Source organism: Balaenoptera borealis, assembly GCF_965194805.1.
Source record: "Balaenoptera borealis genome assembly, chromosome: 8".
Classification (NCBI taxonomy): Eukaryota; Metazoa; Chordata; class Mammalia; order Artiodactyla; family Balaenopteridae; genus Balaenoptera; species Balaenoptera borealis.
The window spans coordinates 120,102,510-120,603,121 of NC_138865.1; the positions used below are offsets into that span (position 1 = coordinate 120,102,510).

At 58.3% G+C, this 500,612-nt stretch overlaps 9 protein-coding genes and 3 long non-coding RNA genes across 33 annotated transcripts; 6 read left to right on the forward strand and 6 right to left on the reverse strand.

Moving 5' to 3' along the window:
* Window positions 1-17,030: 17,030 nt before the first annotated feature.
* On the reverse strand, window positions 17,031-35,617 carry WDR5 (WD repeat domain 5). 4 transcript variants are annotated; one of them, XM_082404490.1, is made up of 16 exons: window positions 35,493-35,617; window positions 34,751-34,804; window positions 34,001-34,133; window positions 32,063-32,238; window positions 31,256-31,364; window positions 30,975-31,048; window positions 30,214-30,303; window positions 29,920-30,009; window positions 29,704-29,787; window positions 26,021-26,076; window positions 22,182-22,228; window positions 19,974-20,049; window positions 19,342-19,375; window positions 19,009-19,083; window positions 18,399-18,486; window positions 17,031-17,422 (listed from the first exon to the last, which is right to left on the reverse strand). In XM_082404490.1, exons 4-16 carry the CDS (start codon window positions 32,141-32,143, stop codon window positions 17,322-17,324), a joined length of 1,005 nt encoding a protein of 334 aa, XP_082260616.1. In that variant the 5' UTR covers window positions 32,144-32,238; window positions 34,001-34,133; window positions 34,751-34,804; window positions 35,493-35,617; the 3' UTR covers window positions 17,031-17,321. The 4 variants fall into 4 exon arrangements, with proteins under 4 accessions (XP_082260616.1, XP_082260615.1, XP_082260618.1 ...); XM_082404489.1 differs by lacking the exon at window positions 34,001-34,133; XM_082404492.1 differs by lacking the exons at window positions 34,001-34,133; window positions 35,493-35,617 and adding an exon at window positions 35,178-35,198.
* A 32,415-nt stretch (window positions 35,618-68,032) lies between these two features.
* Window positions 68,033-101,681, forward strand: BRD3 (bromodomain containing 3). Of its 2 annotated transcripts, none has more exons than XM_082402383.1 (12): window positions 68,033-68,190; window positions 82,637-82,965; window positions 83,809-83,946; window positions 84,531-84,678; window positions 85,441-85,655; window positions 87,462-87,833; window positions 90,164-90,292; window positions 92,409-92,600; window positions 93,845-94,068; window positions 97,325-97,617; window positions 98,694-98,822; window positions 100,571-101,681. In XM_082402383.1, exons 2-12 carry the CDS (start codon window positions 82,753-82,755, stop codon window positions 100,684-100,686), a joined length of 2,169 nt encoding a protein of 722 aa, XP_082258509.1. In that variant the 5' UTR covers window positions 68,033-68,190; window positions 82,637-82,752; the 3' UTR covers window positions 100,687-101,681. The 2 variants fall into 2 exon arrangements, with proteins under 2 accessions (XP_082258509.1, XP_082258510.1); XM_082402384.1 differs by lacking the exon at window positions 68,033-68,190 and adding an exon at window positions 70,499-71,206.
* A 3,902-nt stretch (window positions 101,682-105,583) lies between these two features.
* On the reverse strand, window positions 105,584-109,428 carry BRD3OS (BRD3 opposite strand). 2 transcript variants are annotated; one of them, XM_082402387.1, is made up of 3 exons: window positions 107,896-107,955; window positions 107,653-107,697; window positions 105,584-107,317 (listed from the first exon to the last, which is right to left on the reverse strand). In XM_082402387.1, the coding sequence occupies exon 3, from the start codon at window positions 106,708-106,710 to the stop codon at window positions 106,456-106,458; it is 255 nt and encodes an 84-aa protein (XP_082258513.1). In that variant the 5' UTR covers window positions 106,711-107,317; window positions 107,653-107,697; window positions 107,896-107,955; the 3' UTR covers window positions 105,584-106,455. The 2 variants fall into 2 exon arrangements, with proteins under 2 accessions (XP_082258513.1, XP_082258512.1); XM_082402386.1 differs by lacking the exon at window positions 107,896-107,955 and adding an exon at window positions 108,003-109,428 and having other exon boundaries at window positions 106,707-107,317.
* Window positions 109,429-119,435: 10,007 nt separating this feature from the next.
* On the reverse strand, window positions 119,436-127,343 carry LOC309633503. 6 transcript variants are annotated; one of them, XR_014247574.1, is made up of 3 exons: window positions 127,214-127,343; window positions 126,527-126,622; window positions 119,436-124,844 (listed from the first exon to the last, which is right to left on the reverse strand). It is a non-coding gene; the product is annotated as an uncharacterized lncRNA (long non-coding RNA). The 6 variants fall into 6 exon arrangements; XR_014247575.1 differs by having other exon boundaries at window positions 126,527-126,644; window positions 127,214-127,290; XR_014247576.1 differs by lacking the exon at window positions 127,214-127,343 and adding an exon at window positions 126,790-127,187.
* VAV2 (vav guanine nucleotide exchange factor 2) lies at window positions 124,868-308,425 on the forward strand. Of its 9 annotated transcripts, none has more exons than XM_082402376.1 (28): window positions 124,869-125,881; window positions 167,195-167,311; window positions 226,184-226,242; window positions 247,143-247,211; window positions 264,902-265,004; window positions 267,835-267,933; window positions 270,046-270,114; window positions 271,120-271,220; window positions 277,064-277,163; window positions 278,022-278,117; window positions 278,799-278,867; window positions 280,393-280,479; window positions 282,781-282,866; window positions 283,579-283,711; window positions 285,822-285,931; window positions 287,042-287,143; window positions 287,531-287,619; window positions 289,961-289,977; window positions 290,847-290,868; window positions 291,867-291,994; window positions 293,328-293,402; window positions 294,697-294,749; window positions 296,047-296,163; window positions 298,766-298,853; window positions 299,937-300,060; window positions 300,851-300,916; window positions 301,937-302,094; window positions 306,199-306,445. In XM_082402376.1, the coding sequence occupies exons 1-28, from the start codon at window positions 125,678-125,680 to the stop codon at window positions 306,244-306,246; spliced, it is 2,589 nt and encodes an 862-aa protein (XP_082258502.1). In that variant the 5' UTR covers window positions 124,869-125,677; the 3' UTR covers window positions 306,247-306,445. The 9 variants fall into 9 exon arrangements, with proteins under 9 accessions (XP_082258504.1, XP_082258505.1, XP_082258508.1 ...); XM_082402377.1 differs by having other exon boundaries at window positions 301,940-302,094; XM_082402381.1 differs by lacking the exon at window positions 300,851-300,916 and having other exon boundaries at window positions 124,870-125,881; window positions 301,940-302,094.
* LOC309633504 lies at window positions 128,637-131,389 on the forward strand. Its single transcript, XR_014247580.1, has 3 exons — window positions 128,637-128,651; window positions 129,442-129,667; window positions 131,081-131,389. It is a non-coding gene; the product is annotated as an uncharacterized lncRNA (long non-coding RNA).
* LOC309633505 lies at window positions 307,906-316,181 on the reverse strand. The gene is made up of 2 exons (XR_014247581.1): window positions 314,622-316,181; window positions 307,906-314,213 (listed from the first exon to the last, which is right to left on the reverse strand). It is a non-coding gene; the product is annotated as an uncharacterized lncRNA (long non-coding RNA).
* Window positions 316,182-317,694: 1,513 nt separating this feature from the next.
* SARDH (sarcosine dehydrogenase) lies at window positions 317,695-381,748 on the forward strand. 2 transcript variants are annotated; one of them, XM_082402372.1, is made up of 22 exons: window positions 318,161-318,286; window positions 318,875-319,032; window positions 319,626-319,984; window positions 321,091-321,269; window positions 322,729-322,908; window positions 323,639-323,762; window positions 323,952-324,052; window positions 331,448-331,552; window positions 332,731-332,860; window positions 336,642-336,728; window positions 337,044-337,134; window positions 341,275-341,416; window positions 344,010-344,093; window positions 346,116-346,229; window positions 351,709-351,847; window positions 353,392-353,505; window positions 357,946-358,093; window positions 362,179-362,272; window positions 374,645-374,807; window positions 375,371-375,539; window positions 377,740-377,875; window positions 380,328-381,748. In XM_082402372.1, exons 3-22 carry the CDS (start codon window positions 319,654-319,656, stop codon window positions 380,451-380,453), a joined length of 2,757 nt encoding a protein of 918 aa, XP_082258498.1. In that variant the 5' UTR covers window positions 318,161-318,286; window positions 318,875-319,032; window positions 319,626-319,653; the 3' UTR covers window positions 380,454-381,748. The 2 variants fall into 2 exon arrangements, with proteins under 2 accessions (XP_082258499.1, XP_082258498.1); XM_082402373.1 differs by lacking the exons at window positions 374,645-374,807; window positions 375,371-375,539; window positions 377,740-377,875; window positions 380,328-381,748 and adding an exon at window positions 372,887-374,427 and having other exon boundaries at window positions 317,695-318,286.
* Window positions 381,749-384,169: 2,421 nt separating this feature from the next.
* DBH (dopamine beta-hydroxylase) lies at window positions 384,170-407,853 on the reverse strand (the record flags this gene model as incomplete). The annotated part of the gene is made up of 12 exons (XM_082402388.1): window positions 384,170-387,586; window positions 388,569-388,728; window positions 389,199-389,326; window positions 393,034-393,093; window positions 393,598-393,636; window positions 394,104-394,247; window positions 397,447-397,613; window positions 401,699-401,801; window positions 402,419-402,595; window positions 403,568-403,825; window positions 405,099-405,245; window positions 407,503-407,853. 12 exons carry the CDS (start codon window positions 407,851-407,853, stop codon window positions 387,455-387,457), a joined length of 1,866 nt encoding a protein of 621 aa, XP_082258514.1. The 3' UTR covers window positions 384,170-387,454.
* On the forward strand, window positions 405,343-418,948 carry LOC309633500 (uncharacterized protein). The gene is made up of 4 exons (XM_082402385.1): window positions 405,343-406,666; window positions 412,518-412,628; window positions 413,570-413,735; window positions 417,392-418,948. The coding sequence occupies exons 1-4, from the start codon at window positions 406,662-406,664 to the stop codon at window positions 417,500-417,502; spliced, it is 393 nt and encodes a 130-aa protein (XP_082258511.1). The 5' UTR covers window positions 405,343-406,661; the 3' UTR covers window positions 417,503-418,948.
* Window positions 418,949-427,440: 8,492 nt separating this feature from the next.
* FAM163B (family with sequence similarity 163 member B) lies at window positions 427,441-458,478 on the forward strand. The gene is made up of 3 exons (XM_082402509.1): window positions 427,441-427,739; window positions 455,714-455,829; window positions 456,547-458,478. The coding sequence occupies exons 2-3, from the start codon at window positions 455,737-455,739 to the stop codon at window positions 456,940-456,942; spliced, it is 489 nt and encodes a 162-aa protein (XP_082258635.1). The 5' UTR covers window positions 427,441-427,739; window positions 455,714-455,736; the 3' UTR covers window positions 456,943-458,478.
* A 2,075-nt stretch (window positions 458,479-460,553) lies between these two features.
* ADAMTSL2 (ADAMTS like 2) lies at window positions 460,554-495,611 on the reverse strand. 3 transcript variants are annotated; one of them, XM_082402504.1, is made up of 19 exons: window positions 494,422-495,611; window positions 492,623-492,713; window positions 491,925-492,067; window positions 491,011-491,086; window positions 489,773-489,875; window positions 489,121-489,266; window positions 488,864-488,987; window positions 485,963-486,043; window positions 483,447-483,622; window positions 478,352-478,700; window positions 476,555-476,927; window positions 471,572-471,669; window positions 467,396-467,522; window positions 465,813-466,026; window positions 465,432-465,587; window positions 464,840-465,010; window positions 463,958-464,134; window positions 461,550-461,694; window positions 460,554-460,801 (listed from the first exon to the last, which is right to left on the reverse strand). In XM_082402504.1, the coding sequence occupies exons 2-19, from the start codon at window positions 492,710-492,712 to the stop codon at window positions 460,683-460,685; spliced, it is 2,868 nt and encodes a 955-aa protein (XP_082258630.1). In that variant the 5' UTR covers window position 492,713; window positions 494,422-495,611; the 3' UTR covers window positions 460,554-460,682. The 3 variants fall into 3 exon arrangements, with proteins under 3 accessions (XP_082258630.1, XP_082258629.1, XP_082258628.1); XM_082402503.1 differs by lacking the exons at window positions 492,623-492,713; window positions 494,422-495,611 and having other exon boundaries at window positions 476,555-476,853; window positions 478,413-478,700; window positions 491,925-492,615; XM_082402502.1 differs by lacking the exons at window positions 492,623-492,713; window positions 494,422-495,611 and having other exon boundaries at window positions 465,813-465,924; window positions 491,925-492,615.
* Between the last annotated feature and the right edge of the window lie 5,001 nt (window positions 495,612-500,612).

A 500,612-nucleotide genomic window follows, 5' to 3' on the forward strand; every position in this document is an offset into this window, starting at 1 on the left:
CCCACCCCTCCAGCGGCATCCCCACCGGCCCCCCACGCCGCCCGGGCTGGTCATGAGACTCCTGTGACCCCCGGGCAGCATGCGTCCTGGAGAGACACCTCGGCGGACAGGTGCTTCTGAGGTCAAAGCCAAGTCCCCCTGCCTGCCGGGGGCCTGCCCTTCACTTGCTCAGTCCAGAGCCAGCGTGGAGACCAGCTTTCTCCCTCCTCCGTTTTCTCCCGTCAGTGAACGAGGGGCCGCCGTCCGAGACAGGACGGTGCGGGAACTGGTCTGGGGGCGGCAGGCAACAGGGTGGCCAGGACTCCTGGTTGGACGTGTCGCGGACACCCCGGTGCAGGAGCTGAAGGGAGAGGGATGTGGGGTCGTCGGCCCATGGAAAGGGCTAGAAGCCGTGGCCTGGACGACGCCTCTAAGGAGTGCAGACAGCCGAGGGGGGCGACTGGGACCCACCAGCCCCTGAGGCCAAGCACGCGGGCGGCCCGCAGGTCCCGGCAGGGAGGGCTCCGCAGCCACGTGGAAGAAGGAAGGGTAAAGACGCTCCAATTAGAGAGGATGGGGGTCTGCACAGGTGACCCTTGGAGGAAGGGAAGCCACGCTCAGGGGGGAGGCTTTCCTGGGCAAAAGGAGGCGGGGCTGCAAGGGGAACACGCCTCTTAAGGGGCCTCTGGGTAAGGGGAGCGGAGGCATGGGGTGACAACAAGGGGGGCGTGGGGACGGGGCTCTGGGTGTGACGGCAGCCGCGGCGGCAGAAGGACGGCCTGGGAGGGAGGCGGCATGACGGGGGCGGCAATCAAAGAGGGGATGCCACAGGAGTGACCAGGACAGAGCCCAGGGGAGGGTGGCGGTGTGGCAGCAGGGAAGGCAGGCACGTGGGTGGGTCTAAGCTTCACCCTTAGACGTTGAAGCTGAGCCGGGGGACGTGCGGTGAGGTGTAAGGAATGATGAGCGCCCAGGGGTTGACGGAATCAGGGCCACACGGCAGACTTCAGGAGCCCAGTGTGGGGGCCAGGACGTTCAGAGCTTGGGGTCAGGAGCAGAGGGGGCTGAGCCCAAAGACGGCAGCAAAGGAGGCCCTGAGGCCCTCCCGAGAGCCACCCCTGCAGCCTCATCTGTTTTCATCCACCGAGCTCATCCCCCTCAGGGCCTTTGCACGTGCCAGCCCAGGGTTCCCTTTCTCCAGATCACCATGGAGCTAGATCCGTCCTCGCCTTCCCGTGGAAGCTGGGTCGGGAGAAGCCTTCCTTGACCTCCCAGCCGAATTCAGCCCCCTCCACCTCCTGTCCTGTGCACCTTCCTCATTTTCCCTGTGTTTGGATCAGTCTCCTCCTTCTGGAAGGTGACGCCCACCAGAGCCAGACGTCCACTCACCTCTCCTTCTGTGAGACCTTCCCGAGAGCCCCCAGCTGAGGGCTTGCTCACGTCCCCGAGCCCCGAGATGTGCCCTCACTCCCACAGAAATGCCTGCCACACTCAGGGTCACACCTACTGTGCGCCCTTCGGGGCCCCTGGCGGCAGGCGGGGTCACCCCCTTTTCCAGAGGAGGAGACGCGGGGGAGGAGGCCCCGGCCACGCTCAGTCCACACTTTGCTGCCTGATGTGGTCAGCACAGGGCCGCGTGTTCTGGTCCCCCAGGCCCACCCTGGACACAGGCCCGGAAGGGAAGAGGAGCCCTGGGCCCAGAATCCCAAGGTCACGGGCCAAGTGTGGAGGCTGCTGGCTCCCAGCTGAGCAGAGGCAACGCAGGGGTTACTCCAGGCTAAATAAACAAGAGAATCGGGCAGGAAGGGATGAGTGGACCCGGCACGTCAGCTAACCAGCCAGCCGGCCCGTGAGCCAGGGCTGTGGGGAGCCTGGGGCAGCACCGTGGGGCTCACTGCTGGCCAAGGGGGCTGCGGGCTGGGGCAGCTGCCAGCCTGTTTGGTGAGGAAAAGGCCCACGGCCACACCTTCAGGGCCGAGGGGCCCTGGGCAGAGCTGCAGCCTGGCCCCAGCCCTCCTTTCCTGCCCTCAGGCCTGAAGGTGGAAACCCAGCCTCAGCTAGGCCCAGTGCACCGTTCTGCCCCCCAGCTGCCTACACAGCTTCGCCAGCCTCCGTGTTTCATTCTGGGCCGAATGGATAGCACGCAATGAACCCAGGTTCTGGGGGGCTTTGAGCCCCTGGAATCGTGAACATAGCAGCATTTTTATGGAGTGGGAAGAGGCTTCTCTCAGAGTCTAAAAGGCCTATGACTCCATCCCCCTACCCCCAGCAGGAATCTTCCCATTTCAAAGATGCAGGAGCAACTTCCCCAAGGTCTCGAAGGGCCTGGTGACAGAGCAGGGCCAAAGCCCAGGTCCTGCTCCCCGAGGAGGGGCTGCTTCACTGGAGGGGACTGAGCCCTCTGCGGGTAAAGGGGGAGGTCCAGGCTGGGCACAGAAACAGCAGCAGCTAGCTCTGCTCAGTCCCATCTGGTCTTCACGATGGGCCCATTTCCAGACGTGGAGACTGAGGCTTGGAGAGTATAGTGGGGTGAATGCCGGCCCCACAGAGATATGTCCCCTGGAACCCGTGAATGTGAGCCAAGGACGCCTGGGCCCCCAGCAGCTGGAAGACGCAGGAAGGACCCTCCCCTGGAGCCTCTGGAGGGAGTGCGGCCCTGCCACACCTGGATTTCAGACTTCAGGCCTCCAGCACTGGGAGAGCATGTGTTTCTGTGGTTTTCATCGCCCCAGTCTGTGGTGCTTTGTTACAGCACCTGCAGGAGCCTCAGGCAGACAGCTTCATTTGCCCCTCCCCACCTCACCGAGGACACAGCGGGGATGCAGCCCAGTGGGTGGGACACTGGAGTCCGAGCCAAAGGCGACCCTGCTCCATCCTCGCAGAGAGCCCCAGAGAGCAGAACCGGGCCTTCCTGCCTTTACTTTAGGCTCTGGCCACACCCTGACATTTGGTCTGGTTAGTCGGAGGTACACAATAACCACCTCCCTGCCTTTGCGGCGAGCTCAGGGGTCCAATGTGGCTCTTGTCCCCTCTGTGGGCAGCGGGCCGAGTGTGGAGTCTGCAGGGAGCTGGGGACGTGATCGGGCCAAGGCTCAGAGGGGCCAGAAATAGCAGAGGCTGCCGGGGCAACAGCAGGGTCATCAGGTCAGGGCAGGATGCTTCAGTGAGCTGGGCCGGGCCAGCAGCGTCCAGGCCTCCCCCCGACCTCAACCCCTCCGGCCCCGCCCTCTGTGGGACCTTCTCAGTCACGCCTGCCTCTGGGGCTGAGCCCTCGCTGTCCACAGAAAGTCCAGGTTAGGGCACGTGACCCCAAAGATGACACCCACCCCCACTCTGCCGTGATCCCACCCTGTGCTTGCTTCCTTCATCCGTAAATGGGAGACCACGCCCTACCTCGTGGCTCTGGGCAGGCCCAGGCTGGCACGGAGCCGGCCCTGGGCGTGGACACTGCTGTCGCCACCACCATCCCGGTACAGGGAGGCGCCGGAAGTAGGGCAGAGGCTGCAGCAGTGACCCCCCACCTCCCTGACCCAGGGCAGCCCCGGGGAGATGCCTTATGCTCAGTCACCCCCAGGGCACCCCCTCCAAGCCCGGCACGGTGATGGTCCAGGCCTGGGCCCCCGCCATCCAGAGTGCGTATCCAGAACCGCATCCCAAAATTTCCGACATACGCTTCTCAGCCCTCTCCAGAGCAGCATGTCCTGCATCTGGGGCCCGTGGGGTTGGCCGGGAGGGGCAGGCTGCTGGGAGAGGGCCCTGGGCTGACCATCTCCCCGAGGGGACACATGGGCAGAGCCCCCGCCAGCCTCCCTGAGTGCAGCACCCTGGGGCCCTGGGCAAGATGGAGGGCAGGGCAGGGGCTGTCCGACGCTGGGAGGAGCATTGAGGCAGAGCCCACCGCTCCCAGGGCAGACCAGCCGCACGTCCCACCGGACGACCGCAGTGACTCACTGGGCCACCTCCTCCGTGCTGCCCGCTTCCGCCCTGGGGAATCCGATCCTGTTGCCTGGCCCCTCCCCTGTTGCCTCTGTGGCCTCCCAGACTCCTCCGCGGGCGTTCCTGTGCGTCTCTCCTTCCTTTCGGTCCTGGAGGGCGCTGCTCCTTCCTGCCCCAGGGCCTTTTCACTGGCGGTGTCTTCACCCCAAAGCTCTCTCTCTCCTTCTTTCCTGGGCAAACCCTGACTCTGACTCCAGGTCTTGTCCTTCCCTGCCCACCCCCCAGACTAGTTCCCTCAGCCCCTGGAACCCTCACGAACCTAATCCCGGAGTCATTTGTTCACTGCCGGCTCCCCGCCAGGCCTGAAGCTCCAAGAAGGTAGGGTCGTGTGCCTCTGCGGGATGTCTTCTTGCCGGGGCTGATCTTCCACAAGCCCTGGTCCCCTGAATGAAGAGCGTCTACAACCACTGCTGGGCGAGGTCTTCCCCTGTGTCTCCCCTGAAAGGTGGGCACCGTTTCCATCTCCATTCACCGTTGAGAAGAGGGGTGCAGAGAGGGGAAGGTCTTGCCCCAGAGCCCTGAGGCTCCTACAGAGGGGCGTCGGGCATTCCAGGGGCGACCGGTTGGGTGGTCCCATCCTCACCGGCCTGCCCCCGCCCCGCCCGGGGAAGGACCATGCAGGCAGGAGAGACCATCCACCCCCACGCTTCCCGGAGCTCACAGCCTTCGTCCTCCTCCTTCCCTACAGGGCAGCACTCTTCCCAATGCGCATCTGTGGAGCCCTAGATCCACGACAACGGAGGACGGGGTGCTATTGGCGCTGCTCCATGGGGACGGGGCTTTGGGAAGTGCTGGGTGGGCAACGGGGAGCAGATTTCTTTCCCACAGGACTTCTCGGAGCCTTTAGGCGCTGTGCACACCGGCCCTGGGGAAGAACTCTAAGCAGACATCCCACAGTATTTGGCCCGGGGTGGGACCAGACCCCCGAGTGGGGCTGGGGGCTTGGCTCTTGGCAGAAGTCTCGGTCCCCTGGTAGAGAGCAGCGGCTGGCCCGGGCTTTGCAGTTACCCGAAGCTGCCTTCACATCCCTCTCTGTTCTCTTCTGGCTGGGGGTCCTCTCTGAACTGCAGCTTTCTCCTCTGTCACCTGGAGAAAGCAATGCCCAGGTCCCAGGGGTGGAAGTCCTCCGCGCAGCACCTGGTTGCAGCCTGCACTCAGAGGGTGGGGCGGCTTTGATCGGCCTGAAGGAGAGAGGGGCAGGGAGCCGGTGCCCGCCACTTCCTCCTGGGTCAGCCGTGCTCTGTCTGGCAGCCTTTTTTAAGCTAAATTCTTTCCAGTCTCACTCTTAAGGGTGAGTTTTGGTGCCCCAAGCGAAGGGCGTGTAAATGTTTCATCATTTTGAGTCCTCCAGCACCCCTGCCAAACTTGACCCACCAGGGCCAAGAACCAAGAGGGCTGTGCTCCGTCCCAGGCCTCCGGGGCTCCGTGACCCCAACACGCTGTCCAGGGGGCAGAACGGGGCCTGCTGGGGGGCAGGGCGATGAGAATCACTGCTGATTATCCACACCAGGCTATCTGGGTCCTTTTAACAGTGCTGGGAGCGCTTGCTTCTCCCTCCAGCAAGAGTTTTTCCAGATTCCTACCGGAGGGACCAGAACCCAGGCCCCAGGGGCTACATCCCTGCAGCCTTTTGGGAAGAGCCCAGATGCCCAGCCAGGGGCCGCAGTGGGATGGCTGCCAGCGCCACTCTTCCCAGCTGCGGGGCCCGGAGTGGGCATCTCACCCGCGGGGCGGGGGCAGCAGAGCTGTGCGTGGACCAGTGAGGAAACCGAGACAGAGCACCGGCGCAGCCGGGCCCAGACGAGGTGCAGGACGTGTGCCCGCACAGCCTCCTGTCGGCCAAGTTGTTCCGGCAATGGCTCGTTTAAACGTTTGTCTCCGCTTCCTGAAACCCGAGGGCCCGGGCCCAGGCCCAGGAGGACAGCACACGGAGGCAGAGGACACGAGACACACAAACACCATTTACTGCCCCCACCACGTCTTCCCTGTCTTCCCAGCGAGAGGCAGGACTCCTGGCACGTGGACACAGTCCCCTCTTCTGTCCCACACATGACCGAATGAGAAGAGAAATAAACCAGGACCCTCTGCCAGGCTGCCTCTGGGGCCTGTAAGTGGAGCCGGGCAGCGGGGCAGCCTGAGAAAGTTCTGGAGCAGCTGTGAGCCAGCTCCTGGAGGGCGGGTGACCTGTGTCTGGGTCCTGCCTGGCCCCCCAGGCCTGAGGCTCCCTCCCTCGGGGCCTCAGGACGCTTGCAGGGAGCTGGTCCTGGGACATGTATATCCTGGAGGAAGGGCAGTCCCCGTGCTTGGTCCCCGAGGAGCTTCCTGTTCATCGGGGCCCTGGGGGCCAGGGCAGAACCGGAGCGCCCGGGAGGCCGGCCGGTCACGCAAGAAAGGCCTCCGGCCGAACGCCAGCCTTGGGAACGCTCAGTCCCCTCCTCCTTCCACACATCCGGGGGTCAGCGGTCACTTTATTAATAGCAGCCCCCGAGGAGAGGCCTCACCCCCTGGATCGTCATCACCCTCCCTGTGGACTTGGCCGAGCGACCTTGGGGCATCCCTCGGAGGGACGGTTGGGGGACATCGCCACCCTGCCTGCCCGGAGCCTCCAGACACTGCAGAGGGAAAAAGCAGGTTTCAAAGATCACATTTTCTCCCTCCCGCCATCAACTGCAAGACACAGCATCAATTTCATAACAGCTCTTGGGAACAGAAAGAAACAGAACTAACTTTGTACTGTGGCACAGCAATACACCTCACCCTCAGAAACACTAGGACGAGAGGGGCAGGGTCTCAGCGCTGCAAAGAATATCCTGTCTTAAACCATCTGGGCCCATTAACACACAGAGAAAAATCTGGAAAGTTAGTCCCCTTATCTGGACCTTCCCTCCCTCCTCTGCACAGCAGACCTCTAGATGAGTCCTCTACCACCGGGAAAAATTGTGAGGCTTTGAAATTGGCAAAAAAAAAAAAAAAAGATTACTGCTGGTCCTGCCTAGGGTACCCCTCAAGTCATTGCAAACCTATTTTACAACACAGTAATTTATAGGAAACAGGAAACCAATAAAAATGCAGAAAGTGTGCCGATCGAAATGGTTGGTTGGTAAGATGTAGGGTTATTTTGCTCCTGTGTGGTTTTAAATGCACGTGCAATGAGTAGGTGTACCATGTATAATGAGAAAAAAAATGGACTTTTGAAAGAATTAACTCCAGGAAAAGCGTCCAGGCTACACATGGATAGAGATTTTGTGTGTCGGGCGCATGTCAGGAACCGCACAAATCTGACGTTTCCGCACACGGCCACCAGCCCGCAGCACCTCCTGGTACCTCTGGTGCCTCTGGGGGCCCAAGAGCCTGGGCTCCAGACCCCACTGCCTGCCGTACCTGGGGGTACCAGGCATCCTGGAAACGCCCTGAGCCTCAGTTTCTCTACCTGGAAAATGGGACAGTAACAGCCACCCTCTACTGAACCCTCCCTGTGAGCCAGGCCCTGAGCTCCAGTCCCGTAGGGGAGGAAACTGAGGCTCGGCCGTGAGGTGACCTGCCCAGGGCCACAGAGAGCCAGACTCTGAACAAGGAAGTAGGCTCTGCTCCAGGGGCTGAGCTGAGGTTTAGCGAAGGTGAGATGTAGGCCCTTCCCCCAGGGCCTGGTGCTCCAGCTCCATCACGGCGGCATAGACCCTGAGAGGTGCAACCCCGCCCCCTGGTGGAGGAGAAAGCCCGCGCTCCCCACCCACCCAGCGCTGCTCCCACAGGAGGGACCTCCTGGGGTGGATACCCAGCCTTGGGGTGTCCCTTCCTACAGAGAGCAAAGAACAGGCAAGGGGCAGAAACCCACCACCCAGGGGGCAACCCACCGGCCACTCCAAGGCCAGCAAGACAGGAGCCAGTGGACAGGGGCACCCCCAGGCTGGGGCCTCCCCGATTCCAAAGGCCCCAAGTCTAGGTGGTGGCCGCTAGCAATGGCCTTGAAGCTGATGCTCTGAGCCCCAGCAGTCACTCCGAAAGGCTCGTGACGGCCCCAGAAGGTTCCTGGGTCACCAAGGTCTCCCGTTCCAAAAGGCGACGAGTCCTCAGGGCCTGTCACCGTTCCTGGGAATGTCACTGCTCTCCCCCGCCCAGCCGAGGACCTCCCAGGAAGCTGGAAAGGGCTTGGGGGCCGCCTGGTCAGCAGGCAGAGGTCTGTGAGCTGGAGGCGAGCGGGGCAGGGGCCAGGCTCCCCCATAGCCGCCCACCCTCACCCCACGCAGCCCACGGATGCGGACGGTAAGATGTGTCAAGACAAATCCCTGAATCAAGAGCTAGCTCTCGTCCCACCAAATCCCTAGTTCTACAGGACGGTGCTGGGGGTGGGAAGAGCGTTTCCATCTATGGCTCTGCCCTTCCCTGCAGGTGCCAAGAAGCCCGAGTTGTGAAAGCCGGCAGAGCTGGGCCGGCCCACAGATGGGTTTCTGGGAAAGGGAACTGGCCACATTTGGGCGCCCAAACTGGCCTCAGACTTCCTCCAGCTGCCTGACTCCTGACCCTGACATTTCTCCAGATCAGGTGCGGACTTCACCAGAGAGCTGGAAAACTCAAGCTCTCCAAAGTCACCTGTACCTGGAAATAAGAGTATTATAATCGGAGCAGAAGCAGGATTATTTGGCTCTGAATAACCCGGATCACTGCCTGAAGTCGTCGACTCAGTGCCCACTGTGGAGTGCTTCCCCAGGGCTAGAGGTGGACTGAGGGACTGGAATGGGGCTGGATTTGCAGAGCCAACCATCCAAGCTCTGTGCTGGCAAATCCGGTGGCCGCCACCAGGGGGTGCCCTGGCGTGGACCCTGGCCAGTCTGGATGGACCGAAGAACCGCTGAGGCCCTTCAGCCTCCTCCCCTCTGCCTTTGGCCTTCCTCCTCCCCCTCCTCCTCTGCTTTCTTCCCTCCCCTGGGCCCTCTCTTCTCCCTCCTGCACAGACCTGCCTGCCACCAGCCCATGAGCCAAGATGGATGACTAAATGACCACCCCCCTCCAGCCCTCATTTTCACAAGCTCCATGGCCCCCCAGCAGGCTTTCCTTTAAAAACGGGGTGGGGGAGGCTTCCCTGGTGGTGCAGTGGTTGGGAATCCGCCTTCCAATGCAGGAGACTCGGGTTCGAGCCCTGGTCCGGGAAGATCCCACATGCCCCGGAGCAGCTAAGCCCGTGCGCCACAACTACTGAGCCTGTGCTCTAGAGCCCGCGAGCCACAACTACTGAGCCCACAAGCCACAACTACTGAGCCCACATGCCACAACTACTGAAGCCCATGTGCCTAGAGCCCGTGCTCTGCAACAAGAGAAGCCACCGCAATGAGAAGCCCCTGCACTGCAACGAAGAGCAGCCCCCACTCGCTGCAACTAGAGAAAGCCCGCGCACAGCAATGAAGACCCAACACAGCCAAAAATAAATAAATAAACAAAATTTTTTTTAAAAAAGGGGGGTGTGGAGAAGGACTCTGCAACTTGGTTCAACACAGAATTCCCCAAACAAGCTCCTTCCCTTTTTTCCATAGGGCACCTTCCCTTTTTTGCATAGTGGTCCCTGGAGCACACTTTGGGAGGGGCTGCTTCCCAGGCAGATGACAAGAGTGCCCCCTCCCCTGTTCCTGGGGTTGCCAAATTTAGCAAATAAAAATCCAGGACAATTTCAGAGAAGCAATGAATACGTTTTAGTATAAGCACGCCCCATAAAATATTTGAGGCATACTTACACTTTTAGTGCTGTTTACCTGAGATTCCAATCTAACCAGGCGTCGGTATTTAATCTAGCATCTCCACCAGGACACTTGCAGGGAAAAGGCTCACACAGGCCTGGGGCTTCGCCAGGTCTGGAGGGGACCCCATACTTCGACCATCTGGGTCTGGGTCCTCCCCCCAACCACCCAGGAAACAATGGGCGGGGGGGCGCTCAGCAAGCCTCTCCTCTCCCTCAGCTTCTGCAAAACAGGCAGGTCAGCTGGGTGATCTCACCTTCTCTTACTTCTGGGACTTTTCTGGGTGTAGCCCCTGATCCCACGTGGGGGCCTTTAGGAACAACCCCTGGGGATGGTCTAGTGAGTTCCGTTCCCGGTGAACTCGGGTCCGATGATGATCGGGAGTCCTGAAGGCACCTGAAGGCACCAGCAGGCGCCCGGAAAAGCAGCCTCAGTAAATGCAGCCCAGGAACCCACGTCTGCGCCAGTCCCGGGAGGGAGCTGCTCCTCCCGGGTCCTTCCCGGCTGGTCCTCTCAACACTGCGAAGACCCTCTGGCCACCTTCCCTCACATGCAGCCTCCACCTTATTCTGCAAATTCTTCCCCAGTCTGTGTCATCATCTTGAAGTCGCCTGGAAGAAGTGGAGTCACCCACTCTCCACCCAGAGCAAAGACAGGCCATCAAGAGGGGGGCGGGAAGTGGGGGCCCCTAAGGCTTCGTGAATGCAGATTCCCAGGCCCGCCCCTAGACACCCCCCCTCAGGTTCAGACTCTGCCCAGGAATCTACATTTTAACACCAGGTGGTTTGGAGTCAGCCTAAAGCTTGAGAGGCCTGGTCTGGGGTTCCTGAGGAGCCAGCTGCCCCTTTGTTCCAAGCCAATGGGGACCAGGAGCTTGCAAGGGAAGGGCAAGGCCCCATGTGGACTGTCGATGGGCAGGAGGTGACATCCTGGGGCCCCGGGCCACTTTGGATGGACCCTCCCATGTGCCCAGACCAGAGGGTCCCAGGAGGCCCAAGGCAGAGGTGCTGTGCGCAGAAGTCCCGGCCGTGGAGCAGGACAGTTTGGCACAAGGAGACTCCCGGACCCTCACCCCGCAGCCCAGCTCTAACCCCTCTGCTGCCCCACTGGAGGTGTGATGTCCACGTCACCCAACCACTCTGGCTTGTGTCCTCAGCTATCAAGTGTGGGTGTTCATGGCACCAACCTCGTGGGGGAGGGGCGTGAAACGGGACGACGTTAGCGCAGGGCCACCGGGGCCTTGGCACATAGTGCGTGCTGAGCACGGCCTGCAGCGTCTTGTCCTTAGTGAAGAGTTACAACCTCGCAGGTCTGGGACTAAGGAAGCCCGGCCGCTGGGACGGTGTGGGCAGCTGGACAGAGCAGTGACTGAGACAGGACCGATGCCCCTTGCAGCTGCCCACTGTACTGACCGGCTCCAGGGTGACACCCAGGCCCCGCGCTGCACCTGGGAGCGCCGCCACAGGGCAGGTCAGGGCCTTGCCCAGAGCACACGCACACCCACTCCCAGCAGTCCCCGGTGGCTGCCTGCCTGTCCCTTGGTCACGCCCTCGGCTCTTCTCTCCCACGATGCTCTGCAAACTGGGCAGAGCTCTCCCGTGCGCACTTGCTTAGCTCTGCACCTGTAACTAACCGGCTGATAGGAAACTTCTCAAAGGAGAACTGGATGGGGGACACTGCTAGCCTGCAGGCCGTGTCCACCCCAGCCGGCTCAGCGTCCCTTGGCTGGACCCACGGGCCACCCCTTCTGTCCACTGCCCTTCTGTGCTGTCTGTGCGCGCATACACGTTGTGGACGGGCGCGCTCGTGGACGCCTGGGCGTACACGGACACTGTGGACACGCGGGCGTGCCTGCACACATATGCACATATGCTTATGCACACATGCACACGCACACACGCCTCAGCCCGCGCGGTTCATCGGAGGGTCGCCCCCGGCCGCACGCAGCCCAGCGCACACGCGCGTCTGGCCGGGGAACCACGCGCCCGCAGCCGTGGGGAAGCGCCGCGTCACCGCCTTGGGCCGGGGCCGCATGGCCCCACCGTCTACACTGCGGGGACGGCCAGCACCCGAAGCATCGGATTTAAATCTTAAAACTAGGGAAAGGACGGACAGGAAGAGCTGAAGCCGGCTCCGCGCAGACTCCGTCCCGCCCCGGGGTTCAAACCGTCGGCTCATAGGGCGCGGAGCGGGCTATGAGCATGCGCGGAAGACGAGCGGCGTAGGCTGAGAGCATGCGCAGACCGCGCCCCGGCTCCCGCCGCACCCACAGTTCCAAGCGCAGGGCCGCGTCCGGATGTCCGTGGAGCGGCTCTTCCTTCCTCGTCCTCTGATTCGCTACCAACCACTTGCATTTCCGCAGAAAGTTCCGAGCCATTTCCGCGAGGCGTGTCGCTGTAGGAAGTGCGCACCAACCCTGTTTTGTTTCCGGGGGAATCTATTTTCCTGAGGGACGCTCGGACTTCCGGGTATTCCTCTCAGCCTATGATTGGCTGGTTTTATGAATATATTAGAACACGAGAAAGAAGTTTTTTCATCGCGCTAAAATAATATAGCGACTTAGAAAGGACTTAGTCGCGCTACCCGTTGGATGCGACCGCTTTCAGCAACGTGTCTGAAGCGCGAACCCGAAGTCGCCGTAAGCGAAAGGAGCCGCGTGCCCGGGGCGTTTAAATAGCGAGAGCGCGAAAATTGAGTCGTGTTGTATGAAAGGAGAGAAGGTTAGCACTCCCCTTGACAAGGATGGAAGAGGCCTTCGGGCCTAACAACACGCATACGGTTAAGGCATTGCCACTTACTTCGTGGCATCTAACCACTGTTTTTCCTTGTGCGGACACGAGGGCGTGTGGTGCACGGGGGTGCATCGCTACACAATGTGTGCTGCACGTGTCCACACTGACACGTGGGCGTGACGCGCGCGGGTCACAGGCGGGGGTGCGACACAGGGGTCTGTGATAACACGGCTGTGTGATACATGTGTGTGCCGCGTGGACAAACACCCATGCGACTCTACTTTCAAGGCTCTTTGAGATGCTTGGCTTTTTTTTTTTTAACATCTTTATTGGAGTAGAATTGCTTTACACTGGTGTGTTAGTTTCTGCTGTATAACAAAGTGAATCAGCTATACATATACATATATCCCCATATCTCCTCCCTCTTGCGTCTCCCTCCCACCCTCCCTATCCCACCCCTCTAGGTGGTCACAAAGCACTGAGCTGATCTCCCTGTGCTATGTGGCTGCTTCCCACTAGCTATCTATTTTACATGTGGTAGTGTATATATGTCCATGCCACTCGCTCACTTCGTCCCAGCTTACCCTTCCCCTCTCCCTGTCCTCAAGTCCATTCTCTACGTCTGCGTCTTTATTCCTGTTCTGTCCCTAGGTTCTTCAGAACCTTTTTTTTTTTTTAATTCAATATATATGTGTTAGCATATGGTATTTGTTTTTCTCTTTCTGACTTACTTCACTCTGTAGGACAGACTCTAGGTCCATCCACCTCACTACAAATAACTCAATTTCATTTCTTTTTATAGCTGAGTAATACTCCATTGTATATATGTGCCACATCTTCTTTATCCACTCATCTGTCGATGGACACTTAGGTTGCTTCCATGTCCTGGCTATTGTAAATAGAGCTGCTGTGAACATTGTGGTACATGACTCTTTTTGAATTATGGTTTTCTCAGGGTATATGCCCAGTAGTGGGATTGCTGGGTGGTAGGGTAGTTCTATTTTTAGTTTTTTTGTGTGTGTGTTTTTTTTTTAAGGAACCTCCCTACTGTTTTTAGTTTTTTAAGGAACCTCCATACTGTTCTCCATAGTGGCTGTATCAATTTACATTCCCACCAACAGTGCAAGAGGGTTCCCTTTTCCCCACACCTTCTCCAGCATTTACTGTTTGTAGATTTTTTGATGATGGCCATTCTGACCGGTGTGAGGTGATACCTCACTGTAGTTTTGATTTGCATTTCTCTAATGATTAGTGATGTTGAGCATCCTTTCATGTGTTTGTTGGCAATCTGTATATCTTCTTTGGAGAAATGTCTGTTTAGGTCTTCTGCCCATTTTTGGATTGGGTTCTTTGTTTTTTTGATATTGAGCTGCATGAGCTGCTTGTATATTTTGGAGATTAATCCTTTGTCAGTTGCTTCGTTTGCAAATGTTTTCTCCCATTCTGAGGGTTTCTTTTCATCTTGTTTATGGTTTCCTTTGCTGTGCAAAAGCTTTTAAGTTTCATTAGGTCCCATTTGTTTATTTTTGTTTTTATTTCCATTTCTCTAGGAAGTGGGTCAAAAAGCATCTTGCTGTGATTTATGTCATGGAGTGTTCTGCCTGTGTCTTCCTCTGAGAATTTTATAGTGTCTGGCCTTACATTTAGGTCTTTAATGAGATGCTTGTCATTTTTCATAATAAAAAGTGGATCACAGCTTTCTTGTATTGGCATCATTGCACCTGGGGCAGGTGTGCCTTCACCTCCTCATCCCCAGCCACAGGGTCGGGGGGCAGGGCCGGGGAGCGGACATCAGGACACCCAGGTGGCTTCCACTTCCTGTCAGTGTGTCTCAGCGTGGGAGCAGGAGCGGGGCAGGGGAGGTTAGGCTGGTGGTCAGACCAGGTCCCGCGGGTGGCTGAGATCTGAGGCCTTGGTGGCTTCAAAGTTTCCATGTGCGTCTCTTCAGCATCACAGACATTCGGGGGACAAATAGTAATTGAGCAGCCATCCTCCGTGGGACACTGATCCAGGTAGGAGAGGACCCCAGCCCCAGGAGCTCACATCCTGGACCATTCCAGAGCCTTAGCGGACAAATCCAAAGCAGACGACCTCTGTGGGGTGAGCAGAGAAGGCGGGAGTGGTCAGGGAAGGCGAGGCCAAAGATGCCCTGAACCAGGTTCCCCCTTTATGTCCAGAGCACAAACTGCTGTGAGTTTTAAATGCAGGGCTCATTTAAGGACCCAGTTAAAATGATGGTCAAATTAAATAGAAGCAACCTGACCAACGATTTAAACAGAGAGGGGTGGCGGTCGGTCCACTCTGGCTCTCAGGAAACGGGGAGACGGGAAGGTGGTCGGCAGCCCCTTGGAGGTGCAGGCAGCAAACCCGGACCTGGACACCTAGGGGACAAGTGACCCAGTCTCCACAGAGATGCCGAGGGAGAAACGGGGGAACCTGGAGGTTCAAGAAGGAAACACAGGCGGGGGCTTTGCTGGGGCCCGGTTCACACCAAGCTTGTGTACGTGTGCGCGGGTGTATACGTACGTATGTGTATGTGTACCTGTGTGTACGTACGTAGGCACATACACTTTACGGTATTAAGACGACTAGGGAAACCTGGACACTAGATATTTGATTGAAGAATTCATATTTTAGGTGTGACAACGGTACTGGGGTAATGCTTTTGGAGAATTATCTTTTAGAGATACCATGAATTCACTGCTTAAATTATAAAACATTTGGGATTTATACTAAAATAACCAGGGAGGGATGCCTGAAACAAGACGTTAAAAGTTTTTGAAATTGGATGATAGAATACAGGGATTTTCTCCACTTTTACATACGTTTGAAATGTTCTACAATAAAGTTTTTGTTTTTAATATAATAGAAGATATTCCCCAAAATGTTAGTGGTAAGAGGCATCTGGGTGATTTATTATCGTTGCCTTTTTTTTTTTTTTCCTACTGTTGATAATTAGCACAAATATATAATCGTCATAGTAAGAAAATGGCATTTTTTAAAGACCAAGAACCTTCCGCTAGCGCACGTGGCACCGCAGAGCCTGCGCAGCAAGAAGCTCCGCCTCGGGGCCCGCCTCCCGCTCCGGAAGCCGCTACACGGAAAGAAAGGTAAACAGTTCTCGCGGGGACACAGTTACAAGACAGGAAATTCTTTATTTTCAAAAAGAGAATGTATTTTTACATAAATCTACAACAGAGAATTCAAATGTAGAAAAAATAAACTATATTCAAGGACACGGAACTCTACACGCATGCCCCTCCCCCCGGGGCGAGTCCGACACCGGAACCAACAAAACCCAAAGAACCTCAAGGTCTCCGAAATCCCGAGGCCAGGCCTCTGCCACCGACGCGGGGCCTCAGCGTCCCCCGTGCGGACGCTGCAGACACGGGGGTCCTTTCACCGGAGCAACTCGCTCCTACGACAGCCGGCGTCCGCACGGCTTCTTCCCACGTCGGGGTGGGGGGAACGGCGGGAGGCTCGTTTCCAGATGCCGGTGCGACTGTCCTCTCTGGGCCACAGCGGCCGCTGGGGGGTGGGCTACCGCTCCCCCATCCGCAGGGACCCCCGGAGCCCAAGGATTGGCCCCGCCGCCCAGCACCAGGCAGGGGACGCGCCTCCCCCGCAAAGGTCTCGGGGCCGCAGGCGGGATCGGAACCCCAGGGTGGCCTGGCTGCAGGAAGGGGTCCCCGTGCGGCAGCGGCTCCGCGACAACACTGCCCTGCAGGCCGGTGCGCCCCGCACCCCACTCCCGCCGGCAGGAAGAGGCCCCCGACCCAGCGAGCAGAGCCGCTGGGTGGGCGCGGAGGGCGGATGACACCCAGCTCCCTGCGAGGGGCCGGCTCCCGAGCCCGTGGGTCCCGCGGTTGGCGGCGGGGGCGGGCACCAGCCTGTGCGCCCCAGACCCGGGCGCCCACACCCCCGCCCTCGCCAGCGTCCGCCACGGTCCACAGGACGACATCACGGGCTCCCCGGCGCCGTCCCAACTAGGGCCCCCACCTCCTTCCCGCGGCCCCACGTCGACACGCCATTAGCCTGCGGGGACGGCTGACTCGCCCTCTGCGGCCCCGGACCCCGCGTGGACGAGGAAAGAGTGGGCACATCACTCGGGGGACCTGTCTCGTGAGAAAAATCCTTTCAACCTCCTGCCAACTGTGAGGCTTTTCCTAGAAGAGCCACACGGAGGAAAGCTTTGCGTGAGAACTCGGCTGCCGCACGCGCACACGACCCTACCTTCATTACAGCCCAAGGCGCTGCCTGTCGTGTGACCACCCGTGGGACAAACGGAAGCCCTGAGTGTGGTCGCCACGCCAACAGCACGGGGCAACGACCCCAAAACACAGAAGGCTTTTACCCGGACATCAGTGCACACCGCTCTGCGCTTCCCAGAAAGACTCAGGACACGTGGCCACTGCTACAGGCAGGACGGTGTCGCCAGAGCATCTGATGAGCACGGACAGGGGCAACCCCCGAGTTCGGGCGGGCCAGGCTGGCGGCCAGAAGCCGTGGCAGCGACGGGTCACAGCGCTGGCACTGGGTAATAAAATCGCATAAACGGTACAGAACAGTTACTGGAAAAACACACAACTCGTGGTAAATTGAACTTCACCTTTTTGTAATAAAAAATTAAAAATTTCTGCTGACTCTCTTTGAACACAATACAAACTAGGAACTCTTCCCCAACGGTGAGAGAGGAATTGGCGAGAAACTTCACCAGCAACTTCTAGAACCCTCCAGTGGGAGACACGCCCCAGCCAAGTCGTCTTCGGAGGCGGCTCAGGCCCAGGCCCCTCCGGTCCCCGGGCCTGGACCACGGGAGCCCCTCCGAGAGCCGCGCTCTCGCCAGTCCGGGTGGGCTTCCCGACACTCCCTCCGCACGGCGGGCCTAGCAGTCACTCTTCCAGAGCTTGATGGTCTTGTCGTTCTCCAGGGCGGCCGAAGCGATGATGTTCTCGGTCGGGTGACAGGCCGTCGAGATGACGACATCTGGAAACGGACAGCCGACAACAGTGCCTTCCTTGGACCTGGCCCCTCCCCACAGGGCCCCGCCCGCGGTGCACTCAGCACACAGAGCCCAGGGCCCGAGCGGAAGACAGCAGGGGCACCCAGCCCAGAACCCAGCCCGGAGGCTGGGGCGCCGCATGGGCCGGGGGCACAGCTGGGGGGCCGCTGTGGGTCTCACGGTGTCAGCACTGCGCCCTCTGCACCTGGACCAGAGCCCGGGGCTGCCCCCCTGCACCAGCGCTGGGCCCCAGGGCGCCCCGAGGGGCCAACTCTGCGAGTCCACCAGGGCGGGGACGGCAGATGCCGCGAGCTGCCACTTGGGGTCGGTCCGGTTAATGCGTTTGTAGCTTTTAAATAAAATGAACCCCAGAATTTTCCCTCTGGCCTGAGTGGCTTCAAATGAGCCTCTGAGCGTCCTGCCCGCACAGCAGAGAAGCAGAAGCAACAGGCCGACGATGGAGGCCGAAGGCCGGTGCCGGCCTCCAGGGTCAGGCCCTGCTCCCGGGCGGAGCTGCCTTCTTACGGAAGAGGGCGTCACTCTGATCTGATTCTCAAAGGGCTCAACACCACTCTCCGCTGAGCACGGGGGAAGAGCAGCGGCCTGGAGGGCAGAGCCCCGGAGAGGAGCCAGAGCAGCCGGAGTGGACGGCGGGCGTCCCCGCTCCCTGCACCATCTCCACGCGGGACAGGCCACAGCGCCCGCGTGGACTTTGGGGCCGGGCAGCCCAGCCGACAGGAAGAAGAGGTTAAAGGCTGTGGCCTCGGGATGTGGCCTCAGCCTGCGGGAGCCAGGACCAGACCACCCCCCCGAAAGCAGCCCCACAGCGGGCAGCGTCCCCCAGTCACCCGCGGGCGAGGAGAGGCGGCGGAGCAGGCGGCCCAAGGTGCCCACACGCGCTGGGTCAGGTTTCCCGGGGCACCAGGCGCAGGAGGGCAGCGGCACAGACGCCGAGCTCACCTGTGTGGCCCTGAAGCTTCTGTACAATCTCCTTGGTCTGCAGGTTCCAGATGTAGACCAGGTTGTCCTCCGAGCCCGACACAATCCACTGGTCGCAGACGAGGGGGGAGAAAGCGGGCTCAGGGCGCACATGTGGACGGACAATACCCTGCACCCCACGGCACACCCGCCCCCGTGTGGGCCCTGAGCCCCTGCCCTCCTCCCGTCCAGAGGCTGATGCACGGCCCGCCACGCGCCTCGAGGCGCTCTGGGACAGAAGCTGTTTTCTCAACTCCATCGCCATGTTGGACGTTTGCCGTCAGTCGCGGCTCAGCTGCTGGTCACCATCAGCTCCTTAGTCTGAGCCTGAGGGTTGGGCGAGGGCCGCCGGCAAGGAACCAGAACCCACCGGGGACCGACTCCCAGGAGGCCTCAGCGTGACAACGGAGCCTGGGGGCCCCAAGCAGGCGGGACAGGACATCCCCAAACAATTGAGAGTCACCAGCACTTTGTGTGGCGTGACTTCATTTTGGTTAAAAAACAGGAAATTCCTATTTGTTTTGTGGCTGAGAGTACGAGGCCCGTCTCAAGAAGGGGCCGGGAGCAGCTCCTGAGCTGGGAGACGCCTTACCTTCCCTCCAGTGACGGAGAAATTAGCAAATATGCAGTACTTCTCATTCTTGTGGCCCGTGTACGTCTTCAGGCACTGAAACGGCCAGGGGACGTCTGCTCAGTCACGACCACCCTGCATCCCAGGTGACGCCCCCGTCCAGGCACCTCACAGCCGACTGGACGGCTCTGAAGAGCACCGTGACCCCCACCGCACAACCCGCCCAGGCAAGCTTTAACCCGAGTCGTCAGGCAACGTGCACCAAACCAACGCGACAGAGTCGCTTTCTGGGCCCCTCTGGCCACAGCCCAGGACCCCGCACGACCCCTCTGCGAGCCCACGCCCGCCGCTCACCTTGCCTTTGCTGTAGTCCCAGAGCTTCAGCGTGCTGCAAGGCAGAGGGGGCGGGTCAGTGCGCTCCCCCGCGGCCGCCCCACCCCCTCCGGGTGCAGGTGCCCCGCACGGCCTCCAGGGACCGTGAGGACACCCGAGCAGAGTGTGGGACCTCCAGGCATTTGTGGGTCAAGGACACTTTTCTAAAGGAAGCTACTCAGTGTCCCTAAGCCGGTAAGGGGTCCTCGCTGCTGCCAGAAAGGGACAGGAGAAGCCCCGTCCAGGGCAGTCCTTCCTCCTCCCATGGGGGCCGACCCTGCAAGCCCACCTGAGGGCAGCCCACGGTGCACAGGAGGCCGAGCGCCAGCCACCTCCCAGGAGGGCGGCCGATGGCCGGTGACATCTGCCCGGAAGCTTGTCGGGGGAGGAGCAGGGTGCCCGGGCAGAACGGGGAGCACCTCGAGGCCACCGTGCCTGCCACCACCCGACAGGACGGGCCACAGTGACCACGGAGCCAACAACCTGAGATCCAGCCCCCGCACAGACGGGCCCTCCCAGCGTGGCACCCACGTCCGGAGCCCTTTCACGCTGGGAGTCCGGCCCTGGGGGGCGACGGGCCTGGCCGCACGCCACGCGGGGATGGAAGCACTCACTTGTCCAAGGTCGCGGCCAGGATGTACTTGCCGTTCGGAGAAAACTTCACAAACGACACGGGAGGGTTGTCATCGTCTGCACGGAGCACAGAGACGGCTGCCAGCGGGGCACTGGCTCTGCCGGGAAGGGGGGCTCCCTCACCGCCACCTGCGCCGACACCGCCCCTCGCGGGCGTCCCCCAGGGCCGGCCACCTCCCTCACCCACTGCTCGTGCCAGCGTGAGAGCCGGTTCTCCCAGTGACCCCGTGACACGAGGACTTCAGGAGCGAAGGCCCTGCAGCCAGTCGGCCTCGGGATCGCCTTCCTCACGGGAGGGAGTTTGCAAACACCCAGCTAAACCGAGAAACTATCCCCCCGAGAACGCAGTGGCTCGGGTGGGCGCTCCGGTTGCGTGGTTATAGCGGAAGGCGTGTCATTTCTCCCTGGAAAGCACCCTGGCGACGTCACAGCGCGCCCTTGCTCCCGACACTCGGGGTCAGAGCGCACGCCCCGGGTGGCCCTGGGAAGGCGGGCCAGAGGCCCCGGCACCCCCTCAGCCGCTGGCACGGGAGCGCGCGCCCTGGTGGGGGCCGGCGTGGCCACGCGCCCCGAGCACCAGGCGGGGAGCGGCACGCGCATCACCACCTCGGGAGGCCCAGGCCTGCCGCCCGCGCACCGGGGGCCTCTGCTCCCTCCGACTGGTCCCAGACACTGAGAATGCCCACGAGAAGCAGGCGAGGGCCAGCCGGCCACCGGGCCACACGGAAGGCCGCCCCCCCAGCTCGGACGACGGGAGGCAGTGCCCAGAGGTCTAACCGGGCTCCGACGGCGAAGCACCGCGGGGCTGGCCCGCCAATGGCCCGAGGTTCTAACGCCCCAGACCCGAGGTTAGAAGTGGGACGGGACTCCGCTCCCCACCACCCCTCCCGTCCCGGCCCCAGACCGCTCGCTGCTGCTGGCTGTCAACCTCTCTGGCCTCGGCTTCCCGCCCAGCGGCGGGGCGGCTGCAGGGACTGCCCGCGCTCGGCCGTCTGGGCACGAGGACACTTCCCGCCGGGCGGAGGTGGCCGCCCAGGCCTCGGGGGGGGAAGACAGCGCGACAGACACGGGGTGATGCCGCGGTCGGGGGAAGGACGCGCGTCAGAAGGGTGGCCCCCCTCGCAGAGCAAGAAAACCACAGAGGCCGCTGTGTCCCTCCCCGGTTCTCCTGCTGAAGCCCTAGCGCCCACCTCGGGAGACAGCGCCCTGGAGGCGGGTTAAGTTAAAATAAGGCGGGGGGCGGGGGGGCGTCCCTGTCAGAGCAGGAGGTGGGGACAGCAGGAGCCCACGCAGCGGACGACCACGCGAGCACACGCTGAGAAGGCCAAGGAGCGGCCTCGGGAGAAGCCGGCCCGGCCCAGCCCTGACCTTGGACGTCCGGCCTCCAGGGAGTGGGGACGGGTCTCTGCTACTGAAGCCGCGCAGCCCGCGGTGTCCTGTCACGCTGGTCCCAGCGCACTCTTACAGCCACGCGTGTTCCCAGGACAGCCGGGGGCAGGAGGCTCAGGCAGGCGCCCCGCCCTGGCGGCCCTGCCTGCTCAACAGGTCTTTGCGACACTGCAAAGACCTTCCCGCGGAGTCAGTGACCCGAGCCCTCCAGGGCTCCATCCCTCCCCGTCGCCTTCCCAGGCCCGAGGCCACCCTCTGGCCACACACCCCCCACGCCCGGCAGCACCAGCGGTCGCCCGGACCACGCTGTCCTTCCACTCCGTGACGCCCTCCCCTCCTCCCCAGGGCACAGCCCAGCCCCATGTGCAGAGACCTCGGGGCCCCTTGCCCGCATCCTCCCCGCCCACCTCTGCACCCCCAGCAGACAGGGCTCACTGAGGGCAGGGGCTCGACCCCATCTGCTCAAGGAATGACCCAAGCGGAGGGTCCCCAAGGCCGGGGGGGAAGACGAGGGTCTGCAGAGTCCGAGGGTCTCGCGGGTCCTTCCGAGGACACCGCCGGGCAGCGCCCCGCAGGGCCAGAAGGCAGAGCCCGTCAGGAAGGAGCGGGTGGGAGCCGGAGCCGGAGCCGGTCAGGAGAGGAGGAGCCCTCCCAGAGGAAGCAGGTCCGGCAGGGAGAAAGGGAGGCTCCAGAGAACCACAGACGGAGGGTAGGAAGCGTGGGAGACGCTGCCACGGCCAACCCGGCAGACTGTCCCTTGGGGCACGGCCCCCCTGCAAGCAAGAGCCGGCAGTACTCACCGATCAGTGTCTTCAGGCACTGGCCCGAGGCGGTGTCCCAGATCCGGCTGCAAAGCAATGAGCACAGCAGGTGACTACAAGCGGCTTCCTACATTCCACGGCTCTCAATGCAGACGTTTCAGGACCAATCCACAGCCAGTCCTATCTCGTTTTTCCAGTCATCGTTCACAACCACTCCCTTGAGTCCTAGGGACCAGAATGGGCGCGGCACGTGCAGACTGCACGCGTGCGCTCTTGCTGCCTCCACCACAAGCAGCGTGCCCAGCGCGACAGGTGCGACAGCCCAGGAGGGAAACTGGCCCTCTCCGCACACCCACGGCCGCGAGGCCAACAGCCCGACCTGTGTCCCTGCAGGGCTCTCCACGCGAAAACACACCAAGCACACGGTCCCTGGGGCAGAGTGTTTTTTATAAAAACAGGATATCGTAGGCACTTTTCTGGACGTCCTCTAGTTCAGGAGCAAGCGAACCCACTCAAAGAGCCACTATTCCCCAACGGGACACGCCAGGTATCCCGTCACTGCAATCTCAGTGTCTCTGTGATTTCTGCCAACACGCTGTTTTGGGAACCATGGCGGTGTACTCGTGCGGACGCTTCCGGAGCACAGATGCCCAGCGATAGGGGCGGGCGTTGGGTCGAGGGCACGCGGGTTTTACAGGTAATGGGAATGCAAGGGTTATCGCCCAAGCGTTCACTCTGTCCCACCTGCAGCCCTTCTGAGCCAATCCCGCCCTGAGGGCCGCAGTAACGGTGTCTCGGGTTTTAACACCCAGAAACAGCACTCCCCACCTCCCTGTTCGTTTTCTTAATTCTACTGGCAGAGAACTCAGTTTACGCTTCTCTAAGAATTTTAAATTCATTTTATCTAGTTGGAGGGGTTCTAAATCGAACCGCTTACAGCGTATCAGCCCAGGAGACGGGCGTTCCCCACCGCCAGAATGAGGACGTGCCTGGTCCCCCGTCCCCCCCTCTTTGCTTTGCGTCCCTCTGGTTACATTTTACCATTTCCTGCACACAGGCCCTGCTCTCTTGTTAATCACATCGTAAGTGCCCCAATGCTTTTGTGACTCTTACGGGGGAACTTGTTCTCATCCACTAACTGGCAGCTCCCAGGGTAGCGAAAAACTGTCAATTTGCAGACAGTGACCTCACCAAATGCTTGTCCGTGTTTTGTAACTAGCAGGCTTGGTGGCTCAGAGCCTGGGTTCCAGAGCCCGAGGTGTGCTCCGGACCCTGGCTCTGTCGCTGACCAGCCGGGGGATGGCGGGCAGGGGCTTATCCCTGCCTCAGCTTCCCAACCGAGGATCGGGGATGGCGACCATCCAGTACCCGAGTCACAGGACGGTTACGAGGCTTAAATGAGTCCCTATTTGTAAAGTACAAATACGTGGTTTTTAAGTTTTAAAAAACATACAAATGTACCACCTACAAAGAGATAAGTCTCCATCCAGTTTTGACACAATTACTTTATCTTATCACGTTAGCTAGAAATTCCAAATAGCACCAAATGCTGAAGGAGATGGGCATGACTTTTGCCCGATTTCAGTAGAAATGGATTTAGCACGTTACCACTTACTATAAACGTGATTATTAAGTTTCTGTTAAACAGTCTGTGGTATTGGCCTATTTTGCTAGAGTTTTTATTAGGAATGGCTGCTGGATTTTATCAGGTGCCTACCTGACTTATTCCGGTCAGAAATTATATGGCTCTTTGCCTCCAATTTCTTGGTATAATTATTAGATTATCAGTTTCCTATTGGTTGGTACATTACTACAATCGTCTCATGACTCAAAAACCCACTTGGTCACGACATACTATTTTTCCACACACCGTGGACTCAGTCTGTAACATTTTCCTGGGGATTGTGACCTCAAGATTCACTAGTGAAGTGTCCTCCGTGGTTTTCTTTTTTGGACTAGCAATCACGCTAGGGGAGGTAGGTCATGCTGGACCCAGAAATGAACCAGGGGGCTCCCCATCTTGTCCTGTGGTCCAGTTCCAACAGCCTTAGAAGTTTCTGTTACTTAACTCAATTCCAGTGTGAAATCATAGGGCCCATACAGTCTTCAGACCTTTAATCACTTTTCCCAGTCTCTGCCGTGGTGACCCCCTTCCTCAATTTAGGAAGATGAATTAATCGCCGTCTCAACATCCTGCTCGGAGGTGGGCGAGGCATGCTCCTGCTCGTCCCTCATCCCCCGAAACGGCTCTTTTCCACCCCCTTTATATTTTTTATTTTTTGGCCACGCCTCGCGCCTTGGATATCAGCTTCCCAACCAGGGATTGAACCCGGGCCACGGCAGTGGGAGCGCAGAGTCCTACCCACTGGACCGCCAGGGAATCCCCATCCCCTCTCTAACTCTGTCTTGCGCTTTTTTGCTCTTTTTCCTTACTTAGGCTTATAAAGGCTAACCACTTTATTGGCCTTATTAAGAATACAGCTTATTTAAATTTTCCTGTCCTTTTCCCCTTTCTCCACCTTTTAACTTTACAACTTTCCTCTCCTCTTACTTTTTTTGGCATGCTTTTTTTTCCCCCTAATTTCTTTCGAAAGCTTTTAGAGGCAGTCCACAAGCAATTCTGAGAATGTGCCACACGCTTAAGAAAACTAGCATTTCTGTTTACAGGACACGCTTGACTCCTCACAGGTAGCAAATACACAGCCTGTGGCATCTTTCAGCCCTGCTAAGTCCCAAGCCCCCTGCTGTCAGAGTCAAAGCAGCATGTTGAGCTCACTCACAAACATTTCAGCTCCCTGCGTTTCTAGTTTCTCCAAGGCGGCTTTGGGCTGCCGTGGGGCCTGGTGCCTGAGCTTTCTCAGCCTTCCCGTCAGCTCTACCTGGTTCATTTCCGTCACCGCCTCCCTGGCTGATACTCTGTCTCTGCTTCACATCTGCCCGACCCCACTTGCCCACCCTTCTTTTCCGAGCCTTGACTCATCACTTTGTCTTAGGTGTGTTTCTTGAAAACAACAAGAGTCAGAAGGGCTTTTAACCCAAACCTGACAGCCTTTCTTGAGGGTGTTCAGCCAGCCCCGCCACGGTAGCACCCGGTAAGTACCCTGAGCTCCGTTTCTTCCATGGTATTTTTACACGTATCACTTATGTTACTCGAGTTTCTCTATTTTATTTTCGCTAAACGTAGACAAATTTCTAGCCGCACTGTCTTCCTCCCGCGTAGCTGGGAAGTCCTTCTCGGGCCATCGGTCCGGCCGGTGGCTGCTGCCGCCCCGTCCCTCCCCAGGTTCCCCTCCCCGGTAACCAGGTGAGTGGGACGCGCAGCCCTCCAAGCCCAGATACCTCCTAATGCTTTATACCCACATGTGCCGAGTTAAATTTAAAACGTTTATTTCCTCATCTTCCCTCGTGTGTCTTAAAGAATCCAGAAGGCACTTACACCATCAGCGCCAAGGCCAGGAGCGTGATCCGCTTAGACCGGATGTTCTGCAGGAGACAGTGCCCCCACCGCCCTTCCTCCTCACCCTCCGTGATGGGACCTGTTTGCATCCACCTGCTCAGGACCCTGACGGCCCCGACGGGACACTCTCGGATGTTCACGTCAGCACACCTTTCTTCCACCTCCCCACCAGCGCCACGAGCTTGGGACGCGCACCCTTCAGGGTCCACGGGGAGCCACGTCCAGGACAGCAGCGCCTCCCCACGTCTCTGGCTGGGGCCTCCTGATGACAGGAGCCCACTCTCCCGGCCACGCTCACCGCCACCCCGCCTACCCAAGCCCCTCGAGGCAGAGGCTTCCACCGGACGCCCAGAGGCACAACGGTGCAAGGGGAGGCCGTTAAACGCTTGCTGACTCAAGGAAGTAAAGCTCTTTCACTTACCAGAGACCATCGTAGCTACTTGAAACTATCAAGGATCCATCACGATTAAAATGAACCTGAGGATGAAGGAGCGGGAGGGGGGAAAAGAAACTTACTTTCAGAGCATCAACACAGACTGCACCTCACCTGGACGGCCTTCTGTTCACCGACCCGCAACAAAGGGACACATACCCTGCTGCATTCTGAGCGAGCTTTAAATTCTATTTCCCAAGGATTCTAACGTAGACCACAAGCAACGTGGATAAAACGGTCATTTTTACCTGATGGCTCAAGCAACCGTCAGTTTATTTCACGACGGAAGACTGAACCATAAAAAGAAAACCAACTCTGAAACAGGTCTTGAGTATTTAAATCACTTACTACAAGACGCACCACTGAAGAGTAACAAACTCGACCAACCCAGACCCGCTGGCTCCGTGGAGAGGCCCCGCTGCCCAGAGCGTGTCTGTGGACCCGCACGGCCGTGGGGGCAGCAGGACCAGGGCTTCCCCGACTTCCATCGAACAAGGCAGAAAAGTCAGGAGAAGGACGCCCACTTATTCAGAAACTCCGGAGCTTTCCCGCCCACGTAACCCTGCCTGCTGAGCACCCCAGAATCAGAAGACGGCCAGGCTACTGCTCCGAGGGCCCGGACACCAACCCCTGGGACACTCGAGCTTTGCAGACGGGGCAGGAACGAGATCCAGGCTGCTCCAAACTCTGTGCCTGGGAAGAGGTGCGATGTCCAGATCAGGTGCCGGGCCCAGAAGCCGACCTGCGATATTTCCACACCAGGTATTTTATCTGAATGCCTAACTCTGCCCACTACAGAGACAGGCGAGATACACCTTCTGATAAAGAAATGGCAACCTGACCAGTCCCTTCCTCATAAGTGGTCTGCCTTTGGGTTTGTCCTCTTTCTTTTGTCCAACTGAATCTCAGCGTACACAGACGGAATCGCAACGTCAGAAGTGAGAGTTCATCATAAATTCCCCTCGTTTTCATTTGAGTCCTGGGCGGGAAAAGCCTTTTTACAACACACACCCCCGCTGGAACGCCCTCTTTCCTGCTAGTGTTGTGTGATGCCTGTCCCATGGGGGGGGTCGCGCCCGGGTCAACCTCTCGGGGACGGGGCTGGGGCCGCCCGCCTGCCGCCACGGTTCAGACCAGCGTCCGGTCCTCACACCACTGACACACGGTTCACACGCTCCTCTGCTAAGGGCTGCCCCGTGCAGCAGCTCCCCGCCCTTGACTCACGAGATGCCAGCAGCATCCCCAGGGGACAAACCCACGTGCACCAGAAGCACCTGGAGGGCTTGTCAAAGGCCAGCGCTGGGCCCCGAGAATCTGCACGTCTTGCACACTCCCAGCAGAGGCTGGTCCGGGGACCACGCTTGGAGGACCACTGTCCAGACTGTCGAGGGGCCCGTGATGGAGCCACGTGTGCCATTTAAACTTCTTAGCCACTGCGGCAGGGAAGTAACAGGTGAAACAAACCTGACAGGTTTTACTTAACCCAATATACCTGAAATACTATTTCAACACGTAACCAACGCTAAAAGTTATAAACGAGACACTTTTTCTTTCCGTCGCACTGAATCTTCAGAAGCTGGAAGCCTACGTGTTGCCCCCTCCTGCATGTCTCAGCCTGCGGTGCTACCGCGTGTGGCTGGCGGCCGCCGCGTGGGTGGCGTGGCCCGGGAAGAGCCGCTGTCCCTGTCCTCGTCCTGCTCCCCCGGCGGTGCTGACGGAGCCCCCCCACCACCACTCAACCTGAGCTACGTGCTCATCAGCCTCCCAAAGCCGTGTTCTCTAAAACTCACAGCAGCGGATCTCATCACACACATCCCTGTGAACCTGCAAACCATGGTCTGATCGAAGCCCCTTCGCTGGGTGATGACGAGCTGACACGGGGCCCCAAAGCCTGCACCACCAGGGCCACGCTCCGCTCTGTTCCAGCCGCGTCCGGACAGCACCGCCAGCACACGCTGGCAGACCAGCGCGCGGGTGTGAGGGGCAAGACGGCCAGAAAGTCAGCGCTACCCAGAAGGAATGGAGGGGCGAGACAGACCCCAGTGGGGACGCCAAGTCTCGACTCAGACGGACAGCCGCTCTGAGCTCTCTGGAGGTGACACCTGCAGACGCACCGAGGAGGGAGAGAGTGGGCAAGTGAGGCAAACGCACAGGCGAGCGGCTGCGGAGAGGGGGCGGGATGGATGAAGGGGACAGCAGGGGCTTCAGGAAAGCACTGACACGGGGGAGTCCAGGCAGGCAGGGGGACAGCAGCTGGACTCAAGGGGGCAGAAGACCGCAGGAAGCCCACGCACCCCGAGGGCTCTGACCCAGGACTGGCCTCGCGAAGGCTGACCGCTCGCAGACCCGGAGCTCCCGCGACACCTGCCCGCAGATGCTGTGGCACAAGCGTGCAAGGCTGTTCAACAGACGTGCCCTGCCCTTCTCTCCATAAAGTGCACGTCACAAGCCAGCGTCCATGGGGGGACGACAGAGAGTGTCGACCACCTGCAGGCACAGAGCCAGAAGGTGCCCGAGACCTTTCCGCGGTGGGCGAGCTGGAGCGGGATGCCGCTGTCCTGTAGCACCACCGCCATCCAACAAGAGGGGGTGGGCTGGAAAACACATACTTAAAAACCCAAAACACCCAGACAGTAGCTGCCAGCTGCGCGCAGTTGCCTCTGAGGATGGGAGCTCAGGAGACTCTGATTTGCTACGCGCTACGTTGCCTTTTGCCTTTTTAAAAATAAGCACACGTTACTTTTGTAAGAAGCAAAGACTTTAAAAATCCTACCATCGTCTGCGATCAGAGCCCCACCCCTGACCACTGCAACACAGACAGAACACTTTCAACTCATGGCCCTCACTCCGACTGTTTCCTGGTTACTTCACACGTGCCCATTTGCGGCCTGTCTGGAAGCCAGCTCGGCTCAGACCGGGCCCCCAGGGCGGAGGACAGAGGGGCGACGGCACAGGCTCAGGGGGGCCCGGAGCCCAGACCGCAGGGGCGCCTGCCCCGCAGCCGCAGGCACCGGCCATGACCCAGGGCCAGCACCGCACCAGGCAGCTTCGACCCGCACACGGTACGCGTCCCACAAGGGGTCAGGGCTCTGCCCGCGGCCTCCGCTGGACAAAGGCCTTCCAAGGCTGAAGTCACTTAAAGTCACTCACCTCCACAATTCTAGAACCTGAGGACCATCTGCTCGGTAACAGCGAACAAGCTGTTTGTATGTGATCCCTTCCACTTTTCAAAATGCAAACTTGGCTAAGAAACCACTTCGGGCTCTTTGCTGACAAAGAAATACTTTGGTCGTTTGTAAATGGAGCCGTTTATGACACGCGTGTAGTTTAACCCCTGCCTGTTCATCCTGTACACTGGCGGCAGCCTCGGCCCGCGCGCGGGGCCCCACCTTCCCAGCGCCTCACCCACGGCTGGGCCGCCGGACCCCGGGGCCCTCTGCCCACCCGCCCACCCAAAGGTGGCTCCACGCAACACCCGCGCTGCCCCGCGCTCCCGCCTGTTCCGTTAGCCTCCGTGCGGGACGCCTCCCCGCCCCGCCTCCCACGGGCACGGGGCCCGGGGCCCGGAGCCCCGCCCCGCCTCCCACAGGCACGGGACCCGGAGCCCCGTCTCCGCTCGCGGCCCTGCTGTCGGGCGAGTGCCGCCCACTGGCTGGGCGGGGGGGACTCACGGCTGAGACGGGGTCCGAGTGCGCGGGCAAGGTCTTGAGGCACTTCCCCGTCTTCACGTCCCATATCCTCACGCTTTCGTCAAACTGGAGACAGAGGGGCAGGTGGCAGTGGTTCGCCAGGGGGATGGAGGGGACAGACTCCCTGGCCCCCGAGCCCCCAGAGCAGCCCAGGACAGCCCCCCGCTCACCCCCGCCCCTGGGGAGGCCCCAACTCACAGAGCCCGAGACGATGAGGTTGGACTGGGGGTTGAAGTTACAGCAAAAGACGTAATTGCTGTGTCCCTTCAGGGTTTTCAGACACTTTCCCTGAGAGGAAGTATTGTGAGACTAATTCATTCCCAGTGGTTATTTCTTCAAATATCGGCCGTCAGGCTAAACCCACCAGCACCTGACCCGCCACAGCTGTAAAGCCCCTCTGACGACAAGCACAGCTGCTCCCCAAATGCAGTCCCACCCCAAGCCCCTTCCCCAAACACACACGCTTCCCAAGGGGGGGCCCGTGCAGCTTACCGAGCTCACGTCCCATATCTTCAGGGTTTTGTCATCTGAGGCAGAAACAAGGAGGTTAGAATCTGAGGACCAGGCCACATCAGATATTCCCTGGGGGAGGAAACACACAGTCACTATCTCGGCAAAATGGGATTAGCCAGCAAAAGTCAAATCCTCAACGTCCAACTGAACATAACTAAGCAAGTCACTCCCTCTATTCGTGCTGACCATAAGGACTGAACCCGCAGTCCGGGCCCCGAAGCCTGTTCTCCGTGGCTCTGCCAGGCCTCACAGTTGGGCAGAAACTCATCTGGGGAAGTCAAAACTATTTGCTTGAAAAACAAGAGGCAGACCTCCCTGATGGTGCAGTGGTTGAGAATCCGCCTGCCAATGCAGGGGACACGGGTTCGAGCCCTGGTCCGGGAAGATCCCACGTGCCGTGGAGCAGCTGAGCCCGTGAGCCACAACTACTGAGCCCGTGTGCCACAACTACTGAAGCACGCGCGCCTAGAGCCCCTGCTCCGTAACAAGAGAAGCCACTGCAATAAGCCCGCGCACTGCAACAAAGAGTAGCCCCCGCTCGCCGCAACTAGAGAAAGCCCGCACACAGCAGTGAAAACCCAATGCAGCCAAAAATTAATTAATTAATTTTTTAAAAAACCAAGAGGCAGGTAACCACCCCAAACACTGGGGGCAGGGAGGTTCAATCTTAACCTGACACGCCTGGGAGATGGGCCCCAACCCACATCCAGCAGCAACTTCGGCCCAGGGTTGAGACCTACCAGCTTGTGACCGGAGATGGTTTTCTCAAATTTCCCATCGTATGCTCCCCAAATCTTAATGAGTTTATCTGCAGCTGAAAGAAAGGAATGAAAAGCAACCGAGCTCTCCAGTCACCCAGGGGCCAAAATCTGGGCTGCCCACAGCACAGGCCTCCCCCAGGGAGCCGCGGTCCTCGGCACCCACCCCCCGGCCGCCCCGCTGGCCCGGGCCCGTCCCTCCAGAGTCACAGCCGGCATGGGCACATCGAGGGGACACGCAGGGAGGCCCCAGGGGCACCTACACGAACTCGCCAGCCACTCCCCGTTCGGGCTGAACTTCACGGAGGACACAGCTTTCGTGTGGCCGGCCAGGGTGAACTTCAGAGCGTAGTTTGGTTTAACAGGTGTGGGCTGTTAAAGAGAGAGTACTAGTCAGCGAAAAGTAACCACCACTGTCCAAACCCACTGATGGCCAGTGTGCAGCTGGCGCCCAGGCCGAATTTCACGCTCACACCTACCCTGTGACGGCGCTTCCCAGAGCTCTCGTCCAGCGGGGTGCACCCGCCTAAACCCGGGCTCCGCGTGTCCCCTCACAAGCCCTGCCTCTCCTGAAGCCCCCGTCACCCAGGCTGCCCTCCAGGCAGTCCCCTGCCGGTGCAGCTGGAAGCCCCGGCAGCCCCAGCCCTGCTTCGGCAGCCAACCCACCCGAGGTCAGGCTCCCCGACGCACACCTGAAGGCCTGCGCCCTTGGTGAGGGGCCCGCCTGCCGCCTGCGGTCTACAGGACGGGTTTGCACACCGCCCTCCGCAGGGAACTGTGCGGCCAGGGGCGAGGTGCTGAACAAGAGGCATTTCCCGGGTCCCACACAGACTCTTACGATCAAGACCAAGGATGTGTACTGCTGGTGAAGCCCCCTCCCCAGGTGACAGGTTGGGAATCCCCGACACGGCCCACTATCAGCACTGGTTGGGAATGTGGTTTGGAGTAAAAACTGGCAATATTTAAGTGGGGGGGGCGGGGAGGGGAACAGAGTTCCGGGCTTGAAATATTTCCGAGGGTCTCCCAGCCTTCGTGCCCTGGCGGTTCCCCAGGAGCCCTCAGGGACGCGCCTTGCTCTGCGTGGCCGATGACGATGGGGTGGGCTGTGCTCGGGCGGCCTCGGCCTCGGGCTTCTTCTCCTCAGTTGCCATGGCTCTGCAGCCCACCAGGCAGGGCGACGCGGGTGGAGAGTTCACAGCTCCGACTGGAGGACGCACAGTGGCAAGGGCTGCCTGCTAATCCAAACCTACAGTGGGGGGCCGAGGACAACAGACAAGCCACACTTCAAAAATTAATTTCTAGGAAAAAGAATTTAAAAAATCTGACCACCTCACTGAGCCCTGTAGCAGGTGCCGTTCCAAACTAAGCGTCCTCTGCACGTAACTCCTCGCTAGTCCTCTGCACGTAACTCCTCGCTAGTCCTCTGCACGTAACTCCTCGCTAGTCCTTTGCACGTCACTCCTCGCTAGTCCTCTGCACGTAACTCCTCGCTAGTCCTTTGCAGGTTCTGTGCTGCTCTCGTCCCTTCTGTCATCAGATCCAAGACCCACCTTCAGGGCTGCTTCCTATTTTGTCACCCGCACATCTGAAATGCAGCACAGCCCAGGCAGACAAAACTAATTCTCTTCAAAGAGCCCCTGATGCATTTAAAAAAAAAAAACCAAATCAACCAAAGACTTCTTGTCAGGAAACAAACACGCCAAATTACAGGAGACTGAGCTACAGGGTGTAGAAGTTTGGGAACTCATCCAAATCCTTAAATGCATCCCAAGTGATGCAAAAGTGCTACCAGGGCTTCCCTGGTGGCAAAGTGGTTAAGAATCTGCCTGCCAATGCGGGGGACACAGGTTCGAGCACTGGTCCTGGTCCGGGAAGATCCCACATGCCGCGGAGCAACTAAGCTCGTGCTCCACAACTACTGAGCCTGAGCTCTAGAGCCCGCGAGCCACAACTACTGAGCCCACGTGCCACAGCTACTGAAGCCTGCACGCTTAGAGCCTGTGCTCCGCAACAAGAGAAGCCACGACAATGAGAAACCCGCGCACTGCAACGAAGAGTAGCCCCCGCTCGCCACAACTAGAGAAAGCCTATGCATAGCAACAAAGACCCAACACAGCCAAAAATAAATAAATAAATTAATTAATTAAAAAAAAAAAAAAGTGCTACCAACCACATTTGAAAACACAAGAGCAGGCCCCAGTGGTCCACACCTCCCGGGGACTCCAAGGTCACCACGTGTAGGCTGCAGACACAAGGCTGCTTCCAAAACGCTAACAGCCGAGTGGCTCTCCGTCCCTGGTGAAGCAACGACAAGACACAGCCGGAAAGCACAGACTGGAGCCAGCCCTGCCTGCTGGAGTCGCCAGCGCTAGCCTTCCTAGAAGCAACCTGAAGTACGCAAGGACACTCTGCAAGCAAACTCACTGCAGAGGAGGGAAAGAGACTGCAGCTCAATTAGGTTTCGGCATGAAAACGGGAACCCCTCAAATGCTGCATGGTAAGAAACTGGTTTCCTCTATCACAGGAATAGACTCCGTGACTTGGACACGTGGCACAGAAGCACACCAGGTGACCCTGAAACAAGGGAAGGCGCCTTTCCAGAAGAGAGCCACCAAGACATCCTGCAAGCATCACTGGCCAGCCAACTCCCGGAAGCTGGCACCACTGTTAATCCAGCGCATTCACACCTTGTTAATTCTAGCTCGGAGCTTAAAACTGGAAGCTTGCACAAGCTCCTTGTCACACCAAGGCGGAACGGAAGCCATCAAAAAGAGCACATCCCGAAGTCTTCATCCAAGAGGAGGGGAGCGAAATCACAATGCAACACAGCTGCGCAGAGCACCCGTGAGGCCACAGCCGGTCACCTGCAGCAAGGATCCCGGCCCAGGAATGGATCCGGCAGCACGCAAAGCCCAAGCAGTAGGGTGGGGGAGGGGAGGGGCAGGTCAATAAAGCTGCCGGGGGGCAAAGTGCTAGCACAAAGCTGGTGCTCAGGAAACGTTGCCTACCTGGTGATTATCTTTAGCGCAAGCAGGCCGTGCCAATTAACCCAAGTGCTGCCTTCCCCTGGGTGGGCTGGACAAGTGGGGGGAAAGGAGCCAAGGACGAGAGCTGGATGGTGTGTTTCACAGAACCTAGCATCTGAGAAAGGCAGACCACAACTAGGGCTGAGAGGAGGGAAGCCCGGGGCCCGTCCAACCTAAACACCAGTGGGAACTGAAGAGGCTCCATCTGGGGTGGAAAGGGCAGCCCAGAGGCCTGAGCAGCTCCTTCTAGAGTAAAAATCAAGACCCACCAGGAGGTGTGGTGTGACTCCCGCAAACTTGCTGCCCTCAGGTGAGGAGCAGGGGATACATACGATAGGTGGTCTTACAGAAACGGTGCCCAACCCCTCCCAGCTCAACCCCTGCCCAACACTTCGGCCAGCAAAACATTAACGCACAAAACATCAACACAAAAATTCAGCAAACTTTTAGAAATCACAACTTCTCGGCTCAAGGTTTGGAGCCGGCCTCCAGATCGCTTGCTACCTGCTCCCTCTTGGCACCTAGGGGAGCCACACCACCCAAGGCTGAGCGTCCGAACTTCTTCGGAGTGCTCTCCCGGACAGCTGGTAAAATGCAAATTACTAGACTCCACCCCAGAGACTGGGCCCCTGGATGTGGGAAGACGGGCGGTAACGAGGCCCACTGAGAACGAGGGAACCCGGCTCTCCGCACCCCACCTGGGTTCTCAGACACGCGGGCGTTCTGGCTTACCTCTCCACCTCCTACGGGGCCGAGCCAACCTCAGAGGCAGTGTCGACAGCGGACCTGGGCGGGTAGAAACGGGGTGAGAGGGCTACCAGGGAGCATCTTCCACATCCCCCAAAATGGCTCTCGCAGGCCAGACTGGAAGGGGTCTGGGACTCCACAGCAAGAGCGTGGTGGTCTCTCCCTTCATGCCGGCAGCCCCGCACCCCTGGGGCCCCGGGCTCGCGCGGGGGTAGATGGGGCCTGGCTGCCCCCGGCTGGGGGTGAGCAGCAGGTTAGGGTGAGGGCGCCTCTGCAGCAGAGAAGAGCAGACAGCGCGCCACATCCAGGCACTGGATGTCTCAGTGGCTCAGGGGTCTTTCTCTGGAGGCAAAGGGGGGACGCACGCCGGCTGCAGGAGGAAATCGCAGTCCCAGGGCCGGGGGCTTGTCACCTGACCGCTGGGAGTGGGAGAAGCCGGGGGTCCCCGGGGCTCGGCGGTCCGTGCGGGTCCGTTTGGGGCGGGTTCGGGTCAGGGGAGGGGCCGCCGGGGCCCGGGCGGTTGGCGGGGAGGAGGGGCGCAGAGCGGGCGCCCGGAGGCGAGGCGGCGGGCGCGGGGCTTCTGCGCCGGGAGGCCCGGCGGGGCTGAACCGGCGCCGGGCCGGGCCCGCCGGAACACGTGCGGCGGCGGGCGGCGCGGGGGGCGCCAGCGTCGGCCCCGGTCCCGCGCCCCCGGGGCGTGCCTACCGGCCGGGCGGTCCCCACTTACCTGCCGGGCGGCTGGGGGACGGGGGCGGGCGCTCAAGCCTTCGCGTCGGTAGCCGCCTGGGCGGGAGCCGGGCCGAGCTCAACTAGGCGGTGCGGGGAGCAACAGTGCGCATGCGCATGCGCGCGGGGCGGGGGCTGCCGGGGCGGGGCAAACGCACAAAGCCGGCCTCTCGGAGGGCAGCTACGGGGAGCGGAGAGGAGCAGAAGGCCTCGGCCTGGCTCAACGCCTTAAAGGGACAGTGTGCCGCCCGTGCCTCCTGCTTACAGGCGTTAACCCAAAAGGTGGCCGGTTCCGGCCCTTCTCCTGCACTTTCTGAAAACTGAATTAGGAAGAAGATACCTACAGGAAATGCTCATGTGCCCCTCGATTGTTCACATCCTGAGCTCGCCCTGCAGCAGCGCCCAGGGAGGAGAGAGCACCCCGCCCCCGAGATTCGCGGGGCGGAGTCGAGGCCCTAACGTTTCTCCTGGGCTGGGGCACCTGTGCGGTCGCGTCCGTCCGTCCTCGCGCCCGCTGGGGAGCGGCGGCTACCGCGTCCAGAGCGTCCGACCGGCCCCGGCGGTGTCTCTGCGTGGAGTCTCCATCAATCTCGGGACACCCCCGTACAGGGGCCCTTACCTTCCAAGTTTGAAGCGAAGAACCTGAGCTCCAGAAGGTTCAGAAGCCGGGCTCTGGGAGCTGCGTCCCCCGCACTGCGCCCACCAGCTCTCCCGGAAGGCCGGCGGCCGGGTTATCCGGGTCTTCCCGATCCCTCCGTGCAGAGAGCCCGCGGGGCGCACCTGCTCCCTCCTGAGCCCCCAGCGCGGAGATGCGAACAGTCACTGCGTGTGGGCTGCTCTGCTGTCTGCAGGGTGATGGCCCAGACAGGTATTATCACCTCCAGTTACAAGCGGGGAAGGGGAGGCCCGGAGAGGAGGGCTCAGGGGCACAAGGAGAACCCGGAGCCGGCGTTCTGGCCCCAAAGCCTGCGCATTCTCACCCCACTGCCCTACTTCTGCTACCCACATAGGTCTTAGAGTCGTGGATGTTCTCCGCAGCCCCATTCAGGCCCGTGGGTAGAATAACATGCAGTCTCTTATTTCCCAACCAAAAATGGGAACACCAAATATGACACAGGAACCCGTGCAAACAAAAGGACAGAGCATTTTAAATGGAAATGCCCAGGGAAAATGAGTTGTGTGGTTGTCATAGATACAGGAGCCACGATCGACAGGCCGGCTGGAGTGCCCCTCCCAAGAAGGAGGGAAGCAAAGTCCCAGTCTGGCCCCGCCTGGCCGGATGTAGATCTCTGTGCCCTGGAGCATGAGGCCTTGACTACCAAAGGTAACAAAATCAGTTCCGGATGAAGAAGGGCATCTGCATCCACCTGGCTGCCTTGGCCAGAAACAGAGCCCATTACGTAGACCCCTCCCTCACCTCTCAGACAGCTCTTATAGCCATCCTCTTCCCTCCCTCCATTCCTACCCCAGTCCCACCTCCCAGCTTGCCTCTTCCAAACCTCTCCAAAGCACTGTCAGAAGAACTTATAAAACCCCAGGTCTGATCTGTCACTCCCCAGTTTACGACTCAGAGCCGGCTTCCCATTGCCCTCGGGTCCAAACCCAGTCTCTGCTGGCGGGGTTTACCAGACTGGCCTCCCCCTGTAGCCTAGTGCCACCCCCAAACTGTGCACCCCAGATCCCAGCCCCAAATCGGAAGTACTTCCTGACCCTGGGACTCAACTCAAACCAGGCTCCCAGGTAAATTGGTCTTGCCTTCCTCCCCCACCCCACCCCCAGGAGATAGAGCCTTCCAGTTAAAATGAGAAAATCTTCTAAATCTGTTGAGTGTTTTTGCGGTCATAGCTAAAATTCTGCAACCAAATAACATAGCAAGTAAAGCAATTTAACAAAAGCAGGTGATTTGTTTATTGTCTTAAGTTTTAAATCCTTTTATAACCCTCCCCAAATGCGGTCAGGCTCAGAAAAATCACAAGTGGAAATGGAAGGGAGAATAAAAACTAGAGAAGGAGAAAACATTTTGGAGATTTGTTTTTTTAGAACATTTATAACTGTGCTTTGGCCAGTGGGAGCTAATTGGCAAATGAACCTGTTTCCGTGAACGATTTTTATAAATACAACATATCTCCAGGCTGTCCCATCAACCAGACAACCCGATCATGTCTGGGCACTCTCCCGACTCACCCAGCTCCCTCCACCAGGCTCTCCTGCTCCTCAGGGCACCCTTCCCACCGACAGCCAACGTCCATCTACTTGGGCTTCCTCCCCCGAGCCCCAAACCTGGTGAGTCTTCCTGGCTACATTTTCACGGCTCCCACCTCCTCCCCAGCAGAAACACTCTTCTTTCATCGTAATTCCTTGTTCAGTGTCTCCTGGCTGAGCTGCATCGGGGTCCTTATCACAGCACTCTGGGCAGGTGGCCCAGGATGAGAGGAGTAGCACCTGCGTGCTTTATTCTTTAGTAAGTTTGTTACATATGTTACCTGCCTGCACCTGCACCTGCACAGCAAGCCTGTGAAGTAAGTGCCTTTTTTCCTTTTCACAATGAGGAAACAGGTTGAGAATACGAGAGGTTGAGAAGCTTCCCAAGGACCCATAGGCAGTAGCCACAACCATGGAATTCAGGGCTGGCAAGGCAGAGGCTGCATTTGCAACCACCAGACTACACGATACACACTCAGTGGTGCTTATCGGATGGACGGGTGGATGGATGGATGGTGGGTGGATGGATACATGGACGGATGGATAGATGCCTGCATGGTGGATGGTGGGTGGGTGGATGGACGGAGGTATGAACAGCAAAGGAGCAACCTATGTCAACGGGAGCAGTCAGCAAGGGTCTATGGAAGTGGCAGAGCTGAAATGGAGAACATCACCTTCTTATAGGACTTGAAGCTTTTGAAAAACCATATTTTGTCACCTAGTGATAAATATTTCATCAGGGACAGAACTCGATCAGGGCTTGCCGGGAGGTGACAGAGGAACAGATGATGCGGCAGACGTGGCAGGAAGGCTGTGACGCTCCCCACAGCGGGCAGGACGCTGGGTGGGCAACACTGGCCCTTTAATGGCCAGGCCCAGAGCTTTGGATTCCATGGCAGTTGACGAGGGAGGGTCATGGAAGACGCCCAGGACCCAGGGCCTCCAGGCACTGCTCACCAGATTTCCTGACTGGACGGGCCACCTCTGCTGGGCCACATTTCAGGGAGCTGCTGACGCTGCCCAGAGACCCCAAGGCTCCTGCCAGCCAAGGTCAGTAGGGTTTTGTGTTAAAACTCCTTTTCCCCTGGTAACTACGCCAGGGCAGCTGGTTTGGGAGACTCTGTCCCCCTTTTCCCTCCCTGATCTCTGCTCTCCCTTTCCCCACACCTCCCCGCAGTCCATCAGGACAGGCAGTTGCCCCTCGACCCCTGGGGCCCAGCGGCCCTCAGCTCTCAACCCTGGTGCCCCGAAAGCCACTTCTAGTCCTAACTGCCACCCTCCTTCTCTTCCTCCCCTGGCCTCACTTTCCTGGGTACAGAAAGAGCAGATTAGACAGCAAGAATACCAGCTTTTGACATCGACAAGATTTCTCCTGATGTCAGCTTCCCTCCTTCCATGGCCTTTGCCCAGTGTGGCCCCCAGCCCCACGTATCCTTCCTTGTCTCCCTTCCCCCTCCCACTGGCTAGGAAGCACCCCTGCATGGCCTCCCCTCCTGGTGCCACCCTCCCTGAGGTCAGCCCTGTAGGTTGCTCTCCCCAGGGAGACTGACCATCCAGTTCGCCTGGCGCTGTCCTGTTTCAGAACTGAAAGCTCTCATCCCCGGCAGCCCCTCCGTCTCAGGGAAGCGGGGACAGTCACCTGAAGCCACCTCCACTTCCATCACTCCTGTGGGCCCATAGGAGCAGGGGTGGCCCTTCTGGGCTGAGATGCCTGCTAGGAGGGGACACAGTAGGGGATAGACCCTCCAGATGAATGGATCCTGGAATGTTCGATTTCACTTCCAGTTGGATTTAAACCTACCCTCACTTGTTGGAAAGTCCCCACCACGAAACCCCTCTGCCGCGAGCCTCCGCCTGGCTCCAGGCCCGGGTGCCTCCGGGTGGGCCCTCTCCAGGTGGAGCTGGGCGCTGCGGGCACCGGTCTGGCCCGGAGCCAGGGTGGGCGGAGCGCCCGGCAGGCATCCGCGGAACGCGGCTCCCACTTCCAAAGCCAGGCCCCGCCTGTTCCGGTCTGCAAAGGGCCTGCAAGTGCCCCTCCCCGCCTCGGCCCGGGTGAACTCCCCCTGCTTAGAGAGGGTCCCAGCAGCGAGAAAAGAAACAGCTCCTGTGACAGGCAAGATGGAAATCAGAGGCCCCAAAAGCCAGGGGATCTTTTTCAAAGGCTTTAGAGTTTTTTTCCGGTTTGGCGGGGGGAGGGGGAGGGGGAGGGGAGCCGGTGTGGACTGTGCGGCAGCGGCTTATGGGGCCCTTTTTAAGGGATGTGAATCTGGCTGCTGGTCTCCCACAGGTGTTTCCCGGTCCTGTCAAACTATTTCCATTTGTCCCTGTTATAAAACCCACTGCAGCTGCCCTTCCTGAGCCCCTAATGCGTGCCTTTCTGAGTCCTCCTGGCCTGAGGGAGGATTATAAACACGGTCTCCTTAAACCCCAGACGTGGCGGTGAGCTATTCTGAGGTTCACAGATAAGGAAAGTGGAGGCGCAGAGGGTCCCAAGGCCAGAGCGAACGGCAGAGCTGGGGCTTGACCCCGCCCTCGGCCTTGAGTCTCCCGCGCGTGCCACCAGCCGCCCGCCGTCTTCCGTGCGCAGACACGGTTTCCACGTAACTGTAATCACAGCCACCCCGCGGTCACCCTTCCTGCTCAGCGCCTGTCGCGGCCTTTCCCCACGTCGCCCCGCGCAGCGCTCTCCATCCCCTTCCCACGGCCGCGGTGAGCCCCGCGCTGCACGCTTGGGCCGTTGCCAGGGTTTCACGTCTGCGAATTGTTGCTGTGGGATAAGATCCAGGAGCCCGACTGGGTCGCAAGTTGGGAACATTCTCGACGGGACACGTAACCCAGGGAAAGGGTGACCTTCGTGTAGGCGAGCGAGCATGCCAACCCGGGTGCGCCCCTCGCCCGGGTGCTGGAGGGCACCCCAGGGCGGCGGAAGGGCGCGCGGGAGCCGCGCAGACCCAGCGCCCGCCTTTCTGGGTTTCCCACGGCTCGCTGAGAATTCCCTGACGAGGAGCAACCAGCCTAAAATAGAAAAGCTGACACAGGGGAAACGCCAGGGGCCGAAGTCTGTGCCCAGGCGCTCTGGCTGCAGCTGCCGGCACGCTCCCTCCAGCCCTGGCTCCCCCGAGGAGCCTCGGTGCCCCCTCCATCTGCGTCCCCACTTGCCTCCATCCTCGGGGCCTTTAAATCCCCCTGCCAACAGCTAAGGGCCTCGCATTTGCAGGCACCGTGGGCAAGGCTTCTCCAAGGCTGGCCAGCAGCCAGGGCTTCCTCGCAGCTGTCTTCCTGTGTGAGCCTGACCTTGGGGGATGGAACTGGCGGCAGGGAGGGCCACCCCACTCCACCCACACCCGTTGCCAGAGCTTCCAGCTCCCAGCTCCCAGCAAATGGGACAGGCGTTCCCCACTGTGGGCCCGCTTTGGGAAGTTGGAGCAAACTCGAAATTGGGGCCGACTGGCGCAGTCTGGGGCAGAGGAAGTGGGGCGTGGAAGTCCTGGCTAGTTCTAATCCCAGACATGAATTCATGTTAAAGCTGTCCGGGGACCAAAGAGGAGGGACTACAACGGTAGGAATGCCATTTAAATAATAGAGACAGTAGTCCCTAAAACCCCAATGAAAGATGGACCTCAGTGCCCTTTAGAACACACAGACCCTGCGGCGGTTCCCTTCGGGGAATCGGAAACAGCTGCAGAAGGCCGCAGGCTGCCCAAGGAAGTTCACGGCAACAATTTTTTTTTTTTTTTTTTTTTTTTTTGGGCTTGCCACAAGGCCTGCGGGATCTTAGTTCCCCGACCAGGGAGCAAACCCGGGCCCCGGCAGTGCAAGCACGGAGTCCTAACCACTGGACCACCAGGGAAGTCCCACAGCAACATTATTTATAAGGATGAAATAATCGGAGACAACGTAAATGTCCATCCCTAGGGGAAGAGGTGAATCCGTCATGGTACATTGGATACTGGAACGTTCTGCAGCCTCCAGGAGAATGAGGTAGCTGGGGGCATCGTGAGTGGAGGGACGGCCGCCATGGCACATGGAGAAAGAGAATGTGCACAGGACAATACAATTGTTGTAAAACAAAGCTGTGTGTAGGGAGAAAGTGAGAATCTGCGGGCACAGTCTCTGGAGGATTCATCCCTGTCACAGGTGCCCGGGGGAGGGGACTAGGAAGGATGGGAGGGGGCACCCTTCAGTTTTCCTTTTACACCCCCCAGAGAGTCTTCCAATCGGATGTTCTTTGTGATTAAAGGGAGTAATAATGGGTCTCCTGTTTCCTTCATTTCCACAATAGGAGAATGACATACGATTTAAGTAGGCCATTACAAACACTTCTCCCTCCATCCAGCCCATTCCCCGGCCCCCTCTCACCCACCAGCACCCCCGGGATGGGCCCACATACCCCGTGCTGCCGGGGGCCAGGGATGTGAAGCTGGCCCCGCAGGGCCGCTGCCCAGGGGAGCTCTCTGTCTAAAGGGAGCCAGACCCACAAGCCAGTGGTCCCAGAACGTGGTGCCAGGTTCTAGAATAGGCTTCTAACGGGTTGGTGGAAAGTCAAGGAGGCCTTCCCAGATGGTGTTTGACCAGAGGCACCCGAAGCGCAGGGGCTGGCCCACAATCAGGATGCAGGCCGGTGGGGGAGGGCGGTCGGGGAGGGGAGAACGGGCCACATAAACAAAGGCCAGCGGCGTGGAGGAGCGAAGGCGTGAGGCTGGAGCAGCAGGCAGGGCCCAGCCAGCAAGCTGCGGAGAGCGGGGCTTCAGGATGTAGACAGTGGGACGGGAAAAGCTCAGCTCGAGGATGGGGCCTGGCAGGGAGGCGAGCCTGCAGCTCCCCACACCCGGGGATTGCCCCAAGCTTGCAGAGGGTCCAGAAGACACAAGGATGGAAGAAACCAACCCTCCTGGGGCAGCAGTAGGAACGGGGCTGAGAGCAGGGCCCTGGGCTCAGACTGTGGCACCCAGAGACTGGCTGGGTCACCCAGAGTGGCCTGGACACTCATTCCATGGGTTCTGCTTCCTCCCCTGAAAATGAGGGTGATGTGAGGGCGGACTTGCCTTGTAGGGCTGCTGCCAGAGCAAAGCCATCGTGAGCCCGAGGCGTTCAGCCCAGCTCTCAGCTGCGCAGGAAGCCCGACCCTCGTTAGGAAATGCTGGGAGAAGGAGGTGGGCCTGGGCCTGGATGGCGCAGCCTGCAGTGAGTCCGAGGCAAGGAGACCAACGTGGCTGGGTTTCAGTCTAAGAGGGGCTAGGGTTGCTGTCTGCGGCCCCCGGGGCCCTGAATGCGGAGCCCCCCCAGTGCCCCAGGCTACCTCTGGTGGGTGCAAGGGCAGCAGGGGAAGCCCCTCTGAGAGCTGCCTGCCGCAGGTGGCAAGGCTGCTGGGGGCCTTGGCTTCTGGGTGCCTCACGGGGCGTAGAGCCTCTCAGACCTGGGGCCCCCCGTGGGCCTGGCGGGAGCCCAGGTGACTGCAGCTCCAGCGGGCCCCCTGCAGCATCCTGGCCACGCTCGGAGGAACGCTGTTCTGGGGCCAGCCCCGACGTACCCGTGCCTCGGGCGAGTCCACCCCCGCCATCTCTCCCTGTGGCTTAGACCTCGGTCAGGCCTGCCGTCCCCCCTGCTTTCCCAGCCTCTGCTCCCTCTGACGCTGCCCCACGCCCCCCCGCGGCCCTCGCCCCCAACCCCGACCCCATTCAGCCTCAGCTTGTCCTTCTAAGGGCCTCAGTCTCTCCTGATCCCGTTCCCAATGGCAAGCCTGGGGGAGGCCACTTTTGGCCAGTACCCCATCTTCAGCTACGCTCTCGGGGGTGGGGAGTGTCCTGGCCCAGGGCTGCTCCTTTGGCTGGGCCTGTGCTGGCCGACGGGAGCTTCGAAGCGGCCGTGGTGTGACCAGCTGCCTCGGCCTGCCTGGCACGGTGTCCAGACAGCTCCAGCCATCCTGCGGTGCTCGCCCAGCCAGCCGGCCCGGGTGATCCGCTTTGGCTCTCGGCCTCTGTCCCCCTCCCATTGGGTGGTCTGTCCAGTGCCAGAGTACAGGTTTATCCCCGAGGAAGCCATGGGCATCTTCTCAGTCTCCCCGAAGGCTCCGTGAAGCAGGCCTGCTGCCCTCACAGCCTGAACATGGACTTGACTTTTACAAGGCTCTCAACTGCGTAGTCGCTACCAGCATGAGTTCTGCAGTCAGACACACCCAGGCCCCTCCCTACACCTCAGTTTCCTCATCTGTAAAATGGGGATGGTGAGCCCAACCGGTGGGGTGTGTGAAAGATTCTTATGTAATAACGTGGAATGCGGTGCAGGGTCTAGAACCCAGTGAGCACTCAGAAGGTCCAGTTGTTTACAAGTCTTTTACTTCTTTTTAAATTGATATATTATAAAATTGAAATGGAAGGGGTGCTCTCCAGTTCTATGAGTTTTACACGTATGTACGTTTGTGCCACCACCACCATAATCAGGACTGTTGAATACCAAACCCTCAAATTCCTCCTGCTGCCCTTTGCAGTCAAATCCCCCCCATCCCTAACCCCTGGCCATCACAGACGTGTCCTACATCCTACAGAATGACATACAAATGGAATTAGACAGTAGGTAACCTTTGAGGCTGGCTTCTTTCACTCAGCATACTGCCTCTGAGAGTCATGCATGCTGTTGCTGTATCAAGTCTGTTCTTCTTCATTGCTGAGTAATATTCCATTGCATGGATGGACTGCTGTTTGTTGAACCATTTACTTACTGAAGGACAATTGGGTTGTTTCCAGTTTGGGGTGATCATGAATAGAGCTGCTATAAGCATTCATGGAGAGGTTTTTTGTTTTTTGTTTTATTTATTTATTTTTGGCTGCTTTGGTTCTTTGCTGCTGTGCACGGCTTTCTCTAGTTGCAGCGAGTGGGGGCTACTCTTCATTGCGGTGTGGGGGCTTCTCATTGCGGTGGCTTCTCTTGTTGCGGAGCACAGGCTCTAGGCATGTGGGCTTCAATAGTTGTGGCACACAGGCTCAGTAGTTGTGGCTCGCAGGCTCTAGAGCGCAGGCTCAGTAGTTGTGGCGCACGGGCTTAGTTGCTCTGCGGTACGTGGGATCTTCCCAGACCAGGGCTCGAACCTGGGTCCCCTGCATTGGCAGATGGATTCTTAACCACTGCACCACCAGGGAAGACCCATTCAGAGGTTTTGGCGTGAACACAAATTTTCATTTCTCTTGAGTCAATACACAGGAGTGGGATTGCTGGATCTTTTGGGGAGGTATGTGTTTAACTTAAGAAACGGCAAAGCTGTTTTCCAGAGTAACTGGACCATTTTACATTCCCACCAGCAGTGTGTAAGAGGTCTCGTTGTTCAGCGGCCTCACCAGAACTTGGAATGATCAGGTTTTTCCCCATTCTAATAGATGTGTAGTGAATTCTCACTACGGGCTTTTTGCCAACAGTTTTTTATGGCGGTAAAATACACAGAACATAAAATTTACCATTTTAACCATTTTTAAGTATACAGTTGACCCTTGAACAACTCGGGGGTTGGAGGTGCCAACCATCCACGTAGATGAAAATCCACCTGGAACTTTTAATCAGCCCTCCTTGTACATGGTTCCTCCATATACACAGTTCCTTTGTATCTGTAATTCTGCATCTGCGGATTCAGCTGACTGTGGATCCAGCAGTATTTACTGTTGAAAAAAATCCACATATAAGTGGAGCCACATGGTTCAAACCCATGTTGTTCAAGGGTCAACTGTATAGGTCAGTGGCATTAAGTACCTTCAGCACATTGTTGCAACTATCACCACTATCCATTTCCAGAACTTTCTCATCATCCTAAACATCCTCAACATAAACTCTGTACCCATTAAACATAAACATCCTATTCCCACCTCCCCCAACCCAGCCCCTGAGAATCTCTATTCTACTTTCTGTCTCTCTGAATTTGCCCATTTTATGTACTTCATACCAGTGGAATCATGAATTCTTTTTCCTTTTGAGTCTGGATTATTAGCATAATGTCTACAAGGTTCATCCATAGTAACATGTGTCAGTACTTCATTCCTTTTTATGGATGAATAAATTCCTTCATATGTCTATACCACATTTTTTTATCCATTCATCTATTGACAGACAGTTGGTTTGTTTCTATCTTTTGGCTATTGTTGTGCTTATTTTTCACCTCCATATCTTCTTTGGTGAAGTATTTAAATTATTCCGTTTAAATATTTTGCTAATTAAAAATTTTTAAAAATTTTTATTGGCCACACCATGGGCTTGTGGGATCTTAGTTCCCCAAACAGGGATCAGACCTGTGCCCCCTGCAGGGGAAGCACAGAGTCCTAACCACTGGACTGCTGAGGAATTCCCTATTTTGCTAATTTTTAAATTTGGGTTGTTTGTTTTCTTATTTTTGAGTAATGAGAGTTATTTCTATATTATAGATACATTCCTTTGCAGGATATGTAATTAACAAACATTTTTTCTCCCAGTCTGTACTTATCGTCATTCTCTTAGCAGTGTCTTTCACAAAATAAAGGGTTTTTAAAAAAATTTTGATGAAGTTCAATTTACCAATTTTTTTCTTTTATGAATTGTTTTTGTAATGTCGTATCTAACAACTCTGCCTAGTCCATGGTCTTTCTTCTAAAAGAGTTATAATTTTACATTTTACATGTAGATCTATGATCCAGATTGAGTTAAATTTTGTATTAGGTGTGAGGTATAGGTATATTTTAATGCAATAAATGTACAATTCTTCCAACACCATTTGTTGAAAAGACTATCCTATCCCTATTGAAATGTCTCTGGACTTTTGCCAAAAATCAAGCAAAGGAAATTTACTTTAGATCTAAGTACACAAATAGGTTGAAAGTGAAAGGATGGGGAATTCCCTGGTGGTCCAGTTGTTAGGACTCTGTGCTTCCATTGCAGGCGGCCTGGGTTCAATCCCTGGTTGGGGAACTAAGATCCCTCATGCCTGTGGCATGGCCAAAAAAAAAAAAAAAAAGGTGAAAGGATGGCAAAAGATAATCCATGTAAATAGCAACCAAAAGAGACCAAGGGTGGCTACACTAGTATCAGACAAAATAGACTTTAAAACCTTTTAAAAACTATTAAAAGAGACAAAGAATGACATTACACACTGATAGAAGAGTTGATTCACCAAGAAGATGTAGCAGTTATAAACGTATGTGCACCAAACATCAGTGGTCTAAAATATATAAAGCAAACTATAAACCAATTGAACCTAACAGACATATACAGAACACTCCACTCAACAACTGCAGAATACACATTTTCTCAAGTGCTTATGGAATATTCTCCAAGATAGACCATATGTAAGGCTACAAAACAAGCTTTAAAAGATTATAAAGATTGAAATATACAGTGTCTTTTCCCACCACAATGGAGTGAAACTAAAAATCAATAGCAGAAGGAAAGAAGATTTTTAAGTGTGTGGAATTAAATAACACTCTATTTAACAACCAATGGATCAAAGGAGAAATCACAAGGGAAGTTGGAATATATCTTGAGACCAATGGAAACAAAAACACAGCATGCCAGACTTAATGGGTGCAGTGAATGCAGCACTAAGAAAAAAATTTATCACCATAAAGACTTACATTTAAAAAATGAAAGACTTCAAATCAACAATCTAACTTTACACCTTAAGGAGCTAGAAAAAGAAGAACAAACTAAACCCAAGGCTAGCAGAAGAAAGAAAATAATAAAGACTAGAACAGAGATAAATAAAATAGAGAATAGAAAAAAACAATAAAGGAAATCAGTGAAATCAAAAGTTTGTTCTTTGAAAAGATGTCCCCCCCTTTTTTTGCCTTATTGCAAGAAACTTCTCAGGGCTGGAAACTGAGAGTGGACTACCTTGCCTTATTCCTCATCTTAGTGGAAAGCATCCAGTCTCTGACCATTCAGCATGAAATTGACTGTAGGTTTTTGTAGGTGCCCTTAAGGTTAAGAAAATTTCTTTCTATTCCTAGTTTTCAAGGGTTTTGTCATGGATTGATATTGAATTTGTGTCAAAAGCGTTTTCTGCATCAATTGGTATGATCATGTGATTTTTCTTCTTTAGTCTGTTAACACGCTGGATTACATTCATTGACTTTCAAATGTTAAACCAACCTTGTATTCCTAGGATAAGCCTCACTTGGTAATGAAGTGTTATTCTTTTTATTTATTGCTGGAGTTAACTTGCTAATATTATATTAGGGATTTTGCACATATGTTCATGAGGGATATATGTCTGTAGTTTTCTTTTCTTGAATTGTCTTTGTCAGGTTTTGTATCAGATTAATGCTGACCTCATAATAGGGGCTAGACTTTCCTCCTCTTCTATTTTCTGGGAGAGATTATGTAGAATTGGTGTTATTTCTTCTTTAAATTTGAGTGGAATTTCTAGTGAAACTTTCTGGGCCTAGATTATTTTCTTTTTCGTAAAATTTTAAACTGAAAATTCTATTTACTTAATAGATATGAGACCGTTCATGTTATCTATTTCTTCTTGGGTGAGTTTGGGTAAGATTGTGCTTTTCAAGGAATTCATTCATTTCGTTGAAGTTGATGACTTTATGTGCATAGTGTTGTTCGTGGTATTCTTTTATCATCCCCGTAATGTGTGTGGGGAGGTGTCTGTAATGATATCTTCTCTTTAATTCCTGAGATTGGTAAATTGTGTTTTCTCTCTTTTTTGTCAGTCTAGCTATAGTTTTACTAATTTTATTGGACTTTTCAAAGAGCCAGCTCTTAGTTTCATTGATTTTCTCTATTGCTTCTGTTTTCAATCTTATTGATTTCTGCTCTTGTTTTTATTTCCTTTCTTCTGCTTACTTTGGCTTTATCTTACTTTTCCTTTTCTAGTTTAAGGAGGGAGCTTATATTATTTATCTGAGACCATTCTTCTGTTTTAATATAAGCACTTAATGCTCTAAAGTTCCTGCCTCCAAGCTATGCTTTAGCTGCATTCCACAAATTTTGATATATTTTCATCTTCATTACATCTAAACTATGTTCTGAATTCCCTTGAGACTTCCTCTTTGACTCATGGGTTATTTAGAAGTGTGTTGTTTAATTTCCTATTTGGGGATTTTCTTATATGTGTGAGTTAGATATTTCTAATTTAATTTAGCTGTAGTCAGAGAACATACTTTGTATAATTTCAAGTTTTAAAACTGTTTCAGGGTTTGGTTTAATGACCCAGGTTATAATATATATTGAAAATGTTCAAAAGACACTTTAGAAAAATGTGCATTCAACTGTTGTTGAGTGAAATGTTCCGTAAATGCCAATTGGGTCAGGTCAATTTGAGGTATTTTTCAGTTTTTTATTTCCTTTATTTCTTGTCAATTTTTTCTATCAATTACTGAGAGAAGAATGTTGATGTCTACAACTATAATCATAGTTTTGTCCATTTTTCCTTTCAGTTTTATTATTTTTTTGCAACAAACACTTTAAAGCTTTGTTGTTAGGTGTATAGACCTTTAGGATTGTTATGTCTTCTTTGTGAATTGGCACTTAAATCATTATGTCAAGTTCCTCTTCATCCCTAGTCATTTTCATTGCTCTGAAGTCTACTTTGTCTGGTATTAATTTAGCTGCTCCAGCCTCCTTGATTAGTGTTTGCCTAGTATATACTTTTCTATCCTTTGATTCTTAACCCACCTATATCATATTTGAAGTAAGTCTCTCATAGACAGCCTATGGTTGGGTCATGGATTTTAATCCATTTTGACAATTTATCTTTTTTTTTCTTTATTTGGTGTGTTTAGGCCATTTATTTTTTTTTTTCATTTTATTGTGTAAAGACCACTTAACATGATATCTACCCTCCTAACAGATTTTTGAGTGTACAATATATTCTTGCTGACTGTAGAAAAACCATTTACATTTAATGTAATTATTGATATGTTTGGGTTTGGCTACCATTTCATTATTTATTTTCTGTTTGTCTTCTTTTTTTTCTTCCTCTGTTTTCTCTTTCCATGCTTTTTTAAAAATTATTTGAATACTTTTTAGTGTTCCGTTTTAATTATCAACTGGATTTTCTGCCTATATGTTTTGTGTGTATAGTTTTTAGTGGATTCTGTAACGGTTAAAATAAGTATGCTTCTAAGTTTATTTCACAGTCTACATCATGTTCCTACTTTACCATTTCAAGTAGAATGTGGAGACCTCACCAGCATGTTGATCCCTCTACCCACTTGCCACTGTGTTGCAGTTGCCATATGTATTAGATCTAAGTACTTGAAAAATCCCACTAGACACTGTGATGCTTTTTCCTTCAACCATCATATCTATTTCTAAAAACTAAAAGGAAGAAAAATAGTCTATTTTCCTAGATATTTACGATTCCCGTTGCTCTCTTTTCATTTTTGACATTCCAAATTTCCTTCTTGCTTCATTTCCCTCCTACCTGAGAACTTCTCTTAAAGCACATCTGCTGGCCATAAATTCTTTTAGTTATCGTTCATATGAGATATCTTTATCCTTCTCGAAGGATCTTTTTCGCTGGATTGACAGTTCTTTTCTTTCACTTTAAAAATGTTGTTCCACTCCTTTCTGACCTCCATACTTTCGAATGAGAAATCTGCTGTCATTCAATCTCCTTTCAATATTTTTTAATGAGCGTTGTCTCTTTCCTGCTGCTCTTAAGATTTTTTTCTTTGTCTTTAATATTTGGTAGTTTGACTATGATATGTCTTGGTGTGGATTTCCTTAAGTTTAATCTATTTGTGGTTCACTCAGCTTCTTGAATCTCTAGGTAGGCTTGTGTCTTTTTCCAGATTTGGGCAGTTATCAGCCATTCTTTTTCCTCTGGGTGCTTTTTTAGCTCTGCCCTCTCTCTACTTTCCCCCCAAGACTCCAGTGTCATGAATGTTAGATCTTTTGTTAGAATCTCACGGGTCCCTGAGGCTCTGTCATTTTTTTTTTCAGTCTATTTCCTCTCTGTTGTTCAGAATGGATAATTTCTATTGTTCTCTCTTCCTCTCCATTCTGATGTTGAGCCCATCGATTGAGATTTTAAATTTCAGTTATTCTATTTTTCAATTCGGAAATTCCCATTTGGTTCTTCTTTGTATATTCTCTTTCTTTACTGAGACGTTTTTGTTGTTGTTGCTTGTTTTGGGTGTGTTCACAATTGCTCAGTAAAGCCTTTTTATGTTAGCTGATTTAAAATATTTTTCAAATAATTCTAAGATCTCTGTCATTTCAATGTTGGCATCTCCTTCAGGTCCCCCCACCCCACCACGTCCCTGTGACACACCTCCATCCTTTTGTTTTCCAAGCAACTTCCAAACCTTCTGGCACTACAAGGTGCTCCAGGCTTGTACCAAAAGCTGTCACACCCACTCTCCGGCTGATTGACTAAATCTTTGGTAAGTTTATTAAGCACCTGCTGTCTACTGCTGCTGTAATGGCACCGGGAATACAGTTGGGGTTCCTAAAGTGTCTTTCCATCCTTCTGTTCAGCAAAAAGCAGCTCGTGAAGCCGCTGCTTCATCTCCAGGGTTGCACCCAGCTCGGGGAGCTCTGGAGAGTGTGATGAATGTAGCAATAACTATGTAATTAGGAGCACGATGAGGTCGAGGCAGGAGGAAGTCATGGGAAAGTCATGTGAGGGGAGGGCTTCCAGCTCTCCTGTGGGCCTCCACTGATACCTTCCCAGCTGGAAGGGGTAGGAATACCTCATTACTGCCCCCAATGTGGCCTCCAGGGACACTGTGGCAGTTGGAGAGGGGGTGTTTCCACCCAGCAGGGATGAAACTCCTAGCTTCCTAATTGTCCTCTGACCCTGCCCCAGCAGTGTAAGGGGTGGTGGGGGGGAGGGTTAAGTGCCCCAGTACAGCCTGGAGAGGGTAGAAGTCATCTCCCCACTCGGCTTTTGCTGGCCTGGGTGGGGTGGTGCCACAGTGCTTTCTGTGTTGTTGGGCTACAGAAGAGTTGTTAATATCTAAAAGTTTTCTGTCGTGCTAGGCTGCCTCTTTCGTGGTCCTTTGTCTCAGTAGAGCAGGCTTTTGTTGGGCTTTTGTGTCTGTGACCATTGTTCATTTCCAGGTTGCTGGCTTTTCAACTATAATTCAAGAGGCAAAAGGAAAACCCAAGGAACACACCACCATGGCATTCCATCTTCCCAGAAGCAGAAACCATTTAAATTTGATAAATACCAACAAGCAGCCCTCCAAAAATGCTGCTGGTTCATCTTGAACTAGGAAATAATATACCTTGAGGCTGCTTTAGAAAGATAAATGTAGAAATAGGCTTAGGACATACCAATGTCCCAACGCCTGCATGTTGTAGTCAATCAATGTTGGATGGATGGGTGAACAGAATACAGGAAAGGCCATCAGGAGGCCAGTACACAGGGCAGGTGAAACATCACAGCATCAGCTATGGTCATAACACAATAGCGCCTGAGATAGCGCCTGCCCTGCATGTGGCTCAGCTAACCAGCCCCTGCTCCCCACTCAGGTGTGGGAGACCAGAGTGCCCTCGGCTGAGGGCTGCCAGGGATGGGGGGCTGGTTGCCATGGTGATACCTGCCAGCTTTGCCATCCTGTGCCCAGGCCATTCAGACAGACCTGTGTTCAGGTTCCCTCCATCTCCGTGTCCAAGGAGACACCCGCAGAACGAGAGAGGGTTCTGGAAAGGTGCTGTGTACACTGTCATGTACCACGTGGTTGCCAAGAGGATGGAGATGGTGGCTGGCTCCAAAGAGTCAGAGAGTTACAGTCTCCATCTACTTGAGGGGCTCCAAACTTTCCCATGACTTCCTCCTGCCTCGACCTCATCGTGCTCCTAATTACATAGTTATTGCTACATTCATCACGCTCTCCAGAGCTCCCCGAGTTGGGTGCAACCCTGGAGATGAAGCAGCGGCTTCACGAGCTGCTCTTTGCTGAGCAGAAGGATGGAAGGACACTTTAGGAACCCCAACTTTATTCCCGGTGCCATTACAGCAGCATTAGACAGCAGGTGCTTAATAAACTTACCGAAGATTTAGTCAATCAGCCGGAGAGTGGGTGTGACAGCTTTTGACACAAGCCTGGAGCACCTTGTGGTGCCAGAAGGTTTGGAAGTTGCTTGGAAAACAAAAGGATGGCGGTGTGTCACAGGGACATGGTGGGGAGGGGGGACCCGAAGGAGATGCCGCAGTCCAGAGCTGGAGTGACTTGAGCAAATAAGTAAATAAATGACATAGCACTGGATTATGACCCAAAGTATAAAATAGATGTACGTGAGTCCACACTGATAAAAGGAAATGACTGAATAAATGGGGGAGGAGAGGGACTTCCCTGGTGGCGCAGTGGTTAAGAATCCGCCTGCCAACACAGGGGACACAGGTTCGAGCCCCGGTCCAGGAAGATTCCCACATGCTGCAGAGCAACTTAGCCCGTGCACCACAACTATTGAGCCTGCGCTCTAGAGCCCGCGTGCCACAACTACTGAGCCCGCCTGCCACAACTACTGAAGTCTGCGTGCCTAGAGCCCGTGCTCCACAACAAGAGAAGCCACCACAATGAGAAGCCCGTGCACCACAATGAAGAGTAGCCCCCCGCTTGCTGCAACTAGAGAAAGCCTGTGCACAGCAACGAAGACCCAATGCAGCCAAAAATAAATAAATAAATAAGTAAATTTTTTAAAAATGGGGGAGGAGGAGAGACAAAGCAGCCCAAATCGTACGTGTAGTAACTGCCCCCTCCAGGAGGGGGCGCTTAGCCCTCTGCCCAGTTGGGGTGGAAAGTGCTTGTGACTCACTTCAAAAGACACGGCCTCAGGCAGCGATGCACAGCATGGACCCCAACAGGATGGGATGGGATGAGACGGGCTCTCCACGTCTGCAGTCTCTTTCCAGAACCCATAATCCCAGACTCATCATGAGAAAACCTCAGACAACCCGAGGTTGGGGGACATTCTACGAAACACCTCACCAGTGCTTCTCCAAACAAGAAGAATCTGGGAAACTGTCACAGGGGGGAGGAGGCTGACAGCTGGGGTCCAAGCGGCATCTGGGGATTCTGAACAGAGGACGAGGCTAATGGACACACTGGCAAACCCCAGATGCAGTCTGCGCCAAAGGCGGCTTCTTAGTTGTGTCGGATGTTCTGTGCTATGTAAGGTGGGAAGGATGGGGAAACTGCAAGAAAGGTCTACGGGACTCTCTGTGCCATTTGCAACTTTTCTGTAAATCTAAAACCATTCCAAAATTAAAAGCTTATTTTTAAAGAGACTGGAGGGGCCAGGCAAGGGTCACAGGCTTGTGGGTGTGTAGGCGCCTGGGCTCACTGCAGCATAGAGGCACTGTAAACTGGAGGCAGGCGTCCATCCTTCTCCGGCTCTTACTCTGCTCCTGGTGGCGTTGCTGCCCTGGATGGCCTCGGGCGCTGGGAAGACCGGCAGGGCTGCAGCTCCCTCCGCGGTGTTGTCCCAGCCCTGCCAAGCTCTAGGGGTTACCGCGACTGTGCACCGCCCTCGCTCCCTGCTCCGCTCTACGACCCGCTTATTGACCTGGGGTCCCCGCACCCCCTTGGCCTCTGTGGACCTCCTGGTGTTGTGTGCAGAACTTTGCCAATATGGGCACAGTACATGCAGGGGGGCCCAGTGGGTGAGCCCTTTTGGGTGTTGGCCGATCCCGGCTCTGATACCTACTGACACCTACTGATGCATATGTCCCCTTAGCCTCGGTTTCTCTTCTGTGAGGTGGGTCAGTAGCAGCACCCAGTGCAGGTGCAGGCATGGAGGTTCCAGGGTCGGTGCTGGGCTGGAGCAGGGAAGTGCTGCCGTTTTGGTGGGGCGGTGTGGTCCTGCGTGGAATGTGGTTCAGAGGGAGCACCCAGGAGGAGGCACAGAGGCCCCCGGGAAGGAGAGGCAGGTGTGAGGGCCCCCCCTTCACCTTCTGCCCCCCACACTTACTTTCTACTCTGTCTGAAGGCTTTTAGGAAGATGACTCTTCCCCCTACTTACAGAAGGTCCCACTGGACATCACTCCGCCCATCCCCCCCAAATGCAGAGACATGTTGGGAGGGAGGAGGGGAGAGTGTAGACGGGCTTGAATAGCAATTCATTTTCCTACTTAAGGAAAGGCACGAGCAACTATAATTCGAAAGGATACACGCACCCCTATGTTCACAGCAGCATTATTCACAATAGCCAAGACATGGAAACAACCTAAATGTCCATCGACAGGTGAATGGATAAAGAAGATGTAGTAGGGGGTCCTCTGGTGGCCTAGTGGTTAGGATTCCAGGCTTTCACTGCCGTGGCCCGGGTTCAATCCCTGGTCAGGGAACTGAGATCCCACAAGCTATGTGGCGCAGCAAAAAAAAAAAAAAAAGATGTGGTACATATATACAATGGAATATTACTCAGCCATAAAAAAGAATGAAGTAATGCCATTTGCAGCAACATGGATGGACCCAGAGATTACCATACTAAGTGAAGTAAGTCAGAAAGGGAAAGACAAATACCATATGATATCACTTACATCTAGAATCTAAACTACGACCCAAATGAACTTGTTTACAAAACAGAGACTCACAGACCTAGAGAACAGACTCGTGGTTGACAAGGGGGAGGGGGGTGGGAAGGGACGGACTGGGAGTTTGGATTAGCAGATGCAAACTATTATATATATTCAAGAATAGATAAACAACAAGGTCCTACTGTATAGCACAGAGAACTATATTCTATATCTTGTGATAAACCATAATGGAAAAGAATATAAAAAGAATGTATACACGTAAAACTGAATCACTTTGCTGTACAGCAGAAATTAACACGACCTTGTACATCAACTATACTTCAATAAAATAAATTTTTAAAAAGAAAAGGAAAGAAACAGCATCAATTTGAAGAACTTTAAAAGTCTTTCTGGGAGTTCCCTGGTGGCGCAGTGGATAAGACTCTGCACTCCCAATGCAGGGGGCCCAGGTTTGATCCCTGATCAGGGAACTAGATCCCACATGCACGCCGCAACTAAGAGTTTGCATGCCGCAACTAAGGAGCCCGTGTGCCACAACTAAGACTAAATAAATAAATAAAAGTCTTCTTTCGCAAATGAGCAGCTATTACAATTAAAGCAGCCACACACCGAGGGCTGCCTCGGTGACTTCATTTGCTCCTGGTGTCTCCCCTTGGCTGTCCGGCAAGGGTCATGCGCCAAGCCCTGCCCAGCACTCACCCCCGAGGGCTGAGAGCTCGCCTGTGCTAAGCATCGGGGAGGTGCAGGTGGACGGAAACAGCCTCAGCACCACGGCCCTTGGGAGCAACACACGGCCCAAGGGTTGTGCCCCTCAGTGGGGACGAGTCCTGCGTTGGGTGGGTGCAGCCGTGCGTGTGAGCTACAAAGCGTGAGGCAGGGCAGGCAGGCTTCCTGAGGAGGGGGCCTCTGAGAGCCTGAAGGTCAGCAGCAGGAGCCAGGGACAGCGAGGCAGGGGACAGGAGGAGTGTTATAAGCAGAGTGAACAGCTTATGCAAAGGCCCTGTGGCAGGAAGGAGCTTGGTGAGCCCAAGGGTCTGGGAGGTGGCCAGTGTGCCCAGGACGTGGTGGGCTGGAGCGCATGGGACCTGCAGGCTGGGCTGGGGACATGGCACAGCTCTGACGAGCTGGCAGCAGCAATGAGGGTTCCTCCAGCTGTTCTGTGGAAGCCAGAGGCTGCTGCGGTTGTACAGGAAAAGAGGGACCAGACATCCTGGAGTGGTAGTTAGGAGGTACAATCCACAGGACTTGGTGGCCGACTGGATGTGGGCAGGGTGGTGGGAGTCAAGGGTGATGTCAGTTTCTATTGGGGCGTTTGGGGGACAGGGGTGTCCCACGGGTCTGCCCTTCGCCTGCCACCTCCCAGGTCTCAGCTGCCAGGCCTGACACCCACTGCTCAGTCCTAAGCTCGCCTCTCAGGGCCGTGGCCGGGGCCACTCCACCTCCACACACAGGCCCCTCTTATTATTTGTCCCCCAGAACCCCTATGATGTTGGTTCTCTTTTCATCCCTGCTTCCCATGTGAGGAAACCAAGACTCAGAGGGGTTTAGCTGCTGCAGGTCACAGGAGAGGGGGCCGTTAGGATTCAACCCAGATCTGAGAGACGCCAAAGCTCTGGGTGCCCTCCAGGGTCGCACGTGCTGCCTGTCAACAGCAGATGTCCAGGGAGCGCTGCTCTGAGCCCCCGTGACCTCCTGCCCAGGCGGTGCCGGCGATGCGCGTGCAAGCAATGGAGGATCACTTATTTTCTTGTGTCCTGTGATGGCTTGGGAGCTACCCATCCTATTGCTATTATTTTAGCAGTTACCCTTGGCATTTTAAAGACCTACTTCCTTGGAGACGAAAGTGGCTCTCAGTCATCCTCCCGAGTGTGGAGAGAACTCAGAATGCTTTGCTCTCATTCTCCCGCCGCCCCCAAATCTGTCTCGTTAGATGAGTTGGGTTAACATGAGCTTCCGGAGAGAGAAGCCCAAAGCAGCACACCTTCAACAGAACTGGGCTTTCTTTCTCTCCCGTGGAAACAGAGTCCGGGGGGAATGGCCAGGGCTGGCGGGATGGGGGACCCTACAGATGGCAGAGCAAGGGCAACGTGTGGCCCCAGGAAGGGAGAAAATGGGCACTTGAGGTCACCCCGCCATCCGCCCTACGGTCAGTCCACGCTCAGCAGCGGTTACCCACATGTTGTCGACTTCCTGGCTCACCATCCCTTGTAGCAGCCCTCGGTCCTTCTGGGTGCAATGTCCTCTCACTGGAGTATAAATTTCAGTGGTCTTCTGAGCGAGGTCAAGGTCTCTTTGTGCCCAGGGCTCTAACGTTAATCTGCACAAGCCTTTCCTTTGCCCTAGCCCATAAGCAACAGAGAACTGGGGCTGACAGCTGTGCTCTCTCCGTACGCCGCCGTTACCCAGCGTTTCCATCACCGCCGCTGGGAGCCCTGCTCTGTTCTATTGCCGCTCCTTCGTAGGTGACACGTTCCTTTCTGCTGGTTGTTTTCTCTCTTATTTAACTGCCCTCCAGCCCCATACCTTCTCCTCCTCACCAAAACCAACCTACCCAGGACCCCATGGCTTCTGAAGAGCCATGCTCCAGACCAGAGGCATTTCCCAAGGGTGGAGCCATCCCCTTCCCTTTCTGCATTCTCCCTGTCAACCAGCCATCAAAATGAGGGTCAGCAAAAAAAAAAAAAAAAAGAAAAAAAAAAAAGGGACTTCCCTGGTGGTCTGGTGGTTAAGAATCCGCCTTCCAATGCAGGGGATGCAGGTTCAATCCCTGGTTGGGGAACTAAGATTCCCACGTGCCGCGGGGCAACTAAGCCCGCCCACTCTAGAGCCCAGAAGCCACAGGTAGAGAGCCCGTGCACTGCAACTGCTGAGCCCGTGAGCTCTGGAACCAGCGCGCCACACTAGAGAGAAGCCCGCACGTCACAACGAAGATCCCACCCGCCGCAACCGAGACCCGACGCAGCCCATAAATAAATAAATAAATTTTGAAAATGAGGGTCAGCCAGTAGCTTTTAAGTATTCTTATTATTGAGGTAAAATTCACCATTTTAACCACTTTAAAGTGAATGACTTCTAGTATATTCACAATGTTGTGCGACCAGCACCACTACCTAATTCCAGCACGTGTTCGTCACCCCAAAAATCCCCTCACCCATCAAGCAGTCACACCCCATTCCCCCGACCCAGCAGCCCACAACAACCACTAATCTGCTTTCTGTCTCTATGGATTCGCCTATTATGGATATTTCATGTAAATGAAATCATACAATATGTGATGTTTTGTTTCTGGCCTCTTTCACTTAGCACAATAGCTTCAAAGTTTATCCATGTTGTAGCACGTATCAGTGCTTCATACCTTTTCATGGCTAAATAATTTTCCATTGTGTGGACATACCATGTTTCACTTATCATTCATCAGGTGATGGACATTTGGTTTGTTTTCTCTTTGGGATTATTATGAATAGTACTCCTGTAAACATTTGTGTTCAATTTTTTTGAACATCTGTTTTCAGTTCTTTGGGGTACATATCTAGGAGTAGAATTGCTAGGTCATATGGTAATGCTATGTTTAACTTCTTCAGAAACTACCAAACTGCTTTCTGAAGGGTCTGCTCCATTTTCCATTCCCGGTAGCAATGTATGAGGGTTCCAATTTTTCCACCTCCTTGCCAACACTGGTTATTTTCCTTTTATTAAAAAATTTTTTGGCCACACCACACAGCATGAGGTATCTTAGTTCCCTGACCAGGACCCTGTATTTTCTCCTAAGGTTTTTATAGTTGTATTATTTATTTATTTATTTATTTATTTGGTTGCACTGGGTCTTAGTTGTGGCAAGTGGGTTCCTTAGTTGCAGCACGTGGGCTCCTTTGTTGTGGCAGGTGGGCTCCTTAGTTGCGGTAGGCGGGCTCCTTAGTTGTGGCATGTGAACTCTTAGTTGCAGCACGCGTGTGGGATCTAGTACCCTGACCAGGGATCAAACCCGGGCCCCCTGCCTTTGGAGCACAGAGTCTTAAATACTGTGCCACCAGGGAAGTCCCGGGTTTTATAGTTTTAGCTCTTACCTTTAGGTCTTTGATCCATTTTGAGTTAATTTTTGTATATGGTGTGAGGTAGGGGTGCAATTTTATTCTTTTGTATATGGATATCTAGTTATCCCAGCACTATTTGTTGAAAAGATTATTTTTTCTATACTTGTTAGTGTCCACATTATTTATTCTTATAATGACATCTGTCATATTGGATTAGGGCATACCCTAATGACCTCATTTTAACTTAATTACCTCTTTAAAGACCCTATCTTCAAATACAGTCACATTCTGAGGTACTGGGGATTATGACTTCAATATATAAATTTTGGGGGCAGACAATTCAGCCCATAACATGATCGTGTGTGGTTTTTTCCTTTCTTTCTTTTAATATAGTGTATTACATTAGTTGCTTTTCAACTTTTTTTTTTTGGCTGTGCCGTGGCTTATGGGATCTTAGTTCCCCAACCAGGGATCACACCCATGCCCCCTGTGGTGGAAGCGCTCAGTCCTAATCACTGGACCACCAGGGAATTCCCTCTGAGTACTGCTTTTGCTGTGGTCCTTTATGGGTAAGATTTGGTATGTTTGGATTTTTTTTTTCATTTGTTTGGTATTTTCTAATTTCCCTGTGATTTCTCCTTTGACCCATTGGCTGTTTAAGATTATGTTCTCCAGTTTCCACATATCTGTGAATTTTCAAATTTTCTTTCTTTTATTGATTTCTCGCTTCATTCCACTGTGGTCAGAGGAGATACTTTGTCTGATTTTAATCTTTTAAAAGTTACCAAGACTTGTTTTGTGGCCTAACATATTGTCTACCCTGGAGAATATTCCATGTGCGCTTGAGAAGACTATGTATTCTGCTGTTGTTGGGTACAGTGATCTATAGATGTCTGTTAGGTCTAGTTGGTTTATATTGTTATTCAAGTCATCTACTGCCTTGCTGATCATCTGTCTAATTGTAACACCCATTTTGCAAGTGAAGTGTTGGAGTCGCCAATTATTATTGTTGAACTGTTATTTCTCCCTTCAATTCTGTTAGGTTTTGCTTCATATGTTTTGGGGCTCTGTTATTATGTGCATACATGTTTATTATTATATGTTCTTGATGCAATGAGCCGCCCTTATTATTAGTTCATGTGTTTCTTTGTTTCTTGTAACAATTTTTGTCTTAAAGTCTACATTGTCTGATATCAGAATAGACACTCCAGCTCTCTTTTGCTTACTGTTTAAATTAAATATCTGTTTTTATTCTTTTACTTTCAACTTACTTGTTTCTTTGGTTCTCAAGTGAGTCTCTTGTAGACAGCATATAGTTGGATTACTTTTTTTTTCTTTTATCCATTCTGTCAATCACTGCCTTTTAATTGGATAATTTAATCCACTTACATTTAATGTAATTACTTATACAGAAACACTTACTCCTGTCATTTTGCAATTTATTTTCTATATGTTACACTTTTCCTGTGCTCCAGTTCTTCCACTACTGTCTTCTTTAGTGTTAGATAGATATTTGCTACTATACCATTTTCTTCTCTTTTTTATGATATATATTTTTAGTTATTTTCTAATTGGTTGCTCTGGAGGGTACAATTACCATCTTAATTTATAATAAACTACTTCAGATTAGTTTCAATAGTATACAAAAACTTTGCTCCTATATTGGGCCATCCCTCCCTCATGTTGTTTACTGTTACAAATTACACCTTTATACGTTGTGTGTCCACTGTCATAGGTTTATAATTATTGTTTTATACAGTTGCCTTTTAGATCAGATGGAGGAAAAAGAGGTGTTGATAACCAAAATACATTAATTCTGACTTTTATATTTATCTATGTAGTTACCTTTATTGTTGTTTATTTCTTCACGTGCATTCGAGTTACTGTCTAATGTCCATCCATTTCAGCCTGAAGGACTCGACTTAGCATTTCTTAAAGGGCAGGTCTACTAGCAACAAACTCTCTCAGTTTTTGTTTGTCTGGGAATACTTTATTTCTCCTTTTTTTGTTGTTTTTTGTTTTTTGCTTTTTGGCCACAGCACGTGGCTTGCAGGATCTTAGTTCCTCAACCAGGGATTGAACCCACACGCTTAGCAGTGAAAGCACAGAGTCCTAACCACTGGATCGCGAGGGAATTCCCTTTCTCCTTCTTTTCTGAAAGATAACTTTGCCAGTTATATGATTCTCAGTTGACAGGAATTTTTTTCTTTTAGCACTTTGAATACGTCATCCTGCCACTTTCTGGCCTCCAGAGTTTCTGATGACAAATAAGCTGTTAATCTTATTGGGAAAACCCCTTGTACACAGTGAGTCACTTCTCTCTTTCTGCTTTCAGGATTTTTTCTTTGTCTTTTGAAATTTCGATTATAATGTGGAGAACTCTGAGTTTATCGCACCTTGGATCAACTTTGTGAGCTTCTAAGATATGCAGACACATGTCTTTCATCAAATTTGGGCCATTTTGGCCCATTATTTTTTAAAATATTCTTTCTTCACCATCCTCTCTCTCTTCTTCTTTTGTGACTTCCATTGCACATATATTAGTATGCTTGATAGCCTTCCACAGGTCTCTTAGGCTCTGTACATTTCTCCTCATTCTTTTTTCTTTCTGTTCCTCAGTTTGGATAATCTCAATTGACTTATCTCTGATTGCTTCTCCTGCTTGCTCAAATGTGCTATGGAACCCCTCTAGTGAATTTTAAAATTTCAGTTATTGCTCGTTTCAACTCCAGAATTTCTTTTTGGCTCCTTTTTATAATTTCTCTCTCTTTATTGCTATCCTCTACTTGGTGAGATATTGTGTTCATGGTTCCTTTAGTTCCCGTACATGGTTCACTCTAGCTCTTGAGAATATTAACTGCTTTGATATAGAGTCTTTGTCTAGTAAGTCAATGTTTGGGCTTATTTAGGGGCAGCTTCTATTCACTTTCTTTCTTTCTTTTTTATTGATGTATAATTGATTCTATTCAATTTCTTTTCCTGTGTGTGGGCCATACGTCCCTGTTTTTCTGCATGTCCACTTTTCTTGAAAACTGGACATTTTTAATATTATAATGTGGCAATTCTGGAAATCAGATTTCCTCCAGAGGTTTGTTGATGCTGCCTCTGTACATGGTTGCTGCCGTTTGTTTGGTGACTTTTCAGAACCACTATTGTAAAGCAAGGATTCTCTATTGTGTGGCCACTGCAGTGTGTTTGATTAGCTTGGTGGTCAGCTAAGGAGTCAAAAGAGATTTCTTCAATTACTGAGATGAAGCCAACCTTTTCTTGGTTGTCTTCCCAATTAGTTTCCAGAGTTCAAATAAAGTTAGTTCTGATGGGTTTTGCCAGTTTATGTGCTGTTTCTGTGGAGTCCTGGGCCCTTGGAGCTCTCTGCTCTGCCATTTTTGCTGACTTCACCTCAGCCAATTGCTTTTCAGATCTCTTTCTCTTTGATGCTTTTTCAGTTTCTCGATGATACATTCAAGTGTGGAGTCACTCGTATTCATCCTACTTGTGACCTGTGCTTCCTGAATCCAAGGATTCATTTCTTCCATCTATTCTGTTAAAGTTTCACCTCTTATCTGTTCAAATATTTCTTCATTCCCTTTTCTTAATTCTCTTTGTCTGCAGTTCCTATTGGAAGGATGGCATAGCACTTCTTCCCTCTTTCTTAACTGAATTTTCCAATTTTTACAATATTTTCTGTCTCTGTTTCTCTGAGCTTTATTCTGGTTGGTTTCCTCAGATCTACCTTTCAGGGAACTAATTCTTCCTTCAATTTTGTCTAAGCTGCTATTTACCCTTCCTCTGAGTTTCAAATTTCCGTGCAGCCTATATTTTTGATTTCTAGCAGTTCTAGGATTTATTTCCCCAAACTTCCAGATTTTTTGGTAGTCTTTTTTTAAAAATTATTTTACACCTTCAATCATTTTAAACACACTTATTTCTTAGCCTTGGGGTTCCTTCTCAGAGGCAGGGGACATAGGGAGGGGACACAGACAGGGCCATGGTGTCGCAGGACATCAGTGCAGAAAGCTTTCCTGTGGGTGCAAAGCCAAGAAGGGCTGGTTACATCATCTTTTAAGCCATCAGAGCCACAGGGATGCCAGGGGCACCTAAACTTTGAGCGAGAATTCCAGGAGACCCAGGGACTGATGCACTTGTGACATCAACCCTCTCTCCATCGTATCACAATGATCGCCTCTTCAAACAAAACTCATTTTTCATTACATAGCAATCTGTTTGCCATGGGAAAACAATGATCAAGAAGAAAAATAAACTAAAATCACCCACAATCCTAGTTCCCATATTTAGCTGCCATGAGCCAACTAGCCCAGCTCCCCAGCTCCCTTCCTGGCTTGATTTTTCTCCATAGCACTGAGCACAGTCAGGCACACTGCATATTTTACTTATTTCTGGTAGTCTGTGCATCCCCGGGAGAATGTCAGCTCTGCGGCAGCTGGCACTTTGTCTTGCTCCCTCTTGTACCTGCAGAGCTGGGAAGCGGGAGCGTGGGGCACCATTCCCTCCATCAGCACCTTTGGAGTGAACGAACAAATACACGTGCCGTCTTATGAATGAAAATGTCTACCGCATTTACCCTCACAACAATCCTACGAGGCAGGTGTTTACTATCCTATTTCACAGATGGGTAGACTGAGACCCCGGGGGCCACCATCTGTCTTCTCACCCTGCCTCCTGCTGACCGTCTTTCTGCGGCCACATTTCTGCAGCTGCAGCATAGCCCACTCTCTCTCTGTTCACCTGAGCCCCAAGTCATGTCCAAGACATTTCCACACTGTGTTTTTAAGGACTTTATTATTACTTTTGTAATAATGATCTCCCACATTGGGAGCAGGAAAAACAGGGAAGTGAGATGGCTCACTCCAAGTTCCATCCCATCCCAGGGGCTCCCCATGCTTTTACAAGAGAACCAACTAACGTACTTGGGTGTTTGTGGCCTCAAACACTCACCTCATCTCTCCCACCACAACGCAGGCTCCTGGAATGTATTTTGCAGGTGAAATGTGAACCTCACCCCCCTAGGTTCAAACCACAGCTCAGGCTAGTAATTTAACCTCACAGCGCCTCCATTCTCATCTATAAAAAGTGGGCAGAATTATTCCTGCTTCACAAAATTGGTGATTCAGGGAAATTATGTATATAAAACTCTTGACACAGTGCCTGGCTCACAGTAAATGGTCAATACGTGATTGTACCGATATAAGTAGAAACCTTTGCTCCCCATCAGCCATACTGCAGCCTTTGCTTGGTGGAGACAGAAATTCCTTTTTAGCTGTCGTGAGGGCTGATCAGCCTCTGGGGGAAGGACTCATGCGCACTAAACTTTTTTTCTTTTTTAATTATTTTATTTATTTATTATTTTTGGCTGTGTTGGGTCTTCGTTGCTGCGCGGGCTTTCTCTAGTTGTGGTGAGTGGGGGCTACTCTTCGTTGCAGTGCGCGGGCTTCTCGTTGCGGTGGCTTCTCTTGTTGCGGAGCACGGGCTCTAGGCGTGCGGGCTTCAGTAGTTGTGGCTCGCGGACTCAGTAGTTGTGGCACGCGGGCTTCTGTAGTTGTAGCGCGCAGGCTCTGGAGCGCAGGCTCGGTAGTTGTGGCGCACGGGCTTAGCTGCTCCGCGGCACGTGGGATCTTCCCGGACCAGGGCTCAAACCTGTGTCCCCTGCATTGGCAGGTGGACTCCTAACTACTGCGCCACCAGGGAAGCCCGAGAACTAAACTTTTAAGAGACTCATGTATTAACTATAAAGCAATAACATAACTTCTCTGTGCCTCCGGGGGCGTTGTGGGTGAAGACTGCATGAGGGAGGAGGGAGCCGAGGCCCGGGCCCTGGGCTGGCCTGAGCAAGGGCTAAAGGCCAACTGCAAGCTTTCAGGCCATGGCTTTAAGGTCTGCAGGGGTCCGGTGGGGGAGATCGGGGCAGCTGCCTTAGCTGGTAGGGGTCTGGCTACACTGAGTTTTGCAGATGGAGGCTGGAGAGTGGGACAGATGTGCGGAAGAGAAAATTTATTCACTCAGCAAATATTTATTGGGCACCAACGACGTGCCAGACCTATTGTAGGCCCTGGGGGTCTAGAGCCCTGCTCTCAGGGAGCTGCCACGCTGGAGGGTGGAGACAGCCAATAAACAGCCCAGTAATAAGAGACCAAGGCAGAGAGGTGAGCCACGACCAAGAGGGGCCAGAGGCCCAGCCTGCACCGTCTTTCCCCTCCCACAGCTGCAGGATGACATCCTATTTTTTTTTTTTTAAAAGCTTTGTTCTCATAGAATTTTTTTTTTAATTAATTAATTTATTTATTTTTGGCTGTGTTGGGTCTTCGTTTCTGTGTGAGGGCTTTCTCCAGTTGCGGCGAGCGGGGGCCACTCTTCATCGCGGTGCGCGGGCCTCTCACTATCGCGGCCTCTCTTGTTGCGGAGCACAGGCTCCAGACGCGCAGGCTCAGTAGTTGTGGCTCACGGGCCTAGTTGCTCCGCGGCATGTGGGATCTTCCCAGACCAGGGCTCGAACCCGTGTCCCCTGCATTAACAGGCAGATTCTCAACCACTGCGCCACCAGGGAAGCCCCCGTCCTATTTTTAATCCTCCTTTGACAGATGAGGAAACCCCGGTTGGGGAGATTAAGTGGCTGTACCCCAGGCATACAGCAGTCCACGGAGGCCCAACCTCTGGCGTTGAAGCTTCAAGAGCCTGGGAAGGGAGACGACGGTGGCTGGTGGTGGTGGGGACAGTCAGGGCCACCCAAATCCTTTCCCAAGGCAGCCTGGGGAAGCCTGGGGCTTCCCGAGAAGCCCCAGGGAGGGGCTCCTGCACTAGGCTTGAAGGGTAGTTAGCCCAGGGGCTGAGATGCTCAAATGTAAGTATCGGTCACATTTCTCCTACAGATTCTGCCTCCAGAGATTTCTCCAGCCTCAGGGAAGATCCCTCCACCGAGCTCCCTGGGCTATGGGTGAGTGGGCAAGCAGGACCAGTGGGCATGGGGACGGGAGAGGCAGGGACCTAGGTCCTTCCATCAGAGCCAGGCTCCCAGGGTGGCCCAGGGTCCTGCTCTACTCCTGGGAGGGACTCCTCAGGTCAGTGGCAGGGCAGAGGAGGCTCATCAGGGTCCTGGGCATTCGGTTGGCAGCCTTGCCAGCCTGGCTGGTTGGGGTGGCCTCTGTGTGCGCTCCATCCAAGCCCTGCAATGTAAGACCAGGTGGAGAGGCTCTCTGTTTTGGCCTCATGAGGAGAGAGGTGGGATCGTTTCTAGCAGTGAGGTGGACCATGCTGATGGCCAGAGACCCCAGAATGTTCAAGAGAATGAGACCCAGGTGGAAGGAAGGGGATGTAGCCTTGGAGGTGACTAAAACAGAAGTTTGTACACTGGAGTACCAAACTCGGGCTTCGGGAGGGATGCAATCAGGATGATGGTTCCAAAGGAGTCAACCTGCAGGTCCTCACCGTCCACGCTTCCCTCTTTCGACTTTCTCCCACTTTGTACACTAAAAAGGCAAAGGTCTTCCCCAGCCAGAGTTTGGCATCCGGTGGTGTAGGAAGTCCTGAGCTCCTAGGAAAGGGACAGTGGGGAGGGTGGGGGAAGGTTTTGGCCTCTCCTACAAGCTGTGTTTCCCAGGACCCCAGGCTTTGGCATCTCAGCTCTCTGTGACCCAGGGCCACTTCACCTCCCAGAGTTGCCTCACCTGTAAGCCGGGCACAGAAGGCCTGTCCTGGGTGGGTGTGGGGCTGCATGGGCTCAGCCGAGTCGTCATTCACTTTAATGTTATAAAGACGTGTGCGTTTGCGGTAGTAGCGCTCTTGCTCAACCTAAAATAAACCCAGTGACCCCAGAGGCTTGGGAGGGGTTCAGCCCACACGAGGAAACTCGACCTTGTAGTTGGCAGGTTCAGTGGGTACCAAGGAAAACTTGTTTTGTTTTTGACTTTTTATGGGGGTTTAATATACACAACGTGCGTCCACCTCAAGTTACAGCTGGATAAAAACTTAATGTGTACACAGGAGGAACTGCCACTGAAAATAAGATCTGAAACGTGTCCACGAGCTGAACCTTTCAAAAATACAGAAAAAGGGCCAGAGTCCCCAGTTTTTACCTTTGTGGCCCACTGCTGGAACCTCAGGCTAGGAACCTTTGATCTCATTCCTGCCCCTCACTGGGCAGATGGGAAAAGAGGCTGGGGGGCCAGGTCTCCGGGGAGAGCCGGGAACATCCCCTGCTCTTTGCCAGCTCCTGGGACTTGGCGCCCTCTCCCACGACAGCGAACTCGGGCGCCCAGGCCCTGGCCTGACGTGGGAACGGGAGGTTGGGGGTTGGGGGAGGTAGGTAGATAGGGGCGCGACCGAGCGAGACTCCTCCCCGGGCGGGGCCGCCCCTGCGCGCGCGCCGACGCCCCGCCCCGGCCCTCCTGCGCGCGCCCCCGCCAGGCTAATTAGGCACGCGGTTTGTTTACAAACATGGGCGCCCGGCAGGTACGCGCCGCCCAGACCGTGCGCGCCCGAGGTTCGAGGGCGGCCCCCCGGACTCCGGGGTCCTCCGGTGCGGGCGGCAGCGGCGGGCGAGCACTGGCCGCTCTCCCGCGTTTTGCGCGCCTCCCCGAGCACCAGGAAATACGCCCAGAGGCGCACGTCCCTTGCGCGGGAGGGCGCGCGGGAGGGCCGCGCCGGGTCCCCGAGTCGCCGCTGGCGCCGCGCCCCGCCCCCGCGCGCCCCCCGGCCCGGGCCAGCTCGCGGCCGGGTCGGCGGGGCGGGGCGGGCGGCGGGCGGCGGGCGGGGGCGCGCGGGGCGGGGCGGGGCGCGGCGCCGGCGGGGCCGGGACATGTAGTCCGCGCGCCACGGCCTCCCCTGGGCGGCCCCGGCGCGGGCCCGGCCGCGGACTACGACTCCCGCCAGGCGCCGCGGCGCAGCGCATGAGCCCTGCTCGGCTCCGGCGCGTCTATTATGCTGCCGGGGCCGGCGAGCCAAAGAGGAGCCGGCCGCGCGGGCCGGGAGGGGACGGCCGCCGGAGCCGCCGAGGCCAAGTACGCCTTTCTCTTGCTTCCTTGCGCGCGCGGGGCGGCGGGCGGCGCGGGTGGCGGCGGGCCGGGCGGGGCGGGGAGCGCGGCCCCGTACGCCCCGCGCAGGCCGCCGGCGCGTCCGGGGAGCCGGGCGCCCGGGCCGCCGTCGCCGTCTCCGCCTTTGTGCGCGGCCACGATGCAACAAAGCGCGGCGGCGGCCCGGGGTCGCGACGGCGGCGGCGGCGGTGGCGCGGGCCCCCTCCCCTCCGCCCGCGCCCTCCTGGCCGCCCGCGTCCCGGGCTCGGGGGCGTCGCCGCGGCCGGGGCGCGCAGCCCGGAGTTGGCACGGCCCGCGCGCCCCGCGCCAGCGACCTCCCGCGCGCCCTCCCTCACGGAAAGGATTTTTTTCCCCCTTTCCTCCGCCCGCCATCTTTCGAAGGGGGGGGATCGGGGTGGACGTGGAGGGAAAGGTGCGCTTCGGCGCCACTTTCCCCGCTCCCCTTTCCCCGCGCCCGTCCCGCCCGCCCTGGCTCCTGGCCGCGGGGCTCGCGCGGGGGCCGTCGCCGCGGCCGGGGCGGGGGGCGAGGCCGGGCCCGGGAGCGGGCGGCGTGGCGCGGAGGCCGCTTTCTCCAGAGTTAGGGGCCCGAGCTGACTTTGAGCCCTTTGGAGTTGCTGGGTCGTTGCAGCCCGGCCAAGAGGAGACCCAGTTCCCGTTTTGAAATCAGCCCGAAAAGCGCTTAATCCGGGCGAGGTCGAGTTGCTGGAGGAGCGGGGGTGCGTGCCCTCCTTCCCACTCAGGGTGGGCCGCGGCCTGACAGCATGGCACAAGCCCGTCGGGGAGAAATGCTCACCCCAAACCTCACACGGCCCCCCGGCCCTCGTGGGCTCCCCGTGAATAAAGCTGGGGCTCGGAGGGTTCTCTTCCTCCACCGCTTGCTCATCCGGGGGCAGGCCGGGGTGGAGGTCTTGGGCCGCCTCCTTTCCTCGGGGCTAGGGGGCAGTTTTGGAAAGATGAAAGTGGGGGCACGGAACCGGTCCGCCTGGAGACCCACGTGGGGCGGTACCGTGGTCCATCCTGAGGGTTCCCGCCATTGGGCCCAGACCCTGATCATCCTGCGATCCTTCATTTTGGCTGAAAGCTTTCTACCCAGAAGTGCATAACTGGGGCTGCCCCCGTGTGTTCCCTTGGTTGTGGCTGCAGAGTTAAGGGGGAGGTGTTATTGGGTATCAGTGGGCAAACTGGCTGGAGGGCGGAAGGCAAGCAAATGAAGGAGTCGCTCTGGCCCCTCCTCCTCGTGCCCCCCCGCGCCAAGTGAAGAAGAAGAAAGTTTTTTTTTGTTTGTTTTTCTTTTTTGATCCTGCTTTTGTAGGCTTTCTTCCTGACTCTTTCTTTAAAATGGGGGTTCTTTTCCTGGGTCCATGGAGTGGCCCTGGGGAGATCCTGAAATCTACGCAAAGTTGCCTGGGCGGCATGTTTCCTGGGGGAGTAGTTGGCTTTCAAGGGTATCAAGAAAAGGCCTGAACTCGTGCAAGGCTGAGTACTCAGGAGTTAGGGACCTCCTTCCCTCCCTCCCTCCCTCCCCGCCTCCCTCCCTCCGTCCTCTGGCAGCCCTGAGTGCGGCCTCTCATTTGCAAATAAAGCTCTGTGTTTGCCCTTTTCTGTCTTGAGGCCTTGATGTGTGCTGGTGGTTACAGATCGGGAGAGATAGGGCACACGGCATCTGGGGCGGGCGGTGTGGGCCATTTCGCTTTGACCTTTCTGGTAACCTCGGGGGCCCCAGGACTCTGGAATCCCGCCCCAAGCAGCTTCTCAGAAGCTTCGATCCAGTCCCAGCCCTGCCACGGGGACGTCCGGGGAGGAGGGACGGGCAGCACCAGGTCAATTTTTGTTTTGTTTTTAGAAAGTGGAGTAATTGCTTTCTCTCCACCACAGCCCGCGCGTGCTTGGGAAGTGAGCTCTGAATAAAGGGAGAGGATTTGTAAATATTCTGCTCCTGCCTGCCTGGCCCAGCAGAGCGGTCACGGGCAGAAAGTGAAAGTGGGGGGTGGTGGCGGAGTAAAAAGCGAACCGCCTACCGCCCGCCGCAGCCGGCGGCTCCTCCTGCGCCCTCTTCCTCCAGGCTGGCGAGTTGCCAGCTGCCCGAGCCCTGCGCCGGGCAAGCGGCGAGGTGCACGGCCATTTCCTGGTTCTCGGCGGCAGAGCTTTCCCTGGGGAGTGCTGGCCGCGGCCCCGAGTGCAGTGGTTGGTTCGGGACCAGCAGGCCACCTCCGCGGGCCGGCTCCAGCGTGTGCCTGGCTCTCCGTCCGCCGCTGGTGGGCCCTGTTCTCCTCGGGAGAGCGGCTCTCATCCAGTGGGTCCAGGGGGAGCTGGGCCGGGTCGGGAGTGGGGGGCCCGCCGCCCCCCAGCGAGCGGCTGCACCTGGCCGCTTGCTTCAAGCCTCTCTGCAGGTCGCTGGATTTTCGGGGCGGTCGTGTGGGTGGGTGAGGAGCCTGGTCCGCCTTTCCCGTCTCCCCACGTGATGGTCTAGCTGTAAAGCGACGGGACCCCCAGGCAGGGCCCACAGACCCTGCATTAGCAGGTCAGTATCTAGTCAGCATTCCTTGCTTCCGAAGGAGACTTTAGTGAATTGTGGCAGAAAGCAGCATTCTCCTTGCTGTATACCTGCCTGCTGGGAACTTGTCAGGGGAGCCCCTGCTTGGGGGCCCACCCTCCGTCCCACCCGAGGCTCTGCCCCCCGGTTTCAGCAGGTGTCAGAGCAGCGCGCAGCGGCCCGGTGTGCTTGGCTCGGGGGTGCTGGTAGGTGCCCAGGTGGTGAGTGGCTCGTTGCACCTCCTCAGCCAGCCCACCCCGCCCCCGCCCCGCACATTGTGAATCCCTTTGGCACCTGCACCCCTGCTCCGGGTGCCTGTGGTCCTGCCTCAGAGAAGCACGGGCCTCTTAAAGGCAAAGCGTCACTTTCTGGATCTGGAGCGGAGATGACGGTTACCTGTGTGGGGATGTCTGTCCAGAGGCCGGAGGCTCTGCTGTGTCGGTGCTGTGGGTGAGTGTTTATTTTTTTTGCCAGGTTTTAACTATCCCACAGGAGAATCAGTTCTCAACCTAACTCCTTTTTAGGGCCTTTATAACCTCGAGTTAGAGCCGGCAGGTGCATGTGGGGGGGAAGCCCCCCCTCCCTCACTGCTGCAGTACTGGGAGAGTTCACCAGAAGGTAATGAGGTGCCTGGGAGCGTCCTTTCGCCGCTGCTTGGGAACTGCCACTTGGGGTGCGGGGGGGGGGGGACTTCAGGTGCCCCAGTGGGGTTTTTCTGCCAGTGCTGGAAGCTGGGCTTGGTGACCCATGGGGCAGCGTTTCCACAGCGATGTTTAGGAGTGTGATCGGGAGGGCTGGGGGTACCTGTGTCACAGGTGCCAAACCGTCGTGAGGAGCTGGGGCTCCAGGGTCCCCGTCGAGGTCCTGGTACGTGGGGACGGGAATGTCCTCGCCTCCTGTGAGGCCGAATGCGTGTCGTGTGGCTGGACCCTCGTGACGCGTTATCAGGAGGAGGAAGAGCTTGGGGGCAGCCTGGCCTGACGGTGTCTCAGGGATGAAACTTGGGTGCAAAGGAAAAGGAAAGGCAGGAACGGGGCGCTGCCCAGCTCCAAGCCCGCTTGCGCCGTCGGGCAGAGCCGTGGTGGTGCCAGCCCGGTGCTGGAGGCTGCTTGTTAAGAGCTGGGGCCCTGCTGGCTGTGCACCCCAGATAGGGCACACACCCACCGTGTGCTCTGTTGTCTTAGCTGCCACCAGGCTGTCCTGGCCGGGCCGTTGTAGGTCTGGGGTGGGGAGACACCAGTGACCGTGTGACTGTCCCCTGGGATGACCGACCCCCCCCCCCCACGCCTCGCAGGCTGGGAGAGGCAGCAGGATGCACTCGGTAAGCACGCGAGCCCTTGGGCTGTGGGAAACATCCCAGCGACAGCGGGCCAGGGTGCTCGGCCCTTGGGAGCCTGAGCTAAGCCTGGTGCTAGTTGCTGGGGCAGGGCCGCCTCCCTGTGCTCGGAATGCGTGCCGGTCCCTCTCCAGGGCTTCCAGGCTCCGGACAGCCCTCCCGTGGGAGCACCGGCTGTCCTGGAAAGGCGCGGGCACCCGGGGAATGTGTTTGTGTTGGGCAGGGTGGGGGAGGTGAGAGCCGAACTCGGACCCTGGTTTACCGAGGCTGGACCATCCCGTCCTCGGCCCCGCTCTGGGCTGGCGCCGGCGGGCTACCCCTCCTGCCGCTGACCCCGAGGGGCAGCTAGGGTGAGGGGTGGGGAGGGCTGGCTGCCCCTCGACATCAGGACCCGGCAGTGGTCGGGGGCTCCCAGCCTGCTCGCCTGCCGCTGTGCCTCTGGGCTCCGTGGCCTCCCAGGCCCTCTCCGCCTCACGTCCCATTTGTTAGGCGGGGTGATGGGGTCAGAGCTTCCTTCCGAGGGCTTCTCCCTGGGGTCTCAGCTTGAGAGGGACCTGGGGGGGACAGCCATTTCCTCGGTCTGGTCTGGGATACTATGCCTGGCTCGGGGTTTTCGGGCTTGCTAATGCACAGGCGTCGGGCGTTGAATGGGGGGTGTTCTGTTGGGACGGGCACAGAACACCCCCCGTGGGTGATGACAGCACGCCGAGCCTTGGTGCTCGCAGGGCCGGGTCGCCCCGTAAGTGCATGTGACCGCCTGACCCCTAGCATCCTTTGTGGGACCGACTGACCCAGAGAGGATGGTCCCCCCTTTCCCTCTCCAAGACAAAGTGTGGCGCCGGCCACGCTGTCCTCACTCACTGTGTCCCCTGAGGACGTTCCCCTTCGAGTGGTGGGTCCCTCACCCCCTCCCAGAAGCCCCGTGGAGCTTTACATGCCCCTGCCCCACACACACACATCACACACCGCTGGTACAGCAGCTCCTTGTGGTTTTTTCAGTAGGTTTTTCTTTTGGGTAGGTTGGTTGAAAGGTGGGAGGGGACAGAGGTGAGGGGGGGTGGCTGGCCTGACCCCCGCCGTGAGCAGCGAGCCCCACTCAGCAGGGCTGGTGACGCCCACCAGAGCTGGTATCTCGGGTCCACGGTGAGGCCGACGTTCTGGCCGGAAAGGAAACCTTCAGAGGCTGGCTTCCCCGAGGGGGCTGGCGGGCTGGGGAGACACGTGGGGCGTCAGGGAAAACTGGATTGAGAAGGAGCCTTAGGTGCTTGGGTGCCGGGGGTGCAGAGCTGGGAGGACACGGTGGCATCAGGAAGGGGACCATGGCTGCTGGCCCCTCAGTGGGCCAGGCCGGGTGCCTTAGGACACCCCATAGACCTCGGGGTGCTGCAGACGTTCCGTGGGACTGATGGGGTCCCTCGCCGGTGGGGAGCAGGAGTGATCCAGACCAGCGGTGGGCTTGGGGCCCTGGTCGGGGCCAAGGCGCTCCAGGCAGAGCCCCTTCGGGGGCAGCCGTGGTGGCACTGCTCCCTGCCCGGGCGGGGGGTGGGCGGGAGGTGGTGGCCAGCAGGGCCCAGTGTGCGGAGGGCCCCCGCTCGCCCACCTAATGTCCCCTGGGGCCCCACGGGAGGAGGCAGTTGGCTCCGTCTGTCACTGAAGCCGACCCTGCCTGCGCGGATCCTGTTTCCTGAGGCCCGGCTGCCCGGAGGCGGAGGAGCTGGGGCGGCGGGCCTGGCCCCTTCCTGCAGCTCGCCGCCCGCTGTCTCTGCGGGATTGTCGCAGGAGCCCTGGGAGGCGGTGAGGGAGTCTCTTTTTTTAATAAATTTATTTGTTTTATTTATTTATTTTTGGCTGCGTTGGGTCTTCGTTGCTGCGCACGGGCTTCTCATCACGGTGGCTTCTCTTGTTGCGGAGCACGGGCTCTAGGCACGCGGGCTTCAGTAGTTGTGATTCGTGGGCTCTAGAGCGCAGGCTCAGTAGTTCTGGCACGCGGGCTCCGTAGTTGTGGCACACGGGCTCAGTAGTTGTGGCACATGGGCTCTAGAGCACAGACTCAGTAGTTCTGGCACGCGGGCTCCGTAGTTGTGGCACATGGGCTCAGTAGTTGTGCCACATGGGCTCTAGAGCACAAACTCAGTAGCTGTGGTGCACGGGCTTAGTTGCTCCACGGCATGTGGGATCTTCCCGGACCAGGGCTCGAACCCGTGTCCTCTGCATTGGCAGGCGGATTCTTAACCACCATGCCACCAGGGAGGTCAGGTGGAGGAGTCTTTGGGGTTGTGTGGACGGCCTTGCTCGCAGCCTGGCTCTGCTTCTGACTGGATGGCCTCGTGCCCCTTGACCTCTGAGCCTCCGCCCCCCCACCTGGAAAGTGGAGCCCACGTGACCCCCACTGATGCCAGGATGGGGCCCGGGGAGTCGGGGCCGTGTAGCGTGGGGCCCCCCAGGGGTACCTGCCTCACCTGACCCCTGAGTCACCCGACTCAGGAAGGCCGTTCTCGTTGCCGGCAGGGCCGGTGGGTCTGAGCAGGGCAAGAGGGAAGGCGGAGGGAGCGCAGGCCCTGCCCTTCCCCCGCCCCCCCCAGGATGGAGGAGTCTCTCCCTGGCTTTCTTCCTACCTCTGAATGTCAGCACCCCCCACAAGCCCCCCTCCTTCCTGAACGTGGCTCAGGACTTCCCCCTTCAGGCCCAACGCCCTCCGACCTAGGAGCCTCCTGAGGGCCCCCTCCGCGCGCCTCCTCCTCTGACCCCCGGCCTCATCCCCGCCCCCGTGGCTGGAGGTCCTTCCCCTGATGCTGGTGAGTGAGGCTCTTTCTGCCCTTCTGTCCGGCCCCCTCCTTCCAGCATCCCCCCGACACCCGTCGGGGTCCAGGCTGCCCAGGAGTGGCCTCCTCTGCCTGCTGTGGTCCTGCCTGTGGCGGGAGGGCCGGAGCTGCTGCTGCTGCATTTTCAGGGTGTTTCCCACAGTGGCACCTGGACAGAGGTCGCCAGCCTCTCCTTGTTTGTCCAGGACCCCAAATAGCCTTGGTGTCCAGGCTCTTCTGATGTGTCTCTCTGGGCTGAGCAAGCCTACAGGGGCTGGTTCTCTGCATTTTATTTCGGATTCCAGTTCCCCAGGGAGGAATGAGGTGGGTCCCAGAGGATGAATCCAGGGGCGGGGAGATGGCCTTGACCTCCGGGTCCGCCTGCCCCAGAGCCGGGGACACTCGGGTCCCCCTCCCCCAGTCTGCAGCCAGGTGTGTCCAGCTCAGTCCCTCATGGAGTGGCGCGTGTGTGACTCTGGAGGGTGGGGTGACCGGCCAGTGTCCCCCGCCTGCCGCTGGCCGGCCGTTTGGCTTTCTGGACGCTTCTTCAGGATCCCGCCAGAACCTCCATCTCTGGGTTTTCTCTTGCTGTTCAAGGGCTTTTGTGGTTTGTCTGAGCATTTCCTCTCTGGGCGGTTTCAAATCCTCTCGCTTCGAGGGAAGGTTGTCTTCACTCTGACCTTCGCCCTGTTTGTGGTGCCGCCTCCCGCCCCATCGGGCAGCCCCCGGAGGTGGGGGTGGAGGGGGGATTCTCCGAGCCTCGGTTTCCCCTCTGAGGAGTGGGGCCCCATCCCTGCCCTCGGCCCGGGTGTCCCCGCACGGTGCACACCGCCAGCCGGGCCAGCGGATCCTCAAGGCTCCTTTCCGAACCCCACCTCCTAGAAGGCTGGTTTCCAGCCCGGCCGGTGTGGAGCGGGCCCGGTGGGCTGTGACGCCAGTGAGGTCGGGCTGCACATCTTTGCCCCCAGGAGATGAGACACCCCCATGCTGCTGGGGGCTGGCGGGTGGTGAAGGGGAGACTTGGTAGCTTGCGGGTTTTATACATCTGGGTTTAGGGCGCTGGGCTCTGTCACCTGCACTGCCCCACCCGGTCCCGGGTTATCCTGCCTGAGTCCATCTCCCCCCATCCCCCCACCTGTAGTCCTTTTCCCTGCCAGGCGAGGGGGGCACGGGGAGCAGGGTCATGTCCCCCAAATCTCGCTGTTGCTGTGGTGGTGGGCAGCGCAGGGTCCTGAGCACGCAGACAAAGGGGGGGTCACCCTCTTCCTTGTGGTGGGGTAGGGGCTTTCCAGTGTGGCCAGTCGAGAGACAGTAGAGGCCCCCAGGGTGCTCAGCTTCTGCCATGAGCACTCGTGCTCTGTCCTGTCTCCGCCAGACCCCTGCTCATTTCAACCCCCTTCCCACCTCCCCGTTATCACGAAGGAAGCTCCAGGCGCGTTTCCTTCGTAAGGCGTTTGGTACCCACGTCTAAAAGACAAGGGCTTTTTAAGAGTTATAAAAAGCCACAGCACCACCGTCACCCCCAAAGCGTTGACGTTGGATCCCAAAGATGGTCAGGGAGACAGTGTTGAAGTAAATGCCTCTGGCCTCACCGCCTGGCAGGTGTTTCTCACAAACTGCCCAGGGCACAGGCGCTGGGGTCGGGCGCCACCACCTCGCTCGCCCTGGCCGTCCTCCCTCCGGGCCACGTGGGGGCCAGGAGGGGTCCCGGGCTGGGCGGAGAATCCGACCCCCGTGATGGGCCGCCTTCCTCCGTTCCAGCTGTGACCCCAGAACACTACTCTGGGGAGTGAGCTTTTCTCCTGATTCTTTTGCGATGAGAGCTGACCCTTGACAACTGATACAAGGCTGTCTGTGGTCCTTTTTTACTCTTAGACTGAACGTTGTTGGTATGTTTCCCTGCAGAGTGTCGTGTCTGATTTAGTATGTTATCTCAGACCCAGGGGGCTGGGGGTGTCTCTGGGAGACCCCCTCCCCCCCCCCCCCGCCCCACGGAATGGTGCACTCGCTGGGTTCTGAGACCCAAAAGGTTCACTCAGGACATGCCTGGCTTGGGGAGAGCAGCTGTCAGGCTCTGGCCTGTCCCATGAGGCCGGGTGGCGGTGTTTGCTCCCCCCATTCCCGGCGGGCGATGCCTGCTCGTGTCCTAGTGCTGGAGTGAGGGGACGTCAGGTGTCCCTGGGGCTCACGGGCTGTCCCAGGAGGGTGGGCGTCTGTGGGGGCTTTGCCTCCGCCCCCAGGGGGCAACTCGACAGTGTGGTGAGAGCCTGAGCTGGTGTGCCACCCGTGAGCTCTGGGTGCCATGGGCTGACTGGGGAACCCGGGGTGGGGTCCCAGCCGGACCTTCTGTCTGCTCCTTCTGTGGCCCCTCCCCGCCCAGCCTCAATGGCTTGGAACATGGGAACGGGCCGGACCCTTCTGGTACCCACCCCCCGCTCTGAATTTGCCTTGTTTCTCTCGATTTGGGGGCTTGTGGGCATCCCACTGGGATTCCCTCGAGGAGGAGGTCTGGAGGCCCCCATGGCAACTTTGGGTCCCCAGCTGGTGAGGCCTGGTGGGCAGGGTGACCAGGCCTCTGTCCTGGGTGGGGCCTGGCACGGCCTGTCTTCGCACATGGAGCCGAGGCCTGCTGGGCCGAGGAGACCACCCGAGGGGCCAGTGCCCGCCGGGAGGGGACAGGCCTGGGAGGAGCCGTGGGGAGGAGCAGGGCACTTCCTCGTGCTCCGTAGGACAGGCCGCCTCTGTCTGCACCTCTGTCGTCTCCTGCCCGGCTCCCCGGCTCCGGCCAGGGCGGCTCAGCTGGGTGGCCTGTGGTTCCCTGCCAGGACCACGTGGAGTCGGGAGGAGAGTGACGGCCTGCTCCTGGTCCGCTGGGACGTGGCGGCTGGGAGAAGTGGGAAGCTGCATTTATTTGTGTTTTAAACGGGTCCATCCCATTCCATAGGCTGGGTCCGTCCCAAGTGTGACTTCATTGTGTCTTCATGGCACGCAGAGGTGTGTATCCAGGGACCCTCGGGCTCTGTCCCTGTCCCTTTGCTGTGGCCCCTCCCCACGTGGCTTGGGAACCACGGGCACCTTCTTTTTTCCACCCGAGGGGCCAGTGTCACCCAGGTCTCTAACCACTGTCAGTGACGTCCCTGGCCTCCCACGTCCTCGTAGGTGGGGAGCCATGCCTCCATCCGTGGGGCTGCGTTGGGGGCACTAGACAGCTGATGGCCATGCTGCCGGGGCTCAGCCAGGAGGGGAGCTGGGATTTGAACCCCGGTGTGGCAGACCCAAGTGGGCACTCCCCGCTCCCCTTCTGCGTGGTCCTCGTGTCTGGGGCCCTCCTTGCATCTCTGGCCGGGAGTTAGGATCAGACCAGGGACTTGGAGGGGCACTGCTGGCCTGTGCCTGCCCCCAGGGCTCGCCGGGTGGCCTTGCCGTCGGTTGCAGTGGGGCCATCTGGTTCCTTAGCTGCCCGGCTCCTCCTCTCACCCCGTGTCACCCGCGTATGCCAGGAGCCAGGTCGGGGAGGCGTGGGGTCCTGGGCTTATGTCCCCAAGTCTCCATGTGGGTGGGCTCAGGAAACAGCCCCGGGGTGGAGGAGCCCCAGCTTTGTCATCTGTGCGACAGGCCTGGTCATTGACCTCAGAGGATCACGTGGCGTCTCACCCTCAGCAGAGGTTTGAAGGGCTCTTGGCCGTGGCCGACCCCCCAGTGTACTTCTTGGCGCTTCTCCAAGAAGCACGGTGAGAGTCTGTTCCTGTGCGGCCGGGGGACCCCGGGCGCGGGTAGTGGGGGACTCCCCCGCGGTCTCCCCTCCTGTCGTTTCAAACCCCACGTCCCTCCGCACCTCTTGTCCGTTACTGATGTCGGTTCGGGGCTGAGCCCTGTGAGAGGGTCAGCTGGTAGACTGTTTAAGTTCCAGCTTCTCTCTGGAAGCAGCCTGTGCCTTCCGGTCTCAGCATGTGGCGCTGACCCCCGCCCAGACCGGGAGGCTGACGGACAGCACAGCTGCTGGCGGCGGGGAGCATGGGCGGCACCCTTGGCACCCACCCTCGTCCCTCTGCTGCCCCGACAGGTGGGCGCTGGGGGGATTTCTCGGCCTTCCGGGCGACGCGGGGGTGGCCGACCGCGCCTCCCACTGGTGCCCCTGCCGAGGGCGAGCCAAGACTTCGGGGTCATTGCGGCCCCCGGATTTCCCCTGGACGGAGCACACGGGGCTGCCTGGCTGGTCCCCAGACTCCGGGGCCGTGTCCCCAGACCCCAGAGGAAGGGAAACGAGCTCTGAGATGCTTGGCCACGTTTGTGCATTTTTCCAAAAGAGAAATCCCTTTACACTTTTTTCTTTTTACAAAAGTAACACGTTCTTAAAAAGAAAAAAAAAATCCACCGGTTCAGAAACGCAAACAGAAAGGGAGAAAGCAGCCTTGGGGACCGTATGCTGTGGGTGTGAGGTCCTGAGTGCTGGGGACCTCCGTCATCTTCCTGCCCCTCGTGGGAACGTCGCGAGGCGGCGTGTGGCCTTCTGCATTCCCGTCCATGCTCAGCCGGGGTCTGGTTTCCTCGGGGTCGCTGCCGGGTCTGTGGGATTGCGGGAGAGGCAAGGCCAGGCTCTCACTGCGGCTCCGCTTGCCCCGGACATGCCGGCCCTGAGGTCTGGGCTCCGTGTGAAGGAGTGAAGGCTGTGCCCCAGCAGGGAGCTGCGTGGCCGCTTCACTCCACCTGCCACCCCAGAGGGGACAGCGCAGGGCGACCTGTGCGATTGTATGTCCCACCGGAGAGGGTCATGCCCAAGCGCCCCGGCTGTCCCTTGCCAGTCTCCTCCCCAGCCACGCAGCCCTTCCCAGGAGGTGGGTCCTGGCTCCTGGGATGGAAGGGGCTTGGGGAGGGGGGTGCCCCCCAACCTCTCACGCTCTAGCTGTCCGTCCTTCCTCCCTGTCGAGCTGGTGCCCAGGCTGCTGGGGACAGAGGACAAGCCAGGCGCCTGCCTCCACCGTGGGGGGTGCTGTGTGGCACCACCTGACGGGGGACAGCACGACCCCTGCGGTCATCCGCACGTTCCTGCAGGGTTCTGAGTGCATGGGGGGCCCCCCCGCCTCGTTCCAGTGGAGGTGCTGGGGGCAACATTCCTGTTCGCAGAGAGGGGGAGGTCCCATTGCCGCGTGCCGTCCCCCAGGCCGTGGGGCATCCAGCACCTTGTGCACGTGTCCCCTCTAGACCTCACAGACCCTGCTGGGGTCCCAAGTGTTTCCACACCTCGGGACTCCCTGTGGCCTGGGGTGAACGCTGGCATTCGGTGGGCGTGTGCCGGGCCAGGCCCTGGGCTCAGAGCTTAGCCACGTAGCCTGGGAGCCCCCGGCTCTGCCTCGCAGCCCCTGGGTGCTCACCCCACGATGGGGGTGTGTCCGGCGTTTGCCGCGGGGGCCGGCTTCCTGCTCAGCCGCGGCTGTGGGGTAGTTGGTCATCGGTCAGAAGAGGGAGGCCCGGCAGAGCCCAGGCCGAGGGTCCTGACGGCAGCCCCAGCACGTCCCTGCAGAGAGCTGTGTCCGTCTGTCCCTGTGCTCGGAGGAGGCCGGTGTGCTGTGTCCCGCCCGTTCCCTGCTCCCTGGACCATGCGGCAGCGGCGCCGGGTACTGGGCACCTGCCCACCCGCCCCATATCTGGCAGCCCGCGGTGCACCGGGCCGGCATCTAGGCCCAGGGTGGGGGGCTGGCAGGAACAGGGTGCATCCTTCCCTCACGGATCCCGGGTCCCCCCACGTAGGGAGCCGCCGCAGCCGTCACGGCAGGACCGTGCGGCGATTGGTATGCGTGCAGCACAGACCTGAGTGCTCTGTGTTGGATCCCTTTAGTCTCACAGAGCCCTGTGGGGACACAGGGGGACCAGATCCCATGGCTGGCGAAGGGCAGAGCTGGGATCGCGAACAGGAGCCTGGCCCCGGCATCTGCTCTGCACCCCTGAGCTGCCCAGGGTCCGGGAGGGTCCGGGAGGCCCTGGCAGGTGGTGGCGTTGGGGCAGAGGAGCCAGAGGAGGAGAAGGAGGGTGCGGGCCTGCGTGGCCACAGCAGCCAGGACAGGGAGACGAGTCACTGGCCAGAGCGGGACAGGAGTGCTGGTTTGGACAGGAGCCCCGTGTAGGGCACGCCATCGAGGGGCGGGCAGGCCAGTGGGAGGTTCGCAGAGTCCCCAGCAGGAGGCGGCGCTGCTGGGCCAGACGGGGTCAGACCTGCTGGGGGTGGGGCGGCGAGGTGTCAAGGGTGAGAACTTAGGCGCCTTTCCGTCTGGTGGTGCGTTGCAGCCTCAGTGCCACCAGCCCGGCAGGCACGGCCGCCCTCCCTACGGAGCTGCCCTGCGGGGCCAGGGCGCTGCCCCGGGTTGGCGAGATGGGGGTGCGTGAGAGGCGCCCGCTCGCCTGGGGAGAGCGTGGAGGAGAGGAGCTGCAGGCCCCCAGGATGGCGGGCAGGTGGGGCCCCTAGGGGTGTTCCAGAGCACTCCTCCAAGGCAGGGCGGGCGAGCGGGGCAGGTTTGCTCGGTGGGCGAGATATGCCCGACGTCCGTTTTGAGTCCTCTTCCCTCTTGGTCGGGGGGCGCTGAGGAGGCACTGGCTGGGGTTTATTTAACAAGCCGGCACGGGGGGGCCCTGGTCTGTACTTCGTGCTGATGACCGTGGTGTAAACACGCCCACGTGGCAGAGCAGGCTGCCGGCAGGACGGCTGTCAGCCAGCTCGAAAACTCTCCCAAGTTTTAACAATCTGCTTTTGCAAGTCGTAGAGGGCATGCTTCCAGCGGCCGACACGCACTGCTCTGTCCTCCCCGAAGGCTGGCCCCCGGGCGGGCCCTGCCACCCAGCCCAACCCGGCTCAATCCGTGACAGGTGCACATAAACACCTACGGGGTAGCAGCGTGCACAGATGCCGCCCGGGTCCAGATTTCGTATGCAGCCCCCAGCACGTTCTGCGTCCTCAAGTGACATTGGGGCCACCGACTTCCTCCCAAGACGTGGTGGGGTTTTGATACTGGGGGCGGCCCGTTCACCCTTTACTGCACAACATTTTTCTTGGTATAGTCGGTCTCCTGGTGACACATGTGGGGCAGCGGCGGCTGCTTCCTTCCCAGCTCCACACTCAGAGAACATTCCGAGAGTCGGGGTGTGGTCCTGCAGCCCCTCACTCGCTGAGGCTGCAGGCTCCCATCGCCTTCTCCCACCCCCCACCCCACCCCCCGATTGGCCGAGGGCCGGCCGTGTCACAGCCCAGCCACCATCACAAACCAGAGCCCGTTCTCATGGTTACATTAGAACCTCCATCGGTGGCCTCACTCAAAGGGCCCTGGCCCTGTGTGCCACGCGTGGTTCCACGCACGTTCTGCCGGCCCGGCTCGGCCATTGGGTCCACGTCGTAGCTCTCTACGTGTGGATCATTCCTTAAAAAGTTGCCACGGTCAAGAACAGTGTAGAGTCAGTCCCCCGCAGGCAGGTGGCTGGGGGGCAGCGAGCCAACAGTGGCCCCCACCTGGACGGCCGCCTCCCCGCCTACCCAGGTGGCACCTGCTGGCATTCTGTCCCGTCACCTGTGTCTCTCCCTGCCCCAGCCTGAGGGCAGCAGTGGGAGAGCGGTTCTCTGACAGGTGAGGGTTGGCCTGACCGGGGGGAGTGCACCGACGTGGCCTCACATGACCGCACGGCTGTGCTCGGGGACCCGGGCGAGGCCGCGGGGCCTGGGGTGACCGGCCATTCCCTGCCGTCCCTCCTCCCCCGCAGGTGCTGCCTGACTGGGCCCAGACATGGGATGTCGCACCTCGGCGGGGAGCACAGCGGAAGCCAGGGCCTTGCCGAGCTGCTGCTGCCGTGACAGCCAGTGAGCGAGCAGCCGGAGGATGTCCACCACGACGACGGTCACCCCCGCGGGGATCCCGGCGGTCCCGGGCCCCGTGAACCCGCCCCCGCCAGAGGTCTCCAACCCCGCCAAGCCCGGCCGCAAGACCAACCAGCTGCAGTACATGCAGAACGTGGTGGTGAAGACGCTCTGGAAACACCAGTTCGCTTGGCCCTTCTACCAGCCCGTGGACGCCATCAAGCTGAACCTGCCCGTGAGTGGCCCCCTACCCGCCGCCCCTGCCCCTCCGCGGCCCCGACTCCTGGGAGGACGGCCCCCCTGGCCTTGGCAGAGATGGTGCCTGGAGGCGGCTGGTCCTGATAAGCCAGGCACAGCTCAGGACCCACAATGACCGAGGAGCAGAGGGGATACTTAGGCGAGTGGGGGAATGGAGGGCGGCCGCCCGGGTGCAGGAAGCAGGGAGAACCCGTGGCCTGTGGGTGGATGGAGGGGGAGCCGGCGATGGGGCTAGAGGCTCACCTGTGTCTTCATCCTGTGCCCGGCACTGTCGTGCGGAATGACGCGTCCACACCTGAAACCCTGTGCTCGAGAGGGGTGCGGCCCCCTTTCCCAGGGATAGCGCCCCAGCTGCGTGCCCGGTGCTGACCTGACCATCCGACGGCTTTCTCTTTTGGACCCGAATAGAGAGCCCCTGAGTCCTGTGAGGGGAAGCCCTGGGCTAGCACTTGGCGGCCTGGGTCCTGGGCCAGCTTGGCCCCCGGGCACTGCGGGCCCCCAGGTGAAGTTTGGAATCTGGGGAGGGGGCTCAGCCCCGCCTCCGGAGCCTAGAACAGCTCTGGGCTCTGCCCCAGCCCTGCGGGTCTGTGCGCCCACACAGAACCCTGCTCAGGCCAGAGGCTTGGCAGGGATTATGCTGGCCGAGCGCTCGCCCCAGACCTCACACCCACCTGCCTTCAGGTGAACAGAAACTTGGGTCCAGCCCCAGTACCCAGCTCCCTGAGAAGACTGTCTCCTGCACGATCTCTGTGCTTGGGGATCGTGAAAGTCGTCATGAATTTGAATCCAACAGTAACACTGCTGAAAATCTCTTTCTTAGGATTATCATAAGATAATAAAAAACCCCATGGATATGGGGACTATTAAGAAGAGACTGGAGAATAATTATTATTGGAGCGCGAGTGAATGTATGCAGGACTTCAACACCATGTTTACAAATTGTTATATTTATAACAAGGTAAGAAGACGGTGTGGCGTGGGCCCTACACGCCCCTGTGAGCTGCCCCCGGCCCGGGGAGGCCTGGGGTGGAGGGCCAGCTTGGGGTTGGCCGGTGCCCGCCGGGCTGGGCGCTTTGCAGCAGCTCTCAGACAGGCCCAGGGTGCGTCCCAGCCTCGCACTCAGCCCTTGTCTGGCCGCGATCCCCTTGTGCGGGTCCCACAGGCCACGCGTTTGAGCGGTCGCCTTGTGTGTGGACCGCCCTCCCCCCCCTCCACCGCCCCGTCCCCTGCTCGAAGGAGGGAACATTAGAACAGCCTTTTCAGAGGGCGTCGATGTATACCAAACGCTTTAAAACGTCCACACGCTTGGACCTTTTTTCCTTCGTGTGCTGGGATAAAGGGTGGTTTTTATCCTTTGTGTTTTTTTAATTCTTCCAAGAGTTTCCACGTTAAAATATATTCTTTTTGCCTCCCTCCTGCCCCGCCACATCCCTTCACAGCTTTCTAAATAAATGTTTTTTCTTGAGCAACCACCATGTGTTTGTCTGCTGCAGACACACGGCTCCTTTCTAGCGGGTAACCTTGCTTCTCCTGTGTCTTCAGCCCACAGATGACATAGTGCTCATGGCCCAAGCCTTAGAGAAAATTTTTCTCCAGAAAGTGGCCCAGATGCCCCAGGAGGAAGTTGAGTTATTACCCCCTGCTCCAAAGGGCAAAGGCCGGAAACCAGCTTCTGGAACCCAGAGTGCAGGTAAAGGGGTGGATCGTGCAGTCCTTCTCTCCACCTCTGGCAGGCGGACAGGGTGCCGATGACAGCGTATCTTCTGAGGGTCCCTCTGGGCTCAGTTTTCCCATCTGCAAGTTGGGTCAGTGATGATCAGAGCTCCGGGAGCCGGGCCTCTGCTGTGTGTGCGGCCTGCAGGCCTGGTGACCGTGCTGCCGCCTGCCTTGGAGCCTTGGTCCGGGCAGGGGTCGTGCTCCTGCTGTGTCCCCGCGCTGCCCCTCTCCCACCCCGCCACCCCCCAGCTCTGAGGACACCGCTTCTGGAAGCCATACTGTCCCTTTGTCCCCTCCGAGGAATCTGCCTCTTCAGCGTGCTTTGTGTTCTCTGTGACCTGTCAGGGAGCGGTGGGGGTCAGGGTCAGCACGGGGAGCCCGGGTGTGGGTGACCTCACCTGGTCCGGGAACGTGGAACAGAGGTGGATCCCGACGGTGAGCTTCTGGGCGACCCAGCCCTCCAGAGAGGCCAGGGTGTTCCACACTTACAGACGGGGCTGAGGCTGGTTGCCTGTGGAACCCGAGTCAACCCCCTGGCTCTTCCTACCGGGCTGTGCACCTTGTCCTGGCTCACTCATTCAGACCACGGAGGCAGCCATGATGAGGGCCAGGGTCTCGGCAGGAGGGGCTCTGCTGGCACCCGGCGGGCTCTGGCTGGAGGGGATGGTCCCGGCAGCGTCCAGAAGCATCGCTGGTAGAGCCGGGTCAGTTCAGCCTCCTTTCCTTTGTCCTCAAGGTACGCAGCAAGTGGCGGCCGTGTCCTCTGTCTCCCCGGCAACCCCCTTCCAGAGTGTCCCCCCCACGGTCTCCCAGACGCCCGTCATCGCTGCCACCCCTGTGCCAACCATCACTGCAAACGTCACGTCGGCCCCTGTCCCCCCGGCTGCCGCCCCGCCCCCTCCCGCGACGCCCATCATCCCCGTGGTCCCTCCCACGCCGCCCGTTGTCAAGGTGAGCTTCCCCCGGGGCGTCCTGGACGCAGGCAGGTGTGGGGCGGGCAGGAGGGCGCTCCGCCGCTTTTCCCTGGCACCGACCGCTCGTCGGGCGTTGGGCGTATGTGACTTTGGACGGGTCCCCTCCCCCGCCACGCCCGTGAGGTGGGCCGCGGTTCCTGACACGGACAAGGAGCCCGAGGCTCGGAGCGGCAGGTCACACAGCTGGTGAGGGCGGCTGCGCTTGAACCCCAGCTTCGCCGGCCTTTGCAGTGCGTGGGCCGAGGTGGGGGGTGCAGGAAGGAGGGGGACCCCGGCCCTCCCCGCCCGCGCTTGCGCTCGGATTGCCTTGGCGTGGGGAGGGCGGTGGCGGCCTCCACCTGCTCCTCGCGCCCCCCCCCCCCCCAGTGTGAGCGCACGTCCCTCCCCCGGCTCCCTGGGGGCTTTCCTCGGCCGGGCCTGGGCTCGGAGCGGGTGCTCCCCGCGAGATCCGGGGCCAGCGAGGACGGCTGAGTCCCTGCTCTGAGCAGGCCCCCGTGCCGGCCACTGATGTGTATCGTCTTCTCCGATTTGACCCTCACAGCGAGCGACCCTCTGGGGCAGGCAGTATTTCCCCCATCTTACAGATGAGGAAGCAGGCGCTCAGAGGGGTTAAATGGCTCCCCCAAGGTAAAATGCCATCTCCGTCGCTTTCCTCTCCCCCGTGGCCTTCACTGCCTGTACTCGGGCGGCGCCTGGCCCGGCCGCCTCACTCAGCGCCCGGCTGTCTTGGAGCATGTCCCGTCTGCCACGGCCCAATGAGCCCCCGGGCCCCGTGGCACGTGCTTGGCCTCCGTGGGCGCCCGTGAAGTGTGTGTGGGTGGGTGGCTCGTGCCCGCCAGCCTGGGGGCAGCGGCTTGGCTGGGGCGGCGACTTTGGTGGCGCTCAGACAGCAGACCCCCGTGAGGCCGGCGGCCCGGGTGCACGTGACTCCCAGGGGCTGCTCCGCCCGCCCGAGCTGAGGGGAGGGGAGCCCCCTGGGCTGGCCTCGGGGTCACAGCGACCCTGGCCACCCAGGCACGAGACACGCTCTCACGCACTGGACACGCCCACCAAGTGCTCGTTGGTCATTTCAGTGTTTCCTCCCCCGGCGGGAAGTAGCTCTGTGACGTCTGCTGCCCTCAGGGTCAAGTCCATCCCTGCCCAGGCACTTACCGCCCGGAGTCCTTGGTCCCAAACCTCGTGCTGCTGCTTGTGTTTCCCGGCTGGGCCGCTGCCCCCGCCCCCCCACCCCCCGCATGCTCCTCCCGACCCCCTCGTCCTGTGGCTGCCACTGTCCTGGGAGCGCCAGCTTTGAGGCCCGCGTCTGGGACGCCCCTCTGGCCTTTGACCAGCGGGGGTCCTCTCGTCCCTGCTGTCCCCAAGCCCCAGCCCCACTTGGTGATGGTCCCAGTCACGGTGCCACCTCCGTTGTGCGAGTCCCTGAGCCGCCGCCCAACCACCGGGCGCGGGGCGGGCAGCGTGCTGCATCTCACTCGCTGGAGGTGGTGAGCAGTGAGCGCCCACCGTGACCGCGCAGGGCCTGGGGGCTTGGGCGGGGCTCAGGGACGGCCCGGGGGTAGGTTCTTAGTCCAGCCTCACCACTGCCAGCTGTGTGACCTCGGGCCGGCAACGTGGCCCCTCTGAGCCTCGGGGTCCTGCGTGGCGCGGGGCCCCGGGAGGATGGCCGCGGCCATGCATGTCTTTTGCTTCTCTCGGTGCCTGGCAGCTGGTCCGCGCTCCAGGGGCGCCACCGCAGCGGTTCTGATCCCGGATCCCGGGGCTCACTGTTGTTTTGCTGTCACAGAAGAAGGGCGTGAAGCGGAAAGCAGACACTACCACGCCCACGACGTCCGCCATCACCGCCAGCCGCAGCGAGTCGCCCCCACCGCTGTCGGACCCCAAGCAGGCCAAGGTGGTGGCACGGCGGGAGAGCGGGGGCCGCCCCATCAAGCCGCCCAAGAAGGACCTGGAGGACGGCGAGGTGCCCCAGCACGCGGGCAAGAAGGGCCGGCTCTCGGAGCACCTGCGGCACTGCGACAGCATCCTCAAGGAGATGCTGTCCAAGAAGCACGCAGCCTACGCCTGGCCCTTCTACAAGCCGGTGGACGCCGAGGCCCTGGAGCTGCACGACTACCACGACATCATCAAGCACCCGATGGACCTGAGCACCGTCAAGGTTCGTGGGTGGTGAGCCAGCCGGGCCCTCTTCCCCTGTCTGGGCGGCCCCTGGCATCTGCAGGGCGGCCTGACGTCCTGCGGGGCTGTAGTGGTGCTGATGTCTTGTGCCGGCCCGGGGGCAACTCAGCAGGCTTGGGGCATTGCCCGGCTCCCTTGGCCTGCCCTCCAGCAGCAAGCGGGGCCTCAGGGCTGGCCCGGGGCCCTGGCATGGGTCTGGCAGGGTCAGGGAGGAAGGTGTGCTCTGCCCTACGCTCACTGAACCGGCATCTTCCTCGTCATCTATTTCTCTTGAGCCGGTTTCGTCATCTCGTTCTTTTCTTCCTGGCGTGTTTGTAGGTCTTTGTAACGTTAGGCAAGGAGGCCCCTTCCCGTGGCCCAGCCCCTCCCTGGACAGAAGTGGGCGCTGGAGGGGGAGGTGATGGAGCTGAGACCAGGAGCCCTGGCCTCCCGCTTCCCGCAGCAGGGTCTTCCTGCACTGGGGGCTTCCCCCTTGGCTTTTGTGGGTTTTCCTCCGGGTCAGGTCAGTTGTGTACAAGCAGAGGAGAGCAGGTCTGGGCCAGGCAGAGATGGAAAAAATTCCCCGGCTGGCAGCGGCAGCCTCGAGGGCAGGAGACCTGGGGTCTTCCCTGAGTGCGTGCAGGAGGGGTTCCTGAGCCCCCGTCGGGCTTGGGCCCCAGCACAGCTGCCCTTCCTCGGTCTGGATCGGTCTCTGACGGTCTGAGGAACGTCCCTGGCCGTTGGACCGTTACCTGGAAAGGTAACCCCACAAAAGGGGCAGGTGGTTTCTTTGCACCGATGGGGTCTGGGCCCTGAGCCGCTGGGCTGTCATTCTGCCTCGTGTACCTGGACACTAACTCGTGTACCTGTCTGGGGCAGACTCTCCTTAATGGAAGTCTTCCTCCCCGCCAAGGGACAGGACAGACCTGGCCATCTAGGGCAGTGGTTCCCGGGGAACTGGCTGCGTCAGGCGGGCCTGGCTGGGCTGGGTGACCGAGCAGCTTCCTCACCTTCTCTGATCCTCCTCCTAACTGCGAGGGCAGGGCTCCGGCTTTCTTGGACACGCTCAGTGCTGCAGTGGCCCTGCCCCTACTGGGAGCCCAGGAGTGTCAGCTATTTTTCTTTGACTGATTTTTTCTTTTAATTTGTATGAGTAAGATATGAGCAGAGGATCGAAAATCCAAGCAAAGCAGAGGCGGGTGGAGAGAAGGCCTAACCTCTGGTGTCGTTGCCACCCTTTCCAGAGATGTTTCCAGCTAATGGTTTGGTTACATCTTTCTGGATTAGCTCCTGGCTCAGGCTGGCTCTTTCCAAGCAGGTTTTGACAGTGGGGCAGTGGTACTTGGGCTCCCAGATGCACCAGGAAAGTGGCCGGCTGTCAAATTAGGGCTGGAGTCTGAGAATCTTGCAGAAGTTGAGAGGGTCTCGGGTGCCCATTTCTCCTTCCTGGCTGAGCTACCCCATACTGCGGAGGCTGTGCAGAGGGCTGAAGCCAGGCAGCCCCAGTGCTGTTGGAAGCTCTCCGGGGGGGGGGGGGCAGAGGAGGACGGTGTGTCCTAGGCTATAGAGGCTGCAGGTCCTGGAGCCTGACCACCACCAACCCCTCCATCGAGGCCAGGACTTTGTTAGTCTAGGTGCCGGCGAGGTAGGTGGTTAGGCTCCGGCCCACAATGTCCTACTGCAGCAGAGCATGGCCCCCAGGATGAGCGGGCACCTCATACCCCCGACACGAGGTCCCTGACTGATGAGCTCTTATCTATGTGAACCCATCCAGGCATGGGGAGCTCTCTCCCTCGAGAGCCGTTGCCCCGTCTGCCCCGATCTTAGCTGCCACACTGTGGTCCCTGGCTGGCTGCACTTCTGTCCCCACCGGCAGAGCCAGTCATCCTGTGCTCCCGGCGGGGCAGTGGGACCACCTGGTGCTCTGTGAAGCAGGCTAGCTTAACAGCACCTGGATTCTCAGGGGAGAAAATTAAATGTCTCATTCTGAGAACTGAGTAGCCCCCTAAACTGGTAGAGAGCGACTTTTCGCCAGAAGTTGCTTGCTCCCCACCGGAGCTCCTGACAACAGGGATATCGGCGTGTGAAAAGTTAGCCAAAACGTAGAGCTGGGAACTTTGGTTGCGGGAGCTGGGACTTTTGGGAGCACCTTTTTCTTTCTCCCTGAGCGTCAGCCTCTCTGTGGGGTCCTGGACCCTCCCCTCCAAGCCCTCGGGGCCACCCCTCCACCTTCTCCCTGGGCTCCCAGACGAGGTCTCGGGCTGGCGGTGGACACGCGGAGGGTCCCGAGGCACAGCGGTGCCCTCACGCCCCGTGGCTTGTGTGTTACAGAAGAAGATGGACAGCCGTGAGTACCCAGACGCACAGGGCTTTGCAGCCGACATCCGGTTGATGTTCTCCAACTGTTACAAGTACAACCCCCCCGACCACGAGGTGGTGGCCATGGCCAGGAAGCTGCAGGTAACCCCAGGTGCTCTGTGTGGGGAGGGGCCCCCGGGGCACAGGTGGAATCAGCGGCTCAGGGCAGGCACCCGGGAAAGACGTGGGTGTCTGGGAGGGCACGGCTCCCAGGGGAGGTGCGGGGCTGAGGGATGGGGTGTCTGGGGACCCCATGCACGGGCACGTTCCTCCTGAGCGGCGGCCGAGTGGCGGCCAGGCCCCGAGCCTGCTCCCTAGGGACGTGGTGGCCAAGAGGCCAGTGTCTGCCTCCCGGGAGCTGCAGGCTCAGGTGGGCAGCGGCAAGCAGCTGGGGGCCAGCGGGTGCTCTAGCCAGGGCGGAGACGGGGAGAAGGCAGACGCCTGCTCCCCTGTGCTTCACCGTGAGCCGGGGGCCCTTTGTCAGGAGCCTGCCGGTGAGGCCCGTGGGTGTCGTAGCGGGAGACGGCTGTTTGTGCGGCCTGTTGCTTTCCCGACCACAAGGCAGACGGCATGTGGGAGAAACGTGGGGCCTGCAGGGAAGCGCAGTCTGGCCTTCAGTGGGGGGACTTTGCGTACATGCACACGGATCTCACATACAGGCCGCGGGCGTGCGAGCGTGCGCTAGTGTGCGCGCACCCCTGTGAGTGATTATCTGTCAGAGCCCGGGGGCTGCCGCGGGTTTCTGTACGGGCCGGTACACCGAGTCTGTTCTTAACTTCTCTGTGCCATCACGCAGCCTGTTGCTTTTGTAAAATACAGGACCCAGAATGTCGTCCTGTAAGACGTTCCCAGTCCCTTGCTCAGAACCCTTTTGAAAACCCGGTACGGTAACTCGGGAGCGTCCTTGATCGCCCAGGCCCCGGACGGGGCCACAGGAGGAGCCTCCTTCCAGGCCTCTGGGTCCTGCCGATCTTCCTTACCTTCCTCCTGCCTGTGGGCCCTGGCTGCTGCGGGCTGCCCCCTCTGTGCACTGGCTCCCACTGGGGAATGTGGTAGAGCGGTCCTGGGGGTCCCAGTACACCCAGAGGAAGCCACCAGGACCCACGGTTTCATACCAAGACCACGAAGCCGAGAGGCTTTGCGCAGCCGCGCGCTGTCGTCGCTCTGTTGATGCTCTTAAACCTTGCGAGTAGCTCCACGAGGAAGCCAGGCGGCGCTGGCACCAGACGGGCCGAGGGCAGTGGCTCTGATTCTGTTCCGGCAAAAGGTGGTCTCCGCAGTGTGGCCACAGAGGTTGGGAATCTTAATTACTGATGACTGTTCAGTAATTGGCTCTTGATTGTGTCAGGTCAAGCTGGGTGGGGTTAGAGCCTGACGCTGCAGCAGCCTGATGTAGACCCCACCCCCACCCCCGCCGGGGGGCCGTTTGCCCAGAGCAGGCCAGGTCATGGCCTTGCGTAGCAGCGTACCTCTGAGATGTCTTTACCCCAGGAGGAGATTCTGGGGGACCAGGACCCAGAGTAGGCTCTTACGGGAGCCGGACGCCTGGTCGGTGGGGCTGCGTCTTTTGCGTGTAAACCAGGTGTATGTGGCTTCAGGTGTCTGAGCTAGCAGAGAAGTCTCCCTTCGTGGCCGCTCATCCTGTCTGAAATGAACCTGGGCCACCTGGCGGGAGGGGACCTTTGTTGAGCGTGCTCCCAAGGCTGTGTGGGAGCTGGCAGTTTGGATAGGACAAGACTTTTGCCTTTTGAGCCAACTTTTGGACCCAACTCAGAACGAGATGTGATACTACAGTAACATCACAGGGGAAAGAAATGGGAAAGCGGAAACCGGCTCCCAGATCCAGTGGCTGGGGAGCCCCAGAAAAGGGTCAGAGCTCAAAGGAAGGCCCTCTCGCTGCCTGTCAGTAGGTGGCAGCCTTGGACCTGGATGCTGAAAAGACTTGCAAGCCGTCGACAGGAGGTGGGGTGTCTCATAAAGGAGCTTGTGTGCCAGCTCCTAAAAGGCTGTGTCTGTGGCCGTTGACTGCGCCCTCTGGCCCTGAACCCGCGCTCAGTGCCTGGGGAGGGAGGGAGGGGCGGAGGGAGGGACAGAGAGCAAGCCGGGGTGGGCGGAGTGGGGGCGGCCCAGCGCCCTGGGCAGGCTGGGTCCAGTCTCCCCGACTCCCCGGGGGCTGCCCACGGCGTCCAGGACCCAGGCGGCCCCTGCTGTCCCGCAGGACGTGTTTGAGATGCGGTTTGCCAAGATGCCGGACGAGCCGGTGGAGGCGCCCACGCTGCCCGTGCCCGCGGCCCCTGTGGTCAGCAAGGGCATGGAGAGCAGCCGCAGCAGCGAGGAGAGCTCCTCGGACTCAGGCAGCTCGGACTCGGAGGAGGAACGGGCCACGCGGCTGGCGGAGCTGCAGGAGCAGGTGAGCGGCCGCGGCTGCGGCCGGGCCGGGGACCACGGGGGCTCAGACGGGGCTGGGGCGGGACCAGGGCCCAGTCCCGGCCGGGCCTTGACCCGACGTTTGCCCTGGTCACCCCCCACCCCCACCCCAAGCCACAGTCGTCCTCCGCAGCGGTGTCGCTGGCAGGGCACCCGGCGAAGGTGTCGGCGCCGAGGGCCCCCTTGGCAGTGCCTGCAGGCGCGGGGCCCTGTGAGCCCGACTGGGTCGGGACGTCCCTGGAGCCCTGGAGCCTCCTTCCGCTCCAGCAGGGTCTGGGAGGCTCCTGCAGAAGCCGCAGCCCTGGGGCTCCACGAGCCTGTCTGGTTGGGGGCGGGCGCGGGCTCCGCAGCTCTGCCAGAGCGAGCTTGTCCTGCCTCGGCCTCTGACCGCCTGTGACTCGGCCCTCCCCGCCCCTTCGCGCTCCTCACATGCAAAATGGGACCAAGAGGTGCTGGATTCCTGGGGGGGCGGGGGCGGGGGTGGGGGCTTCCAGCAGGGAGGAGACAGTGGAGTAACAGTGACCCTGCCGGCACCCCGGTGGGGCTGGGCGTCTGAGCTGAGCCTTGTCAGGGATGACGGTGCAGGGAGCATGGCCCTGAGGTGTAGCTGTCGGGCCGGGGTCCCTCCCACGCCACGCGACGTGGCTGGCGTGTGCGAGCCTGGTGCCGTCCTGGCCCGTCCACCTGCTAGAGGCTGGGGGCACCGTTTCCTCGCCCGTTCGGCGCGAGACTCCCCTTGGGGGGCTGCTGAGGTGAGAAGCGTGTAGAGCACGTAGCACGCTGGCAGCCACTTGCTGGACTAGATGAGTGTCCCCTGCCGGCACTGGACCGTTTTGACCCTGCAGAACCGCCGGGTAACATCCCAGCAGCTGCCCCACGAGTGGAAAGTCTCCTCTGCGCAGGCGTTTAAACCTCTCCCTAGAGAGTCTCCCTCACCGGGAAAACAGAAACTAGCAAGAAAACCGGGAGGCACCATTTATCGAGCCCTTCGGGTGCCACCTGCCCTGCACTTGCGGTGGGGAGACCGAGGCCCAGCGGCTCGCCCGCCGTCGCAGGGGTGGGGAGGGCCAGACGGGCTCTGCCGCCTTCCGGGACGTGTGTGGCTCCCCGGCTCCCCTCCCCGCACGGTGGTGGCAGCTCCCGGGCACGGCCGCCCCCCGCCCCGCCCGCCCGCAGCCCCCTTGGGCCAGCCCCGGGGAGCCCCACTCAGCTGCCTGTCTCTTCCAGCTGAAGGCTGTGCACGAGCAGCTGGCCGCCCTGTCTCAGGCCCCAGTGAACAAGCCAAAGAGGAAGAAGGAGAAGAAGGAGAAGAAGAAGAAGGACAAGGACAAGGAGAGGCACAAGGCCAAGTCCGAGGACGAGAAGAAGGCCAGGGCGGCCCCGCCCGCCAAGCAGGCCCAGCAGAAGAAGGCGCCCGCCAAGAAGGCCAACAGCACGACCGTGGCTGGCAGGTGGGCTCCGGCGCCCTGCGTCCCGGCCACCCACGTGGCGGGAGGATGCTGGATGCGGGGCTCTGTCCCGGTGACCTGGACCCTGGGCTGTTACGGGGAGATGGGGTGGGGGGTTGCTGGCCCTCGTCTTGCCCACCTCGTGGGAAGACTGTGAGGACCAAACGAGACCTCTGCCCAGAAGGTTTGGGCTCCGGAGGGCGGCGCTCAGCTCCCCGCGGGGCCCGCCTCAGCCACAGGCATTGGAGACCTCAGCATCTAGAGGCTTCAGGGACATTTTCCTGGTCTGGGCCCGGGAGTTTGCTTCGGCGGGGGGCGGGGTGGGGTCTTGGCGCCGTGTCTTGGGCCCTTGGCACCCCATCCCCGGCTGGCCTAGTCGGCGGAGGGTTGGGGGCGGAGGTGCGCCTTGGCACAGAGCTCCCTGGTCCCCACGGCCTTCACTCAGCCCCCGCCCTGGCCACGTGCTGGCCCGAGGAACGCCTGCCGCAGACGAGCAGGGACGACATGGGGAGGTGAGGGTGGTGGGAAGGCACGCCGGGCCGGGCGCCTCTCCCGGCGGGGTGGAAGGAGGGCGTCCTGGAGGAGGGGGCGACAGCTGCACAGAGGGTCCGGATGGGGTTCCAAGAATCAGGAACAGCGGGCACAAAGCTGTAGAGGCCAGTGGAACGTGTTCCTCATGGGAATGAGGACAAGGTGGGCACTGCTGAAGAACAGAGGCCAGGTTGGCAAGAAGGGAGGGTTTAGGCTGCCGAGATTGGCCGGCTCGGTTGAGGTGTTTGCAGTTTATTCTCCAGTGAAAGTGGTCAGATCCTGGCCAGTGTGGAGGATGGATTAGTGAGAGGCAAGAATGGGAGGAAGGATGCCCTCTGGAGTTGCTGTGGTCACGCAGGCAGGAGAGGCCGGTGTGGCCATGGGGGTGGAGGTGTGTTGCTTTGAGAACTGTTTGTGAGGCAGAGTGGGCAGGCCTTGGTCCCTGGAAGTAGGAGGAGGGGCATGCAGAGCTGGGGACTTGGGCTTTGGTAGCTGGGCGGCCAGTGGCACCATCGAGAGGGGCAGTGAGAATGGTCAGGGGTTTTCTCCTCCCTCCCTCCCTTTTGCAGGGGGAGGCAGAAATCAGGTTCCCTGTTCTGTCTCTGTCTCTGGTTTTGGTGTCTGTACAATGCTGGCCTTCAAATGAGTTGGGAAGTGTTCCCTTGTCTTCTGTTTTCTGGGGTAGATTTATAGCCTTGGTATATTAATTCTTAAATGTGTGATAGAATTCACCAGTGAAACCATCTGGGCCTGGAGTTTCACTGTTGGAAGGTTGTTAACCATGAATTCAGTCCCTTTGAATGTGCCCCACAAATTTGATATATTGTGATTTCATTTAAGTTCAGAATATTTTTTAATTCCCTTCAGGCTTCCTTTTTGGCCATGGATTATTTAGAAGTCTGTTGTTTGGTTTACAGATATTTGGAGATTTTTCCAGATATTTTTCAGTTATTGATTTCTAGGGTCAGAGAACATACGTTGTATGTTTTCAACATTTTAAAATTTGTTAAGATTTTATGGCCCAGAATACGGTCTGTCTTGGTGAATGTGCCACGTATGCTTGAAAAGAACGTGTATCCTCCTGCTGTTGGGTGGAGTGTTGTATAAACGTCAGTTAGAAGATAAAAAAAAAAAAAATCTAAAAAAGAAAAAGACACAAATGAACTTATTTACAAAACAGAAACAGACTCACAGACTTAGAGAACAAAGTTATGGTTACCAAGGGGGACAGGGGTGGGGGTGGGGGTGGGGGGGGAGGGAGTTTGGGGTTGACACGGACACACTGCTATATTTAAAACAGATAACCAACAAGGACCTCCAGTAGAGCACGGGGAACTGTGCTCAATATTCTGTAATAACCTAAATAGAAAAAGAATTTGAAAAAGAACAGATACATGTATATTAAAAAAAAAAAAAACTTTAAATCCCAAACAGACAAAAACATGTCAACTAATAAGTTAATTTGGTTGATGGTGGTGTTGGGATCATCTCTGTTCTGCTGATTTGTTCTATTAATTACCAAGAGAGAATCGTTGAATTTTGCAAGTAAAGTTGCAGATTTTCCTATTTCCCTTCAGTTCCATCAGCTTTTGTTTAAATATTTTGAAGCTTGGTTTTAGATGCACACACGTGTAGGACTGTGATGGTCAGTTGACTCTTTTATCGTTATACAGTGTCTGTCTTTTTCCTGATAGCATTCCTTTTTCTGAAGTCTACTTTGTCTGAAATTGTTACAGCCATTGCGGTTTTCTTTTTTTTTTTCCAGTCTTTTTTTTAAAAATTAATTAATTAATTAATTTTTGGCTGTGTTGGGTCTTCGTTTCTGTGAGGGCTTTCTCTAGTTGCGGCAAGCGGGGGCCACTCTTCATCGCGGTGCGCGGGCCTCTCACTATCGTGGCCTCTCTTGTTGCGGAGCACAGGCTCCAGACGCGCAGGCTCAGTAGTTGTGGCTCACGGGCCCAGTTGCTCCGTGGCATGTGGGATCTTCCCAGACCAGGGCTCGAACCCGTGTCCCCTGCATTAGCAGGCAGATTCTCAACCACTGTGCCACCAGGGAAGCCCAGCGGTTTTCTTTTGATTAGTATTTACACGGAATATTTTCCCCCCATCTTTTTACTTTTAACCTACCTCTGTCGTTATATTTAAAGGGGGGGGTTGTGTAGATTAGATAGCATATAAATTGGGTCTTGGTTCTCACCCAGTCTGACCACCCCTTTCTTTTAATTGGTGTGTTTAGGCCATTTATATTTAATGTAATAGTGGATACAATTTGATTTCCACCTACCATTCCATTATTTTCTGTCTGTCCCTGCTGTTTATTCCTCTGTCCCCCTTCCTGCCTTCTTCTGGGTTATTTGAATACGGAGACGAGTTTGACCTGTCGTGCTTGAGATGCCTGTGGGGCATTGAGGGGAGCTGACCACCATGCTTGTTTCCTGGCCAAGGCCTCCCTAGGCCGGTAGCAGCCTCTGCTCTGACCTCTGGAGCAGGGTCTTCCGCGTCCCTGGAGATGTATGTGCGTCTCCAGGCAGTAGCCCGGCTTCTCTGTCTGGGGTACCACTTTGGGCTGCTCCTTGGTAAGAGAGCCTGGTCCTGCAGAGGAGGAGGGCCGGGGGGCAAGGGGTCAGGGTCTGGGGGGGGGGGCGGGGGAGGGAACTCGGGGTTGTGGGGCAGGGGCTGGGTGGGGTAGGGGGCTCCATGCCATGATGCTCCTTGCCTTCTGCCTCAGACAGCCGAAGAAGGGCGGCAAGCAGGCGTCGGCCTCCTATGACTCGGAAGAGGAGGAAGAGGGGCTGCCCATGAGCTACGATGAGAAGCGCCAGCTCAGCCTGGACATCAACCGGCTCCCGGGGGAGAAGCTGGGCCGGGTGGTGCACATCATCCAGTCGCGGGAGCCCTCGCTCAGGGACTCCAACCCCGACGAGATAGAGATTGACTTTGAGACTCTAAAACCCACCACTTTGCGGGAACTGGAGAGATACGTCAAGTCTTGTTTACAGAAAAAGCAAAGGAAGCCATTCTGTAAGTCGTCGGGACGGGGTGCGTTGCTGCCGCCCCCTCCCGTCACCCCTTCAGTCCCGGAGCAGACAGGCAGGCAGCCCCGGGCGTGGGAGTGGGAGTGGGAGTGGGTCGCACGCTGCCAGGCTCCTCGCCCCTCTTCTGCCTTGTGCCCTGAGGATGCAAGGACACAGCTTCTGTCTGCTCAGCTGGGGGCGGGGGCTTAGCTGAGACCGGCTGCGGCCCCACCCCAGCCAGAGCCCTTCTTCCCCTGCTCCCGGGCAGGTGGGCAGCACTTGTGTGCCTCATCCTTCCCCACAGCAGGCAGGCAGGACCCCTGGGTCGGTCCCCAGCCCCCTTCGTTCCAATGCTGGCCAAGGCCCTCACCACAAGCCTTCTTGAGGCTCCGTTTGGGGCCTGGGCTGCAGGCGACCTGTCGATGGTTCCCTGCCTGGGCAGACCAGTTCCCTTTGCCTGGGGTGGAGGTCCAGAGGCCTCCCAGGACGGACGATTGCGCTGGCTCAGGCTCACCCTGGAAGTCGATGACTTCACTGGACGGGAACGAGTCGCTGCCTGGGTCGGTGGGTCCCGGGGAGTGAGAGGAAGGGCAGGAGGCCCCAGGCGGCCCCACGGTGGCAGGAGAACAAGGGAGCCGCCCGGCCCTGAGGAGCAACACCCAGGGTGCACGTGATGCTGTGTGTGGCCCCCTCGGGCTGCTTGGTCCTCACTCGCTCTGAGGGGGAAGCTGCCTTCTCCTGGATGGAGCATGGCGTGACCCCCCCGCAGCCACGGCACCTTTGACCCTCGGTAAGTCGCCTGTGGACTCGGAGGGGCTGGCGCAGGCGCGCCAGGTGGCAGACTGGGCCGTGGCGAAGGGAAACCATGAGCTGGGGGGTCAGGGCCTCAAGCCGCGGCTCTGCCCTTCACCCGGGGGTGCCGCCGTCTGTGCAGCTGTCCGCAGTGGGGGTGGTCTGTCCCACCTCAGGGGTTCTGTGACAGTCGCAGAGCTTCGCGTGCGGCGGGGCCTCCGTGCGTCTGGGCCGCCCCGGGGCCGCCCGCCCTCCCCCGCCTGTGGCCTCAGCTCCCGTGCTCTTCCACAGCCACGAGCGGGAAGAAGCAGGCGGCCAAGTCGAAGGAGGAGTTGGCTCAGGAAAAGAAGAAGGAGCTCGAGAGGCGGCTGCAGGACGTCAGCGGGCAGCTGAGCAACAGCAAGAAGCCCGCCAAGAGAGGTACCCGTGGCCCTCGGGCCGCTCTGTCGGGGGGAGAGGGCGGTGGGGGGGAGCGGGCAGCTGACCTGGGCTTGTGCCCGTGGCTCCACCTCGTAACGAGCTGTGTTTCCCTCGGGGAGGCTGTTGACCCCCCGAAACCCTGATTTCCTTATCTGCACACTGGGACCAGAGCCCAGCCCCGCAGGCAGGCTGAGCAGGTGACAGGCGTGTGTGGAAGCGCCACGTGGCAGAGCTCCTGGGAGGCGGCTCTTTGGAAGGGCCCAGCTGTGGGCTTGCGGGGCTGGACCCATGACTTGGGAGGGACTGGGGTCCTACCCCACAGCTTCAGTGGGTCCTGGCCCCCAGCAGTGGGCTTTCTGGCTGCCCTCAGACAGGAACACTAGTTCCCAGCAAGTTAACCGGTATCACAGGTGGAGGGAGGGTCTGACTTCCAGCCCCAGGCCCTGTGCTCTGTGGACTCGGGGTCTTATTTTAGGTGGGCAGGTGATCTGATTCCTTGCTTCCTTTCCCCGGGGCCTGTAAGAAAAGGCAAATACCTTTTTCCTGGCCCCAGGGACAGTGGGGACCAGGTGGCGGTCAGATTCCAGGTCCAGTCTTGGTCATGCAGCGGCCAGGTGCCACAGCCTTGCCCGGCCCCGCTTGCCCAGTGCCAAGCTGGGGCTCGGAGCCCTGCCCGCTCCCGCTGATGGCTGAGGGGGCCCCCTTGCGTTAGCCCTGGGGAGGGGCACCGTTAACGCTCAGCGCGTGTGACTGTGGATTCTTCATATGGCCGGCCACGTCCCCACACGTCCCGTCAGTTTCTCGTAGTAGATTGCCTTCACTGTTTCCCAGCCTCTAAGTGTATTTAGATTTGTTGACTTCTGAGCTGTTTCTGCTCACACTTCCGACACCAAACGTGTGAGTTTTTCGCACACCAGTTCTCCAGCTCCCGCACGAGCCGGGTGTCCAGCAGTTGAGTTCCTTCTGACGCTGCCTGCTCGGTTAAGGGCTCAGCACCCCCTAAGATGCCAGGTGCACGTCCCAAGCCTCCCGTGCCTTTGACTGACGGGCTGTAAATCGGGGATTCCCACAACCCCCTCCTCAGGTTTGAAAATTGGCTAGAACGGCTCACAGAACTCAGGAATTATGAGTGAAACCCCTTGTGGTTTGTTACAAAGGACACAACTCAGGGACAGCCAGGTGGGCGAGCGGCACAGGGCAGGGTGCGGGGCGTGGACCTCCAGGCCTCTCCAGCCACCACCCTCCCAGCAGCTGGAGGCCCCCTGACCCGGTGCTTCTCTCTGGAGCACGGTCTCCAGTCCCCGCCCCTCCTTGGCCATGGGTCGGGGGGGGGGGGGGGGGGGGGGGGAGCTGAAAGTCCCTGCCCCCGGTCACATGGTCTTCCTGGTGAGCAGCCCTGGGCTGTGGCCGTGGGGGGGGGCCCCGCCCCGTAAACTCAGGTGTGAGCTAAAGGGGCTCCTTAGCAGTAAAAGACGTTCTTGCATTCTTGCCACTTGGGAGACTGCAGGGGATTTAGGAGCTCTGTGCCGGGAACAGGGTACGAGCACCAGGCACGCTTCTTACACCATCACAACCTCCTTTAACGCATTGCTGCATTTCAACAGAATCGCTTAACGTTTATCACGTGACCGGGTCGGCATCCGGGTGGGTCGGGGCATGTGACGGGGTGGGGGGGGCGGGCTCACGAGGAGGGAGGGGCGGCGGCCGGCGCGTGCGGGGCGCGCCCCTCACCCACGCGTCTCCCCCAGAGAAGTCAGGCTCGGCGCCCTCGGGAGGGCCCTCCCGGCTCAGCAGCAGCAGCTCCTCCGAGTCCGGCAGCAGCAGCTCCAGCGGGTCCAGCTCCGACAGCAGCGACTCGGAATGAACTCTGGGCTCTCGCGGGCGGAACAGAACCAGCGGACGTCGCCCACGCCGAAACTCTGCAGTGTTCCCTTCTATGGTTAATATACGATTTTCCTTCCATGGTGTGCAGGTTCTCTTCTTAATTCAGTGTTATGGTATCTTCCAGTTTTGGCTTGAATAGGTCAAAGATCTTTCCGTGTGTGTCCATTAGACTTTATGAGAAGCTGTGAATCTGCATAACGCCTTTCCTTCGTAACTGAATTCAGTCCCTTGGAGATGACAACTTCAAACGCTAACCTGATGACCGTAGAAAAACACGTAAGGTGTGATCCGAAGGTTCTTGCAAAATCCCTTTTCTTACGCCCGACCTGGTCTGTAGCTCCAGCGAGAATTTCTCCAAAGGAGATGTCTCGGAAATGGTACCATATGTGAAAGCTGTTAGCTTTGCGAACAGGCGTTTGTCTTTGTCTTTGGGGGCCTGGGCTCTGACCCTCACGTCCGAGGGGTCACCTCTTTCTGCAGGGGCTGAGGACAGCCGTGCCTGCCCCTGCCGTGAGGGCCAGGGCTGGGCCCAAGCGGGGAGGGGTCATCGTCACTGCAGCCAGAGCTCCCGCGGGTGGGGGACCGGCGAGGGTGGGCGTGGAAGGGAGCCGAGTTTTTCTGATCTCTGTGACGTCGGGAGCTCCCGGGAGGGAACACAGTGGCTGCGTGTACAACGCGCGGGTTCCCAAACACTGAAAACTTTTACCTCAACTTAAAAGAAAAAAAGAAAAAAAAAAAAAGAAGAAAAGATTAAAAAAAAAAAAAATACAGAAGGAGACTTTTTTGTAAGGTTCAGCAGTTTTCTACAAAAGGCCAGCCCCCACGTGTGTCCCCAGCCCAGCCGCTGCCACGCACTCCGGAACCATTGTCCCAGTTTCATGTATATATGAATACTTTATTTATTAAGATCATTGGTCATTTTTTTTTAAAAAAAAAAAAAAGGAAAGAAAAACAAAACTGCAAAAGAAACACATTTTTTAAAAAAAGTGGCAGAGACGCAGGCCTTTTAAATGGTTTGAAGGGGAGCCCCAGACCCTGCTGGCCGGCGGGCCTCTCACCTCCAGGTGCTACAGCCTGCTGTCGCCGTGCCGGTGCTCAATCACGTCTGTGCGCTTGCTCTCGTCTCGGGGCTGCTGGGGTTTTTCTTCTTGTTCTTTTTCGTGTGTGTATGAAATTTGGAGACTTACAGGTGTAGACGACTTCCAGCTGCAGCGTATTCTGATTTTTTATTTCGTTTGTTTAGTTCTTTTGTATTCACTTCTGGTCTCTCTTAGGACTGTTTTAAAAGACTTCAATTTAGGGAACCCCAGTTATATAATATAAACTTTGTAATCTGAGAGAAGAAAAATGTATAGTAAATCTAAGTCTTGATTTTTAACTTTCTATTGTAAAAAATAATAATAATAATATACAGAGTTTAACAGAAGGTTATGTTTTGGTTTTGTTTTCGCCAGAGGCCACCATACGGCCTTTGAGTGCAGGGACGCCCCATCCACACTGCCTGCCTACGCTCTGACCATTGTGGCTTTGGCCAGGAATGCAAGGGCCCCCGGATGGGGCACCCCTGACCCCCCACCTCCAGGAGAGGGGCGCGGCCCCCGCTGCCCCACACGGTCTTCCAGCCGCCAGCAGTGGCGGCACGGGGCTCCCTGCTCACGCAGTTTCCAGTTAGCACAGAAGTGACCGCAACAGTCTCTCCCCGTGGAGGCTTTACTGAGGGGGGTGCTGGAGGTGGAGCCGCAGGTGGCCTGGCCTCTTGTCTGGTGGCGAGTTCTTTCTGCCAGCACTTCTGGATGGATTGGCGGACTAGTTGTTGGTATCCTAACAGGCGGTAGTTTCTAAAAATCCTAAAGTCGACTTGGATTCCACCAACACTTACGGCTGGAGGATACCTCTGATGGGTGTAGAACTCGGATGAGGCGATGGATGGTGGATTACCATTTTTCTGACTGCTGGTGATTCTGACCTTTGGGTGAGTCTTGAGCCAGTCTGTTCAACTTTTTTCATTAAGTTTTGTTTGTAATAAAAATATAAATGGATTTTAGACTTGCCATTTTTTAAAGCTGCCCTGTTTTTCAAAGGTGTTTTCTAAGCAGATCTTTAATGGAGTAAATAGCCTATGACTTTAAGGAAATTCGACACGATGGAAGGTCCTGAAGCAGGATCTCATGGGCAGTATGCAGCAGGCACGCATCTGAGTAACAAACAGACCCCAGCCGGGGGGCCTGGAGGTGCTGGGGGCTCCCGTGGGGCGCCCCTCCAGCCGCGAGCGGGGAGGGTCACCTGTGCCAGCCACTCAGCGGGGGACATCGGGCCCTAGAGCTGAGCGCAGCGGGAGCGTTTCCTTACCTGCTGGTTCTGTGTTGGGAGAGATGCGGCGTCTCGGCCACCTGTGCTCCTTTCCTCTGGAAGATCTGCTGGCTTTGACGCCGCCAGAGGGCTTAGTCCGTGCTGAGCGGTTGTAGTTCATTGGTTTTTTAAGGCTTTCTGTCCAGACTTCAAAACTGATTTCAGAGTTTTGGGGGGACCTCCTCCACCCCCCCGAGGTCAGCCTGTGGGGGTGTTCGCCATTTCCATTTCTCTGCGTTGGGCAAGCGGAGTTCCAGTGCCGAGAACCGGAGGGCAGCCTGTCAAGGCTCAGGGCCTGTGTTCAGTGGGTCGGCCTCGCGCAGGGCACGGAAATGGCTTTGAAACAGTCCTCGTGATCCCTGGGGGCCGAGGGGGCGGCTTGGGCTGTTAACCGAATTCCAGAGACCCTTGCTCACTCATCTTGGCTTACAAACTGTTAAGATACGTTTTTCTTTTCTGTTTGTTTTTTGGTTTTTGTTCTTTTGCAACATTCACATCTTTTACAGTTTGGGGGGTGGGGAACGCCGCCCACGATAAAGGATTTGTTACACCTGGTGTAGCGCTGTTCCCTAATACTGGCATAACACTTCCAGGAGGTTTTTCTTTTTTATATTTAAAATGTTACTTTTCTGTATGATGTGCATGCAAGTTTACCGTAACTTTTCTTAAACTTTTTAGTGCCGTTTCTAGTATATTCCTGTAAATGTCAGTTACTGAAAATGAGTCCAATGTAAGTAGTTTTAGCTTGTTTATTGCAATGCTGGCCTCAACACAACGGAATAAAAATGGTAGAAAGTACTCTTTGATGTTTCTGGTAATCATGGACACTTCTCCTGGGGCATTTGTTTTGTTTTCATAATAAAAGAAAAAAAAAAAGAGGTGCCTTTTCCTGTGCTTTCTGGGCTCCCAGCTCTCCCCTTGCTGGCGTGTGACGAGGGGGGAGCCCCTCGTTTTGACATCCTGTAGCTCCTGGCAGGAATACCCGAAGCATCCAAGACGGTCTTAAAGAGCTCAGTGGCTCTGGTCCAAAGCCTGGGTGGGGAGGCCCCGGGATTTAGGGAGCGTCTTTGTCACCTTTTCAGGTCAGCGGCTCTGTGGATGGGCCGCCCCCCTCGCTGACCCACAGGTTCGGTCGCCTCGGTCCCCGCCCACCCAGTCATCCATCCTCTGTCCCCGCTGTGCCTTCAGTCTGCACTGAGGTGCTTTCCGGGACCAGAGGCATCAAACGCTCGTCCAGCTGGCCCAACAACGGACGTTTCCAGGAAACCACGTCGAGCCTGTGTACGCGCTGAGGTTTCGTCCACGCGGCCCAGCACCCGGCACACAGTGGAGGCGGCAGCGAGGAATGAAGGAGGTATCGAGACAAATGCCAAGTTCTGACGCCGTTTTCAAAACAGTCACAGCTGTTGGAGCCAAGCCTTGCAGTGACGTCCCGGGAGAAGGCTCTGCCCAAGTCCAGGCCCGAGGCCCCCCCTCCTCTGTATTCCCTTGCCCCCCTGTCACCCAGCCTGAGCTCCCCGAGGACGGGGGCTGGGCACGTCCACCGCGGCATCCCCAGCCCCAGCCGGGAAGGCCAGCCGCCCAGGCGTCCCCAAGGCAGACGTGGCCTCCCCGCTCGCAAAGCAGCTTAGTGCCAGCTGTGTGCGAGCGGCCCAGGGCACGTCGGTCACCCGCACACCCGACCAGTGCGGACGGCGGCCGTGGCCCGTGCTTGCTTTCCCGGCCACCGCCTCTGTGCTTGGGGCTGCGCCAACCACGGCCCGTTTCTAGGTTAGTCTGAGGGGCGGTGAGCGTGCAGCAGAGGCGTTCCAGCAAAGGCAGACGTTTGCCTTCTTCCCAAACTGAACTGAAGTCGAAGGAGCGCAGAGATGCTGACGAGGCCTGTCTACCGGGGAATTCCGGTGTCAGGGCGCCTGGACGGGCGAGCCTTTACTGCAGAGTCCTTCCTGACTGTGTCCACGAGACAGGCTTCCCTCTTCACCTCCGGGAGGCGCTTAAGGAATTGTGCCTTCCAGCCTCCCCACCTGAGGCAGTAAGCAAGCCGAGGCTCCCTGCGCAAGGACCAGGCCTCTGGCTGGACACGTGACGTTGGGGGAAAGCAGTCTGGCCCAGCAGTTCCCTTCTGGACGCTGTCTGCTAACCAGCTTGCACGCCTGCACGAGGAGCCATGCAGAAGGAAGCCCAGGACGTGCCATGCGCATGGACAGCGGGAAGGTCTCTGCCCACCTGTGGGCTCACGGGAGCGCTGCCGGCTGGCCGTTGGAAGCGTGATGTAATCGCCCCGTCTGTACAGCTGAGCAAAAAGTCGCAGAACCAGATGCTGCGTGGTGTGGGACGCCTCTGGAACCTCGGCACACACACGCGCTGAGCTGCTGACGGCCACTGCCTCTGGGGAGGGCGCTTCGTGCGTTTCTGCACTGGGGTTTTTAGCAATCGTTAGATGCTACTGTTGTAAAAAAAAAAAAAAACCTGAAAGCCAAGTTAGGATATTAGGAGCAAACAGATCAAAATAAGGAGTGAGGAAGGAAGGCGGCTCCTAAAGGAGATTTATTTAGAAAAGAAAACTTAGCTTTGACAAAAGTGTCTTTGAGAAAAGCCACTTCCACGTTTGCTTCGCCACACAGACCTTAATTACAGCAGACAGCAAATCCTTTAAAAATGACTCATAAAGCTGCCCACACAGGTGGGCCGAGGCTGAACCACTGTCGGCTGAGAACCTGCCTATTTCAGCCCTGTGATTAAATTTGAAATCACTGTTAGCAACTTTTGTGTAACGTAATAATTTGGGGGTTTCCTTAATGTTTTGGGGATGCCTTTGCCCCACAAGCCTCCAGCATCAGGAAGGTAGTGTAGGAGCCATCACAGTGCATCACATGCAGTGATCATTTTGGTTACTAGACTCAAAACTCAAGTGCCACAAAGTCCCTGCTGAAATGCTGCTGCCGATGACCATTGAGGGTGAATCCATCTTGGTCCTGCACATCTTGGTCCTGCACATGGATCTGCGACCCGACATGATGCCAATTCCTTCACCTTTTTCTAGATCTGACCCATTCTTTACCAGGCAGAAGGGAATCCTAAAGACAGCCTGTAAGAATGTGAAGAGGTGGTCTGTAACCGGGGTGTCCCTCTCGCTTGACTTATTCGGAAGCATCACCTAAACAGCATCTAGCCGGGCCCCGGACCTGGCCTGTGCCTACAGCGCCTGCAAGATCACAGTGGAGTCCAGGAGCCAAGTCCACCCATCAGCCCGACTGCGAATGGGCCGGGGCGCCAGCTCTGGGATTTTGGGGTTCTTCTACCACAGCTCAACCTTCACGTTCACTGCTCAGGATCTCCCAGTAGGGACTAGGGATTAGCAAGGCGGCTGGGTGCCTGGGCTCAGGTTTTCACACCAGAATTACATAACAGAGCAAAACTTGGATTGCCCCGTGTCCCGGGAGACGTCCAGCTTGTTTCTGTCCCGGACGAGGATGGCCTCGTTTCCATACTGTGAGTACCACATGCTTCGACTCCTGCTCAGGTACGTCCCGGGCGGCACAGATGCCAACTTCTGCTGCTGCTGTTGCCAGATGAGCAGGGAGGTGTCCCGGTACCGGAGCCGGGCGTAGCCTTCGGACAGGGCTTTCTCTGCCAGCGGGACGCGGCCGCTCATCACTGGCCGGAACCTCCCCCCTCCTGGGCTCCTGCGCAGGAGGCCTCTGAGCCCGTGCTTTGCGCTAAATGCACTAATGAACCAGTTTTTCAGCTGCTGGGTTTTGAGGATTCCTTCTTTAACCTACTGGTACAAATGAGAAATTCAGGCCATTTGCAGGCAGCACCCTTGTGAGGGTTCTTTGCAAGGAAACTTGAGAGGAGCCTCCGAGCATTCTGAAAAGACACTTAAGAACCACACGTGAGTCAGCAAGCAGGTCAGCAGTGCCCTGGCCGCAGCGTTTCCTGGTGACGGTTGTGTGCACTGCATTAGGTGTGCAGTTGACAGGGACGAGGCGCCCACCTCAGGGGGCACTTGTGTCTACAGCGATTCTGACACCACGACTTGGACCACTAAATTTGAAAAGGTATATCTGGCGTCCCGAATGAAAGGACATTGTACAACTAGACAGAAACTGACAGCAGCTCCTGTAACTGCCCGCTCCTGATCTGTGCGTGGCTCGGCTTTCAGCACAGCAGAGGCGTTCTGATCCCTGCCAGGGATTTGGAACCAGCATTTGTTCAGTGCTTTTTATCTGGCTAGTCTTCAGCTCCTCTCCAAGGTGATGCTACAAAGAAATGAACATGCTGTCAGGTGCTGGGGAGAAAAGGGCCCCAGCAGAAATGGCAGGTTTTATGGCACAGAATCCTCAACTCTTGGGATCAGAGCGTTAAACCAAGCTACCGACCGACATGTTGCAGTATTTCAGTTGCTCTCCGGTGACGCAGTGAGCCTGGGTTTAAGAGGTAGGCCTGTGCCTCATCCTCATTCTTTTATTAACTAAGGGGACGATCCTGGGGAAGCCACTTGTTGGAGCGTTAGTGTCTAGATCTGCGAAATAAGTCCTAAGAACTTGACGGGGCACAGAAGTGACCTGCCCATGCGGGGGACGCTGGTACTCACCCAGCCACCAGCACCTTCTTTCTGCTCCAAGCATCAGGGAGGCCCCTGGACCAGAAAGAAAAATGACGTCAGGTGAAAACCAAACGGGAGCATCCACAACACCCCCGCCCCACGCCGCCCCTGCCCATGCTTTCCCAGCCACGCAAGTTCACTCTTCCTTCTGTGTGGCCCGCGCCCCCATCGCCCTGCCCAGTCCTCACTGTCGGCTGCCGCTGAGCCCCCAACGCCCGGCCCGGCTCGCACCCAGGACGCCCCCAGGGCGCGTCCCCATTGCCTCCCCGGCATCCTGGGTCCCCCCCTGGCCCGGCCCGCGCCCGGCGTCCCCCCACCGCCCGCCCCCGTCATCTGACCCGCGCCCCCCGTCGTCGCCGCCCCGGCCGCCCGCGCCGTGGTGCCTCGGCGGCTCGCGGGTCGCGGGGCCGGGCGCCTCGGGCGGGGCGGCGCCAGTTGGCTGCGGGTCCGCGTCGCTATGGCAGCGCCGCAGGCATGCCGAGCCGAGCGCCGAGGCCGGCAGGCGGGCGCCACGAGCCGGAGCCATCGATGGCTCCGCGGGGCGGGGCCGGGGGCGGGGCCTCCCGCTGGGGGTGGGGCAGCTGCGGGAGCCGTGTGACCGTTATTGTAGGTCGCACCATGGTGTAGGTCGTAGCTTTGTGTTGCTGTTTGCGTCTGCGGTTGCCACTTCTGCCACTGCTGTTGCTACTGCTATTAGCATTCTTACCCCTAATAATCGATAGCGTTGTTTTTAATAATTTCATGTTGTCCCGGGCGTACGTACTCTCTCAAAACCAGGTGTCCCACTAACCCATGTCACCCAGCCGGGCCAGGTCCCCATTCTGCCAAGAAAATTAGGTCTGTTTCCTTCCGCACCCACCTCCAAATCCTTTTGCAATAATACTCTCGTTTGGTATCTGTCCCTTTCCTTACTGAACTTTCATTTTTACGGTTTCCCCTAACGCTAATTAAGGAAGTCGACTTAAGGGACATTCAAGAACACTGAACCCACCACTGTAGAATGCACATTCTTTATAAGGACACAGAACATCTCCAAAAATTGACCACATGCCAGTCCATGAATCAGTTTCGATACATTTCAAAGCACTTAAATCCTACGCGAAAAGGGTCACAGGAAACATAGTCTATAAAACAACAATAAAAAGATACTAGAAGAAAACCCCTATATTTGATTACTTTAAAATATATTCTTGAGCCCACCCAGGGATACCAAAAAAAATTTTTTTTTAAATTTCTCATGGGTCAAAGAGAAATTCACAGTACAAATTTTAAACTATTTTAATTGAATGATGATAAAAATACAATATATCAAAACTTGTGAGATGCAGTTAAAATCATGCCTGGAGGGAAGTTTATTGTCTTAAATGCATATACAAGAAAATATACACATGTATGGTGTGTTTGTGGGGTATATGGAAACTCTCAGTATTGTCTTTGCAATTTTTCTGTAAATCTAAAATTGTCCTAAATTAAAACGTAAATGCTTAGTTTTAAAATGAGTGAAAAGGAAAGTCACAGAGGTGAGAAGAAATTGGCAATATGTATAGTTGATGAGGGACTTAGTCAGGGTCCAGCTGGAAGACAGAAATCACACCAATGATTTGACCAGAGAGAGATTAATAGAAGGGATTGTTCATTAGGTACAAAGTTGTTAACTAGGTAACTTTCAGGTTAAAATAAAGATCTCTAAAGTATCTCAAAGGTGGTAACCGCAGGAAGCAAAAGGACCAAAGAGAAGAGGGTGGAATTGTGAACATTTAGAAACTCAGAGGAGGGGCACCAAAGAGCTGAAACTCAGACTTTTGAGGAGGGGGTGCTGGCGGCTGGAGCTGGTGTCTCTGCACCAAGAATAGGGCCCCAGTAGGGCAGGGACCCAGACCCCGAGGACGGGGTGCCGGCAGCTGCTGCCCCTGAGTGGCAGCAACGTGATGAAGTGGATTTTGTGCTCACTGGAGGAACTGCAGACTGGATTCAGCTGCCACTTCAGGAAAAACGTGAAGAATTGTTGCCGGGGGAGCTGCAAGCTGATGGGAGGCTGGCGGGAAGCCGAGAGGAAGGAGCAGCTTCCTTCTTTCTCCTCCAGCTTTCGGTCCACCTCCAGCACCCTCACCTGACGGAGCCCACTGGTCCCCGCATCACAAAGCAGAGGGTAGAGGACGTTTAGATCTACGGTTCATGTAAAAGGTTTACAGGCGGCAGGCAAAACTGTCCTCACTGGCATCTGTTTATTCAGCCTCCATCCATACATTTCTACACACACTTGAGCTTTCATATAACAAAAGCAAAGCAAACAAACAAAAACCCAACTCTCCATTTCTGCCTAATAAGATGCAACTATCTTTCATACAAGAGTGGAGCAGTCTCACCATTGACAGAGGAATGGATAAAGAAGATGTGGTATATATATATATATATATATATATATATATATATATATATATATACACACACACATATATATGTATGTATATATATCTCCAATGGAATATTACTCAGCCATAAAAAAGAATGAAATAATGCCATTTGCAGCAACATGGATGGACCTAGAGATGATCGTATTAAGTGAAGTAAGCCAGACAGAAAAAGACAAATAACATATGATATCACTTATGTGTGGAATCTAAAAAGTAATGCAAATTAAATTATTTACAAAACAGAAATAGGCTCACAGACATAGAAAACTAACTTATGGTTACCAAAGGGAAAAGGGCGGGGAGGGATAAATTAGGAGTTTGGGATTAACAGATACACACTACTATATATAATATTGATAAACAACAAGGACCTACTGTGTAGCACAGGGAACTATATTCAATATCTTGTAATAACCTATAATGGAAGAGAATATGAAAAAGAATATATACATACATACATATATATATATAAACACACATATATATACATAACTGAATCACATTGCTGTGCACCTGAAACATTGTAAATCAACTCTACTTCAATTAAAAACATAAGAAAAAGAAAGAGTGAGACAGTCTCACCTTCTCCCCAAATAGAGGAAATACAAAGTCCCACCAGTCGAGCGCTCCTTTTCTGGGTTAGGTTAATTACTTGTCCTATTCAGTCTCCTTCTGTCTGAATATTCTTTTACCTGAAACTAAATTGCAAAGTTAACTTCCAACAAAACTGTACTGAAAGTCGTAAGGGAAGTGAGGAAATAAAAGAAGAGCTAGGTACAAATACATACGTACTTAACAGACAGGGGGAAATATGGGGAGTTGTTACCGTCCTTATTTCTGTAACAGTCAGATGGGGTTTCCTTTGCCCTCAGCAAGATCTCAGCTGGTCGAGGTTTCTTTAGCTAGTGGGGTGACTTATACTTTCATTCCCGAAGGGCACAAACCCTCAATTATCCTATCTATCTATCTATCTAACCATATATCTATCTATCTATCCTATCCATCTATCCATCCATCCATCTAACCACCTATCTATCTATCTATCTAATCCATCTATCCATCCATTCATCTAACTATCTATCTATCTATCTATCTATCTATCTATCTATCATCTATCTATCTATCTATCTATCCATCCATCCAATCCATCTATCCATGCATCCATCCATCTATCTATCTAACCATCCATCCATCTATCTGTCTGTCTATCCATCCATCCGTCTTTGGTGGCTGCAGCTTTCCATGAACTTTGCTCTTGGTGGTAGAAATACTAGAATGTACCAGGGAGAATCCCCTAGGTTCTAAACATAATTCTTCCTGCCCTCAACCTCAAGGTGAAGCAACAACTCACGTTCTCCATCACCCCAGTTGGTAAGGTAACCCACTTCTCAGTGTTTTGATTCAGTGGTATCAGGAGCCCCTGATTTCCAAGTGGCAGTCTCATCTTCCAAATCAAAGAAGCCATTGATGTGCTCCCTGGTGAGCCCATTCCTCTCTCTAGAACCAAGCCTTCCAAGCCATCAGAAGCTAAAAGACGTGGGGCAGAATTAAAACTGATGTGAGGCATCATTGGAGGGCCTCTCCCACCTCCACCCTTTGGTTCCCGGACACCTGTGGTCTGGCTTTGGGGAAGACAGCACCGTATATTTTTCTCTGGTTCAAAGCATACACTTGACTCTGTAACTCTGTAAACCAGGCCTTCAAACATTCACGGTGAAGTTCCCAATGGGTGCTTCACCCATGTCCTCAGGAGGCCACTCTGCTCTCTGTTAGGTGGGCACTCTGGGTGAGGGGCGTATATAAAGCCAGTGGCTTCCATGAGCAAGAGCCTATTGTTTCCCTTCTTTTTCTCAGCAACGAGGTCCCTGCTCAGAATACTGCTGTGGGAATAGTGTGATGGTCAGCGAGTCCCTCCCTAAGTCCGTGGATGGGGATGCTGGCAGGAAAAGCAAGTCCAGAATCCGCATCTATTCCAGCAAGACTGTCCCCTCCATGATGGATGAGTCCATGTAATAAATGTGCCACCACTTGGCTGGCTGGATCCCCGGGTAATGATGCCATACTGGGGGCTCAGCGTTGGCTTGCAGTGGTGGTGGGCAGGGCGGCTTCGGTGGTGGCGCTTACATTGTCATCCACGTGGAGCCTCCATCCCTCCCTCCAAGATCACTTTGCACACGGGCCCATCGAATAAGCAACGCACTGGCTCGATGAAGAGGCTGAAGACCTCCACAGAATGGTCCTTGTGTCCAGCTGATACTGAGTCTCCTCTGTATTGGATGGGCCTTGGAGACGTCTGTCCACCTGGGATACAGATATTGTCACAGTCTGTGTCCTTTCTAAGAAGTCCATCCAATGCCTCTTCCCCAGAGCTCCTTGCCATCCAGCTCCCAATCCTTTTCTTTCCAAGCCCTTAACCATCCAGCCAAGCCAGTAGCAGCTGCTTGAGAATCACTGTAGATCTATGCAATGGAAGACTATTCAGTAATTTAAAAGAAAATGAAGTACTGATACATGTTTCAATATGGATGAATCTTGCAAACATTATGCAAGGTGAAAGGAGCCAGTTATCAAAGACCATTGTATGATTCCCCTGATATAAAATGTCCAGGACAGGGAAACCCGTAGAGACAGAAAGTAGATTAGTGGTTGCCTACGGCTGGGGTAGGGATTGGGAGAGAATGGAGGGTAACAGCTGGTAGATATGGGGTTGCTTATTTTTTTAATCTTTTTTTTTTTTTTCAGTTTCAATTTTTATTTTTGGCTGCGTTGGGTCTGCATTGCGGTGCGTGGGCTTCTCAATGCGGTGGCTTCTCTTGTTGCAGAGCACCGACTCTAGGCGCTCGGGCTTCAGTAATTGTGGCGCATGGGCTCTGGAGCACAGGCTCAGTAGTTGTGGCACACGGGCTTAGTTGCTCCACGGCATGTGGGATCTTCCTGGACCAGGGCTCGAACCCGTGTCCCCTGCATTGGCAGGCAGATTCTTAACCACTGAGCCACCAGGGAAGTCTCACCAAAAGGATTTTTTTAAAGTCAGGGATTTATAAAAGTGTTATCAATATGACATCGTGAATTTGAATGTATTTGATGTCTTTCAATGAATGGCCTGATTATGTGTTTGAGTCTCAGGATTTTCCATGCCTGGCCAGTAGGAAATCAAGTTGTCGCCGGACCCCTTTGGTCTAGAAGCTCTGGGGAGAGAGTGCGTCCCAGGCCTCTCTGAGGGCTTCTGGTGGCCGCCGGCATGCTGGCTTGCGTGGCTTGCGACTGCGTCCCCCCGTCTCTGCCTGGCATCTCCGCTTCTTCCTGTGTCTCTCCGCTGGGTGCCTCTAATAAGGACACTTGTCATTGGATTTAGCTAATCCGGGATGATCTCATCTCAAGATAGCTAATTACAGCTGCAAAAATCCGTTTTCCAAATAAGGTCACAATTCACAGATTTCAGGGGTTCGATGTGACAGCCCTTTCTGGGGCCCACCATTCAACCCACTACGAACCCTAACACGGAAACGGGTGCAGGGAAGATGGAGGGAATCTAGGATTGGTTATTTGGCCAGGCTGTGGCTAAAAGCGGTGAAAATACAGCTTTCTTAGGAGATGGGACAAAAGGGGCCACACGGCTGAGTAAACCGTTTCCTGTGGCACCCTGAAGTGACAGGCCCAGGGGAAGGCTCTGGAGGACCATGGAATAGTGCCCAAAAAAGAAGTGAATGGCTGTGGTGTGGGACACTTTTTAAATGGCTCATCAAAAAAGAGAATGAAAAGCTAAGATTCCTCCATTTTAGTCCCAGATATAGACTGATAGCCAAGGATGCCGTCGGCCAGAAACAGAGGTGTGATATCTCAGAAGGCAGAGGCCTCCGGGTGGTTTTCAGGCTGGGCGACGGCTAGCCTTTAAGGGGGGAATGGCCACTTCTGCTGGCCCAGAGGTTCCAGAGGGAGCATGGGTGGACGAGTTCCCAGTGAGTTGACTTAGGTGTCCCCATCCCTCCATCTCGTGGCCCTACTGCTTCTCAGTCAGGGCCCTGATCTTGACCCAGGAGACTTGCTGGCTGGAGCTTTCCCGGGAGCTTCACCGCTTTTCCTGCCTTGCAGCTCCAGGGGATGACGTCCCCTTATACCATGTCCTTTTATGTGCTGCTCCAGCTTACACGCTTTGCCTCAAGTGGGTGATTAATCACTCAGCCGTTTGCTGACTTCCTCCGATGCATTCACAGCTGCCTGTGACAGCCGATGTTTCCGTGGTTCCACTACTCACTCTCCCCTCACCATTCACACGTCTGAGATACTGCACTCCAGTACCTTCTGTTGTGTAGGCATCCCGGCCCAGTTCACCACTGAGGAAAGTTCTAACAGTCACTGCCCCGTACCAGGCACTCTCCGTACTCCGCTTTCCATTGGCAGTGGGGTTCTTGAGGCTAGCTGGCCGAGGCCAGTCAGTCCATAATAGCTGCTCGGGTCTGCTTCCTGGGACCCCTCCACACACCCAGGGTTGGGAGTGGGGATCGGGGAGCAGGAAGGATCTGGGCTTCAGGGAAACAGCAGGGTCTGTTTTGCCTGGAAGGCAAGGCAGGTGGGATGGCTAGGAAGTCATCGGGCCATTCCTGGACCCCGGCTTGGGGGTCCTTCCTGCCCCTCTCTGGCCAGGGCAGCAGGAGGAGCGGAGCACAGCCAGGCCGGGCATGGCTGGTGCTGGCATCTATTGGCAAAGACCTGTCACGCTGGCAATTGCAAAGAAAATCAAGGTGTGGCCCCTGGAAGCCGAGGTGAGCGGGGTTCATGATGTCACAGGCTGCCGAGGCAGGGTGGACCTTGAGAACTTTGACCTGCATCTGGACCCTGGAGGGATGGTGGAGAGGAGACCTAGGGCCAAAGGCAGGAGAGAAGGTGGGTGACCAATATACCATAACCAGGTGCCTGGTGAGGCTCAAGTTAAAGTGTGAGATGGCAGCGCTCTGTCCTGGTGGACGTGCCGGTACCCAGGGACAGACCCTTGTTCATGCGGCAGTGGCTGAGGGTGCGAGCAGGGCAACATCGGGGACAGCGGGGCCTGGGAGGACGAGGCCAGCTGGGCCACGCTCTGAGCCAAGGTCCAGGTGGTAGAAATGGCCTGTGGCCTGCAGGGGCTGGTACCTGGTGGGGGGGTGGGGAGGGCACCCCGTAGCACCCCACGCCCCGTGTGGCAGAGGCACTGGGATCCCCAGGTGGGCTGCGGTCTGGGCCTTGGGACAATTCAGGGAAGTGGAGGCCCGTCACTGGAGGGAAGCCCTGACTTCCTGAGTCAAAGCAAGTGAGGCATGAAGCTACGGGCTGGGAAAACACACGAGCTGGGACTGCCTTTGACCGTGAGCCGGTGGAGGGTCAGGCCTGTCCTGAGCGCTGTGTGTGCATCGATCTCATTGACTCACGCAGCGCAGACTCTGCCCTGGGTTCACCGTCGTACCCACTTCACAGATGAGGAGACTGAGTCTCAGACACATATATCGCTTGCCAAAGGGCACAGAGTGGCTGCGTGGAACTCGGGAGGGCTCACTTGTGGCCTTTCCCTCTGAGGGAGTCCCAAGCCCTCCTAGGGTCAGCTCAAGCACATGAGAAAGGCTAGAAATGTGAGATCTCGGGGTTCTCCCTAGGGGCTTCAAGTCTTAGGAGGTCCCCCTATGGCCCTCTCCCACCCCAGCTCTGCCGTGTGCCCAGGGTGGGGTCTGCGAGGGGCACCTCCTACTGAGCCTGGCCTCCTGGCTGCAGGGTTGGGCCATAATCTTCTCCCACTAGTTGGAGCCAAGAAACCTGCAAAGGCCCTCGTAGTGAAGCCCCTCTTGATCCTGCAGGTCCCCCAAGTGCTGAGCCCACTTGGGGGACCTGCAGGATGACTCAGTCACAGGGACCTCTACTGGGGTAGCGGCATCACCACATTACATCAGGATGAAGCATGGGAGTGTGTGTTGGGGGTGGATGGGGGCTCACTATGTCAGTGGGGGGACTGAGCTCTGCTCAGAAAAACAACACGTTGATCTCTGGGACCCCTGGGACATCCCTGGGAGGCAGGAGGCCTTGGTGCAGCCTCTGTAGCCCCCACCTGAGACCTCCGTCTTGACTGTGATAATCCTGGGCCAGCTTCATTTCCCCACCAAGGGGCAAACTTTGTGCAGGGTGGGTACTCAGAAGTGTTTTCTGGTTGGATGGGGGATGGATGGTTGGATGGGTAGATGGATGGGTGGATGGGTGGATGGATGGGTGGATGGATGGACGGGTTGATGCAAGGGATGGATGGGTGGATGAATGAATGGATGGATGGATGGGTGGATGGGTGGATGGGTGGGTGGATGGATGGGTGGATGGATGGGTGGATGGGTGGTTGGGTGGATGAATGGATGGATGGGTGGATGGATGGGTAGATGGATGGATGGGTGGGTGGATGGATGGGTGGGTGGATGGATGGATAGATGGATGGATGGGTGGGTGGATGGATGGATGGGTGGGTGGATGGGTGGATGGGTGATGGATGGACGGATGGGTGGATGGATGGGTAGATGGATGGATGGGTGGATGCATGGGATGTATGGGTGGATGGATGAATGGATGGATGGGTGGGTGGATGGATGGGTGGATGGATGGATGGATAGATGGATGGGTGGGTGGATGGATGGAAGGATGGGTGGATGGATGGATGGATGGGTGGATGGGTGGATGGATGGGTGGATGAATGGATGGATGGACGGATGGATGGATGGATGGATGGATGGATGGATGGGTGGGTGGATGGATGGAAGGATGGGTGGATGGGTGGATGAATGGATGGGTGGATGAAGGAATGAATTCATGCCAGACACTGTGTTGGATGCAGGCAGGACACAGGGAGGTGAGACCACAGGCTGGGCCCAGAGGAGGCCACCGTCCATCCCACTCCCAGCAGATGTCTCCAAGCAAAACACTGAGGGACACTGAGAAGGCAGGAGATGGTCCCTGAAGGAAGAGATGGCTGTGATGTGTTTCAGGAAACACACACATTTTCTGAGTGGACCAGGCTCCTGTGAGCCCACGGCTGGAGCCAGCTCTAGTTGAGGAGCAGGCAGTTCAGAATTGCAGGTACATGAAGGATGAAGATGGGGTAAGGGGTGGGGCTTAGGAAGTGGCACGGGTTAGACTGAGGGGACTGTAATGGGGTGCAGGGGACTCCAAAATCGTGCCTAGGAACCTGTGCTCAGAGGGCTGTGGGAGCCAAGGGCTTTTTTGGTTTGTTTTTTAATAAAACAGCTTTATTGAGATATAATTGTATAAAATCCACCCATTTAAAGCACACAATTTAATGGCTTTTAGTATATTCACAGTTGTGCAACCATTACCAGAGCCAGTTTGAAAACATTTTCATCTAAGGAAACCCTGTCTGGGGCTTCTCTGGCGGTCCAGTGGTTAAGACTGCACTTTCAATGCAGAGAGCGTGGGTTCGATCCCTGTTGGGGAACTAAGATCCCACATGCTGCGTGGCGCGGCCCCAAAAAATAAAAATAAAAATAAAGAAACCCTGTCTCCATCAGCAGTCACACCCCATTTGCCCACGTCCCCCCAGCCCTAGACAACCACTAATCTACTTTCAGCCTCTATATTTGCCTATTCTGGACATTTCATACAAATGGATCACATAATATATGGCTTTTTGTGTCTGGCTTCTTTCACTTAGTGTAACGTTTTCTAGCTTCGTCCGTGTAGTAGCACATTCCAGTACTTCACTCCTTTTTGTGTATGTGTGGCAAAATATACATAACATGGAATTGGTCATTTAAACCATTTTTAAGTGTACAGTTCAGGGGCATTAAGTACGTTCACATTGTAGTGCAACCATCACCACCATCCGTCTCCAGAACTTTTTCATCTCCCCAAACCGAAACTTCCCATTAGACAGTAACGCCCCATCCCCTCCCCCAGCCCCAAGTAGCTGCTATTCTGCTTTCTCTTACTACAGATTTACTGATTCTGGACATTTCATATAAATGGAGTCATGTATCTTATGTCCCTCGGTGTCTGGCCTTCACTCAGCATAAGGTTTTAGAAAGGAGTTCATCCATGCTGTAGCAGGTGTGAGAATCTCATTCCTTTTTATGGCTGAATAACGTTCCATTCTAGGGATGGACCACAGTTGGTTTCTCCATCATCCGTGGATGGACATGGGCTGTGTCCACCTTCGGCTGTCGTGAATATGTTGCTGTGTACACGGGTGTTTGAGTTTTTGTGTGGACAGTGGGTGAGCGTTGAGCAGGAGGGAGCATGACCAGCTTTGTGGGTTAGAAGGGTCGCGCCTGCAAGGGGTGGGGGGTCTGCAGGGGTCAGGCGGGGGAGAGAGACTAGAAAGGCACCTCCAAGCCTTGGGGAAGTGTGATACACAGCTGCCCTCCTCAGCTCCCAGCGTACACGCTGGAGGAACCTGCTTTTGTTACCAGTTTCCTGGAACAGGCAAAACTTGCCTGATCCTGACGTGCTGGAGGAGAAGAACCTCCATCGTAACGTCTCTGCTCTCACTGATGCAGTGAATGCCAGCCCCAGTGCTAAATCCTTTACATCCACGATCCCAGGGAATCCCCGCCGTGGGGAGGCAGGTCTCATGAATTCACAGGCGAGAAGACAGAGGACATGTGCCTTCTGCAATGTCACACCTGGGGGAGCAGGGCCAGGCTTCAGACAGACCCCACGCTGCCCAGTGTAACTGTAGCCACGAGCCACGTGTGGCTTCTGAAGTCTTGAATGCGGTTCGCCTGACAGAGGAGCCGAATTTTTAATTGCATTTAATTTTAATTAACTTAAAATTGGATACTCAATTCAGTTTTTGGCAAACTTTCAAGTGTATTTGAAACAACTTGGGTACATGAATGTATTTTTTTCAACGATACATTTTCTTAACTTTAAATACAGATCAAACATTTCTGATGACAATTTAGTGTTCCTGCTGAAATGTGCTGGGGGTGTAAAATACACACTGGATTTTGAAGACTTTAGCATGAAAAGTAAACTGCAAAATGTATCATTAATAAGTTTTCAGGTTGGTTACATGTTGAAATGATAATATTTCAGACATAGTGGATTAAAGTAAAATGAATTATTAAAATGGATTCCACCTACAAGGAGCTATCATTCAGCCATAAAAAGGAACATAGTACTTATTGATAGACACGAGTGAACCTTGGCATTATGCTGAGCGAAAGAAGGCCATGCATTACATGATTCCATTGATATATGAAATGTCCAGAACAGGCAAAGCCATGGAAACTGAAAGTAGATTAGCAGTTGCTAGGTCTGGCATGGGCAGGGTGTTGGAATGGCAGCTATGGCGCATGGGGTGTCTTTTTGGGGAGATGGGCACACTCTAGGATTCAGAGCACTCGTGCTGGGGTGCAGAAGCAGGGTCTAGCAGGCACTCCCTCGACTGTTGCCCCAGGAGGGCACCCTCCTGCCCAGGTCAAGGGCAGTATTGAACACCAGGAAGGGCAGGGGCAGACCTGCCCTGACCAGGGCTCTCCCCGGCTCTGTGTTCTGAATACCACGGTGTGCTTCCTCCTTTCAATGACAGCCCGAGCTCCTGGCAGTCAGTGTCAAGGCTGAGCCGGCCCAGGACCACGTTCAATGGCAGCGGCACCCGGGCCACCCCTCGGGTCCCGTAATACACAACCAGCCGCATGGGGCTTGGGGCTTCCCTTGGCCAGACTGGACTCCCCACTCTGTCCTTCACTGAGGTGACCTGCTGGGGTCACAGTGATGGGAAATCACTGCAGAAATCTGGGATCTGCCCCAAATACCGGCTTCTCAGCCTCACGCCTACAAATGAATTAAGTCCTGGAGACCTCCCCCTTCCTTAGAGCCTTAAGTAACCCTGCACCCTGACCTCACAGGCGCCTCTCGAAGAGACCCAAGCCCCGAACAGGGCTCCGAGGAAGCTGCTCAGAACAAAGGGTAGGAAGTGCCACCACAAGCCCCACTGGAGGTGAGATGTCAGAGGTCACAGTCAGGGGTACAATCCATGGACCACGGCATTTGACTTAATTTTGAAAGTCGAAGCACAAGCAGTGAAAAGTCTGTATTTTGCCTTTTCAAACAAAACGTAAAAAGCCCACACCCAGCAATTCAGTGGGGTGTAATCTGACTCCACGGCGGGCCAGATGGTCTTTTTCTACACCTATGGTTTCCCAGGAAATTGTGACAGCTGAATTTGCATGATGTAGCTACAAATGGAATTTGCAAAATGTGTGTGTTCATGTGGTTTGGACATGAGAATAATTCCTTCACCCGGTCATGTTGGGAAGAGTCAAAACTTTCACTTCCCCTGCCCCAAGAACAAGGCCAGTGCTTAGTAAATGCGTTCTGGGTGGAGGATGTAGGAGGGATGGGTGGGTTGGATGGGTGGAGGGATGGCGGGGTGGGTGGAAGGATAAAGGAGGGATGGATAGAGAGATGTGGGAGGGATGGGTGGACTGCAGCTTCTGGGGAGGGCCTTTGCAGGAGAAGCTCCCAGTGCATCCCTGAGACCCTGGCTATGGAATAAGGGCCCTGTTGTTAAGAAGCACTGAGACCTTGCAGCAGCCCTTGGCATTCTGGGGGAAACCTGGGCTGAGGAACCCCCTGGTTGTCAGAGGAGGCCTGTGTGGAAAGGAACGGCCTGGGATGTTTGGATGGGCAGAGAAAGCTCTCCAGCCCGTCCACTGTGGCCTGCACCACGCCCGACACAGGAAGAAGCACATGTGTTCTCGTTCAGAGCAAATTCCCAGTGTTGCCCCAGCGATGAGGACTCCTACTGATGAGGGGACCCTGAGGGAGCCCAGGAGGCCTTGTGGGGCAGCTGTGGACTCAGATTCCCCCCCACCCCCGCCCCCCGCCTCCCGCCCCCACGTGCTGCTGGCCTGGAACCACTGTACCATCAGCCGGAAGGCAGAAGCAAAGTCCCCAGCGGGAGGCATCGCAGGAGACAGACTTAGGATTCAGACCAGGGCTCCAACCCTGCCTCTGCCCAACGCCTAACCTCGGGCCGGTCCTCAAGCTCCGTGACCCGTCCCCTAACAACAGAATAACAACGCGCATGGCCTGGAGCTGGACGGTCATCCCCTGCGAGGCAGAAGTGGGGCGGCTCCTTCGGGGCCCGCCCCGGACCCTGCAGCCACCGGGCTTCCAGGAGCTCGAGGCCGGTGGCAGCACTTCCACACCCTGTCCCCCTTCAGCTCAGACGCAGGCTGTGTCCCCAGCAGCCCCTTCCCGGCCAGCTCTGCCGCTCCTGACTGTGCTTTTGCACCCATTTCTGCAGTGGGCATGCGCGTGCTGGCCTTTTAAGGCTGTTGCATTCATGATCTACGTGCTGAGTCAGGATCTCCGTGTTTTAGACAGCACAGCATTTTCCCGTCTCCTTGGTCTCATGTCCCCCCAAACCAGCGTGTCGACCGACAGCTTTCGGTTCCAGGCATGGAAACGCTTTGCAACAGCGAGATTTGGGTGCATGAGCAGCTGCCGGGGAGGCCCGGCGTTTGGACCCGGCTCCTCCGCACCTTGCTCGGTGATGCTGGGCACCTCCCGGCGTGCTCGGTTTCTGTGTTTAACCACCCAAGACAATGACTATTGCCCTCACTGTGAGGCTTAACGGAGGCCGCGTGACACATACGAAGCCCTCAGGCCAGCCACGCAGCACTCAAGAAACGGGAGTGGCTATTACAGTCATGAATACTTAGAATAATATGCTAAGTCAGTGCAAATCTCACAGGGTGTAATGTTACAGATTCACATAACAATGGTGAGATAGGCTACACATCAACAGATTACATAGCCCATTTTTTAAACCTTTGTATCAGTTTTACCCATTTCTGTGACTTCTACGAAAGAAGATACTGGATTTTAAAGTCGTAGCTGCAGTGCTTTGCTGACCTGTTGGTTTATTTATTTGGCATTTTAGTTTTTTTTTTCTTTTGGCCACGCCACGCGGCTCGCGGGATCTGAGTTCCTGGACCAGGGTTTGAACCCGTGCCCCCCACAGTGAGAGCTCGGAGTCCTAACCACTGGACTGCCAGGGAGGTCCTTATTTGGTGTTTCATTTAACAACTCTTTTTCGACTACCTACCAGGGGCTGAGCCCAGTTTGCAGTGCTGGGAGTGAACTGGGGACAGGACAGAGACGGCCCCCACTGCCACAGAGATGACAGTCTAGAGGGATGAGACGGAGCAACAGACACCGGGGCGGGAACTGCAGAGAAGAATGAGTCTCAGAGCGGGAGAGGGTCAGCAGAGGAAGTGAGGGTGTGAGCCATGTGGCCATCTGGGCAAGAATCCCAGGCAGAGGGGTGGCAGGTGCAAAGGCCCTGAGGTGGGGACATCGCTGGGCGTGGCTGGAGAGCTGTGGGAATGAGTCATCGGGGAGGGGATGTGCCACATGGGACCTGCAAGCGATGAGATTTGATTTTATCTCTGGTGAGGGGGAAGCCACGAAGGGCCCCCTGCCCCCTGGAGAGTGGCAAGGCCTCACCAAGGTTTCACTGGGTCCTTGCTGGCTGCCGAGGACAGACTGAAGGGGGGCAAGGGTGGCGCAGGGGGAGGCTGAGGGGCCCGGTAAGTGGGGGCCTGTGACCCTCCTCCCTTACTTCCTGCCCCATGGGTTTCACCTATGCCACTGAACTGGGACGCCCAGCTTCCTGCCTCTCCTGTGGACTGTCCCGGTGCTTCGTGTGGGCCTTTCTCACTAAGGAAAACTGCCATCACTCATGGTGCTAAAGGTGGGCCAAGCTGAGAGGCAACCCCCAGAGGGTACCGTTCACTTGTAGCCTGTGGGCTCCTCTCCAGGGTGCCATCTCTCTAGAATGTGATGGGAATTGCGCCCCCTGGAGGTGTGCCATGGGCGGTCCCGGCAAACAGCTCTGAGTCTGAGAAGATGTGGCCGGTGGTAGGATGTCCTGCAGCGGCGTCCCCTCTTCCTGACGTGTACTCTGAGTTGATACAGTCCACACCTGCTCATGACACCCACGCCCAGTGTTTGGAGGAGAGTTCCTATCAGGTTCCATTCGTGCAGTCATTCATTCACGCACACCCAGCCACCCAGCGGAGCCTCCCCCAAACCCTGTGAGGCGCACAGGTGGGTCAGTGTCCCCAGTAGGACACTGGGGATCAGGAAGGTGTTGTGATTGGCTAACACACAGCAGTGAGGCCTGCGTCTCCTGACTTGGCTATTCTCCAGGCCAAACCTGATCTTCCTGCCGCTGGGCAGCGAGCGTCCCGCCAAGGGGCAGCCAGGTGGCGACAGTGCCCTCCGCGCCCACCAGGGGGCAGCAGACGAACATCAGTGCTGACGGCTGGAGGGTAGCTGCCTGCATCCCAGCCCCGGCTCATCCTCTAGGTTGGTTCCCTGTCCAGGCAAGGAGGCCAAGAACAGTGAGGACACGAATAGGGGGCCCCATTCTGCCCCAAGCACTGTGCAAAGCTCCTGGATAATTACTTCTGTTCAGTCCTCACCAGCGATTCTGACGGGATGGGGCGCTCCCCATGCTACAGAGAGGGAGGGGGGTCCTGCCAGGGGAAGGTGCCTGTGCAGGCTCCGGGGGCGGGGGCGGGGGCGGCTGGAGGCGCCGGGAGTCAGGCTCTGTCCCCCGCTTTGTGATTTCTCGGGGTGATGCTAGAAGAAGCCGCCTGCTGCCGCGGGGTCATCTCTTTTTGCCTCGGGCAAGGCAGGCTCGATCTCACCCGTCTGAGGCAGGCTCCTTCCTGCCCGTGTTCACGAAGGTGCCGCACCCATTTCCTCGGAGGAAGGATGCCTGGACAGGAATTTGGAGCTCACCAGTCACTTGGCCTGATTTTACTCCTGCCAGGGTCTGGGGTGTGCCCTGGGAGCCCGGCCCCTCCTCCACTCCTCTCCATGGGCCAGAACCGGGCCTGGGTCCCCATGCTTCCTCCTCAGTTTGGGAAGAGGCCAGCCTGACTCTCTGCAGAGGCCACTGCCCAGAACAGAGGGCTCAGGGGACCCTCACTGGGCTCGCAATGAGGTGGGGTGTCACCCTGCTCTGGCTCCTGCCCCAGGAATGCCAAAGGAAGAGGGGAACTGGGCCATAGGGGCGGCTGCCGGGTGCTGCCCCAGGGTTCAGCCCAAGTGTGTGGAGATGCTCGGAGACTGGTCACCCCCAGGCTCACCCCATGACTGAGCCAGTCTCAGAGGGGGGATCAGACTTGCCCAGGTTCACCAGGCTGAGAGCCCAGGGCTCCCAACAGCTGAGCCAGGACCCACATCATTTCGTTGCCAGATGGGCTCTTTATGTTCTAGAAGCCCTCCCACCGTCACAGGAGGCCAGAGAACACTGCCCACCCCCTCCCAGAGGGCGTGGCCCAGGAAGGAGTTCAAGGCACGGTCAGCGGACCCCGCAGCCAGCATGGAGGCGGGCCGCTACCCAGGGCCGGGTCTGGCCGCATCTCTTTCCCTCTCTCCCACTTACTTATGTCACATCTTCCATCTCGGACGCCAGGATTTGCCCTCTGGGCAGCTGCGAGTGGCAGGCCTCTGGGTTTCAAAACAGGCGAATCCCGGCCTTTGTGCGAGGTCGGGGGGCTTCCTGCGGGTCCCTAGCCAGCGCACAGGATAGGAAGGGGATCTGGGCGAGTCCCCGGCCCGTGTGCCTCCCGCCTCGAGTTCTCCCGTGGGGGCCGCTTGGGGGACCGAGAGGGCGCGGGACGACTGCGCGCAGTCGGTGCCCCCTCCAGGGTCTGTCCTTCCCGAAGGACCGTGCAGAGGCCCCCAGCGCGACAGGGGCCACCTCCTGAGCTCCTCCTGAAACGCAGGAGAGACGCAGAGACAACGACCGGCCATCACTCCACAGGCGAGGTCGCGCGCCCCGGGCGCAGAGCTTCCTCAAAATCTTGGTGCCCCTCGCTGAAGTCGGCGGACCCCGGGCTCCGGCCGCGCCGCAACCCCCGCCCTCCGCAACTTTCGTGAGCGGCAGCCGGGCAGGAAGTGGGGGGGGGGGGCGGGCGGGGGAGGTGCCAGGCGAGCGCGCCGGCCCCGCCCCCACCCCGCCAGTGGCCGCGCCCCCGCGCCCCCGCGCCCCCGCGCCCCCCGCGCCCTGGAGCTGCGGAGCCGCGGAGTCGGAGCCCCGGGCGTGGAGCGCTGAGCGCGAAGGCGGGGCGAACAAAGCGGCGGCGGCGGCGGCGAGGGCGGCCCAGGCCCCGGACGCGCGGAGCAGGCGACCCGCCGGGCCTTTGTCTCGGGCGGGGCAGAAGCTTCGGCGGCCGCGGGGCTCCCCGAGCGCAGAATGCGGCGCCCGGCGGGGCGGATCGCGGGGCGCTGCGGCGGCGGGCTGCGCGGAGCCCGGCCCGGGGCCCGGGGGAACTTGTGTGTGTGAAGCGGGGTCCGGTGCGCTGCCCGGCGGCTGCCCCACGACCGCACGTGGGCGGGAGCTGCGGCCCGCTAGGAGCCGGAGGAGGAAGAGGAGGGGACGCGCGGCGGCGCAGCGGAGACCCGGGGCCGCCCGCGCGAAGCCCCGCCCCGGCCGCCGAGCCCCGCGCGGGCGGGCGGGATGCCCCGCGGCCGCTGCACTTCGGCCGGAGCGCTGCCCTGAGCCGGCCGGCCCAGCGAGCGGCGGGCGGGTGGGCGCCGCGGGCGCCATGGAGCAGTGGCGGCAATGCGGCCGCTGGCTCATCGACTGCAAGGTCCTGCCGCCCAACCACCGGGTCGTGTGGCCCTCGGCCGTGGTCTTCGACCTGGCCCAGGCGCTGCGCGACGGCGTCCTCCTGTGCCAGCTGCTGCACAACCTCTCCCCCGGCTCCATCGACCTCAAGGACGTCAACTTCCGGCCGCAGATGTCCCAGGTGAGGGTCCGGGCGCGCCGAGAGGGGCCCTGGTCCGCGGTCCCGGGACCCCGGTCGGAGCGGCGGACTCGGGGACGTCGGCAGGCGGCGGGACGGTGAGCGGAGAGGCGGCGCGCCCCGGGCCTCGGAACCGGCTCCTCCGAGGGGCGACCCCGGGAGGCACGAAGTTGGCAAAGTCCCCCAAGCCTGGGGTGCGCCTCCGCCGCCTCCGGGCACTGCCTGGGAGCACCCGCTGCTGGGCCTGCGCCTCCCGGGGTGAGGGGAACTCGAACCCCGGCGGGGCGCTCGCCACTGCCGCCCCCTCTCCCGGGCCTGGGCCCCGGGACGCAGCGAGTGCCCCCCCCCCCCCGCCCCGCCGCCGACCCCAGGATCCCAACGCGCCGGTGGCCTCGTCAGGCGTAGTGTCCCTGGCTTCGCGCCTGGTGGCTGGACGCCCTGGAAGACAGGGGCTCGGGGCGCGGCGGGAGGGGCCCGGCGGGGCGGGGAGCCGGGAGCCCTGGTCGGCAAGGGAGCGGCGGGGCTGGGGGCACCGCCCCCTCGCCGGCCTCAGCCTCCTCCGGAACCCTTTGGGGGGGGCAAGCAGCGCCAGGCCCCCAGGGTCGCGCGACTTGGTGGGAACAGGAGCCCCTCATGCTTCCCCTGTACCTTCAAGTGTGGCCTTTGTCGCGGCCGAGGCGCATGTGGCTGCCGGGCGGGCAGGAAAATGTCCGCTTGGCTGGCAGGCGCTGCCTTTCTTGGCCCCTTAGAGGGAACTTGACCGAGACTTAAGCAGAGTAGAGGCTGCTGTCCTGCCCCCCGGGTTCCGCGACCCCCACCCCAGCACCTTTGAAGGGGCCCTGGGTGCCCAGCGGGGCCAGGGGCCACCCCAGGTCTGGCCAGCACTGCCCAGGAGCAACCTTCCTGCTCACCCCACAGCCCCTTCTTCTGTGACCCTCTGGCCTTCACAAGCCAGTGTGACAGCCGAATTGGGCTGGGGGGAGGGGGGATGGAGTGAGTCACTGCTTTTCCAGGCTGGACTGCGTGGCCTCTGCCCTTTGGCTGTGACCGCATTTCCAAGGAGATGGGGGCATCCCCCCCCTTCAGGGAGGATGGGGGTGGCCGCTGACCAAGAAGAGTCTTGAGGAGACGGGGGCAGGGGGCCACCCTCCCACTCCACGGAGGCGGACGGCCCAGGGAGGGAGCCCTGGCCTGCCGTCTGGTCCCCAGGCTCCTCTGAAGCCAGAGCCGTCCTGGGCCCTCTCAGTGCTAAGCAGCCCAAGGTCCTGGGGCCGGGTGCCCTCAGATCCAGTCCTCTCCTCTGCCCTCACCCCCCGGGGGCTGGGACGCACTTACCCCATTTTACAGCTGGGGGAACTGAGGGTGGAGGAGCTGCTGAGGGCAGAGCTAGGCCTTGAGCGCGGGTGTCTGCCTTTGGCTGTGAACTGCAGGGGCTGCCCAGGCTTGCTGGCTGCTGGCTCCTGGCTGACTGGCAGAGAGGCTGGGGCCCAGGGCACGGCCGGGGCTGGCTGGGGGGGCAGGTTGGCTGGGTCCTGGAGCTGCCCCTCCCAGCTGTGTTTGGCCAGGATGGGGGAGAGGGCGCCCTGGCTGTGGTAGGTGGCCTGGCTCAGCCCCTGCGCTGGAAGCGCAGAGACTTCCTGGGGTCCCTGGCGCCATCCTTGGGCCAGCAACGCTGACAAGGCACAGTCTCCTTGAGCCCCCCTGCTCCAGCCCGGGTGAAGGGGTGTCAAGCGGGGCTGGGCGGTAGGGAGACCCTGATGGGCGAGTGTCTGTGTCTTCATGGCCATATGCTCTTATTGAAACCTGGCACTGTCACCTCCCTGTAGTGACCGCTTTGGGGGCCTCAGTTTCCCAAGCTATGTAATGAGGACAGTACTAGTGGCTGCCTGGTAGGCAGGTTGTGAGGATTTGATGAGGAAAGAGGGCAGAGAACATCCTTAGTGCCGCGCTGAATGAACCTTAGAGATCTTATCTGGGCAGGTGTGGTCCCTTGTGGCTGAGGGCTGGTCTCCCCTGCCCATCCTCTCACGGAGGGTGGGGCTGGTCACACCCATCTTTGTGTGTCTCTTGCTGGCACAGGGATGGCTGGGTTAGGCGGATGGGCCCATCTGTGTATTCACGATTAAAAAAACAATTCTCTTGAACATGTACGGCTGTGCAGGGTTTGGGAGAGGAACGTGGTGGTCTGTTTGTGCGGCTGTTCTTTGCTGTCTGGGGAACTTGCCTCCAGTGGAGGAGGGAAGACACCGTGGTCCTCTTGGCCCATGGTGGTGGCATCACAAGAAAAATCACAGCCGCCCTTTCTTACCCACCCTGCCCTGAGCTAGTCATGATCCTGGGAGGCATATGCCACCCCTGTTTCATGAATGAGACAGCTACAGCTCAGAGAGGTCAAGTGACTTACGCCACATCACACAGGTAGTAAGTGGTAAAACTAAAACCTGGACTTAGGTCTCCCTTCCGGGACTGTTCGAACAAATTCTGCTTTCAGAAGCCTTCCCTCTGCTGTCTTGCTGATTTTCTGATGGGTGCTCCTGGCCCGCTTCTCAGGTTGTTCACGGCGTGTGTCTGTTTCCGTGGGCTGGATGGGGTGGGGAGTGCGTGCCTGTTTCCCGCGGGATCTGGATACTTTGCTGGCAAGTGGGCAGGGCCCTTCCACCTTCCTGCTGTCACTGTGTGCCCGTACGTGTGCCCGTACGCGGACCCGTCCAGCTCAGAGGCCTGCCTGACGTCCCCTCGTTCCAGAATGCCGCTCTGGCTTCTCCTGTGACAGGTGACCTCCTGTTTTCCAAGTATCGCGCTTCGAGTGCCCCTCCCGTTTGCGTGGATCTCAGCTGGGTTATTGGCCCTAAAGGCGCATAATAGCCCTGTGCACTTATTGAGCATTTGCTGTGTATAGAGCCAGGTACTAGGAAGAGTTCACAGGCAGATCCAAGTTGCCCCTTGTCCTGCCCTTCTGGATCTGGTCGGGTGTGCTTTATTTTTTTTATCCAAAGTGCCTGGCAGCCACGTTGGGTTTAATTAAAGAATTAGGTATGGCCAAATCTGCTGATGCTAATGAGAGACCGCGTGTGTCTGGAACAGCTTCAGTTATGAGGTCCTGAGGTTGCTGATGCCAGCAGACGGCCCTTGCGTTTGGTCTGCAGTCTGAATCTTTAGGGCACCACCCGCCCAGCCTCTTGCCCCCCACCCCGGCAGGCCTCCTCCCCGTAGAACAAGGCTGGGAAGCAGGGACACGGCAGAGAGGGCTCCCCCATGCCCACACCTCCAGCTTCAAGTCCTTCCCGTCCCTGCCTTGTGCCAACGTTCCAGCTTGCGCCCCCCTCCCCTAAGCCTTTTCCATCAGGGTCCATCGTGTGCCGGGCCCATGCTGGAAGACTACCCCTCCTTTTGTCCTGGTTCTTCCTGTAGGAGCTAGTCTAGTGGCTGCCTCCTCTAGGAAGCCTCCTCTGATTTCACTCTTCTCCCATCCTGAAGCGTTGCGAGCCTGGCCCTTGGGCCCCCCTCCACCCCATGTACCGGGTGTGTACCTCTAACCCTGCGTTTTCCACACTTTGCTTTAGTAAACAAGCATCCCTCGGAGCCACACTCGCTGCTCACTGCCCTGAACCCAGGACAGTGAATCCCTCCCCCTCCGGACTGGTGTGAGCCCTCCCAAGGGGTCTCTGGGTCCTGCCTAGCCGGGCCCCCCTTTGCTGCTGTGTCACTCCGGTCCTTCCTTCGAGGAATAATTGCCGAGCCCCTGCGCTGCCAGGCAAGGACCCGGTCCCTGCTCCGAGATGCTTTCAGGTGAGCAGGACACACAGCAGGTTGTTGAGGTGCCTGTGGATGAGGAAGTGGCCTTTAAGTGTCCTGAGAGCTCCCAAGTGCAGGCAGGGGGACGCGGTTCCCGAGGCCAAGGGGTGTGACACCTGGGCTGCCGGGGAGCAGGGAGACGGAGGCCGATTCCAGCGGAAACTAGGACGCCTTTTCTTTTCAAGTCAGCTTTCGTTTTTTTTGTTTTTGGGTTTTTTTTTAGATTTTATTTATTTATTTATTTATTGGCTGCTTTGAGTCTTCCGTGGCTGTGCGCGGGCTTTCTCTAGTTGCCGAGGGCTGCTCATTGCGGTGGCTTCTCTTGTTGCGGAGCACAGGCTCCAGGCACACAGGCTTCAGTAGTTGTGGCATGCGGGCTCAGTAGTTGTGGCACACGGGCTCAGTAGTTGTGGCTCACGGGCTCTAGAGCGCAGGCTCAGTTGTTGTGGCGCACGGGTTTAGTTGCTCCGCGGCATGTGGGATCTTCCCGGACCAGGGCTCGAACCCGTGTCCCCTGCACTGGCAGGCGGATTCTTAACCACTGCGCCACCAGGGAAACCCCAGGTTTCGTTTTAAGTTTGAACATACCTTGACATTCGAGAGTACGTTGGTGTCCTGCACCCTCACGTGTTTCCTATAGAAGAAGGTCCCCTCTGCAGCCACAGAACAGCCACCTGAACCCGGAAAACAGCGGGGATGGTGCCGCCTTGGAATCCACTCGAGTTTCAACGCGCGTCTCCACAAATGCCCATTTCAACAAATGGTCCACCTGGGGGCTGGGACGGCCCCTCCGCCTCACCTTGATTTTCCCGACCTGGATGCTTTTGAAGGTGACAGGCCCCTTTTGTTGCAGAATGTCCCTCCCTTTGGGTTCATCTGCCGTTTTCTTGCGTTGGATTCAGGCTTTGCACCTGGAGCCGGTGGAGTGACCACGCTGTTGCCTTCTCCTGGCATCCTGTCTAGCAGGTGGCATGTGGTTTCCAAGTGTCCCCTTGCTGGGGGTGTTGGCTTTAATCACTTGACGCTGGCGCTGTTTGCCGGACGGCTCTGCCGCGAAGGTCCTCCGATCCCCCTTGTAGGTCACGAATATTCTTGAGAAGGGGCTTTGAGACAGTGACAGGATCAGTCCTCCCTCCCTCCCTCCCTCCCTCTCTCTTCTCTTCCTCTTTTCCTTTCCTTCCTCCCTCTGTCTACCACTGTGGATTGTGGTTTCCTATTCTGTTCCACGGATTCTCATCTGTTATGTCACTCTTTATTTTGACGCTCAAATGGTCTCAGGTTTGACCAGTGGCAACTGCTTCAAGCTGCTTCCGTGTGTCTTTTTTGACACGTTCCCGTCATTTTGTGAGCTCTGTCTCCTTCCTGGCACAAGATATCTGAGCTCATCTTGTATTTTATCTTGTCCAGCTCCAGAATCAGCCGTTTATGGAAGGAGCTCTGGGTCCGCAGTGCAGAGGCATATGCAGAAACCAGGATCTGGCTGCAGGCACACCTGTGCTGGGGTGTCTCCGCGCTGAGACCTGCCATGTGCACCTCTGAGTTCACACAGGCGTGTGTGTGTGTGTGTGTGTGTGTGTGTGTGTCCCCGTCCCCGTCCGTGTGCTGCACGTGTTCACATTTGTACTTCTGTCTGTATCAGTGCTGTCAAGGAGAAAATGTGTGAGCCGCATCTGTCTTTTAAAATTCCTGGTGGTCATATTAAAAAAGTGAAAAGAACTGTGTAACGTTAATTCTAACAATACATTTTATGTAATCCATGCCCAAGGGGGCGGAAATCAGATCTGTGGGGGTGGAGAAATCATATTCTTTTTACGCATCAAGCACAGATGTACCCAGAGAGAACAGTACAGTACAGATACACAGTACACCTGTGGTATTAAAATTTCACACGGGGAGGGCGATTAGGACAATGCCTGGAAAGGCTCCTTGGGGGGGTGATATTGACAAGAAGGTTGAGAGACGCTGGTCTCCCGAATATTAGCATTTCTGGGCGGCAGGGTTTGTGGCACCCAGTTTGTGCAGCAGGGAGTGGGGATGGGGGAGGGGAGAGCAGAGGCCGTGGACCAGGGGTCTCGTCTTCAGCGCTGACCTGCTGACTGGAGGGTCACTTGCAGGGCTGTGTGGGGCAGGGTCCGAGGCTTGGGTCTGGAGTTGGCAGGGAAGGCCGTTGGGCATCACCTGCGCAGGTCATGGGTGGGCGCAAGCTGGCGTTGGTGGAACGTGGTTGGTTTGTGCCACGTGTGCTGATGACAGAAACCTGGCTTTGGCGTGGGCTGCCGGGGAGAAACGGCGAAGAAGGCTGTGTTGGGTTGGGAGTCCGTCGTGAGGGGCGATCCCCATCTGTCTGTGGTCTGGGCCCTGGAAATGGGGCGTCTCCGTGCAGGGAATGGGGGCCCCGCTGCGCCCGGGCCCAGGGCCTGACAAGGGTGAGTAGGCACGAGGTGACCCCTGGTGCCTCATCTCAGCCCGTTGCTGCCATGAGGTCCACGTGACCGAGGATGTCGCCTCCCTGGCAGGGTGGTGCCCTCCGGCCCCTGCCTCCCGTCCCCGTGTCCAGGCCACGTCTGTGGCTGCATCTTCCCAGGGCCGGGAAGTGCTGCTGGGAAGACGTCCTGCAGCCCTGCCGCTGAGACCCCGCCAGGTGCACCTCCCGCCCGACTGCTCCTTGAATCCGACTGCTTCTCCCCTGGCGCCCGGCCGGCAGCTACCGCCCCCTCCCAGAGCAGGGGTGGGCAGATGTGTTCTGTCGAGGGCCGGGCAGTGAATATTTCGGGCCCCGTGGGCCAGGCGGTCCTGTCGCGGGTACTCGCCTCGGCCCTCATCGTGCCGAGGCAGCGCTGATGATCTGTGAACGCGCAAGGGGCTGTGCACCAACACGTATTCGTGGAGGATGACACGTGAATTGCATATACTTTCCGCATGTCACGAAATACTGTTCTTTTTCTCCCCAGCCATTTAGAAGTGTAAACACCTTTCTTAGCCCGTAGGCTGGGTAAAACCAGACAGTGGGGCCGGTTCGCTGCCGCTTGTCTGCTCAGAGCCCTTCCCGGGGCCTGCGAAGGTGTCCTGGTTCCCGGGGCTCCCCCCTCCCTGCTCCCATCGCGCTTGGCAATCATGTCTCCGTTTGTATCCAGAGCCCTTGGCATGGGCTCCTCAGACAGGAAGTGATCCATGGAACAAAGCTTCCTCACCGCTTCCCTGGTGCCAGAAAACGTGCTGAGCCCCGTGGGGATGACCTCCTCTCGTCCCCGCAGCACGTGTAGCTGAGGCTGTGCTCTCAGCCCGATGAGCTGCCTGAAATGGCAGTGCAGGGGGCCACACTCGGCCACTCGGCTGCCGTGAGAATCCTGGTGCTGACGTGTCGCTGGCCTGGCTGAGCCTCGCTCTCCCTGCCTGGAAAGGGGGTGACGGTGGCCACCTGCGTGGGCCTCCCACCAGGCCCGCTAAGTCTCAGAACACTGCGCCTCCACCCCACGCCCGGCTGGCCGGCTTGCTCCTGCTGGCTGGACCCTGGCCCCGGCTCGCCGCCTGCCTCTTGGGCCAGCTGCCTTCCCCCGTCCACCTGGCCTCACCTTGCCTCTGGCGGCCCAGCTGCTGCAGAGCCTTGCGGTGGTAGAGACGGTGGGATGCCAGGGCCCGGGGCTTGCCTCTCCCTCCTTCCCTAGCCCCTAAGCCCCTCCCACTCGGCCCCAGGTAGGGGGAGGAGGGAGGGGAAGGATGGAGGATCCTTGGCCCAGGAGTGGAGGGCCCAGGGTTGGTGGACCGCAGCCCTGCCCCTTCCTCTGAGGGTGACCGGGGACTCCTGCCGGAAGGGGTCTCACACGCTCTCTCTGCCGCTTCCTTCCGAGGAGCTCCTGGGCTGGATGGGGCAGGACTTGCTGTCCCGTTCTTCGGGGCTGTGCTGGTTCTCAGCAGGTGCGGATGTTTGGATCCCTGGGGGCAGAGAGACCTCAGAGGGCTTCGTGGAGGAGGTGGCACTTGAGCTGGTGGTGAAAACTGGACGCCTTTAGGTAACTAAAGGTTGGAGATGGGTGGTTGCTGCAGGGATGGGGCTCTGTGGGAGCAGAAGCTGGGGTCGGGGGGTTCCCACTCTGCCCCCCAGGCAGATCGCTGCTGCCTGGCCATGCCCTGTCCTGAGAAACTTTGTTCCCTGGCAGCCCAGCCAGGGCGCCTCCCCTGGGCCTCGGGAGACCCTGTGAGGCACTGGGTTGGGTGGCCGTGCCCCCCGTCAATGGAGAGGTGACAGGCTGGCCTGGGGGTGCACAGCTGCGTGGGGGCCGAGGCCTCTCGCCAAGCCGCCCAGGTCTCTTGGAGCCTGGAGTGCCCTTCACTTCGCTCTTCCCTTCGCCAGCAAAACAGCCTTGGCACGGGGTCCTCCGTGGGTGAGGAGGCTGGGGGCCCACGCAGTGCCCGAGTCCAGACGTGGCCAAGCTGGCCGGCTCGGCCCTCCCCGCACCTGCTCCCAGGCGGCTGCGGGAGGGTCACTCCATCATTTACTCAAGAGTCCCATCTGCCTACGGGCCTTGGGCAGAAGAGGCAGAGACCCCTGACCTGTGTCTGACCTTCTGGAGGGGAGACAGAATGAGGGATTCGTGAAGAATTAAGATGGAGAGAAAGATGCAGAGAAAGCGGGCGGAAGGCTGGCGGCCGGGCTCAGGAAGTCCAGGCAGGTTCCCCGAGGAGGTGGCGGAGGGGCCCCTCTGCAGCCTGCTTCCTGCACCCGCTCCCCTTGGGTGCTGTCTCAGCTCTGAGCTGGCATGGGGCACGTGGCCTGTAAGTGGAGTTCAGCCCCCCAGTGGGGGGCGGCTGCCCGAGGCCACGGTCTCTGGGGGTTCCTTGTGTGCCCGGGGCCCAGCCACGGTCTCTGGGGGTTCCTTGTGTGCCCGAGGCCACGGTCTCTGGGGGTTCCTTGTGTGCCCGGGGCCACGGTCTCTGGGGGTTCCTTGTGTGCCCGGGGCCACGGTCTCTGGGGGTTCCTTGTGTGCCCGGGGCCCAGCCACGAGGCCAGGCCAGCTCCACGCCGTCCGGTTGTGAGCAGCTGTGGCTCCCGCTTCAAGTCCCGGCCGCAGAGCGTGGCATCCTTGTCTCCTCCCGCCCCGTCCACGTCCTCCGTCCAGTTCCCGATGGCTGCGGGGCGTCCGCTCCTCCACCCACCCGGGGATCCTGGGCCGCTCATTCTGGCCGAGCCGGCTGGGGGCAGCGCCGCCGCGCCCCGGACCCATTTCCCACCTTGCGCCCGGCCTCGTGTGCTGCTGGGCAGAGGGGCGGCCGCCAACTCGTCCCTGGGGTGGAGACGGGTGCGGCGCTGTACCCTCTTGGACCTGGGTTCAAATCCTGGTCGCCACTTCTCGGCTGTGTGCTGTGCCCCACCCCTGCCCCGGCCCCTGTTTCCTCCGCTGTGAAAGGGGGTTTCTGGCAGCCACCTCCTGGGGGTTGGCTGAAGACAGAGCGGACAGAGGGGACCCAAAGCTCTCAGCCCAGCACCTGGAGGTGATACGTGCTCAGTGGTGGTTGCCTGCCCCTCCACACCCTCACCCTGGGCGGCCCGGCCCTTTGAAGCCTGGGGCTCTGCTTCGCCCTGTAGATGCCCCTCCCCTAGCACCTGCCCCGGAGCTTGACCCGGGAGAGAGGTCAGGGCAGGGGCGCAGATGTGGCAGGCCCCGCAGACCTGCTTCAACGCCGGATCAGGAGCCGGCACCGCGCGTGTGTGGGATCAACCCCTTGCCCCGCTCAGCCAGGGAAGCAAGCTCGGCCAGGAGGGGCCCCCTGACGCTCTGCTCGGGCCGCGTTCTTGGTCCTCCGAAGCTCCACGCTTTCCGGGGGCACTCCGGTCAGCATCCTGTGGATGCTGTGACTGTTTTGGTTTCTGGACCCAAATGGTAAACAGGAATAATAACGTACGGCTGCAGAGGGGGGCAGGGCCGTGCCGTGGGTGCCTGCCGGCCGGGATGGGGTAACGGGGGTGGCCCCCAAGCGAGGCTCCCTGCCTTTGGAAGCTTAAGTGTTGCTAGAAACGCACGACATCTCTGTTTTGTGGGGATTGTTTATCGTCTCTGCAGAGTTTATATAAGGATTAAAACACTTATTTTTAACACACCTACTCCTCATCCCCCTGAGCCAACTTAAACTTCAGGCCATAAATGTTCCTGTTGGTTTGTTTTGTTTTGTGCTTTTGGTTTCAAAGGCGGCGTGCGCACATGGTGTCCGGTGAGAGCTGGTCCAGGCAGGCAGGGGGCACGGCTGCCGGCCGCCTGGCCTCCCATCCCTCTGTGGGCTCGGTAGCCTCCGGGCCTTTCCAGGGATGGGGCCCACTCCCAAGTCCCCCCGAGGCCCCCCCCCCAGAGGCCCGGTTGTCGTCTGTGCGGAGTGGGGGGCACTTGTCTGTCTTGTGCTGTCAGAGGACTTTCTGAGATGCTGTCCCACTGCCGCCTGCCAAGTTCCTCCGCTCTGCTGGGGGCTTCACGGCTGCGGCAGGAGGGGTGTCTCCCGGGATGTGGAGGGCGGCAGGGTGGGGTGCTGGGGGCCGTCGCCAGGACCGGAGTCACCTGGCAGGTGGGCGGCTTCGGGTTCCGGATGTTTCTCTCCTCCACGTGCCTCACCCCCCCACCCTAGCCCTGCCTCTGCCCGGCCTCTCTCCTAAATGTACCGTCCACACGTTTCCAGCTTTCATCCACATTCGCTTGATGGTTGTGTTTGTCTCACAAATGTAGGATGCCATCAGGGGAGGGGGGTGCAGGCACCGTGCTGAGCGCGTGGACGACCCCAGCCCCGCAGTGAGGGGCCAGCGCGGCCCTGTTGGCGGCTGAGGCCCAGAGTCGCTAAGCCACCTGCCGGGGCCACGCAGCTGCGAGAGGCTGGGCCTGGGCTTGCCCCGGCCTTCCTGACGCCAGAGTCCAAGGCCGATGTTTTGCTTTCCTCCCCTCGGGGTTGGCTCTGGTTGACGGAAGTGTTTCTGCCAGGTTTGGCCTGGTAGGGGAGGCGGGGCTCCGCACCTGGCCTCCGTGTCCCTGCAGGAATGGGGAGGTGCCCCCTGGGACAGTGGTCGTGGGTGCAGCATGGACTGTCCCACCATTCAGCTGCATGAGGGATGACTGGGTCCCAGTCCCTGGCGCACAGGCCAGCTGGAGAGGTTTAGTCTGTTCACGCCCTCTCTCCAGGTACCCCTGGGGTGGTGGAAGGTTCTGGTCCCTTACGCTTATGACAATCACATCCTGAGACCCTCCCTCCCTTGCCCTTAAGCTCCTCCCATCCTTAATCTACCCTCCACCCCAGAGAGGGGGCATCTGTGTTTTCCTCCCCGCCTCGCCCAGCTTATCTGGCTGCTAGGACAGGAGAGAGAAACATCCAATAGTCATTTTGGTGAGAGACAAGGTACCTTTCAGATCTGAGCTGTTTTCATCTACACACGACGGGTTACTCACACAGCACCCATCTGGATGCCAGAGGTCTCTCTCCGCCTGAAGCGGTTTTGGTGTTTTTCACCCCAGGGCTCAAAGGAAGCAGGCGGGAGGGAGGCAAGGCAGCGGGGTGTGACCCGGACCTGGAGATGGAAGGGCGGGTTCCCTGGCTTCCCTCGGCCTCCTCCGACCTGCCGCATTCTCCCTCCCCTCTGGGCCTCTGGGTTCCTAGCTTAGAGGGAGCAGACGCCCCCATCTCTTGTGATGTCCGGGCACAGTCTGTGTGGTTAGGGCCAAGGGCTGGAGCCCTGGCTTTGCCACTGACCACTGTGGGCCCTTGAGCTTGACCCTCACGGAACCTCAGTTTCCTCCTCTGTAGGACTGGGATAAAAATAGTATCTTCCTCAGCGGGTGATGGATAAACAACATGTGGTCTCTCCAGACAATGGGATATTATCAGCCATAAAAAGGAACGCAGCACTGATATCCTGCAACAGGGATGAACCTCGAAAACGTTACGCTGAGTGAAAGAAGCCAGACCCAAAGGGACAAGTGTTATGCGATTCCATTTGTATGAAATGACCAGGATAGGCAAATCCACAGAGGCAGAAAGCAGGTCGGTGGCTGTCGGGGGGTTGGGGGGAAAAGGGGGGGAGCAACTGCTAACGGGTGCGGGGTTTGTTTGGGGTGATGGAAAGTTCTGGAACTAGATAGTGGTGTACTTTTTTGTTTTTTGGTCCGCACCGCGCGGCTTATGGGATTTTAGTTCCCCGACCAGGGATTGAACCCGGGCCATGGCGGTGAAAGCACTGAGTCCTAACCGCTGGACCGCCAGGGAATTCCCTACGTTATGTGTACTTTACCGGAATAAAAAAGTAGCACCGCCCTTGTGGGGCTGGGAGAATTGCATGAGGAATTCGAGCAGCTGTGTGGCCGGGGCCGCAGTGGCCCGGACACCTGCCCCGGTGTGCTCCCTCCATAAGGAATGTCAGGTCACATTTGATGACTGCATTGGTGTAAAGGCAAATACATGAATAGTGTATTTAAACGTCTTAAGTATTTAAATATTGTCTTCGATCTAAGACACTTCCACGGGCTCTTAGAAGTGCTGGCCCGCAGCGCCCGGCAGGTGAGTCAGGCCCACGTGGTCTTCTCTGGCCACTCCAGGCAGGACAGGGAAGTGAGAGCCTGGGCTTGGGTGTCTGTCATTGATCTGTTGTGTGATGCTGGGTAACTTACTTTCCTTCCTCTGTAAACCGGAGGTGCTGATGCTGACGGTAAGGGGCCTCGCCACACTGTTCTGGAAGTCGAACAAGCTCGTGTGAGTGGCAGGCTCTGCCCGACGTCCGGCCCCCCTCCCCTGCCACCCCCCAGTGTAAGGGTCTCAGGCTGGGCCCCGGGGAGCGGACCCCAAGACGGGAGGTGAGCCAGTGAGGCCAGGGAGGGAGGGACGGAGGCCGAGGCCCTCCTCCTCCAGCAGCTTCCTGCCGTGGGCGCTGAGCACTCGGGGTGAGACGGTCCTTGAGGGGCACGGCCCGAGGGAGGGGAACCCGGGCTTTCTGTCACCGCTCCTGGGTCCCGGGCCGGGCAGCAGCCTCGGGCACAGAGGGCAGTGCCGGGGCAGGCCGCGGAGTGGCGAGCCCTGGGGGACGTCGGCAGGGTGCCTGCAGCTGCTAGAGGAAAGTGGCTCTTCATCCTGGGTGGGAGATATGACATGAGACCTTTCCTCTCTCGGCTCTAGGAAACGGCCCAGGGAGCTTTCATCTGAGTCGCTGTTGGCAGAGGGCCTCGAGATGGACCGGGCCCCCTGTGTGTATGGGCAGTAGCAAGGGCCGGTTTCTTTTTTTTTTTTTTATAAATTTATGTATTTATTTATTTTTGGCTGCGTTGGGTCTCCATTGCAGCGCGCAGGCTTTCTCTAGTTGTGGCTAGCGGGGGCTACTCTTCCTTGCAGTGCGCGGGCTTCTTATTGCGGTGGCTTCTCTTGTTGCGGAGCACGGGCTCTAGGCGCGCGGGCTTCAGTAGTTGTGGCACGTCGGCTCAGTAGTCGTGGCTCGCGGGCTCTAGAGCGCGGGCTCAGTAGTTGTGGCGCACGGGCTTAGCTGCTCCGCGGCATGTGGGATCTTCCCGGACCAGGGCTCGAACCCGTGTCCCCTGCATTGGCAGGCGGATTCTTAACCGCTTCGAAGGGCTGGTTTCTGATAACAGTTATGAATGACCTAACAGGCTTTGGAGGAGGAGGCGTGGGGAGAGCGTGGGGCTCCATCACTGCTCGGGACTCCACGTCGAGTGGGCTGGAGAGCCAGCGCTATGGTGGTGTGGGGCGCTCCCCAGGCTAGGCGGAGTCAGGGAACTTTTCTGCAGGAAGTAACCTTTTAGCTGAGCCTTGAACAAGGAGTAGGAGTCAGCCAGATTGGGGTGGGGAGGGGAGCCATGTTCTAGAACAGGTCGACAACTTCCCAGCCCCCGTTCCTGGCTTACCAGTCTCAGGCCAGGCCAGGCCTGGGTCAGCCACTGGCTCTGAGCCCGCTTCCTGCTTTCTCATTTTCCTCCTGGATTGCCTGTCCTCTCGGCCTGGCTGCCGTTTCTCTGCAGAAGCCAGGTGGGAACTTGACGCTCACCCCAGTGACTGGGGACGTCCTGCGTCGGCCTTGCTCTGCAGGGGGCACGCTGACGTGGGTGCTGATGGGATGGGTGAGTCTCACCAGCCATGGGCTGGGACTGTCCCTGGGGTCCCAGGGGATGAGGGGCCCGCTCTTGATGGGACGCCTGGGGCCCTTAACTGATGGTTGGACTGTGTTTCTTTGGGCACATCTTCCTGCTCTGGTGGGCTGGGCCCAGTCAGCTCCTCTGGGTCCCTTTCCTATCTGTAAAATGGAACTGGGGGATTTTCTGCACTGCTGCCCGCTGCTGATGGCCTCGGGGGCTGGTTCACCTGGAGAGTTGGGTCGTAGGCAGGGATGCTCGGGTGACAGTCCCCAGCCGGGGGCGTGGGAGGGAGCCAGGTGTTCGCAGGCACCTGAGGGCCGTTATTACCTGATGTATGACTTTGGCAAGTTTCTTGCTGTCTCCGAGTTTCTTGGGGTGACACCGCTTCCTCCTCCACAGATGGGTTGTGAGGCTGAAGGGAGATGATGCCCGGGGCCTGCTAGCTCCAGACCAGGCAGGGCCTGCCACCCGACAGGTGGTGGCCTCTGTAGCTCCGTATGCAGAAGGGACTTGTCCTAACCTCCTGTGACCCACGTGCCTTCCACGTGCCTTCCATGTGCCTAACTGGAGGTGATGAGGGAAGATGGGCCCAGGGAGCATGGGAAATCTCGGGCCGCTTGCTTTGTGCCTGGGTCTCAGTTGGCTCATCTGTAAAATGGGGCCATCATTTCTGCCCCAGGTGCCTCCAAGGTGGAAGGGAGGAGGGCTCTGGGGCGTCTGAGGTCCCTGAAGGGCCGCCCGCCTCTGGGCGTCTGGAGGGGAAGCGCAGGATCTGTGCGTGTGGAATCCTCTTGGCGGGAGCCACCGAGCCCCTGGCTGCGTGAGTCTCTGTGTTCTGGTTGACAAGCTCCCTCTTCCGACACTTCTTAAGGAGGGGCGTCCCGGGAGCTGCGACCGTCTCCAGGAACCAGCGTGTGGACGCAGCGTCTGCTTCCTGGAGCGACGTGGGTTTGCTGTGGTGTCTGGGAGCATCTCGGTTTCCCTGATTTGGCTGATGACGCAAGGTTCCTGGAGCATCCCCGCCCGCCGCCCCCAGCACGGCACGGAGGCTGGAGCACTTGGGGACGACCCGTTGAAGGGTCACATGGGGACAGTGCGCTTCCTGGTTGTTCCCGTGGCCGCAGCTGAGGGGTGGACCGTGGAGGACGCGTGCCTTGTCTGGAGTGAATAACCGAGTCAGTAAATCCAGGCTGTAAACCTCACCTCCGCGGCCCTCGTGTGTGTATGCGTTTACCGTCTGGCTTATCTCTGCGGTGGGCTGTACAGCTGTGCGTCCCGGGAGCATGAGGGATCATGTCTGGGACCAGGTGCGGGTGTGAACAAATTCGAGCCGATCTTGCAGTCGGGAGGCCAGGCTTGGTCTGCCGTCGGCGCTGTGCCCTCTCTCCGCCTGTCTGCATCCCTGATACGTCTGGGTGATGCCATCCACCTCCTCTGGGTAGTTTTGGGGCCCGAATCCACTCTCCTCGAAGCGGCTGAGGGCTCTGGGGTTTGGCCCACAGCGCTCTGTCCACCCTAGCTGCTTGGGGGGAGCCCTGGCCGCCTCCCGGCCATGGGGCAGGAAACAGGTGGTGCAGGTGGCCGCTGAACAGTGGGTTCTGTCGATGCTGGAGACCTGTGGCTGTGGCTTGGCCACACCCTGGACCAGCTCTGGGGCCCCCATCCTGCCCCCTCCCTCCGGTCTGGGCCTCCTGCTGGTGGTGGGAAATGGTCAGCCCGGGCAGGGGGCCAGAGTGTCATGGACATGTCTCACCCTGCCCCGTGGAGCGGCTCTGGCCCTCAGCCTTTCTCCCGCGTTGCCATCTGGTGACTTGGGGAGGAGCGGGCCAGCACCTGGGCTGTCTCTTGGTGGCGGTGGACCCGGCCGGGACAGTGTCTCGCGCGGGGGTGCTCAGCCCCCTCTGATGTTCCTTGGGCACGATGGAGTCACCTGTCCTGCTGTGCCTACTCTGGGCTGCTCCCAGGGCCACCTGGCGATGCCGAGATGGTCCTAATTAGTCACAAAACTGGAGGCAGAGGGCAGCCCCGTGGAGTGGGAGTCACTGTCACCCATTTGACAGCGTTGGAAACCGAGGCTCAGAAAGCAGGGCCTTGTCTGCCTTGACCTGTAGGAGATGGAGACAGCATTCCCGTGGCCTCCGCGCTCCCGTGGCCTCCGCATCCTCTCCCGCAGGGCGCCAGCGGGCTCCTGACATGTGGGATTTATATCCGTCTGAACACTCCCCGCGGTAATTCATGTGCTGGCACCCCCTCTCTTTTCTTAACTCATGTGTGTAATAAATTTTTTTTTTTTTTCCTCAAAATGAAAGGGAAGATAGAATTTTCACACACCACTCCCTCCTCATGCAAATAAACCTTGGGAGAAATTGGCGTGTCATCTCTTTGGGTGTATTTGTGGTAATTTAGCGGCTTAAATGGAACATCTGTTAGCCAGCCAGGCTCAGGCCGAGCAGAGCTGTGGATTCGCACCAGAGCGCCTGGGAAGTAATTTACTGCAGGAGCAGGGACTCGCCGGGCAGACCCGCCCGCGTGCAGCCACATCTGGCACCCGAGGCCACGGTGACAGGGCGAGGGGGGGCTGGAGCCTTTGTACCCGGCCCCCTCGGGTCCCTGAGGACAGCAAGAACATCCTTGGTCGTGGCCGGGCCAGGGGCTGGCGGTGGGCCTTCAAGACTGGGAGGTGCCGGGCTTCCCACTGATGTGCGGGCTTGGCGGTGGCCAGGACTCAGGGAGAGGCTGCCCCGTGTCTGCAGCCCGCCTATGGGCTTTTAAATCCAGACCGTCCTGGCCGTGTTCCCTCCTTCAGGGGAAGAAGGGTGGGTGCCCTGTCGTGGTCAGGAGCCCGGCGGGGCTGGAGCTCAGACCTGCCCCACCGCTGACGTGGCCGTATGTGCCCTGGACGAGCTTCTTCATCACCCTCCCCGCACCCAGTCTCACTTGGCTTGTCTGTAAAATGGGCCGCTGTGTGGCTGTGGCTCCCAGTGGGCACTGGATCGTGAGCCGGTTCCCCTCGTCCACTTTGGAAACTGCCATCTCTGTGAAGTGCACTTTTGGGACCCAGCAGGCCCTGGTTTCTATCTGAGTCACTGCGTGGTGTGACGGGACTGTGCCGGGGCACAGGTGGGCTCTTGGTGGAGGACACCTGGCCCCGGGCCTTTCTGTGCCCGTCAGTCGAATGGTGGTCACGTCATTTGTAGTTGGATTCTTGTGTGGGGGTGGCTGCCTCTTTTCTCAAGAGTCTTCCTTCCCGGCCACCTGTTGGAGCTCCCTCTTCCTTTAAGGTCTGCTAGACCTCTCACCTCCTCCAGGGAGACCGCCTGGATTTCACCAGCTCTCCTGCAACTGGCACAGGTCATCTGGGCCTTCTAGCTCTTAGGGAACATTTTTTGAGCCTGTGAGCGATTGGCCCTCAGGGTGAGGGAAAGGTGGGTGAGATTCTGTGCCTCCGTTGAGGAGTCCAAAGTCTGCGGGGAGAGCCGGGGCAGGGAGGGACCATGGGAGCAGTGGTCATCTCTAGGAGAAGTGACAGGGACTTCGAGCCACTGCCTTGCAGGAGGCAGGGTGTGGTTGGTGTGTGGGTGGCTTCATCCTAGGTGCCAAGGAATCCCGGAAGGGGTTGGAGAGAACACGATGTGCCTGGATTTGGCTCCAGAAAGTTCTGCTGTGGCTGCAGTGCTGGGAGTGGATCGGAGGGCAGGCCTAAAGTCTGGGAGGCTGGGGAGGAGGCGGATGTGGTCACCCCTGCAGGAAAACTGACCGGGCCTGCACTGGGGGGGGATGCAGTGTGGGGGGAGGGAGGGAAACAAGGGCTTCAGGGCCCAGGAGGAGGGTGGGCAGGGCTGGCCATCCATTGGACGTGGGATGATGAAGAGGGTGCCCTGATGTGGGGCTTGGGCTGGTGGGTAGGTGGTGGGGCCTGTCCGGATTCGGCCCTCGGGTCTCGGGGTCGGCTTTGGCCGAGGGCCCAGGGAAGGCCGGGCTCTCCCAGCGGTCGGTCCGGGATCTGCCCTGACCGGAGTTGGGGGATGTTTCAGCCCCACCCCCGTTGCGCTCTCTGTTTGGCTTTGAGCTTCCTGCTTCCTTTCCGGTGTCTGTGTGACTGACCACATCAGTGTCCAGGCTGGACTTGGGGTGGGGGGATCGTCCTGCTGGTCTGGCCTCCGTGTACCAAACCCTGCATCCTCCTGCAGAGCCAGCCCACGGGGAGAAACACCTTTGGTTAGCGCAGGACGTCATTCCAGACCCCTCCTTCCTTGTAACTCCATTCTCACCATGCTACCAGCTTTGCCTTCCGAAGCACACAGTTTATGCAGAAGGTTACAAACAGGTGCTGACGTTCTCACCCAGACGCGTGGGGCCAGCGTGCAGGATCCCAGCTCCCTGGGGACAGGCAGGGTCCCCAGCACACGGTTCATCTCCAGGTGACGTGATGGCTTTTGCAGAGACCCAGCGAAACTGCCTCAAAACCCGCAATAGTTGTGTGTTATTTTTAAGTGGTTTTTGCCCGTGGAAAGAGTGGTTTTTCTTAAAAAGGGCATTGCCTCAGATGGATTTCTTTAGGACTGCTTTATTGCCATTGATGCGGTAAAGCTTTAATCAGGAAACGACCGCACAGTGGGTTCTGTGGAGGGTAACGTGACAGCCTCGTTGACTTTTTATCGGGGGGTGTTTGCCGCACATGAGCCAGCTGTCTGGGGTCTCATCCTTAAGGCCCGAGCTTGGGTGGGGTCCGACCCAGGAGGGAGCCCAGGGGTGTCAGAGGATGGGGAGCCTCTGTCTGACTACACGGGAATCAGAGATCGAGGAGGAGGTCCTCTCCTGGGCACCCCTCCTCTGTTTCTTAGGGTCACCAGGTTGTGTAACGTCTGGACAGATGCAGCTTTATCCAGGGCCCTGGGGGTGACCCCGTGGGTAGGGACCCTGGAGCATCCCGGGGCGCCCCCAGAAGCACGCTTCTCCCCCTCTGCAGGCCCGGTGTGGGCGGTGCCAGGTATATTCATACGCATGTGTATTTCAGGCTGACTGGTCTGCTTACACCCAGAGGAACTCTCCTTATATTCAACTGTGCGCACTCCGTTTTAGTCATGGAACTGGGCTGGGCTGGGCGAATCTGCTTTTCCCATTTCCACACCTGCCCCAAATATCTTTCCACCCACCTTCTATCACTCGCTCCAAGATGGGGATTTTCTCATGTTCTCACTTTTCTGACGTCAGCGTGGTCTGGGAGCCTTACAATCAGGGTGTGTTGGAGTTTCCTGGGCAGTGTGTTCCCAGTGAGACGTGAAATCTGCCGGGCTTCCATCTGACCGTGCCTTCCACGTGACTAGACGTGGCATTTGTACACCCCGGTGTTTCAGGGCTGCCTGGTGTATGGAAGTTCCAGAGGTGACACCAGCCCCCCCGTGACTGGATGCTCACCACCTTCCTTTTTAGAAAGCCTGTCCTGTTTACCCCTGCCACGGGGACGGCCACTCTTTGAGAGCTCCCTGAGCAAAGGCTCCGTCCAGCTGGTACCCTTGAGTTGGGGGTGTGTCTCCGAGGCCATGTCTGAGACAAGGCCCCTCCCTTGAAGAGCCTGTCCTCACAAGGCGGGGGGTGTGCTGTCCTGGCCCACCCAGGCGCCCCGACCCTCCCCGCACACTGGTCCTTGGCTCCAGCCAGGGTCATCTCCTGGGTCGTCCTGGCCGTGCCGGTGAGCCCGAGCTGCTGATTCTTCTGTGGGGTCGGGTCTCTGATTGATGGATCATTGATTAATACTCAGCAAAGAAATGCTCTTTTCACCGAGCCTCTGGGTGCTGGGACCTGATGGTGCTTGTCTGGAGAGAAGGGACCCCCGCTCGCCCGTGTCCCCCTGGGGTTTGTGCAGGGGGTGTCTGCGTGCGCTTTGGGAGGGTGCCAGCCCGCTGGGTACACCCCGGCCCTGCCGTGTTCCCGTCGCCCTCGAATCCCTCGAAGGGTCATTGCTCCAAGAAGTGGGTAGTCTCACCTTTAAATAATTCATGGGATTCTTATGGGTGGGAATGATCAGTCCCCAAAATAAAAGTGACCGTCATTAAAGCTGCACACGTTAACACTCATTATTGACTAAAGCGGGTGAAACTGAGATCTGGAGGAATAAGAGCTGATGGAAAGGACTTCAGGATGACAGGAAGGTGCCGGAAGTGCAGGGAAAACCCGAGGCTAGAGTCCAGCCTCCAGGGTCACAGGGAAGCAGGGACGATACCTTTAGCGAAAGAAAACTGGAAGTTGAAACAAAAACTCCAAATCAAACAACGATCTCTAGAAACCGGTCAAGGAATTAATCAAGGCAGCAGAGCTCACCCCGAATGGTGTTTCCGGTTTCCTCCTCGTGGATAAAGTCACTGAGATGCGGGTGTTCGCGGCGCGCGTGGGCGGAGCCTTGCGGGTGGGCGTGGTCTCCCAGGCTGTGCTCAGGAGGCGGGGCTGGGTGGGCGCCACCGGGCCGCGTGACCTCCCTGCGGAGGAGACATAGCCCGAGGAGGGGGGAAGCACACCCGTTGGGGGGGGGGGGCTGGGTAGGTAGAGTTGGGGTTGGCGGCCTCCCCTGTGATCTGCTCCCGCCACCCTCCAGCCCTGGGCCGGCTCGTTTTGCTGCGTCTTTGCCCAAACTTTGGCTTCCATGAGGACCCCCGCGTGGGGGCGATGGTGACTGAGGGCTATTAGGAGGGGCTGTCCCAGGACTGAGCTGTCAGGAGATGGGGTACGATGCTGGGGCTCTGCACAAGGAGTCGAGGTGGGGGTCCTCTGATGCCCTTCCCCACTCCAGGCCTAGGGGTAGGTGCAGGATGATGGGCGACTTCTGGGGGTCCGCGGCTGCCCTTCCACGCTCCTTCACACCCATTGATTCGTGGCGTGCTGATTCTGCATGGCTCTCAGTGGCCCGTCCCCAAGCCGCTCGGGTGTGATTTGTCCTCGTTTCTTAAAGAGCGAGGTACTGCTGGCCGAGCGGTCCTCTGAGCTGGCCAGTGTGGGGATTGGCCATGGGAGACAAAACCGACCGCAGCTGTGCGTCCCGTGGGGACCAGAGGTCAGCCAGCCGGGCCTCACCATGCCCTCCCGGCCGGTTTTCTCCCAGGCAGCCCCGGCTCCGGGTCAGGAAGGGGGGTGGGTAGCTGTTGCAGACCCTTGAGCAGTTAAAGGAGCCTTGCTGCGCCAGCCTGAGTGTGGGGCTTGGGGAAGGGGCCGGGCACACACCCCCTTGGTGCCCCTGATTCCAGGTCTCCTGAGCCTTGGCTGGAGCAGACAGGGGATTCCAGACCTTTTGTGGGGTCTGCAGCTTCAGGTAACCAGGGCTTCCCAACCTTGGTTCTCATCAGAGGAGCCTGGACCACCTCTGCATGCCGAGCCATGTGATGGAGAGCCAGACTCCCCACGAAAGGACCGCATTTTCCCTAAGCTGCCCTTGGCTCCGTGGTCACAGGCTGACCCTCAGCCTCACTAGTGGGTGCCACGCTCAGTCCTGGGCCCAGCCTGCCTGTGCTGAGAAGGATGGGGAGGGGCACTTAGGCGTGGCTGCCGGGGGGGTGCAGATGGATTAGTGATGTCTGCATGGGGGATGGAGGGTGACACAGTCTGCTGATCTGCCTTCCCTGGTGCAAGGGAATGCCGTCACCATTGGAGCCTGCCCTGGGGTACCCAGCCGTGTGACAGCCCCCTCCTCCGTGTGTGCTTCCCCCGCCTCGGGTTCCTCCGAGGCCAGCCCAAGCAGCCCCCTCAGACCACTTCCCCTGTTCCATGTGCCTGGCTCCGCTCCTAGCCTGCTGATGCCGGCCCTGGGGGGCTTTCATTCCCTGGCCTGGCACAGTGGGGGCATGTGAAGGGCCTGTCTTTCTAAGGGAGTTGTCGCTACCCTCCGATCTCCTTGGATCTGGGACCTCTTCTCCCAGGGTCTGCGGCCTCTTTTCTCTGAGCCTGGGACCCCTTCCCCCAGGATTTGGGGACTGTCTTCTCTGAGTCTAGGACCCCTTCTCCCTGGATCTGGGGCCCCCTTCTCCCAGGGTCTGGGGCCTCTTTTCTCTAGTCTGGGATCCCTTCTCCCAGGATCTCGGACCCCTTCTCCCAGGGTCTGGGGCCTCTTTTCTCTAGTCTGGGATCCCTTCTCCCAGGATCTGGGACCCCTTCTCCCAGGGTCTGGGGCCTCTTTTCTGTGAGTCTGGGATCCCTTCTCCCAGGATCTGAGACCCCTTTTCCCAGGGTCTGGGGCCTCTTTTCTCTGAGTCTAGGGCCTCTTTTCGCTGAGTCTGGGACCCCTTCTCCGTGGATCTGAGGCCCCTTCTCCCAGGGTCTGGGGCCTCTTTTCTCTGAGTATGGGACCCCTTCTCCCTTGATCTGAGGCCCCTTCTCCCAGGGTCTGGGGCCTCTTTTCTCTGAGTCTGGGACCCCTTCTCCCTTGATCTGAGGCCCCTTCTCCCAGGGTCTGGGGCCTCTTTTCTCTGAGTCTGGGACCCCTTCTCCGTGGATCTGGGACCCCTTCTGCCAGGATCGGGGGCCTCTTTTCTCTGAGCCTGACGCCCCTTTGCTGAACAGAGAGTGTTGTGGAAGCCTCACAGGCCTGGGCTGGCGGAACGTCCCGCGTAAACTGTCTGGAGAGAGGAAGCAGCCTCGCCCTCATTTCGGGCGCCTCCCTTTTCTGTGCCGTTGGCGTCAGCAGCCTCCTGGTGAAGAGGAGGCACGATGCCCTTAGCTCCCCCCGCCCTCTGGCAGGTGGGTGCTCGGTGTCCTGGCTGAAGGAGTAGCTGGCTGAGCTGTCTGGGGAGGGCAGGCTGGGCGAAGCCTCATGCAGCGATTCTCTGGTGGCAGGTCCCTTCAGCCAGCACTCAGGGCGACCCTCGGGGTAGGCGGCCCCCCGGCCGCCTCGGCCTTTGTCCAGTGATGGAGGACTCGCCGGGGGGGCGGCAGGGAAGTAAGTCTCTTGATTTACAATTTAAACTGTGAGATGACGGCAGTCCTCACAGATCAACTCTGCTCTGGCCTGGGAGGGCGGCCCTGACCCCCGTGCACCGCGACGCAGGCAGTGTGGTCCCGGAGTGGGTGGTGTCACAGAGCGCTGGATGGCAGGCCTCAGGAGCGCAGGGCGCCCAACCAGGTTTAACCATCCGATTCTTCCCAGTGACAGTGGAGCAAAGAGCACCAGCCCCGTGGCAGGACCAGGGCAAAGGAGGGGCCTCCAAGTAAGGGCCTAGAGGTGGGCGCCGGGCAGCGCCACAGACTGGGGGGCTGACACCACAGAATATATGCTCTCCCAGTTCTGGAGGGCAGAGGTCGGAAATCGAGGTGTGGGCAGGGCCGTGCTCCTTCCGGAGGCTCCAGGGGAGGGTCTCTCTTGTCTCTCCCGGCTTTTGGTGACCCCAGTGGTCCCTGGCTTGTCTCTGCCTTCAGCTTCACGTGGCTTCTCCTCTGTGTGTCTCTCTTCTCCTGTCTCTTAAAAAGACACTACTCATTGGACGTGGGGCCCATCCTAATCCAGGATGATTTCATCTTGAGACCTTTACCTTGTACCAAATAAGGTCACATTCTAAAGTTCTGGGGGCGAGGACATGGACATCTCTTTGGTTTTTTGGGGGGAGGGAGCACAATTGACCCGCTGCACCCACCCTGCTTCCTCTTTCTTCTGTCCAGATGTTGGCTGGGTACTTGGGCTCCTGGTGGGGAGGGGGTACGGGGTTCAGGCCCTGGGCTCCTGGTGGGGAAGGGATTTGGGTTCAGGCCCTGGGCTCCTGGTGGGGAGGGGATTTGGGTTCAGGCCCTGGGCTCCTGGTGGGGAGGGGGTATGGGGTTCAGGCCTTGCTGAATGGCTGGGCTAGGGGATGGAGTGTGGTTGGGGCTATAGGAGACGTGCACATGGAGGTGTGGTGCCCCCAGGAGGGGAGGGGCTGGCAGGTGTTGGGAGTAGGTACATTTTGGCCAGGTGGAGATGGTAGGCAGGAGGTCGAGGAGGTGGACGTGGGAGAGCGTGGGCAGGCGGGGCCCCTGTGGTCACAGCTGGTCGGCCTGCACTCATTTCTCAACCCCCTGAGCTGCTCTGCTGCCTTCTCACTTCCCTCCGTTGCCCCCGCCCCCTCCTCCCGAAAATAACACCGGGGTTGGTGGCTGGGTGGGTGTGGGCCAGCAGGTGGTCGGGTACCTTGCTGACCTGGCCTGAGAGCCTCGGTTTAATGTTTAACTAAGGGTCTCTTCTGTGGTGGGTGGGCAAAGGCATTCACTTCCTTGCTTGGGGCCCCTGTGCCTGCACAAAGGTGGCGTTTGAATGACGGATGGACGGATGGATGGATGGATGGATGGATGGATGGATGGAAGTGGGTGACGGTTGCCTGGAGCTGTCTGAGGTCCTCCTCGGCTCCGCCATTTACACTTGGTGGAGCCCGTCTGGATCGAAGGCCGTGGGTTGTGACCGTCCTCTATTGGTGGTCCCGCCATGACACACCTCTAGTGGAGGTGGAGCCTTTGGCCCCAAGAGAGAACTGCTTCTGAGGAACAGAGCCTCTCACTGTCCTGCAAATATAATAGTGAAACTGTGGAAACAACCGGAATGCCCCGCGGGAGGGGGTGGGAGGGCATGGGACGTGGAAGAGCGGCCAGGCCAGGGGGAGATTCCAGACCCCAAGTGCTGTGAGCTGGACGCTTATGCTGTGAGTGAGGAAATGCCAGGACTCAGAATTGCCAGTTATTCCCAGCAGTCAATTTTGTTAAAAAAAAAATGCAGGCAATATTATATAATAACTTTAAATGGAGGATAGGGACTTCCCTGGAGGTCCGGTGGTTAGGGCTCCGTACTTCCGCTGCAGGGGGCACGGGTCTGATCCCTGGTCGGGGGGCCAGGATCCCACAAGCTGTGCGGGGCGGCCAGAAAAAAAAAAAAAGAGGATAATCTATAAAAATATTGAATCACTATGTTGTACACTTGAAACTAGTATAATATTGTATATTTCGATAAAAAAAATCCAAAGAAGGAAAAAAAAAAGCAAAGTCAAGGAGCTGGACAGAAAAAGATCCTAAGTGGTCAGTGGTGCTTTAGGCTTTAAGGCGGGAGATCCTGTAGGTTTTCGCTTTATTTCAGTCCCACCCCCCAGCATGGAGTGGTGCCCCCAGGCATGTTTCCTTCTCTGTTAAAATTGCACAGGAGGTGGGACTTCCCTGGTGGCGGAGTGGTTAAGAATCCGCCTGCCAGTGCAGGGGACACGGGTTCGAGCCCTGGTCCGGGAAGATCCCACATGACGCGGAGCAACTAAGCCCGCGAGCCACAACTACTGAGCCCATGTGCCACAACTACTGAAGCCCGCGTGCCTAGAGCCCGTGCTCCGCAACAAGAGAAGCCACCGCAATGAGAAGCCCGCGCACCGCAACAAAGAGTAGCCCCCGCTTGCGGCGACGAAGACCCAATGCAGCCAAAAAAAAAAATTGCACAGGACCTGTTGGCAGCTGGTGAGGGGGGAGGCCCCTCAGTGCCAGTCTGGGCCTCAGTTTCTCCACCTGGCCAAGTGGGAAGGGTTATTCCAGCCCGGGAGCAGTGGAAGCGGCAAGGCCTTCGGGAAAGTAAAGGGCCAGAGGGACGGGCTGCGGCTTGAGCCCCGGCCGACTCCAGGCCCTGGGCACCTGTGGGCAGGTGAGCCGTGCATCCTGGGCAGGTGGGGCCCGGCTGAGTGCTGGCTCAGCTTCTCTGTGCACAGACCTCCCAGTCCTCCCTGGTCGGGCTCTGTCCTCAGGCCCGGGCAGCCTCCCTCCCCCGCTTGGCTCCCTCCCGGGTTGGGGGGGTGGGGGGGAGTCTGCAGCTGCGAACATTCCTGACCCACAGTTCAGGGGAGAGAGCCCAGCTGCTCGCCTGGCAAACAATGGAGGCCCCCCGCCCCCACGCCCCGTGCCCCCCCTGCGCTCAGGGCCTGGCGCTGGTGCAGCTGGAATTTCCAGAAAGTGCAGCGTCCGAGTTGATCTTCACATTTTCTGACTGTCAGAAGGTGACGTCCTCGGAAGCTTGCTGTGCTGTGTTTTTAGTCCATTCGTGGGAACCACTCCTCCCAGGCCCCATCCAAAGTGGAGGAATCTCTTCAAGGAGTCTTGAAAGTAATGCCTACTCGTGGGAAAAATAAAAAGAAACACCTTAGAAAGGCAAAGTTCTCTGGACTCCGGCTCCCCGCAGGGGCTGTGTCACTGATGCTTTGAGGCCCCCAGACCCCCTGTGTCCATCACCCATGCTGTATTTGCTTCTCCTCCTGGGAAAGCCACAGACCCTCCCACGAGGCCAGAGGCTTTGGGTGGAGGGCATGGTGCTGGGGACGGGGGGGCGGGTGGACCGCAGGGGAGGCCCACGAGGCATCACATGGTCCTCAGTGGGGGCCTCATGCTGGGGGGACCTTGAAAACCATACAGTTTTTGAAGTTTTCAAACGAGTTTTTGTTTTTTTTAATTGTGGTAAAATACACGTAACCATCTAAGTTTACCATCTTAGCCATTTTTAAGGACATTCACACTGTCGTGCCGCCATCAACACCGTCCACCCCGCAGCTCTCTTCACCTTGTAAAACTGAAACTCTACCTATTAAACAACTTCCTGTTCCCCTCCCCCAACCCGGGCAGCCACCACGCCACCTTCTGTCTGTATGATTTGGGCTACTCTAGGGACCCCACATAAATGGAATCATACAGTATTTGTCTTTTGGTGTCTGGCTTATTTCACGGAGCGTAATGTCCTCCAGGTTCATCCTGTAACGTGTGTCAGGAGTTGCTTCCTTTTTCAGGCTGAATAATATTCCGTTGTGTGGATAGACCATGTGTTGTTTACCCATTTATCTGTTGATGGATGGGTGGCTTCCATGATTTTTGGCTATTGTGAATAACACTGCTGTGAACACGGGCGTACAAGTATCTCTTTGAGACCCTGCTTTCAACTCTTTTGGGTGTATACCCAGAAGTAGAGTCCCTGGATCATAGGATCATTTTTTTTTTTTTTTTTAAATAAATTTATGTATTTATTTATTTTTGGCTGCGTTGGGTCTTCGTTGCTGCGCACGGGCTTTCTCTAGTTGCGGCGAGCGGGGGCTACTCTTGGTTGCAGTGCGCGGGCTTCTCATTGCGGTGGCTTCTCTTATTGCGGAGCACGGGCTCTAGGCGCGCGGGGTTCAGTAGTTGTGGCTCGCGGGCTCAGTAGTTGTGGCTCGCGGGCTCTAGCGTGCAGGCTCAGTAGTTGTGGCACGCGGACTTAGTTGCTCCGCGGCATGTGGGATCTTCCCGGACCAGGGCTTGAACCTGTGTCTCCCGCATTGGCAGGCGGATTCTTAACCACTGCGCCACCAGGGAAGCCCCATAGGATCATTTTATTTGTAATGTTTTGAGGAACTGCTGTACTGTTTTCCACTGTGGCTGCACCGTTTTACCTTCCTGCCAGCAGTGCACAAGGTTCCCATTGGTCCACATCCTCGCCGACACGTTATTTTCTGTTTTGTTGATAGTTGCCACCCTAACGGGTGTCAGGTGGTACCTCGTTCAAGCCAGTGCTGGTGCTGTGGGACCCCCTCCCTCCCCACTCTCCCCCGTGACCCTGTGAGGAGGTCTGCCTCCTCGGGGCTCCAGGACTACATTCAGGTTCACTGAACTGGGGAGACCGAGGTTCTGAGACGGGCAGTCCTATCCTGGGTCACCCGGCGAGCTGCGTGCCCGCTGTTGATGTATCTCCCTTGTCCCTCTGCCCACCCGGGCTGACAGTAGTGACTGAGACGAGGCCCTGATTCCGGAGAGTTCCGTGGTGCCCTGTAGCCAGATGGAGAGCAGAGGCCGCTCTTGCCGCCGGAGGCCAGGGCTGCCCCGCCAATCCCGTGGTTGGCAGCAGTTGGGTTGACTTGGGAACGACAGTTTCTTCCCCACGTGAGGGAGAAGAGACTTCGGAAGCCAAGCCTGAGATTTACTGTTTCAAGGGCGTCCCTTGTATGGGGAGGCCCGGAGAGTGGGGAGAAGGGGAGGCGCCTGGCGGTGGCATCGGGAGCTGTCCCCTCACCTCGGGGCTTCTTCGTGGAGGGCGAGGCCCCCTGTGGGGCCTCTAGGACCTGGGTCGCCTATGATGCGTGCCTTGTTGGGGCACGAGTAGTGAATATTGCACTGAATAAAGGGTCGTGTGGGGGCTCTCGACAGGTGGGGGACCCCTGGGACAGGTACTGGGAGAGGCAGGGCCTCGGTCTCGCTCCCCGGGGACCGTGGAGGCCACCTCTTCCCTGCAGACGGAGACTGGGAGGCGGCCTGGCCTCTGCACTCGGGCCTGGCCGAGCGTCCGCTTCTCATCGTGTGGGTGTCTGCTGGGGCAGCAGGGGCGGGGAAGTGCCTTCTTTCCCCATCTAGCTAAAAACTCACGTTTATGGCTCACAGACCGTAGTGCAATGAAAATAAAGTCCCATTAAAAGTCCCCCTGCCTGGACTTCGAAAACCATTTCTCTCAAGTGCACGTCCGCCTGAAGACGTTTTCGTGCTTGGCCTCGTTAATTACAACATGGACATACACACCGTCACACGCACGCACACGCACGCCCACTGGCAGCCCCTCACACATAAGCTCCTGCACGCCTGCACCCCTGCCCTGTTTGCACAGGGCTGTGCGCCCCCCAAGGCTGGTGTGGGAGGAGATGAGCCTGGGGGGCCCAGGAAGCCCCCAGCTGCCCTGCAGGCGCCTTCCATTCCTGGATGGGGAACGGTCCCCATCTCCACCGAAGCCTTCCCAGGAGGCACATGTGTACTGGCTCAGGTTTTACTGAGCGCCTCCTATGGCCGCCCCTGCCCTGGGCATTTGGGGTCCTTTCCAACATCTCAGGAGAGATGCTTCTTGAAGCTCCCTGCGGTGTCTGCGGAGAGCGAGGCAGCAGGAGGGCATCATGTGGACACTGCTCCCCGGCGGGCCGGCCGGCTCTGCAGTAACCCCGCCACCCCCATCCCCACAGGGTGACAGAGCTGATTGAGCGGCCTCGCCACGCGGGTGGGGACGACAGGCCCTCAACAGGTGGCCCCCGGACAGAGGGACGTTGGCTGCGGTGTATGTCTGTCACGCCGCTTCTCAGAGCCGCCAGGAGCCGTCGGGGTGATAACCAAACATGACGTTTTATCCGCTCTTCTCCCAGTGATGTGAGCTGACCCAGGCGCGAGGCCCCTGAGCGCCCGGCGTGCTGCCTTGAGTGACAGTTTCTGCGGCGTTTGTGGCACTTTGGAGAAGGATGTATGTCCCTGGTGTTCGTGGTGATGGGACCTTAAAAACGCCGCACGAAATGTGTTGGTTTCGCACACGTGGAGGCCACTTGCCCGTCGGGTTGGAAGTGCGGCGTGCGAGGGGGTCTCCACTGCCTGCTGGTTCTCCCTCCGGCCGCTGCTTGAGCAGGCGGGTGGCTTTCACTGAGCAGGGTTCCCCACTGGGGCTAGAGAACCACAGGCCTGTTTTGGGGTGCTCCATTTTGGGGTGCCCGAGCTGGGCACCTTCCCAAAGAGACTTGGAGGCAAGGGTGGGGGCCTGAGGCGTGTGGTGAGCCTAGAACTGGGGTCATGGCGGGGCGGAGTTGCCAGGGAGGGTGTGGCAGTGGGAGGGTTCAGGATTTGAATCTAGATCTCTGCCTGAAAGCTGGCTGGACCTGCCAAGGGCGCCCCCCCCCTCCCCGCCGCGCCCCGATTTAGGGCGTCGGAAGCTGGAGCTAAGCCCCATGATATTCAGAGAAGCAGCAAGGAGGTGGGTCTGGGGCCCAGCACAGCCACTTCTGACTTCCCCATCTGGCTGGGAGTCTCTCTGGGGCCCTTGACCCCCAAAGAGCCCTGGGTTGGCCCTGGGGGCTCCAAACCACATTTACTGAGGGCCCCAGGGTCCAGGGACTCCCAGCCAGGCGGGGCCGTCGGGGAACCCGTAAGGAGCAGGAACGGTCGCGAGCTAGGACAACAGGTGGAAGAAACCAGGATTTTTGCTTCTGTTTTTCATCAAAACCCTCTTCACTCATCCATCCATCCATCCATCCATCCATCCCACAAACCTTTGCTGAGGGCCTGCGGGTGTGGCATCGTCCGTTGTGTTGAGGCCAGGCAGCAGGCAGTTCAGGCCTGAAAGGCGCCTCCCACCAGCTGGCGCCTCAGGCTGCTGTAGCGTCACAGACTGGGTGCTGGCATCAGCAGAGATTCCTTCTCTCCCAGCTCTGGAGGCCAGATGTCTGAAATCAAGGTGTTGCAGGGCCGTGCTCCCCCCACTACACACCCCACACCCTCCCCCCCCCCCCCACCCCGGGAGGCTCTGCGGGAGGGTCCTTCCCACCTCCCTCAGCTCTTGGTGGTCCAGGCGTCCCTGGCTGTGGCCGCCTCACTCCTGTCCCTGCTCTGGCCTCACCTGGCCTCTTCTCTCCTCCCTGCGTCTCTCCTCTGTCTCTTATAAGGACACTCGTCATTGGACATAGGGCCCACCCTGATTCAGGATGGTCTCAAGATCCTTAATTACATCTGTGAAGACCCTTTTTCCAGGGCATGGACGTTTTTTCTGGGGACTACCTTTCAAGCCACTACACTTGGCAAACAGCTTTCTCAAGCCTCAGCCTGCTTATCTGTAAAAAGGGGGGTAGCGTCTGTGTTTGGACCATCATGTTAACGTCCGCAGAGCTGACCTGCCTCTGGAGTCGGATTGGGGAAGAGGAGCTTGGAGGCGTGTGGAGAAGGATGCTCTGATGTTGACCTTGAGGCCACTTTCAGGCAGGAAGTAGAGATGGAGACACTGAAGTGGCAGAGACAAGGGGCGATTTCACAGGGCTCGTGGGCCAGCGTTAACGGCCTGGCTTGGGGCCGCAGGAGGGAGGGGTGGCGTTGGGTGCTGGGGTGGTGGTAGGGGGCACTGTGCCAGGCGGCGGCCAAGCTAATCTCTCCTAGCCATGCCCGCCTGGAGGACTGGAGCATCAGGAGAGCGGGATTGAACCCTCTGGCTCAAGCGAAGATGGTCGCACGGAGAAACGCTAGAAAAGCAATTTCCTGCCGGCTTTGTAGAAAACCTTTGCTTTGACCCTGACCTTGAAGTCTTGATAAGGCGGGCTACTTTTTATCCTCCCCGGCTCACACGGGCCATTAGCCGGAGCAGCGGATCTTTTGAGGACTGCTGGGAACAGTTTCCATCCAGGTATCGGGAGGAGATCACAGATTATTCTTTCCTTGGGCAGCCGAGGGCTCAGAGGAGTTCTTGCTGCACTCTTGTCTGTGTTCCCTGACCCTGGGGCTCGCGGCAGGGCCTGGCGCACAGTAGGCGCCTATTAAGTGTCCGCTGACTACGGACAGAGTTGAGGATGAGCTCCCCAGCTACCCCCGCCCCTCCTGTTCTGCTCAGACTTCCAACCTAGTGTTTTTCCAGGATGGGTTTTCCTGGTGCGTTTCCCCTCAAGTGTTGATGAGGAAGTGCTCTGAGATCAGGGTGGGGAGTGATGGCTTTACATCTGTCACCAGCTTGGTACAGCCTGACTGCCAGTGGGTCTCCCTCCTGCTGGAGCTTGACCTCCTAACCTTTCAGAACCCGCTTCCCGTGGCTCAGCTGAGCCCCCTCCCCATTTATTTCACTGGGAAGGTCCCTCCGGAGCGTGGCGAGCAGGTGACCCCACACAGCTGTGAAGGTGGAAGGCTGTGTGGAGGGAGCGAGCTGGCTGAGCACAGCAGGGCCGGGAGCCCCAGAGGTACCAGGTGTCAGCGTTGTGTGTGCAACATCTGCTTTCTCGTGGGCCAAAGGGGGAAGGGAGTGGCCGGGTGGGAGGCCAAGGCCCACGCCCAGTGCTTCCGGAAGTGGCCAGAGGGCACTGGAAATGGGTCAGGGCGTTCTTGTGGGAGAAGGGTCCGGGCTCAGGGGTCAGGAAGCTTTCTGGGGCCGGACTTGGGGTCTGCCTTAGAGGCACCCCCTCTTGCAGCACCTAGGAGGCAGAGTGCGTTTTGTTTTGTTTTTTTTTTTAATTTTATTTATTTATTTATTTTTGACTGTGTTGGGTCCTCATTGCTGCATGCGGGCTTTCTCCAGTTGCTGCGAGCCGGGGCTACTCTTTGTTGCGGTGCGTGGGCTTCTCATTGCGGTGGCTTCTCTTGTTGCAGAGCACAGGCTCTAGGCGCGCGGGCTTCAGTAGTTGTGGCACGCAGGCTCAGTAGTTGTGGCGCACGGGCTTAGTTGCTCCGCGTCATGTGGGATCTTCCCGGACCAGGGCTCGAACCCTTGTCCCCTGCATTGGCAGGCAGATTCTTAACCACTGCGCCACCAGGGAAGTCCCCAGAGTGCGTTTTGAATCACACTTTGGTGGTCATGGCGGGAGGGTAATGTCCCGGGGAAGGGGAGGGGCCAGCATCACTGGGGAGCCCCTTCCTCCCAGGAGAGCTGGGATCAGGCAGAGAGGCACCAGCTCACGGAGATCAGTGCAGCTGTTGTCACCCCAGCGGGTTGGCCCTGGCCTCCTCCGATGTCGTTCCCAGAGGGGCTTCCCCCGCCCATGGCTTTGTGGGCAGGTCCCTCGTGGGAGGTGGCTTGCTTGGTGGCCCAGGCTGGACCAGACCACATGGGTCAGAGCTGGCCCTCCCCTCGCTGCGGGTTGAACCGGGCGGACCCCAAGCCATGAAACGGGCACATGTGATAGCTCGTGAGTCGGGGAGAGGAACGCGCAGACCGTGGACGTAAAGAGCTCCGTGGTGCACCCAGCGCAGGCCCGGCAGCTGATGATCTGTTACTGGAGAAAGTGGAATTCCACCCGATGATGTTTCAGCACCAGTGAGCGTTAGACTTCAAGCCAGACGGGTGACTCGGTCCTTTCTGGACAAAAACCTAGCGGCTGTGGGGTAAGCCACTCGACGTGACGGCAAGGGGCGGGCACAGCGGTGGGCCTGATGCTGCCATCGCACATGGCCTGCCCGCGATGTGGGGCGAGGCCAGCCCCTGGAGGGCCTCGGTGCACAAAGAAAACCCCCTCCGCTCCCTGCAGTGGGCCCTGCACAGAGGCCGCTGGGGTTCATCCGTCAGCCTGCTGGCGCCCACGTGAGCCCCCGTCTCCTGGTGCGTGTGCAGCTGAGGAAACGGCCTGAGTGGAGGAAGTGCTCCTGTTAAATTGTCCAGACATAATCGGGTCCCCGACGCTCCCCAGTAAATGCCCGGCTGGGCCTGCGCGTTCCCTGCCTAGAGCCGCGGGTGAGCTGTAGGTGCACCGGCCTCTCCCCCTGGGAGCCCCTGCATTCAGTGCTGGGGGCGGTCATGGTGGCTCGGCCCCCGACGGCGTGGGAAGCCGGGGCTGTGGACTTGGAAGGACTGATTCCAGTCCCAGATCCCGACCTCCCGAGCCTGGTTCCTTCTCTGTAAGATGGGTGATAAGTAATCCCTCCCTGCCGGAGGTGTCATTGGGCTTATGGACCCTACCTGGCTGGTGCATGGAGGCCCGAGGATGGTACTGATGGGTGCTGGAGTGAGTGGTCATGGCCAACCCCAAATTCCACCTGCCCCTTTATTTTTGGAAGAGATGCTTCTGGAAGGGAGGGTTCCCGCCACGCAGCTGCAGCCGTCCAGGGGCCCCAGATGCCTGTAAAGCCATCTTGGAATCCCTGCTGCTTGGGGGGAAAGCTGGGCCATTTCAGAGATGTCAGTTAATGCTCTGTAGACGGTCATCTGTTCGTTCATTCATTCATTCATTCACTAGACATTGAACCCTGGCTGTGGGTCATTGCCCAGGGTATTTGGGACCCAGGGGGAGAAGAGGGTCTTGGCCCCTGCCCCCCATGGAATATCTGGCCAGCTTGTCACCTCCAGGCCCCCTGTTTATTTACCCCAAGGGCCCCAAATTTCAAAGATCCATTCCAGTAAGCTGCCTCTCTTAAATAGTAACGAAGTCATTTAAGATGTTTTTTGGAATGAGCGTGGCATAAATAAAACAAGAAATTGATTCCTTTTCCCATTTTTTATGGATCAAAGACCTCGTCGTCAGCTGCCCGTCAGAGCGTCTGATCGACAGGTCGACAGGCTCAGCAGCTTGGCCCCAGGGCGGGGGCGGGTAGCATTGCTCCAGCTGCAGCAAAGCGACTTGTCATCGTGAAGTGCAGTTTTAGTGCCGGTTGTTGAAATATTTCAAGAAACTCAGTGCTGTCCATGGGCACTTTTTGGAGCCTGTGTTGTAGAGCGTGAACTTCAGATGTGGAGACCCCCGCCTTGCAGAAAGATGCAGGGGTTTTAAAACAGAGCTCCTGTTCTCGAGATACCTGGGTGGCTGGCGTGCCCGGGTCCCTCTCCGGGGGTCCAGGGGTCTGTCTTACGGCTGGGGGGTGCTGGGAGGATGCTCTTCAACGCGCTTTTGTCCCGCTGCTGTGGCCGTGAGCAAGAGAGCCTCAGACACGTCCTGTCCTGGAGGCCTTGGTTCCTCCCCTGGTCCCTGAGCATCCGCTTGGAGGAGTTAGGCTGGTAAGATTAGAGGCCGGCAGAGGTGTGGACGAAGGGCCAGCTCCGTCTGGGGTGCGGCCACTCCTCAGTTCCGGCTGACTATGTCCAGGAGGGAGTGCAGATCACAGGGCCCTGGCGGGGCCGTCAGGGCCAGACCCCACCTCCCCCCTTGCAGGGCATGGTGGCCCAGGGAAGGTCTGGGCACAGGGACTTTGGGACCTCCTGAGACAGGTGGTCTCAGTGTCAATTGTCCCTTCGTAAAGCAGTTTTCTTGAGTGAGGGGCCCAGCATTGTAGGAGTCAGGGGGCAAGACTTCCCCATTTTACAGATGGGAAAACTGAGGCGGGAAAAGATGGGGCCGTTGAGTTGGAGCAGGCACAGCCCAGCGGCCAGGCCAGGGTCTGGGCTGGAATGTGCGTCTGTGCCTTCCTGCCCTGCCCTGGAGACCCCAGGGGTGGTGGGACTGTGTGGTGGAGTGGGTGGGCCGGGGATGCCAGCCAGAGTGCCCAGAGGAGCTTTGCATGTCGGGGACCATGTGCGGAGGCTGGTGGGGGGAGGAATGTTGGCAGGGATGTGGGCCCCAATCACTTCTGGGAGCTGAAGGCTGCTGGCCTCCTGACTTAGCCTGGGGGCAGCCAAAGGGACTTCTTCCCCTGGGACAAGCCCTGTAAGAGGCAAGAGGGCACCAGGAGAGGTCAACCCTCCTTGCCAAATCTCTGAACCTCGGTTTCCACACCTGCAAACTAGGGTTCAAAATAAAAGTCCATCGTAGGGATGGATCGAACGCAGACCTAAAAGCAGAAGGTCTCAGTGAACAGTGAAGTGGGGCATGCTGGTCGGTTCCTGCGCAGCAGTCAAATTCCCCCACCCACTGGCCGATTCGTGAGCCGCGATTTCTGTGTGTGGAGCCTGCCTGTCGAGCCCAAAGGCTGGGCTCCTACCTTCAGTGTCTCCCCATCACCCCGACCAGACTTAATTTTCCTGCAAGTATTATTTTCTTTTTTTAAAAAAATCTTACTGACTCCCTGCTCAGAAACCTATAAACTATCAAGAGTCTGGCCGTGGAGGTTAAACGGACCCAGATCTGTTCCCAGCTCTGTCACGTCCTTGCTAGTGACCTTGGGCAGGCTAGGTAACCTCTTGGGACCTCAGTCTCTTCGTCGGTGAATTAGGAGTCGGTGTAATGACTGTGGGATGCTGTGAGCAGCCCATCCCTTAGCCCAGAGCCTGGTGCCATGGAAACCCTTGCTACGTGGGAGCTTTGGAGATTCTTACGAGCCAGTGTGAGACGCCTGGGATCCTCGGACCCTAGTCTAGCCCCTCACTGTAGCAGTGAGGCTTGCCAAGCGCACACGGTGGGGGAGGGGGGTTGGAACCAGGAGCCAGGTCTGCACAGAGGGGTGAGTCACATCCCACAGAGCCCAGCACCCGGGGGCCGGGCGCCTCCCTCATGGCCCAGCACAGCTCCCTGGGGGCTCCAAGGGGCAGGGCAGCCAGCCAGGCCTTGAACACACAGACCCCGCCCCTTCCCCTTATCCTGGGCTTCCACACGGCTTCCCCTCCCCCCTCCAGGCAGGGGCCTGTGGTCATCATCCCAGCTGCACGGTTTCTGGCAGGAACTTGGACCCACCCTTGGTCTAGCTGCCCTGAGCCTCACTTTGTCCATCTGTGGAATGGGGTGCACAGCTCAGGGGGCCGTCGCAGGCGGTAATAGGTTTGTCACTGGAGCAGGACCGAAAGCAGCCCTGGTTACCTCCCTCCCTCGCCCTGTGGGCGGTTCCCCGGCCACCTGCATTCAAACCACAAATCCCGGGCTCCCTGCTGCCAGGTGACCTCACGCAAGTGGCTTCAGCACCCTGCGCCTCAGCTCCCCCTTTTGCACCAGCCTCAGTGCTGAGGCGCGTGAGCAGTGGATGTGAGCTCCGGGTGCCCCGTCCCAGTGCTGCCTGGGGGACAGCAAGCCTGGGGGGGTAACAGGAGGGGCCCTGGTGGCCTGAAGGCTGCCCGCCCAGTGGGGCAGGGCCTCTGTGTCTCCTCCACGGGGTGGGGCTGTCCCTGGCGGTGTCTCCGTGATCAGTGGGTTGACCACTAGGAGGCCATAGTGGAGCCGCTTGAGCCTGGCCAGGAAGCCCCCCACTTCCCCCCACCGCCGAGGGTGCATGGGGGCCACGAGGCTCAGACACGGCCCCTGACTCTCAGGACCCTGCTCTGCCTATCACGACCAGGATCCCTGCACTGGGGCCTGGGGACAGCTAAGTGACAGGTGACAGCGAGCAGCGGGCCTGGGCTGTCCTGTCCGGCTGTGCCTGGGGAGGTGGCCGGCCGCCCGTGGAGCCTGCGTCCTCACGCTGATCTGATTTCAGCCTGACCAGGTCTGAGGAGGCTGAAAAGGGCTTGGGACTAGAGGACATAGGCGGTCCCACCTCTCGGCGCAGTGGCCAGGCCTCAATGAGGGATTGCTTGGGACCCCCCCAGCCCCGTGTCTGGGGCTGGGGGAGCCCACGCCCCACGGGATGCCCTCAACCAATACAACGGCGCTGCCTCAGGTCTGGGCCGCTTGTCAAGGGGCCAGTTTTCCCGGGACAGACCCTTATTGTGGCCGCCCTTCATAGAGGGCCCCGCGGGCCGAGGAGACAGAAGAATGCCACTTGCCCCTGAAGCCACAGGGACACGGCCTGCCGTCAGGCCTTCTCTGGCCACAGGACAAGGATGGGCAGCTTCTGGCTTCACACTGGCCGCTGCCCCCGCCCACTGTCACCCAGCCTGTGACTGAGACGTGCCTGCAGCCGCTTCAGCCCTGGTCCCCTCACCCTCACCCCTCAGGAGTCTCCGTCCCAGAGTCAGAAGCTGATTCTGCTGGGAGTGAGGGGCCATGAGGCTCTGCTTGGCCAGGCTCCGGCCACGCACCCTCCCGGGCCCAGGGGTGGTGGGGGAGGAGGGGACTGGAGGAAGGTGAGTCTCTGGGCCTCAGTTTCCCTAATTGTATAATGAGGGAGAACGGTGACCGTGTCACTTATTCAAACAGGGCCACTTATGGGAGTGAAAGGGATGTTGTTGGTAAGCACAGCGGACAAGGGGGACCCAGGACTCAGAGCACCCTGGAGGTAGGCCCCATCCTCTCAAAGGGCCTTCAGCACTCTGGAAGCACACGTGGGTTCAAATCTTGGCTTGGCCACCTTTTAATCTGGAGCCAAAGTTCTCCACTGCCTGGGCGTCAGTTACCTTACCTGTGAAATGGGGTGAATTCCTGGAGGGAGGGCAGAGGCTGCAGCACAGTGCCAGGCGCACAGGCCCCCGTGAACCGCTGCCGGCCCGGGGGCTTTCTCCCAGCCCTGCCGTGCCCCTTTCCCCGCGGTCCGAGTCTGTCTGTGCGGCTGTTGTCCGCCGCCAGCCTGCGGTGGGCCCAGAGCATCACGGGGAGCGGTTCTGGAAGGTGAGGGGCCCGAGCGACCACAGTGGGGGTGGGACCAGGCCGGTCAGACACTGTGCCCACGGGTCTCCTGCCCCCGCCTGAGCCCCCAAAGGAAGCCTGGCCTTGCCGGCTGCGATTATGGTTAGGAACTGTGTAATTAACTCTAAAAATGGGAGGCTGAGGAGGAATTAAAATAGAGGCTTAGTGGAAATCAGAGGCGAGTGGTGCAGAAAAGGCTGGAGCTGGGCTGGACGCCGCAGCCGGTCCTGCAGGGCGGGCGGGAGGAGGAGGGTCTGGAGCTGCAGGGTTGAGGGGGCCGGGGTGGCTCTGGTTCAGGCCCCTCCTCTGGGTGGGGGAAGCTGGGGGGGTTGAAACAGCTGAAGTCGCGGTTCTGGGCGTCTGAGATCCAGGTGACCACAGGGTGGGCTGTCTCTTGGGGTCTTGGTGGAAGAATGTGTCCCAGGCCCTCTCCCAGTTCCTGGTGGCTTCCTTGGCTCCTGGGTGCATCACCTCAGTCTCCACCTCCATCGTCACGTGGCCTCCTCCCTGTGGGTCTGTTTTGTGAATTAAAATTTTTTATGGTGGTGAAATACAAGACATAAAATTTACCATTGGGACTTCCCTGGCGGTCCAGTGGCTAAGGTGCCGCGCTTCCAATGCAGGGGGCGTGGGTTCGATCCCCGGTTGGGGAACAAAGATCCCACATCCCGCGGGGCGGGGTGCGGCCAAAAACAAAAATCTACCTTTTTCTTCTGGGGATCCATTGTGTGTGTTACGCTTCACAATAAAACAGGTTAACACCAATAACAAACAAACAAAAAAATTTACCTTTTTAACCATTTTTAACTGTACGATTCAGTGGCATTTACATTGACAATGCTGTGTAACAGGCAGAACTTGTTCTTCTTCCCAAACTGAAACCCTGTCCCCATTAAACACTAAGTCCCCGGCCTCCGCCCTCTTTCTGTCTCTGTGGATTTACTTATCCTAGGTCCCGCATGTCAGTGAAATCCTACAGTATTTGTCTTTTTGTGTCTGTGTTTTTCAAAAATGTCAGGGCAAGGAAGACAAAGACTGGAGTGTTCTAGGTCCACACGTTTAAACCAGTAGCTGTAGCCGGTTTTGCTATTAAATTTAAATTCATTAGAATAAAGTTACATTAAAAGTGCAGTTGTTGGGCTTCCCTGGTGGCGCAGTTGTTGGGCTTCCCAGTGGTTAAGAATCCGCCTGCTAATGCAGGGGACACAGGTTCGAGCCCTGGTCCGGGAAGATCCCACATGCTGCGGAGCACCTAAGCCCGTGCGCCACAACTACTGAGCCTGCGCTCTAGAGCCCGCGAGCCACAACTCCCGAAGCCCACGTGCCACAACTACTGAAGCCCGCGCGCCTAGAGCCCGTGCTCTGCAACAAGAGAAGCCACCACAATGAGAAGCCCGCGCACCGCAACGAAGAGTAGCCCCCGCTCGCCGCAACTAGAGAAAGCCCGCGTGCAGCAACAAAGACCCAACGCAGCCAAAAATAAATAAATAAATTTATTTTAAAAAAAGTGCAGTTGTTCAGTCGGGCTGGCCACATCTCAAGCGCTCAGCGGGCATGTGTGCCTGGTGCTGCCCTACTGGACGGCGCACACGGGACATTTCCATCCTTCCAGAAAGTTCTGTTGGAGAATGCTCTTCTAGGTTCATGGAGACAAAAGGGACGTGATGACTAAAATCGTGTGTGGGCCGAGATTGGATGCTGGGCCAGAATTTTTTTTTTTTTCTATCAGGACGTTTTGATTGTCCTTTATCTTTATCTATTGAAGAAATGTGAGTCCTGTCTCTAGATGAGGTAAGGTGTGGGACCTACGTTAACTGCCTGATTTTGACATTGATGCTGCGATTGTGGAGGGCGTGTTCTTGTTCTCAGGAAGTACACGCTCAGATGTTTGGGGGGAGGGGGGTCACGTCTGCAGTTCACTCTCAGGTGTTGAGAAAAGATACACACACACACAGACATACACAGATAGATACACACTGATACACACAGAGGTACACACACACAGATACACACAGATAAATACAGAGATACAAACACAGATACATCCTGATACGCACAGATAAACACACACACACACACACACACTGAACCACACAAACACACAGATGTACACAGATAAACACACAGAGATACACACGCAGATACATCCTGATATGCACAGATAAACACACACACACGCTGAACCACACAAACACACAGATATACACGGATGAACACAGAGATACACACACAGATACACACTGAACCACACAAACACACAGATATACACAGATAAACACACAGAGATACACACACAGATACATCCTGATATACAAAGATAAACACAGAGATATACACCCAGATCCACACACCCAGATACCCACACACACAGATAGAGAATAGTTAATGTACTACAAGCACGTAAGCCGGGGTCGTCTCTAACCAGTGACCAGCCCCAGCCAGGAGGGAGGAGTGGCCCGATGAGGGGGGTGCTTCCCAGCCAGGGGTGATGCCCGTTGGGTGCGGCTGGGTGGGGAGATTCGCGTCTCTGCTGGGGTGCCGTGTGCCCCGTGGGCGTTCTCAGCGCATCTTGGTTTACGCTGGGCCTGCGTAGCTTCTGATTCTGACCCGTCCTTCATCTAGATCTGTCTGTTCGTCTAAATTTCCGGTGAGGAGTCCAGGCTCTCTGCAGGTCTCTTGAAGTTGAGCTGTTGGGCCCTTAGTGAGTGGTTACCATGGGGACAACTGGTCTGAACCCTGGGTTAGCGTTCAGCTGTGTGCACCATGGTCCTCACCTCGTGGACGCCCACGCCGAACTGGACCAGGTGGGCGGATGGCTCCCGCGTACCTAATGCCCAGCCTGCGCCGTCAGGGTGGATAGTTAACCCAGCCAGGCACGTCCTGTTAGGGAACCAGGCATCAGGAGCCGAAGCCACTCTCCCCTGGTCCCGCTAGAGTCATTGGACAGGATTCAAACCCGGGACCCTGTGACTCCAAGGTCTGCGCTCCAGGCCACCTTGCCTGCTGCCCCCAAGTCTTTACCAGCTTTCTCCACGGGGACTGAAGCCGGCGACCCTGTTTGCCCCCTCACCCCATGCCTCCGATTGTGTTGCCAAGCCCACTGCAAGCTGGGAGCTCAGATACTGGGTTACTGGGTGGAGGAGGTACCTGTGGAGGCTGATCTAGGATTTAGATGCTGGCCTTTGTGCTCCCAGTGGCCCCCTGCTGTGTCTGGCATGTGCTGCTCCAGGGGTCCCCATGGCTGCTGTAGGGCTTTGTCATGTGTAAAGTAACAGGGGCTGTGTCTGTGTGGGGAAGGCAGTGTGCACTTGTGTGTGCGCCCGCTCTGTGCCTGCCGACTGAAAACCAGCATATTTTGTTCCAGCCGTGATTGTCGGAGTTGAAACGTGTGGATCCCTGGGCAGGGGCACGGGGCAGATGGCCGGGAATGGCCAGGGCCAGTGGGATGGCCGTGGTGTCTCCTCCGAGCAGGGAAGCGCTGGTCCAGGTCGGCGCACGGAAGCAGAGTTTGCAGCTGTTAGCATTACTGCTGTACAGACCGTGCAGGTTGAGTAATTTTCCCTTCTCTCCTCTAGTTCCTGTGTTTGAAGAACATCCGCACCTTCCTTAAAGTCTGCCACGACAAATTTGGACTCAGGAACAGCGAGCTGTTTGACCCCTTCGACCTCTTCGATGTCCGAGACTTTGGGAAGGTGAGTGGCCTCTTTCCGGGATGGGCCCGGCCCCTCCGCGCAGAGCCCGGTGGGCAGGTGCGGGCCTGGCTGTGTTACAAACAGGAGGGGGCACATCGGGGGCTGGGGCAGCGGGACGGCCCCTCCCACCTCTCAGGCTGTTCAGGGTGAAGTCAGGCATCCCGGATCCAGGAGGATGGGGGGAAAGCCGGGCCTGGACGAGGCCGGTACTGGGGATGCAGCCCTGGCCCTACCTTTCTAGCTGAGCGACCCTAAGCATTTACTTCCTGCCTCGAGTCTCCCATTCTTTGTGGGAGAAAGGGCACCAGCTCCGTGGGTCGGCTGAGGTGATGCAGGTACCGCTTTTACTCTGGTGCTCTGAGAAGGGAGCCGTCAAGATTATACTGAAACAAGCAGGGCCGTCTGGCTCTGAGCAGGTGTCGGGCAAGGGGGCGGTGATTATCTGAACTTCCTGGTCCCTGGAGGTGATCCCCTAGGTCCGTGGTAGATAACCCGGGAAGTCTCCCCGTGTTCTCAGAAAGTGTCCCTGGCAGCTGTCTGGGAGTCCTGCTGGCACAGGTGAGGGGAACCTGAGGTCGGGCAGGTGCAAAGGCCAGGTGAGGGTGTGGCTCGTTGTGGCTTCCTGGTGAGCCTGCGTTCAGAGTGTCAAAGCAGGGTGTCACGTTCCATCTGGAAGCCAACAGTTCCAAGGTCCCTCCTTTTAAAAGATGGGGTCAGGACGTGATACCTTGTTGATGGATCGGGGACCGAGGGCTTGAATCAGGCCTGGCTCTTGGCCGCCCTGTGGCCCAGCTGTTCCTGAGTTCCTGCGTGCTCTTGGAGGCCCTTCCCTCTGCTGCCAGCACAGGACTACCCGGGGCCATTTCCACCTGTTGATGGGAAATATCAGAGGATATTTATTGCCTGCTTTATCTGAGGACCATTATCATAAGGGATCTGGTGTTTGCGGAAGAGTTCTGTGAATACATGATTTATGAAACGCAAGGGGAGTTTTGTATTTGCACTTGCAAATGCTGAGAAGTCAGTTCCAAGAGGAGCCCTTATTTGAAGTGCTGTGAAGTGTCAAATTAGCATCAATAACTAGGACTTTCCCATAAGCCACCTGGGCCTGACGGTCCTCTTCTTCAGTTCTGAAATTCTCTAGAAACGAGATTCGGGGACCTGTTCAAGAGCCTGTCTCTTTGTGTCCGCACCCAGCTCTTAGAGGTTTCTCTTCCTCTCTTAAATGACTCGCCCAAGTCCCTCTGGCTGTAGGGCACTTGCCCAGGACTCTGAGGCCGCCTTCTTCCCCTCTGCCTGGGGGCGTGTCTGCTGGGGCAGGAGCCTTGGGAGCTGTGCTGGTGTCCTTTCCCACAAGCGGGCTCCTCAGTTTTCACAGTCTTGCTTTTAAATGGATTAGAACCTCTCTCCTGTTCTTATTTCTCCTTGTGACCAGCAGTGCCCTGGGCAGGGGAGGAGCCAGTGGCTCTGGACTTTGGGGAACGGCCTTCGGAACACACACAAACACACAGACGCGCACACACGCACAAACACTCATACACACAACTGGTATTTAAAATAATTGCATAGAGAAAAAGACAGGATAAACCCTGGCCAAACCCATTTCTTGGCCAGCTGTGACACACACAGTGCCCAGCCTGTAGTAGGTGCTCATTACTTTGCTTGAGCCGAGTGCAGTGATGTAAGACATACACAAATTTGGATTCAACTCTCGTCACATGACCTGCCAACCATGGCCGAGCACTTTGAAAGGGGGCGCCCCTCGTGGTCGTCAGCGGTTGCAGTGGGGTGGTTTGACCCCGGGGGGGCGTGCCAGCTGCCTGCAGAGGGGCCGCTCAGGGCACGCCGGGAGTGGGCAGTGGATCTGGACTGAGTCACGGTGTGGGGACCGGGAATGGAACGGAGGAGCCGAGAGGCCTGGGCTCAGCCTCACGTCCTGCAGGGAGACCCCGAGGCTCTGGCAAGGGCAGGGCCGCCCTGGCTCTGCTCCCGGTCTTCACATTGAGTCCAACAGACCTGGTTCAAAATCTGGGTCCACCTACTGGCCGATGACTTCGGCAGGTGACACAGTGACTCTGACCTACCTCGGTTTGCCGAGGACCACGTGGGCCGGGGAGCCCTCTGCATGGTGCCCGGCCCCTAGTAGGTGCTCATTAAACGGCGGTGCCGCTGCTCCTGGTCCCTCCCCACCCCCAGGTTTGGTGGAAATGAAGCTAGACCAGCACAGCTTGGTGGCAGCCTCCCCTCTCTTAGTTTTTCTCCACCGCTGTATTTGTGCAGACTTCCGGAGCCCACCCTGGCCCTCCCGCCGTCCTCCCTGTGCTGCTCTCCCGCTTCCCTGCCTAGTTTTCTGAGCGCGGTAAACCCGTGGTCAGCACCCCGAGCTGAGTTTGACATGGCGCCAGCAGGGGCTGGGGCGCCGAGAGGAGCTTCTCCCCACGCGGGAGCCACTGACCACAGCCTGCTTTGCTCGGCTCGTCGCCCCGATGTCCGGGGACAGGAGCCCCTGGAAAGCACACACGTAAGCAAGACCCCGGCTCCTGCCCGCTGCACTGCTGCCTGCCCTGGTCCCGTTTGGGGACTGTCCCTGCCCCAGGGCAGCTGTGGACGGGCAGGCAGAGCTGGGGCTCCAGACTGCGGGACAGGGAGCAGGTCTGGGGAGGTCGGGCTCCTCACTCAGGTGTGACTTCCTGGGATGGGCTTGGGAAGGCCGTCATCATGTGGAGACTTGGCTCTGGGCACACTCACCAAGGTTCCCACGGCCCAGACTCGCCTCTTGCCCTCCAGGAGCCCCATCCAGTGGGGACGCCCAGGCTAGTCCAGATGCGCCTGGCGCTGCTCAGTGATGTCAGACCATGAAGATGGGATGCTTGTTCTGCTCTTCCCTGACGGCCATCGCTGGCCCAGCGCGGGCGGAAGGACCCGTCCCTAGGGGCGATTCCAGTCTCTGCCGACCGGAAAACTGCCTGGAGCCCGTGTTGAGAGTGACACTGAGGCCAATTCTTGGATGGTTGGGAAAGGGCTTGGGGGCGGCTGTGGTCTCTCATGGGGGTGGGTGGGGGCAGGGATTTGAGGGGCAAGGTTTCTTTCGCACTTTTTGCCTGGGCGTCCTCCACTTACATAGGATTCAGGAGCAGAAAGGATCCTTACGGGATAGCTGGCTAGTTAGTCTTAGGCTGGTTTAGAAATTTCCAGGTTTTTTTTTTCTTTGCTGTTATTGAAGGAGGCTTATAGCATTCAGGTCCTGTTTGGGTTCTGGGTGGTGGTGTTCTTTTTCTAAACAGCTGCCTCTCAGCTTCCCAAGTCTCTCAAATTGGAGTCATTCCTTGGGAAGCGAAAAGGCATTCATTCCTTGGTCCTTCCACTCATCCGCCCGTTAAGCATTCAATTTACCAAGAATTTATTAAACACTTACTATGGCAGAGATCAAACAGAGAGACTTGCATGACCTTTGCCTTCCGAGGGTCACCCAGATTAGCCGTTGTGCAGTTCACAGTGGAAAAAAGGGGTGGGAAAGTGAAAGCTCTGAACTCTGCCCCTGGAGCTGGCCGTGCTGGCCCACCGTGTGGCCGTGACCCCGGAGCCCTTCCTCTGCCGTGTGGGTGCGGAGCGGGTCGTGTGCAGTGTGAGCTCGGCTGCAGCAAAAGCCCCCCGTCGTAGGGGAGTGATCACCCCTCTCCCCAGGAAACCACCGTGCGGAGTTGGGCTGATTCGCCGGCGTTCTTCCTGTTTCCAGAACCAGCAGGGCCCTCCACCCGCCCCCTGGCCCCTGGGCTTCCCCCTTTTCCCTTCGGGGCGGGTGTGGACAGGAGCTGATGTTTTGGGGTGCATGAAATTCCAGAAAGTGTTTCCTGACCGTGGGAGGAGCGCTGGGAGGGGCAGCTCATGCTGGCTGGGCTTCCTCTGCTTCCCGGCCCGCGGCAGGCAGGTGGACCCCCGGAGACACTCGAGGGCTGCGGGACCCCGGGTGCAGCCAGCCTTCTCTCATCCATCCAGAGCACCACGATGGGGGCGCCGTGCGCGGCGGGGAGAGGGGCTTCCTGTCAGTTAGACCCAGTGTGGATCGGACTCTGCGTGTACTTGGACTCTCTGAGCTTTCGTTTCTGCAGGGATAGAACGAGGACATGACGGCCCAGGGCGCGGTAGTGTTATGCGGCCTCAGCCAGGAAGCAGACATACAGGTCTTATCACTTTTACTAGTAATTTTTCCCTCTTCTTGCTCACCCATCCAGCAAGCTCCAGCAGGAGCTGAGGGATCCAGAAAGTTGGTTCCGGAAGTCTTTTTTTTTTTTTTGGCCCCTGTCCCTGGTATTTTCCCGAATGGTTGCATTAAAGGTATTAGGTTTCTGCTCAAACCAGTGCCGTCAGGAAAGGTTTGAGCGAAGGGCCTGAGACGGGAGCTAAAGGCCAAGCGGGCTGGTGTGGAGAGCGTGAGCCGGCGGGGCTTGCTGCTGATGACCGGGGCCCTGCTCCCTCCCTGATGGCGTGTGAATCCTTCTCGAGTTCTGGTCTGGGCGTCCGTCAAGACGCAAGGGGCCCAGGGAGGGAAGGAGCGTGGGAAGGCCGAGTGGGTGGCCGGGAGTGGCTGGGTCTTCCCGGGATGCCTTAGCATGAAGTCTGGTTGGCAGTTTTGGACGGAGGATCCTGGTGAGGCTGCAGGGTTTCTGTGGCTTTCCTCTGGTGTCTTGGTCCCAGAGATTGTGGATAAAAATCACCATGGAAGGACAGCTTCATCTCCTCGTCGTGAGCCTCCTACGTAGGGCGGTGAAGTGGTGGCTTTGCCAACACGTCTGGTCCTGCCTGCCATTGCTGCTGGGGTCGGTCCAGGCAGTGACCCTGGGCTGGCGACTTTCCCGGAACTTAATTTCCTCGTCTGGAAGATGCGAAGGGTCGCACCAGCTCTCCCCCGTTGATCGGAGCCCCTCGGGCGCTGTGTTACGGACAGCTCTTTGTGTGGGCTGGGACCCGGTTGTCAGGGAACAGACGGAGTTTTCATCATCATCTTCATAATGATCCTTCGTGGACCAGCCGCCTACTGGGCGTGTTTACTTGCACCGTGAAGCCAGGGGTGGAACTGAGAAAGCTTTGTAGGCGGCGAGTCTGTCCTGTGGGTGGGCATCAGGCAGGGAGGGAGGAGGGAGGGAGAGCCCGGGGGGTGGACCCCAGTCTGCAGGAGGCCATGGCCGGCCTCTGGCTCAGGGTGGTCCTGGGCCGTCCTTCACGGGACCCGCTCCCGGCTTCCTGCCAGCTCACTCACTCTCTCATTCTCATCGCGGGCTTTCCCGCAGGCTGCCCCTCGGCCCGTAAGGCTCTCACCACACCACAGGGCCACCTCCCTCACCTCCCTGGAGCCTTGGCTCAAATCGCGCTCTTTAAAACGGCGGGGATGCCCCCAGGGCCCAGTGCTATCCACCGTCTAAGCAGTGTCCTTCCTTACCAGGGCTGTGGGTCACAGTGCCCTGACCGGACCTCGGGCTGCCTGACTGTAGGGATGTTCATGCTCTCTTCCGGTGCCTAGAATCCAACCTGGGATGGGGGCGGTGCACCAGTCTGTCTTTGCGTGAGTCTGTGGATCTTACCGGAGGAGCCGGGAAGCTGTTGGTGGCGACGGGGTGAGGGTGAGGCATCTCGCAGAAGGCCCTGGTGCCCTCGGTGGGTCAGGAGGCCCAGGCGGGAGGCCCCTCCAGGATCTTTCCCCGGGTGGGGCCCCATCGCCCACGTCGGGGGCCCGATTCCCTGCGTGTCCCCAGCCTGGGCCGCCCTGGACCTGCAGCCCTACCTGGTCAGCTCGGCTCACTTTAGCCCCTGTTTTGAGTGGAATTAACAACCCGGGAGGAAGGTCTGGGAGGCTGTTTCTCTCATTTGAGTTACAGAGCAGAGCACACCCTCTAGTAAACGGGTTGAATTCTCCTATTTATTATCCATGAAAACATTTTGCTGGGCTCAGAAACTTCCGGAGCGGTTAAACCTGGCCCTCAGCACGGCCGGGGGCGGACGACAGGCCTCTCCTTGAGTCAGTGCACGAGGCGGGGCGCGCAGTGGTTCCCCCAAGTGCCGGCCCTGCCGGGAGCCCTCCCGCCCGCACCCCTCCTGTGCTTCCCGCCTCCTGCAGAGCCCCGTGCGCTGTGTGCCCGGATCTTTGCATCCCTGAGCTCCTGCCGTCTTCAGGGGCCTCAGGAAGTGAGGAAGGAAACCGAGGTCCAGAGAGAGGTTGCGTCTCGCTTGTGTCCCACGGCGGTGGTGGAACTGGGGGGTCGATTCGGGTCCTGCGGACAGCGGAGGCCAAGTTCTGCACTCTGCCGTGCCCCTTCCCTCTGCCAAGCGAGGCAGCTGTTTGCAGGGGCAAGGAGTGGTCAACTCTGTGGAATCCTGCCATCTGCAGGGGGTTGGGAAGCTAGTCTGGGCCAAGTGTGGAGGCCAGGAGGGCGATATGGGGGCCGGGAGGCAGCGTGGAGGCTGGCAGGGCTGTCTGGGGAGAGGCCACAGGAGGCCTGACTCAGGAGCGGAGGGCTGACCATCAGCCTCTTAAAGGGCACAAGGCGGTGCATTACCTCCTGCAGTGGATTTTAAACCATCTGGGCCTTCTCTGGAGGCCAGGAGGAGGCGGAAGGCAGGGCCCTGCTGAATCGGAGTGAGTCCTCTTTTATCTGTTTTCTCTTTCGTATTTGCCTGACATCTTGCTTATAGGAAGTGTTCTGAAGAGGTTAAAAGCATAGTTTGAAACGAGGGGTCCGTACCAGCCGAGGAAACCCACCTCCCTGGGATCAGGGCTCTAGGGGGCGGGGGGTGGGGGTGGGGCTAGGGCTGGGGCCTCACGGGCTGCCCGAGGGCCCGGCTGGTCACAGCTGTCCTGGATGTGGGAAGCGGGCCCTGTCCGCCAGCATCCCAGGTCCCTCCGACTGTCCGCGGGTCAGCTGCCACCTGCTCTGGTTGCGTCCAGAGCCTGGATCTGCTGCCCCAGCCCCAGGGCCCCTCGGCGGTTGTCTCTGCGGTAGAGGTGCCCTCCCTCCTGGCCCTCTGTCCCACTCTTCCTCTCTGCCTGGGACCCTCTTTTATCATCAGCCTGTCCTTCCCCTCCTCCGTCCCCCTGGCATGGCAGCGCCTGGCACATGCTGCCACCCCCTGCAGAGCCCTGGGCAGGCATCACCTATGGATCCCAGCGCCTTCCCACCGAGCCCCTCTGCACGCACCCCAGTACCGCGACAGTCTACTGGATTTGGCACATGGGAGGAAACCAGTTTGCTTTGCCAGACCTCCCATCTGTCCCGCTATTGCCATGACCCCTTCTCTTGCCCCGGCCCCTCCGGCAAACACTCACCATCCCCCCCCACACCCCCAGTGCCCTCCGGACTTCTTGAGAGTGCTGATGCTTCTGGAAGCCAGGTAAAAGTGGACCCACTGAGGCGCCTTTGGGGGCTTGGGACAGAGTGTGACGCTGGGGAGTGGGCTTGACCCACAGGTCGCCTCACCCCCGGGGGCTGTAGTTTTCCCATCTGTAAAATGGGTCTGCAGATGGGCCCCGTCTCAGCTGCTGGAGGAAGATTTGAGACGGTGCGGCTGCGTGTCTGCGTGCGTGAGTCCCGGGGGTGGTGCCCTCGTTGTACCAGCCCGCGCGGAGCCGGTGGCAGTGGCCTTGGCAGCGGGGCAGGGGGGTGGCCGACAGCCCATCCCGCTGCCTGGAGTGCCAGCCTCACCCGCCACCCTCGTCCCACTGCCCCGCGTTCGGGATCGAGATGTCAATTCCTGCTCGATGAATGCAGGCAGGTCACGGGCTCTGCTCGGGGAGGGAGCAGGCAGCCTTGGGGCACCCATCCGACAGCCCGATCCCCTCGCCCGGGCCTCCCCGTGCTCGCTCATTTCCCTGACGTTAGTTCATGCGTTTGCTGAGCGCGGCTGCTCTGCGCTCACCGAGGCCTGTCTGCTGCTGATGCCCCTGCTGCAGCGAGTTCATCAGCGCCCCCCCCGCCCCCCCGATGCCGTCCGGACGAGATCCAGGCTGGCCTCCTCAGCATCCGCTCGGCGCTAATTGCTGATTAAAATATTAAAATGCAGCTGCCGGGGAGCGGGCGCAGCCTCCAGGCCCCGCAGAGCCGCCTGCAGGCCTTTTGGCGGAGGCTTCCCGAGCTTCTGCTTGAAAACATTTCCTCCTTTTAACTGCGGGTTGTCATCTCAGGATGTTTTCAGCCCGTCCGCTTTCAGAGGAACTCACCACCGGGCACACACGTGTACACACACGTGCAGGCACACGCAGAGTCAAATAAGCCGTTCAGATGCTGACCCCACGTTTTCTCACTGGTGCTGGGAGTGGTTTTCTCTCTGCTTACGTTTCCGGGCGGCAGCCACTGGCCGTCATCGCCCGCGTAGTGGACAAGGGTTGGGGAAGTCTCGTTTTTTGTTTTATCAATTTATTTAGTTTATTTATTTATTTTTGGCTGCGTTGGGTCTTCGTTGCTGTGCACGGGCTTCTCATTGCAGTGGCTTCTCTTGTTGTGGAGCACGGGCTCTAGGCACGCGGGCTTCAGTAGTTGTGGCACGCGGACTCAGTAGTTGTGGCTCACGGGCTCTAGAGCACAGGCTCAGTAGTTGTGGCATGCAGGCTTCAGTAGTGGTGGTGTGTGGGCTTCAGTAGTTGTGGCTCACGGGCTCTAGAGTGCAGGCTCAGTAGTTGGGACGCACGGGCTTAGTTGCTCCGTGGCATGTGGGATCTTCCTGGACCAGGGCTCAAACCCGTGTCCCCTGCATCGGCAGGGGGATTCTTAACCACTGCGCCACCAGGGGAGCCCCGGAAGTTTCCGTTTTGGTGGTTGAGTCCCTGCAGGTCTGATGAGCTGTGAGGGGTCTGGGCCCACCGCCCTGTGGGAGATGGGCAGGTCTTGTGTGTGAGGCCCGGGAGCCTCTGGGCCTTTGTTTTGGCCCCTCTACCCCTGGAAGGGGTTCAGGGAGGAGCTGATGGCCAAGGAGGTGGCTCCGTGATTCTTGGTGGGCGATTCCTACTCATCGACTCCTTTCTCACTTAGGATCATTCCTGGGGAGAGGGAACTCGGGTGCCTATGGTGGCGGCAGACACGTGCAGTGGAGACGTCGGGGTGCGGGGTTAGGAGCATCGCGTCCAAGCCCTGCTTCGGCCGCTGCGCCTCCTGGCATGTGGGCAGGCCCCTGTGCTCCTCTCTGGCCTCAGTTTCCGCATCTGTGAACAGAGGGTTGCACTGGCTGGCTGACCTCTTGGCGGTGGTCGTTGGGGGGCCTTCCTGGTCCCTGTGGGTGTCACGTAAGCTGCACACCTCGTGGTTATCACTCTCATCCGTGACTTGTACCCTGAGGGCCCCACCCAAGGGGGCTGGGAGATCGAATTTTCTCAGCTAGTCCTGGCGTCACTCGTGCATGCTATTCTTTTTTTTTTTTTTGGTCTGTGTCCACAGTTAATTAAATTTTAATTGGCTAATTGTTTCTCCCTAGTGCCCCAAGACATTGTTTCTATTGAAGCCTGACAACTTGATGTTTGCAGCAAAAAAGCTGAATGAGACCAAGAAGGAAAGAAGAAAAAAAATCAAAGTGTAAATATTAATTGTAACAAAGTGTTCTTTCTTGGCATCCTGGAAGGCCTTTCCCAAGGAATACTGCTTCTTCAAATGGCACATGGCAGGTGGGGGTCTGTGGCCGGTCAGGCCTTCGGGGTTTATGGGCAGTGCCTCTGAATCACAAGGTGTGTGGCTGTGACCTTGTTGGGGGAGAGACCCCGCTGTGGTTCAGACCTTTGCCCATTTACCCCAGGTCCTCAGCAGCAGGGGTGCTGGTTCAGCACGCAGATGCCCTGCCCTGCCCGCCTGTCATGCGGGTTAGGGAGTTTGGGCTGGAGGCCTGGAGTATTCCTCCTGCATCGTCCTTTTTGACCGTCGTTCTTTAAAAAAAATTATTGGGATAAAATGGACCTAATGTAAAATTTACCTTTTTAACCATTTTAAAGTACACATTTCAGTGGCATTCCATTAATTTACAGTGCCGTGTAGCCGTCACCACTGTCTTGTTCCGGAACTTTTTGATTAAACTTCCAAAGGAAACCCCAGTTCCTCCTCTCCCATCCCCCAGCCCCTGGCAACCACTAATCTCTATTCCATCTCTACAGATCTCCCTATTCTGGACATTTCACATAAACACAGTCATATGGGATGTGGCTTTTAGTTTCTGTTCTGGCTTCTTTCACTCAGCATAATGTGTTCAAGTTCATCGACGCTGTAGCGTGTGTCAGAATTCCCTTCCTTTTTAAGGCTGGATAATATTCCATTGTATGGCTGGACCAGATCTTGTTGATCCATCACCCATTGCCGGGCATTTGGGCAGTTGCTACCTCTTGGCTGTTGTGAGTACTGCTGCTGTGCCCATGTGTGTGCAAAGCTTTGTTCACTTTTATTCTTGAATTCCTAAACCTGCAGCCCTCTCACCTTCCTAGGCTCTGGGCCCCAGAAGGCTGAGCACCTTCACTATGGCGTGAAGCCCATGCTCGGTCCAAAGAGGAGATGCCCCACCCCCAGCCTGGTGGCTCTCGCTCTTGAGGGGAAGCGTGGCAGAAGATTGGTCTCCAGTCTCACACGTATGGATCCAGGATCTCGGGCAGGCCTTGTAGAATGTGGGGTTTGTTTACAAATGAGACCTGTGGGTAAGGTGAGGTTGGGGGCTATTGTCAGTCAAGCTGCTATGAGCACAGGTGTGCAAATATCTTTTTGAGTTCCTGCTTTCATTTCATTTGATTATATACCCAGAAGTGGAATTACCAGATCATATGGTAGTTTTGTGTTACATTTTTTGAGGCACCAGCATAATGGTTTCCACGGCTTCTGCACCATTTTACATCCCACCGACGGTGCACAAGGTTCCAGTTTCTCCACCTTCTCACCAACACTTGTTATCTTCTGTGTGTGTGTGTGTTTGATAATAGCCACCCTGATGGGTGTGATGTGGTCTCTCATTGTGGTTTTGATTTGCATTCCCTAGTGATTAGTGATGTCGGCCATCCTTTCATGTGCTTATTGGCCATCTGTGTATCTCCTCTGGAGAAATGTTCATTCAAGTCTTTGCTCATCTTTTAATCATATTTTTGGCTTGTTTTTTCCCTTTTCATCTGACCATATATTTGAGGGAGGACAGATGTTCAGCTTTTAGGACAGGGCCTCTGTGGGAGGGGTAGCCAGATGCCACTTGCTGATGGGCAGTTGGTGAGATGTTCACAGAATGCCCAGAGTCTGCCCAGTCCAGCCCAGCTCTCCCCTGTTCCCGGAACCCCACTTTCCAAAGCTCCCCACCCCAGTGCTCTCCCTACCAGGCCACCAGGTCACTAGGCACGTCTGCTTCCCCATCACTGAGTATCAGGCCCCTTCCCTGAGTGGGAAACCCAGGCAGGTAGACACTTCTGGGGTCACAGCTGTGACAGAGCCAAGGGTGGATGTTCTTTTCCCCCCCAGCTCAGCCGGGTAGGGCAGGCTGGGGCTGTCCCACCGCCTCCCAGGAACGGGGTAGAGAGGAGCCTCCAGGGCCTGCAAAGCAAACTGAAACCGGACAGGGCCCGGGCCCCTCAGCAGCTCTCGATGGTTCCATCCTGTGTTGCGGGTATCAGTCAGCACACCTGCATGCCATTACCTGGCCCACTAAACCTGCCAGCGCTGGGACGCGCCCAGGCTAACTGCTACCTGCAAACGTCATTAGAACAACCCTCACGTCCGGTCCTCGTGGCTTAATTTCCATGAAGAGTGAACGTCTGGGCGGCTGGGCTCCGCGGAGATTTGTATTAATCAGCGGTTGATTTCTCGTACTCGCTCAGGCCCCGGGCTTCCTCGTGGGCCGGGGAGCCGGGTGGGAGCGTGGGGAGGCAGCTGTGAAGTCAAGAGCCGGTCCCCAGGGCGGCCTCGGGGATGCTGGGGGGCTCCTCGCGGATGCAGTAGGGGTCGCTGGGTGTCTGGAAGTGAAGACGCTCCTTCAAGGAGGGCTAGGAGTCGGCGACAACGAGGAGGGTCGGGCGTGACGTTCATGGAGAACGTGAACACGGGCTGACGCTGGGCTGATTGCAGACGAGAGAGCCTGATGGGGGCAGTTGTGGCCAGTCCCCGGCACACTGGTCCAGGGAGGACTGGACCATTCCTAGCCGTCCTGGGAAGACCAGGCCCTTGGCCTGGGCTGTGGCAGTACCGGGCTCGGTGCAGCCGTGTCACCACGGTGGCCGTCATGAGGCCAACCCCCCCCCCGCCCCGGGAATGAGGCGGCTGTGACCTCGGCCCCGGTGACACCTGCGTTATGGCCCCTGGCTTCGGCCAGTGTGTGGCCTCATTCTCTGCGGACGTCCCGAACCCGCTCGAATCTCTTCGCGGCAGGTGGGCGCAGGCAAGGTGAGTGTTCTTGGGTCCCTTTTATTTATTTTTTATTTTATTTTTTAAATTCCGAATTCTACTTTTTTTTGGCTGTGCCGCGCGGCTTGTGGGATCTTAGTTCCCTGACCAGGGATTGAACCTGGGGCCACAGCAGTGAAAGCGCCGGCCGAGTCCTAACCACTGGATCGCCAGGGAATTCTCTCTACTTTTTAATTTGAAAAAATCCCGCATATCAAAGACAAATAACTAGCACGCATCTGAAATATAAATAACTAGTTGGAGTTTTATTCAGCATTGTGTGCTGCGGAAAACAAAATCATTAAACTGAATTTAGGCCAAAATCTTAAATGTCAACAGTCACCCTTTCGCAATAGTAACTACAGATTTACTTTAATAAAAATACAAAAAAATACGATAAATAAATTTGGTGTGGCCGAAGTGACTTCACTCTGTTGAAGCTCTTAGAGTGAACAGCTTTTAGACCAGGGGGAACAGGTCAGTGTCACGGGGCAGGAAGGAATGGGCTGAGAGGAGGGTCCCCGGCCGCAGCCCGGGGTCGGTCTGTGGGGCTGCAGAGACTGGGGTCAGGGAAGTGGGTCCTGGTGTATTTGGGCTCAAGACTCGGGGTCCGGATTCCTTAGAGCGAGACACAGCTTTCATTCCAGACATTCAGTGGTCTTTCATTCATTCAGCAAACACTGGCGTGCCCACTGGCCAGGTGCAGGGGTCAGGGTGGTGAGTGGCCAGCTCCCACTGTCCCCGCTCTCCAGCTGGCAAGGCAGGGGCGGATCTCCCCCATGCCTGAGCCTGGAGGCCAAGGGCTGGGGTCTTCGGGAGAACCCCGGGTCTGCATCCCCAGCTTGGGTCCTCCAGGGACCCTTTGAGTGTCCCCATGTTTCCTCTTAGGATTTTGAGTTTTCAAAGAGTACACATATGAAACCAATGACAAGTCATTAGTTTTCCCTTTTTTTAAAAAAATTACTCATTTATTTATGGCTGTGTTGGGTCTTCGTTTCTGTGCGAGGGCTTTCTCCAGTTGCGGCAAGCGGGGGCCACTCTTCATCGCTGTGCGCGGGCCTCTACTGTCGCGGCCTCTCTTGTTGCGGAGCACAGGCTCCAGATGCGCAGGCTCAGTAGCCGTGGCTCATGGGCCTAGTTGCTCCGCGGCATGTGGGATCTTCCCAGACCAGGGCTCGAACCCGTGTCCCCTGCATTGGCTGGCGGATTCTCAACCACTGCGCCACCAGGGAAGCCCAGTTTTCCCATTTTTAACTAGAGACTAATTATGCGTTACCCCTGATCCACCCCATAGCCGCGCCCCACGCGGAGGGCGCAATGGCCAGGAAGGGTGCGGGTGGGGAGTCACGAGTTGGGACGTTCAGTCTGGGTGTGTTCAGGGTACTTGGAGAGCTCTGGGACCGTGACCTTCACCCCGGGACTGTGACCTTCCAGGACCCCAGTTGGGTGCCTTTCACCGTGGAGGACACAGCGGGTCATCAGCAGGCAGCCGTGGTGGCTGGAGGGTGTCCGTTTGCTGTGGGGAGAGCAGGGGGGGCTTGGAGGGGGACAGGCAGCACCCCCGTCCCGGGCCAACCCGAGGCTCCCCTGTGTCGTCAGCCGGGATGATGGCGGGCGAGTGTCTGGGGAGGAATGGCTCCGCGCCAGTGTCAGCCTGGTCTCCACGGGGCTGTGGGCCCCACGCGAGTGGGCAGGCAGAGGGGCCACTGCGCACCTCTCTGCCCAACCACCCGGACTCTCCTCTTTGACCCAGTGACGTGTTTCCGGGACGGCCCGGCACCTCTTCCTCTGTGAAGCCGCCCTGGGTTGCTCCAGCACAGATCCTAGAATGGCTGGCCTTGGCAGTCTTCCAGCCAGAGCCCTTGTTGTGCCAGTGGGGACACGGAGGCCCTCTGTGGGTCTGAGGAGAGCCCAGGCTCTCTCTCCTGGTCCCTGGAGCCCAGGTCCTGGGTGATGGGAGGGCCAGGCATGGCCTCTAGGGGCTGACCAGGATGAGGCTCTCAGCTCAACGTCTATAGCAGATCCCTTTACCTGTTCGAGCTGCCGCTTTCCCAGCTGGGAGGCCTGGCTCCTGGCAGGTGGTAGGGTCCGGCCTGTGGCAGATCCACACCTGGGCCTCCTTGGCCTCCCCATAGCACCTGGCACAGAGATGGCAGCGCCCAGGCCGGGCGGGGTTGAGCACACAGAAAGCTGCCCCGGGGTCTGGGGCCAGCAGAATCTGACTCTGGGCTCTGCTGAAGGATGGCAGGGCAGGACGGGCCGGGCCTGCCACCTCTCGGCCCAGGGATGCCGAGGGCACACTCTTTGTTTTGCTTCCCTGAAACAGACCACATCCATCTGGCTCCGGCTTCTGGGCCGTTTCCGGCTTGCATTCCTTTTTGATACTGAAATATTTTAGCGGGTGGCAAAAATGGCCCAGTGCCCTTTCTCCCTCCCAAGACAAGAGGAATGTTCAAGAAAATTCTGTTGCCCTGGCGCCTTCCCTGGCTGAGCAGGCAGCCTATGACCCGTGGATTAGAATGGCAGGGAGATCAGCCAGCTGTCCCGGCCACTGGGGTCCGCGAGGCCCTGGGCTGGGGGTCTGGGCACCTGGGTTCCAGGAACCCCTCAACTGGGGCTGCGCGGCTTCAGGGCGGGTCTCGGGACACAGCTCCATGGCCGAGGAAAGAACGCAGAGGCCTGGAGCCTTCGAGCCTGATTTCAGAGCCCAGCTGGGCCCTCTTTGGTGGCGAGGCCTGGGGTGTTGCCTCTGTTTCCCATTTGTACCTGCTCCCTAGGTGGGCTGTGGGCACCTGGGAGGGGTGGTGCCCCACGCATAGAAGGTTCTGGAGCAGCATGTGGTGGTAGTTTTACCCTTCAGTGGGTAGCAGGGTGTGTGTCAGAAATGCAGAGACACGGCAGCAAGGGGGGCCCCAAAGGAGGTGCGGAGAGTCAAGCGGTAAACCCCGAGGGCCGAGCCAGGCCTGGACGAGAGGAGAGGTGGGCATACGAGGTGGTGAGGGTGCTGTGGTCTTTCGGGGGCTGTGGGTCCCCGGGGCTGAGAAGGCGGGGAGGGAGTCAGGCCCGCCTGATTTCAGTTCTGCCTCTGTGTTCATTAAATGTGTGACCTTGGTCATCTGCACAGCCTCGCTGGCCTCATATACAAAATGGAAAGCAGGGGCTTCCCTGGTGGCGCAGTGGTTGAGAATCTGCCTGCTAATGCCGGGGACACGGGTTCGAGCCCTGGTCTGGGAAGATCCCACATGCTGCGGAGCGACTAGGCCCGTGTGCCACAGTCACTGAGCCTGCGTGTCTGGAGCCTGTGCTCCGCAGCAAGAGAGGCCGCGACAGTGAGAGGCCCGCGCACCGCGATGAAGAGTGGCCCCCGCTTGCCACAACTAGAGAAAGCCCTCGCACAGAAACGAAGACCCAACACAGCCAAAAATAAAAATAAATAAATCAATTAATTAAAAAAAATTATATAAAAAAAATGGGAAGCAAAATGATATCACTTTACATCAGCCCCGTGGAGCTGGGAGGAGGGAGCGTGAAGCGCCAGCATTGTCCTGGCACCAGTGAGGGCTCAGAAATCCCACCCCCGGGGGCTCTCGTCTCTGGCCTGGATTCCTAGATGTTTCTAGTGGTGTGGTAACGGGGGGGGGGGGGTGGGGGTAAGCGCTGGGCATGGGCGGGGGTGGACCCGCCACAGGCCGGGTGACAAAAGCACTGGACAACTCAGAAGGAAGACCCTTAACGTTGGCAGGCTTTCTGCCCTGTTTGTCTTTCTGCCACGGCTAAGACCTTGATCCTCGTTGTTGAGAACTAGCTTCTAGCAGTGCTGGAAGCATCCGCTCCTCTTCAGCGTTTCGAATGGTTTCCCTATTAATGTAAGTGGAGAAATCACCGCGACATGTCTTTCAACTGGAAAAGGAGAGATGTCCTACCACTGTGGGCATATCATTAGGAAAAGCAAATGAACTCATGTTTAATGGTGTTAGAATCTCAAATCACTTTGGAAAATGGGGTTGGTGAGACGGGGAAACGAGAAATCGCTGATGCCCTTTGGAGGAGGTCGCGGGGGAAAAGGAGAGTCTCAGGGGCGTTTGGGAGTGGCGGGTGGTGGGTCTGGATGGGGGTCTCAGCTGGGTGAGGGCTGCAGAGTGGGCGGGACCCAGCGTCTTCCACAGTGTTGGGTAAATTCTCTCCTTCATGGTCCCAGTCTCTGCAAGCAGGGTGTGGGGCTGCTGTAGCCTGAAGGTTTGTGTCTACCCACCCCCTCCAAATTCATATGTTGAAACCTAATCCCCAGTGTGACGGTGTTAGGAGGTGGGACCTTTGGGGGTGATGGGGTCATGAGGGTGGAGCCTTATGAATGGGATTGGTGCCCTTATCAGAGAGGCCCCAGGGAGCTCCCTTGTACCTTCTGCCATGTGAGGGCACAGCGAGACGAGACGGCCTGTGAACCAGGAGGCGGGTCCTCACCAGACACCGAATCTGCCGGCACCTTGATCTTGGACTTCCAGCCTCCAGAACTGTGAGAAATAGACGTTTGGGGTTCAAGCCACCCTGTCTGTGGCATTCGGTTATAGCCTGGATGGACTGAGACCGGGTCCACCCAGCCTTTTCTGTCTCCAGGGCTCTCTCTCTGGGGTCTTTTGGGCTCTGATCTGGGGGGCGGGGAGACAGAACCAACTCAGCCCTTTAAGGATGCTCACCTGGCAGATTGTCCCCCCAGCTTCAGTTTCCTCACCCATAAAAGGGAGGGTGACACCTGCCTCTGGGGGGACTTAGGGAGCAAGTGAAACCCCATGGGGCCAGTCCCTGTCAGGTCTGAGTTGACTTGATTGGAATAGTGGCCCCTCTGTGCGGTGTTTACCTTTTCAGTGGGACCAGTATTTTGTTTTTGAGTCGCTAATGGCACTTTGGGGATTATGTCTTTGCAACTCACTGAAAATGACAGCTCTATCTTTTGTGAACATAAAAAAACCCTTCTAGCAAAAATATGAGTTTTCTGCTTCTTTTGTGGTAGGTTCCCAGATCTCTGATAAGTCATAAAGAATATTCAACTTGACGTTCCACCATTAGAGAATCATTCCTTTGACTTAAGTTCCTATTGATATAGGTAACCCGGTAGGCTTTATCTCTCACTTCTCAGTGCCAAGGAGTTTGCAGGTTCTCTCTTGAGGATGGGTTCTGATCAGGAACGGAGAGAGAACTTGGGCCCAGCACAGGGGAGGACAGCGCTGGGGCCCCGGGGGAAGAGAGGTGCAGAGTCCGGATAATTGAATGAGCTCTCGGGCCGGCCCGTCACTGGCCCCTGGGTGGGGAGGGATGGTCCGGAGCCTGCTTGGCTTTGATGGACCAGAGACTTCTCGCAGTAGGCAAGGAGGGAAGCCCAGGACAGACAAAGCTGTGGCCAGTCCAGGAAACCCCGCGGGAGTGGAGAGATGGCGCTTCCTCTGTCTGTCGGGCAGACTGAGCCGGCTTTTCTTCTGCTCCGATTCTGGAATCCACAGAGGTGCTTCTCCCCATCCCCTGCTCTCCCTCCCCACCCCCTTTCGCCCTCTTCATGGCCACTGAGACCCCCACTCACCCACCTGTGTTCTTCGAGCACCAGACTCCCCACTGAAAGTCACGTGGACTCCCAGAACGACCCCTTCGGGCCCAGATGCCAGCTCTGGAGTAGCGGGCGAATGTGCCCGCGTGTCTGGGTTTGCACGGCCTTTGTCTGCGCCCACCCCCTTCCCTCTCTACAAGGAGGACTTTATCCCGAGGAGGGAACCTTCCCCCGTGAATCACTGTCAGTTAGCCTTCAGCGCAGTTCATCCATTCATCGTGCTCCTTTATTCCGCCTTATCTGCGCGAGACCAAGCCTCCTGCAAGGAGCAGGTGATAGCCCGTGAGCAGCGCAGCCGCATCTGGGAAAAGACCCTCCTTCCTCCTCCCGCTGCCTGTGGCCGTGGCCTGTGCCCGTTTCCTCGCAGGTCCTGGGAAGGGAAGATGTGGGTGCACTTGTGCGTGTGTTGTGAGTGTGTGTGTGTGTGATGTGTGTACATGTGCGTGTGTGTCCACGTATGTGTGTGTGTGGCGTGTGTATGTGTGTGATGTGTGTGGTGTGTGTACATGTGACTGGTGTGTGTATGGGTGCATATGTGTGGTATGTGTGTACATGTGCGTGTGTGTGTGGTGTGTACATGTACCTGTGTGATGTGTGTATGGGTGCATATGTGTGGTATGTGTGTACATGTGCGTGTGTGTGTGGTGTGTACATGTGCCTGTGTGGTGTGTGTCTATGTGCATGTGTTTTGTGTGCCATGTTGTGCACGTGAGTTCTGCACCCTCAAGGCTTCCACTGGGCTCTTCCCCGGAGACAAGGGACTCACTGAAGGCCGTGTTCTTGGGGTGCTTCGCAAAACAACCAGGGCCCCTCATCTGGCATTTTCTTCCAAAGAACCTTCCTTGTTGTGACAGCTCTGCTCCTGGTTCCTGGGGGTGTGTCTGCAGGGAAGGAAGTGCGGGGACAGGCTGTGGCGGCCGGGTGGCGAGGGGCCCCCTGTGTCCACCTGGGGAGGATCTCCTGATGTCACCAGGGCCCATGAGGACTAGATCCGGGGGCCCTTGTTAGCATGTGTGTGCCAGGAAGGGGAGGAGACCGAACACACATAGCATAAAATTTACCATTTTAACAACTTGAAAGTGTGCAATTCTGCGGCATTAAATAAATTCATAGTGCAGAGCAATCACTACCACTGTCTAGTTCCAGAACATTCCATCACCCTGGAAGGAAACCCCACACCTGTCAGCAGCCACTCCCCACTCCTCCCTCCCCCAGCCCCTGGCAGCCACCAGTCTGCTTTTGGGCTCTGTGGGTTTGCTTCTTCTGGACCTTTCATGTAAGTGGACTTCTACTACATGTCGTTTCTGTGTCTGGCTTCTTTCACTCAGCATGACGTTTCCAAGGTTCATCCACATTGTACGTGTCAGGACTTTATCCTTTTTATGGCTGAGGAATATCGCATTGTGGGATCTGCATGTACATCTGTTGATGGCCACAGGCTTGTTGGTTACCATGAACAGAGCTGTGTGAACACTCGTGTACAGGTGTTTGTTTGACCGCCTGCTTCGGTGCTTTGGGTACACGCCTAGGAGCGGAATTGCCAGGTTACGTGGTGATCCTGGGTCTAACTTACTGGGGCCACTGACTTTCTGACTTGATGGGACAGCCCAGGGCACCTCCCGGGGTTTAGGGCCTGAGGAATTTAGGCTGAGTTGTCATTTTTGGTTGGGTGGTGTTTGTGTTTCAGGATTAATGTTGACCTATAACAGGGCTGACATCCCTGCCACTGGAGCCGGGATGTTTATGGCGTTATGGGGCTCTGGACAGAAACCTCCCGTGGGGCAGGGCTTTCCCAAGGGGGCCCACGTTCTCCCCTGGGACTGACTGGGGAAACCTGCTGGTGTCGCTGTATGCTCTTCTCTGTGGGGGGCCCACCTCCTGCTCCCCCATAATCTCTCCACGGCCATCCCCAAAGGGCAGTCTGCTGCTGCATCTCTGTGACTGTCCAGCTGGCCTCCCCATGGCTCCCTGACATGGTCTCCACGTCCCAGGTCCAGAATCTGAGCATCTCCTTGTGGTCGGGTGTCGTCCAGCTCCTCTGCTCTGGCCCCACTGGAGGGTTTGGGGACAGGAGGGATACCAGAGGGTTGCAGGGGCGGGGGCTCCTGGGGTGGGGAGATGCTTCTGGGTGGGGGAGGGGAGGAAGGCGCTCATTAGCTTCCTTACTTCCCATTGGGTTCTCTGCATCCTTGTTCGCAGCCAGCGAGCAGGCAGGGAGGTGGAGGGCTGCTGGGGGTCCTTGGACCAGCTAAGGAGCCGGAGGCCACACTGTCCTGACTCCACCTGGAGCTGGGGGTTGTCCAGACCAGAGCTCTCTGCTGTTCCTTGCTCTCCCTCTCACGCCCCACATCCATCATCTCCCCCTTGATCTGTCCCAGCAGCTCTCAGCGGGGCCATTCTGCCCCCAGGAAACACGTGGTGATATCTCGAGACGGTTTTTTTTTTTTAATGAATTTATTTATCTATTTATTTATTTATGGCTGCGTTGGGTCTTCATTGCTGCGCATGGGCTTTCTCTAGTTGCGGTGAGCGGGGGCTACTCTTCGTTGTGGTGCACGGGCTTCTCATTGCCGTGGCTTCTCTTGTTTTGGAGCACAGACTCTAGGTGCACAGGCTTCAGTAGTTGTGGCATGCGGGCTCAGTAGTTGTGGCACACGGGCTCAGTAGTTGTGGCTCGCGGGCTCTAGAGCGCAGGCTCAGTAGTTGCGGCACATGGGCTTAGTGGCTCCGCGGCATGTGGGATCTTCCCGGACCAGGGCTCGAACCCGTGTCCCCTGCATTGGCAGGCGGATTCTTAACCACTGGGCCACCAGGGAAGCCCCTCGAGGTGTTTTTGACGGTCACAGCTAGGGGACAGGGGAATGCTACTGGCGTCTGGTGGGTAGGGGGGTACAGCCCCCCCAACATAGAGCATCCAGCCCCAGAGGTCCATTGGCTGAAGCAAGGGATCCTGAATTCCCTAGAATCGACCTCTGCGTGCCGCTTCCCCTGCTGGCAGCTGAGTCGCCGGATTATTTTTCCTGTCTGCTCTCTCTGCTGTAGCCCCTGCTCCCGCGCCCGCCCCCCGCAGGCTGTTCCCGACACAGCAGCCAAAGGAACCTTCCAGATGCAGGTCTGCTTGTGCACTTCCTCTGCTCAAACCCTCCTGGGTCCCGCGCTCCCTCAGGGGAACAGCCAGCCCAAGGATTGGCCAGCCTGGACCACCTTCCCCTGAGGGCTGCCTGGCCCCTCCCTCACGGCCGTCAGGTCCTCTGGCAGCTCTGACCACTCCCTCCCCCCGCCCCACCGCCCCACCCGTCCCCTGCCCTGTGTCCTCCAGCTTGCTGATAAGCATCTTATTAATACGCTCCTGTCACTCGCCCTAGAGAAGGCTGGTCCCATGAGAACAGGCGTCTGTCTTGTTCACCTCCGGATCTCAGAAACCAGAGCAGGGCCTGGCACACAGTTCCGGCCCCATAAACGTTTGCAGACTGAACAAATGATTCAGCCCCGCCTGGCAGGAGTTTCTGGAGATGGCCGCAGGCATCCTTTCTTTCTTCCCCACATGCACGCGGACCTCTGTCTGGGGGCCTGCGTCTTTCTGGAGTACAGCCGGTTTTTGTTTTTACCGTTCGTCCCCTGTGCTCATTGAACAGACCCACGGGTTCTGAGAGCTGCAGGCAGAACAGTTTTCCCGGTGGTGATGTGTTCGCTGAGGGGGGTGGGGCTGGGTCCCGGGGGCGGCTCCTGTGCTCTCTCTGGAAGCAGGAAGCGCAAGCAAACCCTTTCATTGACTTCTGCTTCTTGCCCTGGAGTCAGACTCTGGGGACCGGCCAGCTGGAGCCCTTAGTGCCGTGTTGAGCGCTGTGTGGACACCCCACTCGGGAGCCATCCAGGACCCCCCAGAATGGCCTGGATTGTGCTCTCCGTTTGCTGGAGAGCGTAAAGCGGCCTCGCAGGGGCAGGACCTGGTCAGGGTGCCCAGCATCCGAGGAGCGGAGTGGCCAGAGCCTGCGTTCTCAGAGGACCCCTGCCTGGACCGTGTCCCTGCAGCAGTCAGTGACTCTGCAGGTCTTAGTGGGGGCTCTCCGAGCAGCCCTTCCGGGCGGACACGGCTCTCTGCGCGGATCCAGAACATTGACCCAACCCAGCTGGGCGGCCCGGGGCACCTGTCTCCTCTTGGGGTTTTGTCTTGGGGCCAAAGTACATCACGAATGTGCCAGCACTTTGAGGAGATACTTTTCCATAGAAAAGTGTGATGGGGACAGAATGTCACCGGGAGGGGACAGCATGCCCTCCGGTGTGCACAGCTGTTCCCACAGGTGTATGCATTGATCAGCAGAAAGGTGTGAATTAGGGGCTAAAAGAAAACCCTTGCTTCTACTTAATTCTCAGAACACTTGTGATAGCAAGCGTGTGGGTTTTCCCCACCAAGCCACTCTGACCCTGCGGTTAACAAAGTTAACGCAGACCCCACAGGTGGAGGGCTCAGCCCCACGCCCGTCACAGGGCCAGCTTGTCACCTGTGCTTCTGACCGACCGGCTATAAATTGGGGCTTCCCACCAACCCCTCCTCGGGTTCAATAATTAGCTAGAACAGCCCACAGAACTCAGGAAAGCACTTTGCCTCCTATTACCCGTTTGTTGTAAAGGATGCAGGTCAGGGACAGTCAGATGAAGAGGTAAATAGGGCCAGGAGTGGGGGAGGGGCGAGGCTTCCACGCCCTCCCCGGGAACATCTCCCTCCCAGCACCTCTATGTTCTCACCGACCCAGAAGCCCTCCGAACCCCACAGTTTAAGGACTTTTATGGAGGCTTCATCACGCTGGCATGATGGAGTATTAACTCAATCTCCAGCCCCTCTCCCTTCCCTGGAGGATGGGATACGAGGCTGAAAGTTCCAAGTTTCTAATCCTGGCTTGGTCATTCTGGTGACCAGCCCCCATCCTGAACTACCCACGAGCCCACCCAGAGTCACCTCATTAGAACAAAAGACGCTCCTGCGACCCCGGAAATCCCAAGGGTCTTAGAAGCTCTGTGTCAGGAACTGGGAGCAGAGACCAAATATTTATATTTCTCCTGATGGCACAGGGACAGAAGGTCACGGGGGGGACCGCACACCCTCCCGTGTACACAGTTTTTCCCACAGGTGCGTACTCTGTCACCCGGCTTTACTGTGAAGATCTATCAGTTACAGTGTCTTCTGGGAGAAAATAAGCCCCTGCAAACTTGTCTGGAGCCGCCTGAATGCATTTCCTCTGGGCAGTGGTGCAAACCATGGCTCTCAAGCTTCAGCTGGCATTAGAGCGTTAAAGCAGAGGGAGTGTGTTTACACATGCAGAGGCCTGAGTCCCGCTTGTAGGGTACTGTGATGCAGCAGGTCTGGATGGCAGCCCGGGGTTCTGAACGTCTCACCAGTGCCCAGGTGATGCCACAGGTCGGGCCTGAGAATCACGCCCTGGGCAACCCAGACGTGAGACTTGGGCTGCAGGTCTTTATCTCTACCAGGAGGCTGGCCGGGGGCGAAGAGTCAGCTAAGTGCCTGCTGGCCCTGGGCTGGGGCTAGGGACCCTCAGGAGTGACACTGTCCGTACAGTGGGGTGGGGTCACCGAGGAGGGCAGGAGGGGACACGTGGGGTGATGGCTGTGTTTCCTGGGTACATACAAATGTCAAAACCGATCGGGTTACACACTTTAAATATATGCAGTTTATTGTATGTGGATCATACTTGAATAGAGTTGTTAACGGGTAACTACATTTAGTTCCTCAGTTGCACCAGGCACATTTCAAGTACTCAGTGGCCACGTGTGTCTGGGGACATGGAGCATTTCTGTCCCCGCGGGAAGTTGTGCGGGATAGCACTGCTCTGGGACCTGCCCTGGAGTGAGGCATGCTCTTTTTGTTTTGTTTTTCTTTATTTAAAAACACAGTTCCAGGTACACTGTGAATGCGTGCATATATTCCGTTCATTAAATGTCGAGATAGTGGAGATCAGACCTGTGCTCCTGAGACGTGGCCATGCCCAGCCCGACACTCCACGGCCTGTTTAGCTTGCCAGGGATTTTGACAGCCAGGAGACCATGACCTCCCAGGTGCAGCTTCGTTTCTGGCTCTGTCCCACGTGGAAATAAACACCCGGCTGCATCAGGATGGCCGTGCCCTTTACAGGCATTTGCTAGACTTCTCCAAGTCCTCTTCCCCAAGCACTCACGGATGCTCCTGTCAGACAGCTCTGGGCTCCACTTCCTTCCCCCATTTTCTTGCAACTTTGGGAAAGAGACTCACTGGTCCTTCATCTGTAAAGTGGGGTCAGTTCTGGGTACATTAGGGAGCTCCCAGCACGGTGTTCCTCGAGTGCTGTGTCTTCACGTGGAAGACCCGAGCCCGCACCAGTTAGAATAGACTTGGCTGCTTATAGCAAAAAACCCAACACAATAGTAGCCTAAACTCACAAGCGTTTACTTTCTCGTAAAGGAAATTTGGAAGTAGGCAATGCAGGGCAGGTGTGACGCCGCCACGGAATCATCAGGGACCCAGGCACCTCCCATCTTTCTTTCTGTCCCCTCATCACTGGCTTCCAGTCTCAAGGTCCTGGTCCAAAATGGCTTCAAGAGCTCTAGCCATTACTTCTCTCTTCTAGGCAGTAGGGAGGATGGTGAAAGGGAAGCAGACTCATTTAAGCAGACTCTGCGGAAGCTCCACTCACCGTTCTGGTTCCTCGTTACTGGCCAGATTGTAGTCACGTGGCCTCATACAGTTACAGGGAAGCCTTGGAAATGTGGTCTTTGGTATTGGGCTGGCCCTGATAAAGAGGTAGTGCACCTGGTGAGGCTGAAGGGCAGGATGGAGGATGGGAGGCCACCAGCTGTCCTGCAGCTGAGTTTAGGAGAGCGAGTCTGTAAGCTCATCCCTGTTGGCATGCACAAAGAATTTGAAGTTAATGCACGTTTGGGGATTTAAGGGGACACATTAATAAATAGAAATACAGTCTTCAGGTGAGGTTTCACAGTTGAGGAGAGGAGGGTCGGGTCTGGGTGTCTCCTCTGGCCCCGTGCACCTGTGTCCTTCCTCTCCTACAAGGCTTTCTCTTCCTCTTGGCCCAGTCCGGGCGTCTGGTTTGCACAGCTCTGGCCAGACACTGGCAGGGACGGAGGAGACAGCCCGGCCACTGGCTGTGTATGCGGACATCCTCCCACCGTCCCTTGCTACCGTTTGGTGAGTGCCGATTTGTGCCAAGCACTTTTCTGAGCACTTCCTGTGTTAGCGAGGAACCCACAGCGAGCAGCTGATCTAGACTTTTTGCAGATGTGCGTGGCCGTGGACCGGCCAGCGGAATGTGAGCTGGGTGACTCTGCCACCCTCGACCATGTCAAGGGCGAGAAGTAAACTGGACTGTGCCTGGGCACCGAAGTCTTGTTGGCTACGGCAGTTGGTCTGCCCTGACCCATTTTGCAGGTGAGGAAACCGAGGCTCACAGAAGTTGCCGGGTGTATATGATTGTGCAGCTCAACAGTGGAGGAAGTGGGTTTTGACCCCCCTGGTGGACCCCAGGAGTGACTTTCAGGCCAGGGACTTTGAAGAGGTGGCACATGTCCGCCCTGTCCTGGGGAAGGCAAAGGAGACGAGAAAGCTCAGCCCAGCGTTCAAGTGTCCAGACCGTGTCCACTGGGAGAGGGTTTGTTGGAACGATTCCATAACCGTTTTTCTTAGTGTGCTTTCTCTGCAAGGATGGGGCTGGGCAGACTCGTGGTTCATCACGGGTTGCTCTAGCGGCCTGGGTTTGGGCCATGCATTGTAGTTTTGTAACTTAAAGATCACGTGGTTTTCCTTTATTCTTTGTGCGCCCCTGTCCCTACTGGAAGGTGTGCAGGTTTGTCTTGGGTTCCTAGGAGCCGAGTTCCGTGGCCGGCTCTGCTGGACCGAGATGCTCTTGCCTCCATCACGTTACTGGTGACTGGGCCCCGCACGGAGTTCTCAGAGCTGCAGGGGCCGCAAAACCCACCCGGGCAAGGGGTGTGCTCCTGCCACGCGGTTTGTAGATGTGTCTGCCCTGGAGACCCAGAACAGAAAAGGCCTCTCCGGTTGGTCCCCTTCAGGGCTTCAGAATCGACTTGAAGCTGCCGCCCCAGCCCCGAGTCTTCCTGGGCCATTAGGTTCAAAGGTTCCAGACTTTTCCACGGAGGCTTTGGTCTAGGTGCCCAGCTTTCACGACCTCAAGGTATTTGCCGTTTCTGTCACGGTTTTCTGTGGGGGACAGAGTCGGGGGGCTGGCCTTCGCTCTGGGGAGGTGATGATTGCCCGTCTCTGGGGGGCAGGGGCCAGCAATCCCTTCTTCCATCCAGCCCGGCTTCTGGCTTTGGGGAAGCGCCAGCAAATGCTTCTTTGTGATACCAAGTAAATGATGCCCACGTACCAGGTCAGACATGGCTTCTGGAAGAAAGTGGGACCCAGTAATTCACTAATTAGCCTCCTTCACTACACACAGGGGTCGGGCGGCTGTCAAGAAATACATATATTATAAAATGAAAAAACCGTGACCAGGACCATGATAAACAGGGAGGGACAGTGAAGATCACACAGGAACAGGTAGCACAGTCCCTGAAGGCCCTCTTGGGGACCCTAATTGTCCACAGTTGGGTTCTGTGCTTCCGGAGGCTGATGTGAAATGAGAAAGACGCGCGTTCTTGGTCCGATTCCTTCCAAGGGGGTGGTGGGGGCATGTCCCCACTGCCCGGGGAGCAGGGCTTTCCCACGCCCCGGGTTCCACCCGGGGCCCTCCTGGCACCTTTCCTGCCCTCGGGGCTCCTTGTCACACAACTCTGGGGGGTGCCATTCCCTCCAGGGGTCATCTGTGTTCTCTGAGAGCGGAACCCGCAGCGCTACCCTCACCCTCTGCCCCCGGTCTTCCAGGTGGATCCGTACAGCTCCCCACCTCCCGGCGGCCGCAGGACCCGGGGACAAGGAGGGGAGGGGACAGGGAAGAGCCTCCACCGTTTCCCCTCCTCGGGTCTCAGTTTGGGTTCACAGGGGGTGTGTCCTGCCCTCGGGGAGCTCTGAGTAGGAGACGCAGGGCTGCCGTGGCCACAGAGCAACAGTGTGCCGGGAGGGACGGGACTGGCCAGGGTGGACCCTGCAGGTCCTCGTCTGCTAGGGGCGTCGGAGGGGGCGGGTCTGAGAGGTGTGGGAGTCAGGGTGTCCCGACAGAGCCTCTCGGGGGAGGATGCGGTGCCCACCAGCTTAGCCTGGGGAGCTGGAGATGAGGGTGGGGCGAGCCAAGGGGCTGCACCTCCCGTTTCAGGGTGGCTTTTTTCCTTTGCCTTTTCACTCTGTCTGGCCGGACTCCCCATCCTCCCCGCCCACCTCCTCAGCCCTGGGGCTCTTGCCCTGAGTGACCGTAAGGATGATGGTACTGGCAGGGCCAGGAGGGTCAGTGTGCTCAACCTCTGCCCTCTCTGTCTTTGGCCTCTGCCCTCCTCTGCTCTCTGGGGTGGGCAGCCAAAGGGGGAGGGTGGTGGTGGGAGGGATGCATCCTGCCCCCTCCCTCCTGCACCGTTTGTGCATCTGCGATCATCCTCCGAAGTGAGCTGGGGACTGCCCTGCCACTGTCATTCTCTTTGTTACTTTCAGCCTGGTTGTTTGGAAACTCATTAGGCTTGGCATTTATTTACAAAGGCTGGCGCGGCCCCGAGCCAGCAGAGAACAGGAATTGATTTACGAGGAAGGCGGCGCCATCTAGGAAGTGTCAGCGTCTCCCTCCAGAGTCTATAAATCAGTTTTGATTCCGTCAAGGCTTTCTCCTGTCCCGTAAATCTGCTCTGAGGGGATCTGCAACTTGCCGAGCTTGGAGTCAGTCAGCTGGTGACCTAGTTAGTCTCTTGGCTTTGCTGGACCAGTTGGATTAAAGAGCCTTCTCTCCCAACTCTGTCTCCTGGTCACCAAGGTCAGATGGGCGAGGCTGGGAGCTCCTTCAGTCCTTTGTACGGGGGACAAGTGAACGGCCAAAATCAGCCTGAATTCAGAGCAGTGATTGGGGATGGGTAACTAGCCTCACACAGTAGGTCTTCAGCTGCCCCGGGGAAGGAATGGTGCTCCCTGGGTTTGGAAGCCCGTTGGCTGGGTTCACCGGCCCTAATGATCGGAGGGCTTGTGAGGTTTGCTCTCCTGTAGTTGAATGAGGATGTAGGTGCAGTGCCATGGCTCCGTGTCCCAGCTGGGCGTGGGTCCTGGGCAGGTGTCCTCTCTCCCCAGTGTCCTTGGAAGAACATTTTGTGCCTTGGTTGAAGGAGGTGTGGGTGACGGTACGGATGCCCAAGAGCCAAGCCCCGCCCTCCTCTTGGACGCTGCCCAGCCAGCCTTGTTGGGGGAGGGTGGACCCGGGCTCACTTGATCCCATGGGCAGGCCCGGGGCCCTCGCTGCTGCAGGTCGCTGTGTCTGTCTGCGGTGCAGGCATGAGGGGGTGGTCCTTGATGTGTCCCAGCCACTGTGACCCGGGCGGGTTCCAGGTGTGCCGTGGGAGAGCTGGGGCTCCACATGTCAGGAGAGAAGGCTGGGGGACTTCAGGCCTGGGCTCTGGAGGGACCCACTGCCCCCAGCTCCCAGGCACTGGTGGATTTGAGGTTGGCGGTTTGACCTTTGAGCTGTCCCGGGATTCTTTGACACGAGATCATCGGTGCTTTGGGGAGGTTTGGATTTGTGTGCAGAGCCCTGGGCCGTGGGGTCAGTGTCTTGGTCTCGGGGGGTGCACCTCGCAGCCCCCAGCCGTGGTCGCACCAGCATTTTCACGTACCTATTCCACCCTTGGGAGTAATAAGAAGGTGGTCTGTTTGAGGGAGAGCCAGGGGCTGGACCGATGCCTGGGCTGGCGGGAAGGGCAATGGCAGGCGGACAGGCCCAGGTGGCCGTACCCGGGCGGAGGGGGACAGACACGGGGGCCTGGTCCTCGAGAGACCGCTCCCCATCCCCCAGAGCAGCCACTGATGTTGTGCAGAGCATGAACTGAGAGCTTGGGGGCTTGGGTGACTGTGCACTTGGCCCCCCTGCCAGGAGAAGCTTCCGGTCTGTGCTGTCCTCCCCCCTCCCCCTCGTTCTCCCATTTCGTGAGCACGTGCTGTGTCCAGCCCCCTCGCCTGACCGTTCAGCACAGGGGCGCTGGCAGGTCGGCCCTGGATGCTGGCCAAGAGCGCCTTCATTTCCGCAGGTGGAAATGTCATTTATTTTTAGCGCAGTGTTTTTAGGTTCTTTAATGTATAGATTTTTAACACCCTGAGGCTCACAGAGGGCCTCTTTCCACCCCTCAGTGCTTGGGGGGGCTTCTCGGGGAGGTGGGCTTCACGGGGCCTTCCAAAGGGCTGACTCGGTGGCTTGGACGAAATCCGTGGCCCTGAGACCCAGGGACAGTAAGGGACACACGTGTGGGAGAAGGACCCTCTCCCCAGAAGGGTCCTGGCTGCAGACGTGGCAACTGATGGCCCCTCGGGAGGCAGGGCCTGGCATGGGGGGAGGAGCCTGGGCCTACCTGGCCTTGAATTGCAGCTGCGAGCCCGGAAGCAGGTGAGGGAACCGCCCTAATGTCCTCACCAGCGGCGGGACGACTGTGCCCTCCATGGGGCACCGTGAGAGCTGGGTGAGCAAGGCAGGGATGGAGCTGATTGGAACTGGTGCCTGGCACACAGTCTGTGCACATGGATGCCACAGCCACCGTCGGAACTCGAGGGGGTGTATGGTGGTGGGCAGGAGAGACGACGGACCTCTCCTGGGAGTTAGAACCCTGAGCGAGTGGGTTCCTGGCCCAACCCCACTGTGAGCGCGTGTTCTGTGGCCACGAGAGGCTGGGATGGGTCGGTGCCCTGTGCCCCGGTGCATTTCAAGGTCTGGTTCCCGCAAGCGCATCTGCTGCCCTCAGGGTGGGCGCTAATCCAGTTCCACGCGGCTGATAGTTGAGAGCAACTCGAGGTACTTCCTGGTTTGGATTTCATGGGACCCCGGAGGACAGGAACTTAAGATAATGAGGCATCCGTAGTTGCTTTTATTGGTGTATCAGATGGGTTGAGGTTTTGAAAGGGAGGATTCGGGATTATATTGTCTGCCTTTTCAAGCTCTTTGAGCATCTAGAAAAAGCATTTGGTATTCAGTTCTATGGAGGGGTCGGCCCAGAAGAACAAAGCTGTGTGTGGCAGAGGGTACCCTGGGCGCTCCTTGTGATCTGGGGTGCAGAATATGCCCCGAGAGGAAGAAACCCCAAATGCAAGCTGCTCCCACCTTTTTCCCAGTGAGAGGATTTTACATCTCTTGGTCACCATGATTTTATAAGCATTCAGAGACAGATGAAACAGTCAAACGTTTACTTAAATATTTAATTTCTTAATTTACTTACATTTTAGAAAACACGTGATAAAAATAACGTTACTATAAAATTGTACTTTTCTGTTCACAATTCATGAAATGTATTTCTTTAGACTCATTCCGTTGTCTTCAAGCTTCCTGCACCGTCTGGGAACACCCCACCTTGGGCTTGGTGGTTGTGTGGGTGATCGCGGGCTGCCCCCGCACCGGTGCCCTGTCCCTTGCCAGGACACCTCCTTCGAGAGCCTTCTTCAAAGGCTGGTTTTCAGCGACGCCCACACTTTGAGGTCAGACCCTGAGTGGCTCCGTGCTGAATTTCTTTGCCTTTCTTTTCAAAACCAGATCTATGGCGTGACCTCTGTGCGCTGCCAGACCTCTCAAATACAAATCTGGAAGGAAGAAATGGCTTATAGAAAGTTTTGGAATAAAACCAAAATGGAATTAAAGTGTTAAATGGAAATTAAGTGTCGTTTACACGAACACAGTGGTGTGCAAATACGATTAAATTAGCAACCAGCCTCTGAGAGCTACCCTACGGGCAGCCAACGGAAACTCACGTGGCTGTGAGCAGTGAGGGAGGTGTGCGTAGCTGTAACTGACACAGTGGTGACCACGATCCCATTTCCACACTGGGGATCTCTCTGAGTTTTATAAAGACTTTAGTGCAGCTTCTGAGGAAGGAGGCATGAACTCAGACGACATCTCTGGCCTTTTCAAGGCGCCTTTTTTGCCAACATGTAGAAGCCAACGTTCTCACTTAAAAAAAAAATAACAGCTTTATTGAGATATAATTCACATAGCACGGAGTTCGCCCTTTTAACGTGTACAGTTCAGTGATTTTTAGTGCATATATTCACAGAGCTGTGCAGCCCCCACCACTGTCTAATTCCAGAATGTTTTCATCACCCTAAAAAGAAACCCTGTGCCCGTTAACTGTCACTCCCCATCCCCTGGTCCTGGCCCCAGGCAACCACTGATCCACTTTCTGCCTCCATGGATTTACCTACACTCTGGACATTTCGTATAAATGGGATCATGTGATAGGTGGCCTTATGTGTCTGGCTTCTTTTGCCGAGCGTGATGCTTTGGAGGTTTATCCGTCTTGCGTCAGAACTTCGTTCTTTTTAACGGCTGAATAACGTTCTGTGGGATGTGCCACATTTTGTTTATCCATTGATGAGGTTGATCATTTTAATTCTTATTTATTTCTGTCGGAGTAATTATATATGCACACGGCAAAAAAGCAATCAAGCTAGGCCGACGGGCTTGGAATGGAAAGCGGCAGCTCCTGCCCCCTCCCCTTCCACCCAGCCCCCTCCCAGGGCCGCACTTTTTAAAACTGTGTCTTTAACTCTCCTTTGGTCACCTTTGCGGCGCTGCGTGATACACTCATAGCCCTAGCTCTTGATTTATTGGCTTTAAACGTCTCTGTATTCCTTGCTATAGAAGATCAGCCTCTGCCTCCCTCCCTTACCCTGATTTTTTTTTTTTTTTAACAGGAGGACAGTTTATTATGCAGGTGGAGCTTCTCCGTGATGAGTCACTGAATAGCCTCCCTTCCCCAGATCATTATGCTAGTATTTTCCCTTCATCCACGGTCGCCCTTGTAATCTTCACACTGTGTGTTTCCCTCTTCTCTCTCGATGTCTCCAGAACACTGGCCACCTGCCCTTTGTTCGCTGGCCCCCTACTTCCTGCCCCCCCCGTCCGACTGCTTTAAGACTGATGGCATTGCGTTCTGCCCTGACCGCCGTGTCTTCTGTTCTTGGCCTTGGGGGCCGGTGCGGAAGCCGAGAGCATGGGGCTGTGCTAAGTGCCGCGAGTGTCACTGCAGGCCCAGGTGGGCGGCAGGTGCCATTTCTCCTCTGGGGCCCCGGGGCACTGACTGTTTCTTGCCCTGGACACCGGGGTCAAGGTGCCAGGGTCCAAGGCCCCCCTTGGTACACCACTGTGTTCTGGGAGAGGCTCACGGCCTTCCTTAGATTCTCAAGGGCTTCCGAGGGCCTGGGATTAAGAATCTGCCTGGAGTAAGTGGGAAGGGCTGGCCCTCCTCCTCCTGTGGCCAGGCCCGTGGCCCTCCCACGCTACCCCCCGCTGTGGACTCCGGGGGCCCTGGGTGCCCTGCCTGTCTCCCTTGCGGCTCCATCTGTGCTGATGTCTGATTCAGGCCTCGACCCCGGACGATGTCCACTCAGGACGACCGCCTGGCTGCCCTTTGGCCAGACCCCACCTCAGGCAGCTGGAATCATCGGGAATCCTCGCAGGCTGGCTTTTGGGGACCCCAGGGCCGACTCGCCAAGCGACCTTGGGCAGGTGACTTAATTCTGTCTCAGCATGAGTGTGTGTTGATAGACTGTGGTCTGGGCCTTCTCTACAGGGTGTCCACTTTCCCTGCCCCCTCAGCCTCCGGCCCACGTTTCCAAAATAAACAGAGGCCTGTTTGTGCTCAGACGACGCTCCCCAGCTCACAAACCGCTCGCCTCCGCGTGAGCCAGGATGGCCTTGAATCCAATCTGCACAGCCCCACATGCTCACCCTGGGAGTCGGCCTCTCCCCGTGGCTACCCGAGGGGCCCCTAGGGGACCCTCACACAAGGTCTTACAATTTCCCTCCCTCCCTCCCCTCCCTCCCTACTCTCCATCCTTCCCCTCCACCCCGTCCCTGCATCCCTCCCCTGGACCCTGTCCCTGCATCCCTCCCCTGGACCCCGTCCCTGCGTCCCTCCCCTGGACCCCGTCTCTGCATCCCTCCCCTGGACCCCATTCCTGCATCCCTCCCTTCCTCCCCTCCCCCCCCCTCCATCCTTCCCCTCCACCCCGTCCCTGCATCCCTCCCCTGGACCCCGTCCCTGCATCCCTCCCCTGGACCCCGTCCCTGCGTCCCTCCCCTGGACCCCATCCCTGCATCCCTCCCCTCCTCCCCTCCCTCCCTCCCCTCCATCCCTACTCTCCATCCTTCCCCTCCATCCCGTGCCCGCATCCCTCCCCTGGACCCCATCCCTGCATCCCTCCCTTCCTCTCTTTCTCCCTCTCCTCCATCCCTACTCTCCATCCTTCCCCTCCACCCCGTCCCTGCATCCCTCCCCTGGACCCCATTCCTGCATCCCCTCCCCCCCTCCCTCCCTCCCCTCCATCCTTCCCCTCCACCCCGTCCCTGCATCCCTCCCCTGGACCCCATCCCTGCATCCCTCCCCTCCTCCCCTCCCTCCCTCCCCTCCATCCCTACTCTCCATCCTTCCCCTCCACCCCGTCCCTGCATCCCTACCCTGGACCCCATCCCTGCATCCCTCCCCTGGACCCCATCCCTGCATCCCTTCCCTCCTCCCCTCCCTCCCTCCCCTCCATCCCTACTCTCCATCCTTTCCCTCCACCCCGTGCCCGCATCCCTCCCCTCCTCCCCTCCCTCCCTCCTCTCCATCCCTACTCTCCATCCTTCCCCTCCATCCCGTGCCCACATCCCTCCCCTGGACCCCATCCATACATCCCTCCCTTCCTCCCCTCCACCCCATCCCATCCTCCCCTCCCTCCCTCCATCCTCTCTCCATCCTGCACACCACCACCCTTGCCCCCACGCTCTGCCTCGTGCTGGGTCTCCCCTCGTTACCCCACTGCCACCCCTCTGTGGGTGAGGACGCTGAAGCTGGGGAGTGGGAGGCACGTGTCGGGGCACAGGGTGAGGGGGTAGGGCTGTCTCACCCGCCTCCTCCTACCTCTTTCTTTTGCTTCTGCTTTGTCTCCTTGTCCCCGAGAGGGCTGGTCCTTGTGTGAGGTATCAACCCCACGCCCAGAATGTTCTCTGCTGGTGGGAGGACAAGCTGCCTTCTTTGGCCCCCTGGGCCCCCTAGACTGAGACCATGGGCACACTGACCACTGGGGAAGCCTGGGGGAGTGGGTTGGGCGAGTCTCGCTCCAGACCCCAGGAGGGCGGCTGGCGGGCTCAGGTGTCCCCTTGGAAGAATCGCCTCTGGTCCTGCCAGGATCCTGCCTCTGGTCCAACACCTGGACCAGCCTCGGCTCTGCAACCTGATGTGTAGGGGTCTGGAGGGGCGGTCTCCAGAACTCTGCTTTCCCTCCTTTCTCTGTTGAGAATCGGCAGTGCCGGCACGAAAGAGGCTGTTAGGAATCCTAGGGCGCTCCCTCCATTTGTGGAGGGGAAACTGAGGCTCGTGGGGGCAGGCGTGGCTTCATGTCCCAGCACAATTGCTGCTGGGGCTGGGCTTGGGCCTGGGGTCGGATGTTCTCTTCTCTGCTCCTGCCCACTTAGCCTCGCCCCTGGCGCGGCCGTAGCTGCCTGGGCTGGGGGCGGGCACTTGACTTAGGACGTCCCATGCCTCAGGCTGGCCAGGGCCCAGTGGTCTGTGCCCTGTGTCCTGAGTCCTTGCCCTGTGACTTGTGCCCTGTGTCTTTATCTTGTGTTCCTGTCCTCTGACCTGGGCCCTGTCCCCCGTGTTTTTTGCTCTGTGTCTTATGCCCTATGTCCTGTGTCCTTGTTCCGTGCCCTGTCCCCTCTCTCCTGTGCCCTGAGTCCTTGCCCTGTGTCCCACGTCCTGTGTTCTTGCCCCGTGTCCTGTGTCCTGGCTCAGCACAGCGAGCAGGGCCTGGCTGACCCGTCTCCTGGGCGCTTGGATCCGGAGCTGGTCAGGGGTGCTGGCTGGAGCCCGATTCCGGGAGCAGGGAGGCTGGCTGGTGGTCCTGCTGGACTGTTGGTGGGCAGGGAAGGTGGTCAGGAGGAGAGGGCAGGAGAGAGTGGGTGAGTGCGGCCGAGAGCTGGCGTGAGGGAGGAGAGGGGCCACTGCTTGGAGAAGCTGAGTTTGGAGACAGGGTCGCCCAGGGTGGTCCTGACAGTCTCCCTGCACCCAGGCCACTCCTGCCCGTGGGTCGCCGAGATTCCTCTGTTCCCTGTGAGCCCTTATTTGGTGCCACCACCTTGGGCACGATTCTGGTTCTCACCCACAAGAGCCTTGGCGAGAAAAGGCTCGTTTCTTTTTCACTTTTTTTTTCAGACTAGAAAATGCCCAAATGGATATTAGGAGGTCTGAATGTTTTTGTACATCAATTCTAAAAGATGGCCGGTCCTTGTTGGCCGGTGGTGAGATGGGTGCGGCTGCTGAAACAGGAGACCTTGTAAAAGCAGCTGAAGAAGCCAGAGGCTTTCTCTCTCTAGGGCAGAAGTCTAGGCAGCGCCACAGTCCCCGCGGCTCAGGCTCCCAACATCCCTCGCTCTGCCATCTCCGTCCCTAGCATGTGGCCTCCTCGTGGTGCAGGATGGCTGCTTGGCTTCTGCCATCACACCCACGCTCTATTCCATGCATCAGGGAAGAAAAAGGGGGAGGCAGCACTTTTCTTTTAAGAGCGGGGTGTCTTCCTCACAGCTTTTTCTTTCTTACCTGATGTTTAGAACACGATTACAAGGTCACGTCTGGCTGCAAGGGTGGATGGGAAGTGGGGTCTGTAGCCCGGCAGCCCTGTGTTCATCTGGAACTCATCTCCCACCGAAGAGGGAGAGGGATCTGGGGGCGGGGTGGCTAGGAGTCTTTGCCACAGGTGGGGACAGCTAAGCTCCCGTTTCCTCCCTCTCTTGGGGTTTTTTCCTCGGCTTTTCTTGTGGGGTAGAAATCTGATCAGGAGCCGGGAACCACAGTGCGTTTACATTGCTGGGCTCATTGCAAATATTACTCCTTGAGTCCCATCGGCCGTTGTGAGGTGGACGCCATCAGACAGGGAGACCGAGGCACAGACTGCCCTGTGTGGTCATGCAGGGCTGGGTTCAAGGCCAGAGCTGCTCGACTCCATGGGAGGAACCGTCCGCCAGGCCCTGTCTTTGGCTCACACCCTGGTTTCACCCCCTAAAACCTCAGCCCGTGTGCAGGGCTCTGGGCCTCCGTCCTCCACACCCATGTGCGCCCGGATGCTGTTAATTAGCCTTTGCTCGTCCCCTGCTGGGTCTGCAGCTCTTCCCACTGCAGAGATAATAACTCGTGGGGTCATCCCAGGAGTGACCCCTCCGGGTCATGTATTATTCATCGAAAACACTAATAATCCAGCCCGAGTCCTCCTCGGTGGAGACTGCGGGGTCCCCCGTCTTGTATCAGTATTAACATTGGAAGAGTTCGTAAAGCACCATCACGTTTGGAAAGCCTGATTGGGTTGAACTGGAAGAAACCAGAAAATACATGTTTCTAAATGTAATGCCTTGTGAACAGAGAGCTGTGCTTTAAGGCCTCAGGGGCTCTTCTAGGTGTCACATCCCCGAGCCCCTTTGGTCCTCAGCACTCGTGCTAGGGTGGGGGCCATGATTATCCTAATTTCCTGGACGAGGAACCCAGGCCAAGAGATAGGAGCGACTTGTCCAGGGTCACACTGCATTTGTCCCCACGTTTCTGGCCTCTAGTCCATGGTTTTATGACCTTGGGTATGACCTTGGGCAAGGCCTGGCCTTCCTGGGCCTCGACTTCCCAAGTCAAGGGCAGAACAGAGGTCGATGGCTGACACCCCTTCCAACTCAGAATCCAAGTCCCTTCTCTCCCTTCGTCCTATCTCAGGCCTCCCCCAGCTCACCGTGGAGAAGGTCAGAGGTGAGGTTTCTGGAGGTCAAGTCCCTGCATCCCCAAAACCCGCACTCCAGGGGCTCTCAGATCTGACCCCTGTGTGGTGCCCGGCAGGGATGTACTTGATGGGCACTTCATTTAAATGGTGATGATGTGTCGTCTTCCTGAATGACTGGCCATCTCGCCAGGGCCCCGTCGTTTAGTTGGCAGAAGTGTCACTTTTGTTTCTGCAGAGAGGGGGAAAATGAAATTGTGTGTGCTTACAATTACTCTCGCTAATGGCAGCCTCTCTGGATCTGGAAATTAGATGTTAAGTATATTGAAGCCGGCTGATGGGATGACACACTCTGGAACAAATCAATTAGCCGAGGCTTATGATACTAATTGGGGGAACATCCCGGATTGTTTTGCTTTGACACTCTGGAGGACGTCCGTGTCGCCTGGGCGCAGCGAGGCCGGAGGACGGATGCAGTGGTTTGTGTAGAAGGTGCTCGGGGGGACCCAGACTGTCGTGGGGGCCCGGCCGGCCTGCGAGGAAGCGGGAGGGCGCGTCCGCGACCTTGTTCCAGAGCCGATGTGCTGACGGTGTGGTCGTCTGTACTCACAGCGGCTTTTTCTTTAATTGTGGTAGAAGACACACAGAGTTTACCTCCCAACAGCTTCGAAGTGTAAGTTCTGTGGCATTAAGTACAGTCACCTTGTCGTGCAGCCTTCACCACTTCCTGGTGAAGCAAACCAGACCTGGGCAGTAGTTATGGTGGTAAAAGCAGCTTGTGGTCGGAGCTGTTGCAGAAGGGGAAAGAGGCCGGGTTCAACGCCGGACACAGCCTGTGCGGGTGGGGATCGCAGCTGCGGAGGAGGAAAGTTGCTAAGAAGAGGTTGGGGGCTAAGCTGACCTAGCAAGATGCTTGCAGAAGGCAGGCCAGGGGGCCCAGACACCCCCTTGGGGGGCTGGGCATGGGGAGCACCATCAGACATCGAGGTGTCTCCCCCGATGGGTTCACCCCATCCTGGATGGGACCCTGATACGCAGAGGGGGGAGCAGCCTGTAGTGGCACAGCCAGGACCTGAGCCCAGGTCTGACCTCGCTCCCCGCGGGCCTGAACTCCCAGCACCTTCCCCACCCGAGCCAGGCGTGGTGGGGTGGGTGGGTGCCCCCTTCAGCCCGCCCTCTGAAGTGGAGGCTCCAGGAGTAGCTGCTTTCTCTCCGAGGCGTTGTTTGTTGTTCTGCTTCCAAGGGTTTCTCTCTTTCTTTTCCCTTGGGGGCAGGTGGCAGGAGGCTGATCCAGCACCCTGGCTTTCCCTTCCACCTGTGTCCAGGGCCGTCCTGGGCGGGGAGCTGGGGGTCCCCAGGTGGCTGGGATGCTCTGTCGCCAGCATGGCCTCGGGTAGTTGCCTCCCCTCCGGGCCTCCATCCCTCATCTGTCAGTGGGGTGGCAGGCTCGCCCCACCTCCCCTGGGGCTTATGGGTGCACCGTGGGCGGCCGTGATGAGTGCCGTTGGTCTCCCGTGGCTGTGGCTAGTCCCCCGCGTCCCATGGCCCCCTGCTGCCGTCCGTGGGCGCTGGCGTCAGGGAGGGTGCTGGTCAGATAGGAGAGCGGACTCTCCTGGCACCTCCTGGGATGGGTGTGGGTCCTGTGTGTGTGTGTTTGGGGGCCGGTGGGGGGGTCCACTGGGGCGGGGGTGCTGCTGGCTGGTGATCGATGATTTTAGAGAGGTGGGTTCACAGGACCCAGAGTGTTCCCTGGGCCCAGCTGTCCACACCTCTGAAAGCCGGGCTTCTTCCCCGCACGCCCTCCCTGGGAGTGATGGGTGGGCTCAGAGCAGCTGAGGCCTGCTTTGTTCCCCATTCAGCGGCCCCGCCCCACCCCATCCCTGGGCGGCGTTATTTATGCTTCCAGGCGGTTAGTTTCTGCAGGGAATCCCTGAGGGCTCTGGTCGGGGTGAAGCGGTCACTTCCCCCTGAATGGGCCCAGCAGATGGTCCCCCTGCCCAGCCTGCCCCCCACCCCAGAAGAGGGCGTGGCTTGTGACGGGCCCTGCTGTCCCTGGTCATGCGGCTGCCTGCTGGCGCCCTCCTCCGAGTGGACCTGAGCCCAGGGACCCACCCTGGGATTAACACCCTCCGACAGGAAGCTCCCCCCGCCTCCCCCCCCCCCCCCCCCCCCCCCCCCGCCGCAGGGGAGAAAGACCAGCCTCTGGCTCCTCAGTCCCGCCGAGAGCGACCCTCCGTGTGACCTGGAAAGAAAGTCCTACCCTCCGGGCGGGGACAGACCGAGAAGGTGCCTGCAGGGCAGTGTCAGCCCCTCAGCCTCTCCCTGCATTTTGGAAAACTTGTCCACACCCCGACTTTGTCCCCTGCCCAAGTGGCGAGTCGTCCTGGGAGGTTTCCTGGGGTGTTTGCACGAAAGCAGGCTTTTGCGCTTGCTGAATTCATGTCTCTTTGGGTAGCTGAAAGCCTGACCCCCTGTTGGTGGAGCTGCCAGGTCGTAGAGACGTGTCCTGCCATGGGGACTTAGCCTCTCGAGGGGTGAGTACGGCGCCCGCGTGCCCCAGGAGAGGGGCGGGCTCCGCTCGCTTGCGCATCCTGTCTTCTCTCCTTGTCTCCCGGAGGGGAAGGGATTTGCACCCACCGGACACCTGGGCCTCACAGACCCCAACCCAGAGGGAAGAGAGGATGCTCGTGGTGCCTTAAGTCTGGGGCTGCTCCTTGTCTGGTCAGGCCTGAGCTCGGTGTGAGGCCCGGACACGCCGCTTTCTAGCTGCGCCACCGCAGGCAGGTGACTGAGCCTCTCTGAACCTGGCCCCGCCACGCTACGTGAGGTTACCACCGCCCTCTCCTCGGGAGGCTGGGCCGTGAGCAGGGTGCCCTGTCCTGTGCTGTCCCCAGATTCCTGCTTTTGGCCAAGATGTGCTGGGACACGGGGCAGCCCCGTGCGGATCTCGGCCTGAGATGGGCGGCGGCCCGGCCGCTGGCTGTGGTTGAGAGGGCGCCGATGTGCGACTGCAGTCACCCCGGGGCCTCTGCAGACGGTTCGCGGCCTGTTAGGACACAGAGCACAAGACCTGCTCCCCTGTATGTCCAGCTGACCTGGTGCAGGTGTCGGCCTGGGGGACTCCGTGCCTCCCAGGGTCCGAGGGCCTGCCTTGGGAAGGGGAGCCCTCTGCACGGGGCAGCGGGAGACCAGGGTGCAGATCACAGGCGAGGCCTCTGCAGGCCGGAGTCCCAGGCCCGCTTGGCCTTTCTACGCGGCACCCAGGGGCCGTGGCCCGGCCGTTCTCTGGCTCAGTTTGCTGTCTGTCTCAGGAGGTCATCGCCATGCCTGCTGAGGAGGTGGGTGGCTCGGAGGGTCAGCGAGTCCTCGAGGGTGTGTGGAGGCCCGCAGGCAGGTGGGTGATGGGGGCCAAATGCCGCAGTGTGCGGGCGGGGGGAGCCCAGTGGCCCTTGGGGCTACGCCTGAGCAGACGTGGGTTCTGAGAAGTGCTTCCTTTGGTCAGGGTTCTCCCTCCATCATTCATAAGGGCCTCTAGCTGCACGTGGGGTGATGAGAAATTCACGACAGCGCCCTGCTGACGATGGCAAATACCTCCTTGTGCAGGCAGAGGGCCCTCTGTGTGCCCAGCGTGCATGTTTCGTTTCCACGGTGACCCAGTGAGACGGGCACTAATTATTTATGCCCATGAGCTTTCTTTTAATAGACGGGGAAACTGAGGCAGGGAGAGGTGAGCAGCTGCCCGAGTCACGGCTGGGGTGGCAGAGCCCAGACAGGCTGGCTGCAGTTTTCCTTTGTGGGAAAGCATTTCTTGAGTGCCTGCTGGGTACCAGGCTGATGCTTTAGGTGTGTGCTTCCTGGAGTTTGCTGGGTGCCTGCACCACGCGGGTTCCTCGGCCCTGCCCGGGGCCCCCAGACCCGCTGCAACCCCACCCCTTGACTCCAGGCCCCAGGGACTCCGTGCAGAATGAGCCCCTGGCGATGTCGTCCTCACCCCGTGATGCTGAGGGAGGTGATGTCACCCCAAGGGCCACGGGGCGGGCGGCCCCTGGTGACGGCTGCTGGACAAAAGGACATCGAGGTGGACCCTGAAGGCTGATGGGAGGATCGGTTCCCATTTGGGGTGCCCCTCACGGGTCCCGAGGCCCATCGAGCAGCATCAGGCTCCCATCCCATGTGAGGTGCTAGGGCCTGGGACCCTTTGACTGGAAGGAATGTCAGAGAGTGAGGCAGGGGCCTCCGGAGGTGCCTCTACCTGAGCTCAGGTGCCCACCCGGGTGCAGACGGCTTCTGGAGTGGGAGGACCTGTGAATTGCTCCACCTGCCTTTGGGGCCACAAAATTAAACCTTGCGCCAGGCCCCCCCCACCCTGAGGCCTTGGGGAGACTCTCCCCTCGCCCTTGGGGGGCAGTGTCCTAGGAGGCAGTGTCCTAGAGGGGGCGGTGCCCTATGTGGGCAGTGTCCTTGGGGAGCAGTGTCCTAGGGGGGGCGGTGTCCTAGGGGGTTGTGCCCTTAGGGGGCAGTGCCCTTGGGGGGGCAGAGCCCTTGTGGGCCAGAGCCCTGGGGGGGCAGTGCCCTAGGGAGCTGTGCCCAGTGGATTCCTCGCATCAGAGACTGCTGGGCTGGTTGCTCAGGAAGGAGCTGTAGGACAGGGTGCCCTTCCCGTTGGGGCCTCTTGCCCTCTGGACTCAGGCTGGTGGTGAGGGGTCCTTGTGGCCGTGCCCATGCAGTGAGCTTCCAGCCTGGCTGCTGAGGGCATTGTGATGGTTTCTGAATGGCTGGTAATTAACTGTAGGGGATCTTGCGCGAGGTCTGACGTGGAGATGAGCCTCGTGCCAGGCAGGTGTTATATTCCCGTCATTAGCAATGCCGAGGGCTCCTGGTGTACGCAGCACTCGTCTAGAGGCCCACTGGGTGCCCGGGCCTGGGCCGGTGCGGGGTGGGCACCATGCCTCGTGCAGAGCGGGTGCTGGTTCCAGTCTGTGACTCGGGCCCCGCTGCTGGCCCGACCCTCTGCCTGGGCCTGCATGCAGCGCCTGTGCCCTCCTTCCTTCCCTCGATGGGAGGAGCGATTATGTGGATCTTAGTGGAGGCCTCCAATTGACTCCTCCTGCCCGGCGCCTGCCAGGCTCACCCGGTGGGCTGTGTCGTGGCCTGGTCTGTGGGCTGAAGTGTGTGGGGAGCTCGCGGTGGGGACCTGGGGGTGAGGAGCCTGGGCATGTCCGGGGGAGGGGCCCAGTGACGGCTGCACATCCAGGCCGGGAGCGCAGGCGGTCAGGGTGATGGAGAACAGAATGGTTCTCCATGTGAAAGTTGAGCCGGCGGCCTGGGGACAGTCTTGCTGGCTCTCAGCCTGGACTGTGGACGGTCCTGCCTGGGACTGTAGTTGGCTGTGCCCAGAGGCTGCCCCCGCCCCCCTGTGAGGTCCCTGAAGGGTCCCTGGGACGGGGAGGCTCCACGCTTCCAGCGGGGCCGGCAGACCCAGAAGGTGAACAGAGGCGCAATGGGGACTGTGAGAACCGGCCAGGACGGCACACATAAGGCAGCCCCCCTGGGTTTGGCGCGAAATGACTGGGGTCTTCCTGTGCCGGCTGTTTGTGGTGGGGGCTGGGTATGCCCCCAGCTCGCCCCCCCGAGGCCTTCACTGCTTCCTAAGGCCTCCCCGGGCAGCTGGCCCTGCTCTGGGCTGCGCTGGGCCTCCCCGCCCACCGCTGGTGGACCAGCCTCTGTGCGAGCTCATCTGAGATTTGTAACCGAGGTTCTGTCCTGTTGTCCAGCACAGTCTTCTCAGAGGTGGGTCCCCAGAAAAGCGACAGCTGCGGTCTGAGCTTCGAACACCTGAGCTGGGTTGTCATGGACGGGCGCCCACGGTGGGAGCTGGGCAAGGAACCACGGCTCCCTCTGGCCCGGAGAGAAGTGGGGGGCGCTTGGGGACCCGCCCGGGGGCAGTGCGGAGCATGGGCGTGCTTCCACCTCGGGGGTCCTGGGCATCCCGGGGTGACGGGCTACTGAAGGCCCTTCATCTCAGAGCTGTGGGATGGCTCTGGAGGGACGGGGTGTGTGGGCCACAGGGATGTCACCCATCACCTTGGGGCCATGCCTCGGGAGGAGGGCTGCCCCCGGGGGTCACGTCTCTCTGGCCCCTGTAGGACGCGCGGGCTGGTGAACATTGTGAAGGGGATTGTCCGCCCTCGTGCTGCGTGACCGCGTGAGGCCCTCGTGAGCGCACAGTGGGCTTTTGCAGGAACGTGGGCCGCCGCTCTGCTGCAGGCGAGTTGGTGTCCTCAGATCCAGTCTTGTTTCGGAATTAAAGAGCCCTGAGAAAGCCACATCACTGGGCCGCGGCTGCCATCGATGTGACAGGGACCTCTGAACACACAGACCTTGAAATCGCAGGAGAAGCCAGGGCGGGAGGCGGGGGTCTCCAGGGCAGCCGGCCGTGGGCCGAGCAGGTGGCCGCTGGGCCTTACGCGTCCCCCGCGGCCCGTGCGCTCGGGGGTTCGGAAGGATCGCAGGATGTTCTGGAGAAAAGGAAGCCACTGCTTCGGAAAAAATTCACAGGTGTTTATGCATATGGTTGTGCCTTCCCAGCCTCTGGAGAGAGGCTTCTGCGGGGGCCGGTGTTATCCCCACCCGGCCTGTCTGTGCGGTGTCACAGGAAGAGCCAGTGGACGCAGCGTGGACGGGGCCCTTCTGGAAGGAGTGGAGCCTCTGCATTTACAGGGACGAGGACGAGCTGGGGACAGCCCCGAGCCCCTCCTGTGTGGCCTCCTTCGTGCTCCTTCTGGCTGGGTTGGGGTTGGGGGCGCGTGTGGATCTGAGACCAGGGCCGAGGTGTCCATGGGCGACCCCTGCCCATCTCTGGCCGTTTCCTTCCTCTAGATTCCATGTTCTCACCAAGTGTCAGTCTCATCAGAAGGCCTTGAGCTGTGTGTTTTGGAATGAATGAAGCTGATTAAATGTCTTTGAAATCTCTAGATTTAAAGCTAGAGGTTTTCTTTTTTCCTAAACATAACTTCTCAAAGTATCCTGCACATACAGAAAAAGTGTCTGTCGTAAGCGGACAGCTCGATGAATTTTCACACGGTAAAGCCACCAGGTAACCAGGATTGAGAGACAGGACGGAACCAGCATCTACTGGGTGCCTGGGGAGTTCCCACCACACCCCGTGGGGTGCGAGTGACTGCCCTAATCGGTCCGCAGAGTATGGCGGGACCTAGTTGGTCCGCAGAGTATGGCGGGACCTAGTTGGTCCGCAGAGTATGGCGGGACCTAATTGGTCCGCAGAGTATGGCAGAACCCAGCGAGGGCAGTCAGCTGACTCCAGTGAGGGCCCAGGAACAGAAGGAAGTACTCCTTGGATGAGTGACCTTTGAGGGCACTTTGGAGGAGGCTAAGGTCGGTCAGGAGGCAGGTGAGGGCGCTCCCGGCCGAGGGGGCAGCTCAGGCGCGGTGGAGCGTTAAGTCACGGCACGAGGAGCTGGCACATAATTGATGTTTTTTCTCACCGTGTGCCTCTGGGACCTCACCCCGGTGGCCTGTCAAGTGTGTGCGTGCCCGTGTGCGTGTGCTGCTTTTATTCTGTTTTGGTGCTGGTGTCCTGACGGCTCACCGTTCATTTCGAGTGCCCGCTCCTCGGCCGTGAGAGCCGCTGGAATCCATGTAAGCAAAGTCGTCAGTCGGCCGTGGGCCTCAGGTGAGGGTTTTGCGGTGCCCTTGACCTCCAGAGTGGCCCCGGATCTGGGAAGTCTTCTGGTCTGATCGCCTGTGCAATGCCAGCACCAGCTTCTTGTATGCCTCTCGTGATGGCGTGCTCACTACCACCGGTGGCAGCCCACCTCCCTGGCGGTTGCTCTCACGGCACCCAGGCCTGCCTCCCTGGCACCCGCCTGCCGTGGTGGGGACCGTGTGGGGTCAGCACAGCGGGTTGTTTCGATATGTTCCTGTGAATCTTCACATGCCTGAGCTGCCCCAGCAGGTCACCAGCTGGCTCTGCCATCGCCCCCCGCCCCCACTTCTTGCTGTGTTGCCCTCGGGGCCATGTCGCCAGCCCCCATCTGGACTTCTTGCAGAGCGTCACTGTCATTTACCAGGACCCTCTCTGAATCATTGGGGGAGCAACGAAGCAGGGTCCACCTGCTTGAGGAGTGGTGAGTGCGGCATGAAGCCTTGCGCAGCCTTGGGGACGTCCCTCCCTGCGACTCAGGAGGGAAGGAACAGAGAGGGGGAGGGGGCGGGGACCCAGGGATGGAGCGTGGGAGAGTGTTCCTGCGGGCCAGGTGGGGAAGCCGAGCCCCACAGCGGGGCGTGGATGGGTCCTTCCTCTGCTACCCTCCCCAGGCAGCGGCTCTTTCTCCTCCACTTCGGGCCGGCCTCTCCCTTGTGGTCATGGAGAATCTATTCTGGGAAAAATGCATCTTTGAAGCCTACCCTCAAGGAGGAAGAAAATCCATCAAGTGGCTGGTGCGGGAAGGCCCCTGATGGGCCAGGATTAAGCAGGGATCGCGATGAAACTGCTTTTCGGGGAGCGATCCGGAGCTTTGTCTGTGGCTGTTATCCATCTGTTTCCTTCATCACAACGTGCAGGGGAGGAAAAATCACTTTAGACTTTTTTCCTGCCGAGGGTTTCCTTTGCACAAATGGGGCTTGCAGTTGCCGGGCAGCAGGGATTCTTGGGCTGATACTGCTTCGGAAAGGAGAGAGGTTCTTCGCGGTCCGTGTGAGCCGGCCGCCCTCTGCAGTGTCAGGTGCCAGGGGAGGCCACTTCCTGAGGCCGTCCTGTGGACAGGGTGCCCTCATTTATGGCGAGCCTGCTGTACATGTGCCAGCACTATGACACATACCAGTGGGTCCCCCAGCGAGTCCAGTTCATCCCTCAGGTGTGAGGTTGAGTGGCCGGCACCTCATCCAGGAGGCCTTCCCTGATGCCCCCCCCATTTGGTTAGGTCCCCGCTAGCGCTCCTGTCCTCGTAACGCTGAGCACGCACTGGGTCCTGTGAGCTCCAGAAGTCACTTGTGGCCTCTCGTCCCCGACACGGTGCTTGGCATGTCCTGCTGCTTGCTGAACCCTGTTGAACACGTAGGTGAGGAGGGGACAACCCCCAGCCTCGTTTTCATCCCCGCGTTATAGATGAGGGCCTGGGACCCCGAGACCTCAGGGCATGGCCGAGATGGCAGGGACAGTCTGCAGCTGGATATAAAGCCGGGTTTAGCGACACCAAGCCGGGCACTCTGTCCGCTGTGGAAGGCTGTGCCACAGGCCCCTGAGATGGGGGCGGGCAGGTGCCTGGCCAAGGCAGTGGGGAGAGCTTGGGCAGGGTCCCCCACCCTTGCTCCCTCGTGCAGGGAGTCAAAGGCGGAATTCTCAGGATACGTGAACAAGGTAGGCAGGCGCTCCGTACCCCGTGGTCAGCTGCTGCCCTCAGCTTCTCCCCACCCCTGCCTGAGGCTCTGCTGACCCATTTGGAACCTCCCCGCCATTCCCGGCAGGGATGGGGACTCCTGCTGAGGGCAGTGTGTTGTGGCTGCTGCTTGGGGGGTCTCCCCCCAGCTCCCAGGTGTGGCTTCCCGGGAATTGTACCGCGACTGGCGGTGGGCAGAGTCTGCAGAATTACCTCTTCAAGGCTGTCCTGTCAGCGATGCTATGACAGAAATGCCATCGACTGAGTGGCTGAAACAACACACGTGTATTTCTCACATCTCTGGAGGCTGGAAGTCTGAGATCAGGCCCCCAAACGGTCGGGTTCTGGTAGGGGCTCCCTTCCTGGTTGGCAGACGGTCATGTTCTCGCTGTGTCCTCATGTGTTGGAGAGAAACAGAGAGCATTCTCCAGTGTCTTCTTCTCAGGGCACCAATCCCCTTCATGAGGCTCCACCCTCATGACCTAATTGCCTCCGAAGACAATTGCATCGGGGGTTAGGGCTTCAATGCAAGAATTTGGGGGGGGACACAGACATTCAGTCCACAGCAAACGCTAACCAGTGTCCAGTGACAAACAACCACAGGAGACTTGGAGGTGGTGGAAGTGGGGGGTGCTCCCCCAGGAAGGGCAGATATGATGATTGTGACTGTGACAGTGAACCCACAGGGTGGGTGGACCTCCTCAACCACCAGGGTGTGTGTTGCCCCCGTTTCTCGGGCAAGGACACGGGGACTCAGCTGCACTCAGCATTGCCTCCTCGGTTGGGGGTGGATGGGGACCCTTGTCTGTCAGACTCAGAGCAACCTTTCTTTTTTTCTTTTTTTTTTTTTTAAATGAATTAATTTATTTTTGGCTACGTTGGGTCTTTGTTGCTGTGCACAGGCTTTCTCTAGTTGCGGTGAGCGGGGGCTTCTCTTCGTTGCGGTGCGCGGGCTTCTCATTGCGGCAGCTTCTCTTGTTGAGGAGAATGGGCTCTAGGCGTGCGGGCTTCAGTAGTTGTGGCAGGCGGGCTCAGTAGTTGTGACGCACGGGCTTAGTTGCTCTGCGGCATATGGGATCTTCCCGGATCAGGGCTCTAACCTGGGTCCCCTGCATTGGCAGGCGGATTCTTAACCACTGTACCACCAGGGAAGTCCCAGAACAACCTTTCTTAATGCTCAGTGCTGTCAGATCTTTCCAGAAACACCCACCCAACCATGAACGCGCTTGGGTTTGCAGTTTGTCTTGTAATTTGTGTAGCTGCTCGAGGCCGTCCTCACGCAGCTCCGTGGCTGCTGTGGTGCCGATGGTCGTCCCTGACGTCCCTGATCCCTCTCCTGCGGGATGTCAGCAGAGCCGGGAGCGTGTGAACACAGCACAAGCTGAGCTCTGCCTGGCACTGGGAACACAGGTCAGAGAGCCGCTCCCCGGACCTGTGAGGGGCAGAGCCACACCCTCCTTTGCCATCAGAAAGCCCAGGGAGAAAGTAGAGAAAACACTGCAGGGCTGCAGGGTAGCCAGAGCTTCAGAGGCTCTCCAGGCGCTGGCGTGAGGAGCAAGGAGCGGGCGAGGGCTGATCCAGCAGCGGAGAGATTCATGCTGCTCCGTGCACTGGGGCTGTGCTTGCAGTTAATAACTCAGTTACTAAGTCATCACTTCAGAGATGAGTGTGTATATTGAAAAATTATTGCCGTGGTGTAAAAGATACAACTTCTGTTCCCCTTCCCATTAAAATGGCCATTCATCAGGGAGGGCAATAAAGCAGCTCTGAAACTCATCGGCCCTCGCCAGGTAATGGCTGCTGTCACCTCGCCCCCATTAGCAAGCTGGGAGTTTGATGGATGGGGAAGGCCCAGGGAGCCAATGAGCCAGAAATGCTGGGGTGGGGGGGGGGGTGGAGGGAGGATTCCTGGGTAAGGCTCAGACCGGAGGCTGAGGTGCTAATCAGACCATCCACGTTCTTAGCCATCTCTACTACTGTGTGTAGGTGACCACTCTGACCCTCAGTTTCGTTATCTGACAAGGGGCACAGTATCACCTCCTCGCGTGGTTGAGGATTCAGTGAGGCAGTGGGGTAACTCTGCAGCCCAGTGCCAGGCTGGGGGTCAGAGCTCAGGTTCATGGTCAGGGCTCAGGTTCATGGTCAGAGCTCAGGTTCATGGTCAGGGCTCAGGTTCATGGTCAGGGCTCAGGTTCATGGTCAGGGCTCAGGTTCATGGTCAGGGTTCAGGCTCACTTGGGTGTAGGCTTCTTCCAGGAGGCCCCTGGTGGGTGTGACGCTCTGAGCGCTGCTCACGGGCCGAGACTCAGCAGCGTTGCCAGGTTGCCCAGGGGGTGGGGATCCCCAGCCTCCAGGGGCTGTGGCTTGGCATCCCTCAGAACTGTGTGCTGGAAGACCGCTACCACCTCAGTACCCAGCGTCCCCCAGTGCAGTTCTAGGACGGGATGGAGAAAAACAGAATCCACTCCCTGTTTCTCAGCAGCTGTGTAAAGTCTGAGGAGGGTGTGAAAATGCAGAAGAGCCTCTTAGGAAGGGCTTGGGGTCAGACAGCCTGGAGCCGCCTCGTACAGTTGGGTCCCTGGCAAGTGAGGCCGCAGTCCCCTCATCTGGAAATTGGGGAAGATGGTCCTGACCCCACGGGATTGTGCTGGAGCCAAACCATACGTGCCGAGGCAGGAGTCGATGCAACAGCAGAGGCACGTGTGTCTGGGGTGGGCCCCGGGGACCTGCTCAGGGAGCCGGCTGTGTAGATGCCTGCTGTCTGGCCCCTTGGTTCACCGTCTCCGCCACTAGGAAGAGGGAAGGGAAAAGTGTAGCGGGGGCCTCTCGGGAGGGCAAGGCCTCCTCCTGGGATGGGCGCTCCTTCCACCCTGCCCAGTGCTGTTCTGTAAAGCGTGTGGGCATCCCAGCCCTGGGCTGCCCTTGGGATGCTTGTACCTTCGGGGCAGTGACTCGTGACGCTGGGCCGCAGACCTGTGTCTCGGCTCGTGGCCTCGCCTCGGATCAGCGGGGAGCTGTGTCGCTGCCTGTCTGCAGCTGGGTTTGAGATGCCGCCTACGTTTTGACACACCTTCATCCCACCTCTTACCTGCCAGACGGGGGAGGGGAGGCCCAGTCCGTGCTCCCCTCCTGCTGCCTTGGCAGCTCCATCGCAGCTGTGCTAACAGGGAGGTGGGAGGGAGTGTCGAGGGGGATGGTGAGCTGCATTCACAGACGGTGAGTGGTGGCCTGGGGCGACCCACCCCACAGGCTCCCAAAGCCACCGTTTTGGTGGACGGGCTTCCTGGCCTCAGGGCCTCACTTAGCAACCCTGCTCTTCTGGGGTTTATGATCCTGCCCTGCTGTCTGTTGGCCTCAGATGCGGTGGATGAGCCAGCCTTGCTGGGGCAGGGCCCGGGTGAAGATCTGGGGCCCCGCAGCTAGACGGATGACCTGGGTCCACCTCTGCTCACCACTTGCCGGCCGTGAATCCCCGAGCCTCAGTTGCTTCTCCGTGAAATGGGAAGATTGGCCGGAGTGTCTCCTGGTGGAGGGGGCGTTTGGGGGAATAAACAGAAGTAAGCCTGGTAAAGACTTGGCCGGGGGGAGGCCTGGATGCACGTTAGCCGAGGTTGTCAATGAAGACAGTCAGAGCGGGGGCCTGGAGCTCCGAATGGCATCCCTGCCTTCCCGACTGGGTCTGCCTGGAAGTTACTGGGTGGCCTTTGCAAATCACTTACATCTCCCTAGCTGGGTTTTAGGTGTCCCACCTGCAGATTGAAGAATTTGGACCAGATGGTCGCTAAGCTCTTTCCACTAAGGATTTTACGTTTCCCTGACCGATTCCTGCAAACCCTCCTAGTTGGGAACAGCTCCAGTTCAGATTCTCCCCTGGTCCTCTCCCAGTCCTGTGATCATGGAGCGTTTGCCCCGATGTTACGGATCAGGGACCATAGACAGCTGGTGCTCAGGGACTCTTGGATGGACACTGTCGGTTGCAGGCGCCCCTGAGCCTCACGGCCGGGTGGCTCTGGATGTTCCATTCACACCTGACCCCTCACTGTGTTCCATGAGGACAGCTGGATCCAGCTTCCCTTCCAGCCTCTTCTTTCCTGGTTCCCAGGGTTATGGAGTGCTGCCCCCGGCCTTTCCTGCTCCGGCCGGGTCCTGGGCTTCCTTCTCCTCTGGAGGTATGGGGGCTGGGCCGTCACCCTTACACACTGGCCGGGGCAGCTGGCCACCTTAGCTGGTTGCAGTGGGGAGGGGATGGTGCCGGGGGACGGGGGCTGCCCCCGTCACACCCAGCTCTCCCGAGGGTGTCAGGACGGAGGGGATATTAAATCTCAACCCCCCCGCCAAGCGTAGCCTCGGAGACACAGAGAAGGCAGGGATGCTGGTGGCAGGGAACATGGGGAGGAACGGGGGTGGCTCCTGCCGCCTTCCCATCTCCCCTCTTGGGCTCAGTGTAGCGGTCAGCTGGTCTCAGAGGCCCCGGGCCACGTGCCGTCCTCTTCTCCAGGCTCCTGGCCCTGGGTCGTTTACAGCTGTGACGTCCCTGGGGGCTTCTGCTTGGTCCCCTCACCAGGGGCCTCACCAGGCCCTTTGGGTCTGTCCTGTGCGCCGTGGCCCGGGACTCTCAGACGTGATCAGAGCCAGGGGAACGCCAGACTAGGTCACAGCCTTTCATTCCCAGTAGGAAATTGAGGCCCGAGGGGTGGGGCGGATGCTCAGAGAAAGGGCCGAGCAGAGAGCAGGGCCAGGGTCCAGTCTGTCCTCCGTGACCACCCACCTTGGGTAAGGTGGGGGCCGGGGCTGTCTCCTGGCCCGGGGGAGGTGGCTGGGACAGATGCTCAGCGTCCTTGCTTTTGTGGGGCCTCCTGTGTGTTTTAGGAGCCGGGCTCCAGTGCGGTCCCCGCCTCCAGCGGTGAGACCTTGGTCCCGTCACCCTACCTCTCTGGGCTTCGGTTTTCTCAACTTGTAGAGAAGAGCAGGGCAGGCCCCGTGGTGGGTGGCCGTGGAGACGGAGGAGCGTCCACGCACAGAGGGAGCTGAGGGCATGCCAGGTGCTGGCCCCCCTGGAGGTGCACTGCGGGCAGAGCGGTGTGAGGCCACCGTCACAGGTCCGAGAGGGCCCGGGGCTCAGGCATCCCTCTGTGTTGGCATCCATCCATCCATCCCTCTGTGTTGGGTCACAGACGTCAGCAGCTTCAGAGTCCGAGGTGTGAAGATTTGGGCTGCTGGTCCCTGAGGCTCGGGGTGGTCTCTTCTCCCTGCGTTTGAGGGTCTCGATCTGGACCCACCGAGCGAGGAAGCGCAGCTAGATTTGGGGAATTGTTTCACATCTCACTGAAGACTCAGTTCAAGGGCAGGAAGAGCAGTGGGCCAATTCTGAGCTATCATAGTCTTTTCTTTCTTAGCCTAACTTTTTCTTTCCTCCTAAATCACTTTCAAGCTCCGATCCTCTAAAGGCTCCCAGACCCTCCCTCCGAGCACTCCCCTCCCAGGTTGCTGCAGGTCTCTTGGCTCCCTGAGTGGCATTTTTTTTTTTCATTCTGCTGTTTCGCTGTCTTGGGCCATGGGGTCTGGCTCCCTCCCATCTCCCCGCATCCTTTTGGCTCCCTTGAAGGAAAACCCCATCTGTTAGGTACCGTGGCACTGCCGTGCAGGAGGCGGTGGCTAAGAGGTGACCGTGCTCCCCGCTTGCTTTTGTTTCCCGGCCTTCTGGTGGCAGAGCTTGAACACGGAGCTGTGGTTGCCCGTGGTTCGTAATGAATCACTCCTTGCCGGCTGCTTGTCATTCCGAAGGCAACAGCACAAGTGTTTCTGACCTTGCTCTTGATGCGGAAAGAGAAAAAAGGAAGGGCAACTCAGGCTGAGCTGGAGAAAGCAATTTATAATGATTTGCTTCTAAATACGCAGCCGAGTTAGCTGTAGATTTCCCCACCGATAGGTGAGTTTCGGTGCAACGTATTTAAATGAGCTTGATCACCTGGCCCGTTTGGCTCCTGGGAGCTGCTGGTGTGTTTGCAGATGAGTGGTCCTGGCTGATAAGAAAGTCTTCCTGGTCTGTGCAGTTCCTGCTTAATGATTCCTAATGACCGCGGGGAGCTGGGGCAGGAAGCCCTCCCGACCAAGCGGGGCCCACGGATCCGCCCACCTGTCAGCTGACCAGCGGCTGGGCAGCTGGGCCCTTTTAAAGACCGACTTGTAACCATCTCTCTTCTTGCCCTGGATCGTCTCTGCCCATTCTTAGGTTCACATTTTGAGTTGCAGGGCAGTGACATCTTGTGGGATGACAGCAGAGCTGCCGTGACGGATAGACCCGGGCTGGGCTGGCTTACACGGGAGGTGGCGGCACCGTTCAGAGAGTTTCCCGGTGGGCAGAGCGTGTGTGCGCGTGCGTGTGTGGCCTCTGTCCACGCAGACCTTCTGGGATCCAGGCTGATGGCGGCTTTGCCACCTTTAAGTGGGGCTTTCAAGGTCACCCCAGGAGCAGGGAGGTTTCGTGAGCTAGGTCTGCAAAGCAGCCTGCTTGATGTCTGTTCCCAGTAACTGCAGGTGAGGCTGGAAGATGGGGTCTGGTTGGGCCTGGGAGAGGAGTTCGGGGTTTCTTGCCCACTGCGGGCTCCCGTGTGGAGTATGGTGCAGCTGATGGGAGCGCGGGATTGGCTGACACAGACTGGGTCCAGTTCCTAAGTCAGCCACTTATTGCTGGGTGACCTGGGGCAGGGTTCCCGTTCTCTCTAGTCCCCAACGTCTGCATCTAGTAAGTGGAGAGTTGGGGGAGAGAATAATAGGAACCATGTTTGTGTCATGCTAATCCTAGTGCATGACACTTAGTAAGGGCTCAATAAATGGGAGCTCATGTTCTCATAATTAAGAAGTGGGGATTGGGAGGCAGGTTCTCATTGGAACCTTTGCTGTCTGTCCATCTGTCCATCTACCCATCCATCCATCCACCCATCTGTCAATCCGTCCATCCATCCAACCATTCACCATCCACCTACCCACCTGTCTGTCTGTCCATCTGTCCATCCACCCATCCACCCATCTGTCGATCCGTCCGTGCATTCAACCATTCACCATCCACCTACCCATCTGTCTGTCTGTCCATCTGTCCACCCATCCAATCAACGGATCATCCATCCATCCACCATTCACCCACCATCTACCTGTCTGCTCATCCACCACCCACCCAAATCCCCAGATATTCTTTGAGCATTCTTAAAGTCACTCTGCGATTTAGGCCATCATATAAACTCGGTGAGCTGCAGTGTTTCTCACCTGTGAAATGTGAAGAGGCAGCTCAGAGCCTGGTTTTGAAGGTCAGATGTGATGCCAGCCCCAGAAGAGCTTGGAAAAGCTGACCATGGGACATGAAATGTGTCAATTGTCTGGGATGCCTGAAGCTGTCTGCATGGAGCCCCTGGAACCGTGGCCTCTGCTCGCCCTGTAGGGAAAGGGGAAAGCGTGGAGGCTGAGAGACATGTCACGGACCCCTCCCCCATCCCACCGAAGGTACAATGGGGTGAATAACAGAAGGGTCCCCTCTCAGAGCCGCCGCTGACTGTGTAAGCTTGAGCGAGTTCGTGGGTCACTGGGCCTTGAATTCCTGTCTGTAAAATGGGGCCACAATTTCAGTCCAGCCTATCTCATAGGAGGGAGCCTCCTGGGGCTCTTGGAGCTCTGAGATGGTGCCTGTTGGGGAGCAAAGTGCCCCTGAATCTGATCCACCCTCTGTTATGTCCCGACCACGAGGCACGGTGTCTGCACTTAGCAGGGCGCATTAAACATTTGATGAGTGACTAAGTCAGGGAAGCTAAAATCATTCATGTCCTCTGGACTGAAACAAAAGTTTCATGAGATAATACTTAATTTACTTCTCTTTTCTGGTATTGTCTGTCCTGTCCTATCCCATGCCATCCCCCCCCACCCCTTACCATCATATATTATCCCATCCCATCCCATCCCATCCATCCCTTCCCACCCCATCCCATCCCATCCCTTCCCGTCCCGTCCCGTCCCATCCTTTTCCGTCCCATCCTATCCAACTTCACTGAAAAAATGCCGTTAGGACCCTTCCAAGTTTACGCCTCACCAGTGGGTCAACACCTGCAGTTTGCACACTCTGCCCCGGAGCAGTAGAAGGTGAGTCCTCACCTGAGTTACAGCCCTTGCTGGGCAGGAGGCTGACTGATTGTGGTTGGGCCTCCTGCAGCCCAGGGACAACCCGAGCAGAGGAGGGTTGGCAAGCCTGGCAGCCCAGAGCTGTCTCCGCCCACTCGGGGCCAGGCCCTCGAGGCCGCTGTCTGGCTGCTTCCCTGTGCAGGTTTCAGCAGAGGCTTCAGCAAAGGGGTAACGGGTCCAGAGCTGCCCAGAGGCCTCGGGATGTCCTCCCTGTCTCCCCCTGGAGACCCCTGAATGATGCTGCTTTTTGAAGTCCGAGATTCCCTCTCTCTCTGTTTCTTCATCTCTCCCTCTCTCTCTCTGCCTCTGGTCTCTGTCTGCCTCTTCAGCCCTTGTCCTGAATTCCTCTTTTTAAGTCATAACAAAGGCTCGGGCCTGAAGCCGGGAACTTCGCCCTCTTCCTTTGTTTTCATCCGAATGGGGGGGTGGGTGAGGCAACCCTTAATCACCGCGTGGATCTCCTCGCTCCCCTGGTTGTGCAAAACCCCCTTCTGTGAGCCGTTTGTGAGCACCTGCTGCAGGCCAGCCGCCTGACACACGTTCCACCGAGTCCAGCAGAGTCACATGAGAGACACGCTTTTCTCCCCCATTTCACAGACAGGCAAACTGAGGCAGGGGAGCCGAATTTGAACCCAGGACTGTCTGGGCTCTTCCTCCCCAGCAGACCATCTGGCTGCAGCCCGGACCCGCTCCGGTGGCCCTCCACTGAACCCCGCACATGCTCTGCTTGGGCCACCTTCTGAGGAGGAGCCGTCACCTCTGTCCGAGCCTTTGGGCTGGGCCTGGGGGTCTGCATTCTAAAGCTCCTCCCTTGCACGTGTGGAAGCTGATTGGCCACCGGTGTCTGGGAATCTGTCTGCCCGGATGGAGGCCGGGTGGAGAGCTGCAGGGTCAGAGCAGGCCATGCCTGGTGGGGACGGGGCCAAGACTGCCATCCAGGGTCCAGACCCCGGACCCCGGCCTCCCAGCCTCTGGACTGTCACACCCATTCTTGTTCCTTCACCGAGTCTTAAAGGAGCTGAAACATTAAAGGTCACAGTCAAGGCAGGAGGTAGATGCAAGTGAACAGCACAGACAGCTGTGGCTTTGGGGAGTTGGCCGTGCACGTTTCTCCTCCCAGCAGGACTGGTCCCCGTGGACGCACACCCTTCTCCTGTCAATCCCCTGCCCGGCCCCTGCACACACGTTTCTTTGTTTGCTTGGAGCTGAGGCTCTGTGGGCCCAGGCGGGAACAGTTGGTGGATCTCTGAGCCCAAAGGTCTGAGCCGCTTGTATGTGGAGGGAAGGAGAAGGGGGAGGGAGGAGGGGGAGCAGGTGCTGTGTCTTTTCATTCATTATCAGGGATGCGGACGAGAAATGGAGATAAAAGTTGGGGAAATGTCATCCTTTGACATTCACGTTTTCAGAGGAGTTGGCAGGGACTGTGGGCCAGGAGGTGTTCGATCATCACGGGAGAGGGATGCCTCGGGGGTAGCCCAGCTCCTCCATCCCGGGAGCGAGGTGCTTCACGCCCCCCGCGCGGAGAGGATTCTGCTCCCTAACCTTTCACGCGGGGCCAGTGCCCCTCATCTGACCCCACAGCTCTGAGGGGTCCCACGTCTGTTCCCAGCAGCCCCTGCCCTGGGCCTCTGGTCACTGGAGTGAGGTTCCCCCTGGTGAGACCTGAGATTTCCCTTCTTGCACAGACACCAGCCAGGAAATGCGCAGCCCACGAGGAGCGAGGGGCGGGGCACCTCCGGCAGAGCTGGGACAGTTAACCCTGTTAACCCCGTTTAAGGAGCTGCTCCTGTCTGGTGATATAGATCCAGAGCGGAGCCCTTTACAAACTGCTAGTGACAGGTTCCAGCCTGGAGCAGAGCGGCTGAGAGCTCAGGGCTGAGCTTCGCTGTGGTCATAGCAGCAGGAGAAGCCATTCTGTCCGCTGGGACTGTGGACACAGGGACTGGTCTCCTGGCCTCAGCTCACTCACCTGTGGCAGCTCCTCCCTGTCCTGGGCTCCACCTGTACGAGACTCGGCCTCGGCCCTGACTGCGGGTTGGCAGACAGGTTTCGTCTCCTGTGCCGATGCTGACCGGCTGCTGGTGCCTTGTGTGGACTCCGCAGGAAGGACTCTAAGCCTGCGTCTGGCTCCATGCGGAGGAGTGCGGCAGTTGATTAGCAATGTCTGCCACGGTAGGCGTAGGAGAGGGGTGGTATGTGTGCCCTCTAGTTGCTAAGCCCTTCGGTCCTAACACTTCCAGCATTCTATCTAGTAACTATAAGGACGTCAAGCAATATTGCTTTAATTTTTGTTCTTCCTAAATATTTAGAGCCCTTAAAAGCCAAGAATAACAGCAGAAGCCAAGTTGCTCATTATTTGTGAAAGGCCTCTTGGAGCACACAAGTGTGGGAGCCCTGGCTGGGCCAGCTGCACAATAAGCCCATTGAGTCTTGTCTGAGAAAACACAGAAGAACCCTGTCATTCTTTGCATTCATAACTTCCGTGCGTCCCGGCCCCTGAAATAGAACCCCTACCGGAAGACAGCACACAGCACTCAGCTTGTTGGCCGAATCTGCCGTCTCGCCAGCTGAGAAAGGGCCCTTCTGTATGGTTTGGGGTTCTCTCCCCCTCTTTTTTTTTTTTTTTTTTTTTTAAACTTTTGGCTCCCTGTTCTTTTTTTTTTTTTTTAAAGGAAGTTTCTTACTTTTTTTTTTTTTTTTACATTTATAGCTACTTTATTTATTTATTTATTTATTTTTGGCTGTGTTGGGTCTTCGGTTCGTGCGAGGGCTTTCTCCAGTTGCGGCAAGCGGGGGCCACTCTTCATCGCGGTGCGGGGACCGCTCTTCATCGCGGTGCGCAGGCCTTTCACTATCGCGGCCCCTCCCGTTGCGGGGCACAGGCTCCAGACGCGCAGGCTCAGTAGTTGTGGCTCACGGGCCCAGTTGCTCCGCGGCATGTGGGATCTTCCCAGACCAGGGCTCGAACCCGTGTCCCCTGCATTAGCAGGCAGATTCTCAACCACTGTGCCACCAGGGAAGCCCTCCCCCTCTTTTTTTAAAAAAAATTGCTGCTAGAAGGAGAGCTGCCCACAAGGAAGTCTGAGGCATGTGTCCCGGATGGGGGACTTCGGGAAGGTGACCTAGCCTCAGTTTTCCCGTCTCCCAAGTGTGCGCGGCAGGCCTGGCCTTGTAGGGTTGTGAGGATTCGCTGGGATGATGCCCATGAAAGGCCCATCAGACTCAGTTTCTGAGACAGCCGGTGCTCAGCAGAGGGTGTCTGTGACTTTAGCAAGTGGTCATCACGGGCCGCGTTCATGTTCCCCGTCCTCAGACGCGCACCCACACCCCGACACACACCCACACCCGTGCACACACCGCTGGCTCTCAGAGTCGAGGCTTGCCCCCGCCTCCTCAGTGCTCGGTGTCTGGCACGGCAGGTGCCCCATCAGTCCTGCCGGGAATCGCGAGCAGCTTGTGTGAGTTGTGAGTCATTCTCGAGTGCGTTATGCTGTGTGTTCGGGGTCAGTCCCGCCCTCTCCTGGCCTCCATTGCCCCGTGGCCATCTGTGGACACTCAGCCCTGCTTGCCGCTGGTCATTTTGGAGACTGTGGAGTGGCCGCGTTGAGGCCTCTCAGGCTGGGAGCTGGGTGGGTCCTGTGTATCTGGAGGGGGCTGGACACAGGGCAGGACCGGGTTGGGGCAGGGACGGCAGATGGAAGGAGTAGCCACTACTCCTCGCCGAGCACTTCAGGAATTCGAGTTTGACAAGTCTTGTCGGTCTGGGGAGAGCCTGCTGGGATCCCCTCATGAAATCTGAACCTGGGCTTCTTCGTTTTCCCTCTACACCCTGACCCCCCGCAGGGAGTCGGGCATCTGTTTAAATGGTCATATGGAGAGAGAAGGGGCTGGAAGGGAAGGGAGCATTATGCTGGGATGTTTGCGTCTACGCTGTGCCCCGGGCTGCTGTGTTACCTTGGGGAAGTCTCTTGACCTCTCTGGGCCACTGTTTCCCCATCTCTGAAATGGATCAGCAGCTACTGGGAACAGGAGTTGTTATTAATCACATGGTAACTTCCAGAACAGGAGCCTGGGGTGAGCACTTTGTGGGCATGATGTCTGAGCAGACTCCCAGTGGCCCCGATGGGGCAGACCCTCTCCTGGGGGAGAACGAGACTCAGGGAGTGGTTGATGTCAGAGCCCCAGGAGTCAGCAGAGTGGGGTGCCCAGCCCTGCTCCTCTCCAGGGCACTGCGCCGGGCGTGCAGTAGCCCTCAGCAAATACTAGTGCACCAAAATGACACATTTTGCACGACAAATACAAAATAGGTGTCTTGCCTAAAAAAACTTATGCTGTGTTTTTTTGTTATTTTTTACCAAGATGAAACGGGCTCAGTGAACTGTTCTCGACACCTACAAAACACTTCATTACAGTTTTATGATGACTTTCGGCTTTCTGGTGAAATCACAGAAACATCTTTTCGTCTCCCCCCAGGTCATCTCCGCCGTGTCGAGACTCTCCCTGCACAACTTGGCTCAGAACAAAGGGATCAGGTGAGCTTCGCGGAGCGCGCACTGCTGAGTGCCTGCCCTTTCATCTTCATCCGCCACCCGCGTGCCCTGTCACAGATACTGGAGTTTTGAGCAGACACCCTCTGCCCTGTGTCTTTCTCATGAATTTTCAGCGTGTTGTCGGGTTGCCTGTTGGCAGCGGCTGGAAGGGGCGGGGAGGAGGGGAGAGGCTTCAGCTCACACCGGGGAAATCTTGCAGCATGTTACTGATGGCTGCAAAATCTCTCTCGATTTAGGTAATAAGATCAGCAAATTAATCCTTTCACAGATCATTGCCTACCTAAATGCACTCTCCACACATCAGAAGTGGGTTTTGCCTCGCATGAAGTAGCAGTGTTTGTTTGCTGTGATGGGGCCGAACCCAGGGACCTGCCTGCTTGGGGCTGCAGGCCTCCTGGCAGGAATCTCTCCACTCTCAGCTTTAATTCTGCTTGGATTGCAGAGAATCCCATGGCCCCCGTGGTCTGATCTCTCGTCCCTGATACGTGGACGTCGTGGGGCGAGGGGCCCTGGAATTGTGAGGGCGGAGGGGTCAGGGGAGATGGGGGGATGGAGGCATGCCGGCCACGGGGGAGGGGGACGGGGAGGGCAGCGCCAGGTGAGGACTGGTCATTGTGGATTCTGACCCATGCATGGGGGTCAGGGAGACCAGGTTCCATATCCGGTGGGGACAAGCACAGGGCCTGCCTTCCTCGATGTCCCTGGGGATTGTGGGCTAGCAGGGTGGGGATGAGAAGCTTGGGAGGGCAGAAGTAGCTCCTCCTGAGCGTGGAGTGGATGGGGTCGCACCTGTCTGGGTGCAGGCGACTTTGTGAGGGTGGTGGTACTATGGAGGGACTTCACCCTGGTGTTGTCGTGGAGGGGGGCGCTGCACATGCGTGGGCTGGGGGTCCCAGGACCAGGGTGCCTACTGCAGTGGGACCCTTGGTGGGGCTGTTTGCCCAGGTCCAGAGGGTCACCGGAACAGACACAAATATTAGGGAACCCACCCAGAACCTCTTTTTCTGTTGGGTTCTCCAAGGACTCAGAAATTTCATTGAATTGAGGATTTTTTTTTAATGTCAGCTAAAGGATAGGCTGTTTAAAAATGTTTTTAAGCTGCTATTAAACACACATTCGAGAATATTTATAACACATTTAGGGTATAAGGAATAACATTAAGACGAAACCCCTGTACCCACCACCCAGCCTACGTTCTAGAACGTTGCTTCAGCTGTGAGGCCCCCAGTTGCATGGGCTGGTTTTCAGTGTAGCTTTTGTCTGTAATAGGGACAGGTTAAAAATGTTTAATTGAGACAAGCAAGTTGTTTCTGGATACAAAGACAGTACGTGGATTTTTTTGTGTTTTTCCCAGAAGCGGTCGTCTGTTTTTTTCCCTCGCTAGCGTGGGACGACAGGCGGTGTTCTGGGTTGCCTCTCACCCGTTCCAGCACATTCTCCACCTGTGTGCGTGTCTACAGGTACACGTAGGCAGGAATGAAGTCCTGCCACAGAAGTTAGGCATTTTATCTGCTTTGTCATGTAACGTGAGAACGTGAGCTTTTCTCTCAATCCATTAAACATCCTCCCAAACAGGGGCCTGCTGCCAGAGAGCCCAGCGGTGCTCCTGGGGCGGATGAGCCAGCTGGCTGTGCTTGGACGCGGTCCTGCGGTGGCCGGAGCCCCGTGCCAGGCTCTCCACGCCATGCCCTGCCGGGCCCGAGGCCCGTGACCGAGGCTGTGACTGCCCTGTCCACAGGCTCCTAGAGCCTCGGTTTCCCTGGAGGTTGACAGCCAGCCAGGGGGTCTGCTGTTGGCTTAGAAGGTGGTGAGGGGCCTGAGAGCGGGCGTGTGACCTCTGATCAGTGTGGAGGCCCCTGGGGGACGGGGTGGTGCCCTCCCTCCTGGCCTTCTCACCCCCATCTCCCGTCTCCCCTGACCTCTCCGCCCCCATGGTCCCAGGGGCCCCCGCCCCACGACCCAGGTGCCTCTCAGGCTGCTCCCGTGGTGCCCTCCGAGGCTGGCAGGTGAGCTTGGAAACCCGCCCTCTCCCCTCCTTATTCCGGGAGCCGCCCGGGCAGTGTGTGGGCACAGTGGCCCCCTGGATGGGGAATGAAGACCCCAGCCCTGAAGGTGGCGGCCCCTAGGGCGATGGTGAGCAGAGAGGGTTGCGATCTGGGCTGTGGAGTTGGCGAGACCCGGCTGTAAACCCTGCATCCTGTTGGCTGTGTGCCTTGTGTGCGAAGCTCCTCTCTGAGTTGGTGGATGGGGATTCACCCTTGGGCTCATCAGGGTTCATTCAGATGAGGCACGTAAATCCCGAGGTCAGTGTTGGCCCACAGAAGGGCTCAATACGTATTACAGTTTGTTGCAATGACGTAACAGGGTGTGTTGGGGGCCCCCAAGACCACCCTCGGGTCTGACGATTCGCTGGGACTCAGAGAACTCAGCAAAGCCGCTATACTCAAGATTCCGGTTTATTACAGCAAAAGGAGCCAGATGCAAATTAGCAAATGGAAAAGGCACATAGATTGGCGTCCAGGAGAGACGATGCACGAGTCTTCCAGGTCTCCTCTCTCCGAGGAGTTGCGTGGAATGGGAGTGCTTCATTCTCCCAGAACGATGTGTGATGTCGTGGGTGAGGGTTGCCAGCCAGGGAAGTCCCCCTGAGCTTTGGCGCCCAGGTTCTTGTTTGGGGGGGTCATGTAGACATGGCTGACTGCCCACGTGGGTGACCTTAGCCTCCAGCACTTGCAGAGGTCGAGCTGGTACCGTGGGCCCATAGGCCCCCCATAAACCCCATCATTTCCCAGACTCTGTGGCTGGGCCCGGGGGCCCCCAGGTAGACAAAGATGCTCTTATCAGCAGGACATCCCAAGGGCACAGAGGTCCCTGCCGGGAGCTGGGCCAGGGCCTGATCTTTCTTGAAAGTGTAGGGTGTGGGCAGCCCAGGTCTGCTGAGTTAACCCTTTACTGCACATGGGGGAGGGGGAAATGAAGGGGATGGAGGAGGTCTTTGCAGACAAAAGGAAGGGGCAGGGCCTCCCGATAGGAGCAGCACCTTTGCAGGAAGAGCTGCCCGGCTCACCTGTATCTCCTCCTCGCCCTTATCGCTTGGTTTCCCCTGTGCCCCATCCTCACCCTGTGTTTCTCCCTCCTTGTCTGAGCCCCAATCCAGAACTTTCCCAGGGTCCTTTCCCTCCGCAGCCCCCTGGGGACAGGACCTCCATCACTTCACACGGCTCACCCACCCTGAGCCCGGGAGGCGGCCCCGACCGCCCCTGTAGCAGGACGCGTTTGAATAATCTCTCCTCCTGCACCATACAGGCTGAGTTTTCGCGGGCAGTTTACCATTCTGGGAGCCACCGGCACTAACGCAAAGCACTAGCTATGCTCTCTTCCCTTATGAGCATGTCATAGTGTTGTTAATTAGCAGAAGGTATTCCTTTAGCCAAACCCTTTTCTGTTTTGAAAACCCACAGACCAAGCCCACAGCCCTGAAGAATCTCTTCCTCATTTCTTTCATGGCGGGATAGGAGCCCAACATGCTCCTTTAGAAAAATGATCCTTTTCACAATGCTTGCTCCGTGCATAATGAGCTGATTTTCCACAAAAGCCCCAATCATGCTTCTCAGAGGCTGATGAATAGGAGATTTAATCTGAGAGCTGCACCCTGGTGCTGGCTGGGGGATCAGGAGTGATGTGCGTATGCGGTTGGGGTGATCCCTGAGGAGCCACCCAGCTCAGCGTGTGGGGATGTGGGTCCTTGTCGCAGCCGGAGCTGGCCCTCCAGACTGAGGGATCATCACGGCTGGGAATGGCTGGGAAGGAGGAGATGGTGAGACCCTCTCTGCGGCTGAAACTGAAAGGTGAAGCCAAGGTGCCCCCCACCCACGGAGGTCTCATCTGTCGGCCATCTGCTTGTTGAGTGACCTTAGGCAGGGAAGCTCTTGGACCCTCTGTCTCTTCTTCTGTAGACTGGGAAAGCTCCCCCTGCCACTCAAGTTTGCCGTGAGCCCGTACACTGTGCAGCGTGATTTAGTGCAGCCCCTGACACTCTGTGAACGCCCACGGGCTGCTGGCTGGGTGGTGGGCTGACTGACAGGTGGCCCCCCCAAAAGATACATCCACTTTCTAACTCCTGGACCCCGTGTGACAGGGAAACTGTTCTCTGCAGGTTACGTTTTTATAGATGCACTTACACCTGTAATTGTAAGAGGGCGGCAGGAGGATCAGAGTCAGAGGAAGGAGATGTGATGACACAGAGGAGGTTGGAGTGACGTGGCCACGAGCCAGGGAACGTGGGTCGTCTCAGAAGCTGGAAGAGGAGCGGATCCTCCCCCGGAGCCTCCAGAAGGAGCCAGCCTTGCTGACACCTTGATTTGAGTCCATAAGACCCGTTGCAGACTTCTAACCTTCCAGAACTGCAAGATAGTAAACCCGTGTTGCTTGGGGCCACTGTTTGTGGTGCTTTGTGACAGCAGCAGTGGGAGTGAATGCAGATGGCGTGGGACAGGGGCCTTAGGAGCGGGTGGGGGGCCGTCGTGGCGCCCCCGGTGCATGGACGTCTGCACACAGGCCGCGCTGGGTCCGGGTGGTGGGCTCGGCTCTGGGTCCTCACTGGGCTGAGTGCTCCTGGGCGCAGGGACCAGCCTCCGTCTTTGATTCCCTGCTCCTAGCCCAGCCCCACCACCCTGTCTTGTGCTCTCTGGCTTTTTATTGAGTTGCACTAAACTTCACATCAGCTTCATTCCTTTGAAGTGTACGGTTCAGTGGCAGCTCACACATTCGCAGTGTTGTGCCACCATCACCCCTGTCTTGCTCCCAAGCATTTCACACCTGAATGGAGGGATCCCACCGGCTGGGGCAGCGGCGCCTGCAGTGTTCCTGATCCTGCCTGGGGCTCCGTAGAAGGTTCTAGAAGGGGAGGGTGCTCCTCATGGCGGAGGCAAGGCTGGCGGGGAGGGAGCTCCTGTCTGGGAGGTGTTGGAGGAGGGCATGCGGGCAGGGGAATGGGGGCAGTCAGGCCTGGTCAGTTTGGTTTCCTTTGTTTCAAGGACCCCGGAGCTGGTGTGATGTAGCAGCCGAGGCTGGTGACCGGCCGTCACTGGGTGGGGTGGAGTGCTTCATGCCTCAAAGGGGTGCATGTTGTGTGGGCCAGGCCCTCGCTCGAGGGAGCAGGTGCGGATGGGGCTCCGCCTGGCCTGTCCCCCGACTCTGGCCTCGCAGGTGTCATCACACAGAACCCGCCTCAGAATAAGGAGGGGCCAGCTGAGGCCAGGGCGGGGCCCCCGCCTGGCGGACAGAGTGGTCGCAGCGTGTGGATTCCTTTTGCATTCTCCTAACAGAGTGACACCTGCTTCCATGCAGGGCCCCTCCCGGGGAGGAATCTACTATTGAATTAAACCTCCTGCCGAGAACCCTCTCCCCCCACTTGGTGACAGTGACCCACACTCGGGGAGGAGGGGACAGCCCTGGGGCAGCGGGGAGAACCAAACGCTGGCCTTGGCGACACCAAGGCCATGTCCTGTCCACACTGGCTACGGGGACGGAGCTCCCAGGAGGCGGCACCGTGGAGCCTTTGAACCTTCCCCACCATCCAGGGCCTGCAGCGTCCTTCCCTGGACACCCGAGTGCTTGCCACCGGCAGCTGAGCCTGGGCCCCATCTGTGAATGGGGCTGTCGGGAGGACGGCGTGGAGGAGGGGGGCCGCGTGCTTGACAAACGGTGGCAAACGGTGGCCGGTTGACTCTTCCTGAGTCCATCGCCACCGCAGACACCGGGAGGGCCGCTTCCTTGCACCCGCCACTCACCCCTGCGCAGAATTTGGAAGGAGCGCTGTGTCTGCTTCTCTCTGCCGCTACCACCGTGGGCACGAGAGCTGGGAAGGGACACGTTTGTTCAAAAATATATTAACCGGCCGTTTCCTGCGGGGCAGCGGGGAGCTAATCCGTGCTGGAGGCGGTCAGGAGAAGCGGGATGCAGCCCGGCAGGAGGGGCGTGAGTGGCCAGCTGGAGCTTCCGCGGCGGGCGGGGGTCTTTAGAAAGAAGCAGTGCAGCTGAATGTCTCTCTCTGCCTGACTCCCAGATCGTTATAATCGTTGTCAGCTAGACGTGCCTGTGCTGTCAGTTTGCCCACAGCAAATGTGCATCTGGCTGAGCTAATGGATTTTTATTATTGTTCCCTCCCCTCCCCCACCCTCACGCGCTCCCTCCCATTCACCCGCCCACCTGGGCGCCTGTCCTTCTGTCCATCCAACCCACCATCTGTCTGTCCGTCCGTCCGTCCTTCCTTCCACCCATCATCAATCCACTTATACATCCACCCATCTGTCTGTCCGTCCATTCTTCCAATTGCCCATCACCTGTGCCCTCATCCACGCACCCATCTGTCCTTCCGCTTCTCCGTCCACACCCCGTCCTGCCACCCTTCCTCCATCTGTCCCCTTTCACGTAAACGTCAGTTGGTTGGTCTCCACGTGGTGCTCTGAGGTGGTCAAGGCCACAGCTTCGGTGGCCTGGCAGTGATCCCCAGCACAGAGCAGGCCCTCGACAGTGGGCTGCAGTGGAGGGCGGGTGAGGAAGTGACCCGGCCGACTAGGGGCGGTGCTGGGTCAGTTTCTGCACGCCCCCAGCCTCCATGGCCTCCTGGGTCAAGTGGGGTCAGAGTGGTAGCCCCCTCCCTGGGTTGTTGTGAGGCTTCACGAGATGGCCGTGACGGTCTCAGCACAGTGCCTGGCGCGTAGTAGGTCCAGCGCTGAGGGACGGGAGGAGGAGAAGGAGCCTGTCTGCGTGGGGGGATCTGCCCGCATCTGTCTGGGAGGCTGGGAGGCTTGGGGCAGGTCGAGTGTGCATTTCCCGATTCCGATTCCTCGGCTCCCACGCCTGGCCCTTCATCCCCGACTTTTACACGCGGGGAAACTGAGGCCCAGAGAGCTTCCCGAGCAGGTGGTGACAGGGCCCAGGGAGTCGTCTGCTCATTCATTCATTCCTTTGCCCATTCATTCATTCATTCATTCTGTCAGTGCTTGGGGATGCCGGCAGCCCTGGACAGGTGCTGGGACACATGGGGGACCGGTCACTGTCAGGTGGGGAGATGGACACTGGACCCCGGTCACAGGCAGGCAAAGGCACTGCAGCCGTGTGCTGGGCAGGGTGCGAGGAGAAGCCGGAGCGTGACCCCAGACCACAGGCACAGGGTTAGGGGCCTGAGAGACCCGGGTCTGGGCTGCCGGTGTGATTTTTAGCAGGTTTCTTAGCCCTGAGCCTGTTTCCTGGTCTCTGAAAAGGAGGCTCACTTGGCTGATGGTCAGAGCCCGGGGCAAGGGCCAGGGTGAAGGAGTGGCCCGAGCGCAGTTCTCAAAGCGAGGCCTGAGGACGCTGCCTCCCAGCCCTGGCTTCCCACGGGGCCCCCGGTGAGCCCGCGGGAGGGCAGGTGTCGTGGGCTGAGTGGTGGCCCCAAGAAGATACGCCGCCGAACCTGTGAATGTGAGCTTTGGGGAAAAGTCTTTGCAGATGTAATTAAATTAGAGATCTTGAGGTGAGATCATCCTGACTACCCCGTGAGCCTTAAATCCAAAGGCAGGTGTCCTTATAAGAGGCACACGGAGCAGGGACCCAGGGACAGAGGAGGGATGTGGAGACGGAGGCAGAGACTGGAGTGACGCTGCGAAGCCCAGGACCGTCTGGGGCCCCCGGGAGCTGGGAGGGGCCGGAGGGCTCCCCCCACAGAGCCTCATGTGGCCCTGCCTGCCCCTTGATTTCAGGATTTTTGGCCTCCAGCACCAAGAGAATGAAGTTCTATTGTTTCAAGCCCGGGGATGTGGGTTTTGCTGGACAGCGAGCTCTGGGACGGGGCCCAGGCGGGGGTCCCTCAGCCTCTGGCATCCCCGGTGCATGGGGGCGCAAATCTGCAACTCCTGAAAGCTGAGCAAGAGCCCCATGAGCCCTGACCCGGTCCTCGCACAGCCCTTGCCAGCCCGAGACCTGGATGCCGAGGAGGAGGCCAGCGGCCGGCAGGGAGGTTTGGGGTTCAGAGACCCCCTCCAGTTACCAGGGATGGGAGGTGGGCCTCCAAGGACAGTGGTGTCCTCACTGGCAGGTGCCCTGTCCCCAACGACATTCAGTGTTGGGGGCTGTAAGAATGTCCTCGGGCACTGGAGCCCCGGCTCCGCCCCCCTCCCCAGGCCTGTCCTTCCCTCTAGGGAGCGGAGACTGCTTCACTCTGTAACAGGCAAAACAATCAAAGGCTGCCTTCTCAGCAAATACCACCATTAAACATTTATCGGGCAGCTGTGTAACATTATCGGCTCGTTTTCAGAGACGGAGAAGGAAATCTTGTCCTGTTTTGCAGTGGGATTTATCCATAGGCAGAAGGGATGTGAGGTCATTAAAAATGCTCTGGAACAGAATGTGACATCGCGGTGTGGCCGGCGGTATGGGGGGATGTGGCCCTGCTAGCAACCAGCCCCCGCTCGCCAAGCCCAGCTCTGGGGCCAGGTCAGCGGTGCTCTCTGTGCAGCCCTGAGCTCTGCTCCCGGCCGTGGCCAGTGGGGAGGGACTGGCCCAAGTCTCCGCTGTGGCAGGAGGCCGGCCGAGCCAGTGAATCAGACATGCCACCTTGAGATGCACCATCATCTGCAAAAGGCGGTCTGGTGCTTTGGGTACATCCAGTTACACAGTGTGAAGGCAGCGCTCGGGTAAGCCCGAGTCCCACTCATCTCGTTGTCGGGAGAGGGGCTTTGGTAATAAAGGGACAGTTCCCCCGATGTCACTTGGGTCGTCCTTCTCACTGTGGGTCTCCTCTGTCGCATCCCTCTTCTGTGCCGGCTGCTGCCGTGATCAGGATGGGCCAGGCTCCTCGGTGCCAGCAAACAGCCCCGAGTCTCGCTGACTTGCTGCAGCGACACGTGTGTGTCGGCCGTGTTCCCCTCCACGCCACTTGCCCCCAGAGCCAGGCTGACAGACGGCCTCCTGCTGGAACAGAGTGGCCACCGCGGCAGGGGAAGGAGACCCAGCAAGTCACCCAGTGGCTCCTACAGCCTCTGCCCCCGTCGGTGAAGCCAGGATGTCCAGCGAGCGGAAGTCAACCTGCCCCGCTGCGTGATGCTGCCCATCTCTGCACGGAGGGACGGTTGTGTCCCATTCTAGAGATGAGGAGACTGAGGCCAGGCATTTAGGGACTGGTGGAGTGAACTCAGATACGGCCCCGCCGGGCTGCCTCGGAGGGGCCCCTGCACCGTCCAGCCCTCGGTGAGTGAGCCCATGCGACCTGAGCCTGCCCGCCGCCCGCCGTGTCTCCCTCACCTCCGGCTTCACGCTCAGGTACGGGGTCCCAGCCGCCGGTCCCCACCACCATACGCCTCATTTTTAGGCAACTTGTGGCGATATTCTGACAGGAGAGAAAGGACTCTTGGAATTGACCGTCTGTCTGGCTTCCCTTAACGTTCCCTGCTTATTCCCTGTTGGTCATCAGTTTTCCTTCTTTTATTTTTATGGATTCATTTATTTAGTTTTTAATTATTTTTAAGTCTCACGAGCCCAACATTCAACATTCAGCTAGAGCTGCCCTTCTAGCTCACAGGGCAGGAGGAAACGTATGACCGCCCGCTGTTCTCCCGGGTCCTGGCCCCGACGGCCCCAGCAGGAAGTAACCACCTTCCTTAACTTCGGGTCTTCCACCTCCTTGCTCTTGTAAAATTAGTCTTATTATGTTTCATGCGTAGTTTTGTTTAGTCCCCGTTGTTTCGGACCTTTAATACAGTCACCAGGTGTAAGCTGACTCCTGGGATTGCTGTTTTCACGGCCGTCACGTGATCCGTCAGGTCGTGGTGTGCAGTTCTGTCCTGTGAGGCACGTTGGCCTTTCCGGAGCTGCCCCTCCTCCTGTCCCCCGTTTCCCGTTCCCCCCATCATAGCAGCAGCGACACACATGGGGCAGAGCCCTCCCCACGGGTCAGCTCACTGAACGCGCACCTGGACCCCGGGAATGAGGATTCAACCCCATTTTGCAGGGGAGGCTGAGGCCCCGAGAGGGCACCTCTGGCTCAGGGTTGCCCAGCCGGTTGGGGTGGAACTGGGACCTTATCCTCCCATCCTCCCATGGGAGTCATCTGGGGGTCAGGGGTCCTGGGGCATGGGCCCAGCACTGACCCAGGCACAGATCCGCTGCCCGGGGCATCTCCGGGCCCTTCCAGCCTCAGGTCCTGGCGGAGCTGGCCTCTGGGGGCTGGGAAACCAGCCTCGGGTCCCACCGGCTGACCCTGGGGGCAGCTGAGCCTCCCTTTTCCCTTTGGGGTCACTGGTAGGGAGACTAAGGCAGGCCTCTACCCTGCTCGGCACTGGAGGGTCCGGCCCTCCACCACGCGATGCGATGCGGGGCTGCTCAACAGCCGAGGCGCGGTCCCGGCCCCGCCCCTGGTGGGCTGGGTGGCTGCAGGAGGCTGGGTGCCCTGCCATTGAGCACCCACGGGCCCTGCACGTCTCTCCAGCTTGGGAATCCGACTGGCTGTCCGGGAGCGGGGTTTGGATGGGATGGGCGTCCGGCTCCGGCCCCTCCCAGGAGGGCAGCAGTGAGGCACCAGTGGTTCTGATTAAAGCCGAGGCCTGGAGCCCGGCCCTGAGGCTTGGCTGGGCCCTCGGCCCTACAAACTCCAAGGTGAGCATTGCAGGCTGGACAGCTGGCCCGAGCCCAGCCCTCCCTGCCCAGGACCGCCTCCAGACCCAGGGCTGGCGCCATCCAGAAGGGCTGCAGTCTAGTTCTCTGCTCTGCAGTAGCCAAGCCGGACCCCTGGGACACAGTGGGGGGCAGCAGTCCTGTCCTTGTCCTCACGTGAGCCCAGAGCAGCCTGGTGCCCAAACACTGGCACGCAGCTTGTCCTGCACCGTGACCAGTCGTGTGCACCTGCTCCAGGGGGATGAGTCTGAGGCTGGGGCGGCAGAGGGAGGGACGGAGGCCCTCAGATGCGGCGGTCAGTGCCCCTCTCCGAGGAGGTGGCCTCGATCTGGCCGACCCCCGAGGAGTGAGCAGAGCCAGTGTGGACAGGTCTGGGCATCGGAGGCCCAGGCAGAGGCGCTGGGGGTGGGGGGCGGGGAGGGGATGTGCTTGGTGTCCCTGTGGGATGGAGAGGGGCAGGGGGTGGGAGGAAGGTCGTGCTGGGAGGGGTGGGCAGGGTGGGGGGTCTCTGGTCTCTCTGAGGGGAAGCCCTGGGGGGGTTTCAGCAGGCAGTGGCCTCTGAGATTTTGTCTAGAAACTGCTGGCCCCGTGTGGACTGCAGGGGCTCCAGGGTGGAGGCCAGGACCAGTGAGGGGCTGCCGTGGGTGTCCAGGGCAGGGAGAGGGTGGCTCGGGGGAGGGGTCATGGGGGGAGGGGAGCGAGGGCCCGATAGGCCACAGGAGGTGCTGGCGGTACAGGGAGTGACACCCCACCCACCCGCTTGGCAGGTCAGCCCCTCGGGATGACCAAGAGCTGCAGCCCAGATGCTGCCGGACGCCTGGGCAGGGGTGAGGGACGCAGGCTTGCTCCCGCTGGGCTTCTTCCCTGCTGTGACCCCTCTTGGGGATAGTCCTGGCTCCAAGCCCGGCTCTGTCACTTCCTGGCTGGTCTCTTCAGGCAGCTTTCTCCACCTCTCTGAGCCTTGGTGTCATTTGTGACGAGACAGTAACCCCCATCTTGCGGGGGACTGTCCTGACTGACGGGGAAACCTGAGGACACCCCCATCCAGAGGCCTTCCCTGGACCCCCTTGTGTGAACTGGGGGGAGGGCTTGGGTTTCACGTGTGTCCTTTCAGCAGGGTGTGTGTGCCCCTACCTCCACCCCAGACCCTCAGCCCGGCGGTAGGGGCTTGGCCCGATTACCCTGGGGCAGTGCCCTCCTCTGGGCAGTAGGTGGAGGGCCGGCCAGAACTCCCCCAGGAAGAGGACCTGCTTCTCTAACCGGAGTCCACAGACCAGTCTTCCACCGGGAGCATCATGCATCCCAGCTCTGCCGCAGAGAACACCGAGATCAACTAGTGATGTCTGCCCCGGCCAGAGGGGATGGGAAGGTAGCGGGTGATTGCAGGCAGGCCCAGGTTTGCCCTCTCTGTCCTGGCGGACCCACCAAGGGGAGGGACCCTCCCTGCGGGCCTACACAGGCCTTCTTAGGACTTGGTGGAAGGGCCAGGAGCTGACCCTTCACTTCCCAGCAGACTGGCAGGAAGTGGGGGGAGGGGAGAGGAGTGCCTCCAGCTCTGACACCCCAGCCCCCCAGCCACCATCTGTTCTCGGAGGTGGGAGAACGTGGCTCAGAGAGGGGAGGGGTCTTGCCTGAGGTCACACAGCGGCTTGGTGGTCTCTCAGAACCCCCCTCCGGGTCCCCCCAGATCCCTGAGGAGGGTCCCCAGCTAGTCTCCTAGCTTCCATGTATTTACGAGGAAGATCTGCTTTTTAAAAAAATTTATTTATTTATTTATTTATTTTTGGCTGCGTTGGGTCTTCGTTGCTGCACGTGGGCTTCCTCTAGTTGTGGCGAGTGGGGGCTACTCTTCATTGCGGTGCACAGGTTTCTCATTGCGGTGACTTCTCTTGTCGCAGAGCACAGGCTCTAGGCACGCGGGCTTCAGTAGTTGTGGCTCGTGGGCTCAGTAGTTGTGGCTCGCGGGCTCAGTAGTCGTGGCTCGAGGGCTCTAGAGCGCAGGCTCAGTAGTTGTGGCGCACGGGCTTAGTTGCTCCGCGGCATGTGGGATCTTCCCGGACCAGGGCTCGAACCCGTGTCTCCTGCATTGGCAGGCAGATTCTCAACCACTGCACCACCAGGGAAGTCCCGGAAGATCTGCTTTTCTGACACGTCACAGTGGGTTTACCGTCCAGAGCCAGCAGTGTGGATTGGACACCCACCTGGCACAGCCAACTACCGGTTCTTCTCTTTCTGACTTTCACTGCTGTGCCCGGACGTGACCCAGATGGGCCACTGTCACCGTGTCCAGTGCGGCCGGGCCGTGACCGGCGGGTAGGGGGAGGGTCAGGGGGCAGCTGGGGCCCTGCTCTGCTGTTACAGGCCTCACAGGGCCAGAAGGGGCATTTCAGGGAGCAGACAGCTTTGGACGTGGAGCAGGAGAAAAGGGAAGAGCGTTTCCAGTAGCCGCCCGGGTGTTCCGGGGTGTGGTTTTCCATGCATGCTCAGAGCTGCCCTGGTGGGGGGCCCCATCCCTGCCCCGCAGCCGATGGGCTCTGGAGTCTTGGGCAGAGCCACCCGCCTGCCTGGCCTGCTTCCTCCTTGGAGCCGAGCCTGCCCCGGTCCCCTGGGGCCCCGGCCGCCTCTCCCTGCCCAGCACAACTGCACTTGGGCGCGGTTCCCCCGGCCAAGGGACTCTGGCCCATGAGTGACCAGTGCGGAAACTTTTTGTGCAGAGAGTCTGCTGGTGAAAACGGAGCTGCAAGAGGCCTTGGGCCTTGGGCTGGGAAGAGAGGCTATTGGGGGGTGGGCTGTGCGGGCTGTGGCTCTGGGAAGCCCCTGTGCTGGCTGTGTGGCCTCTCTGTGATGCCTCTCGTTCCCCGATGGGCATTTCTAGAGCGTTCCATCCGGGCGGGGCCCCGGCAGGCCGCCGGGATTTCCTGCCTAGGCCGGGCAGGTGTCCCCTGGGAAGAGGTCAAGGTGGCATGAAAGGAAAACAGCCAAGTGGCTGCAGGGTACTGGGCCCCGCTTGGAGGGGGAGATGGCCCCGCTGATCCGCTGGCCTTTCTGCTCCAAACTGCTGCCGTTCCGAGAAGCGGGCCGGAAAGTCAAAACTCTATTGAGCTTTGTAGCTGCCGAGAAACCGCGTTCCTCTGTCTCAGCAGCAGCTCCGGGCCCCTCCCTCCCTCAGACAATGGGATGGCGGGAAACAAACCATTCTTTCCTGACCCAAGGTCAGTGTCCCCTCTGCCTCACTAGGGTTCTGGAAGCAAGGGTTGAAACAGCCTGGCTGGCATCTGGGGGTTCACTTGGGTCTCCCCCAGTCGCCTGGAGCCGGCCGCACCTCTTCCCCCGCCTGCACTTCTGCTGGACCTGCCTCTGCAGACGTCACAGGGGGACCGCGAGACCTCCTACCTCTGTGCTGACTTGGGCTTAAGGTCCTGGTGGTGGCACCTGGGCCGGCCCATCCATCACTCCCTCCCTCCGCCCTGGTCCCCGTCGGACTCCTGCCCCACCTGGCCCTTCAGCCTACTCCTGCTCTGCCCCAGCCTCTCTGAGACCGCACACCTCCCCCAGCGCGCAGGGTGTGATCACCTCTGCCCGGGCCGCCTCCTCCAGCCCCTAAATCTTGACCATCACCTCACCTCCTTACGGGCCAGGCTCTGTGGGAGGGCACAGCCACACCGCACGTCATGAAGCTTCACACACGGCCTGTGTGTGAAGCAGGTGGTTTATCCCCATTTTACAGGTGAGTTAACTCAGGTCCCTCGGCCAGCTCAGGGGCCAGGAAGCTGTGTGGCCGATTCCAGCCCCCCGTCTGTCTGACACAGGGCTGAAACTCTGAACTCAAATTAGACCTTGCTCTCCAAGTCAACTCCCCGGCACCTCCTATGGGAAGCCCTCCTGGTTTCCCTTTCCTCCTTCTGTTGTCTATGCCTTTGTGGCCATCCCCATGCCCTTTAGCCCTGTGTGGCCCTCGTGGTGGGAGTGGGTGGAGGGGCCCGGCCTGTTGCAGCCCCTGATACGGTGGCCCGTCTGCATGGGAGTGTGGTGGGCTGGAGAGAGGGACATGATCCCTTGCTTGTTTGGATGGTCGGGCTGTTTAGCCGGAGAGCCGTTTTTAATAAGCAAAATCCGGTGCTTCAAGGTCTCCCTGCCAATTAGCAGGCGGCACCCAGGTGACTCTTTGAATAATTAAATGGGCCTGCTGGGGCCTTCAGGCTGCGGTTTGATGTGCCTTTGAAGTCTGCCTGGCTGCCATTTCCCTGGCAAACTGGTACGACGCGGGGTGGGGCCCAGTGCCCTGTGGCCCGGGTATTCCCAGTCCCTCCCGCCCACCCTGCCCTCTTCCTGCTCACCTAGCACCTGCCTGGGCCCCCATCACACCTGGTGAGGTGAGGCTGAACCCGATGGTGTCCCGGGGCCGGGCCCCGTGCCAGGCCTTCTGCAGGCCCACTGCCCCTAATTCTCAGGCCGTTTTCGGAAACTGTCCTGCCCGACCGTGGGAGTGACCTCTGAGGGCTCCCAGGTAGTGCCAGCACCGTAAATGAGGCACCATTGTCTGCCACACGCCCGACTGGGGTCGCCGGCTTGTCCCAGTTTTAGCCCTGGAATTCCCGCATCCTTGGTAACTCCCTCGTCCGGGGCAAGCTGGGCGGTGGTCACCCCTGCAGGACAGGTGCCAGGAGCCGGGAACCCCCGGGCCTCTGAGGCCGAGTCTGCTCTCTGGGGGCCGTGAGCTGGTCTCGCCCTCCAGGGTGGGAACCCAAGGCCCTGCCCCTGCTCTCGGACGCCCCGGGTTGGCCAAGGAGGACCAGGGGCATCTGCCGATGCGGCTGCTCCGTGATGCTGCTGGTGAACACGGACCTTGGAGGTCACTCTGCAGGGAGCGCTTTTCTGTGAGTTGAATTTCCACTTTCCTCCCTGCACACGCCAAGTGAAGGATGGAGAAGTGAAGAGTCGTCTCGGGCCCGGGTCGCTTTCATCTGAAGTGTGGAAAAATAAACCCTGTGTCCTAGATTCTCTGAGTGGCGCTAGGTGGTCGGACCCGAAGCTTTCTTACCTCCCTAATATGAGTGTTTGTTTGGATGCCGTTCTTCTTCCAGACCCCCGGGGAGAAAGAGCTCAGCAGGGTGGGCTGGAGGACCCCATGGTGGTGCTGACCCCATGGGCCTGGGGCAGGGCTGGAGGCACCCGGGTGAGGGGCATTTCCTAATTGTCATGGAAACCCGGGGTGGGCCCACTGGGGCTGCTGCTCAGGAGGCCGTGGGGACAGTGGGGACTGCCTGAGTCTGAGGCCCTGGACTTGGAAGTGGACTCCTGGGATGAGCCCCCGAGAAGGGGAGGGAAGGTGACTCAGGCTGTCATATGCGGGACACTTGCTGGGAGCAAGGACCTGGGCTGAGAGGCTTACGTGTGTTATCTCATTTAATCTTAACAATGACTACTGCCCCCATTCTACAGTTGGGGAAACTGAGGTGCAGAGAGGGAGAGTTTCCTGCTCTGGGTCACACAGCGAGTCCGCAGCAGAGCCAGGATTTGAACCCAGATCTATTACCTGCAGAAGCCTGGCTCTTAGTTCCCCCCACAAGATCTCCCCGAAAATGAAGGTGACAGTGGCAGTGGGGTCTCTGTTTTGGCTTCTTGCCAGGGTGTAGAGCGATGGCTCTAGGAAGCGACGTTCTCTGTCCTGGCGGGCCATCTGCAGACAGCACCGTCATGAGATGTGCGCCTGCTGTGTGCCAGGGTCTCCCTGGTCTGGGGTGGAGGGACCCCCAGGGAAGCAGGCCCAGGAGCCACCACATAGCCCTGCCTGGTGGAGCCCTGGGTTGGATTGGATAACGCAGGGGAGGCCGCTGCCAGATAGCAGGAGGGGTCAGCACGCTGAGTGCTGCACCGGAGCTGGGTTTGAAGTGCATGAAAATCAGGCTGGGGGGGTCATCAGCTGCTGCCTGGAAAAATAGTAAATCAGTGCCGACAAGTGGGTTGCACTGCCCTGGAACCCTGTGTCCAGGCCCCGAGTCCCTCAGCACAGCATGGGAAGAGGTGAAGCTGGACGAGTTCCCCCGCTCCCCCCAGAACCCAGAGACCTGGCACCTCCTCCCAAAGGGTCCTCTCGTTGGCTCCTGGGTTGTTGTCCTATAAATCGGACCTGCTGCCCGCCGTGCAGGGTCTTCCAGTGTCCCCATCCGACTGCTCCTGGGTCCCAGGTGGCATGTACCTGTGTTCGCCACCGTCATGCCGTGACCCCGGAGCATCGGGTCTGCCCCCTTCCCGACCACGTGTCCTGTCCCCACGCAGCCGTACACACAGCTACGCACGCTTGCACTTTTCAGAGGCCATGGTTTTACAGCAGATTCTCAAAGAAATCCCGTGGACAAGGACCAGAGCCTGATTTATTGATCCCGGAGCTGCGTTCATGTTGCGCCTTCTCCCTGAAGCAGTGACAATGGCAGCCCCCAAGCCCAGCTCAGAGCAGGTGTCCAGGAACTACCCAATGGATGGGGGAAGGAGAGGAAGGTGTGGTTTGGAGTAAGAATTGTGCCCCCCTCTGCTCTTTGTTCGGGGGTTTGGGCTCAGCCACTCCCTTAGGGTGCCGTGTTTTGGGGCCTTCTTCCTCTAGTGGGGGACCCCCCCTAGCCTCTGGCACTGGGGCTGTCATTGTCCTGCCCACACAGGGCCATGCCAGCCAAGCAGCCGGATGCTAACATTGACCTCGGGGTGGGAGGCGTAATTTGGTGGGACCTTGAAGCAGTGGCTTTTGAGCCTCTCATCCCTGCCCCGCCCCCCCTTCCCCCCCCCTGGGAGGATGGGGTGCTGGGGTGGATTTGACGCAGCCTGACGCATGGGCTCTGTTGGGGATTTCTTGGCACGTGGCAACTTTTCTGCTTCCGGCTTGGGCATCCCCTTAATTCCCTCAGTGGTACGAGTGGGAAACTTGGCTTCCCAGAAGCGGAGCACAAGGAAATGCGTCCTCAGGAAGGGTCTGATGGGGTAAGAGGAACCCAGCCCCGCCCTGACCCCTGGCCCCCCCGCCCTGAGGACCCGGATGACCGCACTCTGGTGTCTGGCCCATGGTCATTTCTGTGCCTCTCTGCCATACTTGATTCTCATCCCCTCCTCTTCAAGAACAAATGAACTCCACCATGAACATCTGGATGTCTGGTCTAGCCGGGGAGGGGGAAATTAATGGCGGGGGTGGTAGATGCTGCACAGCGGGGTCTGGATGATCAGCCGGTGCCTGAGACAGAAGGGTGGAGCCAGGCCTTGTTGCAAGTGACCCCAGAGTCACATCTGCTCCAGCCCCTCTCGGGCTTGAAGTTATAGCTGGAATGTGGCCCCAGAAACGCCCTCTGTGCAAATGTGTCTCCTCGGGGTTAAGTCAGGGTCAGTGTTGTAAAGTCACAGCTCAGGGCTGACTTGGGTACCTCTGCATGGATTTTCATAAGCGCTTCTTGAAAATGCTTCCTTGTATCTAACTTGGGGCTGCCACTTGTTGTTTTGGGGGGAAGGGACAGCTTGAGAATATCTGACATCCATTTATCTGTCCACCCATCCATTCCCCAACGAATCCACCCCCTCCCCAACCTGTCCTCCTGGCCACCCATCCATCCTTCCACCCCCATGCCCCCGCCCACTCACTCATTCATCTGTCCATCAACCCACAAATCCCATCCTTCTCCCACCCACCTGTTCTCCCACCCATCCATCCATCTATCCATCTGTCTGTCCATCTGTCCATCCATCCACCCACCCATCCATCCATCTATCCAACCATTCATCCATCCACCCACACATCTGTCCATCCATCCATCCAACCATTCATCCATCATCCATCCTTCCATCCACCCACCCACCCACCCATCTGTCTATCCATCCGTCCATCCATCCATCCATCCATCCATCCATGCCTCTCTAGTGTCAGGCACCGTGCTAGGCAGAAGTGGACCCAGGCTGAGAGAGTGGTCAAGCTGGTGGAAAGCTGGTCAGGGAGTGGTTTGGGGGGAACGCTCCACCTCTGGGTCCTGTAGTCACATCTCAGCCTGGCCTGAGATTTCCTGTGATCAGTAGGGTAGCAGCCGGAACCTTCGGCAGTCGAGGTGACTGACGTTCAACTGACTTTTAAGAAACCAGAGCTCGGTTCCAGCCCCCCCTGAACCACGTGGGATCTGGGTCAGCTTCCAGTTCTCCTGTATCGTGGGAGTGATTGCCTGGCTGGAAGCATGGCTGGGTCAGTGAGGGTCCCTCGTCTGCTGAGGGCCAGGGCGTCCTGATGGCCTGCAGCTCTCCCTGTGACCCGAAGACACACATCTGTCCTCCTTCCTTCTTGCCACATGACGCCCAGTGGGGGATGCCATTGTCATGGTGATGGGAGGAAGTGGGGTGGGGGGGAGAGCCACAGGGAGGAGGGGGAACCCACCACAGAGAGGTCAAGCTGGGCCATGCCACGAGCTACTGCCATGAAGCCGCAGGTGATGGGGACCCCTGGTCTGGTGGGTCTGCCTTGGGACCTCAGACCCATGGCCATGGAACTCTGTGACAGAGCTGGGCAGGACCCAGGCCTCCAGCTGCTGGCTCAGTGGGCTCCCCAGGCCCCCACCCCATGGAGCACAGGCCCCTAGCCTTGGTAGTGGAAGCTACAGGGTCCAGGCGTCCATCCCCACTGGACTGCCCTGCTGAGCACGTCAGCCTGACCCCCAGCAAGGAGGCCGCCAGCCGGGTCTCCCGTGAGATCGTTAGTAACAGACTTCCTACCGGAACACGTGCCCTGGGAGCTGGGGAGATGCTCGTTTCAACCAAAAGGGCGTTTTCGTCTCCATGAAGGTGGTTAATTTGGGCCCATTGCTGTTGAACGAGCTGGCAGCCCCCTCCTCCTGGCAGCATTCACCCCCCTCTGGCCCCGTCCTCCTGGAGGCTGGCCTCTGTGCCCGGCGTGGGCTGGTTCAACCTGGTTGGGACCATGCACCTCGTCTGCAGGTCCCTGTGGGAGAGGCAGGAGTGGGCGCTCGCACGCGGGTGTGCAGGGGACCCCGGGGATCCCGGAGAGTGTGTCAGAAGCCCATTTCCTTGAAGGGCAACTGCATGGGCTCCCTGTGCTGGTGGTGGGCATGGGGGTGCCAGATGTGGGTATGGTACCGACAGTGTGCCCTTCGCATTTCCACTCCAATCGCTTCTTTACCCAGAATGCGCTGTCCGTTTGCAGACCTGCCCCCTTCCTCCAGTTTGTGAACTGGGATCTCATATCAGTCTCCAGATGAGATCCCAGTTAGGGGGTGACAGAGCCGGCGGGCTCACCCGCCCTCCCCGCGAGCGCGTGCCACGTGCAGGCGGTGCTGGGGCTGGTGCCGCGCCTGCATTCCTCCCCGTGAGCCTGGCTGCGCCCAGGGCTCTGTGTCACCTGCATCTCACGCCCTAATGCTCCTCACCTGTACTGGCCGGCCCCCAGCACCTGGGCAGCGTGGTCTGGCTCCGCCCCTTTTCCCAGGAGTCAGGCCCAGGTTCATTTTGCAGTAGTGACAGGTGCGGCCCGAGACCCCGCCTTCCCAGGGAGCCCCCTTTCCTCCCCGTGAGTTCCCCTCCCACGGATTCTGAGCTGCCCAGGTAGACGCCTGTCTGCAGGTGACGACCCTGCCGTGCCGCCCTCCTCACACCAGCCGGGAAGCTTTCTGACACCTGGGCCCTTCTCTTACTCCTCCCAGACGCGTCTTCGGGGTGACAGAGTTTGCGGGGATCCTGGGCATCCCCCCAATACAGAACTGGGAGATTTTCATGGAAAATAAGGGTCTCAAGTCCAGCTAAGTTTGGGGCTCATAGCCCACCCTCTCTGTCTCCTAAAGACAGGTTCCCGTGTTCCCCACCGAGGATGCCCAGGGGAGCCCACATCCCCGTGTCTGGGGTCCCCCTGGCGTGTGGAAGCAGGATAGTTGCACGGACGGAAGCTTCCTGCTGTCCCTGACCCGGTTCCCTCGTTTGCCAGCAGGGATGCCGGGGCCTGGACAGAGGGACCGACTTCCGGTGTCCGGGGCTGAGCTGGGCGTGGGGTCCTCACTCTAGGCACCTCCATCTGGGTGGTCCTGCATCACACAGCCGCGTAACGTGCACCCCGTTTCCTTCCACGAGGGAGCGGACAGAAGCCCGCCTGCTCCTGCGCTCGCTCCAGGGGGCCCGTGGCGGACCCCAGGCTGGGGGCCCGGCCAGGGCGGCGGTGCCACCGAGACCTGCTCGCTCCCCTGACGTCTCCTCTCCCACAGGCCCTTCCCCTCGGAGGAGACCGCGGAGAATGACGACGACGTCTACCGAAGCCTGGAGGAACTTGCAGAGTAAGGAGCCAGGAGGGAGGGGGGGGGGGGAGCAGGGCTTCACACGGGCCCCTCGACGGGCGCTGGTCTCGGCCGTCTGCCCGGGCCGTCCCCACGGGGGTGGTGGTCGTGTGGCTCCCCTGCCGGAAGGATGCGAGGTTCTCCGGCCCGCGTTCCAGGAGGCTCCCAGCGTGCCTGCTGGTGATGTGGCTGCGGCCCTCCTCCCCAGGCTCGGGCGTCAGGAGGGCTGGTTTTTGCCGGGCTTCTCTATCGAAGCTGCAGTGGGGCTGGGGAGGTGTCCTAGCTCGGCCCTTGGAGACTGTGCTGGGGATGGGAGAGAGCCGGAGTTTCCAGAAGCTGGGGCCCCTGGAGCACAGGTTACAGGCAAAGGCAGCTGGTGATTCCGGGTTGTCTCGTGGCCTGACGCGGGCTGGGGTTGGGCCGAGGCCAGGCCACCTGAAGCCACTGGGGCGTCTCCCCTTCTCCCAAGGCCCCGTCTTTGCCTGCCCCGGGTCCCCCCCGCTTCCTCTCTCCGAGGATTTCTTGCACCATCTCATGCAGCCTGGGACCAGCTGACCCTCCCCGGCCGTTTCACCTTATGGTTCTGGAGCCCCCCAGGGGCTGGCAGGAAGCCCTGGGCGGCGGCTCTTCCAGAAGAGATAGTTGCGTTCTGCGCGGTCAGCTGTGGCCAGGGGTGGGGTCATGTGGCCCGCTGCTCGGAGAAGGGGCAGCGGGGTGGAGCTGGCAGGGCCGCCCCATCCTGCAGGAGGGGGACCGAGGCCCGGGAGGTGACGGGCTTGCCCAGGCTGTGGGGTGGTCCCACGTGGCTCCTGACGTGGCCGGCCCACTGCCCTCAGGCCATGTAGACGACCCTCTTCCCCGGATTCCTGCCCCTGGGGGCCTCTTTCCTGTCTTTGTTCCTGGATAAACGGCTGTTCCTTCTGGGAAGACTCGTGGCCTCTCTCTCCTTCATCTTACAGCACAGACTGAGAATAAGAATCATAATCAGAGTAAGAGCCCGGATTTGCTGTGCACTTGCTGTGTCAAAGCCCCCAGCTTGTTCCATGCCCCCGTCCAGGCTGCCTCTAGGGTATGGGGCCTGGGCAAATATTCTCTGCAGGATCTCTATCCATTTAAATAATTTGAGTCATTGAAAAATCAACATGTGGGCAGCAAGCTGGCGGCCCAACATTATGTGATCTGTGAGTGAAACACTCACTGGCCAGTGGGCATAGCTGCCACCAGCCCATCTTCCGGAAACTGGGCTGACCCCAGTGTGAATGGTGGCGATCCTAGGGACACCTGGTCGACCCCATGTGGGTCCGAGGGTGGAGAGCACCCTGAGGGGGCAAGTGGGGCCCAGGGTCCACACGAGTCACAACCAGGGCCTGGAGCTCCCTACCTGAATGCTACTGCCCGGTCCCAGGAATCAGAGGAGGACTTGGAAAATTTCGAGAAGGGTGCACTCCACCCCACGGGGCCTCCCGAGGTGCAGGGCTGAATGAAGGGCTGCCCACCTTCCCCCACCCCCCGTAAGGGGTGAGGAAACGGAGGCTCAGAGAGGCACGGCCGGAGGGAGGCCCCCAGGGGTCCCCACCCGTCTGCAGCCCCCTGGCTGGCTGAGCTCCACGCTGGAACTGCTTCCCACCCGCCCTTCCTGGCATTTTCCGCCTTGGAGAGCCTCTCCCTGTCTGCCGAGTCCGGGCCTAAGTGCCCCCGCTTTGGGAAGTCTCTCACCCTCCGTCCATCCGCCCGCCCAGCCAGCATCCCCACTCACACCCCACGCATCACAGAGCACCCACACCCCTGTCTGGCCTTTGGGGTGTTTGTGGGGTGCACTGTGATAGACCGGAAGGTTCCCGAGGTCAGTCCCTGCATCTTCATGTCACCTCCCCGCCCCCGCCAGCCCCCAGCAGCTGGCACCCCGTGCCCGCGGCCTAACAGCGCATCCCAAGCGATAATGTTGGGGGTGGTAGGGGTGCACTGCTGGGACTTCACCTCCTTCTCTCCCCCACTCCACCCCACAGTCTCCTTGTGAGGAGTGTTCTAGGGGGGCCCCCGCTTTACAGATAAGGAAACTGAGGCCTCGGGAGGGGAGCTACTGGCCCATGTCACTCAGCGAGGGGGCGGCAGAGCTGCCCTTTTACCCCGAGCCTGTGCCCTCACCTCCCCACCATGCAAAGTCAGTGCCCCCCGCCCCCAGGGTCCAGGGAGCCCCTTGCCCGGTGCTGAGTGTCGGGCCCTGATCTGCCATTTCTCCCGAGTCACCCCCAAGCTGAGGCTGGGCGTCTCTGCCCTCCTGAGACATGCATGAGGGGTCAGCAGAGGCTGAGGGTTCCAGGATGATGGGGCCCACGCCGCCCTTGTGCAGCTTCCTCTGTACCAGCCAGGCCCCCCGCTTAGCCTGTCCCAATGGCTCTTTCACGTTCAGTTTGGAGGATTCCTGGGCGGTGAGTTGGCCAGCGACCCCGGGCGCCCATTTTCCCCTTCCTCGGTCTATTCTGCATGTGTCTGACCTCTCACAGGATGGAATTCCTCTCGCATGGAGAAGCCAGTCTGGGGGATGTGTGGCTTTGCACACAGTTCAATAATATTATTCCATGACATTAAGCGTGAGCTTCCTTAATCCAATGAGTTCCTTATGACTGCAGTTATTGCAAACGTAAATCATGCATTAATAGGGGAGGGGAATGAATTTGAGTCTTGAAGTTGCGGTTTGGTCCCAGAGGCTCCAGGTTAATAAATTTTTCATGCTTTTTTTCCCCCCTTCTCCTTTTACTGAAAATCAAGATTTCCTAGCATCCTGTCTCTGCGGACTTGGGATTCATATTTATCCATTATGGCAGTTTACAAGACACAAACAGAAATGTCATTTCTTCCCTGGCCTCCCCGGGGCAGGGAACGGGGCACTGGCCTGGATCTGACGCCAGGCAGCACCAGGGAGGCAGGGACTGACGTTTCCAGCAGAACTGGCTGATTCTTTCCTTTGGGCTCTGGCCAGGTGTCAGAAAGGATGATCACCTCGTGTGTCTAAGGGGCCCCTCCTGGTCTCCTAGACCTCGGACGCTCCGCAGCTGTTTGGGGAAAGGCGAGCGTGGTGGGGGGTCTGGGCACCAGTGGGGGACCGCCAGCGGTGCATGGCCCCGAGGACGCCTCCGTTCAGTCAGCCCATCAGTCATGTGTTTGTTCAGCTGCCAGCTGGTTCCCGTGCACTTTGTGGAAATTTAAAGCGCGGTCGGGGCAGCGGGAGTGGGGAGCGTGCTGGGGTGCGAGGGGTGAGCGTGGGCGTCGCTGGAGGAGAGACGCGGCTCTCCCGCGTGGGCCCCTCTCAGGATCCTCGCTAGAGGCGCCGTTCCTACCGGGCGTGTCTTCACAGCCCCCCAGTGTCACCCCGGCGGGTCATGGAGGGCCCTGCAGCCTCAGCCCACGAGATGCTGCTCTACACTGAGAGCCCCCTTCCACCCGCCTAAAGCAGGAGCACCGACCGGGCCGTGCAGGAGCCTCTGCCTTGTTCCCAAAGCAGCCAAGGGCGTCTCTGGGCAGACCCGGAGCCTCGGCTCTGGCGTGTCCTACCACGTGGGCTTTGGCGGGTTACCCAGTCTCTGTGCCCCGGCTCCCCTGTGTGTAACACACGGTGTCGGTCCTCAGCCACACTGCGGTAGCACAGCGCCCAGCGGGCACACCCTGAGCGCCCAGGCAGGGGAGGCGGTTCCCATCCTCCCGGTCTACCAAGGATGTGGCCTTTGTCTCCGGTTTCCAAATGGCCATGGCAGCGCGGTCCAGGAGAAATCAAACATGAGCCGCCTGTGCGATTGTTAGTTTTCTAGAAAGAGAAAAAAGAAACAGGTGAAATGAATTTTAAGAATGTATTTTTACTGAACCCAGTGTATCATCTAGTTCAACACGTAATCATTAACATAACAGATCGTTAATGAAGTAGCTGACAGTCTCTTGCAGAATGTGAGTCGGGTCAGTCCACTGGCCACGTTTGTGAGCTTGCAGCCACATGTGGCTTAGTGGCCCCATGTGGGCAGCCCGGGTCTCGGATCCAGAACAGCATTCCGGGGGCCAGCGCGGAGCCCCCTGCGTTTGAATGGATGATGTCGAAGATTATGTTCTCTAGCACTCTACGCTCACTTTTGAGATCCTTGAATAATGTATAATCAGATAATAGAGCAGCTGGTTGAAAAAATTAACGCAAAATAGTGCCACTTAAGAAAGGCTTCATCAAGCAAACTGAGCCCCAAATGAGAGGCCTGTTTTTAAACTGCCCTGACGATTAGTACCTTGCATTTGCCTAATGGCTCGTCCCTCCCGCTACCCCCTGCTTCCTTCCAGGTGCTCCCGGGAACCTGGAGCTGCCCCCCTACTTTCTCATACCTGCCCGACTCCTGGGTGGGCCAGAGTTTAGGCATCTGCACTGGGGGAGCCCCCCATTCAGGGCTGGGAGTCAGATTTGCACACAGAAAAACGACACTCATGAGACAGTTCACCACGGGAGTCCAGAGTGGGGCTGGGTGAATGCCAGCTCAGAAATCAGGGAAGGCTTCTCAGAAGAGGTGACCCCTGAGTCCTGGAGCCCAAGTGGGAAGCGGCTGAAGGGCAGGGCTGGCATCCCAGTGGAAGGAGCAGCCTTGCCAAGGCCTGCCCCCGCAGAGGCGCGGCAGGTTTGAGACACCGCAAGGTGTTGGCAAGAAATCAGAATTATCGAAGCACCCTGGGATGCGCTGGGAGGACCACCCTCCTCATACCAAGGAAGGCACGGCCTGCATCAGAAGGCCTGCAGAGACCCCCCCCAGCTGGGTGTGCTTCAGCGCTGGGGGGCGCCCGGCGTGGAGGGGGTGCCTCAAAGTTTTCCTTGCCGGCTGGAAAGGGAGCATCACGCGGGCCGAGGAACAGCAGGGGCGCGTCCGTCTCGGCCGCACGTGGCTCTCGTGGTGGCGTTCTGTCTTTCTCTGGGCCCATTCGATCCTCCTCGGGGCTCACTTCCCCCGTCTCCGGAGTGAAAGCACCAGCCTAGATGCCACGTGGAGCGCTTCGAGCTTGAAGGAGCCACAGTTTCACGATCGAGCAGCCTGCTCCTTGACACCGGTTTCGCTTTCCTCGGAATTGAAGTGATTTTCAGGCTTAAAGGAATGTGATCGTGACACGGCAGGGAGTATAATTCATCCGTAAACGTACAGCTGCGTGCTTCATTACATCATAAGATGACTTCGCAGCTTTAACGGTGTCGTGTTAGCATCGTTGGGGTAATTTTTTAAGATGCATAAAATGTAGGAATTTCCCCGAGTCGAAGCCGCTTTCGAGGGGCTTTGGGCATCTTCTTGGAGCTGGTCTTCCTGGTCCCTGGGGAGTGAGGTGGGAGTGCACAGGTGGGGGGGGCTGCTTGCTGGGAGGGCAGAGGCCACGCCCCTCCTGCCGGCCCCCTACTGCAGGGGATGAGCAACTGTCACTCTGCCCGACGAGGGAGAGCCTGTGCCCACCCCACCCGCTGACCTTGCCCGCCTGCTGCTCCCAGCCGCAAAGAAAGTTCCCTTACGTTCACGCCGCCTTTCGTGAGAGTTCAGTGTCGAGCAGGAGACCTGCACGTGTGGGGGACACCCCAGTGCGAGGCCTGGACGGGCCGCTGGGTTTGGGGGCATCTCATGTTTCTCCCAAGGGATTGCTTCTCCAAGGGGACAAGTTTGAAAGCAGACGACACAGAACCAGCCCCATTAAAAACTAACCACAGACCCCGCTTCGTGCAGAGCACAGACCCCACCATGGCCCAAAGGGGGTTGACAGTAAAGCCCCCCAAAGTGGCGGTGTCGGTGGCCGCCCTCCTCCGGCTGGTGGAGGCCCTGGCTGGACAGGGATGGGCGGGGTCCCCTGGGCGCTGCGGAGGTCTCCGCCCTGCTCTGCAGTCTGCTTCCCCGGACAGGGCGCCCCGGCTCCGGGCTGCTGAGGTGGTGACAGCCAGGCACAGGCAGGCCTCGGCCCTCCCATGGCCCTTGCTGGACAGGCCCACCCAGTCTGCCGGCCCAGCTGCCTCCCCTCTGGCCGTTCAGGCCTTCATTTGTACAGTGTGCACTTAGCGAGCACCAGCTGAGTGCCTCCCTGTCGAGGGGCTCTCCATCCTCACGTGAAGTCTGGGAGGCCCGGCCCGGCTTTGGGACCGGCCGGATGGAGGGAATGAATCCAGCGTCCACGGAGCACACGGGGGTCTGTCCCCACACTGAGCCCTGTGGCTGAGGGGCAGAGGGGATTTGAAGCAGGTCTGACTCAGAAGGCCACCTGCCTGACCGCCCTCTCCGCCCCAGGGCTGTCTGGTAGGGCCCTGCGGTGACCTGGGCCCTGCAGTTCTCATTCTTACAGCTCTTCTAAGCCCCACAGGAGCTATCCAGGCAGTGTCCACTGGGATCAGACCTCGACAGGCCAGGACACCTGGAGGGCTTCCTGGAGGAGGTGTTGGTGGAAGGGGATGGAAGGTACATAGGATTTGCCAAAATGTGACTTAGGAAACCTGCCCCCGCCCCCACCAGGCCGGCCACTGCCTTATTTTGGGCTGGGGTCCTGGGAGAGTCTGGGTCTCAGCTGTGTCTGTTACTCAGGACCTGAGGGCTGGCCGTGCCAGCCCCAAATTCACCGTATGTGTGCAGCCCAGTGGCTCTCCTGCCCCTGTGGCCTAGACAAGGTGCCCGATGCTCCCCCGCCCTCCCAGAGCTGGCTGCAGGACTGTCGGTCGGCCAGAGGGCAGCCCATCCTCACCCTGAGCGGTAAACAGGCTCGTAACTCCTCCCTCTTCTGGTTACGGAGGCCGGTGCAACTGACAGCCCCAGGCTCTGTGCCCCGCGGCTCTGAGGCTCCCTGCCCTGCCCTCCAGGGACATCTTGGCCCCTTGGTACCTGGGCCTGTGCAGTTTTGCAGGGTCCTGGCTGCTATGGGGGCCCAGGGCTTCATTGACCTTGAAACCCTGACCTGCAGCACTTCAGGAAAGAAGCTTGTTCACTCTCTGTGCTAGAGAGAGCACAGGGGCCCTTCTGAATGAATGCAGAGCAGATGCCCCGTTGCCACTCTGCCCTGGCTAAATATTTAAATTATGCAGGCCAGCAGATACGACACAGACTTAACATGAATTTTTATTTTTAATACCTAGTTAACCCCGGGTCCTTTCAGGACAAGGCTGTCACAGCGATTCTGGGGTCTGATTTAACACAGTCTCTGTAGGGTGGGGAGGCCAGTGTGGAAGGATGTACACATTCATTTTACTGTTTTCAAGAAGAAAGCAGGGACCAGCTGTGCTGTGGCCAAAAGTCTGTCTAATAAAGGCCTCTCCAAATCACTCTCCTGATACTAACTTCCAGGACCCCATGAGGAAAAAGACTAGGCCCTCCTTACATTATTTCCCATGTGTTCAACACAGATTTGACACACAGTGGCACTTAAGAAATATTCCTTTAAAAAATGAATAAGCATAACATGTTGGATTTAACTATAAAAAAACCCTGTCATGTACATAATATCTGCTGTATTGGTTGCCAAACCCTTATTCCTCTTACATAACCCAGCCCAGAGGTCACCTCCTCCAGGAAGCTGAATGAGGTGCCCCTTCCCCAGAAGATTAAAAAGTCCACCAGGATTATCTTTGTCACTGTGTTGTCATTGTCTTCCTGCATTTGTCCCCCACGCCCCAGAGGAAAGCTCCCCACGAGGGTCATGACCTGAAGGGAACAGAGCACAGAAAAGGCAGGTAACTTGAGCTGGGCCCTGCACACCATGGCAAGGCCCTGGACATCTGCTATTCTTATATTAAGGGTCCAAGCATGGTTCCAGGTATCGTTCAGTGGGTCCCCCTGAGTGCCAGGCCTGGTGCCTGAGTTTTGCCCTGTTATCTCAGCCTTCTGGACCCTGCAAGGTGGGTGGCCCTGCCCTCATTTTGTAGTTGGGGAAATTAAGGCTCAGCGTGGGTAAGTGATTTGCCTGCAGGTCACACAGCACACTTTACATGACAAAGGAGGGATTGAAACCCCGAGCCAGCTGCTGCTTGGCTAGGACAGTCCCCTGGGCCTCATCCTTGTGACTGAGTCTGGCTGTTGGGAAGAGTCTTCTACTGCTTAGAAAGAGTCCCTGGAGAAGAGTGAGTTATGGCAGGAAGCACACTGCCGGGCGAGCCGGGCCTCCTCTGGGAATCTGGTAGCCACATCTTTGTCCAGGTGTGCCCGTAAATGGCTGTACAACCTTGGGGGACCATCTTGCCGTCTCTGGGCCCTGCTTTCCCCATCTGTAGGGAGAGCAGCCCCTCCCTCGACTGTTGGGGGGAGGGTCCGCTGAGGGCATGTGAGGCCGACCTCCCTAGTGTTAGCAGCGCCTTATCTGTCTGTCTGTCTGTCTGTCTGTCTGTCCCCACGTGCAGCCCGTCCAGCCGACAGCTGGCTTCTCCGGGCCCTCTGAAGCCCCCTCGCCCTGCCGCCCCCACTGCCTGGTGTGGACGGAGGTCGGGAGATGTCAGGTTTGGTTTCCTAGTAACAGTTTAACGGTGATTTGGGATCCTGCTTCCCAGCATCAGACAGCCTGAGGCCAGAATGCATATCGCATCTGTCAGTAGCGATATTTTATGTCCATCATAAACATACAGGCTCGCCAGGGGCAGAAAGTGGAGAGTTTGTTGGCTTTTCTCTGATTTTCCATAGGCGGCGAGGGGCTCTTCTGAGCAGCTGACTTTCTGTACCAAAATTGGGACAGGCAGGCGAGGCTTCTGGGGCGGGGGGCGGGCCGTGGGGTCTTGGCGGGAGGGGAGCTTTCTGCCGTCTCCGGAGGGCAGCAGGCCGCGCTCGGCCCTCCTGGAGGATCTCAGGCCATTGTGAGGATCAGGATAATTTCCGGGATTTAGCATCTGTCAGCGCAGCTGCCGCCCGAAAGCAGCGGGAGTGAAAGGGTGAGGGGAGAGGAGGCCGGCAGGGAGGTCGCTGTCCCGGAACGTGGGCTTGGGGCTGGGGAGGCCGTGGCATCCACGTGGCGTCCAGCTGGAGGGAGAGCCGCGGTCTCGCGGTGGCGTGGGCTTGGCCGGGAGGCTCATCCGTGAGCGGGCATCCACGTCCCCACTGTGGTCCCGGACTCCCCCGCTCACATCGTCCTCCGCTCTCTCCTGGACAACTGGACAGAGAAGGGCAACCTCTGAAACCTTCCAAGGACAAATCAGTGCTGACACCCGGCTCCCAACTGTCTAGTCTCATGCGTTTCAGAACATCCGAGGTGTTTAATGCTGCCGGTGTCTGTTTATCGAGCATGGACCCCTGAGCTAAGTATCGTTGCATTGACCCTCCCCTCTCACCCATGGGGTGGCGGGCCACGGTCACTTATTGAGCACCTACTGTATGCTGGGCCTCTGCTGGTCATCTCCATTGAGGCTGGTCCTTCCAACGACCCGACTGGGGGGTTGGCCTTATTCTCAGTTTGCAGATGGGGAAACTGAGGCTTAGGTTCTCCTGCCCAGAGTTGCAGAGCCGGACGCTGGCAGGGCTGAGAATCCGTCTCGGACTCGCCTGACTGCTTCCCCCCACGGGGGTCAGTTTCGGGAGAGTCAGGTTCCCACCACGAGAGGCCCCGGCCTGAGCTGAAGGAGAAGGGGACCCACCAGCCCTGCGGTCCAGCATTGACCGAGCACGGCTACGTGCACAGATGGCTCCAGCACGGCGGGGACATGCAGTTTCTCCGTGAAACCCAGCCTCTGATAACTTGAAACCCCAAGACACGGCTCTGTTGGTCCGAGTGATGATGGGAAAAGAACCAGGGTGTAGCTGAGACGACCTGCCACGAGCGACTCCCGCTGGGGTGACTCAGAGGCTCTTTCGGGTTTTTTCAGGGCCTTGGGGGCCTTTTCAAGGACTGTGGAGGTTGGGCTGGGGGTTGGGGTGAGTGCACCAGGCCCAGATGGGGGTACAGACTCCTTGCCTCTCCGCCGTGGGATGGTGTGCAGGGGTTGCTGGGGGCTGGCTCCGGTTCTGAGGGCCAGGGCAGAGCTGGGTGGTCATTGAGCTCGTGTTGCAGGGAGGAAACAGACCAGGATCCTTACCCCATGGGATCCACCTCCAGGTCACCGCCCTGCACTCCAGGACACTTCAGACACTCGGGGGACCTCACTTTGCACCCCTCCCCCACTCCTGAGCCCACACCTGTCATTTCCTTTTCCTCCATCCAACAGCCACGGCCGTCAGATGCACTGGGCACAGCTGGTCACAGCATTAACTCATCTGCTTTAGCAGATGCCTAAGACCTGTAATCTATCCCTTGCCCTGTTCAGGAGACTCACACTTGGAGGCGATGCCTTAGCTAAGAGTTTGGGTAACAGTGGAATTTCCACGCGATGTTCGCCAAAGGGACAGAGCTACTGGGAACCAGAGCTTGTCACCCCACACAAATGACACTCCTCCAGTTTAGAAGGGTCTGCATCTCAGCCATAACTGCTGCCCTGTCTATCTCCCCACCTGGACAGAGTCCGTTGGTGCCTCTGTCATCTCTGTGTCCCCCCAGATTCCACAAGTTACCTACCGGACAGAATTGGTCTTAGGATAAGTATCGATTAAACCAATCAAATCTGACAGTCTTTTCATCTTAACTGCTGAGCTGAACAAATATGTTTAACTTTACTTTTATGACTTTGTTTTCATTTTTTAAAAAAACCCACTTCTTTGCTTTTTCTTTTATTTCCCCTTCTCCCATAATGTGGAACATGCACAAGCTGAAATTTTAATGCTACTGTTTTATAATTTTGTGTAATATACATGAACCTGTATATCTTAGTGTTCATTGACCTGAATTAAATAATAGTTGGGGAGTATTTTCACAATTAAAAAGTATTGTAAATGTAGAGAGTAGGATTATGAGTGCCCTCATGGTTCTATAACGAGGCCCTGTAGACAGCGGTAAAGTTAGGACATTACAGGCAGGAAGCTGACCATTCACTACTCAAGTTTTTTTTTTTTTTTTTTTAATTGAAGTATAGTTGATTGACAACATTGTGTTAGTTTCAGGTGTATAGCAGAGTGATTCAGTTATACATACATCTATATCTATTTTTCAGATTCTTTTCCTTTATAGGTTATTACAATATTGAGTATAGTTCCCTGTGCCGTACAGTAGGTGCTAGTTGGTTATCTATTTTATATATAGTAGTGTGTATCTGTTAATCCCAAACTCCCAATTTATCCGTCCCTCCCCCACAAGTTTTCAACAGGCTCTGGATAACAGACATTTTGCAGAATGGAGAGAAGTGATTGGGTCTGCATTTTTGAGATTTTTCTGTCCCAAGTTCAGATGCCAGAGCACAGCTCTCTCTCTCTGGTGTTTCTGGCTGCCTATTTTTAACCTCAGTGCCCTGTGTCAATTAGAAGAGATGAATGTGGTGAACATTGATCCTGCATGAATGACTGTTCCTTGTCTTTATTGATTCTGAGAAAGAAGAGCAGCTGAGATCATGGTGGTGGACATTTGTTGGGGGAACCACCAGGGGTGTATTCCCAGTGTCTCAGTCTTGTGGTCCTGTTCCTTCTGTGAGTACGGGGGCAGGGGGAGAGGGACTGTATCATCTTACTGTTACCCGGAGGAACCCACTGTTTCTTCAAGAGCTGCTCACTGTGGATGGGATCGAGTTCTTGTAGTCTTTTGTATGAGGGCATCCCCAATCCACTGGCTTGAGGTGCCAGAGGAAAGAAATTGGGGGTGGTAGAACAGCCAGAAAGTTAGGCAGGGAATGCTGGAAGGGAGGGACCCACAGGCTCAAATCTGCTCATAGAATCCACCTAAATCCTGGGTTGACCATTAAACCTCACACACACAGGAGAGACCCTAAGGTTTCCAGCAAAAAATGTCGCAGCTGGAAACTGGATTTAGCAGCCATTTCAGCTGCTGCCCACTGCAGGGAAGATAGAGTTTGAAGTTTAAGTACAACCAACCGAGTTAACTGTCAGAACAAGTATTAGTCTTCAGAAGAAATAGTAGGATCCGAATCTCTGTAATGAATCACTCATAACGTCCAGCGTCCAATGAAAAAAATCATCAAATTTACAAAGAAACAGGAACAAGTGAATCATACTCAAGAAAAAAACAGTGTTGAGGGGAACCAACCTTGAGATGACTTAGAAGTCACAATTAGCAGCTTTTATAAATATGGTTGGGGCTTTGAGGAAAATATGCACCAAATCAATGAACAGATGAGGAGCCTCAGTAGAGAAACAGAAACTATAAAAAAGGGCCAAATGGAAATTTTAGAACCAAAAAGCATGAAAACAAATGAACAGTCACTGGATCAGTTTAATAGAAGACTGCAGATGGCAGAGGAAAGAGTCATTGAACTTAAAAATATTCAATAGTTCGATGGAAGTTATACACTCTTAATCACAGAGAGAAAAGGAGATTGAAAAATATGAACAGAGCCTCAGACATGTGGGACAATATCAACTGGTCTAACAGGTATAATTGGAATCCCAGAAGGAGAAGAAAGAGAGAATAAGGCAGAAAAAAAAAAAAAATTGAAACAGTAGTCCCAAGCTTCCTAAATTCTAAAAGCTCTATGATAAAACTACAAAATGTTGCTGAGAGAAATTAAAGACCTAAATAAATGAAAGTGTATACTATGTTCGTGGATTGGAAGATGATATTGTTAAGATGTCGATTTTCCCCCAGATTAAACTGTAGATTCACTACAGTTCCTATTATAATTCCAACAGACTTTTTTTTTAAATTGACAAGGTGATTGTAACGTTGATATGGAAATACAAAGGACTTTAGGATAGTCTAAACAGTCCTATAAATGAACAAAGCTAGAGGATTTACACTGCCTGATTTCAAGACTCTCTATAAAACTAAATCGAAAAAAAAAAAAAAAACTAAATCGAGACAGAGTGGTATTGGCATAAAGATAGCTGAATGTATTGATGGGCTAGAATAGAGCATTCTAGAACAGACCCACACATATATAGTCAATTGGTTTTTGTCAAAGAGATCCAAGCAATCCAATGGAGAAAAGAAAGTTTTCAACAAATTGTTCTGAAACACCTGGATATCCATGTGGGGATGAGTAAATGAACTTCAATCCCTACCTCACACCATACACAAAAATCCATTTGAGATGGATCAGAGACCTAAACATAAACACTGAAACCATATAGGTCTTAGAAGAAGATACAGGAGAAAGTCCTTTGCAACCTGGAAGAAAGCAGAGATTTCTTACACAAGGCACAAAGATTTTGTAGGTGCAACACAGGATAGAGTCAGGACACCATAGAAGAAAAAGTCAGTAAATTAAGCTTCATTAAAATGAAAAATGAGGGCTTCCCTGGTGGCGCAGTGGTTGAGAATCTGCCTGCCAATGCAGGGGACACGGGTTCGAGCCCTGGTCTGGGAAGATCCCACATGCTGCGAAGCAGCTAGGCCCGTGAGCCACAACTGCTGAGCCTGCGCTCTAGAGCCTGTGCTCCGCAACAAGAGAGGCCGCGATAATGAGAGGCCCGTGCACCGCGATGAAGAGTGGCCCCCACTTGCCGCAACTAGAGAAAGCCCTCGCACAGAAACGAAGACCCAACACAGCCATAAATAAATAAATAAAAATTTTTTTAAAAAGCTGTTTATTATTTTTAAAAAAAATGAAAAATGAATGTTTATCAAAAGACACCATTAAGAAAACGAGTAGCCATGCCAGAGACTGGGAAAAAAAGTTCAAAAAACATATCTGACAAAGGACTTGTATCCATCGTATATAAGGAACTCCTAGAATTCAATAGGAATAAGGCAACCAATTTTTAGAAATGGGCAAAAGTCTTGAGCAAGCCTTTCTCATAGGAAGATACACAAATGTCCATGAGTACACAGAAAAAATGTAAACATCATTAATCTTTGCAGGAATGCAAAATAAAACCGCAATTCTCTCTCACTACATACCTGCTCTAATGGCTAAAATTAAAAAGGCTGGAACCCGCCAGAGCTGGAGAGAACCGCAACAACTATAACTCGTGTACACTGCTGGTGGTGGAGTGAATGCTGCAGCCACTTTGGAACAATGCTTGGCAGTTATTGATGAAGATAAACACACACACCTCCCCTTTGATCCAACACTTCCACTCCTCATGGAACTTCATTTCCAAAGGAAATGAGAGCACATGTCCACAAAAAAAAAAACCAAACAAAAAACGGCAAATGCTCATAGCAGCTTTTATTTACAATAACCAGAACTTGGAAGCAACCCAAATGTTCATCAAAAGGAGAATGGATGTCAGATTGTGGGATTAGGACTCAGCAATAAAAAGGAATGAATTGCTGATGGAGGCAACAGCCTGGATCTCAGGGACATGATGTTGAGGAGAGGAAGCCAGACACAGACGTGAACGTAACAGACGATGCAGTTGATGCGACGTTCTAGAACAGACGAAGGGAATCTCTGGTGAAGAACAGTAAGAGGCGGGTTACTAGGGGAGGGGAAGGGGTCGATCAGGGGCGTCCCCTTGTCAAAATGGTAGAGCTAAGGGTACATCTTGATCTACATAAATCCTATCCCCCAAATGAGAAGCCTATGTTAAGGTATTCTGCCCCATGCTCGAAACGCAGTAGGTGCTCTGTAGACACAGTAGGTGCATGTAGACGTCGGTGCATGCCTAGATATGCGGATGGTGCCAGGGAAGAGGGTGGCAGAGAAGGGACTCTGCCCCTCGGCACCTTCCATAGCACCCCACAGTCCACACTGGTGTCCAAGCGTCTTTCAAGTCACTCCTGTCTGGGAAGCTTCTGACCTCTCCAGCCTTCACTGTCCTCTCCGTCAAGCGCAGCTCTTGCTTGGGGTCCTAATGGGGCGGGTGCCTGCATCACCCTAAGATCGACAGATCGCCGGTTCTATTTCTCTGAAGAACCCTCAGTGCCCACGCCATCTGGTCCTCAGCCAATGAAAGCCTTACGACCAGTGCACCTACCAGGAGATAGCAGAGCAGGAACGCGGCTTCCGAAAGACCATGTGGCCAGTTCCCCGCCCGTGCACCCCGGCTTCCGCATCCGCACGACAGAGAGCTATGGGCTCAGTTGCATCTCGAGCCCTGATTCCGGTTGACTGATGGTGGGGGCTGCATGCGGGTCTTTGCTGAAAACGATTCTGAGCTGGATGGGATAGAGTCCTGGGGTCAGTTAGGATGTTCCCCCTAATGTGGGATGAGAAAGGGGGCTCCTGGGCTGGCAGATCGCTGTCCCTGCACCTGAGGGCCTCGAGGACCCTTTCCAGGCTGACGTTCAGTTACTTTATTCATTTCATCGGCTCGTAGAATATTTAACTGTCAAGGTTCCCCTATCCACCCCACTTCCTTCCACTGGCCCATCAGAGCAAAGCCGATGACTGTCTTCAGACGGTATGAGCGGGCTGATCTGCCTTCGAGGTGTCTCACTGAGCAGCCCGGGGGCCTCCCTGTCTCCCCTCTGTTCCACGCTGTCAGAATTCTCGACAGTGCCTTTGTCACCAGCCTCGCTTGGCTGCATGACAAAAATCCAGGGCGTCTGGCATCCTTCGGAAGGAACCCCTGCAGGTACTTGCCTGGACCCCCAGTAATCTGGTGGGCAGGGCTGCGGGAACTGTTTCCTCTCCTCTGGAGAGGCGGGGGTGATTTGTGTCAACACGAGTGACCGTTCCCAAGGCCCACCTTGGGGGACAGAACCCCCTCTCCGCCTTCTCATTGGTTCTGACGGGAGCTGGGAGCCCTGTCACCATCTGGGTGCTGATTTGCGCCCCAGTTCTCGGCACTGCCGACGTCCAGACACTCGTCTCGCAGTGGAGGGCGGGCGGGAGAGGGGAGGAAGGACGGGCTGGGGCCGAGATCACCCCACAGCTCCCGGTAGCCGCTGTGGAGCCTCAGTGTGTGGTTTTCTAATCTGTGAAAGGGCCTCAGTGCTCTCCATCTCCAAGGGGGTGTGAAGTTGAAAAGCATACGTGTTTTTCGAGTGCCCGCACGTGCGTTGGCCTCCCTGTGGGTGGGCTCGTCAGTGGGTGGGTGACTGTTCCTGTCACAGTTACGGGGGTCCGTTAGCTGGCCTCGCCCCGTGTGATCCGGCTTTGTCCTCAGGCCAACTTTTGCATCCTCACACCTGGAGTGGTGGTGAAACAGCAAGTGACATACCCCCAAAGCAGCTTCCTCTCCTGCCCTTGCTCATCAGCTACCTGTGGGGGTCTCATCAAGGTGGACACCGGCTCAGCCCGTCCCTGGAATCCGCCCCCCCACCCCCCACAGAGGGAAGTCTGATGCATCTACCCACTGTCCCATTGCAGCTCGGCCCCACGGGGGAGGTGTCCAGGGCTCTGGGGAGACTGGCTGCCACGACCTTCCTTGAAATACGACACGTTCTCTCCAGTAGTTTTGTGGCGATCTGTCTCCCCCGCCCCAGCCTCTAGAATGACAGCTAATATTCAGAAGCTAGGTTTGGGACGGGGCCAGAAACCCACTCGTAAGAGCCGCTGGGTATCGTTTCTGCTCTCGCCTCCCTCCCCTCCCCGCTCCCGGACTCTGTGCGGTGGGAAGGGGAAGTGGTCCACCTCATGCTGACGCCTTTCAGAAGAGAACTTTGCCAGGCCTCCTTTGAGCCAGGCTAGGAGATGTGTCCTCACACAGAGAGGCACTCGGGGCTGGCGTGGTCCTCCCGGGAGAGCTGGCCTCTGAGCACAGCCTGCCCCGAGGACGGACCCCACGGCAGGCTGAAGAGCTGGCTGCCCTGGGCCCAGGGTGGCTCCTGTCCCCGATCCCCAGGCCAGGGTGACCCCTGGGGGCCGGGGGCCTGTGGGAACTGATGGGCACGTCGGGTTGGCTCACTTGCTGTTGGCTCATTCGGTGAAATATCTGCTGAGGTGAAATATCTACTTTGTATCAGGAGTGGGGATCAGAAGGGAGTAAGAAGTTGGGTTTCGTCTGGGGAAGAGACAGGCTTATCCACAGGCACTTATAAAATAATTGGAGGTGCAGTGAGAGGAATGCCCTTGGTACAAGAGCTCCAGATGGAGAGTCCCGGATGGCAGACTGGGCGAGGGATCCCAGAAGGCCTCTTGGAGGAGGTGTCCCTTGACTGGAGTCTTGCAGATCAGAGGGGATCACTTGTTGGCAAGATCATGAGCTGAAACAAAGGTTTATTGAATCGTAAGTTAAGCGGTAACTTCCCTGGTCCTTTGGGAAGGCGCATCGCACACCCCTCGTTCCTCTCTGCTCTGCTTCCTTGCTGACTGGTGGGGAAAATGTCCCTGTGCCTGTGAGCTCTGCACTTTGACCTTCACACTTCGACTGCTGGGACTGGGGAGACCTTGGGCTGAGCCGAGAGCGCTCGGGGCTCCAGGTCCCAGGCGTGGGCCCGGGGAGAGGGCATTTGGTCCCCAGAGCTGGCCATGACTGTCCATCAGCTCTGCAAAGATTCCCGTTAAGGCAGCATCTCGCCCCCGGGCCCCAGCGTGTGTCCCTGCTTTTACTAAAGGTCTGAGGTAGGTGGGCTCTGTCATGGTGGAACCTTCCAGAAGGGCGGCAGGCAGAGCACAAGGCACTCCCAGGCTGCCTGGGTTAAACTACCGGAAACCACGGGAAGCAGGTGCCCTGTCCTTGGACCAGGACACTGAGGCCGAGAGGGAGGGCCTCGCGGTGGCCCCAACTGCCTCTGCCCTCCGGGGGGCACCCTCGTGGATGTGGCTTCAGCCCCCCACCCCTCTCCCCCGCTTCCCTCCTGTGCAGCGAGCATGACGTGGGAGAGGACATCTACGACTGCGTCCCGTGCGAGGATGAAGGGGATGACATTTATGAGGACATCATCAAGGTGGAGGTGCAGCAGCCCATGGTGAGCCCCGCTGCCCGCCCCGCCCCCGCTGCCCCGCCCCGCCCCCGCTGTCCCGCCCCGCCCCACCTTTAAAGCCTCTGCGCAGACCCCACCGCCTGAGCCACCGAGGGGCAGCCGCACCCGGTCCTTCCCGGCCCCCACGGGGTTCATCCCCTGCGCCAGTCGGCCAGGTCCCTTCTTTCCTATGAAATGTCCTAGGGAGACCGGGATGTGACACCACTGCCACCCCACCTCCCCGGACGTGTTGCTCTGGAATTCTCCTCCGGAGGGCGTGCAGGACCCCGAGTCCTTCCTGCCCAGGGAGCCTTAGATAGTGACTCGGTGCTGGTCTCAGGCAGCCTGCATCCCTCTGCCCTTAGCCAGCCGTGCGTCTTTCCTGCGCGAGGATGTTTATTTCTGACGGGCGTCGGCTGATCACGTCTCCGATGTTCGTTTGCTGCAGCTCCGCGTGCTGCCCGCAGCTGCTGTACCGGGGAGGGAGGGTTCCTGCCAGGCCAGGACAGGAGACAGGGACCTGGTGGCGTGGACCACAGCCCTTTCGCACCCCCAGACTCCTGGGGGCGGTCGCGATGCCAGTTGCCAACTATGGAGGCTTTTGATGACACTTGCCTTCACCAAAGAAATGGGGGCAATTTCTCTAAAAGCAGGTTTCAGCCTTTTCCCTCAGCGTGGGAGCCACCAGCTGGTGGTGGAGAAACAAAAGGGTAGGACACAGCTCCCCACGAGGCCTCTCAAAGGGGCCCTTCCCGCTCTCTGCCGGGAGACATGCCGAGATGCCGGCAGTCGGCTCACAGCCCCAGATGCTGCTTCTAAGAACGGGTTTCTCATTTTGCCCCTCAAGGGTCTGAAGGTGGGTTTCGGTCCCCACAGTTACCAGGAATCTCACTCTGGAGAGTCAGCTGTGGGTCTGTGAGCCCAGGTCTGCCCCCGCCCCGGGCAGCCTTACGGTAGGCAGCTCTGCTCCTGAACCTTCCAGGGAAGTGGGCTCAGGGGGCCGGAGGGCTCTCCTTAGCCACCCTAGAGCCCACCTGAGCGGCTGGCTGGCCTCCCGCATTGCCAGCAAGCTGAGTGAGATGGGCGCCGCCTGACTCCCCAAGCCCTTTGGAAGCTGGGTGTCCTTGGGTCAGGAGAGGGCATGTGGGTGTAGTGGCCTGTGTGGTTGTCTGGGGGGACCCCCTGCCCCCTGGCTGTACGAGGTCCCACGAGACCCCGTCTGCACCTGGCTTGCAGAAGCCCTCGAGTGGGCGCTCCCCAGAGGCCGCTGCTGTCCCTGGTGCTGAAGGCACATGACAGGACCCGGGGCGTTCGCAGGACCTGCGGGGCTGGGGGAGATGCCCCCCTGTGTCCTGGGGACAAACCAGCATCCCACCTGCCCAGCGATGCTTAGTGTCCCAAGTCTCGGCGCTGGGCTCACGAGCTGTCCTGTCCATCCAGGCAGGGCAGGCCTCCTGCCACCCGCCAGGTCCTCTGAGATAAAACAGCTGGTTTTATTTCCTCCCCTGTCATGTCTGGAGCTATCTGAACGGTCTAAGTGGAAAGTATTGGGAATAGTGATGTTTCTAAAGGAAGATACAGCCAGGAGATGGCAGGTGCCACTCTCAGAGCCCGGCCGTGGGGAAGCTGCCATGTGCTCGGTCCTGGTGCTGTTCCCCCACCCCCGGCCCAGCCAGGCTGCCATGCGGGCGGGCGGAGGGTGTGATGTGATCTCTGGGGCTGTTGGCTAATGTGGGTGAGCTCCCTGACTTCTCCAAGCTCGGCTTGAATAAGCATAAGCATTGCTAACTGGTTCTTTGCCCTATTTATTTCTCCATGCTTTCAGATTAGATACATGCAGGTAAGTGGCAGGTGGAGGGGAAGCCCGGGGTCAGTTCTGCCAGCACCGTCTTCCTCTGCCTTCCGGGAGGAACTCGGGACCCTGTCCCCAGGGAGACGCTGTTGGGCAACACATTCTTACACACAGTTTTAGGGGAATTGTGGACCCTCAACACTGAATTCCCAGGCTGAGCGGGGCTTCGGGCTTTGGGAAGGGACCTGGGGGGCCTGGGTGATGTGCCCGCCTGGCAGGTTACTTTGGAGAACTGTGGCCCCGGCAAACCCACGCGGGGCCCTGGGGCATTTCTTGGAGGAGGAGGAGGGCAGGTATGAGTCCAAATGGCACGCCCCACGTCCCAGCACTGTTTCCCCAGAGCCTTGCTTGCTCAGTCAGCCTGAAAGGACTTAAGGAGAGTGTCTGGCCCATCCACAGAACCTCCGACAGTCAGCCCACCTGCTGCCTCTTCTCCGGCCCCTGTGGCCACAGTCTCTTGGTCAGTCCCACCCCAGAGGTGGGGCAGGCCCTGCCTCAGAGGCGTGTCCTCAGTGACCCCTGCCGACGGGCTGTTAGCTCAGAACCTGGTCAGAAGCAGTGGACATTTGGAAAGTCCAGCCCTGTGGGGAATTGGCTTCTTTCTCTGAGGCAGTAGCAGGCTGAAGCTGGGAGGGTGGATCACTTGGTGGACACGGGTCCTCAGGGAGCTGGTCAGACCCTCTCCCTGTGCACACAGTCGGCGCTTTAAGCATGTGACGCCTGCTGTATATGCTGGAGGGGGTGACCAGTCTGGAGGAGAGAGATTCAGAAGCCTCTGTCCCATCTCTGCGCTGTCGTCAGTTCTCAGGGTCACACCACGTCCCCTCCCCTCTGCCTCAGCCTCCCCGTCTGCAGAAAGGAGGGGAAGGGCCTTTTGTCTCCCATGCGGCCCCCTTCACGCTCAGTGACCCCACGGCCGAGCCCGGGCGGGCGGCAGGTGGAGGGCATGGCGGGGTCCTGGCTGACCTCCTGTGTCCCCTCTAGAAAATGGGCATGACGGAGGACGACAAGAGAAACTGCTGCCTGCTGGAGATCCAGGAGACGGAAGCCAAGTACTACCGGACCCTGGAGGACATCGAGAAGGTGGGCGTGGCCGCCGGGGCCACCCAGGACCCCTGCCTCCTGGGAGACGCTGTCACCGAGCAGGGACTCAGGACAGCGGTGACGGAGGCGGGGCTCAGGGGCCCTCTCGGTTTTGCACCCTCCACCAAAAAGGAGGTCGCCCTCACCTTTCCTCTGCCCTCTGCCCTCTGCCCCCACACAGGCTGTGGGCTCCACTCAGGCCAGTCTCCTCGTCAGCCGCCACCCTTGGCCCTGGTCCCACCTCCCACCCTTTGGTCTCAGCTCGGACCCTGGACTGTTCCTGAGCTTGTTTCGGAGGTTCCTTCCAGCCTAAACGGGGCGTCGTTACGGCTTCTGCTCCTGAACGCGCTGAGCTAGGCTCTCTATGTTTGCATCCTCACCCAGAGCTAGACGCCTTCTGTATACGCTCCCACCCAGGCCAGACGCCGAGTGAGCTCTTGATGTACACCTCCCCCCTGGGGGGCTGCCTGCACTCAGCCTGCCCCTCCGTAAGCTGCGACAACCGCAGTACCGCCCACCGTGGGCCTCCTGCACCTGGGACGCAGCTGGGCCCAGTGACGTGAGTCTTTGGAACTCCTGTGGCGGACCGTGTGCTCCGCTGAATGGCTGGTCACTGCTTTCTCCCTGCCGGCCTGCCCAGCTCCCGGACAACCACGGATGGGCCTTCTCCTGCCATCCGCCCTGGCCTCCTGTGGGCACTGGCGCAGTGCCATTTCCCTGTCACTTGGGCATCCTCACTGCCCACTGCCAGTGTGTGCTGGCCTGAGAGAACCAACACGGTTTTTGAGATAGACCCTTCCTGGCTAGTCTTTCATTGCAGACTAGGGCCAAGTGTAGCCATAATGGGGTTGCCTAAGTAGGTCCCCACCGTTTAGGGCACTGTGGAGCCTCCAGCCAGGAGTCATGAGATGCCACTTGGCCCCAGGTCTGGCCCAGGCTTGACCTTTCCCCTCCTCCCACCCCACTCAACCCTTGTGTGTCCGCCCTTCAGCTCCTCCCCTCCCCCGACCACCAGCTTTTCTGCAGACACACGGTCCCGGCTGCCCACCCCACCCCCAGCAGTTCCACTCCTTTGAGTCCCAGCTCCCGGGTCAGCTCCTTCCAGGGCCCTGCAGGCTTCACGTAGCCCGAGTTGCGTTGCAGAAAACCGGCGGGCCGCTGTGGCCCGTCTCCACCCCCGGAATGTGGGCTTTGAGGGCGGGTGCTGCCCGTCTACGGGCGCAGTGCACGGCGGGGGTTGAGCTGGGGCCGTGCCCAGCCGGGGCGTGCATGTGCTGAGTGCTCTTGGGGATGATCGTGTTTGTAATCGTCCCCTAGCCGTGTCGCCATCCCCGTGTCAGGGGAGGAAACCGAGTCACACAGTGGCCGGTGCTGGCACGGCACAGGGAGAAGTGCTTGGGTGCGTCCAGCAGCCACTAGTGTTTGTTCGTTTGGACAGGTCTCTCCTGCTCCACACAGCGGCCAAGGAGAGGGCCAGGGGACCAGGACCCTGTGGGAGAAGGGGCAGGGAGAGGGGAGGGTGGCTGGTCGTCCCCTGCGGGGGCCTCCAGGAGGCCAGGGGCAGAAGCACCCCTGCCACTGTGGCGCTTGCGGGGCTGGAGTGGGCCTCTTGATGACAGATTTGGGGGCGCACTCATGGGTGTAGGCTCAGGAAGTGGTGTCGGGTGGGAATCACGGCACTTTCTCGGTCCTCAGGCGCTCCCTTGGGCGATGTCTCTCACCTCCCGGGAGGACCCCACTTTCTCAAATATCTCAAAAAGCAGAGCCCACCCTGGCTGGCCTTCGGGTGGAAGTCCAGCGCCACATGCAAGGGGCCCTCTGGGGAGCTTTGCCCACCGGCCGGGGCGGGTGCTCGCGCTGGTCCTTAGGCCTGACCCCCACCCGGTCCCACACTTCCCGCGCAGGTCTCCCCTTCTCCAGTAAGCGTGGCGCCCCTGCGTGTGCTGGGCTGAGCGGCCGCCCCGCAGGACCCTTGGTGGCGGAACGGGGGTGCTGCCTGCAGTCGCCTGTTGTCTCTGAGGCCGTTAGAGTCCCTCCGACCAGTGACTGTGGCCTCGAAGGTGACTGGCGTCCTTCAGGCGGTGATGGCAGTGATGGGCTTCTCTCTTCCAGAACTACATGACCCCTCTGAGGCTGGTGCTGAGCCCGGCGGACATGGCGGCCATCTTCATCAACCTGGAGGTAAGGGTCCCAGCCCTGGCTCACCGTGTGCGGGCTGGAGGTCCTGACCTGCTCGGACGTCAGGCGGGCTCCCACTTGACCGTCCCCAGGGCTTGCGTGGTTGATCCTGGCTGAAGGGTGCTTTCGTGGCTGACAGATGGGGGGCGGTGAGCAGCCCCCCTTTTCTCGGGGACTTTGGTTTTAGGAGACGGAGGACACAGTTTCTGGGAGCTTCCCTGCCCAATACTGTGCTGGTGGGTATGCACACGCCCTGGAGGAAGCATTAGGTTTTGTCATCAGTGGAGGGAAGTGTGTCCCCTCCCCTTCTCTGAGCAGACAGAGCCCCCTCACTGCTCTGCAGTGTCTGAACACGGACACCGGAGGGCCATCCCGCGTGGGGAGGCTCACCTCGATGTGGTCAGCAGAGCCGCGGCCGGAAGCTGCGTGTGGGTGGGCTTCGTCGGGGAGCGCTGGCCCTGCTCTTCCACAGGATGCCAGTGGATTGAGGGGTGGGCGCTGGTCACCTCCTGGGTGAGGCTGACGCAGACCCCGGAGCTTCGCGCCCCCTGCGCCCCCCGACCCAGAGTTCATCCTGCTGTGAGCCGTGGCACACGTGGCCGCGGAAGGACTGGGAACCTGGATGGGGGATGGTGCTGCCTGCTAGCTGCCCCTCTGCTCTGAAGTGTGGACACACTTCCCCAGGGCCAAGGCCCCCCTTCCACAGTGGAGAGACTTCACCCCTCGGGGCCCCTGAGCCCCTTCACCCCCTCACACAGCGGGCGGGTCCCGAGGATGCTGGCTGGGGTCGGGCGCCGTGTGTCTGGACAGGCTGCTGCAGACTGTGGACGGCTGTAGCACCTTCTAGTGAACGGCACCCGGTGTGTATGCGAGGAGGTGCACCCAGCGCCCGGCCGCTCACGTGGACGTCCTCCCGTCGAAACGGCAGCCCGGAAAGAGCGTGATCGCAGAGCCCGCGTGCCCCCCAGCCTGCTGCGCCTCCTCATGCGTGGTTGCTTTTTGTCCCAGGACCTAATCAAGGTGCATCACAGCTTCCTGAGGGCCATCGACGTGTCTATGATGGCGGGGGGCAGCACGCTGGCCAAGGTCTTCCTGGACTTCAAGGAAAGGTGAGTGGCCGGGGCCTCTGGGGTGTCCGGGCGCCTCTCCGTTTCCATTGTGGGGACGGGGCAGAGCTGGTGGGCGAGTTCACCCAGGTTACCGCTGCGTGGTGCCCGAGGCGGGGGTCGGTGCTCCTACACTCACCCTATCCTCACTTGTAAACTGAGAAAACTGCCTGCCCTACCCCTGCCGTCGCAGCCTGGATGGGAGGGGCCTCTCGGGGGCTCCAGCCGCCCCCTCTGCCTCTATTCTTGGGGGTCTTGGTGGCTGAAGGACACTCGTGCCATCACGATGCCCCTGCCGTGCTGCAGACCCCAGGGGGATCGGGCACCGGGAGAGTCTGCCCCTGAATTCTGTGCCTGGGGGGGGTGACCTGTAGCACCTGCTGCTGCAACAACTGCACCCACCCCCGCCTGTGCCAGCCTGAGTGAGGGGCTTCAGGGGCTGCAGGGAGCCATGGCTGAGAGCCCAGGCTCCGGGTCCCCAGGGCTGAGGCCATGCCGCTGCTTCTACACGACACCACACCCCGACTTCTTTATCTGTCGGTCAGGGGCCACGATGGCGTCTGTGCCACTTGGTGCCCTGAGGGTGAGCAGAGGCCAGGCCTGCGCTGCCGACACGCTGGTCCACACCCAGCGAAGCCTGCGGTGACCGTGCAGGTGGAGGGGCTGGATCTGGGCAGCTGGGCGGGGGTGCGGACAGCAGCCCTGGACACGGATGCGTGGCCATTGTGGCATAAACTGGCTTCAGCCCTGAATGTGGGGAGACGTGGTTCCGAGACCGAGAAGCGCAGAGCCCTGGATCTTCCAGTTGTGCCCTGGTCCTGTGCGAGTCTCCGCAGCTTCGGGGCAAGTGTCCATGGAGCCCGAGGGGGTATAGATGCTCTTGTCAGAATCCGAGGCGGCCTGTCTCCTCCAGGCCCCTCCCAGGTGGTTAGGCTGAGTCTAGACGCAGAGAGGGTGCCGGCCTCCACCCCGCCGGAAAGTCACCTGTGATAATCATGCCCGTTAGTGGGGTCCCTGGTCCAGAATCAAGACTGTCAATGGGAGAGAGTGACAGCTCATTAGGAATCAACGCAGGGGCGTTTTTTTTAAAAAAAAGTATACTGCTATTACATGGTCCCTGTGAATCTATTTGATTGTTTGCTTTAAGCGCCTCTGTTTGTCACCCCAGTTGATGGAGGGGTACGGAGGCAGCCTTCTGTTCTCTAGAATGTCCTGCTGGAGCCTGGCAAAGGGGATTGGGATTCTGGAAGCTTCCAACTAGGTGTGAGGGGGCAGCTGTCAGGATGGCTCTGCCGTCCCAGCGGAGAGCTCGGGCCCCTGCTTCTTTCCCTCGCACCTTGGCAGCTGGCGCTTCAAGACGGGATACTGACAAGAATGAAGCCAGATGACGTGAAGGGCTCACGGGATGCCAGCGTTGCAGGGTCCCGGGAGATGGTGGTTTTAGCCACTGAAATCTCAAGAGATGCATCAGGAGACGGTGCCTGGCTTTCTATCCCTCGTAGAATCTTTGGAGAAGGAGCCCAAAGGTTCTGTCTTCGTGGTGCCTCTGCCTGGCTGCTTGTCGAGGCCGAGGTACAGATGGATCACCTGCCCTCTCCTGGGACCCTCCGCGTCCCTGGCGCAAGGGCTCTGCGGCCTGGCCTGTCCCCATGGTCCAGTTTGCCTGTGAGCAAGACCTCGCACCATCCGCTACACACAACCTCGGGCTGGCCTGCCCCCAGGCCTCCTTTCCTCTGGGAGTGACGGACGTTTCCGCCTCGGAGAATTGCAATGAGCAGAATGCATCCTGGCACCGAGAGCTCTGCAGATGGTCACCCGCCCAGCGAGGCATCGGGGGTCCAGGCACTTTTCTTGGGGTCCCTTTGCGGGAGGGGCTGGCTGCATTTCATCAGACCTCATTTGCCAAATCACCGCCCCTCCCAGCATCCGCCTTTTCTGGCACGTCCCTTCTTATTTCTGAGTCAGCCCCCAAGGCCCTGGTGTTCGCTGGCTTACCGATTCTGCAAGCATTTATGGGGTGCCTGCTGTGTGCGGCTCCAGAGCTCTGGGCCAAGGACATCGTGGTGAGCGAAGCAGGCTCGGCTCTCCCTGGGAAATGAGTCCACAGACGAGAGACTTGTCGTGGGCTGTGATGGTGCCTGAGAGCACAGGGAAGGGGAAGGGGATGTGGGGGAGGGACTTGTAGCACAGGCTGGGGCCCCCTGAGGACCTGGGGGAGAGGGGATCAGCCCTGAAGCCATGTGGGACAGCCAGGAGCTCTGACTGTAGAAGCTGAGGGTCAGCCAGGAGCTCTGACCGTTTGGGGAACTGCCAGAGGCCGGAGGAGTGGGAGCGAGGGGGCGAAGGGGAGGCTCTCCAAGGAGCAGTTACAGGGCTCTGCAGGATCTGGTGGGCCAAGATAGGGATTCATGATTTTTTTAATGAGGGCAGGAGAAGCCATTGAGGAATTCAAGGGGCAAGATGCCGGCAACTCCTCACTGATGAAGGCTGGGGTAGCATCCAGGTGTGGTATGAGCAGTGCGGAATGGCAGAGGACAATCACCTCCCTCTTTTTGGAGCTTATTCTCCCATTAATGCAGCCTCGAGCCTCAGACAAGGCAGATGCTCCTGTTGACCTTGCCATGTGGGCTTAAAGGAGACGTCTCCCACACAGAGGGAGCTGGCTCTCGGGCAAGGTTTGCATTGAAGTCACACTGTTTGTATTTATCCCTGGGGCTGACCAAGGTGGGCCTGGAGCCTGACTTCTTGTGGGTTCGGGCTGGATGGGGCCTGGGGAGCTGGTGGCCCGGTGGTAAGGTGGGAGGACCAGCTCTTAGGAGGGACTGTCTGTGGGGCTTTGCACAAGTGCTGTTAGGAGGAACGTCGTTCAGAAGGGCAGGTTCCCCGCCCCAGGACCCCGTGGGATTTCCGTGAGTGTGGAGAGAGAGGCTCTGGGCAGGTGAGGGCTTTGGCGCTCTGCAGCTTCTCCTTGCTCTTAGGTTAGGTGGACGGCACTGCCCTCTGGCTGTGATTTCCATTCACGGGAACCAGGGTCTCTGGGGGCCTTTCATCTCAAAGCCTGAGGTCAGGTGGTCCTGCACAGGGACAACCCTCTCGTACCCCCTAGAGCCCCCGCAGGGGTTCGCGTGCCTGCCCTGTCAGGAGGGCTGCCCTGGGACCGTCAGCTGGAGAGCCCTTTACCTCCCGCCCTGTCCAGACCTCCTTTCCCAGATGGGGCAGCTCAGGACGGGAGAGGGGTGGGGCCTTGGCCACGCGTGGTCTCAGCTTGTTCCCGTGTCCCGGGTGAACACCTGGGCGCATCACCTGTGTCCTGGGACGCGCTCCGTCCTGTCCCCGGCTGTGTGGGCTGAGACAGAAGTGACGCAGTGAGGAACTAAGGCGTCAGATGTATTTCTGTGAGAGGCATTCAGGCCCCCTTTATGGGGTCGGAGTTGAAAGTTCAAGCAGTTAAATAACATACCCCCGAGCTGGCGGCCAGCATCTGCCACCTCGTGGAAGAGCAGAAGCGTGACGAAGCTCACTCAGCTGACAGCCCGGGACACTGGCACGCAGGGTCAGCGGGGACAGAAGTTAGGAATGAGGTGGCCACGTTACCTGCGAACTGGTCGATTTCCTCCGTGGCAAGAGCGCTGGAATCTTTGGGTTGCTTCTGCAGCGTGATGGAAATCACGTGTACAGAACAGTGTCACGCAAGCGTGCATCAGGCCGGGTCGGGGAGACCGCCTTCCCCGGGGCCTCGGGTGGCTGGTGTTCCCAGGCGCTCCAGTGGGACCTTGAACCATCAAGTCCTCCGTGTGTGCGTTGCCTTACTTCCAAGTTTCTGGTTTTTTTTTAAACTTTGGTGCATGAAACTGGCTTTCTTTCTCTTCCTTCCTTCCTTCCTTCCTCCCTCACTCCCTCTCTTTCTTTTTGGCTGCGTTGGGTCTTTGTTGCTGTGCGCGGGATTTCTCTATTTGTGATGAGCGGTGGCTTCTCTTGTTGCGGAGCACGGGCTCTAGGCGCGCGGGCTCAGTAGTTGTGGCTCGTGGGCTCTAGAGCGCAGCCTCAGTAGTTGTGGCGCACGGGCTTAGTTGCTCCGCGGCACGTGGGATCTTCCCGGACCAGGGCTTGAACCCGTGTCCCCTGCATTGGCAGGCGGATTCTTAACCACTGCGCCACCAGGGAAGCCCCTTAATCAACTTTTATATGAAAATCCTGAATTTAATAGCAGATTCTTTGAAGTGGAAACCAGGGCTCAGGTTCTCATGCAAAGTGGCTCCTGGTCAGTGTGTCACACTCTGCCAGGTGCGGCCAGGTGCTTGCCGAGGCTTGGGACTCAGGACCCGGCCATCTATCCCAAACCCCCAAGGCCCCAGGGAGGGGAGACCTGCCCAGGGGCTCAGGTGGCAGAGCCGGGATGCTGGATGCCCGGCCCAGGTGTGGTCACCGCGGGTCCCTCAGGCCGTGCAGGGAGAGCCTGGGGTGTCCCACAGACCCAGCGGGATGCAGTGTCATCTCCTCCAAAGTGAAGCCAGCAACAGGCCTGACTGCCTACCCCCAGCGCCTCGCCAGGTACCCCAGGGGGAAGCAGCGTCCGCGGAGGACAGAGAAATGGGCCTGAGGTCATCCTCACCCGGGCTTCCCAGAGCTGGGCCGGGAGAGGCCTCCAGACGTTTGCTGACACACAGCATAACCTGCGTCTGGCAGGGCGTCCCTGGAACATCATGCACGGGGCCCGGCCTCCTGGTGTCGCCCTTTATTAGCTGGTGACTCTTAGCAAGTTCATTGAGGCCTCGGTTTCCTCGCTGGAGAGTGGGGCTCATCACCCCCACCTCTGTAAGTGGGTTAAAGGGTCATGACGCTGTGCGTGAAGCTCCTGGCCCTGGTAGCTCCCAGAGGTGGTGACCTTTGCAGTCATCCTTATTACAGCCAACGACGTCACCTGCCTGGTCCTTCTCCAGGAGCCTACTCGGTAGTCGGGTGACAAGATTTTGAAAGATGAAGTTTCAGGCTAGTAACCCAAGGCCCTGAGAGCGCCGGGCCCCTGGTGCCGGGGGCTCTGGTCTGTCGGCCCTGGAGGATCGTGGTGGGGAGCAAAGCAGAGGGTGTTAGGAGAGAACCAGGATGGCAGGCAGGCAGTGGGCGCAGGGGAGGCTGGAAGCGGGGAAGGCAGGGCTGGATTAGAGAGAGCTCCTGCTCCGCCCTCCCCAGCCCGCGTCTTCCCTGGATCCGCGGCTCCTCCCAGCCCCCCGTCTCCCAGGTGATGGGGGCTGACGTCACCCTGCCCGGAGAGGCCGGTGGCTGGAACCCAGGCACAGACCGTCGGGGCCATGTGGAAGCAACAAGGGCTGACCCACGGGGTCCCCGCACCTCGAAATGTCAGCTCAGGGGCCGGCCCCCCCAGGGCAAGCACAGAGCCGGGCCGGGCCTTGGTGCCCACTGCCTGCGGGCTGGAACATGAGCCACCTGGGGAGACGGGGGCTTCTGTCTGGCTTTGGCCCTTTCCAGGGGCGGGATGGGGGGCTGAGGGCGGCACCCCCAAACCCGATCCTGACCTGAAACAGAAGAATAGAAGAGGGCCTCCTTGGGTTCAGGGAAGGCAGCGTGCCCCTGCCTCCCCACGGTTGGCAGCCCTCCTCCGGGGCAGGGCAGGGAAGGGTTGGCAGCCTCATGGAAAGAACAAAACCGTTTAGTGTGCTAACACGTGAGAAGCTGTCACGGGGAGAGAGCCGTTTGCTGCGCTTACAGCCTGACGTGAAAGCAGCACGGGCTCACACCATGCGCGTGTGTGTGTGCGCGTGTGTGTGTGTGTGTGTGCGTGTGTGTGTGCGTGTGTGTGTGCGTGTGTGTGTGCACCCACCGTCCAGGCTCCTGATCTACGGGGAGTACTGCAGCCGCATGGAGCATGCCCAGAACACGCTGAACCAGCTCCTCGCCAGCAGGGAGGACTTCAGACAGAAAGTCGAGGTACTTGGGGCTTCCCGGCCTGGCCCATCCCTTGCCATTTCCGAGCTTCCAGCTCCCCGGCCTCCTGCCCGTTTCATGGGAAGCTGGGGACGGGGCAGTGACGGGACGTTTTTTGTAGGTGATTTTGGCAGATGATTTTTTTTCCTTTTGCATTTTGTTGGAGTTGAGAGTGGGCAGGGGGAGGTCACCAGCCCAGGCCAGGGCCCAGCCTGGGTGCAGCTGTGGCAGGACCCCAGGACCAGATCCGGCTGAGTGGGGGGCTGTGACTGACCCCTGACCCTGGCCTATCGGGACCCCACGGGGCCCCAGGTGACGGACGTTTGCTGGGAGCCTCCCACCCCTGCCGCGTCATCCCCCCAGAGGCTGGGCTTCCCATGTTGTATCTGGCCGGTCACACGGTTCCCAGGGTGAACCCTGGTACCACGTCCCTTTGCTCCGGCCGTGCTGGGGGTGACTCGCCCCTCGGAGAAGCCCGATGCCCTCGTGTGTCCAGGCAACCAGTGGGGAGCCCCTGGTTGCTGAGGGCGGTCCCCCCCTTAGTGTGAGCTGGCCTCCCCCAGTGTCTCTGGTAGACCCCAGGCCAGGGGTCACTCAGAATCCCCCCCGTGTGGCCACTGCAGACCCCTGAGGCTATGAGAGGCAGCAGGCCCCTGCCCGCCTGCTGTGAAGGCCACCCCTCTGCACACGCCTGGTTTGGGGCGGGTCTCTGGGAGCCGGACCAGGGGAAGACCAGACACCTGGGCCCCAGTTCAGGGCTCGGGTCTGCCCCCGTCCCCAGGCTGGGGGATGGGAGTGTTGGGGTCCGGTGTCCCCGGGCAAGGGTGCTCTAAATCCGCCTGCTCCTCCCCCGACGCCCAGGAATGCACCCTGAAGGTCCAAGACGGGAAGTTTAAGCTGCAGGACCTGCTGGTGGTCCCCATGCAGAGGGTGCTCAAATACCACCTGCTCCTCAAGGTGAGACTGGCTGGAGTGGGTCAGGGCCCGGCAGCCCCCGGGGCGTGGCGTGGAGCCCCCAGACAGGCCAGGGTGACAGATGAGCAAGCACACAGAGTAAGGCAGCCCGTGCTTAGCGCCTAAAAACTGCAAAATAAGTGTCAGGAGCTACGCGGTATTTGTACGTACTATGCATGTTTGTCAGTTAGTACACAAGGAAAATTGTGATTTAAATCAGTAAGAGAAAAGAAAAACAGAGAGACAGAAAAGCATCCTCAGGCCAGAAATAAGATCTCCTGGGGCTGATCTCTTAACCCAGTCCCTGAGCTTCCTGGTAGCCACGGAAACAGGAAATCCTTCGGGACAGACAGACCTGCGCGGGAGACAGTGGTTTCTGTGAGGTGCCAGGCAAGGCTCTTTAGTGAATCAGCAGGTCACCTGTTAGCTCAGCCCCGGCTTTGTGCTGTCTTTATGTCCCCCCCATTATCCACAAGAGTTGGAGACACGTCGCCTCGAAGCCGTGTGTCCCCTGGGGGAGGGCTCGCTGTCTGTCTGCCGGAGTTGGGCGGCTGGACCAGAGCCTGGGGTGGGGGGGCACTTTGTCCTGAGGGCCTGGCTCTGTCTGCACACCCCGGGGGTGGGTGGGGAGCGGGCCCAGGCTGGGACCCCTGAGTGGTCACCCACTCCTCACCACCCCTCCAGGAACTTCTGAGCCATTCCACCGACCGGCCCGAGAGGCAGCAGCTCAAAGAAGCGCTGGAGGCCATGCAGGTGGGTAAACCGAGGCAGGGGAGAGGCCGGGCCAGCCTGGGGCTTCACGGACCGTGCCCGCCCTCTTTGACTGGACCTGGGCTTGCTAACAACCTTACCTCGGTGATCGGAGATGTAGATCTTCCTGGGACGGCAAGAGGCAGAGCAGGGGCAGGGCGGTGGATGGGACCCACCAGGGGCAGAGGGGGCGGGTGGAAGGGGCTTCCCTAAGGATTCTCTTCTCTAGCCTCCCCTGGCCCACAGTGACCGCCCCCCCCACCCTGGACCTCCCTTCCTCCTGCTTCCCTGACCGTCTGCCAGACTGTCGCCGGAATCCAGGCACCGGACTCAGTTCTGGGCCATCTGGCCCTACCCTGCCTGCTGCCCAGTGTGTGGCATCTGCTTCTGAAATGCCCACTCCACCCAGGCACAGCGCCTCTCCCCTCCTCCCTCTGTCCATGGAAGCCCACTTTGCAGCTCAGCCCCCAGAAGGAGAGCCCAGCTCACGTACCTCCCCCTCTCAGAACCCCTCTGTAGCTCCTCACTGCCTGCTGAGTCAGGCCCAGACCCTCGCCCTGGCACGCAGGCCTCCAAAGCTGCGCTGGCTTTGCAGCTGTGTTTACCCCTAATGCCCCACCTTCCAGGCAAGCTTGGCCACTCTCAGGCCCCTGAAGGTGCTCCGTCCTTTCCCACCTGTGTGTGGGCTCGGGCTGAACCTCTCCTTGTCACCTGGCAACGTCCTGTGCAGCCTCCATCTTTGCGAAGTGACGTTCCCAGGGGGATCGCCCCCTCTCTGGCTTCTGTCCCCCCACTGCTCGGCCGTCTGTTTCTGGAGCTTCTCTGAGCAGCCTGTCCTCCTGGAGAGCCTTACTCCAAGTCCTGTGCGAACTCTGTGGCCTGTGCCATGGAGGCCCCGGTGGTTGGCCGGCTCACCAGGCCCATCTTGTAATGTTCCTGCCTCGGGGTCTCAGATTCTGCCTGGCCAGTGGGCTCCCTGTGTGGACGGGCACGAGGCACTGGAGGGGAGGCTGGAACCGGCTCTCACCCCCTACCCACCGCCTGGCTCAGGGGCTCCACCCTGGGCTCTGGGTGCCTGTCCCACTGGGCCCTCTGGATCGCGGCGGGCAGTGCCCCCTGGTGGCCAGCAGGAGACTGCAGCATGTGGGTAGCCGGGCTGCGCGGTGGGTTGCCCTTGTTCCGCAGAGGCTCTGTAGGGCCAAGAAGTGGCTGGTCCAGGTCGACCTGGTTGTTTTCCTTCTACTCTGACCTAGAAGGTGGTTGAGTGACGGGGTAGAAAGAAGCTGTCCTAGGAGGAGGGATTTCCTGGCCCACCAATGGGGTGCAGCTTTTCTGCCTCATTTGTCAAGTGGGGTGACGGTTCTCACCCCTGCAGTCATTTCGAGGGCCAGCCACCTCTGGGGACGGTGGACGGTGCTTCGGGGATGCCCAAGCCCTTGGACGGTGCTGTGGGGTTCGTGGCTGAGCCCCCTCACGCCCTGCCCAGCGTGGGCCTGCTAACCCGCTCCCTGCCTCTGTTGTGTCCCAGGACCTGGCAATGTACATAAACGAAGTTAAACGGGACAAAGAGACCCTGAAGAAAATCAGCGAATTTCAGAGTTCTATAGAAAACTTGGTAAGTGTGTTGACTCCCCAAAGAGTGAAGATAATCATGACCATATATACATGTTTTAAAAAATGACTTTCACAATCTCAGCGTTGAATAAGCGGAAGGGTGACCACACGCTCCGTCCGTCAGGGTCGCGGAGGCACGTGCAGCCGTGCTGAGGGCTCTCTGCCGAGAGGGTGGAGCGGCTTCTGGAGCTGCGGCTGACCTTGCACTGCCAGGCTGTGCGCCTAGACCAGCCCAGGTGCCCTGTGCACAAAGGTGGCCACTGGCTGAGGGCCCGAGGAGAGGAACGGTATTGACTGCTCTGCCCTCCCTCCCTGGCCTGGACCGGGACTCTCTTGGGTCCGAGAGGAGAGTGCGGTGCCCGGGGGAGCGTGAGGTTCCTTACGCTGTGGGACCCCTGGCTCACCCACATCTCCTGTCCCCGTGAGGGACAATAGAGAGGGTTTGGTCACCCTGCCCAGGAGTTGGCCCTTGAGTTCTCCCCTCCCCCTTGACCTCTAGCAGGCAGGGCTGACACCTCATGGCACCTTATCCTGGTCCATCAGAGGCTCAGCCTCGGGGTGTTGGGTGATCCACTGTGTCCTGCGGGGCGAGGAGATGGGCCATCCCAGGAAGCAGGCACTTCCCCGCCTGTGCCAACTGGTACCAGCCTCTCGCTGATCTGCTGAATGTGTAAACAGGGTTTCTCCGCCTCGGCACTGTTGACATTTGGGGCTGGACCATTCTCTGTTGTGGGGCCTGTCCTGTGCATTGTGGGATGTTGAGCTGCACCCCTGGACTCTGTCCACTAGGTGCTGGTAGCACCCGCACCCTTCAGGGGCCCAAGTCATAGCCACCAAATACAATTCCTGACATCACGAGATGTCCCCTGGGTACAGAATCACCCCTGGCTGAGAACCACTGGTTTACATGCATTTTCACTCTCTGGTCTCTGAACTTTTAGAGTCTGGATGAGTGTCTGTCAAAAGCAAATCAGCACAGAAGCTTTTGCAAAGGAAGCCCCAGATGCCCAGGCTGACACCTGGTGCCCATTTGTCTGGTCCCCCCCCGACCAGGGTCAGAAGAGCCCAAACAGGACTGTGGTGCAGGCACGTGGCGTGAAAACAATCGTGATGGGTCATCCAGCAAAGAAAAAAGAAGTTGCCGAATAGCATTATGACCCGACCCCATATTTTTCTTTCCTTTCAGAGGGCAGAGGAGGTTAAGGATGGCTGTGCCCCAGGCTGTTAGCGGTGGTGTTAGTGCCTGGTGGGGTCTGGGACTGTTGGTTTTCCCCTCGTTGAGCGTTGGATGTTTTCTACATGCTGTACAATGGATGGGTGGGCACTACTTTTGTGACACGAAGACTTTTTTTTTTTTAAGTTTTTACATACGACTAATTCTTGCTCATCAAGTGACAAAAGTTAAACAGCAGGTGAGCAGGTGTGGAGCGTTCCTGTAGGGCAGGCACCCTGCTCTACCCAGCCATGTGGTTTTCTCTGGACCCCATCCCAGCAGCTGGAGCTGGTGCCTTTCTTCCCGCACTTTGGAGATGAGACACAGAGGCCCTGAGTCACTAAGCAGGGTGCTGGTTCCGCCCTGGGTGACCCCCACGCTGCACTCTTCGTTTTGCTCTGGCAGCTCCTGGGAAATGCAGAAAACTCTGCAAGAAGATGCTGAGAGCCCCCGTTGTAGCGCCAGGCGGGCTGGCCTGATAATGTTTTGCGGCATCCTCTCCTTCCTGTTTTGTCCGCGTAGACCGCACAGGGAACGTGTCCAGAGACTTGTCTCTGAATCAGAGCAGAGCAGAGATGCAAACCAGGCAGAAAACGAAAATGAAATCCTTGCAAACCAGAGAGTGGGTTCAACTCGAAGGCTCTTCCTGTGGTAGATGAACCACCGGCAGGACCCCCGCGCCCTGCCCGCCCTCTATCTGATAAGCGCTGTTTGTTCTCTTTTTAATTTGGTTTCTCGGGGTCGGGCGTCTGGCGTTTCCCACCAGGTCCCCGCTCTGGCTCCGTACAACAGTGGCCTGTTAACTGACCCACACCATCAATCGCCCTTTGTTGCCGCAGAGCTGGAGGGAGTCCTCAGTGGGGCCGGGTCTGTGGGGCGCGGAGCCTGCAGGCCCAGTTCCTCCCTGTGCTCTGCTCCCCGCTTCTGTCCTCAGCACCAGCCGGGAACCAGGGGGGCTCGTCTCACATCGCTCCCGCCTTCGGTTTCTGCGGAAAACGGCCACCCCGGGCGCATGCCCACCTGCGTTTCTCTCCACGTAGGGAACTTGCTCTGGCACCGGGGCTAACGGCCTTGCCCTTTCTTTCCCAGCAAGTGAAACTGGAGGAATTTGGGAGACCAAAGATCGACGGGGAACTGAAGGTCCGGTCCATAGTCAACCACACCAAGCAAGACAGGTGAGCGGAGTGGGCGCCGGGCTGGGTGGCACCCCCGAGTCTGACACGCCGCTCCAGGGCACCCCGCTCCCCAGCGGGTCTGGAAACAGCTTCTCATGTGGACTTGGCTTTGGGTTGCTCCGTTTTAATTGCTTCCTTCCTTCCTGGTGAGAGCGACGGCCAGTGGCGGCCGCGCCCGTGGGGCTGCCCTGCCTGTGGCCGGCACTGGACCGGCTGGGCTGGGGGACAGCCAGAGGCCCGGCCTGCGAGCGCACGGGCTCCTGGGAGCGGCCGTGTGAGCTGTTTGCCAAAGGACTGGGCAGGGGTGCGGGCGGGCAACGCGAAAGCTCCCGGGGAGCTGGCACGGCCCCAGCTTGTTCAGTCCTCCACGCACACCTGCTGCGTCCAAGGCCTGGGGCCATGGCCGGGGTCACAGAAGACATGAGCCCTGCCCCCACGCGGCTCCCAATCCAGTGGAGGATGGACGTGTAAATGGGCAGTGACCGGCAGAGGCCAGTGCTGTGAGGAAGGCCGGCAGGGCCAGGGGCGTGGAGGAGCCAAGACCGGGCCGAGGGGTCAGAGTTAGCCGGGTGGGCCAGGCAGGGGGAAGGGCTCAGGCTCGGGAAGGGAGCAGCCTTTGCACTGCCCACCCAGGCACCCGCAACTGTCCTGCGGCCTCGGACCCCAGTGCGCTGGCCGTGCTGACGGGTCCCTGGCCGCGCTGTCGGGCCAGGTACCTGTTCCTGTTTGACAAGGTGGTCATTGTCTGCAAGAGGAGGGGCTACAGCTACGAGCTGAAGGAGATCATCGAGCTGCTTTTCCACAAGATGACCGACGACCCCATGAACAACAAGGATGTCAAGAAGGTGAGCCCCCGGCTTCCTCGTGGTGACAGAGGGGCGTCTAAGGCTGGGCTGCCCGGTGCGGGGCAGGCACTGACCCCCGCTGAGGGAGGAGTTGTGGGGTGGCCAGAGAAAGCGTGGTCAGGTGGGCGGGCCTCCACCCGCTCTGTGCTGGGCCTGGCACCCCCCTGGCCTTTTGTCTGAGTCTTTCCTGGGGTGTGGCGGGGGTCGGGGGGGCACAATCCGGATCGCAGCTCCCCAGTGAGGACACTGAGCAGAGGGGCCCGGCCCGAGGCCGCTGGTGAGAGCCCAGCCTTAGACCTTGGCCGCCTGGCCCATGTGGCCCCCTGCAGCAAGCAGACCCTCCTGCCCCTCCCCAGCCCTCCCGCTTTGGAGGAGGGCACTGGGTGGGCCTTGCTGTGGCCTGTGGGACTCTGATGTCCAGCCAGTGGGCTGTGGCTGCTGGGGGTGGGGCCATGGCTGGTGAGGGAGGGGCCATGACTGCTAGGGGTGGGGCCATGGCTGCTGGGGGTGGGGCCATGGCTGGTGAGGGAGGGGCCATGACTGCTTGGGGTGGGGCCATGGCTGGTGAGGGAGGGGCCATGACTGCTGGGGGTGGGGCCGTGGCTGCTGGGGTGGGGCCATGACTGGTGAGGGAGGGGCCATGGCTGCTGGGGTGGGGCTATGACTGCTGGGGGTGGGGGCATGGCTGCTGGGGGTGGGGCCATGGCTGCTGGGGGAGGGGCCATGGCTGGTAAGGGAGGGGCCGTGGCTGCTGCGGGTGGTGCAATGGATGCTGCGTTGGGGCTGCCATGCTCTCTGGTTCAGTCCTGCTTCTGCACCCAGTGCTTGAGTACCTATCGTGTGAAGCCCTGGGCTGGGTGTGGGTGCCAGGAACCAAAGTGCTAAAAGAGCCTGGACTCCCGAGCTTACTGGTAGAATGCAGGTACCACCTGGAAGAGCTATTGGGGGTGACCTGCCTAGCCCTGATGTCCAAAACAGGCCACTGGGGCCCCAGAGGCAGTGACCTGAGGCCACCTCCCAGGCTCAGGGCTGAAGACGAAGCCCCCCAAGTTCCGCCCCGGCACCTGCCCCTCTGGGAGGAAGGCCCTTGCCATGGTGGTCCCATCCTGGGGCACGTGGCAGTGGGCAGTGTCCTGGGTTGCGGCACCCACCGCGGGGCTGGGCCAGGCCTCTTGATGATCTCGTCTCCCCTTTTCCTTTCCTCTCCTCGCGCTTCCTAGTCTCACGGGAAAATGGTAAGCCCCTGACGCTCACGTGCTCGCCGCCTTCCTCACCTCCGGGCCCGATGCCGGCACTTCCTCCCTGAGCTGGGAGTGGGGTCTGGGGACCCGGGTGGGCCTGAGCCGGGCTGGGTTCCTGGCGTTCTCCTCCTTCCTCCCCTCAGTGTCTGGATTAGGAGGAGACATGTATTTGTGATAACAACAGATTTGCCGGCTGCAAAGGGTGTCAAGTGAAACCTCCCCCTCCCGCCTGCCCCACCCACTCCCGGTCCCTGGAGGTTAAGGACCTGGGTGGTTTCAGAGCCACTGGGGTTTTGCCTGTTCTCTCTCTGCCACCCTTTGTCCTCTCTTTCTTCTTTCCCTCCCTCCTTCCCTCTTTTCCTTTTTCCCTCCATCTTTCCTAACACAGATGGGCTCAGACTTCCCGGACTCTTCTTCCCGGGCCCCTTTAGAAGCCCCAAGCGATGGCCGGGCCTGGTGGCGGCTGAGGGGTGGGAAGGCTGGGCTGGCTTTGCTGCAGCTCCCCAGGCCCGTGGCCTCCTCTGCCTTTTTTGTTTTTTTCTGTTGTTCTAATTCAGACCAGTGAGCTTTTTTGGCATCACATTTAGGAAGTGAAAGTGGGTGGGCTGGCGTCCTGGAGGGGCCCCAGGTGAGCGCCTCAACACAGGTCATTAGAGGTGGCCTGGGCTAAACCAGCAGAGACCTCAGTTGAGGGTGCACCTTGGAGGGGGTCGGAGATGGGTCCCAGGACGTCTCGTTAGAGGCTGCATACACATACACACATGTGTGCACGTACAGGCCCAGGCAGGAGTGTGCGTGTACATGTGCCCGTGTACCTGTGTGCACCTAGCCATGCCCGTTGCAAGCGTGTCCCCCGTCTCCTCCCACAGTGGTCCTACGGCTTCTATCTAATTCACCTTCAAGGCAAGCAGGGCTTCCAATTTTTCTGCAAGACGGAAGACATGAAGAGGAAGTGGATGGAACAGTTTGAGATGGCCATGTGAGTCCGCCATGGCAGTGGCGTGGGGGTGGGATGCCACGTGGCACATGGATTTTGCCCGGGGAACCCCGCCCCCCCGGGATGCCAGCCCCCTCCCCCCGGGTGGCAGCCTTGCTCTTTAATCTACAGTGGCCAGAGGGCCCTCCCCCTGGGGCCAAGCCTCCCACACCTGACCGGCGGGGCAGCGAGTGGCCAGGAATGGCCATGGTGCCAGATGGACTCACGGTGACCCAGATCCCTGGGCCCTTACAGGCCGGTGGATTGTCACCTTTGGGGAAAAGCCCCAGAACTGTTTTTCCATGAAATCTAGGAGGAGCCCCAATTAGCCCAACAGAGAAAGGTGATCACGGGGGTCCCTGGCCACATCAGACCTTCAGGCCAGGGTGGCAGGGTCCTGGGGGCCTCTGGGCAGGTGCACTCACCTCCCTGGCCTCTTCCTCCTGGTGAGATGCACATGAAGGGAGGGCCCAGGTTCTGGGTTTACTGGGAGGATCCAGCGGGGTCCCGCGTGGGACACATCAAAATAGATGGCGGCCAGGCGGTGGGCCCCAAGGCTTTCTAGGGGTTGTAATTTTCTCCCCACCATTCTCATGAAATTTTTCAAGTATTAATCCAAGTTGAAAGAACATCATGGTAAATGCCCGGCCTCCTCCGTTCACGTCTTGTGCTGTTCTCTGTCACGGGCCGTACCCCCAGCCCTGGTGCCGTCTGCTAGTGGACGTGTTGTAGTGAATTGCAGACATCAGTGCAAGTGAGGGTGCCCATCATGAAGTCACGATTTGTTTAGATTTTTATATCTCAGGCTCGCACACAGTGACATCCTGGGTGCGGTTTGCTGAGTCACGACAAACGGTTGCACCGGCCCACACCCAAGCCCTGTCCGGATATATCCCTTAACCATCACCCCAGAAGGTTCTCGAAAGCTCCCACTCAGACCCTTCATCCTCCCCGGGGTGTCAGGGCCCCTCGGGTCTGCCCAGGTGTCGGGGCAGATCCTGGCTCTGAGTCCTGGCCTCCTGACTCCCGGCCGCGTTCGGGAGGCCGGCTGGTTTGGCGGCTCCCGTTTCGGCGGGGCTCAGGGAACCTGGAGCCCGCTTTCCCTCCCATCAGGTCAAACATCAAGCCAGACAAAGCCAACGCCAACCACCACAGCTTCCAGATGTACACGTTTGATAAGACCACCAACTGCAAAGCCTGTAGGATGTTCCTCAGGTGAGGGCCCTGTCCCGGCCCCCAAGGGGGCCTGCTTCTGCCTCTCTCCTGTGCCCCCATCGCCGCCGAGCACCCCTAGGCCAGCGCTGTGCTGGGCCCCAGGGACCCGGGGAGACATCCCATCGTGTGGGAGGCAGCCGGTCCTCGGACGTTTGGGATCTAGCCGGGAGGGGAGGTGACTGTCCCTGTGGGTGCCCAGGGACCCCTGTGGGGATGGCAGAGCCAGGCCGGGGACCGTCCAAGGGGAGGGCCAGCACCAGGCTGCGCATCAGGGCGGAGGTCCTGGGCCCCAGAGCTTTGAGGGGTGGTCCTTGGGGGGGCAGAAGGCAAGGTGGATCTGGTGGTCCACCTCACCTCCTGCCCCTTCCCCCTCCCACCCCGGCGCAGAGGCACCTTCTACCAGGGTTACCTGTGCACCAAGTGTGGCGTCGGGGCGCACAAGGAGTGCCTGGAGGTGACCCCTCCCTGCAAGATCAGTGAGTACCCATCCCGCCCTGCCCGTGGGGCACGAGCCCTGGGGGCTGGTCCTCAGGGCCCCACGACGCACCCCGAGCCGAGGGTCCCGTCATCCCTCGCAGCTGCCGGCTCTGGTGGTGTTCCCACATTCTCCTTTCCTGCCGTGGTGACCCCATGGGGCAGGGACCAGATGAGGAAACTGAGGCTCAGAGAGGGGAGGACGCCGGCCCCGGGTCACACTGTGTCAAAAGGCCCAGCCGGAGCGGGAGCGGGGATTCCATGGCAAAGCCCTCCTCCTAACTGCCTACCGGCTGGCGTTTCTCAGCCTCTTGGGCACCCCATGCCGCATTACAGCTGTAAGCCTCTAGAATCTCCACCCCGCAGAGGGCACAGAACATTCCCGGCAGTTGCATGGAGGTTTCCGATCACAGAGGGGTGCCTCGCCCCTGGGTTCCCCCGCCCCGGAGAGGCCCGGCCCTCTTCAGCCACAGCCCTGTCTGTAGATGGTTCACGTGCGTGCACAGCACCTACTGTGCTTCCCTTCGCCTCAGATGGGGAAAGCCTGAGGCTCCTGTCAGTCGACTTGGTTTGGGGGATCAGTTGGGGGAGGGCCCAGCCTAGAGCAGCTGGACAGGCAGCCGGAAAGCCTGAGATGGTTCTGAAAGGTTTCAAAGCCACCACGATCAGGGGCTGGCTGAGCACTGGATCCGGGCACAGGGCACCCGCCCAGCACCACACTGTTAGCCCTGCTTCATGGGGCCCAGATGCTCCCACATCCCTGTGAAATGGGGCTGTTATGCTGACATCCACACTCAGGGGAGCTGTGCCCAGAGGGGGGTAACCACGCTCCAGGTAGACAGGGAAACATGCCGGGCCTGCTTATGACCCGAGACACCACCGCCCTGAGTAGGAGAGTTTGTTAATTACTCATTTACTGTGACTGCTGGCCCAGTACCCTGATCTGGGAGGAGGGTCCGACAGGTCAGCCCAGACCCCCTCGTCCCCACCAAGGCCCACCCGATGCAGCCCACTCCGGCCCGGCGGAAGTCCAGCAACCCTGCCAGTCTCTTCCAGGCTAGGGGATGCTGCCGGCCTCCACGGCCCCAACGCGGCTTTTCAGCTTTGCCCATGGCTACCGCCCTCTTGTGGCCATGTGTCCTTTACATCAAGTGACTGGACAGTTCATTTCTTTTGACATTTTTTTCCTGATCTTAAAAGTAACATACTTCTTTATCAAAAACTTAGAGGAAAAAAAAGAGGAGAAATGAAATAAAGAAGAAAATAATTATCACTTATGAACGTATTAAGAAAGGTGATATTCTGGTTTATTTCCTGTCAAGTTTTCTCATTTTTAAATAATCTTTGTTTCCTTTTCCCTCTGATTATTAAATACCTATTTCCCATAGAAGATATAGAGAAAAGTAAGGGAGATGAAAGCAATCATGGTCACACCAGGCAAAAACAACTGCCGTTAGCCATCACCTGCCTTCTCCCTTTTTTGCAATGCCCCCGCCCCCCGTCCCCTACCTCTTTTTAGGTTTCTGTGTTTTTCATGATATGTATAGTTGAGGCTTTACCAGTTAGGCAATTGCATATCTTTCGAAAGCTGAAGTCATCAGCATCCTCCCCGTGTCACTAAGAGCCCGTGGTGGGCACCTGGTTTTATTTTAAGGAGCGTGTGGTTCCCCCAAGGGCACGTGCCCGATGCCTGATGCCTGTAACCTCTGTTCTGCAGGGTCTGTCGGATCCTATGTCTGCCCAAAGCAGGCTGCGACTGTGCGTGTTAGATGGTGTTGAAGTCACATCAGCCACACGTTAGCCCTTGTGGTGCTTGTTTTGTCTGGTGGTGGAGTGGCAGCTCAGCTTGTCAGATGGCTGGGGCCCAGCCTGGAGCTGTGTCCTCCCCTTGGGTCACCCCAGGGCAGGCGGAAAGAATCTTTAGAATGTTTGCCTTCCATCTGATGAGCTGAGGTGCCCCATGTCCGAGGTGCTGACAAATAGAGTAGCACACCTACCACGTCTTCTGTTACTTGCCCACGGCAGGCATCACTAATCAATTGTGGAAATCTTCCCTTTGAGCCCAGGTTCCGTCCAGTGATCAGGCAGTTGCTGCCGTTGGAGCAGAGTCGGCTCATGCAGGAAAACCTGTTTGCCATTGGGTCTGATACCCAGTGTGTGTTCTCCCATGGGCCCCCTAAAACCAGAGCTCAGAAGTTGCCATCAGAAGTAATTGAGAGATTTTTGCGGTCACCAAGCACGCGTGTCCATAATCCATGTCTGAAAGGAAGGGCCTTGAAGCTCACCTCGCTCACACACTCAGGCATGCCCAGCGGCTCTGACCCCGATGTGCTTCCTTTTCAGGTTCTCCTGCGGACCTGGTGAGTCCGCCAAACCATTCCCTTCCCACTGCCCTGCACCCTACGCCACCCTGTGCCTGGAGCCAGAAAGACCCAACCGTTCCAGCCCTCACGCCTCTGGGGCCAGGCCGGCTTGCAGAGCCCCTGTTGGTCACGAGGGGCCTTTGTTTTCCTTTGTGGCCGTCAGTAGAAATGGGTCCCTGTGCATGGCCTCCTGGGCCCTGAGAGCTGTCCCCCTGCCCGGCTGCCCACCCGTTCCACCTGCCCAGTGGCTTGCTGGCGGCTGTGGGTGCCCAGCTCTGTGACAGGCGTCTGCCCACCTGCCACCCATCCTGATGGACGTAGAACCCTCTCTTTAGCTGACTTGGGGACGGAGTCACTGAATTCACTTAATGGGGTGTGGACGTCGTGTCTCTCCCCAGCTGTGGGGTCCAGTCAAATTAACCAGCACGTAACGGGCTTTTACTGGGCCCTGTGTGGGCTACAGAGATGCCCTCAGAGAGGAGGGAAGACAGAATATTTAGTATATGCAGCAGGACACGTCCCAGACAGAGACGACAAACCCCAAGCTTTGAGCAGGGAGGCCCTGGGCTGGGGTGGTCAGGGCAGGCTTCCTGGAGGAGGTGGGAGTTAATGTTAAGGGATGGGAGGGGAAGAGAACAGATGTCCCAGGGCTGCGGAGGGGTACAAAGGTGGAGGGTATAAGTAAGAGTCGTGTCACACAGGGAAATAGGTTGTCACCATCACAAAGGTCTGTGGGCATTCAGGACGTGTCCCTGGCCTCCTCCCCTCTTCCTGTCTAGACCCTTCTCTCTGGGTGTGGGGGGCAGGGGGTGTGGGATGCTTGGGCAGCCTTCCCTCCTCACTATCCTCTGTCCTTGCTCTCACAGGACACCTCTGGAGCGGGGCCAGGTGAGTCTGTGGGACTTGGGTCTTCTCTGGTATCGTCCTTGTCAGCTGTCAGAGCCGAGCCTGGGCCTGGCCGCGGTGACTGCCGCCTTTGCCTAGCGTTCTCGGCTCCAGGCTCCCAGGGTGTGTGCTGCCCTCCGGCCCCATCTCCCTCCCACCTCCACGGCCACTTCCCCTGGGAGCTTCCTTAGTTTTGGATGTCGCAGCGCCAGGCATGGGGACAGGGCCCAGCCTGCAGAGAGCCAGGGTCCCTTCAGCCCAGTAGAAGCCCTGAGCTGCAGCCCGGAGACCCCGAGCAGAGCAGACTTTGGGACACTGCTGCTGTCACTTTACCATTCTCTCCGTCCCCCCATGTCCCCCTTGCTCTGCGTTGGGTAGCAGGAGAACTGAAAGCATCAGGTATGAGGCAGCCCGAGCTGCGGACAGAGTCCAACCTAATCATGAAAACAAAACCATGCTGCTGCCTCTGGGGCACCAGCTGCAGGAACCAGGCCTGGCAGACGCGGCCCATGCAGGGCTGGGCCGGTCAGAGCAGGGCACGGTCTAGGAGGGGCCTACAAGTTTTGGGGGGGCTCAGGCGGGCCCCCCCGTCAGCCCAGGACTGCCCCGGAGTAGCCGTGTGGCCTTGGCAGGTCGCTGACCCGGCCCCCGCCTCTAACAGGACGGAGACCCCGTCTCCTGCTCCGTGCCGCTGACTCTCAGTCACAGATTCGAAAGGTGTTTGGATGACAGCACGTAAAGTGCTCTTCAAGATTAAGTTGCTATTACTGCAATGACACCCTGAATCTGCTAATCTCATAAATAGTTTACTTATGATATTTAACAAAGGGACGTGGGAGCCTTCCGGGAAGAATTTAGGGAGGGGCGATACAGGCCCATGGCCCACTTCCAAGAGCCCTGAGAGGTCTGAGAAGGCCGGGGAGGTCAAGGTCAACTTGGGGGTGGGCTGCCACCAGGACCAAGTCACCGAGCCACGCCCTCTCCTGCCCTGTCCTTCGCAGGTCCCAAGATGGTGGCCGTGCAGAATTACCATGGCAACCCTGCTCCCCCCGGGAAGCCGGTGCTGACCTTCCAGACGGGCGATGTGATTGAGCTACTGAGAGGCGACCCTGAGTCTCAGTGGTGGGAGGTGGGTCCTGGACCTGGGAGGGTCTCGGCCCCCGGCTACCCCCCCTCCCCACTCCCTAGGGTAGAAGCAGAGAGTCCTGCATTTCCAGGCAGGGGTGGGTATTGGGGTGCGAGACTATCGGGGTGGAGAGAAGCGGGCTGTTAGCGGGGCCTGGGTCTTGGGGTGTTTGCCTTGAGGTGGTAGGGAGTGCCGCATCCCCTCACGGAAGAGGTCCTCCTCCTGGCGTCCAAGCCCTTTCCCTGTCTGCCTCCTGCCTGGGTTGTGTCCTGCACACACACATTCCCCAGGCTCCGCCCAGGCCGTGCCGCGCCCACCCTGCTCCCCACCTGCCCCGGTCCAGGCCAGCACCACCTTGCTCAGCACTGGGGGGGACAGCATGACCGAGACCCGCCCACCGCCCTGCCCCAGGAGGCCCAGACACGGACACAGGTCCATGTGATGGTTTACGGTTCTGAGCCACGAAACCTGCTGTTCTGGTGATGAGGCCTGAGAAATGGGAGCCGTCGGTGCTGCTATGAGATCTCCCAAGCCCCCCAACTCACGGGGTCCACATGGCACCACAGGAAACCGGGGCACTTGCCCAGGCTGGGTGACCAGGGTGACCTGCTTAAAGCTGTTGCTAGTGCATGTGTTCGTCAGTGGCCAAGTCCTGTTACTGCCGTCGTCGTCGTCGTTGTGTGGCGGTCCTTGTCAGTACGTACGTACTTATGAATTTATCGCACTCGACTCGGCCTCATGTAACTGGAGATTCAGGAGCTGAGACGGTGTCTGCGGTACAGAGTCTGCCCCGTGCTGTCCCTGGCCACCCAGTTCCCCTCCCTAGCTGTCACCAGGGCCATCAGGCTTGGGTGGCCTTGCAGAGACACTTTGCTGATGTGAAAGTGGGGGCTGAGGAGGAGCTGCCGGGAAGACCTTAGGAGGGTCTTCCAGGCAGAGGGAAACGGAGAGAGTGAACAGTCGCCCCCAGGCCCTCCCACGCTGTGCTGTGTTTTATCAAGACCCCCAGGTCCGCACGCCCCTCGCGGTTTGGGAAGGGCCGGTGTGGATAAGAGGAAACAGCGGCCAGGAGAGGGGGCTCTAGTCCCAGCACCAAGCAAGCCGTGTAACTTCTCTGGGCCTCAGTATCCTCATCTGTGAAGTGGGGGCGCCCCTCACCTTCCTGCCCCAAACGGTGATGAGGTCAGCTGAGGTTACAGTGGGAAGGTGATGCTGTGATGGGCTTCTCAGGGACTCCCTCGTCCTCAGGACGAGCTGAGTGCGCACTGCAATCCCCCCTCCCCCCACCACTGGCCAGGCCAGGCCCCGCCGGCCCTGACCATCTGTCCTCTCCCAGGGTCGGTTGGTGCAAACCAGGAAGTCAGGTTACTTCCCTAGCTCGTCTGTGAAGCCCTGTCCAGTGGATGGAAGGGTGAGTACTTCCCATGGAAGCTTCTGGAGCATGGTGGCCATGGTGCCGTGGGTGCTGAGAGCTGTCTCCTCACTCCGGACGCCCTGGACTTGTTCAGGCCGTTGTGAGCTGGCCCCGGAGCTGGGACGGAGGGCCAAGGGGCAGGGGATCCCTCCTCTTGGGAGGACTTGGCTGTTTAAAAAACACTAAAATGGGCATCTCTGCAGCAGGTGTGATGGACCAAAGACCAGCTGCCTTTCTCCACACTGGAGGGAATTTATAAGTCTTCTCCCTCGAACATAAGGACTCAGAGCTAGATGTTATGATATTTACAGAAGAGGCAATATGGCATTTCTTTCATCTGAGTACTGTGGAGCAAATTCTGCTCTGTTACAAAAGGCATCGAGCTGTCAGCCATCAATTGCATCACCCACACCCCCCCCCCCCAGAAAAAGCTAAAAGTGAGAGAGTGAAACTTCTCCCGAGGGAGCAGGAGGCAGGTGCCCGACCCCCTGGGAGCCCTGGTCCACCTACCGGGCCCTGCCCATCCTCTGGCCCCACTGCCCAGGCTGCTGCTTCTGTGCAGGCCATTGCCCAGTTGAAGGAGAAAGCATTTTGGGACAGGCTTTGCTGGCAGGTCAAAGGGACCAGACAGCAGAGGAAGAAAATGTCACTAACTCACTGGGTGGCCTGCGGGGTGGAGGGGCGGGGGGGCGGGGTGGAGGGTCCCTTCCCAGCCCTGGCCCTCAGTTTCCCCATCTTCATGGTGAATGGGGTGGGGAGGGGACAGGTAGTCTGGGAGGCTCTACCCAGCCTGTGGCCCAGTGAGAGGAGGCCAGGCCAGCGAGGGCGCAGCGTGGGGTCTGGAGAGCCGCAAGGTTTGCTGCGGACGCGGCTCTCCACCTGCAGACCGCACTGCTGCCGGCCCAATGCCTGTCCCTGGGGCTGCGGCCCGTCCGCTGCAGAGCGCGCGAGGTATAGGGTGTGCTCCTGTCCACTGCTGAGAAGTTGCAGCCGCCTTCAGGTTGCTCTCTTCCTCCTTACTCTGCACTGTTAGTTGGATGCTATCTATTCATTCATTCGGTCAATCAGTCAATCATTCATTCGATCAAACCCACTGAGCATCTACTCAGAGATGGTGAGTTCTGGCTGCTCCCCTCAGGGACCTCCCAGGCCAGTGGCTCTGGGTCTAAGTCCACAGACGTCCTGGTAGCCAGTGCTGGGCCCCCGGGGTCATTGATGATAGGACGTCGCTGGGCCCCGCTCTGTGGACAGTCCCTGGGGACACACCAACCCGAATGTTCTCTCCTGCCAGCCGCCCATCAGCCGGCCGCCGTCCCGGGATATGGACTACGCCGCATACCCCTGGTGAGTGGATCTGCGGGGGCCCCAGGCTGCCTCTCGTGTCTCCAGGGCGGCTGAGCCCGGCTGCACGCGGCCCCCTTCTCCCCTCCTCAGCTCTGAATCGCTGGGAGCCCGGGGGAGTCTTCTCTACCCCGAGGCCGCTGTTTCCCCGTCTGTAAACAGATCATCAGGTTCTAACATTTGGGAGAACGAAGCCCTTTTTAAAATGTGATCTTACTTGAGCCTTGTCTAAAATATCAGTATATAAAAGGAGGTATATTTAAGGCCAAAATTATAATTGTATTTGCTCATACGGGCTTGATGAGAGCAGTGGGGCTGTTTGATGAATAAAACGTGGAGGTGACGTGGTAGGTATGAGTCTCAGATGCAGGTCGGCCTCGGGTCCAGCTTTTATCACTCTGCCGGCTGGCTCACCGGCTGCCTGGAAGAATGACTGCCCTCGGTGACCATGGCCCTGCAGAAGCTCGCCCTGTGGCAGCCCCAGAGCAGTGGGCCACTCGACCCTGGGAGGGTCTGCCCTTGTGGTTTTCGGTTTGGGGTTGATCCCTGAAGCCACCCCGGGACCCCTGTGCCCAGTGGTGTGATGTGCCTGCACCCTCGGTGTCCCTGGCCTCCCCGGCACCGCCCCATCCGGGTCTCTGAGACGCCTGGGTCTGTTCCAGTATGCTGTTCACCCTGCATTTGGGTCTAATGTGGAGAGTGGGGGACTTAAGCTGTGATTTTCACTTGATGGAGTAACGCACAGAAGTTTAATTTTCTAACGAATCTGTTTACAAAAGTCCCAATTCAGCCCGACAGGGAGGTGCAAATGGGGTCAGGCTTTGTTCTTGAGGCTGGGGGTCGGGGTGGGCTTCATTTCCATAGAGCTGGTGAGAAAAGCTTTCTGTCAGTGTGTCAGAAACCCACCCAGGGAGATGCTGATGGTCTCCAGTATGTTAGGACACAAAACAAAACCCCACATGAGCAGTTTGTGTTTATTACTGCTTATTAAACAGTGACAACTTGGAAAGGAAATCTGATCTAATGTCTGTTACCCTGAACGCCTCTTGCAGGCCCAAGGTCTGGAGGGTGGAGGCCGCGGTGGACTGCCTGGGGCCTGTTTGGGGTCCTTATCTCTCCCCCAGCCACCTTCCCTGTGCGGGCTGTGAGCCGGCACGCGGATGCCCCGCCCCGTGCGTCTCCGCCAGACCCCGCCCACCGCTCGCCCCTCCTCCTGGGGGCGTGGCCTCGCGTCCCAATAGGCTCTTCAGCAGATTAGAGCCGTGTCACTGAACAGCTCCCGTTTCCCCCTCTGCTCCAGGTTTGCCGGCAACATGGAAAGGCAGCAGACCGACAACCTGCTCAAATCCCACGCCAGCGGGACCTACCTAATCAGGGAGCGGCCGGCCGAGGCCGAGCGCTTTGCCATAAGCATCAAGTACGTGGAGGCTGGGGCTCAGAGAGACCCCTCCCCCCATGCCGTTCTGAACCAAGGAACCCACATCCCCTCCGGATTCTGGGCTTGTTGGGTGTGGCCTTGGGATGCGTTGCCCACGCCAGGGCACTTTTGAGATGAAAGGGCGTCAGCGGGTCTGCACGGTGCACCTGGCCCGGGACAATCGTGAGTGATCCCGGCCTGCCGTCAGTTCTGCCCGAAGCCGCCCCGTGGGCTTGGTCTGGCGTTTTTCAGGTGGTGGGGACCAGAGGAGCTCAGGGACAGGGACAGGCCTATGGTGAGAGGTCAGGGACTTCCAGTGGCCCCACAGGTGGCCTTGGAGAACACGGGCAGTCACGCTGCTGCCAGCTCAGGGCTTCAGCCCGTGGCCTTCGGGCTGGGGTTCTCCTTCTCAGACTCTGCCCCCTTGTGGGTCTTCTGTCTCCTCCTCAAGAGACAGAATCTGATTGGTCGTTGGTCACCATCGGCATAGGACACACACTGGACAGGAGTCTCAGGCCGGTGAATAGAGAGTTCTGGTTTGCCGTGACCTTGATGGGGTCAAGAGCCCCAAGCAGGGTGGCCTGTGTCCAGGGAAGGCCCCCTCGGGTCTGCTGGGGGGGGCAGGCCCAGTGACCGGGCCACCGGACGGCCACAGAGTCACCGCCTGGGTGCTTCTGGTATCGAGTCACAGAAGCCAACGCGAGGGAGCAGAGAGGCCCTCTTGGTAGGATGCAGGAGCGCCTCTGGCCGTTAGGGGCAGACGGGAGCCGGGCTCAGTGGGGCCGCACCCAGGTCCTGAGCACATAGCCCACTCCCATTTTTCCATCTCAGCTTTTGTTCTCCCGCCCCCTGCATCAGCTTCCTCTGCATCTGTGCCCAGTGGGGGCCGAGGGCATCAGCGCCCCAGCAGCAGGGTGCCAGTCCTGGCCTGAGCACGTGCCGCCGGCCAGCATGCCTGCACGTGTGCACGTGCGTGAACGTACCCCCATCCCCCTCTTCCATTACTGGGAGGCCTGCAGGTGGTCATCCCCTGGTCATCCAGGGCAGGGTCCCACTGTACAGAATGGCTGTTGCAGGACCCCTGGGGTGGAAGTGGTGGAGGGGTCAGGATCTGGGCAACTAGGAGGAGCCAGAACTGAGGACGAGACCCCCACCTAGGTGGACAAACTGCCACGGTCCCCACGGGCTTTCCAAGAGGCCCCACTAATGTTTGGGCCTGAAACAAATGCGCTGGCTTTTCTAAAATACAAAAACCAAAGAACACCTGCAGCCTTGAAAGTGACAGATGTCTAGTGAATGTCAGCTGGACACAACCTGGGTCACCTGGTACACAGGACTTGCTCTCAAGCAGAGATCAGCGGTACCTGCCGTGGGTGGTGGGAGCATTGTAAGGTGTGTGACCCAGTGCAGGTGGGGCCTCCCGCGGTGAGAGTCTCGGTAGGGCCCTGGGAGATCAGTGGCGCGTGAGGCGTGCTGGCAGGTCTGTGGCAGAGACTGGGGCAGCACCAAGCAGTGAAGTGGCAGAGGCGTCTCTCGCCTGATAGGACTTCATGGAGCACCTTCTGAGTGCCTGGCCCGCAGGATTCTGGAGTGGGGCTCAGACAGGTCTTGTCCAAGGAGCTGGGGTGGGGCTGAGCACGCTAAGCTCACTTTGAATCCAGGAGAAACAGAGTGGTGGGTGTCTCCAAGGCCCCACGGGAGAGGAGGCTGGCAGCTGGGCGTTTGCTTATTTAACAACTGTTTATTCCATTAACTGGTTTCCAGATGTTAAACCAACCTTGCCTTCCTGGCATGTCCCATTTGACCGTGGTGTAAAGTCCTTTTGATATGTTGGTGTGTATAGATGTGCATATGGAGAGCGTGTGTTGAGGATTCGTGCCTCTGTCGTCACAGGGGATATTGGTGTGTCGTTTTCTTTACTTGTGATGTCTTTGTGTGGCTTTGTGATTCGGAGGCAAGGGGTACGTGCTCTCCAACGAGGCCACATTTGAACTGAGACCTGGGACACAAGGCAGGGTCGTGAGGGTGGCGGGAGGGGGAGCATTCTGGGCCGAGGGGACAGCCAGTGCCAGGGCACGGCAGGCTTGTGCTTGGCGTGTCTGAGGAAGAGCTCCTCCGGCCAGCTGGGGTGAGGGTGCAGAGGAGGAGAATCGTAGGAGATGGTGTCACAGCTGGGGTGAGGCTGCTCCCTTCAGGCCTCACAGGCCAAGGTCAGACCTCTGACTTACAAACCACGCTGTGAAGGCCTCACCAGGTGATGGGGAAATGGGGAGGGGGACGTCCCCAGTGCAGAGAACAAGCAGAATCCGGGACAGAACATCACAGTGGCACCGGTTGGAGGAGTGGAGAGGAGCTTCGGGGCCTGAGGCCTTGGCTGACCCGGGAGTTTGGGCTTCAGACGGGTGGCCTGATGGATGGATGGACAAGCAGTAGGAGACAGGCCCCGGCTGGGGCGGGGGGAGAGGTTGCAGCCATAGGAGCAGGAGGTGTGGGCCGAGGGCCAGGGTCTTTGCTCAGCAAACATACAATAAGCCTGGACCCCTGGGGGGCCAGGGGCCATGTGGCTTGTGTAGTGACTGGTGCTCCCGTGTGCTTTGCCCAGATTCAATGACGAGGTGAAGCACATTAAGGTGGTGGAGAAGGACAGCTGGGTGCACATCACAGAAGCCAAGAAATTTGAAAGCCTCTTGGTATGTGATCCCGCAGCTCCCGCCAGCCCGTCCCAGAGGGTGGGAGGGGGCCCAGGTCTCCCACCGCAGCCACACCGAGGAGGAGCGGCCCGCTGCACCCACTCCTGCAGGCCGGGCTTGCAGAGGGGGAGAGCCCAGCAGGGGTCCCCCTCTCCCCGGGGAGGAGAGTCTTCCCAGTGTGGGAAAGATCCAGGGAAACTGGATTGTAGGGCACCTTGGGACAGGTAGGGCCTCGTCGCAGCCCCCCGAGTCAGACTTCTATCCCCCAAACCCCGTGGTGGACAGTAGGACCACCAGCATCATGCAGCCCATTCGCTTCCAACGCCCCTACCCCCCGCTGTCCCAGCCCAGCCAGAAAGCCACAAAAGGCATAGTCCTTCTTAAAATGACTTTAAAGTTGGACCTGGTGTTCCTTTGCTAAATTACGCGTGTTCCGTGCATGGAGAACATCTAACTAGAGGATCTGAGCTCTTAGACTGCCCACTGCGGCCGCAGAAACACACCCAGTAAAACAGAGTATCCACAATCTGCCCCCAAACCTGATGTTCTTGTCTCAGGGTGAGTCCCCACCGCCTCTCAGTAGAGCCTAGGTGTGGTTTATAGGTTCCTTTTTCAAACAAAGCCCCTGGCCACACTGGACCCAACTCTTAGTTTACCTCTCAACACAATGAATGCTCACCAGGGGGACCACCCTCTTCCTGCCCCACTGTAGCCGTGTGGCATTCGGTCACGTGGACATGCTGGGATTTCTCGAGGCACTTCCTGGTGTTGGACGTGTGGGCGTTTCAAGTTTTTCTCCATTACGAAGAGTGTTGCAGGGAGCATTTGTGTCCATCAATCCCGGCCTTCTTCCCTGACTCTTCCCTTAGAAACTTTTGGGAGAGAAATTGCAGCATCAAAAGTTTGCAATACCACCCTGCCCCCAGTTTGGGTGCTAGGAGGGGCAGCAAGGAGGAGGGGTAGTTTTTGGGGGTCAAGGAGATGAGTCCCCTGTGAGAACCTGGGAAGATGGGAGAGGGAGGGCAGGGCGTCTGGGAGGACTGCCTGGAGGCGGAGGTAGCAGTGAGTGTGTGCGTCTTGCAGGAGTTGGTAGAGTACTACCAGTGCCACTCGCTCAAGGAGAGCTTCAAGCAGCTGGACACCACGCTCAAGTACCCCTACAAGTCACGGGAACGCGTGGCCTCTAGGGCCTCCAGCCGGTCCCCAGGTAATGCCCGTGCGCGGAAGGCTTCCGGTGGGCTGCACTGACCTCGGCCAGGAGCCCCTTCCCTATTCCCACCCCGGGGAGCAGTGGCCCAGGCCCCCCAGCCCTTCACCAGCACCCTTCTGAGCCAGGGTGCCAGGGCGGCCCCATGTGACAGGTGGGGAGTGCCAGCTCTGAATTGCTGCTCCGAGTTTTGGTACCTCTGCCTGGAGGTCAGAGTGGGGAGGGAACAGGGCAGGTCCCTTCTGTCCTCAGATACGTCCCTGTGCCCCAGCACCCCCCCCCCCGCCCAGGGACCCCAGCTGCGAGGGAGCCAGAGCCAGTACCTCTGTTTGCAGATGGGGGCCAGCTGGGGGGAGGGGTAGGGTGGGCCCAGAGTGTTTGGCATCTAGCCCAGGGCTCTGTCTCGGAGCCACCCCACTTCCTTCAGCTGCAGGGGCCTGCAGGACCTCGGGTCCCACCTGGGCAGAGCAGGCCAGGAGAGGAACGACGGGCCTTTAGTGAGCACCTACTGTGTGCCGAGCGAGGGGCTGGGCTCTGCACGAATAGTTTCCTGTATCCTCGCGCGAGCCCGCCCACTGGGAGGAGATGGCCCAGGAAACAGGTGCAGGAGGTGGAGCGAGGGCAGCTGCACCCGTGCCCGGGTGGGTCCCGAGGCCCGCGCCGTCCCGCTGCCCTCCTGGTGCCCTGGGCGGGGCCTGGGCCGCCATCCCCGCCGCCTGTGACCGCGCCTGTGACAGCGTGTGGGTGCTCCCCCGGCCCCCCTTTCACAGTCTCTCTCGCCTCTTTGCAGCTTCCTGCGCTTCCTACAGCTTTTCTTTTCTCAGTCCTCAGGGCTCCTCCGCGCCCTTCTGGTCAGGTACCGCTGCTGCTCGGGGCGTGGGGGGCCCGGCCTGCCGCCAGCTGCCTGGCGGGCCATGGCCCCGGCCTGAAAGTGTCCGCAGCTGCCCGCAGCCTGGGCGGGGCGGGGCGGGGGGACGGGGTGGGGGGTGCCTGCTGCAGCTCCTGCAGACACAGTCCGGCCTGGCGCTGCCCTCACCCCTGCCATGCTCACCCCCATGACCCCTCTCCAGCTCATCAGCCACTGTCCCCCGTTGCTCCCCGGGAGCTTTGCGTCTGGCAGCAGCAAACAGCCGGGCGACCCCTCGGGGTGAAGGTGGGAGCAGCCCCGGGGCGGGCCCCACTCGGCAACAGCAAGGAGGACTTGTGGGGCTTGGGTGCAGGGGGACAGGTCTCGACTGGCCTTGACCGCACGGCCCTCTACTGCCAGAGTCAGAGCCCTCCCCAGCAGCTGCATGTGTTGCCCCTCCCATCACGGGCCATTGTCATCTGTCCATCAGGACTCCTGGGTCCCGGGCCAAGCTGGTCCAACTGGCTTTCCAGTTTGGTGTGGGCTCTGGAGTTGGGGACACGAGGGAAGTCGGGCACCAGTGCCCTGGGGTCCAATTCCAGGCACTTTGTCAGAGTGAAGGCTGGGAGCTGGGCAGCGGTCACTCAGCTGTCCACTGGTCATGTGATGATGCCCAGGCCCTGGGCACACGGGGGGAGGCCCCGAGGGAGCTGTGACAGAGCGCCGACATCTGCTCGTATCCCCACGAGCACGCTCGCCGCCCGTGACGGCCCCCAGTGGGGCGGTGAAGCTCTGACTTCATCACGGTGGAGCTCGGATGGGCCACGTGCCCCCAGGTTGGGGCGCCCACAGAGGAGCGAGGGGCCCTGGGATCGGAGCCTGGTCTGTCCCGCCAGAGCCTTTCCGCTCGATGGGCTCCTCTGTGGGCACAGGGCTGGGCCCCAGGGGAGAGACCCAGCTTGGCCCGAAGGACCCTCAGCCCTGGCCGCCCCGCCCGGCAGCTGTGTGACGCCGCCCATCTCCCTCCAGCAGTGTTCACGCCCCGCGTCATCGGCACGGCCGTGGCCAGGTACAACTTCGCTGCCCGGGACCTGCGGGAGCTCTCGCTGCGAGAAGGCGACGTGGTGAAGATCTACAGCCGCATCGGTGGGGACCAGGGCTGGTGGAAGGGCGAGACCAACGGCCGGGTGAGTGGGACCGGCCCCGGCTCCTGGGCCCCACGGGGTCTCCGCCTCCCTGCGGTGCTCGGGAAGGTGGGGCTCTGGCAGGCTGCCACCGCAGCACCACCTTGCCCTGACTCTGTGCCCTCTGACTGCACCCAGGAGGTTGGGTGTCCCCAGGCTCCGAGAGCCAAGGTCACAGTGAGGAAGCGACTTCCTGGCTCAAATCTGGACCCCGGCCTGTCTGACCCTGTATCTATGCTTGGTCCTATTCTATGGTCCGTTGTGGAAACGGCAGGGGACAGATGCTGGGTGCAGTCTTTAAGTCCCTTGCACGTGCGCAACCCTCTTTGCAGGCCGGGAGGCTGCAGGACTGAGAGTAGGGCTGGATGTTCTCACTGGGCTCCTGCCATTCCATAAGACCTCATTTACACCTTGGTGAGATGGGAAGGGACACACAGTGTCCCCAGCCAGCCTGCGATTCTGAAACCCCATGGCTCCTTATCCTGGTACCCTGTCTGGACCCCCTGGCTTTGACCATTTCCATTGGCAGTCACCCGACAGGGTTCCTGGGCTCCACAAAGCACCGATTAGGAAACGTCCAGTTTTTGCAGGGGCTGCAGCTGCCCACAGACTTGGCTCCCATCACTTACCATTCCATTGCCAGGTGGAAGGAACTGGTCTGCCTCCACCTTGGAGGCCCTTGGGTCTGATCCTTTTTCCATCTGACAGCCCTTCAGAAGTGTGAGGCCACTGAGTCCTAGGCAGTCGACCTGGAGGGCTGGGACTGCTAGCTCTCAAAAGTGCCAAGGGGCACCTGGAGCTGGGCCCTCACCCCAGTCATGAAGTCAGCCAGTTTCCCAGGTGATTTCGATGCAGAGTTCAGTTTTAGAACCCCTGGTTTAGAGTGTTGCTAGATATTCCTGTTATTGATACTTTAACCCTGTTATGAAATGTCACAGTTCTTCTTGCTGTGAAGTCTGCTTTACCTGCTGTTTGAGAGACACCAGCTTTTTGAGGGGATTAGTGTTTTGCATGGCATACTTTCTTCGTTCTTGTATTACTTTCAGCTTTGCTGTATTCTTATATTTAAGATAGTTAGATGATAAAATCTTATTATAAATGGACTTTTACAAGCCAGTCTGATCTGACAGTCCTGACCTTTTGATTAGTATAGGTAGTCCATTTACATTTAATGTAATTACTGAGATATTTAGGTTTAAATGCATCATCTGTTTGTTTTCTATTTTTCACATCTATTCCTTCTTTGTTGTCCTTTCTTTCCGACTTTTGGATTAATCAATTTTTCTATTCCACTTCTCACCCCCCTTGCTTAGTTTGTTAGTTACACATTCCTTTCCTGTTACTTAAGTGGTTACCTTAGAGCTTCAATGTCACTTTGATTTCTGACAGACCACCTTAAATTAGTACTTTCACTACTTACCAGACAATGCAAGGACCTGACGCCCTTTGACTATATTCATTTTCCTTCCAACTTTTGGGCAAGTGTTGTCATGTTTCTTAATTTGACATTTTTTAACCCCATAAGACATTATTTTTGTTTTAAGCGGTTAATTTTCATTTAGATTTTTTTAAAAATTTTATTTATTTATTTATTTATTTATTTATTTATTTATGGCTGTGTCGGGTCTTCGTTTCTGTGCTAGGGTTTTCTCTAGTTGCAGCAAGTGGGGGCCACTCTTCATCACGGTGCGCAGGCCTCTCACTGTCGCGGCCTCTCTTGTTGCGGAGCACAGGCTTCAGGCGCGCAGGCTGAGCAATTGTGGCTCACGGGCCTAGTCGCTCTGCGGCATGTGGGATCTTCCCAGACCAGGGCTCGAACCTGTGTCCCCTGCATTGGCAGGCAGATTCTCAACCACTGCGCCACCAGGGAAGCCCGTAGATTTACCTCTTTACCTTTCCCAGGGTTCCTCATTCCTTTCTGCATTGTTATACATAAAATCAAAACCAGATTCCTGGTGCTTGAAGTTCCCTCTTAGTATGATTTTTAGTGCAAGTCTGCTACTTATAGATTCTCAGTTTTTGTAGGATCTGAACACATCTTTCTTTCACTTTCTTTTTTAAATGTTTTCATTATAAAATGTTTGTAATTTATTTTGATATAATTTCAAATTTAAAGAAAAGTTGCAGTCCTACAAAAACTCCCACATGCCCGAATTTACCAATTAAGAATGGTTTGTTCATTTGGTTTCTCATTTGCATTCTCTCTCTCTCTCTCTCTGTAAGTGTGGGTGTGTGTACACTTATTTTTCTCTAAACCATTTGGAAATCAATTGCAGAAATCATAGCGCTTTACCCTTAAAGAACTGTAGTGTGTATTTCTTAAGATCAAGGACATTTCCCTTTGATATAATTATCTAATCCCCAGTCCATATTCAGATTTCACAACTGTCCCAATAGTGTCTTCTCTAGTTATTTTGCCCTGGTCCTAGATCATGAATTGCATTTACTTGCCATGACCCTCAACTCTCTTTAATCTGGGACAGTTCTTCAGCTTTTCTCTGTCTTACATGACTTTGACAATGTGGAGAGTATGGGCCAGTTATTTTTGTAGATTATCCCTCAATTTAGGTTTCTTTGATATTTCTTCATGATTAGACTGAGGTTGTATTTTTTGGTGGGAACACCACAATGGGCATGTTTTCTCTTTTTCAGTGCTGAAGAGTCCTTTCAAGAAGTTTATGTCAGTTTGCCCCATTATTGTGACATTAACTTTGATCACTTGGTTAAGGTGGTGTCTGCCAAGTTTCTCCACTCTGAATTTACTGTAGTTAATAAGTAATGTGCACGGTAATACTTTGAAATCAGATAAACAGGCTGTTCCTCATCAAACTTTCACCTACTAGTTTTATCATTCATTGATGAATTTTGCCTATTCAGTTATTTCTATCATGGTGGAGAATAGTGATTTTCTATCTTTTTTTATACACTTATTAGTGGACATTCTACTGTAAGGAAAAGCTTTCTCTTCTCTGCTTGGTCATTCTCCCCCAGCAATCAGTCATCTCTCCAATGAGACCTGCTTCCTTTTTATGAGCCATTTTATTGAGTTCATTTTTGAAGGGTATTTTTTACTGGGTTTAGAATTCTAGGCTGGCAGATCTTTTATTTCAGCACTTCGAGGATGTCATTCTATTGTCACCAGGCTTCCATCATTTCTGTAGAAAAGTCCATCAGCATTCTTATCGTGATTCCTTTGGAGGAAGTGTCTGCACTACTCCCCACTGGGCTCCATGTGAAAAAAGTCTTTGTTTTTCATCAGTTTTACTATACTGTGCCTATGTATGGGTTTCTCTGTATTCATTCTGTTTGAGATTTGCAGAGATTTCTTTGAATGTGTGGTTTGATGTCCTACATCAGTTTTGGAAATTTCTTCAGATAGTGTATCTGCTCCATTTTCTCTCTTTTCTCCTGGGGATCTGTTCACATGGATGGTAGATCTTGTTCACCATGGCCCACATATTATTTTTACCGTTTTATGTGTGTTTCATCCATTTTCTCTGGTTTTCCATCTCATTACTCTTTATTGACTTATCTTCCAGTTTATTAGTCTTCTTTTCTGCTTTGTCTAATCTGCTCTTAACTTCAGTCATTATATTTTTCAGTTCTAGGATTTCTATTTGATTTCTGATTTCAGTTCTCTGGGAAAATTTTCTGCTTTTTCATCAGTTTTCTGAAACAGACAGGTTAGAGTTACTTACGTTTCCTGATGGATGACCCCAATATCTGGATGACCTGTAGATTGGTTTCTGCTGTCTGCATTTTCTCTTCGTTTCTGTCACTTGTTCCTGATTAAATGCTGAGCTTGCGTATAAAACACCACAGAGGCTCTGGATGATGTTATTTTCCTCCAGAGAGGATTTAATTTTTTTCTGACTGGCAGTTAGCTGGTGGGCAGGTCGTCTTGAACTGCTCTGGGCTGGTGCATTTCAGGGTCACCCCTACTCCTGGGCCTCGACTCCACTAGGCTCTCTGCCTCTTCTCCAGGGCCTCTCTCGGAGGTGGGCCTGCCTTAGAACGCCAGCCTTTTAAAGAATCGCCCACCTCCACAAACCTCCACTTGCCCTCACCCTTCACACACACTTAACGTGAGTCTGCCATCTTTCTCAGATTGGCTGGTTTCCTTCAACGTACGTAGAAGAAGAGGGCATCCAGTGACAGCGAGAATGCGGACAGGACTCGCGGATTTTCTTGGAAGAGTCGCTCCAGTGCTGAAGTCTGTCTCCAGCTCTGAGACTCAGAGGGGAAATGCCCGCCAACCTTCCAGTCTTCAACAGCCCATGGGGATGGGGAGGGTTTTCAGAATCCTACATGTGATCCGTCCCACCACCAGCCTGCCCTTGGTGGCCTGTCCTGGGTACGCCACTTGTACATACAGGAAATCTGGGCCAGCCCTGCTTGGCTGCCACCCCCGGAGTGCTGAGGAGAGGGAGCGCCTGTGGCGTCCCGAGCCAGGCTCTGGGTGACAGCTGAGGCCAGAGCTCACCTCGCCCTTGTCCTGTCGAGATGGCCTTCAGGAGCTTAGGTTTGAATGGCATATGCTATCCCAGGGAGGGCTGGGGACCTTCCCCTTGGTCCCTCCTGCTCAGCCTCTGGACCCTCAGCCCTGCTGCGTCCTGCTGTTCCCAGGGGGAGGCAGAAGGGACCAGAGCCAGGCTGCTGTGCTTGGGGACAGAGGGAGAGAGCATCGCCAGGGCCCGTGTGCAGCCCCTCGGCCCCCTCCTGTCCCTCTGCGCTGGGGGTGTGCAGAGACCCCAGGGTGGCCGCCCTCTCGGGAGGGAGCCTTGGGAACCTTGAAGCTGCCGCCCCTGCTCCCCAGTCAGTGGTACTGTCCTTTGCCCCGAGTCCTTGGTGTGTGTCTGTCCTGTCCTGCTGCCAGGTGGATGCATCGTTTGTCAGCCCTGACGTGGGCGGGAAGCAAACGCGGTTTTCTGCTTGCTTGGTCCCTGCTGCTCACACTCTTCTCCAGAAGGAGGCCCCCCGCCACCGCTCCCAAGCAGGCGGGCCCTCTGGGTGTCCCGTGTCCCGCCAGGGGGTCCCTGAGGGTCTTCCCAGCCTTTGCACAGATGTCGGTTCTAGCCCTTGGCAAGTCTTCCTTCCAAGGGCTCTTGCAGCCCATGAAACAGGGCCTGCGGCCAGCCCGAAATAAGTGCTCTTGGGGTAGCTCCGCCCCCGAACTCGCCCTCCTCACTCCTCCTGGCCCTTGACCTCTGGCTGGCTTGGCCAGACCCTCTTCTCTCTGCCCGGATGTCACATGAGACCCAGCGACGCTGTCCCCTCCGAGTTCCGTGCCAAAGCTACGGGTGCAGCCTGGGCCTCGTGGGTCCCCCTTTCCCTTCGGTCAGCTGCACAAGGTCGGGCGTTGCCAAGGCTGGCCCCTGCCGGGGTGGGCGCTGGTGGCCACACCACACCCTGGGGTTCCTCTGAGGTCAGCCTCGTGATCTCCAGGCTCAGCTCAACACAGCAGCATTCTGGCGTGGGGAGGAGGTGGGGAGGGGTCTGCGAGGGCGTGTGCAGGCAGGAGAGACAAGGCAGCCAGCAAAGGCTTGGGAAATGAGGGTCACAGGATTGTATTTGGGGGCAGTGGGCAAAGCGGGGGAAGGGAGAATTTTCCATGGAGAGAGCAGACCCAAATCCTGGTCAGGGTGCACCCAGCACTTTGCACGTGACCTCGGCGCAGCCGGCCCAGCTGTGAGCCCGGGATGGGAGGGGAGAAAACCAGCCCGCCAGCCCCATTCGTGTTTACGGTTGTCAGAAAAGTTTTGGTTTCTGTTCTTGATGTTGTTAGGGTTTTGTTTTGTTTCGTTTTGGTTTTGGTTTGGCTTGTTTGCTTTTTAAGGGAAAAAAAAGTTGGTAGTTATTTCCTCCAAAACTCCCATTATATATCTGTGGATAATAAGGAAGAGATTTTAAAATAGCAAGAAAATAATGTATATTTGAGGTCATCATGAAACAAGGCGTCGTGATAACGGAGGACACTGAGAAAACCTAATTTAGAACCCTGGTTCTTGTGACTGTTCTGCTTTGTTTTTGTGTGTTAGGAAGCTTGTCTTGGTTGGGTTAGTTTTTGCACTGCAGGAAGCAGGAGGGGAGGAGGGCCGGGCACAGGCTGGGATGCGGGCGGTTGCAGCAGGAGATGGGACGCCCTCTGGCGGGGCTTCGGACCTGGGGCCTGAGATTAGCTGTGAACACTTAGGAGCCCGACGCATGCGGGTCAGGGATCTGGGGGGTCCCGCAGCTGGTGGTGACCCCAAACAGAACGCAAACTGTACATTTGCCAATAGGTTTTCTTCAGACCACGGTTTCTACCACAAATAAACCCGAGTTCTTTTCTGCAGGAGTGGCTGGCCTTTCATGCTGGGGAGGAGGGACCGGCTGGATTCCTGTGTGTCCAGAAGGGTCTGCCCCGTCCGGATACTGTCGGCCCAGGGGGCGGTGGCCTGGGTCAGACATGGGCCTTGGGGTGGCTCGGCCTTGGGCATGCGCTGGGGGTCTGGAGCGACGATGCCAGGCCACCGACCAGGCATCTCCGGGCTGGCCCAGGTCACGGGCTTCCTATGCAGCGTCCTGTGACCCCTCCAGCAACCCTCAGAGGCAGGTGTCACTGTCTTCTGTTTGGATGGGATTCAAACCCCAGCCCTGCCACTTGGGCATGTCCTTCACCTCCTGAGCATGTTTCTTTATATATACGTGTTGGAGATAAAAATAATCTCCCCAGAGGGTGACTCTGTGGCCTGTGGTAGAGAAGATCAGAATAGTACAGTCGAGACTTATGTCTCCCTTACGGGGAAGCAGTGCAGAGGCGGTGGCCCAGGGTGGCTTGGGGCCCCCATCCCCCCCAGACTCCCCTCATCTTCAGCGTGCACTTCCCTCCTCATAGTCACCTCGTGGTCCAAGGTGGCTGCTAGAGCTGCTGCCATCGAGGCTGTGGGCAGATGCAGAAGCTGACATAGCACTTCCCCTTACTCTCCTTACCCAGGGCTTGGGCATGTGGCCATTCCTGGCCACACTGGGGGCTGCAGATGCGGGACCTGGGCTGGGTGCACAGCCTGGAGAACGCTGGGTCTTGTTACTGCAGAGATGGAACCAGACAGGACCCACCTTGAGGGGGTGAGGGTCAAGTGAGACTCGGAGCCTGGCGCACACCTGGTGCTCAGCAGATGTCAGTTTTTGTTACAGACCGAGGAGGCGACTGCAGATGTTTGAGGTGACACAGCTGGAGAGTGTTGGAGGTTGCCTGCAGCCCTGGTCTCCAGGACCCAGAGCCTCAGAGCCTGGCTTAAGCTGGTGCCCCGAGAACCAGATGGGGGACTGCCCCCTCTCTGAGAATCCCTCAGGCCTGAGTCCCCCGAGAGGCCAGGTGTTCCCACACCGCCTCCCCGAGAACCAGCCTCTAGTTCTGAGTTCTCGTGTCCACACGTAGGGGATGGAAAGGCCCAGACCCTCGCTGACCAGCCTCTGGGCCGGCACTCAGCTGCCCTGAGCTTGGACGGCCCTGGAGAAAGCTCCAGGCCGGGGAGCAGAGAGCCGTGGCGGTCTGAGGGGCAGCTGCGGGTGAACATGGGGGCTGGGGGCCCTTGGGGAGGGCACCAGCAGCACCCGCTGCGGGGTCCAGATGGGAAAAGGGTGGGAAGCCCCGGGCCTGCGTGTGGACAGGGTGGAGGCCCAGCAGGGACAGGCCTGCCTGCCCGAGGTTACCCCCGACGCTGGGAAGCAGATGGGAGCCGTGCGCTCCCGGGCACTGAGGCTGGCTGCCTGCGGGCTCTTGGGGGCACTGAGTGTCCTGCCCCTTGATTCTGACAACCGCAGACTCCCCTTGGGCAGGGCCACCGTGGAGGCCTCTTGTGTCCAGAGTTTGAGAAACTCTCCCTGGGTGAAAGAAGGAAACAACCCATTTCCGGAGGGGACGTGGACCCCTCTACCCGCCACTCCACCACTACTGACAGGAACACCCTAGAAGACACAGAATGCAGGCTGAGCCTGAGAGAAGGGGCGCATCCCAGAGAGGAGAGCCCGGAGCAGAGCGGCTGCTGGGAGCCAACGCCAGGGCGGCTTCCAGGCTCTCGGGCCACCTGGGGTTGGGACCTGGGATCCTCACACGCGTGGCCTCAGCCACAGGTCCTCGCAGGCCAGGGAACTCTAACACACGTGGATCCAAACAAACAAGGTCACGGACCAGGACAAATACTTCAATGTGTTTTTTTAAAACTTTCCAGCAGGGACTTCCCTGGTGGCGCAGTGGTTAAGAATCCGCCTGCCAACGCAGGGTACACAGGTTCGATCCCTGGTCCGGGAAGATCCCACATGCCACAGAGCAAGGAGTTAAAACTTTCCAGCAATAAAAGAATGAATTAACACAGAATGGTTAACCCTGGGCTTCAAAGAGAAAATAAAATCCACTGGGCAGCAAGCAAAAGATCAAGTGCCTTAACCGGGAGAACAGCTTGGGCTTGCCCTAGACCGCAGCCCGTCAGTGTGCCCAAGGCTTCGTGCTCACAAAGTCTAAATGTAAGGCAGCGAGTAGGCCACTTCCAACCCTCAGCATCTCAGGGATTGTTCTGCGTGGGAGCGCTGCTTACAGAAATGACGGGGGACCACCCTGGAGCCGGAGGAGTGGGAGAGCCGCGCCACAGGATCGGGGGGACGTTGAACCTCTATCTGCAGGAACACGTCTCAGACAAGGTGAAGATTGGGTTTCAGAACCTAGTATAATGATTCTAAACCCTGTCCCAAGAGAGAACGAATCTCAAAACGATTTCAGGAAAGCGCTGGGAAGAGAAAAAGACGGGAGGTGAGAGGCAGCATAGGCGCACTGGTTTTCTCATCTTTTCCAGGTAGAAGTCAAGACCTGGTCTTGAAACCTGAAAACTAATAGAGGTGTAAGTATACTTAACAGCATAAAGATAAACACTAAGAAAGAAAAGATAACGAACTAAAGTTGGATGGAGATGAGAGAGGAAGGGTAGGGAAGAGAAAATAGTCCAATTTCATCACGGCTCATGGTAGAGGTGATGGATACTGCCTGAAAAGAAGAGGATTGGTGTCTGTTTCCGGCGGTGTGTAGGGGGATTGGTTTTCTGTTGCTGCCATGACAAATTACCAGCACACGCTGTCCTCTTATGGTTCCGTGGGTTATAGAAGCCCCACACAGGTCCCCCTGGGCTGAAATCAAGGTGCTGCACGGGGGTGTTCCTTTCTGGAGGCTTTAGGGGAGAATCTGTCCCTGGCCCTTCCGGCTTCTAGAAGCCGTCTGCATTCCCTGGGCCATAACCCCTTCCTCCGTCTTCAAAGCCAGCAGGGTTGTATATCCGACCCTTCTGTGGTCACGTCTCTCTGTCTCCCTCTGACCACAGCTGGGAATGGTTCTCCACTTTTAAAGACACGTGATCAGATGGGTCCCACCCACATAATCCATCTCAAGGTCCGTCACTGTCATCACATCTGCAAAGTCTCTTTTGCCATGAGAGGTAACGTGGTCACAGGTGCCAGACATTAGGATGTGGACCTCTCTGGGGGGCCATTATTCGGCCTACAGTGGTATGTTGGATACTCTGACCAGTCCCCCTGGTAAGCACAACAAACGTGGTGGGAAAATGTTTTTGATTTCATCAGTGAGGTGGTAATGAAGAAGAAACACTCAGAAGCCAAAAGGTGAGTGTAGGCAGGAGTCCAGAGAGGTCAGCTGGCTCCCTCCTTATGGGCATTTGCCCAACCTAGTGAGCTTGAGTACCAGTTCGAGGAGCCCGGCTGGGTGTGGAGGAGAGGGGACAAAGCCCAGCCCCCGACCAAAGTACCAAATCTAATAGGTGAGCTCTTTCTTAAAGCTGGGACCCCAGTGGACCTCACTCTAAATGTCAAGATGACAAGGAGCACATCACTTCTGCAGCCGCCACAGCCATCATGCGACGGCAGAGAAAAGTCTTTTTCTTGGACCTTGACAATGGGTGGAGGGAAAAGCAAAATCTTCCCTGAGGACGTGTTATGGATCCAACTGTATCCCTCCCAAAAAGATATGATGAAGTCCCAGTACCTCTGAATGTGACCAGATTTGGAAATAGGGTCTTTGCAGGTGTAGTCATGTTGAGATGAGATCATGAGGGTGGGCCCTGATCCAATATGACTGGTATCCTTATAAAATTTGGAAATTTGGACACAGAGACAGACGTGCACACAGGGAGAACAGGCTGTGAAATGGAAGCAGGTCCTCCTTTAGAGACCTTAGAAGCAGCCAGCCCTGCTGACCCCTTGATCTTGGACTGCTGGCCTCCAGAACTGTGAGAATAAATCGCTGTTGTTTGTGGTACTTTGTTACATCAGCCCTAGGAAACACATACCATGTGTAACTCTAATTTGGCACCTAAGAAGGTTGCCGCCTGAATTTGCACTTCCTGCGGGTCTGAAAAACCAGGAGCTGAGAGTGTAAAGTAGGATCACAGGTTGTTGATACTCCTGAGTGCCCGAAAAAAGGAAATACAAATCAATCATCTCTGGAAGAATCCGCTTTCAATTTCAGCCTCAAATAGTCCCTGAGGGAAAGTTCCAAGAAATACATACTCACTGTCCAAAAGCATAGGTCACACAAGGAAATGGGTAGCAAAAACCACAGGCCGCTGAATCGGATCCACAAGCAGACTGCAAAATAATTATGCTTAAAAACAGTCTAAAAGGGATCGGAAATGTGTGTAATGACCAAGGAACCATGAAAAATAACCAAGCCAGTTAGACAATCAAACGAAACTTCTAGACCTGTAATCAAACTTTGGGACCATCGGGCAGCTGGGCTCAGACTGGACACCACGGCATGACATGGTGTGGGTCAAGGAAGAAGCACGTTGGGAGACATTTGCAAGGCGAGCCTAGAAGCCAGTGCTGCTGGCGGACACACAGTGTGTTTGCATTCCCGAGGATGACACCGTCACCCCTACCCTAAGACTACCTTCTTATAGTAGGAGCAGGAGAAAATGGCCTTGTCAGAGGGAGAAGTACAAGCAAACTACTTGGGTTCCGGTGCTTATGGGAGTTGTCTGGGAATGTCTACTGCCCTGCCCTGCAGATCCTGGGGTGCAGGAGAGGCTACTCTTTCTCTGACTGTGTCTAATCTGAGCCACAACTACTGAAGCCCACGTGCCACAACTACTGAAGCCCGCGTGCCTGGAGTCCGTGCTCCGCAACAAGAGAAGCCACCGCAATGAGAAGCTCACGCACTGCAACAAAGAGTAGCCCACACTGGCCACAACTAGAGAAAGCCCGTGCGCAGCAACGAAGACCCAACGCAGCCAAAAATAAAATAAATTAAAAAAAAAAAATACTCCGTAACAAAACTTGTCGACTAATACTGAAGCTGAACTTGAACCAAAATTTGTGACCTTGATAACTTGCATTACAAAAGCAAAGGGCTGGAAGTAGGTGTTCTTTTCACACATAGTCCTTTCAGGCTGGAACAAAACATTGATTCCTTGAACAAAAGTTTTATGTCTCCGTTAAGCATTTTCATGTTATCTATTTAAAATGTAATTTTGGAATTCCCTGGTGGTCCAGTGGTTAGGACTCTGCGCTTCTGCTGCAGGGGGCACGAGTTTGATCCCTGGTTGGGGAACTAAGATCCCACATGCTGCGTGGCGCAGCCAAAATTAAATAAAATATTCAGACATAAAGTGTGTGGCCTCCATTTGTTTAAAAAAAAAAAGTGACTTTTCCAAGTAGAAAATTACAAATGTATTAAATGTGCACCAATTACAGGGTTTTAAAATTACAGCTCTGGCTCAGATGGCTGTCTTAGGGCGGCTGGTTCCCCCTGCTCTAGGGGGGGTGGCAGTGGGGAGCTTTCCTGAGAAGGTTTTACAACGTTTGTGGGTTAACTCAGACTCCTGTTCCTTAGTCGCAAGTTGATGAATTGATTTTCCTTAACAATTTAGTTTTGCTCTTTTACTTTCCCTAGAAAAAGAAAACCCACACATGCACCTAAACTCTATGTGGGCGCACTGGAACCGGCTGGTGCCAGCTCATGGGAGCTGAGGGTGTAGCCTCTTCCCAAGTCTCTGTTCGGTGGCGTCCTTCTCGTCGGCAGGTTGAAATCGGCCCTGGTGGGGGCATGTACACGGCAGATGTCAGCCAGCGCTCCGCACCTGGGGAGCCAAATGTTAAACGTTTAGCGGCACCCCACTGGATAAGGAGGCTCACTAACAACGATTAGCTATGACAGTCCTGGAGGTTAATACACTCCACAGCATAGCCTCAAGATACATAAAATAAAAACACACAATTATGGGGAGAAGTGGACACATTCCAGTCACAGAGGGGGACACACTCACACAGCACTCAGAGATGGCTGGCAGTATTCAGTAAGGAAGCTCCCTGCCAGGGGAGTGTTCCGTGTGGAGGACAGCGGGACAGCCAGACAGAGCCCAGGCTGTCACTCCCAGTGGGGATCCACCTCCCTGCCCGCCTGCAGGTCCCCTTTTGGGGACAGTCCCTCTCCAGGGGGCTGCATCCCCAGTCTCTGGGTCCAGCGTTCCCGGGGGTGTCATACTCACATGTGGCCACCAGGGGACGAGGTTTCCTGGGAAGGCCCATTCTCCTCTGCTGTCTGGATCTTGGTGCTGGCCCCGCCCACACGGGCCCAGCGGCCGGAGTGACCAGTTCCCTCCCTACGTTTGTTTCCATCACAAATAACGTTGGAAAGAAATGACGGAGTGAAGTGGGAGCCTCAAGGCCCTGGCGTGCAGCTGCCCACGCCCGCTGTGTGTGTGTGGAGGTAGGGCCCAGGTGGCTGCAGCCCCCAGCCGTCCTCACCTGCCCTCGGCGTGTGCGTCTGGGGGGGGGGCACCCACCTGCCTCTCTGGAAGGACCACCACTTACCCCCAGATAATAAAACATTGTCTTCATGAAGGCATGGGCAGGGAGTTGATGTCATTTTTTTTTTTAAGGTTCTTATTGGAAAAATAAAATCTTGGCAGTGCAAACGCAGCCCTCAACAGTTGTTCTGGAAACTTCCCTGGTCCATGAGTTGCCCGGGTCTGGTGCCCATTAGCTGTGTTCTGTCTTGGTTTTCTCATCTCTACAATGGGCAGCAGTGTGCCTCCCTCCCCTGAGATGACACACGGGACGCACTCAGCACACTGCTGACCCCCCTCGCCTCCCCCCATAGGTGTGCCCTGCTGGCAAGGCTCAGGGGCAAATGGGGCCGGCACCAGGTGTGGCTGGGTCTGATGTGGCCAGGTATTGTTGGCTGGTTACTTGATGTCCCTCCTCTGCAGGGCCACACGCAGAGCTCCGAGGAGGAAACTCCTCCCCTGGCCAGGCCCCCTGCTCCACCCTGGACGTCTGCCCAGTCAGAGGGCGGCCTGCAGACGCCTCCCTCTGCCCTGGGAGCCCGGCCAGCAGGTGGGTGTGGAGGGCTGGCCGGGGCTGTGGAGAGGGCCAGCCTGGGCCAGAAGGCGGTGTCTCAGGGCCGGTCATAACATGCAGAGAAACTTGCAAAAATTCCCTGAAACTGACAGTGCGGGGGTTACAGCCCCTGCTTCCCAGATGGGGAAAGAGGCTTGTCGAGGGAGGGGAGACCAGCCCAGATGGCACAGCAGCCTGGCAGCAGGACCCTGGCCCAGGGTCCCTAGCTGGAGCCTGCCCACCTCCTGACCTGTGGCCCTCTTCCAGACCCAAGCAGCACCCAATCGATGACAAATCCTACAACGCTGACCCACAGGCGAGCCCAGCCCTCCAGCCACCACCCCTCGTCCAAAGTCCAGGGGGACAGTGCTGCCCGCTTGCTTGGGACAGTTTTGCAACAGCTGCTTGTCTTTGAGCAGAGGGCAAAGAGAGGTCTGGGCTGCCTCGGCTGCTGTCCTGGGGCTGCAGTGACTACTGTGTCCCTGGCCTGGGCACCCCGTGTCTACGGGTCTGAGGAGGACACGGTCATGCTCCTTCCTAGCCCTCTCTGACCTGTCCTTCACCCCATCCAGGGAGGGCAGCCCTGCCTCAGGCTGCAAGGCCAAGCCTGCCATCTGCTGAGTGACCGGGCTGCTGTCCTCCCTGCCCCGGACCCCAGCACTGCCCCGTCGTGCTGGTGGAGCCAGCCGTCCTCCAGAGGGGCCAAGGGGGGGTGAGTGACAGTCTCTGTCCCCATGATGGGGACTGACAATGGCGACAGCACATAGGCCAGAGCCCCAGCCACCTCCTCCGAGATGGCCTCCTGGGTTTCTGCTGGAAAGAAGGACAGCTTGTTCAGGACCGCCCCCCAACACAGCCAGCCTCGTGGCCACCTTGCCCCTCGCTGCCTCCGTCTTCTTCCTGGACCCTGAGGCCCTCAAGGGCAGGGAATGGGTCATAGCTGCCTCTGGGTCTCCCTGCAGTTCTTTGCATACAGTAGGTGCTCAGTAAATGTAGAGGGCAGACAAATTGGCAGCAAGACGTTGGAAAGCTCAGTAAATGTAGAGGGCAGACAAATTGGCAGCAAGACAGTTGGACAGCTCAGTAGGAATAAGAACACACATATCTGTTTGTATTAATCACAGCAGTATCGTGCCTATATCACTCCCTGTATTAGCAGCTGGCATTACTATTTTGTTCACTGACAGAAATTTAAATACTTTCTTTGACCCAGTGGGAGGAGGAGGTCCTATTTTATATCAGCACCTATTCTGATTCTTTGCACATTCAGAGGTGGACGTACTTACTCGTTCCAGATTTCCTCTGGACGTCTCCTCTGGGCATCTTCTTCTGCCTGAGCACAAACCAGACGCCCTAGACCTAGCTCGAGGCCCCACCCCGTCTGTCTGACTGCAGGCTTGGTCTGGCTCCCCCACTAGCTTGCTGTGTGACCCGAGGCAAGCTGGCTCCCCTCTCTGGGCCCTGGTGCCCCCAACAGTCAAATGGAGGCAGGCATCCCTGCCTTGGGAAGCTGGTCGCTGTGAAGTGGAAAAGCCAGAGGCTCACGGAGGTCTCGCCCAGAGACAGAGGGATCTGGGAGCTCTGGAGGGCAGACAGGTCAGGAGCGCTGTCCAGTGCTGGTGGTGTGGGCAACCCAGAGTTCCTGACCTGCCTCCGAGGGCAGTGAGCGCCCCTTCCCTGGGGGCGAGCAGCTGAGGCTAGACAGGCAGCTCTGTGCTAAGGCCCTGGATCACCCCGCCAAGGAGCCCCAGCCCTGGCACCACGCTGCTGCTGACCCAGCACTTTCTGCCCACCTGGCCGTGCTAAGCTCCTTTCTGGCACGGAGAGCATGGCAGACAGGGGTGCACGGGTGCACGGGTGCACCTGCAGAACCCTGTGACCCCTGTTTTAGGGAGGAGGAGGAGAGGTCACCTGCCCCGGCGCTGCTGCCCTCAGAACTCCCGCTTGGCTGTGCCCGGCCCGCCTCCTAGAAGCCTGGCGGTGGGCGGTGCATCCTGCCCCAGCCAAGGGTGGGGGTGGGATGGGGGCTGGCGGCGCTTCCAGGGGCGGGGCCAGCAGTGGGGGCAGGGTTCCTACTTGGCTGTTGCTGGGAAGGAAGGAGGTGACGGCACTGCTGCAGCCATTGGGCCTGGCACTGGCCGGCCACTCGGGGCCAAGGGGCAGTGGCCGGCTGGAGGTACAGCCCTCGGGAGGGCAGGGCCCAGGCCCTTCCCTGGGCCGGCGGGGTGGGGACAGGCCCAGAGCTGGCTGGGCACGACCACGGGACACTCTGTGGGAGGGCAGGGGGCCTGGGCACCCTCCCAGCCCTCCTTCTCCTGCTGAAGCCTGTGCCTGGACCTTCCCTCCATCCCCCCCGCCCCCGTCATCCTACCGCCTGAGGGGAGGGCTTCTCTGGGCCGCCCCGCTTAACAGCACGAGGCCAACCCGGTCTGTCTGACCCCGAACCCTGGCAATGAATGGCCAGGCTGCGGACTTGGGTGGGAGAGAGTTGGAGGGGGCAGAAGAGCAGATCAATGTGGAAGCAGCTGCCCTGGCGGGAGGGCACTGGGCTGCCCCTGCTGGGGCCGTGCCCCCCCTACCCCCAGCCTGGGTGGGAGAACGGGACTGGCCACGGGTCGGGAAGCGGCACGTGGCAGCCCTGCGTTGGCGCAGGGGGAGGGAAGGAGTCTGGGTCGGAGGCCGGGGGGGCAGGGGGCGGGCAGATGCCCGGCCTTGGAAAGGCTCCCCGGGCAACCACGTGACGCTGAGTTTCCAGCAGGAGGTCCTCACTGTTGGGGGCTCCTGGAAGGTTAAGGAAATCCAAGGACGAAAGGTAAGTGCAGACACGAGCCGGGCTGCACCTCCCCGTGCCCAGGGCGCCTGAAGCGGGGCAGAGCTGACGGAGGGACTGGGGTGCCCGGCCCCAGCCTCCAGCCCCCCACCCCGAAGCCCCTCAAATCACCCCTGCCTGCTCCCTCCTCTGCCCCTACCCCGTGGGGGGGGGGGGTCTCTGTGGTGAGGGTGGGGCGGCCCTGACCGACCTGAGAGCCCGGGTGCCTGCGGGGGAGCGGAGGGGCTGTGGTGGGCAGTGCCCACCGGTGAGGGCGGGAAAGGGTGTGGCAGTGGGCCCCCCCCAGCCTCTCCTCCCCCAGACCAGGCCCCGAGATGTCTGCGGACTGGGAGTTTGGGAGGGGGCGGGACAGCCAGCAGGCTTGGCCACACGGCGGCCCTGTGACCTTGGTCACCTTGGCGGGCCTCCTTGGGCCTCAGTCTCCCCCCCTCCATGAAATGGGGACAACTGTCGTCTTGACTTCCGAGCAGAGAGAACGCGTGTTCCTGGCTTGCCATGTGGCACACGCTTGGAAATGGAAGTGGTCTTAATTAACTGGCTAATTGATATCAATCACAGCTATTAACGTAGGTGCGGGACCCACCTCACTATCTCGACCACAGCCAAACCCCTCTTACTTTTCCTGCGGATCCCACAAGTGGGCCCAGGAGCCTCTCTGAGGCGTCCTTTCTTCTCTGTGTTCCTCCCCTCCAGGGAGACACCTCTTCTGCATCCTGTCTCCTTAGAAGGTGGGTCCCCGTCACAGTTTTCTTCTTATAATTATGAGGCTCTTCTGACTGGGGAGGGATGCAAGGTGAGCCCTGCAGGCTACTGGGAGGTCACCGAGGAGGAGGGAGGCTGCTTACCCATCCTCCGAGTCCCTACCTGGTTTCGAGACGGCCCGAGGGAGCAGGGCGCCTGGGCCCCGCTGCCTTGCTCACCATCTGCCTTGGGTCCCAAAGGGCTGTGGAGCCAACGTGGCAGAAATAACTTCTGTCTGGGGTTGAGACGGGAGTTCCCCCGGAGGGCGTGTTGGGTACAGCCTGGAGGGTTGGGTGTCCCTGCCCCAGGGCTCCCCACCACCCGCCCTGTGGCCCTGCAGCCCTGCCCCGCCACGCACACTGTCCCCCTTTTGCCCCCCTTTTGCCCCCACCGTGGTCTCCCCTGGGCCCAGCCAGAGCCTGAAGCGTACGAGGCCCTCAGTACACGTGGACAAATGCACGGGTGCACACGTGACGTGGGTGGGTGGCAGGAGGACGGCCGGAGGGTGACAGCGCGGGGGCCCTGGGTCCCACTTGCACGGAGCCCTCTGTGCCCCAGGCAGCGCCGACTCTCTCCCCAGCGCCCTGCGGTGCTCAAGCCGAGTCCCCATGGCCTTGCTGAGCCGAGCCCTGCGTGTGGCCGCCACCCGTCCTCGCCGGAGCCCTGCCCAGGGCCTGGGGCTGCGACTCCTGACCAGCGGGGCCGGGCCCCCCCCTGAGAAGAGTGTGCCCTACCAGCAGACCCTGAAAGAGGCACGGGACCCCTGGGCAGGCGCCCAGGGCCCAAGCCGGCCCCTGCCCAGCACAGCCAGCGTGGTGGTCATCGGCGGGGGCAGCTTGGGCTGCCAGACCCTCTACCACCTGGCCAAGCTGGGCATGAGCGGGGCAGTGCTACTGGAGCGGGAGCGGCTGACCTCCGGGACCACCTGGCACACGGCGGGTAGGGGCCTGGGTGCAAGCGGGTGTGGGAGGGACTGGACTCAGCCAGGGGCCAGCTCTGGGTTGGCACCCGGAGGTCTGTGAGAGGCAGCTGAGCTGGAGGGGGAGGACACGGGGAAAAGATGCAGGGTCCTTCTGAGGGTGACCCTGCGTGCCCCCTGAGTCTCTGGAGAGCTGTGGAGGGGAGGAGGGAGCCGATGCTGACTATGGGATCCTGGAGGGCAGAGCCGAGACCAGAGCTGGGAGCCCAGGCAGCTGTCTACTCAAAGAGCAGAAGCCCTTTCCCTGGATGGAGCCACCCGGGATGAGGGCCGCCCATGGGGTGTAGAGGATGGATGGGGAAGGGACCATCAGGGGTGACGCAGAGCGGTGTCCTCCATGGGCACCATGATTCTCAGCCAACTAACCAGTGGGCATAGAGTAAAAGCACCTACTGTGTGCATGTCCCCAGGGCAGCCAAACTTCTGCCTTAACCCTGCGTTAAGTTAGCCAGGTTCTGTGGGGAAAACACTCCCACTTTGGCCAGTGTGAGCGTGATGTCGCTGGACGTGGAGCTGGGAGGAGGTTCAGGCATCGCATGTCTCGAGAGCTGACACAGCCGGCCCCGCACGCCACTGCCCCTGCCTCCCCACTGTCCTGTCTCGGCTGGGCCCACACAGCCTCTTCCCCACTGCTACCTCTCCCCTGGCCTCCCGCTCCCCAAACTCTGCTCGGAAGGGAGCAGCTTTGTTGGTGAAGAGGCTGCCTTTGGACTTCAGTCAGTCCTGGGTTGGGGTCCCGGCCCCATCATCACCCGTCCTGTGATCCTGGGCACAGAAATTTCACTATAAAATAGCCATGCCTGCCTCCCAGGACTGCTCTGTCACCCAGTGATAGGCTCAGTACACAGTAGGTGCTCCATAAATGGGAGCCTTGGGTATTGTCACGCTCTGAGCTGCCCAAGGGCGATGTCCTGAAACTCAGCTCTGACCCCGTCACTTCCTGCTCATCTGCCACTCGGGGCTCCCCGCCCACTGCCTGGTCTTCAGGAGCCCGGGCCTGCTGGGAGGAGCCGGGGCGCAGCGCCGCAGTGCTGGGGCTGACGGCGCCCCGCCCCTCCCCCGCCAGGCCTGCTGTGGCAGCTGCGGCCCAGCGACGTGGAGGTGGAGCTTCTGGCCCACACGAGGCGCGTGGTGAGCCGCGACCTGGGGGAGGAGACTGGGCTGCACACGGGCTGGATCCAGAACGGAGGCCTGTTCATCGCGTCCAACCGGCAGCGTCTGGATGAGTACAAGAGGCTCATGTCGGTGGGTGCACCCCTGCCGGGGCGGGGACTCATGTCCTGGGCGCACTCCCGCCCCGGCGAGTGGCTCGTGTTGGTGTGTGACCCCCTGCCGGTGGTGGGTGGGGCAGCGTAGCACAGGGAAGGAGCCCCGACAGATCTGGGTTCAAGCCCTGGTGCTGCCCTAGCTGGCCGGGCCACCTGGGCCAAGCGGCGTTGCCTCTGAGCCTCGGCATTCTCACCTTTAAAATGGGACCGTGTTGCGCAGCACCGTTTGCCGAGCCTCAAGGCAGGAGAGGCCCGATAAACGGGAGTTATCAGCATGCACGGTGCTCACAGGAGTCAGGATGAATGATGAGGAACTGCACTACCCAGGAGGAAGGACCACCCTTCCCCCGGCACCGCTGACGGGGCTGAGGGAACGCCACGGTGGGCGAGACGGCAGAGAAAGCCTTCCGCTGTGGAAGGCCCTCTACTGGGGTGGAGAGTTGATTCCTCACCCAGAGCAGCCAGGCCCGGAGCCCAAATTCCAGGGCGTGGCTGAGACTGGCTCCTCCAGCAGTTCATTCCTTACTGAGCACCAACTGAAGAGTGGCTCAGGGCCCAGCGAGCAGAGCGGGCTGTGTGGGTAGCAGAGGTACATTGTCACAGGGATGCCGAGTTCCTCTGGGTGCCCAGGCGGAAGCAGCGGCACCTGGCTTCATTAGAACGGGCTGGGTCTCTGGGGTTAGGAGGTGGCCTCATTCTGCCTACTCCCCCCACCTCTTCCCCCCGCCTTGCTCACTCATCAGCTGGGATGGAGGCGCCAAAGGTGCCCAGGCAACCTTTCAGCTCAAGCTCTGAGTGAGGTCTCTGCCGCTTTTCATTCACACTGCTCAGAGAGAGAATCTGATTGGCTCAGCTCATCTCTAGTTGGGCGGAGCCTGTCCTGATGGATGGATGCCTGGGGGCATTTGATTGGCTGCCCTTGGGCCAATCAAATGCGTCGGGGGTGTGGTCTGTCACACAGTCCGGGGCCTGGGACAGAGGACCCCAGGGGACTCTCGTCTGGGAAGCTGGTCTGACCATCAAACCTGGTTGAAGCTCAAAATATCAGACCTATGGGGATTATTTTTATTTATGTTATATAGTAAATCCGTATGTGCCAGGGACTGGTCTAAGCTCTTTAAAGGCGTCAACCATAAACCATTATCACCCCCATTCCCCCAGGTGACATTAGCAACTTGCCCCAGGTCACATGGCTCATGTTAGAGCTGGATGGGGGAGGCGGGAGGGCCCCAGAGCCTGCTTCCGAGCACTCCCCGGGCTCCTTACTCTTCCTCGGAGCTGGCCTGAGGGACGGGGGCCGCTGGGGCATGGTGGCCGGCTTAGGGTTCCTGGGGGACACGGGGTCCGAACTGACCCTTGGAGACCCAGACAGGGAGGAGAGTGGCCAAGGGGGTCTGCTCCCCAAGGGCTCAGTTACTTTCCTCTGGGTCCCCCAGTTGGGCAAGGCCTATGGCGTGGAGTCCCACGTGCTGAGCCCGGCAGAGACCAAGGCACTGTATCCGCTGATGAATGTGGATGACCTCTACGGGACCCTGTACGTGCCACATGACGGTACCATGGACCCCGCCGGCACCTGTACCACCCTCACCAGGGCCGCCACTGCCCGGGGAGCGCAGGTACAATGGCCTTCCGGCCCTGGGTCCCCTGCTCCCAGCCCACCCTTCCTGCCTAAGAACCCCGAGACCAGAAGGCAAGAGAACACGTGCCGTTCTCTCTGCTCCACATAGGACCTGAGCCTCTAATCCACATAGGACCTGAGCCTCTAATCCGATCCTGCAGAGGCCAGCCGGCCTCAAGTTTGTCCCCCATGTCAGCTCTCCTCCCTTCCCCGAGGTCTGGCCCTGCTGGAAGAGTGAACCTGCCCCAAATCTCTTCTTGTAATTTTTATCTTCTTTTGTCTCAAATACACACATAGTTGTAGGAAAGATTAGAAAAGACAAATAAGCAAGAAAGAAGAAATGAGGATCACCCAGAGGTAACCAGTGTTGACATTGTAGTTTTACTGCAAGTAATTTTCTATGAAGATGTATATGTAAATAAAATGGAGCCAAAGTGCACTGTATGTGACCTTTTTACCGCAAGCATCTGTCAGTCAAATGAGCCCTCCTTTTCTTGTTTTTTTTTCAAAGAAAGCCTCTGTCTGGGGGGACAAGTTCTCCAAGTCAAGGAACACGTGGAGTTAGTTTCCACCCTGTGGTCACCCCATTTCCCCAGTGGGGTCACATGAAGCCTGCCTGAGTAGAAGCAGGTGTCCCGGGTCCCGTCTGGGCTGGCGGTAGTGAGAGGGTAGGTGGTCAGTGCTCAGAGCGCCCACGTGGCTTTGGAAGCAGCTCCTGTCCCTCCCAGGTCATCGAGAACTGCCCGGTGACCGGCATCCGTGTGCGGACGGATGATTTTGGGGTGCGGCGGGTCGAGGCTGTGGAGACAGAGCACGGCTCCATCCAGACGCCCTGCGTGGTCAATTGTGCAGGTGGGAACACGTTTCTTCTGGGCTCCCAAGTGGCCACCCTGGCTGCTGCCTAAACCTGGCCGTTCTTAGGGGTGGGGGCCCAGGCGTGACCTGGGGAGTCACTGCCGTGGCAGACAGGCCTGCAGAGGCGCCCAGCTGGCTGGCCCCCGCCAGGTGCCAGCAGAGCTGAGCTGTCTGCTCTGCCTGCAGGAGTGTGGGCAGGCGCCGTGGGCCGGATGGCTGGCGTCAAGGTCCCGCTGGTGGCCATGCACCATGCCTACGTCGTCACCGAGCGCATTGAAGGGATCCAGGTGAGTAGATGGCCCCGGGCACCATGTGGGTGGTGCACGGACCTGGCTGTGAAGCCCAACACTTGTAGGTTCCTTCATCGCCCTGGGCGTCAGTTGGCCTCATCTGTGAAATGGGACTCCTCATGACTGGAGGGTTTGGGTGGCCTGAGAATGAAATGAAGTAGCACAGGCATAACCCTAGGGTCCTGACCCCCTTTGCCTTCGGAGCATGGCTTCTCATTGATGCCCAAGCCCGTCCTGCGTGGTGCGGCCGGTCTGGCTTTTGCCATGTTCTGTGCCCCAGGTGTTTCTGGGAACCTGTCAATGCTCGCATGCTCCCAAATGTGCCATGGGTGCCAGTCTCACAGGACATTGATCCCCGGCCCTCAGAACCTCCCAGGGAGCCCTGGAGACACCTCTGCCAGAGGAGGCGGGGCGGGGGGAGGGGAGCTGTGCGCCCCCTGCCCTCTCTCCTCTCCTCCCTTTCTATCTCCCCTCTCCTGTGCTGGTGGCTGGTAGCTTCCTGTCACCTTGCCATTGACCACTCCTCTTTCCCTCCAGCCTTCTCTCCCTCCCTCCCTCCATCCATTATCCCTCCACTCATTTCCTTCCCTCTGTTCCTCTTGCCATCCCTCCATCCGTTCATCCCTCCTTCGATCCCTCCCTCCCTCCCTCTAGCCCTTCACCCATCCATTGATTCATCTATTTATCCATCCATTCGTCTGTCCATCCTTTCTCTCATGTATCCATCCAGCCATCACCCCCTCTACCCATTCATCTCTCCCTTCACCCATTCCTCCATCATCCACCCGTTTATTAATCCATCTAACCCTCCCTCCCCACCCCTCTCTGCATCAAACATTGGCTGGATGAGCTCTGTGCTCCAAGCCCTCATCTAGAAACCGGTACTATAACAGAGGTAAGAACCTAGTTCTTGCCCAGGTGAGCTGGGGGAAGGGTACACACAAGTCAAGATATTATTTATTTTAAAACAGGCTGACAGGGGCCCCCAGGGGGCAAGCACAGGGGCTATAGAAACTTCCAGCCTATGGACCAGGGAGGTGCCCTGGCGGAGACCATGTCTGAAGGGTCTCCTGAGGCATCTGAAGGGTGGCAGAGAAAGAACGAGTGGGAGAAGGGGAGGACCCAGAGCATGGCAGCCGGGGAACTGCAGGCAGTTCAGAGAAGCAGGCCTGAGGGTGTGGGTGTGGGGAGAGTGTGAGAGAGCAGACTGACCTTGTTTAGGGTCAGGCTCCAGCAAAGAGGGTCCTGGGAGCCTCGTCCCTGCCCTGGACAAGCCTGGCTTCCCTCTGGTCACCAGGCTGGCCGCTGGGTGGACCCAGTGGCGGAGGGGTTGGGGGGAGCTGGTGCAGGGCCGGGGTCTCCACCGCTCTTGCCCCCCGCCCCGCACACACACAAGGTTCCCCCGTTCGTGGAAGAGTTTAATACAATCCAGCGTGCTCCTCCCGAGGGCTGCTGTGTGCACTCGGGGTGGGGCTCTGGGGAAAGAGGAATCACTGCAGCTGTTGGTGGGAAGAGTCTCTGGCCCTGGTTCTGTGGGAAATAACCCCCGTGGCCACCAGGGGTCACCCTCAGGCCGCAGTGGGCTCTCGGGGGCTGGACTAAAGCTGGGGACAGGCTGGGGGCAGAGCAGGGCTGTGTCCTACAGAGGGAGGAGGAGGGTCACGGGGCATCCACAGAGCCCAAGACTGGGGCCTCAGTCTCTCCATGCCCTGATGCACATGGTGCCTAGCTTTGAGGCAGCTTTCAGGGAGAAGCAGGGCAGAGTGGGCCCAGGGACCCGCACCCTGAATTTTAAGGTCAGAGCCAAGCTGGGGTTATTCACGTTACTCACAAACACTGCCCCCACCCAGCAACCCGTGTGTTCTGGGAACCCCAGGCTGCGCTCCAGGAAAGGGCCACCAGCCCCAGAAACTCTGAGACTTTTGTAGGAGAAACGAGGAGATTTGGGGCTGGGGGGCCAAGTTCCCCATGCTCCCCTCCACGTGGGGAGTCTGGGAGGCCAGCCCCTCCTGAGGCCACACCTGGGCAGCCTGAATCTGGGACAAAAGCAGGCCTCTGGCCCTGACCTCCCACGTGGTCTGATGCCACAGTGGGTCAGAAAACAAGCTCCTTTAGGCCAAGGCAGCTCCTGCAGTCAGGGCTCTGGGGCTCATGCGGGGAGGCCCCTGACACTTGGGCCTGTCTTCGGCTGGCCAGGAGGCTCCCTGGGTTGACAGTCTTGCAGCAGGACACCGACTGCCCAGATCTGGGCCTCATGGTGTTGGCCCCGGGCTAGCCCGTGAGGGCTCAGGGCTTTGCCACCTGGACCACAAGCCCTTTATCTTTCTTTATGGGTGGCCAGAGGGCTGTGCTGCCCTAGGGATCCCAGTTCTGAGAAGCCGTCCAAGTCCTGGGTCCTAGCCGAATGCTGCCCCCAGCTCCTCTGTGACCTTCTCCCTTTCCCTTCTGGGCCTGGCCTCTGTGTCTATCAAACGTGGTGGCCCAGATGCTCCCTCATGGTCTGGCATCCCCACTATCCTCGACCCACTTTTGCAGAAACTGCTCTGTTGGGGCACAGAGCAATGGGAAAGGGCCCAAGCTCAGGGTCTGCATCCCAACTCCCCCATTACCCAGCCAGGTGAGTCGAGGTGCCACCTGAGCCTCAGTTTCCTTCTCTGCAAAATGGGTAAAAATTGTAGCTACCTCTTAGGGCTGTGCTGAGGGAGGAACCAAGTGATGGGCTGAAGGGCTGAGCACAGTGCCTGGCACATAGCAGGTGCTCATTAGGTGAGGACCACGATGACCGTGACTAAGGGCATGGGATGGTCCAGCCAGCTGGTGCTTCAGAGGAAGAGAGCAGGGAAGGCTGGAGCCATCCGGCGGGCTTCCTGGAGGAAGCAGCTGACAGGATTTGGATGGGGGGTGGGGCCAGGAGAAGCCGATGGAAGGAACGGGCTGAGATTAGGAGGCAGAGACACCAGTGGAATTGGCGTTACACCTATAGGGTGGGCTTCCGGAGGGAGGAAGCAGTGAGGGTACCCTGCGGATGCCTTGGGGCTGAGCTGAGCCTGTGCTGGCCACTCTGAGGCAGCTGGGGCCTTGCAAGGCAGGGAGATGGGGACCCTGATCCTGCTGGACGAAAGCCAGGGGCTTCTCTGGCCACCAGGTGTCCCCGCTGTCCTGCTCTATGGAGCTCTGGCATTCTTTGGTTCTGTTTTTAAAGTAGTAGTGACAACAGAGGTAATGATACCACTATTATTATTCCTGAAGTGCTCGGTTACTGAGAACTTCCCATGTGCCTTCTGGCGATCAGTGCAGACATTCTTAGTCCAACTCTGCAGAGGAGCCGGGCGACTAGGAGACTGGATGGGCATCTGCCAGGTTATCCCTTTTGGTCTCTGCCGTGTCCTCGAAGGTGGGGTGGAGGGGTCACATCAGATGTGTCCATCTCCAGGGCAGGGGCAACGGAGAGCAGGGTTGAGAGGAAGCAGTTCCCCCAGTGCTGAGGACCCCTGTGGAGGTGGGCCTCTTCCGACTCCTGCTCACTTTCTAAAATGCTTTGGTTTTGTTTATCCGTTCATTTATTGGTTAAATCAGTAGTCAGTATTTGCAATATAATGACAATGAGAACATTGTTAACTCCTGAGCAAATAGTGTCCAACGTTTCGTGTTTCCTGGAGTTATTAATAGTTTTTTTCTGGTTGTTCAGTTTCCTGTGTAGCTGTGACTAATTCTTTATTCCTATCTATCTATCCATCTATCTATCTATCATCTATCATCTATCTATCTCTATCATCTATCTATCTCTATCTATCATCTAGCTGTCATTTATCTATCTATCTAACATTATCTTAGTCCTTAAAACCCCATACACATTATCAGTCCCCATTTCCCACCCCACCCTCAACTTAGATAGTCACTAATCTAATTTCTGTCTCTATGGATTTTCCTATTTTGGACTTTGAATGAAATGGAATCATACCATTTGTGGCCTTTATGCCTGGCTTCTTTCACTCGGCATGACATTGTCAAGGTTCATCCATGTGGTACATGTAGCAGAATTTCATCCCTTTTTATGGCTGAATAATATACTCTTGTAAACCACAATTTATTTATCCGTTCATCTGTTGATGGACATATGGGTTGTTTTCACTTTTTGGCTATTGTGGATAATGCTGCTATGAACATTCATGTACAAGTTTTTGTGTGGACATATGTTTCCCTTTCTCTTGGGTGGAAGTGGAATTGCTGAGTCATAGAGTAACTCTATGTTTAACTTTTTGAGGAACTGTCAGACTGTTTTCCAAGGAAGCTGCACTGTTTTACATTCTCATCAACAGTGTATGAAGGTTCTGACTTCTCCACATTCTCAGCAATATTTGTTATTGTCTATCTTTTTGATTCTAGCCATTGTAGTGGGTGTGAAGTGGTATCTTGTGGCTTGAGTTGCATTTCCTTAATGACTGATGATGTTGAGTGTCTTTTCATGTGCCTGTTGGCCATATGTATATCTTCTTTGGCGAAACCACTATTCAGATACTTTGCTCATTTTTAATTGGATTGTCGTTCTATTGAACTGTAAGAGTTCATACATTCTGGATACAAGTCCCTCATCAGATTTATGATTTGCAAATATTTTCTCCCATTCTGTGGGTTGTCTTTTCACTCTCTTTTTGGTATTGTTGGCAGCACAAAAGTTCTTAATTTTGATGAAGTAGAACCTATGTAATTTTTTCTTTTGTCCCTTGTGCTTGTGGTATCATATTTAAGAAGGCATTTCCTAACCTAGGCCACAGAGATTTATTCCCATATTTTCTTCTAATAATTTTATAGTCTTAGCTCTTATAATTAGGTCTACAATACATTTGGAATTAAATTTTGTGTGTGGCGTGAGGAAGGCGTCCAACTTTGTGCTTTTGCAGGAGGCTATTCAGGTGTTCGGGCACCATTTGCTGAAGATTTTCCTTTTCCGCATTGAATTGCCTTGGCATCCTTGTGGAAAATCAATTGACCATAAGTGTGAGGGTTTATTTCTGGACTCTCAGTTCTATTCCGTTGATCTATATATGTCTATCCCTATGTTTGTACCACTCTGTCTTGAGTATATTAACCTTGTAGTAAGTTTTGAAATCAGAAGTGTAAGTCCTCCGTGTTTGTTCTTCTCTTTTAAGATTGCTTTGAATATTCTGGGTCCCTTGCACTTCCATAGGAATTTTAGGATCAGCTTGTCAACTTCTGCCAAGAAGCCAGCTGAGATTTTGGTGGGAGCTGTGTTGAATCTGTAGATCAGTTTGGGGGATACAGTCATCTTAGCAATAGTAAGTCTTCATTTTGTAAACTTGAGAGGTCTTTCCATTATTTACATCTTCTTTAATTTCTTTCAAAGACATTTTCTAGTTTTTAGAGTACAAGTTTCGCACTTCTTTTGTTAAATTTATTTGTAAGCATTTTGTTATTTTTGATGATATCGTAAATGGAATTATTTTCCTAATTTCATTTTTGATTGTTCACTGCTGGTATATAGAAATACAGTGGTTTTTGTCTGTTTGTTGTATCAATATACAACCTTGTATCCTGCAACCTTGTTGAACTATTTTATAAGTTATAATAGCTTTTAGTGGGTTCCTTAGGATTTTCTATATGTAAGATCATGTCATCTGCACATAGAGATAGTTTCACTTTTTTTTCCCTCTGGATGCCTTTAATTACTCTTTCTTGCCTGATTCCTGCCCCGGCCAGGACCTCCTGTACAATGTTGAATGGCAGTGGTGACAGTGGACGTCCTTCTCTTGGCCTGGTCTTAGAGGAGAAACTGCTAATAAGTATGCATTTGCTGTGGGTGTTTCTCAGATACTCTTTATCAGGAAGTTCCCTTCTATTCCTAGACACTGGGTGTTTTTATCATGAAAGTGTTTTATCTGTCAAATGCTTTTTTTGCATCTGTTGAAATAATTAGTGGTTTTTTGTCCTTTACTGATAATGGTATATTACACAGATTTTCAGATGTTAAACCAACCTTGCATTCCCGGGATAAATCCCATTTGGTCATGGTATATAATCCTTTTTCTATGTTGCTGGATTCAGTTTCCTAGTATTTTGTCAAGGATATTTGCATCTATATTCATAACTGTCACAATTTTCCCCCAAACATCTCAACAGATCTGTCAAACACCTATCAGTACTATTTTCTGCATACTCATACATGGCAGAGGAATAACATAAAGTCTGTAAGTCCCATTCCCCTCCCCTGAAGGACTCCTCCCGCTGCCTTCTGATCTTCTCCAGCAGCCTCTGATTGGCTGTTACCCTGGGACCCTCCTCACCCATCTCTGGATCCGTGGCATGGTCTCTGACCACTTACTGAGAAGGGTACCTGGAAAGTAATATCTCTGTGTACATGAATGTCTGAAGAAAATCTTTATTCTTTCTTACAGTCAGTTGATGAATTGACTGGGTCAAGAATTCTGTATTTAAAATCGTCTTTCAGAATTTTGAGGACTTTGCTCCAGGTCGTCAGCCTCCAGGAATGCTGTTTCTTTGTTTAGGACCCACCTGTTCACCTGATGTTCCATCCTGATGTGGCCTTGGTGCAGGCCTGGTCCAGTCACAGGGCTTGGTGGGCACCTGTGGGCCCTTCAATACTGAGAGTCACGATTTTCAGTTGGAGAAATCATCTTGGATTTTTGCTTTGACTTTCCTTCTACTCCATTTTCTCGGTTTTCTCTTCCTGGAACCCCTGTAAGGCGGACATCAGACCTTCAGGATTGACTTTCTAATTTTCTTATTTTTTTCCCTTTCCTGATTTCCATGCCTTAATCTGTTTTAGCCTAATATCTGGAAGATGTCCTTGGCCTTATCCAGTCTTTCTGTCGAATGCCCTTCTCTTTGGTGAGGGACCTCCATGTCAGCGTCCGGAGTCTTGCCCAGACCACTCAGTGTCTCCACAGAAGACTCTCCAATCTGTTGTCGAGGGGGGATGGCAGCCCACTCCTCACCTCCCCGGAGCCTGGAGCCCCTGGGGACCCATTTCTCCAGAGACAGACCTCAGGGCCCCTGCAGGGTAGGGCCAGGCTCTGGGCTGCACGCGGCGGGGATGGAAGGGATCTGGGTCCAATTACTTTGAAGAGACCCTAGTCCAACTTCCTGTTCATGTACACACACATACTCTCTCTCACACTCACTGACACACACGTGCACACTCACACACATGCGTGCATGCACACATACACACTCGGCCCACCGCCCCCTGCAGTTTCACCGTCCCCTGCAGTTTCAATGGAGTGGTTTGTCCACTGTGTGACCCGAGGCCCCAGGTCCACCCTGTCCTCAGGGTCCTACGATGGGGAGGTGGCACTGTGGGCCCAGCTTGGGTCTGTGACCCTGACCCCAAGGCCTCTGTGCTCCACCTTGCAGAACATGCCCAACGTCCGCGACCACGACGCCTCCATCTACCTCCGCCTCCAAGGGGACGCCTTGTCCGTGGGCGGCTACGAGACCAACCCCATCTTCTGGGAGGAGGTGAGACACCAGGGCTCGAGGGAGGGGTTGGGGCTGCGTCTCAGCGTGGAGGAGGCTTCTTCCGGAGACTGTCCCCCCGGAGCGCCCCCGACCCTGGGGGCGTACCTGAGAAGTGGCAGGTCCCCCATCCCACAAGGTCAAACCCATTTTTTCCAACCCCCGAAGAACCTGGCACACAGGCAGATCCAGACTCGGGGCAGGTGGAGGGCTTGCCTCAAAACATCAATAGTCAGAGGCTGCAAAGTGTGAAATAATGACTTTAGAAGATTATGAAAGCATTGAAGCCCTCTGTCCATCAGCAAACAATCCCATGCCCTCCCCCACCCCCCGTGGTTGCAGCTGTGTCTCCCTCCGGCCTGGGCCGCTCTCCTGGCAGCTCCTGGGGTTCATGTAGGGCCAGCGGCCCCCTCAGCACACACACCCCCAGCCCCCTAGAGCACGTACGGACCACCCCAGCTCCCATACTCATGCATTTAGTCTACAAATTGAACAACAAAATGACTCCTTTCAGCCAGATACTGTTTAACTTTGGGGAGAAAGAGGGAGACCAAGATAAGAGTCCCTGTCCCCAGAGGCTTCTATTCTGGTGGGGAGACACACAGTAAATAAGCAAAGAAGTAATGCAATTTGGGATGGTGTTCTGTGCCCTGAGTGAAGTTAGCAGGTTAAGGACAAGCCTAGCGAGACTGGCGTAGAAGGATGTCCTTCGGTCTGTGGTCGGGCAGGGCTCCCTGAGGAGCTGGCATCGGGCAGAGAGCCCCGCAGAGAGAAGGCGGGGGAGGGGCTGCCCCAGGGGGAGGTGAAGGCCCTGAGGTCAGACCAGGCTTGCTTTTCCCGAAGAAACGAAGGAAAGTCAGCATGGCTGTGGGTTGGTGGTAGACGTGGGCAGGGTCCGCTCATGTAGGGCCGATCTGACGTAGGTGAATGGGGTGAAGGAGGGCGGGAAGCTGGGCGATCGGGCAGAGGCCAGGGCAACAGTCAAGGGCAGAGCAGGTGGGCCTGGGTCGGGGCGGGAAGGGGGAGCAGACGGGCCTGGGGAGGGGTTAGGGGAGGGGAGACACACTGAGGGGACCAGCCCAGCGCTGTCACCCCCTAGCCGAGAGGCTGGCCAGGCCCTGCCTGTCTCCTCAGTCCCGTGGGGCGCGGTCACAGGGCAGGTTCCCTGCCCGCCTCCCCAGGTGTCGGACAAGTTTGCCTTTGGCCTCTTCGACCTGGACTGGGAAGTGTTCGCCCAGCACATTGAAGGCGCCGTCAACCGGGTCCCCGTGCTGGAGAAAACGGGGATTAAGTCCACAGTCTGCGGCCCAGGTGAGTGGGCTGCGCCCCGAGGCTGGCCCGCGCCGGGCGCGCACCGGCCGTCCCTCCGTCCTGGGCCTCGGGCGCTGCGTTTGCTCCCCTCTGCAGGCAAAAGACGTGCGCTCGGTGAGGGCAGAAGTTCGCCCACGGGCACGCGGCCGGGCTTCCTCCCGCCCACCCCCGCGTGAGTCCCTCCTGAGGTCCCACTGGGCTCGATCCCTGCTTGACTTGCCCCTGGAACTTGGTGTTTTCATCTGTAAGATGGGATGAGCCCCCTCCCAGCGCCTGGTGAGGCTGAGCAAGGAGAGGCGGGCCAAGCGCCTTCCTGATGCCGTTTGCCCTTTGCCCTCTGCCCTCGGCAGCCAGGCCAGCGGGGCCGCACTCCCACACAGCATGGAAAGGCCCAACCCGGTGCCTCCCCTCGGGCCCCTGGGAGAGCTGAGCTGCAGGAGGCTGGAGGGAAAGGGGGAGAACACAGTGGCTCAGCTTCCGATGCCCCCCTTGGGTACGCATGGTGCAGCCCCTGACCCTGCCCGACCGGCTGGTGCCCACGGGGATCGAGCACCAGATGGGGCGGACTCGGACCCCCAGCACTGACGCGTTTGGTCAAGGCCACTAGTTTATTTTTCAGGGCCTGCCGGCCAGGCTAGACTTTGGACCATCAAACTGATGTGACTTGTCCCAGCACGGGTCACTCACATCTCAGCAGGGAGAGGTGAACGCCCAATGATGGAGCCTGAGAGAGGGCCGTCCTGGGGTTGCCCAGGGAGCTCAGGGACCCCAGGGTGGGGGAGGCCCAGGCACGCTGAGTGAGTGTCTCAAAGGCTGTGTGCAGATGGAGAAGGTTCTAGAATAAGATTCAAGCCCGGGGCAACGTAAGCGGGGACGTGGTGTGAAGGAGCTCGCACAGCGCCCGCTCAGCTCCTTCTGACTGCTGAGCGCCTGCCTCGTGCCCGGGCGCGTGGGGAGCGCAGCGGGGGAGCCTGTGTGGGAGGCTGGGCGGAGCTCCCGAAGCGGGAACCCAAAGGGGGTGCGCTCGGGGCAGGGGGGCAGTACGTTCCTGTGTGATGGCACTGGGGTGCAGGGGTGAGGCTGCTGGCCTGGGGTCCTGGCAGACGGTGGCCTCTGGGTGTAGAGGGGCCCAAGCTGGCCCTGGGGCCCAGACGTTTCAGCTGCGGGGCTGAGGGTGGGAGGTACAGGGGTGGTGGACGCAGGGTGGGCCACCCAGAGGGTACCGTGGGGGGCTGCAGAGCCAGGGTTCCGGGCGGGCGAGACACGCCAGCCCATGCTGGTTCCAGCAGAATCACGCGGGCATCCCCCCGCCTTCCTGCGCGGATGGGGTCGCTTTAATCCTCAAGAAAGGCAAGAAACGGGTAGGATGTGCCTACCTAGGGGTGGAGAGAGTTCCGAAAGATACAGTTGCCCAAAGAGGAAACTTTGTGTCTGAGGCTCTGAGTTCCTTGAGCCTCGGTGTCCGCATCTGTGAAATGGGTGACAGGCGGAGTGAGGCGAGGAAGCCACACATTAGGTTGCAGGGCAAGGCCCAGGCCAGCAAAAGGATGCCACAGGCCAGCCGGCAAAGCCATTCCTACAGGCCGGGCAGGGAGTGAGGGGCAGGCCAGGCCAGGGGAGGGGAGGGGTCCCGACGCCCAGCCTGCGGACTGCTGGGGCGTCCAGGCCTCTTGGTTCTGGCGCACACGGTGTCTACACAGCCGCCAGCCCCGACTGCTTCAATCTGTTGAGCTCATGGAAGAGCCTTTGGTGAGAGGACAGCTTTCTGGGGAGAGGCAGCTGGGGTCCCCCGGCCAACCACAGGGTCTTGGGGCACAGGGTGCGGGGCGAGGGCCGAGGGCTCACTGCCCCGGCAGCTTCCCGGGGCTGCGTGGGGCTGGCAGTGAGAAACCCAGGCCCGAAGCAATCCCAGGGGCACGAGTAACCCGGGGAGCATCCTCGCTTTAATTGGACTGGGGGTCATGGCCCCCAGGAAGCCCTACACGGGGGGAGATGCATGTGGAGTCTGGTTTCCCGGCTGCGAGGGAGGCTCCGTGGGGACATCAGCACTTCTCCTCACCAGGGAGGACCTGCCGGTCAACGGCCCCCGGCCTCCGGAGCAGAGCAGGGAAGTCCCAGGCCCCCTTGACTTCGGGGAAGCTGGGGGCGGGGAGACCTCTCGTTCCAAGGTCGGGAGGTCAGAGCCAAGGTGGGGGCCCCTGTCCCTGTGCATCCTGCATCCTCTCGAGTCGTTTGTTAAACATCCAGGCGACCTTGACCCCCAAACTTCCCTCCTGCTGGCTTTCTGTGAGGCTGTTCGGAACGTTGTGGAAACATTTACAGCACTCCCGAAGTGCTCACCGGGTCATCCCCGAACGTAACTGCAGCCTCCCCATCGCTGTCCCGGGAGCCGCCCCCTGCGCCCCGGGCCCCCCACCCCCTGCCCCCGGCTTGCCCCTTGCAGCCCGACCTCCACACAGGCCCCAGGGAAGCCCCTGACGCTTCCTCACGGGGCTCTCGCCCCTCCTGACGCCTCCCCCGGAGGCTCACCAGGGTTGCCGTGGCCTCCAAGGCCTCACCGTGGGCCCTGCCCTCCCCTCCGCCCTGCCTCTCCCACCCTCCCCTGTGGCTGTTTGGAAGCCTCCCCGGCTCCCAGGGCTGGTGGCCTCCTTCAGCTCAGATGCTGAAGATCGGAGTCCGGGGTCGCCGGTCACCAGCACGGAGAAGGACAGCGCTTGTGACCAGTGCACACAGAGGCTGAGAGCCCGGCTGGGAGACAGGCAGCCCTGCCCGGCCGCCTCCTCTGTGACCCGGGGCTATGATGGCGCCAGGCGGGTGGTTAGGAGCAGCCAGCCCTCCGGTCACTCCAGACCCAGTGTCCCACTGTGTTTTCTTCCCAGGCATTCTCTTTTTCCCTTATTTACCCATTTGCTCTCTGTCCCTCTCCCTCTGCCGTCGGCTCCCCGCGGGGTGGGGCTTGTCTTGTTCGGCGCCACCTCCCATGGCCGAGTTCTGGGCACAGACAGGTGGGCTGCAAATGTTTGCAGACCGACTAACTCACAGCCCTGTGAAGTAAATACCCTGACCCGGATTTTACAGATGAGGAGATCAAGGCTCCTCTGAGCCAAGGTCACACAGCTGGGAAGGGGTAAAGCAGGGTTTGAACCCAGGACTGCGGCTGCCAAGTCCAGCTCTTTATCATTATGCCCGAGGATCCCTCTCCCCCCAGTCCTGGCCTCTGCCCTTGGCACGCTGGCAGCAGACAGAAGCGAGAGACTTGGTCTCCTCTCCCAAAGAACTTAGGATCCTTCATTCATTCGGTGAACATTTATCAAGCACCTACTGTTTGCTGGGCCCTGTGCTAGGCTTCGAGACACCGCACACAGTGAGCAAAGTCCAGCCCCTGCCCTCAAGGTACTCGTGGTCCAGTGGGCAAGAGTGCCCTGCAATGACACAGCAGGAAGATGGTACAGTGACCAGGAGCCACGTGCAGTGATGAGGGCTCAGGGAGCGGCCCCTCACCAGCAGGAGAATGGTGATAGTCACGAGACACACCAGGACCCCCCCCCCCCCAAGGCAGAACCCAGTTCAGGTCGTAAATGCTGAGGAACTCAGGGGAATGTGGCAGGAGCAATCAGGGAGGCTTCCTGGAGGAAGCAGCGTTGAGCTGGTTCTTGAGGATAGGGAGGGTCTGGATGAAGGAGGCACCTACACACCCCCACCTCAATTACTGCCCTCTTGGGAGACCCCACCCAGGAGCATGTGGCCGGGAGGGAGCTTCAGGCCTACCCCTCCCTTTCAGAGTCATTCACACCGGACCACAAGCCCCTGATGGGGGAGGCACCCGAGCTCCGTGGGTTCTTCTTGGGCTGCGGCTTCAACAGTGCAGGTAAGCGTGGGCAGCAGTGCGTCCCCGACTTCCTGGCATCCCTGCGAGGGAAGACAGCCAACTGGGCCTCTCCTTCAGGTCTCAGAGCCCCCCCTGGGGTGGGGCGCTGGGCCTAGGAGCACTGCAGCCCTGACAGGGGTGGAGATGGGACAAGCCTGCCGGGAGGGGGTGAGGTCCCGTTAGGAGGTGTGTGGCACCCCGGGTGTGAGATCCAGGGCTTAGGGGCTGACGCTGCCCATAGAGGTGGGAGGGGCACGGAACTGAGGTGCAGGGCCCTGGGGGTGGATTGCAGACCTGCGGCTCTGCTCCTGCCAGGAATGATGCTGGGAGGTGGCTGTGGGCAGGAGCTGGCCCACTGGATCATCCACGGGCGCCCGGAGAAGGACATGCACAGCTACGACATCAGGCAAGTGCCCGCTGGGACCCGTGGGCAGGAGGTGGCTGCCCTAGGATGGGGTGGGGTGGGGTAAATATCCAGGGCTATTTAGAAAGGAGCCTTCCCTGAAATCCAGAGGGCTTCTTGGAAGAGGTGGCAGTAAAGGAAGAAAGGGAAGAAGGCTGCCAGTGGGGGGCGGTGCTGCGGGGTGCCTGGGTTTGGCAGATCCACGGCCCTCCACAGTTTCCAGGACCTCTTGTCCCAGTGTCCTGCCTGACCCGCCTGACAGCTCTGGGATCAGCAGTGGAATCTCATCATCCCACTTGGCAGATGGGGAGACTGAGGCCCGGGGAGCAGGAGGGACTGCACAGGCTTCCCAGGAAATGGGGCTGAATTGGTGGTCATTATTAGGCCGTGTGCGTATCTGGGAGACAGGCAACCCTGAGCGAGATGTCAGCTGCATCCATCCTTCACTCACAGGGTGTCTGGAATCAGTCAGACCCTGTGCCGAGCACTTTCCTCTCTGTAACCCGGGGTGTGATGTACATGCTGTAAATGTCGCTGGGAGCAGTGAGCTCGTTTTTGTAGGTAAAACGCTCGGCATCAGGTCTGCACACGGAAACACTAAACAAAGCTGAGCTGAGCCCAGGGGGCACTGATATCAGAGTTGGGAGGCGTCCTGGTTGCCCACCGACTTCTATGAGTCGGGACAGGGATGCGGGTGCCCCCAGGCAGGGTCTGGAGGGTGGGAATTGGTGGGGCTGGGGTCTGGCCCCCAGGTGGCAGTTCCGCGGCCCGAGCCCTGCAGGTGGCAGTCGAGGCAGCGGCTTGGAGGGGCCTCTGTGGGTGTTTGGCCCGCTCAGCTGTGACTGGGGAGACCCCAGCTGCCCGGCAGGGCTGGAGGTGGCAGGGCTGGAGGTGGTGCTGGCTCAGCTCAGCACGCCCCAGCTCCTCTGCTCACCTCATCCCTGCCTGGCCCGCTGGGGACCTTGCGTCCACTGGGGGGGAAGTCTGGCCCCCACAGAGACAGACATACCCTGAGATCCGCCCCCCCGCTGCCGCCCCCTCCACGGCGCCTGGCACAGCGTGGTCCGCTCTGGCACCACCTTGGAGTCTGTCTGGGTCTGTGCCCACGTGCTCTCCCAAGAGAGGAATGTTCCAGAAATGATAAAGCTGCACAGGGCCTCAGGGATGGGCCAGTCCAAGCCCCTCCTGTTATAAACAGCAAAACAGAGGCGCCGTCGCAAGAGGCATCTTGTCTGAAGTCACCCCGCGTGCGAGCCAGAGTGGGCAGGGACCCAGCTCCAGCCCTGCAGGGCTGTCTGCCGTCCGGCTTCCCTCGGGGGTTGAGGCCTCAGCACTGGAATCGGACGGACCAGGGCGCATCCTCGGCCTCGCCGAGTGGCCTCTCACCTCTGGGGCTGGTGGAGGCCCCTCGCATGGGTCTGAGCCTCCCTCCTCAGCCGCCTCTTCTCACAAGCTGTGACATTAGAGGGAGCGTCTTGTGGGCGGGTTTGTGGGTGGAAGGCAGAGCTCCTGCCTCTGTCCCGGCCGGCTGGGGCCTTGCGTCACAGGTTGGAAGGCAGAGGGCCCAGGGAGGGAGCCCCTGAGTGCTGGGGCCCAGTGGGTAGGGGTCGGGGCTGTGATCTGGGCGGCCCGCTTTTCTGGCCCAGGCAATGCATCCAGGAGATGACTGGCTCATGGCATCGGGCCTGAGCGGTCACTGACGTGGGGCGTTCGTGTCCACCCAGCACCCGTCCCCCCGCATCCCCACTCACATACTGGATGGCTGCCACCACCGGACCAGCTGTGGCACTGGCACCCGGGGCCTCTCAGCACTGATGGGAAGTTCTGCTTCCCTGGCCTGAGCGGGGCATGGAGACCCAGGCCCCACGAGAGAGGCAGAGCCAGGGAATGAGGGCACTGCGTCAGGGAGTCACCAAAAAACCCGGACGAGGGAGTGCCAGCCTTGTCCCCCTGCTTAGACACTCAGAAGGTTGGAGCAGAACTCTGACCCGTGTCACCTTCTCGTCTTACACGCGGAGGACGGGCTCGGGGACGGAGGTGCCTGAGGAGGCGGTCAGGGCCCAGGGCCGGGACCAGGGCGTGTCTGGACCCTGGCCTGCATGTGAGGCTCCCGGGGCTGGCCTGGCAGCAGGTGCCCTCCAGGCCACAGCAGCTGCCTCATGGATGGTGGCGGTGGCACCCCCTTTGGGCACCCAAACAGGTTCTCAGCTGTCCTGACCCCCCACCTATTAGCTGGTTCTTCTTCCTCTCTGACCTCGGTTTCCCCATCTGTGAAATGGGAACAATGATCCACCCTATCAGTGGAGGGCATTTGAGGCTCACGGTAGGGATGCGTCGCCTCCCCCAGGGCCTGGCATAGGTGGGCCCCAGAGCACGGGCCGTTGTTTTTAAAGAAAGCTCTTGGGGTCCTGGCAACCAGGGAAGGAGAAGTCGCTCTTTGTTAGGTCAGGAGGGCGGCTGGACGCCGGACCCCGGCTGCAGGCCCCTCTGCCCGCTTGCGTGCAGGTGGAAAACGGCAGCCGGGTCCTTGTGGGCCACGGGGAGTGGTCTTTCCTCTGCTGACCCCTGTCGTGCTTGGGCTGAGCTGAGCGCCCCCGCCCCTGACACCCACAGGTGTGCCCAGGAGCGAGCAGAGGGGCTGGTGGGGGCCTGTCTAGAGGGGTGGGATGTGTCTGTGCAGGGATCACCCAGCCCTGCCTCAGGCCCATCCCCCTCCCTGGTCCCTGCCACCCAGGGGGTCTGAGAGGACAACTGAGGCTCCACCTCCCCTCCTTGAGAGCCCCCCAGGAGCCCCACTCTCAGCGAGGCTGGGAGGGTGACCACGTCCCAGCCCAGGAGCCACTGGGCTCCCGGTGCCAAGGTGGGTGAGTCTCCTGGCCTCCTCCCGCCCCGGCTCGGCCCCTCGCCAGCCTGCTCCTGCAGCCCCACGTGCCGCCGCTGGGACCCCTCCCCAGGCCCCTGGCGGTGCTCCACGGCCCCCCTTCTTTCTGGAAGCTCCTGGCTTGGTGCAGCAGGTTCCTGTCGCGTGGAATGAGTCAAACCAGGAGCCCCACACCTGAGGCCGCTCTGAGGACTGCACGAGGGGTTCTTGCAGGTGGCCCTCAGCCCTGGGCCTGCCCTGGAAAAGCGCTCCTTACACGACAGCAATCACTACGAATAATACCTGTCATGATAATTCCCACATCTGCAGCACCAGCCCCTGCCCAGATCAGAGCACCACGCTGACCAGCCCCGACGAGGCTCAGGCCAGGCCCCTGAGGGCAGCAGCACTGATGGGGACACAGCCGGGGGGAGGTGGGCCCCAGAGGACACGTGAGATGCCAACAGGTGGGGAGTGAAGGAGTGGGCAGGCGGGGGCCGCAGCGAGCTGGGCGCCTGAGAGGTGGGCTGTTCCCGGGAGGGGCTGCCGGGCGCAGCGTGTAACGCAGCCCAGCAGCTGTGCCCAGCCTGGCTCGGGCAGCTGTGCCCAGCCTGGGGACCAGACGGAAGGGCTGTTGGGTGGCCCTGGCTGTTCTCCCTTCGCGAAGGCTGGGGGAGGGGCCTCTGAGCTCAGCAGGAAATCGCGTGGGACCCGCGGGCGGAGTCGGACACCACCAGGGGGTGGAGGGGCTGCACCTGGTGTCCCCCCAGCTGCCAGGGGACAAACCTGCAGGGATCATGACGACACCATCCCTGGGAGCGGGGCCCCCAGACACAGCTGGGATTTCTCCCGCTCCTCTGTGCCTCTTGGGGGTCTGACGTGAGAGGCCGTCACCGTCACCCCTTGCCTCCGCTGAGGGGCACCGAGGAGAAAGGGGCGCTCCATCACATCTGCTGACCCTAAACCCCGAAGATCCCTCACGTTAGCTTTCACGAGATCATCGGGGCCTGTTCAGCCCGGGGCCCAGGTCGGGGGCGATGGCTCACCCCCAAGCACGTCCCCAGCCTGAGGCCCTGAGCCTGCGGTGTCCACTCCCTGCGCCCGACAGCTGTAGGGGGTTGCAGGCGAGGAGGCTGAGCTCCCCAAGATTTGGGGGCTGCCCGAGGCCCCTCGGTGGGAGAACGGAGAGCCTGGAGCCCCCCTGATGCCTGAGCCACAGGGAGGACTCCCGTGGAGGGGACGAGGGTCCCCAAGGCAGTGACGGGCCACTCCATCCACGACAGGCGCTTCCATCACTCGCTCACGGACCACAGCCGCTGGATTCGAGAGCGCAGCCACGAGTCCTACTCCAAGAATTACTCGGTCGTCTTCCCCCACGACGAGCCCCTGGCTGGACGCAACATGAGGACAGACCCCCTGCACGAGGTGCCACGCCCCCCGCGGTGCCTGCTCTGTGCCGGCTGCCGGCGCCCTCGGGGAGCCCTGGGTGTGGGGTGACAGAGTGCGCCCCTCCCCCCCCCAGCTGCGCGGCAGGTGTTGGCGCCTCCGCTCCCGGGCACTGCTTGCAGCACAGCGGGGGGTCGCGAGGGCCAGGTGCACCGGCAGGTGTGTGCAGTCGCCCATCAGGAGGGCGGGGCCGGGCAGCGGCGTGCTACGAAGACGTGCTCCTGCTTGTGGGGCCTGCTTGGGATGTCTTTCCTGCCTGGCAAGCTTCTACTTGTATGATGAAACCCACCGTCAGGTGCCCTTTCCTGGGGCCTGCCCCTGGGCACTCTCCCAGGCCCCTGACAACGCAGGTGCCTTCCCTGTGCTCCCATTACCCGCCCCCCAACCCCCAGTCCATCTCCATCCCCCCTTCCTTGCCCCCATCTTGGGCTGCATGCTTCTCTTACCTGTCTACGAGGACCCTGGCAGTGGGGGCTGGGCCCCAGTCACTCTGAGTGCAGAGCCTGACTCTGGGTAGGTGCTCAGGGAATGTTTGTTGACTGGACGGCTGGGGCGGGAGGCAGGTGGGCAGGCGCAGCGAGCAGGTAGCATTTAAGCAGAAGAAGGAGACCCCTTCCTCTGGGACTCCAGCGCCTGGACCCCAGAGGGAGCTGGCGTCCATGGCACCTCCCCAGGACAGAGACATCCTTGGCTCCCGGGCTGCCCTGTCCTCCAGCCTGGCCTAGAGGGCCAGCTGGGAATCTTGGGCCCCACGTGGGCTCGGCTTCCCCCAGCCTGTCCCCGGGCCCGCACCGTCCCCGCAGCTCAGCAGCCTCCCAAGGAGCGCAGGGCTGGCTCGATGACTCTCGGGTGGAAGATGGGCTCAGACACGTTGCTCACACGTGCACAGTTCTGCCCGGCGGGGGCTTGGCGGGTGCAGCAGCCCTGCCCCCGGGGAGGAATCTGCATTCACCCACACCTCCACTTCCTCGTCAGCACCCTCCCGGTGACACTTCCCAGCCGTTGACAGCTGACGTGTGTTTTGTTAAATAGAGGAGGCCTGCTCTCCACTTTCCCTCCCAGGAAGGGTGATGCGTCCCTGGTGGAGGTGTCTCCACGCTCACTGGAGGGGAGTGGGTTTTGTGTCCTTGGTTGCCAGCCCCTTGGACGTCCAGGGAGGACGCATCCGGGGGTCACCAGTTAGCATGTGACCTGGAGTGCCCTCCCTCTCGAGGTCGGTGGCCCACGGGGAGGGAGAGACACAGGCCGTCTTGGCCTCTGGCGCCCATCGGTCCTGGCACTTCAATGCCTGGCCAGACTCAGCTTCCGAAGCCCACTCCTCCTGGGCGCTGGACGGGGTTGGCCCCAGGCACAGGGCCCTTCCAAAGCTGAGAGCGGAGATTCTTTTCTTCCCCCCAGGCTAAATTTATTTTCAAAGAAATCTGCCACCATATTACTTTATTGTGTCTGCTATAATTTTTTATTGTGGTAAAGTACACATAACATACAACTTGCCATTTTAACCATTCTAAAATATACAACTCAGGGGGATTAAGTACGTTCACGGAGCTGTGCAACCATCACCACTATCCAGTTCCAGAACGTTTTTGTCACTGCAAGAGGAAACCTCGTACCCATTAAGCAATAACTCCCCATGTCCCCCTTCCCCCAGCCTAGAAAAACTACTGATCTATACCTTCTGTCTCTGTGGATTTGCCTGTTCTGGTCATTTCACATAAATGGAGTTGTACACTATGTGGCCCTTGGTTCCTGGGCTTCTTTTCCTTAGCTTGTTTCTGAGGTTCATCTGTGATGTAACAGGTGTCAGAATGTTCTTCCTTTTTAAGGCTGAATAACATCCCATCGTATGGATGGACCACACTGGTCATCCATTCGTCAGTTGATGGGCATCTGGGCTGTCCCCGCCTCTGGGTGGTTGTGAACGCGTGTGTGCATAGGCTTGTTTGCGTCCCTGGTGTCATTTCTCCTGGGTGTACACTTAGCTGTGGCATCGCTGGGTCACTGGGTGTCCCAGACTGCTCGGGCTGCCATAACAGACACCACAGGCTGGGGGGCTCAAATTCATCTCTCACAGTTCTGGAGGCTGGGCGGTCAGGATCAAGGTGCCCGCTGACCGGTTCCTGGAGAGGGCCCTCTTTGTTCCTGGCTTCGGGACGGCCGCCTTCCCGCTGTGTCTGCTCCTGGCAGAGGGACAGCCCTGGCGGTTCCTCCTCACCTAATAAGGCTTCGGGCCCCACCCTTAGGACCTCATTTCACCCTAATTCCTTCCTCACAGGCCCCATCTCCAAATACAGTCACACTGGGGGTTAGGGCTTCAGCATAGGAATTTGGGGGTGCAATTCGGTCCATAAGAGAAGGTAATTCTACAGACGGGGGATTCTTGGGGCGGGCAGTGTGGGTGCTGGGAGGGCCGCAGAGTTGGAGTCAGAGCCTGGGCTTGGGTCCTGGTTCCGAGTGCCAGGATCTCTTTGCCCGCTGCCCCCTGCGGTACCGGGTGGCGGATTCTCCCCTCCCTGCCCTGCTCTGCGCGTCCGGCCAGGCCTGAGTGGGCCTCTTCTCCCTCCACAACCAGGAACTCCTCGCACGAGGCTGTGTGTTCCAGGAGCGGCACGGCTGGGAGCGGCCGGGATGGTTCAGCCCCGACGGCGCGGCTCCGGTGAGTAGGCCCCCCGGCACCCAGCGGCCATGCCCCCGGCCCGGCCTGTGCTCGACCCCTGCCCACTGTCCCCCCCATGTCTTCCCCACCTGAGGTGGCCGTGTGTCTCCCTGTCATTAGTGCCGTGGGGCGGGTGAGTCACCTGGCCTTCGGAGAAGCCGAGCCCCGGCCGGTCCGCCTGAGATCGTGGGGTGTCCCCACAGAGATCACTCGCCGCCCACGGCGCCCGGCCTTCCACGGCCCAAATGGGCCAGAGGCCAGGAGAGCTGGCGTTCCACAGAAAAGAGGCTGCGGCCAAGGCTCCCCAGGTTTACGGGAGGAATTAGAGTATCTTCTCGTAACTTTGTTCATATATTTTTGGCAACTGCAACTGTTAATGTTAGTGGGAGGATTTAGCACAAAATTATGCATTCTGTGTGTTAGGTGATGTGATGCTGAGGGGATGCTTTCATACAACCGGGGGGGATAGTATTTGATCCAGATTTGTACAAATTAAAACCCCTTTCCCGTTGCTATGTTTCACCAGTCCCCTTCCTGCGCGACCCATCTCCCATCTCCATAGCAACTACGTCCCAAGGCAAGTTCCAGGGCATGTTAGGTGAGGTGGATGGAGGCCAGAGCTCCTGCTGGCTTCTGCCTCTGCTTCTCTGGGGTCAGCAGCGAGGAGGGGCCTGGGTGGACCCCTCCTTGGGCAGGTCTCTGCAGAGCCCACCGCAGCCAGCCTGGTCTGCCCTGGAAGCCCCCCTCCCCCGGAATCCGTGGGCAAGGCGATGAGACCAGAGCAGGAATCGGGAGCACACCCCTGGTCCCGAGATGGGCAGGCTGTGCAATCGCCACCCGGGAGCCACCCTGGGAGTCCAGGGCACTGGGTGACGAGACGTCCCCAGATCCCTGACCCCTGGCCAGGCTACGGCGGGCTGGGATGTTCCTGCAGGGGGCTCCGGGGTCAGGGGGAGCCACCTGGCGGGCCAGGGAGATGACTTCCTACAGAGATTCCTGTCAGGGCCCCTCCCTGGACACCAGAGGTTGAGCTGGAGGTGGGTGGGGTAGGGGGCGTGCCTGGGGGAGCAAAGAGGCCTGACTCAGTCAGAATCTCACACTCGGCTCTCACCGGTGACAAGAGACTGGGCAGGGCTGGCCGTGCTGGTAGGTGAGAATTGGCGGGCTGTTCACACCTTTCGAGGAGTGACAGCAGAGTTAGGAGGGGTGGGGGAGGAGGAGGGGGAGAAGGAGGAGGGCCTCCGTTAGCAGGAACAGGACCAGGCGTGGGGTGTTGGGTTCTGGGCCTCTCTGAGAGCAGCTGACCGAGTGCAGGAGAAGCCAAGGCAAGTGGCGGCTGAAGGGCCAGCCTGTGGGGCCCACCACCTGGGCTCACGCCGGGCGGTCAGGACTCTCCTGTGACCTGAGGCAAGTTTCAGTCTCTCGGCACCTCGGTTTCCTCATCTGTAGGGAGGATCTCCCTTCCCGGAAGCGCGAGGCCCTTTGCGCAGGGCTTGGCCCCGAGCAGGACCTGGTCCCGGATCACCATGGCAACAGCATCTGGAGCCGCCGCTGCGGCCACCCCACCCCCGACTCCCCCTCCCTCTCCCTCCGCAAGCTGATCCATGGGCCTTATCCCAGCGCCTTGGCGTTGAGTCGGAAGCCCTGGCGTGGCCCCCGAGGTCCCGGTCAACCCGCCTCTGTTTCCCGTTCAGCCCCGTCTCTCGCCATCCCTCCCTACCCGAGCACACCCCATTCCTTCTCCACCCTCCGGGGCCCCAGCGCTCCCCACCGCCGTGGAGATTATGGTGTCACCTGTGCAACGTGGAGGGCATGCCCGAGCCCCGCCTCCACCCCGGCCTCGTCCACAGCGCGTTGCCCCTCGAGAGCGGGGCTCGGAGAGGGCAGGACCAGCTCTGTCCTGTGGACCTCTGTTTCCGCAGGACCCGGCTCAGGGCCGGCCAGGCCGCGGGCACCGGGCCACGCTCTGTGTGGAGGGGGGAGGAGGGGGCGGGACCGGTGACGACCCCTCTTCTGCCCCAGGTGCTCCCTTACGACTACTACGGGGCCTACAGACAGCGGGCGCACGAGGACTACGTCTACGGCAGGCTGCTGGGCCACGAGTACACCTTCGACTTCCCGCCCCACCACGACGTGGTAGGACACCCCATCCCTGATGGGACAGAAAGGCGGGCGTCCCCGCGGCTGGCCCACTCTGCCGTCTCCCTGCTATCCCCACCCCCGTTTTCGGCTGCCTCAGTTTCGTGGAGGAATCGGTGATGTTCTCCTCTGCCCTCCCCTCCCTACGTCTGTACCAAGACTTTGCCAGCGGTGAGGCCGGCTCAAGGGGCGGGGCTGGAGCCAGGCCTGGGTCTGGCTGTGTGGCCTCGGGCCAGGGCTTCACCTCTCTGAGCCTCTTGGAGCTGCTCCGAGGCCTGGGTGTGACTTTGTGGGTGGCGAGCCCCTCCTTCCCGGGTCCAGGGCAGAGCAGATGCAGCACAAGTAGGTCCAAGACGGGCCCCCCAGGGAACGAGCAGAGGAGACCCGAGCTGGGGGAGGGCCCGTGGTCTGGGGCCTGCTCGCCGCCCCTCTTGCTCCAGAAGTGGGCAGGTGAGGCCACTCAGGTGCCTCCTGGCGGCTCCTGGCCCCTTTCTTCCGTGCCCGGCTCTCTATTTCTGTTGGGGTTGAGGTGAGTGCCTCTGAGTCTGCACCACACAGGGAAGTTCTCACAGGCAGCTTCTGCAGAAAAGACTACGCCAGCTTCCCCTCTGAGCCGCCCAGCTGTTTTGGTACCGAGCAGAACGTGTCCCTGTGCGCGTGGCCGACTGGGGAGGGAGCGAAGTCCCTTCAGTATCTGTGTGAGGGTGGGCCAAGGCCTCAGCCTGGGGGTCCCCAGGGATGGGTGGCCTGGGAAGCTTCCTGGGCGTGGGACCCCTGCTTAGAAGCAAAGCTCTGCTGTTGCTGCCTGGAAACTCTTAATACATTTTGAACAGGCCCGCATTTTTATGGTGTACCAGTTCTGCACCCGGTCCTGAAGGGAAGGAAGCACGAGGGAAGGAAGCACGCTTTCCTCCAAAGTTTGCTCTAGTAAAGGCATTGGAGGAGGGGGCTTCTGAAATGGAAAGGGAGGCATGTGCGTCTGAAAGCCCAGGAGTCCCTGGGGGCTGCCTCTCCGGGGAGCAAACGGGGATCCGTCTGGCACCTCCGCACCGCGGCTTCCAAGGCCTGCAGGATGATCAGGCCCTTGAGGAAGTGGGCGCTGGGAGGGGATGCCAGCTTGGCTTCGTGGCTGCATCCCACCCGCGCAAAGGCACCTCGACAGTCCCAAAGCATGAAACATGCACTTGTTCTCAGCCTTGGCAACTTCCCCAGCCTGGCTAGACGAGAGTCAGCCCAGGAAGCTGTTTCGGGGTTTGATCTGCAGCCCCAGCAGTGTAAGCGAGGGTACCACATGGCTGATGGGTGAAGGGAGCTCCATAAAGAGTAGTGGTGTCTGAAGAGGGGAGAGGAGCAGCCTCTGGGGCTCAGGAGCGGCGCAGACCCCATGGGGTGCCGTGTAACAAACAGCCCTCCCGGGGGGAAGCCTGATCCCCGGCGCTGGCCAGTTCCCCCTGTATAAATACCCTCACCATCGGCTCCCTCCCACCCACCCACGTGGCATCACTGAACGCAGAGCGGGGAAAGATGCGCACAGTGGCTTCTCGGGGTCGGGGCACTACGAGACAGACCCAGGTGATGAATAGCTCATCATTTCCACCTGTGTAAACTTGAGTGGACCACGTACTGCCCCTGGGCCCCAGAGGGCACCTGGCTATGAGGCTGCTAATCATAGTTGCTCCCAGGCAGTGGTGTCTGTGCCACAGGGCGGGAGGAGATGGCGTGGGCTCTTCACACACCGTAAATGCTCCCTAAGTGGCAGCTTTGCTGTTATAATTTTTTTTTCCAGTAAGAGCAATGGGATTGGCACATCTGCTCAGCGATGGGGTGAGGGGTTTAGGGCAAAGATGGAGTGACATTGCAAGGGAAGACCAAGCAGAAAAAACAGATGGATAGCAGAAAACCTTGAGAGTGGAGCCAAGCGTTTGCATACTGTATGGAGGGAAATAATGAGAGATGTTGACTTGTTTTTTTTTTTGGTTCTTTTGTTTTAAAAAAAACAGCTTTATTGAGATATATTCACATACCATACCACCCAACCACTTAAAATGTACAATGCTTTTAGTATATTCAGAGGGTTCTGCAACCATCACTGCAATCTAATTTTAGAACCCTTTTATCTCCCCACCAAGGAAACCCTATACCCATTAGCCCATTTTCTCACCGCATCCCCACCTTCCGGCAGCCACTAATCTACTTTCTGTCTGTGTAACTTTACCTCATCTGGACATTTCACGTAATGGACTCGTACAATGGTGGTCTTTTGTGACTGGCTTCTTTCACTTAGCATAATGTTTTCGAGGACCATCCATGTTTTAGGAAGTCGTCAGTACTTCATTACTTCTTATTCTGAACAATATTCCATTACATGCATACACTCCTTTTTATTTATCCATTCATCTGTTGATGGACATTTGCGTTGTTAGACTTTTGGGCTATTATGAATAATGCTGCTCTGAAAATGTGTGTGCAAGTTTTTAGACAGATGTTTTCATTTCTCACGGGTAAATATCTAGGAGTGGGATTGCTGGGCCATGTGGTAGCTCCACGTTTCATGTATTGAAGATCTGCAAAGGCTTTTCCAAAGTGGCTGCACCATTTCACACCTCCACCCGCGGCGGACGAGGTTCTTATTTCTCCATCCTCGTGAGCACGTGTAGTTCTCTTTTTGACTCTAGCCATCCGGGTGGGTGTGAAGTGGTATCTCAAAGATCTGAGTTGCATTTCCCTAATGACTAATGGCGCTGAACATCTTTTCATGTGCTTATTTAGCCATTTGTTTATCTTCTTTGGAGAAATGTCTATCCAGATATTTTGCTCATTTTAAAAATGAGTTATTTGTCTTTTTATTGAGTTATAAGAATTCTCCGTACATTCTGGATACAAGTCCCTTATCAGATTTATGAGTTGTAAACATTTTCTCCCCTTCTGTGGGTTGTCTTTTCACTTTTTAAATGATATCGTTGGCAGCACAAAAGTTCTTAATTTTGATGAAGTACAGCTTATGTATTTTTTCTTTTGTCCCTTGTGTTTTTAGTGTCATATTTAAGAAGGCGTTTCCTAACCCAGGTCACAATGAGTTACTCTTCTGTTTTCTTCTCAGAATGGTATAGTTTTAGGTCTTGTACTTAGGTCTGTGGTTCATTCTGATGAAGCTTTGTGTGTGACGTGAGGAAGGGGTCCAACTTCGTGCTTTTGCAGGCGTCTATTCAGGTGTTCCAGCACCATTTGTTGAAGATTATTCTTTTCCCCATAGAATTGCCTTGGCATCCTTGTGAAAAATCAACTGACCATAAACGTCAGGGTTTATTTCTGGACTCTCAATTCTATTCCATTGATCTATATTTCTATCCTTATGCTATACCACGCTGTCTTGAGTACATTAGCTTTGTAGTAATTTTCAAAATCAGGAAGTGAGACTCCTCTAGCTTTGTTCTTCTTTTTCAAGATTGTTTTGAATATTCTGGGTGCCTTGCATTTCTGTATGAATTTTAGAATCAGTTTGTCAACTTCCGCCAAGAAACCAGCTGAGATTTCGGTAGACTCTGTCTAATCGGTAGATCGAATTTGGGGTGTACAGTCATCTTAGCAATAGTGAGTCTTCATTTCGTAAACATGAGAGGCCTTTCCATTTATTTAGGTCTTTAATTTCTTTCAAAGGTATTTTCTAGTTTTTAGAGTACAAGTTTGCGCTTCTTTTGTTAAATTTATGTGTAAGCATTTAAAAATTCTTTTTGATGATGTAAATGGAATTATTTTCTTAATTTCATCGATTGTTCATGGCTAGTGTATAGAAATACAAAAATTTTTTGTTTGTTGTATATTGACCCTATATCCTGCAACCTTCTTGAACTATTTTATTAGTCGTAATAGTTTTTCAGTGGGTTCCTTAGGATTTTCTGTATGTAAGATCACGTCATCTGCAAATAGAGATAATTTTACTTCTCCTTTTCCAGTCTGGATGCCTTTTATTTTTTCTTGCCTAATTGCTCTGGCCTGGACCTCCAGTACAATGTTGAGTAGAAGTAGCAGAGTGGATAACCCCATCTTGTTCCTGATTTTAGCATGGGACATTTAGTCTCTCACCGTTAAGTATGGCAGCTGTGGGATTTTGTTCATGCCCTTTATCAGGTTGAGGAATTTCCCTTTTCGTCCTAGTTTACTTGGAGTTTTTATCATGAACAAGTGTTGGATTTTGTCAAATACTCTTTCTGCATCTATTGAGATGATCATTTGGTTTTTGTTCTTTATCCCGTTAATATGGTACATTACATCAATTGATTTTGGGATGGTAAACCAGCCTCCCATTCCTGGGATAATCCCACTTGATCGTGGTGTGTAATCCTTTTTATATGTTGTTGGATTTAGCTTGCTAGTATTTTGTTGAGGTTTTTGTATCTGTATTAATGAAGGATATTGGTCTGTAGTTTTCTTATGAGGTCTTTGGTTTTGGCATCAGGGGTAATGCCGGCCTCATGGGAAGAGTTTGTGAAGAATTGGTATTAATTCTTTTTTGAATGCTTGGTAAAATACACTAGTGAAGCCATCTGGACCTGGGCTTTTCTTTGTGGGGAGTTTTAAATGACTAATTAAGCTCTTTTTTATTATAGGTCGATTCAGACTATTTCCCCTTCTGTCGGTTTCAGTAATTTGTGTCTTTCTAGGAATTTCCATTTCACGTCTAATTTGTTGGTGGACAGCTGCTCATAGTATTCCTTATAATCCTTTTCTATAAATTGGTTAGTGATACCCCTCTTTCAGTCCTGATTTCAGTACTTCGAGTCTTCTCTGTTTTTTCTTGGTCAGTCTAGTTAGTGATTTGCCAATTTTGTTGATCTTTTCAAAGAAACAATTTTCAATTTTGCTGATTTTCTCTATTTTTCAAGATTTCATTTATTTCCTTTCTAATCTTTATTATTTCTTTCCTTCTGCCTGCCTTGCCTTCTGCCTGCTTTGGGTTTAATTTGCTCTCCTTTTCTAGTTTCTCAAAGTGGAGAGTTAGGTTACTGACTGGAGAGCATCTCCAGGTGTAAAACTTCCGTGAGCACAGCACTAGCTTCATACCATCAGTCTGCATATGTTGTGTTTTCATGTTCATTCATCTCCAAGTGTTTTCTAATTCCCTTTTTCTTTGATCCGTTGGTTATTTAGGACTGCGTTGTCTAATTTCACTTATTTGTGAATTTCCCAATTTTTCTTCCGCTACTGATTTCTAATTTGATTCCACTGTGGTCAAAGAACATGTTTTGTATGATTTTAACCCGTTTGAATTTATTGTCTTGTTTTATGGCTTCTGGTCTACCCTGGAGAGTGTCCCCTGTGCTTGAAAAGGATGGTCACCATGTGTTCCTAGCTGGAGGGGAAGAAGGCAGGAGGGGCTCTCGGAGCAGGAGGGCAGCCAAGGGCCCAATGCCCCAGGGTTCTGGGGAAGAGGCAGCTCCCAGAGCCCACACAGCACCCCACCTCTGGAACTTTTCAGATCAAGAAGGAGTGTCTGGCCTGCAGAGGGGCCGCTGCTGTGTTTGACATGTCCTACTTCGGGAAGTTCTACCTGGTGGGCCTGGACGCGAGGAAGGCTGCCGACTGGCTCTTCTCGGCGGATGTCAGCCGGCCCCCAGGTACGGAGCCCAGGTGGGCCACGCTTTCCCACTTCAGTGCAGCCCCGGGCACTGAGACGAGACAGCCAGCTGACCCTGTCCTCTCTGGGCTCATCTGGCTCGTGGCTCCGCCCCTGGGCCTGGCCCTGGGTCCCCGTGTCCAGACCCCTCTGCCCTCCTCGCCGAGCCCCAGGCCCTAGGCCCCCTCCACCTTCCTCCCTCCCTCTACCCTCTGTCTCCTCCTCCATCCTCCCCCCAGCCCCCGCCTCCGCCCCCGCGTTTACTTTTTTCCAGACAGGATTCCAGGCAGCAAGTCCTCAGAACAGTCTCCTGGGGTTGGGGAACCTGTCCACTTCCCCCCTAAGAATGCTCTCCCCAAATAGGGTTTCTAGAATTAAACAAAAACACAGGGTGTTCAGTTACATTTGAATTCTAAATAAAGAATGAATAATTTCTTAGTGTAAGTATGTCCCATGCAATATTTGGGATATTCCTCTCCTTTTTTATCACGCATCCCTCTACCATCTTGCCCACCCATCCACCCAACCCCAAACTCACCCAGCCCCATCGGTATTAGTTCCCTAGAGCTGCTGTAACAAAGTACCACAAACTGAGTGGCTTTAAACAACCTAAATGTGTTGTCTTACTAGTCTGGGGCTGGAAGTTCAAAATCAGGGCCGTGATCCCAAGAACGTAGAATCCCTCCTTGCCCCTCCTGGCTTCTGGCCGTGGCCACCAATCCATGGCTTTCAACCACGTTGCTCCAATCTCTGCCTCTGAGTCACACGGCCTTCTCCCTGCGTTTTCTTCTTCTTTTAAGGACACCAGTCATGTTGGATTAGGGCCCACTCTGATGACCTCTGATCATCCTAGCATGATCCCATCTGCAAAGACCCTATTTCCAAATAAGGTCCATTCACAGGGACTGAGGGTTAGGACTTCAACATACCATTCTGGGGGACACAGTTCAAACCCATTACACCGTTTATCCAGCCAACCCACCTGCCCACCCCCTCACATGTACCTGCTACTCACCTCCCCTTAATTCCCCCCCTCGTCCCATTCATCGTGCCAACACCCTTCCACCCACCCACCCATCCCCTCCTTCCCTCCATCCTTTCCCCCCACCCTCTCCCCACCTCCGCATTCTCTCATCCATCCATCCATCAACTTCCTTTCGCATATTCATTTATTCATCAGACATTCAAGGAGCTTCTGCTATGCCAGGCATGGTGCTCGGAGCACCCAATGAATGAGATATAAATCCTGCCCTTAAAGACGTCCCAGCGTGGGGCTGGGGTGGGTGGGAGGGATGGATTGGGAGGAGTCACCTTCGAGGCATTTCTAGAAGAAAGAAGCCTCCCTCCTGATCCTTCCTCCTCTGGGGATGGCAATGCTGGGTGACCTGCCCATCCCTCTCTGGGTCATTCAGTCGTGGCGGCGTCACTGAGATGAGGGGCCTTTCAAGGTTGCCCCCCTAGGGCATCCGGCCAAGGGTTACCCTGAGCTGAGGGGCCGCCCTGCTAAGTGGCTCCCACATTCTGGGGTCTTCGTCCTTTCCGCAGGCTCCACGGTGTACACCTGCATGCTGAACCACCGCGGGGGCACCGAGAGTGACCTGACCGTCAGCCGCCTTGCTCCCAGCCCCCAGACCTCCCCGCTGGCCCCTGCCTTTGAAGGTAAGAGATGCCTCGAGGATCCAGCAGTGCCCTGAACGCAGCCCCGCTGGGTGAGGTGGCCGCCCACGCAGGATGGACGGGGAAGGGCGGCCGAGGCTGCTCTGGAACCACGTGTGTGCCCGCCGCGGTCAGGGCCTGGGAGATCAGAGGTCTCGCTTCAGGCTGAACACAGCCTTTGTTCAGGCAGCGATGCTGGGCTTCCAGTGCTCAGCGATCATGCCTTTGAACCTGCCCGTCCCGCGGGGTTTCGGAGTGGCCACAGCGCGTGCGTGCTCAGCTCACCTGCCAGGAACAGAGTGAGCCGAGGATAAGGCCATGCCTCCCTCGTGGAGAAGTTAGCTCCTTTCTGACACCAGCAGCTACGCTGAATTGGCTTTCTCGGTTCCCATGTAACTCCCAGTCTCAGACTGGGGCAGGTCCTTAGAAGATATCCAGCTCTGTGCCCAAGCTGACACCCACACTGCCCTCTGCAGGCCCTCTGCTTCTGCTTGCATGCCTCTTGTGACGGGGAGCTCATTACCCATATTCCTTGTTTGCACAGGTCTGACTGTGCTGAGCCAGATCTTCCCCCATCACTTCAACTCCCCGACCCACCCCTTGGTTTGCATGGGAGCAGTCGAATCTTTAGTGCTGCAGCCTGTCTCTGTCAGGGAAGAATAGCGATGGCTAAGCTTCACAGAGCGTGGGAAGCATCCCCTTTCTCCAAGAAGGGGCCCCCTTGCCACCTCTGGGACACTGGATTTGCAGGGGAGAAAGGATTCAGCTGTGCTGCTCTCCGTGCGGCTGCACTGTACCGTCGGGGGAAGGGTCACTGTCGGCCCGTTCAGGAAACCTGGCGACCCCAGCTCCGGGCCTGGCTCAGTGCTGCTGGCCATTTAGTTGCGTGGGACTCAGTCACGGGAGAGGGGGGCGAGGTCCGGCCTGGGCACTGGGAGAGGGAGGTGCAGGAAAAGCCCGATAGAACACTGGGTGGGATTGTGAGGGGGTGGGAAAGAGCGAGGATTATGGGAGGCCATGGGAAGCAGGTGAGCCAGGATGAGGAAGGTTTCCTGGGGGAGGTGATGTCTGGCCTGAGCCTCGAAGGATGGATAGGAGCCACCTGCTAGAAGGGTGTGGAGGGAAGAACGCCTGAGTTGCCTGTGAGGAGCTGGGCGGAGAGGGGCATTTTGACAAGGGCCGCTGGAAACTTTGTTTGGCCTTCACCCCCCAGGAGAGGGGAGGCCCGGCCCAGCCACAGCTGCCATCCTTAGACAGCGAGTCTAGCTGGGGAGACAGAACAGAGGGACCCCAGTGAGTGTGCAGGTCCCTGAAATCCTGGCTCTGCCACTGCCTGGCTCGGGGCCCACCTCTCTGAGCCTCAGTTTCCCCATCTGTGAAGTGGAGACAAATGACCCAGCTCCCTGAGCTGCTGCAGGGAGTTGAGCGAGAGTCTGGAGGTGCCAGGAGGGCTGGGGAGCAGCCTCCCTGAGCTTGTTTCCCCACCTGGAAACTAGTCCCCATCACAAGGGGGAGTTGTCACCAGGGCTCTGTAAGCTGAGCCACGGCCCAACGGGGCAGCTTCTTGCGCCCTTCCCGATAATTCTGGTGGATTCCTGGCCCTGGAGGAGCGCTCGCCTGCCGGGGCGGGAAGAGTGGGCTCTGAGACGAGGGGAAGGGGAGGTGCTAATGGACCCCAGAGATGTTTCTCCTGGACTCTGGGGGCGTCTGCCTCGAGTTAAACGGCCGCCTGGTGGGGAGCTTTGCACTTGGTGGGTTCGTGACCTGCCAGGGCACGCGCGGATGACAAGGAAGTCACAGTGGTCTGTGGAGCGTGCTAAAGGTCCCGGCTTCACCGCTAAGCACAGAAAACCGACATATGGACCTTGTGTTTTCAGCCTTAAAAAAGCGGTACTGTTCCTGCTTTGAACATGCATGTCCATTCAGTACGCGTGTTTATACCTGTTAGGTCAGATCACCATTAAGACAAGAGGATGTGCGTTTCACACGTGATCAAGGCTGTGTATAAAGCAGCTGTTCATCTTAAATGTGATTTTGAACAGTATTTTATATCACAAAAGGAATACATACCTGTAGGAAACATTTGGACAATACTGAAAAGTACAAAATAAAGTCTGCAGCTCCCGGCCCGAGCCAGAGCCCTGGAGTCTGCCCTCTGACCGCCCCCCCTGCCATGCCCGCCTTGTGGGCTGGACCTGGACTTGGGCTGACCGCTGGCCTCAGGACCTGGCACTTCGGGATGTTTTTCATGAGAGACAGCTGCCCAGAGGAGGCCAGGCCCAGCAGCTGCCGTCTGTCTGGAACCAGGTGGCTTCAGTTAACGCTCATGTCCCCCTGGGAGGGGCCTCGGGATGGCTGTAGACGGGCGGGGCCACGCGGGGGCCACGGAGCGTGTTGCGGGTGCCGGGGTAGAGGATGCTGCTGGAGATCTATCCTTAGAGGTGTTCTCAGTCCAGCGTCCCAGGAGCCCCCAGCCCAGGTAGCAGGGGATCCTTTCGGGGGTCAGCTCGTTTGTTTGGCCTTTGAGTTGGGTCTGGATAGACAGGCAGGACTGAGGGCGCAGACGGGCACACAGAACGTGGGGTGACGAGGTCAGGGATGTTCCAGAGGTCACCTGGACGGGGTGGGAGGACGACCGGGGCTCTGGCTGGGGTCTCCACTTGGGGGGCTGATGGCAAAGCCAGGGGCTCTTCTGCTCTTCCCCCGGCTGCTGCTGGCGGAACCCCGCCTTGGAGGGGGCGAAGGGTTCCCAGCTTCAAGCTTCCACGTGGGGTGGCCTGGCCGGTCCCAGCTCCAGGACCTTCCATCAGAGCCCAGCCAGCGAGTGCTCCTGGGGAGCGAGCAGAGACCCCAGGCCCTCCCACTCCGTCTCCTGTCCCCGTCCGGGCTCCGCTACAAACTTCACGCTCCCATGCTGGAGAAGCAAAGTGGGGCGTGTCTCTTTTTCAATTATAGTAGGTGGCCGCACCTATGATCACAATGACATGCAGTTCCACTGCTGTGGAAGCCTCGGGGAGTGGGGGCCAGTGTGTGGAAGGGCGTCTAGGCAGGATTCTCCAGACTCCGGAGCCTCCCCGAGAGCTGCTGCCCCCCTCCCACGGGGAACGCCAACTCTGCGCAGAGTGGGCTGGGGGCTGGTGCCAGGCCTGCCCCCGGCGGGGCCCAGAGTGAATGGCGCTGAAAGCTGAGAGGAGCAGCCCTTGGGCGGGACCGGACCCCCGGGGAGGGAGGTGAGTGTCCCAGCGAGTAACCTTCCCGGTTCCTGGTTCCTCAGCCCCAAGCTGGGCTCCTGGTGCCGCCATAGCTCCTTCAATCCCCCCAGCAGCCTTGTGAGGGGGGGGGTTCTGGCTTCACTCCCATTGTACAGATGCAGAAACTGAGGCTGGAAGTCAGGGATTCACTGGGTACCATCACTCTGAGATGGGGGAGCCCTGCTGGAAGGAAGGAAGGAAGGGAGGGAACCGGATGGGGAGAAAGGCGCATAGAAAATGGAGAGGAACGAAGCCACTTCCAGGCCTGCCACCTCCACCAGGTCACGGGGGGAGTAGTCAGTGAGAGCCTGCCCGCCCAGGGCACACACGGTGGCTGAATCTCACAGCGTCCCTGCGGATGAGGTGCATTCACCCCAAATTGCAGATGACATTTTGGAGGCTCAGGCAGGCTGCATGAGGGGTCCAGGGCCACACAGCTGTCTGAGGTCACAGCCCCCCGGGGCAGTGGCTCTCCCAGGACGCTGGGCCAAGGTGGGCTCCCCTCCACTCAGCAGTACCCGGGTGGCAGTGTGGCCCAGTGAATGCTCCACAGGCCGTGGACTCAGAGCTGGACAGAGGCCAATCTTCTCACACCGTGTGACCTCTCTGAACCTCAGTCTCCTCTTCTGAAACCCGAGGGTGGTGACGAGTGTCAGTCTCCTGGGAAGGATCAACGGTGTATTGCCTGTAAAGCCCCGGCTCAGCACCAGCCCCCATATGGCCATGGCAGGGATCCTAGAGACCGGGGGGCCATGGGAATATGAGGAGAAACGGGAGCTGGTGAGGTCGTTGAGGCTCAGAGAAGGAAAGACACTTGTCCAAGCTCACCCAGCACTGGTGGCTGAGGTGGGATGCACAATCTCCCCACGGCGTGGTGGCGTTGGGAGCTCTTACGCTTTCTTGGATCACAGACCCCTTGAGAAGTGGGAGAAAGCCTCAGACTCTCCCAGAAAATGCTCCCTTGGCACGTGCAGCCCTCAGGGGGTCCCGCACCCAGCCCGCTCCTCCCCACATTTCGTCCTGCGGGTGATGAGAACCCAGGGTCCCTCGGGAGTGTCCCCATCGCTTGGGCCTTGGTCGTTCACTTTCAAGGAAAGAGCGTTTGTTTTCTCCACGGAGGCCTCGGGCCGCCCCCTCTGCCCCGTCTCCTCCGTCCTGCAGTCCTGGGCTGAGTCCCGTGCTCCTCCTCCAGGGGACGGCTACTACCTGGCTGTGGGCGGGGCTGTGGCCCAGCACAACTGGTCCCACATCACCACGGTGCTGCAGGACGGGAAGTTCCGGTGCCAGCTCGTCGACAGCTCCGAGGACCTGGGCCTGGTCAGCGTCCAGGGCCCAGCCAGGTGAGGAGGGGACGGAGAGCCACGCACCTGGGCGCACCTGGGTGCACCTGGGACCTGGGCCTGGTCAGCGTCCAGGGCCCAGACAGGTGAGGAGAGGACGGGGAGCCACGCACCTGGGTACACCTGGGGCCTGCGCCCTCGTCCCTCTATCTGGGGCTGGGGGCAGAACCACTTACTGCTTCAGAATGGGACACTGTGGTCAGTAAGCTCAACGTGCCAGCGACCTCAGAGAGGCCACACCAGAAAGATGCTTTTCGAAGCACTAGAATACAGAAAAGCCCTTAATAAAAGACTCAGACTGAACCTTACTGTGAATCAGTATGTGAGGATTCAGTGGTCACGGAAGGGCCAGTGAGGGCGTCTCTGGACAGCTGATACAGACTAAGAATCATGTACGCCATCTCTAAGTGGGCAGGGCCAGACTGGGGTTCCACGTGCTACCTGGGCTCAGAATAATGCTCTACACCAAGAGGTCGCCTGTTCCTCCCTAAACACCTCCAGTGACTAGGTCTACAGATGATCATTTACTCCTTAATTCATTCTATGAGCGTTTACTGAGCTGTGTTCCCACCCGTGAGGAATCAGCTCCTGGAAAGCCCTCGGATTCTAGCTTGTGCGTGGAGCCACAGGACGGTCTTAGGCAAAGGGGCACCTGAGCAGCTGTGCACGTTGGAAAGATCCCTCTGGCTGGGCTTCGGAGAGGGGACTGGGGGATGGGCATAAAAGGGGAAGCACAGCGTGTTAACATCGACCAATCAGGTGCCTGGGATGTGCCAACATCCCCTCCAATCCTGATCATAGCCTTTGAGGTGGTTAGAAGTATGTTTATTCTTATTGGTGAAGAAGAGAGGACGGGGCACCTCCAGCCAGGTTATCCCAAAGCTGACGCTTAGACGAAGCACGGCCGTGTCCATGGGACATCCCTGTCAGCCCAGGGTCATGCCAGGATCCCCAGCCAGTGCACTCAGACCCCGCCACAGGGTCCATTTTCCCTGGTTCTTTGGAGCTGACCAAGCCTGCAGCACCCCAGCTGGGTCCTGGACTGGCGGACCTCCCCTCCCGGGAGGAGTTGCAGCTGGCTCTGCGTGTGCACCATCTCGCACAGAGGCACACGGCAGACACGTGGTACATGCTCTCTGAATCACGGCTGGTTGTGTACCTTAACCATCAAGTGTTGGACTTCAGGCTTCTCATGAAAACCAATGTTTATCAGGGGGCCCTTGGAGGGGACACTGCGGGAAATGAGGGGTCAAGGCTTGGAGCTCTCTGAAGGGACAGTGTTTCAGGCAGAGGAGGCAGCAGGTGCAAAGGCCCTGTGGCAGGAGGAAAAGCAGTGAGGCCAGGGCCATAGGAGACGTGCTCAGAGGGCAATGGAGGCGAGAGCCTGCAGGTGCAGAGGCTGCTCCTCCAGGAGAGGGAACTGAGCAGAAGAAGGGCTTTAACGGGGTCTCCGATTCTGGGCCAGGGGGTAGGAGGCCGGCAGGTGTGAGGAGCCTCAGGGGCCAGGTGAAGCAGGGATTCTGAGCAGGGAGTGATGAGCCGTGTCCAGGTGGTCAATGGGTCCAGTGCGTGGGGTTCCTCTCCCCACGTGAGCCCGACCTCCGCACCAGGTGGTCAATGGGTCCAGTGCGTGGGGTTCCTCTCCCCAGGTGAGCCCGACCTCCGCACCTCTGGGCTGAATGGGGGTGGGCGTCCTGGCCTTCTGAGCTCAAGGCCATCCTCGGAAGCCTCAGCTTCATTGCCACTGCGACCTTGGACAGGGAGTGGGCTATTTTTGGTTTGGTGGTGGGGGTGAGTGGGCAGGGGAGGGAGGGGGTACCAGACAGACAGATCAAGCTGTGGCCCCGGGGGGACAGGCCAGCCTCTTCCAGCCTCATTAGAAGCTGCTCAAGGAGGATGGCAAGTGACGGCTGCCAGGGCAGGAAGACAAGCTCTCCTCCTCCTGGTAACTTCTTAACTTTCTCCCCCAAATTGTCCTCGCTCTTTCAAAAATAACCCAAAGATTCTTGTATGAATAACAATGTTACCAGCACCGCTGATAAGGGCTAAACTTTCTGAGTTGTTATGTGGAAAGCATTCGGCATGGCGCCATGGGAGATGCTGTATGACCTGCTGACCAATAGAACTTTCTGGAAACATTCCATAATTGGTGGATCCAGTACAGTAGCCACTAAGCTGTATGTGGCCATCGAGGCCTTGAAATGTGGCAGTGAGACAGAATTTTTTACCTTAATTAACTTAAGCTCAAGAGGCCACACGTGACTGGGGAGACACGGCGGGGTACAGTGATCACCGCTGTAGTTGTTAATGCCACAGCGCTTGGCTTGTGCTTTCTGGCGGATGCCCCCCCCCCGACAAGGGTCCCGTGAGGTGGCATCGCTGTCCTCATGGAGCGGACGAGGGGACCGAGGCGAGGTTGGGGTGGGAGTGAGCGAAGGAAGCAGGACCTGAACCTGGTCTCTGACCGGAGCCAGTGCCCTCCAGGGCCACCTGCTGCCCCCTGGCAGAGGGACAGCCTCCTGCACCCCGGCCCGTGCTTGGCAGACCTGCCTGCCCAGCTTGGTGCCCAAGCTGGGGTACCCCTGGCACTGCTAAGGCCACGCTGGCCCCGGGTGGCAGCTCCAGCCTCCTTCCTCCTTCCCCTGCTGGGAAGACCAGGCAGCGGCCCTGGCCCCATCCGCCCAGGGCCGCAGAGAGGACGGGCTTCTTAGGGACTGGGTGTGGGTTCTCCGGGGGCTGGCACCACGTGGGTGCCGGGGTGTTACATAAGGATCTTGACACACTGCAGCACACTGGGCACCTCGGGCCGGCGTGGGCGAGCAGCTTCCGGCACCGTGGGGCTGGGGATTAGTGTCAGAAGCGTTTCTGGGCACCGGCTGGGACCCCTGCGAGGCAGAAATGGTGGGGCTGTCTCCTGCCAATGGGGAGCTGGCCCTGCAGTGCAAAGCCAGCCCATTTTCAATCAGTCCTATTTACCGGTTGCCCTCTCTGTGCCAGGCATAGGGGCCCTGTTGGCACGGAGCTCCTGGTTCAGTGGGGGCAAGTATCAATACAACCAGTGTGAGAGGCACCCTGGCAGGAGATGTATCAGGGCTGTGAGCTCAGACCGGGGGCAGTGTGGGGTGGGGGCGCAGGAACCTGACCCAGACTCAGGGAATCAGGGAGGGGTTCTTGTAGGAGGTGACAGATGCACCAAGACCTGAAGAATAACAAAAGTTTAAACAGGGGCAGGGGCACCCGGTGGAAATGTGCAGGGAAGCAAGAGTCAACTAAGTCCTGGAGGGAGGCAAGGGGCACGGCGCCCAGGAAGTGAAGGTTTCCATGGACACCGAGAGGTCTCAGGTAACCCATCCAGCATGAGAGCCAGACTGCCGGGCCCGGCAGGGCAGGGGAGGTGAGGAGGGCGGCCCCTGCCCTCGGGGGCCTGTGGCATGAGGGGCGTTAGCTGGTTAGATAACTGCCCCAGGCCTTGGTTCCCCCATCTGAGAAAGGAGAACTTGTGAGCGCTCATCTCTGAGTCCTGTCTCTGCCCCAGGCTTGGCTGTTCCTGTCACTGTTCCTGATGAAGGTGCTTTTCTTTTTTTTTTTTTTTTTTTATTTCTTTTTTGGCTGTGTTGGGTCTTCGTTTCTGTGCGAGGGCTTTCTCTAGTTGCGGCAAGCGGGGGCCACTCTTCATCGCGGTGCACGGGCCTCTCACTATCGTGGCCTCTCTTGTTGCGGAGCACAGGCTCCAGACGCGCAGGCTCAGTAGTTGTGGCTCACGGGCCCAGCCGCTCCGCGGCATGTGGGAGCCTCCCAGACCAGGGCTCGAACCCGTGTCCCCTGCATTGGCAGGCAGACTCTCAACCACTGCGCCACCAGGGAAGCCCGAAGGTGCCTTTCTTATCTGACTGGATTTTGGGTGCGTCTCCCTCTTGGTGTGTTTTATTAATAGCATGTTTGTTGGTGGTCTGCCCCGTGAGGACATGGCCTCGTCCTGCTCACTGCTGTGTCCCCAGAGGCTCTCCAGCCCGGGCCACGCACCCAGGAGGGCTGGGCAGGTGTTTGTTGACTGACTGACCGACCGACCTTGTTCTCGCTCACAGCCGGGCCATTCTCCAGGACGTGCTCGATGCAGACCTGAGCAATGAGGCCTTCCCGCTCTTCACTCACAAGCTGGTGAGAGCCGCTGGGCACCTGGTAGGTACCACCTGGCCGCTTTCCCCTGGGCCGTAGGGGGCAGCAGCTGCAAGGGAACAAACCTGGGGCTTGGGGATCGTGTGCCCTTGGGCATGTCTGTGGAACCTCCCTGGACCCTGGTTCCCTCCTGTGAAGTGGGGACCACATGTCCTGCCCACAGGCTGTTAGGGCCTCAGACGAGGAACGGGGGTCAAAGTCGGGTATCACCTGTGCCCCACCCAGTGTCTGGCGCATGCTGAGGGGCGCAGTCCCAAGCTTCTGCCAAGGACTTGCCACCTGTGAAGCCGCCCCCAGTGTCCCCTCCTCAGAGGCAAGGGCACGCCCTCCCAGATGAGGGCATCTCCTGCGCCTCCTTGGAGATGACAGCGCTGGGGACAGCCAAGCAATTACGCTGCTCCAGAGGTCTGCATATCCTGAGGAGGTGGCCGGTCCTCTGGAGCATTCCCCCTTCCCAGCCCCCCGCATTGCGGGAGAGGGGAGGGGCTCTCGGGGTGCACCGCCAGGCCCCGGGGAGCACCCCCTGCCCGTCCCCCAGCTCCAGAAGGTCGGGTCCCAGGACCGGAAGCTTCTGACGCTGTGGACAGTATCAGGGCTGCAGCGGACTCAATGTCCTCAGAGACCCTGGGGCCGGGGTCCCGGGTCCAGCTCTGGTCAGGCCCTACTCCTGGGCCGTGGTGTCCTTTCTGGAAAATGAACATCATGATCTCCACCCTGACTTCCCGAGGGCAAGGTAAGGAGCAGGCGGTCAAAGTAACCTCGGCCGCTGTCAGCCGAGGGCTCCCAAGGCACCAGGCGCTATTCAAAGCACGTGACTCACGAGTACTGTCCCACTTAATACTCACGACAGCGTGGAAGGTTCTAGCATGGGCTTCTCAGCCTCAGCACGATCGATGACATCTTGGAACAGACACTCTGGGGGGGCAGGGGAGAGGTGCTGCTCTGCGATTGCCCTGTAGGCAGGTGTGCAGTCACGGCCAGATGTGTTGAACGAGGTCCTACAGCAGCTCCCGATGTAGGAAATGTTACCCGCAGGACGGATGTTTCCCTGAATTGAGCTCAGAGAAGTTGGATGGACTGCCCAGGGCCCCCCAGCTAATGAAACATAAAAAGCGCGTGAATATGTGTCAGAAACACGGAGGTGGCCTTAAGGAGGGGGTGGGTGGACAGACAGCCGGATTCGGGGGCACTTCCCCCTCTTCTACTTCCTTCATGTTCATCTGGGGGGTTTTGGGGGGAAAGTGCTAAGGGATGTTTGTGATCCTGGCCTGCAGAGGGGCTGGAGGTCGGAGGAATCTGGGTCCCGTTAGCAAGTAAACAATGTTTCAATGACATCAGAAAGGAGGCTGCCAGGAGAAACCAGATAAAAGCAGCTCTGCAGAGCCGAGGAGCGCTGGCCCAGCTCTGGTCTGCCTTCCCTCTCTGGAGGCTGTGCTGGGGGGCAGGAAACTGGGGATGTCTCTGTCTAGCTTGCTTCCTGCCTGCTTGGTACAAAGCTGCCTGCCGGGACCAGAGAGGGCGTGCATTTTGAGAGAATGGCACAGCTCCACCCCAGGCCACAGTGGCATCTGGCCTGCCCCGATTGCAGCTCTGGCCCTCTCGGTCCCCGTGGGGTCCGTGCAGCGCCCAGCCCCGTCTGGGGCGGGGTTCTGACTTGTGAAGTGGGAGGGGGAGCTGGGAGCTTGGCGTTGGCTCAGCCTGTGTGTGGTTCCGAGGTTTGTGTGGGCGAAGACCAGGTGCGAACGCTTCCCCTGCCAGCCAAGGGTCGCTCCAGCGAGGCACCTGGGCCTTAGTCTTGGACAATGGGCTGCAATGGGGGCTGGCCCTTCCCGGCCCTGGCTGCCGCCCCAGGCCTGGCCCACGGCCGTCTGGCTGCACCTTGGCCTCCAGGAGCCGGGCTGGGCCAGGGCTCTGGCCGGTGGAAGCAGAGGCCAGACTCCAGGATGAACTCCTGCGTGGGGTAACAGGTTCAGGTCGGGGGCCACGGGGTGGGGGACATGGGGTGCAGGACATACACAGGCTGCTTCTCTCCACCGCCTCCTCTGGAACTGGCTTACTGGTTTAGTCAAAAGCACCTTTTTGCTCATTTCTCTGTTTCCAATCACAGTACACAGTGTGCAGGGCCTGGGTGCTGACCTTACCACTGACATGACCCCTTTGGGCGTGACCCTTGACCTCTCTGAGACTTCCCTTTCTCACCTGCCACAGAGTCTGGCTGAAGGGTTGATGGGTTGTTTCACTATAAATAGGGAATATTGGTAAAATTAGAACAAACAAAAACCCCTCTAATTCCACCAGAGAGAAAGCCAAGGTTGACAGTGTATTTCCTTCCATCTTCTTTCCCTAATCTCTGCCTGTAAATTTTAAAGCAGAAGCAAGATCATCCTATATACATAGCTTGCACATTCGGCTTTATTCTCTTACTAAGTTGTTGTGAGAGTTTTCCTGTTCCTTGAAATACTGTCTGAGAACCACTATGAACGTCGTGTCACCCTCTCCGTAAGCAGGACATTTGCTTGGGCTGTTTTTTCTCCTTGGAATAGCCCTGTGATGGGCTTCCCTCGATGGTGGGCCTTTTATGACTCTGATTATTGACCTATGGCACGTTCCTCAGAACCAGAACCCAGAGACAGAGGCGTGCCAGGGACATGGTCCCAGCCTTCCTGGCCGTTCAGCAGTCATTTGGTATTTTCTGTCTCCTAGGCCTTTGGGGCAGGGTCGGGGAGAAGCACAGAGCTTTCCAAGGCCAGTCGCTACCTGAGGGATTTGGCCCATGGGCTCATATTCGGCCAGTTTGGATGCCCAGCTGAGTTCTAGCATCCCTTCTAGACGGAAGGTTCTATCCCAATGCTGAGCTCCCCAACACACTCCCTAGAATTCATTCTGGACATGTTGGCCAGGAGCCTGCCAGATCAGGGCTCTGGGATGGAAGACACGGGCCTGGCCCTCCGCAGGCCCACAGCCTAGCCGAGGCTGGGGGACGCGAAGGACACTGCAGCCCTAGCCCAGCCTGCGTTGGAGCGAGGGCCTGGGTGGTGAGAAAAGCCGCCACTGCTCAGCAGCTGACATGGGAGTGAAGAGGGTCCCAGGAAGACGTTTGCAGGAGGAATCCAGTCCTGCCTTGACGACCGCGCCTTCTCCCGAGGGCGCCAAAGGCTAGGCTCTGGCTCCTTTGTGTCAATGTTAACGGTTTTTGCTGACCTCACAGTGACCCAAGCCACAAGTTCCCGGATGGTCCAAGCCAGGGGCACAAAGGCCTTCCCATCCACTGGCCAGCGAGAGGGATGGGGAAGTCAGCTGCCAGCAGGACTTGGGCCATGGGAGCTGGGGCTGGCCACTGCCCTGGCCCCCACCCGAGGTGGCCTCACAGGCAGGCGGGGAGGTGGGAACCGGATCAGCCCAGGATCCGGGGGTCCGGGAGCACCGTCACCTCAGTGCCCAGCAGAGCTGGGGGCCGGCAGGCCTGGCTTCTGGTCCTGCCCCGGCCTCTGTGGGACCACCTCTCTGGGTCTCAGTTTCCCCATCTGTAGCACAAAGTTTAGACAATGACCAAAATCGTTTCTGGGCCGTCCTGTAAGTCTGTCCAGATATCCTGCATGCTCTCTGGATCCAGGGGGAATTTCATATTCTCCTAAATAATATCAGCATGTGTTGACACCAGTTCCATCAACGTTGCGATGCTGGGCCCGGAGCTCGGGGCCAAGCCTTTATGGGAGATAATTGGATGCCAGCCAACCAGATGCAGGAGAGGGATGTGTGTGTGTCTGAGTCATCGGCAAGGCCTCCGGGTCACGAGGGATACGCGGAATGATGAGGGTCAGGGCCCAGAACCACAGATCCTGCCCGAGGGTGGGTGAGCAGGACCCCGCCGCTGCCCGCAGCGACCCACACTCACGGCAAGCGCGTGGGTGGGCGACCGTGGCGGAGCGGTGCCACCAGCCGAGCAGTATCCTCAGCGGAGCAGGGCCGTTGTTCTGCAGTAAATTCTGCGATGCCTGGACCAGCCCCAGGCTTGCAAGATCCTTGCATTCCTAGAGGAAGAACAGGGGGCGGGAGTTGTCCCCTTGGCAGCCAGCTGACCGGATGTCCTCAAGGCCAGCGAGGTTCCCAGTGAAAGCCTGCTCCTGGCCTGCTTCCCAGGGGAGACGCGGTGTCTCCCTGACTCAGCCAAGGACGGGGGCCCCTTCTGGAAAGCAGCAGGTGCTGGGCTAGAAGCGCATCTTTAGGCAAGGTGATAAAGCGACTTTTTTCTGAAAATTAATTGCAGGTCAAAAGGAAATTGAATTTCTTTTCCTGACTGTGTGTGTCCTTGCTGTGGCACCATTCAGATTCAATTAGTCTGGGATGGAACATTCTCCCCCCCCCACGCGTTGTACAGACAGAGGCGGGATGCCCATACCTTCACGGGGCCTGTGTTTGCCAACTGGGTTTTAGCCGTCGCCTAAAAAGTCGCTTTGCACAACTTGTGCAAATTCACCTCTGTCCTAGAGAGCCGGGGGTGGTGTGTAGCTGAGAGACATGGTGGCCGAGGCCACTATTCAGGGGTGTCCCGTGGGGGGGCAGTGACAGCTTCTTGCCATGAAAGTGTAAGGACAAGGTGTGGCTGGAATGAGGTTGGGTGGCTTAGAGGGGCTCCCGGGGGTGTGCTTCAGAGATTCTAGAAGCTCCTCCAGGGCAGAACCCCGTCCTTTCTCTGTAAGGATGTTCTGATCGTGCAGCCCCTGCCGTTGTCTGTAGGTGCAGATGGGGTCTTTCTGGGGGTGGTCCGTAGTGTTTACTGCCTGCTTGGACTCTGCAGCTCTTTTTTTGATCCTCTGAGACGGCCAAGTTTGTGAAGTGTGGTTTGAGCATCACACCTTTTATTTATTCTGAATCTTTGAAAATTGGTTTCCAATCACCATCCCCTCCATCACCATCACCACCACTACCACCACCACCACTACCATCACCACCACCACCATCACCACCGTCACCATCACCACCACCATCACCACCACCATCATTATCACCATCACCACCGTCACCATCACCACAACCATCACCATCACCACCACCATCACCACTATCACCACCATCATCACTGCCATCACCACCACCACCATCATCACTGCCATCAACCTTGCTACCACGAACATCATCCTCACCAACCACTACCATCACCACCATCTTTACTACCACCATTACCTTCACCTCCACTGTCACCAGACCACCTTCACCAGAACTAGCAGCACCACCGTAAACTAGCCCTCTGGACCAGACTCCTAGGAGAGATTGCACACCCCCACGGCAGGATGTTTTTGGAATCAAGGGTGTCTTGGGATGTCCAGAGGATTTGAAAAATGAAGATCCTTTAAACCTACTGCCAACTGGCTTCTTCCCTCTCCTGTGGATTCAGGGCTCCAGGCCCCTGCAGGGGCTGCACATACTCTGATCCCTGCCGATACCCTGCCTCGGGAGCCCCCGAGATCCTCACTTACTTAAGGGGTGACTGAGTTTGGACGATGTGCCTGGTGAGTCGGGGGTGCTGGTACACACCCAAACTCCCCAGAAACAGGTAAAATCACCACGGGCTAATGTGATTTGAGAGCGCTTGGGCCCGTGTCTGTGGGCACATCTGCTCAAGCCTTCCTGCGGTGTCTGCCCAGAGAGGCTACTCCAGGCTTGTTCTGATGTTGCCCGTGGCCAAACATCCCGCAGGAGTGACATGGGCTCTCCTGCCTGGGGCACTCGTGTGACCTTTGATCCAAGCTGGGGCGGGCACCTAACACTACCCTGATTTCAGTCCTCCCCACGGAGAGTTGGCAGGAAGTTCACTGATGCACCAAACGTGGCACCGAGCCCCCAGATCCATTTGACTGAAACCTGAACATATTCCCTCCCCCCAGAAGTATTCCAGTGATTCAGTCCAGGGCAGGGAGGGAGGATCTCATGGTGTTGACTCCTTGCTCTGACTTACTAGCGGTGAGTCCTCCAAGCGTCTTGGGAAGTGCTCATACCAGCTCGTGAGAGCTGAGGGTTAAATCTGTAGGAAAATTAGCAAGGGCTGGTTAAACCATTGGTAGCTTGAAATCAGCTGTAGTAGGAGTATCTATACCACAGAAAGCGGTAAATGCTACAGAACAACCCCCTGCCCCGCAAGAGTTGATTGTTGAACATTTTCTAGGACATCACTGGGCCTTGGGCAAGTGGCTTGACCTGCCTGAGCCCCAGTTTCCTTATCTGTAAAATGGGCATGCCAGCGGCACCCACCTCTCCGAGTAGCCAGCCTCCTGCCTGGGGCTCTATAGTGACAGGTTTTTGTTTTTTGTTTTTTAAGAAGTCAACTGATTTTTTTTTTTAATTATTTATTTACTTATTTTTGGCTGTGTTGGGTCTTCGTTTCTGTGCAAGGGCTCTCTCTGGTTGCGGCGAGCGGGGGCCACTCTTCATCGCGGTGCGCGGGCCTCTCACTGTCGCGGCCTCTCCTGTTGCGGAGCACAGGCTCCAGACGCGCAGGCTCAGTAGTTGTGGCTCACGGGCCCAGTTGCTCCGCGGCATGTGGGATCTTCCCAGACCAGGGCTCGAACCCGTGTCCCCTGCGTTGGCAGGCAGACTCTCAACCACTGCGCCACCAGGGAAGCCCCAATAGTGACAGTTTTGTTGACTGCTCCCATGGGCCCTACGGGCTCTATTATCAGCCAGGATTTGCAGAAGCAGACTCAGAGGGATGTCAGTCGCCAGGGATGCAGCGTTTGTGACTCACATTTAGACCTAGTAGGTATGTGGCACCCAAGCCCACGCTCTCAGCCACTGTGGTGCCCGCTGTGGTGGGTGGCTGGCCCTCACCTGCCCTGCGTCCGGTGTGGGCGCCGGGAGGGTCAGGCAGCATCCTGAGTACTACGGAGGGTCCAGAGCCTGGGGCCGTGCCGGGGCCCCACGGGATGTGTGAGCTCAGGTGTTCGTGGATGGGTAGCTAGAAGCTTCACCTTGCTGGGCTTGCCATCTGTGTCTGGGGCAGGTGACCCCGTGTGGGACCACAGACATTACTGACCACGCGCTGAGTGCAGAGCCCCGGGTTCGGGCTCAGAGGCACCTCGTGACTCGTGTTCCGGATTCCAACCTTGTCCTTACGGGGCAGATAAGCCTTAAGCCTGCTGCAGCCCAGGCTGATGGGGACACTTCTCGGCCTCAGGATGGGAAAACTCTCCCACACCACGCCCTGCTGACCATCTCAGTTGCCACCCTAGCGGCCTGAATAAAACAGGTGATGGGCAGAGGGGAGAATCCTCTCACCCTTGGGGACCCGTAGCATCCCGCAGAACTTTCTACAGGGCCCCACATGTCCTGGTGGAGGGGGTCTGAAACCCAGAACCTTCCAAAAGGAGAGGGTCCTTGAGCCAATTTGGAAGGGAGAAGCACTGCATAGAAGAAATGACGTTCACCCAGGTGTTTGGGGCTTGGTGGGTCTGCCTCCCCATCCCAGCAGGATCTCTTCTCACTCAGGGGTCCTCTAGGGTCTCCGTTCCACAGCCCAGGAGTCTGAGCCTCCCAGGGGGCCCAGCTGGCAGGTGGCTCTTGCTGGCTTTAGAAGCAATTTCTTCCTCTGTGGGCCAGCCGGCCAGAAGCACACTGGCCACTGCAAAGACGGGCACTGGCCAAGCCCTGTTGATTCCTGAGTGGTCACCCCAGCTGGGCCAAGCAGAAAAGGGCATTGCTCCCAGCAGGGCCTCACACAAGGTCCTGTTCCAGCATTTATTTCCAGAGCTAAGTTTGTCTGCCGATAACAGGAGGCTTGTGGCCCGGGACGCATATGACCAGACCAGCTCCTTCTCTACCCTTCAGTTCTTTTGCATATGTACCCAGAAGTGGGATTGCTGGACATATGGTAGTTCTATTTTTAATTTTTTGAGGAATCACCATACTGTTTTTCCTAACAGTTACACCATTTTACATTCCCCCCAACTGTGCCCAAGTGTTCCAATTCCTTCACATTCTCGCCAACACTGATTATTTTCTGTGTTTTCTTTTAAATAGGAGCCATGCTAATGGGTTTGAAATCATATTTCATTGTGGTTTTCATTTCTCTAATGTTTAGTGATATTGCCCATCTTTTCATATGCTTGTTGGCCATTTGTATATCATCTTTGGTGAAATGTCTATTCAAGTTCTTAATGCATTTCTTAATCAGGTTGTTTTGTTTTTGTTGAGTTGTAGGAGTTCTTTATATAGTCTGGATATTAACCCTTTATCGGATACATGATTTGTAAATGTTTTCTCCCGTTCTGTAGGTTGCCTTCTCACTGTTGGTTGTGTCCTTTGATGCAGAGAAATTTTTACATTTGCTGGAGTCCCATTTAATTATTTTTGCTTTTTGTTGCCTGTGCTTTCGGTGTCATATTCGAGAAATCACTGCCAAGTCCAGTGTCACAAAGGTTTCCTCTATGTTTTCTTCTAGGGGTTTTACAGTCTGAGGTCTCACATTTAGGTCTTTAATCCAGTTTGAGTTATTGTTTATATATGGTGTAAGATAAGGTTCAGTTTTTCCATCACTATTTGTTGAAGAGACTGTCCTTTCCCCACGGAACAGTCTTGGATCCCTTGTTAAAGGTCACTGGGCATTTACATGAGAGTTTACTTCTGGGCTCTCTTTTCTATTCCGTTGATTTGTTTGTCTGATCTATGCCGTACCACGCTGTTTTGATGTGGTAGCTTTGTAATAACTTTTGAAATCAGGAAGTGAGTCCTTCAGCCTTGTTCATTTCCAAGATTGTTTGACTATTTGAGGTCACCCATATGACTGTTAGGGTGAATTTTTCTATTTCTGCAAAAAAATGCCACTGGGATTTTGATAGAGATTGTATTGAATCTGTAGATCATTTGGGTAGCATTGATATCTTGAGGACACGAGATGTCTTTCCACTTATTTGTGTAATGAAAGAACTTTCATTTCTTTAGGCAATATTTTATAGTTCTCAGTGTGCAAGTCTTTCACCACCGTGGTTAGGTTTCTTCCTGGGGATTTTAGTTTTTTTGATGTGATTGTAAACATATTTTTCTAATTCCCTGCTCGGATTGTCCATCGTTAGGGTATAGAAATGCAGCCGGTTTTGCATGTTGATTTTATATCCTGCAACCTTGCTGACTTGGTTTGTTGGTTCTAACAGTATTGGGGGAGTCGTTGGGGTCTGAAAAGGGTTTAAACCGAAACCTGGTTTAAGGCCCTTCCTGATGACCTTCCACAATTCTGTGGCCCCATCCACTGCCCATGGTTCCCAGAGCAGTGTGGGGTTGTTTTGAAGGGGAGTTTGCCTCAGTTTGGGGCTTGCTTTCTAAAGTCCATCCAAGCCCACGTTGACTGTCAGATCAACAGTCAGCCAGGCACCAGCTTCCCATGAACTTGATGCTCACCCCATTTATCAGATGGGGACACTGAGGCTGGGAGAGGCCAGCCTGTGGGTCTGGCTGACCCTGAGCCCATGTTCCAGACGTCCTCATTTTCGGCCTTTCCCTTCCGTACATGTCCTCTCTCAGAAGAAATGAGACCTCCCCCAACTCCACTTGTTTCAGTGGAGAAAAAAACACGAGATGTCTCAAGAACCAATGATGCTGGCAACTTAGAAAGTCACCTAGGAATCCCCAAACCCTTCCCCTCACTTTGCCAGAAAGCAGAGGTCTGTCCACCTGCACCTGTTTTCCCCCTTCACTCAGGAAGTATTAATTCAGCCCGTCTGCGTGCTGGGGTATGATGGAGACCAGCCAGCCTCCTGGCCTCGCCGGGCTCCTGGGAGCTGGGGAGGGGGCTGGGGGTAGCTCCATCCCACCTGTGAATTCATTCAAGAGCCTGACTTAACTGGGGGGCTGTATGTCTGATAAGACTGGCGATCCTGGGGCCGTGAATGGGTGAGCTTTAAAAATGATTTTTTCCTGTTCAAAATGAGATTGGCATTGAGCCCTGAGCTCCTCCGTGGGCTGTCTAAAATTAGAAGCCCGTTGACAAGGCAGGGGAGCAGGGAAATGTCAACAGTACATTTTCTGTGTCAATTCTGAGTTTTTTGAGAGGCCCGGGCAAATGGCAACTCAGAGCAAATTTGTGCTGTTTCAAAAGCTTCCTGAATCCAGCCCCTCGGCGGCAGTGTGATTGAAGTGTCAGATTTATAAGGCGCTGGTTCCGTGGTTGGCAGAGTGGCCCCCGCTCTCCTTCCGCTCAGATATTATCCTGGCAGGAGCTGCACTGGGCAGCCCTTTGGGCTCAGAGCAGTAACGGGATCAGGTCCTCCGTCTCCGTGAGCTCTGTGACTTGCTGCACCCTCCCTGGCCCTTTTGTGAGCTGGACAGTCCCATGCTTGGGCCTTGCACATGGGGACACTGAGGGTTCAAGGATTTGCCCGAAGGCCGGAAGCCACCGCCAGGTGCTGGGTGTGTAAGTGACGTGCCGCCAAACCAGCTGTGCAGGAAAAGTCAGGCTACCTGGCCAGGCATCCCCCCATCCTGGTTGTGGCCTCCATGTGGCTGCTGGCCCGGTACACAGTGGTGAGGGACAGAAGTGCCCAGAGACCAGCTGTCCCCAGGTCAGCGCTGCGTGTGCTCGGGCCAGGCAGGAAACCCGTTTCTGCATCACCCCTGGGACATTTTTTACAGCGGTCCCCATCACCACGTGGGGTGAGAAGCGCCTGGTGGAGCAACGTACATGAAGAGCTTTGCCCGTGGACACTCCATAAACAGCACTGTCACGTCCGTGGGGTTTGGGGGCCCGTGGTCCCTTTCCTGGCCTGTGGGACACAACCCTCGACTTTCACAGTCAAATGTCCACAGCCGGATGACAAGGCCCTTCCAGCCCCACCAGCCGGCCTTTCTCTCCTGTTCCCGCCCTCCCAAATCTGCTCCAGCTTCCACTTGCCTGGCAGGCCCATCCGAGATAGCAAACTCTGCTCAAGGTTCCAGCCTGGTCCGTCCCTCCCAGCAGGGTCCTTCCTCCCCGGCATGTGCCCACCCAGGGCCTGGTAGCCGTAAAGCTGTCTTGGGCTTCTGGCTAAGTCCTTCTAAGACTCGAGGCCTCGGGGGCAGAGCCTGTGTCTGTCTTCAGATCCCAGCACTTGACTGAGGCCCACCAGACCAGGGGGCGATCAGAATACTCGCCCGACGCCCGGCTGTTCCCCTCTCGACGCCCCCCGCCAAGTGCGTCCACCGCCAACTCACGAGCCGTACGGCTGACTCACCATTCTTCTTCATGTACCCACACCAGAGCTTCCTAAGACAGACAAAGCCAGGCCCCTGACTCCACTTATAGACAAGGAAATCGAGGACAAAGGGAGGCCAAGAGGCTTGCCCAAGTCACTGCAGTGATTGAATGGTGGCCCCCAAAAGAGACGTCCATGTCCCCACCCCGGACCTGGGAGTGGGACCTTGGAAATAGGGTCTCTGCAGTTGTGATTAAGGCAAAGGATCTCAGGATGAGACCATCCTGGCTTAGGGTGGGGCTCATCCCAACGGCAAGTGTCCTGATGGAGACGAGGAGACACAGACACAGAGGAGACTGAGCCAGAGGTCGGGACGACACAGCCAGGAGCGCCTGGGGCCTCCAGGAGCCGGAAGAGGCAGGAGGGACCCTCCCCTGGGGCCTCCAGAGGGAGCGTGGCCCTGCCCACACCTTGCTTTTGGACTTCGGGCCTCCAGAACTGGGAGAGAGCACACTTCTGTGGTTTTAAGCCCCCAGGTTTGTAGTCATTGGTTACAGAGGCCCAAGGGCACTCCTACAGTCACTTAGGAGAAGAGCTGTGGCCTGGGAACCACATGTCCACTTTCTCCCACCCCCAACGACGACACCCCTTCCTTTTAAAGATTTCCAGGGACTTCCCTGGTGGCGCAGTGGTTAAGAATCTGCCTGTCAATGCAGGGGACATGGGTTCGAGCCCTGGTCCGGGCAGATCCCACATGCCACGGAGCAACTAAGCCCATGCGCCTCAGCTACTGAGCCTGTGCTCTAGAGCCCGCGAGCCACAACTACTGAGCCCGCGTGCCACAACTACTGAAGCCCGCGCGCCTAGAGCCTGTGCTCCGCAACAAGAGAAGCCACCGCAATGAGAAGCCCGCGCACCGCAACCAAGAGTAGCCCCCACTCGCCCAACTAGAGAAAGCCCACGTGCAGCAACAAAGAACCCAACGCAGCCAAAAATCAATCAATCAATCAATAAACTTATTAAAAAAAAAAAGATTTCCAGAGTGCTCCTGGGGACTCTCCTCAGGACACCCCATTTCTTGGGGTCCGAGGCCAGTGGCCTGGGTCCAGGGCCGGCTAATAATGGTGACGGTAGGAAGTGTCCCCCAGTAAGTCGTGGCTGGACCTTGACCTCAGTCATCTGACCCCGGCCCACGTCTGAGCTGTGACTTGTCCCCCAGGTCCGGGCCATGAGGCTGTCCTTCGTTGGGGAGCTGGGCTGGGAGCTGCACATCCCGAGGCCGTCCTGCCTGCCCGTGTACCAGGCTGTGATGGCAGCAGGGGCCAAGCACGGCCTCGTCAATGCCGGGTACCGGGCCATCGACTCCCTGAGCATCGAGAAAGGTGTGTGCAGGGTCTGGACACCATGGTGGGCTGCCTGAGCCACGTTCACTGGAGGCAGAGAGGCTGTTACCCCCACCTCTGGCCCCGTGCTCCTTCCAGCCCCACTGTGCTCCCCCTTCCCCCAAACTCTGCCGTCTCCCCAAACCCCCCACAAGCCGGGTCCTCCACGCAGGCCCGGGGATGGTGCTGGCATCTCTGACACCAGCACTCTTGGGGGGAAGGGTGCTCTCCCAGGTAAGGGCGGGCGGGGGCCAGAGCTGGATTTGGATGTAGCGCCAAGTTTCCCGGAGAGAGCTGGAGAACATCGGAGCGGGAAGGGGCCCTCAGTGCTGCCCCTTCACAGCCCCCTCCCCAGGGCCCCCAGCCTGACGGCACAGGTACTGCAGTGCTGAGGGGGGCTCGTCCAGGGGACCTCCTATGATCAAGGATGCCCTCCGCCCCAGGAAGCCCAGGTCACGGAGTTTCTAGGGTGGGCATGTAGGCTGGGGCAGGCGCCCATGTGCGTCTTGCGAAGGGCGTGTGTCTGCCTCTCCTGGCGCTGACCCCGTCGTCTCCCCACCCAGGCTATCGGCACTGGCACGCCGACCTGCGGCCTGACGACAGCCCCCTGGAAGCGGGTTTGGCCTTCACCTGTAAGCTCAAGTCCGCCATCCCCTTCCTGGGGCGCGAGGCCCTGGAGAAGCAGCAGCCCAAGGGCCTCTGCCGGCGCCTGGTGGGCTTCACCGTGGATGAGTGAGTACCCTTGGGGCCAGGGCTGCCGGAAGTGACTGCCGCAGACAAGCAGGCTTCTGGGTTCCTCCTCCCGAGCCGCCTGGTGGGACGCTCCCCACGGGCCAGGCACCCTCTCCCAGAACTCCCACCGCAGCCCCGTTACAGGTGAGGAGGCTGGGTCCATGCCAGGCCTGACTCCGAAGCCAACGCTGCAAACTCAGATCCCGCCAGGGCTGGGCAGGGTGCAAACCAGGCCCGGGACCGGTGCTGGTCAGCAGGGAGTAAAGAGGGCAGCGCTCATCAGACGCAGATTTTATTTTATTTTGGCCACGCCATGCGGCTGGCAGTGCCTTAGTTCCCCAACCAGGGATTGAACCCACGCTCTCAGCAGTGAACACGCAGAGTCCTTACCACTGGACCACCAGGGAATTCCCTCAAACACAGATTTTAAGAGTGAAAGGCCTTGCCAACCCAAGCCAGCTCTGTGGGAGGCTCCAGACCGAGGGCCTCGAGCTGGCTGTCCGTCACCGTGCTGCCACGTCCCACTGTGTCCTCATTAGAGCCTCCCCACAGCCCGGGAGGGGGACAGTGGAGGGAAGGGCCAGGCTGGGGCCACCAGCCCCACTTACAGATGGAGACCATGGGGGCCAAGGGGCAGAGTGGCTCTCGCCCGGGCACGTGGCAGAGGTGGAAGGAGAGCCCTGTGGAGGGGCCTGATCCCTTCTCCCCCACCTCCCCCGGGGCGGCTTTTGAGCGTGTCGCCCTTACATGCTCGGAGCTGAGCCCACATTGTCCCTGGGTCCCGGGTGCTGGCACTGGAAGACATAGATGGTGTGACACGGAGTCTGAGTAGCAACCGTCTCCAGGGCGGCGGGCGTCTCTGGGCTTCGTTGATTTGGAGCTGACAGCCAGCCGTCAAGGGTGCCACTTCTCCCAGATTTGGAACCTTCAAAGCAGGTGTTGAGAGTGCCCAGGGGAAGAGGGCGGAGAGAGAGCGGAGCTGGGGTTGACATCGTCCTACGGCTTCTCCCTGGGTTCCCATCAGGCCGCCTCTCCGCCTGATTCCTTGTCCATCTCCCGGGGAGCAGCTCAGCTCTGGTTTGGGGTGCAGACAGAGCAGGGGTCCTCCGAGGCCTTCTGCCGCCTGGCCCTCCAGGAAGCGCCCGCAACTTCAGACAGCACCGGCCACGGCCCGGCTCGCCCCGCTCGGGGGTTCCCTGCCGGGCGGCAGAATCCAGCGCCGTGGCCTGGCCGGTCCCAGGCCTGAGGAGAGACCCGGCCCGGGCGCCGGCTGGGGAGTCACGGAGAATTCCTGCGGCTTTTGCTCTGGGGCCCTGGGCGAGGCAGGTGGCCTCTCTGAGGCCATGGACGTGGCGCCCCAGTAGGACTGGGTGAGACCAAAGGAGACAAGCACGTGCTTACAAAGCCTCCTTCCGTCCCACCCTCACCCGCTGGACCCGTGGGGCGCAGACCTTTTCCTCCTGGTCTCTGAACTGGGCAGCACCCCGGACCCTGTCCAGGCTCTTTTCCTCAGTGTAGGGTTCACCCAGTTCCAGTTACCGTAACCAGGCCCAGCTGTGCCCCTCTCGCCGCCGGGCATGGCCCTCAGCACCCGCCCCGGGGACCCACGGGGCCACGCGGCGCTCGCTGCCTCCCCGGGGCCCCGCACAGTCCTCGCGGGCGCGATGCACAGGAGGGGCACGTCTGCCAAGATCTGCACCAGACGATCCGGTGCTGGCGTTTCTGTGACTGTAGTTTAATCTTCTCTTCGTTTTCTATTTTGAATTTTCAAAACGTTTACAGCGAGCATCGTACCTTATGTGTGATACAAAAAAGCACTTTTAATAATTGATGCAGCACACTGTAGACAAAGGAGACCCATCCGAGTAAAACAAGTCGTATGACGGTTTTAAACTGATCAGAAGTCAAATGGAAAAGAAATCTCAAGATGGGCCTCTTCCAAATCTGTGGGGCCTGTCCCTAGAGACACGAAAGTCAGATCCTGGTTCTGGTGTTTTCTGTTCATTCATTTATTTGCTCGGAGCCTGTGCCGTGGCACCCCCGGGGGCCAGGCGCTGGGCACGGGGGCTCACAGCAGACCAGCCCTGCGGCGTGGAGCCCGTGGTCTGGTGGGCGCGGCCCCTCTCTCCTCGACCAGGCAAAGCGCAGGAGTTTCCCCTCCGGGGGCTCTGGGGTCGCAGCCGTCTATTGCTTCTTCCAGGAAAGTGCCCATGTTCGGCCTGGAGGCCATCTGGAGAAACGGCCAGGTGGTGGGCCACGTCCGGAGGGCCGACTTTGGGTTCACCATCGACAAGACCCTGGCCTACGGCTACATCCGGGACCCCAGCGGCGGGCCGGTGAGTCCCACTCTCCAGCACTGCCACCGGGAGCGCCGGGTCCTCTCAGGCTCCGCACCAGCACCCCTGCCCCCCACCCCGAGTGTGCTGGGCGTGCGGGGACCAGAGCACAGTGAGGTGACTGACTGATGGGGCTGTGTCCCTGGGCAGAGCCGGAGCTCTTTCCATATTTTCTCTCCGGAAGAATCTGATTTTGGAAGCTCCAAGCTTCTCCTGGTCAGGAAGAGGCTCTGGGCAGGGCTAACCCCCTCTGCTCCCTGGAGCTGGAGACCCCGTGTGCGTGCAGACGGTTGTGTGCACACACATCCGTGTACACACACATCCGTGTACACACGTGTATACCCGCATGTGCGCACACATACTGGCACACGTGCACACACACACACACACGTGCAGGCACATGTGGGAAACTTGGCAATGAGACAGAAGGGGCAGCTTGTTCTGGGTGGAGAAAATCTAAACATTTTGCCCAAACAATCATTTGTAAACCCAAATAATCCCCCACCGAGCACGGATGCCGCCGTCCATACTGGCAGGGGAGTGAGGGCAGGGCGAGCGCCCTTAGAGGGCCTCCAGGGGTCTGAGCGCTGGGAGGGGTGTGACGCTCATGCCGGGCTGGCTGGGTGGTGTGACGCGAGTGGTGGGGGGAGCTCATTGTCCTCGGTGGCACCTTTATGGCTTCACCTGCTTGCTTCCCTGGTGTCGTGCACCAGCCCCCTGACGGTGGAGAAAGAGGCCCCGAGAGGCTCTGACGTGGGGGCAGCGATGCCCAGCCAGCTGGGCCTTGCGGCCTCCCCTGCCCCGACGGTCTCTGGGCTGCAGCCCCCCACCTCCCCCCACTGAGGCTCCAGGCTGGGGGAGGCACTTGGAAGCAGCAGCATGGAGGGGGCAGGAGGAGTGAGTCAGACCAGCCCTGGCAGAGGCGCAGGGGCGGGCCAGGCCTGATGGCAGACCCAAGGGGGAAGGGGCCAGGCTGTGGTGCTGTCTGAGAAGGCTGCATCCGCAGTGGGCTGGGAGGCTCAGGACACAGGCTCGGCCTCAGTAGCTTTGGCGCTCTGCCCTGGACTGGCCTGGCGACCTTGGACAAGGGCGTCTCTCTGAGCCTCGGTTTCCTCATCTGTAAAATGGGGACAGATTATTCCCACCTGCCTCACAGGGCTGTCTACAGATCTCTGCTCTGAGTGGAGCCTTAATAAGCACAGTTGTGAGGAAGGGGTTGCCATGGCTGGTGATGACGATTTGCGGTGACAAAGGACTCTCTGACACCCCAGCTATGGAGCCCTGGGTCCTAGCTGAAGCTCTGTGTCCATTTGCCCCACGCAAGGGTAGGGGTGGGTGCAGGCCTAGTCACCTCTTCTTTCAAAGAACAATAATTCTTGCTTCTTCTGCTTGGTCAGGTTGGGTTTCTAATTAATGTGACCGAGGAAGGAACACTTATACACTACCCAGACAGGTGGCCCAGGGTACCCGGGTTTGACCAGTGCAGGGCCAGGGCCGGCTCAGGCTGGCTTGTAAGAGCCGACTGTGTCCACCTCTTCCCAACCCCGCCATCAGGGATGTCCGGTGTGTTTATACCATGGAAATGGGCAAATGCCACAATCAGGCCTCCCCCACCCCCCAACCCCTTCCCCTCCCTTGAGAGCTGGTTGTTAAACATTTACCAGCACAGCAGCGGGATAACCAAGACTCCTTCGTAAAATAGGAAAACTGCCCTTGAAAGGAAAGGCTCTGGATGTGGGGGCAGAATTGGTGGCCTCCGGGGGGTTTATTAGCAAGGACTACGCCCTAGCTCTGGGCAAGCCAGTCCTTCAGACGTCTGAAGGCACCAGGGGTCTCTGCCACCTGCCTCTGGGCCCATTGGGGGCAGCGTGGAGCTTTGAGCCCGGCCAGTGCCCACCACGGCTCAGAAGCCTGGTCTAGAAGCCGCTTCGTTCCAACACTGCAGCCACGTAAAAAGGCTCGTCTGTTTGGGGTATTTTTTCCGTCCAACCCTGAGCTGCCGAGAGAGGTCATTTAACAAGCCGAGCAGAACCCCTCCGTGAGGCCCGGCCCTGGGTGTATTCTCTGCACCAGGAGAACAGGGTCCCGCGCTGGGCCAGCCCACTCCGCCTCTGCCCGCCACTGCCCTGCGTGTCCAGGCCGTGCTCCGGTTCCCAGGGACCTGCGGTTCCAGGGTGGAGGAGTGCTGCCCCGCGGGAGAAACCTCACTGACTGCCAGACCTCGGCTCTGCTGGACCCCAGGTGCTCAAGTCCAACTCGGGGGCACAGGGACCCGGAATCTACCTGCTCAGGGCAGTTCCTCGGCTCAGGGAAGACCCTCCGCACAGCGATGGGTTTGCCCGCAGGAGGGACGTGAGGCCGAGACGGTTGACCCCGTCCCAAGAGGCAGGTAGCGTGAGCCCAGCACCCACTGGGTAACCAGTGACCAAGGCCCCTCCTCTTCTGCTACTAGGTCTCGCTGGACTTCGTGAAGAGTGGAGAGTACGCCCTGGAGAGGATGGGGGTGACCTACCCGGCCCAGGCTTACCTCAAGTCTCCCTTCGATCCCGACAACAAGAGGATGAAGGGGATCTACTGAGGGGCCAGGGGCAGGGCCTCAGCCGATCCGGAGGCCAGCGACCTGCCGTCCCGTCCCACACCGTCCACTCCCAGGGGCCCCTGCCACCCTGGGCCCCAGGACGCTGACCCTGGCCAGAATTTGGGCTCCCCCTGCCCTCAGTCGAGGCCTGCGAACCATCCCCCCCAAACAGATGCAAACTGAGAGGGTGGAAAGAGGACCCAGAAGGCCCGTTCTGTGGTCACTGACCAAAGGGTGGTCTCGAGTCCACCCACACCCTAAAAAAGCCACCCGTAACCCCTTAGGCTCAGGGACCATGCCTGTAGCCCTTGAGAGCTTCCGAGAAGGCGCTTAGGCAACACTCGATAAGGCCCGTGTCAAAGCAGGGAGGCAGAGAGCTTTACCCTGGGTTCCCATCCCTGACTGGCAGGCCGCCCAGAGCAGCCTTGGAGGGTTGTAAGGTGTGTCTGGAACTGGGGACAGTGTGGGGATTGATTAGTACTGTCTGCCTCAGGCGCAGTAGGGAAGGCATAGAGCGTGTGTGCCAGACAGGCACGGTCCCTGAGGTCAAGGTTAGCAGAATGGTCTGTTTCCCAGATCCCAGGAAGGGTGGGGGGTGGATCCAGAAAGCAAGCTCTTCCTGCCTTGACCTCTCAGTTCTTCACACGGGAAAACCTCCTGAGAGTTCCCAGCCCTGAAATCAGTGCCAGAAGCAGGGGTGGGAGGATATCAGATCAGCGCCCTCCCTCACCTGTGCAGAAGCTCCCTCTCCTGCCTTGGTTTCCCCGAGAGCCCCTCGCTCTCTAGGTCTGGAGAGGAAGGCATGCTGCTGGGTGAGAACCTGGCAGAATCCTCCTGCCTGGGTGGCCTCTGTCCTTACTCTTTGATTAGGACTGAGCTCTGGTCCTGGTCTCCCACTCTTCCGGCCCCCTGGGGATGGGCCTCGCACAGGCCCTTGAAAGGGGGTGAGTCCCCCGCTCCCTTCGTGGGGCTTCCAGAGCTGTCCTCCGTGCATCAGGAGGAGCCCTGCCTCCCTGCCGGGATGGGGGCCAGCCCAGGGCCCGGGCAGCTCCCACAAAGCTGCACCACGCGGCTGTGCCCCAGCGAGCCCGGCCCCGTGGGGAGCAGGGGTGGCAGACGCTCAGGGGACACGGAGGACAAGGCTGCCGCCGACACAGGCAGGAAGCCACGCGGTGACTGAGGAGCAGGCGGTCCCTGCAGGGCCCAGGCTGCTCTCAGAGGCGCACACACCACACAGCCCCACTGCGGACGGGGCCGGAACAGGTCAGGCCAATAAAGTCAAGGCCGTGGGAAGACGTTTGGGTTGCGGATGACCTTTGTAGAGATCATTTGGCCCCCTCGCCAGACCGCAAGCTGGGGGGCGGGGACCTCTGTCTTTCCCAAGCCTCTGGCAAAGCAACGCCTGCAGCCCCCACCCTCCCCCCGCTCACAGACGGGCCTGGGGAACCCCGAGTGGACCCCGTAGGGCCAGCGGAGGAGAGGAGGGTAGCTGGCTTCCCAGATGGCCTGGGCTGCTTCCCCGGGCCCTGTGGTTTGGCCATGGACCTCTGGACGGGGCGTGTGCACGTGTTCATTCCACAGCCGTCCCTGGGGGGAGGCTGGGGACGAGGGAGGTCAGGCCCAGGTTCCAGCCCGACTCCTTCCTCAGGGGCTGAACCCAGAAACACAAACGTTCACTCTCGCCCTCCCTGTTTGTGTTTGTTCCTCTGCTGGGGAGAAATAGCTCTGGCCCCTCTGGAAAGGGCACTGGGTCACCGACATGAGAGAGGCTGTCATGGGCCGCCCTCCAGCTCACCTGCGTGATCCCGCAGCTCGGGAAGGTCTAGGCCACGGCCTGGCCCTCAGCAGGCTGCCTGCTCGCTTAGGGCTAGAACACACCACCCTCCCCTCCGAGCCAGTGACCTCAGCCCGTCCTTCCTAATCCCATTCCGGACACACCCTGTTGCATCTATTTTGGACAGAACAAGCACTGTGGTCCTCACTGTGGCTCTGAGTACTGAGCTTGGCTGCATATCAAGACACAGGAGAAGGGTGCCCCCCCACCAGCCCCCGGGCCCTCAGACTCAACCTGCGTGCGGCTCCAGCCGTCCCGGGGGCTCTGAGCCTCCTGCAGGGGCCCAGGACGGTGAAGGCCCCGACTCTCTCACTAGCTCCTGTCTGTCAGCCTGGCAGGTGGTTAGGGACCACAGGGGGCCCAGACCCCTGCACCCAGCAAGGGCATTTGCATCAGAGCCGCTGGCGCCCCGCCTCTGGTCTCTGCGTGGCTGGCGGGAACAAGGCGCCCCTCTCCTCAGTGAGGACCAAGGGCCCTGGCAGTGGAATCCCCAGGCAACTCGCAGCCCGCTCGATTCCCAGGCACCTCACATACACGGAGCTGGCATGGGGCCCACCTCCCTCCAGAATAGCTGGTAAGAGGGGCAACAAAAGCATTCGGCAAAGGAGAGGAGCTGGGGATAGATTTGAGTGACTGTGGACGACAAGCCCGTCACGTGCTGAGGTCCTGGGGTGAGCCTGGCCTGCCACGTGGCCTGGGGAGTGTTTACCCATCTGGGCTTCAGCCACCCCACCTGCAAGGGGGCAGTGGGGGCACAGCCCCTGGGCTCCCTCGCTCTGCCTCCACTTGAGGACGCCCTAGCGGAGCTTCTGCCTGCCGGGGACCCTCCCTGCCCGACAGAAGCACCATCTGGCCTGGATGGACCAAGCGCCCAGCTCATCCCCACCCCGTGGGACAAAGCGCTTCCCTTGGGCGGCCAGAACGACCTGCCCAGGTCACTGCTGGAGAGGAAGGCACTGAGCCATCTGGCTCAGGGTCACGCAGAGTGAGCTTGAAGAGGGTCCACCAGGCGGATTCCCTGGGACCCTGGCAAGACCCTCACTCCCCCCAGGGTCCTTGCCCCACTACACGAGCGGGAGACAATGGGGCAGCCAGTGGGCCGTGGGGAGGCGTGGACGCTGTGGCCGCGAGGGGCCTCGCCGAGCATGGCCACGGGGCTGGGTGCAGTCGCCAGGGGTGCCAGGCGGCCTTTCAGGCGGCCTGCCGATGTTCCTCACCTGACAGCCACTCCAGGGGCTCAGGGGCCCGTGGCAGTGCTGGAAGGCCTCAGGACACCCCCCGCATGAGCCGGTTCTGGTTCTGCCTTCGTTCCCTCTCAGCTTTATTCTTCGGTCTCCCCAGTTTAAAGGCTCATCGCCCGAGGCCACCGCTGCAAACACGCTAACCCCCGAAACGCTGGACCTAGGGGTCCGTGGGCCAGGCCGGGCCTGGGGGTGACTTCCCCTCGGCTGCCCACACGGGGCTCCGCCTGGGCCGCTCCTCCCGTCCCCCGTGAGCTCTCCAGGCATCTCCTAGCAACTGCCTCCGTGGGCCCTAAATAACTGTCTCCTCTCGCCTCCCCCCTCCTGCCCTCCCTCTCCCGCTCCTCTCACCTCCAGAGGAGGAAGGGACAGGATGCAAGCCCAGGGCAAAGCTTTGGTTTCTGACCGGGGAGGGGACAGAGGGCGAGGGTCCCCACACAGAGGCAAAGGCCTCCTAGGCCATGATGTCAACACAGGGGGAGGGCTTCCTGGGATCTAGTCTAGAATCTTCCGCTGAAGGTTCCCCAAGTCCTTATTAGGAATTTGCCACAAACACAGAAGTTTCTGGCCGGGGATTCATGGGACACAGTGGGCTGCCTTCCATCCAAGAACCTCTTGAAAATGCAGGGAAATGTGGAGTGTATGCTTGAGGGTGGGTGAGGGTGGGGGGGCTAGACAGACAGGAGAAAATAGAGCCGTGCGTGTCCCCGGGAGACCCTGCGTGGTTTTCAGGGCATTTTGGAAGGGTCAGAGGGGGACGAAACGGGGGTTCTTTGCAATAATGAGAAGCTTTGTTTATCGCTGCAATGGAGCAGAGAACGGTAGGAGCCCCCAGCAACCCCTGGGCTCTGTTTCTCCATCTGCACCACAGGATGGGTGGCCGGGGGCCGGGGACTGAGAGAGCCTTTGACGGTTGGGGGAATCGAAGCATCTCCGTCCTGAGCCTGTCCCCACTGGGCTTTTGGAGGCCTGTCAGTGGTCATAAAGGAGGAAGCTGCTGATGCTTTGCACTGGGGCTAAGGGGCTGGACCTTCCGAAGCAGGAGGGACCATCCTTAGCCTGGGAGACTGGTCCTGCCCAAAACGCCTCCGTGGACAATTCCTGCACCCCTGCGGTGGTCCAGCTGCTCTGTCCAGAGCCGGGCCACTGGGCCCGTCAAGAGGGAGGCTGGGATGTGAGGATGCACGTGGCTCCCACCCCAGGCAGCTCAGCTAAGCTGGTGCTGTCTGGGACCCGGCCGTGGTGCAGCGCAGCCCAGTGGAACTTTCCACGTTGATGGAAATGCTCTATACCTGGGCTGTACATACAGTAGCCATGGCCACACGTGGCCATTGAGTGTTTGAAATGTGGCCGGTGTGACTGAGAACCCAAATGTTTTATCTTATATCATTTTAATTCATTTAAAATTAAGCTTAAACAGCCACATGAGCCTAATGGCCACCGGCCAATATAGCCCTGGAGCATCCTGGGACCGGCTCAGGCAGGCACACCTGCTCCCGTTGGAGCCTGCAGCCTGGGAACGGCCCCCACCACCCATCCCCAGGCCCTCTCAACACTGAGCATGTGTGCGCACACCTCAGCCTGGGACTCTGGGCATGTCAACCGAGCAGCTCTTGCCCCCAGGAGGCTGGGGAACCTTCTCCATGGGCAGACGGGAAGATGGAGGCCCAGAGAAGGAAAGTAAATTGGCCAGGGCCACACAGCAGAGGGAGGAATGGGAACCCAGGCTGCTGGACCCTCACCGCCCTCCTTCCACTGCCCCAATCCTTCAGAAGATGGGCGATCCTGGGCAGCGCCCAGAGGGACCTGGCCAAGGTAGTGCCTCGCCCTGACCGGCTATTTTCAGGTAGTAAACATTTCCCCCAGCTGTCCTTGCTTAGTCCCCACGAGGCCCAGGGACAGTGCCTGGGTCCTAAGCAAGGAAATGGAGGTTGCAAGCCCAGGCTTTGCAGTCACACGGGCCCGGGGTCACTTGCTGGCTCTGTGCTCACTCTGGGTGACCTCAGCACCTAGCTTTAGATCTCTGAGTTTCCCCATCTCTCCGTGGGAGCAGAAACAGTCCGTCGTGGGTTCATGGGAGGGTTAGCACAGAACCAAGGTACGTACTCTTATCAGTGACATGGGTGCGATAATCTGGGCGGGATAAGGGGAGAACTGCAGGCTGCCCACGAGGAAAAGAGTGAGCAGCCTGAGAGCGACAGTGAGTGAAGGGCAGAGGGTGTCAGGGTGGGTGGCGGAAGGTTCTGGAACTGGGTGTGATTTCTCATCTCCACTAATCCTCCAGGGGCCCCGGGTGAGGAGGGGCTTCTCCTCTGTGAACCTCAGCTCCCTCCTTGGTGAGGCTGGGGTGCCCCAAGTGCGTGCCGTGTGTTTGGGGAACAAAGCAATGGCGGCCAGGAGGGGCTTGGTGGGTGTGAGGCCCGGGGGTCAACCTCGAACCCTCTCCCACAGCTCTGGGCTGACTGGGACCCCTGTCTGGGCTGGCAGGTGGGCATGATCAGAGGGAAGGGGTCTTTTGGGGCCAGAAGACCAGGGCCAGAGGCTGGGCGAGCTCCAGCTGGCCTCCCAAGGGCAGGGGCCTCTCTCCCCGCTGTCGTCCGGGGCTCTAGAGATGACAGAGGGCTGGCCGCTCTGCAGCCTCTGTCAGGCCTGGCGTTTCACAGCCATCACGGCCTGTGACTTACGGCGCAGGAGGCCATGACTTATACGATGCAAGGCAGGGTGCCTGGGCCCGTTCGTCCCGTCTGTAACGAAGTGGCTGGCAGGGGGAGAGGCAGCGCTTAGCGGACGGCTGTTGGGGTGTAAGGCGGGGCTGAGCGGGGGGACTCGGAGGCCCATCCATCACCCTCTCTCTCCCCTAGAGGCTGTACAGCGTTCTGCTGAACTGGCTGGACTGAGTTGAATCTGTCACTCCTGGCAGAAACCACCCAAGAGCTGAACTTGGCCTTCGACAGAGGCAGCTAAGAGGGAGGAACGTGAAGACTGACCCAGGAGGCGCGAGGCATGTTCTGCTCCGCCCGGGACAGGGTGCACCACCCTGTATTAGCCGTCGCTGGGTGCCGCCCTGCGCATGAGTTTTATTGTCTCAGTAACCCGCACGGCACTGGCCCCGTTTTACAGATGAGGAGACCGAGGGTCAGGGAGGTGGGGCTGGACTTCTAACACAGGTCTGATTCCAGGGCCCGCTTGCTCCATCCCACCTGTCCCACCGCAGAGAGAAGCGACCCGGGCTATTAGTTCCGTTTCCCAAGGGGCCGGCGCCCAGATCCTCGCCTGGATCTTTGCTGTCGCATCTTTTGGTGGTGGTGAGAGTTGCTGTTAGGGTTTCCCTTTAGGTGGGGGACAATATCTCTTTACCCTGCAATGGAGCAGTTTCCCCAGGCAAGTCTCTGACTAGCTAAATGGCTTGTCCTGCCTCTGTCGGCCGGGAAGACGCCCACTGCGACACGTGAGCCAGTCTGCAGGGACACATTGAAGCAGCACTCTCACCCGTCACGTGCCCACACAGATCGCCATCAGCCGGGGCTGGGGACGCGGGGCCAGCTCGGGTGATGCGGCCAGGCATGGCTCGTGTCCCAGGAGGCTGACCCCTCCCAGCGAGATGGCAGGGCTTTCGGGGCACTGGACTCTAGACCTCCGAGGGAGGTTATCCTTACGCTGCGTCAAAAGGGTGCGCAAGGGTCTCGGTCCACGCGGCCCTCGGTGGGTCAACAGGGAGCTGTCACGGGACCCTCTCAGCCATGCAGGGGCTCCCCCGGGGGAGAATGCTGGAATGGACCCTAGTCTCAAGCAGTGGCTTGGTCCAGCCCCTCATCCTGGGCACACAGAGCTGCTCCATGGGGGTCTTCGTAGAGTAGGGGGGTGCGCAGGGCTGGCGTGAGCCCACAGGGACGGCGTGGAGGGGGGAGCGAGGAGACCACACCCGCTCAACCTTTGCCCCCGCCGATGCTGACCATGGTGGGGCCGGCGGGGCTCTGACCCTGGCTGGCTGGGCAGTGACGGGTGGGCTCTTCCAGCTTGGAGATGATCTCGGGAAGGGGCTGCAGATTCCACTCACCCTGCAAGAAAGGGACCAGGAGGTAAACTGAGGCTGGAGGGGTGAAGCGGAGGCCACCTCCCCAGGCACTTTTCCCAATGATCTCTTGCCCTTAAACTCACCTTGTCCCAAACCAACCCCCCATTGCTACTTGGGGGTCCTCACCTGGAAGTCATCCTAGTCCCCCATCTGCCTCCTTGGCCGCCTCTCACTTCATTCAGAGAAGCAATCAGAAGCCCTGGGCACAGGCTGATATTTTAGCGATCCCCCCGCCCCCCGCCATGACAAGGCTGCATCAAAGGGCACATTTTAACCGCATCAGACGTCTGCCCCAAACGACTCTCTGACGCGCCATTGTGAGCCCCGCCCTTGGTGCTGGGAATGTTTGATTTAGCAATTAATCCAGCTCCCAAATGCCTCCAGAAAACCTGCCTTCCAGATCTGCAGGCTGCAGAGCCTTCCACGCCTAACTTAGCACCAGCCCTGGCCTCAGACAGGCGGCTGGCCCGGGGAATAAATGAGATGCCTTTGAATCCCAGTGGGTCTCAGATAAGGAGAGAAACCAGCCTGCAGTTTCAGACTGTTTGGTTTCTCACCTGCCCCTCCCTAAGCACTTTATTTTTAGGCTCTGGGGGAGTTTGCTGGCGGCCTGCTCATACCACCAAGATTAGTCCCGTGATGTGACGGCATCAGAGAGTGGGTAGCGCCCTTCTGGGGTGGCTGTCAGTTTCTCCCTCTGCAGACCGTCAGCTGTCTGTCTGGGCCCGTCTGTCACCACCAGATTACTCAACTGTTTTGTGTGAGTGCGTCTTGCCAGCTCCTTGGGTTGGAGCCCTGTCACCCAGGCCGGGGTCCTCTGAGGGGCCTGGGGCACAAAGGGGTGGGCAGCCGCAGAACTTGCTGCTGGGGGTTGGGAAGGGGCGACGGCGTTTCCAAGGGTGGCGGCTGGCGTGCCCCTAGCACACACACACACACACACACACACACACACAGGGCAGGCATACCTGGAAGCGGACAGCCGAGGACTTGTTGCAGTGCATGGAGATGGGGGCAAAGCTGTACAGAGCCTTGAGCACTTGGCGGTTGAAGGAGTTCCAGGGCACAGAGGCAAACTGCTCAGGGACAGAGGCTTGAGGGCAGGTGCAGACTTCCTCGCTGTTGAACCTTGTGGGGGGAAGAAACAGCCCAGAGTGGGGTATGGCAGAGGGGAGGGGAGCCCAGCAGGGCAAGTGACGCCTCCCTGTAGATGGGTGGGGTCCCCAGAGTAGCCCTCAGGCCACCAGCCTCCTAACATACTGCCTTGGCCCTGACTCCCTGCTGGTGATGGCTAATAGGTTCATCTCTTCTGCCAGCTTGGATCAGTTGGGAATGGCTGCTCCAGGGCTGGGTGGAGGGGGCTTCTCAGGCCAAGTCCGGACTCAATAGGAAACAAGTGCGGGGATCGATTAGTGATGCCTGCCACAGACACCTCAAGGGGGAGTGGAGACATGGTTGCCACATTTGTGCTCCCCTTGCTCCTGGATGCCTCACTTTCACCCAGCTGCCTAACAGGGCCTGGGGGGTTCTGGGTTGGGGTTCCCCTGCCATGCCCAGGGATGGAAGGCACAGCAGACATGCTCCCCTGGAGCCATCACCTGTTCACAAGGTGGAAATACTTCTGCAGGAAGCCAGGGTCCACGGCACTCTTGCAGAGCTCCAGCTGCGTCAGGGGGTAGTAGTGCACATAGTTGACGCACATCTCCTCCAGGATCCCAAAGCCCCCCTGCGGGACAGAGAAGACGCCCGTCAGTACTGGTGCTTTACTCCTGGACGCTGCCGCTCAACATCTCATATATTCACTGCATTCATGCATTCATTCATTCCCTCATCATGCGGTACCAGATCGTGTTCTGAGTGAGCAAAGTCCCTGCCCTCTTGGAATTCCCAGCCTTTGCAGGCGAGACCAATAGCAAACAAGTCAGCCAGTACGTTCGTCTCGGGTGGTGGTAAGTGTTGTTAGGAATCAAACTACAATGGAGGCAGCAGAGAAGGGTATTAGTGTACCCATTTTATGGATGCAGAAACTGAGTCCCAGGGAGGGTAAAGGGCAAGGCCTGAGTGGATTCAGGCTCCTGACCTTGGCTGGGGAGCTGTCCCCTCAGTCTGCGGTGTGAGCCTGGGGACTGGGGACAGCAGGGGAGGCCTCCCCTCACAGCAGACCCCGCATGGCCACCCGTCATTTCCAGAACTCAGCTCTGGGAGGAGCAGGGGCTCCAGAAGAGGAGCCGGTGACTAGAGGCCGTCACAAGCCACCCAGGGAAACCTGTGGCTTTGTCATCCTGGGAGGGAGCAGAGTGCCACCAGCTCTAAGCCCCTGGCCAGGTCCCTGCTCTCAGAGCCGCTGAACATGGAGCCCAGAGCCAGGAAGAGGAGGAACCTGGCAGCAGAGGGGCCAGGCTGGAGGGAGCAGAGGTCCGCTTGCAGCGGCTCAGACCCCAGCAGGGCAGGGGCAGGTTTGGGTGCATGGCCCCAGCCCACCTTTGCCTTGCCCAGGTTCCCAGATCTTTGTGAACAATGGAGTGGGCCTGGGGGGTTTTATCTGGCTGGTGGGAAAGTTTGAGGGGAGAAAGGCATCTGCTTCTTTATGGCAGAACAAAAGCTCTGTAAAAAGCCCAGCTGAGGGCTCACGCCAGGCACTGGACAAGGAGCCGGGGCGGCTCTGCTCAAGGATGACTGTTTAAAAAGGTAATTCCCCAGGAGCAGCTGCCCCGCTCCTGAGTGGCACCTCTGGGGAGGGTTTTCACCTGTATTATTCCCTGGTTCTGACCCCCCATTTCCCAAGGCCCCCGGCAACCAGAGCTTTCGTCACCCGTCCTGTCCTGGCCTCAGATCACGGAGATAACCTCCCTCCTGGAATTCCACAGATTCCTGTACCTCCTACTGATGTCTCAGACATCAAAAGAGAGAGTCCCGACCCTCTGGGGGCTTGCTCAGGAAGCCCTCCCTTTGTCTCCACCCTGGGATGGAAATCACATTTCAGGCCCGGGGCCATCAGAGTGTGGGAAGGCCCTGCTGCCCTCCGCTGTCATCACGACTGGTGACGTGGCCACCTCCCCGAGGAGGGTGTGGGGCGGTGGCCTGAAGCTGTCAGGAGCGCTCACGTGGCCAGAACATCCCGGGACGTGACACCATTTCTCCTGGATGAGGTCGGGTGGGGCAGGGAGCATGGCCCTCGCAGAAGCAGCACGGAGCAGGGCTTGGCCTGGGGGGCTCCCCTTTCCTGTTCACTGGCTAGATGCCAGGCAGGTGCCTGACATCATCTCCCACCCTCAGCCCCAGTGGCCTCGCCCACAGAGTAGGAGATGCTGCGGGCCTGCCTGGGGCGTTGTTCATCTCATAAGCTGCTCCCTACCGAGAGGCAGCACGTGCAGGGTTGGCGCCTGGACCAGCCCTGCTCCCTGCCAGCTGGGTGCCCCCAGTTGCTCCATCTCACTGTTTCCTGGGACAGCTGCCTCAGAGGGTCCTGGCCAAGCTTCAAGCGTTCCTACGCACAGACAGGCTGAGTCATTATAGCAAGTCCTCCACGTGGAGAAGGGTTAGGGTTAGGAGGAGGCGCTCCACGTTAGCGGCTGTTGTTATGTACTGAGCCCCCCCCCCCCTTGCAGTCTCATAAAGAAGGTGCTGGGGTTTAGGGCAGGGCTGCGTGCCTGCAAAGCTCTCCTGCCCCCCCCACCACCAAGTTTGTGACCATAGACCCAGAGCAGTTGTCACCTTAAATCCAGACGGAGGGAGGGGTCACGTGGCAGGAAATTTGCAGGCACACAGCCCGGGGCTAAATGCCTGTTCAGCCCTAGTTGTCAGGTGTGTGACTTTCAGCAAGTGTCTTCCCTCTCTCAGCCTCAGTTTCTCACCCATGAAAACAGAGACAAGGATTCCTACCTTGGAGACTGGTGTGAACCCTAAATAAGAGGTGGAAACACCCCAGTGTCCATCCACGCGTGAATGGCAAACAAATGTGGTCCATCCACACGATGGAGTCTTATTCAGCCAGAAAGAGGAATGAGGCACCGATTCACACTACAGCTTGGAGGAACCTTGAAAACATGATGCTGAGTGAAAAAAGCCCGTCACAAAAGGGCACAGATTATATCATTCCATTGATCTGAAAGTCCAGAATTGGTAAATCCATAGAGACAGAAAGTAGATCAGTATTGCTTGGGGCTGAGGGGATGGGGCTGAAGGATTTGGGGTTTCTTTTGGGGGCAGGAAATGTTCTAAAATTGACTGCGGTGACGGTTGCACGTAGCGAATATTCTAAATGTCATTGAATTGCACACTTGAAGTGGGTGAATTATACAGTATGTGAATTATATCTCAATAAAGCTGTTTTAAAGGAAATGAAATGGGACAGAGAGTAGACGTTCAATAAACGTCAGCTGAATGAAAAGACAGAGCAGTGCCGGGTGCAGACCAGAGCTCCTGGGTAGGGGAGGGGGCAGCGCAGGCTGGGATGCAACCCCAGGTCTGGTCCGCTGGGAACCTCGTGATTCCCGGGACGATTCCTGGGACCTACGCTTACTAACGAGACAGTCAGAGACGCCGTCAGCAAGTGGTCAGCGCGCTCGGGCGGTCTTGGTCTGTGCCTGTTGACCCGGCATGATTGTTAACAGGGTCGCCCTTTGTTCTCAGAGGTGCCCCAGCTGTTCGATTCGTCACGTGACCACCTATCTGTTGGCGCTGCCCGCACCCCTAGCCTTGAGGACAGTCGCCCCCTGGACAGATCCTCCTCCTGGGCTGCCCTGAACCCGCGTCCCAGCCCTCCGGAGCAGAGTCAACTGTACGCTTACACAGGATTGTCTTAGCGTGAAGCCCGAAAGGGGACAGCGTAACAATGAATGTTCCTGTGGCCCCTTTATTTTTGCTGATTAACAGTTTCTTAGAAAAGCAGCTGCAGGTTTGTTACCAAAGGTGTGAGAATGACCTTTGTCCTCTGCCTGGCCCTCCCCGCCTCTCCCCTTCCTTGGTCTCTGTCTGACAATCGCCCCTCTTGGCCCTGCTCCCAACACCTCCAGCGCGTCTTTAGTTTTATCCCAACTCTGCTTGTCGCTGGTGGCAGGTGTGGCAGGCCTGTCTCCTTGGGGGCAGGGGGCAACCTCACGCCCGTGGCCGCTCCCCAGCGCCAGCTTTAGTGTTGATATTTATTGCCGTGGCGCTCTACCTAGGGCAGCCATCAAAAGAACCCAGAGAGCTTGTTAAACCACAGGTCGCCGGTGTCACCACCCAAATTCCGGCTCCAGCTCGACAGGTCTGGGGAGGAACCGATGAGTTTACCATCAAGGTCCCAGGGGATGCTGACGTTGCTGGTCCGGGGACCGCACCCTGAGAGCCACTGGTTGATTGAATGAATGGGGGAGGGGCAGCCTCTGGTCTAGAGGAGATAAGGCTTGTCCACGTGCTCTGCAGCAGGTGGCAAGAAGTCAGGTGACTTACCACGGTGGCCAGCTTCCTGTCTCCCGTGTTGTATGTGCAGGAAGTAATGAGCACGTCTCCCTGGAGAACCAAGCCGACAGACGCCCATCAGCACCTGCCCGCGTCGGGTACCAGGTGCACTGGGCCCGTCCCACCTGGTGCCTGACCGCGGTAGTCAATCCACTACTGAGCAACCCGGCAGTGGGCCCTGGGTCCCCACACATGAGGGTCACTCTCTGAGTGTCCCCAGGGGGTGATTACTCGTCGGCCTCTGTGGCCCCTTCCTACGTGGGCCAGAGCCGGCCGGTGGTTGCCTGGGGCTGGATGGACCCACAGTGACCCCCATGCCCTCATCTCTCCCTATAGCTCTCGGGTCTGCGGTCGGCTGATCAGGCGGGAGGACGCCTGTCACCCCAAGTGCTGTCTGGTCCCGGCCCCTCTGCGGCCCCTCCGTGCGGTCCCGGCGAGTCTCACGGTGGGGCAGCCCCAGCCCCTGCCCTGCATGGACCTGGCTCCAGAAGGCCTTCCACGGCCTCTGCCCTCCCGCATCGCTTCCTGGCCCCCCGTCCCTAACCGGGCACTCACCGGGTGGACGGACACGACCTTCTTCAACATGCGGATCTCCTGGGGTGGGCAGAGTGGGGGCGGGGGGAGGGGAGGAGAAGAGAGGGGGAGGGGCAGAGCAGGGGGGAGAGGGAGACTTCAGAGTACTGCAGACACAGCCCCCCGACCCCTCTGTGGGAAGCCAGGACTGGCTAAGTTTGGCCTCTGGCCAGGAACAGATTAGGACAAGAAGGTGGTCATCTAAGATGGATGTTACCATCAAGCTGCCAGGGTCCCCCAGATCCCGCAGTCGGCCACACGCCAGAATCCCCCACCAGAGTCCCTCCCCCAGATGAAATCCACAAGAGGAACCGGCTGGCTCTGTGTGCTCCTCGGGTGTCTGGGCCTGGCCCAGGAGAGGGAGCCCCGGAATGGGGGCGTTTCTATGGCCGTCGGGAGAGAGAGGGTCAGACAGCCCACAGCCATGCCCTGCACGGGCCAGCAGGGCAGGGCGGGGCGGGGAACGGGTGCGGGGTGGCGGTCCCTACCTGGAAGTGAGGGCTGTAGTGGTCGTCCCTGTTCACAACCTCCTTCTCGCGGCCGTCCCGGGCCAGCACCGTGACCACCTTCCTGCCCGTCAGGTGCGTGTGGAGTTGAGAGGCGAAGATGTGGATTCCGGAAGGAGGCAGAGCCTGCGGGGATGGGGGTGTCAGGGCCTGGCCACGTGGTGGTCCGCACCCCCAGGGCCACGGAACGGCCATGTGAGTTTACTTCGCTGGACCGTTTGCATCACACAGGCCCTTCCTTCTCTTGGATCGGTGAAACCCCCCATCAGAAAACTCAGTAGAGGGATGTCCCTGGTGGTCCAGTGGTTCAGAATCCGCCTTCCAAGGCAGGGGACGCAGGTTCGATCTCTGGTTGGGGGACTAAGATCCCACATGCCGCGGAGCAACTAAGCCCGCGCGCTGCAACTGGAGAGAAGCGTGAGGCTCGTCCGGCTGCCGACGGCTTCCCTTTGGGTCCTCTCCTGAGCCCCCGAAGGCTGGTCGGTTCATTCTGCCTTTATTCCACAGACTCGAGGGTCCTCACGTCTGGCGGACGACGTGGGACAGCAGTGCCGGGCCGTCGTGTCCAGCCTCTGCCGGCCTCCAGCACTGGCAGGTCCCCAGCTGCCCTCGGCGTGACCTCCCTTCATCCGCATGGCGGCCAGGCAGCTGTTCCGTGCTCTCACCATCACCTGGTTCTGCAGCCGTGGTGCTGACCACTGAAGCTGCAGGCGGGCAGCACGGAGGAAACAGGTCAGCCCTCACATCACCACCAGGGCAGACGGCAATTTTCCAGATGTTTCCCCTGCGTTAACGTTCACTTGATTTAGACAGAACGTTTCCGAAAACGGATTGCACACGTCAAGCTTTTTCTCCTCGAAGTGGTCATCTCCCTGACCACACACCGCCGTGTTCGTCCACCCCATCGGCTGCTCAGGGAGGTCCTGGTGCCCTCGCCCCATCACTGAGTGACCCCAGGCTGCTGCACTTCTGCAGGTCACCCGATTTCACATTTGTGCTTCTATCTTGCTCTCCTCCAGCTACCGTCCCCTGCCCTCATCATTATGGATACCTTCTGGACCCCTCACAGTGATTTGAGGACTGGGAAGCCTTGTGGCCACATTTGTGACAACTGGGGCCAGGCCTGGGAGCCCCTGCTGACCAATGGGGGCCTGGGTTTCTCCTGTCTGGTCCCCAGAGGCTGACCACTGGCCCAGAGTCGTGAGTGTGTGACAGATGCAGGGGGATTGCTGTCCTGGGGCCTATGGTCCAAAAAACTGTACTTCTTCTTGGCTTGTCTTCGGTGAGGATACCTAGACCAGGCCAGACTTCTGACTGCAGAAATTATGCCCCTCGGAGGTCTGCTAACGGAGGTGAGACCCTCACTCTGCCGGAGGCCCTTCCATGAGAGTCCACAGAAATGAGATTTTCACAAAGAATGTACCATTTAAAGGGGAACAAGAAAACTGAGTTATTTTTATTTTGTGCTGGAAAGTATTTAGAGACTCTGGTGAGAGAAGGCAGGTCTGCGTTCCCAGGCTGGTGAGAGGCATTCTCAAGGTCAGCGGGTCAATGTGACCCGTGTACCCCTGGCAAAGGTCAGTCACTGGGCCTGGGGCCCCTCTTTGCCGGTGAGTCTGCAGCCCCAGCTCCAGGCTCAGGCCACAGAGACTTTCACACGGCAAGGTGTCACCACGTTCTGGGGACACGGGAAAGTGTCAGATGCTGGTGTGGTTATGATTTATCACCCCTGGTCTCAGATAAGAGCTGACCCACCGTGGATGCAGATGAGGCCAGTGCAGTCTGACAGCTCTGTCCCTTCAGCTCGAGGGCACTTTGCTTGCCTAAGACTTGGAGGCTCAGGGAGCTCCCGGGAAGAACAAATCCCAGGGAATCAATTCACTGGGAAGACAAATCCGCATATAAACCGCATCACAAAGCAGGCTGCTGTGTGAAGTCAGAGAGACCCATGTTTGACTCCTCACTTTGCAACTGGAGGCACTGTGGCCCCGGCAAGCCTCAGTCTCCTCATCTGTGAAGTGGGGACGCTAATACTCACCTTGCAGGTCATCGTGAGAAGCAAAGGTACCACATGGGAGAGAGTGTTTGCAGCATTCCCAACAGACCATGCTGTAACACCCACCATATAAAAAGAACTTTTGGTTTCTTTTACTACTGGTTTCTACCAATAGTAAGACAGACAACCCACTAGAAACTCTGGATAACGTTATGAACAGATATTCGCAGAAAGGAAGGGCAAATGGCCAAGAAACAGGTGCAAACATCCTCAACTTCCACAAATGGGGAAATTCCAATTGAACAACAGTGATGTTTTTCTCCCAAGTGATTGAGAAAATATTTTAAGCATTGATAATATGGTGGGTCAGTAAGTCTGGGGCACCAGGCACCCTCTGGTACTGTCGGGGGAAGAAGCCCCAGAATGGGCTTTCTGGGGGGCGTTTTGGCAGATTTATTCAAATTAAAGCTCACATCCCTGTGCGTGGCAATTCCACCTCTAGAATACACCTGATACACATTTCCCGTGGGCACAGAATTTCCCTGCGGGCTTCTTCCTGTCAGTGGAAAGTTGACAGCAGCCTGGATACTGGTGACAAGGGGACAGTTCAGCACAGGCCGGGGCTGGGGGAGGCCGGGGAGAACCGAGGGCCCAGAACTGGGGGACTCACTTCCGCTCCTCCCGAAGCTCAGTCCCCCCGTCTGCTCCCGAGTCTAAGCGTTACCTGTGCCACACATGCCCTCGCACGGTGGCCCTGGGGACCAGTGTTCCCTTGTGTGCTGCGCCCCAGGCACTTCGCTGGCCTCACCTGGTCCAGCGCCAGTGAAGTCCCCACTGAATCCGTGCTGTGCGTCGGTTAAAGGGCAAGTCACGGACAAACGTTCACTATTCAGTTTGTTTTTAAACACGCCGCATGTGAGGGCTTGTAGAAGCAGGTAGGGAAGAAGTCCGGAGGGGCACAAGAGATCCAGCAACTGGCTATCTCGGGGAGGAGGAGAGGCTGCTGGGACCAAGGGATGTTAGCTGCACTGCCTGCTTTTCTCATGGTGAAGGCGTGTCTATGTCATTCATAGGATGAGCACGTATTTTAAACACTGGCTCAGGTGTGGACTAAATGGGAGCCAGTTATTACTGGAGAGGCAGGTGCAGACGCACGCCGGCCGGTGGGAAGGCTCCTTGGCATCCAGAGGAGGTGGGGGGCAGGGGGCTGGTGGAGCTGCAGGGTGGGGAGAGCAAAGCCACAAGCCACCGACCTCGGCCCCCACCCTCGGGGCCTCAGCAGGGGAAGCAGGGCGGTGCCAGACCCAGCCCCATGTCCGGCCCACTCACCAGCTGGGTGCACTTGTCCGTGCAGTAGCCGGTGAGGACGAAGGCCGTCTCCCGCGGGGGGATGGCCATCACAGGCGTGTACACCAGGCCCAGCTCCATGATGCCCGCATCGAAGCGCCGCAGCGTGGCCGTGTAGTACAGGCGGATGCCCGAGGAGTCGCGCCGGCCTGGGAGGAGGAGGGACGGAGGTGAGCGGAGCCCCTCGCCCCGACCCCCGCCTGGCACACGGACCACCCCTAGCCACCCTCAACCAGGAGGCGCCAGTCACCCACACCTGCTCCCACCTGCCTTTGTCCCCACACCTGTTTACCCCAGGCGGACGCCATGGTTACCACAAGGACCAATTCACCCGTGCAATTCCCACGTGCAAAGCAAGAGCCATTGTTTCTGTGAAAACGAGGTGAATGCTTTGGAAAGACTTGATTAAGGCAACGAAAGAAAACCGAACGCCGTGCTGTTGAACCGGGTCGGGTGAGATGCCTGCAGTGGGTTTAGGAAGCTCGCCAACACCTCAGAGGGCTTGGGAAGTGCTTTGATGTTCTTCCTGCTGGTTCAAAGGGCTCTGAGCTGGAACTGGCCAGCAGGACGACCTGTCGGTGAGGTTTGGGCAGAGAGCAGGTCATGGCTGCTCTCACAGAGGATCCTCGGCCCCGTCGGGCAGGTGAGCGTGAGTCTGCGTGGTGAAGTCAGCAAGAAGCGTTTAAGGCACATCCTTCTTGTGGCCTCTCTCCCTCCTTCCTCCTTTGATTCCTGTCCTGCAGGGTTGACCCAGGGGCTGCGTATGCTGGGAGGACATCTTAGGAGAAACCTGAGCAGGAGCGTGGACCCCTGGAGCAGGGTCAGCACTAAGGGTGTAGTCCCCCGGCTCACACATCGTCCTGGGTCCCATCTGCTCAACAGTGTGCTGTGTGTTCTCAGGCAAGTTGCTGTCCCTCTCTGGGCTCGAAGTCAAGGACCTCTTCCAAAGAAGAACTTGGTGCTCTGCCCATCGTGTTGCAGCCACACCTGCCAGGTCTTCTTGTAGTCGACAAATTGGAGAGTACAAGTCTCCCTGGGCAGCCTCCCAGTGGTCATACGAAGCTGACGGACGGAGGTCTGGGGATGCCGGCACCCAAAGGTCTCGAGTATCCCCTTCTCTGCCCGGAATCGGTCAGCGAGGCCCTGAGCATTTCGGGGCTGGTCCCATGGGGGAGGAGTAGGGGCTGGACATGGCCCACCCCCTCGGAATGGGCAGGAGAGCTGGGAGCTGGGCGGGGGAGCCCGTGTAACTGAAGAATCCTCCTCCCGCAATTATAGACGGGGAAACTGAGGCTCGGAGCCTGAGCTGAAGACCCTGCTCAAGATCGCAGGGCCGGGAAGTGGCCGAGCTGGGACCCCAGCCCAGGGCACCTCTGGGGGCAGGGCTGTCTCCCTGCTCAGCTGCTCTGAGATGGAGCTGAGAACACACCGTCTTGCCTCTGCCTCCCTCCCTCCCTGCCCCACTCTCCTCTGGCAATGTCCAAGCTCAGCCTCTGTATCTCTGGGCTGATTACATCAGAGGATAATAATAAAAAGGGAGATGCAATTGGTTAAAATTCAGATGGGGATTAAATAGTGAAATAATTGTTGAATTTTGATATTTATAGAAAAGAGACCCATCTCCAGATTTGCAAAGTGACAGGAGCATCCTTATATTTGGCAAAAGATCCATAAATACAAGCAGATAATCTGGAAGAGACAGACTTCCCTGATGCTTAAGGAGTTTTCAAAAATCCATTTGCTTTCAGGTTTTAAATGAGCAATAAATCCCGTATCATGCTAAAGGCCCAAGCTGACTTATGCTCCTCTCTGTGTGCGCTGTAGATAATTCCAGCGGTGGCAGAAAGTATTAGTTATGCAGCCAGGAAGAAGTCGCTGGCGGCTATTGGTTGAGCACACCCCGGTGCCCACATCCAGTTGGGAGCGTTACATGCACGAGCTTTCCCAGCCTCAGGACAGCTGAGGGAGGTCAGGAAGCATGGACAGGGGTAGGGGTCACCCACCCAGGGTCACGCAGCTAGGGAGACAAAGGCTGGGACCTGGCCTGGAGCTGATGTCTAATCTCTCAGACTATTTCTGCCCCTCACTTACACAAATGAAAAATGTCATTTAAAAAAACAGAGAGTAGGGCTTCCCTGGTGGTGCAGTGGTTGAGAATCTGCCTGCTAATGCAGGGTACACGGGTTCGAGCCCTGGTCTGGGAGGATCCCACGTGCCGCGGAGCGACTAGGCCCGTGAGCCACAACTACTGAGCCTGCGCGTCTGGAGCCTGTGCTCCGCAACAAGAGAGGCCACAACGGTGAGAGGCCCGCGCACCGCGATGAAGAGTGGTCCCCACTCGCGGCAACTAGAGAAAGCCCTCGCGCGGAAAGGAAGACCCAACACAGCCAAAAATAAATAAATAAATTAAAAAAAAAAAAAAACAAAAAACAGAGAGTGAGTGAGAGGAAGATGGCTATGTGGCAGTATATGGCAGAAGATACTGGTGAAACAGAGAGAGGAAAATGTTTTCAGTTTCTGATACAGTATCAACTGGCATCATCATCCTAAAGACTGACCCTGGTTGCTCCACCTTCAGGCACAGCATGATCCAGCAGTCCCTGCCCCCACCTCGCTTTCCCATCCCCTACATTGCAGCCAGGCTGGACCGCCTGTCTCCCTTTCCCCCCTCCGTGTCTGTGAACAGCACAGTCTATCCCTCCATCTGGAATGAAGCACCTGTCAGCTTCCCCTGTGAAAATGCTCCTGGTCCTCCGAGGCCCAGGTCACAAGCCGCCATGATGCCGCCCAGGCTGTGTGGACTCTTCCTTTCATACTTTCTCGCACTTCGCTTGTGTCTCCCTCCTAAAAAGCCTTTGCACCTTTCTGGACCTAAAGTCTGGTGTGGTAAATTGGGGAATGAGACATGATCCTGCATCTCACACGAGGGGGTCTTGTGGATTTCTGTTTACCTAGTATAAATTCAACAGCACGAAACAAACAAGAGCCACCCCTCCAGCGCCCAGGGCAGACATTGCTAATCAATCCCAGTACGGCCTTCAGCTGCCTTTCCAGCAGGGAGCTGGAGCTGCAGCTGAGGGTCAGTCAGAGGAGCCCGGTGAGCAGAACCTGTTTGCCACCCTGACACGGAACACATGGAAATAAAATCCCATTGACGCATTCACACTCCAGGCATGCATTTGCTCTGTTGTGACAGGTATTGAGAAGCAGGAGGGAAGTTCATAGCCAGAAACGCCCCGCAGTGAGCCAGGCACTCCCCTTGCCCTGAGGACAGTCCTGGGGCCGTGCCTCCCAATGGTCAAACCATGGGAGGCTGGGTTCTAGGCAGGGATCGTGTTGGCTCTGGAGTGACCTGCATCCTGCCATCCTGCCAAGTGCCCTGTCCTGGCCCAGCCTGTTCTGCGGACGGCAGAGCCACCTCTCCTAGGTGCTGGAGAGTCACCCCTTTGGGGAGGGGAGGTCAGAGATGGGGGGGCATCTCCTGGTCTGAGCAGCCTCACAGAAGTTAGATTTTCAGGGGAGATGGCACATGGGACCACTCCAGCCTGTGACCTCCCTCCATTGTCTGTGACCCCGTTGGTTGGCACACCCTGATGCTAGCCCTCTGCTCTGCCGGGTGCCAATGAGGAAAGGGTGTGGGAGGAGGGGTGAGCTGTGTTTACTCATACGGACCCGACATCTAAATGATTCCTTACAGCTTCAGAATCAGACCAAGCTTGCCAGGTTCAAGTGTGGGCTCGGCCATAGCACGGCTGCACCACCGAGGCCACGGAGACGGGTCAGGCCAGACCTCCTGGCTCTAAATTCCTACTCGCTTCATGGCCCTGGAGGCATCCCTTTACCACTGGCCTTAATTTGCTCTTCTGCAAAATAGGCACACAGGAAACCTCTACCTGCCTTTCCCAGGTGGTACCTGGGACAGCGTCGTGTTGATGGCAGCTGATGTTTATGAAGGGGGAGGGGTGAAGGTGCTGGGCCCCCACTGTGCGGATGAGCCAGCCGATTAGACTCTGCTTGGGGAGCCCCCCGCAGGCCCGGGAGACGGGCAGTGAACAAGAGACACAAGAGGGACGCAGGCCGCGGTGGGCCACGTGACAAGGAGGCTAGACCTGGGGGTAGAGGGATGCGGTGCTAAGCCCCGCCAGCCCGGCTATCTTCCTAACTGGGTATGGCCGCACCCAGGGTTCCCGAGGGGAGGACGGTAAGGCTGGAAGCACACCTCGGAGCTCCCTACCTTTTATCATCAGCGGGTTGTGGTAGTGAACTTCCAGGCGGAGAAATCTGGAGGACCCAGGGCCCCCGAAAGCAAGGCCGGCTTCCTCTGGGTAGTAAAAGGCCTGCAGGGAGCAGGGAGGGTGGGGTCAGGCCGGGCAGACAGACTAGGGTGTCAAGAGAGGGGTCCCGGGGCGGTCAGGGCATACCCACCCATGTGCTGGGGCCTGAGCTGCAGAGAGGGGTGTTGGTGGGGCAGCCGGATTAGGACTCTCCTCCTGACGGGCAGCTCATTACCAGCCCATGCAATGTTCCTATTAGACTCGGGGTCAGGGAGCAGGGAGAGCTCATGCCCCCAGGCGAGCCCACCGCCCAAGCCCCTCCTCTGAGCTGGTGGAGGAAGCTGCTGGAAGACCCTGGACGCAGCCCAGGGAGGCCAGCCCCGGGACCACACTGTGCACAGACCCCTCCAAGTCCAGCGGAACTTGATCGGGGAAATGAGAGCAATGTCCACGAGGAATGTTAGGTCGTGGGGCTCTTGCATTTTTACAGGAAAGTAACGGAGGCTGGAGAAGGCGTTCGTGGCTCAAAAGAGCCATGGGATTCCAACAATGTACAGGTGGTGGGGAGACGGGGTTATTCGGGGCCTGGGTTGCCCTGGGGGCCTCACAGGCTCCCTCCTTCGTGGAGGCTCTCATGCATAAGTGGGGGCCCCCGGGGAGACGCTGGGAAGGGCACGCACCTTGGCGCCCAGGGCCCAGGCAGCCAGCACGTGGCGACAGTAGTTGAGCCGCTCCGGCTTCATCTTGGAGTCGCAGGGCCCGCTGAAGTGGGGGAAGCTCTCGAACTCGGCTGCGCACTGGAAGACCTCCATGTGGTGCACCAGGGCCTCGTTGCCCTCGGTGACGATGGGCTCGTACTGCAGGAGATGAGCACCCCCTGAGCCTGGGGCAGCAGACCCCGCCCACCCACCTGCTCACCCCCACTGGTGGGGCTCTGACCCAGCAGCTCCCGTCCGTGGGCCTCTGCTTGCCCCTCTGTAAAATGGGAGGGTTGAGCCAGGTGATTTCCAGGGGTGCTTCTGGGACTCAGGGTTTTGGGGGTGGAGCCACCACCCCGGAACCAGGCAGAATCTGCCAGAAGCTCACGGTGAGCTCAGGAGCAAAGGGAAGGGGACCCAGGCAAGTCATTTCCCGATGAGGGGGTTGGGGGACAGGAAGGCAGCAGTCCTCGTGTGAACGTGGCAGTGGCTGCACAGACACACGGAGACTGCCCAAGGCAAGGCTGAGCCTGGGGGGCAGGTGCAGCCGTGAGTCAGGCCCACCACTTCCTGCTGTGTGACTTTGGGATCTCACACTACCTCTCTGGGCTGTACGTCCGCGAATGGAAATAAGAGTGATAATATCTAGCACTATGTGTGTAGTATTGTGGTGATGGAGGGGGTAAACCACCTCCCCTTTCCCTAGGGCCAGGCAAAGAGGGGACATTCAACAGCTACTGTCGTTACTGTTATATCTCCAGGAAGGTGTTTAGAGCAATTGAGCTCTGAGTTGAGTTGTTATTTCATGAAGGAGGACGGTGTCCTGACGGACAGATAAATAGCTAGACAGCCGTTCCAGTCCCAGGAGAAGATGCAAAAATCAAGACATCAGTTGCCTTTGGTCCAGGCTGGGAAACTGGGGTGCAGCAGCAGCCCTGGGAGGGTGGGGAGTGAGCAGGGTGACGGGGGGCGTCAGAGCACACTTGTGGCTGCAGAAAGTTCAGACCCTGCCTGGGGTCCACGCCACAGAGGTCACTGGTCCAAGCAGGACCGTGGACAGCTCCCCAGGGCCGGACACCTCTGAGGCCCCAGGGGGGAGGCAGAGCTGGGACGAGGACTGGGCCCACGTACCATGACGATGTGGTGCCGAGAGAAGCCGTCCGGGAGCTCGGTGATGTAGCACCAGTACGTGGTTTCCTGGCCGGGGACCAGGACGTCTGGGGCGCGGACCTCCATGGTGCGCATGTCCGAGGGCAGGGCCGGGATGGAGATGTTGGGCTTCAGCAGCTGCACCCTCTGCAGCCCCGTCTGCAGGCTGGAGACGTTGATGGCCTCCAGCGACTGGAACGGCTCCTCCAGGATCCCGTACACCAAGTGGACGGTGCCGTCCTGCAGGCGAGACAGGGCCCCGCGCTCACCCACTCACACCCCCAGAGCTGGGCTCCTGGTAACCGGGGAGACGCCAGGTCCCTACGCACCCTCGCCTGGCCGGTGACATGCCCGGTTCTCACCTCTCTGAAGGAGGGGAGCTTTGAGGCTCTGCGTGGACCTGGCTGGGATTAAATCCAAGGCCGACCACCCCCAGAGCCCACGGTTTGCACCAGCCATCAATACGTGTTGTCTTCCTAAATGCTTTCTATCTACATTTGCTTAGCATCCGTTCAACTAACCACTGCTGGGTCGCTGTGACCCAGGCCGGCTGGCTCACCTGGGACGTGTGTTCCCTCCACCACCCCCAGGGTCACTGGGGACAGGGCTGTTCTCTGCACAGGTGTCTCAGAGGTCCAGGCAGAAGGCTCTGAGCTGAGCACACGTTGGCACCAGACGCCGTGCAAAGTTCTGGGAGAGGGTCCTCTGCCTGCCCTTGCCCTTGTCCATGGGGAAGGTGAGCCAGGAGGGGGAGGACTCAGACCTCCTTCTGGAAGGACACTTCTTCTGGCTCCAGCTCTGTCCCCTCTGTGCCGTGTGTCCCTGGGCAAGTCCTCCCCTGTCTGGCCTCAGTTTCCTCGTGTAGCACTGGGCCAGCCCATGTCACTGACACGCCATAAAGATAACACAGACTTTGGGTGTCAAGGTGCATTGGCAAGTGGAAAGGAGTTTGTCTTCAGGAGATAACTGGTTTGTTTTTCCCTAAGGGTCTTGGAGCAACGTGAGAAGCCTAAGGATTTTTAGATCTGTTGCGGCTGTGAATTCCTAGACAGAGCAGGTCGAGCCTTACAGATCATCTAATTCCCTTTTCTCCTTTTACAGACAGGTAAACTGAGGTCCAGAGGAGATGGGGACCCGCCCTGAGCCTCACAGCCCGTTGGCCACAGAGCCAGTCTGGGAAACCAAGTCTCCTGGGCTCTTTCCAGAATTCTACTGAAGATGCTGGACCAGGAGGAGAGAACTAGTCAGGCGCGAGATCACTCAGGTCCCTGTCTGAAAGCTTCGGGGCGAGACCAACATCTAGAAACATGTCAGCTATGTGCCAACCAAGAGCTGCTTATTCGCCGGATCAGACGCCGATGGCAGAGCTGGTTTCTCCCGACCTGCCTTGTCCCCACCCAGCCGCCTCTGGAATCCACGCTCTCTGTGCATGGCTGGCCCGGGGATACTGCCCTGGGATGCGAGAGGGCTCTACGTGGCCCACAGTCTCCTGGGCAAGCGGGCTGCCACCCACCTCGATGAGGTAATCCTTGGGGTCACAGGTGCCAAAGGGCCTCTTGAACAGCAGGGACAGGCCTTCCCGGGTCCTCTGTGCCCGCAGCAGCTGGTAATCCTGCTGGACATCCAGATGGATCTGCCCCTTCTGGTCACTCCAGGCGTCCTACGGAGGCAAGAGCAAAAGGGGCCGAGCCGTGGGGCCAGAGTTCAGGGATGGCCGCCCACAGTGCAGCCCCTGGACACACCTCGCCCTGGGGCTCCTGGGGTTCTGCCCCGGGTGGGCATCACACCCACACTCGGTGTCTGCCTGAGACAGTGGAGTTGACCTCCAACCCCACTCTCTTCCTCTGTGCCCTTGACACACGGCCTCAAACGCCAGCCAGGACTCACTGGGGCTGGTTAGCCGTGCAGGTTCCCAGACCTCTGGGTGGGACCCAGGAACCTGTATCACGAAGAAGGTGCCATGATTGGGAATGTGGAGCCTTAGACGAAGAATCGCCTTTGGTCTGTGGAGGGAGGGACCCTAACAGCACACGGAGCCTCGGAGAGGGTTTGGGGGGCCCACCCCGCACTTGCACACCCCTGAGAGTGAGCCCGCCTGAAACGCTGCAGCTCCAGCATCTTGCCCACCTCGCCCTAGCCTTAGCCTTACGCAGAGAGGGTAAACCGAGGCCCAGGAGGAAACGGACCCGCTGCATTTCCCCAGGATGTCCGAGGGTGGTGGTTCTGGCCAGACCCTGCCCTCCTCTCCCCCTCTCTGTTTCCCTGGCACCCGGCTCTAAGGCTCGGCCACCCCGGGGCTCCAGGCCAGGGCACGGAAAGACGTCCACCCGGCAAGGAGGCTGTGAGGGTAACCCTGCCCCCGACAGGCAGGCCGCTATTCCAGTTCAGGAACAACACGGGACCACCAGTCCTTGGCCTTAGAATTTTCTTAAACCCTGCATTCAGGGCTAAAGCATGTTTTCCTCATTTCCTTGAGCAAAAAAGAAACCTGCAAAAGATTTTGCCAAATTTTCCCTAGAGAAAAACACCACAGTGAAGCTCGTGCTGGGGTCCACTGCCGATTTGCAGAAGGACTCATTGTAAACGGAAGCAGAAAGTCAGCTTGTGATCCCTCGGCTGGAAATCTAGAATGTAATTGTTGAACATATTGCTAAAGGAGGAAAAACAAGTCTGACATTTGTTTGCATAGGAATTTGTTGTGCAAATTAATCCTGCCTGTGCTGGAGGACCAAGGCACCCCAGCTCTCTCGGCAGCCGGGAAAGCTGCTCCCGGGCGTGGCGGCTCCTCTGGGACCGGCTCAGAACCGCGCTGCCCAGGTCTTTCTTGGCCGTGACCCGTAGCCACTGAGCATCCTGGTGTAGGAGAGGTGGGACAGCCCGGGGCCCAGGCGGCCCCACCCCGTCCGGCTGGTGGTTGGGCTCACCCACCCTCCCCTGGGAAGTGGGAGGAGCTCCTTCCTGCCTGCAGAGTTGTGGCAGGGGTTGGACAGAGCACCACCGGGTTCCAGAAAGACCAGCTCGTGTGAACTTACACATCCCAAGAAGGTGGAGAAGGGTTATTGTACCCACTCTGCAGATGAGGTAAGCGAGGCCCGGGGGCCTATCCTGACCCTGGCTCGGTGCTCCTGCTGGATTCCCACACTTAATTGAAGTAAGAGCCACTCTGCTCACAGATAAAGTGCCTCCTGACTTAAAAACTATTTTAACCCTCCTGCGTCTGTTTCCATGAGAGAGTTGGGTTTGGTCCCCAGAGAGGTCAGGCTGGAAGAATGTAGGGTGGTGGCTCCGGGCGAGACGGCTAGGCTCCCCCAACCCAGAGGGCCCCCAAAACCTCTCTCCTTTGAAGGGAAACCTCCCCCCCTCCTTCGCCCTTTCTGGCAAGAATGGGGGTGAATTTGAGGCGTGGAGTGGAGCGCACGCCCTCAGCGTCCCGGCTTAGCTCCACGGGCGGTTCGTTCCACGCCTGGGTTGGGGGCCGGGGAGTCTGCACCCGCTCAGGTCACCCACGTGTGCAAGCACCACGCCCTTGGCAGTGGGCGGGCAGGCCAGCCACCGTGCTTGGCCGCATGTGACCTCTGGGCGCTGTTCGTGCGGGTGGGTATGTGGGGGCCGCCCTCCCGAGGACGGGGGCAGTGGAGAGCGTGTGTTTATGTGGCGAGTGTGTCCTTCGTGTGCGGCTGTGCTCCTTGGGCACGCTGAGCTCTGTCATTTGGGGTGTGCAGTCAAGGACCATGGAAGTCATCTATTTCCCATTTTGTCCTCACATCAGCAGCCCCGAGATGCCCAAGCTTGGGACACAAGGGGTGCTCAGAGTAAACGTGACCAGAGAGGCAGGAGGGAGACTTCCTTTGCCAGGTTAAGCACGGTGAGTGTAGAGGAAAAGGCAAGTTCAGGAGCACTGCGGAGGGAAGACTCACCCCAAAGTAGGCACTGTCCCCGTCGGTCCAGAGCACGACCAGGTCGGCGTTCTCCAACTCGCCACGGTCCGACATGCCGAACAGGACGCCAGCCTTGAGCTCCCGCACCAGGAGCTGGAAGTGGACAGTCTCCTGCACGTAGCTGACGTTCCACGACAGCTCCAGGATCCCCTCAGGGTCCAGGGGGATGCGGTAGGGGAAGGGGCTCTCGGGGGGAGCCGAGCCCTGCAGGGCGGCCACCAGGATGACCAGGAAGACGGCCACCGCTGTGCCGTACATGGAGGCCGCCTCGCGCACGCTGGGGCTGGGGATCCGCATGGCTGGGTGAGCTTGGCCGCCCCACCTGGCCATTTATGTCTCGGCCCCGCAGGGGGTGGGCCCGGGCTCCGCCGGTAATCACATTTGTCTGGTGGGGAATTCAATTGTCCCAGTGACCCTCCCACCAGGCCGGGCCCCAGGCCAAACGCTTTGCTGCCCTCGCTTCTCCTAATTGGCACTAATGACACAGGGACATCATCAGTGGGAATTGAAGCAGACAGGCTGGTTTCATGCCCCCTGAATAGTCTCTGAGAGGTGTCCGGAAAGGACTCGTCCCTGCAGGCGCCCTCCAGCCAGGCACTGCACTGACCACCAGGCTGGCTGGCCACCTGGGCCTGTCCCTGCAGAGCTGATGGATTGGGCCCATGGTGCTCTGCCCGTGGATGGGCAGACTGAGGCTCCGAGGGGTTATTTCCAAGGTGACCAGCGAGTCATGAGACCTCACTGCTGCAGGCCCAGGGAGCTGCTTCTATGATATAATACTGGAGGGTGGACCGATTTCAAACTAAAAATAAAAGACGATCCCCAAATAGTCCCTGTGTTTAAACACGCTCTCCATGGCCTGCTGTTCCCACTTTCGTCTTCTCTCGATTTCCCCACAGGCTCGCTCCAGCTGGTGCCACAGCTGCTCCAGAAGGAGTGGGTGTACTGCTGGGGGTGGGGGCAGCCTGCAGGTGGATTTCTGGGGGCCCCAGACAGCAGGGTACATTGCTGGGGAGCAGACTTCTTGATCGATGCCTCGCCGAGGGGTAGACGGCAGGGCACAATTCTTGGGGGAAACAAACTTTGCAGAAAGGGGTGTGAGTGACAGGCCTGCTTCCCTGTCTCCAAAGCTCCAAAACCCACAATGTCCTTTAGCCTGGAGTGGACCCCGACTGAATTTGAACCCTCCCAGGGCAGCCAGCCAATTGCATGGTTTCTCCCGCACACAACACAGAGCCTTGGCACAGGCCCTTTGGGACTCGCAGCTCCGCAAGCCTCATGTGTCAGCCTCTCTGCATCCCAGCTCACTCCTGTCCTTCTCTGTGCAGAGTGGACTTGACTTGTGCTGCCACCTCCAGGAAGTTGTCCCTGATTGCCTTCTGCTCTGAACTTGGCTTCCTCCTTCCAGGAATCTGACTCCTTTCCTTCTTTCTTCCTCTTCCAATTCCTCTTCTCTCTGGAGAAACCAAGAACTTCACCAATATCCTCAGGATCCACAATATCATCTTCAAATACCCACAAATCCTCAAATAGTGACAAAGGCTGGCCCAGAGCTTGCAGCAGCAGGCTCTGTTTTTGCTCTGAACTCTGTTCCTTAGGAAGGAATGACTGTGTCTCTGCACGAGTATGAAATCTGGAGCAGGTTCCCCTCTCCTGGTCCTGGTGGGTGCTGGTCCCTGCTTCCCAGAGGCCGGGCAGCCCTGCAAACAGGGCCGAAGAAGGAAAGATGCTACAGAAGGCTGCGGGAGAACCCCCGCTTGACTGCACACAGGGTGGAGGTGTTACAGGGCACGTCACTCATGGGGCTGACACCACAATAGCTGTTCTCCATGGGGCAGGGACTGCCTGCCCACCCACCGCTGGGGCCCGTTCCCCAGGGCAGCACAGAGCTGGAGCAAACTAAAGGGCTGAGTGAGTGAATCAGCCAATGAGCGAATGAATACATGAATGAGTGCAGGATGCCACCACAGGCCCCCGTCCTGGGCCTGGGGAAAGATGTGGAAGGATAATGGGCCACCAGAGCAGGCCCTCTGGGGCTGCGGAAGCTGCAGACCCTCGGCACAAGTGACAACACAGAGCCCAGGGATGTCCCTCGGCCTGGGGTGGCAGGTGCGCTTCCTGGAGCCCGGGCAGGGACTCAGGTAGAGCCTGGCAGGACCGTGTTCCCATGGTTGCGGGGGGAGCACCAGGGGTGTCAGGCTACAGGATCAATCCCAAAGGCCTTTAGGTAATGCTGCCTTGCACAGAAGACAGGCGGGCACGGGCCAGGGGAGACCCCAGCCCAGGCTCTGCAGGCCTCACCCCCCAGGGCACCGCCTCATTCTTTAAAATGTTGCCCAAACTTCCTCGTCTGTGGTGCCTAAGCAGGCGTGTAGCATTTGAGATCACATGATACTCTGGACCTTCACCACCCCCCCCCGCCAAGATCAGGGAGCAGCCACGGGGAGGGGGTGAGACAGGCGGCTCGGGTGGGCACCGTGTTCCCGGCGGGCACGGGAACAAAGCCAGCAGGGCTCTGCGGCAGGCCTGGCTCTGGGGAACCTCCTGGCCATCCACGCGGCTCCGGCTAGAAGACAGACGGAACGAGCGCCAGCTCTCTCCCGGGGCAGTGGGACCCCAAGGACTCATCCTGCACCACCGAAGGGTCGGAGCTCTGGGTCTGAACCCCGCTCCACCCCTGCTGAGTCCCTGCTGGGCCTCCGCACAGAAGCATTTTCCCACCAGATCCCCAGCCCATCTGGAGACGGAGGAGCTGGACGACACCAATAGTTTATCCCTCCGCTTCCCTTCAGCCCCAGGGAGCTGGGGATTGAGAGGTGTGAGGCCTGGGAACAAGGGCCCAGGATTGGAGTCAGCAGCCCCAGGGGGGACCTCGGGCCCCATTCCTCTCTGGATGCAGGTGAGATCAACAGTTGCTCCGAGAGCCGAGGAGAAAAGGTCTGCGTGGCTCTTAGCAGCGCGCTATGAACACATGTTTATTTTTAACAGGATTCAAAAGACATTCTCTTTCTCCAGCTCAGAACTGGGCTGGAACGCGGGCCTTCCTCCTGCTTTTGACAAAACAGATTCAGCTGACTTCAGAAATGAAAATTACCAAGTGCTAGTAATTAACAGGAGATAGAAATCGTGTCCACGGCCATTCCTTCACCTACTTGTTTCATTTCAGCACCACCGGCCTTGGGTGCCCGGTCTGTGACTGTCCTCAGACACGAGATGAAGTTTCAGAGAGGGAAAGCATTGTGCCATCGGGGACAGGGCCGGCCTGGCACCCAGATCAAGGACCCCAAAGTGCACTCTTAGCCAGCGGGGCTGTACCCGGAGACAGCCAAGGTCAGGGAAGTTCCACTGGAGTCAGAAGGAAGGGAGGCTCGGAGGAGAAATTCAAGCAGGGAGAAAAACCGTGGAGGCTCTGGGCTCAGCCAGGGGTGGGAGGGAGCTTGTCCAATCAGGTGGCCTCTGCCACAATGTGCCGTTCCTTGAATTAATGGATTTTAAAAAACAGGCAATCCGACCTGGAATAAGGACACAGTACTCAGCGGTCCTGCCCCAGCCCGTGTCAGTGAGACACCTGCCCACCCCAGGTGCTCTCAGGGCGGGGGTGGGTGTGCTGTCCCCCTGCTTCCAAACCCCCGCCCGGCTCCGCTCTGGTGTTTGGGCGCATTGTGCCCTCCACAAGCGGGGGTGGGGGGAGTGGCACCCGGGGCGTCGCTGCCACCCTGTCAGGAAATAAACATTGTTCACTGCTCAGCGCCTGGCTCTCCTCCAAGGCGCTTCGACGGCTGACCTCATTTGGAACCAATTTCAGCGTTTTAATAAGCCCTTCGCTTTCCCGCATCTCTCTGACACTGTCATCCTTCACGCTGTAATCCCCCATCGCCTCTGCCACGTGAGGCCGCTCCGGCTGGCTCCACAACAACCAGACTGAAGCCAGTTGGGGACCTGACCCAGACAGGCCAGGCCAGGCTGCTCCCCAGTGACCCCAGGGTGGCTGCAGGCAGTGCCCACCCCCCAAAAAATCCAGCAATCTAGCTGACAGCCGGGCAAAAGCCGGGCTGAGAAGGGCTGCTGGGGGCTGCCGGAGACGGAGACCCCCCCACCCCCATGCCCGGCGGGCACGTCTCCGTCCCTTGTCCTGAGCATGGTTGGTTGTGATGTGAAGGTATAAGAAGCACGCCCTCCCCGCTAATCCCTCCGCCGCCCCGGTGTGTTCTCCCGTGTCTGCCCATTAAAGCTGGTGGCCCTGAGATTAGGACGGCACATCCAAGACTTGAGATGCCCAGGGCCAGGGGCACCAAGTGGGGTGGCCACAGCCTGAGGGCTGGGGGCATGCAGGAGCCCAGAACGCCCCGGGCCATCTCAGCTCCTCCCTCCGCCCACTCCCTCCCTGGCTGCTGGACCAGAGCCCCCACTGGCCCCCGAGCTCCCTGGGCCAGAGCAGTGAGGTCTCCTGACTCCTCTTGGGGCCTCAGTCTGCCCATCCTCGGATCCAAGGCTTGCACCCCAGCCACTCATACATTCGCACACACACACACCCCCCTAACCAGTGTGTCTGGAGGTGACGACGCACACCTGGGGTGAGGCCTCAGGGCCCTGAGGAATCTTACCAGGAGCGCATCCTCAGGTTCCGCTCTCTGCATCCTCCAGAAGCATGAGGACACAGCCCTCTTTCCTGAGTGTGGGGACCCTGGGGGCAGGTGCGGGTGCGCAATTTTTGTGTCTTTAGCTTTTCCGAAGGGGCCACTGCCAGAAAGGTGGCCGGTCCTCAGGCGGCACCCAGACCACTGCCCACCCCAGAGGGGCCTGAGCCCCGAGCTTGACTGCTGTGTGGTCCGGACGGAGCTGTGTGCCCTGAACCTCACTTTCCTCATCTGTAGAATGGGAACAGTGCCCAGCGGGGTGAGCGCCCAGGGACCGGTGCTGACACTTGGCTGTGACCTTGGCGGGGGGACTGCTGCTTCTGCCTCCTCACGAGGCTGCCCCTCTCGCCTCCGTAGGCCTGTGCCCACCTCTAGTTCACGTCCACAAGCCCAGTCACCTCGGAGGACAGCCACCGCGTCACCCGGAAGTCAGTCCACCTGCTGTTGGCCCAGAGTTGGCCAGTCCAGGTAGGTGACAGCCGTCACGCTGCTGGGGTCTGGGCCCTGATGCTTCGAGATGCCCCGTGCGTGAGCCCAGCCCCCGCCCGGCTCTGATGTGAGGCTGCATGTGCGGGGCGTTCTCGAGCATTCAGAGCCCTGAGCGCCACCACGTCACAGGTGAGGACCCCAGACTAGAGACACGCAGATACAGGCAAGGCCACAGGCAGTGGCGGTCGGGCTGGAGGCGTTCACGGAGGCTGGAGGAGAGGGCGGGCCTTCCTGATCCTCCGGGCAGCTCCACGCAGGCCCTGCCCGCCCACACGATGGCCTTGACAAGGGAGCCAGGAGGCAGCGGTCAACTCAGCTGCCCGGCCACGCCGCTCCTCGGATGACCAGCCCCCCTACATCCCGTTCAGAGGTCAAGGACCACACCGTCCCGCGGTCCTGAAGCGCGGGGCTGCTATACCCCCCGTGACACCCACGGTCCCTGCCAGCTGCCGCCCAGCACCGTGGGTCAGCTGGTGCCACCCGGTCCAGGACCCTCTGACTTGCCCCCCCTCCTTAAGCCACAGCCAAGTAAAGGTGACTCCGGCCCGAAGGTCAGAGGGCCCCGCCCACCTTGGGGCAGGGCAGATCTGGAGGTCAGATCTGAGAGATGCTGAAGGGCGGCGCCTGCCGGGCTCAGTGGAGCTTCCACCCGGCCTGAGCGCCGAGCGACGTCTGAGTCTGAGGTCCCGCTTGGGGCACACACTGCACAGAGCAGAAGCGTCCGTTTCCGAGGGTGCTGGGCACGCAGCCTCTCTCCTTTCTCAATATTCCCTTGTGTGACTATGTGCTAACTTATTGAACCCACTCCCTGCTGGTAAATACGTGGGCTGTTTGGTTTTTCATTTAAACCGGTAGTGGCAGCGGTGCAATCGACGATCACGCACATCCATCCTCAGGCTCTCGTGCTTGTGATTCCTTAGGATCAGCCCCCAGAACTGGAACGGTGGGGCTAAAGGCAGCTGGGCTTCCTCATGGAAGTCACTCCCGAGGTCCAAAAGGCTCTCCTCAAGGAAGACTGTCAGCCACTGGCCGGGAGCCAACCACCAAAGGCAATACCCCCTCCCTGGAACAAATAGTTTCTTACAGGTAAGTAGGTTTTAACCTTGTTGACGGGCCAAATTCGCTATTGGGCCGGGCAACCGCCCTCCGGCTACAGTCAAATGCATCACATACATAAACACAAATTCAATAAAGCCTGAGGCTCGCCATCTGCTTTTCAAAGATGAGACTTTGGAAGGAGCAGGTCCCGGTGCCTGGGGGCCTCTGACATTCACGAGGTAAGAGGGGGGCAGCGATCTGCACACCCTGATCCAATTGTCTCTCCACTGATCAAGTTATGCAGAGACTTGCCCAACAGCGGGCGGGGGACGAGGCGAATTAAACGTCGGGACAGAGACGATGCTACACGTAGGTGAGGAGGTGGCGTGAGCCGGTGCAGGTGCGGACGGGGACATCTTTCCGGGGGATGCTTGGTCAGTATCTGGAGTGGCAAGATGTCTCAGTAGGGCTGGGGCTGGGCTGGGTGTTACCAGCCCTGGACAACAGGTCTGCATTTGACAGTCCCCTGCACGGTGGGAGCACGGAGGTCACTGTGTGGTCGCTGCTGAGGGTCCCAGGTACATTCCAGGGTCCTGTCGAGGAACCCATCGTGTGGCATCTCCTTGGCTAGTCTGGTAGATGTTACCACCCCCCGGCTGAGATCCTCTGTGGCCACCGACACCGTCTCAGCCCAGAGGGGTGTCCTTTAAAACCAAAACATCAGCCGCCTTTCTTACGTTTGAGCAAACAGAAACTTCAGGACAGCACTTTGAGGGACAAAGGGGAGCGCCACGTAAGCTGGTGTCTCCTTGGGGATGTAGAGGTCATCACCCCCAGCTCAGAGGAAGGCCCTGGAAGTTACCAATAACTTTTGTGGTTTCAGCAGTTGGATTATTTTCTGTCGTGTGGTCTCACAACGTCAAGCAGACCCAGATTTTAGTCTCCATCATCCAAAACGCAGGGATGCTGTTACATCTTGGGGGCCGGTACTTGGTACCCAGGATCTGCTGATGCCTCACCCGCCCTGGAGGGGGGCCGTGGGGTACCCAGGGCAAAACACGCTCTTCAGGTGAGTTGAATGACATTCCGAGGCTTCAGTCAAATGGGAAGCGATGCATACTCCCCACCCCCCAAATCCTACCAAGTGTCAGAAAGCTGTTTTTAAAAGAAAAGAATTCAGGGCTTCCCTGGTGGCGCAGTGGTTGAGAGTCTGCCTGCCAGTGCAGGGGACACGGGTTCGAGCCCTGGTCTGGGAAGATCCCACATGCCGCGGAGCGACTGGGCCCGTGAGCCACAATTACTGAGCCTGCGCGTCTGGAGCCTGTGCTCCGCAACAAGAGAGGCCACAATAGTGAGAGGCCCGTGCACCGCGATGAAGAGTGGCCCCCACTTACCGCGGCTGGAGAAAGCCCTCGCACAGAAACGAAGACCCAACACAGCCATAAATAAATAAATTAAAAAAAAAAAAAAAAAAAAGAAAAGAATTCATAACAGAATTGGTTTTTTAAAAACTGGAGTCTTTTCAGGGGATCAGGATTCTGTAGGAATCACAGAAAGATGCAAAGAAACAAAATTAGAGGAAACCACATTCCCAACAGGTGCTCTGAGAGGACGGCTAGAGAGGCTTGAGTCCCAGATTCAGAGCCACAGAGACAAGGCGCGTGGTGGGGTGGGAGGATGGTCAGCATGCTTCCTTGAGCTGCTGCCCACGGACCAGCCCCGTGACCAGTCGCTCCTCCCACACGTGGTAAGCAGCAGAGAGCCGCTGAGTCCCCAGATTAAAGCAGAGAGCGGTCACCACTGCAGGACATTGATCAGGGAACTACTGTCCCTGATGAAACACAGGGCACCCCCCCACCCCCGTCCAAGGGAGCAATTCCCCACCCACCTTGCCCGGATGCTCGTACCACCCCATCTTCCGTCAGAGGCTCAGAAACAGACGCAGCAGCGGCAGACAGATCAAATGCAAAAATAGGCATACTGCCCAGCAGACCAAGCGTGTGAGGAAAAGCTACCCCATCACGGAGGCTTCAGCTCAGAAACAGAAACCCCAACCCCCAGGGAAGCGGCATTGATTGAGTGAGCAGAGAGATTTTAAAATAAGTATAATTACTATCTTTAGAGAGATAAGAGGGGTTATCGTAGTCCTGAAGCAAGAATGGGCTTTGATATAAAAGAACTAATTAGAGATCTTGGAAATTTAGAATAGACGGGCTGAGAGCAGAAAGGAAACATGTGAGGAGTAGGTCGGTGAGCTGGAAGACCAGGCCAGGCACCGCTGGAGGAATTCATCTTAAAGGGCAAAGGGATGGAAAACAGGAGGGAAAAGTGGGGACTTGGGGGACAGCTCCAGATGCCCCACAGCCAGCTAAGGGACAATCCCAAAGTGGAGCAGCAAGGACAGAAGAAAGAAAACAGCCAAATGACCCAGAGCTACGGAAAGACATCCATCTTCAGACTCGGAGCCAATGAACACAGGCCGGCAGACCTGGGGCGGCCAGAAAGAGCCCCAAGAACAGAGTGAAGATGCTCCCAGAGAAAGCGAGAGAGAGTGAACACTTCCACTTGAGAGCAAACTTGAGAAAAAGAGCAAGAGAGGGAGAGAAAGCTTACCTGTGGAGGCGCTTGCTAGAGCAATGCCAGTTTTCCTAAGAGCGACACAAAATGACAGGGGACCCAGATCTCTCCTCCAAAATTCTAAGAGATGGGGGCTTCCCTGGTGGCACAGTGGTTGAGAATCCGCCTGCCAATGCGGGGGACACGGGTTCGAGCCCTGGTCCAGGAGGATCCCACGTGCTGCGGAGCAACTAGGCCCGTGAGCCACAATTACTGAGCCTGCGTGTCTGGAGCCTGTGCTCCGCAACAAGAGAGGCCGCGATAGTGAGAGGCCCGCGCACCGCGATGAAGAGTGGCCCCCGCTTGCCGCAACTAGAGAAAGCCCTCGCACAGAAACGAAGACCCAGCACAGCCATAAAAAAAAATAATAAATAAATAAATTTTTAAAAAAAAATACATAAATAAAGTTCTGAGAGATGTTATTAAGTCCACCATTCCAAATCCAGCATTCTGCTTTCGGGGCAAAATTGAAACATTCAAGCATGCAAGGACTCATACATTTGGCCGCCACCCTCCTTTCTGACAGAATTACTCAAGGTTGTATTCTGACGAAACGAAAATCTTAACCCAAGCAAGAGGAGGACAGGGGACAGAAGAAAGGTTGGGAAGATAAAAGTCAGCATATGATGAAGTCCGGGTAATTTTGTGCTTGTCAGGAATGGGATCCATTGTCATCTCTGTATTCTAAAATATTTCCAATATAAGAAAAATAAAGAGAGTGGTGTCACAGATATTCACGTGCTCTCCACTCAGATCTTCTATACGCTTATTATGCCATGTTTGCTTTAGTTTTACAAAATAAATACGTAACACATGTTCAGTTAAGCTCCCTTTGTCCCTCTCCTCAAATTGAATCAGTTTTTCATCACATCTCTACTTGGGTTATGGTAATGGGTACAAAAACATTGATTTTTTAAAAGCGTTTATTTTGTAGCTGGCCGACTTGCTAAACTGGTAATTGTCCTAATAAATCTCCATTGGGTTCACTTGGATTTGTCAAGTGGAATTTTCCAGTGTCAGTGAGTAGTCACAGCTCAGCTTCTGGCGGTTCAATATTTGTGTCTTTTATTTCCGTTTCTGTCATGCAGGCTCGCCAGACCTCCCTGGCGGCGGAGACCCTGGCGTGCGAGGGTGCACAGGTCAGCTTGTTCCCGCGAGCACTTTCCACGTTTCCCCAAGTGCAGGATGCCTGCCATTGATTGTCGTCAGATACCCTTTCCTAGGTGAGCAAGTTTCTCTTTTCAAACAGCAATAGACGCTGACTGTAATTAGCTGCCCTGTCCACATCTGTTAAGATGATCCTAAGGTCTCCCTGCCTTTCTGTTAATGCAGAGCCATGGTTCTCAAACTTTTGGGCTTCTGGACCCCTTCACCCTCCTAAAAATTATTGAAGACCCTAGAGAACTCATATGAAGAATACTATAAAATTTTACTGAAGGAGGGACTTCGCTGGTGGTGCAGTGTTTAAGAATCCGCCTGCCAATGCAGGGGACACCAGTTCGAGCCCTGGTCCGGGAAGATCCTACGTGCCGCGGAGCAACTAAGCCCATGCGCCACAACTATTGAGCCTGCGCTCTAGAGCCCGCGAGCCACAACTACTGAAGCCTGCGCGCCTAGAGCCCGTGCTCCGCAACAAGGGAAGCCACCACAAGGAGAAGCCCGCTCACCGCAACAAAGAGTAGCCCCGGCTTGACGCAACTAGAGAAAGCCCACGCGCAGCAACGAAGACCCAACGCAGCCAAAAAATTAATTAATTAATTTTAAAATAAATTAAAAAAAATAAAAGCACTTAAAAAATTTTTTTTATTGAAGGATAGAAAATGAAAATCTCAGTAAATATTTAAGGATAAGAACCAGGCTCCTTGATGGGAAGACATTGTAACATTGTAAAGACAATGTTCTCCTGTACTGATTGTAATAAGTATATTCTCCACATTTGAACATCTCTGAAACTGACATATACTTTACAATTAAGGGCATATCACAGCTTAACTGGCAGCTTTTTCCTTCCTAGTAATAAATTCAATAATGATTTTTCTCAAAACAGATGATGTCTGATTTCATACGTGCTTTACATATCTTCACTCTTCTATTTTTTACACTAATGCTTCCAGCAATATTGGTGTGATTATTACCCCATTTTACACAAGAAGAAGCTGAGGCACAGAGAAGTCAAGCAACTTATCCAAGGGAACACAGCTGGGGAGTGACAGAACTGGGATTTGAGCCCAGGCTGCCTGGTCCTAGGGGTTCTACCATTCTGCACTACTCTCCAGATGTTGAGTTTCTTCAAATTAATCTGTAATTCAGTTCTATCTTAATTAAAGCCCCCCAAGGATTCCCAACCTCACAAGCTGATAATATACATAATTCAGAAGAGAAAAAACTTAAGAAAATTTTGGCAGCAAGATAAAGGAACATTGACAGGCATTTTGCCCTTCTCGATAACAGTGGTTCCACAGGGCCATAAAAGTTGTATCTGTCACATGCTGGGGAAGGGAGAGGCAAGCAGGACAGCAAAGGGTCCAGAAACAGACCCTTGCGTGTATGGAATGAGATTTACGATGGATGTGATTTTCACTTCGATAGGGAACAGGTGACACCTGGCTATTCATGTGTCTAAACAAAATGGAAATAAAAGTAAGCAAACCTCTGGCTCACATTTGCAAAATTCCTAAATGGGCTAAAAACTAAGCATCAAAGTCAAAGTTGCACCAACAGTAGGGAAAATATCGTGTACTTTTATCAGCCTCCCAGAAGCCCTAAAGAAAAAGCCCGACAGATCTACCCTTGAAAACCGTCAGCCTAAGCATGTTGATGGACCATAAAGAGAAATGAAGACAGACACCAGCGGGGAGGAAATATTTGCCACCCATAAAAGAGATTCAGGATTCATCTCCTGAATATGTAGCGAGCACCCACAGATCAGTATGCAGACACAAGGACTCAGGAATGGAAGAAATGGGCCAACGAAATGAGCAGATGTAAGAAAGGATTCTCAGCCACGGCAGCAGGCAGGCAAAGGCACAGTCAACCAAAGAGATGTCATTTAACGCCGAGAAATCGTGCAATTTAATCACATCCAGTATGGGTCCCGGTGTGTCTGGGAGAAGGGAGCATCGGGCAGGGTCCCAGAGGGAAAAGGACAGGTCACTCAGATGAGGGTGTCCAAGGAGGGTTTAATAACAGGGGTTTTGTGAAGAGGTGGGCCCAGCGAGAGGCCCCGGGTGAAGGGCAGGAATGAGCTGCTGTTCTCCCCGCTGGGATGAAGGGAGGAGGCCCCAGAAGGAGAGCGCTGGGTCCCAGGAGCCAGCGTGACATGGAGAGATGCAACCCTACAGAGAGGGGGCCCGGGGTGTAGAGCGCCCCTCCTCGGCCTTCGCTCACCTGCCATGCCTCCTCCTTGGCCACGCCTGGGGGGAGGCTGGAAGGTGCCTGTCGCTGGTGTCCACACAAGCAGCAGCCGTGCTCACTTCTCACACACGGCTTTCTCACCCACCCTCGTGAGCTGCATGCCGCGCCCCCGTAAAAGGGAGGGAACCGACATTCAGGCCAAGCGAGGCCCACTCTGGCCCGAGCCCCCGATGCTCGGGGTGAGAGCCCCCAAGGGAGGGGCAGGCTTGGTGGCAGCAGAGTGCGGCCGTCCCAGGCTTCTCCCAGGGGAGATGCATGCCTCACAAACGTGGCAGGGTCTCAGGGCGCACAAGGTCGCCCGACTACCCCGAACTTCTCATCAGAACACAAACGGCAAGGCTGGTGAAAACAGTGCGGCGGGAGAGGCCAGCAGGTGTCGGGAAGGGCAGCGGTGTCCTCGTGGGTGATTCTAGTTTCATAACAAGGACAGCGGCCCCGGGGTCCCTCCCCGACCTGGGAGCCACACTGCACCCCAGCCTTTGAGAAAGGGGGCAAGGAGGGTGCGGTGGGGACAGGAGCCACCAACAGAGAGAACTCATGTCCCCAGACTGACCCATCTGGGGGTGACAACGGGTCGGTGAGGAGACCAAGATCGGTGGTAGATGTCCGAGGCAGGCCCTTCCCTCCCGGCCATGTGTCCTGCTGCCAGCGCACCACTGGCCCTGGTTTGGAGACAAGGCCTGGTTTTCAGCACTGCATGCTAATGCGCCCAGATGTTCTCCCACGGCCTGGCACCTGCTGCCCCCTGCCCCCAGCCTCCTGGTGCCATCATTGCCAAGGGACAGACCAAGCGTGCAAAGGCCTGTCCATAGCCGGCAAGGAGGGAGGACCGCAGGCGGGGCTGTGGAGGGGAGCACGCCCGGTCCACGGGGCGGCCGGCGGGCGGGGCCCTGGGTAGGGCCCCAGGGTGGAATGCCAATCCCCTCCAGGCTCCATCAGAGGCAAGGAAGCTGTCTGGCCAAGTCCCACCCCCCCACTAGAATGGGTAAAGCTGGCGGGACTGGGGCTCCAGAGACCAGCACCCAGGCGCCAGGCCGGACCACCAGGAGGAACGAACGGGTGGGATTTCATGCCCAGCGCAGCCCTTGCTGCTGGGATGGCCACAGCCTTTTCCTCACAGAGCATCCATGCTGGAGGGGGCGGGGCGGGGGTGGCCTCACCCTCACCTGGGAGGTAAGCAGACTCATGTGGCTCAGAGCCGCACCTGGGGAAACTGAGGCTGAGCTGAGGGCCCAAGTTCACCCACTTAGGAAGCAGGGGACCAGGGTCGAGCCCCAGTCTGTCCACCTCCAAGCCCTTGTCTTCCCCCTGTGCTGCCCCAGGGCAGTGTGACCAGATCTACAGGTCCAGACCCAAATTTTGGACCAGCCCAGACCACGAGCCTGACCCAGGGGTAGATTCTGAGAGGACAAGACTGGGCCTGTCCTGTCTACCCCTGCATCACAGCACCCATCCCCGTGCTGCACACAGTAGGTACTCAATAAATGAGTCAGTCTGACTTGGCATAGGCGCTCATGCTCAAAGAGAGGTAAACAATTGCAGAAAAGGGGACATTAGAATTTTGATCAAAGTGTTACGTGATCCTCCTGGCATCCCGGAGGCGGCATCTCTCAAGCTGGGCCTTGTAGGGTGCGTAGGAGCTCGTCCAATGGTGACGGGTAGAAAGAGCATCTGTGGCAGAGGCACCGGCATGGGCAATGGCAGTGAGGCACGGACATAAAACGTGCACCTGGGATCAGCCAATCTGGGGGTGGTCCTAGGCCGAAGGTCTGGGGAGGGTGGTGGGACCGGCCTGCCCTGCAGAGGTTGCATTCCATCCGGAAGGCCAAGGGGGACCTCGAGGCAGTTCCCGCTGGGGAGGGGCCCCGACGTGCGTGGGATGGATGGGGGTCGGGAGGGTGGGGTGGGAGGCTCCACTTAGGGGTCTTGCAGTGGTCCAAGTGTCCCCAGGGCAGATGGGCTGAGATGGGCTCTGCCTTTTCTCTCTGGGGAGCCTGGTGGCGGGGAGGGGCTCTGGGCACACCCCTGAGCTGTGCATCAATTCCATATCCGGCAGTCACTTGCTCCTCACCGCCTCAGTGTCCTCATCCATCCCACAGGAAGGATCGTCATGGCCAGTGGTCTCAGACGGGCGTCAGGAACAGAGGGAGGCTCCGCTTCTGGCTACTCCTAGTCTGCAAGGCTGAGAATCTAGGACCAGCATAGAGCCTCAGACAAATGCTTTCTCACGCAAAGGTCTTTCATTCATTCAACGAACAGTCGCTATGGCTGGTGCTGGGAGCCGGAGACCGAGAGAAACAGAGCTCAGCCCTCATGGACCTTCCTTCCCAGTACAGAGAGGCAGAGGATGAAGGAACCATAGATGAGACAGTGCCCGGGGAATCAGGGCCACGAAGAAAGGGAGCAGACGCCGGATAGAGAAGGACCTGGCGAGGGAGGCTGAGAGTGAAATTTGTCCTCCCAGCTTCTTTAGTGGAATTCCAAACACCGCGCATATCTCCCCATTGTACCGTGTGGGGCCTGGCTCGGGCAGCAGTGTGCTTGGGCACAGAACCGCAGCTGATGCTATTTAGGTCGCTCCAGGCCCCCCAGATGGGGGGTGGTGGGGGCAGCGGCCAGGCCAGGGCAGGAGGGAGCCTCAGCTCGGCACAGCCCACCCCTCACCCCTGTGCCCCGCCACCCCGGAACACGTGCTCAGCTCTGCTTCCCCACATCTAACCTCGCTGTTCCCCCCTCCCCTCCCAAATCCTCCCTCTTCCTCATCCCCCACCAAACTTGCCATCGGGAGCTGGCGACAGTGATGGATTCTGACAGGAGAGCAATGTCCAAGTCCACGTTTCCGGCCTTTGTGCCCCAGGGAAGGTCATCTGCTGTAGGGCTTGGGTGGCTGGAGCTCACGTGGCACCTCGGAGACCGTCCTGAGGGAAGGAACGGCTCCCTCACTATCGGGATGAAAGGCCTCCAACCTCACACAGACCTTATTGTCGTGTCATGACGTTTGTAAGCGTCAGTCACAGAGGGGCCTCCGTCTTCATCTCTTATTAAAATGAACCGCTTCCAGCATTGTCTGCAGCCTGTGCTAATAGAAGCAGGCAGGTGACAGGAGATCGCTCTCCTTTTAGGAAAGGTTCACAATAGGTTCACATAGTCCAAACAGGCAATCTCTTATTTTTATCTCCTATTTTTTAGCAGGATTAGCGGGGGGCCCCCAGCAGCATGGGACCTGCTCAGTGTGGACGTCAGAGCCAGTGGGATCCCGGCCCAGGCAGGCCTTCCCTTCTCCAAGTCTCAGCCTCTTTACTGGCAAATGCGTCAAATAAAAGAAGAGTTCTCATCTCTCAGGGCTGTCAGGAGGGCTCAGGGTTAGCTAATCATAGCACAGTCCCGGGTCCAGCTCCACCTGGTGCAGGGAACCTTGTCTCATTGGAAACCTCACCCACCTCTGAGCTCCCAGATAACAGGGGCTTTTGCCCTTGTCTCTGCACCCCTCCCCAGGGTGCGGCACATCAATGGATGGATGAATGAATGAATGCGCTGCCTGGGTTTGCTCTTCCTGTGGGACGGTTTGGCTGGGAAACTGAAGATCAGATCCGGAGAGCTCTTGTTAAAGCTTCTCAACAAGGAACAAATCTCTGAAATGGAGGAAATAAGAATCCCCTGGGGCCCCATCTCACTCCCCCACCCTTGGCAGGACTTGTCCTGAGATTCACATAAGGAGCCCTGAGGGACCCTTGGTTGTCCCAACCTCACTTATCACCATGGTTTCCTCGTCCAGCAACCTTGAAGATTCCTAAAGAACAAACATATCAAGCTTGCTGTCACAACGTTTTAAAATGTTGCAGTAATTAAAAACCATCAGTGATTTCTGTTCAAACAGACCAGGCTGTCTGTTCCGACCAGGGCAATTGGAATCACCCCACCCACTATGTGTGCCTGACCACTGGCACACACACCACACACCCGCCCATTCCCGGCCCCTTGCACGCCTGGTTGTCTGACCCTCTCACTCTCACACACTTTGATGCCTTGTTAATCTCCTGGTCACGTCCAAATGACACCCAATCCAAAGTCCTTAGTCTAGGATGTGAGTATACTCTGCTAGCCAACATCACAACATAATCACAGTGTCATGGTGTTGCCCATCACACAATTTTTTTTTTTTAATTAATCTGTTTTCTAAATGGGCTTGGCTTGGAGACATAGATTTAGTGACATCAGTGGATCTGCCACCAGCCCATTCAATCAGGCGGAACCCCTTAGGAGTGCAGATGGGGAAAACAAAACAATTCAATGACCAAACAAAGGTTAATTTAGCAATTGCCCAAAGGTACAGGCTATTTCCATAAGTACTCACTGGTGGAAACAGCAGCCACTTCTGTCATCTGGCCCAGCGCCCATAAACTTGGAAAGCTCAACGGGGTGCCCCTTTTGGTGCCCCAAGATCCACTGGGCAGCTGAAACAGAGGCTGGGGAAAGGGGGCGCCCCCTCTGAGCAGCCATCAGCTGCGCCTTCTGAAATCTCACGGACTTCCAAGGTTGGAAGGGTTCCCGGGGTCAGCTCGGCCAGCTCGTCTCTGCTTTAAGGGATGGCCAGCTGCTGCTTGGACACGTCTGGAGATGGCAAACTCACCCCCTCCTGAAGGCTCCCAGAAAGAGAGTTGGAAAGGCTCTTGGCCGTTATTCTCACATCCTGGCAGAAACTTTACCCCTCAAGCACTCTGCTTCTCTGTCTCTCTGTAGGACCAGACTCGGGTCAGAAATAGCATCTGGGTAAATATCCTTTGCTCCCAAGAACTTAATGCACTCCACCTGAACTTATATGTGACCGTGTGGCTGTGATTAGAAGGCTGAGTCCCCACGGTCAAGCCATGGTCCCCCCCCCTACAGGCTAGCCACACTTGCCCCCAAGAAACATGTGGCCACAAAGGTCCCGTCCCAGGCTCAACTTACAAAAGCCCCTTTTGCTATCAGTGGAAAACGAACCTTTGTAAATTGCCACACATGATCCAACGTGTTGGGATTTTTTCACCCAACTTGGCCATCTGTTGGATTTGAGTTATATCCATGAAGCTCTACGTTGTGGAAAGATGCTGGTGCCGGGGACATAGTAGCTGCCGTAGTCTGCAGTTGCCATGGAACTGAAAAGCAGATTGTAGTGGAAGGAACACCAGTGGGGTGGCGCCATGACGTTCCTCCCACCCCCAGGCTTGTTTTTAGCCAACCTGAAAGAACTGTGTGTAGCTCAAATCCTTCTTTTCATGCACAGGAGAAAGTGCTATTTAAGGAAATCTGATGGTGAATTGTTTCTATAAAGTCAGACCAGTGACTCTTCATTTCCCCCACCCCATTTTTATTTTTGGAAATGGGGTTTTTGCTTAAAATCAAGCCACGCTTTCGTCACACGAAGAACAAGTTTGGTGGTGACTATGGGACGTCGTTATCCAAATGAAATCCATTCAGCCACCTCCTTGCTGGTCGTGTGACCATGGGTGAGCCAATTCACCCCTCTGTTACCATCTGTAAAGTGAAGATAAGAAACCTTACATGTTGGGAGGAGTATTCAGTCTGGATTCAGTAAAATGGGCTCGATTACATCATCACAAGCACCAGGAGCCCACCTCTCTGCACAGCACAGGAAAGAAACCAATGCTTCACGAGGTCAAGAGCTCCAGAGCCTGAACCGGTTTCAGAGGTCTGCAGCTGTCCAGACCCACAGCTGTGAAATTCTGCAGAGTGTGAATGAAAAGTAGGCATGGGAAGAAGTGGAAGGGCCTGGGAGCAGGTTGGTAAAGAGGGTTTGGCAGCGATGTTCCTTTTAAAATTCCTGGCACACATTTGCTAGGATCCAAGAAATCTTGAAAAAAAGAAAAGTTGCTCAGTTGTCGTAACGGGGATTTTGACTGGAAATGTTGATTTAAAGGATTCCTATGCCGACTCCAAGAGCATTGATTGGCTGGCTAGTTTGCACCTCTCTTATGTCTTTCTCTTTCTCTCTCCCTCTCTCTCTCTCTCTCTCTCTCCCCCTCCCCCTCTCTTTCTCTGACTCCTTATATGGAATTTCTATTAATGTTTCCATCTTTTTTCCTAGTTTGGGGAAAACGTGGAAAATCTGGAAGAAGAGTGTTAGGAGCACATGCCTGAGAATTGGTCCAACCCATCTCCAGTCTACTGCTCTTAAGCCTAAAGTCTTCAGCTGCAAACTCAGGGTATCAACAGTATCTATCTCACTGGACTGTTGAGAGGACTAGACGAAACAACGAAACAACGCAGGACAAGTGTTTAGCCTTGTGTCTAGAACATATTAAGCACATAATGAGTGATGTTTATCTTGAGATAAGTGCCTGGTGGAAGCAGGTACGGCTCACAGTTAATTAATGAATCAAACACAACCACTGGTCCCCTGGGAAATGAGGCAGGTGACGTTTAATTATCCTGCTTGGAAGGGACAGAGATACAAGGGGCAGGCACCAGCTCTTCCCGTTAGTTAAGAGGAATAAGGTACTTGCCTGGTTTGTTATAAGGAAACTCTCCAGACTCAAAATAGCTTGAATACTTCTGGAAAAGTAGACTGTGACCCTTGCCAGGGGACCTGGCAGGCTGGACAGCAGGCTGGACGTTTGGAGTCTGTCCGTTTGGTCTCTTGGCCCTGCGGTGTGGCTCTGGGCAAGTTGCTTACCCTTCTGTCCTCAGCCCATCTGTAAGATGGGAATGGACTTCCAGGAGGTTACTTTTTCCCCTGTCTGTTTTCAGTATTCTCATCTCTAGTATGGGCGTGAAGTTACACGTTCTTCCTACCAGGGTATAGCTTCTTATAGAGAACTTAAGGGTCAATAAAGCAAACATTCAAACCGTGCTTTCAGTGTGCTGGCATGGTTTTTATTGCTTAACATGTTTTGATTCAAAGCCCTTTTAATTCCAGAACTTTCTCAGTTCAGGGTCCCTGTGGTTGCAGCCTCCTCTTGAAGGTCTGTGGAGACAGAGGTCACGAGCACTCATTTCAGGTGGAAGGACCTTCCATCAGAAAGTTCTCCCTGGTACCCAGCCCAAATCAGCCTCACTTTCACTTCTGTCCATTGGTCCTAAGTCTGTGCTTTGAAGTCCCTAGGAAGAAGTCTACTCCCGTCCCTTATGGATGCCCTAAGAGGTCCAAAGGCAGCTACCAAGCCCCCAACACTGGCCAGCCCAGCCCAGAAGCAGCACTACCCCCGTCTCTCACTTGCTCCGTGGCTGCTAAACAAGAAAATGGTGGTGGTGGTTGGGGGGGGGATCATGATAAAGGCAAGCATTTACTAAGCACTCATTGTGTGCCAAGCCCCTACACGTCGTTGAATTTCATCCTCAGACCAACCTTACAGGCACTGCTCTTAGGCCCATTTTGAAGATGAGAACCAGAGACTTCCTGAGTAAGGACTTGCCCCAAGGTTGCACTGTTGGTAAACAGCAGCTTCGGCCTGACTCCAAATTCCAACGCTGTGGAGACGGGGAGCGCCAGGAAAGCAGGCTAAGAGCAACGGGACCCCGCGGGGCGCGGGGCGGGAGTGGGGTCGCCCCCAGGCCGGCGGGAGGTCGCGAGCCTCGGCCCTGAGCGGACGAGCCGTCAGCACCAGGGACAGCTCCCGGGCCGCTCCCCGCAGCCCCCGACGGCGGCGCGCGCGGGGCCGGCGGCGCGCTTCCCGCCCTGCTCGGGCGCGCGCCCTCCCCGCCTGCGCGCGCGCCCCGCGCCCGGGACTGGGCTGGAGCCGCGCGCGTGCCGCCCGCCGGGAGCCAGCCTGGGCGTCCGGAGCCGCGGCGCAGCCGGCGCTGGCAGGGGGCTCCCGCCTGGGCACGCAGCCGCCTCCCGCGGACCTCCGGGGCCTCTCCAGCGCCCGCCTCGCCCGCCGGGCCCCAGCAGGCGCCGCAGCCGTGGCCTGGGCGTGAGCGGCCGCTACTAGCTGCGCCCGGCCTGGGACGGACGCCGGACCGCCCCGTCACGTGCGCCCAAGTCCTCGGCCGGCCGGGGCAGCGCCGTTCCCATGGTTCAAGGTAAGGGCCGAGCGGGGGCGCGGGTCACGGGGCGTGGGGGGCAGAAGACGCAAGCGGGGAAGCCCCGGCTCAGTGCCCACCTCGTCTGGAGCGCCCACCGCAGCCTGCCTGGGCTGCCTTGCGCCGGGTCCCTGTCCCAGGCAGCTGCAGGGGCCCGGGAAGCCCGTCCCATCTCCGGCCGCCCTGAAAGTACGCCCCTGTCGAGGAGGCTGTGGACAGAGAGCGAAGTGGGCAGTGAGGGCCTGAGGGAAAGGCAGGGGCACCCACTGTGCCGAGGGATGCCTCGTCTCTCTCCCGGCCAGGGAGGAGGGATGTTGGAGAGGGAAAGTTTCCAAGAGGTGCCTGGCCCCCATTCTCTCTGCTGCCAGGGGCTGAGACCTTCCTTCACCGAGATTTGCCTTCTGCAAGACACCATGCTGGGTGCTGGACCTGCGGTATCATCCGTTCAGTGCACCCGGCGCCCATGAGGAGGGGGACACTGGCCCTATTTGACAGATGAGGAAACTGAGGCTCAGGGAAGTTTAGTCACTTGTCCAAGGTCACACAGCCAGTAAGTGGTAGAGCTGGCCTCAGACACACCAGCCTCTGTCATTGCCACCCGCCTCACACCCATCTTTGTCTGTTTGAAATCTCAGCTTAAGTGGGGGAGGGGAGCACCAGACCGGCATTTGGGTTTTTCCAGTCGGGGATGGAAAGACTCTCCAAACACCAAAAATCTAGGAGCAGTGTCCTGTCCACCCCCCAGCTCTGCCATTTCACCCCACTCCATGTCTTGCACTCCCAAGGCCAAGGACCACGTGGCATGAGCGGTCCTGACAATGTGCAGCCCCCCGCAGCTCTGAGACTAGAATCTTGAGGGTCGAGTTCACTGACCCTTCTCGAAGATAAGGGGGCATCCCGGAGGCCACAGCCCCAGCATGCCCCCTTGCACGTTCCCCAGGAAGCTGGCTCAGGAATGCCAGAAGGGACACCCTGCCAGCCTTCCTCCAGCGATCCCCTCCGCTCAGGCCAGACCAGGCTTCTGGGGGGCTTCCAGGAACAATGAGAACTTCCAACCCCCAAAAGTTCGGGCTTGCCAGGAAAGCACATATGCCCATCTTCCCACCTTCCCCCTTTTCTGGCGGCATTGAGGATGGAGTCTAGGTGACCAGAGCTCTTCTTATCTAAGCAGGTGGGTGCAAGCACCTTCTATACTGGGGAAGAGGTTGTTTAACCTTATGTACACTGACCACAAGCTTTCTAAAGAAGCTTGCATGCTGGGAACTTGTGAAAAATCCGTCTCGCTCCTGACGCTGGGGCTCAGGCAATGTGGGGTTTTCTCCATTCATTCTTTTATTTGGTAGTGGCTTGTTAAGCACCTGCAGAACAGGATGAAAAAGACAGGGTGATCCTTGTGCCTTGGATCCTGCTGAGTTCCGGTCTTCCCATTGACTGCATTTCCAGTGGGGCTGACTGGTCCGGATTCACTTGGAAAGCTTGGAAGTGGCTTCCGAAGGGTTTGGGGTCTGAAAAGGATGCACAGGCTCTCCCAGCCTTGGTGCCCCAGGGGTGCACAGGAGTCAGGGTGGGGAACTCTGGAGAGCCTTGCTGGCCTTTCTGGAGTGAGCCGATGCTCTGCTCCCGGCTCTGGCACACGGAGGGGTTGCAGCTTCTCCATCTCTGCCTCTCCAGCATGGGGAGGGGAGAGCGCCCATCCCAGAGCCCCCACCCCAGGCTCCAAGGCTTTGAGCCCCAGACACACGTTGCTTATGCCAGCACGATGGTCCAGCACGGAGAAGGGCGCTCGGGGAAAAGGTAGGCACGGCTGGAGGAGCCAAGACTTATCTGCCCAGTTCTGTCCACCTTTCTGGATGACCTTGGACAAGTCACTCCCCCTCTCTAGACCTCAGTTTCCCTCTGTGACATGATGGGGTGAGTCATGTAATGTCCCCCGTGGGCCATTGCAGCTCTGTCCATCTAAGCCCCGAATGGAGTGGGTAAGCCTGGCAGGAGCTGCAGTGTTGGGAGAGTTCGGAGGGGTTTTGAAATCTCAGGGCTGACGTGAGCCCAAGCCCCCAATCCCAGCAACCCCACTTCCCACTCCAGTGAGGACCCCAGTGTTGCATGTTTGGGGGCTGGTTCTGAGCTGCTGACCCCGGTGCTGGTTCTGGGTGAGCCGCACAGCCCCGGGACCCGCTCCTGCAGAGAGGCCTCTGGGCTCCTGCCACGTGGACCTGCTCTGTGAAGTGACGGCAGCGGGATCCGCGAGGAATAACTACAGCACTCAGGAGGGGCGAGGGGGCAGGCGGAGCTGCGGGAGAGATTTATTACGGCTCAGTAACCGGGCAGGAGGCAAGGCAGAGTGGCAGCTGGCCCTCGTCCTGTCCTCCACGCAGCTCCCAGCCCCGCCACTCTCTCCAAAGTAGCAAGTCCACGTCCTGTGCATCAGTAAAAAGGCAATTTGTGTGGCAGAGAGAGAGGGTTCCGGGCTACCCTGGGCAAATCACTCAGCCTCCTCATGTGCAAAAAAGGGGGTGCCTCTGCCTTCCCCACTGGCATATGGGGGATAACGGAGAGTCCCGGCCGGCGGCATTGGCACCCGGAGTCTGTTCCGGGGTCTGCTCCACCGAGGCCACGGCGGCTGGGCTTCTCAGCCTGGCTCTGCTGCTTTCCTCGGCACTGGCTTTCCTGGCGGTGTGTCGGTCCCTTTGGATTTGCTCCAGAGGGGATCTGACAGGCCCAGAATCTTCGGCATTTGCCAGCTCCTCTCCTTCCACCGTCGAGCAGAGAGGCTCCTGGGTACGGAGCGCGTGCTTGTTTCTCTTTGCAAAGCGCTTTGTCCCCTTTGGCATCAGGTCCCCTCCCTGAACAGGCTCAAGCTGGTGAACCCTCCCCCAGGCCTTGGCCGCGCCCCTCGCCGGGGTCTTCCCGGGGATGGAGGGCGCTGCAAGGGGAAGCTCTCAGGTGGGTGGGCCCGCTTGTCCTGGGTGGAGGGTGGGCAAGAGCCCCGAACTCAGACGGAGGCTTGGGTTCCAAGCCGTGTTGCTGCTTCCTGGCCATGGGACCCTGGGCCTTTGGCTCTTGGGCTGTGAAGTGGAGACTGTGGCCCCTGCTTCCCTGGGGGCCTTGGAGGATTAAATAAACAATCCTGGTGAGACCCCTGGGACCTTGGAAGTGGGGAGCGGGTGGGCGTCAGATCAGGCAAGGCTTGTAAGCCCAGCTCTGTGGGTGGGCTTTCTCCGAGGTCCCCAGGAACCACAGGCAGCGAGAGCCTGGGAGGACCTCGGGCAGGTATGGCCTTTAGAGAATGCTCCCAGAGGGCAGCGTGGAGGATACCTTGGAGAGGGTGAGGCTGGAAGCAGGGAGGACTGGGAGGAGATCCCTGCATCCAGACAGAAGGGAGACAAGGGAGGCCTGGACCAGGAGAGTGAGAAGTGGGCAGACGGCAAGCTCAGCTTTCCCAGGTTGCAGAGGTGGGAGAGGGCTGGACCAGCTGGGAGACCCAGGGGGAGGCTGATCAGGGACCCGGGCAGTGGCCCCAGAACAAGTCAGGCTCCCGGAGCTGCAGCCTGGCCCGCCACATCCCCTGACTACTGAGGACAGATTGGCAGTGCGGCCGAGCGGATAAGAGCACACAGCCTTTGGGGCTGACCGGAGCTGTGTTTGTGTCCAAGCTGTGTGTCCTTAGTGAAGTTACTTAGTCTCTGTGGACCCCAGGTTCTTCATTCATAAAATGACAATGATAACATCCAGCCCAGGTCTACCCCAGGGCAGCCCCCACTGGTGCTCACTTCCTGGCTTGGCCACAGGCTGGCCCGGGGGCTGCCCCTGACAAGCAGGCAGGCCCTCCACTGGGACCACTCTGGCTCCCTGACCGCCACCGGCATCTTGACTCTTCCCGACCAGCTCCACGGTTTATGCAAAGGTGGCCCCTCGGGGTGCTTCCTGTCTAGCAGCTGGGCCTGGAAAATAGTCTTGTCTCTATTATTATTATCTTTATGGTTATTTGCCGTATTTAGTTGCACGTACTGTACAAGCGTAAACGCGGAGCAGCGGTCCTCCACAGACCAGCAGCCGTCGCATCCCTGGGAGCTCGCTGGGGATGCAGATGTTCTCCGGCCCCTCCAGACCTGCTTTAAAAGCTCCCTGGGCGATTCTTCTGCTCAATGAAGTTTGCATCACACTGTTCTAGAAAACATACCCCACCCCGAAACAGAAAAAGGGCGCTACCCGCGGAAAGCTATCGTAGGTGACTGTCTCCTCTATGCTGCTCACATTATTAATGAATATATACTCATTTTAATCTACCTTAAAGGGTTTTTAAATAAAATGAATCCATGCCTGCTGTAAAAGAAAAACCAAGACATCCAGCTTTGTTTGTTTGTCACCAAGTAAAAGCCCCTGTTTCCAGCTGCAGCCCGCACGCCTGCGTTAGCTGTCAGTCCTTTGCTGTGGCCACACTGGGCATCACCAAGGGCTCTTCTGCCTGTCTTCCTCCCTTGTCCTTTTAAAATCAACCGATGTGGAGCATCTTTCCATGCCAGCACCCCATTCTCTCATTTATTTACCTGGACGTGTGTTAGTAAACAGGTATGTAGGTCATTCGGGTTTTCTGCGTTGTGTAGTTTTTACAGATTTGTTCAGTGACGTGATCCCTACAGGGAAGGATCTCATGGCCGGGGATGCGGGGTGGGGCGGGGGGACACGCAGTCGTGAATAGAACGAGATGGCAAGGCAAGGGCAGTTCTCGGTGGATTGTAACCTGGGTGCGAGGCGGCAGGTGTCCCAGATTCAGAGGGAGGTACCCCGTGGGCAAGAGCAGTCAGGGAAGTCTTCCTGGAGGTGGAATTTGAGCTAAGCCCTGAGGGACGCATATGGAGTGGGGAGGAGCAGGCATGGTGGAGAGATGGGGCATTTCTGCCGTCACGGGGACGCAGGGGCACCGTCTGTTGACTTTGGCTGGTAACCGGTGACCCACTGAAGATGCCCCGGCTTTCCGCATCTCTCTCCTGCCCGTGAGAACCAGCTGGGCTACTTCCTGGTGGTCTCACTGGCTCTGAGCACTCAGATCTGTTCTGTGATTGAAGTCGGTTTCCCCACTCGTGGCCCCCTCTGTCATCCTCTGGTCTCTCTGCCAGGCTTAAAAAGGCTCACCCCCGCCCCCTGTGCTGAGGGGATTTTGCAGCAGTCAAAGGAAGGACCCACTGCAGAGCCCCCGCCCCCGCCCCGGGGCCCAGCCGTGCCAGACGGGTTTGCAGCTGCTGCCAACGCGTCCCCTAGTGTTAGCTGGTATTATTTTGCCAAGCGTGATAGGAGGCAGGAAAGCCTGGGGCTGCAGCGGGGACCACGGGGAATGTGTCTGACCCAGCAGAGGAAGGAGGCAGCCAGGGAAGCATCATTAGTTTATCCGGAACACTGTCGAGGGGCTCACCTTGCAGTTTGAAGAGCCATGTTTTACATCCTGTCTTCCAAATTCTTCCGCTTGGTGTTGGCAAATGCCCCTCACTCCATACATTTAGAGACTCTCTCCTAAGACAAAATAAAAATGCTCCCTTTTCCACTTCAAGGCGAGCACACGATCCATCACCCCATCCTTTCTTTGCAGGGGGCCCTCCCGCCCCACCGGCCACTGCTCCCGGAGCCCAGCAGAGCCGCTGGCTTAGAGAAGGACCCACATTTAGAGCGAGAAACCACGTGTCTTTTCCTGCCAGGGTATCCCCTCGAAACACTGCAAAACCAGTCACGGCTTTGAGAGGGCCGATGCCAAGATGTGATGATCCAATTCTGGTTTGAAGGACAGTGAAAAAAAAGTCTTATATTTCACCAGAAAAGAATAGCAGGCTCTCTTTTGTCTACTTGTGAGCTTCTGGTATTTACCCGTGTTTAGGGTTTGTGTGGTTAAAACACTCATCATGCAGAAGGCTCCTGGCTCAGTGCGAACCCGTTCACAAAATTAAAAATATAGTCAACTTTAATCGTACCTTCATGGAACTTCCCACACGAGCATTCCCTCTAATTACTAAACAGATTTCTATTTCCAAAAAATATGTTGTTTTACGGCATGGTGTCTTGAATGATCACTTTTGTGGTGGTTTTTTATCACCCACTGGGCTGTGTTTTGTTTTTTGCCGTCTGCCCTTTTTTTCCTGGGATCATCCACATCTGTACGATGAGACGTGAGGATGAGGGGAGGTGAGGGCGAGGAGGAGGGCGTACAGGGAGGCGGACAGGGGGCCAGCAGGGCTGCAGATCCAGCGGGATGCGTGGAACAGGCACAAGGGTTAGGACCCCGCAGCTCAGTCCAGCCCCCGGCAAGGGCTCCTCCCAGCTGGTGACCTTAGGCACGTGATTAAACCTCTCTGTGTCCTAGTCTCCTGGTCCTTACAAACGGGGATGGTTGTACCCTTCTCGTCGTGAGGATTCATCATTACCCAGCTAAGACCCCGCACACCCAGAGGGGCATGACAAATGCAACCTGGTACTAGGTTCTGGGGTCTCTGGGCCTGCTGGCTGGAGGCTGTGGAATGGTCGTCGCGCTGGCACTCGGGTTTTCTGTTGTCATGTGCGGCTGGGGACCCTGCTTAAAAGCCATCCCCACTGAGGCTAGATCCCAGACCCCTGGTACGGTCCAAGGGGCCCTGCAGGGAACAGACCCTGCCAGCCCCCACCCCCAGCCTCACCACTCACCTCTCTCCCCTGCCCTGCTTACTTCCAATTCTGGAACACTCGAGACCCTTCATCCCTGGGGGTCCTCCCCCCTCCTCACCTCCCGGCCTGAAAGATCCCTCCTGGCTAGTACGGGTCTGCCCTTCAGGGAAGCATCCCTGACCTCACACCACCTCCCGAGGAGATCAGGCCCAGGGCACGCTCTCAGCCCGTCCACACCCAGCTCTGTGGCTCGTTCCCACCGGCCTCCCTCCGTACACGGCCTGGGAGCCTGTCGAGAATGGTACCTGTCGGTCTGGCTCATCAGGAGCCCAGAGCTGGCTCGGGCCGGCACCGGGTAGGGGCAGTTGTAGATTTTTGTTGGACGGCTGGATATTTCTGTGCCGTTCTGAGGGCCAACCTCATCTGCTGGGGGGCCGGCGGCCTCTGCCCGGCTCTCCCTGGCCTGAGACCCCCCCATGTTTCGAGCCAGAAACGCCGTCTATATTCCCATCCGGGTCTCCCTTCCAAACAAGCCAAACCTGTTCAGGAAAGGAGGGGCTCAGAGTGTCCCAGAGACGGGAAATCAGCCAGCGGGGCAGGAGCGAGGCCAGTGCCCGGGGGTCCGGGCATCAGCAGGGTCTGTTCTATGCGGTGCCCACCATCCTCTGTTCCATGCAGTGTGGGAATGTCATCATCAGATGAAGTGTTGGTTGGCAGTTCTCGACCTGGCGGCCTCACTTGGTCGGACCTCGGCTCCTGGCCAGGCCCCGGGGGTTAATGCTGCCACTCTTCATTGACAGCGACTCCCGGTTTTGAAAAAATCATTTCATCTGCAAGACGGGCCCTTTCAACAACACGCCTACACTCACTTAAAAATGGCTGAGCCCAATTTTTTTTAAAAGGAAAATAGATGTAAACAGATTGCTTCGGGCAGGGGCTTTGCTGGAGCCTGGGCCACGGAAGACTGCCCAGGGCAGCTAAGTTGCCCCCAGGAGCTTGGAAGGGAGTCTCTGAGTCAGCTGCAATGGCCAAGGCTGGGAGGAGGGCTCGTAGCAAGTCTGCAGCCTTGGTGCCTGCAGATCCAGCAGGCGTTCGAGCTCCGTAAACCATCAGACGAAGGAAGAGGTGAGTGAGTGGTGAGGGGTGGGGAGCGGACCAGGGGCTGACCGCCGCCCTTTGAGGCCTCTGCCCCCAGAATGAAGGTGCACAGGCAGGTAGGCTTGTACGTGGGACAGAAGCTGGGGCGACTCCAGGGAGGAGTTGGACGTTGGCCGGGGGTCAGAGGTGGTGCTGCCCTCCTCGCTCCCCAGCGAGAGTTGCAGATCCGACTGCTCGGGTTGACCATCTTGGGTGAATTGTGATTTCAAGAAGAAAGAATTTCCCTTATTGTTCACCCAGCAGGTGATTAGGCCAGGTATCGTCCAAAGTCCCTTCTGAATGGAAGAGAAAAAATTCGGGGGATTCAGATTCTAAGCATCCGTTGCTTGGATGTTCTGATTTTCTAGGACTCCAGGACGTGGGTGCTTAGATTCTGGGAGTCCCGGATTCCACCACCTGAGATCGACCTCTCCCCCGCCCGCTCCGCGGGTTCCCTGGCTGTCCGCCCACCCTTCCACCCCTGCCCCCCACCTTCCTCCAGCCCCACCCCTGCTGTAGGCCCTCCCTAAAGCCGCAGGGCGGAAGCTGGGCCTGATTTAAATGAGCTGCACTGATCTCACACAAGGGTAGGGCCAGGTGGGTCCCTGGTAGGTGCCGGGTCCCCGGAACTTAAAGGGTGTGTGAGTGGTGACACACACACACATACAGACAGACACACAGACATACAGACACACACACACACACACACATACAGACAGACACACAGACATATGGACACACACAGACAGACACACAGACATACAGACACACACACACACACAGACATACACAGACACACATATACACACACGAAAACACACACACATGCATACACATGTATATACATAACACATACATGCACAGATACGCATGTACACACAGACACATACATTCATACACGTACACATATACACACATACAGACACACCAACATACACAGACACACATGTACACACACGAACACACACACATGCATGCACACATATGTATATACATAACACATACACAGATACGCATGTACACACAGACACACATTCATACACATACACATGTACACACACACATACCCCCATATACATACATGCACATACATACATATACACAGACACAACACATATACACCTGCACACGCACACAGAACACACATATACATGCATCCACAGATACGTACACACATGCACAGATACACACATGTACACACAGACGCATACACACAGATGTACACATATACAAACACATACACATACACACACCGCCCCCTGCCACACACACAGCCCTGGGGTGAGGTGGCACTGCCTGGGTTCAGCAGGAAGAGCTGGCCCCGGCCCCTCCATCCGCTCTGGGCTGTCTCCAGGGGCGGGAATTGAGGGCCGCCCAGGGTGTGCTGAGTGGTGACACAGAAAGGCGTCCTGGGAGTTTACAAGTTACCCAGCAGCCCAGGCCTTCATCTCACTGACTGTAGTCGCCTGGGTGATCCAGCCCCTGGTCTTCTGTGCCCCCATGTGGATAAGGGGACAATCCTGTCTTCCTAACCCACAGGGCTGCTTGCGCTCGGGAGAGGCTGTACCTGAAAACTCAGCTGAAGACCCCAGGTGTTATTCTAATTAGCCGCTGAAATCAGTGCCGGGCGAGGGTGGAGAGAGGTAGTGACATTCTCACCTGCTCCCCGCTTGCCTCCTTCCCTCCAGTCCAGCAGCCAGGGACCTGGTCCCTGGGCAGAAATTGGGCAAGTGCTCTAATACGCTGGGTTAAGTGGAGCCCTACCTCCTCACCTCAGTGCACGCAGCTTGCAGTGGTCGCCATGGAAACTTCCTGTAACCTTGTGAACAGCTAAAATTTATATACTTTTTGGTTGGTGGTTTTTAAAAACATTATACAGATTTCTTTTGTACTTTTACACTCCTGTAGGGATAAGTGAGGGGAATACAAAGCACAAGGTTGTCATGCAAAACATGCCTCACACCCCCTCCCCCTGTGCTCACTTGGCAGGGCCTGGGTCCAAGAAATTGGGGTCCTCAGTAGGGAGAGCCCCTGAAGGGCCACTGCCCCCTCCACATGGGCCTCCCCCAAGACTAGCCAGACTCCACCAGTCCCCCATGAGCAGAGAACTTCCCACGTGGCTCCCCAAACCACTGCTCAGGTAGGGCCACTGGGGACCCAAACCCAGTGAGACAATAAGACTCCTCCAGTAATATAGGTCCAGGTAGCGTACATACCCTGGCAAGGAGCTGAGCCATGGGCCCTGCCCTCCAGGGCATCATAGTCAAGAAGGGGGAACAATAGTAATACTGTCTTTTATTTCATCTTAATTTCAGAAAGATTTTTTGCTGGATAGAACATTCTAGTTTGGTGAGCCTTCTTTCAGTCTCCTGGCTTTCATTGTTTCCAGTGCAAGGTCAGCCGCCCTTCTTATCTGTGTTCCTCTACATGGCACGTGCCTTTTTCTCTAAGATTTTGTCTTCATCGCTGGTATTAAGGAATTTGATTATAATGTTCCTTGGTGTCGTTTTCTTCGTGCTTCTTGTGTTCGTGTTTCATTGACTGTTTGGATCTGTAGGTCCATAGGTTTTCACTCAATTTGGAAATTTTTCATCCAGTACTTCTTCTACTCATTTTTCTGCATCCCCCCTTCCTTTGGGGGTCCCAATCACACATATAAGCGATCACTTGAAGTTTCCCACCTCTCACTGAAGCTCTGTTTACTTATTTATGTTTTGTCTTTTTTCTCTCTGTGTTCATTTTGGATAGTTTCTATTGCTGTCTTTAAGTTCACCTATCTTTTCTTCTGCAATATCTAATTTGATGTTAACCCCATCCAGCGTATTTTTCATCTTAGCCACTGTAGCTTTTTTATCTCAAGAAATTTGGTTTTGTTCCTTTTAACATCTTCTATGTTTCTACTTAATGTGTCCAATTTCTTCTCTAGCGTTTCAACATGTGGGCGACAGTTGTAATAACTATTTTCATGTTCTTGTCTCCCAATTCTATCGTCTGCGCCATTTCTGGGTTAGTTTCAGTTGATTTTTCTCTTGATTGTGGATTGTATTTGTTTGCATCTTTGCATGCCAAGTAATTTCTTAGTGGACGCCAGACATTGTGAATTTTACCTTGTTGGGTGCTAGACCCCTATATATATTTGTGAGCTTTGTTCTGGGGCGTGGTTGTTACTTGGAAGCAGTTTGTTTCAGCCCTAGCTGTTATGCTTTGGGAGGCAAGACCAGAGCACATTATGGCCAAAGCCCTTTTGAGTTCTCTACCCAATGCTCCAGGAATTATGAAGTTTCCCTCTCTGATAGGAGCAGGAACTATTCCCAGATCTGTGTGAGCTTCCAGTATCGTTCCCTAGAACCCTTTCAAATGTTTTTTTCTCTTTAAAAAAAAAAAAGTTCTTTCTCTGGGAGTTTCACACACGTGTGCTGATCAGTACTCAGCTGACTACTCAAGGGGACCCTCTGCAGAGATTTGTACTTCTCTCTGTGCAGCTCTTCCTGCACAGGACCCTGCCCTGTGCACGCTGGCCACTCAGCACCCTTGGACTCTCAGCTCTCTCTCCTCAACTCAGGGGGTACCAGCAGGCCCCACTGGGTTCCCCTGCTCTGCAGCCTAGAGACTCTCACCAGGTGGGGAGTCTGGAGACTCTCACCAGGTGGGGAGCCTGGAGACTCTCACCAGGTGGGGAACCTGGACAGTCCTGGGCTCTCCTCATTCCTTGCCCATCTCTTGAGGATGGTCCTTCGTCATCTGATGTCAGTGCCTTGGAAGCCATTATTTCATAGATTTTTGTCCTGGATACTTAGTTGTTTCAGGCTGTGGGGTAAATCTGGGCCCTGCTCCTCCATCTTGACCAGGACTCTGATTAGCTAATGCTGCTCTGCAGGATGTGGGTTAGTGCTCCCAATTATGAGGGGAGTCCCAGTGTCACCCCCATTTTGTCCCTGAGCAAACCAGGACACAGAGGAGTTAAGTGACTTACCCAGGGTGATGCAGAGCCTGGAGACCAGCCCTGGGTTACACCGTGCTGCCTCTCACACAGCTGCCCAGGCTGGAAGCTTCGGGGTCCCCAGGACTCCTCCCCGTCCCCACCTCCCCATCCTGCCTCCATAGTCCTGCTAATGCTCCCTCCCAGTCACCCCCTCCTCCCCTCCCCTTCTCTCCAGCCCCACCCTCTCCTGTCACCTGATGCCTACAACAGCCTCTGGACGGCCCCTCCCACCCACCCACCCGGAAGCCACAGAGGTGTTTTTAAAAAGCAGAACTGACCCAGGTACCGTCCTTGTCAGCACCCTTCCATGCCTTCCCCCTGGATTCATTTATTCATTCATCACTCAACTGACAGTTACCAAGTGCCTACTATGAGCCACTGTTCTGGGCACCAGGATACAGCAAGGAGCAAAACAGATGGCGCCCCTGTCCTCGGTGACTCAAATTCCTGGAAGGATGAGCCTCACCGGGTAAAGGGCAGCCATGGTAGGGAGGGGGTTATTTTGGATAGATGGTCAGAGAAGGTCTCTGAGGAGGAGACATTTGAGCAGAGACCTGCATGGAACGAGGACAAGAGCCCATGAGAGAAGTGCATCCCAGGCAGAGAGAACAGACAGTGCAAAGGCCCTGAGGCTGCAGTGGGCCTGTTGTGAGCAGGGGAGAGAGGCGGGAAATGTGGTCCAAGAGGGGCTGGGCGGGGCTGGTGGGCCTTGTGGATGCAGCAATGCAATGATGTCGTGTTTTATTTTAAGTGACACAGGCCCATGGGGATGTTTTGAGAAGAGGATGGAGAGCTCTAGCCTGAAGCCTCTGTGTGGAGAGCAGGCGGCCGGGGGTTGGGGGGGGGGGAGTGGGGGGCGGGGACTCAGGCAGCAGCCCAGGCTTGAGGGGAGGGGCCTGGGCAAGGAGGAGGCATGGGAGGCGTGGGAAGTGGTCAGACTCCGGGTGGAGTTTAAGGATCTGCTGACAGAGCGGGTGTGAAGTGAGAACGACGGAGGGGACCCGGGGGACTAGGGGCTTTGCGGTCTGAGCAGCTGGAAGGGTGCAAATGCCATTCCCGGGGGTGGGGGCGCTGCAGGAGGCGCATCAGGGGCTGGGTTTCCTGCACGCCAATGTTTCCTGCGCTGCATGTGCAGGGGCCGAGGCCGGCCGGCCATCATGGAGCAGGGCGAGGTCTGGGCCAGAGCTCCCCATCTGGATGTTGTCCAGAGGTGTGGAGAGCTGGGGAAGGTCGCCTTGGGAGCGGGTGTGTACCGGAGAGGGAGTGTGAGGCCTGGACCCCTGGGCCCTGGACACTTAGAGGTCAGGAGACAGGGAGGAGGCTGCAAAGGAAGCCGGGAAGGCAGGACCAGTCCGGCAGCGTCAGCATCAGCTAAGGGCTGGGGCGCTCTGTCCCGCAAGTGTGCCCCGTGGGCCGGCAGCACCAGCACCGCCCAGCGCTTGTTAAAACGTGTTCTGTCTCAGCAACCCCGCACCACTGGTCAGAGCTGCTTCACCAGCTTCCCGGGCGACTGGATGCACATGCAACCATGAGGGCGGCCGATGTAGGCGTGGTTTCAGGGAGGAAGGGCCCCCGAGCCGCAGCAGGCGGGCACCTGAAGACCGGGGCTCCGTGAAGGCTGAGCCAGGCACAGACAGAGCCTGTGGCGCAGCCAGGTCTCTGCTGCCCTCCCCCCGCGCCCCCTCCTCGTGCTCCCTCCTGCTCGCGTGCTCTGGCTCCTGAGCCCACCTCGCGCTGCCTGCCCCCGGGCCTTTGCATGTGCTGTTGCCTCTGTCGATGCTCTTTCCCGTCATTCCCTTCTCATCCTTCGGGTCCCGGCACCGGGGTCACTCTCTAGGAGCCACCTCTCCCAGCTGCCACCCCCGCCAACGAGCACCCGGAATGCTCCCTCCTTACGCCCCATCTGTGTCCCCCAACAAGACTGAAAGCTCCACAAAGGCAGGGACCCAGAACAGAGTCCAGGACGCAGCAGGAGCTCAGTGAATTTTTGCGTTGAATTGTTGATAAATTATAAATGCCAGGTGCCTAGTTTTGACAGTGAGTGCTATTAAATCCCAAAGGAGGAGTCGTATCCAGGGGCTGGGGGTCAGGAAAGGCTTTCTCAAGGAGCGTGCAGACTGATGGCTGGGGATTTCATAAGCAGAGGTGGAAGGGAGTTCAAGGTCCCATGGAATGGCACCAGCAAAGGCCCAGAGGCAAGACAATGCAAAGTTTGTGGTCTTAAGGCCCCGGGAACAAACACCTTAGCCAGACCCGTTTAAGGGAGCGTTGCAGGGATAGCAAACCAGGCTGGAAAGGCAAATCAGGGACAAGTGCAGAGGGCCCGGAACACCAGATGTTTGGGGCCCGGACCAGGAGAGTCACGCTCAGAGCTTCGTTCCAGAGGGAGGCCGGCTGCATTGCTGGGGTGCTCTGCAGGGAGAGCCGTGGCCCGAATGTGCTGACCTGAAGGAAGACAAACCTCAGCACAGTCTATACGGAACGGGCTCATTTTGTTTAAAAAAAAAAAAAAATCAAAATACAAAGGCGAGGAGGTCAGCGGGGGCTCCGTTGAGGCTACCAGCATCTCCAGACCAGGCTCTGGGCTGGGGTGTACCTCCAGGCTGCCCGGAAGTCCTGTTCCCTGAGGACCAGGAGGAGGCAGGGACCCTGGCCCCCTTCATTGCCGTGACCTCCACACGGCACATCCCGCACTCCATGAATGCTTGTGGAAAAGAGGGAGGAGGGGGAGAAGGAGGGCGGGAGACTGGCATTAACATCCTGCTCTGAAGATGAGGACTCTGCTGCCCATGGTCACCCTGGCACGAGGGAGGAGAGCCTGGATTCACACCCAAGGCTTTCTGACTCGCAGGTAGACCAGGGCTGGCAGAGAGAGCCAGCACCGCCAGGCATGAGCCCGGGCTGCATCGGAACCAAGCCTCTGGGTGGCAGGAACCCCTCAGGGGCTGCAGAGAAGGTTCTGCAAGAGAACGTATGTAACAAACCACGGCTGCTCAGATGAGATGGTTGAGGGTGGCCTGAGCCAGGGGATGGCAGAGGGCATGACTGAAGTGGCCAATTCTGGGCTCCAGAGCTCGCCAGGAAACTCCCCGGCAGGATCGGCGGGAACTTGGCTGCAACATCCTGCCTGGACCACTGAGCGGGGCGAGCCAGAGATGGGGCGTCTGCCCCCTGAGAGCTGCACTGCGGCAAGGTGCATCCCGATGTTGCCTCAACTGCCACAGGGTACAACCACACGGGGCTCTGAGGACTCGTGCGGGCTATGGGGTGAAGTCTGAGTCAGGTCCCTCAGCCCCTGTGAGGATTCTCGGGGCAGATCCTCCTGCCAGCACTGTGTTTCCAACTCAGCCTGAGCTGCACATCGGAGACACCTGGACCCCCTAGATCTCATGTCCTTAGCCTGGGGTGGGCTGGGGTCATGGTGGGGGGGCGATCCTGATGGGCTGCCTGAGGCTAAAGCACAGCTCGCTGGGCCACTCCCAGAGTTTCTGACTCAGTGGGTCTGGGCGGGACCGGACTCTGCATTTCATCAAGTCCCCAGGTGTCACTGGGGATGCTCTGAGCAAAGAAGTCATAGGTCTGGAGCAGCTCAGGCCAGTGATTGTGGGCGAGGCTGCAGGGTGAAGAGAGAGGCCAAGAGTGGGCAGAGGCAGGTCCTGAGGCCGGAGAGGGAGATATTTATGCTCTAATAGGGAAATCACACCCCACACACCCGGCACTGCTAACTGCTCCCTAGCGCTGAAGTCTGCGCTGACCGTGACCTCTGCCCTGAACTGCCTTGCGCTCACCACCACGTGCCTCTGTTCCCCGGAGCGCAGGGCTGGTGCCGAGTCTCCCCACCCCCTCCAGGTCCTAGAGTGGGACTGGCTGTTGGTGATTGACTGGGTGCTTGTCCAATCGCTGTAAGATGCCAGAGGCAGCGGACATTTCTGAAGAAGCCTCCTGACCCCCAGCCTGGCCCCAAGTTCTGCCTGTCACCGACCTTGGGCAAGTGACAGTATCTCCTTGAGCCTCAGTTTCCTCATCTGTAAAATGGGGTTAATAACTCCGCCTCCTAGGACGATGGTGAGGCTTAAAGGGAGTGCTGTGCACATTCTCTGCAGAGCACCGCCAGTGCAGGCACTCTCCCCATCCCGCTTTCACAGATGGTAAACCGAGTGGGGTTGTTCCCATGTCACACTGCAGGCAAGGAGCGGGGGCAGATTTGGTTGGGGTCTCCTGGGCTCACAGGCTCAGCGTCCCTCCTCCTCTCACCCTTCTTGCCTGAGCCCTTCACAGCCAACTTGATCTTCCTGTAAATTCATCAATGGCTCCAAAGGCCCCCTCCCCCTCCCCCTCCCCCAGTGCTTAGCTCCCAGGGGCTGTGCTTTGGCCAGTGACTCAATCCACAGGCGTATATAGAGCTCCTGCTGTTTACCAGGGCCTGTGCAGCAAGGTGAGGCTGATGGTGTAGCCCTCGTGGGGCCCCCAGTGCATCGCGGGGACTAGCGGGAAAGCGACTGAGGAGGAAACCGCAAGGGATGGAGAGGACGGCCCGGTGCCCAGAGGAGAGAGCAGGCTTCCTGCGGAAGGGGAGGCCCGAGCACAGCCATGAGGATCAGAAGGAATCGGCCACCTGGAAGGAAGTGGGCACGGTCCCAGGGGCATCCCAAGCCGAGGGACCGTGGGGCAGGCACAGGCCTGAGGCCAGCGTGCACCTCCGCAGCGCAGTGCCATCCTCAAGCAGAGGTGGGGCATCTGGGCTGGTCCTGGTGGGCGTGGGCTTTATTCAGGGCCAACTGGGAGCCACTGCTGGTCCAGACTTGCTTTGGGGGGCCCATCCTTTGGGACAGTAGTTCTCCAAGCGTGGTCCCTGGTCCAGCGGCCTCAGCATCCCCTGGGAACTGTCGAAATGAGCATTCTCAGCCCACCTGGACCTCTGAGCAGAAACTTCCAGGGGAATCCCCACAGCCCAGAGCCCCCCCCCACCTCCCCCCGCCCCGGGGAAGATGGTGCAGCCCAGGTGAGAATCTCCAATTTGATGGGGGCCCCGGAGGGGGCTGGCACTGGCTGGGGAGCCGGCCTGGCCCAGGCTGCGGCAGGGAGGCAGGCGGGAACAGGACGGGATGAAGCGCTGAGGCCATGGTGTTGTCTCAGCCACGGTCACTGCCCGCGACACACAGCCGGGGGACAGTGCCCTGAGGTTAGGCCTGGGGGTCTCCCCAACCCAGAATGGTACTGCTCTGTTGGCCCTTCGGCACCCAGGGGCCCCTGGCAGAGAGAGGAGTTCTCGGAAGTTGAGGTCAGCACCGGCACGTAACAGACACCAGGTGCGTCAAAGGAATGGGCAGGGAAGTGGCAAGGACAGGCAGTGGGAGTGGGTGGGAAGCCCCCGTGTAAGTGGGGTGGCTGATTCACTTGGATGCCTTAGTGGTCTGGCGGGGTGGGGGGCATGTTACTGTCATCCCCTCAGGCCTGGGAAGTGGCCAGCGGCCAGCGCTCTGTGGACACAAGAAAGCCCCCCACCAGGCAGGCCCTCCTACATTGGAGCCACGGTCACGCCTGGCCCCGAAAGCCCGCTCTCCCATGCTCGGGGCAGCCGCGTGGCCGAGGGGTCTGGAGCCCAGCCTGCGCTGGCAGGTGGTCCTTGAATCGCCTGGGACCGGGGCGTCCCTGCTGAGTCTCTGAGCCTCTGTTTGCCCCCCTGGGTCTGGCTGAGTCGCGAGGGTTTCATGGACGTCAAGGCTGAGCCGCAGGGATGGGCAGAGGCCAAATGGGGTCCTGCCCGTGCTTCCTCCCTCCTGCCCCTCCAGACGCGGAGCCCCCCTAACCCCCAACCCCCGGTGCCTGTTTCTTCGCCGGTCCTGAGAGTGACCGTGAGGGCGAAGTGAAACACCCAAGGGAGAGCCCTTGCCCAGCGCCCGGACACAGTCTGTGCTTAATGAACAGAGCTCCGATGGTCCCAGGAAGCCCTGGCCTGGAGCCCCCTCCTATGCGCCCGCCAAGCTCTGAGCTGGTACCAGGGGCCGTGCCCAGTTCTTGGAAGAGGAAGTTAGGAAAGAAAAAAACGGCGAAAAAAGTTTTGTCGAGGAGCAGAAAGTGTTTTGCAAACCCAGCTTCTGCACGTGGTTATTTTAAGGGAGAGAAAAAGCCCGCAGCATCTGCCGCTGAGCTGGGGCTGCCTCGGGGGTCTCAAACCCGCCCTCCCGTAAAGTTCCCACCACAGCCCAGAAAGTTCCGGAATGGTGCATGCCAACTGCCTTCCTTCTGATGGGCATCCCCACGCGGGCCTGGCCTGCAGCACCCACTACCTGCCCAGGACACACTGCGGGCAGGCAGTGCGTGAGGTGGGGGCCACAGGCGCAAGACCCCGTGCCTCCCCTTCCCACGCTCAGGGGACCTGTTCGGCGCAGGCTTGCCAAACGGACCCCGACTCAGTTCACATCTGCCCGCATTTTGCAGCCACTACTGTGTCCTTGCGCTCTACTGCCCCCTGGTGGCAGGAGGACTGCAGAACCGGCGCAAACCAGGTTCCTGCCTTCACGGGGCTTCCAGTCGGGCAGGGGGCGAGGAGGCACGTGCACCCCTGCCCCTGACACCCGTAGGGAAGCTGAGGCGGGGTGGGAGAAGGAGGGAGAAGACAAGACGCTGACTTTGGGAGGCGCACCCAGGTTCACCCCCTGCTCCCCACGCCTAATCGTGTGAGCCACGTGCAGCTCTCTGCCCCTGTTTCCTTGACAGTAAAATGGGGTCATGGTGACCCTGCTCAGGCTCTCCTAGGGATTAAAGATGTTGGTCAAGGGTGCTGTGCCCTGCCTGGCACAGAGGAGGTGCTCAGGACAGGACGATGCGCTTGTTGCTGTTGTGAGGCACTGGGGAGCCACGCGAGGTGTTAGAGGGAGGCAGTGACCAGTCCAGACTTCGGTTCAGGAACCCCCGTGGGGCAGCATGGGCAGGAGGGCGGGGCAGGAACCCCAGGTCCTGGGATTCCCCGGCAGCCTCTGTGCGGTGCTGGGGTCAACAGCTGCAGGGTCGGCCGGAGAGATGGGCGTGAACCGAGAGCTTCTCCACAGCCGTGCATACTACTTCAGACCACGAGGAGGGCGGACAGGAGAGGTCTGGGAGCTGCTGAGCTCAACATCCAGCAGCGGGGGGCCTTGCCCTCCTCCCACCCCTCCCCTCCTCCCGCCACCACCCTGGGACACAGGGAGGCGGTCCAGGGTCGCTAGTTTGTGCCCAGCTCTCGCTCTGTGGCAGAGGTCGGGGTGACCCTGGGCAAGGCTCCCTCTCTGGGGCACAGCTGCCCGTCTGCACGGCGAAGGGGCGGAGACATGCTCGCGGACTTCCGCACCACCGGCCAGGCCGCCACGGAGCTGGGGGATCCAACTTCGTGTGACCACACACCTCAGTGCACCCCGAGTTTCTGCTCCTCTGGATGAGCAGGGCAGGGGCTCCGGGCCAGACAGCAGCAGCCACAACTGAGGATTTAATTTTGGAGCCGGTTCCGAGGGCCTGCCTCGCGAAAGGCCCCTCTGGGCCGGGCCTCCCACCAGGATGACCAGGGCCCTCCCAGGTGCCACCCGCTGCCCCAGAGGACGAGGGAGACCCCGGGCAGCTTTGGCACAGCTCCTGATGGAGGCCAGGAGGGGCTCCTCCTGCAACTCCCTGGGGACCGTGCCAGAGGGGGCAGGAAGGCCACCCAGCTGGAGGTGCCCTCTTGCCCCAGGCAGCGGGGAAGCTGAGCCCCCTGGCCCACCCAGGTGGGGCAGACCCCCGCTCCCTCCAGTTTCCTGGCCACAGCCCAGCCACCAGGCCCTGGGGTCTGCCCTGGATCCTCCCCTCCTGGACCACAGAGCTGCGAGCTCCTTTCCTTGGCTCCAGCCATATCCACAGTGGGCCGGGCAGGGCCACAAAGATGGGGTGTCCATCCAATCGGGTTTTCCGCTTACTCAGTGGGTTGACTCACTCCTCCAGCCTCAGTGTACCCCTAGAAAACGTGAGTGGGGTAATCGAACAAAGAGATGCGTCTGCGCCCTGCTTCCCACGTGGCCTGGGAGAGTGGGTGTGTCCCCCCTCCACCCTGGGGCAGTCACAGGGAGAAATGAGATCAATGCGCTGATGCTGTTCTCATTAACCCTGATGTTGCTGAACTGAGGCCCAGAGAAAGGAGGGACCTGCCGTTCCCCATCACACCCCCAGCCTCCCTCCCCGCCCCCCTGAGAGCTCTGCCAGGGTCCCACTAGGACATTCCGGTTCACCCTTCAAGAGCTCAAGGACCCCGGCAGGTCATTCGTTCACAGTCGGCGCTGAGTCCCTACCGTGGGCCCTGCTCTGGGCTGGGCTTCGGGAACAGAGCAGCGGACCCCAGGCAGGGCCCTGCTCTCACATTGCTCACCCCAAGGGCCTCTTCAGCAGGGCTCTGGGGAGAGCTTCTGGAATTCTGTGAACCCCAGAAACGGCTGGCAAAGTGGCCCGGCCCCTGTGCTCTTTCTGGGGTTCCTCGAGGAGCCCGGACCGCGAAGCCGGCCCGCCAGGGGTATCCACAGCATTTCCTGGACATCAGCAGCCCAGCCCTCCCGGCAGCACCAAGCCCCCTGCTGCAGGCGTCCTCCGGCCTTGGAACCCTAGGTGGGCACAGGCCTGGCTTACTGGGTCCCCCGCACCTGGTTGGCCCGAGTGCTCTCAGGGCTGAGCGGATCCAGGCTGAAGATGGAGCTCGGAGGGAGGACACTCCAGGTGTTGTTGGGAACTGCCGCTCCGGGCCCCAGGCCCCGACTCCCGCCACCCCGCCCCCAGCCAGGCTCTGGATAATATCTCCGAGGCCAGCCCCAGCGATGCTGAGCGCTTCGCCGTCTATTTATTACCAAACGCAGGAATCTGGGAGCCCGCGGAGCGTGAAATTAGGACCAAATGTGGAGGAGGTCTAGACAGGAACTCCGGGCCACTCCCGCTCGAGGACGACGGGGCCCTTGGGCTCCCAGGTAGCAGGAGCGCTCTGGTAACCAGACAGATGTCTGTGCAGGAAAAGCGTGCTGGCTCTCCAGAAGCCTCCGCGAGGCACCGGGATGCGGAAAGGCCTGGCAGCGAGGCAGCAAACCTGGGTCCCAAGCCCAGCTCTGACCTCTGCTGCCCCAGGCTCGGCCTCCCCGTCTGGAAATGAGCGGCACCATCTTCGCTCGGTTGGAAGGGCTGCTTGTGAAGCAAGCAGATTCCAGGGCCCCACTCAGACCCACTGAGGTCTGGGCCTCTGCATATTTCCCGGGTTCGGGTCCCTGGAGGGTTTAGGAGTCGCTGGACTGCTTGAGCCTGAGGCCCGGCCAGTGTGGAGGGTGCAGGGCTGGGCTTCTCCTTGGCTCCTAGAAGGGGCGCCGGGCATCTCAGGTGAACAGGCGAAGGGGGGGCTGCTGGAGGGGCCTGAGACAGGCAGACTGAGGAGACTCAATCCTTGGTCCTCAAGGCAGGGAGGGGTGGGATGGAGCAAGAGGGACAGAGGAGAGTCTGAAACAGTGCGGGACATGTGGTCCAGACGGCAGCCACGCGGGGGTCCTCTGCCAGGGGAGGGGCTCCGTGAGGGCAAGGGGGAGGCAGGTGGGCCGGCGTCTGGCCCCGCTGCCAGGTGTTTCCTGCTCCCCACCCCGCTCGATCTTCACGCCACAGGAGGCAACCGGAGCCCGTAAAGCGACGACGGCTCCCCGCGAGACGCAGGGCTCTCGGAAGGGGCCGTTGCCCGCCCAGCCCCCCTCCACAGACTCTGGGGCTGGGGGTGCCCAGGGAGGCCCCATCTCACAGCCTGTCCCTGTAAAAATCAGGGGCGGGGACAGGGAAGCAAAGCCGTTTATAAAGCTTTAAAACCGTTTATGGTCCCGGGGGGCAGATTAACAATTCAGCTCAATCCTCGCCAACTCGTCTTGGCTGGCGGTACGCGGAGACTTGGGGTGGGGGCTGGGGCCAGGGAGCTGGAGCAGGGACGGCGGCAGCAGCCTCCACCAGGCTGTCACTGGACCTGCCGGCATCCCGCTGTCCCTCTCCTTCCTCTCCCGGCCCGACCCGGCCCGGCGCATCAGGCGGCCATCCTTCCAGGACGGCTCAGAAGCCTTCTCCTCCAGGAAGCCCCCCACGGTTCCCCTGACGCAATACTGCCCCCTGAGCCCCAAAGCCCTCCGTTGGTCTCCGGGCACTCGGCGTAGCCATTCCCAGGACACAAGCGTCCAGGGGACACTGGATCAGCCCGGTTTCCCTCTAAGCTCCCAGGCAAGTTTATCGAAGTGTTTGCAGTCCTTCCCCTTCTCTGCCCCCCCTTGCGGGATGCCATCCTGATTTATTGCTTGGACCAGCAGCTGGCATTTTTTTTCACATTCGTGATTCTGAAACTTTGTCATGCATCTCAGTTATCCGGACCCCTCACAGGCAGGGCTGGTTACAGATACAGACCTAGATCCTTCAAGTCCAGAGCTGGCAGGGCTTGGTCTTCTAAATCCTCCTATACCCATATTACAGAGAAGGAAACTGAGGCCCAGAGAGTGGCCTGAGACCCAGGGTTACCAGCAAGTGTATGGCGGGACACTCCCCCTCCTGCCCACCCTCGAGGGCAGGACAAGGGCCCCTCAGGCCTGGTTACCTCAGTGTCCATCTGGGCAGTGTCCCCAGGCACAGGAAGGAGGTCTGAGAGGCGACAGCTCAGCGAGGGCAGCAAGGTGTGGGACTTGGGGAAAGGGTCCTCTGGCCGCAGTTCTTCCACTGACTTGCTGTGTGAGGTCACGAATGTCTCCCCCGCAACGGTCACCACCCCTGCACTGGCCTCAGCTTCCCCCTACACCACCCATTAAACAGAGGGGTGCGACGTGGTCCCTCCCAGCACTGGCACTTCAACGTTCTGTGAATTGCATTAAAGAAGTCCAGGAAGGCTTCTTGGAGGAGAAGGCATGTTCTGAGCACTGATGGCAGGGGAAGGCCTGGAGAGGCAGAGGGAAGAGCATCCCCGGGGTGGGGCACAGTAAAGGCATAGGGGTGGCTGGAGGGTGGCGTGAGGGAGGCCATGTCACCCTCGGGGGCTGTTCGGAGTTGACCGTGGACTGATGTCAGGCTGGGGCCTAAGCGAAGCTGCCAGCGGTGTGCGTGCACGTCTGCTGCCCGGGCCTGGTCCCGGGAGCGGCGCCCGGCTCGGGCGTTGCTGCCCGTCGGCGTGCGTGTATCTGCAGAGTGAGGCTGAGACGCTCCAGCTGGACGGGGCAAGAGTGTTGGAGCCGTGACTGCTGACGGTCCTGGGCGCCTGGCCGGTGCCGGCGCCCTTCCCATCGCGCCGCCAGGCTGCCTGTGGCTGGAGGCCCCCCACCCAGAGCCGGGCAGAGCGAGGGGCCGTCTCTGTGTCTCAGACCCGGGGAGAGGCTCGGTGGCCACGCCCTCAGGGACCTGAGAGAGGGTTGAGATGCAGAGAGGGAGACATAGTAACAATAGCAAACTGAGCACAGCACACCTGCCGCGTGGGGGAATCCCCATGTTCTCCCGTTTTACAGAGGAGGAAACTGAGGCACAGAGAAATGGAGGTATTCAAAGCCCCACACTTGCAGCTAACTGGGGGCAGAGCCAGGCTGGCTCCCAGAGCTCCGTCCGGCTGGGGTGTCGGGGGGCGCTGAGTTCAACTCCTGCACTACCTCCTTGACCTTTCCCAAGCCCAGTGAGTTCCCTCATCCCTGAAGTAGGGCCATAATGATGATCTTTTGGGGGGTACAAATAGCAGAAACACACTCAAGGTTGATGTATTCACTGCAAAAGTCACTGTGCGGATCTCAGGGAGGGAAATGGAACCCCGTGAACTGGGACCACAGCCTGGCTCTCTCTGGGCACCTGTGTCCTTCCTCTCTTCCCCCCTGGACCAACTCCTCTGGCTCCACACACATGCCGCCCTGGCTGCAGCCTGAGCGCCCATGTCTCTACCCAAGGTCAAGGGACCAGCAGGGACTGGCCAGTCTCCAGGTCCTAGTTCCACTTCCTGGGAGAGAGAAGAGGGCTGGCCCAGCTTGTGGGGGGCTGGTGCCTTTCCATCCCAGCCCCAGCAAGCTGTGGCCAGAGGGGCAGCAGCAGGGAGTACGGAGGCTGCTGAGGCCCTCTGGGCCTGGGAGGCCCTGGATTTCCCGTGGCAGGCGGTGGGTCACACGTGGCTTTCAGCTGCGGCGGGCCCGTTAGCCAGAATGACACACATGGATCGGTGGCCCTGAATGGGGGGCCAGGCTTTGGCTGGGTCACCGGGAGTGACCCTGGCCTTCTCTGAACCTCGGTCTCTTCTTCTGCAACTTTGGGGTCCCAGTGCCTGCTCTGTCCTCCCGCGGCTGCCGCAAAGACCAGGGAGAGCTGTCAGGGGTCCATTCCACTGGCCGCTTTCTGGCCACTCCAGGGTCAGGCTGAGACAAGCCGGGGTGTCCCTGTGAGCCCCCAGGAGGGAAGGGTTTGGGGGCGTGGGGCGCAGCGCTCCGCCGGCAGCTGCGCGCTTTGCTTTGCCTCACCTCTGTGAAGAGCGTGAAACGCATCTGGACAGCAGGCCTGGCCCTGTCCAGCGTCCCCCGCTGGTTGCTTCCTCTGCACACCCAGCTCCCTGGATCCGGCCCCGGTCGGCCTGCACCTTTGGCAGGGCTGGTGGGCCAGCTGGCCTCAGCCACCCTGGGGGCCGAGGAAGGTCGGAGCTGCCCGGCAGGGCGCCCAGAAATGCAGGGGTCCCTGGGGCTCCTGCTCTGTCTGTGTGGCCTGCACTGTGTCTTCCTGACCGGGCCCTGTTGGTCCAGCTGTCTGGATCTGCCTGTCTGCACCTCTGTCTCTCTGAATTTGGAGCTGTCTGTGAGTCTGGGTCTCGTTGTCTCGTCGCTTTGGGCCTGTCTGGATCTACCTTTCAGTCCATCTGTCTGTCTGCTCAGGGTCTGGGTTCCCATCACAGCTGTGCCTCTGACGCAAGACGCGGCCCCCCCACCCCGCTTGTGAGCACACGTCCACGTCCTCCTCCACCTATAGACCGGCGTCCCCGGCGTCCCTGCCCGGCCACTCCCTGCCAGGCCACTTGACCCTGCAGACGAGCCTGCGGGGAACCACTGAGCAGCCAGTCTCACCAGGCGGGGCTCCGCCTCCCTCACTCCTGACCCACCGACCGCCCAGACCCCCTGAGTCTCCCAACGAAAACCCCGTCTGTCAGTTCTTCTCACACATTCCTGGAAGAGAAAAAATCGGCCCAAATTCCAGCAAGTCTTTGGCAAGGCTTATCAACAGCTTTAGAAACGTGCACACCTCAAAGCTCTTCACTGCACGTTCCTGTAATTGCAAGACGTGGGAAGTAACGCAAACCCCGGCCCGCAGGGCCTGACTGAGTGAGTGGGGCCCCTCCACGCAGCGGGGTGAGCTCTAGGGGTCCCTGGGGATAATCTCACCCCTAGGGAAACGTGGTGTATCTAGGGAGAGACTACTGGGTGAAAAGGGAAGGTATGGAGGGTGTAGATAGAATGCCACTTTCACTTAGGAGGAGAAGGAAATCTATATTTGCTTATATTTTTAGAAAGAAGCAATGGAAGGATAAACCCAGAACTAAGTGAAATGGTTACTTCTGGGCAGAGTAGGGTGGGCGGCGGCTGGGGGGTGGGCAGGGAGGAAGCAAGACCTCTCTGAATGCACCTGGTTTTATGCTTTTGACTTTGGAACCAAATGTTTTCTACAATTAAAGAGCAAAGCTAAATCAGTTTTTTTTAAAGAAAGTAAAAACTAACTAGAATAAATGAACCTGAATATCAAGGTGGTGGAAAGAAAACCATACTAAGAATTATTTCAAGTGACTTTGAAACAATCTTTTTACTACACATCCCTAAGGGGACAAGAACAAAAAAAAATAACAGATAAATATAAAATTCCATTCGGTAGACTTGTTAATAAAAACATTGGTAACACTTCTTTTAAATTATTATATATGATGGGGAAAAGCAAATAATGAAGTGCATGTTATTAGGAAATAAAATTTGCACTGTAAAAGTCACATAGACATCATATTTTAACATGTAAAAACCCTTTCATCTCTAATTTTAAATGGAAACATCAGTATAAACTCATGTTCATTTTTCTCTTCCTTAAAAAAAAAAAAGTCTTTCTGAGCTCTGGCCACCAGAAAAGCCTGGAAACCCAGGAGCAGCTAGCACCCCTAGTGCCCAGACTGTGTTCTCTAGAACCGCTTCCCAGCAAGAGAACCAGGGTGTCTCAGGAGATAAGCTGGGACATCTTATGCCTAAAAGCAACATGCCATCAAGGGTTAGTGGGGTCCCACCAAAATGACGCCGGAGTCAACTTGGAGGTGCTTCCAAACCCACGGTCCCAGTGGGATCATTTGAACATCAAAAAGAATAGTGACTGCAGTGGCTTAAAACACATCAGATGTATATAAGCCAGTGAGATCACAATGATACTGTAAAACAACCACAAACCTCATGGGGCACCAACTTATTTTGAAAATTGAAAAAGTTACGAACTGAGCGTCTATGCCTTTCCTCTGCAGACTGTCCTTTAATATTACCGGATAGGTAACGGGGAAGGTTCTTTAGAGAAGACCCAGAGCTGGTACGTGCAGAAGAAATGATAGCATTTGAAAAGTCGCTATTTGCAACTCCTAATGAAATAACAGCCGTAGGCTATGATTTCCAGCGGCTGCTAAAAGGATGAGGTGGAAGGCTGATGGAGAATTTTACGGTGGGAGGATTGGGCTGACAGCGGCTGAACCCACTGGCAGATCTCAACATCACGATAAGAAGGACAGCGTGGGGCCCTGAAGGTGAAATGATAGGAAGCCCGTTTAGAGGGCAAAACCATGATAGAGGAACATATGAAATGGTGCTGGGAGAAATGCAGCCAGTTCTAGTACATGGAAAATTCTGTAAGATAAATGACCCAGTTTCTTCTATAAACAGCATGGGGCGGGGAGGGGCGAGAGTGGATGGGAACTATTCTACAGTCAAAAGAGCCAAACTGGATCCTGATTTGAACAAACCAACTGTAAAAAGACATTGCGGAGATGACTGGAGGTTTTTTAAAGGTCCTCACCTGTCAGATTCTGCACTGAAGTATTTACGAGTAAATTAATACACTCCGGGATTTCCTTTAGTGAACTCAATCGCCCGTGCCATGCTGTTCCCCTGGCGGAAAAAAAAAGGTAGGGGATGGACGTTGAGGCAGGGTGTACTCAGCAACAACTGATGCCTGAGAGATGATTGTTAACCGTCCAGGGATACAGCAAGCCGGTTATTAAAGCCTCGTCACTTGAAATGGGCCACAGTGAGAATATTTACAGCACAAGCATCAGCAAATGCTACAGGTCAGGGTGCTTTCACTCCAAGAACTAGTTTATCAGCACCCGGCCAGACAGCGCTCACAAGAGCACCACTGGTGACAGCCTTGTCCATTCTCTCTACTTTGTGTGTGTTTGAAATTTTCCACAGTAGTTTACGAGGGGCACATCCTTAGGCCTAGAAATCCCACTTCTAAGAATTTGTCCTGGACAGGTCATTGAAGTCGGTCCTGCACTTCAAATGGCTTCAGTTTTTAGCTACGCAAACATTTATGGAAACATTGGCTTAAGATTTGTTTTTTAATGTCAACAGCCTAAACACCAAAAAGGAGTTTGGTTTTCAGTTTTGAAAGATGAGAAAGTTCTGGAAGTCGGTTGCAAACAAAGTGAATATACTTAACACTGCTGACTTGTACACTTAGAAATGGTTAAGATGGTAAATTTTATGTCATGTGTATTTTACTGGCCATTTGAAATTTTAAAGAAAAGGGATTGGTTATGTTATAAAATGGAGTATGGTTCGAAATTATGTTACAGAAGAAAATTTAATGATAAGAAAAAATAAGGATGAGTTGGTGAAGTGACAGAGCAGGTTACAGAACCACACGTTCAGCCTGCCTGCATTTGGGTGAATTTTCAAATGCGTGAGCTTGTCGCCCAGGCTGGACGTGTGCTAGGCTGAGCGCTCACATACGTGCTCAAGAAACCTTCACGGAACCCCGAGAGCGAGGGCGTGTGCTGTTTGCATCACCTCCTACAGAGGTGGAAACTGCTGGCAGAGGCAGAGGGGGATGTCCCGCCCGACCCCAGGCCCAGCCCCTGCCTCCTGCATGCAGTGGGGTGTTCTGTTCTCCCTTTCGGAGCGCTTCCTCAGCCTCCTAACCGAGAACAGCTTCCTTCTGCAGTGAGCTGACAGTGTGGTGAGGCTGGTCGTGTGTGTTGCAGGCTGTTGATGGAGGAGGGGGCGGATGACAGCCGGAACTGTGGTCATCACCGGCGGCATCTTGGCGACTGTGATTCTGCTCTGCATCATCGCGGTTCTGTGCTACTGCCGGCTCCAGGTACTCCGGGAGCTGGGGTGGGGGGGTGGGGGAGGGAAGCCCGGAGGGGGCCCTGCAGAGGGAGGGAGCCAGGGCCCAGGAAGGCGGAAGGGTCAGGTCTCCAAGAAGGTGCAAGGCAGACAGCACCCCCCGGACTCCACCTGTGAGGGCTCAGTGATGACGGCTCCCTGCGAAGTGAGTCCGCTGAGGCTCAGAGAGGGTAAGGGCCTTTGCCGATGTCACACAGCTGCCAAGCGGGGAGCAGGGGTGAGCCCTTGGGCTGTGCTACTCCACCACCTGTGCACTCCCTGCCCCACCCACACTCTAGGGCTGTCCTAGGTCCCCCGCATCTTTCTTCCTGAGAGAGGAGAGGAAGCCACGTGCATAGGGCAAGGCAGCACGGCTTCGTGCCCTGGAACTCGATTGGGACCAGACTGCCTGGGCTCGAATCCCAGCTCTGCCGCTTCCAGGCTGCCTGAACCCCCTGTGCCTCAGTTTCCCCAACTGCAAAGTGGAGTTGGTCGTTGCACCTGCCCCCGGTTGCTGTGGGCTGAAATGAGCGAATCCCTCACTTAGGGATCCCAGGATCCGGGGTGCCTGGATTACGAGCTCCCGTAAGTGGTGGTGACAGGGACACGGGTGTCTGAGCTGGGTGCATCCCGGCCCCCCTCTGGGTGCTGCACGCGTGCGGCGAGGGTGGCTGGGGAGCTGGCGGTCACAGTGGCCCTCTGCCCGCAGTACTACTGCTGCAAGAAAGAGGAGTCGGAGGAGGACGAGGAGGAGCCCGACTTCGCCGTGCACTCGCACCTGCCCCCGCTGCACTCGAACCGCAACCTTGTGCTGACCAACGGGCCGGCGCTCTACCCGGCCACCTCCGCCTCCTTCAGCCAGAGGTCCCCGCAGGCCCGCACCCTCTGCCGCAGCTGCTCCCACTACGAGCCGCCCACCTTCTTCCTGCAGGAGGACGAGGGCGTGCGCAACGGCGGGGAGCGCGTCGCCTACAAGAGCGTCAGCCGGGAGGACGTGGCGCTGCCACCTGGGAGCTTCGGGGCCCTGCAGGCCCTCAACCCCAACCGCCTCTCGGCCATGCGGGAGGCCTTCTCCCGGAGCCGCAGCACCAGCACCGACGTCTGAGGGCGCCCCCGACCGCCGACGGGTCCTGAGACCATGGTGGAGTCCCCACGGCGTCCCAGCCTGGCCCTGGGCCCGGACCCGGGCTCGGCCCAGCTTTCCTCACACCCACGTCATCACGGGGGCCCGTTGGGGAGCTCCGGGGCTCACTGCGGGGATCAGACCCAGTGAAAGTAGCGTGGCCGCCCCAGGTAGTGGCCACCAGGGCCTGGGTCTGGAAGGGAGGCGGGCATGATGCGGGCACAGGGGAGCGGTAGCATCCGGGTGGCAGGCTGCAGAGCGAGGTAGGTCTCTGGAGCATAGACGCCAGGCTGCCGATACCAGTGCTGCCATTAGGGAGGGGGCGGTGGAAGGTGGCCTCCGTCTCAGCCCCAGCAAGTCGGCCATCTCTGGCTTCACCGCCTGGCCGTGTCCCTCCCTCCCTGGGCCTCAGTCTACCTACTTGTTCAAGGAAGGGGTGGTAGCCGCGATGCTAGGGGCCCTGCAGCACAAGCCTTGCCTGGCGACTGGGGACCGAGTACCCCGTCCCAGAACAGGGCCTCCCCCCACCCCTCCCCCACACACACCCTGGCTTTAAGCGCCCGGCCGGCTGAGACACTGGTTGATTGAGCTGGGTCGCCCCCCCACCCCGCAGATCTCCCTAGAAGGGGGAGCTCCCTTGGGATGCACAGGCTCCGACTGGCTTTTTGGTGAAAATGGAGTGGGGAGGAGGCCGTGGGCTGCTCCCCCGGTTTCGGGAGTGTCCACACTAAAATACCCAGTCCGGTCCTCAGCCCTGATGTGGTGGGGCGGACAGAGCCATGGACCAGGGGCTAAATGACCCACTGACTCCCCGTGAGACCTGGGACGGGCCCTCCGACTCCTGGGCCTCAGCCCCCCCGGAGCCCTCCTGCTTTTGTGCCCTGGGGCATAGACCCCAAGCTCTGCCACCTGCCCAGTTTCTCAGGAGGACCTGGGAGCAAGGCCTCAGGCTGCCCCTTCCCTGCTCCGGCCCCGTGTGCACGCTCCCCGCAGGGCTAGGGGCTCCCCCGCCGTCCAGCCAGAGAAATGCCCCAAACCCAGGGGCACCGCCCACGGGGAACGCAGCCCCGTCCACGCAGAGGCACCGTTTCCTCTCGGCAGCATGGCCCCCGGAGTCCGCTGCCCTCTCCCGGGCTCTCTCTGCCTCTGGGCCCAGCCACAGCGCCAGCCCTCACCCTGGGAGGGCAGCCCCGTCTGCCCAGGAAGACGGACCGGGCTCCCCAGCTAAGCCACCTTCCTGAAAGGCAAACCTCTGGGGCACGTGGCTGTCCCCGAACTGTGGGCGGCCTGAGCACCGCACTTCTTGTTCTTTCTCCAAAGTGCTGCTGAGCTGTGACTCCGGACGTGAGCAGAGTTAGGAAGGCTTACTATTTTCGGCATCGTCGATCCCCCCCCCCCTTCTTCCTTTCTCCTCCTGCCTCAGTTTGGACTCGCTAATGGAATTCAGCCCCAAGCTTCCCCTTCCTTTGTCAAACCCCATGAGTTTGTTTCTGATGCGTTAGCTTGGCGGGGTGGGTGGGGGCGGGGGGGGGGCGGTGAGGGTCAGGAGGTGGCACTTCCTGTGGCTGTTCTGTTCGGTCTCCTATTTCCTTTTCTGGTCTCTGGCCTCTGTGTAGATTCCTAGATCCATTTGACATCCACACGCACCCATCCATCCGAACTCCCCCAGCTCCACCGTGGGGACCTGCGGGGAGCTGCCTGCTCCCTGACAGAATCGAGAGCCAATAAAACTCCTGACACCATGCGCTGTCTTTGGTCTGCCTGACATTCCAGGCCAGCCCAGACCCCTCTGCGGCACTTCCTGGGAGGGGCCGTGTCCAGCCCAGCACCGGGCAGAGTCGGCCTTCTCTCCCGTCCAGCCCCAGGGGTCAAGGCACTGCCCAAAGGCGCCCGGCCGCAGCCATGTTTGGTTTTGATTTTCCCGGGGTGGATGTGTCAGTCTTCCATGATTGGAAGCCACTGGCCTAAACCCTGAGCTCCTGGAGGGTGGGTGGGGGGTGACAGGCTGAGCCACCTGGGGCAAGTGACTGACCTCTCTGGGCCTGGGTCTTAGCATCAACACAATGGGTGACAACGATACTGACTCCACAGGGCTCTTAGGGTTAAAGAGGCAGCGCTGGTCACGCGCTGGGCACAGACCCTGGCATACAGGATGCGCACAAAAAGTGCTGGTGGAAAGGAGGATGGGGGAGGAAGGTCATAAGGAGAGGAAAGATGGGGGTGGGGGGAAATGACGGCACAACGGTGCGGTGTGTCAGGGAGCCCCAGACCCCTGCAGCGCGGCGACCCACCTCCACCGGAACGGAGCCGCTGACCTTGAGGGAGCTCACCCCACAGGCCCCAGCGAACCTGCAGAGCCACTCACCCACCTGCAGCCCCCTGGATGCCGTCCTCAACACTGCGGTGGACCCTGCTCTGGTCCCAGTTTGGGGGCAGGCTGGCCCCGCATCCCGGGGAAGCAGTCAGGTAGCCCCTCGCCTCCCTGCTCCCTGTCCCCAAAGGAGACCCTCCCTGCGGCATCCTCGGCCCTGTGCCAGCCTGCTGTCCCTCGGCGGGTGGACACCCACATCGTCCCTCCTCCGCTGCAGCCAAACCAAGGTGCTTTCAGCATCCTCCGCACCCCCCCCTCTCCCTGGAAGCTTTCCGTTTCTACACTCTCCCCCCCGCCCCCAGCTTTCATCTGGAAGAACTCCTGCGGCTGGACCAGCCTAAACATCACCTCCCCTGGGAAGCCCTCCTGTGTCCCGGCACCCACAAGTCCAGATTAAGTAGCCCTTCTAAGAGGCCCAGAAACAGTAGTGATGGCTACTTCCTGAGCGCTCCATGTGGGCCCGCACCACGCCTCCCGCCCTGCCTGCCTCACCTATTCCTCCCGTGGTTCGGGTGAGGGAGTTCCCTTGGGCTCTGCCGTTCCCCAAGCCCCACGGCAGTTGGGAGGTGCGAGATTGGCTCGGTTCTGACTCCAGCGCCCGAGTCCTGATGCCCCTGAGACCCCTCCCCACAGGCCACCCACTCTTTTTGTCACCTTCTGTCCGCTCTCCCCTGTCATCTCCTCAGGGAGACGCTGCAGCCCGGCCCCCAGCCCCACCTGGTCCCAGACCTGAGGCCGCAGCAGATCCTTCCGAATGGGCGAGCTGGACGGCGACCCCAGCTCCCGAAGCCTCACGGCCACCCCACCCTGCCTGGCAGAGCCCCGGAGACCCCACGATGCCGCCATAAATAGGACCACTTTATTAACATACAGAGAGTACTGACGGACGACAACACAGCCATGGGGCCGTGAGAAAGATGCCTCTTCCCAGGTGTAAAGTGCGGCGGGTCCCTCCGTGCCCAGAGCTTCGTATCAGGGAGGCGAGCGATGCTACGTCGTGAGATTAAACTTCCTCCGGAAAGAGTCACCTAAACAGCATCAGGATCCCAGGCGCCCCGTCTCCCTGGCTGGCCGTCCCCCCCTCCTCACCCCCACAGCCCTGGAGGGCTGGAGGATGTTCCCAGGCCCCCGCGTGGGAACCACAAACGCGCCAGTCCTCCCGGCTCTGTCCTGGGAGGGCCGAGGGCGCGCTCGGGGGTGGGGGGCTGGGGAGGGGCTCTCCTGCCCGGGGAGAGAGCAGGGGCTCAGTGTCACGTCTTCACAGCCGGGGCGCCCTGCAGGGAGGGTGTCCGTGGAGGGGCTGCTGCGGCCCCAGGGACGGTGCTCGGTCTCTGAGGGGCGGCTGCCGGGCCTAGGAGTGGGGGGGCCGGCAGGAGCGGCAGCACGCCTTGCTGTAGTACCAGTGGCCGCAGAGGTTCACCTTGATGGCCAGGGCGCAGTTGGTGCCCGGCTGGTCCTGGCAGCTGTCGTCTGGGGAAGGGACACGGCGGGTGGCGTAGGGCATCAGGAGGCGGTCAGGGGTGACGACTCGACAGGACCCCCGCCCACCCCACCCCTCCGCCTCCTCTCCTTGAGTTCTACCTCTCTGCCACCCCTTTCCTGCCTCCGTCCCACTCCAGGGATGTCACAGACCCCACCAAGTGTAATGCCCAGGGGCCAGGATTTGGAGGAGCCACCGATCTCACCCCCAGAGGCCTGAACATCCCCAGGAGGCCCACAGGTGCCCCCTCCACTCAGCAGGTCCAAAGCAGAGCACATCACCTGGCCCTGGTGCCCCCTCGGAGCCTAGAACCCTCACGCATCTTCCAGGTGCCCGAGCCAGAGACCCTGCTTCAGCCCCTCGCCTCCCTGCTCCTGCGTGCCCAGCTCCAGGGTGCTCTGGCTGAGTCCTCCTGGATCCCTGGTCCCCTGCCCCACAGCTGCCCCCCCATCTTCTGAAGCCGGATGCTCTTTCCAAAGTGCAGGTCTTGGCATGGCTCCTGGGGATCCCAAGCTCCAGTCAGCTCTCACCTGCCACCTTTCCCACCCTCACCTCCCAGCCTGGGCTCAGCCACTCCAGGAGGGAACCTTCACTCCCCGACATGCATTGGTCTCTGTAGCCGCTAGACCCTCCCGGTCACCCTGACGGATGCCTGCTCTTCCCGCAGGCCCTGGCTCAGCCTCAGCCTCTGCTCTCCCTGGAAAGCCCCTGCCCCGCCCTCAGCCTCTCCCCCCTCACCTGGGGGCTCCGTGGGGCAAGGCTGCAGGTCACAGGCCTGTCTGCCAACGGGCTTCACCAGCGGGTCGCAGCCTCGGACAATGTCGGTCCCTTGGTAGCACTTCACGTCTCGCATCCGCACTCCCACCCCACAGGTCTTGGTGCACTGATCGGGGAGAGATGGCATGGCCAAAGCCCCCACCGGCGGGGCGAGGGTCTGGCCAGAGGTGGGGGGATCCCACCCCTCTCACCAGGTTGCTGGGTCTCAACTGACACGGGACACACAGAGGGGCACTGGCTGGCAGCCAGGAGATACTGACGCTCGTCCCCCCACCCGCCCCCGGTGCTGCTCAGTTTCCCCATCTGCACGGTGAGGGCGTGGCCCTCTCCTCTCTCAACTATCCGCCCCCACCCCCCCCCCACCGTCAGGTGGGTCCTTCGGTTCTAGCTTTCCTGGGTCCTGTGCTACAGAACGCTCAGGACACACGGGGCCACGGCCCAGGGACAGCGCTGGTTTCCCACTCCAATAAAAAGCTGTGTTTGTAGTGGACCAATTAAACGGATCTTCCAAAGCCACCACCCTCACCCTCGGCTCCCACTCCAGATGTTCCCCTTGGAAAACCCCGCTGAGCTACCCAAAACACCAGGGCCATCTGCTGACCCCAGTTACCCTGCCGTCCTCCTGCCAAGATCCGACAGGCGGTGGCTCCCTCTGGCTGCCCCTGATGTGGGTGACCCCACGTCACCCAGGCACGTCTGGGACCCGAGCCCGCGGTTTCCTGAGCGGGGTCTGGGGCGGGAGGCCCTGGCCCTGGGCCCACCCTCTGGTTCTGTTTGCAGAGGCACAGGGAGGGCTGCTTGCCCGATGCCCGCTCCCAGCCTGGGGGGCTGGCCCAGTCTGGAGGCACCAAGCACAGGTAACAGTCAGCCTTGGATGGGTGCCCTGAGGAGCCTCTGGCTGTCCCTCAGCCCCAGAGAGAACACACCTCTGCACCCGAGTAGACGGGACAGCGGGGAGGACGCACTCTTACTAAGCCCCCATCCTGGGAAGGGGCAGACACAGGCGAAGCAGACACCACCCCAGCCAGGGACAAAACGATAGAGGGCCACATTCCCACGGGCCGGTCACCCCTTGCCCACCCACCATCATCGGGGCAACACAGGGGGTGCCCCTCCCCCAGTGCTCCCAGGCTCCTGTGCAAAGACCACTGTGGGCCTCCCCACTTGCTCCCCCTGGAAGCTACAGCGCCACTAAGCGCAGAGGGGATGTGGGGCACAGGACAGGTGGTGCTGCTAAGGAGACATTGGGGACATGGTGTGAATGAGTAGACACCCAAGTCTAGACGTGACCGCCCCCATGCTGTAAGAAAGGCTTGAAGGATGCTAGCAGGCCCCCGGGCGCCCTGGGATCCCGCCGGGAGGCCTCCACAGGACAGGCGCCAGAAGAGCAAAAGCAGAAGTTAATGGGCCCCCTTTGCTCGGCCAGGGAACTGGGGCGGGGTGGGGTCTGTGGACCAGGGCTGCTCCCCTTCCTCAGGCCAGCCCCACGCACCTCAGGGCCCACCCTGCCCCGCTCTCGTTGGGATGGGCCGGTTCAGGGCCTCCCTTCACTCTGCAGATATCTCAGCCCGCCCGGAGCAGCGTCCAATGTCTGCTCATGCCCCAGGAGCTGGGGGTCAGCTCTCTCTCTGAACTTGGGTTTCTTCCCCCAGGGGATGGGAAGAGAAGCCCCCTCCTGTGGTGCTGTTGGGCGGAGGAAAGGAGCCCGTCTGGCAAAGTGCTGGGACCGGCCCACCCACAGGGGCCTTGGGGCCTGGGAGGTGAGGGTTCTGCTCCCGGCTGTAGAGAGCAGAGAGATCTTGGCTCCAAGCCACCTGCCAGCCTGAGGCCGAGGAGCCCACAGGACCGTGGAGGGGCCAGGCCTGTGTCAGAGCAGCGGCGGCCATTCCTTCTGGCTTCCCTCTGCCCACAGTGCACACGTCCTGCCATCCCCTCTGCCTCTCTAACCCTGTGTCCCTCCTGCCTTGACTCTGGCTCCCGGGGCCCAGGCCATATCTGAGTCAGCCCCACACAGTCCCAGTACCCACCTGGGATCTGTCTGCCCCGTGTTGGCTGTCAGGCACACGTGCTGTCAAATGCACGACTGAAAGGCTACAGTGCAAGGCCGGAAGTGACCTGGGCCCAAAAAAGGCCCAGGACGAGCATGGTAGGGATCCCAGAGGTGAGATCCGAGAGGACTTCCTGGAGGAGGTGGCTCTTGCACCAGCTGACTTGGTAGCACTGACAATCTTTCCAGGGATGAAAAGCCCTGACGGAGGCTGAGACGGGGGACGTGAGGGGCACTTGGGGCGGGAGAGGAGGTACTTTGGCAGGACCAGAACTCAGGCCTGGCCTCAGGTGGCCTCAGCGGAGGCCAGCCAGGCGCTTACCTCAGACCAGGGGCTGGTGTACCACTTGAAGCAGGGCCTCTCAAAGCACGTGCTCTCCTCCGGGGGCTTCTTGGCCAGGCCGCACTCGGGGCCATTGCGCGTCTGCGGCTTCCCGTTGGCCAGCTCCATGCACAGTACCAGCCTCTTTTTCACACCTCGGCCACAGGTGGTGTTGCACTGAGGCAGGGTGACAGACGGGGCCGGGTCAGGGGTCAAAGGCCAGAAGCCAGGAGGACCAGAACACAGAGCCCAGAGCCAGGCCAGTGATAATGTCTCGGTCAATAGCAAGTGGGTGAAAACGCTTAGATCAATGGCAAGTTGGCTGAGAACTCTCCGGTCGATAACCATGTGGCCCCAAACAGATTTGATGACAAGCAATTTAGCATAAAACCATCTGTTGTGAAACAAAACGGTTAATGACAATTTGACTTGAGATGATTTAGCTAATAGTGATCTGCCTGAAACAAGCAGTTGAAAGCAATGTGGTTAAGAACAATTTGTCTGAAATTGCAAGTTGGTGACCTTGACAGGTCTAGGGGTCGTGAGAACAAAGGGATGTACAGGGCCCACGAGCCAAGAGCAAGTACAGCCGAAGGACCCCCAACCCTGGGTTTCCATCTTTCAGGAACATGGGGTCATGGGAACTATACCAGCCCTGCATGCCTCGTTGAACATTTGCTATTTAGATTTGGGAAGTTTTAAGCGGTTTTCTTACTTTTTTGTTTTTTTCCATTTCGAATTAATGTTTAGTGAATTGTGTCGTCCTAATTTCCAATTAGTTCCTCGTTTGACCAGTCTGTCATTCTGGCCGCCTGGCTCTCGGCCAAATGCTCTCCCAGACGGAGGGGGCCCTGCCACCCGGCTCGGGCTCGGGGCACTCACCCGCTCCCAGTCCTGGGCCAGCCAGTGGGCGGGGCAGTTCTTGTCCCCGCAGGGGTGGATGGCCAGAGGCTTGGTCTCCATCTGGCACTGAGACTCGGGCACCACCCGTCCGTCGCTGGTCTTGCAGTACACGTGTCTGATCATGCGGCCCTGCCCGCAGCTTCCACTGCACTGCAAGGGGACACCAGGGGTTAGAGGCAGAGTCCCCTCCCACGTCCCCCAGACATCATTCCCAAGAGAGAGGAACAGCTGGGGGGAGGGGAAGTGGTTGCCATGGTAACCATGTTTTAAATAACATTTTCTGTTCTAATTACAGAAAGATTGCATGCTCAATGAAAAACACACAGAGAAAAAAAGCATGCCTAAGACACCTGAAAAGCTCATCTGTACACCCCGCACACAGAGGGGACCCCAGTGAGCATCTGAACGTCTCATCCAGGCAAGAGGCAAGAGAGACAGACACACAGACAGACAGGGAGCTTATAAAAGGGCATCGGGATGTGACCACTTGTTTTGGGATAAAGGTTTTGATTCCTCGTAATCGCGCGGGGACACCCTCTGAGCGCCGCCCCCCCTGCCCGCCCGCCCTCACCGGGCCCCAGTCGGAGACTGTCCACTGGCGGTCGCAAGGGGGCCCCGTGCAGTCCTTCTCCCCCACAGGCCTGGTGTTGGGGTCACACAGCGTCTCATCCTCCGAGCAGCGGATGTCCCTGGTCACCACGCTGCGTTCCCCACACTTGGCCGTGCACTGCGGGGAAGCCAGGGTGAGGGTGGGGCCGCGGCTGCCCGATCAGCGGCGCAAGGGCCCTGCGCCCGGCCCCCAGCGCCCCAATCCCCCGACCCCCCCCCGCAGCGCCCCACCCCCCCGACCCCCCCCCGCAGCGCCCCACCCCCCCGACCCCCCCCCGCAGCGCCCCACCCCCCCGACCCCCCCACCTCCCAGCCCGGCCCGGCTCGCTCTGCGCATGCGCACCTCTGACCACTCAGACATCTCCCACTGCGGCCCGCAGGCCGGGTTCCGGCACGTCTTGCGCTCCTCGGGCCGCACGGCTTCGGCCGCCTCGCACAGGTCACTGTACACGGAGCTGTCGAAGCCGGGCGAGAGCATCTTCCAGCAGCGCACGATGCGGAACTGGTAGCCCTCGCCGCAGGTGCGCGAGCACTCGCTCCAGCTGCTAGTCTCCCACCTGCCTCGGGACGGGCACGGCCTTCAGCGACCCCCACCCTCCTCCCGCCGGCCGGGACCCCACGGCCCAGCTCCTCCTTCCCTCGTGGGGTCCAAATCCACCACGGGCTGTCAGACAGGAAGCTGGCCAGGCCCCATAGGGAAGCTGTTGCCATGACGACCCCCGCCTCCCCCGCTGTCGGAAACACCTGGGTAGGGTGGTGAGTGGGCACCCGAGCCTGCGCTTGGTCGGCCTGCCCAGGAGCCCCTGTAGCCTCCACCTGCTCTCACCTCCAGACCACCTCCAGCCACTTCAGGGAAACAAAGTCCCGGCCTTGTTCCTTTGCTGACGCTGTGCCCTCCTCCCAGAGTGCCTTCCCCTCCTGCCACTGCCGCCCTTCTTCCTCCAACTGGGGATCCTGCCTCAGTGTCCTGGAGCCCCGAGCCCCACCATGGGGGCTCTCTCTGAGGGGAAGAGCAGACCCCCATGGCCGCACACCCAGCTTCTCACAAAGGAGCGAACGCACAGGGAGCAGAGGCCCCGGGATGCGGCAGAGGCCCCGGGATGCAGCAGAGGCCCTGGGATGGAGCAGAGGCCCCGGGATGCAGCAGAGGCCCTGGGATGGAGCAGAGGCCCCGGGATGCAGCAGAGGCCCCGGGATGGAGCAGAGGCCCCGGGATGCAGCAGAGGCCCCGGGATGGAGCAGAGGCCCCGGGATGGAGCAGAGGCCCCGGGATGCAGCAGAGGCCCTGGGATGGAGCAGAGGCCCTGGGATGGAGCAGAGGCCCCGGGGTGGAGCAGAGGCCCCGGGATGCAGCAGGCCAGAAGAAAAGAGGGTATGAAGTTGCGTCAGAGAGAAGGATCCACTTGGCCTCCAAGGCCGGGCACCCTTGGGCTCATCTTGGGACCATCATGATCATGACCCGAAAGAGGACATGCTTGGGGCTCAGCCTCGGACCATCTGTGAGGCAGGACAGGAGGCCTGGGGGGCTAGGAAGATGGGGCCTCCCCCACAGCCCGGACACCCATCAGCCTGGAATTTCGGGAATAATTCCTTTGGGCTTCTTAAAATTCTAGATGCACCGAGTAGACCTGGGGGCGGCAGGGGCAAAGGGTCATGTTCAGAATGGTTCTCAACCTGCGGTGAGTGTCATTGATTTAGCACCCACTGTGTGCAAGGCGTAGTGACAGATTTTACCGCAAAACGTGGGAAATCACGCGGGGACCGACAGGAGGCCAGTGCAGCGCCCCTCACAGGCCTGCGGCCCGCCTAGGTGACGGAGCAAGGTACAGACTCCTGCCGCTCCCCCAGGCAGGGGCAAAGCAGAGCCCCAGGCCCCCGCCTCCCGCCCCCCACACACACCCTGCTCGGGGCCTGGGTGGCAGGTACCTGGGCTGGCACTCCCTCCCTGCACAGAACTCCTGGACAGGCTCGGGACGGGTCAGGGCATCACAGTAGCTGTCGTCCACCTCGATGCCGTCATAGCGGACACACATGGCGTACGTCGACATGACCCCTGGGTTCAGGACAAGGGAAGGGCCAGGTGAGCCAATTGTGAGCACCTTGGAGACCGGCAGACAGGCCATGTGACCATGAGCGAGTCACCCAACTGCTCAGCACTTCCTGACATGACCCCTGGGTTCAGGACAAAGGAAGGGTCAGGTGAGCCGATTGTGAGCACCTTGGAGACCGGCAGACAGGCCATGTGACCACGGGCGAGTCACCCGACCGCTCAGCACTTCCTGGTTTAAATCGGGGGGGTGGGGGGGGGATAGTGACATTTACCAGCTGACAGGTCTGCAGGCGGAGCCCAGCGAGGACGGCTTTGTGGATCTGAACTCTCTCCCCGTCCATGTCCCATGGCCTGACCTCTTCTTTTTGCACCCTCACCCCATCCAGCCCAGGCTGGGCACCCAGTTTATGTGTCGCAAACCCTGGGTTTTGAATAAACTCAGATTGGCCCTTACAGAGGCACAGAGGCAAAGCCAGCCAAGTGTCGCTCATTTTCATTCATTCAACAACTACCCATCCATGGATGGATGGATGGATGGGTAGGTTGGTGGGGTGGATGGATGGATAATCTAACCATTCCAGCCCTTTCCAGACTCCTCAGATGTTATATTAGATCTTCAGATCCCCCCTGCCCTCCCATGGCATGCCCTGGTCCTTATCAAACTCCCTCTTACACTTTCTTTAATCATTATTGTGATTAAATACGTGGTACTCTATAAATCCCATCGGGGGACAGTATGTAAAGGGCCAGCCCTCAACTAAAATTATTAATTCCTTGACGCCCAGCTCCACCTTCTGCTTCTCTGGTCTTCCTCCCCTGCACCCCGTGCTCGGTACCGAGCTGGCACATGGGCCAGAGTCACTACACAGTGGGTGGGTCCCTGCCAAAGAGCCAGGATGACTCAGGGAGAGTGTTAACATTGGGTTAACATTGGTGAAGTCCCCAGGTGAGGTTAGGGTTTGTGGTGGTTGTTATTACTGATGTGTGTGTGTGTGTGTGTGTGTGTGTGAGAGAGAGTGAGAGAGAGAGGGACCCAGGCTTCCTGAATGATGGAGGGGACGGAACCCTCCTCACTGGGGTCACACTTCCCCCAGAGGGAAATCGATTTCCCCATAAACCAAGGGCCCCAGCCACCTCGCGCTCCCTTCCCAGCGGCGCGTGTCTGAAAGCCGGCGGCTCCTGCCTCTCCAAGCCCCAGCCCTGGACGGAATGAAACAGCCTGGGAAGCAGCCCACATGGGGATTTTTTCTTTTTTCCGTAAGGGACGAGCCAGGTTGCAATCACTGGTGCCTCTCTGCCAGCGCTGGGCTGTGTCGTCTTTAGCCGTCGCTGAGGGGGAGACTGGCTTCCTGGCCAGGTCTGCTCAGAATGTTCCAGGCCTCAGAGACACCAGCTCTGGGGCCCAGGGAGGTCCAAGTTTAGGGACTTGTAGACCCTCAGCAAGTGCCTGATTATTCATTCCCTCCTCGTCATCGAGTGGAAACACAGCAGGTCCTGATCAAGAGAGACGGGAATTCTGGTCCCAGCCCAGTCTCTCGCTGGTGGGGTGACGTGAGCGCTGTCAGACTCTCTGGGCCTCAGCCTGATGCTCGTCCCCACAGTGGGAACCCCCCAGGGATGCAGGGAAGTCAGAGTACCAGTCGTCTGGACACCCGCCTCCCTGCATCAGTCTTGAACGCGGTGCTTCTCAAACCTTCTTACTGAGCCCTTTCAAACCGAGCCTTTCCTCTAAATAAAAGGAGCAGAAAACCCCGACACTGAACTAGGTGGGCCTGCTCTGCCTGAGGTGGGTGAGCTCGGGGCCCGCCTGCTCCACTCCCCTCACCCTGTGCCCAGGAGGTGCCAAGAACAGCTGGAAATCATCACTTGAGACTCAAGCTAAGAGTCCAAACCAATTCACCTACATTTCTATTGCTCCCAGGAGCGTCTTTAAGGAAAAGAAAGATTGCTTGCTGCTATGGCTGAAGTTCAAGGACACAGGAGAGTTGCTGTGTGCCAGTGACATTGTGGATGTTTGCACAGACACCGTTGGCCACGGAAGGTTTGTAAACCACCCCTGCCCCCAACACCGGCCCGGCCTCGGCACCCGGCACAGTGAGATTTTGAGAAGAGCCGGCCACAGAGCGTGCGGGGGTCCCGTTCAGCAGGGACCCGACTCCACCACTTCTGCCGAGCGCCACCTGTGCCCAGCTTGGTGCCTCTGCGGTGACGGGGAGCTCACTCCGCGTCGGGGCCACTCATGCCAGTCCCGGCCAGGCTCGTCTAAAGGAGAGCGCTTCCTTTCAGCAGAGCCCAAATCTGTCTTTCTCACTTCCTTTCTTCTTTCGTCTTACCTTGCACCTCGGGCCACCCAGGGCAGGTCTGCCCATCCCCTGCCTGGCCACTCTGTGGGTATTGAGAAATGGTGCTGTGACCTCCCTGGGGACCATCTTTCACCCGGGGCCAGGCTCAGGCCCCTCGCCACAGAGGCTGCTTCGTCCTGGAGGGATCTCAAGTGACGTCACCTCCCCGGGCAGCAATGTGTCCGGGAGGAACAGGAGACGCTCCCAGTCACGTGTTCTGTGACAGTCCCGGCATGCGTGGGGTCCCAGGGATGACATCGGGGCTCCCAGTTCAGAACAGGACCCTGCCCTTGGGGGACAGGCTCTCAAAGCAGGCTCCTCGAACACCCATCCCAGCGCTCAACCCCATTCTCTCCCGGGACCAGCAGCTTGTCTGCTCCTGGGCCGCAGCCAGTGGCATACAGCGGCAGCAGTGCTGGTCATGGCGCCCGCTTGTTGAGCTTTGGCCGTGACAACTTATTTCTCGTTTCGTGTCTAGCCCTGTAACCACGTTTGGAAAGGCGGACATCCCATTTTACAGGTAGAAAGTTGAGTCGTGGAGAGACTTAGCAATTTGCCAAGGGCATGGGGTGTGGTGGACCAAATACCGCATCCCAAGCGCTCACCACATACCCCACAAAGCCCACCTCGCACCCTCCGGTATATCAGGGGGCCAAACTCAGCCTGTCCCATGCCCTGCTGGGGGAAGAGGGGCATGTAAAAGGAGGGGCCCCAGATTCCAGCCCAAGACGGAGAGGCTGTGGTCCATTCAGAGCCCTGCAGTGCCACCTCCCCAGCCCCTCTCTCGGGCCCTTCTCCTGAGATGCCAACCAGGGGTGCAGGAGGTGTGACCACGCCCAGACCACCGGCTGCCCAGGGTCCAGTCAGTGGCTTGCTAATTCTTCCACACTGGCCAGAGCGTGCAGGGGACATCCAAAGCTCTGGCCAGCTGGGGTGGGAGGGCAAGGACAGGGTCGGGGGCATCATACATTTTGAGTGGCAGCAACTCCAGTCTTGCCCAAACCCAAACACGAAGCCGCAGGTATAGATAAGGCGGCACCCGGGGCCTCCCTACATTTGCCACAGGTCCTGGACCTGGGTCTGGCATCTGACCTTGCAGCAGTCCCCAGGGGAGGGGACCAGAGCTGGCAGGAGATGGAGCCCCAGGCCCTGGGCTGTGAGCCAGAAGCTTGCTGTGGTGGCATCCAGCCATGTGAGCAGACATAGCTTCAAACCCCAGCTTGACACTTACTAACCCCATGTGTCTATCTGTGCAGGCAACCCTGGGGGTCTCCGTTCCCCTCCTGCTTCCTCCCTGGACGAGGTCCTAGAATCCGAACAGTTCCCTCTGCCATAGACCACGTGGGTCTATTTCCCCCTCCTACATTTGCCGTAAGCAAAAGTAAAATCCTCACCACCTGAGATTTCTTACTTTTTAACCAAAAGGATGTTTGTTCTAACAAGGTATGATATGAAGAATGACGAGGGAGCCTTTGGGGGGCTGCATAACCCCCAAGCAGCTGGACCTTACCGTGGTCCAGCACATTGTAACCACAAGGACATCCAAACTCCCATCTCATCACACTGCCTCGTGGGTCAGGAAACTTCTAGATAAGCTCCCTGTGGGCAATTTGAGGCTACAAGCAAGTGCATGGGCCCCGAAGCCCGGACTCGCACCCACCGTGGAGGTGGGCTCAGCAGGTGCCGCCCTTCGGCACCTGTCACGGGTACCTGTGGTGCAGGTGGAGCTGCAGGGCTCGTGGGACGAGAGCTTCCACCGGTACATGTCCGCGGGACTCACGCCTTGCTTGCGTGTCTTGGGCCTGGTCCTGAAAGCAGGTGAGGCAGAGAAGGGGGTGAGTTTCATGGGAGGATGTGTTCTCATCCATGGGGCGTGGTTGTGTACCTGTCCTGAGCCCCAGGCAGAATCGCCACCTGTCGGGGTCCCAGTGCCCACCGTCTAGAACAGAGAGAAGGGAAGCAGCACCCACGGGGCGGCAGGTTGTAGGATGGAACGGACGTTGGCATCTTCCATCTCAATGACTGTCTGAGCTCACTGCCCTGCAGCTGTCAGAGCACCTTCGGGGGCTGGGGGTGAAGAATCTGGGGCCCCCCAACATCGCAGTTGCTCCTTCCACACACACAGCCTTCTCGCTGTCACCTTCTAGCAGGGTCATGCAGATTCCTCCAGCCCTCTCCCCAGGAAGGGACCGCAGAAGCACCTGGTGTGCTGAGAAGGTGCCAGAATTCTCTCCCACGGCCTCCCTCAGCTGGGATTCTGACTGAATGGGGCACACTAGCCATTGGGCCTCCAATGATCAAAATAGAAAAGCTCAGCTGCAGACGGGGGAGTGGCCGCGTCCCCTCCAGACGCCTCTGCCCAGGTCTGCAAGGCTGCTGTGCAAGGGAACGCCGGGCTGGGTCCCCGCCAGCGACGGGCTAGGATTCTTGGCCGGAACTCAGGCGGCCCAGCCAACTATTGTTAGGACTGTTTGCTTCTTTGAACCAGTCGGTGTGCTGGGGCCCAACCTCCGTATCCAACGTGCAGGCTCGTTTTGGACTCGGCAGGGGCAGAGGGAGGCGGCGGCAGCTCCCAGAGCCCGGGCATCTGCTCTGAGATGCAGACGGCTGAGTTTGAATGCGGCCCATGGAACCCTGCCACCCCCAGAGCCGGCAAAGGGGACGTGGTGCCATGGCCCAGGGGACGGCACATCCCGGAGACCCCACCGCCCAGCTCCACTTCCCTTCCGGCCCAGAGGGGCTGACTGAAGACCACCCTAAGCTAAGACCCTTTCACAGAGCACGCTCGCAGGTCCTTTCCTTGGGGCTTCCTGTCACCCCGGAGGTCAGGCTTAGATGAGGGTTGCAGGGCGTCCATTCTAAAAGGCTTTCCAGTCAATTCTGTGATAGAGACATTGGTTTGGATTCAACTGGGAGTTTACTGTTTGTCTTCCAACTTCTGGAATTTCACAAGTGGATGAGAACGGCTCTTACATTTTACTTTTGCATAAATGTTGCCCTGAAGACACATCATGCTCTGAGAACCAGGAAATAGTCTACCCAGGACCTTAAGTAATGAATTTACTGGTGTGGCTACATTAACCCAGGAAGGAGGGAGAGAGGTGAGGAGAGGGAGGGGAAAGCCGAGGGCAGCCGGCCACAGGCGGGCGGCTGGGACCCCTCACCTGGTGGCTTCACCACCAGGAGCCTGCCCCAGCCTTTCCACCCATACAGGGGGAAGGGGAAGGTCCTCCCTCTCTCCTCCTTAAAAGTGAGCGGGAACTTTAAGATGGGGCGCCCCAAGACCCAAGCATCTCAGAACACGGGACCCATGGAACCTCCCTGGGGAGGAAGAGCCTGATTCTGAAATATGCTGATTGGGTCCCCCACCCTCCTTTCAACAGCTGTAAATTCTCCCCAAGAACAAAAGGGGATGAAAAGATCCAGCCCCTGCCCGGCCACCCCACCCATGGAGAAGCTGTGCCATCTTTATCTAATTACACCCTCCTGGGCCAGCAGGCAGCGTGACTCATTCTGGAGAGACAGCAAGCGGTTCAAAATAACCCTTCGGGTTTTAAGCACCAAAGGTATTTCTGGAGGGGCTGCCCACATGGCACTGTTTGCCGGAGCACCGCATAGGCGCCTCTCCCGCCTCTCCAAACGTGTATTTGCACAACAATGCAACGCCTAAAAGACTCTGTTCTCGGAAGTGGGGCCCTGGGGAGAAAAACACCCAGGAAATCGCTGAAACCACCAACCCTCCACCCGCCTCCATCTGGAAGGAAGATAGTGCCCTCTGATCCGAAAGGCTCGGACCGCCTGAGCCCTGGGATGCTCCAGATCCCGCGTCTGGACCCTTTCCCCAGGACCACCACGCTTGTTTATAAAAGGCTCATAAAGTGCTTTGCTTCCCCGCCCCCCGCCACCCCTGATCCAGGCTGAGAGAGGGACTCTGTGTCTCTGTGTCTCAGACGCTTGTTCCCAACGCCAGCGTCTGGTGTCGGGGCATCCCTTGATTGTTCGGGGCTGTTCTGAGAAGGTGAAAATAACCTTTCCTTTCTGGGCTGCCCCTTTGATTTCACCCTCTCTGAGCAGACGCGACTTCCTGTGTTTGGACAACTCGCCGCGACAGGGCTATTTTGGCCTGGCGGTTTCCCCCGCCACCTCCCTCAGCCCTTTATCTCCAAAGACCATCTTTGGTCTCCGGGTCCGCGGTGTCCTTTGAAGCAGCCGGTGGGGGATCCGCCCATCTCACCACGTCAGGACTTTCTGAGTGCTGGCGATCATTGTATTGGTTCCTGCATCCCACATGGCACTGGAAACCCAATCATTCCCCTTAGGGCCCAGGGGTGGGGTGGGAGTCAACTGGGATGGCACAGGAGACATTCTTTAAAATGTGACTTAAGGACCCAAAAGCTTGTGCCATGACCTGGCCTAAGAATCCTTGAGTGCCCGAGCCGTCGGGCCCTGAAGCGCCGTCTGACAAGCCCCTCGCTCAGGGACGGGGAACTGAGGACCAGAGAGGGTCACGGATGGGTCCAGGACCCATGGGGATGGGGCGGGGAGGGGACAGAGTTGGGATGGGGACCCACTGGCACTTTCCATGCCTTAAGCCAAATTAAACAGCAGCCTGTGTGCCACCCTGATAAACCCATTCAGAGAGGGACCCTGACCATCAGATAGCTGGCCTTCTTCACACTGGGTCATGGTCCCAGAAGGGCCCCTTCCCCACCCCGGAGGCTCAGTGTATTAATGATCTTTCCCATTTACTGGGTCCTCGCTGGGTGCCTTCAGCGCTTCAGGACCAGATAGAATTCAATCCTCTGGACAGCCCTGGGGGTGAGAAGAGCCCTAAGTAACTGGCCCCGGATCACACAAGCAAGTGCCGGCTGATTCTGAGCCCCACTCTCAGACTCAGAGCCTGTCTCGCCCTTCCAGCCGCTGGATGCCACACACCCCCAAGGCCCACTCCCTGCATTCTGAACCCGGGTCAGGCAAGCAGATGGCCTAGATGGACCCTATGGGAAGAAGGGCAGCCACAGAAGGCTCCAGACCTCCCACTCTGTCCACATTTGCAAAGAATTCCACCCAGAGCCTCAGAATTGCCCCGGATGTGCCCTGGGTATCTCATGGGGCCTCGGAAAAGAGCTTGAGAAAGAGGGGGCCACCTCCTGTGGGCTCAGGGGCCCAGCTTCCCTGCTCTTGTCCCCGGGGAAGGGTGAGAGAGTCGTCTCCACTCGCCTCACTCGCCTCATCTCAAGAGTGAACCCCAAATCTTCCATCAAACTCAATTTCCCAAGGACACCCACCTCTGCATCCTCAGCCCTGGCTAGGGTTCCACTGGCTTGGTGTCTAAAGCCAAGGGGTTTGGGTGCGTCCTCAGAAAACAAGATAAAATAAAACCCAGTGCACTTGGACTTCCCTGGTGGCGCAGTGGTTAAGAATCCGCCTGCCAGTACAGGGGACACGGGTTTGATCCCTGGTCCAGAAAGATCTAAGAGCAACTAAGAGCAACTAAGCCCGTGTGCCACAACACCTGAGCCTGTGCTCTAGAGCCTGCGAGCCACAACTACTGAGCCCGCACGCCACAACTACTGAAGCCCACGCGCCTAGAGCCCATTCTCCGCAACAAGAGAAGCCACCACAATGAGAAGCCCGCGCACTGCAACGAAGAGTAGCCCCTGCTCGCCGCAACTAGAGAAAGCCCACGCGCAGAAACAAAGACCCAATGCAGCCAAAAATTTAAAAATTAATTAAGTAATTAAAAAAAAAACCCAGTGGGCTTTTTCCTGCCTCCAGTCCCCGCTCGCCACCAGGGGTGCTGAGCCTGGCTCAGTCTGTTTAAACCGGCCTCGCTGCCCTGTTAGCCTCTGGAGAATGGGGGCGTCATCATCGGCCCAGGGAATTGTCCTCTAGTAGGGATAGTGGAGGCCGGGAGCCACCCTGCTCCCAGCTGACCCCAACCCAGGGAGGCTCCTGGCCTCAGACTCCTCCAGGGCCAGCCGCGACTCAGGTGTCCCCAAGTGTGACTGTCCAGACCTCCCCAGCGTGTCCTTGGCTCTGGACTCTCTCCCACGGCCCGTCCCAGGGCAGCTCCAGCCCCACAGCAGAAGGCCTTGTTCCTAGTGCCTGACTCGGGGCCTGGCCCCTGGCTGGGGACCCCACTGGACCGTCCCCCGGTCTCCTCCCTGGCCAGCAGGGAAGGTGGTCCTGAGCCACCCCACATTCGGGGAACGTTATGGTCTCCCGCGAGAGCTGTCCCCCCTGATGCACAACGACCACGTGTGCAATGGCCATCCAGACCGAGACCCTAAGGACCCCAAGCCTCCAGCCTCCGAGCCCTAAGGACGTCGCTTACCCACCTCTCTGAGCCCAATACCCCTCCCTAAAGCTGAGGCTGGTTGTGCTGAGAACGTGTCTCTGTGCGCACGGAACACTTAGCCCCAAGCGCTCAGAGCTGTTCCCCTTCTCCCCCTCCACCCCCCAGTTCCCGGAATCCCATCACACGTGGGCACTCAGCACCAGCTTTAGCCCGTGGACCTAACTTGTGGGAAAGATGCTAAAACCCAGGCCTCTGACCCCCTGCTCAGATCCGCAGGGTGAGACGGGGGGGGGGTGGGGGCGGGCCCTGGGCAGGGGTGGCTCTCTCCCACCTACCTCCGTCCCGGCCCTCACCCGGCAGCCCCCAGAGAGGGCTGGGGAGTCGCCTCCTACCTGGCCTTCTGCGTCCTGTTCCCAGCCAAGGCCGGGAGGCTGGCACTGGCGTTGGGGAATGGCGCCTCGGAGGAGGTGTTGGCCACTCTGTCGCTGCTCAGCTCCAGGTAGGACCCGTTGAGCAGGTAAGCTCCGGCTCCCTCGTTCTCCTCATAGTCGACGTAGAGGCTGTCGGCCGGGGAGCCCCTCGGGGCGCCCTGTGCAAATATGCTGTTGCTGGTCTCGTTGAGGGGGAGCTCCTTGGAGTCGGAGCCTGTGTCCAGGAGCTGGTCGGAGATGGCGTTGGCTGAGAGGAGCTCCTGGGAGGTAAAACGGGCGTCGGCCTCTTGGTCATCCTGGTCTCCCGCGAGAGCCATCCCGGTGGCGTTGCCGTCTACAGGGGAGATGAGTGGCTCAACCTCCGGTGCCCCCTCATGGGGGGGCAAGGGCTGCCCTGGGCAGGGGCGGAGCAGGGGGGCTGCAGCAAAGACCTGAACTGGGAAGCGTCCGGAGGCAGGTTTCCGTCCGATGAGCGGACACAGGTCATCCAGCGGAGGCTCGCAAGCCGGCCTGGACAACCTCTTGTTGGGGAACCTGCTTGACCTCTGCCGTGGGTTGAATAGGGTTTCCCCAAAATTCACATCTGCCCCGAACCTCAGAATGTGAGCTTATGTGGAAATAAGACCTTCACAGACGTACAGATCTCCAGAGGAGATCGTCACAGACCCTAACTGCAACGCCTGCTGTGCTTTTAAGAAGAGAACACGCAGAGACACACGGACACAGAGGAGAAGCCGTGTGAAGACAGAGCAGGGTCTGCAGCGATGCGGCCACAAGCCAAGGGACGCCTGAGCCACCAGGAGCTGGAAGCGGCAGGAAGGACCCTCCCCTGGAGCCTCCAGAGGGAGCAGAGCCCTGCTGACACCTTGATTTTATTCCATAGGCTTCTGGCCTCCAGAACTGGGAGACAACACGTTTCTGAGGTTTTAAGCCGCCCGATTGGTGGTAGTTTGCTGCAGCAGCCCCAGGGAACGAATACCGCCTCTAAAGTGTTTCCTTCTTGAAGACTCTGAGGGTCTTGGAAACTTGCCCCCCAAGTCAGTGAGGGGATTCTTCTCAAGTCTGCTCTACCCTCCACCCCTCAGCAGGGCTGATGGTCCAGCCCAGCCCCAACGAGTCACTCCACGGCCCTCAGGAGCACAGCCAAACTGCCAGCATGCGGTCAGAGACTGTGACCCACCCCTGTGCCTTCAGCTGCGCCTCCTGCGGCTTCCCCTGGAGCCTGTCCCGCCAGGCTGGCCCTTGCTGGTCCCCTCGCCCCTGTCCTATGCCCTCCCCTGGCTAGCCCTTACTTGCTCTGGAGCCCTCAGGTCAAGGGTCACCCTCTCCAAGAACTCGAGGTCCTCCCTGTGCCCCTCAGCTGCCCGTCATTCCCTTTCAGAGCTCTGATCACACCTCGCACGCTACGCTGTCTGTCTGTCTGTCTGTCTCCACCGAATGAGCCAGAGCACGGGCTACGGGGTCAGACCCTCCTGGATTTGCCCCCAGCTCCTCCGTGGTGGACTGTGTGACGTGGGCAAGACCTCTCTCTCTAAGCCTCAGTCTCCCCACCTGTCAAATGGGGATAACCATACCCACCTGGAAGAAGGTATGTGCAGAGGATGTCTGCTAAGGGCCGGCCCTGGGCCTGCCCCATCAGCCTGCACGGAACCGGCACCTCTGTCACCCTCTTCCGCAGGTGCCGGGTTCTGAAGACCCTTCACCCGAGGCCCCTCTCCCTAGGAAGCCCCGCCCCACCCCGCCCCTCCTCCTGGTTACCTCGGAAGCCCTTGCCCCTGGGGGGCCCCTCGCAGGCCCTGCCGCTGGCCTGCGCGCACACCTCGTTGGTCTCCTGGCCTTTGCTCAGACCCAGCTCGATCCCCGGGCCCCGGTGGCCGAACAGTCGGTTGTCCAGGCCCAGCTGCTCCGAGGAGGCCTGGCCGTAGAGGGAGCCGTTGTGCTGAAGGAAGCCCACCAGCCCTGCCCCGTCCAGCTCCTGGCTCTCGGCGCTGTCTGAGGCGGGCTCCGAGAAGCTGTAGTAGATGGGCTGGATGTGGTGGGCATGCGGCGGCTGCAGCAGCGTGTACTCAAAGGTGATGGAGGGGCTTTTGCCGTTCTGGTTCCACACCTGGGGGAGGAGAAGAAGTGGGATCCCAGCCCTTCCTCACCCCAGCCCCTTCCCCACCAGCCTGGAGTGGCTGCTGAGGCCCACTGCCCACAGGCCCCTTGAGGACAGAAGACTCTCGTCCCTGAGCTGCAGAAGGGTTTCCTGCTGCGGCCTGCAGCTGAGTCCTTCCCAGGGACTCACCCTTGACCGAAGAATGCTGCCACGCCCACCCAAGGCTATGCGTGGCCCTAGGGGCAGTCCGTGTCCAAAGATGGGCGAACACGGCCCAGGAGGGGGCCGTCCACCCCAGGCACAGGGAGTGAAGGGTGCGCGGGGTGCAGAGAATGTTTTAAAGGTAAGAAAACCAATTAAAACCCAACCTGCATTTTACTATCACCACGTGCCAGAAATCCCAAGTAATAAGAGTGCACTGTCCCCATCACCTTCCCCCCAGACCCCCCCACTGCCAGCCGAGCAGAAGTGCCAGGGCCCAGGCCCCTGAGGACCATCCCAGCATCAGAGCTGACTGGGGGATGGGCTGAGGCTTCTGTGGAGAGTGCATCGCCCCCCAGCTTTTTCCCCTGCCTGTCCTGCTCCCCCCGCTGAGTGCTCGTGGCTCTTTCCAGGGACGCCGCCTAAGTCAGCTGGTGTCAGAAGCCCCAGGAAGCAGCTCTCAAATGGGAGTTTGGAGCGGGATCCCCCGCCAGCAGGGGCGACGCGAGCCCTCCCTGGTGGTGCATGGACCCCTGAGATTCCCCCCAGGTGGCAGGCTGGAATGAGACATCAGAGGAAGAAAATGCGCTTTGGGTGCCATGTCTCAAGTGTTGGGAGTTGGCCGGGCTTGGGGTGTACCTTGAGAAAGGAGAAAGTTCTATGGAATGTGGCGCTTTGGAGATAGACAGTGAAAGGTTAGGGTGACATCACCACCAAACCTCCAACCTAAGGCCAAGCCAGAGGGCCTCCTAGGTGTTACACAGAGACTCGCATGTCCTCCAGCAGGGCCAGAAAAGGTAGAAGAGAGTCAGAGAGCCGGGGCGTGTTGACTTCTCCACATCGCCAAGAGCCCGACCGGGAGGAGACTTGGAGTGTGGGGGTCTGAGTCAATCTGCTTAAAAATTTTGAAATCTCAGATTCCCCTGAATCTTTGAGCCTAAAAAGTGGCCATTCCTCGCTGTTAAGGCCAGCACCTGGCCCTCGCCTGAAGATGGTACGGCGGCCTCTGCCTCCCTGAGGCCCTTGCCCGCCTCCTCCCCGGGCCACCTGGTTGATGGCTCACGTTAAGTGCCCTCTTCACCTACTCAGGGGAGCCCTGGGGCTGCTCGGGGGAGAAGGGGCCGTCGGCAATGACCCTGCAGAACCAGCCGCCTGGATGGGGGGAGTCTCTCCTATGGGAGCCCTGGCTCAGGATGGAGGAGGGACCACGTTCGCAAGCACCCCGGAGAAGGTGAGGCCGACACTGAGGGGAGGACCCGTGCTGGCACCACCACAGCGGATGACGGAAGAGGGAGGAAAAGGCTGGAAAAGCCGCCAGGTGACTATTTTCTGCAGGACCACCTGGAGGACATTCCGGCCGCCACAGTGAAAGGAAGCGTGGTGGTGAAGAGTCACCAACACCACTCAGCGGGACACCTAGAGGGATGGTGTTGGGTGCCCTCATAGGCCAGGGCCGGTGGCAGGAGATGCAAGTACAGAGCTGAACTGTCCATGATAATCAGAGCAAGGGGGCTCAGGTACCGTAACAAGCAATAAGGTTGACACGGTAGCCAGGGAGCTTGAGCCGCCTTTGGACACGGCTGATAGAACAAAGGACTCCGAGGGGACAAACGCATGGGCCCAGAAAAGGTTCTTCTCAATCTGTATGATCAGAAGAAATCAAGGGTGGATGATCACGAAGCAGAGGGCAGCTGCCACGTAAAAGTAACTGTCCCTGCCCGGTTTCCTGGACCACTTTTTAGACCCAGAATCTGCTGAAGGATGGAACAGCCAGATCCCCGGGAAGAAGGATCCCCAACTAATTGATATGGTCATGACTCCCCCAGTTCTTCCGCCAAAGAGCCCACAGCTGTTTACTTGGTGAGCTGCTCAGTGGAGAAACGGGTAGACATTGTGGGACCAGGGTTCATGTTGTCACTGTTAACCAGGGACCCAAAGCATCATAACTGTCCCCGTTACGGTGAGAGCACGTGGGTGACAAGTAATGGCCCAAACAAGGCCCAGGTCTGGCTGACAGTCTATCCGCTGGATCCAAGGCTCACCCAGCCCCCAAACGCATAACTGGGAGTCAGCAGAGCTCTCCTGTTGGCTCCTTGACCTGGGCGGGGAGTAAATCAGAAACCATATTGCATCCTGGGGGGAAAACACAGAGATTAGTGCCGCTCAAAGACCTAAAGGATGCAGGGGTGCTGATCCCATCATAGCCCCCATTTAATTCCACAGTTTGGCCCCTGCAAAAGCAAGACAGATCCAGGAGGGTGGCAGTGAATTCCTGCAAGCTCAACCGAGCAGTAGCCCCAGTTGCAGCTTTGGGACTGATGTGGCATCTTTTCTAGAGCAACATGCCCTCAAGTTGACCATATGTGGCCATCCATCTGGCAAATTCTTTTCTACCCCCATCAGGAAGGAGAAGCAGAAGCAGCTCTGTTTCACACATTTACAGTTCTGACCCAGGGCTATGGTGACTCTCCCACTTCCCGTCATAACACAGTACAAACGGGTCTGGACCATCCTACAGAACATGACATTGGTCCTCTACATTGACGACATCATGTTTATCAGACCTGATGAGCAGGAAGAGGCACTGGAGGCCTTGGTAAAACATATGTATTCCAGAGGATAGGAGATTAACCCCTGTGAAGACTGGCCCCACATCAGTGAAAATCTCAGGGTCCAGTAGTCTAGGGCAGAACAAGACATCTCCTTGAAAATAAAGGGAAACTTATAATATCTCATCCCCCCAATCATGAAGAATTTTGGACACAACATATTCCACATCAGGGAATGTTGGTCCAATCCATATACTGGATTTGCCTTGAGTGGGGTCCTGAGGAGAAAGGGCTCTGCAGGAGGTCCAGGCTGTGGTGCAAGCAGCCCCTGCAGTAATAAAGGTGTCTGTGGTGGGGAAAGATGGACTGTGGAGTTTCTGGCAAACTTTGTTAAGAAAATGATAACGTAGACCCCTAGTATTCTAGAGGAAGGCCATGTCACCTAAAATAAATAGACGTTGTTTGAGAAAAGCTCCTGGTGTGCTATCAGGCCCTACTAGAGATGACCCTTTGACCACAGGACATCAAGTGACCCACACAGCCAGAGCCGAACATTATAACGTGAGGCCTCTCAACTCCGTTAAGTTACGGGGTCAGGAGGGCCCAGCAGCAATCCAGGGCTAGAGGGATGGAAAGCTCATCAGCAGGTGACCCAATCTCCCAGCATCCAAGACTCTTAGCTCACAGCTACGGCTGCACCGTGCACCCTTAGGATGAAGACGGAGAGGAGCAAAATGGCAAAACTTGACTCTGAGCTGGGTCAGCTTGGTCTGGGGCTGCGAGCTGAAAATGGGGTCTGATTCAGGGTAGCCCTGAAAAGTTGCTGTGAAGGAAAATCCTCCCAGAGGGCTTCAGGCAGTACGTGTAAGGTGGTCACCCAATTTGTTTGGCAGGCAGAGTGGCCCTAAGTAAGAATAAATACTGGCTCGTGGGCAGTGCACTTGGCTTGGCCGCTTGGTCAGGAGCCTGGATGGAAAAGACTTTAAGATTGGGGATGAGGAGGTCTGGAGAAGACACGCGTGGTTGGATCAATGGAGGAGACATAACATGTGAAGGTCTCTGGATCACCTGTTAATGCACACTATGGGGCGCCCACCCTGGGAAGGGCATGAAACAACCGGGTGAGAGATAGAACGTCTTTGCCACCTGCCATGGGCCAGCCTCTGGCATTGGTCAGGTGGGTGGGCTCTGTCCCCACCGTATCCCTCAGCCTCCATGAAAGCCGGCAGGCCTCCAAGAGCCTCTTGACATCATCTGACTTCAGTGATAATTCCTCTGCATTTTCAGATCTGGGGCACCAAGCGGCAATGCCATTCATTTCTAGACAGTAGCCACGGGAAAAGTCCCGGCACGCTGGCCATAACAAGCCAAACTCTCTTGCCCTCTACTCATGCCCCATGCACTCCCCCCCAGAAGCCATGAGCATCCTGGGTGCAGCGTCAGGGGGACGGCCATGACAAGCACTGCCATGGTCCCTCAGCATCGAGGACCTGGCGGGAATGCCAGGGTGTCCATGGGGCCGAGGGTAGGGAAGTCCATGGGGGGCTTGAACCCCCAACTGTGGAGTGTGGAGTGGGTCCTGCATCCCTGTACCCCATCCAGCCTTCTGTTCTCATCTCCCCACACAGTTCCTGATGCCCTGCACAGAACCTCCTGCTGTGCACGTCCTCCAGGGGTGCTATCAGAGGGAAGGAAGGAAGGAAGGAGGGAGGGAGGGGAGAGAGGAGGGAGGGGAGGGAGGAGAAGGAGAGGAGGTTCACACAAGTGAGAGGGTGAGCGAGCCGGTGCTTGGGTGAGCAAGTGAACAGGTAAATGAATTAATGAGAAAATGGGAGACTAGTGAAGGAATGAAAATCTGAGTGAGGGCTGGGATGAGGGAGTGACTCAGTGAGTGAACGAGGGACTGAAGGAATGAGGCCCACCCCGAGCTGCGCGGAGTTGCTGGCCCGGAGGCCCCCGCCTGCTGCCGGCTTCTGGGGAAGCCCCGGAGCCGCGGCCCACGCACCATGACGTTCAGGCCCTGGTTGGTGGGCCCCTGCGCCACGATGTACTCGATCCCCGTCTCGTACACGTCCATGGGCCGCCGGTACTTGACCACGGTGCCGGCGATGTTGAAGTTCTTGGGGCTGTCCACCTTGAAGTTGCCATTGAAGAAGTAGTAGCCGGCTTCATCTGCAAGAGCTGAAAGGGCACAGCTGCCTGGTCACCTGAGCCGGAGCGGCCGGAGCGGGGATGGAGGGGCAGGGAGGGGCAGGACCTCGCGCTCGGGGCCTCTGGCCGGCCTGTGGATCCCCGTGACCCTCCCCAAACACCCAAAGACAGGAGACTCCACGTCGTGGGAGTGGGACGCTCTGTTTGCGCACGGCATGTGGCCCTGGCCAGGGAGACGTGGGTCCTCCTTCCTATCAGCCTACAATAAACAAGGGCTTGTCTGGACCACTGAAGATGGCTGGCCCAGGGCCCACGTGGTCCTGCCGTTCCGGCCGCCTCCGAAGGGGCTGGGGCTGAGAGGTGATGAAGAACGTAGGGACCAAGCGGCCAGGTCGAGACACACGCTGGACAGCAGGTGTCCGCCAGGTTGGGGCCAGGCCACCCTGCCTGGCTCTGCTGCAGACTTCCCCATGTGAGCCGGGGTGAGTTGGCACCCCCAGCTTCCCCTCCCCCGACATGGGAGGGGACCGCAGTGCCCCGCCAGGGCCCACACTGAGCGACCCTGAAGCCCTGTCCCAGCGGCCCCAGCAGGCCCTACCTGACCACCCCAAGCTGACCAGTTCCGTGCTCTCGCTGGGAGCGTGACATTCTGCTGCCCAGACCGGGGGACCCGGCTGACCACTTGCCGGATCGGCCCATTCTCCCCGGTATGGCTCCCAGTCAGCCCCTCTCTGAGGCAGGGTGCCGGTGGACACGTGGAACCAAGGGCTTCAGAGAGACATCCACTCCCAGAACTGGAGCGAGATGACGCCCAGACAGCGGGAACGCACATGCAGCCCCCCGCAATGGGCTGGGACATCTGTCCCCCTCCCTGGGGGCCCCGGGGCCGGGGGGCGGGGCTCCACCTCGGGGACAGTGTGTCTTCCAGAGGGTTTCTTTCGAGCCCGTTCCAGGAACTGGCCCGAAGGTGGGGAAGAGTTCAGCTTCCAAAGCTCCTGATGCAACTCCGAGCAGAGGAGACGGGCGGTTAATTTATTATCAGGCAGATGCAGCAAGCAGGACGCGTCTGCTGGAAAAACACCCTCCGTGTGGCAACATCGAAAAATAACGGGGATAAGAGCCGGAGCTGGGCGAGGGGGACACGTAGGGGCTGGGTTTGTGCACAGGGTTAAATCCCCGGCCCGCGTCCAAAACCTGTTTCCTGACAGTAATGACCTTCCTTCCTGCGGCTTTCCCAGTGCTCTGAGGCCGCCCTTGGTATTTCCACGCGTCTGTTTCAAGAACGATGGCTTTGCAGCCAGCTCTGGGAACACGGTGTTTCCTGGCCTCACCACCCTCCCAGCGGGCCACAGAGCAACCGGCCTGGCAGAGGCCTGGCCCCCGTGCTCGGGCTGCAGGAGCTGGGGCCTGGAGCGTGCAGACCCGCCGGCTGGGGGCTGGAGCTCAGGGCCCCAGGCACTAGGGCCCCGGGGCCTGAAGGGCTGAGAGCCCGTGCTGGGTTCAACCTTGAGGACCTTTAGCAAAGACCCACCGTCCACACCAGCGTCCCCTTAGAAGGGTGGTCGCGCCCCACCAGCCCTGGCCCCCGAGAAGTTGCCCTGAGAAGGAGGGAGGTGAGCCCTGCCCGGGTCCCCCACCTGCCCTGTGCAGATCGGCTCACAGATGTCAGTACCTGCCCTCCTCGGCCAGAAGGGGCTCCCTCTGGGGTGCAGACAAGGCGCCTTGCCCCGCCAACTTCCCACTACACAGGGAGCCCTTCCAGAAATTGTCACCAACATGGGGCCTCACCGCCTCAGCCACCGTGCAAATGACGCCAGAATCCTCAAGTCAAGGACCCCTACTGAATCCAGCTTCCCACCAGAGACAGCCCAGTGGCCAAAACATCAACTCGAGGGTCCCAGATGGGAGTTTGAACCCCACCCCTGCTTCTCGTCACCCTTGGCCTCAGACTGGCCTCCTACTCCTTCTCGCTCTGCCTCAACCTTCTCAGCCCCAGAGTCTCACTCCTCGGACCTGGGGGGGGGCAGCGGGGGGAGCAGAGAGGCCCCCGCCAGCACCTCCAGCTTTTGCCTGTGCCTGGCCCTCCAGGGACAGGGAACTCACTACCTGAGTCATGACCCCCTCCATTATTAAGCAACTCTGAGTGCAAGACCTCTGCACACATGGGGGTGAGGTCAGCTTCCCTAAGACCCCCCCACCCCGCCACATGCTACACACATGCACCCGGGTCAAGCTCTGGCTTCTGGGGCCATCCCTCTCCTGCAAGAAGGGACCCAAGGTCAAGTGTCCCCTGTCCACACATAACCCACACATTTCACCCCATGCAAAGCCATAAGCCCCTGTGAAGCCACCCAGGCCCCACATACACACCTAGGACGTCCGCAGACTTCTTCCGCTCCACGATCTGGATGTCTCGGGCGCCGGCCGGGATGTGGGTCACCAGAGAGTAACCTGGGGGAGACGGAACGACGGTGAGCAGCAGGTCAGCTGTGGCCACCGCCTCTTGATTGGAAAGGCGACTCTGGATTGCAGTCACCACCGTCCTGCACTCCCGGTGTGTGAGGGGCAGTGTCTAAGGGCAGCCCCTCCCCGCTTCCAGAGCTGGGCACCTGGGGCCCGAGAGGCAAGTCCAAGAGCTGCCGGAACACGCCCTGCCACGGGAGAGCTGACCCGCCGCTCCAGCACGGCCCCAGCATTCCCCGGTTCCGAGACACTTTCCTACCAAGGCTGTGGGTGACGCTCCCTGGTACCTGCCCTGTTCCTCCCGAGGCACACCACAGGCCACGGGGACCGTACATCTGCTGGAGTCAACATACTTGGGTCCTGCTCTGCCACTATCACCAAGGTGACCCTGAGCAGGCTGCTGGAGCACTTGGGCCTCAGTTTTCTCGCCTGTACAGGGATGACGGCCCCCACTCCAGATGACGGAGGAGATTCTGGGTAGCACAGAGCCTGGCCCTGAGGGCGTCGTCACTGGTGTTATTTTAGAAACCCACATTGTCATACCATCACGTTGATTTTAAAGGCTTGCTACATTCAAAGGTGTAAATGAGAAAGTACGAGGCCCCAGCTCAGGGCCTGTCATCGAAGGCCCCAGTCAGGTGGGGCGGCAGCCACGGAGACCCTCCCAGAGCCCCCAACAAAGGGATCAAGGGTCTTGGGGGGCGGAGGTCTGAGGAAGGGACCGTGCTGCCAGCAGGTGGTAGAGGGTTTGCTGGGAGAAGGAGGCGAGGTTTTTTTAAAGCCCTCAGAATGAAAAGCCTTCCGGGAGAAGATGGCGAGGGGGTTCTCGAATCAGGTTTGCTGGGGCCGATGCTCAAGTCACCCATAGGGGCAGCACATGGGCCCACCTGCCGGGTGAGCCGCTCCTGCCGGCCGCCCCCCTTTATGGCCCCCTGAAGACCCCGAGCTGGTCCTTCCGGCCAGCGGGGTGCCCCTAAATGCTTAACCACTGGCTCTCTTGGCAGGAGGGCAGGAGCAGCTGTGACCTGCAGTATCGGCCGATTTCCGGAGTACAAGCGCTTCCACCCACTGTGGCCGATTTCAAGCTGCCAGCTTGCGTCGCTGGGCGCAGAGTCGGGAAAAGGGACACAGTCGTTTACCTGCTGCCCTAGTATTTCCAGCTGACAGACACAATAGTTATAGAGGTAAAACGATTAGGAAATGATGACTTTGCTTAAATATCATTTACTTAAATGAAGGTATATATGTGTTAATTTTTAAATTGGCAACCAGCTCCGAGATTCTTCACCATAGCTACCACACATCTACCAGGGGAGCTTGTGGGTCAGTGCTTAGGACCACAGACCCGGGAGCAGGCTGTCTGGGTTCACACCCACCTCTGCCTCTTCTGGCTATGTGACTTTAACCTAGTTTCTTGACCTCTCTGTTTCCACATCTGTAAAATGACAACAGTGGTAGTCTCTGCCCGGAGTCGAGAGCTGGAAGCGAGTTAACCGTGCTGCACTTGGCTCCGTGCACAGAAAGCACTTGGTAGAGTTATAGGTGGGCTTGGTTAAGGGTCAGCTCCGGGTCCCCAAGCTGAGAGCTCCATGCGGGCATGAACCTTACTGCAGCGCCTGGCACCCAGGAGGCGCTCAGAAAGAGACGCACCCTCTGAACCCTGCCTCTGCCAGCTCCACGCCCCAGGATCTGGCGGAAGGTCCCAGAAGCAGCTTTGTGAAAGGAAGGGAGGAAAGGCGCGATGTCTTTGCCCGTGCCCCTCCCATAGCGAGGCCTCTGAAGAAAGCGGCCTCTGCCCGCTGTGCTCGCCATGCCTTATTCAGACCCCTGTCCGGCTGGGCTTCCACTAAAGACTCCCCTCCTTTCCTTACCCTGCCTCTCCTCAGTCGGCATGTCCATCCCTGGGTCCCTCGTCCAAGCCCTAACTCTAACTCCGAAATTGTCCGTCCCCTCCACCTCCAGGACACGTGGGGGTCCCGACAGCCAGGTCCTTGGGGGCTCTCAAGGGGTTGGTTCAAGTCCAGACGCGCCTGGCCTCACTGGGGGACCTCGAGCCGGCAAGTCCCGCCCTGGGCCTCAGTTTCCCCATCTGTTAAATGGGTTTCAAGCTGCCCTACCTTTCCCAGTCTGGAGGCTGTGATAACCCAGTTTAATCCCACAAGCGTTAACTGAGACCCAGGAATGTATTCAGTTCAAGACTGAGTATTATAAGCAACATCCTTCCAAAAGTGCAAAGTCCTATCGCATGCACAGACCACCCTGCCCGTCCCTCCCCCAACCCTCAGGAGGTCTGGACCAGAGCTGCATGCAAACATGAAGCCAAATGGGCACAGCCGTGAAAACTGACAAGCCGCTGCCTGGGGAAGAAAGGGGCTGGCTCTGTGCTGCGGTCGGCCCGCAGCTGGCAGGAGCCTGGGCACCCCTTCAGCCCTTGAAACTCGGGTTTGAGAGCTTAGGCCCCAGAATCTGTGTGCCCAGACATCAATCTCATATCAGCGGTGAGGACGGAACGCGTGCCTCAGTTTCCCCCTTTTAAGAATGGTATTAACATCTCCCTGGAGGCTGCGCTTAGGTCAAATGGGGTCCCCAAGCCCCGTGAGCACTGCGGCACCTGGTATCCAGCAGGTGCTCAACCCAGAGCTGCTCCTCTTCCTATAGCCCATGGGGGCCTTACAGAGCCACTGGCCAGCCCTGCTGGGCCTGGGTGGAGGATCCGGGGGCCCAGGAGGGGAAGGACCCTGCACAGTCACTTAGCAGCTGGCGGCGGGATCCCACGGGCCGTGGACCCAGAGCAGCAGGGGCTCTTACCCAGGTGGGCGTTCCCCTTGCGGTAGTTGCCTGTCACGTGGGTGCAGCTGCTTCCGTCCCCCTGGCAGACGCCACACTTGTCCAGCGTGTGGGTGGAGAAGAGCACACCGTCACAGCCGATGGGCTGCAGGAAGGGAGGTGGAGAGGCTGCTGGGAGGGCGCTGAGGCCCGGGCCCCGGGGCCGCCACTGCCTGGGCGGACAGGCGGGCGGCCGGCGCAAGGAGACCGGTGGTACTTCTGCTACAATGTTGAACAACCTCACATTTTCCAGACACGCAGACCCCTCGCAGGTCGGCAAGCTTGCAGGACGTGCCGTCGCGGGCGGGGACCATGAGCTGCCGCTGGCCGTCCGCGGTGGTGCAGTGCAGGTCGCACGGCTTGCTGGAGATGTGTACGTAGTCATCTGATGGGGGAGACAGGGTCTCAGGGCAGCTGGGGGGCCAGAGTGAGGGACTTCCCCTCCCCCTCACCGAGACAGCACTTCTTTCAAGGCACAGATGGGGAAACAGAGGCCTGGAGAATGGAAAGAACTTGCCCGGGGTCTCAGTGGCAGAAACGGACCAAGATGCAGGTGATCTGGCCCAGCCCAGGCTCCGGAAGTCCAGCCTCTGCCTCCCTGTGAGTGGGGGGGCAGTGTCCCCTCTGCAGGAGGTCTGAGCCGACTTGATGGCCCTGGGCTGCCGGTGGTCCTGGGGACCCTGCACTTACCCGGTGAGCGGGAGAGCCCAAGTCATTCACACTGCCGCCTGAACTACTTATGACCTTCGACAAGACCCCTCCCTCTGGGCCTGTTTCCCCACCTGCCTACCCACTGGACGAGGACATTCCCTCCCACAGTCCCCAGGAGGTGGCCGTCAGGTACAGATCCTGCCAGAGAATTCCCTGCTGGGTGGCCCAGGGCCACAGTACCGGGATAGAGCGGCTTCCACTGGTGCGTCCGCCCGTTGTACACACGGGAGTTGAAAGAGATGCACTGCTCCTCGCGGAAGCTCCTCCCGTCCGGCGGACACTCCTGGGAAGCGGGAAGACAGGGCGGGAGGCTCTGGGAGGGACTCGGCCCGACAAAAGCATGTTTGTCCAGGCGGAGCAGGAAGTGGCTCTCCGCCTCGCTCTCAGTCTCTCGGGCTCTCCGGACGGAGGGAGGGAGGACCAGGCCTCCAGCACCCACGTGTGCTGGCCCTCCCCGTGCTCTGGGCTGGATCCTTTCAGCCCCACCACCCTGGCCTTCTCCCCGGCTGCACACGGAGCGGCAGGGACACCGGCCTCGGCTGTGCTCGCGCGGGGTCCCCACTCGCCCCGCATCCTCGGGCAGGGGCCCATCTGCGTGTCCGCAGCCGTAGCCACAGTGCCTGGGACACGGGCATTGACTGCGTGGGCTTGACTTCGCAGAAGAGGAGCCCATGGGGCAGAGGGGAGGGGCCTGTGCGGGGCCCAGCTGCTCACGCCGCGGCCAGGAGCCGAACTGGGCCAGGGCTCCCCCCCGAGCTCACGTCAGGAGGGCAGCTGACCGGCGAGGCCAGCACAGAGGCCATGGCCGCTCGCCTCCCTCCAGCCCCTAGCTCCCCACACGTGCCCAAACAGACACACAGACACGTGGACGCAGGGACGTGGGGACACACAGCATCATCTCTCTGCCCCGCCCCCCGTCCCGGGGGTCTGGTTCAGACTGGCTTTGGCCCCGTCGAGAGGTGACCGGAGGCTGAGCCAGAGTCGGCACCTCCTGCCCAGACCCGGCCACCTCGGTGCAGCACGCGACTGACAGAGAAGGTTTGGGTGCTGAGGGCGCAGAGAGCAGAGGCGGGCGCACAGGGGCGGCAGCCGGTGACTTCAGTCCCCCGGGGAGAACCGGGAGCAGGGTTCACCCTGAGCGCAGGGGCTGCGTGCGCCCGTAGACCCCAAACCTTGAGGTCGTGTTGGAGCTCCGCCAGCAGAAGCGGGTCCTTTTCCCCTCATGTGCCCGCAGCCCGCAGTGGGCACCACAGATTTGATCTGATGCAGGAAGGGGGGTTCTGAGCCTGGGGGCCCTCACCACCCAGGCCCAGGACAGAGTGTCCAGAGGGCCCGGGGCCACCAGGAAGCTGCCCTGAGACCTGCCAGAGAAGGGGGAGGGGGGAGGGGGGAGGGGGTCCCGGCTGGCGGAGACTCACCTGCACTCTGCAGAGCTGGTACCTCTTGGACGTGCCCGTGCAGGTCCGGTTCCCAGCGCCCATGACAGACGTCCTCCTGGCGGGAGGACATGGGCTGCAGCCCTGACCCTGCTTCTGCTCCTGGGCGGCGTCTGGGCTGCTTCGCCACCGCCCTGCCCCCAACCTGCTCTGCCTCCTCTGACCGAGGCCTCCTTCCTCCCCACTCAAGCCCCGCTGCTCTGCCAGAGCCCTCTCATGTCGCAGGTATTCAGGTAGTTTGAGGGAGTTTCTTAGCCCCTTCTTAGGGGGAGGGGTGAGATCCAATTCACCTCTCTATCCCCAGCGCACAGCAGAGGGTCTTAGGACACGGAGTTAGTAATAAAATAACAACATTTACCACGTGTGGGCCCTGTGCTGCAGTGCACACACACACACTGCCTCTTGTATTCTCAGAAATGCCAGGTGGGCTCGAGCATAATCTCCACGCCACAGACGAGGAAACTGATGCTCAGAGAGGTTAAGTGACTTGACCAAGGTCACACAGCTAGGAAGTGGCCGAGGCAAGATTTGAACCCAGGTCTGGCCAACAGTAACCACTGCACCTCATGCTTTCCCCATGTTTATTCAACTCAGGTCTTCAGAAGAGAAGCCCAGGGTGGGCCTGACCCCTCATTGAAAGAGCCCTAGAAATGGAGCAGGATGAACCCCAGGACTCTGTTGCCTGGGACCCAACAGAAGCCACGTCCCCAACGGAGGCCAGTGAAAAGACTGACTTGCTCACTTGGCCTGTGCAGCCTCATACTGAAGACCCCTCCCAGCCCGAGACCCCCCACCCCCACCCCTCAGCCTCTGCCCACCTCCCAGGCCTCCCTTTCCCGTGCAGGCGGCCCCACTTTCACGCCAGCCTCTCAGGGCCACGCGCTCAAGCCCCGCACCTCTGCTGCAGGCAGTGCCGCTCCTGGGACGTCACCCCAGCCCCGCAGCTGCGGGAACACGCCGTCCACTTGGTCCACTCTCCCCACCAGTAGGCGGTGGCATCGGTGCCCGCCTCCAGGCTGTTGGATGTTGGGCTGTTGTCCTGGGTGAGAGGCCCCACGACAGTTAGAAGGAGGCTGGAGCACCTGGCCGGACGGGCCTGCCGTCCCCGTGCCCTGGACAGGAGGACATAGCCCCCTGGGTGGGTTGCTCGAAGCCTGGGCTCAGGTCTCCAGGGCGGTCTCGGGGGGACCTCCCAGGGAGCTGTGGGCCTCAGGTCCTGCCCGATCTGGGGATCTGGAACATCCTGGGAGCTTGGCAGGATCCTGAGGCTGAACCTAACCATCCTTTCTTTCCCCCGAGCAGCCTGGGGCCCGGCCTGGGTTCTGCAGGACCCAAACCCGCTCGTCTACATGCCACACTCTGGGGCTTCTCTCAGAAAGTGAGCGCTCAGCCCCTGTCCTGCCGAATCGGCAAGGACTCTGGAGTGGCCGGAGCCCCGCACTCAGGGGCTGGTCTGACTGGCTTGTAAGGCACGTTCCTGGGAGCGGGAGGGGATCTGGGAAGGCACTCCAGGACCCCCGGACCCCTGCCCCGCGTCTGCCGCCCAGCCCTCAGCGTCAGCCCACCTGGGCGAAAGATTGTGCTCCCCACTCACCATGGCCCCTGTGGACGACGCACCCCCAGCCACAAGTGCCAGAGCCAGCAGGGACCAGGCCCAGCGCGAAAGCTGCCATCTGCCATCCATCCTAGGAAGCAAGGGCACAGTCACTGCCAGGCCAGGTCCAGCTCCTCTTCCAGCTGGCTGGAGTCCGCTTCGGGGAAAAGCTCCCGGAGCCCACCCAGTGCTGAGGCCTGAGGTTATCTGGGATTGGTTGCTAGTGGCGGTCTGGTGGCCCTGTTGGGAGGGCTCGATGAATGATTAGAGATGCCTGCACGGGCCTGAGACACTAGGGTGGTGGTGTGCGTGCTAAGCCTGCACCACCTGATCTGAGGGCATTTGGGGACACGGGCCACGCTTTGCCTCTGAATAACTGAGCAGCCTGGAGAATGCCTGGAGAGAAACCCAGGGACACCTATAGGCCCAGGCTGCATCCATTGGATGAAGGAGCTGAGGATCGATCCATTACCTTGGCCAGTAGACCCGACCCAAGCAAGAGCACCTTGGGATTTTTATCTGTTCGGCACTTGCTGGCCACATGGGAGAATGATCCTTCCCATCGGCTACATGGAGCGGCTGGAGGGGTCCATGGATGCCACAGACTCTGCCAGGCCCTCTCCCTCCCTGGACACAGCTTCCCCCTGCCCTGAGGGACCCGACGCCGGGCAGAGCCCAGGCATCTGTGCCGCCTCCTTCCCAAGAGAAGACACACAGCTTGTGCCTCTGGAGTGTTGGAGTGAGGGTGGCCGAGGACCACGGGGCTGTCTCCCAAGAGGTCAGCACCCTCAGCCCAAAACACTCCTGGACCTCCCTGCCAGGGGTCAAATCAAGGGGAGCCTGCAGCCTCCTGGGCCCTCAGCCTCCCCTATCTGTCCCTGAGAGGGAGGAGCGGGGCCTATAGTGGCCTCTGTCCAGGGTTTGTCTCAGGTCCTGAGTGTCACTTGCCAGAGGGTTGGAGGAGTTTCCGAAGCCATCAAGCCCATCCCCCTAGAGCCTGGAACCAGAGAGGGGAGCCAACTCACCCAAAGCAACACAGCCAGGTGGCCGACTAGCCCCCAGACCCCAGAGCAAACTCAGGGACTAATTCCAGGGAAAGAAGGCATGAAAGTCCCCCCTCCCCCACGCCTGCCAGCCCTGAAACCAACTCCACATCTGCCCCCTTCTCTCCTCCTTCAAACCCTCGTTTCCTCACAGCTCAAGCACCTGCAAAATTTCAGGAGTTACGCCAATGACACCCTCACACCCCAAGAATGTCCCTGCCCTCTCTCTGCCCCAGACGAGGCAGCAGCACACCCCAGAGCCTGGAGCCGGAGCCCTTGAGATCCAGCCGGCCGCCGCCCCTCCCCCGCAGGCCTCCATCTGCACCCCCCAGCCTCCTGCAGGCACAGAGGCCCCTCGGCGTCCCATTGGCCAGTCTGTGCCCCGGCTCCTGCCTGCAGGCTGAAGACAGGTGCTGAGCCGGCTGCACACTTGGTTTTCATTAAGGCTCCCAGACACCGCTGGCTGCAGGCCAGGCCCGGCTCACGCGGGATCCATCCCTCCCTGGGGTCCAAAAACAGCCACCGGCCAGCGGGAGAGACTTGCCGTGCAAACAAGGGCTTCAGGCGCGGTAGGCTAGGAGCTGAGGGGCCCCCGTCGCCCGCGCTCGGGAGGGTCTGGACCCCTCCCCACCAGCCCTGCTCCTGTTACATAACGGCTCCCCGAGGGGCCCGGGGATGGCACGCATGCACTTGGGGCTGCATCTCGTGCCCTGGCAGGGCTGCGGCGGGAAGCGAGACGGTGGGGAGGAGGCCTACCTGGCCGGGGGTCAGCAGGTTGTCCTCGGAAGAAAGGGGCCGAGCCTCTGCTGCGGGCAGGCGGCGCCAGGTGCGCGGTGCGGGGGGAGCCTCGGGGCGCAGAGGGCTGCGGGCTGGGCCTCTCTCCCTTCCTTCTCCTCCCCCTCGCCGCCTCCCTCCTCCACTTCAAAGAGCACCCACAAGAGGGGGTTCCCGGGAGGCGCGCAGCCCAGCGGCAGCTCCGCGGCGCGGCGGCCTTTATAGCTGTCAGGCAGACAGGGAGGAACTCACACTTCCCACCAGGCTGCCCCCCTCCCGCCGCCCGCCGGCCGGCCTGGCGCACACTTTAACCCGCTCCGCGCCTCTGGAGCCCGGCCAGGCCGGCCCAGCTGCCTGCTGACTGCTGCCGCGGCCGCGAGCAGGGAGGCCGCCTTCCCGGGTCCAGGACGCGGGACTGCGTGTCCGGGTGTCCAGACGGAGTGCCCACTGGCCCGGGGTCACAGGGGAGGTTGGCGGCGGCAAAGCCGAGCCCCAGGCTTGGTCCGACGGATTTCTGCTTCCAGAGGGGGCCCAGTCTCTGCCACTCCCCAGAATGGAGTCTGGGGTGTATGAGGCATCCAATCCGATAGCTCCGTTTTACGGACGGAGAGACTGAGGTCGAGAGGGGACACCATGCTCTGAGGTCACCCAGCCAGACTTGGAGAGATTCTCCTGAGAAACGGAGGCCTGAGCAGGCGGAGGGACTGAGGGAGACTCAGCAAGGCTCAGCCGAGGGTTCCGGGGAAGGGACAGAAGTGCCCACGGCCTGCGGACCAGACGGCTAGGATGGCCAGAGCCAGTGGTGTGGGGGGGGGGGAGGTGCGCGGAACTCTGCAGATGTTCAGCACCAGCTTGGCAGGGCACAGCGGCCTGGCTGGGCGCGGGCCAGCTGGGCAGCCCCTGGCAGGCCGGCGTGGGGCTCCAGCCTGTGTTCCTGCTGAGTCAGAGCGTGGAGCAGAGCACGGCGCCAGCGGCACGCACTCCGGCCCCCGGGCACCCAGGGGGGACCCCAGACATTGCAAGTTGCCCCGGAAACAACGCCAGGCGCCCGCCCCACACACCAGGCTCCTTGGAGCCCACCCTCCCCGCACCTCCACACGGTGGGGGTGGAAGTGGGGCGGGCCTGAGCCATTTCATCCATCCCCCTGCCTCTGTGCTGCAGATGGGCTCCCAGTGGCGCCTGGAAAGCCCTCCCCCTCCCTGCACCCTCCCTGCCGGAAGGAACTGTGGCGAGCTCCTCCAGTTGCCTCCCTGGGCGACTGAGAATCATTCCACCCCTGGGAAGATTCTGCCACCAACAGGAATGGTCGGGGAGGAGAGCAACCAGAGATGATCCTGAAACCAACAACGCCTGCTGCCCTGCATCGAGTTCTTCCTCTGTGCTGAGAGCTAGGAGGTCAGCATCTTTGCTCTCCCCATTTTACAGATGGAGGAACTAAGGCTCCGAGACTGCTGGGTGGTGCCCGGGGTCACACGTCTGGTGAGCGGCACATCAGGGACCCCGGCGTCCTTACTGAGCACATCCTCTCCATCTGGCAGGTTCTTGTATCACGTTCATCCTCCCCAGGCCCTCTGGGAGGCAGGTCTCATCCATCTCATTTTCCCCCTGGGGCCCCTGAGTTGTTCGGTGGAACCAAGACTCAAACCCAGGTCCACGCTGCCCCCTGGGGTCAGCATGCTGAAGCGCAGACACGATGGAACCCGTCACGCGGCACTGGTGCACGTGCACACACGCACGCACGCACACACACAACCTCACAGGCACACACACGGGCACACGCTAATGCACACACAGGCACACACACTCACCGACCCCTCACAGACACACCGCTGATCACTCGCACTCTGGGTCCTCTGCCCCCACCCCCGCCCCTCCCGCCAAGCGCCAGGGCTCTGCATCCCCGGGCACACTCCCGAGCTCTCCCGGCATTGCTGGGTCCACGTCCAGCCAGCACCAGGGTGACTAACGGTTTCCCTTGGGAGGGACCCTACAGCCAGCTGACGCAAACACCCCAGCGCCTTCTCTTAGCTCAGAGGGACAGTGCCTGGGAGGCGGGCTGCCACCCCCAGCTCTGGGACCTCTAGCAGGTGTGTGGCCTGGGCGGGCCACACATCCACCCCCACCCCACCCTCTACCTCCAGAAGCCGGCCGGGGCTCCCCCACCCCGAGGGGCTCCAGCAAGCCCCCAGACTCCAGACCCACAGGGAGCTGTGACCACTGCTTGGTCCACTGGTGGTCTGGGGGTTTCGGAGGGAGACATCAGGGGTCAGGGAAGGCCCCAGGGCCCCTGAAGACCCTAGGAATTGCGGGGGGTGGTTGGTGATAAAAAATCAAGCACAGGCAGGAGGTGCCTCTGAAGGCCTCGTCAAGTGCCAAGCGCAGAGCCACTGTCAGTTCTGGAGAACTGGTCAGGTTGGGCCTCCTGGCGGGGCCTTAGATGCCCTCGGGACCCACCTCACGGGGTCGCAGCCAGGCCTGGATGGCAGAACCCAGAGTACCTAAGAAGGCTCTAACCAGCAGCGCAGTGGGTGACCGGAAGAGCAGCCCAGGCTCAGAAGAGGCCATGCCTGGGGTCCACGCTCTGCCGTCACCGTGTTGAAGGTTTAATCGTGTTATCTTAGAATTCGTGTTCTCGGAGCGACACTGGATGGGGTGATGGAGTGATGAAGAGACAGAGCTTCTGCTGGGGGACCTCCTACCCCCTGCACCTCTCAGGACTGCCCTCTGCCCTCTGGGGAGCCAGGATCAGACGGAGTCTCCGGTAGGGTCCCAGGCACTCAATCCACAAGCTCCCCATGCCCAAAGGAGCACGACGTTAACAGCAAATAAAAACACTCCTATTGTTCGGGAGAGACCCTTGGAGGAATGAGAAAGTTTTGTCCTGCTTGGTGAACAAGGGGCTCCCCGTTTTGCACTGAGCCCCACAGGTCACCCAGCGGCCCTCGGAATTGCTGCCTCCCAGCTCTGATGATGCACAGGGCTCCCTGGAGAGTCACTGAAAGAAATGGCTCGGAGCCCCCATCATGGTTCCCGCTGTCCCCTCTCTGGAGCCCTTCTTTCACACCCATCTGGACGTGCTTGGCCCTCCAGATGATTTTCTGAGGACACCTCCTCCAGGAAGCCCACCAGGTGGCCCAGCACTTTGATCTGGCTTCTCGCACTGAGCGGGATCTTCCCCGGCCTGTGGCTGTGACCCCACAGAGCGGGGGCTGCTCCTGCTTCACACTATATCTTAGCACCTGCCAGGGCCCAGCATCTCTAGCCAGGTGCTCAGTGCATGGAAGGGTGGATTTGCCTGGCAGTCCTTTGGGGTGACGGTGAGGTGTCCCCGTCACTCTCTGTGTGACCCTGGCTAGAGATGCTGTGGACACGTTTTTTCAGAAGGAGATTATCTTTCCACCAGAGCTCTCTGGATGTCTGAAGAGCTTGCAAACAGGAAATTGGGCACATTTCTGAGGGGAAGCGAGGTGAAGCGTGGGAAAACAAGGCGGAAGGGGAGGAGCCCACTTGGGGAAGGGAAGGGACGGGTGGGGGAGGGGTGCAGTGGGCCATGGGATGACCAGTTTGGGAGGTCCCAGTGGTTGGACAGTCACGCCGGGAGCTGGGCCCTGTCCTGTACAGCCAAGTGTCTGAAACAGAGCTCAGAAAGACAGGGACCAGAGCCAGAGCCCCTGTGAAGTGGGTCCTCAACCCTGGCACCCAGAGGCCGGCCAGCATGGCCTGGAGGGTGACGACCTCTACACCGTCCCCCGATGTCCTGCTGCCCACCCAGCGCCTGGGGCAACCCTGGGCACTTTCTGACAGCAGAGTTCTTGTACCCAACAGGGAGTGGACCACTGAGGGACCATGTGGCCAGTTTGGAGGTGGTCGGCCAGGACTGGAAGAGGACCAGGCTCCAGAGGGAGGCCCAACAGCCAGTGAGCTCCCCGGGCAGATGCTCTGGGCCCGGGCTGGCCGTTAGGGAGGACCCACCACCACAGACCACTGGAAGTCAGCAGGCCGGAGCACAAAATAGAGTTCTCCCCCTCCCTCTTTCTCAGCACTGGCATTTTCTATTAGGCCAAGTCTTGAGGTTCAAGTGGGGGGACTTGGGGTGTTTAGAAAGAGGCTCCTTTGTCCCCAAATCTGGAGCAAACACCCCAGCACCTTCTCTTAGCTCAACGGGACAGTGCCTGGGAGGCGGGCTGCCACCCCCAGCTCTGGGACCTCTAGTAGGTGTGTGACCTCGGTGGGCCACACATCCACCCCCACCCCACCCTCTACCTCCAGAAGCCGGCCAGGGCTCCCCCACCCCGAGGGGCTCCAGCAAGCCCCCAGACTCCAGACCCACAGGGAGCTGTGACCGCTGGTTGGTCCACTGGTGGTCTGGGGGTTTCGGAGGGAGACATCAGGGATCAGGGAAGGCCCCAGGGCCCCTGAAGACCCTAGAAATTGCGGGGGATGGTTGGTGATAAGGAATCAAGCACAGGCAGGAGGTGCCTCTGAAGGCCTCGTCCCGGGGCCCCAGGAGGCCCTGTCAGGGTTGGGAAGTAAGCCTGCCGCTGGAGCTCCAGGGACAGACCACCGCCGGGCAAGGGGCAGTGGGGCTGGCGGGAGCTGCGTCCTTGAGCTCCGGGATTTCACAGGCTGCCCAGGCGCGCAGGCCGAGCCCGGCTGTGAGGGGCTCACCTCCTGCCGGGACAGCCCCTCCGCTGCCACAGGGCCTGTCCCTATGCCTTCCGTGACACTATGAGACAGTGACGGGTTGCCCCATTTTGCGGATGAGGAGACTGAGGCTCACCGGACAGAGGGCACACCAAGGCCCCAGAGCTAGGAAGGGGCGGGGCCCTCGCCTGGCTCACCTGGCTGGTGTTCAGGGGCCCGGAGGCAGCTGGAGCCGCTCATTTTCAGTCATTAGCTGAGGCCAACACGAATGTTGTCACAACCCCAGTTGCAGAGGCCCCGGATGGTACTCCAGCCTGGGGACCCCAAGGGAGGAACCAGGAGCATCAGTACCCAGACCCCCTCCCACCAGGGGCAGGAGGGCCTCAGTGGGTCCCTACACAGAGGGCCAAGGGCTGCTGTGCTGTGCTCTGGAGCTGCGGGTCGGGTGTTCAAAACGTGGAGCATGCAAACGCAGCAGCCGGCCCTGCTCTGCTGGGCCGGCTGAGCAGACAGACAGCTGTCCGGGAGGTGGGAGCCGTGTGGCATTCCGGGCATTTCAGCACCTCTATAAAACCGGCCTGCTCCACGCCGAGGGGCCCGGGGGAGGGGAGGGTGGGCGGATCGGCTCCCACTCCCTGCTCCCCAGGCTGTGGCTGCCCCGCCAGCGGCCCCCACCCTGCCCGGGACAGGCCCTGCCAGGTCCCATTGGGACCAGCGCCACCTGCTGGGGAGAGGAGGGATGCGCCTGGGGGCCTCGGCTAGGAGCACGCGCCAGGGGCCAGTCTCCCCTCCTCTCCCGGCCTCAGTCTCCTCCTCTGTAAAATGGGCAGAGAGAGACGTCCACCCCCACTCCCCCCCACCACCTCCAGCTGCTGACACGGCCCAAAGGGACAAAGTAGGAAGAGAGCTTGGCACATGCCGGCCCTGAATGAATGTCTGTGTGTGTAAATGGTTTTCAAGACACACACAGTGCAGTGGGGCTTCGAATGGAGAGCCCCCCGCACCAGGGGTCAGGAGAGGCCCAGGGCTACAATATGAACATGGAGGCAAGCCCGGCAAGGGCATCCTGGCAGAAGGAGGGCACGCCGCCTGTGGCGTCCACTTTTGCCCAAGCACCAGCAGGTGAGGGTGGGGTGGAGTGGGGTATCGGACGCCGGCCGGTCAGCTGGCGGGGCCACCGGAGCCCGGAAGACGGGGAGGCCAGAGCACGTCTCCGCTGGCTCCCAGCCCAGCCCAATCCGGCTCCCCCTACCCTGTGCCTGGGGGCACAACACCCCCAAAGCAACCGGCCTGCTTCTTCTACTCTGCCCCACCCAGCTCCCCAGGCCAATCGCTTCCCTGGCCCCAGTGAGAACCGAGGGTCCTTTCAGTCCTGTTCAGAGCTGGACGCCTTCCCCCGAGCCAGCTGGCCTGTCTCCAGGCGGCCAGGTCTCCGACGGGAGCCACACGCAGGCTGCACCCTGACCCCCATTCTACGCTCCATGCCCCGCCCCCGCCAAAGGGCCGCTCGAGTCCCAGCCTTTCTGCA

What these genes read in the sequence shown, in the direction of transcription:
- BRD3 (XM_082402383.1), top strand. Translation starts at nt 82,753, where the DNA reads ATGTCCACCACGACGACGGTCACCCCCGCGGGGATCCCGGCGGTCCCG. An exon ending in TGGACCTGAGCACCGTCAAG is followed by an intron (nt 87,834 to 90,163) that starts GTTCGTGGGTGG and finishes TGTGTGTTACAG; the next exon opens with AAGAAGATGGACAGCCGTGA. An exon ending in CAAGAAGCCCGCCAAGAGAG is followed by an intron (nt 98,823 to 100,570) that starts GTACCCGTGGCC and finishes CGTCTCCCCCAG; the next exon opens with AGAAGTCAGGCTCGGCGCCC.
- VAV2 (XM_082402374.1), top strand. Translation starts at nt 125,678, where the DNA reads ATGGAGCAGTGGCGGCAATGCGGCCGCTGGCTCATCGACTGCAAGGTC. An exon ending in AATACCACCTGCTCCTCAAG is followed by an intron (nt 278,118 to 278,798) that starts GTGAGACTGGCT and finishes CCACCCCTCCAG; the next exon opens with GAACTTCTGAGCCATTCCAC. An exon ending in GAACAGTTTGAGATGGCCAT is followed by an intron (nt 285,932 to 287,041) that starts GTGAGTCCGCCA and finishes CCCTCCCATCAG; the next exon opens with GTCAAACATCAAGCCAGACA.
- ADAMTSL2 (XM_082402502.1), bottom strand. Translation starts at nt 492,310, where the DNA reads ATGGTTAGGTTCAGCCTCAGGATCCTGCCAAGCTCCCAGGATGTTCCA. An exon ending in CGGCACTGCCTGCAGCAGAG is followed by an intron (nt 491,087 to 491,924) that starts GTGCGGGGCTTG and finishes TCCTCCCGCCAG; the next exon opens with GAGGACGTCTGTCATGGGCG. An exon ending in GGGAGGGAGTGCCAGCCCAG is followed by an intron (nt 465,925 to 467,395) that starts GTACCTGCCACC and finishes CGGCTTCGACAG; the next exon opens with CTCCGTGTACAGTGACCTGT.
- BRD3OS (XM_082402387.1), bottom strand. Translation starts at nt 106,710, where the DNA reads ATGAGCGGCCGCGTCCCGCTGGCAGAGAAAGCCCTGTCCGAAGGCTAC.
- FAM163B (XM_082402509.1), top strand. Translation starts at nt 455,737, where the DNA reads ATGACAGCCGGAACTGTGGTCATCACCGGCGGCATCTTGGCGACTGTG. An exon ending in TGTGCTACTGCCGGCTCCAG is followed by an intron (nt 455,830 to 456,546) that starts GTACTCCGGGAG and finishes CTCTGCCCGCAG; the next exon opens with TACTACTGCTGCAAGAAAGA.
- LOC309633500 (XM_082402385.1), top strand. An exon ending in CCCAGAGTTGGCCAGTCCAG is followed by an intron (nt 412,629 to 413,569) that starts GTAGGTGACAGC and finishes GTGATTCCTTAG; the next exon opens with GATCAGCCCCCAGAACTGGA. An exon ending in GAACAAATAGTTTCTTACAG is followed by an intron (nt 413,736 to 417,391) that starts GTAAGTAGGTTT and finishes TCTGTCATGCAG; the next exon opens with GCTCGCCAGACCTCCCTGGC.
- SARDH (XM_082402373.1), top strand. Translation starts at nt 317,927, where the DNA reads ATGAATGGCCAGGCTGCGGACTTGGGTGGGAGAGAGTTGGAGGGGGCA. An exon ending in GACCACCTGGCACACGGCGG is followed by an intron (nt 319,985 to 321,090) that starts GTAGGGGCCTGG and finishes CTCCCCCGCCAG; the next exon opens with GCCTGCTGTGGCAGCTGCGG. An exon ending in GTCCACAGTCTGCGGCCCAG is followed by an intron (nt 332,861 to 336,641) that starts GTGAGTGGGCTG and finishes CCTCCCTTTCAG; the next exon opens with AGTCATTCACACCGGACCAC.
- WDR5 (XM_082404489.1), bottom strand. Translation starts at nt 32,143, where the DNA reads ATGGCAACTGAGGAGAAGAAGCCCGAGGCCGAGGCCGCCCGAGCACAG. An exon ending in ACTCGGACCCCGTCTCAGCC is followed by an intron (nt 26,077 to 29,703) that starts GTGAGTCCCCCC and finishes CTTCATCCTCAG; the next exon opens with GTTCATTTTAATCGTGATGG. An exon ending in CTGGCCGCGACCTTGGACAA is followed by an intron (nt 19,376 to 19,973) that starts GTGAGTGCTTCC and finishes TCTGCCTTGCAG; the next exon opens with CACGCTGAAGCTCTGGGACT.